The 576,716-nt window shown below is 35.7% G+C and overlaps 5 protein-coding genes, 1 long non-coding RNA gene, 1 other non-coding gene and 1 pseudogene across 9 annotated transcripts; 4 read left to right on the top strand and 4 right to left on the bottom strand.

The window, feature by feature from the left end:
* Positions 1 to 114,077: 114,077 nt before the first annotated feature.
* Positions 114,078 to 331,524, bottom strand: CRPPA (CDP-L-ribitol pyrophosphorylase A). 2 transcript variants are annotated; one of them, XM_019727133.3, is made up of 10 exons: positions 330,665 to 331,519; positions 319,078 to 319,354; positions 304,602 to 304,751; positions 269,461 to 269,565; positions 263,159 to 263,204; positions 246,275 to 246,372; positions 227,383 to 227,475; positions 226,813 to 226,905; positions 208,623 to 208,754; positions 114,078 to 114,392 (listed from the first exon to the last, which is right to left on the bottom strand). In XM_019727133.3, the coding sequence occupies exons 1-10, from the start codon at positions 331,300 to 331,302 to the stop codon at positions 114,288 to 114,290; spliced, it is 1,737 nt and encodes a 578-aa protein (XP_019582692.3). In that variant the 5' UTR covers positions 331,303 to 331,519; the 3' UTR covers positions 114,078 to 114,287. The 2 variants fall into 2 exon arrangements, with proteins under 2 accessions (XP_019582692.3, XP_074196905.2); XM_074340804.2 differs by lacking the exons at positions 226,813 to 226,905; positions 227,383 to 227,475 and having other exon boundaries at positions 330,665 to 331,524.
* Positions 210,854 to 271,638, top strand: LOC148758339 (uncharacterized). The gene is made up of 3 exons (XR_016021063.1): positions 210,854 to 210,933; positions 270,965 to 271,067; positions 271,447 to 271,638. It is a non-coding gene; the product is annotated as an uncharacterized LOC148758339 (long non-coding RNA).
* A 35,350-nt stretch (positions 331,525 to 366,874) lies between the features above and the next one.
* On the bottom strand, positions 366,875 to 371,316 carry SOSTDC1 (sclerostin domain containing 1). The gene is made up of 2 exons (XM_019726619.3): positions 370,954 to 371,316; positions 366,875 to 368,370 (listed from the first exon to the last, which is right to left on the bottom strand). The coding sequence occupies exons 1-2, from the start codon at positions 371,156 to 371,158 to the stop codon at positions 367,955 to 367,957; spliced, it is 621 nt and encodes a 206-aa protein (XP_019582178.1). The 5' UTR covers positions 371,159 to 371,316; the 3' UTR covers positions 366,875 to 367,954.
* Positions 371,317 to 419,021: 47,705 nt separating this feature from the next.
* On the top strand, positions 419,022 to 457,553 carry LRRC72 (leucine rich repeat containing 72). The gene is made up of 9 exons (XM_088797602.1): positions 419,022 to 419,048; positions 423,325 to 423,398; positions 428,377 to 428,446; positions 438,420 to 438,501; positions 439,611 to 439,721; positions 449,039 to 449,128; positions 450,052 to 450,204; positions 455,927 to 455,954; positions 456,844 to 457,553. The coding sequence occupies exons 1-9, from the start codon at positions 419,022 to 419,024 to the stop codon at positions 457,007 to 457,009; spliced, it is 801 nt and encodes a 266-aa protein (XP_088653728.1). The 3' UTR covers positions 457,010 to 457,553.
* Positions 457,554 to 462,698: 5,145 nt separating this feature from the next.
* ANKMY2 (ankyrin repeat and MYND domain containing 2) lies at positions 462,699 to 496,995 on the bottom strand. Its single transcript, XM_019727144.3, has 10 exons — positions 496,430 to 496,995; positions 488,971 to 489,035; positions 485,851 to 485,989; positions 484,131 to 484,229; positions 476,218 to 476,378; positions 471,483 to 471,697; positions 470,563 to 470,698; positions 467,134 to 467,262; positions 465,291 to 465,420; positions 462,699 to 463,866 (listed from the first exon to the last, which is right to left on the bottom strand). The coding sequence occupies exons 1-10, from the start codon at positions 496,494 to 496,496 to the stop codon at positions 463,682 to 463,684; spliced, it is 1,326 nt and encodes a 441-aa protein (XP_019582703.3). The 5' UTR covers positions 496,497 to 496,995; the 3' UTR covers positions 462,699 to 463,681.
* A 69-nt stretch (positions 496,996 to 497,064) lies between these two features.
* On the top strand, positions 497,065 to 552,834 carry BZW2 (basic leucine zipper and W2 domains 2). Of its 2 annotated transcripts, none has more exons than XM_019727158.3 (12): positions 497,065 to 497,208; positions 517,002 to 517,066; positions 524,724 to 524,900; positions 527,957 to 528,060; positions 530,775 to 530,840; positions 534,199 to 534,334; positions 537,577 to 537,686; positions 542,025 to 542,195; positions 543,514 to 543,660; positions 544,699 to 544,837; positions 551,570 to 551,692; positions 552,380 to 552,834. In XM_019727158.3, exons 2-12 carry the CDS (start codon positions 517,009 to 517,011, stop codon positions 552,406 to 552,408), a joined length of 1,260 nt encoding a protein of 419 aa, XP_019582717.1. In that variant the 5' UTR covers positions 497,065 to 497,208; positions 517,002 to 517,008; the 3' UTR covers positions 552,409 to 552,834. The 2 variants fall into 2 exon arrangements, with proteins under 2 accessions (XP_019582717.1, XP_019582726.1); XM_019727167.3 differs by lacking the exon at positions 497,065 to 497,208 and adding an exon at positions 514,205 to 514,285.
* On the bottom strand, positions 520,833 to 520,939 carry LOC148758338 (U6 spliceosomal RNA). Its single transcript, XR_016021230.1, has one exon. It is a non-coding gene; the product is annotated as a U6 spliceosomal RNA (small nuclear RNA).
* An 8,496-nt stretch (positions 552,835 to 561,330) lies between the features above and the next one.
* LOC141573091 (nascent polypeptide-associated complex subunit alpha pseudogene) lies at positions 561,331 to 567,125 on the top strand (annotated as a pseudogene).
* Positions 567,126 to 576,716: the final 9,591 nt, after the last annotated feature.

Raw genomic sequence — 576,716 nt, 5'->3', positions numbered from 1 at the left:
TCACAGTGAGGCTTTCAACTTAACTGCTGAGAAGGACTTTCTGTGTCATTTGTGTGTCTGAGCTTGGGTAGCTTATCTGTGGATTATGATATATTTAAGTATGTGCATGTGATATTCATGGACACATGTAACAATAATAGTATCTACATTGGCATACTACCCACTGAACACAGTTAGGGCTTTATAAATATAAAGTAAATAAATTTCCACGATGAGGGGACGTGACACAGAAACAGAAGCACAGGGATGTATGTGATTCGCTCATGGTCCCACATCGAGGAGATGGTGGCCTTTGCTCCAGACTCTGTGCTCTCATGTACTCACCCCTCTGCATCTCCTTTCCAATGGAAACACTGATATGAGCACTAAATATCATTTTGAAAGATATAAAGATGTTCCTTTCAAGAGACACTAGTATTTTCTAAATGTAGAAAAGAAAGGACTGTCTAAGACAGGAACACAGGACAGTCTTTGAGAGTTAGGACTGAGTTTGAATCCCATCTCCTGCCTGTTTCCAAGCTGTATGACCCTGGCCAAGTAGCAATGTTGTTAAGATTCAGTTTTCTCATCTGTGGAATGGGGCTAATAATAGTAGGTTTACTAAAAAGATTAAAGGAGAGGATGCGTATGAGGTAGCATATACCCGGTACAATGGATTTATCATAAATATGAGCAATTCATTTAATGTCTTTAACATACATTGTCCCCAAACAATCTAATAGTGAACTTACCCCAGTGAAATCTAAAATTACCACTTATTTTGCTGCCAGAATATATATTAGAAGATTGTTTTATATAGATCAAGGATTTGAAAATGGCAGGGATATTTTTTTTGTGACAAGAAATAAGAAAATTAATTTTAGCACATCCAAATTCTGGCAACGAGCTGACAACATGAAGCGAATAACTACGCTTAGATGAAACTGAGAAGCAGCTACCTGAGACAAATCAGAACGAGGCATGCTTCCTTTTTCGTTTGCTTTCAACGTTGTCCCTCAGTCTGAGATTTCTTCTGGGCCATGTAGTTGACAGTCACTTGCCTTTGCAGCAGCCATTACTTGTATGTAGCTCAGCATTGTAGCTTCTAGCACCAAAGGAAGGTTTATGACCAGATCACTCTAAGTCACTCTGTTTCAAGCTGCCAAAGACTTTGTGGTTACGAAGAATGGTAGAAGACTTCTATAATTTAAGACCAGGGTTTGTTTTTCCTTTTTCCACTGGAGTGATTCAATGTGCATTGTGTGTGCACATGTGTTCCAGTGCAGATGGAGACTCAAATGACTATCAGACCCTTTGGTGTGAGTTCAAATTTCCTGAAGGTGTTGGAATGTCTGTAAAACATCAGATGCCCTTCTGCTTGAGCTTTTTTTTTTTTTAATAAATATATTTTAATTCTCTGCTGATTTGACATCTCGCTTCATTTAGGAAAAGACTTGACAGTGTCTTTGAAAAAATGTTCATAAAAAAAGTTTTTGAGCTTCTGGCAGGTAACAGCGTTTCATGTGAAGAAGTTAAATCTGATTTGTGTATAACCAAAAACCAGTCGTTGTGTTTGTGTGTGTTCCCTCCCCCACAAGAAAAATCTAAAATCTTTATTCTTGTTCCAATACTATTACTCATATTTTACAGAATTATTGGTGAGCCGCTGTCATCGCTCTTACAATGCATTTTTCCTACTTACGCTTCAGAAAGTTTTTTTTTCACGGAGGCTTGGGCAATATTATCAACGTTAAGTGCTGGGATTTTATTTGTAAGCCCTGTGATAATTGCAAAGTAGCTTCCTCTGCCTTCTTCATTTTGCATTTGTCAAACAGAAGAAAGGAAAAAACCCACCCCCATGGCAAAATTCTGAAGTGATTAGAATTACTGCAATGGATCCCAAACCAAAGATTAAAGCCATGTCTCTAGAATGCCATTGTGACCATATAACATATGATACTATATCTACCTCAGGATAAGCAAGCTTATTCTGTAGTAGCAAATGACCACCAAGTCACAGTGACTTAAAATAATAAAAGTTTTATTTTTTTCTTGCTTATGTGACATGACCATCTCTGGTTCAGAGGGCTTCTGTTCATCACAGACATTCATGGACTTTTCTCATCATTATTCCAAAAGAAAAATGGGTTCTTAAAAGGGCCTTGCAGTCTCAGTTAGGTGCTCAGGTCTACAGATTGACACATATCGTTTCTCACAACTCATTGAGCAGCACTAGTCACATGGCCCCCATCACCATCACAGGCCAGCAAGTAGTATGTCCAATATGTGCCTGTAGTAGTGGGAACCTGAAAGCTTTTGGGAAGAGCACTAACGAGTGCCAACAGTGAATTCAAAGGAGGGATTCTGAATTTGGAAATTGCCTTTACCTTATTGCTCCATAAATTCTGAAGACTCAGTGCTGGGTGAGCAAGAGGGAAGTACAGCCAGACTCATTGAATTGAAAGGCAAAAATAAGAGGGAGATCAATATACAACTTTGCTCATATCAGTTCTGCTCCAAACTACATTGTTATAATTAGTGTCAGCTTTTTAAAATATAAAATGTACTTTAAAAATCACACAAAATAGTCAATATTATATGTGAGAAGTATCATCAAAAAATGTTATGACACATTTGTGTAGTATTACAAGGAACAAAGCCAGGTCATTCATTATTTAGCTTAGCACCAAAAGAAAATCGCTGAAATGTGAAATGTACACACACTAAGGTTTAAGTGTGCAAATTTCTAAGTTCGCTTAGATAAGTTTATTATAAGTATTGCCAGGATTCTCTAATATAATAACTACTTGCCAGAAAATAATTTTTCCTTTGAGTACTATAAGTGGTAGCCACATTTCAGTTTGTTTCATTCTTAGATGTCAATGTTTTCATAATTGTACTTTTATTTATAAATACTCTCTCTAACCATGAAGCCACCCATGAATACTAGATTACTGAACTGTTTTTTTTATATTTTAATTGCAATTTATGTACAATATTATATTAGTTTCAGTGTGCAACATAGTTATTATACATTTATATAACTTACGAAGGGATCACCCTGATAAATCTATTACCCATCTGACTACACATAGTTATTACAATAATATTGACTGTATTCCATATGCTATATTTTACATCCCCATGACTATTTTGTAATTACCAATTTGTTCCTTTTAATCCCTCCCCCCCTTCACCCATTCCTCCAACCACCCTCCCATCTGGCAACCATCAAACTGTTCTCAGTATCCATGAATTTGTTTCTGTTTTGTTTGTTCATTTATTTTGTTTTTTAGATTTGACATATAAGTGAAATCATATGGTATTTGTTTTTCTCTGTTTGACTTATTTCATTTAGCATAATACCCTCTAGGTCCATCTGTATTGTTGCAGATAGCAAGATTTCATTCATTTTTATGGCTGAGTAATATTCCATTCTATATATGTACTACTTTTTTTTTTTTTTTTAATTAAAGTTATTGGGGTGACAATTGTTAGTAAAGTTACATAGATTTCAGGTGTACAATTCTGTATTACATCATCTATAAATCCCATTGTGTGTTCACCACCCAGAGTCAGTTCTCCTTCCATCACCATATATTTGATCCTCTTTACCCTCATCTACCAACCCCCTCCACCCTTACCCTCTGGTAACTACTAAACAATTGTCTGTGTCTACTACTACTTCTTTATCCATTCATCCATTGATGGATGCTTAGGTTACTTCTGTATCTTGGCCATTGTAAATAATGCTGCAAAGGGCATAATGATACATATGTCATTTAAAGTTAGTGTTTTGGGTTTCTTCGGATAAAACCCAAAAGTGGAATTACTGGTCCTTCTTTGCCTGTTTATTGTCTCTGTTTTTAAGTCTATATTGCCTGGTATGAGTACTGCTATACCAATTTTTGTTTGTTTTCTATTTTTCATTAAATATCTATGTGCATCCCTTTATTTTCACATAGTGTGTGACTTTTGATCTGAATGAATCTTTTGTAGGCAGCATATGTAAGGGTCTTATCCATTCAGCCACTCTATGTCTTTTGAGTGAAGCATTTAATCCATTTACATTAAATGTAATTGTTGATAGATATGTAGTTATTGCCACTTTATTATTCTTTTTTTCTCTCTATTTTTCTCCTTCTTAAAGAAATCCCTTTAACATTTCTTGTAATACTGATTTGGTGGTAAGGAACTACTTTTGCTTTTTCTTGTCTTGGAAAATCTGTACCTGCTCTTTGATTCTAAGTGATAGCTTTGCTGGGTAGAATAATCTTGGTTCCAAGTCCTTATTTTTCATCACTTTGAATATTTCATACCTGGCCTGAAACGTTTCTGTTGAGAAAACAGTCAACAGTCTAAGGGGAGCTCCCTTGTAGGTAGTTAATTGCTTTTCTTTTGCTGCTTGTAAGATTTCCTCTTTGTCTTTAACCTTGGCATTTTAATTATGATGTGTCTTAGTGTGGGCCTCTATGGGTTCATCTTGTTTGGGATTCTCTGTGCTTCCTGGATTTGGATGTCTATTTCCTTCTCCATGTTAAGGAAGTTTCACATCATTATTTATTCAAATAGATTTTCAATTCCCTGCTCTCTCTTCTCCTTCTGGTACCCCTATGATACTTGACATTGTCTCAGAGGCTCCTTAAACTATCCTCATTTTTTTGGATTCTTTTCTTTGTGCTGTTCTGATTGGGTGTTTTCTGCTACCTTATCTTCCAAATTGTTGATTTAATCCTCTGCTTCATCCAATTTACTGTTGATTCCCTCTAATGCATTCTTCATTTCAGTTATTGTATTCTTCATTCCTAATTCGTTCTTTTTGTGTTTTCTATCTCCAGTTTTGTGTTTCCTATCTCTTTCTTGAAGTTCTCACTGAGATCATTGAACATCCTTATAACTAGTGTTTTGAATTTTGTATCAGATAGATTGCTTATCTCCATTTTATTTAGTTCTTTTTCTGGACTTTTGTTCTGCTCTTTCATTTGGGACAATTTCTTTGTTTACTCATTTGTCTGCCTCCCTGTTTGTTTCTATGTATTAGATAGAGCTGCTATATCTCTCAATCTGGGTAAAGTAGCATTATGTAATAGGTGTCCTGTGGGCCCAATGGCACAATCTCCCTGGTCACCTAAACCAAGTTCTTCAGGTGTGTGTCTTGTGTGAGTTGTGTGCACCCTTCTGTTGTAGTTCAGCCTTGATTCCCATTGGCATGTCAATAGGAGGGATTAACCCTCAGGTTGAATGGTTGTGAAAACTGGCTGTGACTATAGTGGAAGAGCTATTGTTTGTTCAGGGGCTGACCCTACAGAATGGAATTTGCTTTCATGGGGTCTGGTGCCTGCTGTGCCTGTCCTTTGGGTGTGTCATTTGTGGCAGTGGTTGGGTGGTGCTCTGGTGTGGTCTGATACTGGCCACCAGGTGTATTGGTGGGGGGGCCTTTTGAGAGGTGCTCTGGTACAGGCCAAATTCATCTGCTGCCTGTTCCCTGCCCAGGAACACTTGGTATGAGCAACAAAGTGATCTATAGATGGTTGCCACTTGTTCTGGGCTTGGAGGTGCCTGGGAGAGGCTAAGCTGTGATCTGAGGCCAGCTGCCACTAGTGCTGGGCTTGAGCCTTCTTAGCAAAAGGTATGAGGCATGCCAAGGCCAGATGCTGCTAGTTTGGGATTTTTGAACCTTGGAGAGATTTTAGGAAAGTCTGCAGCATGAGCCAAGACAGGCCGTTTGCATGGAAAAGCCACTAGAAGCAGCTTGGGTAGGCTCACAAGTTGGGTGGTATGGGGTCTCAGGGAATCACCAGGGTAGGGGAACAGTGTTAGACAGGTTGATGGAGACTCAGACATGGCAGCTGCTTGCATGTACAGACTGGGCAAGGTAGGCCTCAACAAAGGAACAATGGCTTCTGCCAGCACTTATGTCTGGGAGAAAGCAGCTCCTCCAGCCCTCCCCTTCTAACCAGACAATTCAGTTACTCCCAGTAAGTTCCTGGCATATTTTGAGCTGCTGCCCTAGCTCTGGAGCTCAAAGCAAATGAGTCCATACATGTGTAAGTCTGTGCATGCATCCTTTAAGAGGAACTCCTGGGACTCCAGCAGCCTTCTATCTGTCTCATTCATCCATAATCTCTGCTGGTTTTCACAGCCAGAAGTTATGGAACCCTGGGCTGGGGAGCTTGGTGTGGGGTTGGAACCTCTCAGTCCTTGGGGGAACATCCACATCTGAGATATCCTTCCAATTTTTAACCAGTACATATGGGTATGAATCCAACCCATTCCAAATCTCTGCCTCTCCTACTAGTCTCGCCGTGGCTTACTCTATATATACTTAGTTATAGGAGTTCTGTTCAGCTAGACTTCAGGCAATTCTCAATGATAGTAGTTCTGTAGTTTCGTTGTAATTTTGATGCGGTCATTGGAGAAGTGAACACAACATTTACCTACTCCGCCATCTTGACCCTCAAATGTTTCTTAATTATGTTTCAATAGTTAATTCCTGCAATTGTTTATCAATTCATCTGTTTAGGAACACAAGGAATTTCCAGTTTTCAGTATTACAAATATAATGGTGCTTTGAACATTTAGGTACAAGTGTTTATGGGGACATAAACTTTCATTTCTCTGGGGCATGTACCTTGAAATGGAATAATGGCATCATAGAAAAGTGTATTTCTTACTTTTTAAAAATTGCCAAACTGCTTTCCCAGGAGAGTTTACAATTTTTCATTCCTTTGAGCATCAAATGAGAGTTCCAACTGCTCCATATTTCACAAACATTTGGTATAGCCAGTCTTTTTTAATTTTATCCATTCTAATAGGTGTATAGTTGTATCTCATTGTGGATTTAATTTGAATTTCTCTAATATTGGGTATGTTTTCATATGTTTACTCACCACTTATAATATTTTGTGAGGTGTCTGTTCATATCTTTTGTTTATTATTTGGGTTGGTTTCCTTTCTTTCTTTCTTTCTTTCTTTCTTTCTTTCTTTCTTTCTTTCTTTCTTTCTTTCTTTCTTTCTTTCTTCTTTCTTAATTGACTTGGAAGAAGTCTACACATGTTTGATACAAATCTTTTGTCTGGTAGATGTGTTATGAATAATTTATACCAGGCTGCAATTTGTCTTTTCATTTTCTTAACTGTGTTTGGAAGGGCAAAAAACTGAAATACAGGCTACTTGCATCTTAGGTTAGATATTAGTTTTTCTAACGATACTAGCTTCAAAGTTGTATCACATTTCTTCTGGGTCTATGATATTAGAAAACATTAAGGTATGAACAGTTCAGAACTAAAGATAATCATAACAAAAACCTCAAGAACACCATTATCCATTTCCTGAGTGCCCAGGCTGTGCCAAGCAATGTGGTTGGCTACTTAGATAGGAAGTGACTGAGACAGAAGCCTTCCCAATTCCAAAATTATACAACTTTTATCTCTGCCAAAACCAGCATATTTCTGATAGTGTTTCATGACTACTCTGACAGCTTTAAAAAACAGTGAATAAAATATACACATTTGTAAACATCTACTTTGGTAAACCTAACTCTTAAGTACTGTAACAATGTAACAGAAAACTGGAACCATGTAGGTGATTATCTCAAAAAATGGATCAAATCTCTTTGTTTTCATCTCACTTTTCAGGAATTAAGTGAGTCAATGATACAGCATTACATCAAATAACTAAGAGAGGTTGTTTATGTATTAGTCCTTGTTTATTTTTAATTATTTTTTCTTCATAGTTACCTAACATAGTTTTTTAAATATTAAAGCAAACAGAAATTCAAGGAAAATAGAAAATAAATATGGAATATTTTACAAATTGTGATCACTGGGCTATAAAGCAAGGATTAAAAATAATCAAAGCCGCAATGCAAATTTTTTGAAGGAAAGCTGTTCAAACCAAATCTAGCAAAATATAAAAATAATAAAATATTGCAATCAAGAACGAATTATTCCAGTAATGCTTTATCCAGTAAAGAATGAATTATCCAGTAAAGGTTGCTTCAACATTTGAAAACCAATCAGCGTATTTAATTACATTAATAGAATAAAGAAAAATCCTATGGTTTTCTTTTTATACTCATAAAAAGAGTTAGCCAAACTTCAATATCCATCACTTATAAAAACTTCTATAAAATTAAATTTTATACAATTTCCTTTTATACAAGTGTATCTATAAAAATCCACAGAAAAACATAAAATTGTAAAATATTAGAAGCATTCCCCGTAATGTCCTGTTATCAACAGTGCTGTTTAACATTTTATTGGATTTCCAACCTATTATAAGACAAAAAGGAAATAAAATGTATACAAAGAAATAAAATTGTTACTCTTCACAGTCAGATAATCTAAAATAATCTATATATAAATTATTAGAAAAAGTGAATACATCAAGATTGCAGAATATAAGGTTGTATTAGGATTCTCCAGAGAAATAGAATCAATAGGATAAATTAGATAGATAGATAGAGAGATAGAGAGATAGAGAGATAGACAGATATGTTTATTTTAAGAAAATGGCTTATGAAATTGTGAGGGCTGGCAAGTCTGAAATCTGTAGGGTAGGTTAGCAGGCTGGAAATTCATGTTAAAAGTGATGTAGCATTCTTGAATGAAATCTTCAAGGGAAGCTAGCAGGAAGGGTGTCTATACTGAGATCTTGAGGCAGAATTGTTTCCTTTTAGGGAAACTTCAGTAGTTGCTCTAAGTCCTTCAACTGATCATATGTGGTTTTCCCATGTTATGGAAGGTAATTTGCTTTATTCAAAGTCTAATGATTTAAAAGTTAATTACATTTTAAAAATAGCTTCATGACAGCATCTTGTCTGGGGTTGAATAAGCGACTGAGCACCATGGCCTAGCCAAGTTGACAACATAAAATTAACCATCACAGTCTACCCCTTGTCAATTTGGCACCCATATACATCACCTTAAGCCATATATAATCTCTAAAGACATTAACAAAGTCATACTTCTTCCTAATATGATACAACTATTCTGGGTGCAACCAAAAATCTACTAACTTTTTCACCAGAAGATGATGCAATGTTCTTGGTAATAATCACTCTTCCCTTCATAGCCTGTAACTTAAATACTATGATGTAAAGTTAACAAAACTCAAATACTATGATACAAAATAAACACTTCTTATGTTGCATGATAAGAAGATGAGAGAAGAAAGAAAAAAGATAGGTATACACACAAACACACACATACACGCAAATATATATTCATAATAAGGAAGAAACACTCAAAGTAGTTATAGATCTAGTTTTTGCTATTGGTCACCTGTTCCTAGCTGGTGTTCATAACTACATATTTCCCCTAGAGTTTTTGATTGATATACCAGTAAACCATCATTGTAGAGAACCACATCTAGATTATGGGACTGGATAGAATTTTGAAAAAGGAAGATATTGGAAAAATCTACAAAGAAAAGTGTGGCTTCAAGTAAGAATTTTATGTATGTTTCTTTCTTCTTCCTTTCCCTTCCTTTCCTTTCCCTTCCCTTCCCTTTCTTTTCTTTTCTTTCTAACATCATATGTGTTTATACTTCCACTAACTTTCCACATGTGTTAATTCAAATTGGTCTCCTAAGTATTCCCTCCCGTTGGTAGCATTTGGCTGTATAGTAAAATAAGCAGTCTCTGCAGAGCAAGCATTTGCAGAGCTTCCTTCCTTAAAAGGGAGATTAGTACAAATTTAACTTTGTGTTAATCCCCACCTGAGACATGATGGCCTCTGTTGATTTTTGGGGAGTTCAGATAATTGCTACAAAATAATTTGTTCTTATTTGCATAATATAGGATCATAGCAAAAATATTTGCACTGTGTTATTAACGTGTTTTGCAGAAAATAGTGTTTACTTATGGCCCTGTACATGTGGTATCTATTAAATAATATCTGCAAGAATGGAAGCTTGCTTACTTACTTGTTAAATGGAAACTGAAATGTCAAAAATAATTTTGGGGAAAGTAAAAATAAAAGGCAAATGTTGACATTCATGAGGCTTACTGAAGTTATCAAAAATGCAGATTACTTAGACATTAATAAAAAGAAATAATAATAACAGTTTTTCAGGCTTCACTGGGACCATTTATGGCAAGATTTCAACATCACTTCACACAACATGACAGAGTCACATTTTCTCAGTGCAGTTAATATTTTAATTATACTGCAGTACAAAATGTATTACTCATTTAGTATTATTGTAGAATAATTTTAAAAGGCACCGAATGATTTATAGAACAAGGACATTGATTCCATGAGGACTTCTTAAATTTAGGAAGGAAAAATTAATAAAATATTTTTACATAGGAAAAGGCATCATTTTCTATGGTTTTGTTAGTGTTGACTGTGTAGCTTATATTTTAGCTGTCTTTAAAAATGATTTGAGATGGCCTAGTGTAAACATAATGTGACATATGTTCATTAAAAATGTTTTTCAATGTAAATAATCAGGATTCATTTGGGAGAGCAGAATCTCGAGTCCTTTGGCCTAAGGATAAGGATGGTATCTCACCAAGTGTTGTCTGAAATAAATGTATGGCACCAAATCAGCCTGGTGACTATGGCGGAGTTTAGAGAAGAAAATGTTTCCAGTGTGAATTAACATAGAATAAATTGCGTTTCTACATGAAGTCATTTGATTCCTTTATTATTGTCACACATTACATTAATAGTTTTAAATATGCTCCAAATATGTGTGTGTGTACGCACACACACACACACACACAGAGGATGCCAAAATAATGTATACACATTTTAAGAATGGACAAAACTGTATTAAAATTATAATAATATATATGGATAACAAAAGATAAATACAAGTCACATGTATACATTTTTTTGGCACCCCCGGTATAAGTGTGTGTGTGTGTGTGTGTGTGTGTGTGTGTGTGTGTGTGTGTGTATGGCTTCTATTAGAAATAAAATGGCTAAGTACACGTTCTGATTTTTGATAGAGTTAGAGAAAGGTTTTCCACATTCCTCTGGAACAGAGAAAAAGGAAATTTAACTAGTGTAAAAGATGGCTTTCCTCCAAGAGAAAGGAAAAAACTTCCTCCAGCAACCAAAATCCAATCTCATCTAAAAAAGTATTTTGCATGCATGTAAAAATGGATAATATTTGAATTATCCATTCATCAAAGCATTTAAACTCAAAAACTTATTTCTGCTCACCGTAATGGCGCCATTGCACATTTCTGCTCCAGAATAATTCGTGTGGATGTATCTGGCAGCCAAACATGAAAGTGTGGGTACTGAGTGGCTGGCAGCTGGCCCAGTATTTAACCCTGCTGTTTTAGAATGCCATAAAATAAGCACAATTTAATCTTTCCAAATCATTTGGTCAGTGGCTGTGATTTCCGCAGAAAATAACTTCAAAGAAGACAGGCACCTTTGTTGATGCTTGTTTAAGCAGCCTTGAATGCCAATGTATTTAAGAATAGAAAGCAAAACCCTCCAAGCCTGGAATACATTCTTGAGAATATATACCAAAGGGATGTGTAGACTGCCTATTAAAATCCCTGGTGGTAAGGATGTGCTCAGATTGATACAATGGAAAAATAATGTCATCAGATAAAAAGTCATCACAGGTGGATAGATACTGCTTGTTAAAATCTAACAAAGCAGAGATTGGTTGTCAGAGGTGGCAGGTGTGAAGGGATGGACAAAACAGATGAAGGGAATCAAAAGGTACAAATATATACTTATAAAATAAATAAATGATAGGAATGTAATGTAAAACATGGTGACTATAGTTAATAATACTATTGTATATTTGAAAGTTGCTGAGAGTAAATCTTAAAAATTCTCACTGCAAAAACACAAATTATTTAACTGTGTATGGTGATGGATGTTAATAGACTTTCTGTGGTGATCATTTCACAATATATACAAATATCAAATCATTATATTGTACACCTGAAACTAATATAATGTATGTCAATTTTATCTCAATTTAATAAAAAATAAAAGCACAGACTTTGCTAGAGGGAATAAAAATCAGTGTAGAAAATTGCAATATTTACTTGTGATCGGGGGAAACAAAAAAGCACTTCTATAGGATACTCTCCAAAATAACCTCATTTAATTTATGATGTCTGAAATAAGGATTACATCATTTTATCTCATGGTTACTTAGAAAGTTGTAACATAACTTTTTTTTAAGCTGTCATTTTACAGTTTTGGAAAATATTGTGCAAATTATTTCAATATTTGTGTCCATCATATGTGGAGACAAACTTTATGGAAAGAAACTCATCTCCCTTGACTAAAACAGAGAATATATTTCAGATTAAGGAACCAAACTTGAAGTATTCTAGCAAGAAAGACACTGTTGTCATAGTTAAACAAATTACATCTTGAAACTGAGACATGCTACATTATTGAGACTTGTCTTGATAAAAAAAATGTATTGAAGAGAAAAATTGCATTATTTTTCCAATGCATTTCACTGACTTAGACTTACATGCACACACAAAAAAGCAGTTTAAACCAAACTGCTACTAATATCAATAAAACAAAGCAATTTACCTATTCGTTACCTTATCATTAAAGATCGACATAGGTAAGTCACATTACGTATTTTACTAAGAATACTAAGATCATTTTTCAGTCATCAATTTTGTCCAGTATCTGTTGTTCAAATGTTCTATTTTCCCTTTTTTTCTATATAGTCCTTTTTAAATAAGTTTATTAGGATGACATTGGTTAGTAAAATTATATAGGTTTCAAGTGTACAATTTTATAATACATCATTTATATATTGCATTGTGTGTTTACCACAGAAATTCCAATCTTCTTCCATCACTATATATTTGCCTCCCTTTACCCTGTTCTACCTCCTTCCTTCCCCTCTTACCCTCTGGTAACCACTAAACTGCTGTCTGTGTCTATGAGTTTTTGTTTGTCTTGTGCCTTTGTTGCTTTCAGTTTTATGTCCCACATATGAGTGAAATCATATGGTTCTCTACTTTTTCTGTCTGATTTATTTCGCTTAGCATGATAATCTCAAGATCTATCCATGATGTCACAAATGGCAGTATTTCATCTTTTTTTATGGCAGAATAGTATTCCATTGTGTATATAAACCATATCTTCTTAATCCAATCATCTATCGAAGAACACTTTGGTTGTTTCCATGTCTTGGCCACTGTGAATAATGCTGCGATGAACATAGGGGTACATATATCTTTACAGATAAATGTTTTCAGGTTTTTTTGGGTAGATTCCCAGAAGAGGGATTGCTGGGTCATATGGTAATTCTATTCTTAATGTTATCAGAAATACCCAAAATGTTTTTCATAGTGGCTGTGCTAGTTTACATTCCCACCAGCAGTGTATGAGGGTTCTTTTTTTCCACTTGTTATTACTTGCTTTGTTGATAATAGCTGTTCTGACAAGTGTAAGGTGATATCTCATTGTGGTTTGGAATTGCATTTCCCTAACAGCTAGTGAAGTTGAGCATCTTTTCATGTATCTGTTGGCTGTTTGTATGTCTTCTTGGGAGAAGTGTCTGGAAGAAAGCATAGATACTAAACTTATGGACCTTGGGTTTAGAGAGGATTTTATGAATGTGACATCAATGGCAAGGGAAGTAAAAGCAAAAATAAATGAATGGGACTATATCAAACTGAAAAGCTTCTGCACAGCAAAAAAAACAAACAAACAAAAAAAACCATCAACGAAACAGTCAACCAATGGAATGGGAGAAGATGTTTGCAAACAATGCTTCTGATAAGGGGCTAATAACCATAATACATAAAGAACTCATACGGCTCAACAACAACAACAACAACAAAACAATAATCTAATTAAAAATGGGCAGAGAACCTGAACAGACACTTTTCTATATATTTTCTGACAGCAACTTGTAATACTCTTGTCAGTGCCGGTTCCTTGTGTAACTCAACCTACTTTCAAAATTTTCAGTTCCTTGATCTCTTTGTCTTACACGTTCACTGCCAATCTGTGTTTATTTTCTTACCTACCAAAACTGGACGCCATGATATGTCCTAATACTACCCTCAAATTCCTTGCCCCTTGCATTTTCTTGTGTTATACTTTTTAGATTGTGCTTTTTAGATTGTCAACTTCTATCTCTGGTTTCTTTCAATTAGTTTCTTTCTCTGTTACTTTTCCTTGGCTACCAATTATTACCAGGAAAAGTAAAATGGCCTAACTCTATTAATAAATACCATTACAACCATGACATTGGCTGGAACAATCTTTATATTGATTCACATTTCACCCAGAGATTGTTCCAAGTGTTTATATTCTTCTTAAATCTGCATGATTCACTCTCTGCAAATGATCTATCTCCTCAACCAGAGGGTAAAATTTCCCCCCCTCAAATCCCACAGGGCTATGGTCTGGATCGCTCTACTAGGAGAGCAACCCTAGAGCAAGAGAGCAACAAGTTGAGGGTGAGGGGCTTCTAAAACAGGGATGGAGGAGGAGATAAGAGTGTTAATTACTTTCCAAAAGATTACTCACTGAACAACCCCAGAATAAACCTAACATTTTCTGATCCCTCTAGCCGAAGCCCTATATTTTCTTAAAGATTGATGTCAATCATCCCTTCCTCCATGCTGACTAATTTGCTTTCCTCATGGTCTTTAATATAAGGACCCTGAAGTAAATGATTAATAACTATAGCACAGAGTTCAATGGGACTATCATTGTGTCCACTGATGAAGAATTCTCCTTTGGGAACCAGAACCTCTCGATCCACAGAGCCTAAATTTGTGTCAATCAGAAGCACAAACTCCTCAAGTGTGTTACTGGGAGTGATGGTAATTGGGAACACTCCTATTTGTGTTACTTGGTTCCCAGACACATGCATACTACTTGAAGACAAAACATCAGATGTATCTGATTTAGACTGTACACTCAGTCTTGAGGATGGAGCAGTCCTGGAAGAGGATCCTTGCAGGGTATCATTTCCAAATTTGTGTCCCAGCTATATTTTTAAGAGGCCAAGCTACTGGGATTCTGAACTAGTAGTGGCTTCTTTGTGGTCTTGTGTTGGAAAGAGCCAGTAGATCCCTTGGTCATATTCCCATTGCCACACCTCCTTCAATATAATTATCAAATTTATTCAGTATTATGTGTCAGTAAGTAAAGCACTCTATAAGTCCTCGGAGGGTCCAGACAAGGGTCTGCTGGCATGAAAGTAAATCCCATACCAACAGCATGTCTCAAATACAGTCAAAATGAATTGCTGCTCCTTTTAGAGTGGAAAGGTCCAATGCAGTCAACCAAGAAGCTGGTTGAACTCTTCAGGGAACAGTGCTGTACTAAGGTCCAGGATTGGTCTCTTCACTGACAATTTGGACATTCAGCAGGGGCAGTCATTCGGTTAGCATTGGTGGGTGAGAGCCCATGCTCCAGAGCCCATGTGTAGCCCCCATGACTGCACTCTTCATGTGTCCATTATGCCGGCACTAGGGCAGATAATGACGGAGACTGGGTGATGTCTACCGGCCAAGTCACTCTGTCTAATGGACTGGTTAGTGCCTCTTTTGTGAACAGTGTGTGTGTTCTCTGATGAACATTGACATATGAATCAAAGACCTTTACATTCTGTGCTTACTCTAGAGGTCCAAATGTATGTCACTTTTCCAGACCTCCTGGTCCCCAATTTTCCATTCTTCCTTTCCATAACTCTGACCAACCAGCTGGGATATTTACCACTGTCCGTGAGTTCATGTGATCTTGGGCTATTTCTCTTTCCACATAAAGTGGATGTCAAATACACCACTCTGAGCTCTACCTATTGGGAGCATTTTCCTACTCCATTGCCTTTCAGGGAAACCTCTGATTGGAGCTGTAGTGAATCAGCCAACCATTTTCAGCTAATACCAACATCATATACCAATTCCTTAATGAACACATTACTGAGGGGCATTCTCCTCCATCAGCTGGTTAAAAGGGACCTTCAGTGCTGCCATAGGTGTAACTTGAGGGAGATCTGGTACAACAGTGGTAGATAACATAGGAGTGGGTTTGGGCCACCGGCTTATACTTTTTCTTGGTCCCTGCTTATTCCTGACTCTGAATGTATCACTTTCATCTTCTAATGACTTCTAGGTATACCCCATTATTACTTAGGTAATCTGAGAGTGTTCAGTTCATGATGGCCATGTCTGGCTGCTTGGTCACTTTATGTCACAGGGTCAGAAATTCCCTCCCTACCAGGAGGTATGCAGTAGGTGTTCAGTTCTTTGCAATAAGTGATATGGCCATGTTCCAGAACCCCACTGGTCTATGTTTGAATGTTTCCACCATAGATACCATAGTCTATGCTTTGATTCTCCCATCACAGATGCTTCTGGTACTATATGGCTCAAGTGGCAGGGTGCCTGCACCGCACTGGGCCCTCCCTTTCCCACTTTGAGCCACACTAAAAACTGGTAGCCTTCCATGTCACCCAGAAAGTGTGTTGGGACATTATTCCAAAGTGCTAAACATGGTGGCTACAAAATTCAGAGTTTTGTTACAGAATACTGAGTTTTGTGTTTCTTTCTTAGTTTCTTTCTGTCCATACTTTTCCTAAAAACACTGCCAAATTTTGCCCTGGACTGAGGGCGTATATGAACTTGAAAAGTTTTACCTCTTTGTTTAGTGTTTTCTTCAATTATGTTCCACAGTTGTATTGACAATACCTGTTACTTTGTAATTAATAGAAATGATGGATATTTTCATGCCACATTGTAATTATTACAGATATCTTAAAGTTTTGTTTCTATATATCATTATTTTAATATTGTGAGTTATTAGACTTGCCTGCCAGCTCTTGATTTTTGATAATTTAATTAACACGTGAATGTATTGCTGCTTTAAAAATACATGAGTTTTTCTACATATTTACTATATTATTTCAATCAAATTGAATTCCTTTATAGTTCTATGCATTGTATGTTATGTATTTACAAGCATTTTTCTGTGAAGGAATTCATAGCCTCTACAGAATGCTAGAGGTCTGCTCCATGGCATTAAAATGTTCAGAATCCCTGCCTGGACCATGGTTCTCTGTCACGCATGCTCCTTTATGATGTTTAGGCTTCAGCTTAAATGGCAACTCCTCAGAGACCTCCCTGACTGCCCACTCTAAAGCTGCCTCCTGGGTACTTTTTTACCACAACATTCTGTTTTCCTTTCATTATAGTATTTAAAAATGCCTTCTAGTCCCTTGTTCACATGGCTGTTTGTTGGCTCAGTCTGTTATACTTGATCTGATGGACACTTCCTTCTTAAATGTCCTACTCTAATAATTCAGGCTTATCCCTCTGGATTTTCTTCCATAGATTAATTTCCTTTAAATGATAATTTTCCTTAGATTTTTGTCTACTAACACTTCTTTCTTCTCTAATTCATTTTTCTATATGGACAATTTCACCCATTCCCATGAGTCCAAACAGCATCAAATGTGTATTACTCCCAAGAGAATATACATGTCCAAGTTCTTTATTTATCATCCTGAATTCCATAAAGCTCCTTTTTTTCTACAAAACTCATTGGCAGCAAAATATCACCTGAATTTGTTGGTTTTTAAAAAAACAAAACAAACAAACAAACAAAAATAGGCGTTATTTATCTCATGTCTTGTGAATATTTATCCATTTTACCAACAGAATTTGTATTTTGGTTTATTAGGTGGTACTACCCAGGATCCTGCTCAGGACACTGCCTTTCCTACAATATGTTAACATATTATTTTTTAAGTCTGAAAAACTGAAATTGGGAAGAGACTAAGAGATCATATGCCTGTTTCTAGCCCAGATCTAGACATGGATTTAACTGTCTTTTGAACATCCCACAACTTCAACACAATTACCTTGCTCTTCTATTTAGCAGCCATATCTCCACTCACTTCCCTAAGGACATCCAGCGCTTGACAACGTCAGACTAGGTTCCTGCACACACCTCTCTGTTCCACACTAACACCACCGAAGAATAAATCCTCTTGTTCGGTTCCTATAATGCCTACACAGCTCTAAGACTTCTTCCCTAGCCTAACAAAGCAGAATTAATGAATGTCATTTGGGGACTCTTCTGACAGAATAACTGTTGCTGAAAACCCTTACCACACTGACTTACAAAAACGCTTCTAGTATTTCTTCTGCTCCTATGTGAGAAGTTCCATGAGTGAAGCCATGTCATATTCCCACAGCCCAACGTAATGCCTGCTCTGTTCTCAAGAAGTATTTAGTAGATAAATTCACCACCTTTACCAAGACTGTTGTTGCTCCTGTTGCATACCCCATTTCTACTAATTGCACTAACAGGTATCTAGTCATCTCAAGCTTAATTCCTTCATTTTCCCTCTCATTTCTCTTTAATATTCACATCAGTCATTCATTCATCATGTCTGATAGAACCCACCTCCCCAATGTCTTTGAACCCGTCCTCTCTCCCCTACTCCTTAGGTCACTGCTACTACATGCCCTCAGTATCTCTCACCCAGTGTTTTGACACACCCACAGTCCCATTTCTTTAACAGCAAACTCAATTCTTATGTAGTCCCTTGTTATTCTAAATTAATTATTTGTTAGACAATAATTTTTAATGTTTTAAATGACTTTAAACTACCACTACTAACCTCCGAATCATTGGCATGGCATAAATGCCCTTCATAATTTGCCCCCCAATCTATAATGCTATCTAAGCATGACATTATGTTATCAAACCCCGAAGTTGTGGGGGGTTTTTTGTTTGTTTTACTTCTCTACAGTACTGTGACGTAAATCTTATTGCCCTTTCGAGAATATAAGCCTCCATATAGGTCCCATGTCAAGTTCCTGCTAATATTAAATATCCAACCTAAATGTTCACCTTTTTAAAAAACTGCTTCAAGCAGAGCTACTTTCTCTCATATTTTTCTCTATTCTCTATGTATCATGTGTACATTATGCATTCCCTAAAGATAAGTACCTAACTTATTATATTTATATAACCAAACACACAACCTAGTGTCTTCCAACAGGTTTCATTCAATAAATATTTACTTATTTAGATTCTAATTCTAATATCTCAAAATAGGACATTAATATGAAACAAGTTACAATACAATCAAATAATTGTAATCATAATTCAATAAATTAGTGGGGCAGGGCCTAATTTAATGGAATGGGAAAATAATAATGACAAATTATTAAGTAAAAAGCTCAAATCATAAAACAATATGCATAAGACCAAATTTGTGACATAAGAGGTCAGACAATTAAGTTTGCGAACTCATCCTAGAAAAAATGCTGCATACGTCGTTGCTAAATATCACTATGGTCACCTTCGAAGTACTCCCCTTGGGAAGCTATGCACCAATGCCAGTGCCCAGTCTACCCTTCAAAGCAATTTTGGAACTTTTTTGCTGGAATGGACATCAGAGCTGTCATCGTATTACCTTTGATGTCCTGAATGTCATCAAAATGTCTTCCTTTCAATATTTCCTTTATTTTCAGGTAAAGAAAGAAGTCACTGGGGGTCAGATCAGGTGATTAGTGAGGGTGTTCCAGTACAGTTATTTGTTTACTGGCTAAAAACTCCCTCAGAGACAGTGTTATGTGAGCTGGTGCATTGTCGTGATGCAAGAGCCATGAATTGTTGATGAAAAGTTCAGGTCGTTTAACTTTTTCACACAGCCTTTTCAGCACTTCCAAATAGCAGACTTGGTAAACTGTTTGTCAAATTGGTACAAATTCATAATGAATAATCCCTCTGATATAAAAAATGTTAGCAGCATTGTTGCAAGAAGTTCACAAACTTAATTGTCAGAACTCGTGTGTGTGTGTGTGTGTGTGTGTGTGTGTGTGTAATTCTGTATTGCTAGAAGTTTCTTACATTTGCATGTATTGTTTGTATTATTTTTAAAAGGAAAAGGAAAAAGGAGATATTATGATAACACATGTTTGTATAAGAGTGATAAAACAGGCATTCTCTGACAATTTTGTTGGTAATGTAAATTATTACAGTTTTTTGGAAATCATTCAGCATCGATAAATTGAATAATGTGCATACATATTGAGCCAATAATCATATTTTCAAAAATTACACAATACCTATGTAAGTCCAAGTATGGAAAACTGTTTATGAGAGAATGCTCATCGAATAATTGTTTTTCACAGTTAATATTTGGAAGCAATTTAAATATTTTATCAATAGAAAATTAGTTAAATAAATAATAATTTTTAAGGGACTACAGTGCAATATTTAAAATATCGGAGCACGTCTTTTTGTATTGGCAGAGGAAGCAGTCCATGAATTCTTAAGTGAAAGTACTAAGCCACAGGACAGGACCTAAAATTCTATTCAGTATTTGCGAATTAACAATAATATTTTGTACCTAATAATATAATAATATGAACTATTAGTGGATACACTTGTAAATACATGTGAAAAATCAGAAAATGCACATGAATCTGTTAACATATAAATGTTTTACATAGGTATACATCAATAATCTCCATTATATTTGTAGAGTGATACTGCGGGGTTCTCTAAATTTCTGCTCTCATACTGACAAATGCTTTCCAATCATCATTTACAACTCTTAAAATAAGTATATATTATTATTAGTCCAAAACCATCTGTTTTCAGATGTCCATACAAGTAGCTAACATGAAGTATAACGTGGTGAAATTAAATATGTTGTCTTCTTTGCAACAAAGCAAATGAAAGTTAATATATGTAAATATCTATTAATTTGATGTCCTGTTGTTAAAATATAAATATCACAAGCTCAAATATTGCTTATCTGCACATATCACACCACTCATTCAGGTGATATTAATGGGTAGGAACACCTCCAAATTGTGTTCACAGAAATGATTTTATCTCTCCGTAGATCTACCGTGTTTCCCCGAAAATAAGACCTAACCGGAAAATAAGCCCTAGCATGATTTTTCAGGATGAAATATCCTAAACATAAGCCCTAATGCATCTTTTGGAGAAAACTTTAATATAAGACCCGGTCTTATTTTCGGGGAAACGCAATGTGCTCTATAAACACTTTCATCGATGCTTATATCCTAAAATTGGTGTTGTTTTCTTATTCAAAAACATAAGAATAGTTCTCAAAGACAAGGTTTTTCACTCTTACCTCTGTGGGTTAGAGCTGAGAATTTTCTCTTTTGCGGAACTCCAAATGTGGAAATGGATGAGCCATATCGTTGTTACCCAAGCCGTCTTCCGCCTTATGCATTATTACTCTTAAGTATTAGAGCTTGTATTCTCTTACAAAAAACGTTATTCCCTTAAGACATTATGACACTGAAACTGGAATTCGTGAAGATATATTAAAAATTTATTATATTTTCAGAAGATTTTATCTTATTTTGGAATTTGGTGATAATTAAAATCTCTAGTCACTTTTAATTTGTGAGCTAAAAAAAAAGTAAACATCAAAATTCTTAGTTTTTTATGTATCTTAGTTATTTAAAATGTACCTTACATTTTAAGATACATTTTAAATATAAGAAATCCAAGTAATTGATGAGCTGAATCTAATGTATTTGAAATTAGGAAATATATTTGAATATCTAATTTAGACTGAATTTAAAAGGGGCAATAAAAGCATTATTAACATGATCTCCTTAGATATATGTCGAGCAAAAGTCTACTTTTATAATAATAATCATTTCTTATGGTTTAATTTGAAGTTAATTCTGGTGATTTTAGTTTCCAAGGCATATGTATTTATGCATCTTACAAACTGAATTTTTTTTGTTTTACATGAACTCACAGGAAGCTAAAACTCTAAAAACTCTAAAACCCAAGCTGATAATGAAAATAAACATATCATATTTGTTGGAGGCTCTGTGTTATAAAGTCTGAGGTTGAAAAGTAAGATGTATAGATTACCCTTCCTTTCGCATTTGTTATATATGTGTGTGTGTACATATACATATGCTTACTGTATTATACATGGATGTGTACATATAATACATATATGTATGCATACAACACACACACACACACACACACACACACACACACACTCACGGACCTAATATTGCAGCTTCTGGACTCTAGAAGCAGAATGCCACCTCTCAACGACAGTCACCCTCACTTAACAGTTTAAAGGCAAGGTTACTCCATCCTTTAATAAGGCTGTTTTTAAATTTTGAATCATTTCCTCCAGCTTTCTATGACAAAGTATATTTTTTAATATTTTATATTAAAAAAATACGGAATAACCTTATTAACTGCAAGCTATAAATGCCACAAAACAGATTTGGAAATTGGAACGTACCCAACATAAATGGTTACCAATGGTGAATGGGAAGGCATACGAAACAGGGCAGTAAAGCCACCACACAATATGAGGAAAATCATTAAACAATATGGAAAAGCATCAAGATGGCTGGGCTCTTTGTAGTTCTAGCACAAAGACTGAGTCTTATTTCTAAATATTTTCCCTGGTGGGGAATAACAGCTTGAAAATAATCCCAGATGTATTCATTTGGGTAACCATTTGCTTCTTGTAGCATATAGGCATGGAAAAATTATTGAAGGTTTCAATTCTGGACTTGTATTTTTTAAATGTCAGGCTTTTGAAAAATAGCACCATTTTTCTTTAAAACCATTCATTTACCTGGAATGTTGGCCAGCAGGCCTATAATATGGACTTGGCTTTGTTAAGATTGAAAAAATGCCCAATGGCAAAAGAGGAATGGGCAATTTTAGTGGATATAACTAAATATGAACCCAAACTCAAATGAGCAAATGTCCAAGCAGAGTAAAAAACAATGTTTTTACGATTCTAAGCTAGCCAAGGAATTCTAGATTCTGTTAAAGAAACAAAAATTTAGAGAAAGAAAGTAACCTAGAAGGTTTTCTTTAAAGATACTGAAAGCAGATCATTTGAAAGAAAGTTTAAGACAGGCAACTTTATACGTAGGCATTGCTTTTTCTTGAAAACATCCTGTCATTTGAGATGACTCTAGATATTGAGATAAGAGTTCCAAAAGCTAAAAATCATTTTTAAAAATCAATTTTAAATCATAGATTAAATGACTTATAGTTTTCTATCAAATCAACTTTAAACCAAAGATTAAATGAGTTACATTTCTCTAACAATTGTTGACAAATTTATTTAAACTCAACTTTTGAATGTTCTATCCATTTACATAATTATAAATTTAAAACAATTTATCCTTAATATACAGACAATATTGCCTCACTTTTATAAATGATGTAAGTATTAATTCTGCTTTAATTATATATTGATTTTTTAAAACTAGGGTCTCTAGTAAGTGTGGCATATGTATGTATCCATGTGAGTGTGTGTGTACAGAAAAAAAAGAGAGCAATTATAATCATTGTCTTTTTTCTTTACTTAATTTGATTTTTCATTTTAAAGAACACTAGAAAATATCTGTTTTTGATAGGGAGGCATTCTAGTGCTAAAATAAATATTGGGTATTATTATTATTATTATTACTAACTAGATTGTTGTTTAGAATGTGAAAGGGTATGTTTGAATCCATCATCCATTTTATAAATATTTAATGAGCACTATGTTATGCACAGCACAATTTAGTAACTAGGGTTTCAAAGGTGGCAATAAAACCTCTGTACATCATTCCTCCAGAATGCTTCTTTTGAAAATGATTAGAATTACATTTCTTTTGTTTTAAATTAAAGTTTATTGGGGTGACAATTGTTAGTAAAGTTACTTAGATTTCAGGTGTACAATTCTGTAATACATCGTCTATGTATCACATTGTGTGTTCATCACCCAGAGTCAGTTCTCCTTCCATCACCATATTATTTGATCCCTTTTACCCTAATCTACTACACCCCTCCCCTCTTATCTTCTGGTAATCACTACACTGTTGTCTGTGTCTATGAGTTTTTGTTTCTTCATTTGTTTGTCTAGTTCCTTTGTTGTTTTCAGTTTTATATACCACATATCAGTGAAATGTATTTCATATTATCTTAGAAAGACAGCCCAAGATAAGAAATTAATAGGTGAGTGTTTCTTTTTCACTTACAGAATGCTAACTATTTTATAAACATTACATCAATTTACCCATAACTTATGTAAATGATTTATCACCTGAGCTCCTGTAACTGATATCTTGTACCTTAAAAAGATCTCTTTGACTCAAGTGACCTCTTGCTTAGAGACATACTATTAGCTACATGACAATGACACCTGAAGGAATGGATTGGATTAATTTCAAGTGAAAATAAGGGACTCAATCTAAACTATGTAAAACTCACCTTGCTCTGATATATTGCTTTTTTCAGACCAATGAAGCTGCAAATAAAATTTATGAGGGAAGAACAATAAATTAGGATTGGATAAAGGCATAATTTTAGGCCTCAAGTTGCTTGTACAGTTAGATTTTAACACATAAAATTGGGAGCGTAATACTAACAAGTTAATAAAATCAGCCAAGTGCTGACATGTAAAAACTTTTTTTTTAACAATTGGTTGGTCCAATCAGTTAGCCTTGTTGACAACCTGAAATTTCAAAAACCTACATTACTTATATTCAATGAACATTAAAAATGTAGAAAAGTTTATAAATGCATGCCACAGAAGTTCACTGGTCTTGGAATATATTGGGGAGGGGGGTACCTTTAAAGTTAAAACTGTAAAATTACCACATAATAAAAGCCTTGCTTTGAACACTAATTGCCCATTTATTTATTTATTTATTTAAAAAAAAATCTCTTCCCATAATTATTAAGGTATGATGTATAAATTTTGTTTGGTTTTACTGAGGTGTGTTTTATATATTTTTGGTTCTACTGCTCTTTTCCATTTATTCTTGATTTTAATTTTACTAATATGCATTAGTATCAATAAGGCATTACGTCTATGGAGATTCCTACAGCGTTTTAATTGAGAGTAAATTGCCTTCAATAAATGGGGCCTCCTACTGGCCTAGAAGCCTGGCCCACCCTCGTGGCTGGGCACAAATGCTCATTTGAAGAGTTAAACCGAGGCACGATAGCCCACTTTGTCAGCTGCCTAGAGGGAAGTTGTCAAGTCTGGGACCCTGCTGCTTTATTCCTATAACTGTGTTTTAGAAACACCTCACAAGTGGAATTGTGGTTGCCTCATCCAGAAAATGTGGAAAGGATTAATGTGGCATGTAAAACAAATCACTCCTGAGCTCAGCTGAGAAAGTGGGTATTAAAAGCACTCCAGTCAAAAGAGCTTTAGTGAGAGGGTCACGGTGATATACAGTCAGCATATGTTGGGCTGGTAATGCTGCAGGGTGTTTGGAAATGGTAATGGTCCATGGGTGTAAAGTCTTTCAAGACCTCTTAAAGGCACATGTGTTTCTTGAGCATGTTCTCCAAACAAGGACCTGTTATGGGTTAGATTCACTGAAGCTTTTAAACTTTATTGATTGGTTTGTGGGATTCCAGGTTCACTTACGGCTTTAAAAAAAAAAAATCCTGTTGATAAACACAGGCAAGAATCCTACTTTAATCTTAACCTTATGAATCAATAAACAATGTGGGATGTTGCCTCCTCATCGATTACAGTACACACTATTTATTTTTATTATGGAAGTGTTTGCTAGTTTCCAGAGTTAATGGGCAATATATCTATGTTGTTCTTCTAAATCCAGGTGCTTTGTAGATTTATTTTGAGGGGCAAGAAAGAGAGAGACCTGAAGATTTCTTGCTATTTGAAATATGAACCATAGCCTTAATAAAATATTGTGGGTTTCAAGTTAAGAGAGAACAAATAAACCTGCTAAGTGTAATTTCATAAAGTGAAACTATTTTCCTTTTCTACTTTAGGAAAGAATTCATTCAGATCTCGTATTATAATGAAAATAATATATTTTTAGCCACAGATGAATGAACTCTTAAAGAAACAATAGAGACGATGCATTTAAGTAAACTGTTCTGCATATAAGTAAACATACATGTTTCTACATATAAGTAAACTATTTCTGCCTATTCTCCTCTGTTTGGTTTATATTTGCACTTCTTTATGGGATGCTTTTTTTTTTTTTTTTCCTGGAAGGTTATACCTCATCAATTCATTTTTTTTCTAAATAACCTACACCAAAGGATCATGCAAAATCTTTGAAAAAGATGAAAGCACAGGCAAAGGTTGTAATAAATAAAGAGGGATGCATTTAAGGAGTTGTCAGCACATGTACTCAAAACAAGCATATGTTTTTAGGTAAGACCTGATAAAATATCAAAATAGGTTAGCAGGAAGTACTAGTTAACTAACCTAAAAATCTCATCAGTAAAACTAAACAAATAAAAATATGATGTGAGACTGGAAAAAGTCAGGGTGCTTTTGGGTTTGGGTTCAGTGCTCCCGAGTTTGGCCCCAACTTACAACCATGACTGCAAATATTTTTTCACCAACTTCAAGCATGACATTATTTGTTACCTTTGCTTTACTGCAGGCCTGGTAGAAGTCAAGATCAATAATTTCTCAGGAACATTTCCACTCTACACTGAAATTACAACCAGCCTGCGGGACACAGCAGATATAACATTTCTTGCCATCTCTGTAAAACTCATAAAGCATCACATTGCCTTGTTTTTTAATTGAACTTCCTGTCTGAGGCTCCTTCATGTCACTGCTCTTTGACTAACACATTTGGGTGGGAGGAAGGTGTATGGCAAGTAGGCACGGTCGTTGTACTGAAAAGGAAATGGGTATGTGTAGAGAGAAGATAAAAATGTTACCATAAAACAGCAAGATGGTAAGGAAAAGGTAACTGTCCACACAATAAAATACAATGCCATTGTATTTTACTAGACAAGCAGGGAATATTATTGCTCTGACTACGTGGGATTCAGAGAAGCAACTAATGTTGCTGCCTTCCGTGTGCTCAACTGGGGCTGAAAATCACACACAAGTCTCTGTGCAAAATGCTCTGTACGTATTAGTCGCTATGCGTGCAGGGATTGCCCTTACCACCTTTGGTCTTCACATGCATTTATTCTATGTGAATAGTCCTCACCCGCCACAAGTAAGCATGTGTCTGCCGTCCTATCTTCTCAATTTACCTATCATTCCTCTTCCAGGAGCTTCCATGGCCGTAAGGTATTTCTGCATTATATATACGTGGATGCAACTTTTATGCTCTCTGTTCCAAGCCCCTACTCAGAAATATAAAACAATTCAAAACTCTCTATTCTAGGTTTAGAATTTTTTTAAATGATTTCCTAAACAAGTTTTAAACATCCAGAAAGTCAAAATGCAAAGTCTGTCTGTTCCATACGATTGAGAAATGTATTTCCTTCTCAGACTGGAATGATGACAGGAAATGATCTTGACAACGGTCTTTCTTTTGTTGTTCGGGGTGTGTGTGTGTCTGTGTGTATGTGTCTGTGTCTGGATGGGCCTGGGTTTTGTGCCACTTTAAACTGAAAATGACGGTGGGCCTGAAGGATTACTCTGAGATGTCTAACCAGTACTGAGCTGGGGACTCATTGGCCACTTGTTCCCTGTGATCAGCGGGGCTGACTTTGAATGCTGCCACAAACACACTAATTGGGGCCCTGGACTCTGTTGAGTTTTGCAGGTTTCCATATCTCGCAGACAAACTGCAATGAGGGCAGGCTCACTCACACCAAGATGTACTGCACACCTGTACAACAGATGACCAATTTTAAATGCGCAAAGAAAAGCCTCCACAGAATAATATGAAGTTTCCTTCACATGGTGTACGTACAATTCAGACAGCTAAGGGGCTAAAGCATGCCATTTAGCTGTAAGTTTTCATTGCTAAAGACATTTTATAGGGCTTAAATTTTATATAGTCCAGTATCAAGTAGTACTCCTAATTGCATGACTTCAAAGTAGACGTGTGTGCCCTACTTTCATATTATTTTAGTGGCAAGCAGTCTTGCCCTTCCAATTGTTCCTATGAGGTCCTATATTAACATTATTATTAAGGATTTTATTTAACTTCGATTTTAGTGTAAACTGTGCCTCCTTCCTTGAATAGGAGTTTGAACACTGAGATTAAATTGATAGAGAAAATCAAGCCTGAATCAGTTTATGGCCCAGAGGTACATTGTGAATCCCATAAAGCACGGTTGCGGGAACCTGGTTAGTGTTCTGTACACCTGCTTAATGTTTTTTTCATCATCACAAATGTCAAAGTGCTCAGTAAGTCACTGGGGTTTGAATGACAGCCGTGCGCTAAGCAAGCAGTTATGTTTTTTCACTACCAAATTGGACCATAAATGATGAAAAAGAGGTCAAAAAGGAAGTATGGAACCATACAAATTTGAAAGGGGAAACTGCTAATAGCCATAAACCCGGTACAATCAAAGGCTTGGCAAGTCATTGCAAATTACCTGCTCTGTGAATTACTGATCACACTGCATTATGATATAGAACTTTCTAACTCCTTTCATCTGTAGTAACAGGATTTCTAATAGCTCACAGATCAAAAGCAAAACACTGCCAGTGGAATTTTGATACAAATACACCAAGGTTGCACAAGTATAATGCACGTGAACAAAACGTTAATATAGATCCAATGTTGCTTTTGGTGGACTGATTATTTGATATATGTGTTTTACAAACCAAACCTACCAATATAATACTTATAGAAAGGGAATATTGGTAAAGCATGCCTGACTACTTTAGAAGGAAGAGTGAATCTTGCATGATACTTTCATTAGGAATTAATATAGATTGGTATGCCTTCAGCAAGTTGTTGGCAGTCTTTCTTAAATCCTTTTCTTCTAACCCAAGACTCAGAATTTTGGAGTCAAAATTACCCCTCCAAAGATTTTTCCTATTAGGGAAAATAACAATAAGTTTCTTTTGAAAAATATGAAATGCCCATGAAGGGTGAAGTCTGCTGGTCATTTTCATTTCACTTTAGTCACATTGCTTTCCTCATGCCCCCTTGATGGAGATCATGGGTACTGATTAAGTGGACATTTTTATTCTAGGTAAATACGTCGCAGGGTAAAGAACAAAAAAACTGTTTGGACCATGAGACATTTTATAGCAAAGATTTGGCTGACGTGCCGTCATCTTAGATTTTACACTGACGCATAATTTCCCCTGCTGCCTGGGAAGTAGAAAAGAGAAAAGCAAATGAGGTAGATAGTTGCACAAGAAAGATATTCAGTTATACTTGGATTTTTTAGACTTGATAATAACCTATATGCTTGAAATTGAAAGACTGTCATTTTCTTGTTGGTTCTTGGATCTAGGTTCTTATGTAACCCATCTTTTGTAAAAATACTTCATTTTTATTTTGTAAGAATTAGTAATCAATTAGTATTAATCCTTGCTCTAATGTTGGAAATACAGCAAAGGAATGAGAGCATTCCCAGCTTTATGGGCAATGCACACAAGTAGGCACATTGATGTAAATAAATACAGAATGTGATAGTGCTATTAAGAATAAAATCAGAAGCCTGAGAGGGTTTCTGAAAAGGGGTGCTTTTTGAGGTAGGATGGTCAGGAAAGGCTCTCACATGAGTGATGTTTGAGCTGGGATATGATCAATGTGAAAAAGCTAGACTTGTAAAGATCAGGATAGATGGAATAGATATGATACATGGAAAGAATAAAAAGTGTGAAGGTCCGAAGTATATGAAAGGCTAAGAGTGGTTGATGAAGAGCAAGAAACAAATGTGGCTGGACCAATGTGATCAGGGAAGAGGATAAAAATGATGAGCGCAGATGATGCAAGGCTGTGAGTCAGAGTATGGGGAAGGGCAACATGTTTTAACTGGCTGTGTGAGGAGAACAGATGATTCTTGAGAAAGAACTGAAGCAAGATCAGTTAGGTCAACACTGGGCTGCCCACGTGAAGGATGACAGTGGTTTGGATTGGAGTGGTGGCAATAGAGGTGGACAGAAATGAAAGCAATCTGACTCTCCATCCATCAGTTGCCCAGAGAAATGCTGAAAGGCTGTCAGCCTTGCAGTCCTGACGATATAGTAGCCCAGCTTGCTGCTTAAAGTGTTCCAGTGAATGATACTCTACCTCCAACCCTCCAAACGCAAGTTTTGTTTCTCCCACCAGTATTCCCTAGAAATTGCTGAGGTATAATGTTTTTTAAAATCAATTTAATGAGCTAAGTATAGAACTCAGTGAAACACTTGAATTGCTCTTGCAATGCTAGTTTTAAAATGGTTTCAAATCTTTGTGGCATGAGGTAGGGTTATATATTCATGAGTCAAAGAATTGCAGTTAATGAAATCTGTGTGGCTGAGGTGACATTCTATGTATTATCAGAGAGAGAGAGAGAGAGAGAGAGAGAGAGACAGAGAGAGAGAGAGGAGGGAAGGGGAGGGGAGGGGAGGGAAGGGGAAGGGAGGGGAGGAGAGAGAGAAACATTACTGGGACAAGAGGTGTGAGATTGGGGAAGGGCTTAGAAAGAATGACTCTAAGTTCTCTTCTACACATTTTTGCTTATTATTATTTTTACAAATAGCATGCCTGAATGGCTCTGTATTTTGTATAAATTAAGAAAGTTTATTTTAAAATTCCTTTTTAAAGCATTTGAAAAGAGTGTCTGGAGACTTTCTGCAATCAGTACCAGATCAAAGAAGGAAGGCATGAGTATGGAGCAGAAGAGCAGGCAAATTAGAGGCTGGAGGGCTATCTGTAGCAGAGAAATACAGAAGTCTGTTCTCCCAGCCATGCATGGGAGGAGCAGGTAGTTGATGATAGAAGATAGTAATCCTGTGTATCACTTATAATTGCTGTTTATATATAATTACTTTTGGAACCACACAATGTTCATTATAGAGTACAGGTCAGTGTTTATCAACTCCTTTGTGTTTTATAATTTCGCAGGAGAGGAGGAAATTTTAATGGATTAGTAATGGGAGGAAGATGAACAACATTGGTTCATAGGTGATCAGTAGCTGATACCTATAAAATGGAGACTAACAATATACCTCATTGCAGGGCTTCCCTGTGCTTTTCTTGTCATGCCATACAGAAAGAAATGATACTATTTGTATGGCTCACTGGAAGAAACTGGAAGCGTTATATAAATATCTGTTTTGTATAAATATCTTTTTAGAAAAAAAAATTACATTTTTTTTTGACATTTTATAATTCCAAAGACACAAAGCATCAGGGAAAATATAGCATGTGGAATTTGTGTCATACTTGCAAATAAAAACTTTCCAAATGTCCAGTGAGAAACATGAGTTAACTTTCATGTTTAAACTACTTACATTTGAAGAACTCATCCATGTCTTTCACTGACAAATGTCATTAATGTTGGCATTTCTGAGGGCAAAGTGATTCACTGTTTCCCCGAAAATAAGACCTAGCCAGACAATCAGCTCTAATACGTCTTTTGGAGCAAAAATTAATATAAGACCTGGTATTGTATTGTATTGTATTGTATTGTATTGTATTGTATTGTATTGTATTGTATTGTATTGTATTGTATTGTATTATATTGTTATGTTATGTTATGTTATGTTATGTTATGTTATGTTATGTTATGTTATGTTATGTTATGTTATGTTATGTTATATTACATTACATTATTCGTGGTCTTATAGTAAAATAAGACTGGGTCTTATATTAATTTTTGCTCCAAAAGATGCATTAGAACTGATTGTCGAGTTAGGTCTTATTTTCGGGGAAACATGGTTTTCAATCCAATTGAATTTTTTCACAAATTTCAGGTGAGGACTTAGAATGTTAAAAGCATCCAACACGCAACAAGCTTAGATGTTACTAAGAGAGCACAAATGTCAAAAACTGACATAAATATCTCATATATCTGAAGACAGAAATTGAGGCTGCCACTCTCAGCTAGACTCCTTGAAAAACTTCCCTGCCCCTGCAACCTGTGAGCCACCATCTTAGGTTAGTGGAGACCTGAACTGAGCTGCAATCTGTTAGGGTCTCACAACCAGCACAACGTGAATGTGCGTCCTGACTAGATGTGCATGTGTAGCACATGCCTTACCTGTGGACAAAGACTATTCAGACTGTCAGATGGCTGCAGGGTCAGTGGACCTTCCTTCAGACTTGTTTTGGGGCCATCATCCAGGGAGCATTTCAATGTTTCTTACAGTGAGAGGCCACTAAAGCAGGATGTCAGCCACCCCAGGTCCTCTCTGGAACTCGCAGGGCTGAGAGAGTATCTTGCTGTAAATCTACAACTCATCGCTGAGGCCACATACTTGGAAAGTTCTATTTTACAAAAGAGTTGCTGAACCAGGAAGCTGCCGCGCTGCATACACACCAGCCTTGAGACCACATAGGCCCAGCCATGCTCCAAAAGAGGCGCACCTGGTTCTTTGATGCACTCATCTCAATAGTCCAGAGGGAAAGGGGAAGCAAGGACAAAGGATAAACGACTGGTTTCCCATAAGATTGTTCAATTTGCTCATTAGCATATATTTCCGGCTAATATTTACAATTTAGCATGTGCTGGCCTCTTTCTGAAAAAAATACAGAACTGCTCCAAAGTCTTTATTTCTTTCCTATCCTCCAGAGGTGGAAAAAATAAATTCAAAGAGCACACATTCACTGCCTGTCTTAGGTGATGATATTAAATTTGCAGTGATGGGGAAGGAGTTGAATTGATGAGGAAAGAAAAATTACCATCTCTCAATTTTGATCAAAACACCATAATATTTCTCTTTGAAACACTAATAGCTGATCTTCCTCAGATAATCAATTTGCATATTTAAAAACATTATTGCAACCGTGTTTTCATAGTGTAACTTATCCAATATTGAATTGGAATTTGGGTCCCTGTGATCCTCAGTCTTTTTTTTTTTTCTTAATTTTGATTTCTTTTGCTTTTTTTAAATTAAAATTTATTGGAGTGACAATAGTTAGTAAAATTGCATAAGTTTCAAGTGTACAATTCTGTAATACATCATCTATATATCACATTGTGTGTTCACCACCCAGAGTCAGTTAGTCTTGCTTTGTTTACCATTTGTGCTCATTGCTAAGCTTCCTGTTTCATGTTCATGGAATTTATTTATTTAAAAGTTTCCCTTCACATGGGCCCAATGCACATCCAGAGGTGTCACAAAAAAATAATATATCAAAACCAAAAGCGTATGTTTTGTGTATATATCTTTAGTATACTATTTTTGAACCACATTCTATATTTTTCTAGTGTTTTTCCACAATGTGTGTTTTCCACTGGAGAGAGAGAGAGAGAGAGAGAGAGAGAGAGAGAGAGAGAGAGAATTTGAAAAGAATTGCAAATCTGTCTTAGAACTTCCACTTTAAATTCAAAACAGATCCCAAAACGTCTACTGGGATATATCTCTAGTATGACTAAGAATGTGCACCTGTGATTACCTAAACCAGCCAAAGAATGGCACCATTGCTTCACATAAATGTAGTCACAGATATTTTTTATTTGGTTATAGAATTTTATCATAAATCCCAGGGCTCAGTGTAGAATTCTATCTGTCCTCCAGGTCCACTTTTTGCCTTTAGATAACATTTTACAGCAAAGGCCTGATGTATTGCTTCTGTCACCCTTTGACCACTAAAGGAACTTAGAACAGCACAATGGGTGAATAATAAGGAGACAGAGGGAATTCTCTGCCCTTCGGGCTCAGTCCATGCATATGGTCATAATTTTCCAACTTTATGGTAATAAGAGGAATGCATTCATCACCCCTCTGCTCCTTCTCAAGTTGATCCTCCATTGTTAAGTTCAGCACTTGGCCACAGATATTATAGAATTATTAAATAATACAGAAGGTAATGAGTGGGATAGCCACTTGAGTTTCACAAGGAAATAATGAATGGTGGGGAAAGAGTGGCAGGTTTGAAGGACAGGTTCAGAAAAGTAGTAACCAAATCAGATGGTTATCTCACAATTTCCGAGAGTTAAACTGAAAAGTAAAGACAGCCTGAGAGGTCTCAGGCTAATTTGTCCTGTCATGTTCTGCTCCAGGTAGGATAGGCCCACATCAGCCCTGGAGTTACTGCAATAAAAACCATATATTATTTTTTCTTTAAAATTGTAGACCCCACCTAATAGTCCTTTATCTGACTTATCTATAATTGCTGGTACAATTTGGATGGTTTTATATGACTGAGTTTTTCCGACAACTAATAACAGAGTGATTTCACTTGGATTCAATATTCTCAGTTTTCAAAATAAGGCAAGGGAAAAATTTTAACAGTCAATTTTTTTATGGGCAAAAATATTAAACAGTTTACAAAGGCAGATAATCAAATGGCTGATAGCCACATTAAAACGTGTTCAATGTCATGAATATCAGAAAAATTCAAATTAAAACCATAGTGAGATATACACCAGAAAACCTAAAATTTAAAAGAGGGAAAACACCAAATGTTGCAGGGCTGTGGCACCACCAAAATATTCATACATCATTGCTGAAAATGTAAATGGTACAACCAACCACTTTGGGAAAAGATGTGGCGATCTGGGAGTTCCTTTATAAAACTAAAGAGCCACCTACCCTGTGATCCAGTAATTCTACTGTTAGGTATTTACCTAAGGAAAGTGAAAACATCTGTACACCAAAAAGACTTATACAAGAATATTCACAGCAGCTTTATTGTTCAAAGCCTAAACTAAAAACTAGCCCATGTTTTCATCAACAGAAGAATGAATAAACAATCTGTGCTATGTTCATACTCTGGGATGTTACTCAGAAATAAAGAGGAACAAATCACTACAATGATATGAGATAAATCTCAAAATGATTATGCTGAGTAAAAGAAGCTTTACACAAATTAGTATCTACTATGTGAATCATTTGAAGGACGATGAAGTCTTAAAGGGGTAAAATTAATCTATGATATAAGAGCTGGAATAATGATTATCTCTGTGGACAGTGGGATAGGAGGTGGGGACTGTATTGGATTTGACATTACAATATTCTGTACCTTGAGAGAGGCTGTAGTTACACATATGTATATACCCATCAAAAGCATCAAATTATACACATTTTATGCATTTTACCTTATATAAAATTTATCTTCATAAAAAAGTCAATAAATATTGAACTCTATTTGACGATGTGCATACTAAGTGTTTAACAATGAAGAGTACTGATGTCTGCAATTAACTTTAAAATGCATTGGAAAAACAAGATCGATGATGGATAGAGAAGTTAATAGATAGATAGGCGAAAAGTACCACCAGCGACATCATAGAATCGAGATGCTGAGTATATGGGTATTCACTTTGTCAAACTTTCAAACTCTCTGTCTATTTGGAATGTGCCATAATAAAATATTAGAAAAAAATAGGCAGACGATTTCTCCTTTATTTCTTCCTTTACATTGTTTTTTAAAACTGAAAATTAAAATGAAACAAGCAACAGAAACATTGAATATAGCTGTCTAATTTAAACAAGGCTTTCATGTTCTGCTTGCTATTCTGTTTGAACCACTATTATCCGTGATTATTACTATTATCCGTGATTTAACATGGAAGTAAATATTTCCTTACCCAGAAGGACTCTGTTCTCACAATAGAGAGAACGGAAATGCCTGGAGAAAGTGTGCAGGCCATGGGACGTGGGGTGAACGTGGCATGTGGGATGTCTGTTGCAGTCCTACACTGCGTCAGTGGGCAAATAGCGGGCATTCTTTCTCTGTATATAGGAGGCAGGGGGACAGAGTGATTAAGCCCAAAGCTTCAAAGTTAGGGACGCCTAAGTTTGAATTTGTGCTCTCCCCCCACCCATTGGCTTTGTTTCTCTGTAAACATTATTGAACCTTCTGAGTCTTGGTTCCTTCATTTTCAAAATGGACAAATTACTGGCTTGTACCTTTGAGGGTCATTCTGAGAAATAATGAAGTACTGTGGGTTAACAATTATCCTCTCTCTCTCTCTCTCTCTCTCTCTCACACACACACACACACACACATACACACACACACGCACACCTGCAGAAGTGAGAACAGAAAACAAGAAATTAAGGTTGATGGAATTTAAAGAAAGTTTTTTGAGCACAGGATTTAATGATAAAGCGAGGCACTAGAAAGAATCAAACTAAACAACTCCCGGTTTCCCTTCCGTTATTGCATCTTCTTTTTTTTCACTCTGTGCATTGCACAAGTCTTTTTCTTCCCCCTTGAATGCTGAAGCAGTGACAACAACGATTACTCCCAAGCACAGGTCTCAATGCAAAGCCACACAGTGGAATATTTTACTTTGACTCTCCCTGCAAATCTTCTCACAACCTTCTCATAAATAAATGAGGCTAGAGTTAAGGAAACTGGGCTAAATCCCTCCTTTACTGCTTGGACTGTTCCCAAATCATCCATCACAGACACAGGAGGATGGGAGCTTCTCTTTGGCATATATCTTAGGGAGGTCTGGCAGGGGTAAGGGGAAGAGACAAAGGAGACTATGCTTAAATATCCAGGGTATTTTTGCCAATCTACTGATTTGGGTTGGGAAAAAAAGACATGCACAGCATGCTTTTGTCAATAAATCCTCTATGTACTTACACGAGAGGTGCTGAAAATTGTTTGGGTCGTTCAAAATTGTATCTGAAGGTTTTTTTTGCAGAACAGTATTTCACAGCAGAGATGAGAATTTCTATTTCTAGATCCTAAAGTCAACGACCTCTGAGAATTGCCAGTCGTTTTTATTGGATTAGAATGGACTGACTCTTCTGATTTGCGTGGTATCTATTTCAGTTATACCATTATTCCTGGGTAAGAAACACCAGTAAGGAGCACAGTGCGGGGGCACTGAGCCAGCTGGAGGGCAAAACTACCGTGGGCCCAGGATATGCATGGTATGTAAGAGAGTCACAAAGTCCATGATGGATTGCTCTGTGCAATTGCTCTTAAGTCTGCCTAGGATTCTGTATTCTATTTTCAATCTATGAAATGAAATCTCATGCTATAGGGTTCTCAGAGAGAGGAAAGAGTAAAGGAAAAATATAAAGAATAAAGCTGAATCAAGACAGAAAACCCTTTATGCTACGAATGGCTCTTTTTTTTTTTTTTTTCTCTTCACTAAAAAAAAAAAAATCTTATCATTAACGGTTTCATTTTGGGCATATAAAATTATTTATGGGGCTTCGAGTAGAAAGCCACCATACGTTATCTTTCCTGGCTCCTATACTTGAAAAAAATTTGCCTAATTGTGGTTGTGGTAAGATGACGTTAAGTGAAAAGTGCATTTTATAATTTCTTTAATTAAACATGATCAAAGGTGCCCTTCGAGCATTTGAACAAGCATTTTCCTAGTTATGTGGCACTAACTCTTTTAACTTGGCCATTGGCTCAATGTCCCTGTTGTTGGTTCAATAGTCCCTTCTGCTTTGGACGACCAAAATTTTCCATTCTTTGAAACCTAGTGTTTTACTATACACAGATGAAACACACCTGTTTCTGATAAACAACCACTTTCAATTCTTGTTAACTGTGAAAAAATCATGCAATGGAAAAAATCTGTGTTCCCTATTCTGGTGTAAAATGTAATTTGGAGCTTCACATTGTTGATTAAAAGGAAAAATATATCACCTACTATGTGTAAAGAAGGCACCAAGGAAATCAAACCTGAAAAGGTTTATTGAGCAGCCACTCTGAGTCAGGCTCTCTTGCACAATTTACAAGGTAGGCTATGAAACCAAAGAAAAACAGAAGCAAAAACAGTAACAAGCAGAGAAGGAAGAAGAGGTTTGACTTTCAAATAGGATGATCAGAGAACTTTGTATATTGGGAGAAATAGTGGGGAAATCAGAAGAAAGACTGAAGGAAGTGAAGGTGCAAACAATGTAGGCCTTTGGGGGAAGATCTTTCCCAGCAGAGGGAATGACAAAGGCCTTGACCAGGAGGAATAGTGGACCTTTTTAAAGAAAAGAAAGGAGGCCAGTGATGCCATAATGAATGCCTGGGGTGGGAGGTAGTAAGAGATGAGTTCATTGAGGTAATAGAGGGCCAAATTATATAGGGCCTTGTAAGCCATTATTAGGACTTTGGTTTTTACCACAAGTGAGATGAAAAATTTAGCAGGGGTTGAACAAGGGGAGACAGTATCTGATTTAAGTTTTAATATAATACTTAAATCAATCTGGTTGCTCTTTTGAATATATATACACTGTAGGATGTGAGTATAGAAACAGAAAAACAGTTAGCAAGCCACTGGATACTCCAGATGAGAGATAATAGAGGCTTCCTTCAGGGTCACAGACATGGAATATTGAGAAGTGATCAGATTCTGAATATAATTTGAAGATAGTAGTAGCAAGAAGTATTGAAAGATTGGACAAACGTATTAAACAGAAAAGAAAAATCAATGATTTTAAGATACTGGTTGCCATTTACTTAAAATGGGAAGATAGGGCATAAAGCAGATTTTGTGGGGTGAAATTGGTATTTCTGTTTTGGATGAATTTTTTTTTTGAAATGCCAAGTGAAGACGCAAGTAAAGGTGATTCATCTTGCAGATGGAGATAATCTGAATTTGTGGGAAGAGATGCAAGATGGACATATAGAGTTGGGAGTGAAGTCATTAGCATATAGATATTTAAAGCCATAAAATTTTATGAAATCACTTAGGGAGTGAGGATATCAATCAAGTCCACTAACTGAGCTTTACTATATAGTTAAGAACCTGGACTGATGAGCCAACTCTCTCCAAACCACCCTTCCCCCAAAATAGAAAGGACAAAGAAGAAAGAGAGAGACCAAGAAGAAATAGCCATTGACAGAGGAGGAAAATTGAGAAAGCATGATGTCCTGGAAGCCAAGTGAAAAAAAGTTAAATAAATAAAGTGAAGGTTATATTTTGTGATATATAAAAACAATTATCTTATAAAGAAGATAAGATGATATAAAAAATAATCCACATTTAGTACAGTAAGTGGTAAGTGCAACAAAAGAGCTATAATCCAACTGCTACAGTCACACACAGAAGGGACTTCCCGACACTCAGTTCATGAGAGCGCTGAAGGAAGTAGGTAGTACTTAAGCCTAGTGTTGAAAGGTGGGTGAAAACTTGACAATGAGAAGAGAAGGAAAGGAGGAGAGTTATCTCAGAAGGAACGTCTTATAAAGTAGTTCAGAAAAGGGAAAGCACAAGGCATATTTGAGGAACAGTATATTTGAGAAACCGTACAAGGTATATTTGAGGAAGAGGATGCATAGCCCTCTTCCTGCATTCCTCTAAGGCAGGTTTCCTGGGGCTGCAAGATGTTCAGATTTTGCATGTGTTTGTTTTTTTGTTTGTTTACCAAATCTCCCGAAGTAATGATACAGGAAGTCTTAACACAATATTGAATTTAATTTCTTTTCAATCCTTTTCTCCTAGTATAATTCTTTTCACCCACCAAATCATGCATTTTCATCTGTAAAAATAGTAATGGCTATGTGTAACATCTCTCTCTATCATGGAGTTCTTATTCTATGTAAACTCTGGTGAGAAGAAAAAAGGACTAACCTAAATATGCAAAAATATTCATTGTAGTGCAAGTCCCTACTGCATGCCAATTCTAGAGCTGGGAGGGAGCAAGTAGAGAGAGAAATATGAATAAGATAAGGCTTACTCATACAATTGCACAGATTTATTAGGACAGTCTGCCTTAGTCGTTAGAAAATAGAAAATCCATGCTATAGATTTGGAGTTTGGCCCAGCATAATCTGACCTATGCTCCAGTTCCATGGAGATGGAAAAACTATTTCGCCTACAACCATACACAAAATTCCTTATGAATAACAGTCATCACCTCTGGGATATGATCAATTCATAGCATTGAAGAGAGGAAGAGATAGAAACATAAGGAATTACAGGAAATTTTTTTCAGTAAAAACCAAGACAGGAAATATTTTCATAGATTCCATTCCTCAAAAAAAAACATGGTAAATTTTGTTAGATTTTTTTTTTAACGTGAATATTAACTTTAGGACCAATTTCATGGGTTATGTCCCCCATCTTTGCATTCCCAATGGCACAGTGGGATGAACTGAGTCAAAGGACCTATTATCCAATCCAAACTCAGAGACCAATTTAGCCCCTTGGTCTCTTTGCACCTTATGGGTTTCTTTTGCAAAATTAAGAGCGGGGACACTGGTATGGAATAAAGTAGGAAAGCCTCCACACTCAGGCATCGTATAGACTTAGTAGCTGTATAACATTGGGCAAGCTACTGAATGTCTGAATTTCAGTTGTTAAACTGTGAATTAGAGAAAATAACAGCTCTCACACAGTGTTGTCATGAGGATGAAAAGAAATCATGTACAGAAAATTTCTGGCACATAGTAGACACTCAATAAATGTTCATTTCCTTCCTTCTTCTAATGGGCATTTCAGTTCCAATTTAATGTCAAGCCTTAATTTGGGGGAAAATTAGCAAAGAAATTATAGAGTCTCACCACTATTGGCTCTTTTGAAATGTATATATTTTTAAATTGGCATCCAGTCAAGTTTAGAGCATAAGACAGCGTCCATATTTGAGGGTAAAAATAAAACTCGCAGGGAGCATGTACCACCTGAATAGTGAGGAGAAAACCAGTGTTCCCCTGGAAATTTTAAGATTATTTGGGGAAAAACAAGGAAGGAAGAAAGAAAGGAAGGAGAGAAGGGAAGAACGGAGGGAGGGAGGAAGTTCGTTTATAGTTTTAAAGCCAATAAATTAAAAATGAATCAAGTAGGACAGGTATTTGTTTTGTTGTCCTCCCCATTAAGGCAGGTTAGATATTATGGCTGGCAAGACACAATCATCTTTCTTCCCCCCCCCAAAAAAAAAAATTGTTTTCATGAAAGTTGAGTGAGTTTATGGAAGGAATGTCAGCTCAGTGAATGCTTCTGTACTCTATATAAGAGGAAATGTATACTTTACTACTTTGACTTTTCTATCTTTTTCATAATTTGCCTGGCTATATATTTCAACCATTCCTTTCAGTTAGCAATTAAAGTCTAATTTGCAGCTGCCTTTATAAAACCAAAGCTTCTCCCCCACAAATAAAAATTTTAAAGTCCCCTTATTTGATTAATCTCTAGTATCATTCAGTTCAGTAGTTGAGACATATAAAATGCCCCAAGTATGAAGAAAGCACAATAAATAGTCACCATCTGTTAGCACCGTCCATTACTCAATGTTTCAATTTGTCCTACAGTATGAAATGTAAATTTAAAAGAGAGAGAGAGAGAAAAGGAGAGGTAGCAGTAATTTATGCCTGTCTAGAAAGTTTGGCACTGCAGCTCCAAGTATAGGGAGCCATTTACAGGAGAAAAAATGTAACCAGAGACTATATAAGTATGGAAGATGAGATCATCCACCAGCAGCAATCTTTCAAATTCATAGGCACTTTTGGATTCATGAGGTGAGAATGAACAGTGCAGAGGACTGTAAAATTCATTTAGTGTTTAAATTTGTTAACACGCACTCTCAGGCTGTCTTTGTTGTAAGATAGTTCTCATACTTGCAAGTGAAAAAAAAATCAGTATGAAAGATACCCCTATTCACTGAAATCATAATAGTCTCAAAGTTAAAAAAGCAAAGGGCAATATGTAACTCTAAGGTGTTATTTAAAAGAGAAACAAACTTAAGTACAGGGGAAACTTGCAATCGTCTTTTTTTTTTGTAAATTTTTACCTAACTTTTCTTTTCAATAATTGATTTGAATTAATTCAATTTATTTTAATGAATTTGTCTTCTATTGAGCATAGTGAAAATTTGTCATGAAGGGCTTTTCTTTTTACTAAATTTTTTCTTTAAGGAAGAATTAAATTTCTCAATGATTTAATGAAGACAAAAGAAAAATAATGTACAGAATTGCACAGTGACCCATACCTCTCTTCTTACATTTCTCCCATAAAACCCAACATAGATATTCAACTTCAAAATCAGAAGAGGGAAATGTGAAATCTATCTTGGTAGCTTCTCTAGAAACAGGCAAATCAATATCTAGGAATCAGATGATGAGAGAAGTAAGGTGATGCAAGGTAAGAGAGGGAAGAGGAGATGGTACAATAACAGCTATTTTGGTCCTAGTGTGTATTAGGAAGCATTAAAATAATGTGCGTCAGTAAAGTATCATTTTTTCTGAAGGATCTGTATAGAGAGCTAGACATTTTAATAGCAAATATTTGGGTATAGTGATAGACATTATTAAATGAGCGGTAAGATCAGAAACTGAAAGAAAATGTAAGGGCCCTATCTGTATAGACCAAGGCCTCTCATATTTTAAAGTGCACACAAATCACCTGGGGTCTCATTAAAATATAGATTCTGAACCAGTACGTTTAGGGTGGGACCTGAGACTCTGCATTTCTCACAAGCAACTAGGCCATGTTTCTGCTGATGGTCCACCAAACACACTCTGAGTAGCAAAGCCCCAGACCCTAATAAAGGAAGAAAGGTTTATCCTAGAAATTTTATCTAGGGAAGTCTGAATATCAGATGACCTTTCTCACCAACCCATCCCCCTAGTCTTTTATTTTCCATGGAATCCACTCTAGGAAACAGCAATAAAAGTGACTAACATTTTCAAATAATCACAGTGTGACATTTTACTAAGGTAAATAAGTGAATTATTTAATTTAACCCTCAGGAGCCTGTAAATACTTTTATTATTTTCACTTTGCAGAAAAGAAACGGGCTTGAGGAATTGAATCGATCAGGTCAAAGCCACACATTCAGGATTTAGAAACAGAATTCTGAATCTGGCCTACCTGAGTTCAGAGCCCAAATATTTTAGTCAATGGTACTACAATTATCAAGATTGCTCTCTGGCATTCTTAATTATATTGCAAACCAAGAACTAGACACCAGATACAGTGGTGATATAATTATGTATGAACTCTGGGGCATACCATCATCGTTAGCTTCTAGAACAGGACTCAATGGGAATAACTGCTCTTGGCATTAGACATCTTAAATGTCTGGTGCAAAGCAGCCTTGATGCACTAAATAATCATGTGCAAGATCCAGAATGAATAAAAGATGAGAATAAAATACTTACTGGATTCAGTTCCTTAGACTACAGTAAGCACAACTGACTCTAGCTAAGGATATACTGGAGGTTCCATAGCCTGACCATATGGGATAACCCCCTGAAAGCTCCACATCTGAAAAAATAGCCCTTAAGGTTTAGAATCCCTAAGGACTTTTACTATTGAAGGGTAAACTAGTAAATAGTTTACGCATTCTGTTATTTTTAAAGGGTGTAATCCCTCTTAAAGTGTGTTGGCCCTGGGGTCTCTGAACTAGTCTAGACCAGAATTAACTACGAGCCCTCATTTTCATTACAAGCATGTTATAATTACGTTTGCTTATTTCACACTGTTTAATATACTCCCTCCTGTTCAACTACATCGCAGGGCCTTTAGCACCTGTTGCTTATTTCTGCCAGAATGAAAATATTCCTTTCTCTTTATTATTCGTGTGCAAGGGTAAGATGAATTTGCCAAGAGTTGTCATTCTTAAATGCACCTGCCAAGTGTCAGATATTTTAATAGCTGAAATGCTTATAGCATATGCTGTGGTTACGGCAGCTACCAATTTCCAGTGCCCAGTATTTCACAAGATATTAAATATATTCAGGGTGACAGATTCATCCCTTGTTATATGCATATGTGACCATATGCCCATGAGGCCTGAGGTAAATGTGCATCCTTGAATAGAACACCACCACCCCCATCAGCTTAGGCTGAGACTATATTGTACAGTAATCCGCTACCTCACATCTTCAACTTTTTAAAATCAAGAATAAATCTCTTGGACTATACTTTCTGATTTGTTGGCAGTCACTTACATGAAAGATGGCATCAGGCCGGGTATAAAAAAGGAAAAGAAATAGGTTTATGGCTATAAGATAGAAGCCTCTTTCCTGTTTTGATAAGTTCTTTACTTCCCTTTCTAAGGATACCTAATACATTTTCCACTCTTCTGTTAGGTCTTCAGTGCAGATAAAAGTGAGCACTACTAACCTACAGTGTTCAGAGTTAAGCTAAACTTCGATTAAACAGCCATGATGAAACCACCGGCTGCTGGGGCCTGGCCAGTGGATTCAAAAAGTCTGGGACTCTAACCCGTTTTCACATAAAGGACAGCAACCAACATATAAGCTTTCTCTTTGCAGTAGCTGAAGATTGGGGCCTGATGTAAAGGTGTGCATCCTTGAATCCCAGTGAGGTACCCAGATGGGGAAAGATGGAAAAGAATTGGTCCCTCTTCCATGATTTATTCAGCTCCATCCTTCCAGTCTTGTCGGATCTTTCAGAGGTGGGGAACGAAGGGGAAGAAGCATAGAGGAGCTTTTCTAGAATGCTGACAATGACTAATGTCCAGGAAGAGGGAGCAATGAAGAGATGTTTCTGTGTTCATTGCGGTACCATGTTCCCAAGAACAAGTGAAGCCTTCCCAGTTTTGTTCAGTTCCCGGGGAGCCCATGTGTTTCAGTATGTTTACCTTCCTTGCTTGTGAGTATGGGTAGTTGGCAGAACATTAATGCCCCTTCCTTGACAGATATCAAAAGTTCATCTAAAACTTTCCTGTACTCCACAGTGAAATTGACCTCTGCAGCAGTCTTATTTCATGAGCACTTTGCTTCAGGTAACCTCAGGAGACAGAACAATTAACTTTCCCTTTTGGAACAGTACAGCAGAATATTTCTAGGTATCTCTTCCCCCCCTCTCTCATTCTCTCACTCTCTTGCTTGCTCTTTCTCTCTTAGTCTCCCTCTCATGTGTGCAAAAACAACTCGGAGCCCAAGCTGCTTGAAAATTAAAGAGTGAATTCCATAACTTAGGTCCTTTACTATTAGAAGATACATGGGTTAGTTCATTAACAGCTTTCATGAAACAAGTGGTCAGGGACCTGTTTTTAGTGTAGCATCAGAATGGAACCAAGGGGCTTTTCTCAGAGGAAGAATTTCCAATGAAGTTAATTTTAATAAGTCTACTAACCGCCACACTGACAGTTCATTATGCCTCCTGAAATCGGAGGTCTTGCCATAGGGCTCTAGTGAAACTGGATTTTCCTTACTGAGTTATGGTGCTTCAGTAACTAAATCTCCTTGGATGTGATTTGGTTGCAGGTAGAATTTCCTGAGAGTTTCTTGGCCCACCCAATTTCTAACTGATGCCACAAATGACATACGCATAAAACCAGGATTGGAATGTACTTGAAGACATAGAGCATCTTCACGTACACTCAGGATGAGCTCATTTCACCCAGGAAAGGAATAGAGCATCTGCAGGTAAGTCCATTTTGTTTCTGTGGGTTACAGGTCTACTACCTTGCTGGTAGCATTATTGAATAACTACCTAGGAAAACACCACTAGAAAAATGTCAGAGCTGGGGGCTTTCAGCAGACTCAGAGAAACACATAGGGGACAGAGAGTTGGAACTCTTTCTTTTAGAGTCTAGGCCACTAATCAAAGAATTCCAAAGAGAATTTTGCACACAGTCACCATTAAAAACTTAAAAGGAGATTAGAGACCTGTTTCCAGCCAGAGCAATTTAAAAGCTCTGACATGCATCATTATATTGTTTGATGAACATTTCCAGAAGAATGAGATGTCTATTTTGACCTTTGCAGTGTGAGTAACACATGTCGAAAAGGAGGACAGAAGGCTTATTTTTATACAGATAGCAGAAAGCTGCTCTCCTTGTTAAGAAAGTATGGCAGGCTGATTTTTGCCCTTTTTTTTTTTCTTCCTTTGTAATTTGAAAGTCCTCCCAGATAAACCTTTGTGGTACACAACTTGGTTTTGACATCCTGGCTTTATGCCTCTGACTGTTTATAAGTCATGCGAGGAAGTCATCTATCTTGACCAATATGGCTCAGACATATTTTCCATGTTAATTACACATGTTTGGACTGACATTGCAGTGATACAATTTCATTTGTTTAAAACAACAGAATGGATGGCTCTTTAACTCAACAAATGTAGGTAAAAATTCTTCCCAGAGTAAATGTAACAAGTCTGGAAATTATAAAGCCACAAGCACTAGTGAAGCCCCAGAGACGTAAGAAGCTGATATTCTGCAAGGATCTCTTATTTAGATTAAAAGCATGTTAGAAAAGTATAACATAATTATCAAAAAAACCCCACAAAACTACGAATAATATATGCGTTAGACACTGCAACAAGATTGGTCTCCTAAAAGTAATCACCAGTTTTAAAAAGAGGCAGAGGCACTTTTTACGTTGAACCAATGGAAATGTTCAGCTTTTAGCTGAGTTTTTAAGCAGGACCTCAGCATTTTTTTTACACTTACCAGAACACCAGCAGTTAACCCTGTAATGGCCAACTGCTAGTTATTATCCTACATTTGGTCCACAGCTGCATGGTTCTGCTCACTTTATTGTCGTTTCAGCCCTCAACCTATTAGCTGCCTGGTGACCGCTTGCATGCAGAGGGGCCCTTGGTTAGCTAAATCCCCATCAGGAGCACAGCTGTTGTAAAAATATGCAGTGACAAAAATATCCATGTGCAATGAATTGTACATAAATCTGTAAGCCAATTTAAAGAAAACTTGAAAAACAAATGAGAGGAGTCGTTGAACTCTCTGGCTTCTGAACATTACAAACTACATCCCCTTTATTTTCTGGAATATCCTTTGTAAAATTCCAGTATTCCCCTCTTTGTGCATTGGACGATTAGTATAAATTTCAAAGCTATAGGCCTCGTTCAGCAAACACATTCTTTTCTACCTTCCTTCACTCAGCAGTAAGAGAATGAATGTCATGTTCAATAAGTCAAACAAATCCCTGATTTTGGCACAATACTAACATCAACATTGGGTATTTATTCACAATGTGCTGCAATTTAAACACCAGGCCCTTATCTCAGTTTCTCTCAGCCAGGAGGCTTAGCTCAGTAGTTATGTATGTGCAAATATATCACACCACAACCATTTGTAACAGTCAAAGCTGCCAGGTCTGGTTCATTTCATCGAGTGGCCTGAAGGTATACACTATACGTAACTATGGTTGGTGTTATAATGCTCAACCCAATGTCCAGTTATGACATTGGGAGTCTGTAATGACTGTGCTTCTTCTTGCTACCTGGAAACATTTGAAAACAGGAAATAAACGACTACCAAAACGGTAAGTTGGAGCGATCCTTTTCTCTGTTGTGTGGTTGAATGCCACACCTTTGTCACTTTGTCAAGATCCACCATCAATTAATAGATATGATCTGAAATTCCTTAGATCTAACTAAATCTAAACCCACAAAGGGGAATTGTTTTTGGTTCTATCTAATCTAAAATGTGGTCTGTACCTGCCTGTGTTGATTGATCTGAATTCCTAGCCCAGAGTCTATTCTTTTCATTAAATTGTTAAAAAATTTTCTTAATAGCCAGTGACCTAGATTTTTCTCCTTGGTTAATTTATTCAAACATGTCTTAAGCACCTACTATGTGCTTCAGGCACTGGGGGTAAAATATTAATGAGGCACATTCCCTGCATGCAAGGACTCTAGGGTTTAGAGGCACATCATCTAAATGTAAGAGAGGAAATATCTTTTTCTGTCCATTCATCCTTCAGTCCTGCGGTGCCATAAATTATGCAATGAGAGGAAAAGTACTATTAGCTCTTTGTAGCTACTTGCCCAACTTGGTGAGGTAGGACAGGACTCCTGAGATGTGTTTATTACGTATGGCTTGACTTCTCAGTAATGCTCACTGAGAAAAAATAAATGAATAATCAGGTAGATATTTGCAGCATAACCAAGGTATTATATGCATGGGGTTAAGAAAATAGTTATACACTCTATCTTAAAGGAATTTCCAATTAAGTCAGGGAAAACAAGGTTATGGCAAATAAATAAAATCAGAATACAAGGAATTGCAATTTGTGTATATGTAATAATTTAGATGAAAATAATAGAATTATGAGTTTTATGTATAGAAAAATTCTTGGGCCAGAATTGGCAAAGAAGCCTTCATTAATTTAGATCCTTACCACCTCATATCCTTCTACTCTCTTTTATGGTATTTTTCAGGGGGTCCTCTCCATTCACAAGATAAAGCACTGTAAGGGCTATGTGCAATCCAGGGGTAGTGCAACTCTGCTCTGCTGCGTGAAATCAGTAAAGTTGTTGAATATTTGATCAGGAACAGTGAATCCCAAAGCCTACTTTTGTCTATGTCTCTTTTGGGCTCCGATTTTTCTCCCCATATTTTGGCTCTTTCTTCTTACGCTTCTTCTGTATCGGTTAAAGTTGTGCTGCTATGTGAAGGCAGATTATGGTTCATAAAATAGGGGGTGTCTATAAAGTTAACAAAGATTCAAACCGAAATAAAAAGAACTTTCTTATTTGAATGTGAACTTGTATTTGACCAAGGAGATCTATAAAATATATCCCTTTACACCTAACATATAAAACTGGAGCTAAGAATTAAAGATTTTCCCCCTCCTCTTAGGTAATAAGAAAGTGGAATGGTAATAATTTCTTGAAATTGATATTTAAAGTTTTTTTATTTTTTTAGAAAAATTAGAGCAGTCCAGTTCTTATATTTCTTATAATAGATGAGAAATAAAGATATGGCATTCACATCAATTGAAAACCACTTATTAAGCATCAAAAAAAAAACACAAAAAAAACAAACAAACTATTAGGTACTATGTAAGATGTGAACACAAAGATAAACAAGGCCATTGCATACATCAAATTACTTCTAATCATTGTAGAAACAGAAAATGAGCCAAAGCTTAATCATAGTATAGATTGTAAGAGAAAGGAAAAGCAACATTAAAAAGTACACAAAATGAGCACCTACCTGATACCAGATAATTCCTCAAAAAGAGAGCAAACTAACTCTCAAAACAAAAGCACAATTAAGGAAATCTGAGAAAAAATATTGAAATAGACTTGACTTCCAAGGAAACATTTTCTGATAAAAACAGAGACAAAACATGTTGAATTTTAGGAGAATAACAAATAACTTGGTAGAAAATTCAAGGGGTGGAGGCTGAGAGTGATCAAGGAGGGCTTTGTAAAACAGAGTACAGAGTTTGGAATTAGATGATGGAGATACATTAATTTTTTACAATAAAGTATATCATGATTAGATAATAAGGGCCTTTGCTAAGCACTATTTACTGTGAACCAAAAATGAATAAGTAAATAAACATATTGACCATGTTCAGGAAATAAAATCTATAGGATTTCATTCAGGGAAGGTAGCGGAAAAGCTGTGTCTTGAGTGATTGATTGTTAGATTTTATTACTTGAGGTAAGAAACACAGAGAAAGTTTCAGGTTTGACAGTGAAGCAATAATCTTAATAATCAGTTTTTAGTATATTAGGTAGGTAGTGTCCATGGGGATGCAGGAAGAACATAAAAGTGTGAGAGTAGGTAAGATTATATTGTGATGGCTTCCAGCACTCAAAATATTTCTCCTCATTCCAACCCTCTATGTATAGATAACTGTAAATTCATATATATATAGATACACACACACACACACACACACACACACACACACATATACACTGAAGGTGCCAAAAAAATGTATACAAGTGAACACCTTGGTCAACATTGCTCAAGCAGTAGTTCGCCACAATCAGAAGTATCTGGATGCTGATGGTAACTACTTTGAGCACCTCTTGTAATTGCATAAGTCAAACATGACTTGTATTCATCTTTTGTTGTCAATATATATCAAGTAATACAATTTTAATAGTTTTCCTTTCTTACAGCGTGTATACATCTTTTTGGCACTGCGCGCGCGTGTGTGTGTATATACAAAAAGCAGGCAGGTACTAGAGGTGGGTCAATAATTACATATAGAAAACTGCACTTGAATAAGTTTCCCAGTTTTTGTAATTTACAGCATAAGGCAGGCTGCAGTCAGTGCCGTATTAGGTGGTTGAAGCAGGTATAGAAAATGTACAGTTTTACCAGTTTGAAGGGGACAGAGTTCAGGGTAATCACAGCAACTAGAAAATGAGAAGGAAGATACCTGAAAAAAATAAAAGGAAGAACATGTCCCAAATTTTGAAGTAAACTGTACTAAAATATCTGGCTGACGTCTGAACCATGCATACACAGTGCAGATTCCAAGCAGTTTAGCTAAAATAAATAGCACTGAGTTTAGATTTCAGCTGTCTCCCACCACTCAGAAACAGCTTGCAGTTGAGACCTTCAGCCAAATTACCTACCACTATAAAAAACAATAACAAATTTATTCAAAAGAGCATAACTGAATCCAGAGTCTTTAAAACTGATTTTCCCAATTCTAGATAAAATCTAAAATTACTTAACTCCTCTACTCCCCCCACAAAAAAATAAGAAAAAGGAAAATACGGTTGATTTCACCTATACTTAAGAAAATTCAATCAGTGGAGATGGACCCCCAAGATGATCTAGATGTCAGATTTAGCAAACAAGGGTTTTAAAGTATCTATTACTATAATAGTGCTAAAATTATAAAGGAACATACGCCTGTAATGATTGAGAAAAGTGAGGAATCTCAGGAGAGAAATAGAAAATATAAGAAAGAACCAAATAGAAATAATAAAAATAAAAGTATAGTACATTAAATTAAAAAAAACAAACCCACTGGATAAATTTAACAGTAGACTGGACATGCCAGAATGCCAGAAGAAAAAGTAGGCTTGAAGATAAATTCAGAGAAATGATCAATGTAATAGAAAGAAAAATAGATTTAAAATATAAACAATCTCAAGGACCCACGAGGCAATAACAAAAAGTAGAACTGTGTGTAATTGTGATTCAGAAGGACATAAAATAGAAAAGATTAAATATTTGGAGAAACAGTGGCTGCAATTTATCCAAATTTGATGAAAGACTTCAGTTTACATCTTTAGATATTTTAGCAAAGCCCAAGCAGAATAAATACAAAGAAGGCACATCATAAACTGTTTAAAACCAAAGGTACAGAGAAAATCTTGAAAGTGGATAGAGAAAAATATACATTGCATCCAAAGGAACAGTGATGATTAAATTGTGTAAACTGATTAAATTTTGACTTCTCATCAGAAATAATGGAGCCCAAAGGATGGTGGGAAAACTTCTTTAAACTGTCGTCAAAAACAGAAAAAGGAAGATTGCAGAGCAAGACAGAGAAATAGTCCGAGTAATAAAAGTGTCAAGAGAAGAACTCAACAGCAACCTTGAAACAAAGAAGCAAAGGAAAAATTGTCCTAAAGTAGCCTACAAAAATAGCATCAGAGACATTAAAGGAGATACAAAAGAGTGTGCTCTCTATGAAGACAAGCAGTTATAGAAATTAAAGGAAAGTCAAGAGTTAAAATAGTGGTCAGGTAAGATAAAGATTGACAGCAACCCAATAAATTTATAAATAAACAATTAATTGTGACCCCAGGAGGAGCAATTTAAGTGGAATGCAAATAAGTACAATTACATATATTTCTATGGGTTCAGAATTGTTCAAGAATAGTTTCAAGAATTTGAATGAGAAGACAGGGTAAGAGAAAAGTAGTTTAATAGGCAGATATATAGACAAGAGAAATTTCATTTACATTAGAAGGACTTTATTAATTTTATATACTGGACAGAAGGAACCACTGAGTAGGAAAGACAAAGATATAGGTGAGACAGCCAGAAAGTAATGGGATCAAAAGGACAGGTGGAAGCTTAAGGCTTAAATGGGAGAGAGGGTCTGAAACTACAGAGGAGATTAAAAAAAAGTTAAAATATAAATGAGTTTGCCTAATCATCAATTTTCTGTGATACTGAGGCAGGATAAGTAGCCTAGGAAATTGATCACTCCCTCCAGCATACAAAGTGAGGTGCTTCCCTGGTCACACAAGTAATAAGTGACTATATCTGGCACCTGCAGCTGGAAAAAAACAAAAACCAGTTTCACCCAGCGAGGTTAATCCCTACAACCTGGACCTGACCTTTAGCTAATGCTAATGTCATTATAATCTCATTTACATCGCGGTGACTACAACTCCCATCATGCACCTGATGCCATGATAGTTCCGGAGGAACCAAATAAGAAAGAAAAAGCTGGAAACTGAGGATCCCATCTACTGGGAGGAAACAGAGGAGCCAAGTCAATGGGAGGTCACCAATTCTCACCCTTAAGGGAGATAAATACCCCTGGTCAGGTCTTCCTTGATGTGATTCAATCTCTTCTGACATGTCACCCCATTTCCCTCTCAAGTGTGTACTTTCATTTCAATAAACTCCTTGCACTTTCCTGCATCTGTCTCACTCTTGAATTCTTGTTTGGAGACACCGCTGCTCTGGGTTGAGTCCTGTGTTCGACAAGCCTGTGAGCCTGCGGAGACAACTAGATCAGACAACGTCTATCTCTAAAGAAAGATTATTTTTTTTAAATATTACACTTATTGAATCTGAAAATTGGCACTGCTGAGAAAAATACTCCATATTCTCAGAAAGAATAATGACTAAGAATAATATTTCCCGTGAGTTCTGACTACAAATTTTTGTAGTTTAGAATGTTACATTTGCACCATTGCCTAAAATAGGTTTTTTCATGTCACACACGAGCTTTGTATTTCATTTACAAGTGAATATACTATACTATAAATCTTACAAAGTATTTATTGGAAAATATACATTTTATGGATATTATCCAATATTTAATAGAGTGAGCTAGAGAAAGATACATATGTAAATGTGAGAAAATGTTCATATACATTTAATAAAGATGCAAGTTAAAATAATTATTTGATATCATTATCATATTGGCAAAGTTGAAGAAACAGTAAGAAAATAAGGACAAGCACTTGTAAATAGTGACAGTGGCTATAGAGATCATTTCTTAGACAGCAATTTGAAAATATAGATTAAAACCTTTAAACCTTCAATATCCTTTTTATCAAGCACTTTAGTAATAAGTTATGGGTGTATTCAAGCAGTGAGCTGCAAACATATATGAGGTCGGACAATTAAGTTTGCGAACTTGTTTCAGCAATGTTGCTAAATTTTTTTGATATCAGAGGCATTATTTATGATGAATTTGTACCAACTGGACAAACAGTTCACCAAGTTTACTATTTGGAAGTGCTGAAAGGTCTGCATGAAAAAGATAGACGACCTGAACTTTTCGCCAACAATTCATGGTTCTTGCATCACGACAATGCACCAGCTCACACGGCACTGTCTGTGAGGGAGTTTTTAGCTAGTAAACAATAACTGTATTGGAACACCCTCCCTACTCACCTGATCTAGTCCGCAGTGACTTCTTTCTTTACCCAAAGATAAAGAAAATATTGAAAGGAAGACATTTTGATGACGTTCAGGACATCAAGGGAAATACGACAACAGCTCTGATGGCCATTCCAGGAAAAGAGTTCCAAAATTACTTTGAAGGGTGGGCTAGGCACCGGCATTGGTACATAGCTTCCCAAGGGGAGTACTTCAAAGGTGATTGTAGTGATATTCAGTAGTGAGGTATGTAGCACTTTTACTAGGATGAGTTTGTGAATTTAATTGTCTGACCTCGTATATCCTCTATTGTTTATGGTTTACAAAGTGATAGATTTTAATCACTTTTTTTAATTTTAAAGAAAGCAGCATCCAATATTCAAAAACACTAAAAAAATTAAAGTTTTACTATTTCTTGAAAGACTTTTGAATGGGTAATTCTAGTCTTATGACACAGTACCTCCAAATACCCTTTTCTCTTATTTATCGACACTAAAATTCCACTCTTTATAGGATGGCAGCTACTGCCAATATCTGATTTTTTATTAAAATTATCCAAAACATTTTTTCTAAAATTAAGCTCCGGGCATTTCTTGTTTCTTGCCTCTTTTCTCCATCTTTTCAGCTCAGGGTTTTCTTCTTTGTTTTTTTTTTTCTTTCTTTTTTTGTCCTCGTGTGTCTCTACCTCACATGAATTAATGTAGACTGTTAGACATACAGTCCTTTACTTCATCCATTTCCTGGGTCAACACAGCAAAACCCATGCTTGGAACCTGCCTAAACAGTAAAGGATCTTCCTTTTTTTAAGTTAGAGAGAATGCTTCAGAAGAAGAGAGATACCTGAGAATACTCATATGTTAATTTTTTTAAAAATACCTGCCAATTTATCATAGAGAATATTTGAAAATTTAATTATTCAACAATAGTAGATTGGTTAAATTAATTATTTAAGTTCATGCAATAGGATTTGATGCCAAAGTTTTTCAAAATTATGGTGTGCGTGTGTGTACATATGACATCTATTTAATAACACAGAAATATCCATGTAGTAAATTTTAAAATTCAAGAAACAAACTAGTGTATAGTTAATCCTTTCAACTTTTTGTTACTAGCTATGTTAATATACTAATATTAAAATATTCTCAGTAATTATTTTTATGTGGTAGTATAAAAATAATGTTTTACTTTTTCCTCTTGTCCTATATTTCCTAAATATTTTGTAATGAACATTTATAATAAGATTGGAATTTAAAGTTATTTGTAAAGGTGAAAATCTTTACTGTTTAAATATGAAGAAACATGTTCAACTCAGAGAAAGGAAAATACATCTAATTTCATCCAAATTGAATTTTTTAAGTCTCAAAATGACATTTATGTAAAATCATGTGTACTAGTAGTTTTATAAACAAATGGATGTGAATTATTTTGAGCACTAAATTCTAAAACATAGAACTGTTTCCAACTGTATTAGTTTGCAAGGGCTGCCATAACAAAATATCACAGCTGGATGGCTTCAACAACATACATTTATTTTATCACAGTTCTGGAAGCTAGAAATTCAAGACTAAGGTGCAGGTAGAGTTGGTTTCTCATGAGGCCTCTCTCCTTGGCTTGCAGATGGCTACCTTCTCGTTGGGTCCTCACATGGCGTTTTCTCTGTTCATGTGCATCCCTGGTGTCTCTTCCCCTCCTCACATGGACACCAGTCCTGTTGGATTAGGGCCCACACTTATGATCTCATTTAATCTTAACCTCTATAAGGGCTCGCTCTCCAAATGTACTCGTGTTGGGTTAGGGCTTCAACATATGAATTTGGGAGGGGACACAATTTAGTCCTTAACACCAACTGAAATAAACTTCATTAATTAAAATAAAATTAAACTTAAATTCCATAAAGTAGATATCAAAATAATGATATAGAAATATACAGTTCATATAGTAGCACTACTGTATTAGTTATTATGTTCTCTCTCTATAATAACTTTATTAACTAAGAGGCATAATTAATTAAAGATTCCTTTTTCCAAGAAATGCTGAAAAATGGAAAGAGGCTGAATACACAGAGGGTGCCAAAAAATTATACACATTTTAAGAAAGGAAAAACTGTATTAAAATTGTAATACTCAATATATACTGATAACAAAAGATGAATACAAGACATGTGTATACATTTTTGGCACCCCTGGTATTTTCTTCATTTTTAATCTAGCTGTGGTATTATCAGGTGCCTCATACACAACTCTGCTAACATATATAGTACATTCATCTAGCACACAGAACTAGAAAGGAAATGGTATACTCCAATGAGTCCTTAAAGAAATTAGGAGGCCTACATCAAACTGACCAAAACTTATATTATAATTAATCCATTAAAACAAAAGCAAAGTTTAGACAGAGAACATTAATCAATTCATATTTCAATAAGTACATAGATTACAGAGGCCAATAAATCATGCAACCAGCTGTGTCTTTTTTTAAAGCATTGGTAAATAATCAGTTGGACTGAAATTAATTGCATCTTTTCTTACCCCCAATCCCTCACCCACATACCAGTGTGAAAGTATCCGGAGACAAAGAATAAACTGATATTCAGTTTATCATAAATAAAATAACTAATTCAGCATACACACCAAGGAGTAGATGGTAGGATCACAGAGTTCTTATGTATGAGGCCAAGCTAAACCAGAGTGCTAAAAATTAGATCACAAATTTTTACAAGAGACATAAACTTTTTTTTCATGTGTGAAAATTCATACACATATGAGGACTTTTAAAATTCCATTTGTGGCCTCTCCATCAATAATGATTTCATTTACCTAATTATGTTTCTTAAACTTTCATCAAATAATTGAATCCAATTATTTCTGATTATAACACTTTGTTTGAAGTGGGGGTTGCTAGGATTAGCTACATGAAATAAGTAATGTCATACCCTGCGGCCTCTTCTGCATCCACTTTACCGATCAACATGGCAAAAATCCATGAGAAACTTCCTAAAAAATGAAGTATCTTCCCTCTTTAGAAAGTAGGTGAGAGATGACTGAGCATACTTACAGTAAGTATTCAAAACAATCCCTTACGCTGATTATTCTTCTTCCTCTGGGGACCTAAGGAGAACAAATCCTATATCTCTCACACTCACATTTACTGTGGTCAACACTAAGTCTGTATCTCTGAACCATTATCTCTAGGATTGCCCGAGAGGTATTCTAGTCGAGCAGTTAGGAACACAGACCAAGAACCAGGCTGTCCCATACTGTGACATTGGGCAAATCAGTGAAATTTCCAGCGCATCAAGTTTCTCAAGTTTCTAAAATGGGGAAGTAACACCTACATCACTTATTAGGAGGATTAAATGATAATATTGGTTAACCATTTAGAACAATGGCTGACACATAGTAGACCCAAACAAAAAAATAAATCAGGACAGTATATTCCCCTAATCTGATCAAATGCTGCCCTCTCCCCCAAATCTTTTTCCTAGGCCTATGAAATAGCAGCATAGGTAAGGCCAGGACATGCGACCTGTGCAGTCACTCAGAATCCTACACTTAGAAGGGCCCAGTTTTGATGGAATGTTTATCTGTCACCATCTTGTAATGCTTAACAATTTTTTTACTTAATGTTCTGCTTTTCCATTGTGCACTGGGCACTGCAAATTATGTAGCTAATCCTAATAATATGTCATCATGAGATTTCCTTCTTACTTCTCTGAATAGTCTCTTTAACATCTTATCGTAAATCCTGATAGCACCATTTTCCTTGTAACAGTCTGAAGCAGAGAAGATATATAGATAAATATTTTCTACTATATCCTATAGACCACAGGACCCGAAGGTAAGGAGTTGGGTGTCTGTCACTCCTTTTCCATAAGAAGATTGTACCATCAGTCTAAACTACTACCCACTATATCTCTCACTCTCATATACTGACCCAGTCCCCTCAGATTTCTCTTGACTCTTTCTCATCCTCTTCTCAATCCCTATTCCTGCATGCATTCTTGGTGACTTCAAAATTCGTATGGATGAACCCTTAGTAGCTTGCCTGTCAGATCCTTCCCCTGCTCACTTCTAATCACCTGTTCCCCCACCCCTTCCCATCATCAGCATTAACTCACCATACCTGAAATCTTAAAATCCATCACTCCCTCCTCTGGCTGCCATCTGCTGTTCTTTCAGCTTGCATTTTCAAGTACTCATTTTGCAAGAATTCTTCAATTTGAATGAAACATTTAAACCATTGACTTCACTTTTCACTCTCTACCTGTTGCTGTTTCCTTCTTTTAGTCCATGTTTCCTAATTTAAATAATTCCCTTTTAATTATGTTAACTTGCTTCCCTCCATTTTTCTTTAGCATTCTCCCATGGAAAAACACAAACACTGGTTGAAATAATTAAAAAATTTTTTCATTCCAGCACCTGTGAGGCTAAATGTAATTACAGAAAATTACCAACTAGGAAGAATAAAATCACTGAATTTATGCTAAAATTTTCATATGGATACTCAACACTTCCTGGCAAACCTACTGAACTCCTGTAGTAGTTTCTCTTCCCAAAACAGAATAATGAACAACCCTTTTATACTCTCTCCAGCCTCTTCAAACTGCACAGTTCTCTCTTCCCTCTCACGGCAGAGCACCTGAGATGACTTTTCAAGCACCTGTTAATCCTATTTCCTGCCCTTCACTCTTTAATTTACAACATTGTAGTTCCCTCTCTCCCCCCATTATTCCCAAGAATCTTTTCTCTTTCAGGCCACTTGTGACCATCATCTTACCAAATCTGCTTTTCTATTCTTATTCTCTCTTCCCTTGGTTTCTAGATATTTGTCACATTTCTGTCTTCCTCCTACTTACCTCATTGACTATCCTTTCTGAGATTCTCCTTCTTCTTAATGTTTGCCTGACTCAATCTTTGTGTATGATCTCCTTGGTTGCTTTTATCCAATTCCATGGTGTAAATGCCATCTGCATAGGGTGATCAACTGCCTCAGTTTGCCAAAAACTAAGAGATTTCCCAGGACTTGGAGCCTTCAAGTGCTAAAACCAGGGCAGTCCTGGATAAACCAGGATGGGTGGTTACCCCACATCTATATGCTAATAACTCCCCAAACCATGGCCCCAGTCCAGACCTTTCTGATGAATTTTAGTTCCACTTTGGTTTGTAATACACATTTCAAACTTAAATTTGTCCAAGCCAGAACTCTTGATTTTTGCCTTCAAACTCTTCTTCTCTCATCAGCCCCTATCTCCATAGATGTTATCATAATGCACCAGTTCCTATGGCAAAAAAAAAAAAAAAAAAGGAAAGGAAAGGAAAAGAAAACTAGAAATAATTTATGGTTTCTTATAACTTCCTTTTCCATCCCCTCGAACAGCTGCCACCACCGGTCCAAGCTACCATTATCTCCTACCTGCACCACAATAGTCTCCTAACTACTCTCCTTTTAACCCTGGATTATTTCCAGTCCATTCTACAGTGAAAGCTGGGATAACTCTAGCTTAAACTAGAGAATTCTCAGAATTATAATACAGCTTATTCCTTTTATAATACATTCTAGGATATTGACATATATTTTTATTTTTTTCTTTATAAATGTTGTTTTAAATTTCAAAATTAATTAGGATTCCTATAATAAGTAAAACCACCCTATGCTTTCCAATTCTACCCTTTCTGAGGAAACTAATATTAATAGACTGGTGTGTATCCTATCATCTTGCTGGTATAAATACATACAAGCACACACATGTTTTTTTTGTTTTTTAATGAGCTCATTCTCTACATATTACTATGTGAACTAATTTTACACCTAACGGTATATTTCATTTTATATTTCTAAAGTTTATAGACCTAGATTAAGCTATTTTATAGTTTCTCTTGAAGAAAGTATACATAATACATGTAAATAGTTTTACATAAATGAAAACTCTCTTTGTTTTCCTACTGTCTTTTGCATTATTTGTTTCCCTACTCCTTCTCTGTTCCTCTTCTCTACCTGCATCAATTCACTCTTGCTCCCATCCACAACCCATAGTGATTCTTATTAGAAACTGAATGTCTTCAGTTTCATATGGTATGTGTTGTGTGTTGTTCTATTTGTTTCTCTGTGTCTTGCTTTTGTCACTTCAACAACACATTGTCAATATCACTCCAAGACAAATGGCATTGTGATTGCTTTTTAATAATTCATAGTATGAATGTATCGTAATTTTTTTCAACTGAAGACCATTCATTCCTTAACTCTTTTGCCTCTACAGTAAAGTACAATAAGCATTTTTATATGTATATTTTTACATAGTAATTCTTTTACTTATAAGGAATGGGGTTGCTACTAAGGCTATGGCTATTTTAAATTTTATAGACAGTGTTACATTATTTTCCAAAAAGGTGAGAATAATTCATAATTCTAGTAGCAAAGAATATACCATTTCCTTCACAGCCCACCAGCAGTATGTTACTGAAATTTTTAAAATTTGTCAGTCAGTCTGCTATAGTAAAGTGATATATCTTTATGTTAAGTATAGGAAATTTGAGTTTACTCTTCTGTGAATTCCCTATTCATAACCTTGGTGTATTTTCCTATTAGGTAGTTTGTCTTTTTCTTTACAATTTGTAAGGATTCTTTCTATGTTATAGACATTAAACATTCATCTTCATCTGGGTTACATACCTTTTATTATTTCCCCCAATTCTACCATTTATCTGCTGATTTTATTTATGTTAGTGTAGTGGGCATTTGTTATGCTTATGGCTGTCCAGGAATTATTTAACTTCTTTTCTATATGTGGAGAATTTCCCACTTATGTGTCCCAGCCCCTAACCTAGAAAGTAGAAACATGCTTTCACCGGCTCCCTTGCAGCTAGAGCACAAGAATATGACCAGCCTCTTCCTATCAGATCACCTGCACATAACTTCAACTTGGAAATGATCAAGGCAAGACAGCTATGGTAACAATGTCCTACAGAGGCAGTTGTGGTGCCTTCTCAAAAATAGTCCCTCGGTGTGGCTTAGGCATTGTCCTTTCCAAATTTGTTGTCAGCAACATACACCTAGAATACGTTTTTTATTTCATTGGTCTATGTATTATCTATATAAAAGTTACAATTTTTTATGTCAAATATATCTCATTTTATTTTTTTCTGGGTTTCTGATAATGTTATGAAGCTCTCCCTTAACCCCTATATTATATATGCATATGTAGCCTTTATCATTTTCTTCTAAATATTTTACGTTTAAATTTTAAATCAATTGGGAATAATTAAATGTACATATATATATTCATTCATATATTCTTAGGTTTTATTTATAAGAATATTTATAAATAATATATGTGTAAATATTATATATGGGGAGACAGAGACAGAGAGAGAGAAAGAGAGAGATCAGTGCTGTTGGAAACCTTCTATAATCTGTACTGCCTAATAAAGTAGACCCTAGCTGCACTTTAAAACACGGCTATATATTTGACCCCTTTTACCATATGGATGGAAGGAGAACTGACTCTGTGTGGTGAGCACACAATGTGATATATACATGATGTATTACAGAATTGTACACTTGAAACCTATGTAATTTTACTAACCATTGTCACCCCAATAGATTTTAATAAAAATAAAAAAGAAATTAAAAAATGGCTAATGAAGCAGAAGAACATAATTCTTAAATTTGTTTCTAATTAATTTAAATTTTAATTTTACTAGCGCATGTGGCTAGTGGCTACAGTATTGAACAGCACATGTAGTAAGAATGGATGCAATTTAATTTCCTTCTGGATAATTAATTGTAATTAATTAAAAGTCTATCTTTTCCCACTGAATAGAAATACTAACATTGCCATACATGAAATTTTCATATACAGACATCAATTTTCCAGATTCTCTTTTTTTTATGGACCCACATGGCCTATACCATGTTGATTTTATTATAGTGACTTGATAGTCTAATGAATAATGTGTAAAGCAATTTTCCCAGCTTCTCATTCTTCCATAGCAAACTTTTCTTGGCTGTTCTAAGATATATATATTTTTCCAAATGAACTTTTATGTCATTGTATCCAATTCTAAAATCAATCTTGATGAAGTTCTATTTAGAAGTGTCTCAAATTTACAGAATAGTTTTGAAAAATTGGCATTTTTTTCTGTGTTAATTCTTCCCATCCAAGATCACAGGGTTATTCCATAGTTCAAATATTGTTGTATGTATTTCAATAAGATTCACAGATATTTTTTACTTTTTAAAATTATCCATAAGAATACTAAGCTTTTATTGTAAATAGTTTTGTTTTTTTCAATTTTTATTGCCATTTGGTTATAGAAACATAGACAAAAGCTGTTGTTGATCTTTACATATTTATTTTGTTTCTGTCTTAAATTCGTCTATTCAAGGTTTTTATATTCATTTAGATTTTAATTAGAATCTTGGGATTTCTGGATATACAATATTGTCATTAGGAAACAACTCTTATTTTCCAAACTTTGTATTGACTTCAATTTGTTTTAAAATGACTATTTCAAAGTAATGGTAGCAGAAGTCCCCATCTCATGTTTTATATTAATTGCAATGAAAGTTCGGTAATTTACAATGATAATTAGTTTTGGTTAGAGGTGAATTATTTTTTCATATCATGTAGTTTACTTTGATTCCTATTAATTTATACACTTTTTCAGAGTGTACTGTTATTACCATATGATTTTGATTTTTTTTTAAAAGATTGATATAAATAGTTATACTGGTAAGTTTCTGAATATTAAAACGATCTCTTATTTTATACAGACCTTTGCATATGTATTTACATGTGAGGTTGGGCTACACTTGTTTTTTATATTAACTTCATAAGTTTATATATTAAGGATTTTTTTCAGGGGACTGTAGTAGCTTAAATAACATGGAAATTATTTGTCCTTTAAAAGATTTTATAGAACCCAGCTGTGACAAATCTGTGGTCTTAGTGGCTTTTATTAATGGCAGATTTTTAACCTTCTGAATCACTTTTATGATTATTGGCTTATTTAAGTTTTTTATCTTCTCTTGAGATAATTTAGAAATTGTAATTATGTTAGAGAAATATCTATGTCATGTGTGTCTACATTTTTCAGATGTATTACCATAGAATTGTCTGTAGATATACTTTATTATTTTATCACTATTTTAGTCACTTCTGTAGTTATGCCTCATATCTCATTCTCATTCTTGCATATTTTGCTCCTTTCTATTTTCTTAATCAGGCTTCTTTTTCTTCTCAAATCTCACTTTCCTTTCAGTATGGTTAGTTAATCAAAAGAGTGAGCTGTAAAATCTGAATAGTTAAAATTTTATGGCAAGCTTTTTATGTAACTTTTCTAATTTAATTGTTGTTATAAAATATTTGTCACTTATAAATAATAAAAAATTATTTTGTTACGTGAGTCTCCAAATATAGCTCGATCAGGAATTCTATTCTCGTTTAGTGACCAAAACTCAGTCTCCCAGTTAGGGCTTACTATGGGGAAGAGAAGAGAGACATGGCTGAAACTGTATTTGGTAAAGTGTGACGACAACTGTTTGTTGTTGGTGGTCAGGAGAGGAAGGTTGCAAAGAGAATAAGAAAATTCGTGCTTGACTAACATGCTTATGAGCTGGAGTGGTAATCTTTGAATTCTGAGGACCTAAAACTGCCTCTTTCTCTCTTGGAGTATTTGGTAGATTCTTCAGAAATCGTCCATCTATAGGGAAGTGACTCCTATTTGGCAGGTTGATCACTCCCTTCCTATTCGTTAAGAATGTTTCTGAGTGTGGGCCTCTACAGTATCTCTCCCTTGAGATCACATTGCCCCTCAGGGAGTCCTGATACTGGCAGAAACTGACATGACCCCATGCAGGCTTTCTCTCATGCATGGCCCATATGTGGTGTGTGCACAATCACTCAGGTGTCCTTGGATTTGAGAACTTCTGGGAACAAGTGCCAGTCTCAGCTTCCCCTCTTCTTGGCTTATTTATCAGCTGCTGGCCAATCACTCATTTGTGACCTTTAGATTTAACAAGTTGGAGTCAGACACCAATCTGCCATGGACTTACTCAAGTTCACTGTGTTCCCTATAAAGCCCTTCTCTTTAGATCTGAAGCAAAGAATGAAGCAATCCCCACCCTATACCTTTATAATGTAGACTCACTGCACAGCTCTTTCCAAATAATTCCTCTCTCCACATTCTAACAACAGTCAAGTCTCAGAAAATTGAAATTAGTCAAACAATTTTAAGCAGGAAAAGGGCTAATTTATTTACTTAGCCCATACCAAGATTTGGCAAGGCAGCAAAGCAGACTCCAAGGGGGCCTGTGGGACTGAGTCCCAGAATGTCACTGTAGAAATGACCCATCAGGCACTGTCCACTTCTGCCACAATAGCAACTTTCAACCAACTCTATATACCAGGTTCTCCTATAGTTCCTGAGGACACAGCAGGGAACAAATGAGACAAAAAATTCCTGCAGTAATGAAGTTTCACTTTTCAGGGGATGGTGGGGATGGGAGGCAGGGAGTAAACAAGGTTAATATGTAAAATACATATTATGTTAATGCCTATTATTACTATGGAGACACATAAAGCAGAGGACATTTGTAATTTCAAGTAGGTTAAATGAGGGAAGGGGTCAAGGCATGTTACTATCTGGGAGAAAAAAAATTCCAGAAAGAGGAGGAAGAATACCTGGTATGTTTAAGAAACAACGAAACCAATGGGGTTAAAGCAGAGTGAGAAATAATTGAGTCATAATTAAAGTGAGATCACACAAAAAATATTTTAAAAAATAGAAAATTAAAGTGAGATCACAAAGTTATAGGCAGGGGCAGAGGATGGGATTAAGAAGTAGAAACAGATCATGTAAGGCCCTAGGGGACATGGCCAGCATTTTGCTTCTTACTCTAGCTATTGAAGGGTTTATTTTTTAACAGAATTCCTCTGGTTGTTGAGAAGATGGAAAGGGAGACTTATTGGTTGAGTACTGAAATTATGTCAGTGAGAGATGATGGTGATTTTGATCAGGACACCAGCACTGGGTGTCTTAGGGGTGATCAAATTCAGCATAGTGATAGCTGACAAGATGTGCTGATAAACCATATATGGAGTGTGAAAGAAAGAGGAGTCAAAGACAACTCCAGATTTTTCACTTGAGCAATTGAAGGATGGAGTTTCCATTAACTAAGACATGGAAGGCTATGAAAGAAAATTTGGGTGAGGAAAAATGATTGTAATACATTCAAGTTGAGCGCTCAAACAATTCAATATAAGTGAGTCTGAAATTGCATGGACATTTTCTACTGAGATGTGAAAACAAGGTGGCACCTAGTTTTCCTGAGAAGACCCTTTAGTCCTTTGTATCCCTCACTTTTCCTCAAGTCTTGTTTTTTTCCCATATTTTAATCTATATGTTTGCTCTGTGCTTTAAGATATTTCTTCCACTTGATCTTTCATATCTTAGCAAGATTATCCTCACTGTCACTTAATTTGCTGATATTTAAAATAATATCTGCCGTTCAAGGAAAAAGTTATGTGTACACACAGACACTGCATATAAATATCCTGAAATGTTCTTATTCTCACTGTGTTCATTCAAGCAGTTCCTGCTCCTCCAGAAGCACTATTTTCTAAGAGGCCTGTTCTGAGTCCTCTGTTTTGTGTCCTCCTTGCCTACTGGTCCCCTGAGAAGTGGTAGTATCCCGGGCTGCTAACTAGAGCTCAGGAGTAAATTTGGGGTTTACTTTTTTTGGTGTCAATGTCCTGAATGGTGAAAAGGTCAGTGGTTTGGACTTTAGGACCACAAGATAGGCAGCTAGAAAGTGGTCAAATTCTTATCGAGATACTAGCAAAAGACTGCCTGCTCCCAGGTCTCTGCTGAGGACTCAGCCAATGGGGATTGTAAAAACCAAGAACCCTCACTGGGGTTGTGCCTAAGAGATGCACAGATCATCTTGGTATTTTCTGTTTCCTGGTCCTTGCCCTGAACTTCTATATTCTGGACTCCACGCCAAGGGCAGAATAGCCCAGACCCACACTTTATCTGCTAAACATTGTGTTGCCAACTGAGGACTCAAATAGTTATGGGAGACCATAATGTGGGTAATAGAAGAACTATAAGAGAGCATCGACTTAGCACTTAGAATGTGCCTGGCACCATGGTAGGCACTTTACATCTTATTTAGGCCTTGTAACTATTCCACAAGGTAGATAATATTGACTTTGTTTATACATGAAGAACCCTGTTTCAGGGAAAAGGTAAGAAAATGCTCATAGCTACTCAATGTCAACCCAAATCTTTCTTACCCTAAACCCCATGGTATAGCCACTGAACACTTTTACCCTTGAAATATTGTTACTTTTCTTAAAAGACTGAAACATAGAAATATATCTGAACACTTTTTGAATATTTCTTGATATTTTATCCCAAGTACTACCTCTTGGGATAATGCCTCAAGTCTCTCACCCAGTGTCTCTGCCAGTAAATGGTGGAGAGAGTGTTGAAACTCAGGATTGGCTGTCTCCAAAGCACACGCTCTTTCTACTACACATTATTTTATATAGTAAAATATAAATGATTTCTATATTAGCCACACATCAGTTCTCCTTAACTAATGTATATGTAATTAAGGGCTGATACTATTTAGAGGAATCATTGGATTAAAGTAGATAAAAGCAAATTTTTTTGCATCTTCCTAACCGTAAGGAAATTCCTGGAAAGTTCTGACCACCTGCCTTGATGCATCCCAGTTATTGCTCATTCTGAAAACATGATGCCTTGAGTTGGGCCTTGGAAGATATTAACTATTGGCAACAGAGTTGGTGAGGTGTTTTTGGCAAGAATCTATACATTCTCCCATAACTACCCTAGTCCTTCCAATTTATTATATTGATATTCTCAGGAGTAATTATCATTCCTAATACATTGGATCTTGTCCAGGCCTAGATTCTTGGACTTCTCTGAATCTCTTATGATGGCTCCAGAACCAAACTCTATTAACTGCTAAGGACCACCCAGGAGAACAGTAGCACTTAAACTGGATGTAGCCATATCAAATTTCCCAGAGCTCCTTCAAGCTAAACTGGGTCACCCAGGACCACACAGAGACAGGACAGGAGACCTAGTGGAGTTCTGGTTTGGACTCAACTTCCAAAGAATGTGTGATGTCTTCTCCAGCATTGAGAAACCAAGCCAGAAAGGCTAGAGCCTATTCACTCATGGAAACAGCTTGGATGCAGTATATCATCCTACCATTTGGCTTAAATGATGTATATGAGCATCAGCTGTCCTCCTCTTAGATCACAGCCTGTGAATCCTAAACTGAATTTTCTAAAAATGTTGCCATCTCTAAATCTGGCCTACTTAATAGGTTGAAGAAAGCCTTAACTTTGTTTCCTTTGATTGTCTTTGATTCTTAATAAGTTCATAATATTTTACTATATAACACATGGCAATTTGTAGGTCAAGTATATCATGTACACTATAGATATTGACATTGTCATTCACTTTATTTCTGCCCATGAATTTTGGGAACAACACAATCAGAAACATCTATAAGATAAAGATAATATCAGGGTGAATCCTGTGAATTGTCAGCGGTAGGTTGGCACATTTTTTGCTTGTTTGTTTTAAGTCTGTGCAGGTACAGTAGTTTAACTTACATTTAGTTGTATGTTTTTGTTTTACATGAGCAAATGTGGAATGTGATGAATAAGCATACAGAATCATTCCCTAGCTGAGAATTTTTTACCTTCTGAGTACATTTTTGCACTGCCATATTCCAAGTCTTTCTATTAAATCCCTTGAGCAACCCCAAATTGATATTATTATTTAAAAGAAATTTTTCTTGTGTAAAGAGATACGAGTATAGTTACACTGCAAGTCACCATATAATCTGACCTAAGCATAGACATGCCTCCAAAAAACTCAGGATGCTGCTTTTCCTCCAGCCATCCATCAACCCAAATGACTGGAAATGTAAGAAAATGCTATTTATGATATTCCGCTTTCCCCCAAAACCAAAAACAGAAGGTTTCATCAGTTATGAAATATTTAAAATTTCATCTTAGATAAATTGATGCCCAAGTGATAGTTCTAGTGAAAAAAGAAAATTCTGCTAGATTTATTTGTCTATTTCTTGCATAAGAGGAGGGGTTAACCCAAGAGTCATTTGTCAACCACCATGTGGAATCACTTATGCCAGACCTAGCCATCAATTAAACTGGAAAGTATTGCCCTATACTTTCTAGATTGTAGGGGGGAAATGCTTATACAAATGAGAAAGAGGGAGCAGCAAGACTATACCTGGTTGATCCAGTCCCCTGAGTTCCTCCAATTCTATTACTATAGATTGTCTTTCATCACCTCCTGGATTTTCACCTACAACTGCACTGCAATACCAGCATCCAGTTACATATCCACACCACTGGTTAGCAGACAGACTAAGAAATCTCTCCAATTTAGTCATTTATGTGTCAGCAAGCAGGGAGCCCCGCTTTCCTCATTGCCAGAAAACTTACTTCTGCAGCATTGGAGTGATGGCCAGACATTTACAAGCCATTTTCTTTGGCTGACAATTTTGTTTTTAAACTCTTAATGGAGCATCTGCAACTACTGTTTTATTGAACTAATTTCAAATGCAGTTGTGTTTCCAGTAATCTATGACAGTTTTAAAAGTTTGAAGAGACCAGGAGTTGGAGACAAGAGTAGAGCAGATGTGTTTCATTGGGATTTGTTAACATCTTACTAAACTATGTTATAGAGATATTTCAGGAGGCAAATAACAGGTCAAGAAATGATGACTCCTCTTTAAACATACATAATTCCATGTCAAGTGATGAAACACACAGGCTAACAAATTCCTAATTCAATATACAACTATCAGATATATATATATATATATATATATATATATATATATATATATATATATATGAGAATGATTTTAAAAGCCCTGAAAATGCCACAACAGATTAATTTTAAAGACAATACATTCATTCATTAACACATACGCACACACACATGAGCGTGCACACACACACACACACTATTCAGCACCTATTATATACCAGACACTGTCTTAGTTTCATGAAACCGACTCATCAGTGACTAAGGTATCTGAGTTCAAGAAGCTTCCATTCAGGGTTAGTGAAAGCAGACCAAAACAAAGATATTATACTAATAACAAAAAAATTACAAATCTTGGTAGAAGGTGATAAGTGTAATGAAAAAGAGTATATGACAAAGGAGCTCCAAAGGACAGGGATTGGGGAGGGATGTCAGGTCACAGAATTTCGGTGGTCAGTATACTATTTGGCAAGGTGATATTTGTTCAAATATGAAGGGTGTGAGGGGATTAGCCATTATATTTAAAACAGCAAATTATCAATTAAATATGAAGTCTAAAAATTTAATTTGGTAAATTATACAACAATCTGATAAACAGAGCTAATGACTAATGTTAGAGTATCAGAGAGCAAGAAAAATTATAAAAATACACTCCTTCTCAACTACTCACTTTGCTCTTCCCAAATGCTTCTTTTCTATAATTCCCTTCTTCATTTCCTGTGTTGCTCTCCTATTCCTTCCCTGACAAATTCATGTGCTTCCTTTCTATATATACATGTATTTTTTTTAAAGTATATGAATAGCTAGAAGTGTTTCTAATAATACATGACTATTTTTCCAGGAAACCAACACTCCCACTTAGGTTATTCTTTCTGAAAACACTTTTTTTTTCCTCTGATGTGACCGTCATGGTAAAGTCTACACACATCATAGTAAAGTCTATTAATGATTTGAATTTTGTTCCTGAAACCCTTGCCTTAAAGTAAAAGGCCATAAATTGAAAACAAAATCCATTAATTTTAAAGGGAAATTATGAGGTATAGTAACCCAATCTAAAAATACTCAAACAATTTTCAAAGATTGGTACATATATGTATCAAGTCAACAATAAAAACAAGTTTATATAAATAATAAAAGTATGAAAGTAAAATACAGGTTGAACATAAATTGTAATAAACTTTATTATATTCATCAAAGAATAAAGACATTGGATAAGGGGTAGCAGTTGGTGCTTATCCTAAGACAGGCGTTATCCTAAGACAGGCTTATCCTAAGACAATCAAAATTGGACATGCTGTATATATTAGTTTTTAGGACTGCCGTAACAAATTATCACATGTTGGGTAGATTGAGACAACAGGAATTTATTCTTTTATGGTTTTTAAAGACAGAAGTTCAAAATCAAGTCCAAAAGCCTTGGCAAGGTGTCTGAGGCTCTGATGGAGACACTGTTCTATGCCTCTTGCCTAGCTTCTGGTGATTGCTGGCAGTCCTTAGCATTCTTTGACTTGTAGATGCATCAATCCAATCTGTTTTCACATGGTGTTCTTCCTCTGTGTCTCTGGGGCCAAATTTCCCTTTAACAAGGACATCAGTCACTGGATGAGGACCACCCTCTATTTTAAGCTCATCCTGCCCTGATTACATCTGCAAAGACCTTACCTCCCAAAAAATGTCATATTTACAGGTAACAGAGTTTAGGACTGGAAACATCTTTTCAGTGAACACAACTCAACCCACTGGATAAGAATTTTCCTTGAGACTATGACAAAGTACAGGCTAAACCTGAGAATAGTTCAAAATACATGGAAAACACTTGTACAAAACAGATTGAAGATTCAGAACATTTTACTACCTACTTTTGCTCACCTGGGGTACTAACTCAGAGCAAAAGTATTTTATTTCATCTAAAGGTGAGGCTTAATTTGAATTTATTCCATATGATATTCTTTTATTATAAATTATTATATTAAGTAAGTAAAAATGTTATTTTTGAGAAAAGTAAGATGTTATGGTGAAAGTGGTTCATTAAACAGTCGTAATGTGAAGTAAATATGTACATCAGATTCAAGAGCAATTCAACTGTGATCGAGATACATCATATATTTTTGCGATAATGTACTAAAAGCAATATTTCTAATGTATGCTATTGAGTAGGCTCTTAAAAATTCTTAAATACCTCTGTAGTCTAGTATTCCCCTAAAAATGGAGGAAGAAGAAAGAGGTTGTTGCAATGTGGATGCCACAAGTTTATTTGCTGACTAAGTAATGCGCATACCAGCTGTTATAGGTTGAATTGTATGTTCAACCTCAAAAATATGTTGAAGTCCTAAACCCCCCAGTACCTCAGAACATGATCATAATTGGAAACGGGATCTTTGTAGATGTAGTCAAGTTAAAATGAAGTCATTAGGGCCCTAATTCAATATGACTGGCATCTTCATAAAAAGGGAAAAATTGGACAGACATTGTATAAAGATTAAAGCTGTAGGCTTTTATCTCATCATGTAGGCTGCGATTGGGGTGATGCATCTACTTCAAGGAATATCAAAGATTGTCAGGAAACCCCCAGGAGCTAGGAGAGAGGCATGGAGCAGATGCTCTCTCACAACAAACCAACCCTGCTGACACTTTGATCTTGGTCTTCCAGCCTCCAGATCTATGAGACAACACATTTTTAATTTTTAAGCCACTTAATGTGTGGTACTTTGCTATGGCAGGTCTAGAAAACTAATATACCAGACTGGGTGTAAAAAGGGCTAAAATTTATGTGACATAAAAATTTTAAGTTATTTATCACATGCCATGGACTTTCGAAGTTGGTCTTAAACAATGGAGACATCAAATGTTGAATGACCAGTGTCTGTCCTATACTGGAGTTTCCCTCACAATCCTTTCCATACTCTTAGAGGAGTGTGGCCTAATTGTTGCTCCATGAACAATGGGAGATGAAAATCAGGTTCCTATAACAAGAGTGGTTGGTGGATTAAGTTTTGTCTGTTCTCTTTGCTTTGTGTAATTAACTCCAAAGAGGAATACGTATGAGATGGAACTGAAATGTCACATGTATATGGCAGTCACTCTTCACTACCTGCATAATACCCATGTTTTTAACTCTTTTCTTTGTAAGAGAGGATAAGGGCAGGCAATGTGCCCAGCTAAAAATACATTACTCAGCCTCCCTTGCTCAAAGGATGCTCAATAAGATGTCAGCATATCAAGATGGAATAAACAGTTGGATGAGATGTCTAGAAATGTTTATTAAGCTGACAGATGCCCTTTACACTTCCTCCCTTCCTTTCTATTTTCCCAAAACATAGTTATAATGTCTTGAGGTCCAGCAGCCATTTTGGGACCATTAAGAGAAAGCTAAGAGATTTGTCCCAGAATCCCTGACATGCTTGTGCTATTAAACACAATATCAGTAAATATCAGTAAATATCAGTAAATGCCTTTCCCCATATTTTACTGATAAAAATAAAACCATAAATAAATTACTCTAGTCAGCAGATTGTCACTAGTAGCCAAATACAATTCTTAATTGATATAGAAACACAGTATGCACGCCCGTGGTTCCAAGGCTCCAGATAGCTTAATATAAACTTGTCATGTTTTACCCTAGCATTCTTCGTTTTTGTCATTGAAATAATGTTTTACCATGAGAACATTACTATACATTTCAAGAAATTCTAATGAAACCACAATAAATGTGTGTGTTTTTTATTTTGAGGTTTACTTTCATTTTATCTGGCAATTACTTCAGAAATAAAGACACACACACACACACCCACACACACACACAAACCTTTGACCTGCTTTTAAAGTTTTCATTAATCAGAGCAAGTAGTAATAATTTTCAACAGTCACAAAATGAGTACTACCTAATTGTTTTATGTGAGTTTAAGAGAGTTTTAAATTTTGTGGGCTGCTAAAATATATGAAGGCTGGCAATGGTCATTCACTGATTCACGGAGACCTCTCCAAATAGTTTCACTAGCAGAGGAGCGGAAACGTGGGGAAATAAAAAGGAAGAGCTTGAGGGACTCTTTATTCTTGGGTATATTAGCCACTCTTTTGGAACCTAAGGGATGTCTAGGGCCTAATTCTAAGAGAGTATAAATAGTTGTAATATGGAAAACGCTTTACAAGATACGCTAAGAACCACTGACCTGGGGACTTACCAGGTTTGTTTTATTCATAGTCCTATCTATGAGAAAATAAACAGAAGCCACTCATTATTTTTAATAATTCCTGTTTCTTTTCTCCATTCAATGACAAATGAAAGGAAATAGAGGAAAAGGAGACTGTCATCTGAATTCCTTCTGAATTGAAGTTACAACGTTGCCTAAGATTACATTTGTATCATCTTTAACATCATAACATTAAAAGTAGTCAAAATGCCTCTTTTAAAAACAAAAAAGTGCAGTTTTAAGAGATTTTTCCCATGCTGTCCTAGTTAAAAGGGCTTTAACAATCTATGCTTTTAAAAGCAATTTCCCCCTAAAAATTTCGTTTTGTTTAAAACATCTTAGTTCAATTCAATTACTTGAATGACTTGGCGTTGTTTCATTGAGGGTGTCATCTTCCATGTGAAAAAAACAAGTTGCCAATTATGAGCAAGTACCTGAGATGCTTCAGATGGTTTGGTTTTTCTTGGTGGCTACAAAAAAAAAAAATGATCTCTTTTAGTCAGCATCCAGCAATGCATGCAATGGAAAGATATGGCTTGAGTGGATTGATGGGTGCACAAAATGTGGTGTTCTGTTATCTTAAACTTACAGAGAAATCGGTCTTTTTAATAAATGAAACTACACTGTACATTTCTACTTTATATAAGCTATGCATTTATTACATCATCCCTGCTTTTACTATATGTTAATGTTATTTTAGGTTTTATATGTTATTTGGTATGATTTGGTAGGTTAGTTGGGTTCGGATATGCTCAAAATTTTTCCATATATATTAATGGTAATTGCTCCTTCATGTTTTGCCATTTAGGCTTACAAAAGCTTTCTTAGGAACACTTTATTTCCAGATAGCACAGAAAACCTGTATTATTATCAGTAAACGTTTAAGAAGGTACTAAGGTATAGAAAAAATATCCATTTGAAATAAACGATGTGTATTATGTTACACTTGACAATTAGGTCACTTAGCAAAACTATAATATTCAATGCCAATCATTTCAAATCTATCACAAAGCCATTTTAAAAGCTGAACAACTGACAGAAGTTTCCAGAGGTATTCTGTGCCTGAATTATGTGTTTACCTTAGAGAATTTTATGAAGCCAGGTACAGGATATCATAACAATGTCTGCTTGAATCAAAGGGGTTTTGCTTCTAGATTTACAAGACATTTGGCTTATATTCTTTGACCCTCTATCTCATCAGTTGTTTCCAGGGAGACCTATATTGCCACAATCTTGGAAAATAGTCTACATGGTTAGCGAAGGATGAAGACTGGTGGCAAACATCCAGTTTTTCTCTTCTGTTCTTCCAATTCCTACTTAATTTTAGCTCCATCTGTAGTCATGAGAATCAGCCTAGCACAACTACAAAAATAAGGTTGAGTAAGCACACCCAGAGCCTAAAGAAATAAAAACAAACTTTGTAGGTGAGAGTATAAGTAGCTGTAGGCTTAGAAATCATGTATACCTGTATTTTCTCTTGAATGTTTTTTCTGTTTTTCTTAGCCAATTTATGGGAGAGGAGTATACTGAGTTTACACATTAGAGTAAAAATGTTAAACCTTCTTTCAAACCAAGATGTAATTTGTTAAATCAATTATCCATTGAATAAATATTTATTGAAAGCTTATTCTGAGAGACACTGTGATAAATACCAGGTATATGATATGAACCAGACAAGTCTGGTCTTGCATTCTTAAAACTTACAGTATGATGAAAATATACAAACATAAAAATAAAAATTAAGTTAAACATAAGTGCTACAACACTGAGAATATAGGATTCTATGAGAGAATTTAGAATAAGACATTCCCATGGGCATATCTAGAACTAAATACAATCCACTGTATATCAGTTTTAACTCAACTCGAAATTTCTCCTGCTCGTATGAAAGTATCTAGGAATAAAAATAAATAAGGGTGAAATTAGTATAAGGATAACCTTGAACTTGCTATAATTCACAGAAAACTGTAGATGATTAAACAGGAGTCCATTAACAAATTTTCTCTTTTATTAATTGCAAGGTGGTATATTGTAACTATATTTATGATGCCATCTTTCTAAATATGAGGAGATTATTTTGAACATTACCTTAGACTACTGTTTTATGAAAATAATTAAGACATACTCTTTCATGCTAATAATTTTTTATAACAGTGAAATTCTACCTTTCTTGGTCCATGTCTTAATTTGTGTGCACTTAGGGTGTAATTCCATGAAAAAATAAAGTAAACAAAAATTTATTAATATGGTTGGAGATGGACAGCTACAGCAAATGTCCATCTATATAAAAAGTACTAAAGACATTCTATTAGTCTATAAAGTGGTCAAATTTTTTTGCATGGTCATCCAATAGGTATAATATTTTCAAATTGCTCACTTAAATTCATTGTTAAGAAGCTATACGTAATAGAATGATACTGAGTCTAATACTCACATAGTAGTAATAAAATGGAGCACAGTACAAATTACTTTTATAATTCACCAAATACACATAGTGTTTCTATGAGAAATAACCAAGAAACCGTTGGAAAGATTCCATTCTGATTTCACAATGTAATTTCAGGAATAGAATTTTTTCTTGCGGTACAATCCTTAAATATGCACTGCAAAAAATCTTAGCTTTGAGTTTATGTCTTGAAAAACAACAATCATATTGAATGGACAGGAACATTTAATTCTGTTTATGGATCTGTACTGTTATCAGCTGGTTTAGAAAAATTTTCCACAGGAAATTTATTCTAGTCATTAAGATAGCCAACAACTGGGACAATGATAAGATGCTCAAAGATTAGCCAGCTGGTTTTCAAAGTTTTTCCATAATTTGAGAAGCCTTTCGATTTTAACAGTAAGAGTTAAGTCTACTGAATTTTAGTCTTGAGTCAGACCAGTGTTACAATGGTACAAATTTAATAAAGAAATACTTTTTTGAAGACTTATTTCTTCCTGGTCTTTCTACAGAATATGTGTCCACTGTATCACTGGTGAAAATTTAACTATAGGGGATCCATGGAACTGACAGGGATCACAGTCCCCCAAACCACAGAATCTGAGCAAATGTTTGCTAAACTCGGGTTTATATCAGTCCAAAATAAATACTGTCTAATTTCTCCATCTAGTCTTATCTCCTAAAGAGCTTACAATTCTGACAGCTGCTATAGCTACAACTATAGCCAAGCCCATTCTAGAGCAGATAGCACCAAAAAAAGTAAAACAAATAATACAATTTTTTTTTTTGATGTTCACTATTCCCAAGAGAGTAGTTGTCAACTGGCCAGGGAATGTGTCCATGTGGGCCAAACCACAGAGAAATACTCTTATCTAGTGTATATTTATTTTACTATTTGGCATATCATAAATATGATCCAAATTTCCCTTTCTTCATGAAATGTTAATATATGTGTTCTGATCTAAGGCCAGAAATCTCAGCCCTACCAGTGCTTTTAAAAGATTAGCAAAATAAAAAGTTCCATATTATATCCAGATATTTTGACTTAATGCATTTTTTAAAATTCTATATTTATATAACTAGCCTCGATAATATTTAAACTATGCATAATATTCAAAAATAGGAGAATATTCTTACCCTTTAAATACATTTCAAAAGAAAGTATTCTAATTCTTAAATTAAGTAATGTACTTTCTGTGAATATTTATGTCTAGTATATGGCATATAGTACATGCTGAAAAAAGATTGCTGGATTTATTGAAAAAACAAATTAAGTATATTATTATATAAAAATATATAATCATATTAGCATAATCTTATGTGTGATATTCCAAACTTTCGTATATCCAGCCCAATGTAAAACCCTTTTCTACTAATCCACTTTTAAAAATCCACTTTCAGAATAAAGAAAAATAAAGGATGTTCACATAAATTATTTTAATTTTTTGCTGTCTTGTATTTTAAAACTTAACATATTAAGAGTAATTAAAATATGACTTTTTATAATTTGTAGCTTAAGGAATTTGACTGAGCACACATATTTGTTTTCCTTTCCTGTTTCAACCCACTTAAAATGACAGCAATAACAACAAAAACAATAATAAAGAATATAAGTACACTCATAACAGTGAAAGACATGGAAGCAGAATGAGTAGTATACTAGAGAATTAAAAAACAAAAAGTAGATGAAAGTTCTTTACGTGGCAGTTGGGCAGTCTAGCTACCCTAACATAACGTGCCCTAAAAATAACTAAAATTGCTGGATCAGTACATAACATCAGTTAAATTTGTAGATGTGCTACAAAAAAGTAAGGATTATTAGAGGCCAAAAATGAAGTGAGAGAAACTAAGCAAATATTTTGTTTTTACTTGAAGATATTTGCCAAACCCAGGTAATCTCAATGTCTAGTTTTCAAGGTTTCACAGATCATGGGAAACATGAAATAAACCTCAGAGACAATCCAATGTGGAAAGTCTTATAGATGATTTTCCTGCATAAACTGGAGAAGACATGGTGCCATATTCCTATATATATATACACACACACACAGTCAATTATAGTTGACATTTAATACTATTTTACTTCAGATTCAGATGCACAGCACAGTGGTCAGGTTGTCAAGCATCTACATAATCTTTGAAGTGATTAAGTCCAGTACCCATCTGGCACCCTACATAATCTTTACAACATTATTGATTATATTTCCCATACTGTATTTCACATCTTCATGACTATTTTGTGACTTACCAATTTGTATTTTCTAATCCTTTCATCTTCTCCCCATCCCCCAACCACCTTCCCGTCTAGCAAGCATCATTTTTTTTCTCTGTATCTCTTAGTCTACTTCTGTTCTGTTTGCTCGTTGATTCTGTCCTTTAGAAATATGTGTCCAAAGGACACATGTAAGTGAGATCATATGGTATTTGTTTTTCTCAGTCTGACTTATTTCACTTAGCATAATATTCTTTGGGTCCATTCATGTTGTTGCAAATGGTACGATTTCATTCTCTTTTATAGCAGAGTAATACTCCATTGTATAAATGTACCAGTTTTTTTATCCAGTTGTCTGTTGATGGGCATTTCAGTTGTTTCCATATCTTGGCTATTGTGAATAATGCTGCAATAAACATAGGGGTGCATATTTTTTTTTCAAATTAGTGTTTTGGATTTCTTTGCATAAATACCCAGGAGTGGAATTGTTTGGTCATAACATAGTTCTATTTTTTTATTTTTTGAGGAACCTTCATACTGATTTCCATAGTGGCTGCACCAATTTATAGTCCCACCAACAGTGCACGAGAGTTGCCTTTTTTCCACATTCTCACCAGCGTTTGTTGTCTGTTGATTTACTGATGATAGCCATTCTGACAGGAGTCAGGTTGTATCTCATTGTGGTTTTTATTTGCATTTCTCTAATGATTAGCGATGTTGATCTTTTCATATGTCTATTAGCCATTTGTATGTTTTCTTTAGAGAAATGCCTCTTCATGTCCTTTGCCCATTTTTTAATTGGGTTGTTTGTTTTTTGTGTTTTTTTTTAGTGTTGAGTTGTATGAGTTTTTATAGATTTTGGATATTAACCCCTTATCAGATGTATCATTGGCAAATATCTTCTCCCATTCAGTAGGGTGTCATATTCTTGGTTAGTATACAGTTAGAACACAACTTCCTACTTCCCCACCCTCACCCAACCCCTACACCTCCCACCTCCTACAACTTTGCTGCTAATGTTAAAAAGAAAAATTGCCTATCTTGAAACTTGGTGCTGGTAGAGAAAAAAAATTAACTCTCTTAATAATTTATAAACACAAATATATTCTCAATGTGTTTTACAAATCCATGCTATTCTACCTGAAATGCATGAAGAATTTTAAGCCATGAATTTATTTTGAAGTTGTCCTAAATTCGTAGTAACTATAGGCACTGGCAGAAACAACTTCATATATATTCTGAGGGACACCAATCTTAAATCAAAGCCTTAAGGAAATACCAGAGAAACTTCCAAGAAATTTGAACTCACACTCAAAAGTCACCATACATGTAGGAAATCAAGCGCCATGAAGGAGAACCAGCAGAATTAACACATAGTGGAATCAGATCCTCAATGGATCAAACAAATACTGTAAATATATTTTTTTAACAAAACAAGAATGGAATCCATGAGTAAAGCACAAAAACACTAAAAACAATAAAGTAGATTGAAAAATAATTGACTTTAACTTCTTTAATAAAAATAAATGAATAACAATGGTTGACTTTTGCTTCTGGCCATTAGACTATCAGGAACTAGCTTTAGCATCCCACCTTAAATAAATAGAAATTTACAAAACACGTGAAATGCTAGTTTGCAGACATTATACACTAGATAATTCAGATCTTTGATCCTAGAGAGAAGGGAAATTATAATAATAAGGAGAGATCTATGACTGCCTCACCACTAGGCAGTTTCCAGCCCGCAGTACAGGAAGGGGAAAACGCAAACAGAACCTTGCGGTGTTACTGAGTTGAAGAGAATGAGACTGAAATTTGGGGAGGACAAAGCAGCTAACATTTATAGGATAAAATACCAAAGAAAATGGAGCTGCACAGAGAGAAATCTTCAGAGAGTTAGTATTTGGTGAAATACTGATCTGTGCATATCTACATGAAACTAACTGAGATAGCAGAAATAAGAACGGGAAACCATTAGTCCAAATAATTCCTGGAGCTTTATACACAAGGCTGAGAATAGTGTTTCATCTATCCAGAGAAAAGACCCCATAATACATGAAGCATAGGGAAGAAACACCAAAATTTATATATAAAAATATTATATTATATACTATTATATTATATAATATGATATTATTAACATTATATATTATATTATATTATATTATATTATATTATATTATATTATATTATATTATAAATTATATCATACTAAAGAAAAAACACAAGATCTCAATTGATAATTCATCACCAGTTAATGATGCAAAGTATTTGAAAAATGTAATACCTATCCATAATAAAACCTGTCAGCTAAGAATAAAGGGGAATGTCTTTGCCATAATAAAAAGCATCTATGTCAGACCTCCAAGTAAAATAATACTTAATGAAAGTCTAATGCCTACACAGTAAGACTGGGAAAAGACAAAGATGTCCTCTCAGAGAACTTTTGTTAAACACGGTACTGGAAGTTCTAGCCAGTACAATAAGGCATACATACATACATAGAAAAATGCATATACATCGAAAAGGAAGAAAATAAAGTTGTCTTTATTTGCAAATCATATGGTCATCTATATAGAAAATCCTAAGGAATCTACCCCTCTCAAAAAAACAAAAAACCCAAAAACCTACCCTCTCAATAAGAAGAAAGAAAAACTATCAGTTAATAAGAAAAATAGATAAATTATAGTATATAAGTTCCATATACAAAAACCTATTTCTATATATTAACAACAAATAATTGGTTATTGGAATTTAAAAATAATAACATTTACAATATTATCAGATCAACTCAAATATTTAAGGATAATTTTACCAAAATATTGAAAACTATACAATGTTTCATGAAAAACTAAAGAGCTAAGTACATGAAAAGATATACCATTGGAATCCTCAATATTGTTAATATGTCAGTTCTTCCCAGTTTGAGCTTTAATTTAACCAACCAAATTAAATTATATCTTTTTAAAGTAAAAATTAACGTGGTGAATCTAAAATGTATGTACAAATGCAAAGGATTGTAATAATCTGCTATATTGGTCCATTATTTGAAAATTGAAAATAAAATTGAAGGACTTGTAGTGCATGATTTCAAGACTTATTTAAATGCTGCAATAATCAAGATAGTACAGGATTCTTATAAGACCAATGGAAGGGAAGAGTTTAGAAATGGATTCATATATATGTGGTTAATTGATGTTTAACAAATATATCAAGGTGATTCAATAAGGAAAGGATAGTTCTCTAACAAAATGTGGTGGCACTATTGACTATACATGGGGACAGTTAACCTCAATGATTTGTTAGCTAATGTTCATAACAGCTTTACTTATAGAAGCCAAAAATAGAAATAACAAATCCCCATTAACCATCGCCTATATAACAAATTTTGTGTTATCAGTACAATGGAACGCTACTCAGCAACAAGGCAGAATAAACTATTGATGTATACAACAACGTGGCTAAATGTCAGCAGTATTATGCTAAGTGAAAGAAGCAAACACAAAAGACTACATGGTTTATGATTATATTTATACGACATTTTAGAAAAGATAAACTATACAGACAGAAGCAGATCAGTAGTTTCCCAGGGGCTGGATTGGGAGAGGGTCAATGACAAAGCAGTATAAGGGAAGGGACATTTTGGAGTGATGAAAATTATCTATATTTTGATGTGGTGGTTATATGACTATATACATGTTTCCAAACTCATCAATTTGGAATGATGACTTTACTTCACGTAATTATATTTCAATAAAACCATTATTTTTAACCATTGGGGGAAAATAATCAGGCAAGTCAAACCATCAATGTGAAACCAATTCAAGTGACAAAAATTAAGAATTATTTAATACTAAGCATTATAGAATAAGTAGATCAATACAGTCCTTGTATATTTTTGGTGGAAGCATCTTTTGGTTCCACCACACTGTAAACACTTTTGCATTATCTTTTGAATTTGAATAATCACATATCCTATAGCCTAGCAATTTCACCATATAAGTGTATCCACGTTAATTTTAACTTGTATGAACCATGAAACATGTACAAAAATATTTACTTTATCACTGTTTGTAATATGAAATAATGAAACTATTAAATGTATATCACCAAGATGACAAATTATAATACAGTAACACAAGGGAGAATTATATTGTAGTAAAAATAAGTTAACCAAAGCCACATGTGCAAACATAGAATGAATCTTAGGAACATAATGTTAAGAAAAGATTAGTCTCAAAAGATTACATATACATAGTAAATAAATTAATATAATCTGTCACATCAACAGACTAAAAAAGGAAAAATATCAATAGATGCATGCAAAGCAGTTGACAAAACCCAACACCCATTCATGATAAAAACTCTCAGTAAACTAGTATCAAAGAGAGAATGCCATCAATTTGATAAATAAATATGAAAAACCGACAGCTAATATACTTAATGGTGAGAAACTCTCAGCTTTCCCACTAAGATCAGATGTCTCCTTACCATTTCCCTCGACATTGTACTGGAAATTCTAGCTAATGCATCAGACAATAATGAATAAAACAAAAGGTATACAGATTGAGAAGGAAGACCAAAACTGTCTTTGTGTCCAGATAAAATGATCATCTATGCAGAAAACCTTCAAGAATCAACAAAAAACTCCTGGAACTACTAAGCATTTACAGCGAGGTTGCAGGATTCAAGATTAATATTCAAGAGTCAATCACTTTCATATACACCAGCAATGAATAAGTGGAATTAAAAATTAAAAATACAATACCATTGGAAATGGATCTGGTCAAGATGATGGAGTAGGTAAACTCTGTGCTTGCCTCCTCTAATGACCACATCAAAATTATAACTAAACTGCAGAACAACCATCATTGAGAATCACCTGAAGTCTAGCTCAACTGAAGTCCTACCTCTAAGGACATATAGAAAAAGCTACCTCAAGTCTAGTAGTAGGGGCAGAGATGTGGAACAGGCTGCTCCCACACCTACATGTGACCATTAAAAATCAGGAAGGATATCTCAGCTGCAGAGGTCCCCCTGAAGAGCAAGGGATCCCAGCCCCACACCAGGCTCCCCAGCCCAGGGTTCCAGTGCTGGTGACAGAAGTCTGCATAACTGCTGACTGAAAACCAGTAGAGATTGTGGATAAGTGAGACCAGAGCAACTATAGTCCCAGGCATTCCTATTAAAGGGCCCACACACAGACTTACGCACTGACAGACTCACTGGCTCTGAGCTCCAGTGCTGGGACAGCAGATTGAAAGGCACAGGGGATGTACAAGGAGAAACTAATTTGACTGGCTTCAGGGTGAAGGCTGGAGGGGCAGCTTTCTTCCAGAGAGAAGTGCCGATAGAATCCATTTTCTTGAGCCCTCCCCCAACCCAGCCTGCACACACAGTTGGCCACCATATCTGAGTCACCATCAACCTGGCTAACACAGTTCTTCTGTTCTGCCCTGCTGATTCCCTGAGACCACACCCCACCTAACTTTTGGGTCCACCCAAGCCACTTCTCCTGTTTTTTCCCTATAAATGGCTAACCTTGGCTGACACTGAGGACTTTCCTAAAATCTCTCAAATGTTCATAAAACCCAAAACAGGCAGCATCTGGATTCGGCATGTTCTTTACCTCTTGCTGAGCCCCAAGTTCAGTAATAGTGGCAGCTGACCTCGGTTCATGGCTTGGCCTCTCAAGGTATATCCAAGCTCAGCACAGACGGCAGCCATCTGCAAATTGCTTTGTGGCTCATGCCAAGTGGTCCTGAGCAGGGCACAGGCTGTGGCTGAACTTGGCCTACAGAGGGGCCCCTCCCATGAGACCCTGAGGCTGAAACACCTGTTGGCCATGTTCTGACCCAGTCGGAGCATCACCCGTCTGCCTCCGGGGACAACACACCCAAACGGCAGACTGGGCAAGCACCAGAGCCCTGCTAAAGTGAATCTTGTTAAATAGGGTCAGCCCCTGCATAACAGCTCCTCCACTGTGGTCATGGCCAGTCCCCATAACTAATGAGCTTGCAAGTTAACCCCTCCCATTATGTAACCAAATATTTTCCTTCTTCAAATCTGAATCTTTCCCCTGACTAAAGTATTCATCCATTTCCTCTAAATTCTGCCTCTCATAATATTATATATAAAGCTTAACTTTTTCTTCAATCTTTACTTTCGTAAGAAAAAAACCAAGTTTCTTTAATCTTACCACAAAAGTCATCTTTTTTTCTTACATGCTAAACCAAAGTATTTTGCCAAAAGTAAAGACCTCTGAGTAAAAATATACAAATGGAATTTGAATTGAAATAATATGAAAGAACTAAATGCTCCAATCAAAAGATATAGTGGCTAAATGGATATGACAAAAAGACCCTTATATATGCTGTCTACAAGAGACCCACTTCAGATTGAAAGACACACAGACTGAAAATAAAGGAATGGAAAAAAATATTTCATGAAAAAAAAAAATCAAACAAAAAAAGCTAGTGTAGTAATACTTATACCACACAAAATATATTTTAAAACAAAGGCTATAACAAAAGACAAAGAAGGACTCAGTAATCCCACTTCTAGATAATTATTTGAGGAAACCTAAAAAACTACTTTGAGGGCACATGTGCATCCATATGTTCATTGCAGCACTGTTTACAACGGCCAAGATGTGGAGGCAGCCTGGGTGTCAATCAATAGATGAATGGATAAAGAGGGTATGGTAAGCAATGGAATATAGCTTGGCCAGGGAAGAGAATGGGCTCTTGCCATCTCCAACAGCATGGGTGGACCTAGAGGATATTGTGCTGAGTGGAACATGTCAGATAGAAAAAGACAGATGCAATGTGATTTTGCTTATATGTGGAATCTAAAGAAACAAAATAAACAAACAAAACAGAAACAAACTCATAGATACAGAGAATATTTTTATGGTTGCCAGATGGGAGGAGGGTTGGGGTGGGTGAAAAGGGGAAGGGGTTAAGAAGTACAGACTGGTTGTTACAAAGTAGTCATGGGCATGTAAAGTAAAGCATAGAGAATACAGTCAATAATATTGTAATGACTATGTATGATCCCTGGTGGGTACTAGATTAGTCTGGAGAATCAATTGTTAAATTATGTAAATGTCTAATCACAATACTGTACACCTGAATTAATATAAAAGAATATTGAATGTCAACTGTAATTGAAAAAAAGTTTTAAAGGGTGGGAAAAGGTGAAGGGGAATAAGAGGTTCAAACTTCTAGGTATAAAACAAATAAATCATGGGGATGTAATGTACAGCATAGGGAATATAATCAATAATATTGTAATAGCATGGTACAGTGTCAGATGGTTACTGGATTTATGGTGATCACTTCTTTAGGTATATAAATGTTGAATAACTATGGTGTACAACTGAAATGTATATTAGCTATATTTTGAAATGTATATTAGCTATAAAAAACTTAAAAGAAACACAATACCATTTACATTGGCACCCAAAAAAGGAAATACTTAGGTATAAATTTAACATAATATGTAAAAGACCTATATGAGATAAACTATAAAACTTTCATGAATGAAATCAAAGACAATTTAAATAAATGGAGAGGTATTCTGTATTCCATGAATAGGCAGAATCAATATTGTTAAGATGTGAGTTCTGCCCAACTTTTTCTATAGATTCAATGCAATCCCAATCAAAATGCCAGTAAATTATTTTGTGGATATCAACAAACTGATTCTAAAGTTTATATGGAGAGATAAATACCCAGAGCATCCAACACTATATTGAAGGGAAAAAAAATAAAGTTGGAAGACTGACAGCACCCAACTTCAAGACTTACTACAAAGCTAGAGTTTAAAGACAGTGTGGTATTCATGAAAGAATAGACAGATTGACCAATGGAACAGAGTAAGTTCAGAAATAGACCCACATAAATATAATCAACTAATCTTGAACAAAGTAACAAAGGCAATACAAGGAGAAAAGAGTCTCTTCAACAAATGGTACTGGAACAACTGGGCATCTACATGTAAAAAGAAAATGATTCTAGACACAGACTCTACACTTTTCACAAAAAATATCACAAAAAATAAATAAATAAATAACAGACCTAAATGTAAATCGCAAAACTGTAAAATGTCTAGAAGATAACATAAAAGAAAACCTTGGGTATGGTGAGGACTTTTCAAATACAACACCAAAGCCATTATTCATGAAAGAAATAATTGATAAGCTCAACTTTATTAAAATTAAAAACTTATATTCTGCAAAAGACAATGTCAGAGGATAAGAAAATAAGTGACAGACTGGGAGAAAATATTTTCAAATAACACATCTGATAAAGAACTGTTATCCAAAACCTAAAAAGAACTCTGAAAAGTCAATGATAAGAAAAACAACCTTATTGAAAAATGAACCAAACGCCATTAGAGATACTTCACCAAAGAAGGTATACAGCTGGCAAATAAACATATGAAGAGGTATTCCACATTAATGTGCAGTCAGGGAAATGCAATTTTAAATGAGATATCACTACAAATTATTAGACTGTCAAGAACAGTCCAAATACTTGTCTTGATGGGAATGCAGAATGATACAACCACTTTGGAAGGCAGTCTAGAAGTTTCTTAAAAAGTTGAACACATTCTTACTGCATGATCCAGTAATCGCTATCCTTAATATTTACCCAAAGAAAATGAAAATTTAGATCCACACAAAAACCTGCATATATATATATATATATATATATATATATATATATATATATCAGCTAATTCATAATTGCCAAAACTTGGAAGCCACTACATGTCCTTCAACAGTTAAATGGATAAATAAACCGTGGTGCAGCCAGACAATGAAATATTATTTGGCACTAAAGTGAAATGAGTTATCAAGTCATAAAAAAATTTGGAGGAAACTTAAATGCATATTATTAAGTCAAAGGAGCCAATCTGAAAAGGCTGCCTACTGTATGATTCCAACCATATGACAATCAGTGTTTGCCATGGGTTGGGGGTGGGAAGAGATAAACAGACAGAACACAAATAACTTTTAGATGAAACGTGATGATGGATACAGGTCATTATACATTTGTCCAAACCCATAGAATTTACAACACAAGGAGTGAACCGTATTGTAAACTATAGACTTCGGGCGATTATGATGGGTCAATGTAGGTTTATCATTTGTAACAAGTGTACAACTCTGGTGGGGGTGTTGATGGAGGAGAGTATGCATTTGGGGGAGCAGGGGGTGTATGAGAAATCTAGGTGCCTTCCTCTCAATTTTGCTGTGAGTCTAACGTTGCTCTAAAACAAAGTTTTGTTTTTTAAAGATAAGGCTTAGGGAAATTAATGTTTTAGATTAAGAAAAGACAAGTAGCAGAACACAAAATTAAAACTTACAAGTAGCTGCCTCTTTGGAACAGGGCTGTAGGTAGAAAGACGTGTGAGTCAGAGAACTGCTGTTTTTCATTATAAGCCCTCCTGTACTAGGTGATCTTTTTCCTATTAAAATGAACCACTTTCATCTAGATCAAGAAATGGATAAACAAATAACACAAAACCAAAATAAAATGACTCTTGCTCAGAATTTTTATCATTCATGTAACTTTTGGCTACTACAGCCTTACATTACATTCTCCACTCAATATTGTTTTTAATCCTGTGTCGAGATATGCTATCCATATCATGAAGTATAATGATATTTATCTTTCTTTGCATGAGGAGAACCTAAATAAACACCAGAGCTGAACTGTAGGAAGGTTTTTCAATAGCTTGTAAAATATTTTATAATCATCACTATAAGGAGCTGAGTTGTCAGTGTCAATCATGGAGGAAGAACGGAAAGAGGCAACTGAGAGTTCCTGGAATCATTCACACTCATTTACAGCCAGAGCACATCTGGAATTTAGAGATCCCTCAGGGCTGCAGAGATGGCAGCTGAGCCCTCTAAACGGCACTGTCCCCTAATTGGAACATGAGACACAAGGACGCTTAGGTCTGAGGTTCACTCAATGAATCTCTCAGTGATCCAGGACCAGCCAACAGAGAATTGAACTCACCTGAATCAACCCCATTCTGTTCCTAGTTAACCTTGCACAAAAATTCATGAGGTTTGTCCTTTTTATTTTTTCAGGCATTACAACTGAAGAACATCTCTGAGTACAAAACACCTTTTTCTCCCCCTTTTCTTCATGTAGAAACAGGGATGACAAGTTGTGAACCTGTCCTCTAGTGAGGTGGTCGAGGCCTCACTGGGTGGTTCGCCCCTTTGCTATCAAAAGGACACAGCTGTCTAGATGTGGTCAGACAGTGTATAATCTCCTCAGGGGGCCAAATGTATTCTCTTCCTCCTACAAGCAAAAAATGAAAAAGGAAAGTTCCAATCTTGTCTTCGTATTGCTAGTTGTAATTCAGTCTTCCTTCCAATTCTCTTTTCAAAAGACTAATCCCAATACATAGCAACGCAGAAATATGGAAACCCAAAGTCACACCTTTCAAAAACTAGCCCCTGTTTGCAGGCAAGCATATAGTGTAGTAGGGAATTGCACCAAATGATTGATTAATATCCTAATTTTGACTTTCCTATATCTTGTTTACTGACTCACCACGTATTTCTATGTCCTGTCTTTACTATATAATCTCTAAAGCCTTACTTTTCATAACTAAATGTATCTTGTGTTTTGTATCATCTTCCAAACTATGCAAAGAGAGATGAGGAAAAAATTTCACAGACTAGGTTTCTCAAAAAGAAAGGATTAGTAAGAAATCATTGCCAGTCTTGTGATGAAATCTGTTTATAGTTTGGAGTACTTAACATACTGTAAAACATTAGGATAATATAATCACTCTGATGATAAAATACCCACAAACACATCAGAATCACCTCTCACCTCAGTGTAACTGCTGATACTTTCCATTCTCATGCAGAGAAAATTTCAAAGAGCGGTTTACCTAAATCTGAATTGTGACTAGTACCCCTTCACAGTCAATGACAAAACTACGTTATTGAAATCTGGATTTGCTCCAAATCTCTCAGGCATTTAAAAGTGCTTGCATGTATGGAGGGTATAGATACACTTGTACACATGTGCAAATGAAGTTAACATACCCACAAACATACACGCCCCAAACGCTGGCCTCCATGAAATTCCTGCAGCACACCACATGTCCCCCTTGGCTCGGGGCTTTTCACTTACTGTTCCTCTGCATGTCATGCTGTCCTGAACACAGCAATATGGTTCACTCTTTCCACAACGTTATGCTTTGTTCAAATGTCACTGTCTTAATGGGGTGTCACCAAATTTAAATTTCCAACTCCCCCATCCCAACACTCCATATCCTTTTTCCCTGTTTCATTTTTCTCCACAGCACATAATACCTTCTACTGTATCTATAACCTACTTATTTCTTTTGTTCTCTAACACCAATATGCCTGGTACATCAAGATGCTAAAAAAAACCCATTATCTGAATGAATAAATTCAGAGATGATTCAAATGATGTTAACTTGGTATCCTGATAAACTTTTTAAAGTGTTAGTTTTCCACTAGAAACATGCATTTTCTTCTCTTTTTTAGTAAAATTATATGTTCTTTCAAATATCCAAATGTGGCTTTCTTTTTTTTTTTTTCTCTCAAGGGACTTCTTTGCTTCCCCCATTTTCAAATGCTAACATCTTCTAGTCTGTCTTCATCCAGTGTTTATTTGACATTTCCTAGTTCACTGAGGACTGCCTCAACAAAAAGGGGTTTTCCAAGCAAAAAAAAAACCCACAAAGATTAAAAAAAAAAAAAAAAGTCAACCCTGCTACCGGAAAGAAGAGAATTTGCTGCAAGAGATCATGTAAGCAAAGTGAAAAAAAATGGAATGATAGGCAGTGGTCCACCCGGAAGGAGAAAGAAATTGGACTGCCCAAGGAATCCCTTGCTCCCTGTCCTCAGATGAGATGTCACTGGCAGGGCTCCCAGCTACCCCCACTGAAAGGGCCATAATTTTCCAGGAGAGCCATTTGGACACATGGCGACTTTCCAGTCACTAGAAAAGTTCTCCAGCAAACGTTCCTGAGAAGATGTCTACACTGTAGGTATGATTTCAGAAGATGGATCTGCCTATATGATTTCTTGCCTGCACTTGGCTGGGACTTTTTTCCATCTATTCTAATTATTTTCAGCCTAGATTTTTATGAGTATTGAATAATACGAGTGTTTTCAATGTCTCTAGTAGCTGAGATCTAGTCTTAAGACAAAAGACCGCTAAGACTGAAATATAAATAGAGAAGAGTTCAGGATGACATCATGTTGTATGCACACCAGAAGTGACCACAAATAACCTACAATAACCTTTAAAATTAGTTTTTTCCTGACTTCATAAAACAATATTTTATTTGGCAGGCATATATTGGCAAGCTCTTTCAAAAGCTCTATTTGTTTTCTGTATCCAGGAAGACACAACCAGTGTTTTCACATAGGTTTCCTTCTATGCTGTGGTTTTGCCATTTTCTGCTTCTTTATGAGTAGCTGCTGCAGAATATTTTTCTTTGGGACATTTATTAAGAGGAACAAGGATATGAATGAAAAACCATCCTTATAACAATACAGGGTGGGTTTCTGCTTCCATATGTAATGCTGACAAATCTAAAGGACAGAAGTAGAATATATCAACAGTGATATGGTTGCTTTACACTAAGGTTATATAATAACATGCAGCTGGATAAAAATATATTATAGTACATTGAAGGAAATCGGTTCATGTGCCTTTGATGCATTAATTAAATTCAAGGTTAGAAAGAGAATGTAAAATCATAACATAGCTTTGAAAAAGGTATAAAATTATCCAAGCCAAATTAATGTGCAGCAGACAGTAGGAAAACACAATTTCAAAGTCATTTCATAGGTTAGCCAACTGTTCTAGTTTTTTTTTTTTAAAGTTCCCATTATAAAATAAAATATATTTTTTCTAAATATTTTAACATATTATAAAATCCTTTCTGAATCTGATTAATTTCATATCACTCACGTTTTCAAACTTCTACTTTTCCTAGAAGACAAAGATGAGCAAGTAAATCTTTTCAAATATAATGAAAACAAAATCAGTATTCCCCAAATAAACTGTACTTCTAGAGCAAGTCACTATATTTCATTTTCTTCTTTTGGTTACTAGTAATCTTTTACTCTTACACAGGCAAAAGAGGGAGGTTCCAATAATTAACCTTGTGCTGTTGACCTAACCAAAATTAACTGGCTATGCAACAATTTAGTTGTCCATATAAAAACAGGAAGAGAGATTTCCCCAAGTAACCCTTATTCACCATGAGAAAAACAGCTGGTGCGCTCTCTTTCTATGTAAGCCTGTGGGGCATGGATGAAAGGATGTATATTTCTGATATCCTCTCTTGTAAATGGGTGGTTTGTTCAGTGGAAGTATGCCAACACTCAGTTCCTGAGAGGCGGGGGCCCAAGAAAGTCTGGTCAAAATATTTAGAATTGTAGCTTTATAAGATGAGGTCTGTGAAAATGAACAAAGTTTCCTCACCAGAGTTACAGGAATAATCACTGCAAAAGAATCGTGGAAACCTATACCTTTTCCTCCCACAAAAGGAGGGACAGATTAATAAGAAACACTGCCTGTCCAACAACAAAAATCAAAGTTTTAGTACCAGACTTCTTTGTGTCCTGTTTTCCAGTAGTTCTGCTACATTTCCCACAGTACACTGCTGGGATTTTTTATTTTTTATTTTCGCTACGCATGCTCACACATCTGTTGCACATGTGTGATCAACTGACGAGATTTTTTGAGCCAAATGTCCTGTTAAATGGACAGAGTGGGCAGAGCATTCCTTTGAGAGTTAGATTCGGCCTCTGGTGGATTGCCTCCAAATGCAATGGTGTAATAAAGAAAAGAAATCTGCTCATTTGAATTGCATTGAAATGAACTGTGTCCTCCCCTAAAATACCATATGGTAATGATCCCTGGAGGTATGGCCCATAACACCTAGGTCTGGCAGACTCCATTGGAAGGCTGTAAACGTCCCTGTGCAGTGAGACTGTGAAAGGCAAGATAGTTGACAAGAAGCATGCAGAGTAAAACAAGAATCCTATCTGATATCCTTCAATCAACTTGAAATGAAAGAAAGTAGATTGAACAAAGAAATCCTAGCAAGTCGTGTTGGAGAAATCCTTCTTCTCCCATTAAAAAGCAGTTTTTGGATCTCACCTCCAGGAAAGTGAAACCGTATGGGAAGAAAGCTGTTTCACCTGAGCAGTAGCCAGAGTTTCTTTGCAGCAAATTATCTCAATAAGACTCAAGCGTATGTCTGCAAAGCAAAATGCCGTCTTCATAATCAAACCTCCACCAGAGCTGAGAGCAGATGGACCCAGTAACCGGAGATGCCGAGTCCTGCCTCTGCTTTGGCTAGCACTCTCGGTGAACCTGATCCTACCACAGGTAGTAGCTATGACCTGCATGGCATTGGATGAAGTCTCTCATGGGACACACACACACACACCAGTCTTTTTTAACAGGGGAAATTTAGGTAACATTGGTGGTAAGATAGTGAAATATCTGTATGCCAAACAACAGAAAAGAATAGCTGACTTTATCCCCTAGGACAGTAAGGCACTGTTATAGAAATTAGAACAGGGTATTTAAGTACGATAAAACCTCAGTAGCCATTAGTACTTTTCACTTGTATCAACAGTTCAATTCTGGTCTTTTCTTTAATCTTTCTTGAAAAGGGACAAATTTTCCACTAATTTAGTCCATAACCAAATATATTAATAGAAATTATATGGGAAATTACCTCAAAGCATGAAGTTATTCCTACCTGAATTTTTTCTATTCTAATAAATTGATCATAAATGGTGTATGTCTGTTAATGGGGTGAAAGAATTTCTGAAACTATAGGTTCTACATCCTCATTTTTCTTTTTCTAGAAGTTTTGACAACTAAAAAAAGTCCATTCACATACCCAAATTTAAGTATTACATTGTATACTTGTCATTCTTAACTTTCCTGGAAATTTAAGTTTTATTTTTTATGTCAAATGTGACATTGTGTTTTGATTTCTATGATTCCTTTGTAATAATTTTGAGGAAACTCAGTTATTATTAATAAAACAGATATTATATAAAGAAGTAATAGCAGCCAGTGCATACCAGGCAGTTTTATCTTAAATTAGTTAATAGTGACTCATTTAATGTTAACCATATTCCAGTAAAATGGGTCTTATTATTAGCCCTGTGTTTTACAGATGAGGAAATTGAGACTTATCAGGATGTTATAAACATGCCTCAGATCAAAAGTAGACAGTGTAACTGAGGTGTAATCCCATCTTGTGTTTCCAGAGACAGAGTTCTGAAATGTTTATTACACCATCATGTTTGAAGGGTTTTGTTTGTTTTGTTTTGTTTTGTTTTTTGAAATCCAGACTCTAGAATGATCATTTCAAACACGTCTTCACTACATTCTAAGACCATCAAAAGGGAAAATTCTATTTACCTCAACAATTTCATACTACATTTTAAAAATCGTGTAACCAAATATTTTTCTTCTGCAAATCTGAATCTTTTCCCTAAATAAAGTATTGATCCATTAACTCTAAATTCTGCCTCTCGTAATAGTATATATAAAGCTTAACTTGTTTTTCAACATTTTCTTTCATAGGAAAAAAAAATTTATTATTCTTACCACAGAAGTCATATTTTTTTCCTACTTTCTAAACCAAGGCATTTTGCCAAAAGAAGAGACCTCTGAGTAAAATTACATAAATGGATTTTGGTTTGAAATATTTTCAAAGAACACAATGTGTTTTAATTGAAGTCTTCATGTTGATAAGGTTTCTTCTTTGTTTGAGTAATTTTTACTTGAGGACCTATGAACATTGGGACCAAAAAAATGGCTCTTGGAAATCATGTAGCAGACAACTGACATTTCCAGTGATATCTATACTTTAGAATAATCCTCATAGTATCAACACAGATGTTTCTTTTTTTCATTAACTATAAGATCTTCAAATTTGATATCAAAACACCAAATAAATGTCAGCCCCTCTTTGTTGTTGATAAACAGGACATTGGATTCTGAAGCATTACTCAAATCCATATATTACAACCCTGTTTATCATTTCAACAGAGGAGTTCTGAGTGAAAAGTATGTGGGAAGAATATTTATCTTATTTTTATAGATCAGAAAGCTGATGCATAGAGATTAAATCATATTTACAAGGTCAATGAAAAGATTAACAAAATTATGATGAGCCAAATCTGTATTCCACAAAAAGTCTGAAAATAAATTGGACTTCCAAGTGATATGTAACTAATATTCTAAAACATCTCGTAAAATTAATGTATTCATATATGCAAGCCTTTCATTTCAGCTCTAATTTAGGCTATCAGCATTTTATCAGATTAACAGAACATTCCCAGCACAGTTTGCCAACTGATCTAAGAGCATAAAAGTCCAAAATACATATATACGAGTATATGTATTTTTTTAATTTGCAGGATGGATATGTATAAAATGCTCAGTATCATCTACGCTAAGTAAACCTAAAAGTATTAAATTTGCTTTTAGATAAGGACAAGACTACAGAAATACAAATTCTCATATTAGCTCAGTTCTAACACCTAATTTTTGGCCGTTTTAATAATGCTACTATCCTGGATGTAAATTTGGGCATAAACGTATTTCTTTTTGGATGTTTGCTATCTTTCTTTTAATCATTTCAAATCTTAATGATTCTAATAGAAGCTTGATTTATTCTTTTGGGCACTCACATCAATGATTCCTGGTTCTTGCTGAATTTAAGTAAAATTGTTACATATGTTTTAGTTACAGCAAATATCATTCACTGCCTATTAGCATCTCCAAGATTTTGAAAAATAATGTCCTGATCAGATATACAAGGATGGTCTAATAATATTCTCTAAAATTCTTCCTGAAATTTCATATTTGAATTAAAGAAATTAACATTTATAGCCTCACTCTTCTCTCTCTCTCTCTCTCTCTCTCTCTCTCTCTCTCTCTCTCTGAGAGAAAGAGATTGAGAAATAAGAAAATAAACAAAAAATAAGGATTTTTTGCACACTAGCCACAGCTGGATGTTTCAGAGACTTTTTAGTTCATCTGCTTTTTCTCCAGTAAGCATACAATGTGTTGTGTGTGAAAACACTCATATAACCAAGAAGTGGAGCTCAGCAACACTTCTACTTACTTTCTCTTCCCCTCCCTTCTCTTCCCAAAGTTCTTTTACTTCCTAATATGCCAAATCAAATGCTAAATCAGGAGCATAGCCTACAATTAGCTTTTTCAATTAAAATACAGAGTTCAAAGTTGACTCCAGAGTGAGTAATTGGTTTTGAAAACCACAACCAGCAGGGAGCTGCCAGATTATTACAACAGTTTATTTAACCTCAAAACATCTGATCAATTTTATTATCTCAGCAGAAAGGAGATATCCTGGAGAGTAGGGTTTAAAATATACTACTCATTCTAGATGAGTAAAAATTCTTCAATGCTATAAATATCCTTTTGCCATCACCTTGAGGAGAAAACAAACTAAAATCACACGTTCTTCATTCGAAAGTCAACAGAAATAAAGAAACTGAATGCAAAACATGACATCATCTGGGGCAGGAGTGTAGGGAAGGGGGCCAGGAACAGACAATTTACAAAATTACAAGGTTTAAAAACATTTAAACATCCGGCTCATGATGTTTGGGGTTTTTATTCATTCAGAAAGGAGACACAGAGAAGGCCGCCAACCTCACCAAAATAAAAAATGTCATGTTTCCAGAATCCTGATTTGGCTGCCTCCACAATGCCAAATTTATTATTCTAAAATGCTCTATGGATTGAGGGATGAAGTGGATTAAAATCTCATTATACAAATGGGCTGAACGACCCTCAGAACTCCCGCGTCCACAATGGCAAGGCCAGGACGCACAATATTATATTACCCTCCTGCCCTCCACAAAATGGCGCCACTGAGGATTTCTCCCAACTCCATCTTCCTGACCCTTCCATCCCTGTCTGCCAAACCTCCCCTACAGATCTTTGCATGCATTCTCCCCCACTGCTTCTGCAAGCCCGTTGCAACCTACCACATGAATCAGGTTGATTATTTCACCTTCCCTACTCACTTCAAAGAGGCAATATTGGGTAAGAACATTGACTCTTTAGCAGTCTTCCTGGATTCCAATCCCAGTTCCACTATTCACTAACAGAAAAATCTTGGGCAAATTACTTTATTTCTCTGTGGCTCAGTTTCCTCATCCATAACCTTATCACTTTGTTGTGAGGACTGAGTGGTGATTATGTGTCAAGTGCAGAGAACTGGGCCTGGCACATAGGAAGTGCTATGTGTATTTATCATTCACTCAGGATGCAGTCTTTAGTTCGCTTTGGCTCTGGACCTTGCCTGTTAGACAGTTCTCCCCACTCTCAGGTCCAGCTCCCAACTCTTGGGACATCTCTTCAAATATCTTGAGATGAGAGGTCAAACAGCTAGCTACCTGGGCTGTTCTTGTGTGCTGACTTTGGGTCATATTATAAGTATGCTTTAATACAATCATTTATTACTCATCTTTCCAGTAATTTAACCACGATGGACAATGTCCCAGATAGACCCAGAACACAGGTAACTCTCAACTATAGTTGTCTCCAAAATAGACCATCATTCACAGCCACACAAGTGTAGCTAGATACTAAATCCCATCACTGCATTTGAGGATTATAAGTATAGCATCTTGTCTGCCCATTTCAGTAACTGTCGACTTGAAAGAAAAAAAAAAAAAGCATTCAAAGAACAAATCAATTTACGAAGTGTTCATGGGAAATACAACATTCATTTTTACAAAAAGACACATCAGTATCCCAAACAATCATGAAAACACTGTTTAAATGCATATTCTGTTTTTGTGTTTTATTTTCTTTCATATATTTTCCCCAATCCTATTTCACTCTTCTTTCTAGAACCGTGCTACCCTGTTTCCCCGAAAATAAGACCTAGCCGGACAATCAGCTCTAATACGTCTTTTGGAGCAAAAATTAATATATGACCTGGTCTTATTTTACCATAAGGCTGTGTGTAATATAATATAATATAATAATACCGGGTCTTATATTAATTTTTGCTCCAAAAAAAACGCAGTAGAGCTGATTGTATGACTAGGTCTTATTTTGGGGGAAACACAGTATTATATTATATTATATTAATTATATTAATTATATTTATTATATATAGTATACATTATATACATGATATGATATGATATGATATGATATGATATGATATGATATGATATGATATGATATGATATGATATGATACCTGGTCTTATATTATAGTACAATAAGATCGGGTCTTATATTAATTTTTTGCTCCAAAAGATGCATTAGAGCTGATTGTCCAGCTAGGTCTTATTTTCGGGCAAAAACGGTAACATATTTGATAGGCTTGAATTCCCAGGAATTCTTGGATAATACATAATGTTTTGTGTATATGTGATGTAAAGCATGTTGGTTTATATAACCTAGCAATCAAAAGTTATTGATTTATGAAGAATTTGAATGATTCTGTTTATTACTTTTAATCTTTCAGCAGTGTTCTTACAATATATTCATGCTATTTTGTATACATCTAGTTTGTTGCTTTTAATTACTGCAGAGTACTGCAGTGTGTGCCCATGCCATTTTTTACCTAACCACTCAATGCTTGCCATTTAATTAACAACAAAAATCTTAATACCCAATAGTTAATCTCATATTAGATCATCTTGCTCTAAAGTTATGGTGATTCTGGTAATTCACTGAGGAAATTTTTTTCTTCCAATCTTTTGCATAAGAGTTTTCCGACTGAATTATTGAAACAAATGATTCTTTCACTTTCTAGTAAAGGTACACTCAGAGAAATTAGCATTTTTTGTTTTGAAATTTGATTTTTGGCAACCAACACGTTTTGTTGATAAAAGTGAAAATTTTTCAGAGACACAGAAAAATGTAAAACACAGACATCTTAAAAGCTTTGTGGAAATAGGCCAGGAATAAAAGTAAATAATAAGCCAACCATGATTTTAGCATCTATAGCATTTTAATTATAAAAATGTAGGATATGCACAAGATCCCAAACATGTTTATCCTAATTCCTGCCTGGCAGCACAATTTGATATAATGCAATACAGGAAGCAATTTAAATATCTATCAATAAGAAACTGGGGATTTTGTAAAATTTCCAAAAAATAAAATAATTCTGTAAGTTCTGACACAGAAATATCATAAAATTACACTGTTGGTGGAAACAGGAAGCCACAGAAGAGTATTTTTCAATGATTCAATTTTTTAAAACGAGTAAAGGAAATATACGTGTATAATAATGTGACTATATACAAGACTGTATAGAAAACATCCGGGAGATTTAAATTGCACAGAGTATCCGGATAGCAAAGCCTAAGAGAAGGAGAAAAGAAATGTTACCTTTTAATTTTTGTCCTTTAGTACCATTTACATAGTTTTGGTTGTTGACAAGTATTAACTTCATACTAAACTTTTTAAAAATATAAATAAAATAAAAATAATACAAATAAGCCTGGCTTTTGAGAAAGGTTGGAGGTTGGTTTTATTTACAAATACAGTAATGGAGGAGCCAACCCCGTGACAGCATCATTTAGACAAGCAAAAGCAGATGTAAGAAAGGAACCAAAGAGCAGATGAAGAAGTCAATCCTACCCAAAATCTCTTACTAAAAGGCAATGTAAAATCTGCTTCCACGTTGACACATCACTTACAAGGTTTTTTTTGTTGTTGTTGTTTTTAATTGTAATGGGAAAAGAAAGAAAAAAACTTCAAACTAAATAGAAGTAACAATTTTTAACGAACTGAGAGGTTAAGGAAAAAAAACAACTCTTTTGTGGCCATTGATGCTGACAGCAGGGTAACTAAAAAAAAAAAATAAAATCAGAAATCTTTTTCAAATATTTAAGATGCTAAGAAATTAATTTTTCATTAAAAATATATTTGTAATAACATACATGCACTCCTTTTTCCTTGATGAAAATTATGGAAATACAGTTGAAAATGTATTTTGTCAATAAAAACCTATCTCAATTTTTCATAAATATTTTACTTTTGAACTTTTAAAATGATATTTTAATGTTGAGTGCTTCAAAATACATTATAAATTACTTTTAGGTTTTTTCCTCCAAATATTCAAACATAAAATGTTCAATTGAAAACAAAACTTGAAGACTTACGTCATAATTTGACTATATTTCAAATTATTTACACAAACTGGGAAAATCATATGAAATTTCTAACTGATATATGAAAATAAAAAGAGTGGTAAATGCAGAACCACCCACTGTAGAATTAGTAAGAAGTGCTTTTTTTCCTAGAAATATTCATTTTAAATTTCCCTGAGACAGGTAAGCATTTTTTTTTTCACCGAAGAATTAAACATTGACTTTGTTACTATATACTTATATTCAAACTAGTTATCTAGTGAAATAGTTTATCTTAAATGTCTGGGAAAGCTATAACAGAAAGTAGCAGACTACCAGGAAAATATTGCAATTATACTTGCGGCAAATAAAACAACAACAGACCTAATAAAATTTGGTGAAACATACTCAATGTAAAACCAAGATGTTTTACACTGATAGCTATAACTAACTGATCTACATTCTATTTCTACACAATGTAATTTACAGTCTGACCACTTCATACGTACAAATAAAAATATTAATATTATATACTATATAGTACACTAATTTTTAGCAAAATTTGTATATACATATCAGAATGTTTCATAAGATTTTAATAAGAAAAATATGAAAGAGAATATAAAATAAAGTCCAGGTATTTGCACTTGAATCTTGCTTTCCTGCTAGTTTGCCAGAAGCAAGGCAACTGAAAGGAAATATTTATGATGTTATACTCCCTCTAGTGGGCATTTTAATGCGGACAGTTCAGCAACCTCCCTACGTAACTTCAATTCGCTTTTGAGCCTCAAGATTCTCAAGATCCTGAATGGGAAGGGTTTTTGCAGATTGTCCAGTCAACCATTCCTGTGACGCAGGAATCTCAGAGGCAGCCAGCTCACGCTTGATCTAAGGTTCACTCCTCCAAGACAGCTACTGTTTCTATCTTGGGATCATTATCACTAGCATATTATGTTTATATTGACTCCAAATTCCACTCAACAACGGGCACTTTTGGACCTCGTGAAGAAACTGGGAAGAGTTTACTCCCTTTTCCATTTTGCCCATTCTTAAAGTATATTTAGAAAAATCTCATCATAAGAGTAGCCACTAAACAAGTGAAAAACAATAGCATTAAGAAGCCATTTTAATTACATATTGTTTCAGGCAGGCCTAACAAAATAAAAACGTACTATTAATAATCATGAAATTACAAACATACAATGGTTATTTTTTCTCATTATATCATAGCATTGCTCAGCATATCCTAACTGAGTGTTGTCTCCAATAGGAGATAATTTATGCAGACAAATATGCCCAATAAATGTTTGTTAATTTGCACTTAAAAAAAAATGTTCCATTTACTGTGTATGAAAACATATAATTCATTTCTATTGGATGGCAGATCTAGTGCAAGTATTTTTGCTACCCCAGAATGGAAGAGGGGCTCTGCATGGAATCTGAAAGATCTTAAGGGATAACAACCCAGAGGGTGAAAAAAATATCTGTACAAAGTAGCAGAGCTTAGTCACAGTAAAGGGACTCAAGGTGTTCTTATCGTACATCTGCTCAAGTTCATCTCCCCAATTTCAAAGCCTTCGTACTGACATCCCAGCCATTGTGTTATACACCCCTTGCGCAGGAAACTCCTCCTGTCGCTTTGCCCCTTTCAGCTAGCATAGAGCCAACAACCAAGTAGGTATGTAAGTCATGCTGACTTGAAGTTGATAAAGATGAAGCCCCAGGCCTTAGTGCTTGAGTTCAACAATATTCACTCATTCCCATTCTACCATCGGACAGGTTAATTTGCCTTTCGGATTATCTGCTACATTTGGAAGAATTTGGGAAAGGTACAGAGAGCAATGAGACAATGCACAGGTCTTAGGGTGTGTCATGGTGGGGAAATCCTTGGCAGACATGTCATTACCAGTGTAGGATGGAAGAGTGGTATTGACAGAAAGAGGTAGGAGCACCAAACACACGTGTCTAGGGCCGCCCAGGTCCCCTATCCCACAGAAAAGGAAGTTCAGCATTTTTCAAAAGCCAGGTGCTACTTACCCCAGAGGAGAATTACAGGAACATTTCTGTAATAATACTAATTTTAACTACCCTAGGTCTCCTGGGAAGTATGACTGTACAATCATTACACAATTGCTGGGGTGAGGAGCAGGTATGAGGCAGAGGAAAGGTGCTGGGATATGGCCAATGGTAGCAATTTCCTTTGTAGATTAGATTGGTTGGGCAGGCGTTGATGTTTGTACAACTAGACAACTTATATGGGGGGAGAGAAGAAATGGGAGTGCAGGAAGGTAGGCTCTAAAATATCAACTACCATGGGACAAATCATGCATAAACTTTTATAAATCCCTTAGAAACTGCCATTTGGAGAGCAATGTCCTCTCAATTAGATTTCCCTTCTGTGTGGGAAAGGAATTTGGTTTCTCGGAATAAGCACTAGATTACATATTTGTCTAGCATTTAGAGGCCATATTGAAAAAATATTTATTTTTAAATTCTAGAACTACCTTGAGCTTGGAGAAATTACACTCTGAGGAGGCCTGGGTAAAACTGAGAGCAGAAAAGCTGAGGGAACAGAAGTTTAAACTCTTTTGCTAAACCAGAGAAAGTGCCAATAAACTGAAAAGATAGATACGCTGATTTATTAGTTCATTCACTCATATATTGAGCAGCTACTATATATAAGGTGTTGTGTTTAATGATTTGAATATCAAGACAATGAGTGAAATGAATTAGTGTGATCCAAACCAATGAAAATTTGTTGTACTTCCAGAAATAGCATTATAAAAAATTATGAACTTAATGTGAGAAAATTTTCAATGGGTATTTTATTTGGTTGATTCTTTAAAATGTATTAACGATTCTAGTTAAGTAAAAGAAAACCGTAAGGACAACTAGGTGGAGCTAAAGACGTGAGTTTGAATTATTCACAGTTGATAACAGAAGGAAAGCAAACACTCCATTTTTCTCTAGGAATAAGATCTATTTTTATATTCATTTTAAAGTATCATGGCTTATTAGCCTATTGAGTTGGTATTACCATGTTTCCCCAAAAATAAGACCTAGCTGGACCATCAGCTCTAATGCATCTTTTGGGGCAAAAATTAAAATAAGACTAGGGATTGTATTATATTGTATTATTATATTATATTATACCCAGTATTATATTATACCCAGTATTATATTAAATTATATTATACCCGGTCTTACATTAAAATAAGACCAGGTCTTACATTAATTTTTGCTCCAAAAGACGCATTAGAGCTGATGGTCCAACTAAATCTTATTTTTGGGGAAACATGGTATTATTTAAACGTATTACATTTGGTATCCCCAACTTTCTCCTTGTAAACCTGGCATACAATTCTAAGAAGTAGTCTATTGCGAGGTCTGCTCCCATGGATATCTGGGTCTGGCGGCTTAACTGTATTCTGTGTTCCTTGAATATGTGTGACTGCATCATCACCCCAAATATACCTGACAGCCAATGTGCTCATCAATAATACCATATATAACTCAAAAGCGTCTTCCCATGTCATAATCTCATGGAAAAATTTATAAAGCACCAGTCTCTGAGTGGGTTGCGAAATATCAACAGTTTTCTGGTTCAAAAGCAACAGAAAAATATCTCCCTAACAAACATCATGCATCTCAGAAGAAACTGCAATATAGTGTGGCCAAAGTGATCGTAATTAAAACCATACTCTCTATTCCTAAGGTCAACTGCAGACATATGAAAGGGCTATGTGAATTTATGCTTTTATTTTCTAAGCACTATTTCAATCATAAAACTAGAAGAGAATTGATGAAGTTTTCCTTTTTGCTATAAGAAGTGCATTTCCAAATTGGAGAGAATATTCTGCAATGTATTTACGTAAAAATACTTGATGTGTGCATAAATCCATTTATATTGATAAATTCTCAATAGTCTGATATCTAAGCTTTCACATTTAACTCCTAATTCCCCACTACAGATGGACTATATTTCCTTCTCAAACCCTTCCATTTACTTGATTCTCAAAACTCCATATGCTATAAACATGAACCAGAGTCCTTACGTCTACAAGCACTACTTTAAACTGTGGCAAAATCACCTTTATCAATTTGAGAATTTGTCTATATGTTATTTTTAAATCTAAGTAATCTATGCAGAGACTATGGGAATCTTGGAGAAGAAGGGAAAGTTTATCGTTTGATACACCTACCTATAATTGGTCCTTTTTACCATACCTCTCCTATACGCCAGCTCCCGCTTCTCTGCCACACCGTAGGAGCACAGTTCTTTAACCGTGACCTTCTCTCCCTGCTCTTCTGGGTTAGAAATGGATTAGCACAATGATTCTCAAGACAAAGGCGAGAATAGGAGGAGGGAGTGGTAAGAATCCTGCATTGTTCTAAAAATTAAGTTTTAGAACTATAATGTTCTATCATGAAAAAAATGTATATATTTTTTCATAACAAAAACTTCAGAGAAAAATCTTCAACTCAAACTTCTTTGCTGGTGCATTAGCTTTTTGTTGCTGTAATAAATGACCACAAACTTGGTAGTTTAAAACAGCACAAATGCATTATATAGTTCATAGGATAGAATTCTATCACAGACCTCACTAAGCTAAAATCAAGGTGTCAGCAGGACTGCATTTCTAGAAGGCCTAGGGGGCTAATCTGTTTTCCTTGCCTTTTCCATCTTATAAAGGACACTTGCACACCTTGGTTTGTGGCCCCTTCTTCCATTTTCTAAGCCAGCAATGTTGCATCTCTCTGACCATACTTCCATAGTCATACCTCCTCTCACTCCTCCTGGTCTCCATTTCCACTTTTAAGGACCCATGTGATTATTGGGTCTACCCACTTAGTCCAGAATAACTTAGTTAAGGCTGGATGATTAACAACCTTAATTTCATCTTCAATCCTAATTCTCCTCTACCCTGTAAAATAATATATTCATAGGTTATGGGAATTAGGATGGAGACATCTTTGGGGAACCATTATTCTGCCTACCACAGCTGGCAAGGATAGTCATAGCATGGTAATTAGTAATCATGGAAGATGATTAAAAGGAGATACAAATGCCAATCAAAAAAAATGGTAGGGCATGAAATATTTAAGTTCTTTAGAGGAGGGACCGGGTTAGGAAACTCGGGCAACACTAGCTTAGTACTAATATAGACTGTTCGGGAGGTGGTTTGATAGGGTGGAGAAGGCAATTATTTATTTATGTAGGAGTCTAGATTTTAGCCTCACATCTTCATCTGAGGAGTTCTGTGCCCTCATCAAAGTCACTCTGTCTGGAGTCTAGTTCCCTCTGTGAAATAAGCAGTTGGGTGTGATGATACCTAAAACAACTAAAGTGATCTCAAAGTGAAAATAAATACTGTAGCTTCAGATATTTCCCAGGCCAGGCGTGTGTATTTTAAAGAAAATGAAACCTTTAAAATGAACCTCGGCCAGTAGTTAGGAAAGATATTCCTTTGCTTTAAATATCGTACCATTTGAAGTATACCTATTCCACCACTGGGCCGGTATGCAAAACTACAGAGAAAGCAATTTTGTACCTTTTGTTTCAGTTGTTTCCTTCCTTCTAGTGATAGTTATTGACCCATCCCTCTTCATTTTCTCCTTTGACTAGACTCTGAAAGTCTCAGGTAGATATCACAAAGGAATGGTAGCGGTCTGGAAAGCTACTGCTACAGAAGCCAAGCAATAAATGGAGGCAGAGTGTGAGACAGTGATGGGTAGTGGGACTGATGGATAATCAGAGTGTGTGCCCATGTAACCTCAGGTGACATCACTTGCCTTGCAAGAAAAAAGGCCCTTCCTTGCTAGATAGCTACATTTTTATAATGAAATTTCCCAACTTTCAAACATAAGAAATTATTTCATATTTTAATACAAACACGAAAAAACGTTATCTGTAGTTAAATCCTGCTGGAGAGTTTCCAGTGTTAAACTCTGGTGAATTTTCTAGTCTGTACTCATAAAGCTAAATGCTACAAAATGACACTCAACATAAGGGGTGTACATAATACTGCTCTCACATGTTGTGAGAAAGAATATACTCTTGTACTGAGTAAAGGGCTGGACTATCCAGCTTTAAGATATGATATGAGTTCATACTTTCAAACATGTCTCCTTTTTATTTTTATGATTTTATATGAATCATAAAAGACTTTAAATTCTTCCTTTACTGTCAAAGCATAAATCAAGTCCTTTCAAAAAGCCATTCTGATATGAGACCTGGGTGAGAGGAAAGATTTGGTTTGTGATCCTCACAGTAAGATTATCCCGGTCATTGCGGAGAGCATGAACGTATTGAAACACTTGTAATAATCAAATGCTGAAAGTCATGTATTCCATGTCAATGTCAGTAAAATAAATAAGCACATGTCACAACTTTTTTGACAAAGGAAAGCCTTCAAAACACACACACACACACACACACACACACACACTATGTATGTGTGCATATAGAGAGACGTATACAGATTGTGTTTCCCTGAATTGATCTCAATGCATATGAAATCCAAACAAGAAAAGCAAATTCTACCACCAGGTGGAGCTTAGCTTCCATTAAAGCAGCAGATACATAAAAAAAGATTTCAAAAGATTGATTAAATTCTTTGCATGTCTTAGGAAAAAATAGAAGTAAAGAGTAAAACATCAAAGGAGCTTGAGTGTTTTAAAAGCCTGTTACAGATGCCGGTTATAAGTACTTTAAGCTGCTTTATGAGAGTACTCAACTGATTGGGTACTCAGTGGCCCACTCATAAATGATTTGATAACTGACTTCCTTTCTGTTCTTTTCCCTTTCCTTGTATGAGAACACTGCTAAATTCCTATACATTTAGGCACTCACCTTTAAATACAAATCACAGACACTGCTATAATAGGGCTGGAGAAGTAAAATTACCAAAAGGAATAGCTTATATTATGTAACGATTGAACTATTTATGTCACACTCCAGAACATGTATTCTCCATTAGAGGAAACGGAATTCAGTGCATAAAGCACTTAATGCAGAGCCTGATTTTTCAGCTGGTAATACAATTACCTCTGACATATTCGCAAAGGAGACAACGATTTCATGATTAATCCCTATCAAATCAATATTTAGGTGTCTACAAAAGGTTCATTGTGTGTTCAAAGCATTTCTAGGTCTTGTAGAGCAGCCAGGTGTAAACTGAGATATGGTTTGTCCTTAAACTGAGGAGAAGAGATGCTACAAAAATCAGCATGTAAACTAATTGTCAAGACATGAATTTACATCTTGTATGTACAATAAGAATAAAGAGAGGTCAGGGAATGTATCTTATTTGAGCAGAAACCGGGATGAATATTGTAGGAAAAATGGGGATGGAATCAATACAGGACAGGTGACATGTTCCAGGTGAGAGCAAGGAAATGAGTCAAAGTTCAGAGCAGGTGTGTGGTGGGGAAGGGCATCAAGTTTCCTTCCACTGCATGTGCTTTTTCACCTACAGGGTTGAACTAGACTGCAAATAGTGAGGTACACTGAGATGGTGGGCCATAATAAAAGACAAACGATGGATTTACTTGCTAGAGAAGTAAGTTGAGACTTATTGAAGACTGTGGGTCAGGAAGACAGAATGAACACATTATCTATGTGGCTTATAATGGGAAAGAAAATTTGAGAGGTTCATTCAATATTAAGCCTGACTGCCTGCCTCACTTCTTTTATACTTTACCAATGTTTAATATTCTAGATTCAAAGAAAATAGACACGTGTAAAATGCCCTCTACTCTAAGTTGTCTAGTGGTAATATACCGTAGGTTCTATAATAGTGAGAAAGTGCTACATACATCCAGATCTTGGGAAATGTATCAATATTCACACTATTTTGTGTTTGACTTCTTGTACATATGAGCATTTCTCTTGGAGAGAATGGATGACAGTGCCGTCACCCATTCTGAGGAGTGTCTAATCTTAATACAAGAAAGAAGCTAAGTTCTTTAGGTGGGGATGTAATAGAGAGTAGGCACTGCTGGTCCAGGCATAGTTGGGCCCAAACATCCAGGAATCTGGGAGTGAGCCAAGTGGAAACAGGCCGACGTGAGTGGCAAAACTACTTTCGCTTCCCTTTGGTGGCAGCACATATCCCTGTAGCAACAGAAAGATGACTGCAGTTTCAGGGAGAGTCCAGCCTCTACAGCCTTGAACTGCGTGCATCTGAGATCAAGCTCTCTGAGTGAGCTGGGAGAACATCCAAGTCAGATACTCTGAAAGCAAAAAACAGTCCTTTCTCTGGGGCTGCAGTATGTATGTCGCATACAAGGGCAGTTAAGACTGGAAGTGGCTTTCTCAGAGGGTCATCAGCAACAGACATAGCAGCATAGCAACGATGAACAACAAAGGGTAAAAGAGGTACTTATTCTAGAGCATGCGTGAAATTGCTGGGTAGAATGATGTGAAAGATTAGTTTCCTGCAGACACCAAGTAGGTTCATATTTTATTTATTCTTGTTTAAGAAAAACAAGACTGTAAAGTTATTTTTATATCACAAGCTAGTGGGACCACCAATATATAAAGTTATATAATCACTTAAAAATTGTGTTGAATCTGCAGTGCTAATGAGCGGTTAATTATGTATAATTATTATGTATAAATATGTATTTATTACATATAAATATATACAACGTATTTATTTTAAAATAAACTTTACTAAATCAGTGATACCTAATCTCTGTAAGTTCTTGTATGTGCATACAAAGCACAGCTTACGATGCAATTGCTTTAAAACAACTCTTTCAAGAAAATGTTGACATGAAAAAAATGTGTATTTTTCTCTTTATATTTTTCCTGTCTCTTTCACCCTACACACACACACACACACAGAAAATTGAGAGGAAATTAATGATGATATGATGGTGAAATTAAACTTATGGGTTATCTTTCTAAGAGGAAGTTTTACATTTAAATTTTAACTCTGGGTCAAAGGAAATGAAAAGACCATAATTTTCAACTCATGCTGAGATAGCTATAAAAAGAGAAGAATATGTATAAGAAAGCTCTTGACGAAAAATCCCCAATTTATCAGACTGCATTCACTGTATCCTCATGTTTATGTAGATGTGTAAAGAGAGTCATTAATTTTTTATTAATGATAAATAATTTACATATTATATCATGTTTCCCCGAAAATAAGACCAGGCCAGAAAATCAGCTCTAATGCGTCTTTTGGAGCAAAAATTAATGTAAGACCCGGTCTTATTTTACTATAAGGCTCGGTCTTATATAATATAATATAATATAATATAATATAATATAATATAATGTAATATAATATAACATAATATAATAATACCAGGTCTTACATTAATTTTTGTTCCAAAAGACGCATTAGAGCTGATTGTCTGGCCTGGTCTTATTTTCGGGGAAACAGGGTAGATATTAATATTTAGGATGCTAAAAATATAAAACAGGGGCTTCAGAGTTGAAGGGCTGTTTATATTGAACAAAAATTAAAAGTTAGTAAAATAACAATAAATTCCATTTAGGCAACATACATAGGTTTTGGAAAAGGTAGTATTATGCATAACTCCACAATTAACCCAAATCTTTTAATATCCATTAAGATTCCCAAACCAGAGCCAAGTACATTCGGTCTGTAAGAGTTGCTTCTCACTGCTATCTTATTATAGCATATTGCACTTATCTTAAATTCCTGATTTATGGTAGAACTTATGGATATCCCCACTGGGATCCTCAAAACTCTTAATTTGTTTACATACTTTGGCCTCTTTCCAGATTTATGTGAACAGTAACTGATCCAAGAAACAAACAGGCGGAAATGTCTTTGAATAGCATTCTTTTACTATCAGGTCATACATATCTCCATTCAGTAAAACAGGCAACTGAATTCCTGAACTGGGCAGTTCAGCAATACATTTTTAAAACTCAGGGGGGGATTAAAGAGAATGATTTTCTATTCAAACAAGAAAAGAAAAAGGAACTATGAACTTAACAGGGTCTTAAAAACACACACAGGATGGAAAAGAAATTCCTCCAAACTATTGAAAAAAATTAGTAACATGCAGATTTTATCATCTACTTCCTCCTCCTCAAAGGGATGTTTTGTTATCCACTTAGACTGAAGAGCTTGCTTTCAACCAAATTAAGGACTCAGATGTAAAGAATAGGAAAGAAAAAAAAAAGAAAGAAAAACCTGACATACCAACAACCCAACCAATTTCAACAATCCATTTTATAATGAGGTAGAACAAAGAACAAAATGGATAGCTCCAAAATGGCAAAGCTCCAGAAACCTCATTCAGTTAATCTACTAGATGTTTTGCCAAACCTTATCCAAATAACCCAATTATTACAGTCTACAGACTAAGGGAAATTCTTACAAAATTGGACTCCATTTGGAATCTCAAATCATGTCTCCTCTTGGGTCAAAACGATCACTAGGCTTGCCTTGTTGAAGCTTTGCCCTCTAAACTTACCGGCAGTTTTGCAAAATAGAAAATGACGAAATACACCCAGGTAAAATTCTGGATGTAGATATAAATTAGATTTTTTTAACCTTAAGTAAAGAACAGTTCCTCCTCTTTGTAATCCAATTCCCTGAAAAACTGTCCAAAGTAGAGTCAGAAATTCTGCATTTCCAAACTCAGATTAGCTTCCAGTGTACTGGATGATTACGAGCCTTTAATCTCTGCATCTGCCTTTTTTGCAATTGTCATATAACAAGGCTGATACAGACCTACCTCACAGAGACCATGCAAGGATTTAGGTTGAACTAGAAGAAAAAAAAAAATTGCATTTGACAAGTCAGGCTCCATCCATGGTGCTAAATAGACCCAGATGTTTTAACAACTGTTCAGATTATTTGGTAGCTTCCTAAGCAAAGAAGAAATTTGCATAATGCATTTCAGCTGTGAAGACATTTTTTAAAATCAAAGATTCCAATATGTCAAATGGGAAGAGAAAAACAATGTGGCTCCACTCAGGTTGAACTCATCATAGTGGACACCATTCACCCCAAAGTTTTCCCATCGACCAAACACTGTGAACATATGTGCTTAGGAGAGTCTCAAGGTCAGGCAAGACTTCATACTACTTCCTCAAGACCTTCCCTTTCTCTTATGAAGATGGTGAGTGGATTTCAACTTCTCTTCATGTCTTTTGTGTTGCTGAGGCACAAATGGCTACATGATAGCAACTCTGATTGATCAAGAAAGTATTTGCTTCCATTTTTTTATCTTACACTTTTGTTATTCAAGTATGTCTGATCATTCATTGCCTGAGGAAATCCCAACAACTTTAGAACTCACAGAGATGGCATTGATAATAATCATATGTGGGTATCAGTCTTTGTAGATTTTTACTGACACATACAGAACCAAGGATGTTCCAAAATATGTTGGAAGTAGTGATGGGCAAAGGAAAGGAAGAATATAGAAACACAGGTAACGGGCGTTACTACTTTCTCTTGTTATTAAAGAAAAAAAAATTATACTTTAGATTCTCATCTTTGAGGGTTATTCTTTAAGGAACCTTAAAATAGTATGTTTTGTAATATTGTATAGCACTGTACTTAAGAATATAAGCTCTAAAGTTAGATAACCAAAATTGAATCTCATTTCTCCCACTTGCTGTTTTAGTGACTCTTGAATAAGTTATTCAAAATGTATGCGCCTTGCTTTCCTCATCTTTTAAATGGAGACTGGTATACTACCTAGCACATAAAGTTATTATGAAGAAAAAAGTTATGTACATGTAAAGCACTGAGAACAGTTTCAGGAACATAGTAATCATTCAATACATTTTAGTTATTTTATTATCTACTATTTTAAATGCCCATACTTTAACTCAGTATTATTCCAGGCCTAAGGAAGTTTAACCCCTTTTGAAAACTTTTCTAAAAAAGTCAGGTCTACTTTTGTGTTTTAACTATTGTATATGGAAGGAGGCAATCCTCACAACCTTCTAGAACTTTAGGATCATTGCTCTGACCATATTTCTCCTGATAAGCATTGTGCTTTAGCAAACTGTGTCTCCTGATACATGCTCGACTTGTGAGGGCAAATATACCGCAGATCTTTCCTTGGGTACCAACTGGTGTGCAATAAAGAGATTCAAAACTCCTTACTATTAGAAAACAGTGAGCACTTGTTTTAACTCACCTGTCTGCTAGAGGTCAACTGAACTGGGCTAGGTGGCCCTGCTAATCTCTGCTGGGCTTGTTCACCCATGTGTTGATTAGCTGGAGATCAGCTGATCTGGGCTCTTCTTTTCCATTTGGAGGCAGCAGGCCAAGCTGGGCATGTGCATCTGCTGGTGGTGGCAGAAGTGGAAGGCAGCAAGTATCAACCTGAAAGGTCTCTTAGGTCTAGTCTCAATGATGCACTGCCATTCTGACTCACTCTGGTCAAAGGAAGTCACATGATGACTCCCAAAGTCAAGAGGTGGACATATATTCCTCCTCTGGAAGCTAAGTGGAGGGAAAGAATATTTCTGAATGATAAATCAACCCACCACACAGACATTGTTCAGTAATCACAACACTCTTCCATTGTGTCTGAGTATAGCTTTTATATCCTTAGCCACCACTATAATTGCTAAATGAGAAGGAAAGAAGACAAAAATCTAATTGAGACTTTGGGTTATACAAATATTTAATATATATTTATAGGATAATAGATCTGGATCTCAAATTCTATCAATACTATAAAATATTACATTGTTCTATTTTTCAGAACAAATATTATATTTACTTATTCAATTGTGACTGAGTTAGTTTGAAAAAAATATGCACATATACAATAAATATCAATGAATATTGCCATTGTCTTTTAAAATACCAATAATTTATTTAGTTATTTATCAATTACTTACTTTGTTTTATAAAGAATATATTGGGAATCTTTAATAGTAATGTGTTACTTTTATTTAAAAAAATATCCATACATTTTTCACAATTTTGAAACCAAAAATGTATAACATAAAGTTACAATGCCAAACCACTAACACAGCCACTTTTAGTTCATTTATTTTAAATCACACTAATAAATACTAAAATGATATGTATTTTTCATCTATTCTGTTTATTTTTGAATTAAACTTTTAAAATAACTTCAATTTTTCTTCTTCCAAATGGTTTTCTTAATATTTTAATTAAAATAGTATGATTTATGCTTCCTTGACATAATTAATTTAAACAATAAAAGGAGTACAAAATGCAGATTCACTGTAAGAAAATGTTCTACTGCAACTTGATTTTTATAAAATGATCATTGTGTGTGTGTATATATATGTATATATAGTAAATATATATATATGTATACATATATACAAATATATATATATAAACACACGCATAGTAGAATTTAATAGTTATAATTATAACAAACTACCATGGGAAAAGAGTTTGCCTGTTAAACCAATGCAAAATGCTTAAAGTAACTACAGTAAGAATTATTCTGAGTTGAATATAGGTGTCTGATTTTTATCTGTAAATGAGTATATTTGCAACAAGTGATCTGTCACATCGAACAGCTTTATATATATAAAAAGAAAAACCTACTACCTCTTACCAATATGAGTCATTAATCAAACCACTGATCATACTGTTAAATTCCTAAAAAGGCTATCTTTAAATTACACTCAATTAACGAGCATACATTTAGAAAGCAAATAATCTTTTCACAAAACTTTTCCCAGGTAGAAAGAAATTTCAGCAACCCTGAGGCATAATTACTATTATTTAAGGGATTTTAGAAAACAAAGTAAAAGACAGTTCTCATGAAAGTAATTAAGTTTACAGACGCTGTGATGAAAACGTAACTGTAAAGTTGCCTCTGGATCTCTTAAACAATAAAAACAACTAATTTCTCTTTCTCTCTTGGTCACTAATTCTCTCCATTCCTTTCACCCTTAGCTACAATTTCTGTATGTTGGAAGATGGCTGGACAGGCCAAAGCTTCCGGACTTTCCTCTGGTGACTAGGCGATCTGCCCTCCTAGTCTTTTCCTCCAGAGCTCATGCAGAGCCTCAGGCTTATTTCCCACAGCCTCTCTGCTGGATGTCCCTCACCAGCAATCATGGTTACAGGAAGATGAGCTTAAAATATTATCAGTGGTCCTGAGTTAAAGCCCTGCCTTTTGTTATTAGGCAGCCAAATGGCACTGGGCAAAGCATTTCAGATCCTGGCACATCACTTCCCATTGAAACAGTAAAAGATGTGGGGAGATTTCTTTATTTGCAATGTTGTGAACCACTTATAAGCTATAAAGAAAAATAATTTACATGTTATGATGATGGTGGTGATAAGTTTGGACACAATTTAATATTTTATTAACTAAACTTCATTACACTAAGTGCTTCTAAAGCCTAGGGTACAGTCATACTAATTGCTCCTGCATAAATTCTTGTCTGGTGTAACATTTCATTATTAAGCTGAACTCTTAAGAACTTTGCCAGTACTCAGTTGATAGAGTGATTTTGCTGTGCCATTAGATATGCCCAGTTACCTGCCTTGTACTTAGAGACACTCACTTTCTCTTTAAAAGCTTGACAGCATTTCCCAATTTGCATTTACGAGCAATTTCAAATTCTTTTTTTTTTAATTAAAGTTTATTGGGGTGACAATGGTTAGTAAAGTTATATAGGTTTCAGGTGTACAATTCTGTAATACATCATATATATATATATATATATCACACTGTGTGTTCACCACCCAGAGTCAGTTCTCCTTCCATCACCATATATTTGATCCCTTTTACCCTCATCTACTAACCCCCTCCCCCCTTACCCTCTGGTAACCACTAAACTATTGTCTGTGTCTGTGAGATTTTGTTTCTTCATTTGTTTGTCTCATTCCTTTGTTGTTTTCAGTTTTATATCCGTGGAACTTGAGATTATTATGCTAAGCGAAATAAGTCAGACAATTTCAAATGCTTAAAACATTTTTACCTGAAGACTTCTTCAACAGGCACAAGATGAGAACCTTTCACAACATAACTGAACCACTGACATAGACATTCTAACCAAAATCCACACATTGCCCATATATTATCACCCTCAAGATTTGAATGAAATTATTTATTTCTTAACATTCTGAGAGAGAGAGAGAGAGAGAGAGAGAGAGAGAGAGAGAGAGAGAGAGAGAGAGAGAGAGAAAGTAACAAGCCCAGGAACTTAGATCCAAACTGCAATGAAGGAACACATTTCATTCAGGACAATTAATTATAATAATTACACCATGTCCATTATTTTCTACCCACTATTACTTAAATGTAAAATATAAACTCTCCTACTAATATAGATACTTGAGAAATATAGAAAAAATCATCCAGTAGGTTAGGAAGAAATTCCACAAGGTAGACATTTCATAGAAAATGTTTCATGCAACTTTTATAGTTACCATATGCAGCCTTAGCACTGGAATAATCTGATCTAACGTATTTTTAGAAAGTAAATGTAAAAATGGAATAAGAGGCCTCTCTAATGGCTAAATGCACATAATTATAAAATGCAATGTACGGGAAAATCATCAGCATTTAAGATGTGTATACACTAGTGGAAATTTGAAAGAATCAGAACTTGATTTAAAAAGAGAGCAGTATTGTTTAAAAAAAAATTAAATTCTTGGATATGAAATGACTCCTTGCCTTTTAGAAGAGGACTAAAACTTGGGATTGACCAAAGTAAGTTCAGTTTTATGAAGCTTTCCAGTCTTCTTTTAAATTTATTCAGAAAAATCAGAGACCTTTTTAAATGAGTCAAAATTATATTTCATAAACCAAGGAACACAGCCAATTTTAAAACAGTAGAAAAGCAGGAGAAAAACATGGCCTCTTCTTTAGGGATCAGGAATAATGTGAAGACAATGGTGAGATATCCGAACCAGAGTTCCCTGCTATTTTGCTATTTCCTTTTTTTTTTTTTTTTTTTTTTTAGTGGGAAAAAAATTAGAACACAAGTCAATATCACATGGTAGAGGAATATTTCAGAATTAAGAATAATTCTGAATCTTATATATTAGCTTCACTTTAGTGTGATTTACTAATTAAATGGAGATAATAGTTCAAGTTTTCTAAATTCTCATTCCTTGAAGGATTAGCTCACCCATCATTATTTCTGTTTGATCTTTCACTCCTTGAAGAAAAGATTATGGGAAGGCTATTATTTTCCATTTTATTATTTTCCATTTATCTATTCCTTTCTGGTTCAGGCAATTTAATTTGACATGCACAAAAGTGAATATTTTTTTCATAGATATAAACACTGATACACTTTTATAACCTAAGCATCATATTCTAACAATTATGAGACACAGAAGACAAACATTCTACCATATACAATAGGGAGAGAAGCACAAAAGAGATATTTAGGTAAGTGGTTCTGACAACTCAGGAGGTAATTGTGCTCTTCATGCTACCAGTAGCTGACCAACCAGTCCGGAATTTCTTTCTTTAATTAATGTGGCAATAATAGTGGCACCTTGCCTTAAACTGTCCTGTAGCTTCTGCTCATCCTGAAAAGAAAGGATAAAACAATAATTACTTCTGAAAGAAAAGGTGTCACACATTAAATTTTGTAGTTATTTTTCTTTTTCAAATTTATTTATTTATTTTGAAGTAACCCTCCCGCACCACCTCCCCCCCGCAGCTTTATAGAGCTATAATTCACACATAATACTGTGCAAGTTTAAAGTGTAGAACACAGTGATGTGATGTATGATAGACATATGTATTGTGAAATGATTAAGACAATAGTTATAACCTATCACTTCATAGAGTTACTGTTTGGTGAGGGAGGGTGTGAGAACATTTAAGATCTATTCTCTTAGCCACTTTTGAAGTATACAAAATTGTTAACCAATATCACCATGCTATACATTAAATTCCCAGAACTTATTCACCTTACAACTGGAAGATTGTACCCTTTGACCAACATCTTCTCATTTCCTCCACTCCTCTGCACTTAACAATGATCATTCTACTCTGTTTCTATGAGATCTAGGGACCACTTTTCAACGTCCACTGCTCTCTGGACTCAGCATTCTACAGAACTCAGGCCATAACCATAGGCATGGACTTGCTCCCCCAAATAAAGGAGAAATGCTCCTGGAAACACTTTTCATTGAAGACAAAAGAAATATCTGCTGTAGTTACTAAGAAAAACACGGACACAATTTCAAATGCTAAGAGTATGAATCAAAAGATTATTTTCTTTCAATCCAATATCTGACCAACTTTCATTCTTCACTGAAGTGGGAATATTTCATCGATGATGCAAGCCTTTTCTTCATCTTGTGTCTGAGTGTGCTCCAACAACAGACTTTGTTATAAACTGTGAGCACTGGTGTGTGTGGGGGCGGGGGGCCGTAGGGAGAACCTGCTTGTTTATGAAGCAGAGAGCCGGCAAATTTGTGAAATGAATTATCTCACAAGTTGCTAAGATGTGGTTTAGCCTTTGAAAGCATATTGCCTATTAAAATATGTTTATGAGGCTTCTCGAAGCTATGAGGGGATGATAATATGAAGGGAAAATGGAAACAGAGCTAATATCTCTAAGGTCTCTGTGTTATGAATTGTGCTATGTTCAAAAAGAAAGATCCGATAACCAACCTCTAAACTTGGCAGCATCCTTAATGCCTTATCCCAGTGTTAATATATCACTAGGACCTACAACTTCTACCTCCTTCATGTTTTCTGAATCCATACACTCCTCTCGAACTGCTGCTGCTAGCACACGACCTCCCTCCTGAATTACTGGAACAATCTCATAAACAGTCTCTCTAAAGTCTTATATACTGTTCTACCCTATTTTCTACACAGCAGTCAAATACTTTTTTAAAAAATACAGATCTGAGCACGTCACAATCCCGCCTAAAATCTTCTGAAGGCTCTCTTTAAACTTCAGGATCAAGTCTGAACTCTCTACCTGGTAATGAAAAGAGTCTCTTATCCTTCCAGCCTCTCCCTTAAAACCACTCAAATCTCCAGGCCACACGGAACTATTTAAGATCGCCCAAGCCAGCCATTTTCTTAAGCTTTCATCCCTTTGCACGAGCTAATCCCTTTGCCAGAAAAGCTGTCCCACTCCTTTCTCAGCTTAGCTGACCACAGTTACTCTTTGTGGTTCCAACCCAGATATCAGTGACTTCTGAAAGCTACGTTGGCTTCTATCCTCCACTCAGTTTGGGTGAGGTGAATGTGTTTCCACAGCTGTGCGAGAATTCCTCTAGCACTCTGACTTCTAATAGTCTTTATAGTTGACCACTTATTCCACCAGATGATGCTTCTTGATGTAAAGAATTTTTCATTTTATCTTTGAATATGAAACACTTAGCTCAATGCCTAACACATGGTTAGCACTCCATAAATTCTAACAAATTCAAAGCAAAGGAGGCTCTATGATCAAGATATCATCACCCTTTCAGTTTAACCCATTTGTTAACAATGACCACTATTTCCTTACTTTGTGTACTCCTATTTGCATATTTAGCCAGAAGCCTTGGCAATAGTACAAAGAAGAACATTCTCTAAGCCTTACCACTGTCACCACACTTCCACCAGCCCAGGCCCTGGGCTCCTCATCTATGAGGATGGTGATGAGAGACCACCTCTGTTAAGCTCCTCTTTTCCATCCATTTCTCTTATTTAGTTCTAAGGGATGAAGCTGGGGAAGACGCACAAGAAGCTGATGGTGGCTACTTGGCTTCTTGCATGTGGGTTTTAAATGACATTTCAATATTGGATTTCAAATGTTTCCAGAATATCACAAGACTTAAATCACATAAAAGCAAATAATTCTAAAGCCAAATATATTTGGGTTTAAAATGTGATTCGCTTACATGGGAGTAGATATCATCCATGCCACATCATAAACAAAAAAATACATATGCTAAAATTGAACAAAATACAAAACTGCTATGGATACATATTTGTCACTCTTAATGATGAATTAATTACAATGTTGCAGGGTTAATACACATGAACTCACAAGTCTCATTTGTTAAATTAAGACATACAACAGATGATGATAATTAAGGTTTTCCCTTCAAAAATAAACCGAAAAAGGCTATCTGTAGTCCCTCTTTAAAACCAGTTTATACTTGTCAAAATGAAAGCAGCCCAGTAACAAATGAAGATATGAAAGATGGGGGAAAAAATCTGTTTAAGATTCTGGGGCTAGAAAAATCACATTTCTGTATCTTAGAATAAATCTTCTATGCTTATTTTGATAGCTCCATAACTCGGATATCTGCAGCTAATAAAGAATTTAAGTAAGAATCTTTTTAATGATTCATTTACTTCTGTAATTTTTTTGTAGGCATCATTTGGAAAGATTATAATTCAGTGGGAAGAACCTATGTTATTGCTTTCCCTTCTGCCTCAGCTCTATTGATCATTTTATCATTGAAAAATATGAAAATTTAACAATTTATTACACAAAATGGTAAGACACACACATACTCAAAAAATTCTGGTATGTACAGAGATCAGCTGGTCAAATAATTTATGGATTTCAAACTCATCTCACAATTCCCTATCTCTATAAAAGTATTGATAACACACATTTTAAAAAATGCAAACTCAAATAGATCTTTAAAACACATTTCTTGATGCCCGTGGATATGCAAAACAGTGTTTTTAATCCTTGAGGAGACTGGGGAACAAAAGAGCACTATATGTGGTCATTTTATCACCATTTACACATATATGTGTATATATACCTACATTCCGTTGTGTGTTTCGAACATTATGCAATGTTTAATGTTAACATTAAGTAAGCAAGGTCAACATGAACACTGAAAAATTCTGTTGATAATATGCACCCTTGATATGATGTGATGCAAATGGCATTTATCTTTGTGGTCTTCCTCTCCAAACCCATAACTCCAATGTAATGAGAAAAACATCAGATGAACTCCAATAGAGGGGACTTCTACCATATACCTGATCATTACTCTTCAAAACTGTAAAGTTCATCAAAAACCAGGGAAGTCTGAGAAACTGTCACAGCCAAAAGGAGACTCGGGAGACATGACATCACTAAAAGTCATATGATAACTTGGAACAAAAAAATAATACACTAGGAGAGGGGGTTATCACTTTGTCAGGGGTGTAAATGTCAAACTATTACATTTCTTTGTACACCTGAAACTAATTTTAAAAAAATGTGAACATCTAACTAGGCTATGTGAAATAAATTTAGATATAAAGAGGGTGAATGAAAGGTACAAAGAGGTATGAAAAAGGCAAAATTATGCAAAATCTAATAAAGTGAAAAACTATCCTTGGGCATGTAAAATAAATGTCATAAACTAAACAAATGGCTTTTTAAAAAATAATACCTTAGGTAGAACACTAAGGCAATCTGAATAAACTATGGACTTTAGTTAGTAGGGGAAACTGGGTGCAGGGCTTATGGGAACTCTGTACGATCATCTCAATTTTTCTATAAACCTAAAAAACAAAGTCTGTTATTTTTCAAAAAATGTAAGTATGTATACAACTGCAGAGTCCATAATGGACAAGAAATATGTTGGGAACAAGAAATCATAACTAATTTTCATCATGGCATATCAATATGATAGCTAGATCTTACAGTAGGCATTGAAAGAAAGTGGGTACCCAACTTCCACAATAAAAAATAAAAGAAAAAACTACCAAAGTTAAATTTATCAGCAGTTTATTAATTATCTGTAACTCTAGCAATTTCCAGGTTTAGATTTTTTTCTAGCAAAAAAAAAATAAATAAATAAGGTACCTTGATTTCTACACACTAGCCATAAAGAGCATAAACTATAAACCTGGTACACCAATGTTTATACACCCACACATAAAAATCATACATTTGTTGAATTTAAAGAAAAACAGGTAGATATTTAATGATATATGATGTGTGGAAGTCTGCATTATTGTCATAATTGTAATTGCCTGTTTTTATCATCCTGTTCACTTCATAACAATGTCAAACTTTATAGAAAAATGTTAAAAATTATAAAACAATAAAAACATAACTTCTAGCTGAAAAATTACCACACGTACACTTTTCCTTGAGTACAACTGGATTGCATAATAGAAACCAGTCAGAAGGGAAAAACAATACATTAGTCATATATCTTTAAATACAGAGAGGGAAAATATCAAAATACTAACAAGAATAATTTTGGGTGATGAATTTATGGTTATTTTTGTTTCCTCTGTGTTTTGCTATATTTTGAAAAGTTCCACAATGAACAAAATGTATTCTTCTAACAAGAACAATAAGTTATTTTAAAATTTAGTTTCAGGACTGTTTAAATTCAGGAAACTAAATATAATTTGTTTTCATATAAAATCAACAATAAAGTACACTGTCCAAATTACCAGGGAATATTATCTCCTTAAAAATCTTCAAAAAACTGTACAAAATAAAACACTTTTGTTTGAATATTCTAATCTTCAATGAAAAGTTCAAGAAAGAATCAAATTAATAATTCACAAGGTCTTAGCTACCTGCTGACTTAGAGTTTAAGAAAAACATCATGGAAGTCCAGCTACAAGTGACAACAAAAAATATGTATGTACTTAATTTTATTCAGTATGTTAACAATTGCTCATTGAGAGCTTGACATTTCTAACAGCTGAATTTTTAAAAACATTAGGAAGAATATCAGACAAATTATCAATATAAAATAGCTATTTTTAATTTTCTGTATCTTCAAAGTGAATTACTTAGGATTAGAATTCATCATGGGTTTTAGCTAGAAAACTATCATAGTGAGCTATTTCTCTATTCCTTGTAATTTCAAGATCAGGATAAAATATACTATGGTTAGATGAAATATGCACATAAGTTCTTATTACCATTATCTTTTAAACATATAAGGTAATTCTAAATTTACTCACTAGTAATTAAGTCTTATCAATGGAATCCTGGACTTTAGTTTTCTAGTATATGCGTGTGTTTTTCTTGGTTGATAGGTAGGTTTCCTTTTGAGAGTTTTTATATATATACAGGTGGTACCAAAAAGATGTATACACATTTTAAGAAAGGAAAAAACTTTATTAAAATTGTAATACTCAATATATATCGATAAGAAAAGATGAATATAAGTCGTGTGTGTGCGTGTGTGTGTGTGTGTGTGTATGTGTACTGGAGGTGCCAAAAAAATGTATACAAGTGGACACTTTGGTCAATGTTGCTCAAGCAGTAGTTCGCCGTAATCAAAAGTGTCTGGATGCTGATGGTAACCACTTTGAGCACCTCTTGTAATAGCAGAAATCAAACGTGACTTTCAGTCATCTTTTGTTAATGGTATATATTGAGTATCACAATTTTAATACAGTTTTCCTTTCTTAAAATGTAAGTACAATTTTTGGCTCTCTCTCTCTCTCTCTCTCTCTCTCTATATATATATATATATATATATAGAGAGAGAGAGAGAGAGAGAGAGAGAGAGAGAGATAGATACACACACACACACACACACACACACGCATACACACACATATATACAGTCTTCAATAGCAGAGTGAAGTCTTGATGCAGAATTCTCATGGGACTTCTAAGCCTTTGGCAAGATTTGGGAAATCAGGGAAAGTAGGAATTTTTTTATTTTCACAGAAGATTAAGAATGACAGCAGCACCTTCATAATTCATAGCAGCTCTTGTTTTCCCTCCTCCCCAACATCTGCTTCCCAATTTGAACAAGTAAAGCCTACAATTCTCAAAGTAAATTACTAAGAAGTTGCACCTTTTAAGTGTGTACAAATGAATGGTCAGTTTTCTATATTGCCTATATCTTCAAAATTCCCTACTTACTAACTAATTTGTCTCAAAGGACAAATTTTGACAAAACTATTACCAGTGTACATGAACTTGCAGAACTTTTTAAAAGATATATTTTAAAACATTAAATCCTATCATTGTATTACACAGCTCTCAGTACTTGCACTAAGCGGTGTAAACAAATTTATGGTATGCTATTAGAATCAAATTTACATGGATTTTGCAGAACACAGTCTCAAAGAATAGCAGGAAAAGCTATAACATCATGATTGTCCAAATCTTTATAGACAACCTGAAAGGAAATCTTTTAGAGATATTCATCCTCCATATACATCATTCCTAAAAAACACAATGTACTCTGTTAAAAGGAAAGCTATAAAGTTAAAACATATGTATATATATTTAGGCTTTAGATATCTCAGGAGATTACACAGCTCTTCTTGAAGGGTAAACATTACGATGTCTCAGCAAATCCCATACCTAAATCTTAATTCAATTTCCATGAGTTACAAAGCTGTCCTGAAACTCAGATGCTTATGTTTTGATATAAATATTCCTCCTCCATCCATCCTTGTTTTGATGAACTCATGCAAAAATTCTCTAAGTAAATGCCACAAAATTTCAAAGACTCTAAACAAATAAAAGTGTACTATCTATAGCTATCTATCTACTCATTCTATCTATCTATACATATCACTATATCTATTTATCCATAAAACATACAATTACAAAAATCCTTAGTTGTAGACTTTATAAACCTTTTAACTATTGTGTTACATTCATAAGATAATATCAAATAAAAAAGTGAAGAAAAAAAAATATACATTTTGCTGATATGGAAAAAAAAAAATCTAAAGGTAACACACTGTCCCCTAGTGGAGATAAAAAATAAATGTTTGGTGTTTGTACATTTCCAAAACTACAGGAAAAAGCATTCACCTATTAATAGATTTTGAGAAAAATAAAAGTCATCTCCAAATGAATGTTCCTCTTTCTCATTTGAGTGAAACAACTGTCTCCCAAAACCTAAATATTAAAATACTCATGAAAATGCACTTGGATTTACCTATTAACATAATCATCACACAGCAGTTTTCAACTCCTGTATTCTCTGTGCCTAGTATGACGCCTTGCATATACTGCAGGAGCTCCGTAAGTATTTGTGGAATGAGGTAAATAAGAAAAAAGAACTGGTCAGTAAAACTCTGGGGGGCAGCACTGCTACTTTGCTAAGTAGGAAAGACCTAAAAATGCAGTGCTCAGAGCCTAAGTGCAGTGGGGTAAAACAGGGGCAGCCAAAATCACCAGACGTCTGGCCTGAGAAACAAGCAGTTCATTATTGTGTCAATTATTTCTAGATCTGGGACTTGTCACACTGTCATACTTTATTGTCATACAACATCATTCATAATATAAATTCCACAACTTAATAAAGTGAAAAAGCGGTCTCATACACAATGTCCCTTTTAATTAGCAAAACTGTTTTGATCCTACACAACTCACCCAACAGTTACCAAGTCCTGCTAGTTTCCTATTGTGACATCCCTCATTAGACATACTCCAACCACTCACAATCCACATCCACACCATCCTGTATGTACCACAAACTTCAGCACAAATTTCATCTTAGCATTCAAGGCCATTCACAAACAACCTAATCAACTCTCTAACCACAGTTCTCACACCTTTACTATACAGAATCCACTTTTGTGGCACACTGGTACAATCATTATTATTCCTTTTCCATTCTAATAGTTTCCCAATAATTGTCTTTATACTTCACATCGATTTTCAAAGACCTGGCTGGGATGATTTCCTCCTATGAAATCATCTCTTTCTACTGAACATCAGTAATTTACATTACCACAGTTCTCACAATCTCTAACTAACAACATTTTTAGGTTTACATATGTATTGGTCTTATTTTCTTAGCCAAATTGTAGATAGTAAAAGACAACTCTCCCGCATTAAATTCTAACCTCAAATAAAGTACTACACCCATAGTAGGTATTCATTAAATATTTACTCACTGCATTAATTTGCTAATTAATTCTATAAAGATCTGCCTTTATATATAAATATTAAGACATGTTTGAAACATCAAAGTTTTTAGATAAAGGATACATCATTGTGGAAATAATCCCCTAAAAATAAAAATAAGATAAAAATCTTGTATCTGTACTTGGAAACTAAAACAATGTCAAAAGCTAGAATTCTGTCCTATATGATTCCACCTTCTATGAAAGAATGCCTGGTCTGGGAGTTAAGTGTAAGGGACATTGGTAAAATTACACTAATATGCCCAAGTTAGGGTGATAAAGGCACATGATGAGGTGGCATTCTCTTAGATGAGGTGGCTACATAAGCAGAAAAGCTACATATTAGGTGTTGGAGGACAATGGGTACTGTTTCTAGAATGCATGAGAAATGATAAGCGAAACAGAAAGATCATTCAGAAGAGTTTCTTCTTGAGTAGATGGCACAGGTGTTAGTAGAAAAACTTTTGATATTTTTCCTGAAGCAGAAATACTGGTTAATTTTCCCCATAAAATATAGTTTCAAATGTTTAATTACAAACTTAATGCAAGGAAAGAATTAAAATGGGTAATTCAAACATACCTTCTTGGTAGCAACACACATGCACGAAGAGAGAGAGAAAGAGAGAGAGAGAGAAAGAGAGAAAGGAAATTACTGTTACAATGGTTTTGAGCAGTTAAAAAAGAAAAAGATTACCGGTTAATGACCATTAGACTCTTAAATATTAGTTACATGGGTGAGTAGTTAGTATCCAAAGTCTTAATCTCAGAGTTTCACAGAAAAGTATTTATCATTGAATTAAAAATTATAATTCCTTCCAAGAAGGAAGCTTTGAATCGCAACCTACAAAAAAAGAGTTCTATCCTGACCAGACCAGTGCTAATTTTTATTAGTTTTAACTAGCAAAAAACTAGTCAGGCAAAGCTCTCTCCCAGAATTGAGAACAGAAACAGTTCTTTTTCCTGGAGAAGGCCACAGATGGTAGATTGCCTACAATACTTATTAGAAGGTAGAAACAAAACAGCCAATGTGTGAAATGATTTTCAAGGTGGGAAAAACTTTCTAGAATCATCAGAATTAAGTATCTTCTCTATTGGATAGCCACGTGCAAAAGAATGAAACTGGATTGCTATCTGTCACCATGTACCAAAGTTAATTCAAAATGGATCAAAGACTTAAGCATAAGACCTGACACAATAAACTGCATAGAAGAAAACATAGGTACTAAACTTATGGACCTTGGGCTCAAAGAGCATTTTATGAATTTGACTCCAAAGGCAATGGAAGTAAAAGCTAAAATAAATGAATGGGACTATATGAAACTTAAAAGCTTCTGCACAGCAAAAGAAACCATCAACAAAATAAAGAGGCCACCAACTGAATGGGAGAAGATTTTTGCAAATAGTGCCTCCGATAAGGGACTAATATCCAGAATATACAAGAAACTCATGCAACTCAACAACAAAAAAACAAACAACCCAATTGAAAAATGGGCAGAGGACTTGAAGAGACATTTCTCCAAAGAGGACATACAAATGGCAAATAGACATATGAAAAAATGCTCAACATCACTAATCATCAGAGAAATGCAAATCAAAACCACAATGAGATATCACCTCACCCCAGTCAGAATGGCTATCATCAACAAGACAAATAGTAACAAGTGTTGGAGAGGCTGTGGAGAAAAAGGAACCCTCATACACTGTTGGTGGGAATGCAGATGGGTGCAGCCGTTATGGAAGGCAATGTGGAGGTTCCTCAAAAAATTACGAATAGAATTGCCATATGACCCACCAATCCCTCTCCTGGGTATCTACCCAAAAAATCTGAAAACATTTATAGATAAAGACACATGTGCTCCAATGTTCATTGCAGCTTTGTTTACAGTGGCCAAGACATGGAAACAACCAAAATATCCTTCGATAGATGAATGGATAAAGAAGTTGTGGTATATATACACAATGGAATACTATTTGGCAGTAAGAAAAGATGATATAGGAACATTTGTGACAACATGGATGGATCTTCAGAGTGTAATGCTGAGCGAAATAAGTCAGACAGAAAAAGCAGAGAACCATGTGATTTCACTGATATGTGGTATATAAACCAAAAACAACAAAAGAACAAGACAAACAAATGAGAAACAGAAACTCATAGACATAGACAATAGTTTAGTGGTTACCAGAGGGTAAGGGGGGGGGGTTGGGGGTGGGAGATGAAGGTAAGGGGGATCAAATATATGGTGATGGAAGGAGAACTGACTCTGGGTGATGAACACACAATGGGATTTATAGATGATGTAATACAGAATTGTACACCTGAAATCTATGTAATTTTACTAACAATTGTCACCCCAATAAAGTTAATAAAAAAAAAAAGTTAAAAAAAAATGTCTTCTCTGAACTGACACTATGAAGTAAAGACAACATATTAGGTATTTTCTTATTTTCAATTTCAGGAAGATTTAAGAAGATGATTCAACCATAGAAGGGTACACAAAGTAGGAATAATTTTGTGACAAAATATTTCATGTATATGTTAAATAAATGTATTTTGAATTAAAAGCCTCATTGGGAGTGGTGTAAGATCTGTTTTTTCTATATAAAGCTGAATTAGATGAGTAGAAGACAGACTTGAAAATGTCTAGAAGACAGAAGAATAAAGAAGTGGAAATAATAAGAGAAGGATCAAGGCTTTAATTAAAGAACTAAATTATACAAGGGAAATCTGGGGAGGAAACACAATAGATATTGCAGAAGACATTATAAAATGTAGAAGAAAATTCCCTGATTTAAATAAAGATCCAAGTCTGCAGATAGACAGGTATAATTTGTGCCTTGCAAAAATCACTGAAAGCACTTTCAAAAGAAGTCATATTCAGATGACACATTCAAATTTAAAGATAGCACACAACACTGATTATTTTATTTTAATTAGATAAGAATGGCTGATGTGTTACTTTTTTGAATGCTAAATACTGCCAGAAAATGGGATTTAAGAGAAAAATTTTTACTCAAGAATCCAGGCCAACTGTCAAAGGAACAAAAAGAAAACATTGTGAAATATTCAAGGATTCTGAAAACATACCCATGAGTGCAGCCTTCCTTAAAAAAAAAGAAAAAAAAAGAAAAGAAAAAAAGAGTATTTAAAAACTTAACTGATCCAACAATGGAATAAGTGAGAGAAAATAAAAACAGGGACTCCTTTCAGTAACTTAACTTCAGGTGCATACCTAATACCAGACTATAAGCTATATATTAAGATGTAAATCATCAGATAAAAGGTCCCCTCCCCCCCTTTATGGAATATGTAGTCAGGCAAGACAGATAAACACATAAATATATAAATGAATTCATAATTACAAAAAGTAAACAACAAACCAACTTAGTATCAAAAATAAATCTAGCATTAGAATTTTCACGCACAAAACATTTTTTAAACTATATAAAAATATCTAAATAAACATGGAATCACAAAAATGAGCAAGTAAGACTACAGTATAAAAATATTTACATACTTAGGGCCTGCCCAGTGGCTCAGGTGATTGGAGCTCCATGCTCCTAGTGCTGCCGAGGGCGACCAGTTCAATTCCCACATGGGCCAGTGCCAGGTGGCTCAGTTGGTTGGAACGCAGGCTTTCAACCACAGGGTTGCTGGTTTGACTCCCTGACTCCAGCAAGGGACGGTGGGCTCTGCCCCCTGCAACTAACAACAGCGACTAGACCTGGAGCTGAGCTGTGCCCTCCACAAATAAGATTGAAGGGACAACAACTGGACTTGGAAAGAAATCCTGGAAGTGCACACTGTTCCCCAATAAAGTCCTGTTCACCTTCCCCAAATAAAAATAAACAAATAAATATTTACATATTTAAAAATTAAAAATAAAACTTTCACAAATGAAAAACATTGCTGAATTTAATCAAAAAAAAGCTCAAAGTATGGGTCAAACAAGAGATTAGACAAAACTGAAAAGAGAATTACTGAAACTGAAGACAGAGTTGAAGAAATTACTGAGACGTCAAATCAGAGAGAACAATAGAAAATGTAAATGTAGGATGAGATTTGGCAGACATGATAAAATTTCTAATGTATATTTAATCAGAATCCCAGAAAAGAAAACGAATAAGAATAGGAATATGGAGAAATAATAGAGAAGTTATTGCTAAAAAATTTCCAGAAGTTATCAAATACATGAATTGATTCATAAAGAAAACCCAATGAGTTCAAAGGTGGAAGAAACAAAATAAAAACTCAACAAATAGGGGCGGCGGGATGGATCAGTTGGTTAGAGTGCGAGCTCTGAACACCAGGGTTGCCGGTTCGATTCCCACATGGGCCAGTGAGCTTGACCTCCATAACTAGATAGAAGACAACGAGCTGCCACTGAGCTTCCGGAGTGGCAGTCTAATGGCTCAGTTGGTTAGAGCATGAGCTCTCAACAACAAGGTTAACAGTTCAATTCCTGCATGGGATGGTGGGCTGTGCCCCCTGCAACTAAAGATTGAAAATGGTGACTGGACTTGGAGCTGAGCTGCGGCCTCCACAACTAGATTAAAGGACAACTACTTGGAGCTGATGGGCCCTGGAGAAACACACTGTCCCCCAATATTCCCCAATAAAAATTAAAAAAAAAACCTCAACAAATAGACATAGCGTAGGAAAACCAAAACACTAAATATAAAGAGACAATCTTAGTGGAGTTAGAGAGAATAAACCAACAGAGAACTAACAAACTTACAATAGTCTTTCTCACAGCAACAATGATAATAAGAACACAATGACATATTTGTGAAGTGTTAAACACAAAATACAAAAACTAATGCCCTACAAAACAGCAACAAAAACCTATCAACCTAGAATGCTTATACTCTTCCACAAATACTCTGGCACTAAAGAATGTACCTCAAGTGCACAAGGAAAGTAATTTTTGAAGAAAGCTCTAATATGGCAGAAAGGTATGGTAAATAAAGAAAAAAGCATTAAAATAAGTACATCTGAGTAAACCTAAAAAAAATTACATCTCCAAAAATAATAAAAGTAACATTTAAATACAGAGGGTGTTTAATAGAACAAAATAAAAGTACTTGACAAGAACAGTAGCATAAAAGGTGAAAAATGAATAATCAAACAAAATATTCTAAAATACATGAAACTGTTGGGAGTTTAATTAAAATACCAACTTCAGATTTCCACATAAATATGCAAAGTCAGATTTCAAAAGACATACTAAATATCTAACAATAGAATGTGAAACTTCCAAATCAGTAGAGGGAAAATGGATTCAAAAAAACCAAATGGGGTTTTCAGGAGGCTAAAGCCAATGGAGGCTCCCTTAATACTTTCTCCAAAAGCTTTACTAAACAAGAAGAGCAAACAAAACTACACACACACACACACACACACACACACGCACACACGCACACACACACACACACACAAACACCTTCAGTATAATTTGAAGACAGAGAATTTCCAAACTTCAAAATAACTGTAAGTTAAAGGGAAAAAAACAAAACAAAACAAAACAAAAAACAGGAAAACTGTCAAATTTCAATGAGCAATTTTTCATACTCTGCCCTGTCACAAGCCTTTATGGCAACTAAAGGCAGTCTGAGAAAAACTTGGAAATAAGGAAGAGGGGAACTACTGCTGAGTATAAAGTTGATCTAAAACCATCACCAGAGCCTGCATTAAGTGTGAAAATATTAAAAAGTGTGGAGGTATAACAAGAACAGGAAAGGGACTTACAACTATGCTTGATTTGAAGTGGCAGTCTTCTCCTGGGAGAGACAAACACAAAATGGAAGAGAGAAGTAATCCTTGGCAATTGAATGGTAAAGGGAAAAAGAAGCAAAAGGGAAAGTTTTAGAGTCCTGAAATGCAAAGGAGAATTAAAAAGTTGGAGGACACACAGCCCCTTCCTTTACCATTAGAAAAATAACTAAAGAAACTGGATTTTGCTACATTGACAGGAGAGGGCGGCATTGAATTAGGTATCTTGTAAACTAGCCAAATCCACAAAGATGAATAGGAGAGAACTTAGTACATCTATACAGAGAATTACACAAAAGAAAGAAAAGATTCAACCACCTCAATTAATGAACTACCTTCCAATCCTCCTCCCCCAACCCCCAAAGAAAGCAGCAACAACAAAAAATAAAGCAGATAACACTCCAAACTGAATAGATTTTTTACATAGTTCTGACTTTCAGAACAATGTTAATCTTTCACACATTCCAAAAAATAAACAGAATGCACCAGGATGTAGGAGTAATCCAAAAAGGATTAGTGACAACATCAAATGATCTCAAATTAATTATAAATAAATAACCAAACTGAAGAGGGTGGCAAAAAAAATAACTAACCCAATTAACTTTGAAAAATAGTATTTTGATTCTGTACTTTAAGACAAAGATCTGTATACAATCATTGTACTCTAATTAATAAATTTGTTTCCCCAGAGCTATGGATTAGCAATTCTGAAATACACCTATGTGTATTCCAGGATTGAACAAGTAAATATACTGCTGATAATGAAAGCCAGATTCCTCATTTTTGGAGAAAGGGGTTATACATAATGAAAAGGAGAGCATAGAAAAATCACATCATGTTGGACTGTATATAGAGATGTCAGTATGAAGTCATGGTTTACTTCAGATAAACTATATATTACACAAAAATAAACACAGACAGATATAGGAATAGGTATATAAAAATACATATATTTCCTGGCAATATCTGCTGAAAGGGCTTATAAACACTCCAGGAACAATGAGCACCTTTTGTTCTCAGATCTTGGTTTCTAAATACCACTATCTAATAAAAGAAATTTGGGTTCCTTGAAGAAATTGCTGTTTCCAAGCAGGGGAGAAAAAAAATGACAAGACGAGCCTAAAACATCTTTTGTACGGAAAATGAGGTGCTCAAAATCTGACGACATTTTGAAATACAACAGAAGGTATTAGGTTGGTGCAAAAGTAATTGCATTTTAAAAGGTTAAAAATAATTGCAAAAACCGCAATTACTGTTTCACCAACCTAATAACATGAACAGGCTCATAATGATCAAATTTGGAACAAATGGAATAACAAAATAATGAAATTATTCAGCAAAGCCCATAAAAAAAGACTAATACCCATGAGTACATTTAGATAGATAGCTAGATAGCTAAATAAAAGATGATTGATCGATCGATCGATCAATAGATAGATAGATAGATAGATAGATAGATAGATAGACGTGTTTCCCCGAAAATAAGACCTAGCCAGACCATCAGCTCTAATGCGTCTTTTGGGGCAAAAATTAATATAAGACCCAGTATTGTATTGTACTGTATTGTATGATATGATATGATATGATATGATATGATATGATATGATATGATATGATATGATATGATATATTATATTATATTAGACCTGGTCTTATATTAAAATAAGACCTGGTATTATATATTATATTATATTATACTATATTATATTATATTATATTATATTATATTATATTATACCCGGTCTTATATTAAAAGAAGACCGGGACTTATATTAATTTTTGCTCCAAAAGGTGCATTAGAACTGAGGGTCTGGCTAGATCTTATTTTTGGGGAAACACAGTAGATGGATAATACATGATAGACTAGATAGATGATAGAAAGATAGATAGATAGATAGATAGATAGATAGATAGATAGATAGATAGATAGATAGATAGATAGACAGATAGATAGATAAACATGCATACATACATATGTAATAGATAGGAGAGAGAGGGAGAGAGAGAGAGAGAGGGTGGGGGGAGAGAGAGAGACAGAGTGACAGAGAGAGAGGAAAAGCTCTTTTATTGTAGAATTCCAAATAATAAATTTGGAAAGAATGATGGAAATAGAAAATCACCATGTGACAAGCACCACCATATAATTGCTTCCAGCCAGAATCAACAACAAACACTAAAATTAGCATGCAAAACTATGATAATAACTGGTACATTTACATAGTCTCAAGGTATCTCCTCACAAAACACTTATTAATTATAAAGGGAAAAATAATAAAATTTCAGTGAAGAAACCTGGCAGGCATCACCTTAACTAAGTGATCACAATTAACATCAATTGTAGTGAGACACATGGACATCATATAACCCCTGATATAATGCACTGAGAAGAATACAACATTACTTCTGCGGTGTTCTTGCCAAGAATGCATAGCCTGGATTTATTCATGAGAAAACATCAAACAAATTTAAGTTGAGAGACATTATACAATATAACAGGCCAGTATTTATCAAAAGTGCAAAGACGTGAAAGACAGAGACTGATGATGTGTCCCAGATTAAACAAAACTAAAAAGAGATGACAACAAAATGCAACATATGTTCCAGGATTGGATCCTGGACCAGAAAAAGATAATAGTGGGAAAACTGACAAAATGTAATAAGATTTATAGATTAGATAATGTTGTCGCATTAAGGCTTATTTCCTGATTTTGTTACTGGGATGATGTAAGAGGTTCATATTGGAGATCCTGGGTCAAGGATATACAGGATTTCTTTGCATTATTTTTGAAACTTTTATTAAATGTACTGGGGTGATGTTGGTTAATAAAATTATATTGATTTCAAGTTGATTAATAAAATTACATAAAATTATATAATACATCATTTGTATATTGCAAATGTGTGTTCATCACTCAAAGTCAAATCTCCTTCTGTCACCATATATTTGACCCCCTTTACCCTTTCTATCTTGCCCTTACCCCCTTTGGTAACCACTATACTGCTGTCTGTGTCTATAGTCTTAATTTGTTTCTTTGTCTTTTTCATTGCTTGCTTTCAGTTTTATACCCCATATTTGAATGAAGTCATACGGTTCTCAGTTTTTTTTTGTCTGACATATTTTACTTAGCATGATAGTCTCAAGGTCCATCCATGTTGTCACAAATGGCACTATTTCATCTTTTCTTATGGCAGAATAGTATTCTAGTGTATACATGTTGCACATCTTCTTTATCCAATCATTTATCGGAAGACACTTCAGTTGCTTCCATGTCTTGGCCACTGTGAATAATTCCACAATGAACACAGGGGTACGTATATCTTTTTTTATTATTAAAATTGATTGCGGTGACAATAGTCAGTAAAATCACATAGGTTTCAAGTGTACAATTCTGTAATATATCACCTATATATCACATTGTGTGTTCACCACCCAAAGTCAGTTCTTCCATCACCATATATTTGATCCCCTTTACTCTCTTCTACTATCCTCCCTCCCTCCTTACCCTCTAGTAACCACTAAACTATTGTCTGTGTCTATGAGTTTCTGTTTCTTTGTTTGTTTGTCTCGTTCTATTGTTGCTTTCAGTTTTATATCCCACAAATCAGTGAAGTCATATGGTTCTTGACTTTTCTGTCTGGCTTATTTTGCTTAGCATAATAATCTCAAGATATTCCATTGTGTATATATACCACATCTTCTTTATCCATTCATCTATCGAAGGACACTCTGATTGTTTCCATGTCTTCCACTGTAAATTAAGCTGCAATGAACATCAGCGCACATATACCTTTATGGATGAATATTTTCAGATTGTTTGGGTAGATACCCAGGAGAGGGATTGCTGGGTCATATGGTAATTCTATTCTTAATTTTTTGAGGAACCTCCATACTGCCTTCCATAGTGGCTGCACTAATCTGCATTCCCACCAACAGTGTATGAGGGTTCCTTTTTCACCACAGCCTCTCCAACACTTGTTACTATTTGTCTTGTTGATGATAGCCATTCTGACTGGGGTGAGGTGATATCTCATTGCAGTTTATATTTGCATTTCTCTAATGATTAGTGATGCTGAATATCTTTTCATATGTCTATTGGCAATCTGTATGCCCTCTTTGGAGAAATGTCTATTCAGGTCCTCTGCCCATACTTTAATTGGATTGTTTGTCTTTTTGTTGTTGAGTTGTATGAGTTCCTTATATATTTTGGATATTAGCCCCTTATCGGAGGCATTGTTTGCAAATAACTTCTCCCATTCTTTGTTTTGTCGATGGTTTCTTTTGCTGTGCAGAAGCTTTTTAGTTTGATATAGTCCCATTCATTTATTTTAACTTTTACTTTCCTTGCCTTTGAGGCAAATTCATAAAATCCTCTTTGAAACCAAGGTCCTTAAGTTTAGTATCTATGTTTTCTTCTATGCAGTTTATTGTTTTAGGTCTTATGTTTAGGTCTTTGATCCATTTTGAGTTAATTTTGGTACATAGTAACAGACAGCATTCTAGTTTCATTCTTTTGCATGTGGCTTTCCAATTTTTCCAGCACCATTTATTGAAGATAATTTCTTTTCTCCATTGTGTGTTTTTGCCTCCTTTGTTGAAAATGATTTGCCCATGTATATGTGGGTTTATGTTTGGGCTCTCAATTATTTTCCATTGGTCTGTGTGTCTGTTTTCTGCCAGTACTATACTGTTTTGATTATTGTTGCCCTGTAGTACAAGCTGAAGTCTGGGAGTGTGACATTTCCAGCATTGCTCTTTTTTCTTAGGGTTGCTTTGGCTCTTTGGGGTCTTTTGTGGTTCCATACAAATCTGATGATTTTTTGTTCTATTTCTCGAAAAAATGCCAATGGGATTTGATGGTGATTGCACTAAATCTGTATATTGCTTTGAGTAATATGGCCATTTTAACTATGTTGATTCTTCCAATCCATGAACTAAAAATACATTTTCATTTATTTGTGTCATCTTCAATTTCTTTTAATAATGTCTTATAGTTTTCAGTGTATAGGTCCTTCACATCCTTTGTTAAGTTTCTTCCTAGGTATTTTATTTTGTTGCAATTGCAAAATGAATTTTTTTTCATTTCATTTACTGAAATTTCATTGTCACTGGATTTTGTACATTGATTTTGTATCCTGCAACTTTACTGTATTTGTCTCTTATTTCTAATAGTTTCTGGTGGAATGTTTAGGGTTTTCTATATAAAGAATCATGTTGTTTGCAAAAAGTCACAATTTGACTTCATTCCCAATTTTAATGCCTTTTATTTCTTTCTCTTGTCTGATTGCTCTGGCTACAAATTCCAGTTCTATGTTAAATAAGAGTAGTGAGTGGGCATCCTTGCCTTGTTGCTGATCTTAGAGGAAAATCTTTGTTTTTCACCATTCAGTATGATATTAGCTGAGGATTTATTATATATGGTCTTTATTATGCTAAGGTACTTTTCTTCTATACCCATTTCACTGAGTGTTTTAATCATAAATGGATGTTGTATCTTTGTACTACTTTTGATTTCTCATTTTACACAAAGTCAATCCAATATACATTAAATTACCATTGACCCTAAGTCAATAAGAAAAGAAAAAATATGCATGCAAAATTCAATAAACACTCAGTAGTAGTTTGAAACAAGATTATACCTTACAAAATCAGTAGGAAAAAAAAAAGTAATGAAAATGTAACAAACCCTATAAAGTAAATTCCATTACTTAGAAACTTAAACCAAGAGAGGTTGAATAACTGTCAAGTCACATAGATAATGAGTGAAAAAATTAGACTTGAAACCAAATTCAGAATCTATACAGTCAAAGCATTTAATAATATTAGAGACATCCTTATTTAAGAAAACATGATCCTAAATTACTATTTAGATCCATTATTTTTTTTGCTCACTTTAATACCAAATTAAAAATATAATCCCTCTTGAGATTTTTAAATTACTCAGCATCATAAATTGTTGTGTGGCTTAACCCACATTCACACCTCATGGTATGCATAGCCTGCCTCCACAACTGCAAAAAATAAATTAATTAATAAATAAGAAATAAAAAGAATAATTACCAATTTATATTTTATGACATGAATACAAACTGATGATATAATTAAATCTCTTGGGTCAATAATAATAAAAACTCTAACTTGTAAATTGGAACACTAATTCCAGAGTTTGTAACATCCAGATGAAAGGTAGAAGCACGTGTTTTTCAGTGCCTATTGGTGGAGAAATGAAAAAAAAAAAAGGAGTTCTGTAAAACAGATGTAAGGGACATAAAGCAAATATTTATTGAGTCAAAATGTCATCTTCTCTTATAGTTTATATCATCATACAAATACAGTGCAAGGTAAGCAGGAAGCCTTGTCAATTTCAGGAAGTGTCATGCCCTAAAATTATAAGTCATAGGGAACAACAAATACCAGAGTCAAGTTGCTGAACTATAGGCAAAAATAAAAATTTAAACCAAAACATACATTGATTTGACTGCCATGGTTGGTTGAGTTTGGCATGATCCCTGGCAGGATCTGTTTTATATTGAGAAATGATGAACGTTTTCTTTCTCTGCCGACATGTTTTCAGTGAGGTGTAGAACATAGGAAAGGCTACGCAACATTTTAATTATTGCTCCAACGTTTTAATAAACTGAAAATGATCTGGGAAGAACACAAATAAGCAGCACATTAGAAATCTCCTGTGGCACCCTGGAAACCTTACAAAGGAAACTCTAACATGTTTTCCATTCACTCAGCCTAAAGCATAATTCTCCAGTTTCCTGGATATACTAATTTCATAAAAAATAATTTAAGTGTTATATAGAACACACACAATCAAAAGGAAAAGAAGGGGTACAAAATCTTTCTTCCTTTTAATTGTTTATTCATTCTGATTGGGATTGGAAGGCCTTTAAAAGACAAATAAATGCCTGATGGCTATAAATAATTAAAATACTAGCAAAGAGGAGTAATAATTACAAGAAAAAAAATGTGTCTGGATTATACATATGTCCAATGAAAAGAATGACAGACATTAGTGAATACTGAACACTAAATCAAAAAAGCAAAAAATGATTGATAATCTTCATTGGGATATGTTAAAAGACATTTAAAAGTAAACCAGTTCAAAGACAGGAAGTTCTTATAAGTAATTATATACATCATTCTTATTAAAAAATATAGTCTTCGTATAGAATGAAATAATTATTTCCATAGCTTGAAATATGAATGGAAAGCATGCATTAAGAAGCCTATGCTCAGATTTATTTTGTTTGGGTTTACATACTTTACTTAGAAATAAGTTCTCATCATTATAGGAAAGATGAAAACAAAATCATACTCTCATAGATTACCTATAAAGACTATAACTTACAATGTCATTCTTCTGGATATATTTCTGATTTTAAAAATGAGTCTGTTAAGTTTAGGAAAATAAAGGTAGGGGAGGTTTGTCTAATAATTATGGAAAAAGCCTTTGGGTTTGTCTTCATGTTCTCAATAATCAATACTGGAGGAACATCCTAATTTACAATAATTATTTTCATTTTGAAGTAACAATGTCTCATATGTCCCTTGTAGCATGTTATCGTTCTATCTTTAACTAATTAAGTGGTGGATAGAAGAAATAAAGTGGTTGTTTTACAAGGGAAGCAAAATAGATTTGTTTACTCAAATAGGATAAAATTCCTTCTTCTCAATTTGACACATCTTAGACATATGATTTTTAGTGAACAAAAGACAGTACAAAGAATATTCATTATCTCCTACATTAGTTTTGTTGTTTATTACAATAAAAATAGGCTTAATATTCTAAAAAAAGGAGTTATGGGAAGATTATAAATATAATTGATAAATGCTACATTTCAGATCACACCAGACCACCACCCAACCACCTGCACAAATGACACACCCAAAGAGCAGACTCTATAGGCATCCGAGCCACACTAAAGCAAACCCTGTGCCTTAGGGTCAGCCCCTGCATAAAACCTCCTCCAATGTAGTCACAGCTAATCCTCACAACCGTCTGACCCACAGCCTGAGGATCACTCCCTTCCACTGATGTGCAAACAGCAATCAAGGCTCAACTACAATAGGAAGGCCCACACAACCCACAGAAAGGACACCCTTGGACCACCTGGTTCAGGTTGACTGAGGAGACTATGTCACTGAGCCCCACACAACACCTACTACATAAGGCCACTCTACCAAGACTGAGAGACCTCATACATAGACAAAAATACAGGTAGGCAGCCAAAATGAGGAAACAAAGAAACATATTCCAAACGAAATAACAAAACAAAGATCCAGAGAAAGAACTAAACAAAATGGAGACAAGCAATCTATCAGATGAAGAATTCAAAACACTGGTTATAAAGATGCTCAATGATCTGAGTGAGGACTTCAACAAAGAGATAGGAAACATGAAAATGAAGATAGAAAACATAATAAAAAAGAATCAGTCAGAAATGAAGGATATAATAACTGAAATGAAGAATATAAAAGAGGGAAACAGGTAAGAGGAAGCAGAAGACAGAATCAATGATTTGGATAAGATAGCAGAAAACAGCCAATCAGAACAGTGAAGAAAAAAATAACTTTTAAAAAATGAGGAGAGTTTAAGGAGCCTCTTGGACAACATCAAGCACACCAACATTCACATCAAGGGATACCAGAGGAGAAGAGAGAAAGCAAGGGACTGAAAACCAATTGACCCACAGCCTGAGGATCAATCCCTCCCACTGATGTGCAAACAGCAATCAAGGCTCAACTACAATAGAAAGGCACACACAACCCACAAAAAGGACACCCTTGGACCACTTGGTTCAGGTTGACTGGGGAGATATTATTTGAAGAAATAATGATAGAAAACTTCTCTAACCTGGCAAAGGAAATAGACTTAGAAACCCAGGAAGCACGAGAATTCCAAACAAAATGAACACAAAAAGGCCCACAACAAGACACATCATAATTAAAATACCAAAGGTTAAAGACAAAGAAAGAATCTTAAAAGTTTACATGGTGACAGATGATTAATAGAATTAGTGGGGTGTTCACATTGTAAGGTATAAAAATGTTAAATCACTATATTGTGCACTTAAAACTAATACAATTAATATAATTTATACCAACTATAGTCAATTAAAAATAAAATATAATCTCTTATTTCCACTGTGGGGTAGGGAGAGGAAGCACAAAAGTAAGAGTAGTTCTTGTTTTTGAAACTAAAGCATGATCTTTTAAAACTGTGAGTAAACATAAAACAGAGTTTTTAATTACTTTAAATATAGTAATTATTCAATTTCCTTTCTTCCAGTTATAAAACAGTACCCAAACATAGCCTCCATCATTTACTCTGGGGCCATCTATGTAATGCACAATTCATCTAAAAAATAGCTCATTTCTGTCACGCAACCCAACAGAATAATTTAGAAGCTTGAGAAGAATAAACACAATGAATGAGCTAGAGGGTAATTACCATAAATTTGAAGATAATGTCAGAAAGGTAATAGCCAAGACAGGATAAGCTTTCAAGGAAGGGGTTTTAAGTAATAAAAATTATAATGGTGATCTCTTTGGACCCCCTCCCCCAAATGTTAATGCTAAGTACATATTTAAAGAGGAAATCAATTACTTTGTAATTTTATGAAGTAGGCTATCTAATGAATGATGGCTTAAGAATGTAAGAGAAGAATAAAACTTAATTTTTACAAGGATGTCTTATTTTAATAAATCATTGAGAAGCTGAATCAAGGTGGTAGACTGAGGACACATACCCTCCTCATTTTGGATCCCACATATGTGTATTGGTGGTGATGGTGGGACTAAATGCACTCTGAAAGTATACACATGCCCACACAAATGCGTATATGATGACAATAGAAAGAAAAAGGATAATGCTATGATGTGACTAGGAATTTTAGAGAATATCTGAGAACTAGAAAAAGATGGGATCAGACTGGAAATAAAAACCATAAGCCAAAACATGTGCAAGGTAGGGCTCTACATAACAAAATCCTGAGTTAATTTAAGGTGAGGATGAACAAATTCCAAGAGCAGAAAAATATTCTGGGCCAATCTTCAGGTTAACTATTCATTAACTATATTTGCAAAGGGCAAGTGCCAACTTCCTAACCTTGACCCCAGCCCTCATTGTGCTAAGTTGCAGTAATTGGGAAGCTCCCTGGAACCTTCTTTTTTTTTCCCTTTTATATACTGCCAAAGAACACATCAATTTATGAGATGTGTGACAAATCTCTGTATCCTATTTTAAAAATTAGGTGCAAACTGAACAGTATCTGGAAGATATTCCTAGGAGTTTGGGATTTAAAGATGAGGAGGGTCCCTATGTTCAGAATGGAACATATTTCCTATTTTTGGTTCTTTTAATTCATTTTAGTGACATTTCAAAGAAAAGACATATGTATTTACCTATTCAGCCATTATACTCTACAGATCTTCCCAGGCTAGGATTTTGTCTTCGAATTAGTTTGTTTCTAGTACAACTTTTGATGACTTGGCCATGTTACTCCATTCACAGTTATTAAGTATCCATTGTATATACACACAGTGCTATATAAGGAACTATGAGGTACACAGAGTGTGTTAACAGGTAGTTCCCATTATAAAGACATTTATAATCTCCTGAGATTTTTATGGTAAAACATGTACCAAAAAGTTAAATAATAATATAAAGGTTAGCATCTTAATATTCTGATACTGTCTCAAAGACTGCTTAAGAAGCAAGCAGAACGTCAAGGAAACTGAAGCATCTTATTCTGCACTGCAAGTAAATAAGACTCCAGTTTCGTGTTTTACATAAGAGGTAATCCACTCCATATTAAGTTATTTTTGCAAAATGGATTTCATTGATGGATTTCAATGGATTTCATAATTTTTTTAAAGACAGCAACAGAAATGAGGAAATAAATGGTTAATAAGTAATATACAGAAAATGACATAAACTCATTGGAACAATTCTTTCTTACAATGGTCAATTAAGCTTTCCAAGATTTGAGCTGGGAATTCAGAAGTACAGGCAGTAGAATTCCTTGGCACCACAGAAGGGGAAATACTGTAGACACTGGGGGCCTAAAATACGTGCCATATTCTGGTGACTGTGAAGACAACAACCCTAACTAACAAAGGCAACAGAAGACACCATAGCAAAAGGGTTGGAATATATTATTATATGAGTCTGAAAAAAGGGTAGAAAACCTAGACCATCTATTCAAGATAATACCCCTGATGATGCCTCATCATGTGATTTATGCAACAAAAGTAGTATTTTTAAAAGAATCATCTGGAGGAGAAATCATCAAAGAGAGATTGGAGCAGAGGTCCCCAACCATAGCATTATTGTCACTTTGGGCTAGATAATTGTTATAAGGGACTGTCCTATGTTTTGTACGTTTATCATCAATCCATAGCCTGTATTCAACTAAATGCCCATAACACCACACCCTCAGCTGTGACAACTTAAAATATCTCCAGATATTGCCAAATGTCCCCTGGGGGCAAAATTTCCTCTGACTGCGAACAACTGGATTAGAGGTAGGGAGGGTAATTATTTTCAGACATAAAGTAAGGGAGACCTTAACTAAAATGATGAGGGCAAGATCTATATAGGTATTAAATACATAATGAAAAAAGCGTATACACAATTTCCTTATTGATTCAAGTGTCTAATCTTTGTAGTGGGAAAATATTACTCAAAAAGGGGGCATTAGAGAACAAAGCATATATTACAATGAGGTGACGGGAGGTGTGGAAAAGAGATATTGAATGGATGATTTCTACTAATGAAACCCAGTGTCTACAAGGGAGTAACAGTCAATAACTTCAAGAAGTTTTTCTGAAGTTTTAACAAACAGGTAAAAATAAAAATAGAAGTAAATGATACAGAAATGGTTTGAGAATATGGGCAATACTGATATTTCTAAACTTGCTTTTGTAAGTTGTGACTGAATTGCCGCCAGACCATATTCAAATTTACTGGTGAAAATATTAGAAACGTTCCTCAAAAGTTGCACAAAATTAAATCTGATCATAGAGCAAAGGCATCATAGAAGTTTTATATTTAAGTGAATACTGTATCAAACTTTCCAAAAAAGTAAAGAATGATTTTGTTGTATAATCACTTACTAATATGCTTGCTTTGGATTCTGGATTTTTATATCATATTTCCCTAAAAGTGGAACACACTGTTAAAAATTAAATAAGTAACATTAAGTGTCCTTGGCCAACTTCTCAAAAACATTTTATTCCAATACACCTAAGCAAAGATGGAGAATTTGGTGCCTTTTGATGATCATGTTTTTATCATTAAGGTTGGGTGCTCTTGGAAATGCTTGCAACAAAAAAGAAAATCTGCAAAAGGATGTTTTAAACAGGCATAATTTAAAATGCACAGCCAGAAGGTCTTAATAAATGTAAACAAGTATAGTGTCAAGCAAAAGGTTAATATATACCTCTATGAAGACCTCGGTTTGACGTCCTTGAATATTTTGTGGTTAGGTAAGACTTTACTATATAAACTATATATTGAGCTTTGTGCCTTGTAATTATGTTAAGTGTTATTTGTGAAAGTTCCTTCAACTTCTTTGGAATTTTGCTTCCTCAGCTGGCAGCAATTACAGATTCAAAGACCACCAGAAATAATTCCTCAGCCTCTTTCAGGACCCACAAGCTTGTTATGAACACTGAAGCAAGCATACAGGAACACTACACTCTGATAATAACAAGGCCATAGGGAAGGTTATTCTTTTGCATTAAAAAAAAGCAAAAAAAAAAAAAAAAAAAAAAATTGTGCTCATAAATGATTCAAAAGCCAAAAGAGAAATGGTAATTCTACCAACATATGCAACTTTATCTGAAATCAGAGCCACCTTACTCAGGATTTTGAAAGTAATAGCTCACACAAATTGCTATTTCTTGCCCAGTCAGTACATTCATCTAACAAAGCAATTTCCATATGAGCAACCACAAACATTTCTGTCTTCAGTTGTTAATGTCCCATGAAAAACTATTTCCATACTATTTTTAACTTGTATATGGTAATGATTATCTGTTTATCTCTGAAGCATGAAAACTCTCACAGTGTTCTTTATAATGTATAATATTTATACCATTTTCCCCTCCGTGTCTTTGGAAAGATGGAAGTATGCACATCTTCCTCCCAGGAACAAATGTTGAGAACATTGTTTTCTTTTCAAGCACATTGCTTGTCTACTCTTTGTATCCCAACTTCTGACATTATTAGGTATACTTCTCAATAGCTTTTTTTTTTTTTTTAATATTTTATTGGGGAAGGGGAACAGGACTTTGTTGTTATTGGGGAACAGTGTGTACTTCCAGGACTTTCTCCAAGTCAAGTTGTTGTCCTTTCAATCTTAATTGTGGAGGGTGCTGTTCAGCTTCCAGTTGTTATCCTTTCAGTCTTAGTTGTGGAGGGCACAGCTCAGCTCCAGGTCCAGTTGCTGTTGCTAGTAGAAGGGGGCGCAGCCCACCATCACTTGTGGGAGTCCAACCGGCAACCTTGTGGTTGAGAGGACGTGCTCCAACCAACTGAGCCATCTGGGAGCTCAGATGCAGCTCAGCTCAAGGTGCCATGTTCAATCTTAGTTGCAGGGGGCGGAGCCCACCATCCCTTACGGGACTCGAGGAATTGAACTGGCAACTTTGTGGTTGAGAGCCCACTGGCCCATGTGGGAATCGAATCGGCAACCTTCGGAGTTAGGAGCATGGAGCTCTAACCACCTGAGCCACCAGGCCGGCCTCTTCTCAATAGCTTTTCAATTTCACCTTCTTAGGTAAAAAATGCAATTGTCTGATACCTGAAGCCAACTAATATGGAAGATTAGACTAAATGACAGATGAAATTCATAATTCACCTTGACCACATATGTATAAAATTAAATATTAACTAAGTTACTATAAATTAGAACTTGAATTTAAAAAGCACAGGAATCGTTTCAAGATATTTCAATGGAGAACTGAAGAAAGATTTATCATACAAGTTTTACCAGATGTTTTGATGAACTCATTGAATATACTTCATAGCCATATGATATGAATATTCTTTTGTCTTTACAAATGAGGAAGATAAACTTTAGAAGAAGTAAGTATCTCATCAGAGTTTACAGAATGACCAAATAAGTGATAGTCCCGGGTACTAAATCCAGTTTCATCTGAATTTCAAAAACAACTTTTATGATTCTATGCTGTATCCTTTCTGAAGTTCCAGGACTCAATTACAAAAGAGATTGACTTCAAAAATGTAAAAACTGAAAAGTTACGAATTAATGCAATCACAAAACAACACCTGGTCTTTATTCACAAGAAGCTCATAGTTTAGTGTTGCAGGCAAATATTTTTATTTCCATGGTGTCTTTTAGAGCTATCTCCATTGAATCAAATACATGAAACATCAGCACTTCACAGGTTTCACGGAATAAAGTAGGTATCCATTGCTTATTAGGGTAGAATGAAGGAGAGTAGTGTTTGTGCATATACGTATATATGTATACACATATATAAAATTATATTAATATTACATATCATATAAAATAGAACTATATTATATAAGATTATATTACTATTAAATATTATATAAAATATATAACTATAGTAATCATTAATTATACTCTCAATATAATTTAAAAGATATATAAACATGTATATACACATATGTGTGTGTGTATATATATATATATATATATTCCCACTACTCTCCTCTCACTCCACCCAAATGAACAAAAGATACTTTCTTTCAAGAAACTTTCTCTGTGAGGCGCTGATGTTCTATGTATTTGATAAGTACACATATATTTAGACACACATATGTATATATCACATACAATATAATTACACTATATATATATATATATATATATATATGCACATACATATATATGGCGTGTTTCCCTGCAAAAGAGACCTAGCTGGACCATCAACTTGAAGGGGTCTTTTGGAGTAAAAATTAATATAAGACCTGGTCTTATTTTAATATCATATAAGACCTGGTCTTAATATAATATAATACCTGGTCTTATATAAGACCGGGTCTTATATTGATTTTTGCTCCAGAAGACTCATTAGAGCTGATGGTCTGGCTAAGTCTTATTTTCAGGGAAACATGGTATGTATGCATATACCTTATTTTAAAATTTATGTCTTGATTATCATCTCTAAAAGTGTTCCCTAGATCGTAGAGCTCTGAGCTCTATTATTAGGGCTTAGTTTGAATTCACTAAGATAATTTATTGAAACACTGTACTATAGGAAACAAGATTAAGATACTACTTCAGAAAGGAAAGCTGAGATGTGCAACTCTAGTGATCTGTACTATAAACTTTTTGATATGGTTAACCATGGAAAAGGTGTGGACTAGATGGATAAGAAGGTACTTTTGCTCTTTATTAAATACACTTCTATATTTTTACATTGTTTTACAAAACACATGGGATCATGTATTAACTTTATTTTTATTAAATTTATTGGGGTGACATTGGTGAATAAAATTATATAGGTTTCAAGTGTACAATTCTATAATACATCACCTGTGAATTCCATTGTGTGTTCACCACCCAAAGTCAAATCTCCTTCCATCACCATATACTTGACCCCCTTTACCCACTTCTACTCCCCCCACCCTTACCCTCTGGTAACCACTAAACTGCTGTATGTATCTATGAGTTTTTGTTTGTCTTGTAAATTTGTTGCTTTCAGTTTTATATCCTACATATGAGTGAAATCAAATGGTTCTCGACTTTGTCTGTCTGATATATTCACTTAACATGGTAATCTCAAGATCCATCCATGTTGTCTCAAATATCAGAGGACATGAACAGAAATTTCTCCCAGGAAGACATACAAACAGCCTACAGATATATGAAAAGATGCTCAGTTTCACTAGCTATTAGGGAAATGCAAATCAAAACCACAATGAGATATCTCCTCACACCTGTTAGAATGTCTATTATCAACACTACAAGTGTTTGAGAGGTTGTGGAGAAAAAGAAAACCCCATAAACTATGGGTGGAAATGTAAATTGGTACAGCTGCTATGGAAAAAAGTATAGAGGTTCCTCAAAAAAAATAAATAAGAATAAAATTACCATATGACCCAGCAATCCCTCTTCTAGGTATCTACCCCAAAAATCTGAAAATATCTCTAAAGATATATGTACCCCTATGTTCATTGCAGCATAATTCACAGTGACCATGACATGGAAACAACTGAAGTCTCCTTCGATAGATGACTGGATAAAAAAGATGTATTAATAGTACACACATATAATGGAATATTACTCAGCCATAAGAAAAAATGAAATAACCTTATTTTTTAATGATAATAATACCAAAGACATATGGCTTTCAAAATTACATAATTAAAGGTGGGCTGAATTTTAGAGATAGCTATACAAAATCTCCCTTTATTGGCATACAATTAAAAACACTATTTAATATTTAAATTTAATTTTCAATCATCTTAATCCAACAAGGGGTTTAATGTTTCCCTTCAACTCTGACTGACAATACACTTGAGTTTTTCATTAGAATATGCACTGCTTGGGAGGTTCTATTTTTTTTTTCTATAAGCATTTTATACAGACAAATAAACATAATGAACAATTCTTAGCCAGATTTAAAGATAGCTATGACCTTTGCTTTTCCATTACCATACTGCATGCAGTATACAAACAACTTATGATGAATTGAGTAGTGCATGCTTGCAATTATAACCTTGCACAAAATATGAACATCGAGTGCTGATTACACCATTAATGCTTTATGCAAACTTTAGGAAAATATCCTGTAGGAAACATATTTTACAACATAAGCTTTATTCATTTTTGAAGTGACAAAAAAATTGATAATGTAAATATTAAAACAACAATAAAACCGACATGCTATAAAAATAAGCAAATAGAACATAAAGTGTGTCAGCAATTCATATATATCTGACATATTACTCTAACTAAACACTTTATAACTAAAGATATTTATGTGAAAACAAGATCATCATTTCTAGAGAATGTCTGCTGTTAATTACCGCCTACAATAATAATTCAGATAGAACACATCATTTACGGCTTAAATATCTACAATTTCTTAAGAAAAGAATTTGGCTATTGAAGCGTAGAACTGGCAAAGGTCCTATATTTTGAGGTGAGGGAGAAAGTTAAAAGTACCCTTGAGTATAACCTGAGAAATATAAAAAATAAATTTGAAGTTCTTTCAAAAACTATTAAACAAGAATGTTTTCAAATCATTCAAGAGCTTTTAAGAAATCATCAGAGGGTATCCAAATTACTGCAAGTTCACATTTACCTGTATTAACCTGCATTTCATGTTTTATCTTACATCAATGAGGTGTGTAAGCTCATTATAACTGCAATCTTTCACAGGCTCCAAAACATAAACAGAAAGAAAAACTGCAACTTAATAGCCCTAATATACTTTTCTAGTTATATAAATATCTATATAATATGAAATTATTTTTAAAAAATAAAGTCAGATTATTCTTTAAAATTGTGATGTACTTTGAAGAACGGTAGAGAGTAAGAATCATTAGTTAAAATATCCACGAAACATTCTAAAGGAGCTATTTACTCTCTTTATGAGTGGCTCATATCATATGAGAAAGCCGTAAGGCCATTCATTGAGTAAGAAAGAAGTGGAGTATTGGAAAGAACATAAGGATAAAGAAATGGGTGGTCTAGTTGAAGGTCTATGATAGAAGAACATCGTGACCTTGGGTATCTCATTGAACTGTTCCAATTGTCATTTTCTTTTTCACTTGCAAAACAAAGACAACAAAACTTGGCATATCCACCCCTGGACCTGCCCTACCCACACCAGAATTTTGCTAAGGTTTATATGTGACTTTTGAGAAAGTCCTGATCAAATATAACATTTTATGCAGTTAACTGTCACAGACATTTTATCACTGATTCTCTTTAGGTTACTGAGGGAGAAAAGTTAAATTAAATCACTTTATATCATGAGTTTTTCTCTGAATAATAGTATTAATCTAAAATAATTTAAAATAGAAATATCATACATAAATCAGATGCTTTTTGCTTTCTTTTGCAACTGGACTGCACTTGCCTTCAGATCCTGGTGCCTGGCATATATTATAGAAAGCATTAATAAAAATTGGTTGATAAAGGAAGGAAAGAATGCAAAACTCATCTCTTGTATTACCCAGACTGAAATCTGCTATATGGCTTGAGAGTTAATATAACTTATATATTCAACAAATTAGATACTTGCCATAATTTTGTATTTTGGACTTCCAAAACTAACCATCTATAGTTGTATTGTTTTTACAGAGCAGAAAACCTGCTACAAAATAAAGAGAAGTGCCATGGTTAACAAATTCAGTCTAGTTAGCCATACATCCCACAGGCATAATTAAATTTAAGGTTACTATTATTTTGCCATCATAAAATTATTTGTAAAAATAATCAAGTAGAATTATTGCTCTTGAAAAAGTATAAGCAATCCAAAACATTACTATATAGGCTAAAGCAACACACACACACACACACACACACACACACACACACACACTCACGCACACACACACAAGACTCATATACCATATTTATGTTATTCATTAATTTACTATTATAGGACTGGTTTTTAAGAAATATTATCTATCTTTTATTCATATATATTACTATGTAGAGACATAAAAACTTAAATGTAAAGTTGAATAGCCTCATTTTCAGAATCAGGGTAGAGGGGCAACAGCAAAATGTTCCTTCTCTGGCCCATTCTCCACCCACAGAAGTGCCAAAAAGGTTCTGTCAAATCTTTGTGTAGAACATAGTTTGAAAACTACAGTCTTATATAATTCTTTTTATCTCAGTCTTGTAAGAACACCCTTTCTAATTCACAGGGATACGTTTATGAATTGAATATTGCCCAGCATCTCCTGTACATCTGTTTCAATAATCCAGGATATATTTATTTAGAAATTTCTGCTATAATCAACAAATAGAAAGGATTTATTTTTTTCATTTTTTTTTTACATTTGGGGGTCATGAACTGCTGAGAAATATTCATTCATTTCTTAAACAGCTATTTTTAAGGATCTAGTATGCCTCAAGCACTAAAGACAGGTGTGAAACACTTCAAAAGAAAAATGAAGCAATGCACCACATTTTGCATGTTAATGCCTAAAACGTGTCAATCGACCTGAGATTAAGAACCTTTCCTGAGTTGATCCTTCCCACTTATCTGTTTAGTGCGCTGTTCCCTGCATCTTCCCCCTTCCACTTCAGTTAGGATCTTACACCAAAAGTCAACAAACTACAGCCCTCAGAACAAATCAAGTTGACCTCCTGTTTCTGCAACTAATGTGCCATTGGAACACATCCATTCATTTACTATTTGTCTTAGTGCTGAGTACACACAAAGCCCCTATTATCTTCTTTGACCTTTTATAAGAAAAAGAAAATTATTTTATAACAACTTATAAAAAAATAATATTTTGAAACCTTGGCTTTAAGTATACAATTTCTTCAATATTTAATCAACACTCGACATCTGAATTTTACACAAAATACCGAGAACCAACATTTCTATATTTTTCTTCTCTAATTTATGTAGATGAGTTCAGAAGTAGCCCCTAAATGAGCTAACAGCTGTACAGAACTTTTGATTTACTTTTCTACGAAGACTAACAAATCTAAAATATTAAACACAAGAGATTAGAGTCCACTATGTAAACATGAATATTAAAACATTTCAATTTAAAGGGCATACTGAAAAGGCATCGTATATATTCTACCATTCACTATAATTCTTATCCTTCCCAGGCTAGTAATTATCAGAGTGTTAGGAAGATTATTTATTTAACTGCATTTGAAATTGCTTGATAAGAAAATTCCCAGCAAGGCATTTTATGAGTAATTTCAGGCAAGCTTGGATTTTACTGAGCAGAAAATAGGCACATACGCATCTACCAAGTTCAAACATTCAATTTGTATATTAATTTAAATACAGGACCTCATTTTGTGTGAAAAAGTTTCTAATTTCAAGAATAAAGTTCTGTATTATATTAAAGAGATTGTATAGTAAAAGAAAGACTTTACAATTTGAGATGATTGGTAATTTAAATATAAGTGCTGGTAAAACTGCTGAATTTTAAGCTCCTCATGGGCAAATAATTGTTCCAAACTTGTCCCAATTTCTTTAAAAAAAAGTAAAACTGTGACAAGAGTTTTCTTAGGTTCGTATTCACACACAAATATTTTAAATTTATTTAGCTACCTTCCTAGCCTAATCAATATGCAACATCTACATTATAAATATAGATCTCTAATAAATCTCCTCTTGAGAATAATGTATAATTCAAAATTCTATCCAATGTTAAATTCTAATGAGCTTTTAGGCATTTAGATTTTAGCACATTAATGCATTATAAAATCACCACAGCAAAAAGTAATGAATCTCAACCCTAGTTCACCTATAATTTATTTTCTTCATGCTCAGATGAGATTGCAATAAGATCTTCCCAAGATGATTTAAAGATGAATAATAAATGCGTGAAATTTATTTTTTAAAATAGACAGTAAACATTTGTAACTGGATAGGTAGGTTTGGTAGTTTTATACTCTGTTTTAGCTAACAGTTGAAAAATAATGTTGGAAAAAAATAAAAGATATTCCTTATCTTGTAATTGGCTGAGTTGATGAACACATAACACTAAGAATAGTGCATCACATATGGTAAGCAATATAAGAAATCCTTATCATGATCATTACCATCACAACCATCACCACCATTCAATCTAGAAATCAAACAAACAAAGAAAAACTCATCTATAAATAATTTTCCTCTCTAGAAGTGCAGCACCTGAAAGTAAAAATGATTGAAATGTATGCTTCTGGAGTCCTGGTCAAGATGGCAGAGTAAGTAAACCCTGTGCTTGGCCCTTCTCGTGACCATATTTAAATTACAACAAAACTACAGAACAACCATCATTAGGAATTGCCTGAAATCTAGTGAAACAGAAGTCCTACAACTAAGGACAGACAGAAGAAGCCACGTCGAGACTGGCCAGAGGAACAGAGACACAGAACTGGCTAGTCCCACAATTGTGTATGACCATTAAAAATCTGGAGGGTTATCTCTGGAGGTTCCTTTGGAAGAGCAAGGGGTCACAGCCACACCTGGCTCCCCAGCCCAGGGTTCTAGTGGCAAGAAGAGAAGTCCCCACAACTTCTGGCTGTGAAAACCAGCAAAGATTGTGGCTGAGTGAGATGAGGGTGGCTGCAGTCACTCTTAAAGTACCCCATATAGACTTACTTGCTGACGGACTCACACACTTTGAGCTCCAGTGCTGGGGCAGCAGCTTGAAAAGCACCAGGGACATATGGGGAGGAACTGAGTTGTCTAGCTTCAGGGAGAGGGCTGGAAGGACAACTTTCTCCTAAACAGAAGTGCTGGTAGATTCCATTCTTTTGTTGAGCCCTCTCCCCACCCAGTGTGGTGGCCACCATATCTGAGCCTCCATCTATCTGGTTAACACCACTGTTAAGCTCTGCAATGGTGATTCCTTGTGACCCCACCCACCCAACTTTTGGGACCACCCAAACCACTTCCAATGGCTTTTCCATACAAACAACATGTCTTGGCTCATGCTGATGACTTTCCTAAAATCTCTCAAAGATTTACAAAACCCAAATAAGCAGCATCTGGCCTCAGCATGTATGGTAGCTCTTTCTACTAGAGGTACCATAAACATTGAAAACAGTGCTTAATCATTAGACTAAAATGAGATGTAATAATAACTAATAAGTATATCAAAAGAAAGTTATGCTATTAAAGATACTAAGAATTATCTCTAAAATCCCTCAGAAATACCATAAAAACAATACTAAACCTCTGTGTTTCTCTACTTGCAAAGTGTGCAGAAAGAAATAAAGTAACTATTTGAAAATTTTATTAAGTATAAAGGTGCAGTACCCCTTTCCCAATCTCTAAGCCATAAGCCCTGGAACTCTGTTTTCTCATGTATAAATTTCTATATAAAGACACTTTTTAAGTAATGTGACATTACATGTAATGTATGTTTGGTGATAAAAGACAGTCATGGTCAATTAAGTATGGTAAATGCTGGGTTAAACTGGTGTCTTTACTATCTGATTGTCCAGAGTCTTCTATAAGTCAATATAAGTTTTGAGTCTCCAGAGTGGAACACCATCACATCATTTTGCAAATAAATCTATCCATGCAGTCATTCACTCCTTGGGGGAGAAAGAAAACAACACATTGAGAATCTATGCCTTAGGTTATTTCATGAGTTTCCAATATGTTGTGTCATTTGAGCATCACAACAACCAGGGAAGAAGGAAAGGCAGATAACGATCCAATTACTAGTGATAAGGAAATTTAAATTCAAAGAGCTAATGCAAACAGCAAATAGTGAGATTTACCCTTAGATAATCTGAATCTAAATCTAGCAATATGGTTTTATTAACTGAGACAAAATTTCTGATCTCAAGGATAATACCACCTACAAGCAGGATAAACTTGCGTCTTTTCCAAATATGATATTCTATTCTACTCTATAAAACAGCCACAATATAGTTTACTAGATGTCTAACTTTACAAAACAAGCTATTTGGAAACATGCTTCACAAGATAAGCCTAAATGTGGAGGCACACAATGTTATTAAAGCATGTGCCAAGTAAAGTTTTTGATATCCCAGTAACTTTCCATGATCTAGATTCAAAGTTGTCTTGGGAAAGATTATGTGGTAGCTAGAAGACAGAGGAAAGCAAAATAAAGACTTCCAAAGATAAAGTAACATTTCTAAAAGGACAGTCAACTGCTATCTCTTCAATGACAACCTTCACGAGAGGCTCTTGAAAATTCTTGGGAAATTATTAACCGCACGTTTGCTTCAAGAGTCAAAATGCATTTTGTGCATACCTCATTTTAAATTGTAAAAGCACATATAGTCATTTATTCAATATCTTATGTGAGAGACCTGGCCAAAATATCAAAAATTCTCCTGAGAAATTTCATTATGGTATTATTTGCAACACAGAGAAAATGATTCATATTTTGTTAAAACATAAACCCACACATGCAGACACACATGCATAAACATACACATTTCATTATGAATTTTAAGAACTTCAAGAATATACAAAGGATTGGGGAAATGTCTTCACCAAGATCCTGACGTATAGAACATGAGTCCCCAGACTGAAATACCCTATTATACTGTTGATATACAAATAACTTGTGTGCCAGTATATTCATAATCCTATTATTATATTTAAAAATAATTATATCCCCATTTCCGAATCCCTAATTTACATCACTAAACTTTATTTGGGCTTCTTTGGTTAAAATTGCTGTTGCTTAATCTGCAAGGATTTTTTTTTTTTTTTTAATCTATAGTATCCTAAGGCTTCCATTTAAGGTTATCTTCACAACTACTCTAAACAACAACAAAAACAAGATTTTAAATTATGAAATTATACTCTAGTGATTTTGACATTCCACTATGTCAAATGGTGGCTACACCACCACCCACTTTAGCTTGTTCATTAATGTACAGTATTTTGTTCCAAAACTCTTCCAACAATAACAACCTGTAAATGATCCTTAACCATTATTGAATATTGGTGTACTAGGTTTTCTATTTGCTGCCATAATTATCACAAACTTAGTGGCTTAAAACAATATAAATTTATTATTTTATAGTTCTGTAAGTGAGAAAAGTGACACAGGTCTCAGTAAGCTAATGGCTCTAGGGGAGAATCCATTTCCTTCCCTTTTATAGCTTCTTACCCACATTCTTTGGCTCATGGCCCACTACAGTCCTCATAGCCAGCAGTAGCTGGTCAAGTCTTTCTCACTTTATATCACTGTACTCTTCTGCCCCCCCACCTCTACTTTAAAGACCCTTGTGATTCCATTGGACCACTCTGATTGTTCCTGATGATCTCTTTATTTAAAGGTCAACTGAATAGCAACGTTATTTGCATCTGCAACTATAAATTCTCCTTTACTATGTAAGGTAACATATTCAGAAGTTCCAGGAGTTAGGACCCAGACATTTTTGGAAGGCCAATATTCTTCTTACTAGTGGGCCACAAGCTTACACTTTATATGCTGTTGCTCAGTATCTGTGTTTAGTAACAAAGGCATTTCTACTTAAAGAACATTTACTTCATGCCTATAACTCCTGAGTCTCCATGAGTAGAGTACAGTAACATCATTTTGCAAATAAATTTGACCTTGCAGTCAATTCACTTCTTAGAGGGGCTTCAAATAACAAGTAAAATAGTAAATGGTTTTATAGAAAACTGAGGACAAAGCCTTAAGCAACTTAATAAGATCTTGAATATAACTTGTGATTTTAGAAATTTTAATAGAACCCAATGAACTTCACAATCATCAAGTTTGAAATCATAAAACGAAGGTGATCTCAGAAGTGTCATTCCCATCCTCTTTTATAAAGAAGCAATTCCTTGGCTTTGGAAAAGTATTTGCCTGATGTACACCACCATGCCTCTCATCTATTAATACCTCCTTTATAAACTTCCAAGGATTCACCCTTTAAATGAAACCTTCTATCGATAACTTGATATGTGTGTAATATGGTGGCTACACCACCACCCACTTTATCTTCCTACTCACACACGTCCACATTCTTCTGTGCTTGTCTCTACCAATCATGATCTTCATATGACTGATGCCATGTAGCATTAGTTGCTTGATTATCTGTATTCAAGAATTAATCAAGGAACAGAACTTCCCTTTTGAGAAAAAAATGAATTTTCCATACCGAAAATAACTTATACTTTAAGCTCTTTGATGGTTGGAGTATCTCTGCCGTATTTTAGTGCCTTTCAGATCCATAAAATAGTAGTTCAAAGAATAAACGAAAGCATATTAAGAGGTGTCTCAAGTCTTCTACCATTTTTGTCCTTACTTGCCTAGCAAACCTATTTCTCTGATTACATAAATTTTGTTCTACTTAAATTCCAACATTTGGTTATATTTTATTTATTTATTAAACGCCAACTATGTGCTAGTCTTGTCATACCCTTTATTAATACAGTGGTAATTTAGTTCCTGCCCTCATTCATATAACTTGTGGTCTTTCCAATTTTTTCATCTTACTGCATTTAGATGTTGATATCTATTCCATGAAGCATTTCTCAATCACTTCAAGCAGATATGATGTTTCTCATGTAGTTCTCAATATTATCTATTCCACTTACCATCTACACTGCTTCATATAGCAATTATTTATATCTGTATCTCATTTCCCCCCACGTAATTTCTTACATAGCCCCTTGTAAGTTATTTTACTCACATACACACACAACACTTTCAGCATAGCTATATATATTTTTCCCTTAAAAATGTAATTCTGCAAAAATGTAGGAAGAACATGTTTTCTCCTCTTAAACTGTAATTCTCATTTTCATTGAATGTAATTCTTTCCTCTTTATCAACAGTAAATAATTTATGATTCTCAACCAATAAAAAATTAGAGTGTGATGATAAACTAAGGTACCATGGATAAATATACAGTGACTATTATTCTACAGGTAGATAACACTCATCCCTATATACCAAAGAAGTTACAATGCACAATTTTCTCCTCCCAGGTATGACCATCACAATCTGTCCTTCCTAATGACGTCTTAACAATGACTGACATTTGGAGCAATCATTAGACTACCAATTGATTAAGTCTGTCACAGCTTCCATCACACGTGAGAGAAAGGCACTACAAGCTATAGAGTTATAAACAGAATTCAAAATAAACTGCAAGATATATACCGTATATGTAAATTGACAATTTTTTTCTGCAAAGCATACAGAAGTGTTTTGCATAATATTTTATTGCGTTAATACAAAAACAGCACAAAAATTTTGCATGAGCTTGATAGGAGTGGCCCTTCTTAGAGTACATTTGAGTCTAAAAAAATTAAATTAGATCACAAGAGATGTGCGAACCAGATTAAGTACATCATGCCCAAGAGAATGTGGCTAGTTGACAAGTGAACTAGAACTTGATGTGGAAACAATTGTCAGGTCTTACTTACTTGTAACTCTTACTAATAAGTAACACTGTCGCCTCAGGAGAGGATATTAATGCAGACCTCGTGGAGTAGAGAAAAGTTCTTTGTTTTGGGGAGTTTTGGAGCCATCTAATATTTTAAAATGCTCTTCAGGGCCTTCTTAAATAAAGGGTGCAAAATACAATAAAAATTAGTTGATATGCTACATTGAAACAAGTGAATAAGCAATAAACTACATGCAAAACATTTCACTTCATGCACAAAAAGAAACAATTTCAAATGGTAAACAAAAATAAAATGCTCTCTAAGTTTTTAAAACATTTTAATGAATATTTAAGGCTTGAAACCATTTGTATCGAGAAAAAAGAATACTGTATGTTAAGGATAAGTAAAGCTTCTAACTTAATTTTAAAGGTAACTAATGAAATAAAATGGAAGATGTCTGAAATTGAAAATGTCTTCCATCTTATTTCATTTAATCTTCAGAAAGGAAGAAAACTCTTTAACATCTAAGCAGCCTCTTTATTGCTATAAGATGCATTTTGTAAGAGTCACTATAGTTGTGATATCATTACTGCAAGCAAAGGAAAATCAATAGCAGACTCAAATCAAAATTTCATACATTCACCATGAATCCATATTTGAGAAGAACAAACATGAAATTACAGTTAGGTCTACATATGGCTTGTTTCACCAAATCACCAAAAACCAAGTCACTGGTGATTTGGAAGGAATGGAGTTAACACGGAGTCACCTAGGATAGATCCCAGGAAACTAATTTTAAATGCTTTCCAGAAAGGCTATGAACAGGCTGGATTGGCTACTCCTGGTCCAGGTCACAGATAATATAAAGGATTTAAATAGTGGAAAAAATTTGCACTCTATCCTGCCACAGCCTGGAAAGTCAGACCCAGTCTATGAAGGCATTATGGAATGCAACATCTAGAACAGCACTCTACAGGGAATGCACAGGAAACATGCGTACGTCTGCTTCATGCCATAGCCAGTGGTTTCTCATTGAGGTCTTAGAAACTGTAATAGTAAACATTGCATACTATGTACAGGTAGTGTGTTTAGTATTGAGGAAATCAAAGCTGTTATCTAGTATTTTCCATTTCTTGAAAATTGAGCCCTCAAGCATAATAACATTTTTATCTAAAAAGATAGTCTGCAGCATCCTTATAAACTGAATTAGTTCTTTAGGTTACCAGCAAATTGATCCATAAAAATTACAGTTAAGTTCTAACTACATTTATATAATCATTTAGCCTCCTAAATGGAATCATCGAGTATTGCTAGAAACTAATTTTACTCATTGGTACTACATCCAATAAAACGAATGTTCTCTATTTGATATAGTCAGAGAGTTTTTGTGCCATAATTACTTTTTTAAACTCTTTACTCTTATACTTGAATGAAGATTTTAACTAAATGAGCAAAATGGATGGTTTTATAATGACAGTAGATTTATCAAAAGTCCTGTACTACACAATTTCAACAGAATATTTAGGGAACTAGAATTTACTTAATAGTTTTATTTCCTTTCAATTTAGGGATAACCAGTAACTTCCTTTTTACTTTAGAATTTAAAAAATATATTTTAACTATTAAAACATAAGCCTTCCTGCCTTATTAAGCAGAAGACTGATAAGATGGATAGAATGGCTGCTCAGTGGAGAATGCTAAAGTAATTCTAGTGAGAAATCACCATTGTCGAGGATACTAAATATTAGGATTAAACCTGAATGAATCCCTTGATACACTTTGAAAGTATGAACCATAGCTTTTTAATAACTTTTCATCTTACTTTTAGAATCTGGTACAGAAAAGGAAGTGCATTCTATTTTATTTTTAGGATTAAAATTAATAATGAAAGGAACATCATCACCACAAAAGAAAAAACAAAACAAAAAAACACAAGAAAAACATGAGTTGAAAGCCAAGGTCAGCTAAATTTCCTCAGTGAGGGCCATATGCTGTAAGAAAATACCAGGGGTGCTATTTTCTAATCACTTATAAAAAACAAATACGTAGTTATTTTCTTAGAATTCTGTTAAAGACACACAGGAGGATTCACAGATGGTATAACAACACAATGTAAGAGAGGTAGTGTTGTCTCTTAAAGTCTGAATGAGCCAAAGATAGTAAATCATATTATTTGTCAATTTGTTGCCTATTCAAGGCAGAGGATATTTTGGTTCATAACAAATATGACAAATGAGCTTCGAAAAACTAGAAACCATTGCCTGAAACCATCAACTTACCAAAACCCAACTTGGGAGCATTCAGTTTTCATTTCATTTGCTTAACCATCTACACAAATTTCATGTAGATTTTGAAGTAACATATACAAATTCATATTTTAAATTATACATACACACACACTCTGTAGTGGGTGCACAGAAATATAACCATTATTTGACCTCCAAGAGTTTGATTTTATTTGTGCAGCACCAATACAACAAACTCAATACAAATCTTGTCATATATACATAAAATTTTCTTCAAAATATATGCAGAAATATGAATTGGGTTTATTTCCTATCTTAAAGGAGTATTGAATTTCTAACTGATATATATGCTTCCTGGCGAGTTCTATGTATTTTTCAGAAAGAAACAAAACCAATGTTGTATGTTCTTCAGCATAAATTCTACCCTATATACATTATGGTGTTTAACTGTGATTGCCTTAGTTATCAAAATAATTGACATTTTGAATTTTACATATTTAGAGTTCCAGCTTTTAAGGCAAAAGAGCACTTTACCTGTTGCTTGCCTGACTTTTATACATGCTTAGCTTAAGTAAAACTAAGAATGATAATATAGGTTTATCCAATAGAATAAAAATTAAAGACTTATTAGCCTATCAGAAAGATTCATTGCCAATTTTTTATCAAAACTTCTTCATATATAAATTACCTGTGAAGTATTTAAACTAAATTTACAGTATCAATATAAGTCAAGGGTCAGCAAATAACAGTGAGTCGAATCTTGCTCTGTGGCCTATTTCTATTCAGTCTATAACCTAAGAGTGGTTTTTATATTTTTAAAGGGCTGTAAATAATGACAAAAAATTTTTTAAATAAAAAACATGAGACAGAGACTATTATGTGGCCTGTGAAATCTAAACTATTTACAATCAGATTCTCTGCAGAAAAAGTTTGCCGACTCCTGGTATAAGTAATTTACCATATTTTTTTTTAATTCAAAAACTTCATTTATCCAACTTTCAGGATGTATTTACTGTATAAAACAAAGCAAATTTGCAGGTAAATTGAATGCATAGATATAAATATTAGCAAGTCATATTTCTTAAACTTTTCTCACACAAAGGTAATTTGTTCATTACACCGTTGGCAGCAGGCAGGTTTTATACAAGATGCTTCATGTTAACTTAGTTATCTCCAAAATGGTCTCATGTCATTGAAATTATGATGTCCATTTTACAGAGGAGGAACCTAAACATCTGGAAGACTAACGTTTCTTTAGAAAAATTAATTGTGTTCCCTATGTACTAATATTTTGTTTTTAAGTACCATTATATTCCCCTAATTTTGAACTTTCCAACTTCCCCCATTGTGATTGAGAAAAATCATATAAATGGAGCCATTTCAAAATGGAGTCAGAACAACCATCCCAGAAAGACTTTGTATGTATGGCTTACTCCTTGAACCTTTGGAATGTTTGAACTGGGCAAAAACATTTGTACTGGGCCAAACCAAATTGTCTTACAAACGTCTTTTGTAAAGCTAACAGGAAAGCAGACATCCTGACTACAAGGACTGAAAATTAAGGACGTTGTTTAAAATTAGCACCACCATGTATAGCTACAGAATAACTTAGCTTATTAGCACCAATATAAATTCCTTCCTTAGTTTATTAACACAAATAAAAATTTCTTCCTTCTGTTCATGTAATTATAACCCTTCCCTTTCTCATAAAAACCTCTTACCTTCACTCATAATTGGAACACCCTTTCTGCCTCAATGAGAACTGCCTGAATAGCTATTCTTGATCACAAATAAATGCTTGTTGCCTCTCACTTAGGCTTCTTTTTTTTTTTTAAGTTAAAATTATATACTCACCAGGTAGAGGTGAGTAGCACCTGTTGGAATTAAATATCAAGCATAAACAATTTCTTCTAGTATTGTATTTTAACTTTATTAAAATAATGCCAATTTGATTTGTATTTTATATAGCAGAGCATAGATATTTAACCACTCAACTCAAAATATTAAGTATAAACTGATATTTAAAATAATTGCATCTAGAAAAGCCTGTCACTAGGTAAACTGTTTGAAATTTGATGGCATGTGGCTCTCAGGTGATGTAATATATTCAAGTAACCCAACAATAACCAGTGGTAAATAACTTCAGAGTGGGTAGTGGCCTGTCTCCCACTACTTGTAATGGGGTGAGCCACAACCAAACAAAAGCACAACTCAAAAGTTTCTATTTCCAGGAATTTAATATAAATACCTTTATTGAGCCCTGGTTAAGTTTTATAGGCTTGATTCCCCACGTGAGTTATATGTTGAATGTGAAAGAATGCTTATAAAAAGAATATCATGTTCGAATACTTGTAGTAACAAGATCAAACTTTTGTCATACAAACACAAGAGTAAAAATGCATGCCTGAGTATTAAATATATAATCACTGATAAATTTATTTCTTTTTAGACTTATTACCCAGATTTATACTGGAGAACACATTTAACATTTTTTTGTTGTTGTTTTTAAGACTTTGTAACAAATCATGGACTCCTTTTAATATAGTTCTCTTTAATTAATACTTTTAAATATTATTACTTTACTAGTGATTCCTATTTTTTAAATTTGAAAAATGTTATTGCACTTGAATTCTAATGTCCTGCTGCTTTGTGTGCATTGTTTCATTTTTCTGTTTTACCAAACCACAAGACAGCAGCTATCACTATCATATATATTCTACATATATCAATCATCCTCCCATTTTAATGGTGCAAAAATGCCTGCAAATCACATTCTACAATAGCTAAGCAAGTTATCAGTGGACTCACCCACAGAACAGGCTATAGACCAGTTCGGATATTGCTGAATTTAATGTGGTGAGACACATGACAAGCTGTTTACTAGGCACGTGCAGGAGAAACACAATGATAGAGTGAGGGAAATTACAATTTCATAAGACAAACAAAAACGGGTTCTTTAACGTCAGTTAGTTTGAAAAGGCATGCTCTCCAGAATATAAGGGGAACTCAAGGCATGGAGGCAGCATAAATAATTATGATTAGGGTCAATACAGATAATGTTTAAATTTCTTAAAGACTAAACCAGTGTTTATACACTAACTAAACAAACACAAATGAAGCTAAACCCTATATAGTCTTATTGAGTTATTGAGAATAGAAGCAAAAAGTAATTGCTATATAATTTTGCTATCTGGAATTTAAGTTTGTTTGGATTAGTTTATTGGAACATTGGCCAAGGTTTAGATTTAAAACTAGCTCTAGGGTCAACATTCATTCTCATTTTATTTCACTCACTCTATATCAGTAACTGTCACTTCTCTGAATTAGACAAGCTTTTGGACAGTTTTGCCCACACTTGTACTTTGCAGCCAATTTCTGTGCTGAGGAGCAACATTGGCAGATTTTTCAAAGGGCTGTGCCAAGGGTTTAATGTTCTTTCTTTGGCTTGCATGAGTGAAGGAAAGGAAATCTAAATATGCTCTCAGTCTGCAGAGTCAGGTGGCAGAAGTTCTGACCACACACAGAATCCTCCCTCTGGTGACCTCTGTAAATTCAGTTGATTTTCCCTACTACATCCTTTCCCTTAGGGATCAGATGCTGGGATTTTATGGATGGCACCTTAGGAGATCATAGAGGCACTGAAAGACACAGCATGACTTATGAATGAATTCATAAAATGATAGGACTACATCCAAGAAAATTCTATATTATTTGGAATGTTTTCACTGCCATCAAGATGGAAGCTTTATGGCAAGAAATCCAGTCCTCATGACAAATGATCAGAACAGTATTGTTTTGTTTTTCTTTTCACTTTTTTTGGAGGGGTGGGGGGCCCAGAACCCTAAGAATGTGATAAAAGCTGTGGGTCTCTGTTGTAGACACAGAGCTTTCTAGACACAGAGCATCACTAGACACAGAGCTTTCCATATAATTTTAGGGAGCTCATAGGCCACCTGAAATGAAGCCAACAACTCAATTGGAGAAACTATGATCTAATTCAATCCTTTAATTTTATAAATAGCAAAATAAAGCCCCAAAGAGGTAAATGCCTTTTGCCTAACACAACACAGCAAGTTAGCAGCAAACACAACAAGTTTTTTTGGTTTTGTCTTTGTTTTACTCTAAATCTAATGCCCTGAAGAGACTCTTAAATTAATTATTTTGATAACAAAAACTTCAAAGCAAGTCATAGGAAGTTTCTGAGAAAGAGAAAAAATACTTCGAGTGTTTATTTGAAGCATTGGTAAATCTTTCAGAGCACAAATGCTTTTTTTTTTTTTTTCCTAAAGAGACAAGAGATGAAATTCATAAGCTATTCTTGTTATTCTGATTTGGAGAGCGAGAAGTAAGGAAGATAGGCAACTAAAGTTAAAGTACCTGGAAGGAGATCTAAGAGTTGTTGAGAAGGTTCTCACATGGAAACAATATGATTCTGCAACAAGTGTGTATTCATTAGGATAATGTTAAGTTATCCTGAACATTATCATAATTAATAGAATAATATTAATTGTATTTCTAAAATAAAACACAATTCAGCACCCCCTTCTAGCTGCTCCCTCGGTGTCTACTCCAGGTAGCACTACCACCATCAATACTCTCTCCAAGCCTGAAACCCTGGTCATCCTAAGCTCGTCCCTCTTCTTTGTACCTCTCACTCCCTGAGACCTATCAATTTTACCCCAAGTGGATGTCTCTTGAATCTAACATCTGCTCTCCTCACCATCTTTCCTGCAAGTCTCAAACTCCAGTCATGTCTTACCTGATCTTGCTTTCTTTCTACTCACATCTCTTTCTACCTTCATTTCTTTCCAATTCATCTATACCAAGCAGCTCTGAAAGGGATCTTTCTATAAACTAAATCCAATCACATTACTCTTGGGCTTGATCCTTCTCAGTGGCCACCCATTACCTACAGACTCCCTTTGAAAATTTTATTGAATTTCTGAAATATTTTCAAAATGTTATATGATAATCACTTTATCATGATGCATGTTTTAAAATAAAGAATGCTTATTTTAGGTCCCTGTATTAGCAAAGACTGTATAATACAAGTTATCCCAGATAGTCTTTAAGCCCATTGTGTAGGTAAAAAAGTTTTTTGTTCCTTTCATTGAAAAAGGATGGATGTTATTTGTATTGCTGTATACTTATTATGTAAGAAAAAAGATTTAGAGTATATTTCATATTAAAATGAAGACTGAACTTTTATTCTATTACATAATTTAAAAAAGATAAAAATACTATCATACCCGGAAATTTGAATTTAATATTTCAAGCTTAATAATTTTTTATGATGATATATCTATGTTCAAAAGCTAAGAAAAAAGAGAAAACATCCTTGAATACCATTTGCAAGGACTTCTCCACAGTGACATGAATCCTAGGAAAGCGTCACCTATCCAGGTGTTTTAGAATCACCAAATGGGTCATGCCAACTTACCAGCATGTCACCCCAGGTCCTTCTGAACACTTTGCCCTTTACATAAATCAACTAACTTAGATTCCATCCCCTTAAATATGCCAGGTTTTTTTCCTTAGTGTTCCTCTGATTTCCCTTTTTAAAATACAGACATTTCTATTCATTCTTTACACCTCAAAGTAGGAATCACCTATTCCTGGAGGCCTTTCTTCTCTAAAACCCTTCTTCCTTTTTGCCATCCTTCTATTTTAATAATTACACATTATTGTCACCATATATATTTGTCCTTCTGAGCTCTTTATTTCTAGGTAGTAGGAAACCCAATGTCAAACATAATCTGGGGCAATACATATTTATGAATATTCATAAATGAAATGAAGAGTTAATTTAGGAAAGTAGTTCGAGCAATTGGAAAATAGAACAGGTACAGGTGAAATTTTTCAAAAGACAACATGGCTTTTTATCTGATGTTATTTTGTTGCCCTCTCCTTTACAAAGTTGTTTTTTGTTTGTTTGTTTGTTTGTTTTTGTATATCTGACATGTTACACGCACTGTGTATATTGCAACTGAATCTACAGAGGCACAGAGTAATTTGGTGTAATATTAATGTGACAACACAAATTTTTAACTTTTAAAAATCTCTTAATAAGTGACATGATGCTCTGAAAACAGCATATTTCTCCTTATACATTCAACTGTATCTGTGTCAGATGCTGCCAGTGATCCACTAAAGAGCTTCTCTCCCTTCCTCCATAAAAGTAAAGCATGGCTGACACATGGCTGCTGGCTGGAACTGCATTTTCCGGCTCCCTTTGCTGCACTTATGGCCATGTGATTAATCCCTCATCGCTAATGCAGCGCACACAAGAATGATGTGAGCAACTGCTATTTGATTTGTTTGAGAGGAAATCTTTGGCCCAAGGCTTCTGTTCTTTACACTTCGGTTTAGAGTAGTGGCAACTAGCGACTTTAAAAGTTATACATGAAAAATGGCAGAGGCACCACCTGCAGGAAATAGAGCTGCTAACAGACCTGGATGACCTTTTGGTGGACTGTCACTTGAGAGAGAAATAAACTTCTGTCTTATTTAAGCCATTGCATTTTGGGATCTCTTTGTTAGAGCAGTTTAGCCCTTTACCCGACCCGATACAGTATGAGGCATTAGAACACTACCAATCTTTGTTTATTTCTGTATATCATTTTTATCCAATTTAAACAAATCCTCAAAACAGACCTTTTAAACTAGCAAATGCTAACACTTAGAATGAACAGCCCATCTTCTGAATTATAATGCCTTTGGATCGCAAATTTTATCAACCATGATATAAAAAAATTAACTTTTGTATCTACATTTTTAAGTGATTTGCTGACAAAGATAAACCAACTTTTTTGCAGAATTGACATGATAAAATTTCCTGTTATGAGGCCTTGTAGGAAGGGGAATGCAAAGATACTAAAAAAGAACAATCTGCTGCAAATCCCAATATGTTGATGTTTTCCAAAATTGAGTTACATTAAAAAGTTTTGAAGTTTGAGTATAACTTCTGAATTATTAAATAAAACTAAGGAGACTGTCAGTTTCTTTTGCTACATGTGGACTATTTAATTATTAATGGGATCCTAGCTACCCCGAAGACAACTATGAGTATAAACAGAAGGTAGAATTATTATTTAAAATCTAGTTTCTGCTCATTTTCAAGTTGACTTGATTCAGAATAGAAAGCTCTGGTCCATCTCAATCATACGTATTTTAAATTTATTATAGAAATGAATACTGTAAAGTTTCTCTTACATGTTTATTGCCAAAAGGTACCCACTTAAAAAAAGAAAAAGTCTATTAGGGAGAATTGATTTTCTATTCAGAAAGTATTCAGAGAGAGAGTTCTTTGGTGTTACAAATAAATGGATGAAGAGGTAAGTATTTGCTGAATCCCCTTTTTTTTTTGTAGCATTTTAAATTCAGTGAAAAAGACATAATTGACAACCCTACAACATCACTTATGGCATTATTTTCATGGATTTAAATAATCTGACCTCCTTTGTAAAGCAGACCTTTGCCTCCTTGGGATGTTTATCAATCCATATCACTGTTGCTGGTCCTGCACTGACAGGGTTCCATCAGAATGCTGAACTATGAGGTCTTGTGGTTTCTTAAATAAGTAGCCTCACTGAGTAGGTCCAACACTGGCTCTATTTCAATCAAATTTTACTCCAAAGTAACAAGTGGTACAATGCTTCCTACTTAGAGATTGGCTTGTTAAGTTATGCTTCTTAAAATGGACATCTCTTTATTTCAAGGAGAAAGTGCTAGCCTTCAGACAGGTGCTCCCTCAACTTGCTGCCACTAAGGTGACAGAGTAGCTCTAGGTACCTCCTGGCATTCGGTTACAACCCATCAGTGCCGCGCCTCTTGTCTAAGGCCCACCACTTCTCTATGCTCTGCATCCTATGGCTTTGGGCATCCTTATGCTCCTGAGCATCCCGTCTCCCACATTGTCACCTTCTTAACTTCTTAACATCCGCATGTTTTCCCACCTTAAAACAATAAAAATCTCTATACCTACTAGTCACCTTCAGGTCCATATCTTCCTCCCCTCCCTTTTCACAGGTATTACCCCCGTTCTCAAATTCCCCAGCTCTCACTTAGACTTCAACCTACTGTCATTTGATTTCTTTCTAGTAATTACACTGTAATAGCCCTTGTCAAGGCTAGCACTTTTGCACTTTCTGCATTTTAAAACAAATGATTTAAAATACCCTGCTTGACACCATTTTAGAATCTCAGAGTCCTCTGCACTAACCAGCTTTGAGCACATCATTTACTCGGTAATATATGGACATGGGACAAGGGGTTAGTTATATTTACATAATTACAACCTAATGGTGTAAAATGTAGCAACCTGCTGTTTTTAGTATCTGGTAATGTTAACCAATTCTAATTTTCTTGAAATTTCCTTTTACCTTAGTTTCTACATTATCATAATTGCCCGATTTTTTTCCTGCCTGTATGGCTACTTCTCTGCAGCTCCCCATTCCTTTACCCATGCCTTAAATGTCACCATCTTTGGGACTCTGCCCTGGGCTTTCTTCTCATTCTTCACTGTCTGCCAGCGGCACACTATTGAATCTATGGCTTCAATTGCCTAAACACTGATAACACCTACATCCATATCCTAATAATAATGAAATTGATACTATTTCTTTCACTCTTACATTTGACCATTTAACACATTTAGTCCTTACAATTCCAGGAGGAAAGTACTATTTTTATTTAAATTTCAAAGATGTGGAAAGTTAAGTTCAGAGAGCTTTAAGCAACCTGTCCATGGCCACAATGTTAGATAGTGGCAGAGCCAAGATTTGAGCAAGATAATCTGGCCTCCCAGCTTCCTTGGGACACTTCCAGGATTACCATGCTAAACCTTTACTACTGTATAGCTCCAAGTCCATTAGGCCATATCCATACTGCTTCCTGGACTTTAGATCTTCATACATGACTACTGGATGCCTCCACCTGAGTGTGGCTGACTTCTCAGCAATGCAAACCACATGACTGGCTAGACCTGCATAAACAAGAGAGAGCCTCCTGTGAGACCAACTACACCAGCCCATGGTCAAATATGATTAAGATGATCAAGCTGGAAGGAAATGTGTTCCTACTTCATTCATATAATTATGGTTTAAATAAAATACATGTAATTCCAATTTTTACAAATGAAAATCTGGAAAAATGTATAAATTCATGATGTTAAATATCAGCCCACTTATTTAGAGGAAATAAATTAGATGAAAATGCAAAATACATATAATATTCAATTTAGTTTAAGTACGTGACTCACTCAGAGCTGTTTGGAGCCTTCAGGCCACACGCCAAGTAACCAATCAGAACACAAAAATGCCCAGACTAAAGGCTCTTCCCAAAGGGAGATATGTATTTGCTCCAACTCAGGAAGAAAGGGTAGTAATAAAGATGTACATTTTATGTACCACAGATACATGAAAAAGGGAGGTACCTGGCAAAATGACATTTTACCTATAACAGGTGTACACATGATAAAGGCAGACATTTTTACCACTTTATGTTAAACAAGACCAGTGACAGTTTAGGCCTCTGTGCGACACTCAATTGAGCTCTTCTGCTCTATAGTTGCTTTAGTCTCCGATTCATGATGCCCATAATAGAATTTATCACCTATACCCTTGAACCTGCTCCCCACCTTGGGTAAGGATTGCAGTGAACCAATGGTCCAGCCAGAAACATGTATCATGTTTGATTTCTCCTTGACAATTTCCAAAATGCTTTCGTAATATAATCTCATACAGTATTTTGATTATAGCAGCCCTGTGAGGCTGTATTACCCTTATTTTATAAATGAAGACATTTATGCTCAAAGAGGTTAAGTGCTTTGCCCAAAGGCAAAGAAATAATAGTTACAATGTTTATTTTGTGGTGCTTCACTTAGTTAATATTTTTATACACATTAACTCATTTAATCATTAGAACAGTCCTGTGATTAAACCTTTTTTTCTCAAATAATGTAACTAAGTGCATGGAGAGATGAAGGCAGTCATTTGAGGATTTGAGTCAGGATTTGAACTCAGGTCTGTCAGGCTTAAAAGCTCCTCTGAATTATTCTGTCCTTAGTAAATTACAGAATAGGAATCTAAATCCAATTTATTTTCCAAGTAGGCAATCATTTAACTGAACAGATATCACAGTGATGGGACATTCACATCTTTAATTTGGGGCTAAAAACTTTATAAGAAACTGTTTTCACTGTAGACCTTTTACTTGAAAAGAATTTTTTAAAACTTATATACACTCTTAGTTTTGTAGAGTCTAATAAACCTAGCTGCTGTTTAGTGACTGAGAAATTTATAATGCATTTCAAAGTTACTATTAAAAACAATTTTCTATAACAGTGCTGGAGTTTTATTTGTAGGAAACAAGACAGAACATATAGAAAACCTAACATAAAGCAGACCCTAGAAGCTACTTTTCTTTAGAGTTATTTTATAAATCTGTTTTCTTCCTTATTTTAGGTATCCGTCTTCCCTAACCTTGCCCAAAAAAGAAAAATCTAGTAATTCTGGATATTTTTAAATAGTAAAGTCTGTAAGTTTTATTTATTGTTATATATGATAAAAGAAGAACACCGAGATAGTAAATAATCTGTTTTAAGTCATTCAAATAAACCAGTAATAGTACTAGGTGCATAATATATTTAAATTTGTCATATAAACTAAACCCAAATCCTTGATTTTTGACATCTGGGGAAAAAAAATCCCATGTCTAAAGCATGGTCAGCCTTCATCATTTCCAGGAACTAGATCAATGCCATAAACATATTCTTGCCATTGAAGAGCAACATAAGACTATATATGCTATAGCTGCAATCTATGTCCGGGACCATCACACATGAGGAAAAGTCACCAATTAACTAACTTCCTATGTTTATTGTCACACAGAACCCCCATGTAGGTGTAAAATCAAAAATAGTCTTTTCATTTGAAAATACTTAGAATGAGGCTTTGAAAATGTCCTAATTGCTTTCTTCCACCTCACTCTCTCCTTCATCCCCCACCTACACCACTTAGAATGCCATAAAAATCATTAGCGGAATTATTAAAAAATTATTAAAATATAGCTCATGTTGATAAACTTGGTCAGGTCCATTTTTACACAGGTCCTGCCAGATGTCCTTGTAGAGCCTACTGAAGACTAAGGAATCCATTCATCTTCATATTTTAAAATCTTCAGGCTACACAAGGCCATGAGATTTTAGTTACTTCATCCTCATTCCTCATTTAAAAAGCTCCAAGTGCCCATAGTAAATTTTCCTTAATTGAAAGTGCAGAATTCCCCTGATCACATTCTGTCTAAACATGAACATATTATGATTTCCCCTTCATTTACTACCCCTTAAACGTTATCATATCCTCATCTGTACACAAAATTAAATTTCTGCTCAATAGGCTTTGCTAATTACAACAGTTTTACCTGTTTTCATTTGTAGAATCTTAGAAGAAAGGAAACGTACTAGTAATAAATATCTCTCTATTTCAATGGTTCTTTTTAAGTAGCACTGGGGTATACAGTTGCATGTCTCTAATACTGTCATTATAATCTAACCTGTTTTTAACAGACCATAAGGAAAGGAAATTCTACCACTTCTGTTAGTTACCAATTGGGGAAAAATACATCAGCCTCTCTAGAGCCTCTAGTCTGTCCTTCCTATCTAACTTGCCAAGTTTAAACAATCCCGACTACTTTACAAGAGTCTCAAGAGTCTCATAGCATGAGCTCACTGGGTCTCCCCTGGTCTTTGACACCAACCCAGGACCCTCTGCGAGAGGTGTTCTGCACCTTTCCATCTCCTCACCTTTGTCAATGCCCTTCAACTGACTTTTTTCAACATACTCATACAACCCTAAGCCTCTTCAAGAAAGCTTCCTCCATCTTTTCCAACCTCCTTTCATCACCAACTTCTCCTAATTTGTAGAAAATCTGTTAGGCAGTAACACAAACTGGCACTTACTTGTATGCTGTCTCCTAACTGATTGCATTGAGTCAGTGCAATCTTGTCATCTAATTTATAAACTATAAGCATAGGAAATGTATCTTATATTTTCTTTGGACATTTCCTAGCATGCTGCTTATACAGAAGGTGATCAAAACATCCAGATGCATTAAGAGATTAAAACATTATTTGCCTCAGGTTTTCCATGAAGGGCAATCAGTCTGGAATAAAGGTAGCGTCCAAGTTGCCAGATCCTTTACTTATCAACGTGTTTCCCTCACCTAGGTCCGTGTGGTACTTTGGGAAAGGAACGGGCTTGCGGATATTCTAGCCGTCTACTTATTAGTTGTCTTACTTAGACAAGCAAATTCATCTTTGAGCCACTGATACATTTGTATAAAATGAAGGATAAGAATACTTACATTTCACTGACTTCTTTGGTTTCCTTGACTACACCTGAATATCCTACCTCAGGGCTCTTCCCTCTGCCCCTTTCTTCTGGGGAAATACTTCCCCATCTGTTTGTCTAGTTAATTCCTATGGACCTTTAAACCTACCGTTTTCACAGAAGCTTTCCTTCTTACTCTTTTCTCATCTCTATTTATTCAATGGCCACCTTCCCTGGTAAAATGTACCTTGCTAGAAAGTGTTATTCCACAGTGCACATCCGGTAACTGTAAGTACGTCAGTATTAATTACTGAATATGTGTTTCCCTCTCTTTTTCCTCTTGTTTTTGTATGATTTGTTTGTAGTTAAAATCCCATGAGTGACTTTTCTTATTCCTTGATGTGTTTCTTACTTAGCTTTTGATGATGGTCACCAACCACCATGCAATAATTTGAAGTGGAAAAACACAAAAATTATACTATTTACATAAGGGAAGTGACAAGATCAAGCAAATAATACAAATATAGGTCCACATCCCCTTTTCATGAACTCACTAAAGAGAGGATTTGTGGTAAATACTGTTAGCTGCTCACTTTGATACCTATAATTACTTCTTACAACTTGGTTCACTATAGACAATACGGTTCTATTTTCTTTTCTTTTAACCTGTTAATGTAAATCTGTCCATTTTAGTGAACAGAGAAAAAGAACTACACAATGGAATATGAAAAGGTAAATCTGGAAATGCTTCTTTGTGCATAAACCATTATTAATATGTACTACATTGAAATAGATTTCTGTGACAGAGAATACAAAATGATTAAATTGATAAGCATTTATACTTCCATACCTAGCATCAGTGTTTTCAATGTCATTAAAAGTGAATAATAATCCAGAATGATATAAGTTATTAAGAATGAATAAAATACACACACACACACACACACACACACACACACACATAGACATAGCACTGAAATCAGAATTGACCTCAACATTCTCATTGAAATGAGATGACACTTAAAAAAAAAAGAAAAAGAAATGAGAAGACACGTTATCAAAACAAGAGACTTCTAACTTCATTTAGTCAGAAATAGTCAGGTGTTTATCTAAAATTCTAAAAAAGTTAAAAGGCTATACAAGTAAATCATATTGTTCAGTTTAGTCAGAGTGAAGGTTAAGATTAACCAGTACACCCAGGAAGACAAAAAAAGAAAGAAAGAAAGAAAGAAAGAAAGAAAGAAAGAAAGAAGGGAGGGAGGGAGGGAGGGAGGGAGGGAGGGAGGGAGGGAGGGAGGGAGGGAGGGAGGGAGGGAGGGAGGAAGGGGAAGGAAGGAAAGAAGGAAGGAAAGAAGGAAAGAAAGAAGGAAGGAAGATACACTATGTGGCTTTATTTACTGCTAATGAAAATAGTTTCTCAACAAACAGGTAGTAAAAACTACCCAAGCAGTTACAGTTAGATTTGGCTGACAATGCTTGGCAAAGCAATGATCCCTGAGGGGACTTCTCACACAAAATCACAACCCCACACAGTTAAGGATTTGTAGTCAATGCCAAATATATGGCAAATTTTGTTAGGTAAATTTCAGGCATGTAAAATTTAAGAAATTAAAATCCAACTCCCAGAAACATGACTCTTGATACTCCTTAGCTGGCAGAATTGCACAATTTATTACACAAGTAAAAAAAGACCATGGAAATTTCGTCTTATTTCTACATTAATACCTGGTTTATATTCCCTAACTTATAAAAGGCAAGACATCATTCAAATGGATAAAAATATTACTGAGGTACATTAAAAAGTACATGTATTACATTTATTAAAACATGAAGTAAGGATAGGAAATTACAAAGTAGAAAAATTCAACGCATTCTCATTTGAAGAAATAAAAATTTTGTTGAAAGATAAAATAAGCTTCAGCTGTGCACTTGTCTAACCCTACAATTTTGTCTAATATTTTTATAATTAAACATAATCTAAAATTGCTAATCATCATCTGAAACTGAGATCCAAGAAGGTGAATTATACATAAATGGAATATATCTCATAAACTGGTAAAATAATTGCCTTTTATAATGTATTCAACATTCCTAGGGAAGCTTGCTTACTCGGGCAACAAGAATGTAGGCAGCTCAAGGATGGAATATGAAGGCTTTAAAATTCAAGGGGAAAAAAATAAAATAAAATTCAATGATATTTAATTGAATGTCCAGCTAACTCACAGTGTGACTTAGTTGCCTAAGAATAACTAACTGGTCCTGAATCTGAGCTCTTTCGGCCGCACGTTGCCTAACCATCTCACTAGTACCTCTCTCAAAGACTGTATCAAGAAAGAAAACTATAAAATTCATATGCATCTTCTGAACAATTGGAAAAATGAAATTATTTCCAGCAATAGTTCTTTTGTCTATTTAGATAATGGAAAACTTAGATCCAGAGAAAAATGAGAAGCACTGTACTTAGTGAAAACAAAAACAAATACAAATGCTAATATTAAATTATAAGCAAATAATTTAGACATTCCCGATAGACATGATAATATACTGGTTTTAGGAAGCTCTAAATTTCTGTGACCAGCAGTTGGCACATATAATTAGTACATATATTTAAGGGAATTTTTAGGCACTAAATTAAAATGGGCTATTGTAACCAAATAAATTATGGAAGTATAAATCACAAGCATCCCATAAAGTAGGATATGACTATTTCTGTTAATTTATGGAATTGATTCTTTATCTAATATCTTCAAGAGCCCTATTCACCCGAATATTCTCCTATTTCTTTTATGGGGGCAGAAACCAAACATTTAAAACTTTACGCAATTAATTAACAAACAATTAAGAAACAGGCATACAGAAAAGAAATATTGGAACTCAAGTACTTTAGAACATTTTTACATAATAGATTTTTAGTTAAAGACATTATTTTTAAATCTCTTACTGTTGCGTATCAGGAGGCACCTGCACAGCATCAACAAACATTTAGAATGCTACTTCCACTTTTTATGCACTAGCACTGACTGTCCAGTCCTTTATGATTAAAAAGCTAAAATCTGAACACATTTATCCATAAAGATATATGTAACCCTATGTTCAATGCAGCATTATTCATGCTGGCCAAGACATGGAAACAACCGAAGTGTCCTTCGATAGATGATTGGATAAAGAAGATATGGTATATATATACAATGGAATATTATTTGGCCATAAGAAAAGATGACATACTGTCATTATGACAACACGGACAGATCTTCAGATTTTCATGCTAGGTGAAAGAAGTCATACAGAAAAGCTGAGAACCGTATGATTTCACTCATATGTGGACATAAAACTGAAAGCAACAAATGAGCAAGACAAACAAGCAAACAAAAACTCATAGACACAAACAACAGTTTAGTGGTTACCAGAGGGTAAGGTGGGTAAAGAAGGTCAAATATGTGGTGACAGAAGGAAAACTGACTCTGGGTGGTGAACACACAATGCAATATATAGATGATGTATTACAGAATTGTTCACTTGAAACCTATATAATTTTAGTAACCAGTGTCATCCCAACAAATTTAATTTAAAAAGCTAATTTATATTAAAATTTAAACAATTAAGTATAAATGTTTCATATGCATTTATATTACTTGTCTCTTTTACAAAATCTTTGTTTAAAATGTATCCTTTAGATTCACTTAAGCCACTTTCTGTAAATGTCCAAAGAAACGTTTTACCTTTAAAGACCCTTATGTTTCAAGTTACAGAAACTCCTACATCACATGAGCTGGCTCAAGTTTTAAAGAATGAAGATATTATGATCACCTCAAACTCCAAGTGTCTTTCAGTCAGAGCACCAGGTTCCATGTCTCAAGGACATTCTCCATCATTTTGATCATTAGCAAGGGATATTGGATTATAGTTTTTTATTTTAAAAACATGTTTAAATATGCTTTATTTTCTGAACAACTTAAACTTAAGAACTTTCTTTTCCAAAACCCTCCCAGAATCCCTGTACGAACCAACAAATTTAGTTCTTAAAACATTTCTCCTGAGATTATCTTCAGACCAGTGTATCTCTGGAACCAAGGATGAGTTGCTTTTCCTTCAGACACATGACTCTATGCAACAGGATAGATACTGAATAAAACCTAGGTTTTGTTAGAAAAGAATGGGATCATGGTTGCTGAGGAGTCAACCATTAATATTAACTACTGTTTTACCTAAATAATTTCCATACACAGCCTTATTGCCTTCTTTTCAAAACTGTTCAGCCCTACCCATATATTTCTATCCATTCCGTAAAGGAGAAGACCCAAAGTCTCATCTGGTACTTGCATCAAGTTCTAAGTCCAGGTTCTCCAGGTAATAGCTATTATCTCTACTAGGTCCAAATTGCTTAGCAAACTATATCTAAATTATAAGGTATCTATTCCCTCACATTCACACACCAATCAACAGTAGAATTAAAAGAAAAAGGGCCAACATAAAATGCCAGAAAGGGGGTTAATAAAAAGCAACCCAAAGTAATCAATGGTCCATAGCAAAGCTCCAATTTTCTTTCTCTCTTTACTTTTTTTTTTTTTTTTTTTTTTTTTTTAAGGAGTGTGCAGCTCACAGTGGCCCATATGGGGATCAAACCACAACGCTCCAATTTTCAAACTCTCTTTCCACTTAGATTTAAAGCCAAATACAAAAAGGACCTCTCTGAGTACAGCCATATTTTTCTTCTCTCAATTTTTAAATAGGCCAACTTTGGCCTGTTTGTTTTTTTATGGTAGATGGCAAAAAGTAGCAGTGTAATCCAGTCTTGTTCATTTTCCCCACCATTTCCCATCATGTTGCAATATCTACAGGCTCATGGTCAATTTTCAAAGGCACAAGCAGCCATCCTCAATTTTTTTGAAACCAATTAAGAAGGACCACCTACATCCTAGTTAGGGCCTTGCCTCTACTCTCCATATCCTCCCCTCAGTACACCCCAGACCCTTTTTTTGGCAGTAACCCACTTTATAAACCAAAAACTACACCAAAAAGAATGTATTTGGCTTCCAATAACAAATATTCTTTATCCAAATCAGGTTATCCAAGAAGGACATCTCTTGGCTCCCGTAACAGAAGTCAGACATAAAAACGTTTTATAGGGTTCATCCATCTTGCAGTTTGGGTTAACAAGGTCCCATGTTCTCTCTCATTCTCTCTGCTTTATGATCTTTAATGTCGGCTCTACAGACAGACTGGGAGCAAGATGGCTATAATGCATTTAGAAACTACATCTTGACACAACAGTGAAAGGAAACCTTCACTATCTGTCATTTTTTCTTGCGACCAAGGAAAACTTTCCCATAAGCCTCCAGCAGAATTCCCTTTATGTCCCATTGCCTAGGATTAGTTTCAAAGTCAATTCTTTAATTACTAGCACAGGAAAGAGTCTAATCTAATCATGACAATCCTAACAATTTAGGATAGATTTGATGTAGGGAGCAAACCACCATGCCCACAACAAATACTTTGCTCACTGTTCAAGTAATTGTAGACTTCATGAATATACGAACAATTTTGTAGCAAAGGCCCTTACGTGACAGGGCTTACCTGCAAAGTAGACATATGCCTCCATCATGGTCCTTCCACCAGAATCATCCAAGTATCACTAAGTAGTTCAAATCAGGATAATATTATATATAATTATGGTGATTGTTTATTACCATCTTTTAGGACTAGATAGTCTCTCTGTTATAGTACAAAGACATAGCAGGTTCTGAGAACCCACTGGACTTGATAACAAATAAACTTCAGTTTAAATCCCAGCTCTTGTAGTTACTTACTGTTTGATCTCCTGCAGGCTGCTTAAGCTCCTTGAGGCTCAGTTTCCTCATCAGTTGGGTAGGGACACTAACACTAACTCATCTCACAGGGCTATTGAGAGTTTCAAGCAAAATAATGTGTGCAAAGTATCTGTACAGTACTTTGCACATACTAGATAATAAACTACTATTTTATTTTCTTTACCTTTTCTGAACATGATTTGTTCTAACAAATTCCTTCAATTTAAATCAATCCCTTTTATCGTGCATAATTACTCACATATATTAGATTTTCAGGTAAGGTACTAGGGTATCCAGTTAGCAGGTTAGGGCCCTATGATTACGACGTTATTTCAAACATATTAAAAATATTGTTGTCTAAAGTATCTTATTGAAATACACTTTTTCAAAGTACTATTATATATTATACACCAGAGGTGCCAAAAATGTATACACATTTTAAGAGATGTTATCTTAAAATGTGTATGCAATTTTTTGGCACCCTCTGTATATTTTATATATACATATATTTAATATATATCTCATTTAAATTGTGCTCAATTTTTATAACAGGATAGTAAGTCAAACAGGAAAAAGTTAGGCAAAACACATCTAAAGTTCACAATTATTTAGTAAAAGATTATTTTTAAAAATGTATTATGTAGCTCCCCAGATTTATAAGTACTAATTCACAAATCTACATTATTATATCATTTAACTAATATCAACATGGGATTATTAAAGCAACTCAAGCAAAAAAAAAATAATAACCTCAAGTTTTCCCACACACTTACAGTGATTTTCAAGCTACTGTCAAACATAACCCATTTTTCCAGTAAAATGTTATAAATGGCTTGCCAAAACCATATATACAATATTCCAATTTAGCAGTAATGTATAAAATCTACACTCTTGCACTGTTTCATCCCATATTCATTTCATATTTATTTTTAGAACAAGTTTGTTTTTCACTTAACATTTTCTCGATATCCCACTTACCTGAGAAGTATCACATTTGGTAAAAAGGTAAATGGCTTCATATCAACTAAAAATCTAATATAAATACAACCACCATATTATTCTTAATAAAAAAACTCAAGATACTGTCTGGGAAATAATTATTCTTACTGCTTCTCAATGGCAAAGACACCCTGAGAGATACGATTAAAATACGCATGCTAGTTATTAATGTTTTTAATGTAAACAAATATAGTTTTAAGAATATTGAGTAAAGACAAAGTCCCCCAATCTGCCTCACTCTCATACTATACTCATTGTTAGTTACGTATTTAAGTTCTTTGTCTTTTATTTCTAAGGTTTAGGTGGATTGAGGTGTTTTTGGTTTTGTTTTCATTGATCCATTCCTTTATTCTATATTGGTTTTTTATAGCCAGAATATATTTTTTCATATAATTTTGATTGTGGATTACTTGGCATTAACAAATATTTCCCATGTTTCTCATAACTGTCACTAGCAATTTTTAATAAATCCATAACCAATAACTGATGTTATATATCAGTTTAATAACCATTCCTATGGAGTCTTAAGTGATTTCCAATGTTTCAGAAATTTTTGTGCATTCGTATAATTTTCTACACTTATGATAACTTAAATGGGATAGAATGTCAAAAGTAAAATAACCGAGTCTAGGTAATACAGATAATTCAAAACTGATATGTATTTCCAAGGCTCATTTTATTACCCCACACCTTCTCTCCTATAATTGTCTAATTGTGATATAACAAGGGTGGTGGCAGTAGGAATAAAAATAAAATGCAGTGACTTAGTATGTGGTACCTGTGGGGCCCCTCTTATTATGGATATATATAAAGCTTGTATTCTAGATAATTATTTACTTAGTTTTGTCTCAATTGATCATTAGGAGAGTAACAGTAGTTTCAATATGAGAACCATTTGAAATGTTAAATATTGTATGTTCCACTGGGGATTGAAAAATCAGGCAAAATAAATCCTCCAGGTGTCAAGTTATATAGGAAATACCATTGATGGCTGGTGGCATGGCCCCAAGGCATTGGAAAATTGAAGGAGGGAAAGAAGGGGCAGTCACAGTAATGAGCTGGCTGTGGTAGCAATGAATAAGGAGGCGACTGTAAAAGAATACGCATATTATTTAAGCCAAGAATTCCACTTCTAAGAATAGACTATTTCTCTTTTACAGAAATAAACACACATAAGCATGATAGCCCACACTCTTCTTCTCTGTGGCATCAATAGGTTATGAAATAGTTTACAGCAATTAAAACAAATGATAGACTTAAATGTACTAGCATGGAAAGTCCTCCAGGATATAAAACTCCACATGTATACATACAGACAGACAGACAGACAGACAGACAGACAGACATAGGGTGCCAAAAAAATGTATACACAAAAATGTATACATTAAAATGTATATATATTCTTTTGGCACCCTCTGTACAGACATAAGTATAGACAGATTTGATAATGGATAGGAATGTATCTAGGTAGATACCCACTAAAATGTTAGCAGTCATCTTCTTTGAAGAAAGAGCAGGATGAAAGGGAATTCGCTGGTTGAAACATAATGCATTTATTATTTTTCAACAAATATAAATGTTTGAAATGATAGCCTACTCAGTCAAATAAAAATAATGAGCATCAAAGAAGTCTTAGCTTCAGGATATAGTTCCAAACAATTTATGCTTATCAAACATTTTGACTCCTGGTTTTCTAATAATAATAACAACAAGTATAAAATGTACTCTTGGGGTTCCCATATACACTCAGAGGACTCCACTGGACAAACTCAGCAAGAGAACGGACTCAGCAAAGGGAAATATCAAAGAGAGGACATGGCCCATAATCAAGCGTTGCAATGAATTTAGGAATTTTAGTTTTTATAACTTACGAGGTCTGTCATTAAATTTGCGAACTCATCCTAAAAAAGGAGCTATGTACGTCATTGTTCAATATCAATCACTATGGTCACCTTCGAAGTAAGTACTCCCCTTGGGAAGCTATGCACTGATACCAGCACCTACGCAGTCCACCCTTCAAAGCAATTTTGCAACTCTTTTTCTGAAATGGCGATCAGAGCTGTCATCATATTACCCTTGGTGTCCTGAATGTCATCAAAATGTCTTCCTTTCAATATTTCCTTTATCTTCAGGTAAAGAAAGAAGTCACTGGGGGCCAGATCAGGGGAGTAGGGAGGATGTTCCAATACAGTTATTTGTTTTCTGGCTAAAAACTCCCTCACAGATGGTGCCATGTGAGCTGGTGCACTGTCGTGATGCAAGAGCTATCAATTCTTGGTGAAAAGTTCAGGTCGTCTAACTTTTTCACACAGCCTTTCAGCACTTCCAAATAGTGAACTTGGTTAACTGTTTGTCCAGTTGGTACAAATTCATAATGAATAATCCCTCTGATAGCATAAAAGGTTAGCAACATCATTGCAATAACTTCGTAAACTTCATTGTCAGACCTTGTACTATATGGAAAGTTTGCTGAAGTATTATGTCTATCAGAAAAGGTCTAAGAAAGATTTTTAATTTTCTAATCTTAACCTATAATTTTATTATAATTTGTCATGTACAAAAAAGTTAAAAATACACTATTTAAGTGAAAGAAAGCTCCTCTTTCATTTTGTCATAATTTCCATTTTTGAGAAAAGTTTCTGGAGAAATAATTTAGACGTGATGTTATAATCAGTCAATAAAAAGAGAACCTTCCCTTTTTCAATTTCATAATGATAGAGTTAAAAACAAAATCTCAAATAATTTTAATTTGTACCATGAAATAATATTCAGTGACTTATAGATTAAATAATAAAGATAAGGTTTTCTTTTCTCAGGTATTACCCTCATGCTGCCTAGCTTATTATTTTGGCCCATTAAGCATATGTACCATGTGGTTTCCTTTCTGTTCTATTTGTATGTGTTTAATTAGTCATGGTACAGTGAAAACATACACTCAGTCTCTAAGGCAAATTTCTAGGGGATTTTCTGTTCCTAAAACTTGAACCTCACAATAATATTTCTGGATCATGGCCCAATAAGTGCATTTACAGATTTTTGTTTAATTTAGGTAGAAATACTTTTTATGAGCATTTTAATAATCCATGCTAGCATGAGTATTACAACAGAAAAAAAAAATATGAAATGGGCCGTTTCCCTGAATCCTTTTCAAAACCAAATTCTCCTTATCATTTTTTTAAATAACCTAGCTATTTCATTTTTTTCTGATAACCTTAAAAAGATATAGAGTAACTCATTCAACAAAGAGCAAGTATTTTAGTGTTCAGCACAATTACAGATACCATGAAGAAAATACAGATACACAAAATGTCAGAAAAACACATAACGCCCCACACAAAGAGAAATATGACTCCAATTTGATAGATACATACATATTTCAGTTATTTGGAGGGGATATGGGAGAAAGTAAATAATTCCTTAAGAAGTAGGGAATTGAAGGAGTTACATGGACCTGATGAGAGGATGGAGAGGCTAATCTTCATAGACCTAAAAGCAGGAACACGTGAAGGAGAGTCTGGAGATTAGCACAGCTGAAGCAGACAGTCATAGTGGAGGTTAATAAGACATCGTTAGAGGCGGGGCAAGTGCGCATACCCAGGATGAGCATAGGTTGCCATGTGATCTAGTTTAAGATCTTAGATAAACAAAGAACTGCCTCAATACCAGAAGATGTATGGATTTGAATGAAGCCATTAATTCAATCCCTGAGTAAGCTTTGTTTTGTGAACTTTTACAACAAGGACAAGAGCAAATGTGTGGTAGTGGGGCAAAGAGATGACACAGCAAGGGAGTGCTGTAAAATAGAGGCTCATCTATTAAAGTGCTTATTCAATGATAGCAGTATGGATTCAACACCATATTCACTAATTGAAGCATTGTTATACTGGGGGTGCCCAAAAAATGTATACACGTGACTTGTACTCATCTTTTGTTATCGGTATATATTGAGTATTATAATTTTAATACCGTTTTTTCGTTTCTTAAAATGTGTATACATTTTTTGGCACCCTCTGTATATATGCACATACATGTATACACATATACAGGCATATATGTGTGTGTGTATGTGTATACACACACACATATATGTTCAAACAGTGTATCATACAGTATTGTAGCAGTTAATAGTGCAGGCTTAGATATCAGGCTGGCTTGAGATTCTATTCCATATCTGCCTCTGCTGGCAGCATGATCTTGGGCAAGTTACAGCCCAAGAGACTATCAGAGCCGGTTTTTGTACCCATGGTGATAATTCCCCCTGGTGGGGTCACTATAAGCATAACATGAGATAATGAACCTAGAGACTTAAATTCAGTGTTAGAACATAGCAGTCTCTCAGTAAATCATGTTATTCATTATTGTCGCCACGTAACAGCTTAACCGTTTATTTCCTTCTACCTGCCCCCAAAAGAAAGGAGAATCTGCAAGACAGATCCTTTCAGGGACTTTGCTAAACCTTTGTGTTTGCACCTTATGCCTCCCTGTTTGGTCCCAGAAAGATGACTGGACAGTCAATGACGAGTAAGATTCCTCACGGAAGGAACAACTCAAGCCAGATGCAGTTGTGGGGACCAACAGGAGGAACCCACGGGGGTTCACAGAGGTGGGCACAGCCCCCCACCTTCCTCAGGCTAAGGAAAGCCTCTGCCTCTGTGGCTGCATTCCTTCCCAAAACCTGCAAGGGAAGTGATTCAATGAGGTGCTCTCCATCTATTCATATGCATACAGGTTTTGTCCCTTGGGGAAGTTGAGCCTTAGGGTCCAGCTGCCTGCAGGCAAGGGTGATTGACTTAAATCGGTTTTCTATTGTGACGTATAGAATTTACAAAACTTGAGATTGACAAGCTTTATCTCCTTTGCTTCCGCACCTAACTAATAAGTTATTGCACAGGCCCGATTAGGCGCCACAGCCCAGACTTTGAGGCTGCCGTTCCCTTGACCTCTGCATTTAAAATCTATTCATGGCTGCTGTCTCTTCTTAACCCTGCACCACCCTCCTCGCTCCCCACAACTGACCTCACGCGGGACATGACACATTATCATCACCATCTGCCCAACTTCTCAAAAACAGTATCATCGATATTAAATTGCATCCACTTTTATGCTCATTTCTTTAAAGGAAATGCCTCATTTTACAAAGATAATCTGCAGAGTATTATAATTCTGGCAGTTTTCCCATCCAAATGTATTTTATAAATAATAATTGACTAATATGCATCAGAATTTTTAGCTCTTTAACAAGTTCCTTAACAAGTTCCAAGATAGAAAGGACCATAATTTCAGCTCTTCTAGCCATAATAAATGAAAAAAAAAAAAAAAAACAGACAAGGTTAAATACAGATTGAATGATTCAATGACTGACTCCCATGCAGACATTCAGTGTGTTGCGAAGTCATTCAGCATCTCCTGGCCCCTGGTGGACAGACACACAGAACAGTCTTATATAGACAGACTTCAGTGTTTGCCATTTCTTCTCTGTGGCTGATCTAAGTCATCTGGACCAGAGTATATCTCAGCAACAGTGTGGCTGAGACTATCTCACTAAGTCTCAGGCACAACCCGTATATTAACAAAGGAAGATATCCCCTCATGGTGAATAAAACCACAGCAGGTGTAGAAACCTGAGGACTCACAGAAGCCAGTTAGGCACAGGAGGGCCGTTTTGCTGTGACCAGATGTTATTTGATGTTCACTGAGATAAAAAGTACACAAGAAGAATTTAGAATGTATATTGATTTCTACTCAGACAACAATACTGTCTGGAAGATTGTGGCTGCATATTTACCATCTGGCAAGTGGGAAGCATTCGCAATGGAGAATCTAGACGTTTGAGCAACAGCTATCACATACCCACATGCATGGAAAATCTGAATCAGCAACAAAGCCAGAAGCATACGTCCTGCCAAAGAATGAAGATTCATCGTGTTGCCAGTACCACACAGGTTGAATTAAACATAAATGCAAACAACTGTTACAATTTCATACTGATATTCAGCCTGACAGCAAAATCAAAGATCAAAATATAGCATAATGTTAGATAATTAATCAAGGGTGTGTATATAGTTCATGTGAAGAAATGAACTGGAGGCTAGTGATCACAGAGGAATGAGTTTTCTGAGTGGGAAAGAATACTGTACAATTGCTTGAGCTTGTCAAATCTGAGTATGTTGATTTCCTTCTTTCTCAAGTTTCTTAAAATGTTTTTATCACTACTCAAGCCATTCAATAGTAAATATCAGTAAAGGGACTTTGACTGATGTTAAATATATATTTCCAAATCTCTCATGCAATAATTCTTTGGTTCACCATAATCTATCGAGATCAAAAAAGTGAGTTCAAACACTAAAGGCTAGACTTTTAAACATGAGGCTAAAATTAAAGTTCATCCAATCATATAAATGTCAAATCATCCTGCAGACACATAAACCAGATGTTTATCTTCTACATGTGCATATACCCTCACAAGGGTCTGTTTTCACTGTTCTCAGTGTTTCATTCCAAGTAGTCCAGGCAGGGCTAAGCTAGAAAGCTACTTTTAGTTGTTGACTTTTAATAGAAGACACCTCTGACTTGGAACTACTCCTTCACATAATGTATAGTGCAAAGAAATTGGGGTTTGCATCTCTCTTAAACATCGGAAACAAAGACTTAAGTACAGTGCAGTTTGGATCACCGTGTTGCAAAATGAATCAAGGAACTTAATTAAACAATACGCATTCCTCAATAGATTTATTCCATTTGGCTTCCTCTGTATAACCGACAATAAAAAGAAATCTTCCAAAAACACAGGTCTGATCATGTTATTCCTCCAGTTACAATTTTTCAAAGGCCTCCCTTGTCTTTGGGAACAGAAAATTTTTAATGTGGCTTTTGGCGCCAACTTCAATCTGGCAATCTCATAGTGTAGCAGAGGTCTTTTGAGCATTTTCAAGAATGAGGACCCTTTTCAACTTCAGAATTGTTCAGACTATATACCACCCAGAATGATCATAGCAGAACTTTTCATATTTATAGGTTGAATTATGCATAATGACAATTATTAAGTTAGCAATATTGCTAAATTATCTTTATCAATTTGAACACTTATATTTATTTGAAAACATGTTGGTTGTCTACAGAAAACGCTCAGAGAAAAACAGATTCGTGGCTCACGGTTGAGAAACCACTCCTATGGTGACAAGAATAAGAAATTAGCAATTTCCTGGGCACGATATATATTTTTACTGTTGTAGTTCCATTGCCTAGCACTATGCTTGCAGAAAAAGTGCTCTCAAGACGTGCCTGCTAAAAGAATGAACTACATAAAATCGTTCTGGTCTTAGTTACCAGGCTTGGAGGCTTTGTATCAGTTGCTTCATCTAGTGGACTGGCTCTCCCGAGGTATCCACAAGGCTCCTTCCCTCATGTGCTCCTTAAAGCCTCTGCTTAAATAACACCTTCGTAATGAGGCAACGCCCCATGTGAGACTCTCAACACCCGCTAACTTATTCCATTTCATTTTTTCCCCTAGCACTTATTTTCTATCATTCCTTAACTTACTGTGGCATTTTCTTTAGTATTATTTTTCTCTCTCACCCCACGAGAATGCAAGCTCCACAAGTACAGAGATTTTCTGTGATTTGTTCACAAGTGCATTCCAAGCTTCTAAAACAATGCCTGGTACAGTAATTTAAAAAACAATAATAACAAACCTTTCACAGACCATGCCGTCCCATTGGTTCTTATCCTTCATCTAGTAAAAAAAAAAAAGGGGGGGGGGGCGGGATGAAATCTCTCCTACTCAGTTTAAAGAGTGGTTTGAGGATCAAGGAAAGGTGATCCAGTCATTATTCTAAAATTTATGTAATTAAATTTGTAAATCTTTTCTCATGGGAAGGTGCAGATAAAGAGGGTGACAAAAGGGAGGCTTCCACTTTCACCTAGAGGCCTATGACATGGGAATGATTATTTGACTCCTCAGCCAACTACAGTTCAATTCATAAGCCTAATCGTATACATTTCATTGACATAACTGATAGTTCTGACTATAAAGATAGCCTATATGTTTTAGTTACAAATTATAAGCCATCTTGCTTCAATTTTGGAATGTTTTGTTTCCCTAAAATACCTTCAGTTTCCCAACTGAGTTGTGCAAGCTTCTCTATAATTCTAGGTGTGACGGTAATTTTATGTGTCAACTTGGCTAGGCTATGGTGCCCAGCTGTTTGGTCAACCACTAGGCTAGATGTGGCTGTAGGATTTTTTAGATGTGATTAATAGTTACAATCAGCTGACCTTAAGCAAAGTGGACTATCCTTCATATGGTGCTGGGCCTCATCCAATCAGTTGAATGTCTTAACAGCAATAGCAGAGGTTTCACAAAGAAGAAGACATTCTGCCTCATGACTAGAACACAGGATTCTGTCCTGAATTTCCAGCCTGCTGGCCTGCCCTAGATATTTAAGACTTCTCATTTCTCACAATCATGGCGCTCTCTCTCTCTCTCTCTCTCTCTCTCTCTCTCTCTCTCTCTCTCTCTCTCTCTCAATCATGGTTTGTTTTTCTGGAAAACACTAATATGACACAGTTCTAAGGCAACTGAAGTTTTAGAAAGTATGCCAGTGGCATGCCTGCTTAGAGGCAAAGACAACATGCATAATCTGATACCTTATTCCTTAAAGAAACTCATTTTCATGGAGACGTACTTCAGGTATTACAAAATGCACAGACGTTCAGTGCAAAGTTCGAGTTTTCACAAACAAATGTAACTGTGTATCCACCACGCCCATCAATATACAGAACACTTCCATCGCCCCTATTTTCTTTTTCCACTGTTCTGATTTCTGTTACTACAGAGTAGTTTTACCTGCCATAGGACTTCACATAAAAAGATTTATACAGTATGTACTCTTTCGTAAATCACTTCTAATGCTGAACGTAATATTTTTGACATTCGACTATGTTGTGTGTATCTATAGATTGAGTTAACTTTTATGTTTAGGTTTCTGATCATCTTAAATTTATTTTTGTGGAGGGTGGAAGTTAAAGTGAAAAGCTGTCTGAGAACTCTTTCCAATTGTTGTAGAACAATTTGTTGAAATGATTTTTCTTTCCCTAGTAAGTCCCCTTGACGCTTTTTTAAAAAAAAATCAACTGACTATATACGTGTGGGTTTATTTCTAAACTCTCGATTTTGTTCAGTTCCTCTATCTTTATTACAACAATTCCAAGCAGTTTTGATTCTTTAGCCTTACAAGTCTTTAAATCAGTTGGTTTGAGTCATCTAATTTTGTTATACTTTTAAAAAATAATTAAAACTATTCTACACACTTTGCATTTCCATATAAATTTGAGAATCCGTTTGTCACTTTCAAAAATAAACGACTGTTGCTATTTTGATTAGGATTGCACTGAATTATAGCTCCACTGGTTGGAAACTGTTATCTTGTCAATCCGCGAGGTGATATTTATCTCCACTGATTTAGGTGGTATTTTGTAGTTTTTAGTATAGAGATCTTGAACATTTTTCTAAATTTATATTTCTAAGTCTCATGTTTTATCATGCTACTGTAAGTGATAATGTTTAGGTTTTAACTTTAACTTCCAATTTTTTTGTTGCTAGAATATGAAAATAAAATTAAATTTTCTGTATTGACCTTATATTTAAGGAAACTCAATATCTCTTCAAAGTTAACTATGTGACTTTTCCATGAAATATTTGAAACCTTATGGGATTATTATCCTATATGCCACAATGTAGTTGCTTTACTTCTAAGGGAATTTGCTTCAATAGAAACAAACAAACAAAAAACCTCTACATTTATAATTTGCAATTCACTAATACTCCCACCCAGAGAGAAAACCTCTACATTTACAATTTGCAATTCACTACATTAATAATTTGCAATTCACTAATACTCTCACCCATAGGTTAAAATTATACATTTTAAGATAATAATTCCACTACATTTTAAGTTGCTGCTCATATAAGCCTAGGAAGAAATTAAATAAATGCTCTAGTATAAGTGTCATACACATAAAAGAGATTAAATATCCATCTTTCTATAAAAAGTTTTTTAAAGTCTTAATAAATCAGTGAAGTAGCATTGCTTTTGCAAAGGCAGGATAAAAATACCTCCAGAAACAATTGCTCTGTGCTCTTCCCTTTGTGTGTGAGCAGGTTCAATTCATTTAGCATTGTTTCTTTCCCTTATGCAGAATTTTCCCCCCAACTCTCTGCGGGGAGTTAGAACTCTCCTGACCCCTTCACCACTAACACCAACCTTCTCCTTCTTTAAACAAATAGCAGTGAATCTGACTTTTCATACATGGCTGCTGATTGGTTGATTTCACTAAAACTTAAATATCTCTATGGTCAAAATTTACAGACAATTTAAGCTTTAAAGATAGAATTAAGCATCTGTTCACCCATGACAAAATCATCATCATCACCATCATCACCATCATCATCATCACCACCACCACCACCACCACCACCAAGCAGATGGAGAGCTAGACTGACAGAAGAGGACAAACAGGCTTTCAAAACACATTGCGATTCCTCTGTTAGCCCTGGAGAAAACCTAACTGAGGCCTTTTAAGCTATGCTGTAAGCAGAGGGGAGTGTGAAAACAGGTCTTTATTTTCCAGATACAACACTACTGTCCTGAGATAACAAAAAGTATGGGGGGCCTTCTACAAGTGGAGGAGACAGGGCACTTTATCTCTGGCTCCTTTTAGAATACAGAGCTTACACTGTCCAATGAGCCCTCATGAGCCCTCTCTTTACAGACCACTCCTATTCTTCCACCAGAGATTTTATACACACACACACACACACACACACACACACACACACACACACACACACACAAACACACACACACACTTTTGCTAGTACTTATTTCCCAAGTCTCCAGCTCTTACCAATGTCTACCCCTATCCCTTTGCCTCTCAACATTTCCCTAAATTTGACTACAAGACTTCTAGCAAAGTTGCATGTCACAAAACTACGATCGCTCTGTTGACACAAACCTAACTAAATGGCTGTATCAGAAAAAAGAAACAGCTATTCCAAATATTTCTGCCCCCCGAATGATCAAAGTAACAAAGAAAACTAATTTTCAATTGACTTCTTATATCACTTTAATTCTGTTGTAATGTTTTCATGAATAAGTTTTTGTTTTTAATTACTTGAGTTCTATAAGTATAAGGTATACTTTCTTTTAGGGGTCAAATAAAGAGTATTGAAGACACAGGTGACCAGATTGAACGGTATCAGTAGTCTGATCTACCTTAATATTCTGAAACTTGTGCAAACTTTTAAAATTATGCTCTGTTTAAAACCTTTGTTTTGTTTTGTTTCTGGTATTTTATTTTATTGGGGGGGAGAGGAGGCGGTGGGTGATTAACCTACCTAAAGGATATGACATATTTTCCAGGGATGTTCTTAGGGAGATGGCATTTGACAATCAGTAAACTGGAAAATCTGCAGTTTGAAAAGAAAGCTTCCCAGGTCATTCTAATAGATTCCTGCACCACCACCATTATTACCCCACCTCAACAAAGAATCATGGAGGCAAATTTTTTAAAACATAATTTAAAAAAAGGCACACGGAAAACACTGTTTACAATGTTCTTTATAATATATAACCATGAGCCCAACCCAAAACAAAGTAAGCTACACAATGATTCCTGGAAGCTAAGATAATTAAGATATGTAAGCAGATAATTAAGGTGAGCACTATTAAGAAACATTGTTATGGCTCCCTAGTACTCTCTGGAATGTATCCCACCAAGTAAATTCTGGCAATGAAACAGAGCAATTGTCTAAGAATGATTCTTCCTGGAACCAAGTATGTCCATAGACATGTTGCTTGTTTCACAGGGCTAATTTTTAAACTTAAGCTTTTATTCTACTTGTCTGCAAACTTAAAACTTTTTCCTAATACAGCCCCACCAAGGCAGCCCAGGTGAGGAAACTATCTGTATCTATAACTGCACTGAGGTAAGCATTCCCAGAACAGCAAAGAAGGGTCTCGGCCTCCCACATTTAGAATAATACAGAACTCGGCCTGGGAAATCTTCAGTCTTCTTCTGGCCAGGAGGAAGGGTTTGGGAAAGTACAGGGATAACCCTCATGTGATCAAGCAATTTTAACCCTCATCTTTGGGACCAGGCTGTGAGTGTTCCATTATAAAAAGCCTCTTCCCCTCCATAAAACTGTTTCTCAGGGAATGTCTTTAGACAATTCTTTCCAAGGCCCCTCCCACCCCTGCACATCCATTCTTGCCACTCCACGGGAACAGACCATTTGCTTCAGCTCCATTTCTTGTTCTTCATCCTCTGTGAACACTGACAGCAAAGACTAGTTCTGGGTCTCCAAGCAGAGCAAAGCCAGGGGTCCTTTGGTTGCTCTCTGCTCCACATCCCATAGTTGAGGAAAGACCTTCCCAACCTCCATGACCAGCAGCACCTCATCTCCAACCAGCCGAGGAGAGAATATTGGATCATAAAGTAATCTGAATAGGAACATAGACTAGTTTGATTTTTAGGATAAATCAAAAGTCCACTAAATGTTAATAACGTAACATACATGGGTTTCAGTGTGTGCGTGTGTGTGTGTGTGTGTGTGTGTGTGTGTAAAAAGTTAAAAGTCTCAGTGAACAGATGAGCACTGAGGTCAAATGCAGTTCAGTCACTTATTTGCCGAGGGTATAGGAAGTTCCTTAAGCTTTGGGGCCTGGAAACCCTCCCCAGTATGTGGGGGTGGTATTAACACCCATATCATAGAACTTTTCTGAAGTTTCGGTGCGAGTGTATATGGAAGTTCCTGGTACACACAGGGTTCAAAAAAATGTTAGTGTTCTCCCCATACTCTGAATGGCTAATTTTAACAGAAGCCCTGCATTTAGCAGCTTCACTCAGCTAGGCATGGACAGAAGAAGAAAATAAGATATACAATCAGAGTTAGTAGGGTTATCCTAAGCTACAACGAGAGAAGAAACACTGTAGATGCTAACACCAAGTGCATTCAAGAGAAACGCAGCAGGGTTTTCTGAGTAATGTGGCTGACTGAACTTCAGCAAAGTAGAGACTGAAAAGACACTCATATTGAAGATGCCAGAATTCCAAAATTTAATCATAGTCAACAAAAGAGCCATGTTCACTGACCAGACGAGAAGGTCTGTTCACATCAAACTTTCTGGTCACATCCAAGTAGCCATCACTCTCAACTTCATTTCCCCTGAATACCAAAGACAGCAAACATCTAGATTCCTTGAGTGAGTTTTGCTGCTGTTTCCAAGGAGAAATGTGTCTCTTTGTAACCTAGTAATACATATTGTTTTAATATACAAAATATGCCAACCCTGTGGATTACTCAAATGCTGACAATGTTTTAGTGAAACACAACAGCCACTTTGTTCATCTGACAACATAGTCGGGAAAACCCTTTTTAGAAAAGGCAGAAACCTACCGTAACCCAGGTCAAACAGAATAAAGTAAACGTGATCGATGTGACATACCTACACCGTGAATACATCATTATGAATCTGAAGAAAGCTTGAGGGCACAGAAGGGAAAAACTAGTTATGAAAGCAAATCACACACCTGGGAAGGAGAGAGGCTACTGTTAGGGGTGGGGGTTGAGGACTAGGCTGATGAGAACTTGGTGGTAGGAAGCTTTCCACTGTGTACAACTGTGGATGATTCAAGTTTCAAACCATGTGAATCCACTTTCTCTCAAAGAAACTAAATAAATAAATAATAAACACATACACTTGTAACCCTTAGTATTGTCTCTTATGCAGAAAAACAAAAAACAAAAAAACAAACGAAAAAGAAAACCCTAAAGTTTCAATTCAGAAAAGCATATGCCTTCCTTTCTTTAGATGTCAAATTAATAATATTCCATTTTCTATTGGAACATTCTAAATTTTTTTTCATTTGAAATTTGTATAATATAATGAGAACTGCAGAAGTCTCAGCACAAAAGACCCCACCCAAACCTCTGCACTGCAGGATGCCAAAACTCTAGCAGGGCTTCTAACATAATTAAGGCCAAGTCCCTCAGATGATCCTAGCCCTCCATTGAAATGCCAGCCAGCAAGACAATACCAGTAGAACTCTACACAATACCAGTGTTTGTTCTAGCCAATGCCCCAGACTAGGCCCCAGACATCCCTTTAGAGCATTTACTTAAAAGGACCTACAATTGTGAATCCTTACTCCTACTCTGTTCCTTTGAGATGCGTATGTATCTCCTACAAGTGTCTTTCTCAATGACCTGAAAGCCATTCCTTTGTGTAGTCATCAAGGAAATAAAGGGCCTCAGTCTCTCACCCTGTGGGAGAATAGAATCATCATTTCAATATTTGCCACCTAGCAGACCCAGCTAGCCTAATCCCATTTTTATTGATCAACGCTTTGTCATTTTTCACTTGAGCCCCACTCTCTGTCCCTCCATATTCCTTCAATTTCCTTTTAAAAGGCCCGGTCGCCTTTGCACAATTCAAAATGGAGCTCAGCTGTTTCCCCTACTATCAGCAGTTACTGAAGAAAATCTGTTTTCACCACTTTAATGGCTAGCTTTATCTTTGGCAGTAACGCCTTCGATATTTGTAAAGAATATGTCCAAAAATCCTAATTAATTTCTAAAATCCAGATTAGCATCATAGCACAAAATTTTCCAAATAAAATGAAGAATAGAAGAACTGAAATACTTAATGGATGTCCTTAAGTCTCCTAACAAGGCTATGAACACACACACCCACACACATGCACGGAGGCACGCACGTGCGTATTTAGTGGGATTCTAAGTTCTAACTCTGTAGAATGAGCCCAGAAAAACAATACATTAGTTCTGTAAACACAAACTAAAATTTTTATATTACCACTAAATAAAATTATCCTGAATTACATTTCCATGTAGAATTTGTACGTTTCCTGAGTACAAATTCTCCTCAACTTGTGATACGGTTACGTCCTGATAAATTCATCGTAAGTTAAGAATGTCACAAGTTAAAAATGCATGTAATACACTTAACCTACAAACACCATAGCTTAGCCTAGCTACCTTAAACATGCTCAGAACACTTACATTAGCCTACAGTTGGCCAAGTATCTTGAGTTTCAGCTCAAGAGCATGTGCCTTTCTCTTCTTACCAGGGACAGGAGATACAGATAGATGTTTTGTAGACATGGTGAAATGTGAAATCACAAAACACAATGTCCAAAAAACATTGGCAACACAGCACACAGTAGTGTATGGATTGTTTACCTTCATGATTGCATGGCTGACTGACAGCTGTGGCTCACTGCCTCTGCCCTGAGAGTACAGTACCTCAAGTTACTGGCCTAGGAAAAGATCAAAATTTGAAGTACGGTTTCTACTGATTATATATGACATCCACACCATCATAAAGTCAAAAAGACGTTAAGTTGAACCATCATAAGTCAGGGACTCTATGTGCTCCAGACATAAATTATTTTTTTTAAACTTCAAAAAAGATTTTTCTCTAACTTGATGAAGTATTTTTGCACTGACTAGAGAATTCGTTATGGTGTTTCTGGTTTCCAGATTTTGTTCATTTCATGGACCCAAGTCAATCAGATATTCTACTCTAATTTATTCCAAAATCATTACCTTAACATCTGTAAACTTCCAAAGGAAAGTTTACTTCTATAGATGTTACTACTTTTCTACAAATAAATGAATTTCTACATCACATTATTTCTTATGCAACAAGCACATTGGCTATGCTTAAATACTGGCATATCCTTCATCTTTATACTGATTTAAAAGCATGCCATGGTGTAGCTATAAATTGTTAAATATTATGGATGTTGAAAAGCATTTTCTCACATTAGAAATTGGAAATGTTAATCTATAAACCCCAAATCTACATAGCATTTAGAAACTGTTACATCAAGATAATTATTTAATCACAATAGCTACATTCATAATGAACGTCTAAAAATAGTATAAACATAATGTACATTAATTTTCCTCACAGCATTCACATTCCTACAAATTTAAAACACTTAGGAAGTTCTAAAGTGTTCTAAGTTGCTGTCTAATTTGATTTTTAGATACCACATAATTAATCAACCTTCAATTACCTTATGGCATCTTAAAATGTTTCATAAATCAATTAAATTTTTTTGCAAAAATTTTGCAAAATGTATAAGACTTTTTCCAAAATGTATCATGGACATTTGAATGCTTAATATTGTGAAAGATTAATAAATTGGCATATCATCAATTCCCTTAAGCGACAAAATAAGTACCTAACAACAAATGTTCACACACAAATGTGGTAAGAAAGAATGCAGAATCTGAAACAGAAACATCTAGGACATATCAAAAACTGTTGTTGCTTAACAATTCACCAGAAAATGGACTGTGCCAAAATCTCCCAATCCAAAGGGAGTTTTATTCTTGTTTTATAGTTTCTGCTTTTATTTTTCTTTAAAGATTTTTCTCTTACTATTTTTGAGCTATGTCTAATAATGAATACAAATAATTTCATCAATACACATAAGCACAGTAAGAAATAAAATTCACTGCAAGATAAATCAGCTAAAATCATTAGGTTAGATTATTTAAGATGAAAGAAGAAAATATCATGGGAACACATACATATGTCACACACACACACCCCATTTAGTATATTTCTATTTCATAAAAGGTAGCATTTAAAGTTTCTAACAGTTTGTTGCTCATATGCTAAAATAAAATATATTAGTATATTGATTTTATATGCAAAACTTTTCTGTTACTAAATTTAAAAATTTGTCTATAGGTTCTCAAGGTTTCTAGGTAGATAATCATATTATTCGCAAATAGTGATAGATTGGTTTCTTACTTTCTAATCTTTTAACCTTCTATTTCTCTCTCTTCTCTTACTGTACTAGTTAGTACATCCAGTACAAGATTGACCAGAAATCGTGATTGTGGCTATTCTTTTCTTATTCTTTATTTTAAGGTGTTGTTCCTAACACTTAATAAGTTTAGTGTCTGCTTTAAATGTTGCTATATCACTTTATGAAGTTAAGCAATGTTACTTCTACCCACTGTATGCTTAGAGTTTATCATTACTGAGTGATGGATTTTATAATGTTTTTGCTCCATATTGAGATGACATTATTTTACTTCTTTCATTTGAATATACAGTAAATTACTATAGTGAGCATTTCCATAATAAACTATTTCTGAATCCCTGGGATAAGGCAAATGGCACTCATGTTTATGAATAATATTGGCTTATCCTGCATGGGATGATGGGCTGTGCCCCCTGCAACTAAAGACTGAAAACGGTGACTGGACTTGGAGCTGGGCTGCACCCTCCACAACTAGATTGAAGGACAAAGACTTGGAGCTGATAGGCCCTGGAGAAATGCACTGTTCCCAATATTCCCCAATACAAAAAATTTTAATAAATAAATAAATAGAATAATATTGGTTTGCAAGTTGGACTTGAACATTTACCTCTATAAATTTAACTTATAATAACATAAATACTATATAGCTTAACCACTTTTCTGTTAATATCTTGCCCACTGTAACACACACAACAGGAGCAGCATAAACAGAAACCTTCAGAGAAGTATAGTACTTTAAACAAGTACTGTAAAGATACTACTCAAATCTATGATGTTCTGATAATACTTGCAAGTATGTGTTCATCCGTGTATTACATATTAGTCAATCAACAAATAGTTATTAAGGACCTACATTGTACCAGGCGCCATACAGGGAATAAATCAGTGAAACAAACCAAAATACACACACACACACACACACACACACACACACACACACACACACTTGTCCACAAAGAAGCCAAAAACACAATGGAGAAAAGAAATCCTCTTCAATAAATGGTGCTGGGGAAATTGGGAGTCATGTGCTAAAGAATGAAAGTAGACTATTATCTGTCACCATATACCAAAATTAACTCAAAATGGATTATAGACCTTAACATAAGACCTAAAACAATAAATTACATGGAAGAAAGCATAGGTAATAACTTATGGATGTTGGGTTCAGAGAGGATTTTATGAATTTGACCTCAAAGACAAGGGAAGTGATAGCAAAAATAAATGAATGGGACTATATCAAACCAAAAAGCTTCTGCGCAACAAAAGAAACCATGAGCAAAACAAAGAGGCAACCAACCAAATGGGAGAAGATATTTGCAAACAATGCCTCTGAGAAGGGGCTACTATCCAAAGTATATAAATAACACATACAACTTAACAACAACAACAAAAACAAAAACAAAAAACAATCTGATTAAGGATTGGATTGAGGACCTGAACAGATACTTCTCCCAAGAAGAGAAACAAATGGTCAACAAATACATGAACAAATGCTCAACTTCAGTAGCTATTAGGGAAATGCAAATGAGATAGCACCTCACACCTGTTAGAATGACTATTATCAACAAGACAAGTAATAAACTTTGGAGGGGTTGTGGAGAAAAAGGAAACCTCATACACTGCTGGTGGGAATGTAAACTGGTACAGCCACTATGGAAAACAATATGTAGCTTCCTCAAAAAATTAAGAATAGAATTACCATATGACCCAGCAATCCCTCTTCTGGGTATCTAACCCCCCAATATCTGAAAACATGTATTTGTAAAGATACATGTACCCCTATGTTCATTGCAGAATTATCCATGGTGGCCAAGACATGAAAACAACGAAAGTTTCCTTCAATAGATGATTGGATAAAGAAGATGTGGTACATATATACAATGGAATATTCTGAGCCACAAGAAATGATGAAATACTGTCATTTGTGACAACATGGATAGATCTTGAGCTTATCATGTTAAGTGAAATAAGTCAGACAGAAAATTTTGAGAACCATATGACTTCACTCATATCTGGCATATAAAACTGAAAGCAACAAATGGAGAGACAAAGAAACAAGAACTCAGACACAGACAACGGTTTAGTGGTTGCTAGAGGGTAATGAGGGAGCGGGGTAGTAGAAGAAGGTAAGGGGGGTCAAATACATGCAATCGAAGAACTGACTCTGGGTGGTAAACATACAATGCAATATATAGATGATGTATTATAGAAATGTACACTTGAAACCTATATAATTTTACTAATCAACATCACCTCAATAAATTTAATTAAGAGAAAAAAAGAATTACACATATTTATTAATAGATAACATGTTTGAGGGACCAAAAAAAATACTATTTTCGAAATACTAAAGTAACTAGTTGAAAATTTAAAGATGAAACTAAAGTTCAAATGTCTGTTATATATTATACTCTGGCAAGTATATGTTTATTTTATAGTTCATTAAAAATCTCTAATATATTTACCTAAGTTACAATTTCACAATTTTCAATCAGTACAGTCTACATTTTCCTTTCTAAAATAAAATTTTTAATAAATTTGGTATTTTGGCCAAAATCTTTTACATGTTTCTCATTTAAAATATCATAAGCATAAGCATTAGAAAATACATGAAATTTAATATCCTAATAATATAAACTAATTAAAACTCTGAAAAGGCTGTAAATTTGCAGTAATTTAATCTCCATATCTAAGACAAACTGGATACTTGATGAGAATTACACAATTCTAAAATTTCCACTTAATACATACAAAAAAATGAAACTAGACCACCTTTTTATACCATATACAGGAATAAAATAAAAAAGGATTAAAGACTTAAACATAAGACCCATAACCATAAAACTCCTAGAAAAAAACATAGGCAGTGAACTCTGACATTATTCTTAGTAATATTTTTTTCTCATATATCTTCTTGGGCAAGGGAAACACAAGAAAAAATAAACAAATGGGACTACATCAAACTAAAACGTTTCTGCACAGCAAAGGAAACCATCAGCAAAATGAAAAGACAACCTACTGAATGGGAGAAAATATTCATTGATGATACATCCAATAAGGGGTTAATGTCCAAGATAAAATAAATATGACATAATAAAAGCATATGACATAAAAAAATCAAAATTTCATTTTCTTCAAGCAAAAGCAATCAAAGAAAATGAAAATAATCATGCAAATGACAGACTAAAAATACAAGGATTTCAGGCTCCTTATAAAGTATAATTATTCAAGATATGACTCAAAAATTGTGAAATTACAGGAAATAAGGCTAATCTAGGAAATAAACGTATGATTAGGAAGACATTAATCACATTAATGGATTTCTGAGTATATCCACTCTGATTGGATCCCGTAATCAAAGGTAGTATATCGCAGTGCCAAACTACAGAAAAACCCCACTGGAAAGGACAAAAAAGCTGGAAGACATAATTCTACCTGCAACAGTGGCATAGACAGAAAATACAGACACACAGACACATAGACAGACACTATGTTTTCCTTGTACTTTTCAAAGAAACCACTTCCTGGTCAAGAAAAGCAAACATGTATCTCTGACTGCACAGTACCGGAATGCGTAATGATGGCACTGCTGGCCTCTGCGCCATGGACCCTTAAATAAATGTTTTACGTAGAGGCTAGGCCCCACATGTTTTCACAGATTAATCTTAGAGGTTACAAACTCAGAGCCTGTAAACTGCTTGGGTCATATGGAAGTTCTGTGGCCTTTGGAAATAGTTGAATTCCTTTATCAGTGACTTCCTCATTGTTGGATTTTTCTTTTGTTGTAGGTGGTAGTGTTTCCATGCCATCCTTTGCATTCTGAAACTCACCCACTGTATTTTACAAATATATACCTATATTTGTATCTTCAGTGCATCTGTTCTATCCTGCTATACAAAGGAAAATGTTCATAGAAAGTTACAGAGATGTTCTATGTACAGTATAAATGTGTTTTTTCTTCCCATCCAAGGCGTCAAAATAAACCAAGAAAGTCAGGAAATGGTGATCATACTATGAGAACAGCATTTCACTATTTTATAATTTAAAAATATAAGTTTCCTACAGTCTGGCTTTTTAAAATTTTTCTATTGGCAAATAGAGTTTTAAAAAGTAAATAATAATAATAATATAAAATAATAATAACAATAAAATTTCCATTTAAGTTTAGCATTTAAAATTAAATGAAAGTTCATGGCGAAAAAAAATCTCTTCTTTCATAAACCTTTTAAAGTCAGGGATTTATAACAGTAGACACAAATTTAGTAATTTCTGTAACTTTTCTAAGATTTTTAAAAAATCATAACTTGGTAAGCTTTTTAGATTTTTAAATTTCAGTCAGTCAGGAAATTCAACTATTCACAAAACCTAGATGAGCTAGCTCTCTGCTATTTTGTCTTAACACATATGCTTTCTTTTATTATTATTAGTAGTAGTTTAAGGTGTACAAAACAATATAATAGTTAGACTTTTACACCCCTTACAAAATGATAACCCCCATCCCCCAATCTACTACCCTCTGACATTGTATATAGCTGTAACAATTCCATTGACTCTATTCCCTATGCTGTACTCCATATCCCGTGACTATATATATATTAAATTATAGTTGACTTTCAGTATTATTCAGCTTCAGCTTCAGGTGTACAGCGCAATGGTCTGGCGAAGTGGTCTCCCCAGGACAAGTGCCCATCTGATACCCTACAAAATTATTGATTATATTCCCCAAACTGTCTTTCATAGCCCCGTGGCAATACTGTACTTTCTAATCTCCTTACCTTCTCCCTCATCCCCACGCCCCTCCTAATCCCACCCATCAGTTTTTCCTCTATATCTGAGACTATTTCTGTTTAATTTGCTCATTTATTCTGTTCTTTAGGTTCCACATATGCTTTCTTATTCAGTAAAGTTCCAAAGATACACTAGTTGAAAAGATCTGTAATCTCAAGTGCGTTATATAGGGTTTTAGAAGGCAGAGACTTCCACAAAACCAGCCACGCTGGCAGTAGAAGGCAAAATAGCTGTTTCCCATTACTTATTTTCATCAATTTACCACAAGGGTCATATTTGCTAACCTTTGGGAAACACATATCTGTGGAAATAATTAAACTCCAAAATACAAAAGTTATGCATTTTTAACACCCAATTAATCTGATATAGTTCTTCCAGTAAAACCTTTCCCTAAGGGTAAAAGTCAGATCTCAGCCAACATTTAACTTACTCCCGATGCCTTGCAAAGGGCTTCTCTTGCATATACTTTAAAACAAAAACAAAACAAAACGTGTTCCATTCTAAGGCACTAAAACAATCAGCAAAAAAATGAGGAAAGGTAAGAAAGGTAATTCACTTGTGATTTACAGGACTTGAGAAAGTATATTTGTGAAGAAATCCATGTTTTGTTGATGTTGCTGGTAAAGCCATGTTCATGCTCTTTTAGTTTATGAGAAAAATGAAAACCACAAAATACAAGGCACAACTTTAAAAAAATATGAATGAGGCTTTCTGAAATCACATTGACTGGGTCATTTGCTGAAAATTAGTCAGCCCCTCCCCTACTGTGTTTACATAGATCTTCAACTGGTAATTTTCAGGCTAAATGCAATGCTTCCATTATTGGAATTGCTACCAAGGTTCAGATAAATCTGTCATTGCATGTTTTACTCTTTGCTCTATGATTAGCATATTTTGGGAAAATTATGGAACATCTTCATCTAAAAAATTATTAGATTTAGGAATCATGCCTATTCTCTTCATGGGACAGAACTGAGATTTCAGTAAATGAATTTTTAGCAACTTCTTATGCTTTAGCCTATTTTGTCAGACAAGGGTCAGAAAAATACTAATAATCGGTACTAATGCTAGGCTTTTTTAAATTAAAAGAGAGAGAGAGAGAGAGAGAAAGACCATCCTCCCTGAAGAGCATAAATCCTTTAATTGCATTAAAACATCTTAAATATGAAGTCAGAAGTTTAATAAAGGGATAACTGGATTAAGATGGTGAAGAATATAGCACAATTATTTTAAACTCTAGTACCTATATACAGGGTGCCAAAAAATGTATACACATTTTAAGAAAGAAAAAAAACTGTATTAAAATTGTAATAATATATACCTATAACAAAAGATGAATACAAGTCATGTTTGATTTCTGCAATTACAAGAGGTGCTCAAAGTGGTTACCATCAGCATAATTTTAATAGATTTTTCCTCTCTTAAAATGTGTATACTTTCTTTGGCACCCTCTTTTAGCAAAACTTACTATTCCTATTTAAAATTCAAATCTAAACAGATTTAATCAGGCTCAGACATCTACCTGGTAGACAAGCAAGAAATGACCTGACTTTTCACTAGAAAGAAACTAGAAATATATATCATAATGCAGATGCGTTAAAATACTATAAATTTATGCATCAGTACATTAAATAAAAGAGTTTTATATGTAGCTTGGTATTTGGTAGTTGGTATCTTTTCACAACAGCATATGCTCAATAGAGAATCAAAATCTTGTTTTCTGTTACCTTTATAGTAAGAACGTAGAATAAGCTTGGCTCAAACCTGCAAACTGAATGTAAGGACATACCAGTAGGTGATATATATATATATATTAGTTTAATGGTCCCTATTTTAATACATTTCACATTGCCCTAATTTCAGCTTGAAAGCCTATAAACAAAAATTAAACTTCCTTTCTTTGAATACTTTCAACAAAAAAGGTCTTTGTGGTAAACAATAAAAAAATGTAAAGCATGTCCAATAGTAAACATTAATTTCTTGTGTTCCTGAAACCCCTTTTTATAAAAATCTGTCCATATAGCGGAATATCTGTGGCCTAGTTATGAAATTTACTATGATTTAGAAACATTTAGGCCATAAATACAGATTGAGAACCACATTTTTAAAAAAGGAAATAGAGTAAAAACATAAAAGATTAGTATATTATAATTTTAGCTGGAAAAAGTGGTAAATTAGCTGTGGTACTCTCAACACTATTTACTTGTATTTTTCCTGATTCAGGATTTCAGCATAATATAGTGATTGAAAACATATAAAATATAAACAATGACCAAAGCGTAATAATAATAATTATGAATAGTGTCTTTGTAAAACATCTGTGTTTTTTATGTCATTAAAATCCAGATTCTAAAAGAGTTACTGCAGATACATTTGTTATTAAACCAACTCATTTCCTAATAGCATTAGTATATAATTGGCATTATGCATTCAGTAAGAGGAAGTTGAAGCTTAATTAAAATATATTTTCCTTACCAACTGTCAAAGGTGAGTAATGAGATGAATTGAAAACTAATAAACCTCACCATTTTCTATACACAAACATACATGCCAAACATTACTCATCTCTCCCTAATTCTCAGTGTAGAAGGTCCCTTTCTATTTCCACTGTGATCATAATCAGAAATGCTGATAGGATTTTCAGAGATAATATAAACACATGCTCTAATTTTACAAACTATTATCTTTTTTTAATATTGACACTCATTCCTGGTAAACAGTCCTTAGAAAGTTCAGATTTTGGAAACATTACCCTTAATCTAAATGACATGGAATATCTAACAAGTCAATAGGCTCCAAATATTTCAAAGTATTCAGAATTATTGCCATTGACATAAAACGTCAAAACTTAAAATAATTATTTTGGCTTCACATTTCTCCTATCTAGTTTCACTTCCCACCCTACTTGATGTTTTCAAGTCCTCTAGCATGCACATGATGTTCTCTACTTGATTCAGTTAAACACTGCAATTTTCAAGTTCTTTGTACAGCTGCTTCTGCAGTTTGGATAATTAGTGGTCCATAAAATGAAAATAAACAGTAAAGGTATCTCCCTTTCTGTAATGTTATTTAAGGCAAGTCTACATAAAACTGCTGTGAGCAGGATATATACAACACATTTTATTTCAAAGGGCTGAAATAAAGCCACATACATTAGAAAACTCTCCATTTTTCAGGAACTGATTATTCACTTTGGTCTTTCAGTCTGTCAGGTTTATTTTTCTCTATTTTATGAGTCAAAATATCAGAAATTGAACAAAGACAAAAATTCTTATTTTCAGCTCTTCATTGACATTGGTAAAACAGCAGGAGTTTTACTGGGGGGACAGTTTCTAGAAAATCAGATGACTCCCAGTGAAGTTTCTCAGTGTTTTCTGTAAGTCCACAAACATGTGTTTCCTGAGGATGACCAACTGGATTCCACTAATCAGATTCATCAGCTTCCTTTTATCTTTGGTCCTCTAGACTTACTACCGCAATTCTGTTTCCTGGAATCTCTTTTCCAAGTCTCTGAGACATAACACTCGGGTTATGGGCTCTTAATGGGTAGCAACTTTCTCAAATACAGCACCACCATTTCATAGCAATTATTTTGCAATACTAGCTTTACTAACCTGAATTGAAATAATATAGCCTATCTATAAATATATGTCCCCAATGCATTTGATATGAATCTGACCTGAATCAAGCTCCTTAAAAAACAATGGTACAGATAACATAAAAATAAGCTTCTATGTCTTTGGCTCTCTACCTCCCTGCTAAACCCTCTCTAGCTGTTCCTATTCTATTCACATGTCAAGAGAAAAATGACATGTATGTGTCTGTAATCATATGTAATATATATACACACACACATATGTAATTTACATGCATGTGTTTTTACATGTAAACATTTCTAGCCCTACTTAGGTTACAAACCCCTTAATTAGCATGGAGTGGGTAGCAAGAAATATAAGTCTCAGCCTACATTAGCGCTCAGGTATTATTGTGGTAGGCAGTATCTACATGGCTCCCTATAATCACTTCCTGGTCGTCAAGTCCTGTGTAATCAACTCCCCCTAGTATGGGTGGAAACTAGTAATTTGCTTCAGATGAAGAAAATACAATAAAAGTGATGGGATGTCACTTGGTGATGATGTTACAGAAAACTGTGACCTCCACCTTAGTAGTTCTCTCTTGCTCGCTCTGATGTTGTGAGATGCTCTATGGACAGGCCCCCATGGCAAGGAACAGAGGCAGACCTCCATCCATGAGCTTGTAAAGAACTAAGGTCTCAGTGCAATGGCCCAGAGGAACTGAATCCTTCCGAGAACCAGCTAAGTGAACCAAGGAAGCAGATCATTTCCAGTGGAACCTTGCGATGATGACTACAGCCTTGAGAAATGCCCAGAGCCAGAGAACACAGAAATTGTGAGATAATAAATGTTGTTTTAAATCACTAAGTTTTTGGGTAATTTGTTATGCAACAATAGCTAACTAACACATGATTCAAAGGAATTAGTTCATTAAGAACTTTCCATGGCAATTTTCATTCATAAAGTTGATTCTTTTATTCAAAAATAAAATTAAGGGCAGATCTGTAGCAGAAGTTTGTATCTAATATTCCGTTTCATTTAGATATGTCCAAGTATAATAGCTTACTGCCACTCTTTCTAATGAGTTTGCCAAGTAAGCTAACCAAAATCCCTTGAAACAGTTTCGTTTTTCAAACTTACACAATTTTGAAGAGATATTATCTTTTATGACCTTCATATTTTCCCAAAGAATGACGAAGTCTAAGCAATAAAAGCCAAAACAATACTGAACGTGAAAAATATTTAGTCTCATAAACATCCCCACATCAAAAAAGCCTGATTACTCTGAACAGGGTATTAAGGGTTTCTGTAAACAGATTTGGTGCTGCATATTCGGTGTGCATGCCATATGATTCAGTGTCATGGAAAGTACCTTGTGTTTAATAAATAATTCCCAAGTAGCTAAAACCCAAGTAATTGCTCATGGTAGGAAGTAGAATTTTAAGTCTCACCTCCTTCAAGATTACTGCTAAAAAAAAAAAAAAAAAAAAAATTCTGTGTTCTGCTACTCGATAACATACACCCAAATGACTACATACACTCAAGGGATAACTCATATGTCTAGAAGACACAAAGCAAACGGGGTGCATTTGAGAGGGAAAGATTGATGTCAACTTTGTCCTACAAATTCAGGTCTTTTGGCACAAAGGTATCCTAGTGGGACCTGTTTATATATTTCTTAATGTCTCGTTATGAACTTGCATGGAGTAATTACAAAGAGATTCATAGTCAAGAACGTTTTCGAATGTCCTTTACAATACACGCAAAAACTGTAAAAATATAACAGTATTTAACTCATCAAAATAGAGAGATCTAGTCCGTACTTCGTGACAGATGAATTAACACAGCTTTGTCTAATTTAACATTGTTAACCAAAAAAACTTCATTACATCATTCTGTATCTAATTTTGGAATTGTATAGAAGGATTCTCATAAATCTTTTACAAATAATTATTTTTAAAAAAATTACAGAACTGTTTTGGCAATTGTCTTCCTTTTTGGTATGTCTTCAAGAGCTACAGTTCTAGGAACAGAAGAAAAAGTAGCATTCAGGACCAGAAAGAGGGTAATGGAGCACCTTGGTTGTACCCACTGACCTCTTCAAGGCTTGGTTTTAGTAGCTTGGCAGATGGGTATAATTCTGTCCAATGGTCTCATTTGTGAAAATACTCACTAAGCCAAACACTGTTTTCAAGTCCTATTTCCCCCTATATCAAACCTTGTGGAATGACAATTCAAAGAAGAAGAATGGAGAAAGAGAAAACAGATACACTAAAGTGGTACACACTCCCTGCCATGCTAACATGTTTAACATTTTCTTTAACCTTCCTCTGATGGATGTTAATTCCATTTTACGGACTGGATGTTTGTGCCCCGGCCCCCTAACTAATATGTTGAAATCCTAACCCCTAATGTGATGGTATCAGGAAGTGAGGCTTTTGGTTGGTGACTGGGTCATGACAGTGGAGCCCTGGTGAATAGGATTAGTGCTCTAATTAAAAATGACCTCACCAAGGCATCACCCTCTCCCAACCATTGGAAGATAAAATGAGAAGATGGAGATCTGAAACCAGAAAGAGGGCTTCACCAGATCTCAACCATGCTGGCACCCTGATCTCAGACTTCCAGCCTCGCGAACTATGAGAAATAAACTTCTGTTGTTTATAAACCACCCAGTATATGATATTCTGTTATAGAAGCAGAACAAACTAAGATATCCCCCTTGTTGTCTTCTACTTTATGAAGATGTCAAAAAAGAAACAAACAAAAAAAACCCACAGTACTCTCTCTGAACTATAATAAAATATATGAACTATAATGGATAAGTTATCAATGAAATAAAAGAAATAATAGTATAGGTAAAGTTTATGATCAGATAGAAAGAAAGAAAACCCAAGCTCAGCTCCAGCATTTTCCTGTGTCAGAGTGAGTGATGGCCAATGGTGTCACCTGACACAGGCTGCACACCTTCTGTGTCTTCATCTTCTCATCCAACAGAGGCTTCAATACAGATGTTCTGACTTCCGCATTTTACAAGTGGAGAATATGAGGCCTAGAAAACTTATATTACATTTTCAAGGTCTTATAGCTAGTTTTTAAATTAAAGGGGAAGACACTATTTCAGTACAAGAAATAATCAGTTATAATTGTTTCGGGGAACTCTTTAACTATGAACATGAATGCTTCTATCTCTAAAGCCTTGTGCATGTACAATGCATAAATTAATTAGAAAACTGCTTCATGACTTTATAAATTTTATAGACTTTACAAATTTTAGTGTCATAAAAGTTCAGGAGCAAAATTTTATTTTAAAATGTATACTTGCAAATAATTGCTTTAAAATACAAAATAATCATGAAAATATTTTAGAATTCAATGAAATTAAGACTGCAAACTCTAAGCTACTGGCTTGAATAGCTCATGCCAGAAATACTAAGTTTCTGTAAGTTCACTGCTATATGATTAGATATAGATTTTCAAATAGTTAGTACCTGTTCCTAAAACACATAATTTTATATCTTGGACCTCAGTGATGACTTGCATAACAAAGTTGGAATAATAGATGAATGAAGAGTAACGTTTTATGCATAGAATTATTTAAAATAATACTTAAAAGGGGACTAAGCTCCTATATATGGATTAAATTATAAAACCTGGTTTTAATGTAATTCATAATTATGTTTGTATGGTTATTTTAGAAAAGGGATAGGACCTGATTTAAATTCATTCAACAACTTGTGAAGGCAAACTTTATGTGCATTTCTTGTCTACAGCATAAATTTCAAATCTCTCTTGATTTATTTACATCTTGAGGGACTGAGCAATGAATGATAAGGTCAGAAAACTTTATATTATATATAAATGGTCAAGCCAGTCAGTTGATCTGTAAGTCTAAGTTTAAGCTACCCACAACGAGCTTGTTTTACATTATTAATTTTTTGAGGCTAGTAGAATATTTTAAAGCCAATTTTGGGGAAAGAAAAGTTAACTAATACTTTACGACATTGATATAGCTAAGGAATTAGCATATTCAATAATTTAGTAAATTATATCTCTATGATTAGAAAAAATGTACACATGGAACATATGGAGTTAAGCAAAGCATTTGTTAGATTCCCATATCAGAAGAAAAAATATGAAGAAACTGAGTTAAAATATTATTCAATTAGATGTATATGTCAGTTATCGAATTATCAAAGAATTACCATTAATTGATCACAAATAACATTGTAGATACTAAATGTTATTTGTAGACAACATTTTCAGATACTAAAAACACAATCAATCCTTAGCCTTTCCCAAATCAGTTTTTCCCTAAAGGTGCATACAAATATAGACAACACCTAATTTGTAAATTGTACGAAGAAAGAAACTATAGCTAATTAATCATATGCTATATAATACTTAAAAAAGACTAGAAGACTGAAACACTAGGAAAAAAAACTGATACATTTAAATTCACCAAGCACAGAAAGTATTACACATGTGTAAAAGAACTCTACACAAACACAAACAGAAGCTCAATAGCATCATGTGTTTTAAAAACAAAGGCTTACATAATTCTATTTAACTATAAACATCATACACATGAACATTGAAGTGCAGCCCCCAAAAATCAAGACATTATCAGAAATATATCATAACAAGGCAGGTCTTTTGTAACCCAAAAAGACCATATGTATGTCACAGATATTGAAATTAATTATGTTCTCTCTTCTGAGGAGGGACGATCAATAAACTGAAAAACTATCCAAAGAAGAAGCACTCAACGCTATGTCTTATGAAAAATGATTAAAAAATCAAGAAAGGATTCACTGATCAGATACTTAAAAGGACACGCTGACTATCTATGAAAACACCCGAACGGCTAGCACACAGATGGGTTAGATTTAGGAAACAAAGCCCAATGTACAAACACTACAAAAAGCTGTATCTCACAGAACCATGGAAAGCACAAACCAATCATCTTTTCACTCAACAGGGAACAGAAGCTCCATCTTACATATTTTCATACCCTTAGTGTTAACAGAATAACTGTCAAGTAGGCACTCAATACTAGAGATATTGATTAACTAAACAGAAAAAAATATTACTGACGTATAAAAAGAGTATGTTCAGAGGTAGCAATTTCTTTACTTAGGGCATATTTGTGAGGAGTGTTTCCCAAAGTTTGTTTTATGGAAACATGAGTTACCTATGGTTGAAGAGTTACAAGAGAAAATAGAAAATGGCATACCCCATGTCCCCAGTTTGGAGATGTGAAATGCTTATTAGTATGTAAAGTATTTGTTTGAAGCCCTTCATTAAAGTAGTCTGTTTATTCACTGATGTTTCCCCAATATTTTAACCATCACCTTTTTTAATGGTGTCTCGGGCGAACATCCCAGGGTGCTTTGGTCAATGCTCTCTAAGGTGGACTTACACTTTGGACAATGTATTGGACTTCTGAGATCAACTCATGCCTGTGTCTTTGAGGACAAATGCACACCCTGTATTTTAAACATTTTCACATATGTGAAACATCTGCACTATTGTATGTTTAAGATGAGACAAGCAACACCTAAGTATGCTATCTTTGCTTTCTAAAATGATGAGAAGCATATCTTGAAGGCCTTGTGGGATCATCTTCTTCCCACTTTTGGAAGCCTGCTAGAGCTGGCTTAGCAGGTCCAACTTTGCTCAAAACAACAAAGGTCAGATGCCAAGCAGTAGGCAGCAAAGGCTCCTTCTTTCCCACAGGGCCACTTTTCCAACCGGGGGCCCGCACAGGTGCAGAATCACATAGATACTCACTGTACCCATCCCATAAATGTGTAGAGCATGCCAGGGGTTGGAAAATCAGCAATTTTATTGTAAATATAAACTCTACAAGAGTTACTAGGTTTAGCAAAGAAAAACAGAAGCTGTCCCATTCTATCTGAATTTCAGAATAACAACAAGATATTTTTTAATGCGAGTATGTTCCATATAATATTTGGGAATACTTATACTAAAAATTAATATTTATCTGAAATTGAAATTTAACTGGGTATGCTATATTTCATCTGGCAACGATACTCTACACCAGAACGTCAGCTGTAGTGCATATAGGCCTTTTTTTGCTTAGCCTGAATCATAGGACAAAGAGAATTCCAGGGATTGTGTGTGCATTACCATTGGTCAGCTTTTGAGATTTTCCGCAATGAACTCAATTTTATGTCTGCATCATGTAGTATTAATGTGCGCCTATGACTCCTCACATGGCACAAGAAAAAGAACTCATTTATTTTTCCCACCATAATAATCTAGAGAACAACCAAAGAGAAGCTAATGAAGAGGAAATAGTCCTGAAAGAAGATTCAGATCTCAGTTCTTCATTCTTACTCTGACAGCTATTTGTCCTTTGGTCAGTTTTTTTATTTTTCTAGGCTTTGGTTGCCTGACTCCGATATCCCCTATAGCACTAACATTTTACGACCCCAAGTAAACTAAACTTTGTCTTGTTCTTGATGACTAACCATGCTTTCATATTTTGGAAGCAGAGGAAACAACCTCAAAGTTAAAGAAAACCAAGGGACTGGCTAAAAGATGATCCTTATATTTAATTAAGATCCATTTGTTTCAAAAGAAATATTGTCACCTTCAGGCTAAAAAGGTACCTTAAATATTTCATCAACAATAGCTGTTATTCATCAACCATATAACTTTAAATACCTGTCATTTCCTGGACAGTCAGTACCAAATAACATTTTTTCCAGACCATTGAAAAAACAGTTGATTATTTCACTTTCTTGACTCTTATGTGGTACCTCTATGAAACTATAAAGCATTCTGCACATTCCACAAAAGGTATCTATGTACAAAGGGCAAATCCACCTTCTCTAATAGATTGTCCAACAGTTTGATTTATATAACACTGTTCTGCACAGTCTATAATGCTAATCCATTTTGCCTTCAGCTTAACTTGCTGCGATTAAAAGACAGTGACAATTAGAGTTTTTCTCTAGTTAAATACTATGCCCTCTTATAATCTGAATGCCAAACATTGTTTTCAAGTGATTAAAAACTTGATCATCAACATCTTTAGCATAACATAAAAACAAATAAGTGATGTCAAGTTATATAAATGGCTGAGTTGTGACCTTAGGGTTGCCAGTTAATTCCAAAATTCCAGTTAAATTTGGATTTCAATTTTCAAAGACCAAATTTGGGACATACTTAAAATTATTTATTATCTGAAATTCAAATTTAACTGGCATTCTGTATTTTTATTTGTATATCTGGCAATTCTATGTGGACTATCTAGCATGAGACATTTGCCAATTATCATCTTTTTTTCACCCTAATCAAAATACCTGTTTTGATTTTGATTTTCACTCCAGACTTGAGAAGTTCTACCTACTACAGAATATAAATAAATGAGTAATTTTCCAGCCAAATTTATTCTTATTAATATCTGTTAACTTTTAACAAAATCAGGTCCCCATCATTAACATTATATTCTACAGAACATATCATCTGAAGAGACCAACATTTTACCTACCTGTGGATAATATATGAGAAGGCCACATAATAAAATGTTTCTTTTTTTCACTTCCTTTGCAAATTCCCTAATCTGCGTTAGGTTTTCCATTTTCTGACCAAAAGGTACAGATTTACAATCAAGAAAATGCACCTGAAAATTAACGTAAAAGGCAACAATTAGAATACCATCCCCTTCAGTTTCCTTTAAAAAATATAACATTAAAGAAGCTCAAAACACACATAATTATATTTTTATCAATTTGCATTAATTTTTGGTTAAGCATTCTAAGCCATAAATATTTAATAAGATCAATGCATCATCCTTTATAAATACAGAAGCAGTAAACACTCACTGACAATATAAAGTTCTATTTGAACTTGTGATAGAGTCACATGTATAAAAAATACTATTATCATTTGATCAATTCATTCAACTTAGTTCATAATTTGTAATTTGAAACTAGGATACAAATAAATAAATATATATTTAGGAAATTAACACTATCAATAAAATTCAAGTGAGTATTCATCTAATTTATGTACATAAATCTGTCTACAAGAATTCTTTTCAAAGTAATTAACAATTGGAATTCTAACAAATAATAATTTGTTTCTTAAAGTAAATCTAGAAGAATTTTATGTAGTGTTTTTTAGCAGTGTTAAATAGTGTTTTTCTTAAAATAATTCAATTGACTATTTTTTAAACATTATTTTTCGTTTAAATTTTATGGAGCACAGGTGATCTTTATTCATTTCTCCAAAATTATTGAAGGTTTCACAGTGTTGTTCATCTTTTATGGACTATAAAAGACATATACCCTCAAAATGAACAATTTAAAATGCAAATGTATACATAAAATGAATACTCTGAAATATATTTATTCTTTCACAATACCAAATTTTAAAAACTTTCAAGAATTATAATTTGTTCAATTATGCATATTTATTAACTCGGGGCTTTTTAAAATATACTCTACCCTAAAACTTTTATACTAGTCCCTTCCCTTCCTCTCTACTCATTTATATGGAAATGTGCTCCATAGAAAATACACAACAAAATATCTTATGTTTTTTCTGTAACACAAAGGAGATTTTTTTTTTTCTTCCAACCCATCACATTACATTTTGCTTTTCCAGGGAAAAGTACTTATTAGCATCTATTTTTAAAGAGAATTATGAGATGACATGTAATATGTATGTATATGCGTTAAGTTAGTAATATTCAATAATTTTTCCTTGGAACTTTATATTAAATATAGTTAATTAAAGACAAACACATATCGCTGCTTCTTCCTGAAATCCAGGGTGACAATAAAGACTTTTTTTTCTCTAAAAATGTTCAATCCATAAAGAAACCAAAAGAATAGACAAAGAAGAAAAGCGAAAACAAAAAAAGAGAGATGAACAGCAGAAGGAAACATTTCAGGTTTTTCTATCTACTGACTACCTCATGAAAAGATACCCCATGAAAAGATGATGTGACCTTAGGCTTGCCTTCTCCTAGGTGTTTCCCTGAAAACTTATAATGGTGAAATTTCAGCTTTTTTGCCAGGTAGCATTGCTTATGGTAAAAGTAACTCCTGACTGGTAAACCACAGGCAGGCTAAAAGAATTGTGAATGAACTATAAATACTAGATCTTGCTTCAGTACAATTTAGTAACTTGCAGCCAGGTGTCCCCCTAGCTGGGACCTGGAAGCTAATGCTTATCAGCTGTTGCAAAAGATGTCCATTCTTATTTGTAGCTGAAGGCTTCTAAAAGGATGGCTTACATGTCACCTTCTGTGGCCTCCTCCCCTCATCCATGAGAAGCCATGGTGGGAGGAGAAGAGGTGTGTCTGTGTCGAGGGGGAAGCTCCTATACTAATGTGCACTGATGAACTTAAGAGCTAAAGCTGAAGTGACATGGTCATCTCTGCCCTGCCTTTTTTTGTGTCCCGTAGTCTTTTACAAAGTTGGACAAACTAGTGCCACAAAGCCTCTTTTAATCTTATGATTTCGAAATATCTAGCTGAACCTAAAATTGCTGGTAGTGGGCTTGCAAACAAAAGCAGGTTATTTCCCCAAACTCAAGGCAATTTTGGAAACTTCAGTCATGGTATGGACCTAGAACCAGGGGACTGGCTGAGGGTAAAATTATCTCCAGAGCCCATATTGCCAGATAACTAGATGGCCCCATACACTGGCGACTAACTCTTCTAACCATGTAATTACCTGTACTGTTTAGATGCCATGAAATGCCGGGGGACACCTTGTCCAATATACCTTATGTGGATGGAATGCCCTGGAGTTTTGCAGTGCACAACCTGGGCTACTTCATTGCCAGCCAAGGTAAGTAACTAGACAGACATTTCTTGTTTGATACAACTTAAGATTTCCTGACAAATTTTGAGTTCTGAAAATTCTCATACTAAAATAAGGGGCATGGGGAGAGCATTTGTGGGGGGAAAAAATAGCACAAGGAGCAAAAAACACAAGACTAATTTGTAATTACAGCCTTCACAGAGATTTAAAATGCACAGAAATGAAAGAGTGAACATACTGGTAACACGTTAAATGGAGAAGGAATGATGGATATTATAAAACTGGGAATGGAGTTCTGCACCATGAAGCTGCCCCTGAGGTTGACCCAGCAGGAAGAGCAACCTGCCAAGAGCTAGTGAAACTATGGGGGATCAGACCTGGGAGCAGGTCTGATAATTTCCGTGAAAGTGTCCTAAAGAGAGCATGAAACTGCATTTTTAAATGGAAGTTAATTACATTCACTATTAATTATAGAAGCAAATAATAACTTCGGGAGCCTAAAAATGGTAGAACTAAAACTCTAGACAACAATAACTCATATTGGAATGAGAATGCTCAATGGATAATTGAAGTGTGCTGTGTCTGTGTTTTGTTTTGGAGAAGGACAGAAATTAGAAACTTTACGCATGTCTAACTTATAGCTAATTATGCATATTTTAAAAGTAATGGTATTGAGTTAAAGCTATGTACAACTATACTTTATAGTTTCTGAACTTTCAAAGTGAGAAAAGGATTATGTATATCAACGCATCAAAGCATAACAGGAAAGTAGTAAACAAAACAATTGGCCAACAGCAACAACAAAATAAGTTTGTAGAAGGAATTCCAAATCCAAAACTAAAAAAATAAATGCAACACATTGAACCCTTTCATAGGTAACAGATTTAACAGATTGAAAAAAACTAACAATGTGCTAGTTATCAGATAAATATCTAAAGAAAACTATGCTGAAAAGTACAAAATAAAAGGATGAAAAAGACATTCCATGCAAATACCACCAAAAATAAAGGTTGTAGCGATATAATACGACACAGTAGAGTTTAAGACAAAAACCATTAAAACAGATAAAGAGGAATAGTACATAATAAAAATCAAAAATTATCATAATCAAAACCTTATTACCAAGAACATAGGTGTGAATGCACAAAGCGAAAAAATCGAATTGTATGAACACAATTTCCAAGTCCGTAAACAGAGAGGGCTGTTTTACTGCATTTCTCTTAGAAACTAACATATGAATCAAATAAAGATTTAAAAAAATAGAATGTCATAAAGACTTCTGATCCAGTGCAGCAGCTAAGTTGAGGATTGGTACTTTTCCTTCCAAGTTTCTAATTCTATTGCTGTTATTTTGGCTGTTCTGATCCAGGCAAAGTTGCATACAAGCTGATGCCACTGCCACATTATATGGACCCAAATCCCTTATTCACCAATCACATGGAAGCTAATTTTTTGTTACAGAGATATATGCCATAGCATCTAGGTTGAACTGAAGTACATGGTACGTGGTACAACAATTTTTAAAAGTTCTCATCAAGTCATGAATGGAAGACTTTCATTCCAGCTACACATCAATAAGATACAACATACACTAGCTCCTTGGAAAGAAAAAAGTAACAGCCCTTAAAAAAATGAAAAATCAGTAGGCCAATGCTGTTTACCACAGACTCCATGAGTTAAGGAAACGGTGCATAAAGGTGAGTTCTAGGCAAGCTATTTATAGATCTACAAACGGCCTCTGTTAGCCCACCAAACCTAATACTTCAATTATAAGGAAACTTGAAGACATGTAGTAATAGAACACAGGCGATTAATACAGGTCCTTTGCTTGAATACTTAGTATGTGCTAAACATTGTACTAGTCAATATAATTAAATTTTAAAGAAGCAGACATGGATATTAACCTTACGCAATGTATAATCAGGTTGACAAAATTAAAACACGAAAAAGTAGGATGCATCTCAAAATGCTCTTTCACCCAGATGGGGAGGTCTGATGACATACGAAAAACAGAAAATAATCTCCAGCAGATGTGTAATTCCTAATATCAAAACCATGAAACTTAAGCATATACTTTACATTGTGCTACTAATTTTGAACCTCTAAAACACACCAACTACTTAGGAGTTCCAGGAAAATCTTCAGTTTGTATAGTAATGCAATCAATTTTAATTTTAAAAACAGGGCAGGTTTATACAACCACAGCAGAGGGTTGCAAAATGATCATGATAACTCAAGAGAAATGTAAATGTTTTTGCCTTAATAAAACAAACTTACAGCCTGGACAGGCTTGCATCCATTGAAAGGTAGCTAAACATTTCATCTAGGTTGAGTTCTGCAGATTTGCTTATAGCTAACAAGTAGATATTCTTTGATCTCTTTTTTTGCACTGTTCACTAATTTGCTACATGTAAATTACAGTAAAAACATTTCCCATTTAGGATACCATTTCTAACAGTTCTTTTTCATTCACACACTCAAAAAAGATACTGATCTCTTTCTAGAACCCCAAAAAAGAATATCTATATTTTTTTAAAGGTAGCAAATTCACTCCTATAAACTGGTAAACTGCTTAAACATTTAACATATGGGTAGCTTCATGGCTTTGTGGGTGGGCCAAGTTTCTGGCACCCAGAGTTTGGAAAAACTTCTCTGTGCCTGATGTCGTCTACATTCAGTTGTACACATGCTTTCGATTTGTCTAGTAAACATTTAATATACCCCTGGTCCCAGATGAATTCCAATTGATTTTCTTTAATATTTTAAAATGTGATTTTTCACTTCTTTCTGAGGACAGGTACATTAAATAAAGGACAATAATTAATATCACACACAATATTCTTTAAAATATCACGAATGATCCATAACCCCACATCTAACTCTTCTGTTTCATTCCAGAGCCCATGTTCACAGGAAGGCCATGAGTCAGGATTCATGATAGGAGGAGAAATAGACTCGTTGTTTATTTGACTAAGAAGAGAGTCAATTTGTGAAGCATAAGTATATATCCACATATGCATTACTTAACGCCCACCAAAGTGGAAGGAAGGGCAGTCAAAATGAAAGTTACGGTAATTATCAAATAATTGAGTTAAAAAGAATTGGTAGATAGAATAGAGGTTCTCTGAAGCCACACAATGCATACTGCAAAATTATCTACATATGTGTACAGAAAAGTAAATTGTGTGAATTAGGCCGAACATCATCAAAAAAGCACTTTTCAAAAGAAATATGAGGGAAATCTAATAACATGAAACTAGCTAATACTAAGCAGATCAAAGTAACAGTTCATCTTAAGGATTATTAAAAATGAGAAAAACTTTCATCTCACTTCAACTATTTATGAATTATATGGATTCTATTAATGAAAATTGCTTTAATTTAATGAATTGTCCTTTTAAAGAGAAAAAAGAACAACCTTTTAACATTGAATCACTTCATTTTAGAACAAATTTAAATGAATGCCATTATGAAATTCAAATCATACTTCTAATGAATAGAAACTAATTAAGTTATAAGCTATCATGGAAACTCAGAGCAAATGCTTAACAACTCATTTGTAAATCTTAACAGAATAAAATATCAGCAAAACTAGTGGGTTGAGAAATAATGGCATGTAACAAAAGATAGGAAATTAATAAATGCACTTTGCATTAAAATATCAACCATATAAAGATTTAAAGATTTAAATGTTTCTATTGATTCAAATAATTTAAAAAAATGAGTTCTATAATATCAGTATAAATGTTATATTTGTGTACATTTTTTCAGATCCTTATTTAAAAGATTAAAGAAGTAATGAAACCAGAACTTCACATTTAAACAGTCAATACAAAAACCTAACATTTTTTTAAAACATGTAAAAAAAAACATAAAACTGAACATTTTTTTCATATCACTTCACAAAGTGATTTCTCCTATAAGAACTAAACTTTGCCACTGTTGTATTATAGCACAATTAGCTGAAGTATTACATATATCTATACAAATTAGCATCTGTAGCCTCTGTAAAAAATTTTAGAATCAAAAGTTAAAAGCAATCCAATGATTAATATGAAGCATTGATTTGTTTAGCTAGCATTATTTAAAACATATAACTCTATATTTTTTTCTGAGAAAATTTGTCAGAGAATATAAATTACAGAAGTTAAGAAGTTACAAAAAGCAGGTGTGTGATTTTTCACTGAGTTTAGTACATAATCTTTATACATGTTAATGACTTATTAAAAATTTCATTTTACATAATCAAATTTATTACTGCTTAAGCAACAATCAATAATTATTCTGTGGTTGTCCACAGGCCATTTAGATAAGCATTACGTGGTACTTTTTAAAAATAAATAATATTTTTGGAGTTCACAAATAGACACTATCTATTGAAGCCAACCACTAGACATTAGTCTTAGAAAAAACACAACACACAGAAATTCCAATTACAGTGCTTCTAATAACACATTGGAAAATCACTGGTATTTGTTTTGTTGGGTTATTTTTTTATTAAAATAAAATACTAGCTTAACTTTTTATTGCCATAAAAAGTTACGTAATAGAATGAACATTCTACATTATGTAATACAACGAACCCAATATAAAAGGTGGCCAAATAAAACATAGTCTAGATTTGCACTACTAGAGTATCCAATAGCCATATATGGCTATTTATATTGAAATTCAAAGTTATTAAAATTATATATAAATTACTAGCTACACTTCAAGTGCTGAAAGCAACAGGTAGCTAGCAGCTACGATACACAAGAGTATAGAAATCGAACATTTCATAATTGCAGGAACTGCTAAGAGGCGTAATTATCTAGCACAAAAGAAGTGTATGTAACATCATTGATGGTCATACACTCCATTCATTTTTTTTTTGGAGGGGTCATTAATTTATGTGTCTGTATTACAAAAGGAATTTTAATTCCTGCCTAAATGTTCTGTTACTACTTCAAGTCCCACTGTAAAAAATTAGATATGGAATAAGCAAAATTATCTAGAGTCTCAGCTAAAACAGACTGAGTTTGTTTCTTATCTACATTTAAAAATATATACCTGACAATGTGGATGGATATGAATGTGTGAAAATAAAACTCCCAAATTGAGAAGGGCCCAGCTTGTTGCTGCCCAAGTGGGAGTAAAAGGGACTAAATTTACCTTTTTACCAGAAACAAGTAAAAAAGTGTGAAAACCATGTGAAACAGGGAGTTTTAAGGCATGATACACTAAGCAACTAAGGACATCTCTGAGAGAGGACAAGTAAATGATATGAGCCCTGTATCTGCCCCAACTTACTGCCTTGGCACATGGGGAAGGGTTGTGGCTGTTCAGGTTTAAGCCCCCCAAAATGATCAGAAGGAACAGTGCTGACACACACCCAGGGTCAGAAAGAGTGATAACAGCCATCACTCAGATCAGAAAACATAACTTACAGGGCATTAGGTACAGGACTAAGAAGGTCCTTGCCTCCATTGTGGGAGATAAATACATCACTCAAAACTGACAAAGGTGTTCAAATTAGCTGACAAAGATTAAAATTGGTATTATAACTGTAGCCCACATATTCCAAAGTAGAGAAATAGAAGACATAAAAAAGGACCCAAGTCGAACTTGTAGAGGTGAAAACTACAGTGCCTAAGATGAAAAATGCACTGTATTTTTTTTTTTAAACTCAGACCTCAGCATGTCTGCACACAAAGAATGGTACAATGAGGTAACACTTTCATGTCATATGTGTGCTGAGCTCAACTGAATGACCAGCAGGGCTAAGAAACATCTGCTTGGCATATGCTTTCATCATTGTGTGAGATTAAATGTAGTAACACAGATGAATGAGTGAAATACCGTATTTCCCCAAAAATAAGACCTACCCCGAAAATAAGCTCCAGTTAAGACTGCCAGCCAGACAGACACATTTAGTACGTTATGACGATGTTCCAAAAGAAGATGACATGACAATATTTGAATAAATGTAGATTGTTGTACATGAAAAAATAAGACATCCCCTGAAAAATACACCCTAATGTGTCTTTCGGAGCAAAAACTAATATATGACCCGGTCTTATTTTTGGGAGAACACAGTAGCACATTCTGTTGGCATATTATAATCATAGCACATAAGTCTGAAGATAACCTGTGTTTAATATTATATTTATAACAAGGCCATTTTCAGGCTTCTAGATCCATTTAACTGCAGAGGATAGGATGCAAGGAAAAAACCCTTCCTCAACTGTTAATATTATAAGTATTTAATAGGTCCATCAGTTTATTGCACAATCCATATAAAATGCAGAAATAGACTAGGAAAAGAAATCTCAATCATTTTCCATAATCTTTGATTTCAAACTTTTGTCTTCATCAAAATAACCTAATATTTCTTATTAAATACATAAATATGTTATACACATGAACTAAAAGATAAAATTAATGCTCATCAATGCAAAAATTTACTTGCTTAATATGGTAGTGATCCATTTAGAATTTATTTTGAAACAAATATAAAGGAATGTCTCTTCCAAAAATGTTTGACAATCACCCCTTAAATTCAATTTATAGGAGAAAAAGAAAGGCCCACTTAGAAATGAGAAACACTTCAAAGTTTATGCTATCTTTCAGGGTAAATACAGAAAGTAATTTAAAAGAAGACATAAGTAGTCATTTATGGACACAATAAGTTACACTTCCTAACATGAAGCATGAAGACATGATTCGCAAGAACTAAGAACAGACATCTGTAAATTAGATGATTATAGCTGTTGTATGAAACAAAATTTCTTTTTCTAAAAGGCAAAATGGAAAAAAAAAATTGAACTATAACAAAATGTAAGGAGGATAGACTAAATCAAGACAGTAAAAGAAAAAAGAAAAGAAAAAAAAAAGACTAAAACCTCTGGTAGAACTAGCAGTATTGTTCTCCTTTATATAATAGCTATTACTTGAAATGAAATTTCTACTTATTTCCACAGACCTAGCTTCCTTCACTTCTGCAAGTCACCACAGAGCATTTATTTGTGGGGGGCTGCACTGAAATAGGTGGAATAGGAGACATCATGTCCTGGAATGGCAAGGCAAGTTCAAGTCAATACATATTTCTGAATGCCTACCCATGCTGTGTGAGTAAAGGGGGAAAGACTCTGAGCATGGGGGTGTGAAGGAAGGATTCCAAGAAGAAATATTGTTACTCAAATTTGAAAAATAATAAGAGGGAAGCAAACACGAGAAACATGGTATTTCAGGTAGAAAAACCCACCAGAGGAAATACAGATATGTCAGGTAACATGGTGCATGTGTGGAAGGAACTACAGTAGTTCAGTATTACCAGAGGGCAAACTGCTCAGTGAGAATACTAGAGTAAGGATGATAACATTTAGCAAGATCCAGCCCAGACCAAGGCTTTATGATCTGACTAAGCTTTGTCCAGTGGGGGATGAGGAGCCTCTGTATGGTTTTAAGGAAAGCAGCTTGGTAGATTTGCAATTAGCAAAATCTGTCACGGTGGCTATGATGGGGTCAAAACTGAACCAAAAAGAGAGACTGTTGCAAGGGATAGTTTAAGATGAATTCAAAAATTTTAAACTTCATGCCCTTGAATATTCCTGTCAAAACTTAGAGAAGCGATGCAGAGATAAAAACATAGCAGTTGGTACATGAGTAATACTTTATGTCATGAGACTTGATGAGCCAGAGAGTATAGGTCTACTAAATAAATGTTTAACCGGTGTTGCAGGTAAAGGTACTAATTAATTGTGGCAAATAGATAATTTACAAATGAAAATTAAACCGAAGTTCAGGAAACTATGGCCCATAGGTCAAATCCAGCCTTCTGTTTTTTGTAAATAATGTTTCACTGTAACACAGCCACACCCTTTTTAAAAAATCTTGTCTATGACTGCTTTTGCACTGTAACAGCAGAGTTAAATAATTGCAATAAAGACATTAACAACCTACAAAGCATAAAATATTTCCTATCTGGCTCTTCAAAAGAAAAATTCGCTAATCCCTAATATAAAGAAGTTATCTCATACAACCCAGCAACCCCTCTTTTGGATATCTACGCAAACAATCTAAAAACATTTATCCATAAAGATGTATATATTCCTAAGTTCATTGCAGTATTATCCACCGTAGCCAAGACATGGCAACAACTGAAGTGTCCTTCGATAGATGATTAGATAAAGAAGATGTGGTATATATACACAATGGAATATTACTCAGCCATAAGAAAAGATGAAATACTGCCATTTGTAACAACATGGATGGATTTTGAGATTATCATGCTAAGCGAAAGAAGTCAGAGAGAAAAAGTTAAGAACCATATGATTTCACTCATATGTGTGATATAAAACCGAAAGCAAAAAAGGGACAAAGAAACAAGCAAAAACACATAGACACAGATGGCAATTTAGGGTCAGAGGGGTAAAAGGAGGCCAAATATATGGTGACTAAAGGAGAACTGACTCTGGATGGTGAACACACAACGTGATATATAGATGACGTATTATAGAACCATACGCTTGAAACCTATATAATTTTACTAACCAATGTCACCCTAATAAATTTAATTTTAAAAAAGTTTCTCTGATCCAGGCAAATAAAATGACCTGAGTTATCGCTTGCAAAATGAAGAGCATTCTACTTACTGGTTTTTAAGATCCTTTTCTCCTCTAACAATTTGGTTTCTCTTACTTGAAAAGGGCAAGTATTGACATCCCTAATGAACATCATGTGGTAAAGTGAAATGAGCATGAGGCGTATTCTTAAACTGAGGATAATAACATCTATAATAATCAACTCTCAGGATTGCTCTGAGGATTAAATGAGATCATGTATTTTAAAGAAAAGAGTGCTGACTCATTATCTGAGACATTCAATAAGTATCTGTTATTATTAACATTAACATAATTATACTAAGGATATTCATTAGCACGCCACATTTGATGGGGGGTGTCTGAGAATTATAAATGTAGTGGGAGTTCCATCTCCTATAAATCAGAAGAGCAAGAAATACAAGATCACAACTGGATTATTGTTAGTTAAACAAAAAAAACTCAGAACTCTGTCATTTCCACAAACATATTAAGTAAAAAAATAGAAATGTATAGTTTTCTCTCAAAAGACCTAGAAATGGAAATAGCACTCATAGTACTCAGAAGAGACACGCAGGTGACTGTAACCAGTGCTGTCATTCCCAATAAGAATTCTACAATAGCGATACCAGGATTATCTTGGCAACACTTGCTGCTTCCACCTTACCAAATACCAGTGAATCCAGTACCCCATCATGCAAGTAAAATAAGTATAAGCTTCAAAAACCCATAAAATAAAACCTCTGGTGCCTGGAAAATCAAATTATACTGTACTTTTCAAAAGTATCACACACAAATTTATTACCAACAGTGTTCAAGACAAAGCATGTTTGGATCAAGAAGCTTTTTGCACTGATTCCATCACCTTTCTGTACTTTCAATAAAAGAACAGTTCAAGCTTTCCAGAAAATTGCGCAAGGAATCTAATTTTAGCTGGCTACAGATTTTTATCCTAAAGCAATAGTGCTTAGGCCTGGTAATATTCTTACCAACTTCCTATCCACTAATGTTTTTATACTTAACCATCTTCCTATCTGTTCATGTTTTGACTCATGAACAAGGGTTTATTTTTGTTTTTGTTTTTTATTTTATTTTATTTTTTCAGACTAGGAAGCATTAGTACAGAAAAATTTCATAAAAAACACTAGATAAGACTTGGCAAAGGCACTGTAATATGAAAGATATATTTTTAAATTGTACCTAAACCTGGAATTCTATTAAAATTCCAACATTAAGGAGGCCTTGGAGGAGCGTAGCCTGCCTTTCCAAGAAGGCTTTAGGATAGAGTTTCTATAAGCACAAACAAACACACACACATACACACACACCACACACACACACAAACATTCACATACAAATGAATTGAAAGCTTTTGAATGCAAGTGAAATCATTCCAATTATCTCTGCCAACAAATTTGGGATAATCATCTGCCTACTCAACCTTCAGAAACAAATCAAAAAATAGCCTCTAACGTCCCCATCTGACTATCATCCATCCAGTCTCACAAGATACAAAATTAGAGGTTTTATTTCCTTTCTCTCATTAAATCAAGTGCCATTTTTCAGTGCTTCTATCTCTTGAATGTATCTTGATTCCAGCCATTTCTGACCATTCACTCTAAAACTACTATAGCCCCAGCCACCACCATTATTTCTTGGACGACTACACTAAGGTCCTAACTAAACCAAATGCTTCAAGGAATTTCTCTGATCTCTATCCTTTTCTCTCTGCAGCATCCAGAATGATGTTTAAATCGCAAATCTGATCACATCCATTTCTACTGGGTCATGCTGCTGTATAAAGTTCAAACTCCCAATGCCAATCTGGACCCAGACCTGCCTAATTCTGACCTCAACTCTCCCCAATGTGTAGTGCATTCTCTGTTTCAGATCCACTGGATCTTTCCACTTCTGACCATTGTAATGTGTTAGCCTTTCTATATAGAACTGCTATTCCTCTTACTACCCATAGAACTGGACCCTACTCAGTCTTCCAAATTTCAGCTTTCTCTCCTATCCTTAAGAGATCTCTGCTGGTCCTCTAGCCCAAGCCAAATTGCCCCTTTCTCAAGCAGACCTAGTTACAGTTACCTTGGGGTGGTGGATAGAATGGACAGTGATCCGGGAGACCCCATGAAATCTCCGTCACGATTCACCAGCCAGGCTAACTCTGGTCATTTCATAATGAAGCTCATATTATTGAGAATCTTCATTTTGGAAAAAAAGTTAAATAACATAAAATCCTTCCCTTACTTAAATGATCAAGATAAAACAATCTAGAAAATTAGCTTATATCAAAAGCCTCCTTCTTCTAAAGTAAGATGCAGTTTCAAACAAAAAAAGGATTATTAAATAAGCTACATGTATGTCTAAATACCTGTCACATAGAGGTTCAAAATATGTGACATGAATCTACATTAAGAATCAGTTAGGTAATGAAGAGAAGAGCATAGTTCCCTAAAAGGTGCTAACTAGATAGCACCTAAAGTGATTTTAAAATGAAGTGGCAAGAAGAAACGTTGGTGTGAGATCTAATGATTAAGGAATTATTTTCGGAAGATAGGATCCAGGCTAGATGTGGAAGGATAGGCTCCTTGGGAGAGGATTGGGGTGGGGTGGGGGAGATTAATCTTGCAACTGTTGTCAAAGAGAGAGGAAAAAAAGAAGGAATGAAAAGGAGGAAGAGCTAGCCTCAACCTAGTAAAAACCAGATTTTAAAAAGAGGAAGATAAATAAGAAAGGCACACATACAAGACAAATAATAATAAAATATAAAATAAATCTCATGAATCTTGTGATAAGGATTATAGAAAGGTCTCAAAAATGGCTCAAAAAAGAAATACCATTCCATCTAATTCCTATTTAATATGACTAGAATATGACTGAATTGTTCTGTTATATCCACACATAAAAGGCATGCAAAGTGGATCATAGCACAGTAAAAAGTCTTGACAACATGTTGCAATGGAGAATATATTTTTGGAAAGAGAAGCTACTTAGATGTCATCAAGAGCCTCCTACTCTGCTTCCAGGTAAAGATTCTGAACTAAGGTTCTTAGACATAAAAAACTTAGCCAGGTGAATAGACATTTGTTATTTGCAGACCTAGTACTTGTACCCTAACTAGACTCCAGGTTCAGCATCATTATAAAAAAGACCTCCCAAAACTCAAATCACAGTCTTTTTTCTATTCAACACTACCTTTCCAACAATATATTTTTCTCCATGAAGTAAAACCCTTTTCAATAGTATAAGCAAAGTCAGGCTTGGACTATTTATATTAATGTGTGTTCTATTAATGTGTTATTGATTATAGAAATATAACATTTAATTTTAAAATAATAAATGATATTAAAATATATTTGGTTCTATCTGTATATAAAATACCATAACACAATTAAGCTAAAGGCCATAACCATTATGTAAAATAGAATCCAGTGCACAAAAAAATCAGATGAGAGAAATTCCTAGGCCTATTTTTTTGATAAACTGAATGACCAAACCAATTGTTCAATTCCTTCTCTAGGACTAAAATTGATGTAAGCTGCCTAACAAAGATGGCTAGTTTCCTTTATTTTGCCGCTTATGCATTTCATGTTAAATTTTAGACACTGATTTACGAGGACAACACTGGCAAATAAATTCACAAACAATTTTGCTCATCAGACCAAGCTCAGTAAACTATTTAAAATAGGAAAATAAACAGTGATTCCAAATCCAGAGCTTAATCAAGAAAAAAATATTTATACAACCTAGAAAAAGTCTGCTGGAATTCATTCTATTCGCATATTCCTACAGAACATCACCCTATCTGAAAACAAATAACCTATATTCATGAAAAGAGAGAATACTAGGAAGGTGGGAATCATGTCTTCACACATCATCAGTTACTTGTCCTTCACAATTAACCTTAGGGGATTTCTATATCCCGTAAGACAAACTTTCCAGTAACCTTTAGCCATAAGGGAAGAACTCCAAGAAGTTAAAATAACAGTCAATTCTTTCTATTCAACACCTTCTGCAAGAATGACTTCATTCCTCATCTTTGTGTTAGCTATGAATCCCTTCATGACTGAAATTGCAAAACGGTTCTAAAGGTATTTTAAACCAGCATTTCTTTAGATTTTATTATTGATGTAAGCAGGAAATACCTGAGACTTATTATATTAGCAGGAAACAAATGAAAACATTTGTAGAATTTGTGGAAATGATTGCATCTCTACCACTGAAGCTGCGTACAACCATGAAAGAGAAAACTTGAATGTACTTGAAGTGAAAACATCACAAAAATTCAACATACAATAAATTATAATCTTCTGAAGGAAAAATCAAGGTATCCATAAAACTACAGTAGCAACATGGTTGAAATTGGAGTAGAGAGGGATTTGGACTTACTCTCAGGTCATTCATTGCCTATATAACACACACAGAAATCCATTCAAAAATATATACAAATAAAATAGGGACCAGAAATATATATATATGAAATACATATATATATATAATATATATATGAAATGTATATATGAAATACATATATACATATATATGTACATATATGTATACATGTGTATATATGTACATATATGTGTGTATATATGTGTATATATATATATACACACACACACATATATGTATACATATATAGTAAAAAGTAACTAATATGGAGGCAGTGAGAATTACAATAGCCTGCTCTCTTTTGTTTGGTTTATAAGAACTTGTGCCTTAAAAACACATTGTCTTAGCTTAGTGATAACAGGGTTAATAGAAGGAAGCATACAGAACTAGTTAGGTAAGGTGACAAAGATACAAGTCTGGGATCTGTTAAGAAATTTAATAGGATCACAGATTTTTATAACTTAAATTCAATAAAGGCTCAATACCCTGTGAAGCTAAAGTAAGAAGTCATTAGCACTTAAAAGAAGGAATTTATGTTTTTCCAATTGTCATTTGTTCTTTATTAGGAAGACATATTAAATACATATATGTGTGTATATGTATATTTTTAATCTTTTTTCATCTTATTATTTAACACATTCATGAGAGCATAAAAGTAACAAGTGTATTTGATACATTGCATATTGGATTGATTCTGTTCCTGGCTCTGCCATTGGTGAGCTGTGGAACCTTCTGGAAACAATTTACATCTCTGTGACAGTTTCCCCAGATGTGAAAATATCAAGTGTCAATGGATGGTGGTTTTCTATTTTTTTATTTGCTGACATGTTCAAATATTAAACATTTTGAAGTTTTTAAAGATCATATATTCTGATCTGTTATGTCAATAAACTACTTCCCAGTAACTAGAACTACATAAGGCACTTCTAAAGGTTTATTTATGCTTTCAAAGCATTAAAATTCCATACTACAATTTATGTTTTGCTAAAGTGAATTCATGGATTCCTATCTCTCATTAAGCACCAATAAAATTGTCTACATTGTCAGAGGAAGGTAGAGTTTTCGTATAATCATTCATATAATTACAGTAAAATTATTTTGCTGTAGCAAAGTGATAAACTAATGTAAAAGTAAAAAGTCTACTTCATATCTAGGTTGTGAACTTCTATTTAGATTTGTTGCGAATTTATTTCTGCTTTTAAAAATTAAACATTTGTTTGGTGCCTATTATATGAATCAGCTATGCTCACTGGAAAAAAAAAAAAAAAAAAAAAGCTTTAAATAAGATTACACTGTCCATTATCTCATTTGATAGTAGTACCAAAGGATTTTTTGTGGAAATCCTGCCAGATGCAAATAAATTAGACTTTCTGTATCTGTGAAGGTAGTTTTTGATAGTTTTCCAACTGGTTATGTATAATCTTGACTGGAAAACAGCTACAGTTAGTTTTATCTCCTGAAACTCTCTTCTCCATTGCTAGGGGGAAAATAAGCAAACAAACAAACAAACAAACAAAAAGAACAGCTCTCTGATCATTAATTTCTAAGCCAAGAATCCAGCCTACAATTCAGACTCTTAGCACTTTTGAGTCTTGTATAATTTAGGTAAAAGCCTAATGCTCTACTGGAGTGATTTTTATATCAGAAATTTTATGAAATTACCTTTTACTATTTTCATGCGTTTAACATATTACTTTATTTTTCTAAACATTTGTTCATTATTTAAGTAGCAAACAAAAACATGTGCTAGAAGTAGAAAATAGAGAACCGACCATGTCCCACATTGATAGCTATCATATCAGATTATTCTAAAAAGAGCATCTAGATACTCCTCTTCAGAGTTGCAATCTGGAAAAGGTGCTAGCAGTACTATATACCCCCTGGTAGCCACAAAGAAGAGAAGGTTAACAACAGTAACTTCCGTTAGCTGTCAGCTAAGGATAAAACATTTGGATCCATGATGACTTATACAACAGACTAAAGAGCATCAGAAATCACATCTGAAAAGGACTCTCTGACAGGATTTCTAATAATTTAACGTTACAAAAGAAAGCATTGGTTTTTAATGTTTATAGGGTTTTTTGTTAAAAGACACAGAAAGGGATCTAATTTTTTTTAATTCTTTTTTTTTTTTAACTTTTTAAAACAGCTTTATTGGGGGATAAGTGTTATACAAAAAGCGTCCTCTTAATGTATACAATTTGATGGATTTGAACACATGCATACACCATGAAAACAATCAAGGTGACATTTATCACTTCCAAAACAGACAAACAAACAAAGAAATAAATGTGGTATCCCCATATTTTTTTTTAATTCTTATATGCCACCAGTCTCAATCAAAAAAAGAAAAAAATGTTTGTTTGTTTTTTCAAGTAGGGGATATTCTCCTAATACAAGGTGTGCTTGTCATTAGAGTATTTGTTTCCAAAGACTCACAGTTCAATGACTGCATATGATAAGAAATGTCATCCCAACACACACACACAGTCATTAAGAAACAGAAGATTTACAACGTGACCCCATCCAACTATCTCTATCTATTCTAATGCTGACATCTACTTCAGCCCAAGTAGTCAACAATACCATGGTAATATGCTAACTAAAGCTCTTTCAAATTATCCAAACATCTAATCAACTCAGCAACACACTTTGAGATTTTAATGAAGAAAAAGAAATGAAATTGATTGCTAAGGTGAATTAAATTGTTTTCCAAATCTGTCTCATCAGCCAAACAATTGCAGTAATAAGGGCAAGCAGTAATAGAAATCATAGCAAGAGCATAAACTCAAGAATCCACAATGAAAAGTGTCTTCTGGGTTTGGGTGGATTTCCTCAGTTTGATGAAATTTGGTTAAATAGAAAATCTGAATTCCAAGAAATGAAACATAATTTGAAGAGACAAAGCTACCTTAATTCATTCACTTACTGAAATCACAACAACAGGGTACAAAATGGAAAGATCACTCTCTTTAAGCACATCCAGTAGTTTCTGGGTTTCTTCAAATTCATAGGCCCTAACCTGAAAGACCAGAAAAATAAAAGGAAGTGAAAAGAAGTTCTTAAATGATTTAAAATTTAATTCAAGGAGCAAAATGCAGAACTTTTAAATAATCATTCAAAATATTCATCAAACTCAATTTTTATTTTCATGCAATTTTAAAGGATAACCGTAAGTTTATACTTATTGAAATTTGAACGATTTATTAATTGAAACCTGTGTCATTTTATCTGCTTTATACCACATACAAGACATAAAATTGAAAATATTGTCTAAATAAATATCACTGTTTTCTCATTATGGGAATTAGTTATTAAAAATGTTATTTTCCTGTTTCAAAGGATAAAAAGTAAAATTTCCAAATACATATCAAATAACACAACTCATCTATCAGAATCTTAAATTCGAATATTTAAGAAACAAGAAAAATATGCTGTCTTCCACACTACATTTATACAGATTCTCTAGTGCTTTCAATCATTTGTATTTACTACTTACATTCACACAAACAAAATTATAGCATTGCTCTAAGATGATTTGTTGAAGATCTCTGCCAGTATGACCCAGAGCCCCAGATGTGACTTTTACATGCTAGAAGAAGAAAAAACAGAGGGGGAAAAAGAGTTTACAAATTAGCAGAAAGACCAAATCTGAATATAAAACAACTTTGTTACAAATGAGCACAAAATTGCTATAGGCTCGTAAAGCCAAGGACCACATATAAAAACAAAAAATTCAGGCTTAAATTTATGAAGCTACCAAGAAAGACATTTGAACTAGTCCTTGAATAATGACTATTATTTGAGCAAACAAACATATTAGGAAATTGTTTCAGATAAAGAAAAAATACATAGAAATGGCACAGGATATATTCAGGTATAGGTAAGGAGTCTGATTTTTCTTATATAAAGAATATATTGTAGAGAATGTTGGAATAAAATAAAACGGTTGGTCACACAGGGATTGTTGGAGGATTCTGTAAGCATACTGAATTACTACAGTTACAAAGAATAGTTTTAACAAAACCTGGAATGACTAGAAGCAGGGAAAGCAATAAGAAATTATCGTCATAATATAAGTGATAAAGAATTGAACTAGGGCAATGATAGTAAGAGAAGAGATGAAAAGACTAGATGTAATCCCAGACTAGATTTTGAAGGAATGGTACATACAGTACAAAAACTTACCCAATGAAATTTTTATTCCATATAGTTCAATATTCTAATTAATTCCTATTTTTTCTATTACAACAATATCAACAACTTAAATACTAAACAAAGGATCTGTTAAAATGATATCTCTGTTATATCAGTTCCATAGGAAGTCACATTTCAGTGGTTAATACTGGCATTCCATTTAGAATGCTTACATATAATTCTAAAATAAAATGCATGTTCCTTAGTAAAGTATCAATCTCTAAGAATAATACCTCTTCAGCAGAACTCAGCTTCAATTCTACATAATTTTGATGAAATATTTGAGAAAAGGAAGTAAAGGTTTTAAGGTCTTTGCTTTGCTATAGGAATCAGTTGACTCATAAATTTCAAGAATTTTATTTAGGTTTAAAGTTCTCATTGAGGACTAAGTTCAGAAAGAACATTATTTTCAAAAAAGAAAAAGTCCATAGTTGTCAGCCACATATTGACAATGAAATAGAGAAGAAATCAGTTTCCATTGTGCCACATCTAGAAACGACAGGGAGACAATTTGCCAGGGGGTTCTCACATATCCAAACATATTCAAAGGCATTAATAGCTAATTTACTCCAGATTGGGTTTTCAAGGATGTCCACAGCACCCAGACTTGCAAACAGATAGATCTCTTCCTGGTGCAAATTTACTTATGTTCCAGAAAGTAGAGACATCTCTCTCCCTTGGCTCAGATTTGCTTGGCATTCCTGAGCAATAAAGACAATGTCTCTTGTGAAAGGGAGGATGGGCTGGTTTACCAGCAGCTCCAGTGGAAGCCCAGTGCTTCCCAATATCAAGATTCTTCTCCAATGCACCCCACTGCTTGGCAACACCTAGCCCCAAATGCCTTTTCTTGTGGGACTTGCAATTCAGAACACCAGTGGTACACTGTTATTCTCCTTACTGCTTCTATTGTAGAACGTTGTCTTTTCTCTGACTCGGAAGTTTCATGTCTTTTGCCAATACTTAGGATATCAGCAGGTATTTTCGCATACACGTAGGTAATCTTCAGATCCTACCAAGTTTCTGACTTGATAGATATAAAATAAGATAACCACATCACCAGATCTTCAACAGATCATCCGAACTTCAACAAATGTGTGTTTAAGTGAATTCTGAATTTAAAAATATATATATAATTTTCTTTTACATGTACATAAATAAGGTCTATGATGAGAACATGAAGGATATTCTGATTTAGCTTTTTAAGTGTTAGAATTGATAAAATTCTTGAGAACAGGGTAGGGGATACTTGAGGACAGAAACTCATGTTTCTTCACACCATTAGCAAATGCTTGATAAATAGGTTTTTAAAACTTACCAGTTTTTTAAAAGAAAAAAAAAAAGTCCTCTTTCAATGATAAAAATTATACGTTCTTAAAATTAAAAAGAAACATGAAAGGCTTTTTTAAAGGGTTAAAAAAATTCACCCCAAAAGACCACTACTTAGAAATAATTACCCTGAACATTGGGTAAGTATCATTCCAACCATTCTTTATTAATAATATATGAAGTAAGCTGGTAGAACAAAAAGATGAAGGAACAAAAGCATTCATATATTTTATTAAAATGAGATCACGATATGCATGTCATTTTAATTAAATGATTTAATATTAGCAAAAGAACCAATATAGTAAAACTGAAGATGCTGCTAAATTTCAGATAATTCTTCACTTCTAGAGAGTTCAGTTAGTTTCTAAATGTTAAGAAAAAATATCGGGGATAGAATTAAGACTTTGGGCTTCTAATGGCAATGAATTTTATTTGTAAGCTAGTATTAACTGACTTCCTTCTATGAGAGAATAAAGCACATTTTAATTTCTACCCACAGTCTAGTTTTAGCCAATCATATTGTTTTTTACTCTGACAGCTTTATTAGGTTCATATCCTATAGTATATTCAAAATCCACATAATTTAGACAATCTATATTCCAGGAAATTGACTTCTTAACAAAAATCTCTCCTTTTCTAAATTCTTTACTTTAATTAACTTTATTTGATGAACTTCATCCATAAGTAGCTTTGTTTGTTTGTTTGTTTTTTTAATGAAAGCCTCGATACTTTCAGGTTCCTTGAGTTTTTGCTTTTATACTCAAAGAATCGCTAGCTAATCTGGGACTAAAAGTTTGGTTCACACTTTCCCTCATAAATCTGTAGTCAGTTCCACTATCTTCAAACATTGTGCACTATCCTGATGCTTTTGATACTCCATTTGTCGTTCACCCATTCTCCATTCATCATTTTATTGGGTCGATTTCAACATCACGTAGTTTTACCAAGAAGTTTTCATAGACATATATTTTCCTATTGTCTTTATAACTGATAATTTGACTGGTGGTAATATTCTTGGATTCCACTTTCATTTCCTCCAAAATTTATAGACACTGCTTCATTATATTTGCACAGTGAACACTGTAGATAAATTATCCTTGTTTCTATAAGTTTTGTTTTTGTGTTTTGCACATAGGTGCCTACCTGAAGAATTCTTTATATGGAAGTTCAAAATCCTAATCAGAATCAGAACAGGTTTAATTGTCAGTTGTTATTCCTCAGTTTTTTCCAGAAAATATGCCCTTTTAAGTCTTACAGAATCAATTTCTCATTTCAAGGAAATTTTCTTCCAGCTTCCAGAAGAATTTCTTGGCTTGTCTACTTGACATATACACATTACCTATGTGTCGGATGCCTTTAGTGTCATTCACTTCAATTCTCTGTTAGTTATTATTTAATTTTTACTTGGAATACACTGATTATTTATTTGGAATACACTTGGAATACAATGTGATTATTTCAAGTTTCTATGATAATAACCTGACTTTTGATGTCTTCTATTCCTAATGGACTGCTTAGTTCCATAAAACTATTGTTCTAGTCTTAATTTTGTTTCCTTAGCCATTCAAACACTATTAATCCCTTGCGATGCCACTGTGAGTTTTTACCCTTTCTTGAAGTCAGACTTTTACTGAGCCCTTCTGTAGAACCAAAAGGTATTAGAATATTTCGGGGGGGCTAAGGTGGAGCCTTGAGGTTTCTTTCAGATTTTTAAAATCTGACTTGTATGTGCTGTGATTACTTTTTACAATGAATCATAAAGCTATCTAATTATTTTTTGATAAGTTCGAGAGTTAAAAATGGTAGTTATTGGGATAGCTTACCCTGCCTCTGCTGAGGTACCACAGAGAATTGAGGAATTTGATCTGATTTTCCCTGGGTTTCACTTTAGTCCCTCAATTTGCTTCTCCCTAATTTAAAAATATAAGAATTATCTGGATTTAATAAATCACCTTTTGCCCTATAACACTGTCTTGAGGATCCATGGGTGGGGTTTAGAAGACACGATGAGCCAGGTCATCACCTTGCTTGTTTCTTGACTGTTACTGGTGAAATTGATACCTGAAGTTGAGTTGGGTCTCTTACCTTTGTTGGTTGTTGTTAGTAATTTTGTTTGCTTGATTTACTATTTGTGGTTTTTTGCTTGTTTGTTTGTTTTGTAAGCACTGAAGGAGGGAGATTTTGTAAATTATATTTACATGGTTGTCACAATCATTTTTAAATTTTTCAAGGAATTATTTTATTTTACCTGTTGTCTTAGTTCAGGCTACTGTAACAAAACACTACTGTTTGAATGACTTAAACAAACATGTCTGGAGCCTAGGAAGTCTAATACAAAGCACTGGTAGATTCAGTGTCTGGGGAGGGCATGCTTCCTTGTTCAAAGACAGCAGTCTTCTTGCTGTATCCTCACAGAAGAGGGAAGGGAGCCCTCAGGGGTCTCTTTTACATGAGCGCTAATCTCATTCATGAGGGCTCCATCCTAGTGACCTACTCATCTCCCAAAGGGTCTACTTTCTCATATTATCACTTTGCAGGTAGGATTGCAACATACAAATTGGGGGAGAGAACATATTCAGTCCATAGCACTTGTGTAGTGTACATTCTAAAAAAAAAAAAAAAAAAGTAGACTATTCACTAAATATTAAGAGTATTTTAAGATTAGTATTTCTACAACAGAGCCTCATTTCAATTTTTTCAATTAGAATGTGCAATTTAATATAGATATACATACATATTACATGATTGTGTGTGTAATTACTATTAGATTAAATCTAAAATTGTGAATTTCTCATTAAAGTCATCGATAATGTACTTATATTCTATTCAAATCATAACCATCCAACTCCACTTTTCAACACAAATATTCTCAAACTCTAAGGCCATTTTCCTATATTGTCACTAACACTGGGCTCATTCTTGCCTGTGATGGCTTCAGCCATATTGACTTCAATCTATACTTGTTACCTTCTTAAAGCTAATATATGCAGGAGAGAGAGAGAGAGAAAGCACAGCGACCAGCTACAGTGTTAGTTATTGTTGTTATTATTAAAATATATTTGCTCTACTATTATGTGATAAATTAAACACTCCAATTAAAAGATTAAAGTTATTCGTCAACCAATGCCCACAGTGTAAAACAGAAAGGCATGCACAATGTTTTTACAAAAAGTATTAAATGTTAGCATATTTGTAACCCCTTTAAAAAAAAACACAGAAATGAACTTGCATTATTTTCTTCTTGAAATTGAGACTGTTAATAATTGTTTCCAGTTAAGCGTAATTCTTTTATTTGGTCACACTGCTCTGCTTTCCTCCCAACTGGAAAACAAACAATATTTTCCATGCCTGAATAAAGAAATTGAGATTTTTACCTAAATGTAGCAAAGGACTCTTTGACACCTTCAATAAACAAAGACTGCATTAGACAACGCTATTAGGTTGTTTATGAGAAAGCTCTACGGCATCATCTTATGCTGTCATTCCAATGTTTCCATACTCAAACACAACAAATGGAACAATCTGCTGGCTAGAACTCTGTGCTCTGTAAATATTTTGGTTCAAAGAACATTTAAACAAAATTTAAAACAACTTTCCAATGTGTTCAGTAAAATTAAAGGATACAAAAAATAAATAAATAAAATATGTTCCTTACATCATAAGAATTCAGAAAAGATTTACTATTAACTAAATGCAAACATCTGCATAGTCAACATACTATCTAAGGCAAGGATTTTAGGAAGGGAGATGAGTTGTCAAAAAATGTTTTCCATTTCAAGAGGAGCTAAGGCTTCACTAAGGCTAAAAGGCTTTGGTTCAACTCCCATGAGTCAGAGGTTTCAAAAATGTGTTTCTCTTTTTATGGATGGAACATGTTGGCTGGATCATCTCTAATTCTGAATCCAATTTTTCACCTCCCTCCCATTCAAACATGGCACTAATGTGGGTATAAACAAAGGAATCGGAGAGAGATGCACTTTCTTTCCACTCTGTAAACAACACTAAGAACTGAAAGTCTGGTGGTTACCCAGGGCTGGGGTGTGGGGAAAATGGGGAGACCTTGGTCCAAGGGTACAAAGTTTCAGTCACGCAAGATGAATACATTTTGGAGATCTAAGGTACAGCATGGTAACTGTAATTAGCAACAGTGCATTGTATACTTGAAATTTACTAAGAAAGTAGATCTTAAGTGCTCAAAAAAGAAAAAAAGGAAGAAAGGGGTAACTATATGAAGTGATGGATGAGTTAATTAGCCTGACTGTGGTGATTATTTCAAAGTATATATGTATATCAAAATACCGAGTTGTATACCTTAAATATATACAATTCTTATTTGTCAATTATACCTCAACAATGCTAGGGGGAAAGTCTTTCTATATTGCAAACCCAGATTTTTGAAGGGAATCTTCTGTAACTACGACTGCTGCCAACTGAAGGTTGGGATTGGGCCGTCAGCTCATTAGTCACTGTCTTTATCAGTTGAGTTGTCTCTGGCCTGTGGGTGCTGTGTCTGGACCTTCAGCCAGAGGGCAACAATCCAGAGCCTCTCCATCTTCATTTTCAGTAAACTTAACCTGAAATACACTATCCTCAAATTTTGAGTTGCCAATTAAAATTTACGTCCTAATTATTTTTAGACTTTCATGGAGATTTCGTCCACCTATCATTGAGCATTTACTATATTATTGTTATTTTTATATTTTTTTTACAATCAGCTTTAAAGCTCCTTTTTGTAGCTAACAGCACAGCCTCGGGAGTCAAGCTCCCTGGGTTTAAATCTAGCTCTGCAATAAACTTGCTGTGTGACTGTGGGTCAATTACTTAAGCCCTGTGGCTCAGTTTACTCATCAGTAAAAGAAATGCTTCAGAATTGATAGGAAGATTAGTTAAATTAATATGTGAGACTTAAGAATTAACATTTCCAGGAATTCTTCCCTGTAGGTTGGCCTCTTAGAAAGCTTGAGTGAAAAATGCAACACGTATAAGGCAATGAATCTTGGTAGAGTGTTGAGGGGATAAATGAATCCTGTTACTACTGTTCTGCCATGTTCTTTTCTATAAGATGTGCATCTCTAACCATGAGCACTGAGTAGGTAGATCATACGAGTGGCCCTCTGCTTCCTAAGCTGCAACCACCAGACACAGGCCCTCTTCTGTTGGACATACCAAAGAAAGTCTTGATATTCTCCCAATCCTAAATTCTGGGTAGGCAGAATAGCACTAGAAGAAAGGTTCTACCATGGCGCACTGGGGTTGAATCCCAGTCCTTTATCACAAGGGAAGGGCTGGTGCTTCCTTAATTGTGTAGCTCAAAAGCCACACTGCACAAAGATTGGAGTCAAATATTCAGCCTTGAAGAACCATTTGCAATGCTACATAATACACTGGATGCTTCTGTTCCCGAGAACACGGGCTTTCCCAAGAATCCGTGCTCTAGAAAACCTAAAGCCTAGTGTGAGTGCTGTAAGGGCATTCATCTTTGTTTGCCTGAATATATGTAAAGCACTAACAACCAGCCTTTCACATTTTGCTACATTGAATGCTTGCTATTATCATTCCACTCACTTTCATTTAACTTCCACTTTTAAATGACATTTTAGCACATCACCACATCTCCCCATTATCCCTTTGCATTTTATACCTGCTTTTACTGAGGCTTTACCAGTTGTCAGAATCTGTGCTAAATATTTTAAACAATTGTCTTAAAGAAATCACATACCATATGTATCCATATACCGTGTTTCCCCAAAAATAAGACCTAGCCGGACAATCAGCTCTAATGCGTCTTTTGGAGCAAAAATTAATATAAGACCCGGTCTTATTTTACTATAATATAAGACCAGGTCTTATGTAATAATATAATATAATAATAATATAATATAATAATGTAGTATAATGTAATATAATATAATATAATATAATACTGGGTATTGTATTAATTTTCACTCCAAAAGACGCATTAGTGCTAATTGTCCGGCTAAGTCTTATTTTTGGGGAAACACGGTGTTATCATGTTTCCCTCATGTTATGGATTTCAACTGAAGTTGAAATAACCTGTGTGAGTCCTACAGCCAGTAGGGGCAGTACTCAGACTAAGGTCTGTTGGACCCCTAGGTCCACATACTTAACCTCTAAAGTACAGTGCGTGTTAGTTCACTCCAGGTGACTATTATGTCATCATGGAAATCTCAAAACCTTTATTCAGAGGCTGAGGAGAAACACCTCCTCTGGGGAAAATCATTTAAGTACTAAAAAGTAGAAAACGTTGAAACCATATAATTTCACTCATATGTGGGATATAAAACTGAAAGTAACAAACGAACAAGACAAACAAACAAAAACTCATAGACAACAGTTGAGTGGTTACCAGAGGATAAGAGAGGAGGTAGGGTGGCCAAAGGGGGTAAAGGGGGTCAAATATATGGTGATGGAAGGAGAACTGACTCTGGGTGGGGAACACACAATGCAATATATAGATGATGCATTATAGAATTGTACACTTGAAACTTCTATAATTTTACTAACCAATGTTACCCAATAAATTTATTTAAAAACAATACAAAATAAATTAAAAGTTTAATTGCTGCCATACACAACCCACTAACTCAGATCATTTTTCTGGGACAGGAAAGAAAGTATCTTAGAAAGGTCCTCCAATTCAGATTCTCAGATTTGATCCTGGAAAAGAGGAAAGTGCCCTGAACCGCTGCACTCAATACATGCCAAGCAGCTGGGGATGGACGCAGGAGTGATAACTGGAGTAAAACTGTCTTAAGAAAACTGCGCCTTTGTGCATCCCTCTCTCACACTGTTAAAATTCCCTTCGAAGGCCAATTATTGTTCTGATGCAAAACTAAAAGGATTGTGGAATGGGAAATACAGGCTCTAATCCTAACAAACCTGAGAGCTAGCACAAAAAATCAAGGCTCCTATCTTATCACACAAAATTATACATCCAAAACTCGACGGTGTCTAAACAAAAAAATAAAGCTATCAAATGTACATCTGCTCAACGTTATTTTTTCCATTGAGTTTGACCACAGAATGGTATACTACTTATAACTAACGGACAATATTATAGCAAATAAAAAACGAACTGGAAGTAGCTAGTATAAATCATGCTGGCAGGCATATTTTGTAAATATTATCCATTTTGTCATTTTGTGACGGGATATGTTAAAAAGGTATATGCAGCATTTTGACCTCTTTATGTTTCTTATAATGCATAAAACATTTGAAAGCTGAGAATGCTCAAGCTAACATAAACAAATCTTATCTGTCTTAATTTAAAAAAAAAAAGTAACAAAGCGTATCCTATCCACTGATAGATTAGTTTCATTCATTCCACCAGTAAATATTTATTGAGGGCTGTGAGCCAGGCACCAGATTGTACACTGAAACTCTAGCAACAAACTAACCAAAGTTGCTGTCCTCATGAAGCTTACATCATACTGGAGAAAGGGAAAAAAGCTTACACCTGTGTTTCTCCAATTTCAATATGCATAAGAATCTCTAGGAATCTCATTAAAAATACAGATTGTTATTCCATTAGATGTGGGGTGGGGTCTAAGAATTTGCATTTCTAACAGGCTACCAGTTGATATTGTTATAACTAGTCCATGGATCACACTTTGACACAGTAGGAGCTTAATTTGAATCCATGTTCATCTAAAGGTCCTCTTTCATTTTCAATAGCTATATTTATTCCGTGTTGCAATCAGAAGATAATTTTAACCTTGACTGTACCCCAGCTACTACCTTTCCGAGTCATCTTAAATAAATTACCTATATCTTTATTAAATCAGTATGGCAAACATAAGTGACAAAATTAAAGAACTAATTCCTTCAACTTTTTTTCCCCTCAAACTCTTGCCAAATTTATAACATAATCTAATTTACATTTACAAAATTTTAACTTTTTCTAAGTATTACAGACACTGTCCAGATGTATATGTAAGTATAGTTAGAGTCTGTTTTCCACATACATATGCCCTAATAAAGTATGCACAAGTAAACTGTATTCTAGGCAAAATTTCATTAATTTGAAATTACTAATTAGGATCCATAGTAATAAATAATGTTTTCAGTCACTTTTATAGATGATTTAAATAGTTTACTACAGAGCATAGTTTATTACATTTACCTATGCATTTATTAGAAATTACAAACATAATATACATAGCTTTACCCCTCCCCCTACACACAAGCCATTGTAAAACTGGAGTTTGCATGACATGAAATAGGTTATATTAGCAGTTCTCAACTGTGGGCAACATTGTCCTTAGGAGAAATGCAGCAATGTCAGGAGACATTTTCAGTTGTCACAAGTAGGTTGGGGAAGTACTACTGGCGCCCGGTGGGTAGAGGACAGAGATATTGTTAAATACTCCATAATGCATAGGTCAGCCTCCAGAACAAATAAATGATCTGCACCAAAATGTCAACACCATAGCTATTGCAAAATACTGGGTTAGAGGGAGAGTTTTCTAGTCTTTTTGCCTTCAGAATTTAATTAGGAATAAATAACTAACACCATAAACAGTGATGTTCTAGCAACTGTAAAGCCTTCGTATAGTCGGCATCCTTTTTACAAGAGGAATTCCAACACTGTATTTTATCAGACAAATGTTTTAATGTAACATTTAAATGACATGGTACCACAAACATGACAAATGTGTTCAAAATGGCTAGATGAGGTATCTCACAAATAGAGTCTCAGCTCAATAAACTCCATCTGCTACCTAGTTTTCATACTGGCTCTAATTTTAAATTAAATAGGAAATAAACAAGAAGAAAACTAAAATCAGCTATAAACATGGAAGAGTTCTTTCACTTGTAATCACAAAGAAACTATGTACTATATTAACTATTAAAGAATATTTGGTACCCCTCCAATACTCATACTATCCATATACGGCCATTTTAATTCTTCAAACCCTGCATAGTAAGCAAACCATTTTTCATTAATGCACTTTCCTCTCAAATAATAAATATAATTGCTATATTTACATGTGGAATAAAATTTGTCTCATACAACTTTCCATTAGGAGTTACATATTAGTAACCTATTAAATATACATTATTTAGCCTGTAAGTCCAAAATGCATTGAAATATTAAAGATAAATTACATCTTGAGCAAAACACACACACAAAAAAAAAAAATCCTTAATCATGTGACTTATTTCAGAAGTGTGTGAACATGTATATACAACTCAGGATGTTTTTTAAGTAGTACATTTCTAGGTGATATAGCAAAGTAGATTCATATCTTGATATAGAATCTTATTACACATTCTAAAGAATAACCCTTACAATGTTGCTTATGGGCCTATTTCTTCATCCCACTGCAATATCCTCTGCAGATCTGATTTTTCCCTTACTGTCACTCTCTGTCTCCTTTCCTGCCAGAAGGCTGCTGGCCACCAGCTTATCACTGTTGCTCATTCCAGTTCATCTAATCTCTGCAACATCTGCTATTTCCCCTTCCCGTCCCTCTCTTTGTGAAAAGTTTTCTTCTGGTTGGGAAATTAATTAGAACTTCCTGGATATTCTTTGTGTTCTAAGCGTCTCAACTGCTCACATGATTGATGGACGCCCAGCAGCTACCCCTTTATCTCCAGAAACATATCTGGCTGATGTCCAGGTGTAGAGGTATTCCAGAAGCTTTCTTATTCATCATCCTATCACCATTAACCACAACTATTTATCTGGCTCCCAGCACATGTGCAGGGGATCAATGATAAAAGAGATGGTGACAGAGATGTGCCTAAGAATAAATAACAATAAAATCATGTGCAGAACGACACCACAGTTGATGAGTAGTTTAGGAACTCCAAGAACCAGAAAAATGGGAACGACTTCAGGGAAAGAGTACTTTTAAACTAAGCCCTAAATGAAACATAAAACTAACTGACAAGTAGGGATGACATGCTATCAAGCAAAATACTGAGTGACAAAGAATGAGAAAACTACATAATTTCAAGGGATGAGGAAGAGAATAGGTGGGACCACAACAGAGATAATATTGTGAGTGAAAGGTTCAGTACAGATTTTATAAGATCTGAAATAATTAGTCACGTTGTATAGACTTTGTTTGCCTTACATGCAGTGAACAGTCATTGAGGCTATACAGTACCAATGCAAGAGAAAGAGATCTTTAAGCAGACAAGTACTTATAGGTTCTGGAAATAAGTTTTCAAGTAACAAGAAGCCATGGATAATTTTTACTGACCACAACATCAAAGGGGTATATTTGGTTCAGTTTCCCCAGAACAACCAAAACCCTGAAGCCATTATTTAGCAAAAGCCACCAGAACATAGAATAATCTACTTTTTGGTCTTATAGAGTTATACAGCATGCAAATAGTTGTAATGAAATGTATCTTCAAATTCAATTATTAGAGGAAACATATTAATTAATAAGTATAAAATGATATTGTAAAACATGTTTCCTATATTCGGAACCAAAAAAAATTAATAAGAGGATGTGAAATCACAGTGAATAAGCTCTAAAACTGTATCTTAATTTTCATAGCATAAGAAAATTAGTATATACATATTAATCAAAATCAACTGTTGAAGGTCAAAAACTATAATCTACATGCCAAAGAACAATTCTTTCAGCTTTTTATAAGAATTTTCTTTCTAAACAGACTTACCATGTGTGCAAAATCAATTAATTTCCTGAATTAGAAGATAAAACCTGATTTTGAGCAATACATGCCCAAATCTAGGGCATGTATTTTATTTGTTTTTAACTCGGCTTAACAGTTGTCTAGAACTTGTGAACAAAGACCTTATTCCTAAATGGACTAAGATGTTGAATATCGTTTTTACAAATTAGCCAGCTGGTTCCTTTAGGAAGAGTAACAGTTCAATATATCACTGTGTCTCAAAGATACACACAGATACAAAAGGTGAAGATGCAAGCTCTGACAATTAAGTTCATGAACTTGTTGCTACGATGTTATTAAACTTTTTTTTCATATCAGAGGGATCATTCATTATGAATTTGTACCAAGTGGACAAACAGTTAACCAAGTTTACTATTTGGAACTGATAAAAAGGCTGTGTGAAAAAGTTAGAGGACCTGAACTTTTCACCAACAATTCATGGCTCTTGCATCACGACAATACACCAGCTCACACAGCACTGTCTGTGAGGGAGTTTTTAGCCAGTAAACAAACAATAGTATAGGAACACCCTCCCTACTTATCTTATCTGGCCCCCAATGACTTCTTTCTTTACCTGAAGATAAAGGAAATATTGAAAGGAAGACATTTTGATGACATTCAGGACATCAAAGGTAATACGATGACAGCTCTGATGGCCATTCCAGAAAAGAGTTCCAAAGTTGCTTTGAAGGGTAGACTGGGCACTGGCATTGGTGTATAGCTTCCCAAGGGGAGTATTTCAAAGGTGACCATAGTGATATTCAGCAATGAGGTATGTAGCACTTTTTCTAGGACGAGTTGACAAACTTAATTGTCTGACATCGTATGTTGAGTATATAAAGAAATAGTGGAGGAAGTGTCCTTTAGGGAGGGTTATCCTTACTCCCTCATTAATAATCATATTCTAAAATCATGACAAGCAATTATAACTATAAACTCTTAATTTTATTAAATACAGCATGAACATAATTAATACCATCTCAAGCAACTAGGTGGCCCAATAATTTTGAACCTTTTTTTCACCTCTGGAAAACTGATCAGGAAATCTGGCTAACATCCCAAATAAATAGAATGGATTTAATTGTATGGTCTTCACGTAGTTTCTGTCATCTTGTACATACAACAAGACCACATACCCTAACTGAATTAATTGTGTTGGGATTGTTCAGAATCAAAGGTTCAATAGGAGCGTTTACAGTGCTATTTTGGTTATTACATTGTACTTTACAGTGTTCAGCTTCAAAACATAAAAAAATAATAATTCTATATCTCTAAACTAAAATATTGTTATGTGTCAAAATAAGCATAAAATGACCCTATTTTGAATGGGTCTTACAATGCTGTGATGACTTAATTTGTTCTGCATCTTTTACTTCTGCTTTTCTTCTTACTTCATTTGCTACTTTTGATGCTTTGTTTGATTAATATGTCATAGACCAAATTTAGTTAGGTCTATAAGAAAAGGCAGAGATCCGTACACTGGACACAACTTTGAGACCTTCAGGAAAAATAAACTCGGTATCACAGGCAGCCCAACAAAACCAGAGCAAGCCTTACACCCAGGAAAACAAATTATTTTCAGACATCTCCTGCTTGTCCTTCATGGTTACACAAGACAATAACTAAATTATGTGCTCCAGGAAACAGGAAGGAGTGAATAAACAAAATACATTAAAAGCCCCTATAGTCCCTGTTTGTTCAGAATAGAGATCAGCATTCTTTAGGTGCTCCTTTTATTGTATTATACGAATGAAAATTGGGTTGAAGACATATGTGTTTTAGGGGTAATATGATATCTGAAAACATTTAAATGCTACATGTCTTCTTCCATATAATTTTACGTTTAAGAAGCAGTAGCCAACCTAATCTTTTTATAGATGTAAATTGGATCAAGTCATCATTTCCAGCTAAAGTTTTCTATCAGTTAATTTTGCTCTTAGAACAAAATATAATTAATAATAGTAGCAGTGGTTGTGGTAGTAGTTTTATAGCATACAAGGAGGCATCTAGTCCTGCCCCATCTCTATCCCTGTCTTCTGCCACTCTACCTCCATTGCAATCACTTCACTCCAACCACAGAAGTCTTATTTAAGCCACCATGAATGAAGGTCTTTATGTGCTTTTCACACACTGTTCCATCTGGATTTCTTTAAATAGTCAACTCCTGATTATCCTTTTAGACTTAACTAAATAGAACATCTGCCAAAAGATTATAGCTCACTACTCTTCACTCCTAATTTATATCATTTTCCAGGGCTCTCCTTACATAAGCATAGATTTATTTTTCCTTCGAATAGTTAACACCATTTGTAATTAAACATATTTTTGTATTTCTTTACTGTTCTATCACCAACTTAACAGTATGTTTCTTGAGGACAGAGAACTATACTTACTTAGTTTATCTCCCTATGTCCAGTGACTAAATCTTGATAGGCATGTGTTATTTGGTAAATAAATTAGTGAATTAAGGAACTAATGAAAAACTGCTCACATCTTCCTATTTATGAATTCCTTACTACTCTCAGCACAGTATGTAGCATAAACTATTCTTCAGCATTTGTTGAGAGTTGGGAAGAAGTAGGCATGGTGTCCTCCACCACTGTCTACTCAGGAAACTTCTATCTCCAAAGTACGTAGGTTCTGTGAAATACTTCAAACTCCTTAAGAAATCAAAGAAGGAATGTAACAAGTCTGATAACAAATGCCTGAAATTTAAGTATGAGTATGAAATTTAAGATACGTGCACGGGTATACAAGGTGGAGGGGTGTCTCTTACCCAGTGAGTTCCTTATTTTACTTTTTAACGACCACTTCCACGTATGAGGTGTGTGTCATTACATTAGAGTTGAGAAATTCAGTTCACCCCTAAGGTATATCTCAAAATCCAGCAAAGCATACCCAATCTCTTCCTTTAGTTTCAATGGGGAACATTTTTTCTTTTCATGCCAGTGAAACAATCCTCCCATTGTGTGGTGAGCAGCTCCACACCCACACTGATCTGCCCTACAGGTGCCTGGATTTCAATAGCGGTGACTTCATCCTTTTTATATGTTATTTTCCAAGTGAGACAAAAGCTCTAAGACATAAAAATATTAGATAATGAGGCATTTTGTGTTTGTAAGTTATGGGCTAAAAAATTTCACACGATAAAGTTGCCCTTATAAGAGGAGAGAAAAATCATATAAAACTAAATAACATGGATTTTTAGGAAAAACAAAAACCTCTCAACTATGCACAGAAACCTAAAAATTATACACAAAATCCTGCAAAAGAACCTGAGAAAGGAGGCCAACAACACAAAAGTGTGGTCGGTAAAATAAGATGTTATAAAATCCACAGGATGAGATTTCTTCTAGAAAAAAGTATTAGACAAGAGTCAAGTCCTGCAATGAATCAAGGGAAAGACTGATAAATGTCTTGTGGATTGTGCATAGGGAGGTCACGGAGGACCTTGCTCAGAGCAGTTCCTGTGGAAGCTTAAAATAGAAGTCAGATTGCAACGGACTGAGGAATGAGAAGGTCAATTATTCTAAAGAAATGTGGCTTCAGAGTAACCTTGGATTAAGAGGGAATTGTTTATTTGTTTTGTTTTAATTAATGAACAGAATTGTAATATGTTGTAATGTTTATGGGAGTAGGAGATGCGGAGGGAGGGGAAATAGTCTAAATAAGATGGCTACACATACAAGTTTCCTTAGAGATTCAGTACCAGGAAGATTGGTACATCCCCTACGAGAGTATATAATCCCACTGTGAAGTCGAAAACAAGACCATATCTAAGAGTGGAGGAAAAGATGGTAGGGTTAGACCACTGGCTCTCAACTGAAGGTTATTTTGCCCTTCTTCAGGCAATACTTAGCAATGTCTGGAAACATTTTTTGGTTGCTTCAAGTAGGGGCTGGGAGTAACACTGGCATCTGGTGGGTAAAGACCAGGGATGCTGCTGAACAGTGTAAATGCACAGGACAGGCTCTCACAACAAAGAATCATCTAACCCAAACACCAGTAGTGCCGAAGTTAACAGACTCTGGGTTAGACATTTGAGGAGGTTTAAAATATTCACTGAGTAGAATGGGGAGCTGACTATAGAATGGTATGGTTGCTTTAAAACATTCAGTGTCCACTGGAGAATGGAGACCAGTGATTTTTAATGGCAACCATGTGCACGGTTGTATAATTTTTCCCAGGAGTATTAAGATTGAGTAAAGGCTTAGAGAAGTGAAAAGTTAGATTAATACCTGGATGGAGTTTTACCTAGTGGGTGCATTCAAAGGATAAGGGAATTGAAGATACTGGCAGAATATCCGTGATCCAAGGAAGTGATAGATCATGGAATCTAAGCTGGGTAAAGAATGGTATAAACAACAGGTAGATGAAAGAAATGGGGGGGAATAGGATGCTTGAACTTTCCCATAAATTTGAAACATGTGCAGGAGTAATTCAGTAAAAGATATGGAATGACAAAATATCATGGTCAGAAGTTGAGGAACCTTATTATTTGTTATTCAGTGCACTTAAGATAATGGCAATATCCAGAGTGGGCCCAGTGGGTAGATAGATGCAGTGCACTGAAAATAAAGATCACTAGAAGTGAGAAGAACAAGGACCTCAGAGGCCAGAGTGATGAATAAATCACACAAGACCAGTAACGAACCAGGGTCCCCCTAAATCCCGTGTCATTTCGTCACTAAACATGCATAGGTAAAGCAGCAACAAAAAGTATCATAATAATTGTAATCAAAGGACTCCTTGCCAGGTCCAATATTAGAAAGACCAATCAAGGAATCAGTCACACAGAAGTCCAACAGCGAGGTGCTCGACAGTAATATCAAAACAAAGCTCTCTAAATGGAGGCGTGGCTGATTGCCCAGAGTCCCAGTAACAGTCTTTCAGGGCCCCATGTCACTGGCTTCTCTACATGGATTGGCTAAAGAATGAAAGAGATTATCCAGGAGTAAAAAGACTATTTCTGAGCCAAAAGGGTGCTTCAGTGGGTCAGACAGTGGGGGTTAACTACAATTAAATATTCTGCAAGATGCCACAGTGGAACTGGGGCACAGAACTTAGGGATAGATTCTTAACAAGTGGACCTGACATAGAAAGCAGAGAACAGGCGCTATTAGGTTGGTGCAAAAGTCACTGCAGTTTAAAAGGTTAAAAATAATTGCAAAAACCACAACTACTTTTGCACCAATCTACTAAAATTCCAAAGATGGAGGGGGAATGCCCATCAAGTCGATGGATAAAAGCAACACAGAAGAGGAGATTGCAGTATAAGCTTTATGCCTAAGAGACAGCTGAGATGGCTAATACCTTCTTTTCAGCTTTGGGTTGTTGCTCTAAATGCTACTGGTAGAATTTGGTACTGATCACCATCAAAACTGACTAGAGGAGCTTGTTTAAAAACTTAGATTCCACAACTTATCCCAGACTATGGTTCACTAAATTTTGTTCTAGGAATCCATGTGTTGAACAGTTCATGTATCTAATACAGGAATGAAATTTGGGAACTAGTAGTATCTCCTACTTAATATTGTCACACCTGTCTCCACTCCTCCTCAAAGTGTGATTGTCATAGTTCATACTCATCAGAAACTTACCACAAGGCAGATGCATTTCTAAGCACTTCAAACATATTTATTTTATTCAACCCTCCCAACACATTTACAATGTAGATGTTATTATCATTTTCAATTTTGATGAGGAAATTAGGCAATAAAGCTGCCATTTGAGCACAGGCAGTCTGATAAAAAGCTTGCTCTCTTTCCAACTGTACCGCCATGATAAAATTAGCTAACTAAAATGAACATTTTCCTTCTGCTTTTAATTACACTTTTATCATATATATTGTTAAAAAGTCATCATATGTTCATCATAAACTCTGATTGGTGCTGATACATTTTAATAAAAACAAAGAAATTAATTAAAATTTAGTAAAATTGGTTTGGCAAACAAAACATTTCAAAACTCAAAGTTGTCATAAAAATCAATAATGGAAGTCCTTATTACAGGGTACAAGTCGTAAATTATTCCTACAGACTCCTCACACTTACTGTTACTTCTTCTATGTCCTTCGTCGTAATATTAGATATGAGTTTAACCAGGAAGTTGATCAGTTCAAAAAATAAGGGGGAAACCAAAGGAACACACATTCACCTCTTCAATATCACGAAGCTTGATATCTGCATACTTACACTTAATTCATTTTTCAGCATCTCTTCAAGGCGATGACCTATATGTTCTTCATCTTCTTTTGTGTCCATAACCATGCAAATCTGTTGTGAAATTCTTTCTGAGATAAAAAAGAAATTTTTTAAAAAACAACTTAAGTTTCAAACAGAATATTGAACACAACTTTATTTGTTTGGTGGACTGAACAACGTTTGTTGAAACCTCTGCTTACCTGCTGTTCATAACTATTGGGGACAAGAATAAGGAGGTTTTAGCTTCCAAGTAGAGTGACTTGGACTACACACTGAGATGTCCTTGACTCTTTTAACCCCAAGTCAATAAATGAATGCATTTTACACTTTGTGAATAGCTAACCAGGACATGTGCAAGCAACAGAAATAAGAGAGCTCAGGATATATCCGAAAGGGAGTAACTAGAGGTGATAGCTATTTGGCTCACCAATTCAATCCTTCCATGTTTATAAGGAGTTTCCCAGAGTCTGATAAAATTCTATCTCCTAGACAGATCCACTCTTTAGGCTGTTTCCTGTGTGCAGCTCACTGTGCCACCTGGTGTCCTGGTTAAGTATAGCATTTTCCTTGGCATTCCTCTAGATTCAGTCAATTCAATACAAGTTCCTGCCTGGCTAACTATTACAACAAGTGAAAATAGCCAAATGAATTTGCTTCAGATTTGGAAGGCTTATTTGACACGGTCTTATGTAAAAACATAAGCTGTACAACACAGTGTTATTCACTTTTGTAAACCCAGGAAGCACCCTCCCAAAAGATGTGGGACTCCACAGACCTGAAATACTGAAAAATGGCTATATTGCTGCCAGTTGAGGAGACATTGCATGGTTCTTATATCATGGATAAAGGGGAAAAAAAGTGTAATTTTAAACAGGAATCCCAAATCAAAAGTTAGTTTAACATCTGACCCAGCTGCTTCTTACATAGGCAATTCTATATAATATGCTTTAAAAACAAAAAAACATTGATCTGGCAAAAGTTAATGATTCTTCCAAGCAAAGCAGCAAAGCTGGGAAAGACAGACCATTTAAAATAATAACATCACCAATTAATACTACTCCTATCACTAAGTACCTCCCACTTACGAAGACCTATATGCTATATTAGTGCCAATCCCATGATGACCCTGCAAATGTTATTCTGAATCTAACAGATTCAGAAACTTGACTTCAGAGAAATGAAGAAACTTGCCCAAGATCACAGGGCAAACCAAAGATAGTAGGAGACAAAGGCTTCAAATCCAAAGAAATTAGGCTTACAAATACAGTTATTCTACAGCACTATAACGAAGAGGGGAAAAAGACATCTGACATATATATACATCTGACATATATATATATACATCTGACATATCAAGCATTTTTATATAAGAAGTCGTAAAGTCCTTATACCATTTAATGCCTCAAAATAAATATGTATTATTAACCAAGTACCATAATTCCTGTTTTTACTCAAAAGGGTGTTTAAAATCCAGGTCTTTCCAAAGCTCATGCCTTTTCTATCGTGCTGCCTACCTTGTAATAATTTTGGCAAAAGAATGCAATGTATTCTTCATTCTCTTTTATCCAACAATTTAAGAAAACTATATATAAACACAGTAATTCAAAGGGATTGAGAGGACACCTCTACTCTAGATATAGATCTGCTACACTTAACTATACTAAAATTATTTCATTTCTTTAGGACTCTGTTCACTCATCTGTAAGATTCCTGCCGATTTTAAAACGTCTACGATTCTAAGTTACATGATCCTAATAAAATTAAAATATAATTTAGAACATAAGTGAATGGTCCACATAGTAAGTGCTATGGAACATCATTGTTGTGAGAAATATAAACTGTCAATGGCAGATAAATCTTTATAATAAAAATGAGCTAGGAGCTCATCCTTGAATAGGTTTTCTTAGGAACAAAGGTGAGGCTTTGAAAGTAATTAAGAGGGATAAGATAAAAAAATGTTTTTAATGTATTGTGGTAAGAAGAATAGGGGCATAAATTCAGTGTGGCAAGAGACAAGGTAAGTACCCAAAAGCCACGGAATGATTTAGTAATGAACTATAAAGTGGGAAAGTCTGTGAAACCAGATCATGGAGGTTCTACGCTATGTCACATATTATATTGTCCCGAAATTTTTAGATCAGAAGATAACTATCACTCAAGCAGTGGCTTGAAAATAAGGTTAATCCAAACTTATGCATTATAAAGTTAAATGTTTAGAGAAATTTGGACTTTGTAATGTCCTAGCAAAAATTTGGAGTTACGTTTTCAAATGCTTCTCACATACATACAAAAATAAATTATAATGATTTAATTTTTATTATACGGGAATAGTAAAAGACCCTATATTGTGGGATTTTTTAAAATGTTTTCTGTTATATGGGAATAGAAGACTCTTCATTATGGGATTTTAATGAGGATTAAGTGGTTCATATGTGTAAAGTTATGTAGAGTGCCTGTTACAAGTAAATCCCCAATCAATGTTCATAGAATAACTCTTTGTGTCATTATGGTCAGACACATTCAATAAGAATATAAATTAAAATCCCTTTGTCACTCAAAATACAACCCATCTCTAACTTCAGACTGTCCCTTATGGTCTTAATATTTCAGAGTTTGCTAAACCAATCCCTGTCAACTTTGTCCCACTAAGGCTTCTTTCCAAATCTCAAAGTTTCACCAAATGTGTAGTAGTTATGTGTAATAATGGAACACACATCTAGATTAATAAATACTCCTATGTTTCCATCTCTGAATTCCTTTACAACTGAAAGGGACACCTTCCAGTTAGGATCACTGATATCTGTTTGTCCATTAGATCTAGGTTGAAGCATCGTCTGTGATTTCTATTAATAATTCTACAAACATGCACTGACAATCTTAACTGGCAATGTTAATACACTTAAAATCTTCACCAAAAAAACACAACATCAATGGCTGCACTTGTGCCATCCAGCTGGAAGGCCAAAATGAAAAAGAATGTAGCTAGAGGAACAGGGCTCAAATGAGCTGAACCGCCTCAATTCCAGTTATTCTACTATCCTCCCCACCATTCACAGAGAAAAGAAAAAATATATATATACAACATTTAAAAGTCTTTTTTTCATGAAGCACAAAACTCTTTCCAAACAAAATATAATCAATCTTTATTATTTCTCAAAGTATTTAGCAACTTCCTTGAGCTTAATGATGAAGTCAAAACAAAAACAGGAGCTTTTAGAATTCTTAATCTGCTGTTCTAACTGTTAATAAAGCATGTCTTAGAAATTTTTAGAGGTTAAAATAAACAAAGCAAAAGCACTGGGGAGAACTATAAAATCATGGTACTTCCCATAATTATAAAAACTCTAACACAAGAATCTAGTCTTTGTTCTCGCCCCAGAAAAGACCTAAGGATAACTTAGAAAAATATTGGAATTAACATTAAATCATACCTGACCTGTCAACTTGATCACTAATATTAACCTCTGAGTTTTTGCTTCACACTATCTTCTTTTTTTAAAATAGCTTTTTAAAATCTTCCTAAAGACATTTGTAGCACATGATGAAATATTTTGATAACTAAACCATTAGGGTACATCCCCCCAAATTATTTATAACATGTACTCTCTTGATTTAGAGTGAATAACTTTTCATTTCTATAGAGCATATGAGTGTCACACAGCTCAGTGTGACTTAACTGAGAGAAAATTCAAACTGGAACATGATTTGAAGTCTACAGGTTAGTATTAAAAAGCTATAAGCATTAATTAATTAATTAATAAGCCCACATTTTTCAGTTACTACCTCAGCTCCACACATGAGAACTTCTAAATGGTCAAGGTATTGTGTACAATTGCCAATACAGTGGTCCCCCATTATTTGCTGGTGATATGTTCAAAGACCTCCTGTGGATGCCTTAACACAGATAGTACGAAACCCTACATATACTGTTTTTTTCCTATACATACATACCGATGACAAAGTTTTATTTATAAACTAGGTACAGTAGAGATTAACAACAATAACTAATAATAAAATAGAACAATCATAATAATATACTGTAATGTTTATGTAAATATGGTCTCTCTTTCTGAAAACTGATCTGGTAACTAATACTAAGTGACTAACTGGTGGGTAGCATATACAGCATGGATATGCTCAGCCAGATCACATCACCTACAATTCCTGGATGTAGCATGATCCTTGGACTAATGTGCATGTTCTCCTGCCTGCAGTGCCATTTCATGCCCTTGTCTAATTCCCCAATAAAGCCCACCTCCAGCATGGTCTGCTTTAATAACTATAGGCCAGATAGACATACTTTGTATTTTGCATATAGATGCATTTTGGTGGGGGTTGGGGACTGGAGGAGGAGAAAATAGGGAGGAAACAGAATCAACAAGGAAGACTTTTTTGAAAGAACAATACTCTGCATCTCTAAACACCCAACTCTGATACGTAAAGATATCTCTTTCTCTCTCAAACACACAGCCAGGATCCCCCTTACTTCCAGAGGAATCACGGATCACTGCACTACTGAATCTGAGTGTTGCTGGGAAAGGTCCTTCAGCGCAGAGTTGTAGAAAAGAAATCCACACAGAGGGTGACCGTGACAAGTCTGTTCGCAAAGCTGTTTTTCAGGCAGTACACACCAACAGAGCTGCCAGTTCCTTACAGCCAGCAATCCTACTTACAATCAGGGCCTTCATTCTGATTCTCCAGTGCTCAGGCTAGTTTTCCTTAGTGTAGGCACGGCATATGTTTTTACATTCATTTACTTTTAACCTACCTACATCGCTATATTGGAAGTGAGCTCTTAGAGGCAGCATATTGTTGATTCATGTATTCATATCCATTGTGAAAACCCTCATCTTTTCATCGGTGTGCAGAAACCATTTATATTTAATTATCAATAATTTGGGATTTAGGTCAATTATTGTATTATGTACATTTTTGTTTTCTCCCTCTGTTTAATGTTTCTCCTCTCTTTCTTTTGGTTTATTTCAACTTTTTTTTAGGAGTCAATTTTAATTTACCCTTGTGTTTCTTCTGATTGTATCTCTTAGTATAGGTGTGTGTTTTTTTTAAGTGGATGGTCTAGGGATTTCAATATACATACATACTGAACCCTTCAGAGTCTACGTATGGTAGGATGAAATATTTTACCACAGCAAGTGTAATGTTTAAACCTAACCATGGTATAAATTTCCAATACCCTACTGCCTTTATGTTGTAGGGTGTTGTCTACATAGTAACTGTCTCATATCCAGGAAACATCATCAGAAAATGTTCTTGCTGTCTTTCTTTTTCTTAATGGAAGTGTTTTAGTCTTTCGTAAGTTTTAAAAATGCATATAATACTTGATCTTCCAGCAAGCTGTTGTTTGTATAAGTAAATGGGATGACTCCAGACCCAGACAAGACGGGGCTGTGCTCAGCGTGGGGACAGAAGGACCTCAATTCCTTGTCTTTGCTTTCAACCTATGACTAGTTAGAAAAAGTGAAGAGAATTAAAGGAGTCTATTCTATTTACCAATTCTGTTGCTCTTCCATAATAACTAATGTACCAAGATAGTTTTCTGGCATCATTTCCTTTATGTCTGAAGAAGTTTCTTTAGATATTCTTTTAGAGAACATCTGCTGGCAAATAATTATATTTGTTTGTTTTTTTTTACCTGAGATTGTCTTTACCATCATTCCTGAAGTTTTTTGTTTTTGGGTTTTTTTTTTTGCTGGATATTTAATGCTGAGATAATAGTGTTTGTTGTTAGCACTTTACAACTCATATTCTACTTTCTTCTGGTCTCCATGGTTTCTGGTGAGGATCTAGTCATTCAAACTGTTGGCAAGTTTTTATCTAGAATTTCTTTGATGCTATTTTTCTGTATTATATTTCTCCTCCTCTTCCAGGATTGAGAGGACCTTTTATTTTTCCACAGATACTGGGAACTATTCATTTTTCCCGCAATCTCTTTTCATTCTGTAGTTCAAACTGTAAAAAATCTGATGATCTCATTAACTTCATTGGTACTTTCTCTGTCATCAACATTTTTTTTTTTTTTTTTTTGGTTACTGTATTTTTTTCAATTCTAAAATTCCCATTTGGCTCTTTATATTTCCTATGTCTTGGGTGAGACTTCCATCTTTCATTTCAAAAGCATTTCTCCTTACTTGTTGTAGCATTTTTATAATCAGCGCTTTAAAGTATTTGTCAAATAATTCCAACATCTATGTCATCTCAGCATGGGTATCTATTGATTGTCCCTTCCCATGTGAGTTTAGATTTTCCTGGTCCTTTGTATGCCAAGTGATATTGGATTATAGTCTGTATATTTAGGTGACATCCTTTCTTTCTACAATCTCTCCTGTGCATTTCTCTAAAGAATCCCTTTTCAGCACTCCTACCAGAAAACTAGAGCTTTATTTACCCCAGTTTGCACATATTTCCCATGTATCTGTGTCCAAGTAAGCAACAGGAGGACAGAGAAAAGAACAAAAACAATGTTCACCTTACCTCTTAAAACCACAGCAACTTCAATCAAAGAGAAATTTTCACTTCTCTCAGAATTTTAGCATTCTCTGGACCCCCACTGTTGCTATTGTCAGTGCCACTACTGTCACAAGACTGTTTAGGGACTGAAGTATTGGATTAGGAAAATATTTAAAAAGGGAGGATATCTTCACCCTCTCTTAACATTAGAAGACCCATTTTCTGCCCCTCTGGTCAGAATTAGGGGGCTTCTCTTGAAACTCTGTCTACTCTAATGTCCACTTCTGGATTTTGGGCTGCTTTGGACCCAGGTCAAGATATAGCATGAGAAAAAAAATGGCAAAAGTCACTGCATATTATGTAGTATTTCAAATTCAGTTCTTATTCATTAATCTACCTGCTACTATTTACTTTGAATCTTCAAATAGTTGTTCTGTGTATTCTGTTCAGGTTTTATAGCTTCAGTCAGTAGAAGAAACAAGGTGGAGTTTCTTGTTCCATCTTACCTAGAACCAGAAACCTACTTACGTCTTTGTATATAAGAACAAGTATGATAAAAACCTATGCCTAAATAAACATAAAAGCACACACTTAATAAATATTTTTAAAGCTTCTAGGTGAAAATACTACATTCTACTGAAATTGGCAGCAGCATTTTTCTTTTCTTAATGATATAAAAATAGTATCACTTCTCATAATCAATGACACCTGAGAGTCAAGAAACATGGTAGAAATGAAGTACCTCTTCCATGCTTCCTTAATCACATAGGATCACATGTGGTGGACAGTTGCTTCTCTAACAGAACATTATCCATCTTACACCAAAACAGTAGGAACAATCTAAACTTTTGAATTTAAAAATCAAAGTCACACTGTCTCATTTGCATACTTATATTAATCAGGCACGGGTTTAGAATACTCAACAACAGAACCCTAAATCAGATGCTTAGAGACTGTCAACTTACCATAAAAGCCTCAGTTGGTTCACTGGTCCACAATGTACGAGAAGACACCACTCTCAAATACCAAAACCAATTCATCATTCACTGAAGCACATAAGGATATAAATTAGAGGGGACAACTTTTCAGAGGATCTGTTGTCTTGTGCAGGACCCTTCAATACTACCAAATATATATTATTAGTTCAAGGGGAAGAAGTGAGAAAAGACATGGAGCTTCTTTTAACAGATGATGCTCCTCTGCCTCTCCTTATTTCTTTGCTCTTCAAGGAATTGTAGCAACAGAGAAACAGGAACATTATCAGAATTCCAACCATCTACCCTGGAGTGTGCATCAAAGGACTCCTAACGTGATATCTAAAATGTCAGAGTTTGAATGTGTCACAGCTTCATCTGTCAAACTCTTGAAATTCTCTCAAGTTTCAGTCAAGTTATAAGTACAATGGAATTTCTTCAGAGGTTTCAATCCCCCAGTTTAATGTGCTTTGCAATCTAAAACTTAGACACCTTTGATTTGGATATAAGGTTTAGCAGGATATATGAGTATTCATGTACAATGTGTTTTTATAAGTGTTTAATTCCTGAGTTATTCTACCTTAAGTCCTTTATAGGCAATAGGAGGTATAATGTATAAATCTGAAAGTTTCTGAATGAGAACAAAATCTAATTTATAATATAGTCATCCTTTAAAAGTTCCTCTAATTGTCCTTGAACATTGGATCTTTTGGCATAAAGTATACCGTCTTCCTTCAAGGGTTAGAAAATAGATACAATTGGGGGTCTTTTCATTTAACTTCACAAAATGGTAATATGTACAATTTCCAATATGTGCACCTTCCTCTTCACCATCTGACAGACCCACTGACACATTAATAAGGAACAAAGAATATCTAGACATATGCCTCCATCAATGAATCATTAGGAGGGACTCATGAGTGCTCAGGATGGTGGTTCTATTTTATAAGAAACTTTCAAATACTATGGAACAGAGCCAAAGCCAGAATTTTAGTGTTTTAGGTAAATAAGCAACAACTGTATCAAATCCAACAGTAATCAATTTCAAAAGATGTTTCCAGCCTTAATCCATTCAAAGTGAGGGCAGTTAGCTTCTATTCTCCTGTGGAGTTCCTTGAATCAAAAGTCAACCTCAAGAGTCTATTTTCTGTCTCACATGAAAGACTTTGAAGTAGTATTAAAGAGAATCAAAACTGTTGAGCTTTGACGTCCCTGACTCATTATCATCTGTAGAAAGATGGCTAAGGTTTCGCTGAACACCTTAATACAGAAAGCTATTAAAACAGGAAGGGAGATGGTAGGCAGTCAATAAAGCAAAAGCAGCCAACAACCCATGTCAACAGGACAAGTGGACAACAGGGGTGGTAAATAGAACCTCACAAGAAAACCAGACATACCCACATTAAAATGTCAAAGTGGACTTTTGAGAAGTTAGCTCTATTGTTGACTATACATGTTTCAACTGGCGGACAGTGGTACACAGGCAGATTCTTTTTAAAAGATGTTTTATATCAGATCTTAACCACATTTTTAAATGAGTCATTGGATACACGATTCAGTTTCCTACCTTACAACTAAAAGTAAGGAGCAGACATGTCACATCTTGTTTCCTGCACATGTTTTTACGTGTAAGCACATTACTGTTTTCCAAATAAATGATTCAGTACTTTTTTTTTTTTCATTTCAAAGTATATATTGTTTCTGAGTTAGTTGAGAGGGAAATAAATTTGAAAGAAATGCTAGTGATCCATCAGTAGGTTTACAAAATGTATTATTGCTTTGAGTATAACGTCATGTTTGGAGTTTATGTTGTTGTTTTTTTCCCTACCTACATCAGAGTAAAGTATAACTGGCTGGCTTTTTGTCTATTATCAAATCTTATTTAGCTAGTAGTGACCTTATAAGTTTTTGAACATGACCGATTTACTTGACTATGTTTGAATTAGCATCTAACTAATGACAAATCAAGAAAATTACAAAATTAAACACAAAAGTGAACTCTACTTTCTCTAATCTTGATCCAAATATTATTTAACTTTCCAATTTACATTTTTTTGCAATAAGATTTCAATGAAACCAAACTGCTATTAAATCATAGTACAGTCTTCCTGTTCTTATTAAAGCCTGACGCAAATGTTCTTACAGATTCACGTAAGATACAGTCACAGTACTATTTTCAAGAGAGTGAAGAACAAAAGCTATATTATGTACAAAGAAGTTATGGTATTAATGTGAAAATTTGGAAAATTAAGTATCCTAGTCAAAAACCAGACATCAAAAATTACACTTTCTATGCAAATCTTAGCTGTCACTTTGCATTGTCCAAAAAGCATGGTTAACATAAATGGCGCCATCAGTGGGTATTTTACAAGAAAAACCTGATGAGGACATACCACATGTGCAGAATACTGTCCAGTTACAGATGTAGAAAACCTGATTTAAAGTTTCTCGTCTTTTCAATTTGATTGAAAAGATTTAAAAATATTTTTCACTTAAAATGCCATGGTTTTAAGTGAAAATATTAAAGGATCACTAAAAAATTAAGGCATTAGTTTCTTTATATGTATAAAACCTACACTGTAACATGAAACTTTCTAATTCTTAGTAATACTGAATCAATTTTATTCACATGTGATTTTATTTTATTCCTTTCAGACAGAGCCAATTTAAAAGTATATTCAGCTACTTTCAATGTATAAGCACAAAGGGATTCAATTGTTTGCCTACTGGTATAATTTTTTTTTTAAAAAAGTGTATGAAACATAAAAAAGCAGGCATATAGGGACTTATAGCTTAACTGTTCATAAATACTTAACATTGAAACAAATCACTGTATCACTGATGTTGAAAATAAAAATGTATTTTCAGAATACAGTCTAAATTTCTGAACCAATAGGGGATGTTGTATTTCTGAAAAATCAAAGTCAATTAATTTCCTTTAAAAAAAAAAAGTAAGCTCTAAACAAATGGAAAAAATTAAATAATGACTGGCGAAAGATGAACTTTTACATGAACATTAATATTTACTATTTCAACTAATATTAAATAAAGTCAGTAAAAAATAAAATGATTTTCAATTTTAACTATTTTATTTTTCCATTTTTTTATAAACCACCCTATGAAAAGAGTCACCATGAAGCTTCTTTATAGCACAAGTTTACTTAGGTTTATAATATCAAAACCAGGAAAGAATAAAATAGAGTGAGTTTAAAAACACCCTTCAGCCACAAAATTAAATAGATTAAAGGATTTGAAGAAGGATAAATGGCAGAAAATAATTACAATCTTTTATTTCGAAGGTCCATAGGGGCTTTTCTTCTTAGAAGACTACAGAATATTGATCCTTTTGCCAGGGATATGGTCAGCATATTAAATCAAATGTGGGTTGGGACTGTTTGTATAGCATATGTAAGTCTAGATAAAGTATGTTACTGCTGGCATCTGTTATCACTTTAATCGTTTGGGTAGGTTTGAGCATGCAGAGCAGGCCTGGGTGGGCTCAACTTGCTTGTGTGACAAAAGTACAATCCCTCTTTGTTAAGGGGCTGTTTACAAACTTATCAATCAGCCTAGTGTCTTGTGCCAATTAATCACACTACTCCATAGAAAAGTTTGTTTTAAATTTCACTCGTAGTAGAAGCCTACAAGGAATAAGCATTAAAGAAAAATGACCAAATCTAACTTTCTGCCTCAAAAAAAAGGAATAGTGATAATGCTTTGTTACATAACAGTAAATTCATGATGAACTGTACATTTTTCAATGCAGACAGCTATGTAAAAGACAGATATGAGAGTACGAGACAGATATGAGAGGTCTGACAATTAAGTTCACGAATTTGTTGCAACGCTGATGCTAACCTTTTTTGATATCAGAGGGATTCTTCATTATGAATTTCTACCACCTGGACCAACAGTTAACCAAGTTTACTATTTGGAAGTGCTGAAAAGGCTGTGTGAAAAAGTTAGCCGACCTAACTTTTCAGCAACAATTCATGGCTCTTGCATCATGCAATGCACCAGCTCACATGGCACTGTCTATGAGGGAGTTTTTAGCCAGTAAACAAAAAATTGTATTGGAACACCCTCCCTACTCACCTGATCTGGCCCCCCAATGACTTCTTTCTTTACTTGAAGAAAAAGGAAATATGAAAAGGAAGACATTTTGATTACATTCAGGACATCAAGGGTAATTCCATGATAGCTCTGATGGCCATTTCAGAAAAACAGTTCCAAAACTGCTTTGAAGGGTTGACTAGGCACCGGTATCAGTGCATAGCTTCCCAAGGGGAGTACTTCTAAGGTGACCATGGTGATTGACATTCAGCAATGAGGTATGTAGCACTTTTTCTAGGATGAGTTCATGAATTTAATTGTCAGACCTCATACATGTTTCCAATTACTGAATAGTTTACTGTAAATACAAATCCAGGCAAATACACTGATGCTAAAATAAATTAAGCTTAAAAGTAAAACTTATCTAACAATATTAATAAGATAAAAGTCAGATTTTGAGACTTGCTATAACCCATCCTTTGGGGATTTAGTCAAAGCTTGCCTGAAGTCAGTTACATCAAAATTCCCATACTAAACTAAAGCCATGAACTTGCACATGAATCAAGAGGGACCAAAATATACGTGTTGTTCCAGTGACAAGTAAATTTGGGACTACACAAAATGTTCTTGCAAAACATCACCCTTAGCAAAGAAATGCTTTAAAGAGTCTGCAAAAACTAAGTAAACTAAGTAAATGGTTACATCAAAATACAATTTTTTGACCAGCAATAATTGGTATTCAAGTAAAAAAGCAGCTCAGAAAAGGATGGCTTACAGAATACTAAGCACTCATTTCACACCATGAAAAACAGTTGCATCCCATAAAATGAAAAACTGTTATGGCTGGAGAAACATTAAATGACCAGAATAACAAAATAAAAAACAAAAAAGAAAGAAAGAAAAAAGAAAAAAAAACTAACCAGTACCCAACCAATCATTTTATAAGTATTATTCTGATTTTGATTTTTAATTTTTACACTTTTTCTGGCCATATCTAGAAATCTGCCATTTCGATGCTATGTTTTTCCCACACTCTGGAAGACTACTGTGTGCTTAGCACAGATCTGGCAGAAAACATCAGTCTCAATTGTGTGATTATTCTTCATCAAACCAACTGAAGATACAGGTGTAATCGAACAGAATTAGGGGTGGGCAGGCTGAATTTTATAAGCCATTTGCTGTACCCACCAAAGAGAGACAGTGAACGCAGAATCAATTTTAGTGGTCAGCGTGAGCAACCACATGCCTAGCGGTGCGAAGTGGCCAAGTCCCAGAGCTGAGTCAGACGTAAGGAAAAGGCAGACGTGGCTTTCAATTGTGGATCTTGCTCTTACTGTGTGACCTAGGGAAAGTACCTAATACCTCTAAGTCTCAGTTTTCCCACCTGCACATGGGAACAATAATACCTACATATCAGCATGAGTGTAAAGAATAAATGAGGTAACATATACAAAGCACCTGACATGAGTGCCATGTGCTCGAAATCCTGGTTTTACACCCTGATAAAATGACAAAATGCATAATCAAATACTAAATCATCTCAATTTTTAAAAAGAAAATAATTATATATATATATATATATATATATATATATATATATATATATATATATTATAAGAATAGGTTTACTAGATCCGAATATGCACCTGGTGGAAGCAGGTAGAGTGGTGAAGTAGGCAGGAAAGGCACCTATTCCCATAATTTAAGGCCCTTAGAGTCTAAGGAAAGAAATGTAGCCCCACCCTTTAACATATCACTCAATTCAATTCACCTCAATGTTAGAGGATACAAAAGAAAAAAAGAATAGATATTTTTCTTCCTTCAATGAATCACTATCTAAAAGAGGTTCTCACCAAGTTATGGGCAATGCTAAAATCCAAAAAGGTCTTAAAATAAACTCTTTGAATTGTTTTCATATATAAATTTGGTGGAAAAATCAGTCCAGAATTTGAACTGGCTAGAGACTCTACAGTCATTATTCTTGCATTGAATGTAAACATTCATGCATTCCAAGCTTCATTATGCAGTGAGGTCCCAAGTCCCACTGGTGATGTGACATAATATATGACATAATGTAGTAGCTTTGGAAAATACCAAGTATTCCAAATTCCAAAACACATGTACGTCAAGGATTTCATACAAAGGAATCTAAACAATCTCTGCTTAAGGAATAAAAGGGAGGATAGCTATACAAAGAGGTCAACTGCCTAAGGTAGAAACCTGTATTGAAGAATGTTTTTCTATCCTTCTTAAATTCGTATTTGCTGAGAACCCTTGACGACTCCATAATATGGAAACCATAATACTACTTAAACCACTGAGTTCTTGGAGAGGCAAGAAATAACACACAAAAAGCTTTTAAACAATGCCTGGCACAAACTAAGTACCAATAAATGTTGTGTAATGGAAGTGCCTAGAAAAATACTTTGAACATTTACTAGGAAAAGGCGAACAGGTGAATATGCAGCTTAGATAGTTCGTCAGCTTTATGCCATATTATATTTGGGGATTTTATTTTTAAAAATCCAAGGGTTTTCTTTTTCCTATGCCCAGAAGTATTTCTACTATTAGGCCTTAGAGGTAGTATGAACATAAGTCATACCTGAGAAGCAGGTGACAATCTCAGCTGAGCAAACGAGAATTGGAGCTGAGAGAACACAGGAAGACTTCAAGTTCTTAGTGCAATAAAGATATGATTTGTGGCATATGTACACAATGGAATACTACTCTGCTATAAGAAAAGATGAAATAGTGCCATTTGTGACAACATAGAGGGATCTTAAGATTCTTATGGTAAGTGAAATAAGTCAGACAGAAAAAGTAGAGAACTATAACATTTCACTGATATGTGGGATATAAAAATGAAAAAAACAAAAACTCATAGACACAGACGATAGTTTAGTAGTTACTAGAGGGGAAGGGGGAAAGGGAGTGGTAGATGAGGGTAAAACAGATCAAATATATGGTGATGGAAGGAGAACTGACTCTGGGTGGTGAACACACAATGTGATATATAGATGATGTAATACAGAATTGTACACCTGAAACCTATGTAACTTTACTAACAATTGTCACCCCAATAAACTTTAATTAAAAAATAAAAAATAAATTTTAAAAGATATGATTTGGAAAGAAATGAATTATAAAAGACTGTGAAGAGCAGCTCGACGAATGCTTCTGGAATTTAATGTACAAACTGATCAACCAAGTTTTAGTTAAAATGCAGGTTCTAATTTAATGTGGTGGGGCCAGACGTTCTGCATTCAAGTTCTCAGGTAATCACCATGCGGCTGGTCTAGAGGCCCACATTGAGAGTAGGAAGGCCCCAGAGCAGAGGTCCTCAAAGTGGGCAGGCAGTATCAGAATCTCTTGGAGAGTTATTAGAAATGCAAATCCCAGAGCATACAGAAGCTCTTGGAGATTGTCGACTAAATCAGCTGTCACATCCAGTCAGACAGATTACTTTCCCTGAGAACACAAGTAGAATCCCTTTTAAATGCTTTAAAAGTAAAGGGAGCACAGTAGACCATGCTACCTAGATAAGAAAAAACCATGCCACTCTGCAAACAATTCCAAAACTATAGCCCCTGCGATTACATTTAAAATGTAGGTTTTTACATGTAAGAAGCCTGCCCTAATAACATATAGGCACAAGTGTATAGAATCCTCAGTTGAACCACTTACCAACTATTCACAAAATCAATAATTTCCATTTTACCTAGGTAATAGAGATATGACTTTGTAAAGAAAGCAAACTGAGTTTTATATTTCCTTGTGTTGAGAATGTAACCCAACCACATCATGGTTTAGCCAACTTCTACAGAGTAATGTTTAAACATCGCCCAGCGCGTATGTAAATATATGTCAACATTTTGATTTATAACTCTATGTGATCTGTTTACATACACAGACACACAGATACACAAATTACAGTACATTAATGGTTGGAAACACAATATTCTTAAAAGCCAAAAAAAAAAAAAATTCAGGGTGAAATATAAATACAGAATGTCATGACCAGAGAAAAGATTTCAGTTTTCTAAATATGAAACCAATTGATTGTTAAATAGGTTTCCCTAAAACTGACGCAGTCAGAATTCAGATTCAGTATTTCTTTTCAACTTCGAAGTTTGAATTCACAAGTTCATTCTCAATCAAAACCTGAACACATAATTCTGTCCTTAATCGATTTTTGAAGGAGTCAGTTACTAACATTGTAAATCACAACACTTGCTTCAGGATTGGGGGTGGACCCCTCTGATTTTTGCTAGGACCATATACAGAGGGTGCCAAAAATATGTACACGCATTCTAAGAAAGGAAAATAGTTTATACTCAATATATACTCAGCAAACTGTAATACTCAATATATACCGAAAACAAAAGATGAATGTAAGTCACATTTGACTTCTGCAATTATAAGAGGTGCTCAAAGTGGTTACCATCAGCGTCCAGACACTTACTACAGCGAACTACTGCTTGAGCAACGTTGACCAAGCGTCCACTTGTATGTATTTTTTTGGCACCCCCAGTATTTGTCAGGAGACATATTTGGTCACCTGGGGGGCGGTGGAAGAGGGCTCTGGCTTCTAATGAGTAGAGACTAGGCATGCTGCTCAACAACCTACAATGCAGGAAGCAATCCCCTCAACCAAGAATTACCCAGCCTAAAATGCCAGTAGTGCCAAGATGAAGAAACCCTGATTTAAGCAATGGAGACTGCAAAAAACACAGAATGAATGTCCCGTGTGCACCATCATTACATTCCTAGCACAGTGTTAAGCACAGTAATAAATAATTGCTGATTATTAAATAAACTGTCTCTGTGTAGCTGAGATCTTAGAGTCATAGTGATGAAAAAAGTGAGGTAAGAGTTATTACCTATGTGATATCCAAAAATTACAAGACAAAATTACAGTCATTGTCATAACCAGAAAGGAATTAAAAAATAATCCAGTCCAATTTCTCTATTCTTGGGGAAAAAAATTCTCATATGGAAGGTGCTATCTAATGTAAAAATATGACAGTGAAGGGGGAAGAGGGAGGGTCAGGCCTCTTAATAGGAAATGTAAAATATAATATCTTTATACATTTATTGAAATGTTTTTACTTCTAATAATGCCGATATCCCACACTTTTCTCAAATAAAGCATTTCCTTTATAAAAAGTAACACCAACATAACATAAATCATAATAAGTATATTTCACAAGCAGGAAATAAAATAAAACATAATTATTTTTCAAAAAAGAAAATCACAGACTTCCATAGCCTACAGGCATTTATACTTCTGAGAATTCTGGGACTTAACAAGTCATGAGAAATTCTGAACTGGCTTACATTTTTGAAACACAAGAACTGAGAGTCACAAGGCCAAACATACCCTTAATAATCGATTCAGCTGCATACAGATCTCGTTTGTAGGTCACCTAAAGGACAGATAAACCTCATTAGACTTAACAGAGCAGGAAGGAATGTGAAAGCAATAAAATTAAGCCCCCAAGGAAATTCTTGATTCTGGAGAAACTATAAACACATAATACTGACAATTTCTATATTATAACAACATCAACAAGTTCAAAATAATGTATTCTGTGTCTACAAATGGTGGAAGATTTGTTTTCAACATCTTTAAATAAATTGACGTATTATACGGCAGTGTTTACCAAAATCTTATTAATGTAACTGAAGCACTATGTCAAAGAAAATGTGGTAGTGTTTAAAAGTATTAGCATTATTCTTACTTAATGGTAAGGTTTTATGTCGAAAGGAAGAAAAGGTAAGTGTAACAAAAATCACCAAATTGCATTTTTCAGCTAAAATGAGGAAATTTCAAAGATCAATTCACATTAAGAAGGGACTTCCTTCTGAATTGAGTATATCTGTACATAGCCCAATAAGGTTCACCCTGTGAGGTTTTTATTAATACATGGCTCTCATAAAAAGAGCCTGTAGGGTACCACCATGTACATAAGGACAATCATGATCTTTCCTTAAGAACACACAGCCTCCTTGCAATTATAACCTACTTTTTGTAATGTAACCTGACATGGTACTAAGGCAGAGACTTTCCAGACCACAGCCAGCGAGCTCAGGTATAGAACATGTCAGTAGCATTGAATTGCACTGCAGAATTAGTTCTCCTAGCTCACAGAACTGAAAAACGTAGTAAGTAATGAACTGTATTAATAAATACTGTAAGGCCTTAGGTGCTTATCCTTCAAGTGCCCAGATGACTATGATGCAAATGTTCCAATGACCCACTTTGAGAGGTACTCATCAAATTAGCACCATTCCATGTCTACAGTTCAGACTTTTTCCATCGAAATTATCTCATAACTAGACTTATACAGAAACTGTGTTCAGCTCAAGTGGCTCAGGATACTTCTCCCCAAAAGAGATTCTTCTGCTATGCCTTTATCCATGTAGGTAAGTCCTGGCCCAAAACTATACCTTACAATCGAGAGTTAAAGTAGCAGTTAACTTGTAAGACAGATGGATAGTCACTCAAGCATTCAACCAATTTATTTAAGTCAAATGTGACACTGCTACATTACCTCTAAAACCAGCACTTGCCAACCAAAACTAGAACCATAGTTACTAATCCACAGTGTAATTCTAATATCTGGGAATTCTAATAACTCTAAAAATTAAAAGACAGACATTTAAAGGTTCATACTATCCATTTTACTAAATTAAAGAAATGTATTGATCTCATTCATTCATTCAACAAACATTTATCAAGTAACTACTGTGTTCTAGGTCCTGTTCTAAGTGCTGGGAATAGAGCAATGAAAAGAATAAGCAACACTCTTAACATGTGAAGGCTACATTTTAGTGGAGAAATAGTTCTTCTAAGAATTGAATAAAATGTTTTTCTTTTATGTGCTTGACAATCAAAAGTTAACTAGATATCCACAAACAGGACTTAATGTTTACAATTGAAGTGAGAAAATGCTTTTTTTCCTATTAGGTTGGTGCAAAAGTAACTGCGGTTTTGTAATTATTTTTAACCTTTTAAACCGCAATGACTTTTGCACCAACCTAAAAGAATTGTCTGCTGTATAAGGTAAACCGAGAAGACGCTTAATTAGTATAATTTATTTTTCATCCCTTCCTGCTTTCTTTGAGGGGTAAAACTGCATTCCAAATTGAAATATAATTGTGCAAATACACTTTTTTTCCAAACAAATCTTAAATGATGGGTTTTTAAAGTTAAGGAAAACTTGGTCTCAAATCCTAAAATTATTTTTTTTCTAGCATACTTGCAAGACTTAACATTTTTGCATCAGAGTCACTCTTATGAATAAAATACATATTTTATCACCTAAAGGTCCTTTCTCCACTAGTATTAAATTATTAGCTGTATAAACAAGAAAGACTCACAAATTTCCTATTTTTTCTTGTACGCTGTGGATATCTACTATATACTGATTAAAGCTTTTGATTTTTAATAATATCTTCTACATAAGCCTTACTGAATATCTCAACTACAATTCTCAAACACTGATTTAATGAAAATAAACTACAAAATATTTCTCACAAACCTGTAAAATACTGTGTTTAAAACAGCCTTATTTTTTTTTCTAAATAAAACACTTTACATAAATCAAAGGGAATAATAATGGAAAATGTAGCTCTGAATTGAATTACTTTTTCTGTCAAACTCTTACAATAATATGGGAAGGCTTTTCTTATTTCTAATTTCAAAAAAAGTTTAATAATCAGTTCTGAAGTTGATTTTCTTCTGTCAGCATGATCTGTAGTTTTTCTTTGACCGTGCACAACACATTACGGAAGAGTTACTTTACAAAAAAATCAGCTCAGCAGTGATGGAAGTGAGCCTCAATCCTCTGATTTCCATGTTTTCACACTGTGCCATTTGAGCCTCAGGGGCCACCTGGAGACCAGGGGAGGTGCTCTGTGTAGCTGAGACTCCAAGTCCCACATATACCACTCAAGTAGTTAAGCTCAATTTCTGTGTGTTTTCTTTGACTGCGCTTCTGTGCAATATTTCATCTGAGTAAAGTGTTTAGCTAACAGATAGATATATAGAGACAGGGATTGGGAGAGGGAGAGGGCGAGGGATAGGAGGAGGGAGAGAGAGAGGGAGAGGGAGAGGGATGGAGCGGGGGGGGGGGGGGGGGGGGTTCCTTTTCAATGAAAGAGAAACCTGAAACTGAGAGCCACAGAGATAATGGTCCTCCAATTCCTAGAGCAGGGCTCTCTCAGCTACCTCAAGGTGAGTTTCAGAAAACACTGTCACGCCTACTTTTTGTTGCCCCATCTGTGTTGACACTCAATATCATAAATTACAGACTTTTCAGAGCCCAGTCGGGTTGGCTACACTGAACTCTTCTCTCATCTTTCACCTTCTGAGAAAATGAATACGTAATTCCAATAATTAAAAGCCAGAAAAAATCTTAAATTCTAAAGATAGAAAATGTTTATTAGATACAAATTTAGATTGGGGGTTATTTATTATATTTATTTCCATTTCCTAAATTACACCTACGTAGAAAATATTCTTTCCTCTAGACTGGCTAATGATATGAAAACTTCTAAAAAGAAACAATGGCACCATATTGTGTTTTTGAGATTGAAAAGCCAAAAGTGAGACTATTTTGTTTCTTTTGTTCTTAATGAAGATGCTAGGGACATTAGGATCTAAAAAGTCAGCCTCAAAAAGTAGGAATCTTCAAAAGGCAACCATTCCAATAATGTGATTCAAACACTTCAGAAACTCCTTCTAAAGAAGCATTTTCAGACAATGGGACCCAGTTGAATTTTTAAATAACAGGTTATAAATCTTTTATAAATCTTTCATGCCTTGATGATGGTTTTAATAGTTAGAAACAAGAAGTCTGTTCAATTAGGTCTGTATAGTGTAGTAAGTGACCGAGTATTTAATTATATTGGGACAAAAACTACAAATTAAAGCAATGGAAGTTCTTCTGTAAACTAGATGAAATTTCACCAAAGTTAGTATGCATCCACTACTGCCTGCCACCACCACTCAGGGAGAGTACAAGAGCCAATCCCTATTCCCGGGAGTCAGTCCTGCATACTTCTGTGTTTGGTCACTGTTTGAGGAGAGGTGCTGGTCATTAATGGGGGTATCCTCTACCCTGCATGGTGACTTGAAAAAAGAAAACTGTTGCCTCCAGGCTCCAGAAGAGCTTTGGTTTGAAAACAATTTTGATACTCTTTATCCATACAAAACGGTAAGGCCACAAATTAATTAAATGAGAAGGCTACACTAAGGACAACGCAATGCCATCAAAAGAGGCTAAATAGAGTTAAATAAATACCTAGGAAAACATCAAAATTATAAAGGTGGATCATGATGAAAGAGGAGGCAGAAGAAGGAACGAGGGAACCTGAAACAATGGTAATATTTGCACTCAAAATAATTTCATCTCAATCAACAGAATCAACATGGTACCTGAAGAAAGACCTCGTAACTGTCATGTGAAAGATTTTTTGCCCAATCCACTGTATGACGTGCCCCTTTAGAATCCAAGATCCCACTGAGGCACATCATTATTCAAACATCATTCATAAGAGTGGGGATTCCTCTCACCCTCCCAGTTTGGAAAGTAATACTAGGAAGATGATCCCTCTGGGACTAAGAGTATGTCACCCTTTGGCATGTGTGTTCGTTTCCTAGGGCTGCCAAAACAACTGCAAACTGGATGGCTTAAAACAATAGAAATTTATTCTCTCATAGCAATGGAGGCTAGAAGTTTGAAGTCCAGCTGTGCGCAGGGCCTTGCCCCCTCAGGAATGTTTAGAGAAGAATCCTTACTGGCCTCGCCCTAGGTTCTTGTGGTTGTCGGCCATACTTTGCTCGCTTTGCTTGTAGATGGATCACTCTGTTCTCTGCCTCCATCATCACTGGCATTCTCCAGTATCCGTGTCTGCATCTCTTCTCCTATTCCCATAGGCTGGATTTAGGGCCTGCTCTACACCAGTATGACCTCATCTAAGACTTTTCAAACAAAGTCACATTCACAGGTGCCAAGGATTAGGACTTTTGGTGGGGACCAATTCAATCCACAACAGCACATATGAAAATGATGGAACAGGGGAACAAAGAGAAGCATTTGGAAAGGCCAGTGCCTCAGTGCATTGACATGTATTGTACATAAAAGAGAAGCAGAGTGCCAAGATGTGAGGACTAATTCTGTGCTGCTGGAGAAAGCAGTGAAATATGAGATTTCACCCCAAAAAAATATTGAAATGGAAAATTCAAAGAGTACTGTGCAACTTTACTTTTATCTGCAGACCTCAGGATGCTTTATAAGTTTGCAGAAGGCTCAGAATACCTACAAGAGGTAAATAATCACAGACACTAAGACGTCAGTAATGCAGCCAGAAAGTGTCCTCAACATGTTAGTCGCAATGTAACATCACAGAGTTTCCACTTTGTTTTACGTAGCCTGCACATGAAGTCTAGCAGAGAGTCAAAGGGGGTTCTACAGAAATGTGAGTCTGGAACTTTAACAAAACACCTAATTGGTAATTATCCAAATCCTCACAATTAATATGTATATTACCATCTGAGCCATAGATAAAAAAGAATAAGCAAAATGAATAAATTGTTTGCCTGCTGCATTGATGACATTTTGGATATTCTGAAGAGAGCAATAATACTGCATGAATTTTCTCTACCAGGCAATAATCGAGGCATGTCAATATTCTGCAATCTTAGAACAATTTAAGTATGTATGAGACGATTTCAGCAAGCATCAATGCCTGTCACGTTACTGTGCAAAATACCTAATCAGCTCATGGGCTTCCTGTTTTGTTTTTAAGTCAGTGAGGAAATATGCTTTTGGGTTCATATAATCTTAGCGTAAGGAAGAATTTTACTAATCAGATTTAGGTGGATGCTTTATAAAGATTTCATCCAATATTTCAAAAACAGCAATATACTTACTTCAAAATTATGCAATGACCTTACAATTCTATTTCAGAATATTATTGTCCAATTCAACACATTCCTACTTAATGAAACGAAAGAGAGTCACACTGTAAAACACCCCCTGGCTCAAGGAAGCTATAGTATGACCACTTCATTCTCTCCACAAAGAAAGAAGTTTGTCATCCTTGCCACAGGGAAGAGTCCTAGTCCTGAATGAGGGCAGTGAGTGGGTCCAGCTACCCACCCCACGGTCAGAACTGTGCAGATATTCTTTCCACTCAGTTAAGTTGGAGCTCCCACCCCAGGGTGTGAAAGGAAATGCTGCCACTGTGGAAAGTAGTGTCGCATCCTCAACTCACTTGAGTGTAAGACAACAGAGTAAATGGATATATGCAGCATACAAGGAAAAAATTGTGAACAATATTATTGGCTAAATGGAATTTATTTGAATAAGTTATGTCAAAGGAAATTTCCTTGAAATCCAGCAATAGAAATGATACCATACTTTGGTGTCTTAGAAAACCCAGTGAGACCCTTTTTAACTCTTTAATATATGGACCGACACACACACACACACACACACACACACACACACACACACACACCTTCCCTTAGAAATATTGTTTCAGTATAAAACCAAGTGCTGTTATACCAGTCCATTTTCTAAAGGGCCTGGAAAATGTTTGTGCTTGCAGAATGTGACTTCAGGAAGGACAAAAGCACAGATGCGACCCCGAGGAAAGTACCAACTCCATTACCTTCCAGAGATCGGGTGATCCTTCCACAAGTTTGGCTTTAATGTGACAGTATTTTAGAGCCAAATGCAAACACTCAGTTCCAAATTCCAGGTCATAGTCACTACACTGGGTAGGAAAAAAAACAAAACAAATAAGTTAAAATATAATTGTAAAGAAAACTAAAACATTTATTCAATAATCAGTTGTATAGAGAAAAGGAAGGGCCTAGAGAATGTGCAAGCTCTTTAATTAGCTACCGATAAGCAAGTTACAAAATAATTTTCCCTATGCCCTAAAAGCCAATAGAAAATAAGAATGTTGCAATCATAGTCTTGAATTTCCTCAACAGTTTCAGGTGTCAGATAAATATAACACTTTATTTCCTTCACTCATAAACTACCTTTTCAAATACATTTCTAAAATGCCTGAAGGTATGGCTGAGGATTACCATATCAGAATTTGATTTAACAAATATATGTATTCATAAAACTCCAAATCCCCTCTCTTATATTTATATCAATCTATATTTGCAGGTCACAGTTCTCTTATTCACCTTAATATTTTAAATATCAATATATCTTTTTGAAAGGCGTTATGTTTTTATTCTGAACATGGAAACAGATCAGTCTTTCATTATGAGAAAAATGTAAATGCTTCTCATAGATTTAGTAAAATATAAAAACAAATTTTAAGCATTTTAAGAAGAACCACACCAACAAAGTATAATTCGGCTGAATAATACTGATTGCGTATCATGTCGAAGCTTTGTATTAAGAACCAGCATAAATGAGACATGTTGTGTCCTCAAGGAACTCAAGTCTAGAAGGGGAGGCAGATCTATAACAAATATTTTGCAACAGAACGTGATAGATATAACACTAGAAGAGTACCTAGAGGTAGATAAGGAGATAAAATATTTAATTCTATGTGACAGCATCAGGGAAGGCCTAGCAGAGGAAATGGTTTCTGGTCTCATTTTAAAGACTGAATAAAACTGGTGGAGAGTGATACCCTTAAGGCAAAGGCACCACACAAAGATACAGCAGTTTCAGACATCTGGTAGATTTGCATTTTAGAAACAGTTATCCATGTACCAAAGACTGCTAGAAGGCAACAAACATAATTATGACATTTAGCATCCTTTGCCAATGCTGTTTCATCATACAAGAAGTTGCAAAGTCTTAACTATATTTGTTCATGAAGTTAATGGACAAGAAACTGTAACAATCAATTATACACAGAGTCCCAAATTGACCAGAACAGTCTCCATTTCAATCTTCTATTCTGATGTACTACATACCATGACATATTTCTTATTTTCATTTTTAATGCAGTATTACGAGCAGTAGTTACATTCAAATAAGTTAAGATGAGTATTAGTAAACCTCCACTTTGAACTTCCCACATCTGCATAGTCTCATCTAATTGTATGTGAGATGCATATACAGTAAACAGAGTTTTCTCTTTAACACATAGTTAAATCCCAAAGATGGCTAGGAATCAACCTTTTCCTAACTCTTTCCAGAGACAAGATATTGAACACATCTGTGGAGGAGTCTTGAACGTGCTCACAAATGGCATTCTGAGAGGAGCCTGTAGGAACAGCTACTTCCTTCCCACAGCAGCCGGTGGGTAAGAATACTACTTGATGCCATATTCCTGCCAGCAATGAGATATACCAGCCAAGATGGCAACGGCCTATAACTGCATAAAGTCTTTAGGATTCCAGTCCCCAGGGTTAATGGGAAGCATGGAAAATTATGGGTCATGTATATATGAAATATATACCAGAAACAGAGGCTGAGTAATCTTGGCAGAAAGAGCAGTCTGAATTTGTCATTCATTATATGGACTAATATTACAGCTATTTAGGAAAGTTTGGGTCATTGTTTGGCAAGAAAACCTTGCTTTCACAGTAAGTTAAAAAAAACTCATGCTTAATGGCAAAGGAAATTCTGAATTCCTGTTTCTCCAGAACATTGATGATGATTTCTACTTTTGTCTAAGGTATGTGAAGCTGGAAAAAAAATTAGGCTCACTTCGGAACAAAAGAAAAAGCAGATAAACTTTTTCTTGAACCCATCAAAACTGAAGTCACAGGAAGAACAAGTAAGCCTTAAATCTAAAAGAGTTATGCCTCCACCCAGGAGAAAGAGGACGCTGACACTGGCTCAACTACAGCAGAACACCAAAGGAAAAGACTGGGTGCCATACAGCAGGTAAGAAGTCAGCCAAAACTTTCAACAAATTGCTAAATACTCAGTGGAGGCAACTAGGAGAACATAGACCCTCTGAAAGCCACGCTCATAACAGGAGTTTAGACCTACTTACAGTCTCCTCTTCAGCAAATTACTACTGCGTGCTCATGAAATGGTATAATATTGTTTTGAAGTTCACTGTAATGAGATGTACAGGTATGCCTAACCTCAAGGCAATGATGAAACAGACATCTTAAAGAGAAAAATACGAATTCAATAGTGATAAGATGGAATCATAGAAACTAAGCAATTAATACAAAGGCAGGCAGAAAAAGAGAAAAAGGACAGAACAAATAGCAGTTAACCAGCAAGATGGTAGATGTTAATGAAAATGAACATGTAATTGCATAAAATGTCAACATTTATTATCCAGAATGGGGGTCACAGTGATATTACTGGTCACATGAAACACACACACACACACACACAGATGCTGAGAACTCTATGCCTCCCTAAACTTGGAGCCGAAAACAGTGTAGAAGAATGTTCTCCCCAGGGAGAAGTCCTACGGATACATAGTCAGAGGTCCCCAAAGTATCATCTATCCCAGTCATGTTATAGTGAAGCTCACAGTCAACGAGCCCCACTATAACACTCCCCAAGTCCAACCAATCTCCAGCACATAACAAGAGCAGAAAGCGAAGATTGAACTGAAAGCCAAGGAAAACCTCAAACATGATAGATTAAAAAAGAAAAACAAACAAAGGATTTTGGAGAAACTAGAAACTATGCAGCTAATAAAAAAGAATTAGTAAGCCCAGAATAATAAAGTACTTATCCTTATAAAATATGACAGGATAATATTTAAAAGGCAGGAAAACAAACAGGAGAGAAAAGAATAATCAATAACAACCACAGTGTCCAATGTGAGAGAAAATAAAAAATACAGAAGGAAAGAACAGAAAAGGACAGGACAATGAAGCAACCAAACAATTCAAAAAAAACTGCAGTAATGAAGAAAATGAGTTTCCAAATGAAAAATTCTTATAAAATAAAGAAGCTAATAGATGAAAATACAACAAGCCCAATTAACAGCAACAACAAAAAGTCTCTTATAAAGAAGCAGAAATCCAAAGTGGTCAAGACTTCTTAATTGCCACAATAAAAATTAGAAAAGCAATGGAACAGTTTCTTCACAATTTCAAAGGTAATGATTGTCAGTATAAAACTATGGTCCCAGAAAAGCTATATATCATATTTGAACACAGAATATAGACTTTTATAAACAGTGAAGGTCACAACAGAATTTTAATTCCTATTGGATCTTTCTTTATTGAGTTTTTTAATAGACTTTGAGTTGGGGGCAGTTTTAGGTTCATAGAACAGTAGAACAGAAGGTACAGATATTTCCCATATATCATATACCCCCATATACTCACAGTCTCCCCTACTATCAAAATCCTACACAAGAGTGGAACATTTGTTAAAACTGTTGAACCTGCACCAATAAATTGTCATCACCCAAAGTATACAGTTTGCATTAGGCCTCACTCTTAGTCCTTTACAGACTATGGGTTGTCACAAATGTATAATGGTATGTGTTCATCATTATGGTATCATGCCGAAAGCATTTTCATGGTCTAAAAATTCTCTGTGTCCCTCCTATTCATGCCCTCTTTGCCTGAATCCTCAGCAACCACTGAACTCTTTCCTATCTCCATTGATTTGCCATTTCCGTAAATCATATACTTGGAATCATATAGTACGTAACCTATTCAGATTGGCTTCTTTTACTTAGTATAATGCATATAAGGTTCTTCCATGTCGTTTGTGTCTTAACAGATCATTTTTAGCACTGGATAATATCCCATTGTCTGGATATACCACAGTTTATGTTGGCATTCACATACTGAGGGACATCTCGGTTGCTTCAAAGTTTCAGCAATTATGAAAAAAGCTAGTATAAACATTCATGTATAGGTGTTTTGCATGGACATAAGTTTTTAACTTATTTGAATAAATACAAAGCAGTGCAATTGCTGGATCATAAGGTAAGGTATGTTTACTTTTGTAAGAAATGGTCAAACTGTGTTCCCACGTAGATGTACCATTTTGCATAATCACAGGCAAGGAATGAGAGTTCCTGTTACTTCACACCCTCCTTAGCATTAGGTGTTCGTGTTCTAGATGTTGGCCATTCTAATACATGTGCAGTGATATTTCATTTGTTGTTTTAATTTGCATGTGATTTAGAACATCTTTTCAATGTTAATTTGTCATCTTTATATCTTCTTTGGTGAGGTGTCTACTCAGGTCTTTTAACCTTTTATTAATTGAATTGTTCGTATTGTTATTGTTGAGTTCAAGAGTTCTCTGTATATTTTAGACAATAGTCTTGTATCACATGTCTTTTGCAAATATAGTCTCCCAATTTGTAGCTTCTATTCTCATTCTTTTCAAATGTCTTTTGCAGAGAAGTTTTAAATTTTAATAAGTCTAGCTTCTCATTTCTTTCATGAATCATCCCCTTTGGTGTTGTATCTAAAAAGTTATCACCATACCTATGGTCATCTACGTTTTCTCCTGTCTTATTGTCTAGGAGTTTTATGTTTTTCATTTAGGTCTATGATTCTTTTTTCTGCACGTGGAGGTCCAATTGTTTCAACAAGATTTATTAAAAAGACGATCTCTCATTGTATTGCTTTTGCTCCTTTAACAACAATCAGTTAACTAATTTATGTGAGTCTATTTCTGGGATCTCTATTCTGTTCCATTGACTGACTTGTCTATTCTTTCACTAATACCACACTGTCTTGATTACTAAGGCCTTATGGTAACTCTTCAAGTCGAGTAGTCTCAGCCTTCCAACTTTGTTCAACTCCTCCAATAGTGTATTGGCTGTTCTGGGTGTTTTGTCTCTCCATATAAATCTAGAATTGCTTTATAGAATGGTATAAGAATTGACATCTTGGATGTCAGAAACGCCCAACAATGGCAGCATGAGGGGCACTGAGGAGCAGATTGGATCAAAAAACACAACCCAACCATATGTTACCTCCAAAAGACTCATCTCAGTTATAAGGACAAATACAGACTCATATGTTACCTCCAAAAGACTCATCTCAGTTATAAGGACAAATACAGACTCAAAGGATCAAAAAACACAACCCAACCATATGTTACCTCCAAAAGACTCATCTCAGTTATAAGGACAAATACAGACTCAGTTATAAGGACAAATACAGACTCAAATACTCCAAGCTGGAAAGTGGCATCCAGAGAAAATCAGGTGCAGCCTTACTTATGTCTGAAAAAACAGACTTGATGATAAAAAAGGTAACAAGAGACAAAGAAGGACATTTCATAATGATAAAGGAGACGATACAACAAGAAGATATAACATTTATCAATGTATATTCTCCCAATCAAGGAGCACCAAAATACATAAAGCAACTATTAACAGAACTAATGGGAGAAACTGACAAAAACACAATTATAGTAGGGTACCTAAATACACCATTCACAGCTATGGATAGATCATCAAAACAGAAAATCAATAAGAAAATATCAGCCTTACATGGTATATTAGACCAAATGGACATAACTGACATTTACAGAGCCTTTCATCCTAGAACACCAGACTATACATTCTTTTCTAGCACACATAAACATTCTGAAGGATAGACCACACGTTGGGACACAAAACTAGTAAATTTAAGAAGACTGAAATCATACCAACCATATTCTCCAACTACAATGCTTTGAAATTAGAGATCAACTGCAAAAAGTGGGAAAAACCACAAATAAATGGAAATTAAACAACATGCTACTAAAGAAAGACGGAGTCAAAGAAGAAATAAGAGGGGAGATGAAAACATACATAGACACAAATGAGAATAAAAATATATTGTGTATTACAATTTTAATAGTTTTTTCCTTTCTTAAAATGTGTATACATGTTTTTGGCACCCTCTGTATGCATATATGTATATATATGTAAATACAAATATATACATATATACATATACATTTATATATACATATACATGTATATGTATATATACACACATATATATATATATACACATACATATACACATACATACACACACACACACACACACACACACACACACACACACACACACATATATATATATATATATATATATATATATATATATATATATATATATATATATATACCAAAAACATAAAATGGAGGAAAAGCCTCTTCAATAAATGGTGCTGGGAAAATTGGAAAGCCATGTCCAAAAGAATGAAACTAGACTGCTACCTGTCCCCATATACCAAAATTAACTCAAAATGGATCAAAGACCTAAACATAAGACCTGAAACAACAAACTGAATGGAGGAAAGCATAGGTACTAAACTTATGGACCTTGAGCTCAGAGAGGTATTTATGAATTTGACCTCAAAGGCAAGGGAAATAAAAGCAAAAATAAATGAATGGGACTATATCAAACTGAAAAGCATCTGCACAACAAAAATTACCCTCAACAAAACAAAGAGGTAACCAACTGAATAGGAGAAAATATTTGCAAACAACACCTTCAATAGGGGCTGATACCCAAAATATGTAAAGAACACATTCAACTTAACAACAACAAAAAAACCCAGACAATCCAATTAGAAAATTGGCAGATGACCTGAACAGACACTTCACCTAAGAAGAAAAACCACCAACAGATGAAAAATGCTCAGCTTCAATGGCTACTACAGAAATGCAAATCAAAACCACAATGAGATACCACCTCACACCTGTTAGAATGGCTACTATCAACAAGACAAGTAATAACAAACGTTGGAGAAATTGTGGAGGAAAGGAACTCTCATACAGTGCTGGTGGGAATATAAATTGGTATAGCCACTATGGAAAACAGTATGGAGACTCCTTAAAAAATTAAGAATAGAATTACCATACAACCCCTCTTCTGGGTATCTACCCAAAAAGTCTGAAAACTTCATCTGTAAAGATACATGTACCCCTTTGTTCACTGCAGCATATTCACAGTAGCCAAGCCATGGAAATAACCTAAGTGTCCTTTGATAAATGACTGTATGAAGAAAATGTAGTGAATATATACAATGAAATATTACTTGGCCATAAAATGAAATACTGCCATTTGCAATAATATCAATGGATCTTGAGATTATCATGCTAAGCGAAATAAATCAGAATAATTCGAGAACCATATGATTTCACTCATATGTGGGATATAAAACTGAAAGCAACAAACGAACAAGACAGACAAACAAACAATAACTCATAGACACAAACAGTTTAGTAATTACCAGATGGTAAGTGGGGAAAGGAATGGTAGAAGAGTGTAAAGGGGATCAAATATATGGTAATGGAAGGAGAACTGACTCTGAATGGTGAACGCACAATGTAATATGTAGATGATATAGAAATGTACACTTGAAACCTATATAATTTTACTAAGCAATGTCTCCCCCAATAAATTTAATAAAAATTATATATATAAAGAAATAAGAACTGACATCTTGATATATTGTAGTTTTCTTCACATAGATTTTATACATATTTTGTTAGATTTATAACTAAGCATATCTTTTTGAGGTACACTAATGTAAAGCTGTTGTGTTTTTAATTTTAAATTCTACCTGTTCATTGCTGGTCTATAGTAAAGCAATGGACTGTTGTGTATTAACCTGAATACTGCAATATTTCTACAATTACTTATCTTTGCAGGAGTTTTTTTCTCGATTATTCCAGAGTTTCTACATAGATAATTATGTCATCTGCAAAGAAAGTTTCATCATGTCCTTCCCAATCAGACTATTTATTTCATTTTCTTGTCTTATTCATTAGCTAGGTATTCCATTTAGATGTTTAAAAGAAATGGTGAGAGGGGACCTTACCTTGTTCCTGATCTTAGTGGGAAAGTGTCTAGTTTCTCATCATTAACTGTAATGTTAGCTGTAGGTTTTTTGTAAACGGTCTTCACCAAGTTGAAAAAGTTCCCCTCTATTCCTAGTTTGTTGAGAGTTTTTATCACAAATGGGTGCTGGATTTTGTCAAATATTTTCTTCTGCATCTATTGAAATGATTTGATTTTTATTCTTTAGTCTGTTAATGTGATGTATTGCAACACTTTTTTATTTTTTAAAGTTGAACTAACCTTGAACACCTGGGATAAATCCTACTTGGTTGTAGTCTGTAATTCTTTACATACATCATTGGATTCTATTTACTAATACAGAATTTGCTAATACAGATTTATGTTGAGAATTTTTACATTTATGTTCACGAGATACTGGTATGTAGTTATCCTTCTCTGAAATGTTTTTTTGTCTGGTTTTGATATTAGGTTGGTATCAGAATGAGTTATCAAGTCCTCCCTCTGCTTCTTTCTTCTAGAACAGATTCTAGAGAACTGGTATAATTTCTTCCTAAAATGTTTGTTAGAATTTACAAGTGAATCCATCTGAGTTTGGCGCTTTCTATGTTGGAAAGTTATCAACTATTGATTCAATTTCTTTAATAGATATAGGCTATTCAGATTGTCTATTGTGTGAGTTTTGGCAGATTGTGTCTTTCAAGGAATTGGTCCATTTCATCTAGGCTGTTAAATTTGAGGACATAGAATTTTTCATAACATTTTTTTTATTATTATCCTCTTAATACCCATTATTCTGTAAAGGGGTCCCTTATTTCATTTTTGATATTAATTTTACTATTTTCAAAGAACCAGATTTTAGTTTTGTTGATTTTGTCTACTGATTTTTATTTTCTTTTTTATTGATTTCTGCTATTTTATTTCTTTTCTTCTGCTTACTTTGAAATTAATCTGCTCTTTTTTAAATTTCCTAGTATGCATGTTAGATTTCTTTTGTTTTCTAATATATACATTCAATGCTATATATTTCCTTTTAAGTACTCCTTTTTACTTCACCCCAAAATTTTGATAAGTTGTATTTTCATTTGTGTTTAGTTGAAGATATATTTTCAATTTCTCTTGAGATTTATTCTTTGACCAATCTGTTATTTAGAAGTGTATCATTTAATCTCGAAGTATTTGGGGCTTTTCCACCTGTCTTCCTGTTATTGATTTCTAGTTTAATTTCATTGTGGTCTGATAGCAGACATTGTATGATTTCTATTATTTTGAATCTGTCAAGGTGTGTTTCATGACACAGAATGTGATCTATTTTGGTGAATGTTCCATGTGAACTGGCAAAGACTGGTATTGCTGGATGACGTAATTGATAGAAGTCAATTATATCCAATTGATCAATTGTATTGCTGAGTTCAATTATGTCCTTACTGTTTTTCTGCCCACTGGATTTGTCCATTTATAATAAATGGGTGTTGAAACTCCAACTATTAATTGTGAATTCATTCATTTCTCCTGGCAGTTCCGTCAGGTTTGCTTCATGTCCTGTGAGGCTCTGTTGTTAGGCACATAAATGCTAAGGATTTTTATGTCCTCTTATAGAATTGACTCTTTTATCATTATGTAATATCCCTTTTTATCCCTGATAAAGTCTGAAGTCTGCTCTGTCTGAAATTAATATAACTATGTTTATCTTTTGCTTAGTGTTAGCATAGTATTTCTTTCTGAAACGCTTTAATTTTAATATGTATGTCTTTCTAATTAAAATGAATTTCTTGTAGATAATATATATTTGGATCCTGTTTTTTTTTTAACCCACTCTGACAATCTCTACCTTTAAATCGGTGTATTTAGATTATTAACATTTAAAGTAATTGACATAGTTGGATAAAATCTACCATATTTGTTACTGTTTTATGTTTGTGGCCCTTTGTTCTTTGATTCTCTTCTTTATCTGCCTTTTGTGGTTTGAATTGAGCATTTTATATGACTCCTTTTTTCTCCTTTCTTAGTAGATCAGTTACACTATTTTATTTTCTTTACTTTGTCATTGTCCTAGAGTTTACAATATGCATTTACCACTCATCCAAGTCCACTTTTAAATAACACTGTTCATAGGTAGTACAAGTACCTTAAAATAAATATCCCTAATTCCTCCCTTCCTTGCATCATTACTCTCATTCATTTCACTTATACATAAACATACAAAGGTATATACTAATATACATATATACATGCATAAGCATACATTAAATATACTGTTGCTCTTATATTTTGAAGTTATTTGTGAGATCAATTAAAAATAAGAAAACTGAATCTTTTCCTTTTACCTTTACTAATTCCTTCTCAATTTCTTTTTGTAGATCTGAGTTTCTGACATCATTTTCCTTCTCTCTGATGAACTTCTTTTAACATTTTGGAAGGTAAGTGTACAGGCAACAAATTCCCTCAGTGTTTGTCTGAGAAAGTCTTATATTACTCCTTCATTTTTGGATGATAATTTGAAACAGTAGAAATTCTAGTGTTGTGTTGTTTTTCTCTCTCAACACTGAATATTTCACTCCACACTCTCTTCTTGCTTGCATGGTTTCTGAGAAGTCCTGTGTAATTCTTATCTTTGCTCCTCTGTCTTTTATCAAGATTGCCTCTTGGATTTTCTGCGGTTTAAATATCATATGCCTAGGTAGAGTTCATTTGGCATTTATCCTTGTTGGTGTTATCTAAGCTTCCTGGATCTGTGGATTTTGTATCTGACATTAATTTGGGGGAACTTCTCAGTCATGATTGCTTCGAATAGTCTTTCTTTCTCTTTTCTTTCTCCTAGTATTCCCATTATGAGTATGTAGTTGTCCATAGTTCTTGGATATTTTCTTCCGTGTTTTTTTCCCAGTCTTCTTTTCTCTTTGCTTTTCAGTTTTGGAAGTTTCTACTGAGATATCCTCAAGCTCAGACAATCTTTCCTCACTGTGTCCAGTCTACTAAAAAAACAAAGGTAATCTTCATTTCTATTAGTGTTTTTGATATCTAACTTTTTTTATTCCTTCTTAGAATTTACATCTATCTGATTATATTATCCAATGACTGACAATATACTGGCTGAATTCAAGGTCTATGTGCACCAATTTACAAATACTCTAGAAGCTTCCTTGACCTTTATCTTCACTTGAACAACTAATATCTGTAATCAAACATGGAAACTTGGTTTCACCTCTATCTGTATCTACTCTGATTTTTTTTTTCTGTAACTCAGTCTCTCCAGAACCTCCATCCATCATTTCTCTTACTCTCCACTCTCATTAAAGTGGACCTGTTATCTCACTGAAGCAACCAACCCTGTAAAACCTCAATTTGTTCTTGGTTGGAAAACCTCCATTTGATCTGTGTTAGAAAACCTCCAATTACTTAGACTGCCCTGATCAGCAAGGAGACTGTGGTTGAAGGCATGAAAAATTTTATTATGAACACCTCAACTACCTCACTCTCTTTGTCCATCCATTAGATCTCCTTTACAAACTCCAACGACAAATCAATCATATAATCTGTTTTCTTATTTCATGAATGTTAGTTCATATATTATCAGTTACAAATGTACACAGTTTCAAGAAGCAAATATCCACATAAGAATAGTTATGAAAGTTTACCCTACCCCCTCCACCTTAATTTGTCTTCCCCAGAGGCAATCACGTTCCTTCTAAATACACACCAATCTCAGTGGCATGTAGCAATAAACTTTTCTTACTCGCACAGCTGTGGGACAGCTAAGATGACTCTGTTTCCAAGCTGTAGGGTTATGGGTTGCACTCTGCAGACCAAACTGGAGCTGTAGCAACCAACGAGAGTATGCTTTCCTCAAGGTAACAGTAGAAGCACAAGAGGGCAAGCAGAACAGCACAAGCACATTTAAGCCTCTGCCTGTATCACATCTGCCAAAATCCCAAAGCAAGTTGGGAGGCCAAATTCAGAGTCAAGGGGCAGAGAAATATACTTCACTTGTCAGGAGGCCATGGCAAGAGTGCAAAAGTAGAATACTGTGGCAGAAGACTGAAGAACTGGGATCGACTAGTCTACCTATCACACTGTATCTCTAAATAACATACTTGTGACGCTGCCTCTTGATTTTCTGAGTTGGCCATCATTTATGGAAGAAGAAAAATTTGTCTTCTTTCCTCCCAGCCTCACCACAACACACATTAACACTTCCCATTTCCCATCCCTTCTAGATCATAATTTTGGTTGAATCAATACTGAGTATTTACATCATTAACTATGCAAACACTACTCACTGCCAAGTCATATATTATAATTCATTTCCTCCACAAGTCTTTGTTTTCCCTGGAATTAGGACTTATCTTTTAAGTGTTTGGTTTTCTATATACATATGACTCATTGAACAGCAAACACTTAGCAATTTGTCTAGATCTACTCTCAGGATGTCCAGACACATAAGGCATTATACCATTTTTTTTTTTATTCCTGAAGAAGTCACCTTTTCAGTTGTCTGATCTTTGTCAACATGGACTGGTTGTCCTCTGCCAGCCACATAGCTATCATCCTAAAAACTCCCTATATCATCATCCCAAGGATAATCTTCATTACTCTCCTGTCTTGGATCTCCCATCTCCTGTGTCCCATTATAATCTTTCTTGATTTGACTCTCTCATTTCTGTGGAACAAATCCTCTAATAGCTTTCTGAGAAAGGTAATATAAGAGATAACTTTTTAAAAATTCTTTTTGTTGCATATTCCTTTGGTATTTCCTCCCCTCTGCTTTCTTTTTTTGGAAACTTTTGTTATTGAGTATTGGCTCCCTTTGATTGTACATCTAATTTTATTTTATTTTATTTTCTACATTTTATTTTGTTGCCCTGTGGGGGAGAGGTCCTCGGATTTATTTTTAACCCCAGATCTTTTTTATTCTCTAAATTTTTATTTTTCTAGCATTCTGATCTTATTTCATGTTTCAATAACTTTTATCTCTGTAATGACATTAACTTTATAAAACTTTTCCTTTCCCTGTATATTTGCTGCTTCCTCCATATTATTCTTTTGTTTGTTTTGGTCTCTACCTTCCACAGTAAGTGCATTCTTTAGATGGTATGCTAATACCCGTCAGCTTATATTAAGAGTGGAAGATTAAAAAGCTATTAAGCAATGAGTACAGAGGTGGAGATTCTGTAGGGTAAACTTTACTGCCGGGTGATGGGGTTGAGATGTTTACTGGAGAATCTCTGAGAACAGTATTTTTAGGTATTTCTTCTTAGATTGAACAGATTCCCCAAACAAAACTCTTCCAATTTCTGGCCAGGAGGGAAAGCCAAGCCACCAGGATGCTGGCTGTTGAGTGGGAGAAGAGGACAAGAGCTTCCGCATTCAGCAGACAGTATGCACATGGTTTATTAGTCACTGTTTTGGGCAAGGCACTCATTGCGCTGACTGCATTCAATACGGAGCACTTCATCCCACCTTCCTCTGTAGGTGAGGGGGTGGGTAGGATCATAAAGTACAGAAGATGATCTGAAGATCAGACTGCTTCTTAAATAGTTGTCAGAAAACCCACCTTATTTTGTCCCCCTTCACTCAGTTCTAGAGGTACCTGGTGCCACAACGTCCTGAACTTTTTGGAATTCTACTGTAGACAATTTTAATTCTTAGCTTTACCTGCAACTCTTTTATAAGTCAGCCTTCTGAGATCTACTGTGTCAGTTATTACTCATTCGCTTGCTCTCCAGCTGTTTGTTTGCCATCAACCCCTCTCTTATTCTCCTGATTCTTACGCGTCCATGTTGTTTTTAATCCCTTTCTAGTAGCTTTAATGAGGTTTGAAGAGTGGGTAACATTAGATATATGTTCAGTCTGGTATCTTTACCCAGAAACAGGAGTATGTGCATTCTAATTAGATAAATAATTCCAAATTGTCTTCTATAAAGGTGTTTTCAATTTATATTCCCATAAACAATGTATGAGAATGTAGCAGAGTTGTTAACTTGAGGTAAATGAAAAGGAGTCAGAGTGACTGATAAACCTCTGGGGGGGGAAAAATATTTTGTGTATAATGCGGTTATTTTTCTGGGAAGATATTTCACAACTTTCAAAGCTTTTATAAACCAGACAATAAAGTTAGGAACCATTGTTTTATGGTAATTATGTGATGGTCTATGGCTACAAGTAATCCGATTACATATCTATCCTTCCAGCTTTAACATCATTCACAGTATTATTTCTGCAAGGCAGCCTGGGAAGCTTGCCCAACAAAGAACAATATATACATTAGAGAAAAATGAAATCAAAGGCATGCATGCACAGGTTTCTCACTCTGCATTTATAGATCCATGCTCAGAATGTTTCAAGTAGAAACAAAATAGCCTACCTTACAATTAGGTAAACAATGAACACCTGCATTCAATTTATCATCTGAAAATCAAACTAGCAGCATTTTGCATACATTTACATTGTTTGACTTACGCAATGTATTTTAGAATTGCAGGATTGACTGTTAACCAAGAAGCTTTGTTCTTACAATATATCAGGTCATTTTATGAGTAAATAAATAATCTCAGAGTAAGTCCATATGAGACTGATAACATAAATTTAACCCTCACTCTTCAGGAAACAAAGTACAAAAGATCTGGTGAAAGACAAGATTTCTTTGGGTACAAATTTTTAAATAAGTTTACAAAGATTTACTTTTACCACTAATTCTAAAACTGTGTTTTTAGCCATTTCTATTGACCTTCACAATCAAATACTGTCAACCACAGTTAAAAACTAAGAGTTCCACAGGAATGTTTTATACTCTTTTCTCGCATGTATCTTCTTGGAAATAGTAAATTCATCAAAACTTAGCAATACAATTAAGAAAACATTAAGATATTGCCCAGAAACACACTGAGTAGACATATCACACATATGTAACCAAGTCCCAGTGTAAACAACTAAGGTAAAAACTGAAACCCTATAGCACTATCCAATCCCAGAGATAAGGAAGTTTTAAACACATGCACAGAGCACTGTTAAAAGGTTGTTGCCATAATCTCAAGAGAGCATAAGGATCTCAAATAAATCCAGAAAATATAGAGAAGGGAGGGCCCAGAGCCAGAAATTATTTCAGTAGGAAAAGGATTGGTGATGTTATTACCCAGGTTGAAAGCTGTAGAAAAAAGAGGTCTATTGCATAGGCTCAGTTACCCATTGATTAGATATGTTACCTGTAGTACATCTAATAAAAGTACTGATAGGAATTGTAAATATACACCCAACATTTATGGGAGAAACATGAAAGAGAAGGGTCAGAGAAGTTGGGAAACATCTACCCATCTACTAAGAAAATATTTATGGAAATTATGCCAGGCATTTATAGATCCACTGCGCACTGAGAAGGATGAGAAGACTGGGGAAAACCATACAAGCAAATGTAACACAAGGACAGCCATATTGGAGGTGTATTCACAGACGAGGGGAACTGAAGAGAAGCAATGAGGATTTCATGAAATCAGCTCTATTATTCTTTTTAATTGACACATTATAGGCTGCACAGATTTTAACCTGAGTTCAGTGCAAGCAAGTAAAATTATAACAATCTGCTTTAAACCCAAGTCTGACCATTATCTCAAGTCCTTTATTGAGCAAAAGTATAGTTTTAAAATTATAACACCTTCTATACAACTTGTCCAGTAGCCTCTTTTTGATCCACTCCTTATATTAACTTTAGTACCTTCAGCTTTCTCTCTCGTTTTCTCATATTTCACGTGATATTTTCAAATCTTTCTTGCAAGTCTTTCACCTTTGCTGTCTAATTCCCCCAGCATCAACTTTTGACTTAAACATTATCTATGAAACTCTGTGGCTCCTTTGCATCATAGAAAACTCTGTGTCTACATCCTTAAATGATAAGTCATAACTAAGAGAGCAGGAATTAAAGTTGCCTGAACACTAAATCATTAAGATGAATACTAACTAAAAAAAAACTCTTAGGCAATAAAATGGAATGAAGGGCTGATATGTGCAACAACATGGATGAATATCAAAATCATTACCCTTAGTATAAGAAGCCATACACAGAAGACTACATATCTATGATTCCATTTATATGACATTCTAGACAAGCAAAAACCACAGGGTACAGAAAAGGCATCAACGGTGGCTAGGGCCTGGGGATGGGGAAAGGGAACTGACTGCAAGTTTAGCCAAATGATTTGACTTACCCAATAGAATGAGGTAGAAATAACAGTGTACCAGTTGCAAATCTAGGTTTTAATAAGCTTTGCATATTTCCACTCTCTTGTACCTCTGCCATCTCCATGAGAAGAACATGTACACAATCGCTAACCTCATTTTCCTTCTGTTAACTGTCCATGATATAACAGTCACAAAAGACACATAAAATTCTAATTTCATCCTTCTTTTTATTATCTCAATAATGAAATTGCCTGAAACAATGAGAGGTGTTCAAACTTTGCCTGAATTTATCTGCTTTTGTTCCCATGATTAGACATAATCAAATGAGACAATGTACTTGAAAAATGTTTAAATAGGGTAAACTACAGATGTTGGGTGCTTGCACTGGCCTCACTTTTTTTTTTTTTTTTTTTTTTAAAGAAAATGCATAGTCTACAGTTCCTGCTAAGGAAGCACCAACCTTGTTTTATTTCCTGTCATTCCCTCCTTCCTCAACCCCACTCATTAGATTTTGCTGATTGATCTATTGGTGGAGACCTATCCCCAGAGCAGCCAATCCAGAGCAGCCAATCCTTCAGACAATCAGTGGCTTAAATTTGGATAAACTGGCTGATGAAAAAAGCAGTGTTAAGTAGGTTTCATCTCCAAGGAATTTGAACTAGAACTCAATGAAAGAATTTTCAAATAGGGAAAGGAAGTCAAATATAATACCATGCCCTGGTCTTGGAGCTGAAGAGCTATGGCAACTAAAGCTAAAGACGTTCCAAGGAAATACAAAATATAAATTAGGCAGATGGATTGAAAAAAAATGAATTAATCATAAAGCAACAAAAACCCTTGAGAAATAACTCAAGTCTTAGCAATTTGCCAGTTACCAACCAATTATATTTTTCCAATAACTTACATGTCTTTGTTGGAAAACTGAGTCTCTCTTTTTTGCGAACACAAGGGAGGTTGTGTAGACACTGAAAAGTTCCAGGCACAATAAGAATCCTCAAGAGAGGCAATTGTCTCAAAATTCTCCTGAAAGAGTGATGACTATGTAAGTCCAAAAACATCACTGATAATCATTTGTAAATATGGCAAATTATTCAAAATGCCTTTTCCAAACCAAAACAACAAGGAAGTAATAGACTAAATAAAATCTGTAAGAGTGATAGTACCTGGGGGAACTCCAGTCAAGATGGCAGAGTAGGTAAGCACTGTGATTCCCTCCTCTCATGACCACATCAAAATTACAACTCTAGAACAACCATCATTGAGAATTGCTTGAAGTCTTGCTGAACTGAAGCTCTACAATTAAAGACATGCATAAGAAGCCACCTCGAGACTGGTAGGAGGGGCAGAGGTACAAAATAGTCAGGGGGGTGTAAAGCATAAAGAATATAGTCACTAATATGGTAATAACTATATATAGTACCAGGTGGGTACTAGACTCTTCAGGGGGATTATTTCTTAAATTATATAAATGTCTAACAACTAGCTTGTACACCTGAAATTAATGCAAAATAATACTGAATGTCAACTGTAATTGAAAAATGTTAAAAGGTAGGAAAAGGTGAAAGAGAACAAGAGGCCCAAATTTCCAGATATAAAACAAGTCATGAGGATGTAATATGCAGCATAGGGAATATAGTCAATAATATTGTGATAGCATGGTCAGATGGTTGCTGGACTTATCATGGTGATCACATCTTCAGGCATATAAATGTTGGATAACTATGGTGTACCCTTGAAACTAATATAATATTGCATGTCAGCTATATTCTAATAGAAATATTAATAAGTAAATCAACAAGAGTGGTACCTGGGTACCTTTCACAACATATGTGATGTCACCAGAGTCTCAGCTCATCATCGGCATGAACACTGACAGCATCTCCTACCACATATAATGGTTTTAAGACACTCTATATTGTCGGACGTTCACAGGATTCCATTTATAACTTTAAAGTAGACTTGGAGAATGGAATCCATCTACCATACAGTGAACATCAAAAGAACTGGAACTTACTCCTTTTAGAACAATATTTTAGCAATATGTAGTAGACTTGGCAACACATTTGGTAGTAGTCTGTTCAAAATACTGTTAAAATTATAATCTTTATGCTCCAAAATCATGTTCTCAAAATACCCTTTCAACAATGATTAGAATATGTTTTAAGTAAAAAGAAAAAAAAAAATGGAAGAAGTAAAAAAAGTTCAGTGACAGCACTAAGGACAAGCCATAAGACTCCTACCCACCCCAGCACTCAGTCATCTGAAAGAACTGCATTCCCTCCCTGATTAGTAATTATTATTCCCTGAGTGTTGACATTTATTCCCTGCTATTCAATGTAAGCAAGAGTACATTCCCTCTCCCAAAGGATTACCATGATATTAAACAAACATCTAACAGACGTGGGCCTAGATTAAGCATTAAAAAAAAAGACAGGGAAAGAAACAGCTCTGATTAGTTTTCATTGTGAAAAAAACATCGAGTAGGAAACACTATAGATTTTAAAGAAGGAAATCTCTCTTAAAATGCAGATGTCGTGAGATCAAGAGAGAGCTTCTGTCCTAGAAAGCTCATCACACAGGTAGTTTCTCCAGGGAATCCGCAATAAGCAGAGGATTGACTAGCCATCAAGTACATTATGAGCTAAAATTATCTTAATGTTTAGGCATTGAAACCACAAAAAAAAAACTAAAAAAAAACAAACTGAAGTAATATTCCCGGAAAAAAATCTAAGTTAAATACATTTAATCAATTCTGCATGTTATGTTTTGAGGTTAAGAGACAGAGAGATGCAAAACATATCTAGATAGTTCTTGCCAAATGTTGTGGAATTTGTTAAGTTGTGTGAATTTTTTTTCTAGAAAGTCTAATGCCTGTGAAAGATCTCAGGGTGATTACACTTAAGACTAGAAGCTATCCCGTGATCATTCAAATGCACAGAAAAAAGGTATTACAAACTTCCTCACTGATGTAAATCCAAACTGGGCCAAATGCCATCACATTTGCCCCAGCCAGTACCATTTCTGGGTGCCTTGCCACAATGTCAAAGAGAAAAATAGGAGTTTAAATCTTGATATCTTTCCAGGTTAGAATAGTGTGAAATGAACTGGAGTAAGACTTTCCAGTTCATTTTCATCATGTTTTAATTTTGTCCCATTTTTCCTAAAAGAGTAAAAATATCTCACATCATCCTTTCAATCATCAACCTGAAAGAAATTTCTCCTTTCCCATGGGTGGGAGTTCTCCAATTCACTCTCTGAAACTCTAATTATTTTCAACTAGATCTCAACCTGAAGAAAAACAAGGGAAGGTGGCTGGGACTTAAGGGTATCTAGTAAGAAGGACCCTTAACATTTTTGTTCAGAGTGCATCAGTACAGACAGAAAAATGCTTAACTCCAAGTCAACAGCCATTGGAGAGACGTGTATGTTTTCCTCAGGATAAATGCTCCTTCTTTCATACATTCAATTCACAAAAATATTCCTAAATTAAACGGAGATTTTCTTCTTGAAATTTATGCTTATTAAGAAAATGTATATATCAATATATATGTTTATATTAATACATATATTTAAATGTGTACATATGATATATCAATACACGCCCTAAAGAGGAAGGAGTTCTTTGATTTAACAATAAAAGTGCAACATGCAACACACACTCACTCCCCCTCACTTTGCACAGAAGTAGAAATTCACCACACATGACTAAGGTGTATCCCCCTATCATTAATTTGCCTACAAAATGCTAGGCCATAATCCCCACCACACATTGCCTTTGCCTAAGGCTAAGATACACTCTTCCTAACGTTAGGTTTTTTTCTCAGTTCTCCGTACAACTCAGATTAAAGAGGCTTCCTGTTTTAATTTCTCTCATAATAGTATATTTTAAAGCTACATATGTATTTCAGCTTGGAGGTAGATGACATTAATGAAGGACAAATCCAGTAACTGTGGAACCTTTAAGGAGAAAATATCCTCCAACTTACATAAAATACTTTAAGTTTTTTTGTTTTGTTTTTTTCTTTTTTATGGTTCCCCTTTTGTGGTTTATTCTTTATATTATTTTATTCAGTCTCCTGAAAGACTCAAGAACTGTGCCTTAATTTTTAACCAAAGGATTAAAACTTTGTTACACAGTTAGTTGGTTTTAGGTTTTTGTTTTTGTTTTTGTTTTTGTTTTCATTTTCTTCAGATAGATACACAGGAGTGGAATTGCTGGATTGTATGGTAGTTCTACCTTTAATTTTTTTGAGGAATTTCCATACTGTTTTCTACATTGGCTGCACCAATTTACATTCCCAAAAACAAGGTTCCCTTTTCTCCACATTCTTGCCAACACTTGCTATTTCTTGTATTTTTTATAACATCCATTCTAACAGGTGTGAGGTGATACCTCATTGTAATTTTGGTTTGCATTTACCTGATCATTAGTGATGCTGAGCATCTTTTCATGTATTTGTTGGCATCTGTATATCTCTTTTAGAAAAATATCTATTCAGATATTCTGCCCATTATTTAAATCAGATTGTTTGTTTTCACTAGTGAGTTGTATGAGTTCTTTATATATTTTGGTTGCCAACCCTTTACCAGATGCATGATAACATTTCCTCAATCTGAGGGCTACTAAAGGCAGCAGCTGCCTTTTCATTTTGTTGATGGCTTCCTTTGCTGTGCAGAAGCTTTTATACTATGATACAATCCATTTATCCATTTATTCATTTTTGTTTTTGTTGTTTTCCTTTCGCAGTCAGTTTCAAAAAATCATTGCCAAGACCTATGCCAAGGAGCTTACCACCTGCTTTAGTCTAGGAATTTTATGATTACCTTTCAAGCCTTTAATCCACTTTTAGTTAGTTTTTGTGTATAGTGTAAAATTGTTGTTGTTTTTTGCATGTGGCTGTTCAGGTTTATTGATGAGACTGGTTTTTCCCCATTATACATTCTTGGCTCCTTTGCCATAAGTTGACTACATATGCATGTGTTTACTTCTGAGTTCTCTATTCTGTTCCACTGGTCTATGTGTCCATTTTTATGCCAATACCATACTGTTTTAATTATGATAATTTTGTAATATCGTTTGAAATTAGGGAACATGATACCTCTAGCTTTGTTCTTCTCTTTTAGTATTGCGTTGGCTACTCGAGGTTTTTGTGTGTGTGTGTGTGGTTTCATACAAATTTTAGGATTATTTGTTCTATATCTTTGAAAAATGTCATTGGAATTTTGATAGAAATTGCATGGAATCTGTAGACTGCTTAGAGTAATAAGAACTTTTTAATATTGATTCTTCCAATCCAGGAGTATAGAGGATCTTTCCATTTATTTGTGTCTTCTTCAATTTCTTTCATTAATGTCTTGTTAATCCTACACATGTGGATGTGTGCATGCACACATACAAAAAGCCATGGAGTCTATGGCCATATTAAGCTTTAATTTATATATTTTCATAAGGAATCTCCTTAGTTACTAAGAACAAAAGGCCTAAATAAAAATTCTAATTTTGTTGCAATCACAAAATACATAAAAAGGAAAAGTCCCTAGAAGTGATGATGTCAGCCACAAGTAAAAGAAATACTGCATTAAAATCTGTGGGATACTCAGATCAGATTGGACCAGAAAATGTTCTTGCTTGTTTCAAAAGTTTTCCATAGCTTTCCCTGAATTTAACAATCCAGAAAAGGTAAAACTAAGTCACTAAGGATAAGCAGCTAAAAATTATTTTATTCCCCAAACTTTCTCATAAATGATAAAGTGCTATGAAATCATGTTAAAGATCACAATAAAATGTACTCATCCATTACCAACACACATACACACACGCAAATTAACAACTGTCATGTCAGGAACTGTGCAAAGCAATAAGAATTAATTACATTCTTAAAGTTTTATAGCACAAATAAAAATCATGTGATTTTGTAAATTTATGAACACTTCATTATTATCTGCACTAGTTATATGACACCACTTAGCAAAAGTAAGTAGATTTCTATTCTCCAAAAGAATATTTAAAACATGGTTGCCTTTGGACTCCTCACCTATCCATATCTCCCCATTTACCTTTAATTTAAATGCAAAGTTAAAATAAGTGAATAAAATTGTCTACAAGTCTGTCAGTTTCTTCTGTAGAAATACACTCGTTTCTCAGAGTGTTACTACCTATGATCCACAGAAAGTGTCCCTTATGCAGATAAGTTCAGGAAATGCTAATTTAAACAAAGTTCAGCACTTTCCTTTCAGATATATTAGTTTACTAGTATGCATTTTGAATATTCAAATGGGGGATATTATTTCTAGAATTTTCCAAATATTTCACCATGAGACCTTTTTCCAAAACTTAACAATATCTTCAGGAACAATGTTCCATGGAACCCTGTTTGGAAAATTATGATTTAATCCAACCCACCTCAGCTTTTCCATTCACTCTTTTTTTCTGCAGAATATGCTCACAGTCTCTGTCTCCTTTGTTTCTCTCCTTCTCTCTGTTTCTGTGTCTGTGTTCTTCCATCTCAGTCTCTCTGTCTTTACCTCTGTCTGCTTTTCCCTGTGTTTCCTTCTCCTTTCTCTCTCCCTTTCACATCTCTGTATCTGTTTCTCTTTCTTAGTCTCTCTTTTAGTCTCTCTCCGTCTGTCTCCATATTTATGTCTATCTGTCTCTGTGGCTGTTTCTTTCTCCCTCCCTCCATTCCCCTTCCTCCTTCTCTCTCTCCACTTTTCTCCCTCCCTTCCTCTTTCTCCCTCTAAAATCTATTTTACTTTTTTCTCTTGCTTTCACTCTTATACACATACACACACACACATACACACACACACACACACACACACCCTTACAAAAATCTAACCATTGTTTTCATGGCAACCATAACACCTAGACATTAATAATGAACCCATACTTAACAAGTCGACCTTTGATTATATATCCTAAGAATGTATTTTCAACTCAATAGATCCATGGACAATATGCTTTGTTTTATTTGTGTTTTAGTTATTAATAGTACTGTTTCCAGAAATATCTCTTAATAAAATTTAAATATTCTACCTATTTAATCAAAGGGAATTATACCAGTAATTGCATCTAATGTGAAAAAAATTCAGTAGTCTAATGGGAGGAAATGGGCTAAATAAGCAGATCAGGAAAATCCTATCTACTTATTGGCAATGAAAAGGTCAAAACAGGCACAAATGCATGTTTTAGAGAAAGACATTTTCTAGTAGAAAGTTCCCTCATCAATTAGAGGATATAAATAAAGAGGTAGAAGTTATAAAGAACCAGATCTTTTATTAAGAAGGAAATAATGTGGAACTTTTGTAATACAAACAAATTTTCAGTTAAAAAAAAATATGTAGGACAGACAGACACATCTGTAGGCAGTACTCAATTCTCAAGCCACTAGTTTGGGAACTCTGCTGTAATGTCACTCTCAGCCCTATAACACTTATAAAATATGTGGAATTATCTCATTTTATATACAGTAAATCCTCCCTTAATGCTATCCATAAGTTTTTGAAAACCATGACTTTAAGCAAAATGACATATAACAAAACTAATTTTATAAGAGGCTAATTGATATAAACAAGAAGTAAGTTCCTATGGCATATTTTTGGTCACAAAATCATCAACAAACTAAATAAAGACCCAAAACACTACTAATATGAAACACTGAAATAAATGTGAGTTATACACACATTTAAGAAAAATTAATAAGTAAGGTAACTATTTTCCAACCCACTTATTCCAGTTCAAGGTTAAGGGTGGACAGTGCTATCCCAAAAGCTCAGGGAGAAAGACAGGAACCAACCCTGGACAGGACATCCTTCCATCGTAGGGTGCACTCACTCACACTCACATACTCGCTCAAACTGAGACCATTCAGACACACCAATTCACCTCACGTGCACAGTTTTGGGATGTGGGAGGAATATGGAGGACCTGGAGAAAACCCACGCAGACGTGGGATTAATGTGCAAACTCCACACAGACAGTGGCCCCACCCTGAAACTGATTTTTTTTTTCTCATCAACATTATAACAAAATGATATTGAACAAAATGACATTATTCAAGGACCTGGTGTATAGGAAATTCACTCTAAAAACATAAGCAATATGCTGCTGGAGCTGGAATATTTATTCAGGTTATTTCCTCCAGACTCCAAATGATTTCCTTTAATCCTCTGCATCATTAAGATATAAAGGTTTAGTTTAATCATTGCTAAATTCACTTCCATAGGAAAACATTATTTCTCAAAGTAAGCCCTCATTCTATGTGTAATTATCCTAACGTGTTCTTTAATAAAAGCTTGTAGTAAACTGCCGCACCAAAATGAGATACACTACGAGAAGATAATCAATTTCAACTAAAAGTATACACCTATATCCATCATTTCATCCAGGTTGTTTATTCTTCTAATGGATGGAAAATATTTTTACTGAGTGTCTATTATATGAATATGACAAAGACCCTGCCTCCCTGGACTATATATTATATGGGGATAATGGTAGCAAACAAGTACACAAACAAAATAGATAATTACAAATGAAAATAAATACTCTGAAGCAAATAAAATAATTAGAAAAGAAGTAGGAAAAAGCACAGACGGGAAGGATTCACACGGAGTTATTTAAGCTGTGACCTAAAGGGTGAAATTAAGCCAGAGTGTAAGGAAAAGAGCTTACGTCAGCTGAGAAAAAGATACGTGGCCAGTCATGCTTGTAATGCTGCTAAAACCACAAGAACATTACAGGTTCAGCACCTATTTTGCTCATACCAGGAAGTTCATGGCAAGAATGGGAGGAAAAAGAGGTTAAGAACAGTTAAAAGAAGACTAGCAGAAGCAACATCTAGTATTTGTTGAGCACTGAAGAAGATTGAAATACTGGTCATAATTGTTTCATCTCCCTGTAGAATGATATACATATTACCCTTGCCACAATCTCATAAACATGATGTGTACCTATGTACTGCACTGACGTTGGGTTGATCACAGACTGAGACATAGATTGCTTTGTCCAATGGAATGTAAATAGAAGTGGCAGTGTGCTAGTTCATGCTATTCCTTATCAAGAATCGTATCTTTCCACTTGTTCTCTTGTAATTTCTGCCATTGCTGTAAGAACTCCCCTAAGCTAGCTGCTGCCCCTGCAGCCTGGGTTCCAGAACAAACACGCATAGAGCAAACCTGAGCACAGCCCTCAGCAAGGAGCCATGCATAACAAGACCAGCAATAACTAGAGACGCCTAGTCAAGCCCAGCCTAGGTTAACCAACACGCAGCCAACATGCAATACACGATTGTTGTTTCATGCCGGGCAATCCTGGGAATATTTGTACATAACAGCTCGCAAACACTTCTAATAGCAGGCACTCTACTTGGAATTTTACACGGGTTAGTGCATCCAAACTTCCCACTGACCCTTTGAGATACATACTACTTTTAGCCTTGTACTGTAAGAAAACTGAAACTGAAAGGTTGCATAATCTGCTTACAATCACATAATACGTGGGAAAATCAAAAATCCACTCATCCATTGTCATTTCAAAGTCCTATGGCTCTTTATGAGTGTGATAGTATCCCCTCCACTTGGTTTCATTCTGCTAACAATGTACCAATAAGTATATCCCTGTTCTATATGTAGTCTAGTACTGATGAATGTAAACCATTAAAAAAAAACACAAAAAACTAGAGACTGTGTTTTCAGAGTTGTTGTTGCTGTTGCTGCATCAGTCAGAAACAACTTTACTACCAAACCTAGATACCACTTTAAGCGGTATCACTCTTTTATCTTCCAGAAAATACAGAGTCAAGAAGCAAGCTGCTACACGAGAACAAACATTTTTACTATTTACAATTTATTATTAAAAATGTAAATTAAATTCCATTTTTACAAGAATATCTCACTGAAAATAGTATATTATTGTCAGGTGACATTTATAAGTACAGAATTTTATAGCGACAACATCCTTTTGGAAAAGAAAATATGACGGCGAGATGTTCTTTGTAGAAATAAAACAGAATTTAATAAATTCCTTCATCTGAATCAGTGAAGCTATGTATAAACATAAAAAGTGAAATTTATTTCAAATGCAGCACTCAATGTACAGTTCAACTTCTTTTCACATAATATAATGTTGCTTTATATATCACTAGGACATGATATAACATGATGATTTATAATATGGTTGAAAACAAAGGGCATTTATGAATCCCACAATCCATGAGAATCAGGTATGCAGTAAGTAGTCCAGCCTAATTCTAATGAAAGGAAAAAAGTCTGTGACTCCGATACTCTTAATTCCATTTAATGTTTTGTGGTAGGGAACACACAGACTGCACAAAATGCTGTAACCTATCTATCAGCCTAAGGAGGCTTTGGACACTTTTGAAAAAACTTACAGAGTAACTTGAGATTACTTTAAGAGAAAGGGGGGAAAAAACTGTGGCTGAAGTACCTTAAAATTTAGTTATTTTTAGAAATAGAAGGTATAAAAAATTTCCTTGGTTTTATTACTACCCTAAAGACTATTATGGCTAAGAAAAGGGTGTGTTTCCAAAAAATGAATTTAGTGTCATTAAACATATAACTTAATAGGATGTTTCCCGAACTTCCTCACTGAACTATAGCCACCAGAAAATAATAGAGTTAGTCATCTAATCTATTTCTTCTATTTCAAATACACTTATTCCCTTAAGGCATGGACTGTATCAAAAACATACTCAACAGTGAGACTAAACCACAAAGTTAAACCAAAAGGATAAAAACCATACAGATAAAAAGACAGACAATATGCTAATAAAAACGCACTGCTGAATACACTCTCAACTAAGCAGCTAAGGAAATAGTCTCTAGTCTTTTCATCCTGGGTTACCAAAACTTATTAGAAAAGACATTTATATAAGTAATTACACTTTTTATAGTCGAGCGTCATCTAAATGTACAAGAATAAAGCATGTCATTGCAACAAGCAGTTTCAGGAAATGTAACAGGTACTGTAATCGGGCTGCAATTTTCATCTTGTTTTTGGCATTAGATATCGACCCTGTGTGAGTCCCTTCTTACCTACGAAATAGGATTATCGCCTGGCCGTTCCTCTGCCTGCCATCCAGGGGGTACTCACTGAACTGGTTTCCTTTTCCCTTTGCTTGAATCAAAAATCCCATGTTAATTTAACAAAGAAAGTATATCCTTGGGTGAGGCCGAAGAGGACATTTTAAATTACAGTTTCAAATGACTTTTTAATAGTCTTAAAAAGACAGGTGTACCCCTCCTGGGTCAATCCCCACAACATACAAACTCTCAACTCCCACAGAAATCAGGAACAGATGAAAATGCCGGCTCACAGTGCAAGTTTAGACACAACAAACACCCACAGGAGAACTTCAGTCATAGTACAGGGCAAGCAGCTCCAAATCAAGTATAGGGATTTATCCCTTGTTCAATAAACACATTCTACTCTTTAATGGCTATGTACACATTTTAAAGTAAGAAATATATCATCGAATAAAAACATGATATGGCTAAATATGTTTTCATTCTATAAGCTAAAAGATCAATTTTTAATGGAGCTTTACATACAAAGGCCAGTATTTTTGCCATTGCAATGTACCTCTGCACCCCCACTTCCCATGCCCCAGCCCAACTCCACTAATTTAAGTCTAAAATCCCTTTCAAAGCAAGTATTTCTTCTCTAACACAATGTAAAATATCGTTGTAGTGATTCATCTGGCAAAAGTCTTTACCACTCATATATACCTCATATATACCACTCTTTACCTCATATATACTTCAACGGCATCATTCCATCAGTTCAGTCTGTTTGGGCTGCATTAATGTCTCACACCTACTTATGTTCATGTAATGAACCAAATGACCATTGGATGTCTTTTCAATCTCTACTCAGTTTTTTTTTTGTTGGTTTGTTTGTTTTGGGGGTTTTGTTTTTTGTTTTTTGTCTTGTTTTGTTTTGTTTTGTTGATAGTCATTCTCTTACTCACCCCTTTACCAGTTTCTGAATCATAAATTCTGAGCTAGGAAGAATTTTAGATCACATTGTCCAAATCCTTCATTTACAGGCCTGAATATGAGTCCAGAGAAACTAAAAGCATATGCCCATTATTCTTCAAGATCGCTGAGCTAGGAATAAAATTAGGGCATTTTGGATTCTCAATGTCATCATTATCTCTCACCCCTTCCGTCACGGGGGAACAGGCTTGAGGAAAGGAGGTATGAATGTTAGGATGCCCGAGTGGTAGGGCAGGCAGACCCAGCAAAGGGAATACCCACCAGAATAGGGGCGCAAGCAGGCATCTGCGAGACATATTCAATCAGCATTACAGTATAAAGATTTGTGTTTGCTGTGATGACCTCAAGGCACTAAAACTCATTACTGCTTTAGGCATAATAATATTAAAGGACCAAATGATTTGACCATAGTTATAATGGTAATAACACCTTGTTGGTTTGACAATTTATAGTTCCTATCCACACTCAATAACAAAATACAACTGGAACAAGAAAGAATTACAGAGAAAAAAATTCTAGGTTACTTCCAAATCTATCTCAAAATTAGGAAACTTAAAGAGAAAAAACATAAGTTTATATAAGTAACTACATGTATTTACTTGGGGAACTCGACTAAGGATTGAAACAAATAGAAACAAAGAACAATGGAATTATTCATAATATGTAACTTTTATTAATTTTCTACTATTTCTACATATTTTCTTCTCAACAACCCAGTAAAGAACATATTTTTATCCCCTTCCAAAAATAGCAAGACTCAAAGAAGTTTGTACAGCAAGTTACTAAATAATGAGGAAGTGGCAGAAACTAGCCAAAACTCAGTGGCCTGCTTCCACATTCTTGCTCTTACAGCATGATGATTGGGATAGATTTAAAATAGCCACAAATTCTGGGCGCGGGGGTGGGTGGGTGGGGGGTGTCTGTTTTCATTCTGTGTAAATATATAGGCTGGCCTATAACTGCTCTGACCTATAGAATATGGCAGAACTGCTGGTGTTCCAAGTCTGGCCTAGGCTGTACAAAGACTGGCAGCTTCCACCTCAGTCATTTGGAACCCAGACTATCTTCAAGGTCACTGATCCATTCTTCAATTCCCTGTAGATTACAGCCAATAGATTCACTATGTTTTTATCCAGGCTATTGTATTTTTCGGTTCTGATTTCCATGTGATTGTGGGTTTTTTTTTACGCTTTCCACATTTGTCTTGAAATTCCTCATCTCTCAGGCATTGTATCAACCTTTTCTTACAGATCCTTCAACACATTTGTCATGGTCATTTTAAAGTCCTACACCGCTGTTTCCAACATCTGGGTCTTTTTCTATTGACCAATTATGTTCTTAACATGAGTCATGTTTACCTGTTTTAATACTTAGTAGTTTTGAAATATATACTAGGCACTGTAAATAATACGTTTTACAAACTATGGATTCAGTTATTTTCCATGGTGTTTTCTGGGAAGTGGTACTCCTAAAATGTGGTCCTTCTAGAATATTGACGAAAAGCCAGCGATGTTTACCAAATTCCTTTGAACACGGCAAGACTCAAACTCCAAACTCCATCTCCCCTGGGGTGAGCAGCTGCTGAAGTCTCTAACCATCCTGTGCAGGTTTCCAGTTGATGCTTTCCGCTGAGTCCCTTGGAATATTGCCCCATACATACACAATTCAGGAGTCAGCAAAGGCTTGGGGAGATTTCATATGCACATATCAGACCTCCCACCTCTGGGCTCCCTACATTCTGGACTATGACCCCCAATTCCCAAATTCCCTTGCCAGCCCCACATTCTATCCTCTGGATTCTCAGGACAGGAAAAAAAAAAAGATGATAGCTTTCTGCATTGCCACTACAGGGCCTGAGAAGTGAGCTCATGAAAAAAATTTAAAAAGCTATATGTACCATTCAGCATTCAGTCAGGAGTCATAAACTGCATAATAATTTGAACAAGAAAGATATAATTTACAGTATTATTAACTATGCACCATGGTTTCCCTAAGAATGAATAAAACAGAAATCTAAAAAATATACTAAATAAGAGAGGAAATACCCAAGGAAGGAAAAAATGGAAAGAGGTAGGGCCCTCTCTCCAAGGCTGAGATTCAAACCTCACTGGAGAAGATATGACTACAGCCCACTGGATGGTGAAGTTTAATGTCTTGATGGGCCCAGAGGTGGTACAAAATCAGCAGGCCAAGACTGGTATGTTAGGAACCATGGAGGAGAACTGACAAGGTGGGAGCCTCACACTGCATGGCCAGAAGCCTAAGGCTGATGCACAGAGAATTGTAGACACGGAATGACAAGCTGGAAGCCTACTGTTGGAATGCCAAGAAACCAAGGCTGGCAGGCACAGAACCACAGTCCAGGACTGGCAAACAAGAAAACCTCCACCAGGTGTCAGCAGGCAGAAGCTGGCAGGCAGAGACCTAGCAGACCAGAACGGGCATCAAACACTTGCTAAAGAGTGAATGGCATTGAGTGCCACAGACACAGGCTGATGGCAGTTGTGGAGTGAGCAGGAACAAAAACATACCGAACCAGGAAAAAAAACCCTTCCTCTGGCAGCGTCTCTTTAGCACTCTCCACTGATGGAGCTTAAAATTTTTTGGCAAAGGAAAGATGTCCAATGGATCCAGCAAGGCAGGGACAAGTGAATTTAGAGCTGACTGGCACATCATATAAATGTGTACTTTACCCACTGTGACTCCCTTCTTCGAAGGGTTGAATCCTTTCTAAGTTTTGCCTACTTTTGGTCACTATTCACTGCCATTATACAAATATGAGATATGATATACATGATATACATTTTATATATATATATATATATCATATATATCATATCTCTCTGGATAAATGTCTTTGTCTCACTCAATAGATATATATCAGAGTTTATAATAGTTTATGTTTTTATCCACTCGGAAGTTGGTTGTTCTAGCTATTCTGTCATTACCAGGAGACAAAGCCCTGAGAAATGATTTGACACAAAATATAGATAATACAGTAAGTCCTCACTAAAGTAGTCCATAGAATTACTTTCTCTTGGAACTCTGGCGAAACGACATATAACGAAACAACTTTTACCACAGACTAAAAGATATAAACAAAAGTTAAGTTCCTACATCAGCTCATCAACATTATACCAAAATTATGTTATTCGAGAGCCTACCATACTGTAAGCAAGGAACTAGTACCTCTATTCTATGTTTCAGACTATCTTCTGTGAGGTTTATGAAGTACATAGCCACCTTGGCATTCAACAGTGCACACAAATTTCACTACCCATAAATTCTTGTACAAGGTATTCTCAGTGAAAATATTTATTTCCACTAGTCCTAAAAAAATTTAGAAGAAATTGAGTTTATTCAAAAGCATGTGGAAATATCTCTTTTAATTGCCCAAAAAATGCTGAACTATATCTCTAGCTGATATTTGGAAATGTCAAACTCTTTCTCAAGATAGTAATGCCTGCAGATAATAATCTCCATAAAATAATGTCAAACTTTGAAATCACGTATAGGGAAATGATTAAAATTTAATTTGTTAAAATTCCATAATGTTTAAATCCATGTTGAAGGGTACACAGACAGGTTGAATCCCACAGTACTATTTCAGAACTGATTATGTTCTACAAGAAAAATGGTTCCTAAACACGCCAACTTTAATAGTAGTAGATAATTAATAATTAATTATGTCATTATACATGACTTTTCAATATTCTAGGCAGCAGACCAATAAAACAAAACCCTGCCCCAACCATTTAAAAGAAAAAAACTTTCCCTCTAATTCTTTTGACAACACTTTGTGAAACATCCAAGAAGAAAGCTATCTTTCAAACTCAAACAACTTTGCCACCAAATACCACATAAATTTATTACTTTTTAAGACACACATGTACCTTCTAAAAATGTATTATTTTCTAAACAAGGTAAAACAAACAAAAAAAAAAAGTAATTTAGCAATGGTGAAAAATAGTCAGAGTTGCTTGTACAACATATAAGTGGACACAGCATGGACACAACCCCACAGTGGAATTAGATGATGAATCATTCTGGGGAGCAGGCCCACCGTATGTGATATGTGATAAGGGGTTCCAGGAATTAGACCTCACACAGCTGTGTCCCTGGGGAAGGTATAGAATGGAAGGCAAGTTAAAAGATCAGAGAAGACATCATTGACTAATTAATCACACCAGACAAGCACATCCAGCCACCAAAGGGAGACCTTGAGAGGAAAGCCACGGGAGGTCTGTGGGAAACAGCTACATCTGTGTAGCTACTGCCTCAGTGGGTCCCCCAGTCCAGTATCTGGTGATGAACCAGGGCTAGTGATAGTCAACAGCGCTGGCTGTCAGGAAGCTAAATGGCGGAGCAAAATGGCAAGGACAGGTTAGAACCCACCAGGCATCTTTGTGTCTGTTGGTCACCCCATCTGACAGAAAAAAGACCTTTTAGAGAAGGCCTGCTTCACTTCAGCCATCTAAATCTCACTCTTACTGCTCTTTTGGCCAATCTGAGAAAAAAATAAGTTCCCAATTTAACCAAGCTGACACAGCAACACCCTCCACAGATGAATGCCGTAGCACGTAATTCAGACACACACAGAATTTTCATGAATTCATCAGCTTCACACAACAGACACAGTGTGGAAGAAATGTGTGAATAAAGTTACATGAATTTTAAAATCCATATTCATTCATGATAAAATATAGCCTCAAAATAGCTCACCATAGTTTCTCCATCATTCCATAATTTTTCTAAAGTAAAAGAGCCTCAAATAGGAGTTGAGGTTATTGATCTGCCTAGGAAATCAGTTTTGTTTTGGCCATAAACTGCTAAAGCTACCATGTTGATGCTAATGCATACATTACACAAAGTAACGTAAAGGGCTCGAGGACTAAACGAGATCAAAATTTATTTCACCATCTGATTCTGGATGAACCCATAGCTCACAGGATTTCCTTTAGCATTCGAGTAAACCAAAACGTTTTTCATTTGGAACCTTATTTCTTCCACCTAAATAACGGATCTCTGCTAGTACACATAATAGTCCATGATGTGATCATGGAATTGCTTGGGAATCTGCAGCTCTGTCATCCTTGGAGGAGAAAGAATTAGAGGATTGCCTGGGCATTAGTGTCTGCCAGCTCTTGCCACAGACAAAGCCTGGAATTTGACTGTCAGTTATGTATAATTCTTCAGTGTCCATCTGTGTAAATTCAAACTCCTGCCCTCTCCTGACTGTCCTCCAAAAGTTAGTACCTACTTTGAGATGCAAAGTCCTGTGGTAAAAGATCAAGAAGAGGAAAGACTATGTCCCCCGTTCATTTTTATTTATTTTAAAGAGCAGCTTTCCTTGCCAAATTCTGTAACAAAGAGATCAGGATTTTAGAAGATGAAACAAAAGGCTCTTGACAGCTCCAAGAGGTCCTTTTGACTACCTCATACGACAGAATAGTGTTTCCATTGTATGCCTCTTCCCATGCATTCCATTCCCCACCTTTAACTTTCTTACCAGAAAAGCACAAACATACGAAATATTTCCAGTAATCTCCCAGACTGAACAAAAATTTCCCAGGATCTTATTTTTCCAATTCAATGCCATGAACTCAGAACAAACCACAGGAAGAAAGTAACAACCCCATTACTTTTTTATGTCCTCTCTGTAGTATGATCTGTGTCCTCTGTTTGCCTCATCTTTTGTTTGCTTTCTGCTCTTCTTACAGACACTTATAATTGAATTGCATCCACACTGCATTTTAAAAAATTTTTATAACACGGGTAAAGACAGATGTTCATATCTTATTAAGGCACAGTTCCTAGAGAACAAGTATGAACTAGGTAAGATTATGAAATATATAGATAGTATTGTTTTCTAAGGTTTCTACACCAAGTCCAAATTTCTACTCCATAGTACATACAGGAAATAGATTCATAGCATATGAGCATTCCATATTTTATACTATAAAAAGTCAGTATAGTTTTTTAATTCTCACAATAATATGTATTAAACATCTAGATTTGAGGCCCTGTGCTAGATAATGATGACAGAAGGAATAATAAGAGGGAAATACGGTCAGAGTCAGGGACATCAAAGAGTGCATTGTCACTGAAAATAGCTAAAACAATCTTGAAAAAGATCAAAAAAGTTGGAGGTCTTACACTTCTTGATTTCAAAACTTACTACAAAACTACAGTAATTGAATCAGTACAGCGCTGGCATAAAAACAGATATATAGACCAATGGAATAGAATAGGCAGCCCAGAAATAAACCCCTGCATATACATTCAAATAATTTTTAACAAGGGTTTAGATAACATTCGACAAATGGCACTTGAAAAACTGAATAGCCACATGCCAAAAAAGTGAAGTTGATCTCTTATCTAACACCATATACAAAAACTGACTCAACATGAAACAAAGACATAAATGTAAGAACTAAAATTATAAATTCTTAGAAGAAAATACAGGGGAAGTCTTCATGACATTTACTTGGGCAATGATTTCCTGGATATGATACCAAAAGCACAGGCAACAAAACTTTTAAAAATAGATAAATTAGATAATATAAAAATGAAAGTATTTTATGCATCAGAGGAACTATCAACAAAGTGAAAAGGCAATCCATGAAATGGGAGAAATTGTTTACAAATTATGTATCAGATAAGAGGTTAATATCCAGAATATATACAGGACTCCTACAACTCAACAACAATAACAACAAATGTAAGGTAAAGGACTTTAATAGACATGTCTCCAAAAAGGACACATAATTGGCCAATTTGTACACTAATGGTCTCTTTTCTAGAGATATAAATTTTTGATTAAAAACATAATATACCAATAAATTTGAAAATATCAATGAAAGAGATTAAGTTGGAGAAACTGAATTCTTACCTGCTGATATGCTTCGTAGATCACATCAAATAGAAAAGCCTGGGGCATTTCACTTGCTCTGTGTCTGGCACGGTCTAGAGACTGGTCTAAGCAACCATCAGCAGATGGACAGATGACAGTAGATACAAGAGGTCGAATTGCTCCTGCTGCCTAAGTAACAAACAAAAAAAGAGGCAAATGACCCATTTATTTCACCTAGAGAATATTTTAAAGTGAAATTCTGAATTCTATATTGCATTTTTGAAAGCAGATCTTATTCATATCTCCAGAAAGTATTTGAACAAGTATAAATCTGGTTCATAAATCAAATCCTTTCACTTCAAAAACCAATTTCATAATATTATAGTTCCATATACTAAGAGGTAGAACTGTTTTCTTTATTATAGGTTCAAAATCCTTTTCATCACAGGCCACGGAAGTCAAGAACTTAAAAAAAAAAGGATGGAAAGATACAATTGGGTATTCCCTGAATGTGGGAGGGAGAAAGAGAAAGATTATTATGAAAGAACTGAAACGGATTATGCATGAATTACTAATTAGCGTGCCTTCCAAAGATTTAATTTCCACATTAGATAATTAAGGAAACAGACATATTCCTTAAGATCCCCCAAATAAGACTCAACAACAACCCAAGTAACAATGAATTTGTTTTGCTCTAATTCCTGTGAAAAACAGCTCCCTTCACACATAGCATAAATACAATGTTCCCTCAGGCAAAATATCTATTAATATCAATTGTTCTGATGAAAGCTCTGTCTCATCAATTGATGCACCTTCATACACTTTCATAGCTGACAATTTCTGAAAATTGTCACCTTCATCTTTATGAAAGATATACCTTCATAGGTGACAATTTTTCCCTTCATCCTTAATATGGTCTCATTGTAATATAGTCTTAAAGATCATTACCAGACAGCTAACTTGGTGAAGTAGCCTTAAATTACAGTTCCTACGGCAGACAATTAACCAAGCCTCCTTATATAGACTCCAAATGTCCTATCTTTCACATAATTATTACATGGGGATTACAACACATGAAGCTAATACACGAATACAACAAATCTGATCTTAAAACCAGTATCTGAGCAAGATAATCAATCCATGAACTAGTTTACAAAAGTCAAGTGATTGGCTAAAAATCAAAGCTAATATATGAGCCAAGGAGATAGTTTATAAACTGTGACACCATTTCCATGGACTCAAGTAAAAATGTGGAGCCTCAGCATAAAAGCCAAAAGGAGGAGACAGTCAGGGTAACAGGAAGGGAAAGATCTCCACGTAGGTGAAACATAGGTGAGGAACAAGCCCAAAGGTCAAGCCCAACACGTATCAACAGGGCTTAGACCACAAGACAGGAAAGAAATACATGGACACGTGTGTATACACACACAGTGTTTTTAAAGAAAAAGTTACATTTACACCGCAACGATTTATATGCAATTTTATGCCAGGCCATCTCGTAAAAATGTATAAAACAACATGAGACATATAAAATGTCAGCATAAGGAGCTCCGCAGATTCTCTCCCAGCAAAACAACTACAACTAGTGGAAAGTATTTTAAAAACACCCATTTAAGAGCTTTTGAAACTTGTCCTAAGGGCATTCGGCAAATTAAGAAACATTTATTCAAGAAAATCTACTAAATCTTGATAAGAACAAAGAAAGCCTGTGGTGTTTGAGTTATGATCTGTTTCTTCCCACATTCCACACCCAGTTTAGTGTGATTGAAGTTCCTCTCAGAATAAGTATGTCAGAAGGGGGGGTGGGGGGGGCCTCTCCCCGTAGCTCCCAGTGGGAGAAGCAGAATGCTAACATTTCCCATCTCACGCAATTCCATGTCGCAGAGGCAAAATTATAGACCAGCGTGCCTAAGAGGTTGAAGACTCCCTTCCTCCACCTACAGGGTAAGGATCTGCCCCAAGGAATGGTAGGCGGGAAAATACTGGGGCCTGAATCACCTTTGCCCCAGATCACACATAGGCAGAGATTCTACACCAGGAAAGGAGAAAAGAGAAGATGGGAGTCTTCCAATGCCCCCACGCAGCACCTTGCTCATGAAGTAAGGGTGTCAGTCTGAAAGAAACAAGACAGCATACCCACCCACAGCTCCAAAGCAGTGGAGCCGTGATTTTTCACAAGGCAAGAGACAGGCTCTAAGAACAGAGAGCCATGAAGCTCTCCCTAAGGGAATTGACTTTACTTGGAAAAGAGTATAAGTTGAAGCGTAAGGGTACTCTCAAAAAGAAAAGGATATTAATCATGGTAAGAAATTAAGAGGAGGCTGGTAGCTACATGAAACGATAAAAACTAAACTGCAGACCCACTAGTTTACCAGAGACAACCAGGGACTGAGACAGCTAACAAGAACACCCTTGGAAGCCGAGCAAACCTCAAATACCACCCATGCAAAGGGGCCAGAACTTATTTGGATTCGACTGTACAGCAATCTATGCCCTAAGTGTTGTTGCAAAAAAAAAAAAAAAAAAATCCCAAAAAGGGCAATTCGGGCATAAAATGGAGCTTATCAGTTGGGTGTGATACCAACAGAGGCAGACAGTCTAACAGACGTCAAGGAAAGAAAATCAAAGACAACCCTGCTAAAACCACTGTCATCTCAGGGTGACTAAACACATGCCCAACACTGTACCCTGTGACATCAGAGGCTTCACCCTGTAGAGGAAAAAGACTTCACTAAAACAGACCCACAAAGTCGCAAACAAATAAGCAAACAATAACAAGTCCTGGGAGGTGGAAAAGAGAGAATCAGTGCCTGAAATTGACAAAACGCATTATCTAAAATATCCAGCTTATCAAAAAATAGAGACGCAATTAAACAAACGTGTGAACTATACAAAAGTAAAAAAAAAAGCAAGCAACAGGAACTGCCTGTGAGAGGGCCCAGATGTCACACTTTATAGATAACGGCTTTAGATCAGCTATTATAAATAGGTTCTAAGAACTAAAGAAAAATCATGGTTAAAGAAGTATGACGAAAATATTATCAATATTAAGACAGATATTTTTAAAAACTAAATAGAAATTCTAGAGTTGAACTGTATAATAAATAAAATGAACAGCTCAGTAGAGGGCTCAGCAATACATTTGAAATGGACAAGAAAGAATCGATGAATTTAAAGTTAGATCAATAGAGATTATGCAGGACAATGAAGAGAAAAATACAACTAAAGCAGTCCTAAGAGGGCAATTTATACCTGTGAATGTCTATATAAGAAAAAATTCTCAAATTAAAAACCTGACAAATATCATATGATCTCACTTATACGTGGAATCTAAACAAAATAAACGAACAAACCAAATGAAAACAGACTCAGAGATACAGAGAACAAACTGATTGTTGACAGATGGGAGTGGGACCGGGGTGGGGGCTGGGTGAAAAAGGTGAAGGGATTAAGAAGTACAAATTGGTAGTTACAAAATAGTCATGGGGCTGTAAAGTACAGCATAGGGAATACAGTCAATAGTATTGTAATAACTATGTATAGTGTCAGGTGAGCACTAGACGAATCAGGGGGATCACTTCATAAATTATATAAATGTCTAACCATTACACTGTTCACCTGAAACTAATATAAAATTTTGAATGTCACTGTAATTGAAAAATAAAAAAAATAAAAAATAAAAAACCTAACCTTCTACCTTAAGACACTGTAAAAAGAAAAAGAAAACTGAAGCTCAAGCAGGAATAAGAAGTAAATAAGATCAGAGCAGAAATAAGTGTAATAGAGAATTTAAAAAAAAAATCAGAAAACAAAAACTTGGTTCTTTGAAAAGATAAACAGAATTGACAAACCTTTACCTAGACTAACCAAGGAAAAGTCTCAAATTGGTAAGATCGGGAGTGAAAGTGGTAACATTTCTTCCAACCTTACATAAATACAAAGGAATATAAAAGAAAACTATGAATAAGTATATAGCAACAAGTTAGGTAACAGATGAAATCACAATTTCCTAGAAAGACACAAACTACCAAAACTAACTTAAGAATAAAATATCTGAATAGACCTATAACAATTAGAAAACTTTTAAAATTTCCCACAAAAAAAAGCCCAGGGCCAGAAGCTTCATAGATTAATTATATCAAATAAGTGGGATTTTTTTTCTAATACTAATTCCTCACACTAGTCCAAAAACTAGGAAAGAACACTTCCCAACTCATTTTACAAGACCAGTATTACCCTAATTCCAAAACCAGACAAGGACATAACAAAAAATAAAACTATAGACTAAAATACCTGATAAATCCAGACACAAAAATCTTCAAAAAAAAAAAAAAATACTAACAAACGAAATCTGCCAAAATATAAAAAGTATTATGCACCATGAGCAAGTGGAAGTATCCCAGGAATGCCAAATGGGTTCAATATGACAAAATCAATTTAATACACCATATTAATAGAATAAAGGACAAAACACATGACCATCTCAATAGATGCAGAAAAAACATCTGACAAAATCCAACACTCCTTCATTAAAAGAAGCACGCCATAAATTAGGAACAGAAGAGAACTTGCTCAACCTGATAAAGGACATCTATGAAAAACCCACAACTGATATCATACATAACGGTGCAAGTCTGAATGTCTTCTCTTTAACAGGAAGACATAAGAAGGATGTCCACTCTCACCACTTGTATTAAACACTGTACTTGAAGTTCTAGTGAGAGAAATCAGGCAAGAATACATAATAAAAGGCATACCTCAAATATAAAACTGTATTGTCAGATGACAAGATCTCATATATCTAAAATCCTAATGAATCCACTAAAAACTATTAGAACTAACAAGTTTAGCAAGAATGCAGAGGACAAGTTCAATATATAAAAATCAATTATATTTCCATCTACTAGAATTGAACAAACCAAAAAAAAAAAAAAATTGTTACAATAGCTTCAAAAAGAATAAAATACTTAGGGATATATTTAACAAAAATAATGCAAAGTTTAAACTCTAAAAACTATGTATCATCTCCTATGTAAGAGCCAACATCTCTACCTCCTTCCTTCTAAAGTACTTCTCTGTACCAATTGTCTTCTTTCTCTCCTGCTTCATCATTTTTATTCCTCTACTGAATTGCCTCCATTAATAATACAAAAATTCTGCGATATCTCCCATCTTTAAATCATTCCTCTTTTGATCACATGTCTTCCTCCAGAAACCAAATTTCTCCACACATGTTCAAAGCAAAAGTCTTTGAAAAAATTATCTGTACTACTCCATATCTCCAATTTCTCTCTTCTCCTATGCTCTCTGGAATCCACTTCAATAAGGATTTTATCTCTACAGCTCTACAAAAGTACATTTACCAACGTCATCAGTGACCCCCACATAGCCAAAACCCAGATAGCTCTTTGCCCTGCTGAGATCATTTGTTCACTTGATTTGCAGAAACTATTCCCAAACAAACCCTCTCATCTTCCCACACTCTAAATCCTACATCCTCATAGTATTCTCATTCTAAACAGTGAAATATTCCAGAGCTCAGACCACAGACTTCTCTAGCTACACTCATTCCATAGGGGACCTCATAAAGTTGCATGGCTTCAAATAGCATCTATGTGAGAACTTCCAAATCTATACATGCAGCCTAGAACTTTCTCTTGAACTTTGGACTTGTACATCCAAATTCCACTTTTAATATCTCCACTCATATCAAAATACACATCTCAACTGTAACATAATGAAATCAAAGTGTTGATTTCACCCATACCACAGACCCCAAACCTGCTCCTCTACAGACTTGCCCATCTATATAAATGTCAACTCTATTCTTCCAGTCATTATTACCAAAAACCTTGAAGGTCATCATTGATTTCTCCCCACCCCCCTTACTCCGTATCCAATCCATCAGCAGGCCCCGTCAACTGCAAAATATCCCAAATTTGCCCACTTTTCACTGTCTCCACTGCCACAATCTGAACCTAAGGCACCCACCCTGCCTCTCTCAGACCCCAAACAAAATCAAAAGCCATAAAGGAAGACATTAGTAATTTTCAATATATTAAAATAAAATTGCTCATTCATCACAAAACAGTATTTATAACTTTAAAAAAATGGGAGAAAACAGTTACAAAGCATATAACATATTACTGGCAAAGCATTAGTGTCCAAAATGTGTAAATAACTCCTACAAATCGTTATTTATTTTAAAAATAGAAACAGGGGCAAAATACTTACATGGGCGATTTATGACGACACATAAAGCCCATAAATATATGAAAAAATGCCCGATCTATTAACAAAATGCCAACTTAAACCACAAAGAGAAAGCATTTTCCACTAATGGGATCAGAAAAAAAGATGTGTAACAAAATCAAGTGACGGTGAGGATGTGAGGCAACTCACTCTTGTTATGCATACTACTGATGAGAGAGTAATTTGATACAAGTTTTGAAAATAATTCATCATCTTGTAAAACTGATAACCTGCATACATCTTGACTCTAGAAAAATCCTTGCACATGTTCACCAGAAGATATGCATAACAATGTTCATGCTAGCAATGTTTGCATTAGCAAAAACTAAAGAAAACAAATGTCCATCAACTGTAAATAGATGAATTGTGATTAGTGATCAGAAATGAACTATAGCTGCACAGTCACATGAGTACATTCCCCCAAATATATCGTGTAAAAATAAATGCTGTTAAGATAAATGCAAAACATAAGGAAAAAAATCATACAAACATATGTCAATGAAATGTCAATTACGCCTCAAAAAATAAAGTATGAAAAGAGATCATAAAGACATAACAAATGTTGTTTAGGAATACAGGCTACCAAACTGAAAAGAAAAGCAAGAGAACAATAAAAAAATCAAGTCCAGGGTAATGTTTATCCAATTGGGAGGAGTAAGTAAGATCAGGGCAGGGGCCAGTTTCAAAGTGACTGGTAAAGTTCTATTTATCATATCAGGTGGTAGATTTGAAGACATCCAAAGTTCTCTGTGTGTATTCAGTATTTTTAAAAAGAAAATTTCTAAAATTTGTATTTGTGGACTCTCATTTTTGATTACTGAAAACTAACTTCTCAAGAGCAGAAATCATCCGTGCTTGAGATGTTATTATGGCAGGATGGGTAAATTCCAAGAATAAGTAGGTTCTTGGTTATGGAAGCCAAAAGATCTAGTAGAAAGTAGTACAATAAGAAGACAATTGAAAGCACAAGGTGACTACCAGCTTTGGGGCTCTTACTCAACAAAAGGCCCATGAAAAAGGTCACAAGTGAAAAATCACACATTTGCTGACACTTCTTTTCTCTGACTACCATTCGCCCAGATATCTGGTCTAAACAGATATAGAAAAAAGATGCTAACGTCAATAGACATGTACCATAGCTATTGGGTTGGTGCAAAAGTAACTGTGGTTTAAAAGGTAAAAAAAAAAAAAAGTTGCAAAAACCGCAATTATTTTTGCAGCAACCTAATATTTCCATCGTAAGGGACATTTGTTCAGAAATAAACAAGCAATGAATCCTCACTTCAGTGGTCTATCTTGAAATTCAAAGCATCAAAATCATGACACAAGTATGGACAAAGTTGACGAGTTGCCTCCCAACACAGCGATCTAGGAAGTTGGTTATAGGAAGCATAACCAAGTTATCAAGTGCACTGTCTCCGTGAGAAGTAGCATAATAATCCCTCAATGGACGCTTAATAGCGCAGCACCACAGTGAGTACTTGCCTTTTAAGCTCATCTATCAAAGTATTTCCCCATGTCAATGCATGGAAATACAAATCACACAATGTGGGATAATGAACCCACCTCTACTGTTTACTTTTAAAAGCAAAATTGAACAATACTTAGCGCCCAACTACACAGGAGGCGTTAACATGGATTCCTCCTTGGGCATCTTCATTCAAGCTAATTATGACAATGTTCAACAGAAATCCTCCGACCTTGCAATTGCAATTTGGGTTAGCTGAGCTGTCTATTGAAAGACTACTTAAGAAATATTTACAGAATTACGTCTTCAAAGCTAATCATTAGCAGTTATGAGATTTTGAATATTTTTTATAATAGAATACTTCCAATCTCCTTTTTTGACAAATTAAAAGAAATTCCTATTTTTTCAATATAGAAATATAGGTATTTTAGGAAAACCTCTGTCCCAGTTATAAAACACTCCTAAACGTGATCATGCAGCAAAAAGGAATAAGGAAGCCGCCATCTTAGATACTAAACTTTAATTCCTGGAAGTTAAACTAGTACCATTTACCTTACATCTAATATAATGAGGAACATTACACTTCAATATGTAATAAACTTTATTTCACTTTAACCCCTAAATATAGTCATCTTGCCTTGACCTACCCATTCTTCAACTTCATTTGAAGGTAATTCATAGACAGATATACAAGGGTAGGTAGCTTCAAGGAGTGAATCAAAACAAAAGGTTTTCACAGTATCTTCCCCAGCATCAGAAACAGATCAAGTTTCACCTCATTCCACAGCAGTCAGGGAATAGTTCAGTCCCTGCCCTGGGCATTTAAATCTTTGTCAAAGTAAGCCTAAAATTTCCCACTGAATCAGAACTCACTGCTTTTTCACAAATAAAACTGCTTCTTTAGAGCTAGGACTTAAGTCAATTCCAGTGTCTCTCCAATAGATAATGACACAATCCAATGACCCAGGAGAGCTCATTACCTGTACCCCACCCAGAACTAAACCCCGACCTTCAGTGCATTTGCTCATGATCAAAAATACCCAACGTGGATCTAGTACAAGTGATTAGCCATGGTCACTTCTATCTAATGTCCAATTTCCAAATCTAGAGTCAAATATCTGCCAAGTGATTTTCCATCTGTTTTACAACATGCCCAGAATATACTGTACAAAGTTGTAAAACTGAGTAGTGGCAAAGTATATTCTTGCTGATGCACACATATTAATTGTAAGACTTTCCAAAGTGCTATTAATCATTGATGAATATAGTCATGCTGCAAATCCAAAGGGATTACATACAAACACACCCACACACCACATGTCAAAATTTCTAGTTCTTACATAAAGTTCACTGTTTCGCTTCAGAAGATAACTCAAAGATTTTCTAAGTAAAAATTAGTTAATGTTTAATGAAAAAATGTGTACACTTCCTATACAAGAAACGATGTCCACATACACCTTTGATTTAAGTGTCCTGTAACCATCTACCACAACTAAAGTTCTTTAACTGTTCAAGAAACAAAATATCCAGAGCCATTTTTAAACTGACATTATACTCAATTGCTCGCTAAATTATAAAGACAATTATTTACCTTAAGAAAAGGAAAAAGGTGGTAATCATTTCACAATACATGTAAGGCAAGTCATTATGCTGTATACCTTAAACTTACTTAGCGATGTATGTCACTTATATCTCAATTAAATTTGGGAAATAAGAAATAGGATAAATCCACATGTCGTATTATGACTAATTATGGTCTAACCCTGGAAATTTATTATCCACCACATCACTGGTATGGGCAGTGGGAGTGCAGGTGTGGACAGGGGTACTGCTAACCATCACACAGCACACAGGACAGCCCCCCACAACAAAGAATTATCTTACTCGAAATGTGAGTCATGCTGAGCTTGAAAAACCCTGTGCCACAACAATATTCAAATATAGAAACAAACTAAGGTGTAGAGCCCGCTCTCAGATGCAAAAATTCCTATTGCTTTAAATATTGGAAAAACAACCCAATACAAGAGGTAAGTGTAGGGGACCTTGTTTTATGAGAAATGCATGAAGATGTACCACGAATCAGTGCTCAAAAGGGCCCAGGCAGACCATTGCACTGTACACCTGAAGCTGAATACTATTGTATGTCAACTGTAATTATATACATATACATATACATATATATAGAACATATACATATGTATATGTGTATATATATATATATATATATATATATATATATATATAAATGGTCACGGGATGTGGAGTACAGCATAGGGAATAGAGTCAATGGAATTGTAATAGATTTATATGATGCCAGAGGGGCAAAGATTGGGGAAGGGGGCTTATCACTTTGTGAGGGGTGAAATGTCTACCTAGTACATTGTTTTGTACACCTGAAACTAATAAAAATAAATTTTAAAAAAGGGCCCAGGCAGTTAGAACTCTTAGATAAATACAATTTCTATGAGTAAGTTTGCAGAGTTGTGGCAAGTAAATTAGTGTCTAAACTCTCATCTCCCCTTGGAAAGATGAGGGGGTGGGGATATTAGGAGCACGGGGATTTCAGGAGAAGATATGTTGAGGCCTACTGTCAGAGAAAGGGAAAGAAAAATAAAAGCACATAAAATACATGTGTCTTACTGCCTCATGGCTCACACACTATCCAGGGGTCAGGTCAAGTTAATACGTTCCCTGAACATTTTTAACACCTCCAATTTCCTCTCCATCTCAACTGGCATAGATAGGCCATCATCATTCAGTTGGGTCATTACTGTAGTTCCAAAACTAATTTAATTTCCCTCAAATTCTTCCTCTAATCCATCTACCAAATCAGGGAGACAGTCATCTTTCTAAAATTCAAATATGATCATATTACACCCTGCTGAAAATCAGTGACTCCTTCTTACGAACAGGATAAAAGTCGAGGACAGAGATCCTGGAAAATTAATGAATTCTGACCTGTACATGATCCCACAGACACTGAAAAGGGCAAATCTACGTGGTTCTGTTGAGTTGGAAATTAAATATAAAAGGTCTGGAATTCAGGAGATAGAAATTTGAACAGTGTGTTTGTGAGATTTAAACTGGGTGCACACACAGATGCATTGTGTCAAATTAGATTTAAACATTGAAAAATGTAAAATCAACAACATAAATAAAAGGAGATCAATCAGATTTGAAAAAGGACCAAAAGTAACTCTTAGAAATTGAATTTTTTTTTTTAAATCTTTGAACGTAAGATTAGGTAGAGCTAAAAAATGAATGAAATAGAGCACTGAAATTACCTAGGAAGCAGCCCACAAAAAGAGATGGAAAACAGGAAAAGGAGACATGAGAACAGGATAAGAAGGTCAATTTTAAATATAGTGATCCATAAGGAGAGGAGAGAAAAACTGTGTGGTAGGAAACGGAGCAGAGTCAATATTCAATAAGATAATGGTTGATAATTTTCCAGAATTTATTAAAATATATGAATCCTAAAATTCATAAAGGACAATAAATCCAAAGCAAGGGGAAAAAAGAACCATATCTAGATGCACCATAGAGACACCTGCACAATATCTATGAGAAACAAATTATATCAACCAAAGAGAAAATTGTATGCTTTCAAAGGATGCAATTATACTGGTTAAAAGACTTCTCAAAACCTGAACAAAAGCCAGGAGACAATGACAGTATATTTTCAAAGTATTGGGGAAAAAATACCTGTAGTCTTACAATTTTAAAGATAAATAACACTAAAAGGATTTCACTGCTGTTCCTATTGAGGTCACCTCATGCTGTGGAACCCAAGAATGGTGCATACACAGAGGAAAGAGAGAAACTGGGTCCTGGTGATACTTTCACATTCCTCTGTGCAGGCAACTCTGTCAGCCTTAATTTTGGACACATTAGTTTTTTCGGGTAATACATCTTCATCAACTTGGTTTTGTTTTTAACCAAAATGTAAGTTAAAATATCAGAGTTATCTTTAGCATGTATATCCCCCTAAGGGGCTGTCCCAGTGTCTAGCTTACTTAGAAAATGATTTACTGAAAGGGACCTTTTGGAAGAGTTTGAACATTAAAGACTAAAAAAACAAGAAAATCAGTCAGAGTCCATAGGACGCAATTTAAGAGAACAAAGGAGAATGAGTTCAAAGGAATACATGGAAAATAAATTGTGAAGTGGCTTTGACTAAGCAAAGTCATCACTCTTTTCTTGCCTTGGGAGAGCATTTGATTCAGGCCAATCTTTTGCAATTTATTGGCCAGAGGTTCTAAAAGATGCCGATACTTCCCACCAATGTAAGAACTTAAACTACTAGTACAAGTCTCAATTAATTGCATTTGTATTTTTTTTATGATTAGAACAGTATGAGAGTTGGCAGTAAGTAGTTCCTGGATATCCTGAGGCTACTGGGTCACTATCCTAACCATTGTAAGGAAATTTTGAATAAGCAAAATATATTACTGAGTGCCTCCACTGGAAAACTATGTATTGTTTACAGCAGACCCTTCCAGATTAGCTCAGGCTAGCTCTTATACAACTCCCGGAAGTTCTAGATAACTGATAACAGTGCAAAATCATCTTTGCCTATAAACATGCAAATAATTTGTCTAATGGAGGTCCAATTGACATCCTTCCCCCTACCCTTGGAAAAGCAGTTTTGTCTACTTGTGAATTCATTTCAACATTCCTTTATTCCAATAAAAATTTGCGCTTCTCTGGATTATAATATCTGTCCTGTTCCCTCATTAATGAGTTAAGTAAAATCCTTAATCCACGCTCATCTTGTATCTGTATAAAACTCATGATTTTAGACCTTTTTGAAAAGTATACCTTAACACCGTCAAAAACAATATAATAATTTTAAGAGACCAGATTTCTGAAGCTTAATTCAAAATAATTAAATGGCAAAGTTTTCGCTTTAAACCAGTTTCATAAACGTAATCATCGAGTTGCACAGATTTCATTAAAATATAATTTGTTAGTTTTATGTCAGATGCATAATGTGATTGAATCTTACAGATTAACAAAGTTAAAGTTAGAAAAAGTCTAAAAGGAATTCCAACAAACCTGCAAACATAAAACACTAACTGCTGTCCATTGTAATATGTTTTATGAAGTCACCTATTCAACAATGATATTCTTAGCATAGTAAGTGGAGCAAGATAAAACGCCTCTTTTGCCCTTTCAGACACACTACCAAGAGAACCACTTTATAGACAATCATCTCTTAGAAATAATCTCTCTCAAATATAATACTCAACATCAAAAAATTCCAAATGTGTGTAAATGTTACAGTGAGCGGGAGTGATATTTTTTTCCAAAGGTAACAGGCAAAGAGCTCTACTTTTATGTGTATTTAATGTGCATTGAATTTCTATCTGCCCAAATTACATGGTCGTCCCTAGGAATTTTTTCAAATTTGTAAAATTTCTCTCAAATTCCAAAAAGTTCTCCATCCTTTGCTCCTTTATCCCTCCTCACCACTCTTGTAACTGATCATATTGGCATTGCCTCTACCATAGCTGAGGAGCCTGGAAAAGAGGAAGGGGGTCACAGGTGAAGCACAAGAACCATGAGAACGTGTTGTGGTCACCTATGTTCTTAGACCACAGTGTTTACTACACCAAAATACCATTTAGAAGTCACGTTAAAGATGAAAAAATCAAATGCTTCATCTAATCTATAGAATTCTTATTCAGGTCTAAAATTAAATTCATGTTGCAGCAAGAAGAGATAAAATTAGGGACAATTTCCTGACTATACGATCGAAATACACTTAGTTAACGTAGAAGTCATAGACTGTCTTTGCCAGATGAGCATTTTATAACTCCCTGGCCTCCAGATGGCTAGGAAGACTTAAATGATTCCTTCCATTGGCCTACAATCCTCTATTACTTAGATGTTATAATTCCTCTTTAAATAATACCTATTTTTAAGTACTTAACACTCTACTAAATAGTTAACATGTAAATATTCTATCCGAAAAACTACCTTACAAGTATTAGCATCTATATTTGTGCAAGGAAGGAAAACAGACCCAAAGAGATTGAGAAACACTAGACCACTAATAATTAGAAAAACTGAGAATTGGGACAAAGTCTGTCAGACTCCACAAATTACCTCTATTATACTTTATCAAGTCTATGCAATATTTTTTTTTTCACTAAGTCTCAAATTTAGACTGCAAACTTAAGTTTAATATCTATTACGTTATTCATAGACTTTTACCTAGTAACATAAGGGGGATGGGGGAAAGATGTTCTAGAGATTACAATAGGCCTTTTGCAATCCTGTTTATTTTGGTGAAACAGAAATGAAAACAGAATTTTGTCATCTTAAGATGACTCATTTTAAGGGGTGTGAAAAACTTGCCTGGCTGTTTTGCTAGAAAATAAACCACTTCTGAAAACTAAAAACAAAATTTGAGAGCAGTGAGCCAGATTTTTGTTAATTATATATACGACTTTTGAGTGCTTCCTTAGACATTTTTAGATAACTGCATGTTTCATTTCATTCCTTTAAGGTCCATTCACATCCATACTCTAAGGACATCATTACTACATTCTTCTCCAAATAGCTCATATTACATTATGATGATAAATGACTATAGCAAAAGATAAATTCCAGAAAACTCTCACAATCTATAATGCTATAAACTTCCTAAAATAAATTACCCTGACATCTTTAGGTCATCATGCTCATTTTAAGTAACTTGACAAATTTAAATATAGTTCCATCAAAATTCAGCAAATGAACCACTCTAGCTGGCCCTTTTTATCCATTCTCAGAAGTATAAATACTTACCCCGTGTTCCTTAGCAGCTGTGACAACTTTAAGGAGGACGTCTTCCTCAACAAAGGGTCTCACCGCATCGTGGATAATCACGACTTCCGGCTTCGAGAGCTGAGAGTCCGGCTGATCTTGGGCCAGTGCTTTTAGTCCACTGAATATTGACCTGTGGCGGGTCACTCCAGCTTCGACTAGTGAGATGCGTTGATGCTGGTACCTCTGAATAATAGCCTTCATTGCTTCCATGTTCTCTCTAGTTACTGCCACGACAATGTCCTTTATCCAACATACTCTAAAAGGAAATTATGTACACATTTCACATAAATTGATTCTCAAACAACTAAAGTGAAGCTGAACACAAAAAATTTAATTTTTAGTAAGTACTAGTATATCTTCATAGAGAGATTAAAAACTAAAGTTAATAGCTAAATCAGTTTTATGGATTTTTATCAAGTCTAGTAAAGAGGTTAACAAAAATAATCAGTGACTATGTCACACTACAAATCTATAGAAATGCATAGATATATAGTATTTTATAATACATAGTGTGAAATATAGGTATATATGATATATAGACAGACATTGGAAATTTCTGACTTAAAAGTTAAATTTGAATAATGACAATATTAATCAATAGATTGAGGGAAAAAATGTAACAAGAATATGCTTTCAAACTGATTTTTCCCAAATAACTTTTTTCTCATCTAATAGGAGCAATTCAAAGCACTGTCAAATTCCAAAAGCCTATCTCTTTCAGGAAGTCCATTTGGCACAAAGCTGGATAACTAACACAAACATTGCCTACATCGAGGTGAAATACTGTAGCTTAAATAGGGAAACTATAATAATTAAATTTGTATAAAGCAGGTTTGAATAAAATGGGAAAAACAATTCAATGAAATATAAAATTAAAGGAATCAAACTGTTGATTCAGAAACACAATATAAAACTATGTTTTCATCTGTTGTAGAACATTTTCTTAATGAAAGAGCTATATGTGTACATTGAGTGATGATTGTATTTAGGAAGTTCGGGAGACTTCTTTTGAACACCAGTGTTAACTGAGGGTAGTATCTTTGCAGACTGTGTTCCACAACCCACAGGCCCAAACCAGGAAAACTCCCTCCGACTCATTGTATCAATTCTGAATAAAGGTCACTTTAAAATGTAATGGAATTCTTAGCCTATGAGATCCTATATGTTCATGCTATATAGTTAAAAACCTTAAACACAATTTTACAGAGATTGGAAGAGTCATGAAATTACTAAATAATGAAATTAACTCTATTGAAAAACAAAAAAAAAAAAAAAAAAAAAAAAAAACCTTGGGTTGCTTTACTCAATAATTATCAATCTCGTACCTTCCATTATTGAACAAACCCTTCCCATAACCCAAACCTTATTCTGCTTGTGGCTATAACAATACTACACTGATGAACAAAACCAAGAGCTACTTTATAGACACACTGTCTTTTCATTCCTTTAACAAATTTTTATTGAGCACCAAATAAATGATCAGCATTAAGTATACAATAGAAATAGTCCCTGCCTTCACAATGCTTACAGATGAAACAAATAAGAACACCCACAAATAATTGCAAGCCATGACCGAGTGCTGTGAAGATGTCCACACTCCAGGATTGCAGCAATAGAGTATTTGACCAGGAGACAAAAGCCTAAGATGATGCTGCCTAAGGAAGCAGAGTTCGCTGTACGATCCAAGTGATGAGGGGCAGAAAAATAGGCAAAGCGGTTTGGAGGAAGGGAGAGAGGGCTGATGTAAGTGAAGGCCATGACAAGGTCCTGATGGGCTGGGAGGAAATGGAGTGGAGTGCTGTGAGCAAGGGGGAGATGAGCCCATGAAGAGGCTGGAGGCCCAGGCTAGGCTAGGCCATGAGGACCTCCCAGGCCATACTAGGGGTTTAAGTCTTTAATCCTGAAAGTAATAGGAAGCCACAGAAAAGCTGTACACAGGAGAGGCCACACTAAAAAATAAATAAATGAAAAGAATATTCACCTCCACCAATGTTCTATGACATGACAGTTGCAGAATGATGGCTCCCAAAACATGTCCATCTCCTAATTCCCCTAACCTGTGAATACGTAACCTTGCATGCCAAAGGAACTTTGCAGTCGTGCTTAAGGATCTTGGGATGGAGAGATCATACTGGACTGTCTGGGTGGGTCCAATAAAATCACAAGAGGCCTTTTAAGTGAAAGAGAGCAGCAGACGCGTCAAAGGAGATGTGATAACAGAAGCAGCAAGCAGAGTGATACAGGACCACAAGTCCAGGGACACAGGTGACTGTCTAGAATCTAGAAAATGCCAAGTAAATGCATTGTTCCTAGAGCCTCCGGAAGGAACACAGTGCTGCCAGCACCTCTATTTTAGCTTACTGAGACTGACTTTGGACTTCTGACCTCCAGACGTGTAAAATTTGTGTTGCTTTAAGCCAGTCAGTTCATGGAAATGTTTACAGCAGCAATAGGAAACTAACTTAAGAGCACAAATTTTACTCTGGCTGCAAGGTGGAGAATAGATTGGGTAGGGAGAGAAAGGATGCTGAAAGACCAGGTAGGAGGCTGCTGCTGAAGTCTGGGAAAGACAATGATGGTAGTCTGGCTACCAGATGGAGCTTCTAGAGGTAAATTATAGGTCATCGACATTAGTCAGTGAATTGACAAAATAAGTCAATTATCACATACTATAAAAAAATAGCTAACATCAATTAAATGCGATGTCTTAAGCATTAGTAATGTTCTAACTCCTGTAATCCTCACACACTCTATGCTGTCTCTCATAATATGAGAAACAAATCAGAAAGCTATCTGAGATGCACATTATACTTTATTTTCCTACCCTACCATCTTATGCCAAAAAACACTGGAAGAAAAAATGCTTTTACCATTTTTCATGATAGCAATATAACATTCCACCTTCGAGAATGTAGACTCCATGAAAGCAGGGACAATCTCTTTTGCCCTTTGCTTTACGTCTAATACCTAATAATAGATAATTATCTCTTGCATAAATAAATGACTTTGGTCTGTCTTATCTACCTGTAGCAGTATGACGTCTTACAACACTGTATAGTTTCAAAGATTATGAAAACACAGAAAGCTCTTTTCATTATCCTGGTTAGCTATAAAAATCAAGAATGAAAACAGCCTTCCCTATGCAAAGTGATTTTGTTGATTGTTTTGTTTCAAGGTGTTTGAGTCTTTACTCTAATTTCTAGATCCTAAGGCTCCGAAAGGGCCAGGATTATGTTATGTCAGACACCTGGGGGAATTTTAATCACAAATAAAGACAATGCAATAATCCACCGAACACCAAAGAATAAAATTAGTAATCAGTACAGGCCATAAAAAGGACCCGGAATAAGACTAAGTGTGGGTTGCTCTTTGTTTTATAGCTCATTCACCCTCCACTCCTTTTATTGCAAATATAACAATTGATGGAACTTATGCTGTACTTACATGGTTTAGAATTTTTACTGTACTTAAGTCCTTAGGAAACGACAGTGACAGTTCCTCAGTGTCCCCTAAATGTGGGGTTTCCCAAGGTTCTGTCTCCATCGTCACAGCTGTGATTCAGGCAGTCAGCTCTCCCATAATTTAATGAATCAGCCTCTTAGCTGGTCTCCTTCGTCTCATCTTATCCCAATACAATCCAGTCTCACCACTTCTAGATGATTTTTCTCAGGTGCAAACCTGAGACCATCCCCTGCTGGCTCTTAAGCAGGGCCATTCAAGACCTGGCTCCACGTACTTCTCCCTGCATCACTTAGTCTTGTGCATGCCCCTCTTACTCTACTGACCACATTCTCTCTCACCCCCATTCTTTGCTTGTGCTGCTTCCTTTGCCTTTCAACACTATCCTCTCACTCCCCCTTCCCCACCCACTCCAGCCTGAGTCCTCTTTCTTCACATTTCAGTTCAGATATGGCCTCCTCCAGGAAGCGTTCCCTGTCATTCTGGGCGAGGCATCACTGCTCTTGGCTTCCAGCCGACTCTTAACCACCAGAGAGTCTTATCAAGTACCATACTATATCCTGTTTTATTTTCTAGCTCCCTCAGTAGACTGCTAACTCATAGGAAGCAAAGACTTCACCCCAGGACTTGGCACCAACTAAATTTTCAGTAATATTAATAGAAGCAGCAACTAAGATGTAGGGGTTGTTTGCTAGGTGCCATGCACTGTGTGGAGCATTGGCCTGCGATATCCTGCACTATCTCACTTAATACACAAGCTCTCTGAGAGAAGTCTCTGTTATAATCTCCATTTTACAGAGGACACAGGCAGTGAGCTGCCTGTGATCAAGCAGTTAGGAAATGAAGGGACCTGGGTGGATTCCAGGCTGACTTTGGAGTTCACATTGTTAACCTCTGTGAATGCACGAGCACAATCTCTGAAACAAAGGTCATAACATTCCGGTGAGAAAAGATGATGTCTGGATCATTGTGCCTCCAGCACTTCATTTGGCATTAGTGTTGAACATATAATATGGCTTCACTTGTGGTCAAAAAAAAAAAGGTCAAATGTCTTGTAATTTCTTATAATTCAAGCAAAAGTTCGTATTCCTTCATTCATGTCTTCATTTAGTCATTCAACAAACATCAAGCATCCAGCATTTGCTACGCACTATGCTAGACATGGGTGATATAATAGTGAATGAAGACTGGCAGAATTCCTGACCTCAAAGACCATATGTCAATAAACATCTTAAATGAACAGAGAAGAGAAAGCTTAAATAATTAGAAAGGAATAAAAATTGCTCTTGAGTTTGTTTATAGAAAAGAATTTCTTAAAGTAATCAAATATTTCAGTTGTTTATTAATACAACATCACACTGTTTTTTCTTTAAGATAGAGAAATTATAAAAACATGTTCAACTAAATGAGTGAGCAGGATTGTTCAATAAGAGCTTAATTATTACCCTAAGCTATTCACTTCCATTGCTTTCCATACTATATTTTAACAGAAAAATAAGTTAAAAGCAACTATATAACATTGCTGGTTTTTGATCAAAATTATGTTGAATTAAATGTTAAAATATGGAATTAAGAGGGAGAAATGATGGGACATTGCCTGACACAGAGTAGTCATTCAAATATCTGTTCAATGAGTTAATAAATTAATGAATGAACTCTCAAAGGGAAATAACAATTTTACTGGAATGCTTTAAAACAGCTATAAAATAATTATCTATGTTCTATCAAACAGACAGCAGTCAAAGTAGATATAAATAATTACAAACAGATAAACGTGTGACCTTAGGCTATTTCACACCATTGTATGAAGCTGGACATGGAAAAGTGTTTCAAACCAGTGACTTTCAAACTGCATATTTCAGGACCCATTAGTGTGTCATAAAATCAATTTAGCAAGTTTAGACTAATATTTTTTTTAGTAAATGAAATAGAAGTTAATAGCAAAACTAGAACGCATAGCAAATCGTAAGGATAGGTTGTTTTTATGAAATTATTTCAAATATGTGTGTCTTTATATATTTAAGTATATGTTTGTCATTGAGTCACGATGTAAGGTGTAATTCTTGTAACAGGTCACAATAAAAAAGTTTGGAAAACACCATTTTAGACCCTTCTTAAGAGATAATGGGCTTAATACGCTATTTTGTTCAGCAACCAAGCATATACTCAGCAGTTGCAAGGCTTTATGAGTACTGTTTGTATTTCAGAGGATTTATTCACATTCTTTTCTAGTTATAGAATTAAGAGCCTTTTACAGTATTAAAATTTAATAATGCAGAATCATGAAAGTGAGAAAGACCTTAAGTACCTCACACAGTGCCTACTAAACAAATATTAGCTGAATAAATGGATCTGGTTGACCTCCTGAGTTAAAGGCAAGTCCACACTGAACCCCCCGGAGCCGGATTTTATCCAATTCTCCTGAGTGTTTCCTGCCTAGCACATTCCACAGGCAAATACAAAACGAACCTCATGCTCCGTTACCCACACAGACATTTTGTGGAAGAAGTATAATAACTCAGATGTTATTTTCTCCCAGAACAACATAAATATGTACAGGAATACTCTGCTCAGATAGTTTAATAAGATCAGTTGAAAGATTTAAACAAACGTTTTCTAAAAAAAAACAGATGGAAAATCAGGTCCTGTTAGCACCTCTCAAGAGCTCTTACAAAGCTTGGCCCCAAGGGATAGGGGCAGCCCACTGCTTCAAAAGGTCTTCATGAAAATTAGGCCTCTGGATTGTACTGTTGCCCTAATTTATTATGTAGATTGCCATTTCTCCGTACCCACCATGATATCTTAGCAGAAAAATGTTGAATTTGTGTAAAAGGGTCAGCTTCTGATTGTCTTCACAACGTCAAGTCTCCTTACCATGGCCCATAAAGATTTCCAGTTGTCAAGTCCAGCCCACCAGTCCTAGTCTTATCTCTTGTGTTGAATGAGCCCCAACAAGGGCAATTGGGAATTTAACACAAATCTGCAATAATCTGATCTGTACAAAACATAGTCCTATTGTATTCTCTGTACAAAGTAGGGCTATTCCTTCCCTTGACTCAGACTTGACCCTTTTACTGATAAAGCATTAAGACTATCTGAGCATCCCTATATCTGAGCAATCACTCAACTAAAAGCATCCTAAAGGCCTTTCTAATTCTGAATCCCTAATCCAATTAATCGCTAAAACCTGTCAATTCCTGTCCTCTAAATATTTCTCCTGTCCTCCCTGGTCCATTCCTATTTTCAGCTTAATTCAAGCAATCAGCATTGCTCATTTGGATTAACATTTATGTATTTATTTCTATTCTATCTTGTTCAAACAGAATTACAGTAGTTTTCAGAAACATTGGACAGAAAAAGAAAACAAAAAATGAAAAACAAGGAGAAAACAGAAAATTATATATAATCCATAAGTTAACACATTGAAAAACATAGCAAGAAGTCTGAAACACTAACTAAAAATGGACTTCCGTTGATTATCCAAGTGATAAGACAAGAAAGCAACCCAATCTCAATCACAAAATCCAGTTTCCACAACAAACACATGTGAATGGACAAAAGAAATTTTTTTTTCTTTCAAATTCATCTAGAGTTAATCAGACTCAAGAAGACTAATTCACATTAACCAAACTAAAAAAGGACTGACACATGAATTAGAATGCCAATATTTCAATATACCTTACCACCACAAGGTCTAGAATGCTTTTCATTAGTGGGACAGCATATTTTCCACCTATAAAAGATTTGTATGGGAAGCCAATTTATAATAAGATTTTTGATGAGCATGGTACCATATCAAGGAAAAAGTTATTTTAAGCAGTGTCCCCCACCTAGAACTGGAGAAAAATTAGGAACTGTGGAGAAGGCCGTGCCAGACTTTGTTCAAATCTATTATCAGAGGAATTCACACCCCACCCAGCCCACCACCAACACTAAGAATCTGCATAAGAAAGGCCAAAATTTGCATCTGTAACTTGCTTTTGTTGTGATTGTCATTTTAATCTATTTAGCTATTTCAGGTTGTCTAACTCTCCTTAATGACACTTTCTCCCCTTAGATATTTGAAACCAGAAATTAGATTAATGGCAGGAATTTTTACTTCCTACTTCAGATCTGAAAACACATTGTTGAAACAGTGAAATTTAGATGTATGTGATCAATTATGAGTGGATTTTACAACTTCACTGTCAGAACTTTATGCCCCTGCCAACAATACCACTTTCACATGATTTCTTTTCTTAGAGCAACATTTCCTCTCAGAAACTCAGATCATAAAGTAATATTAGGTAAGAGGTTCATAAACTTTGACCTCAGTTCCTTGTTAGTAAAAATGAGAAAAACCAAAGCTCTATTCCGGTTATATAATCTGTGGTTCAATAATCTATATTGCAATTCCTTCCAGAAGGCCAAAACGTAGCTTTCAAACTCCTAGAAACTTTCATCAACTTCTGAAGGCCCTTGTTCCCAATATGAACTAGAAATTAGTTGTTATTCGTGATTCTTTTAGTTAAACCCGTAAGCACACACCTGAACTACAAAGTCGTGTATCTTAATAGTACGTATATGAACATATATAAACATGTGCATATATACTTATACATGTCTACACATATATATACATAATGGCTAATTGTAATAAATATATCTCCACACAGCTAATTTTTACATACTTTCAGCCTCCATTTGTCTAGACAGAGCCTTTAGCCAACACATCGCAGACTTGTGAGAGTTCAGAGATTCTTTTGAATCTTATTTAATCTGATAAAACAGTTATCTCAGAAATGGCAATGGCACACAAGTAGAACTTGTCTAAACTAGAAAACTGTATTTTTCCAATTCTGCCAGCAGGAACACAGAAAAAAAAAACAAAAAAAACACAATCCGAAGTCCCAACTCACAAGCTAGATTTTCTCTCAATGTCTCCTCCAACTTCTCACTCATAGACGAATAGGGGCTTCATATGTAATACATTGTTTGAAAAGTAAAGAAAGTTCCTTGAGTTTACCTGAGAGGCTAAGGATCTCATCCTTGCAAAATGCAGTCTGGCTATTAATTCTGCAATTGCCATAGAACATTTCAACTGGCCAGGGGCTGTGCTGCTCCTGAGCCAGAAGGAAGCCTCTCTAGGGGTCTGACAGGGATCTAGGAACCTAACTGTTCTTTTGAAGGTTTCAACCAGTTGTCCTTTCAGCTCTCTGTCTACCCCACCTTCGGAATTACCCTGAACCTTTCCAAGGTCCTATGACCAATCAACTTGCTTCTTCACAACTGTTCTGCCTGAGGGCCGATGGTTCCACTTTCTTGGGCCTGTTGTATCTGATTGGTTAGCACGCCTTTCTTTCTTCCAGTTTTATTGATATATTTTATCTGCTCTACCTCCTTTTGCATTCATTTTTCCCTTGTGTGGCTATACCTTTTTAGTCCTTTTGGGTGGGTAAATGAAGGAGTGGAAATAAATATGTTTGAACGACATTGTTTAAAAGCAAGACCGATCATGTTTCTTTACATTTCCCTATCCCAGTTCAGAAATTTGGGAGTACTCCAAGCTTCCGGGGTACTCTTTTTCTCTCTACTAAGCCCTAACTAGTTTCTTGTATATTGGTTCAAAGTTCCAAAAGAGAAATCAACCCATAATAGCTATTTTTCAACAAGTATCTTTAATTTCTTAGTCAAGAAAGAACTAAGAAAAAGATTACTCACAACTCCACAAACCTTCCTGGCAAAAGGTTAAGCAAGGAAAATCCTAACTATGAAAGGCAAATAAAATGAGCTTTGAAGTCAAATTCTGTATATCATATACTCACAGCTCAGAAAAGGCGAGGAGAACTGACACCTTCTTAATATAACGTGGATGACTGACAGTTGTGACATCCAATTACAACTTTTATTTGGGACATTGAGAGCTGTGCTTCCCCTTTAATAAGTAATTTCTCCAAAGAGCAAAAAAGTAAGAATTTTACAAGACGCTATATACTTCCATTTCCTTTCCTTACTTGAACTTGCATAATTTATCTTTTTGGATGAAATAACCTAGGTCTTTCAGCACCATGCTGTAGGAAAACTATCAGCAGTCTACAGATCCCAACAATTACCAAAAGAGAATGGCTTTCATTTGGCAAATAGCTAAGAAGCACCCATAAGCACACACACCTGTAATGAAAGGTTTCCAGGAATTTCCTGAGACACACCCAAAATATCATATTCCATAAGTTCTTTAGGAGTTGTAATATAGTGACAAAAATGAGCCCTGACATATTTCAAAATGGAAGTTTCGATTAGTGACTATTAAGATTTTAATGACTGCTGTCAAGTAACAATAGAAAACAAGTGTTATCTTATTTTCCACAAACAAGGTCTTTGCAGAATAGTATTCTTTTTCTTTAAAAGTGGGTTTTTTTTTCAGTATCCACCTATCTCAGGTTGCCTCAGAAGTTAAGATGCAAAACTGTAAATTAATACAGAAGTTTTCATAGGAAGGAAAGTTAAATGCAAAAATGACTACACTCCTCTACACCTAATTACTAAATAGACAAAGACTATGCTGGCTAAGATCCATTGTGTTTCATAAGATTACCTGCATAAATGAGCTATGTTGTCACACGTCTATGACATTAGAATATTGTAGGTACACGATTCACACAATGGTTGCAAGGAACCCCCGCCCCCAACTACCCAGAGAGATGGAAGACGACAGAAGGGAGAGAGGAAGCACCTGGAACTGTTTCAATGTTTGTATGAGTTTCAGATGTAACCACAGGCCAGATTACACAAATCAAGGGTGATCAGGGTTCTTTACAATTCCATTTTCCAAATGACAATATTCAGAAGGTAAAATAACCATACGCAAAGCAACTTGGGCCCTTGGGCTTCTGGGGTGTGTGAAAGCGCTGGGGAAGGGGAGGTTTCTTTTCCGGATAACATGCTCAGGTCCTTCGACTCCTAGAACCTAACTAGCTTCCTTTTCCTTAAAGCCTCCTGCAAAGGCTCAGGATGCCATCTAGAAATGCAAGCGGTTCACGTCAATCCAAGGTTTTACATACTACAACTCCAAGAAGTTTAACTTCAAGTTTAAAGCCCTCATCAACACGTATGTGGACCTTTGTATCCCCTGCTACCCACCCCTCCAGGCTCACCGCATGTTCCATCCCATTACTCGGTGCTAAAAACAAGATAAAAATTAGTAAAATAACATACCCCTCCTTTTCATCTTCTTAGCCCCTCACTACAGCTCCCCTAGTCCTTATCACATTGCCTCTATCGCCTTCATTTCCCCAACTCATCAGTCCATTTTCCTAACAAGATAAGGCATGTGTTGGCCTAAACATCAGCATTTAGCACTCTTAAATCCGTTTCCACCATTAAAAGGCTTGGATTAAATCCTGCTCCTCGGTCCACCTTCAAATATAACGTAGTAAACAGCAATGTATTTCATATGAAATGCTCAGTTAATGTTTGTGTATGAATAGATAGAATGAATGGGGCCCACGAAACTGGCTATGCAAGTAAAATTGATAATCCAAGTGCACGAGGTGGGGACGAGAGCGCGCAAGAGCGCAGGCGCGCGCACGAGGGGCGGGAGCGAGAATGAGAGAACAGGAGAGTAAGAATAAGCGAAAGAATGAGAAGGTGAGAAAAAAAGTAAGAGTATGAGGGGGGAGCAAGCGAGGGGGTAGAGAGAGAGAAGAGACAGAAAAGAGACGAGCAGGGACAGGGAGACTGAGAGTTTCTCTTCTCATTAGGCCCCACAGGGGCTGCAGTTAGAACTAATGCCCCTTGTCCCAACACGTGCGCTCTTTTGTCCAGCTTCACCGTGAGCCGGGCTTTTCCCCACCACGTCTCCTGCCTGGGCACGGAAAGGGCTCTGCGGGGCAGCCCAGCCTCCTGCCCATCTGTTAAAGGGCCAGAGCTGCCCATCCCTGAAGTACTGGCGGGAATGGAGCCCAGGCTCCAGCGACAGAGCGGGTGAAGTCGGCCCCCAGTCCGCCGAGAGAAGGCGCCCGCGCGAGAGCAGCAACCGGGGCAGGTGTCGCGGGCCGCCCCAGGCGGGCAGGACGGAGGGCGGGGAGCTGGAGGCCGGGATCGCGGGGCGCGCCAGAAGCCGCATTACCTCTCCAGGGCCTGCAGGGTGTAGCTGATGAGCGGCCTGTCCAGGATGGGGCAGAACTGTTTCGGGGTGGGGACGCCCATCCTCTCCCCGCTCCCCCCCGCCGGCAAAACTGCAGCCACAGCCGGCACGCAGCGCTGGAGCTCGGCCTCTGCCCCGGCTCGGCTGAGCAAGGCGGCCGAGGCCTCCTGGTCCGCGCCGCACAAGCGGCGCAAGCGAGGCCCCGGCTCTGCGGGCCCGGAGCAGCCAGGCGGCCCGGGCTCCATGGCGGCGGGCGGGGCGGCGGGCCCCTCCAGCTCCGGATCAAAGCGCCCTGCGGCTGCTCCGGCACCCGGGGTCGCGATGCGGAGGGAGGAGGAGGGCAGGGGTGCAGAGCGCTCAAACTGCGCCCACCCAAGCGGAGCGGACCAGTCCGTTGCGGGTCCCCAGGGAACTATACGGCTTCCGATCTTTCCTCTTGGCGCGTCTGCGGCCTCTGCACAGAGCCCAGCGCCCCCGGGAGGGCTGTTTCCCAGCTCTTCGCATCTCCACTGGCAGGCCCAGTAGGCGCTGCAGGTGGAAGTGTCAGCCCTCATATATCTAAGGGTCTCGTTAAACTTAGAAGCTGTGAGTAGGCGGTAGAGGTCAGGACATCCTGCCATCCCTCTCCCCTTGAAGAGGTTTGCAAGAGATTTGAATTCAAGTCACACTATGAGACAGAGAAATGGGCACATCGATTATCTTCCATTAAACTCAGGTGGCTTCGGGTTCCACCTCGGGTAAAGAAAGGTGGATGGGCAAATGTTACCATGAACCATCAATAAACCACACTCCCGAGGTTCCCAAATTTGTCTGCAATTTGAAAACCACCTGGGGAGCTCCAAACGTTCTGAGCCTGTGTCCCAGTGTCAGAGATTGGTGCTCTATTGGTCTGGTGTGTGGCCTGGGGTTCCGGATGTTTTTTTAAGGATCCCCAAGTGATTCTAATGAGCAGGTACATTTTGAAACCACAGAGCCATAGCAATAATACTAATAATTGCCAAACAATCGCACATTATCTCATTTAGTCTCTGGGAGAACCCAATTATTACTGTTTCCCTTTTACAGAGGGAAGCAGGGTTATAATGTCTAAGTAACTTGGTTAAGATTGCACACCTCCTCGCAGAGTTGCCTAAAGACCCTTCTACGGAAGTATAGAGTTGAAGAATTCCAGGCCTGAAGCATATATGGCCCTTATTTAATACTTTCCTTGCTGACAATATTTACCAGAAAAAGGTAGTGAAGTATGTAGAGTGTCAGAGCATATTGTATTACTTCCTTGGAAAGTAAACTCCATGAGAGCAGGGATCTTAGTTTTTTTTGTTTTGTTTGTTTTTTTTTTGTTTGTTTGTTTTTGGTGTGGGGTGTGTACGCAGCTCTGAGTATATAACAGAAGCTTAATAAATATTTATTGAATGAACTGCTGATTGAATAAATTAATGTTAATTGAAGTATGTGTAATAATTTGCTAATTCATATTTATTAATTTTCACCCATCAATACTTAATATAAAGTTTATAAAAGGAATCTTTAAAGCACTGAAAACATCAGGTTATAATATTCCAATTCAGTATTTTTACCCATTTTTCTCAGTTTAGATTAAAGCATACAAAATTAAAATATAAATTTTCTGCTTCTGTATTTTTATTTGAACTTATTATTGCAAGCACTCTCAGTTTCACTTGTGTTGCTGTTATTATAGTTGACAATTAGCTACACTCTAGCTGAAGATTGTTAGATCACTGACTCTTAACTCAAAAGTAGACATCAGCAAGTATAACCAGTAAACCATTTAATCTCAGATTTACTAATCTCATCTTCAAATAATATTATCTGGAAACAAGATAACCTGGGTGTCTGGAGATGAGAAGCAGTCATAAGAGTATGATTTGACTGAGAATTGTTTGATGACAGGATCCCTCTTTCTTTGATTTTAAATCCCCAGTTTCTGGTGCACAGAAGTTCCAAAGGGATGTTTACTGATCAGAAAAATGTAACGTAATTTTATGAGCATTCTCAAGTAAATAAATTAACAAACTACAACTTTTATTAACTGAAAAAGAAAAGTAGGCATCATAATACACTTGAATTTGTAGCACTGCTACCACACCTGTGTCTGGCCTATACTATGCATTCGATTAATATCTGTTGACTAACCAGATGTATAAATGAATAAGTGAGTCTATCTAGAGGGGCAGAAAGGCAAATCGATTACTTATTTATTAATATTGATTTTAAACCTCCCTTTTTAAATTTAAAGTGGAGTTAAAGTTAGTGTTCATTTTTTTAGTCTTGAGAAAAAAAGCCTAGTAATAGAGGTCTTATTATATTAATTGCTATATACTCATCATATGTCATTAAACCTTGAGTTTTTTTAGCCAGAATCTTATTCTGTTGATTTATTTTTCTTCTTAGAGCAAATATATTAATTTTGCTGTGTTCACTTGAATCTTTAGATGTTATATACTATATATTAACAATGTTTAACAGATAGATGTGTATAGAAAAAATGGGGACAGACTGTTCATTTGTATATCACAGTATGAGAAGCAACATTTTTTTCTGTGTCTTTTTCTATAGATATAATTAGTTCCTAATCGTGCATACTTTGGGTAAAAGATGTAGTTTCCATGTTACTTTATACCAAATTATAGCAGCCACATTGTTGCAGAGATGATAGCCATGAGACTATCTTCTCTGCAACAGGCATTTGAAAACACATTGTCATGCGTGGTCTCTGGTCCTGCTCCCCGCATAAGAACGCAGGATATGGTGATGCCAAAAAGGAACTGTCCTGCGGGAGACCCTGCTCGCTGTGCCATTTGTCAGGCGGGGCAGCCTGCGGGGTCTCTGCTCCCGCTCCCCACACAAGAACGCAGGATGTGGTGTGGCCAAAAAGGAACACCCACAGAGCCATAGGTAGGGGAGTCACACCACCATGGTCTCACTGGAGGCTGGGCCCACCGGACGCGCGACCTGCCGTCCGCCCCTTTGCCAACCAACCGACCGACGACTCTCCTCCACTCTCCTCAACTCTGTTCCTCTGCTCTCCTCCGCTCTCCTCGACTCTCGGCAATCCTCGGCAATCCTCGGCAGTCCTCGGCAGTCCTCGGCAGTCCTAGGCTCTCCTCCGTAGCCGCAGCAGTTATACCAGCGGCCAGTCGGCTAACCGGCCACAGCAAACGGCCATCCACCACCCGAGCCAGCACCTTTCCACGTGAGGCCAAGAGCCTATAAACTACTTTCTGGGGCTCTGTCCCCACAGGAACACCAAGGGAGCCACGGATGGGGAGTTCATACCACTCTAGTCTCACTGGCAGCTGGGTTGGAGATACAGGAAGAGGCTCAACATGACATGATCCGCCGGCTGCTACTTTCCCAACCAACCAACCAACCAACCAACCAACCAACCAACCAACGTAGCCATAGCAGTTGTATCAGTGGCTAATGGCTAACCGGTAACAGCTGATGGCCACCCAGCTACAGTGGATGGCCATCTGATTATAGCTGATGGCCATCTAATAACCGAGCCAGCACCTTTCCATGTGAGGCCGAGAGCCTGGAAACTGTTCTCTGGGACTCTGTCCCCACATACATACTGTGAGGAGGAGACTACAATGGCTGGGCACCGTTCATCCTGGAGCTGCTGCAGTAGGAAGATCCTGGAACTACTAACATGAGCCAGCAACAACAAAAAAAGGTAAGAATTCTTTCCAAGTTAGACTCTCGAATCTCTACCTACAGAGTTTGGTGGAAGCAGAGTGGTACAGACTGCTAAGAGTCCTTTTATTCTTCTTTACTAAATTTAGATTAGCAGGAGAAAATATTTGTGAAACTGTTTTCTTGTACTTTGCAACACTTGGTTACTTGGTATGAGTACTTACGGGTTTGTTAATTCTATTTTTCTCTATCTCTGCCTGATGTTGCTCCTTTCATCTTGTTATATGTACTAAGAGCTTGGCGTTTATGACCAGTGAGAATATTTTCTCTCTGGCCTCTACCATCCAGATGGTACACTTGCTGGGGTGCACTTTGCTCTCTGTCCAGCGGTGCCAAGTTCTCAAGGGAGTTTTCTGTGTCTATCCATTTCCTCCCAGAGATGGTAAAAACAGGACCTCTCATTCGTGTTTTCCATCGGTCAGAGAATGAATGTCTGCTGGGTAGCCGAGTGGGCAATAGATGCGAGCCTAGGGAATCAGAAATGGGAGAACACCTGGTTCCCTGTGCTTTGGAATGGCTGTTTCTAATTCTGGGTGTTATCTTTATCTTGTGAGGGTTACAGCTTTTTGAACTCTCCTTTGGGGATGTCTCTTGCATTTATCCATTCTTATTGATTTGAATCACTATTAAGGTTCCACTCATCGAGGCCAGACGATGGAGACTTTGAATTAGAAAAACTTTTAAATTGAAAAGAAAGAAAAAAAAATTTAGAGAGCTCTCATAGTATAACAGCTAGTCTTTAAGATAACCTTACTAGATGGAAGGACAAAAAATTAGAATGAAAATCAAAGTCCACTCTCACCCCTCCCTATTTTCTTTAGACATTTACAGATAGTATTAAAAAAAAAAAAGGATATTGGAAGTACAGTTGTCCTACACTTGTGGAAATAACAGGAAAGGAAAAAAATGGCAAATATTACTAAAGAAAACCTAAAAATGTCATGTCCTAAGAACTTGGCTTGGTAACTGTCAGGTTGGAAGCTCCAATGTGTGGCCAGAAAGCAGTATGAGTTCAATTCCATTTACGGCTGGGTCCTACCAAAATGCTGCCAGACCTCAAGAAATTATAGCCTAAAATTACAATGGCAATTATGAGAAACATCTCAATTAGATGAGATCATTTAAAAGTGCACTTAAAAGCAAGGGCTTCTGAATCAAATATACAGAGTAAGATACCTATATTTATTTGGTGTGCAAGAGCCTCTGTAAGGCTTCAAAAAACATTCTAAAATAGCTTTATTGAAAGATTTGTTGCAAAAGGTTAATGAAAAATTAAAGAGATAAAAGGGACCTAAAATAAAAGACTATAAGGTTGACGTTACCCCTCACAGACATTTGATTGTCCTCCAATATCGTCTACTTCCCAGTCTACTCGTAAGGACCATAATTAGAGAATTTCTTAAACCCTGGGAAGATCCTCAAAAGTTCTTTTTGTTTGTTTGTTTCTTTTTTTGTAAATGGATTACCTCCTGAACCCAGTGAGAAAGGGAAATAAAATTTCACATTGTCCCTTCCTTTCCAGACCAATTGGTTATGGATTTCTTCCTTTCCCAGGGGTAGTGATTGCCTGTGTCCTAAGGTTTTGTCTTGGCTTTCTGACCGCCTGGGACATGCAGGCTGTCAGAGGGAATGACTCTGGAAGTTAATAACCTTTGCACCCTTTTAAGTCCATTTGAGTCTTTGATATTATTTAATACTGCCAGAAATATTTATTGGCTGAAACTTGACAAGGTATTTGAAAGGATTTAATAACTCTATGATCAAAAATTTGGCCAAATTGGGAGCTAAAATTCAGAACTTGATAGGAATTTGAGATGGGAAAGGGGGCCTCCTCCTACGATGTCACTTAAAACAGATTCTTTGGGAAATTGAGGACAATTGTTCTTGTCTTACATATCTTTCCAAAACCAGAAATTCAGTCTAGAAGCAGTTCAAAGCTCACCTATCTTTACCGTCCCCAATTCCTAAGACTGGAAAAAAAAAAAAATTAGAAAAGGAGGGATTTTTTGAAAGTACAAACTGTTCTGGTTCCAAGGTTGCCTTGTTAAGGACAAATACAAATCTTAATTGTCTTCACAAATATTAATAAGAAAAAAGTTTTGGCCATCTGAACAGATAAATTTATTACCCGTCTCATGGCTAAAATTTTTAAACAAAGGGTAGGAGGTCTCTGTTTGCATCCATCCGTATGTTCATGTGTATTGTGTGGTATTTTCTTCCTCCAAATGGTATTGCTAATTTGTAAAAGAGCTCCATTTAATTAGTTTAAACAAGCACTTATATATATTTTTTAAAAAGAATCTCAAAAATGCAGTAGAAACTAACCAAATGCTTTTCAAGTTCACGTAATCTGGAGAAATATTTGGCATTAAGCTAATTAAGTTTGTTGGTTTAATTAAAACACATGTCTTTAGAATTTTTATCATTAAGTATAATAATACTTTTATTCTGCCTGGGCTTATTAGGCAAATGAATTCATGTTATCTCTGTTGCAAAATTTGTCAGCAAGACAAATAACTCAGTATGATGAAATTTTCATAAGTAATCTAAACATAATTGTTAAAAGCATGTGAATTAAATAGATGTAAACAAAATAAAAAAATTTTTCGGTGAACTTTTCCGCAATAATTATATTTCATGTGTATTTAAAAATGGTCTCCTAAATCTCTTTGGTAACTTGAAACTTTAAAGTTTTGCTAAATTAAATTAAATGATGGCAATTCATTGAATATTCAGATAATTTCCAAATAAGATAAAATAATGAAATGTTAATCACTTAACATAGGTTTATCTACTTGTGTCTTCCTATTACTTTTGGCTTCTTATTACAGTGAAACTAAACAAGTCTATTAGTAAAAAAACCTTGTGCCTCACTGAAATACTATATTACGAAAAAGCATATTTCTAGAAATTATAGAATGTATTTATACATTTATCAATCTAAAGAACACTGGTGTAACAGACAATTCATAATCACTTACTTTTTAGTTTTCACTACAAATTAAGGTTTCTAAGGGTTAAAAAATTCCAATTAATATGGGAGGAAGTAATACATGTTTTCAGTAATAGAAGGTATGAATATAAGGTATGGAAATACATTTTGAGGGAATTAAAAGAAAATGGTTTGCCCTGAAATAAGTTGGTTATTTCTTAATGGATAAGAGAATAAGAGTTAAACTGAAAGGAATAAGAAAAGTTGTAGGTTTGTGAAAAGAAACCTGAGAAGAAAATCTTATGTATGATCAAGCTGGGTAAGATTGAATGTATTTGTTAGAAGGGTGTTTTTTTTAAATAAGCTTTAATACCAATAGTGTATTAAACTTAATATTCTTTCATCTGCTAAAAGAACAAAGTTTCTTGTACTATCAGTCTGCTCCTGATAAGATACTGTAATTTTTTCTGCTGAGAAAGCAAAGATTCTGTGTTTTATCAAAGTAATTTTCTGTGTTTCATGGCATCTTAATCACATGTTTGATTACTTAAGAAACCCGAATTTTCTCAATAGTAAGAGCTAATCTTCTGTATTTAAAATGCCCTCACTTACTTTCATGCAGAGACAGCAGCAACAAAAGCCTGTGACTATGTTACCTGACAGTATAAAAGGACAGCAATAATTAAGTTAAAGCCTGGGAAATAGGGAGAGTAGTCTCTCTCCAGGTGGGTCCAGTGTAATTGCAAGGCTCCTTAGAAGAGGGAGGTCAGAGTTAGAGAAGGCAATGTGAGGATGGAAGCCTTCTAGTTTGATACAGGCCTAGGAGCCAAGGAATTTAGGAAGCTGCTGAAAACTGACTAAGGCAAGGAACCAGACTTTCTCCTAGAAATTCTAGAAGAACATAGCCCTGCCAACCCATTTTCAATCTTCTGACATCCAAAACAATAAGATGATAGACTTGCACAGTTTTAAGCCACTAAATTTATGGTAATCTGTTACAGCAATAGGAAACTAATACAGCTTCCTGTTCAGGAAGAGCTTCCAATTTTCATGTTGACTGTAATCTCCAGATGAAGTTACACATTGGTAGAAATACACTGATGTGATTAATGAAAGAAAACACTGTTCATTCAACTTTACTTAGGTCCCATAACTAGATGCTTAGAGCACTATAATTTTTTAATAAACCCTTTAATTATCTTCTGAATAACAAAACATATTCCATTGTACCGTGAATGTTTAAAGAATGGATTCGTTAAATACAGAGGATGACAAAAAAAATGTATACACATTTTAAGAAAGGGAAAAAAACTGTATTAAAATTGTAATGCTCAATATATACCAATAACAAAAGATGAATACAAGTCACGTTTGACTTCTGCAATTGTAAGAGGTGCTCAAAGTGGTTACCATCAGCGTAATTTTAATACAGTATATCCCTTTCTTAAAATGTGTATACGTTTTTTTGGCACCCTCTGTATATACCCCAATTTTATAACCTCACTTTGGCATGTCTTTACTTTCTAATGCATATAGCAGTGCCCATTAAATGGAAGAAAGGCTTAAACTCCCTTTTCTGTTTGTTTGTTTGTTTGTTTCTATATGTCAGTGTACCCTAGAAGATTTATCTTGGGGATTTATTATTATTATTATTATTATTAGAGAATTTTAGATCAGTTGGGTTCATTTTTCTACTGTTAATTTAAGTATAATTACCACTGTCAGTCATCGCCCTCATCCCTAACCACACTTATTGTTTTAAAAGCATTTCTAGAGGTTAGTTAGGATGTTGCTCACAAATGTTAATAAAGAGCTTAATGGTTTATCCTTTAAGTCTGTTGAAACTTGAGTCAAAGACAATACTGGTTTACCATGGGCCAGCCCACCGTTTCTATCAGCCTATCAATTCTAATCCCTCTTTAGCCATTGTGTATCTTACATACATGGTACAGTCTACTAACCTCTGATCTTTAACTCACTTTTATACATAAGAAAGGTGACACTCCAATTTGAGGTCTCTCTGTGGATAATTCAAACTAATCAGCACATGACAAGATTATTATCTTTCATTTTCTTAATATTTCCTGCAAAATTAATTATCTGCTGTCTCAATTGTCCACTTTGCGTCTCCTGTATAGCTACAAAGGGAAGCAATGGTGAATATTGAGCCTTAGGATTGAATGATCAATTTGACATCATTAATGCTACCAAAGTTTTAAATTTTCATAAGAACCACTTGGGTACAATTGTTTATATATAGTATTTCTTATGTGTATTTTCACAATATTACTATTTATCTATTATATAACATGTTAGAAACCATGTTGCTAGCACCTGACAGAAATTTTGATTCAGTAGATCTGGAGTAGGCCCAGAAATCTGCATTTTTAATAGGCTTCCTTAGGTAATTCTAATGTCGGTGTGGACCAGACTGAAGTAAACACTGAATTAAAAGAGAATTACACCCCAATTCTCTTTATATTCAATATAAAGCAAAATGCATGCAATATGGTAAATATGCCGTATAAAAATTGCATAAGAAATCTATGAAAACAGTCTGTTTTGTTTCTCTGTTAATTTCTAAGGATGGAAACACAAGGGGAAAATGTTTAAATGCTAGGAGAAATAAAAAAAGATGGTAGAGAAATGGAGACTGGAATTATCTCCCTGGTATTTCTAAATACACATCATCTCTGCGAGCCACCATGTCCTCGACCACAGCTTAAGCAGAGTTGAAATTGTTGCTTTGAACCCTGCTCTGAGCAAGGAACTAAAGGGTGCAATCCCATTGAGGGATACCACAGAACTCCAGAAACTAAAAGAAGGGAATTACCTCTATGCATAAGGGATGTGGAGAGATGAATCTCTGAAATAATTGTTTAAAAAACAAATAGCCATCTAGAATTGGTGGTGGGCAGTCTTCATAAGCTGTGGAAGGGAAGAACATACAAATTATCAAAGAACAACAATAGCTGGAAAAGGAAGATTTGACATTCCTACAAGGAAAGATATTGGCAGCAGCTATTCCTATGCATTTCAACTGCACCTCATCACTAAAACAAGATTTAAAGAAGGAAAAAAACTAAGCTTTAAGAAGAAAATGCTCTCAGAGAATCCAAAGTCATATCTGTTTTCTGAGGAATAAGAGAAGAAGAATGTGGCCATTTGAACATAGTATTATGACCACAATCACTACCGCTACCACCCAGCCACACAGAGTAAATATAGGAGGTGAGCGGTCCACTAGAGTCTGAATGAGGTCATCGTTGCCGTATAATGCCTTACCCAGGAGGGCACCAAGTCTTGATCATAAGCATATCTAAATAGACCACGGTGGGTAGGGGTACAGAGAAACGAAGGTAGTATGGATGAAGGGAGAAAAGACTGAGACACTGGTAATGCAGTCTCTTCAGTGATAGCCAAAGGATATGAGGATATCAGCACGCTTTTAATTTTTTGTAAGTGCTTTATTGCTCTTTAGCATGGGGCACTTACTGGGCTAGCCAAAATTAAACCAGGAGGATAGGGGAGGAGGAGGAAGAGGGGGAAGAAGAGGAGGAGAAGAAACAGAGTTTCAGCAGATGCTGTATAATCTGTTTAGGAGAAAAATAAACTAAACTGGTCTGGACAAGAAGCACTTAATGGTGACAGAAAGACAATGTTTCATGTAGAAGTAAATTGTGGCAGATTGCAAAGAGGAAGAAATGAGGTCACTGTGTTGTTTATGCTGTATGTGAACAGAAGTAAGTTAAATAGAAATTAAGTACTTCCATTTGTGACCATGGCTACCACTGATGGGCTTACGACATAAATGAAAGGATGAATAAATGAAGGAATGTTAAATGTGCCAATGAATATAAACCTAAATACACGAAGACCAATTTACACTTTGCCTTCAGAAAAATTAGAATGCTTAAAACTACCCCCAGAAAAGTTGTTTTGATTTAAGTTCTCACTGACCCTCCTCACCCCAACTTCATATTTCTTCTACCTCTCATCTTTTATTCCTTGAAAGAACGCAAGACCTTGACAAAAGATTAAAAAGTAAAAGAAAAAAAAAAAAAAAACTTCCGCTTTTATCAAATATTTCCTTAGCAATTATTCTCTCTTAACTTTATAAAAATCTGTGATCTTTAACTGCTGTAGAATAATAACAAGAATATGCAGAAAACTAACCAACACTGGTCCTGGGCAGATTTTCAGATCTCATTATGTTTGTCTTTGGTCTTCTGGACTGTTGCCTTCCTGGCCCTTTTTTCTTTCTCTCTACTATGTCCTGAATTGGGTGTCTATCAACTCTACTGCCAGGAGTTCATCTGTGGCTTTTTCCTGTGACATTGGCTCCTGACTGGAATTCCGTATCTCTTTGGCATTGGTAGAATAGAACCCCTGTTTGACTGTCTATGCTTGAGTCACCAGAGGGCTGGTCTCTGATTAACTGGCTGGATAACTTCTCTGAAAGGACTATAATCACATGAAAACAGATGTTACCACTTGATTGGCTTTAAGTGTCAGTCCTGTGAATTCTGATTTCTGGGTCTCCCTGGGATGTTCTATAATCTGACCTTGACTCACTTCCCATGCTCACCAAATGGTGCTGCTAAGATCTGGGACTGTTCGAGTTATGATACTAAGGTCCTCCTGCCCCTACTAAACCTGGCTCTCAAAGTAGAAAATCCAACCATCTCATTTATACTGGGGAATAACAACTAATAATAGTCGTTTGAGATATTTTCATTTTAGTAAATATCAGAATCTTAATCTAAAGACATAACATTCTAACCCTAGAAATTCCCAAGGCCTAAAAATTATAGCAATAAGTTAAGAAATATACCTTACACATGAGACCAATGAGAGTCTAACTTTTAAAACAATCCACTTACTACTATTCTTTATTTTTGAATGGCTAGCCAAAGATAAATGTGCTATGACATGGCTAAATCAGATTAAGGTGTGGAGAACAAGAACTGTATTGTTTCACAACTTTTTTTCCGTTGTCTATTGCTGTATAACAAACCATTCTAAAACTTAATGTCTTCAAATAACACCATGTTATTGCTCACAATTCTGTGGGTCAGGAATTTGGGAACGGCTGAATGAAGCAGCTCATCTCTCTTCCATTTGGGGTAAGTGGGGTAATTCAACTGGTGCTGGAGAAGGATCCAGGATGGACTCATTCATAGGTCTGGGGCCTTGGTGCTGGGTATTGGCTGGGATATCTCAGTTCTCCTCCACATGATCTTTCTCCACCAGGATAGCGTGGTCATTATATAGTGGGTGGGTTGTAAGAGAGCAAAATAGATTACATCAGGCCTCTAAAATTATGTCAAGAACTGGCACGGCATTACTTCTGTCTCCTTATATTGGTCAAAAGAAGTCACAAGCCTGGCCCAAATTCAAGAGGAGGGGATATGGCTCCACACTGTGATGAAAGGACTGGCATGTGATACAAAGAATGGCATTCAGGGAATGGAAGAATTATTATATTAATGGACATCTTTGCCATTTATTATATTAATGGCCATCTTTGACAATATTCCATAGGCACCAATCATCCATTTTGGAAATTCACATGTCTTTATGTAAAAGCAACAACATCTACTCAAAAGATACAGACTCCATACATCCCTGGCCATAACAGCTCAGAGGATTCAAAGGGTTATTCCCTGGTCTTCCTCCCAAGAGAGGAAGAGGTCAAAGAAAGGCATGGTGATCTGAATGGCCCTATTTGCTCTTTGAAGTCCATTGTTTCTACAAGCTATTCACTAAGCTATCAATAACTGTCCAAAACCCTCTTCTTTACCATCATAAAAGCCAAAACTAGGGCTGAAATATTAGCCAAGTGAGTAAATACCTAAGAAATTGTTTCTGTTACTGAAAACCTTACTGTTGTATATCCTAGGTGTTAGACCAACAACTGATTTCCAAGATGTGACAACCTTTTGGTCTCACTTGTAAGTGAAACCCTGCTCAAAACCATACTGTTTGGGCTAGCACTTTATTAGAGAGAGAAATGGTGGTGGTGAGAGGTCTTTATTATTTGTATTTATTTTATTTTGTATTGCAATCATAAGTGTTAAATTTAACTTTAATCAAAGTTAAAACTATTTTGCATGATGGTCTTAATTTTAAATTTGATAAAACTGAAAGTATGGGGAAATATTTGTAACAACAGAGATGACATGCACAGTCCCTTTGAAAGTCTAGGAACAATTTGGAAAGAGTCTATTACTCCCAAACTGAAAATTGTAAGCTCTGAGTATTACAATTTGTTATGGCCATTTATTCTAAAAAAGAGCCACCTCTACAAAATTATAAGGGCTTTTTTCCTCTTTTTTTTTTTCCACCTGCAGTTACAGACTCAGCCAGCCAGGGATTTCTTAACATTAAATCTACACTATCTTGGAAAGGGAACCAAAGGGTCCAATATGTACTAGAGATGCACAAACTTGTTTCAACCGAATGACTACTTGGTTATCAGTTTTTGATAAACAACCTCCTGGTGGTAACACTAGGGGAGAAATCATGTATTTTACCTAACTTCTTTCATACGGTCATGGGGTCCTGTTTCAACTACCTTGTTTGTCTGAATTAGACCTCTCTTTTGAAATCATGTGTACCAGCCACACTTGCACTGTGAATTGCTTCTTCATATCTTGGGAGTGGAGCTCGATTGAATCCTATCTTGTGGGAGCCTTCCCTTTAGTTCCAGATCCTCTGAAGAGCATCAGTAAATGTGTCAGACCCGAACACAGTGGAAGAAACTGTCAACAGATGGAGGAAATCAGATGGACCTGGGGAGGGAGGGTGACTTTGACTTTTGCCATTGTCTAGTATATTCCAGCTTCTGATTCCACTGTGAGTGGAACTAACAGCAACTAAAGCAAAAGCAGCTTTGCCCTGAGAAGCTGCAGCTTTGGGAGGGAAAACGCAGGTCCAGGTACTTCTTGGCACATAACCTGGATTGGTAGTTCTCAGTCAGAATCAGGCTACACATCAAAGTCGTCTGTGGGTTATTACAGGTGCAAATGCTGCGTCCGAATCTGAGGTGAGCACTTGGAAGTGATTATTCTCCTGAGCACTTCTGTTGGTAGTCTCTGTACTGTTAGGTTTGTGCAAAAGTAATTGCGGTTTTTACAATTAATTTTACCCTTTTAAACCACAATTACTTTTGCACTCACCTAATACATTATATACAAAGGTGAAAAATCAGGCTATTTTAACAACTTGTAATTGATCAGGGTGAATAGAGGGCTTTATTGTGTAACGTTGCGCACTGAATCAAGGAATAGGCCCACTTTTACTCTGTGATGACATAGAGTAGTTGAATCCACACAGAATTATGTCCTGATACCAATAATTCTTTCAGGGCCACAACTGCTTTTGTGAGACAAAGGTTGTCATTGCTCCTTTTTTACGGATGTGGAACCCGATTAGTGGCTTGCCGAAGGAAGTGATGGACTGTGATGCCAAGTCTGTCTAATACTGGCCTCTAAGGAGAGGAGAGTGTTTCCAGTTTGTTTTCAGTACTCCTCATAGTGAGGTTCAGCTCTTTCATGCTGACCAATCTTGACAAAATATTACAATCAACTATTCTTCAGTGAACAGTGAGCAATCTATCCCTACAGCAAACTTTCCTGGATAAAATGAGATGAGCTAAGTCAAGAAGGTGTTGAAAACTATAATATGAATTATAGTTTATATAATAGAAATTAAGATTTCTTTTTATCGTGAGTGTTGGCTCTTACATCATCATCCTCTAGTATAGATTAATTTTTTCTCCACGTATTGCTGCTTCATTTTGTTACCTGAATTCAACATTTTCTATCACTTCAAAATTTTCGTTTCAAAACTTTCTGACCTAAGCCACCACAATTCTTCTTGAATAGAAGTGTAATATAAATAAATAAATTGAAATTGAGCCCTCTATTCATGATGAAATATTCCCAGAAATTGGTCTTTGTTGTTCGACTTTGAAAAAGCTTGTTAAATGTCTCAAATATGTTCAATTGGTTTTTCAAAGAACCTTAGTGTAACACGGAGACCTCTTACAAAAATCACATTTTTATTTCCTCAATAATTGGTTCTAGCTTAATATTCAGAGACCATATTACAAAATTCTTGAAAAACCATGCTCAGAAAATGTTATGTAAACTTTGCCTCTTTAAGTTGAGTATTGCAATGGTACAGACAAAACTTTCATGTATTATTCCATTGTTTGTTAACTAATTTTAGAAGTATGGCAGTTTAGTGTTAGGTTTGGGATTAAAAAAATAATAACTGCATATGCCTAAATTACATATTTTAGGTTCTTCAAAGGAAGGATGAATTAAATTTTGTTTACTTTTTTCTGGTAAAAACTATTCATTGAGCTAACATCTAAAAAAATTAATTTTCAACATTACCATAAATTGGAAGTGGAAAATGTTTTTCTGTGAAGGAAGAATTTGTGAAAATTGTTAAAAAGTAATTTAACTGGTGCTCAAGTAAAAAGTTTTTGTGGGAGGGAAAGTGATCTCTTCTTCATGAATGGAAACTAGATGTTTTCATAAAAGTGGTGTAGTTATTACAACAGCACAAATTATAGTAATAGCCAGTTGGGAATTGAATAAAATGTCACTAAGTTTCAAAGGCTCCCCTTTTAATTGAGTTTTGTGTGACTGTCACTTGAATGAAATCAAATCTAAGAATTTCTCCTTTTTGTACTACGGGGCAGACATTCATTCGAAATGTTTCTGCTTATAATCAGTAACATTCAAACTTTTTGATTACCAGTTTGTCAAAAAACTGAAAAGTGCACCCCAGAAACAAACTGGTAGAAGGTAGTATGAAAAACTTGCTTCTCTCTAGTGTTTGATAGAGACACTTATGACTGCAGTCCCAAAAGCAGATTTTTTTTTTCAGATTGCTGATTATTCACCTGTAGAGCTTAACAGACACCCAGAACTCAATGCAAGTACCCCCTCCACTGTACCACCCACTCCCATTGACTGTTCCCCTATTCATACTTGTTTAGATTTCATGGTGTATTATAACAGTGATCTCCAAAAAAAGGTATGCACTTTCAAGAGTATGCAACATAATCCATTAGTGTACAGAGAGTAAATGTTAAAGCGTCTATTTATATTTGCTTTCCTTTTTCATCTTTCTAAAATTTAATTTCTTGGGAGTTTTGTCATGTATTAACATTAGTATAGTATCATATGTATACTGTTTTAAAATATTGTATGTTGCTGGTGCATACTCAAAAATTTTTTAGTGTTAAAGCTCCATGTCCAGCAAAGCTTAGAACCAATGTTCTACAGTTCTCTATTCATTTTAACACTTAAGTAACGACTGACTCTTCCTGGGCACCTACTATCTTTATGATCTTAGGTGAGTTCTGAAATTCTTCTGTGTGCAAAATAGAGCCAGTAATGATACATTACAGAGGATGTAGTGATGTGTGCATCATTTTTGTGAGAAGAGTTTTTTAAGAGAGAGAATGCTATTCAGAAGTCTGTGAATCCCTGGAGAGCAGGCAATAGCTCACTTTGGCAGACTCGGGACTTTTCACAGTGGCTGGCAAACAGAGTATGTTCGAGAAGTGTATGAATGCTCCTCGGTCCCCGGCGCTTCAGGAGCCGTGAGTTTTGCTGCAGACATGGCCAAGTCCAAGAACCACACCATGCACAGCCAGTCCCGAAAATGGCACAGAAACAGCATCAAGAAACCCAATCATAAAGAAATGAATCTCTTACAGGGGTGGACCCCAAGTTCCTGAGGAACGTGCTCTTTGCCAAGAAGCACAACGAGCAAGGCCTGAAGAAGAGGCAGGTGGAGGACACTAGGGCGTGAGTGCACGGGCTGAGGCCATCAAGATTCGCATAAAGCCCAAGGAGCTCAAACTCAAAATCTCAAAGGGCGGCAGCCATAAGCTCAATTGACTTGCCTACATCGTTCACCCCAAGCTTGGAAACATGCCCATGGCCACATCACCATGGGTCTCAGGCTCCGTTGGCCAAAGGCCAAGGCTCAAACTAGGGCCCGGGCTGTGGCTGCAGCTCTGCCGCCCACTCAGGTTCAGGCTCTTAAAGGTGGCCCGCTGCCCACAAAAGTTCCAGAGTAGAGGCCTCCGTCTGCTGATGGGGGGACCCCTGGGCTGCTGTCTGCATGGGGCTGCTGTCCTCCTGTGCTATTTGTACAATAAACCTGAGGCAGGATCTGTCAATCAATCAATCAATCAATCAATGGGAGTCTATAGATATCATTAATATGGGGAAGAACAAGATATAATGGAAAACATAAATGATCATAAGTGAGAAGAACCAAGTTAAGTCTTGCTCCAGCCTTGGCTCTGTAATTTTTGAAAAAATCATTTATTTTTGTTGAGCTGCGTTTCTTCTGTAAATTAAGTATAATGTCATTTTCCTGCCCTACCTCACAGGGTGGTTTTCAGATTAAAATTTATATGAATCATTCATATGAAAGTTTGTCATGAACTCAAAAGAAAACTATGTCAACAGGGTGATTATTTCTTGTGGGTCTGTCAAGTTCTCCTGGTAAATTGTACTGGACTGGAGGGAAAGATTCCTCCCTGCTTTATGCTTTGGCTACATTCCCTTCTGTGTCTAATACAGTATTTTACGCCTAATGAATTCTTAAAAAAGAGCAAGGGAGGTAGGAAAGGAAAGGAAAAAAGCTATCTTAAAGGATGGTGGCCTTCTGTTTTCAAACCTTCCCATGCTTTTGAGCAAAGAGGTGGTGGTGTTTGAGGGGTTCCAACCAGTACCAACTTGTGTCCCCCCAAGCACTTTTTATCAGTAAAAAGGCAAAGCATGTACTGGAGAGAATGCTTGATTTATACCTGGCTATGCAATCAACCTGCCACCCACAGAAGTGTTGGAAGTTAGGCAGTTAATCAACAAGGCAATTTTTGTGCTCTATTCTCTATTGATGATCCTTTGAGTCTGTTCCAAAATGGTATTCTTTAGTCATCCTGAACCATAATGAAAGCTCTGTGGATGAGGGTTTAGTCTGTATCTCCACACCATCTCCAGTGCCTGGCATATGCTGGGTACTCAGTAAATACTTGTTGGATTAATGAATTAAACAACTCATAGAAATGAAGACTATGGGTACTCAATTAAAAATTTGAGATGTTTATCTAACATTGATTTTGATTGAATTCGGTAAAAATTTCCCCCAATTTCTGCCTTTAAAGAAAAGATGAGAAACACTGAAGTTTATGCTGAATTCTTTTCCAGTGTTTTTAACTTCCCTCTCGTATTCAAGTTACATTGCAATTTCTCTTTTATGTTTATGTATATGCATATTTGTTTTAAATTTGTGTAAATAGTTGGCATCCTTTTGATTAAAACCTAGTCCTATCTATGCTCCATTTTTCTGAACACCATCATTTCATGTTTGAGAAAAAGAAAAAACAATCACTGTATATTTGAACATAAATGCATCCATTCTGAAGAATATGTCTTTTTTTGGACTAATTACACCTTTTTTCCAAATTTATAACCCAAGAAATTATTTTACACATGAACCAGAGAAGTTATAGAATGAATTTTAGAATTTCACCATTCAAGATATATTTACTTTCAGAAGTTGAATCATGAATTTGGAGATTATAAAATAATCACATTGTTGGTATTATTTAAATGTGCTTTCCCTAAAGCTCAAAATTTAGATACAATTTTTCTCTGTTTCCTAAATAGCACTTTCCTAATGCAGTTGAATATTATCTCTACAAGGTTTATAGCATAACATTATTAACAATACTGAGGGACCCAGAGTTGTATCCAGTTTCTCAACTGACCATTTAAGTTCCTTTCTCTTTTCTCACCCTGCCCACCTCTTGATCGGTCAATTAATGAGGAGTGAATTGGCCAAAAGGCAAGGAGTGAGGGATAAGGGGAGGCAAAGTCCGGGATAAAAAGAACTAGTCAAAGTCCTTGCTAGTCAAGAGTTGATTTAAAATGGCTTTTCTCAAAGGGGACTTCAAATTTCAGTCTCCTTACTAGACTGGACAATTCAGTTGTTAAGATCAGTTGATTCTCCTGCAAGTGATGTAACCTGACAGTGAGCAATATGTAGGGGGTCTGCTGTCCAAGACAAGAAATTTGTAGCGCAGAGTAAGTTGAGATGAATCTTTTTCTAATCAATCAGGGTTTCATTTCTTAGAGGTTGCTTAGCCTGTTACACATTAACAGAACGTTTTAAACATATTTTGTTCATTTTAAAATTGCTATAATTATAGAAAATGATTTTTTCTGCTCACAACTTAATTATAGGAAAAAATGATGACGAAGTCTTAGTTATTGACTCTTTTTGTTGTTGTTTTTGTTTGTTTGTTTGTTTTTTATTGGTTTTAGGTGCACAAAACAAAGTAATAGACGTTTATCATTTATGTTAGCTATTGACTCTTGTTCATATCCTAGGGTGCCGGGGATATTTCATAGGCAGATTGGCATAATTCACCTTCCTTTGAATGGATGACTAAATTGGGCTTAAGTAGAACTTAATTTAAAGTTCAGTCTATAAATATTCATTTACTACAATACAGTGAGGTTCCTTTTTTTAAGTGACAGATTCTACTCTCATTATTAAATGTATGCAACAAATTTCCCAGAATATAGCCAAGAAAAAAAATGCTTTTGAAGATCGAAAAAAGATTCATGCAATATCTAGATCTCAGCTAGCAAAATTTAGTTAATCAATAGGTCTAAATTATGTCTGTCCATAATGAAGTCAAAGTACCAGCTTCCCAGATGTTCTTAATGTCACCCATCCCATTATAAGTCCTCAAAGCTGACAGCACCTCCTTTGGGGCAGGGAGGATATAAAAGAGAACATATGCTCGCAGAATGGGGGAGTGCAACCATAGTCATGTTGGGAAGAATAATTATAGTTCTTAAAGCAAGAATATTCAAGGAACATTGCGTAATCATGAATTACTGAAAAATCACAATGATCAACTGACCAGTCTAGAGCACATTCCACTAGAGACAGGGCACTTCCTGTTCAACAAGTACCCTCAATACAGGCAGGCAAGTGGCAGTTGGGAATTGCCAAATGTTCTGCATATGTTAACTGTGACTGTCAAACTAAGGATCTCTTTTTTTTTTTTTTTTTTTTCACTGTATAGTATTACTTGTGAGTAGATGCAACATTTATCCATTCTATTGCTGATTTGCATTTGGGTAGTTTCTAGTTGGAAGTGTTCCAAATAATGCAGCTATAAATATATGTTCACAACAGGTATATGTCTTTTGGTGCACATATGTACATATCTCTGTGGTATATATATACCTAGCAGTGTAATTACTGGGTCATGGGACAAGCATGTGTTCAGTTTCGATAGCTACGCCTGACAGTTTTCCAAAGTGGTTAAACCAATTTCCACTTTTACCATCAATGTGTGAGGAATCGTATCCAGTTTGTTTACCATTGTATCTCCTGCACATGTCATGGAGCTTAGCACCTAGTGGGAACTCAAAAATTTCTTGGCTGAATAAATGCAATTGATATATCTCAGAAGTGTTTCAATGACTTACATTTCATCAATCTTTTCAAGGTTGTAAGCCAAAACAATTTCTAGCCAAAAGCCATAATTTTGCCAAAAGCCCGTCCTAGATAATCAGTTCCTGAAAAGAAGACCTCTCCATTGAATGCTGTTTTCCAGCACAAATAGCTGACTCAATGGAATAAACAGTATCAATTTCACAACATAACAGAGTATGGATACGTTGGTGCAGGAAGGCATTTTAGTCTCAACTTTCCCAACTCCTCTTTATGCAGTTGAGGACACAGAGACCTAAAGAAATCAAATTAGGTGTCCTAGGATTAAGAAAGTATTCTTGGAATTCATAAGTACATATTCTGGTTTTTGTTTTTCCTTTAAAACGTTAGGGTGAATGATTATTTCATTTATGCAAAGTAGTGAAATAAATAACTGGCCAGAGTTTTCATTTTATTGGTATAATATTCATATTTTTACTGTAACTTTGTGTTCATTACTTAAATAGAACAAATTATTTTTGTCACTATGTAAAATTGCTCAGATTTTATCTTTGGGATAAGATTTGCTCTCTTTTTTACATGGTGTGTTCAGAATCAGTTCTGCGAACCAATGGTGTTTTGGGATGGACTTTTTTGTTCATTTCTTATTACCAAATGCATCTAATGAATAAAAAACCATGTTGAAGAATAATAAGGCTTGAATTCTTTCACCTAAAAAATAGATACTTTATAGTGAATGCAATGAAAATTGAGAGAAATTTAATTCAACATTTACTATGTCCCCACTCAACAACCGCAAATGCCCCAAGGAGGATTAAGTCCTTGCAGTATTCCAAGACATGGGACAGACTGAATTTGGGTGAAGATATGTGTAGTAGATTCTGCTAATGACTTCAGATAGTTACCTTTTTTCAGTATCGACATCCTCTGACATGTTACTTTGTAGTTTCTTCCAAAAAGAAATGGAGTAGACTTCCCTACCCTTTGACTTTAACTTCTATATGTATATGACTTTCTTTGGAAAATGGGATGTTAGGGAGCATGAGTGGCCAAAGGGTTGAAAAGCACCTGTACTAATAGGCTTTCTCTCTTGTTCTTCTCTTGTAACCATGAGGTACCCTAGCTAGAGGCCAGTTCCCGTAGGAAGTCAGAAAACATGTGGAGCGGAGCCCAGCTGCTCCAGCCGAGCCTAGCCTAGATCAGCTGAACTCCAGTTCACTTCCAGATGCATAGATGAGCCCAGATGAGATCAAACAAGCTAATCCAAACCCCATCTATTAGGTTGGTGCAAAAGTAATTGTGGTTTAAAAGGTTAAAAGCAATTGCAAAAACCACAATTACTTTTGCACCAACCTAGCAGCTAAATTGACACACACATACATCCCTCCCACCCCACCCCTGCCTCCCCGCCCCAGCCCAAGCAAATCCTTAAAGTTGCCATTGAAATAAGTGCTTGTTACTGTAGAAGTGCTTGTACTGTTTTGAAACGTTGTGGTGGTTGTAAAGCAATGGTATCGAAGACATAATTAACTGATACAATGTCATTATATAAATACAGGTTGATAATGACCGCGTTTACCAGAGGCTGGTAAAAGGGGCAGGTGCCACAGGAAGGGCAACGTGTCAGTAGGTAAGAGGCTAATCCAAGTTAAGAGTATAGAGAATCTGCAGTTAGGCATAAAAAGAGCTTAGCAGTCACACTCTGTTCTAATAACAAGTAAAAAAGGTAAACACACTGAAAAATCAGCACCTCGTCTTAGATCTGTCAGAGAAATGAGGCCACAGGGTAAACCAAAATGACTTTTATGTTTTGTAGTTCAGAGGTAGGATTAGGAATCCACCTTTGAGATCTTTTCTATCCATTTAATCTTCTTACTAACATATTTTTTTGTGTGTGCTATGTTTTGTCTTTCCAGAGATATGCTAGATCTTATGTGAGAGTAAACTATTAGGCCTATTAAATCTCAGGTCTCATCTAGAGTGGAAAAAGACAACATTTTCAAAAAAATAAATAATTGTAGTAAGTACAGGCTAAAGAGAAAGGCTGTCTAAACTCTCTCAAGTTTCATCAAGTTAAAAATATGTCAATACTAACAACTTTTTTAATATGGCTTGAAAATAATTTTTACTATGAACATCCCAAAAGGAGCATAGGACCAAGAAAGAAGGAATAAAATAATCGTAATATAACTGCCTGACCCCATTTTGATGTAAAAAATGTATCAAAGAGAGCATGCATTAATTAGACTTACACAAAAACCTACTTTGTTTCATCCAGATTGTTGAGATTTTTCTGTTTTATTAGACAATGATTCTTTGTGTTAAGAGCAGTGTGTATATACTGTAACTGGTCATCTGTCTGAGCTTCAAAAACTTGCTTGGGATGATTTTACCTCCATAAAGAACTGCATTACAGAATCAACAAATATAGTAGACAATTGGGAGTGTGACACTGAGTTGAAACAATGAGCCTGAAAAAAGTCAGAAAAAAATAGCAAACATTAAGGAAAGCACCATCCATATGAAATAGACTTTCTATAAATCTCTGACAAATGCTGGATCCAATCTTTGTGTTGAACTGCCTCTCCCAGCAAACCTCACAAATACGTTTTGGTTTTTATTAATTAATTTACAACTATCTATGTTAACATAGCTGGGAATCAGGGATTGTACAAGGCCCACCATCAACAGGAAGGTGGAGCTTCAGCCATACCTCCTTGCCATGGCTTGAGAGATGTTTCCCATGGTGGAAAGAATAAGATGTGACACTTCTGACCATATTGCTGTCTGAGGGTCTCACAGTCTCTGCCTATATGGTAGCAACAGTCAATCCCAACTCCCTCTAAAGGATTCTCTGGTTTGGAAAAACAAGAGAAATTCTTTCTCATCAGAGGGTGCCAGCCTATTATGCAAGAGCTATTCAGATGGTATAAAACATGATTTACCTCTCCCAGAAATTTCAGTCTAATTGAAGGGGGAAAATGATGTACATAAACCCTAGTGCAATTAAATGGTTGATTATGTGGTTCAGGTTATAGAGACAACAGATGAGACTGGGCATCCAGTAATAGTATTTCTATTTCCATTCCAAAGAGCTTTATGATTCATCAAAGGTTTATGCACTACTATTGTAATACAATAGAAACAGCTTACTAATCAGAGGCTGGTTTAACTTGCAAGTGATAGAAGTTTCATGGAAAGCAAACACAAAACAGGAGAGAAAAAGAGGGATTAACAGCTAACTACTATTTTTAAATTACCATGCCATACCTATTTCTGCTATAGAATAAAGTAATGAAGGTTTTTCATCTACAGAAACGAAAGTTCCAGTGTTTCTAGTGTGTCTTCCTTTCCTAGTATGAAAATGATACAAATGGGGAGTTACTATCCATATTAAATGCAGACAGTAATTAGAAATATAATGTTTCCAAAGGGTATAAAACAAATTTGCCAAGCATATTAAGAGTGTACTGGTATAAAAAGTTTCATCACTTTTTATACTAGTAAACTATGTTGAAAGAATCTTTAGCAACAAAGCCTCTATTTATACTTCTCAATATCTTCTTGCAGGCCAAGGATAAAATATACTTCCAGATACAAGAGGCATTATTTTCCTAGAATTTTGCCATTGCTTTTTAGAATGATGTTAAATATATTATTTTCATCTATGTTATCATCTTCTGTATTTCCCCCCCTAAAGCCATCCTAACCTATAGAAGGAAATATATATAACAAAGAACTTCGTAAACAAGGGAAAGATTAATCAGGTTATGATCTCAGAGGAAACTGTAATATGTAATGCACAATTACTGATAGCACAAAGCATTTTAGGGAGTAGGAATAGAGAAATGTGAAAGAAATGCTTGGAAGTATAGTTTAAATAAACAGTATAAAATCTTGCACAAGTTTTCCAAAATTATAGGGCATTCATTACATTCAGAGAATAAACTCAAGTCCACTTGTTCTTTTGTATTATTATTATTATTTTAAACTTTATTAATTTATTCGAATACAGGAAGAAAATTTGCATTCAGTTTTATCATTTTATTCTATTTCTGTTTCTCAGTATGTTTCATAATGTGCATAATGCATTAATATAGTTATATATAATGTTTTTTTAATTAAAGTTTATTGGGGTGACAATTGTTAGTAAAGTTATATAGATTTCAGGTGTACAATTCTGTATTACATCATCTATAAATCCCAATGTGTGTTCACCACCCAGAGTCAGTTATCCTTCCATCACCATATATTTGATCCCCTTTACCCTCATCTACCACTCCCCACCCCCCTTACCCTCTGGTAACCACTAAACTATTGTCTGTGTCTATGAGTTTTTTTTTCTCATTTTTTTTGTCTTGTTCTTTTGTTATATATATAATTTATAAGTAAATAAATATGTATTTGAAAAAGGTGCTCAAAATTGTTTTTCTTATGGAGAACATGTTCAAAGAGTTATAATCCATCACAACACAAATTATGAAAAGGAAAAACAGAATGAAACAATAGTCTGGACATTTAGATTGGAGTGACACACTGTATTGGAATTATGAAAAAGCAGGGATGAAGTGTTCCTTTTGTTGATGAAATGAATGAGTGAGGGTGAGCCCTGACATGACATATGGGTAAAGTAAGTCAATACAATAGTAGTCAAGGTTAAGTACAGAGGCAAAAGGAGAACAAATGTGTGCAAATGTTTCCTACATCAATATTTGTGTCACACAAATTCATGAAATAAATGAAAATGACAGCATAGCCAAGAAAAGCAAACTTAGGGTGATTCAAAAAGGAATGGATGAAGGCATTGACACAGAAAAAAAAGAAGAAAGAGAAACAGAAAGAGAGAATTCCTTGTTTGAAAAGTAACAAAATACCAAAGCTTTTTATTTTTATTTAAAATTAAATAAGATCAGTCCAAAGTATGTTCCAAAGTTGCTTCTGTCCTCCACCTGGCATTTTCTTATTTTGCTAACTCTTCCTTCTTTTCCTCTGCTTCTCTCTGCCCTCTCCTCGTCTACTTTCTGGACCAAGAGCTTGGAGAAGATGAAGTTCCATCTCAAGTCTACATTCTCCCCCTACTCAACTGTCTGGTCTCAACTTAAGAAATATAATTATAGCAATAATAATAACAGTAACAACTAACCCTGTAAGCCCTTACATCCAGGAGTCAAACCCAGGTATTTCATCTCCAATAGCTGCAGTCTTGACAGCTGTGCAATACCATGTAACAACATGCCACATAAAATGCAAGTAAAGCTTGAATGGGTTCCCCATTCAATCTTTGTATCCCCATTCGTAGGATCCCAACATTCTAGAACCTTTGTTTGGATCAAGTATTAATAATATTACCATTACTAGATTAAGCCCACCATATGCACCTTTAAGTTTAAGGGAGTGGAATGAGAGGAAAAAGGAACTAGCCAGTTACAGATGTTATTTCTATGTATTCAGCTGTAGGTGAAGAAGAAAATGCATAATTGGCAGTGCTTCTTATCCTTTGCACATCTAAAGGCTGTGCTTGGCAGTATCACCACTAAGCAAAGCCTGGCACAGCTGTTCATTCTTTCTCATCATCTTTTATCTATGTAGTGCTTTCCCCTTAAAGTGAGTCTTTGAAATTCTGAAAGCTGAGTGCTTCATTTCCCATCATTCCACACCTAAGCCAAGTTTCAAAATTGGCTTTGATGTGTATTTAAAGTGTCTTGGCATCCTGCTGTCATCATTCCCTGGATCGGTCCCACTCTGTGAAACTGTGATATGATCATCACTGTCCCAAGTGAAGAGACCAGCTGCATATGGAACCATGCTGACGTCCTCCTCCAAGTTTGTGTAGTTCATGGGTTATAGTGATGACTGCTGGAGGGAACAAAGCGAATGGGTAAGAGTTAACATGTTTTGAAATCATGTAGGAGTTATGTAGCTACCCTCCTTTTAATCCATAGACCTTGAACCTTATGGTTTTAGTGCTGATATTTCATTCTCACCATAAATTACAGTGGCAGCCAAGGTTAAACTCTGCCAGGTTAAAATGTGTTTTCCCTAAGCTTGAGGAATAAGATTAACATAGTATGTAGTATTTATATTCTAGATAATGTGTTTTGGTGAGCTTTATCACATTTGGTGAGTTGTTCTCAGTTAATTTGTAATGGATTTATGGAACAGAAGGTTTTTTCTTCCAACCAACGTGCTAGTGCAAAGCTTGAATGGCTTTCATGAAACAAACTCCCAAATAGAAACCGATTTGTAGTTAATTCACCTATGACCGCTTGTACTGATGACATGATTGTTAGTAAGGCATTAACAACAATAATAGCAAAAACAAACACCCAATCCCTATTTTCCACTCTATCCACAGACTGTAAATAAGTGAAAATTTCTCAGAGTCTAGTAAATATGCCCCTGTTTTTCATGTGCTACGTGAGATATTGCTCAAAAAATAATCTCACTGTTTTGTCTTTTTGGCTTCTGATAGGTTGATTTGTTTCTTAAGGTACGTGATATCTAACCTCAAGATATCAACATTAATCTTCCCATTTCATTATTTTATACTTGAGATGAGAATCTGAAAGCAACATTTGGGAGAAATTCTGAGAGTTTTGGGCAGAATTTCTCCCAAATGTTTCTTTCAGATTCTCATCTCAAGTATAAAATAATGAAATGGGAAGGTTAATGTTGATAGAAACCTTGGAGAGTATCTTAATATCTACATTTTAGAAATTAAAAAAAGAGATTCTAGACTTCAGTGCTTACTCCATGCAATACACTGTTCCAAATATTGTAAAGAAAAGTATGCCCAAGGAGACTGTGCCAGGCAGCTGATGTTTGATTCTCCATATCCAGCCTCTACTCTCCACCCTGCCCTTTGCCCCAGGCTGACCAATGTGGATTACACTCGATCCCATGACCGCTAGTGGAGTCAGCCAGTGGGGATCCCTGGCAGGAGATCAATCAGAAAGAGGATGGACTGAGCACATGACAAGGGTATTAGTCCCCTGGCTCGCGGGCTTTGCAGGCAGGTTCCCCTGACCAACTCCTCAGACTGACCACAGCCTCTGCTCTGTGCCCTCATTTTCCAGGCCAATATATTCTTATCCTTCCCTCTTTTCCTGGCATCTCCGGTCCTAACAGCACTGCTGTTGCTGGTCCTGCGCTCCTATACTACTGTGTTTCCCCGAAAATAAGACCTAGCCAGACAATCAGCTCTATTGCGTCTTTTGGAGCAAAAATTAATATAGACCCATTTATATTATATTATATTATATTATATTATATTATATTATATTATATTATATTATATTATATTATATTATATTATATTATATTCCCGGTCATAAGACCGGGACTTACATTAATTTTTGCTCCAAAAGACGCATTATAGCTGATTGTCCGGATAAGTCTTATTTTCGGGGAAACACTGTGCGACCTGTGCTTTCCCTATACCTCACCCGGACTTTTGTAATTAGTGCCCTTGTAAAGAAACCCTCCTTCACTTATTCTGAGTGTTCCCTATTTCCTTTTGGGATACTAATTCATAGAGATGTCGGCTCAGATCTCAGGAAGTTTACCATGTAGCTGAATTTCCCAAGGCCATTTAGAAGTAGCAGATTTAAGAGAATTAGCGGCTCCTATCTCTTAATTGAGAGATCCTTTAGGTACCATATGTGACCCATAAACCGGCTAAAAATAACCCAGTAAATGGGTAGGTGTGTACACTTTGTCGGGTACAGAACTTTTGTAATCTACTAGCATTTAAACATTAGGAAAATTCTTATAAAATATTTGGATTTTTAGGGTAATTTTGCTGCCAAATGTTGGAACAGATTTGAAGCTGCCGTCTTTTATGCAGGACTTTTTTCTACAGTCTCCACCATTTTCCCTTGCCTTACTCCCAACCTATGGTCCTAGTAGGCAATGAGGTGACAAAACTTTATTTTGATGTGTTTTCTCTTCCAGAGATATTTGTATTTGAGAGAAATTTTTAAAATGTTAAATAAAAAAATGTTTAAATGTCTTCTGATGGTAGAATGTTAGTCATTGGGAGTTACAAAAAGGCCTGGAGAGAGGTTTGTTTGTTGTTTTCACCAGGAAAGGAGGGCAGTAGGGCTTCCGATAGTTTGGAAATTACAGTGTTTGAAGGTTCCTCTTCTGGGCAGCAGTCCCAAGAGACTGGCTTTTCAGAACTCATTCCAGAGCTAGGCTATGGCATTGCTTGTGTGTCCTTACAAGCCTTTTTCCCCTGTCATCAGCCTTTGCCAGCTCTTCATTTTGGCTCCACATGCTGCTCCAATATTGTGGTTATCTTCCCATTAAACACACTTATGTAATAAAAGAGATAATAAAACACAACAGACAATCCTTAACCTGGAATGTCCAGGAGTCGTACCTGTTTCAGTTTAATAATATTACAGAACCATGAATGTCTTAACTAAAAAACAACACAATGATCAAAAAAGAGTCTTGTTCCAGCTGCAACATCTGCTGGAGGCATTGTCTTGCACTTTTCCCCCACTTTATGGATTAATAAATGGGGATATAATATACACTTACATAAATGCAATGTAAGTCTTTAAAAAAGTATTATCCTTAAACATATGTTAATGACTGAGAACCAACAAGTTATGCAATATCAGCATGGTTTGCGTGATATCACCGCAACCATCTGATGTAATCCATAAAATTCTCCATATTTTTGGAGATTGCTTTGCTTGGACATTACCACATAAAGCCAGGCAGATCATTCAATCCATTAAATGCCCCTCTCCAAGGCAAGTTAATTACAATGACATTTTTCAGAAGTGCATAATTATTTTAAAATATCTATATAAATATTGGATACAAGCAATATTTAGTATCCTAAATGACCAAACCTCTACATATTTTGTGTGCTAAAGTTGTCTACAGCTATTTCCTTTATTCATGCTATTATCATCAGCAATAAAATGTTTTCACCTAGTGGAAACTATTAGGAAACAAGAATTTTTATGTTTAATATCAATGTTTAGAAGAAGAGGACTGCAAAACCACAACTTATAAGTACAGAAATATTTAAATAATTAAACAGAAAAATCTAACAACTTTATACAAGACTGTAGGTACTTTTGAGAAAGTTGGTGCTAAGAATATGTCTGGGTTAAAAAGGAAGGCTTCAGCTCTTTCTGGCATGCCTACCAATCATAAAGAAATATATTTTTTCCAGTATACTTTTATTGTTTTTAATTTTTAAAACTAAAGTAAGTTGACATACAATATTGTATTAGTTTTAGGTGTACAACATAGAGACTCAATATTTGTATACTTGATGACGTGATCACCCGTTAAATCTAGTAACTATCTGCCATCATACAAAGTTATATTATTGACTGTATTCTCTGTATTGTACATTATATCCCCATGACTTATACATTTTTATAACTGGAAGTTTGTACCTCTTATTCCCCTTCACCTTTTTCACCCATCTCCCACGCCTCTTTCCTTGGCAACTATCTCTTTATTCTCTGTATCTGTGACACTGTTTCTGTTTTATTTTGTTTGTTCCTTTGTTTTTTGTAGATTACACATATAAGAGAAAGCATATAGTATTTGTCTTTCTGACTTACTTCACTTAGCATAATACCCTCTAGGTTCATCCATATTGTTGCAATTGTCAAGATTTCATTCTTTTTATTGGTAAGTAATGTTCCATTGTGTATTTATAGCATAATTTCTTTATTCATCTGTTGTTGGACACCAAGGTTGCTTCTATGACTTGGCTACCGTAAATAATGCTGCAATGAACTTAGGGTTTTGGGTTTCTTCAGATAAAAATGAAAAATAGAACTACCAATATGTTCCAGCAATTCCACATCTGGGTATTCTTCAGATAAATACCCAGATATGGAATTGCTGGAACATATTGGTAGTTCTATTTTTCATTTTTTGAGAAACCTCCACACTGTTTTCCATAGTGGCTCCACCAATTTACAGTCCCACCAATAGTGCACAAGCATTCCCTTTTCTCCCCATCTTCACCTACACTTGTTGTTTGTTGACTTTTTGGTGATAGCCATTCTGACAGGTGAGAGGTGGTATCTCATTGTGGTTTTGATTTGCATTTCCCTGATGATTAGTGGCTATCTTTTCATACAATTGTTGGCCATCTGTATGTATTCTTTGGAGAAATGTCTCTTCAGGTTCTCTGTCAAATTTTGATTGGACTGTTTATTTTTTTGTTGTTGAGTTGTATGAGTTCTACCCCTTTCTGAATGTACCATTTATGAATATCTTGTCCCATTCAGTAGATGTCTTTCATTTTGTCGATGGTTTCCTTCACTGTGTAAAACTTTTTAGTGTAGACACATCTGTTTATTTTTACTTTTGTTCCCATTACCTGGGAAGACATCAAATATATATATATATATATATATATATATATATATATATATATATATATATATATATATATACACACACACACACACACACACACACATATATATAGAAGATCAATGTTAAAGAGTTTACTGCCTGTCTTCTAGTTTTACAGTTTCAGGTTTTACATTTAAGTCCTTAATCCATTTTGAATTTATTTTTCTATATGGTCTAAGAAAGTGACCCAGTTTCATTTTTTTGCATATATCTGTCCAGTTTCCAGTATGCTTTTATTGTTTGTAATACTACCTTAAATTTTATGTTTATGTTAGCATTCTCTTCTGAAATATATTTTTCCATTTTATGTCTAGGTGGTGCAATTTAGGAAATGGATCATAGCAATGATGCCCTATGAGTCTTGCTCAAAAATGAGATTGTATGTAATTACTTTTACTTTTCTTAATTAGACTGCCATTTGTTCACCAGTATGTTCTTAGAACCTAACAGACACAGAGTAGATTTTCAGCATTACTAAATGAATGAATAAATTAATGAAAGAATTTCAAATATCATAAAATATTCTGATTAGAAATATCATTATCCCACTTATGTGACAATATGTATAATTACAATTTTCAAAATGAAAATTCTCATTGTACGTTACAGCTGATTTTTCTATTATTTTCTGTAGAAATGAGTAGGTAAAAGAATAATGGTGTGGTTTTTTTATGGAGAAAAAGTCTAATAGCTTTTCCCTGGTTCTGACATCTTTCTGGTGTCTGCTCAAGTTTGGACAAAATGTAGGAAATGGCTTGTAACAGCCTACAGTCTAACCCTTCTGGAGCTGGGTCTCTAATTTCATCTTATATTGTCTGTCTTAACCAGGTATTGGTTATGATGGAATATGTCTATTCCATAATAAGCCTGACCAAAATCTCATTCTAAAAATTCCACAATTGAGTGAACTGGAAACATCATCAGAAGTAGACGGTAGCATTAGTCAGATCTGCCTTTGTGGGGGTAGGTGTGACCAGAAATATGGCCAGATTGTTTGGGAAAACAGAAAATGAGTATTTTAGTCTGGAAGACACTTTAGACATTATCTAATTCAACTCCCTTATTTTATGGATAAAGTAATTGAGCCTTAGTTAGTTTAAGACACAGTGTAAGTTCACCCAACGAATTAATAGCTGCACAGACTAGACCAGGGATGTCCAAACTTTTTTCAACGTTTTTTACCAAGGGCCATATGCGGTAAAATACACAAACAGCCGGGCCACTCACTCAAGGTGAAGGATGTATTGCCTCACCTGGTTTATTTAAGTAAACTAAATATATTTTTGGAATTTGCTGCGGGCCAATTAAAAACGGATTGCAGGCCGCAGTTGGCCCACGGGCCGCAGTTTGGACACCCCTGGTCTAGACCATAGCTGGTATCTTGTTTTCAAGTTCACATGTCTTGAAGTCACTTGTATAAAATTGTTACATAAAAAAAAAAAGCAGATCAGTCAAATTGAAAACTATCCCTTTTTTAAAATGTCAAATTAAGTCACAGATTAAATGTAAAATGTTCCTTAGTATACAAAGTGGACAAAATGAATTAACTCTCAGGAAAGACAGTGTCAACAAACAGGCAAAAAAAGGCAACCCTTCATTAGATTATTGAATGCCTTTGGCATTTTTTGTCTTTGGTTTGCAGTAAGGAAATCTGTGGCAACAAAGAGTTGGGTGTTTTTTGTTGTTGTTTGAACTCTCTAAGCTCGATAACATATCAACCACATATGAAAAGTAAGACAGCAAACAAGGCAAACAAATATACAGAAAGCTCTGCTTAGTAAAAATTGTCAATTATTTAATATAAAGTTTAGTGCTGATTAACAATTCATAACAGATTGTTCAAATGTCCTGGTTACTGAACTGCTCAGTTCAGTGTTTTAGGCTACCTTTGTAAACCAAATTTAGAGTAACACCTTGATGAATAAAAGACTCAAATGATCACTTCGTGGAAACTTGCCAATATGACATGAAAAAGATTTTTAAATTTGTGTTAATGACAAATTTCAAAAAAGAAATCCCTTCCTATCGAAAAGTGTGATGCTTATATTTTAATAGTAAGTTATTTTTAAGCCTATTAAACTCTTGTTCAGCTTTAATAATAATGAACTTTGGCTGAATATGTCTGTGTCACTGATGATGTCAATTTAGACATTCTGTCTCAGATTCAAGCACCTAACCCCTGCTAAAAAAAAATAAATGAAATCAGTAATACAAGGTAATCCTTTCGCAGTTACTAAAATTCAAAGGAAAATATTTAAGTTCCTTTTTATAAATCTCCAAAAATGTTTCATTCTTTATCTGTAACAGAAAATAAATCCTTCAACAGGTCTACCAATGCAGATGAAAAACTGCCACTCAGTGTAATTTTCACTGGAAATAATTATGCAGTCAGCTTAGCATTAATTCATTTTCATCAATTCTTGAACCTGGAAGTTGAAGCATCTTCCCACTGGGATTTCTGCAGTAGTTGTTACTCTGTAGCTCTTCAAGACAGTTTGCAAAATACGCATGCAAAGGCATCAAATGCCATGTTAGCTCAGGAGTCAAGAGTGATGGACAAACCAGTAACATTGAAAATGATACTGACAAGGAGAATGTTTTTGGGGTATATCTATTCTTGTAAGTCTTTCTTTGTGGCTATAATAATTTCTAGGGGCCAAATGTCTACTTAGTTCAGAAATCTAGTCTTCTTTCAATTCAGCATGTATATTAATAGGTTCTGATAAAACTGAGATGGAAGTTATCTCTATCTGCCCTTGTGGGAAGAAAACATTCTAACAAGAGAGTACACTCTAGCTCAAAGGATCCAAAGTCATTTTCCCAATGAACTCCTTCTGGTTTTCTACAAGGATTCCATCAAAGACTTGCCATGCATTTCATTTTTTATTAGAACTGTATGACTATAAGAATGCTGAATTTAGGGTATGCAGTGAATTGTCACTTTAGTGCTAAAACATATTTTCAGTTAAGTCTAATTGAAATGATGTTCTAATTCCAAATATAATGATTTAGATCTTGATACCTACCTCTCATCATGATTGCCAAAAAAGGAATACGGCAACACACTAAATTTAAACTTTCGAAGGCTTTAGTCAGTAGTTTGGAAGTTCTCTGGTTTTGCTTCACCAAAATACTATTCTTTCCACTCATAACTGCCTAGTGTAACCATACTACTGAATATCTATTAAAGTAAATATGCTAAATAGATAGATCATGTTACATAATAAAAAGTAATCATTCTAATTGAATAGGGTGGACGATAAAGAAAAATCTGCTGGTAAAACCTCACTAACTTGTTATAGGGTCATAATGGATTAAGATTCAGTCTTTTATATTAAAAAAAAAACCTTAATTTTTATTGCTTTTCAAAAATATACAGCAAATAAACATGGTTAACTATTGCCAATTAGTAGTTATTTGAAACTAGCATAAATGAATAAATATAAATGATTTGTAATTAAAATATTATTTTTTGTGAATAGATATTTCTATAGGTTCTATGTCCATGTACACTATGTGTATTATTTATTTTTATACATGATATTAATTTTTTCATCCTTGTTATTGAGATATAAATCTATCTACCTATAGATCTAGTATATTTTTAAATATCAATATCTGTCTGTATATCTATCTTCTATCAAGCCACTTGAAAAAGGTCTTTATCCATGATAGCCAAGATAAATTTGATAAACAAATCCTTTCTGGATAAATATTATGAATGTGAACTAGAGAGGTCAGAATGTGCTAAAATTATCACAATTCACCATTTTGAAATGATAGTTATTAAGGTGAGAATACAATTATGCAGAATTTAATCAGATTGGAACATGTGAATTAACTAAAATAAAATGGAGCTACAATCAACAATTCAGATGCAAGTACATTTTAGCATTTTTTAAATAATAACTATAAAGCTACTCTTTCTATTGACTTTTAATTTTTACTTTACGAGGAACCAGATTTTATCCTAAGCCTTTCTTATTGATTGCTGACCTTTTCCTGTCCTTTGGTGTTAAATGCTGTGCAGTAAATGTATAACCAGTGTAACATGACCCGAAATAGATCAGTACATTGAATGTGACCACGAGAAATAGATCCAATTCTTGACTTAACCGAGACTAAAATGGTCTTATTTATCCACTTTATTCCATTTCATTTTTCCTACTACCTTCATTTACTAATACATTATTAGCAATCAAATTAGTGATCATTTTAGCATGTTATTATCACCAAAATCTTTGTTTCAATGTTTTATAGTAAAAGGCAACAACATAGTCTTGACTGTGAAAAGCCATCATCTGGTGACGTCCTTTTTATGCCTTAGATCTTAGGACACACTGATTTTTGAGATCATCTCTCTAAGGCCTTCTGTAAACGGTGCTACTTTATTGAGAAGGAATAAATGGCTAAAGTGTCTTTAGTTTTCCATGTTATGTTAAATATCCCATGTTGAGCAACAATGAACAAGTGAAATAGATATATGAAACAATAAATTTTTGGTATATTCAAACTGTGAGATAATTATTATAAATATCCCATGTATTAATATGATAATATAATATAAAATAGTTCAAGATTTTAGTTAAGATTGGAAGATAAATCAACAGTGGCCTGTGAATCATTACTTTATTTGGTGATACAAATAGCATTATTATAAAACCTAGAGATGTTTTCTTATCTTTATACCATCTTTCCCTGAAAAATAAGTCTGGGTCTTGTATTAATTTTTGCTTCAAAAGACGCATTAGGGCTTATGTTCAGGAGATGTCCTCCTGAAAAATCATGCTAGGGCTTTTTTTCCGGTTAGGTCTTATTTTCAGGGAAACACGGTATGTGCTGAGACTGTCCTACCTCTCATAGGAAAGAGACAATGTTAGTGTCCTTATTTAGCTTAGTATGCTATAGGTAATATACATGTAACTTTTAGACTCGTAATTACAGAAACAACAATCGACTACAAAAAGGTACTAAAAACTCTTTCGTGCTCAGGATCCAAAACAGGAAAACACAGAAAATCTTTTCAATACATAACCCAGCCTTTTTGGTTTTCTTCATTTGTAGTGATGGGAGCTATCATTTGATTGAATTGACACATCAGCCTTTTAACTGAACAATCTCGTTCTAGACTGTGATTATGTTGCTTAATGATAACAATGGTCAAACTTGAAAAACACTGAAAAATTAATTTTTGTTTTCTTAGTTGTTTTTGTTTTATATTTTGGTTCGGGGGCCATGAAGTAATATTCAAAGTTGCCCAACATATGATAATAATTCCTTCACAGTTTCTTTCTCAAATTTAGCTGTACATTGGAATCACTTGGAAAACTAAAAACTGCCAATATCTGAGTTCTACCCCCAGAAATTATAATGTAATTTGGATGGCAGCCTGGGCTAGGGTCTCATAATATTTCCCCCAGGTGATTATAATGGGCAGCAGATTTAGCATCTCCTGGTATACATACATATGATATTCTTATCACAACTCATTGCTGGATTGCCACCCAACTTTTTCAATCATCCCATTTACTGAAAAGGTGGTCTCCCTTTCTCTCTCTTTCCTCTCTTACTACAAAACTTTCTGTCAATGCATGAATGTGCCATATCAAAAAAAAATTTTTTAAAAATCAATTACTCTGACACCTTTATTCTGTAATTTTTGTAAACATGTACATTTGTATACATGTTAGAGTCAAGGACAATAACTTTTAGCTGTGTTTATTTTTGTTAAAAGAAACTGATAGACTTGAAGGACAAATCACCTTCTGATTGCACAGATTAAACAAGGAAACATTTCATATTTTAGCTTTACAAAGCATCTTATTGATTTTAAAAGATCCATACTGTTGACATAGTTCATGATGAAACATATTGTATTAAAAAGACTAAAATATTTATTTTACATATCTACAACATGTATTCTCATATTTCTAGATCAACCACAAATCATACAGGAAAATATTTAGGTACATGAAAAAGCTTCATAACATAAAAAAAATTAACATTTTTTAAAAAATCACATGTGAATGCTCATTAAATAATAACATTGACAAATAAATAATCAGCTTTACTTATTAGCTGCTGCCATGCATTTCTGGCATTCCATTCCAAGCGAGGGTCAGCATGCAGGGTATAATTTCATACTATGAGACTGTAAAAAGCTACAGGGCTTACTTTTGAAGTGAAATGTCACAAGGTCTTTTATTGTTTCAAAGGAAGATCACTCATAGCTGCTAACCTGTTCCCATGAAGATGACCAACAAAGCATCTTTCTGAAGTGTTATTGGAAAGATTCATTGCAACAATTTTTTTTTTAACTTTTCAGTTTTGAAAGGGTTTTGTTTGGGGGGTGGGGGGTTGGGGAATGAAGGGTAACTGAGAAGCCCTTTTCTGTTTTAAAAAGTAATGATTCAGTATATAGTGCGTATATAGTATCCCCAGTCTTTCAAGAACCACAGAGAATTAAAACTACAGGATGCATGGAATTTAAATGCAAATTGCTTTCATGGATTTGCATACATCTTGAAAAACTTGAAAAGTTATTCCTAAAGTAGGTCCTGATACTTAGGACAGCTTGCTGGGTTTGATCAAAGCAGAAAGCATATATTTTCAAGTAAGAAAATAGCAATGGCAGGCTTGAGTCTTCCAAGCAATCAAATCTGTAAAGCAGATGGTTACTAGTCAGTCCAGTTTTGAGAGTCTGAGTTCTAACTCATGCTGTGCTTGCTGGATTTGCTGGCTCTTTTCCGCTCTCTGTGATGCTGGGCTGGCTTGGCAGGCGACATGCTCTCAAAGTTATGACTGGACTCATTGTGCTGCCGAGTGTACCTCTTGCACTTGCAGGCCGTGACCACCGTGATTTTGTAGGTACGCGTGCTGCCATCTTGGCACTGCAGCTGGATTCTCTGGGTACGCGTTTTGTCATTGACACACCTCCACTCCTGGGAGCTCCTCCTGCTCCAGTACTTGGTTCCATAGCCTCCGCCAATCCAGTTGGGGAGCACAGGCAGAGGCAAGCACTCACCAGCACAGACCAGCTCCTTCAGAGGGCTGATGCTGGTGCACTGGCCATCAGAGATATATTTGGTGGAACGCAGTTCCCGGCAACCCACTTGAACCCGAGCTGCAGGAAACAGAAAAGAAAGCACGAATGGGCATTATTTTTTTTTTTAAATCTGCAATGACAAAAATAATGTGCTAATACTAGCAAGTTGTCGAATAGAAAGAGGTAGTAGAGACACGTCAACGAAAATTTGCAGTTTGCATGACTATAATTAACCATAGAATAAAGTAAACTAGCGTTGATTTTTTTTTTTTTCAGGTGTAAGATTAGCTAATTGCTTAATGGAGTATTTGAAAATCTCATTTTCTTAGTCTCACTCCCCAGTAAAGGTTAAGCAGCTCTTACATTTATGTGTAAATATTCATTTTTCAATGAGCTAAATGAGAATATTTTTATGTTCTTTTTCTTACAGGTCATATTTGTTAATGTCTGCAAGTGCTTCTAATTGAGAAAATGTGGAAAGTGTTTAAATATTGTACATAATGCATATGCTGTCTGTAATATTTTGTTTCAATTATAACATTTAGCTGCAAGGAATCATGCATACCTATGTGTACAAAATCTGACATTTTGCATATCAAACTTAATAACTACATTTTAAACATAAATTCCCAAGCTGTCTTTTAAAAACACAAAGATTAAAATGTTTGAAATGCAAAATGTCACTACAATTCAAAATTTAAAGAATATAAAAGCCCCTAAATCAGGAACGTATGGTTGCCATAACAACTTGGCTACATTTCCATGAATTTTATGGCAGAAAAATGCCTAACATGTCTGATTTACAACTGCAAAAGGAACCACGGTGTTCATTTCCTGAATATTGGTCATGGCAAGCGTTTTGTTTAGTTATTTGAATTTGATAAGTATGTTTTCTAATTGGCTGTTTTTTGTTACATGCCTTATGCAATTAAAGCAAAAATTAGTCTTGAAATATTTGAGGTTTTCTTTCTATTGCTTTGTTATCTAAACTTCAGAAGAATTGCCTGTAACAAGCTTGAAAAGAAAGCAAGGCTTGTCTCTTAACCAGAGGAAAAAATATATTTAAAAGTATAACTGCTGAAATTTAAAAAATTAAAAATTATCAGGGACATTGAAGTAGTCTTATATAGAATAATGAAAGCTAATTTGAAATAAATATTGAATTAGGAGTTCAACATCTTCTCTGTGCCCCAGTACTTCTGAGGTGAGAGATGCAGGAATGTGATAGCTGTGAGAAAAATGTCTATATATACACATATATCTGTATAGCTATAGAGCATGGGATTAAAATTAAGGGTAAACTAGCTGGCCAGTCAGAGTACTCTCCTGTCTGATTCTGATTCCAGCTCACCTTCCTGCAACTGTCTTAGGAATGCACCTGGAAACTGCCAGAGACAATTTTGACTTGTCTAGCTTTTTGTTCCTGTGTAGATAGAGATTCGGCATTTTTGCAGTGACAGTTCACTGACAATGGATACCCACCACATTCCTCAATAATCTAATAATAATCAGATATTTCCTGTGTAAAAGCAAACATCTTCATGAAAGTTGAAGCACCTTGTTTTTTTCAGAAAGACATTTTCTTGTTTCCCTGAAAATAAGACCAGGTCTTATACTAAGTTTTGCTCCAAAAGACGCATTAGGGCTTATGTTCAGGGGATGTCATCCTGAAAAATCATGCTAGGGCTTATTTTCCGGTTGGGTCTTATTTTCAGGGAACCACAGTAGCAGTCAGGCTTGTATGCACTTTGACTTTTCAAAGGTCAAAACTACTTTTCGCAGCTGAATAGATTTGAGAAGAAGGAGCAAAAGATTTGTGTAAGATTTCCCGTGCACTGTTTGTCTGTGTCTCTCTCAAAACCTGATTATTTGCATGTGAACTCTTCTAAAGAAAGGAGTAAAGCAAAAGTTAGAAAAAGAAATTTGAATCCCTCTAACTTGTGGTCAATTGGTGTGTTGATTAAGCAAATAGAAAAGGGGAAAAAAATGCTGCCTGTATAATGTATTATTATACTGTCATTATTTTAAATCTCCAAAGTTATGAGTTTCCCCAGTCGTTCACAAAAATATACAATTACCTAAATTTTGATCTGGTTAATAAGGAATTCTCATAGGAAAATATGATTCTCCAACATGTTTAATTTTGTCCTTTTTTTACATTGATCATCATCAAAATTTACAACTATTTCACTATACATATTTGAGAAATTCACGGTAATTTTTTATCCCCAGAAAGCTTCTTCTTTTCCCTTGTGATGTCCTATATAGTCTTTAGTTAGTTACCTTTATGCAGTTTACCAGAATTGCACATGTCCTGAAATAAACAGAAAACAACCTGAATTTAAATGATCTAGAACAACACTTTTTAAAAATTCTCATTGTGCATGATTTAAAGAAGCAATCCTTTAATTCCTGGAAAAATTTTCCTCTTTGGAAGTTTGATAAAACTTAAGTCTGTGCTTGTATTAGCAAATCACTGTTTTAGCTATGTTAACTTTATAGGGAAGAATGCCAGTCTACACATGCAACAAATTACTCTCCCATTATTTAGCAAAAAAATATATGGTTCAGGTTAGTTAGGAATGAAATAATTATACAGGAATGTGAGCTAATGCTACCAAAAAAGAAAAGACAAAACCCATACAAGTAAAATACACTTACTGTTCCGATCCAGTCCAGTGTTACTGAAATGCCTGCCTCCATTTCTGGCTTGATTCATCGTGCTGTTGCTGCTGGGCTGGGCTGGAACAGGTTTAACCACATGTGAATACAGGATTTCTGTGGCATCATTTTTAAAAGCCACACAGCTTTTCATTAGGATGCAGGCAAGGGGAATGAGATAGAAATGAATGGCAGGAGGAAGCATGGTGAGTAGAGGATTTGCTTGGCTGGAGAGCTGGTTAATTCCTTTCCCTCTGCTTCTGCCCTGTAACTGTGAAATTCCTGCTCAAGGTCCCCTTTATATATCCCTGAGGTTTGGCGTTCATTCAGGTGTAAAGTTGTGTAGAGCTTCAGAGTGAAAACACAGAGAAGGGGTGGGATCCCTACATGACCCTGCAAAAGAATTTTACCAATGAAAGAGAAGACTACAGAAAAGGAGGAGCTTGGTATACAAATTGCCTGAAATTTCAGAGTTGGACTTCATCCGTTGGCTGTGAGCTGAAGCAGCCAGACACATTCTATAGCAAGTACAGTCTCTCTCTCTCTCTCTCTCTCTCTCTCTCTCTCTCTCTCTCTCTCTCTCTCTCTCTCTCTCTCTCTCTCTTTCTCTCTCTCTCATTTCCTTTCCTGAATCTAGTTCACATTCGGATTTAATTTCAATAAAAATACACTGCTGTTCATTTGAAGAGATTTACATTTCCACAGTTGTTCTGTACTCCCCTCAGATTTTAGAGTATTTGGGGCAGAGAAGAGGTTCGTCCCAGATAATAGGAGGAATTCATGTGAGTTTAAAATACTGTAAAACTTGAATGAAGCACGTAGTTTAGTTAAACAGATTTTATTTCTCAAGAAGCAAACTAATATATATTTATTTCTTAAAGTGTAAGGCACTGAGCTAGAATCTGCCTCCTGGACATACTTAAATAATGCAGCTTTGATCTGTATCAACTGCTGTACTGCTAGGTAAATTATTGCCAGGGGTTCTGTGCAAAGAATAATGAGCTCTGTCTGCATCCAAGTAACTAATATCAATTTTCATCTTAAAAATGTGTCCCAAGCATTCACATTCATGGCATCGTTTTACATGAAAGAAAGCCATTTCCGACAGATTATTGTTTCGCAATTTCAAAATAATTTTTGCTAGTGTTCTACCTGTATTTACTAAACATTTCCTTTGACTCTGCTGCCCATGTAAGAAACACTGTACTTTTGTGAACGTCTTTTTCCACACCTGGAACAGATGTTCCATTAATTAATTCTAGGCCACTCATCTCCATCCTTAAAAAAATCATGAAATTCCATCTGCTATGAGACATTCTGATCGGAATAATTATGTATTCTGAATCATCTTTCCAATTTTAAATCCATATTGTCCTTTGTGTGGCTACTAAAATGACCTTATAGCATGGATACTTTATATCTTCTTTAAACTTTTGTCCATTGTAACTACTATTTATATCTATGTATCCATCTGTCTGTCGTCTATCTATGTTTCTCCACAGCGGCACTATTGATGTTTTAGAGTAGGTAATTCTTTGTTATGCTGCACTGTTCTGTGTGTTTTACAGCATACCTGGCTTCTACCCAGTAGATGCCAGTAGCACCTCCTCCCCACCCAGTTATAATCAAAAATGTCTCCTGACATTGCTACATGTCTCTGTAGGCTAAAATCACCCCCAGTTGAGAGCTACTAATTATCTATCTGTCTATCTATTTATCTCACTATGAAAAGAAAGTAAAATTAAGAACAAAAGACTATTTCGTGATACTAAAGAATTATTGTTCTTTTATTTAGGAGTAAAGTTGTGCTGCGGTTTTATTTAAAAACAATGACTGCTTCTCATTTAGAAGTATATGCTGTGATACTCCTAAATGAAATGGTGTGATGTCTAGAATAAACTTCAAAAATAACATGGGAGCAGGTGATTAGAGGTGAGAGTGGGGCAAGATGGGTTATGGGTCAATGGTTGTTGGGGATGGATGATGGATGTTCTGTTGTGTACTCTCTTGTGTGTGTTTTCAAAATTCTACATAATCAAAAATTTAAAATTAGAGTAAAAACTTTTAGTGTATACATACTGCTGAATAACAATCAGATCCCTGTCTGAAAGTTGTATGTAGACATTTATTCTAACGTCATTCCTAGAAAATAATACATCTGTTAATTACTAGGTGCATATGGAAATTGTATGTCAGACATCCTTCTAAAGTACTTACTGTGAAGAATTTCTTATCCTGCTTATCAGGAAACTTGACATTAATTACATGAAGTATGTTAATATTAACCATTGACCAGTAGATCCAATGTCTAAAGGAAGTAAGTGGGTCAAAATAGCCTGAGCTCTTCCCCATTACTATTTTTTTTTGTGCCAGGAGGAGGAGATAATTTAATTTGCAGCTTAATTATTAGGTTGGGCTAATCAGATGGACCAAAATAGCTCATAATTGTTAAATCTGCACTGCACCTAGTATTCTGTAGGCTCAGCCTTAGGCTATCACCTCAGGCAGAAGCAAAATTAGGAATGAAGACAGTGGAATTGGAGTCAGTATATGTGGACAGAAATAATGCGGAATTCTTAGGCTCAATATATCGGGCAGAACCGGATTAGGAAACTACTTTGATAAAACAGAAACAATAATAGTTTGATATTTAATAGTTATTCCAGTCAGTTTAAAACTACTTCATTAAGAACAATCACAAACTGTAATGCTCTGATAAGATTATGGGTATAGATGTTTGATATCATAATTGATTGAGGAACTATTCCCCTGAGCAAACTATGTTCTTTCTCATCTCCAGGCCTCTGTGTATATACATTTCTCCTTGTGACAGCCTTCTCTCACTCTTTCCTCATTCCCATTTTCACTGGTTGATACCTATTTTCCCTTCAGGTCTCATTTTGATGGCCCTAGGTCTAAGATAACTTCCCTTGCCCTCTACCTCCTCAGGTGTGAAGTCAGCACCCCATTCATACGTGCCAGAGTGACTAACCCAATGGCTTTGAAAGTCTTATGACAGAAGAATTATTTTTATTTTATGAATATTGTTGATTAAGTGGATAAATTAATTATTTAAGAAATATACAAAAGCTATCCTTTCATATATATAAAAAGATCAGTTAATATTTATGGTAGGCAATCATGAAGATGGCCCCTAATAATCCTCTCCTCATGGGATTCACATCCTCAAAACAATCTCCCCTTGACTGTAGGTTGGACCTGGTAGCTAACTTCTAATGAACATAACATAGTAAAGTGATGAGATGAGAATTCTGTGATGACATTGCCAAAGACTGTGCCTTCAGGCTTGCTTGCCTGCTTTGCTCTCTCACTTGCTTTGATGGAAGCCAGCTACCATGATATAAGCTTTCCTATGGAGAGGTCCAAGTGGCAAGGAACTACTGTCTCTCGCCAACAAGGAACGGGAGCCCTCAGCCAAATAACCCATGAGGATCTGAGTTGTATAAGCAAGCTCATGAGTGAGTCTGAAAGCCAATTTCCCCACAATCAATCCTTCAGATGAGGCTGCCACCCTGGCTTACACCCCAGCTACAACCTTAGGAGAGATGCTAAACCAGAGGCCCCCATAGGAGCTGTGAGATAATAAATGCTGATTTAGCTAAATTTGGGAGTAACTTGTTACACAGCCATAGATAATCAATGTAATATTATCTGTTTTTAAATTAAGATATAACAATTAGGCCACCAATGCTAGAGCCTTGAAAGCATCAGATGTGGAACCATTAAATATGGCGACTGTGCAACTTTTGTTTTTTGGGTTAAGATTTGAAACATGTTTTCCAGTCCTCGGCTGAGTCATCAATGTGGTATTATTATTAATAAATAATAATACTAAAATTGCTACGATTGGACTGATATGCAAAAAGCTGGAGAGTTATTTTAATGTTCCAAATAGTATTGTCTGTCATGAGATTCCTGGCACTGGAATCAGAAAATCAGTTTGAATCTTATTGCTACCATTTACAATCTGTATGAACTTGGATGTATTTTCTGAAGCTCCCTAAGTCAGTTTCTTCGTCTGTAAAACATAACCAAAATTACCTACCTCGCAGAGGAATAGAGAATATGGAAGTGTATAGTGTAAAACATGGCTCAGAAGAAATGTGGAAAATATTGTCATTGAATATGAGTCTAAAAGTATTGTTTCTCATTAGAGTCTTTGAATTTAAAAATGATTTCGGAAAGATTAGAGAAGTTTCAAACAAACACAATTACCCTATTTAAGGTGGAGAACAAAAGGTTGAGAGAGAAGAGATTATTTAACCTGATTAAATACAAAATAATATGTAAATGCCATTTCATTAAAAAAAAATAGCCTGACTGATTGTTTTTCATGTTTGACAGAGAAAGAATCAGAATACAGGTAAATATAAACAATATATGTTTATTGAATGCAGCAATCAGCTGTCTCTGTGGGTAAAACAATTTTCAGAGTTCCAGTTAATAATGGAGAACTTCGTAACTAGAAAGGTAATTAACCATCAATAGTTTAGAAGGGAAAAAAAACTATATAGAATCTTCATGCATAAAAATCCTTAGAAAGAGGATGGACTAACGTTTTTCATTCATTTCATATCAACCTGTATTGAGCCCAGCGTTTGCCAAAGCTGTAGTCCAGGGACTGCAAAGCTAAATGAGACATGGCTGCTCTTTTCCCTTTCCCAAAAGCTTCTGTTTAGAATTCCACTAAACCTTTCTTAACCTGATCTGCCTGTACAAGTTTCTTCCTCCATCACCACCTTTATTAGTTGTGTCTTTACTTTTATTTTGTTTAAATGTTTTTTGGGTTTTTTTGGTTTTCTTTGTAGAATAAATCTGCCTTTTATTATAATATGCCTCAAAATAACATTAATTTACATAACACTGCCCTGCGCTGATATGAAACCCAGGTGGAAATTCCAAATCTAGTTGATAAAATTCTAGAGGGAGCGTCTCCATCTTGGCACTATTGACATTTTGGGCGAGATAGTGCTGTTGTGGGCACTGTGCTGTACGTTGCAGAATGTTTAGCAGTGTTCCTGTGCCCCACTCACTAGATGTCAACAGCACACCCCTCACCCAGTTGTAACAACTCAGTGTCCGCCAGCGCACAATATCTTCCTGGGTTAGAAACTACTGGTTTAGGCAAATTCTCCAATAAACTTCCCAAATATGCCAGCAAAGCCCCTGTTAAGGAAAACCTCGTATGCACACTCTAGGGAGTAGATGAGAACAGTGGAGACAGGGCTTCTAGCTGATTGTACAGCTAGGGAGAGTAGTAAGTTGTCCTCTTTACTGGCATTTGCTCTCTTGTGCAGTAGAAATTGATGTCCTCACTCTGTGTGTTCAGCCCACACAAGTCCCTAAACTAAATTTGACCAAGGCTGGCAGCATATCCTGCCTCAGTGATGGGGAGGAGCTGGAACCAGTTTTGTTCCACAAGCCTGATAGTTGTTCTAAACTATGTTTTACCCAGGAGTTTGTTAGATCTGCACATTCGGGGCCTGACCTCAGACCTGAGTCAGAATCTCTTCGGGAGAACCCAGAAACTTGTGTTTTACCAAGCTCTCCACAACGTTCTTCTGCTTGCTAAAGTTTAAGATGCACTGTTCTAAAACACACATGTGCCCTCCTGTGGCCTATCCTCATAGTCTCCATTACAGTTGCCTCATCTAACTGGCCCAGATTCTTCCGGTTTGCCCAGTCACATGCAAGCCTTGCCCTAAAGCTCAGTCCATTTGGCCAAAACCCAAACCAATTCCCCTTTCCTGTATGTATTTTTCCCTAGGGACTGGATGCTCTCAGCGTCCCCTAATGACTGATTAATGCTTTGTTCCACAACGATGTCTCCACAGTTAACTCCCTATAGTGATTATCATCACTCACTAGAAATTTAGGAAGCCGTGTCTGTTTCTCTCAGGTATCAGTGTTGACCCAAATTGAGGCAAAATACTTTGATCACTGTGGTTTTGATTGTTGTCCACCAGCCCCAGGCACATCCCACAGCAAAGTCAGGCTCTTAGCCCTGGCAACATACAGCCTTGCTTTGCTCTTTCTTGAAGAGTCTCTTATTCCAGTGCCAGAGGGTTTCATCGCCAAGCCTAAGTTGGTAATGACCTTATGTCACCAGTAGAGACTCAACAGTTTACAGTTCCCTGGTATGTCAGAAAACTGGAGAACAACAAAGATTTTAGCAGAGGATTTGGGCCAACAACACCACAGTCTTTTCTGGGAATAAAGTTGTTGCGGAAATTTCTAATTTCAATTCTTATATTTTTAGTGAAGTCATTTACTTTTAAGTTGTGTACAGATGGAAGCTGTGGTGTAGGGGGCTCCATAGCCACCATGTAGCTGGCATGAAGAGAATGTGATGAGGAACATGGGAAACAAGTTGGACTCCATTGATTGGATGGGTAGATCGGAGCCCATCAGTGACTACAATCCTACTTTATAATTTTAGATGTTTAAACATAATTCGGTAGACAATGGAAAGTCATTGAAGGATGTATATGTGTACGTGTGTGTGTTTATTTTTATTTTCACAAAATGAAAACACCATGTAACTTATACCCAGGTAAAAGGATAGAAAACTTCCAGTACCCAGAAGTTCCCCTTCTGTCCTTTCCTAGTAACCATTTCCTTACTCTTCCCTAAAATAAACCAGTATTCTGATTTCTGACACCAGTTATTTGTTTCGCTTGTTTCGGAATTTGATATAAAAAGTACTGTTTTCATTGTGTGTACTATTGCATTGCATGGACAACCACATGTACTTATCCATTCTAGATTAGATTGATTCCAATTTTTGGCTAGTATGCATAATGCTGCCGTAAACATTCTTGTACCTGTCTTCTGATACATATGGGCATAGCTTTTTGTTGGATAAATGCCTACTTGTGAAATGGATGGCATATAGGATGTCTGTGTGTTCAACTTTAGTAGATAATACCAAAGTGGTTTTATTAAATGAAATTTCCACTATCCCTGACAGATTTTAAATAAGGGAAGAACAAGATCAACACTACGTTTCAGGACACTGAATCTAACTGCAGTGTACAAGATGATTTAAGGGTGGTTATGGTGAAACACAGAGAGAGGGACGTTATTGCAAGAGCTCAGGTGGAAAAGAATAAGATCCTGAACTTGAAGGAGAGAGAAAAGGACAGATTAGAGACACTGTGGAGGTCTGTTGGCCTCCTAGGTGATTGGAAATGAAGGCAAAGGTGAAAATAAAGTTTTAAAACTGGGTGACCAGGGAGACTGAGGTATCAGGAAGACAAGCGTTGGCAGAGTTTGAATTTAAAGTTCAGTAATGAGTTTAGACTGAGTTAGGATGAAGTTAGGGTGCTGGTGGGAATCCAAGAGAACATGTCTAAGAGACAACTGAAATCAGATCGCAAAGAATCTGTCCAGCGACTGGCAGCAGTTTCTTAGCAGTGACTAGCATGCTTTCTTATGGCATTGTAATGATAGAATTTGGCTTAGAAACCTTTTGTTAAATAACACTATCTAAGACTTTCATTTATATACTATCATCTAATCATGCTCCTAGATTTTTTTAAATGTAACTCCTTGCTTTCAGTAATTCCCAAGTAGTATGAACTATTGTATATTTGTACAGTCTTAAAAAATATATGCCTGGTGTTTTATTTGAAACCATAAATAATACATATCTCTCAATATCTCTTGTTCTTTTTCTAATTAAATGTATTGGGGTGACATTGGTTGGTAAAATTATATAGGTTTCAACTATACAATTCTATAATACATCATTTATATATTGCATTGTGTTTGCCACCTGAATTCAATTCTTTTTCCATTACCCTTTTTTGACACCCTTTATCCTTTTCTGCCACCTCCCTCCCCCCTTTCCTTCTGGTCACCACCATACTGTTGTCTCTGACAAACAGTTTTTGTTTGTGTGTTTGTCTTGTTCGTTTGTTGCTTTCAGTTTTATTTCCCACATATGAGTGAAATCATATGGTTCTCAGCTTTTTCTGTCTGACTTATTTTGCTTAGCATGATACTCTCAAGATCCATCCATGTTGTCGCAAATGGCAGTATGTCACCTTTTCTTATGGCAGCATAGTATTCCGTTGTGTTTATGTACCACATCTTCTTTATCCAATCATCTATTGAAGGACATTTCAGTTGTTTCCATGTCTTGGCTTCCATGAATAATCTTGCAATGAGCATAGGGGTGCATATATCTTAATGGATAAATATTTTCAGATTTTTTTTTGGTGTAGATACCCAGAAGACGGATTGCTGGGTCATATGGTAACTCTATTCTTAAGTTTTTGAGGAAACTCCATACTTTTTTTCATGGTGGCTGTACCAAATTACATTCCCACCAGCAGTGTATGAGGGTTCCCTTTATCCCACAACCTCTCCAACACTTGTCATTACTTCTCTTATTGATAATAGCTATTCTAACATGTATGAGGTGATATCTCATTGTGGTTTTGATTTGCATTTCCCTAATAGCTAGTGAAGTTGAGCATTTTTTCATGTATCTGTTGGGCATTTGTATGTCTTCTCAGGAGGTGTCTGTTCAGATCCTCCCCCCATTTTTTAATTGGATTGTTTTTTTGTTGTTGTTGAATTGTATGAGTTCTTAATATATTTTACATGTTAGCCCTTTATCGGAGGTGTTATTTGCAAATATCTTCTCCTATTCGGTTTCTTGTTTTTTAATTGCCCATATAGCCACTAACTTAGTTGAAGTTTTCAACATTATTTGCCTGAATTGCTGCCATAACTTCTTAATTGATCTCTTGCCTTCCATTCTCATCCCTCTAAAATGAACTCTCCACAGTGAGATACAGAGTGATATTTTAAAAATATGTATCTGGACATCTTATTTTAAAATCTCAGTTGTTCCTTTTACTTACAGAATGAACAAACACCGTCATGAGCCAACTACCCTCAATTCTTGCCACTCTATTACTTATATTTTATGCTTCTGTGGTATTTCTTCATGCTCACCAATTGATATAATGCTTTTGTGCCTTTTATTCCTGTAAATAATTCAAAATTCTGCTCTTTGACGCCTTTCTTCAATATATAGGTTTAATTAATCAAACAATGAGAAATAAGGAAAAGGACAATTGGGGCAAAAGGAAGTTTTTCTGAACTTGTGGGAGATGGATCTCTGAGAGTTATGTACAAGGATTTAAAGTAATATAGATTTTTAGTTTAATGTCAATAAAATCATGTGATGTACATTTCCAGCCATTACATACAGCAAAATGCATTTAAGATCAGTAAAATAATTTAAAATATAACAAAATAAAACATTAAAATAATAGAGAAAAGAATATATGCAGATTTTCAGGGTAGAATAATTTATAAAGCTGTCAAGACAATACTGCTTTAAATTTTCAAATTTTCTAACCAAGTACCCTTCCGGTGTTAATGCTCTCATGGCGTTAAGAACAAAATTAACATGATTACTTAATAATACTCAAGCTCATTAAAAGTGTATGGAACAAATACAAAAATTATTCTGTTATGGAAAAATTCACATTATCAGATACCTACCTTTTTAAAAAACTGAGGTTATAAAATTACGAAAATAACATTTGCATCTTGTAAAAAATGTCAATAGTTCATTAAATATAACGATAAAAATCTACCTCTTCCCATCCCTCTTCCAACCCCACTCTCAAGAGATAATCACAGTTAAGAGTTTTGTGATGTTTTTCAACATTTTCTGCATTTACAAATACATTTAGGTATATGAGTACATGTGTGTACTTGCACATATACATTTTTAAATTTTTTCATACAAATTAGATCATGCTATACATATGATTTCTCAAATTACATTTTGTACTTAATGACCCATCTAAAACATTTTCCTATATCAGAATGTACAGATTTACCTCGTTCTTTCACTGAATGTGTTGTGTGGTTGTGACATAGACTATTCATCCAGTTCTCTATTGAATATTTAAATTATTTTTAGATTCTCTCCTTTCTAAATCTGGCAGGATATTCATTTTGAACAGTTATGTTTTAAGCCCCTTTCCTCCCCATTTTATTCACCCAAGTAGTTGAGGAGGGAGTAGAATTGAAAGTAGAAAAGTGGGGTTGGGTATGTAGCTTCATACAAGACCAGAAGCCAAGCCCTACTTCCTGGCAGTGTTCCAGACAGGTTGCTAGGCTTCAGAAAGGCATGATAAGCAAATTTATTAAAGATTCCGATAGGATATGTAATTCCAGAGCTTCTAGACCTGAAGGGAGCGTGTAGACCAGTCATGGACAGCTCAGTAGTCACCAAAGGGGAATGACCGCTGATGACCAGTTCCTGAAGGAACCACCCCAGTACCTTGAACCTATGGAAGAAACTTTACACCATTTCTGATGAGGAGCAAGGGAAGGAGAGAAAATAAAATGAGGGCCAGGGTTCTAAATTAAATTGATTTAAAATGATAAAGAAATGCAATATATATTTTTTCATACATCTAAGCTTCTAAACCAGAAGTTATACCATCTTCATAAGGATTTGCATTTTCCCAGGTACCAAGATACTTTATATACATTGATATATTTAAAGTTGCACTTTAATTTTGGAAGATTTTGTTCATAAGAGGATAATTCTTTTTCATTACTTAGAGAAAATTCCCATTTGAAGTGGTGTTCTTTTATCTTGACATAGTTATATGTGGAATTCTGTAATATCCATTAATTCTTTTAAAATACAATTAAAAAAAAAAAAGACCTGCCTTTACTATAGTCTCAAGGCAAGGATTTATTACATCACTTTTATTTCATATTCACATCAAGCAGTTTGAAACACACAATACGAAGAGACAAGATTTAATGGTTTATTTTGAAGAGAAAAAAATAATTTCTTTATGGAAAAGCGATGCCTACATGTGACCATTAATTTTTACTTGCCATTGCTTTTACTTTTAATTGGTACTTTTGTAGTTTTTATGGAAGGCTTTAGCCTAGCAAAAGATGAAGTCAATTAAACATCTCATGGAAACAATTTAACCATTATTCTCTGATTAAGAAGCATTGATTAAAACTGCTTTCAGCAAAGAAACACAGAGAGGATCCTTAAAATGTCTTATGGCTTAGAATTTTATTATGTCAACTCACAGTTTAGATTGTCTTCAGGCCTAATTCTCCAGTATGTTTATGTAGCAGTTTGGGGCTGTTGGCCTGACAAGTGCTTGGGGTGGCAAGACTCCACTGACAAACAGCCAAAGAAGAACTTAAAACAGACAGGGGAGAGTCCATTCCTGCCAGGGCACTGCAAGCTGTTTAGTGACCATCTAAATGTTCTGCTGGTTTTGTTGCCATACTTGGTAGTCCTGGGAATCTGGCTAGCTTCAGAAGTTGAGCAAAACAAAATACAACTGTGCACAGCCACGCCCTAGGGTGACTGTCTCCAAATACCATACAAGTCCGAGGCTGAAGCACTTGAAAGGCTTGTATCCCTGCAGATCAAATCTTCATAAGATTGAGCCTTTAAAGACAACCCTTAAGCACATAAATGTTGTCATTTACAGCACTGTTTCGATGCTATTTTACCTTTCCAATTATATAGGTGGCTAATGCACATGGTAATTACAGTTCCTTAAAATTTATTCACTCTCAAGCAGATCAGCTCAGAAATGTTGGCACAGTTTCAGGGTTCCTTAACAACTGCTTGCCAAACCACTCTTTGATCCAGTGAAATCATCATATGATTCAAAACAAGGCCTACAGCCTTTCAAGAATTCACTTCTTTAAATCCTCATCTTCATCGCCCAACCTCCCCATGTTCAGTCTAAAAGCTGATTTTTCCTTATCAGTGCCAAAGAAATGTTTTTTTTTCCCCTGTGGGATTTATAATATACTTTCTTTGTTCCCCTTTATTTATTCACTGTTTTAACTAATAAATGTTGAGTGCTTATTATGTACTCGAGATTGTGGCTTGCCCTGAAGTGATAGAACTAAGCTACCTCCCCTAAACTCACTGCCTACATTGGAGACAGTCAGTTAAAAAGATAATTACAATACAGGACTGTAAGTCAGGAAGGGTAGAATAGGTGGACAGAAGTAGGACTCAAAGCCACTGGTGGAGGCCAGAAAGATTCCTGGTGGAGGTGAATTCTGAGCAGAGCATTAAGAATAAATACAAGCAGACAGATGATGAAAGCAAGTGTATTGGGGTATTCTAGACAGAAGAAATAGTATGTCCACTAAGGCTTGGCAGTGAGAGAAAGCATGGCAAATTTTAGAAACTGAAAATGCCTTGCTAGCCTTGAAATGCCTCCCCCATGCAGTAGCTAGAAAAGAGATGGGAAAAATTAGCACTGAGAGTGTGACTAACCCTATTTGCCCTCCTAAGGAGTTTGAGTTTTATTCTAAAGTAAATGTGGACCCCTAAAAGAATTTGAACAAGGAAGTAACATGATCAGCTTGGGATTTTGGATAGATAACTTGGAGGGATTGTAGGAGAAAAAGTTAAATTCAGAAATTCTTAGCATAAAGTGAGCTTATCTCAAATCAAATGGAAGACTGAGGCGAGAACTTGGGACTGAAAACAGTGCTGTGCAAAAAGGTAAGTAAGTGACGGTTGAACCATCACTGCTGTGGGTCAGGACTATTATAAAGAAAGGAAAACTGAAGAAGAAAAACTGAAAAGGATAGGGAAGAAAGAAAAAGGGACTGGAGAGCCAGAGGGAGACGAAAAGAAAAAAGAGGGTAGAAAAGGAGGGGAGGTGATTTGGAAGCAGCCCTTGCTGCATAAATCATAGTTGTCCCATTGGGGATGAAAGAGTGGCTGGAAGGACAAAATCAGGCCATTTCCGGAGTACTCTATTTTTTCAGAAAGAGACTAATTATTTTCTTTCATTAAAAAAAACCAAACCCCCTATTGAGGTATGATTGACATCCAAAAATGTACGTGTGTAGCAGATGCAACTTGATGAGTTTGAACAAAAGTACACACCGGTGAAACCACCACAGTCAAGATTTAACTTACCCATCATCTCCAAAAGTTTTCTCCCACATCCTTTTAAAAAAATTTTTTTTAACAAATTATTTTCTTATTCATCTTAACATCCTAACAGCATTGCATCAGTTACTCATGTGAATCTGTCCTGTTCTGAAAACAATAGAATGAAATTCATGGAATTTCTTTAAATCTTCTATTATTGTGAATTGAATATGATATTCAATTGATCTGGTCAAAAACTCCTTAATGGCTCTTTTTCTATCGCACGTGTTTCAAATCTACCAGCACATATTATCAGCTCTTCCTTCAAATTGTATTCAGAGTCCAATCACTTTGTATCATCTCTGCTACTACCTTGACCCAAGCCATCATCTTCTCTTGCTTGGACAATTACAAAGCTTCCTAACTCTTATTTACTAACATCCTGTGGGCATCGCTCCTTTGCTAGTAACTCTCCAGTACCTTTCCATCACCTTACAGTGATCTAGAGACTGTGAGATATCTGGTCCCTCGCTATCTGTTTGTCCCCACCTCCGCCTACTTTCCCCTTTCCCCAATCTGACCCAGCTACACTGGGCTCCTTTTTGTCTCCATTTGTACGACTTCCCCAGGGTCTTTGCATTAGTGGTATCCCTCTGCCTGGAACTTCCCTCCCCTGGATATCTTTTACTCAAAATGTCACCATCACTGAAAGGTTTTCACAGTCATCTGAAATTAAAATAGCCCTCATCACCATTCACATTTTACTTGGCTTACTTTGTTTTGTCTCCCACCCCTACTGCCAGAATGTAAGCTTCAGGAGGGGAGGGACTTTATTTTGTCCACTGTTGGCTCCCACATGCCTATAATATATCTAGGACAAAGTTGGTGCTCAATATTTCTTCATTAAATTGATAAATGAATGACTACATAATTGTACCCTGAATAGCCCTTTTTTATTGTTTGATGTGCCACAAAGTAACCATATTATTTACAAGAGAGTTACGGCAGAGCTCTGTCCCTTCTCTTCGCAAATAGTATTCCAACATTGACAGAATCCTAGAAAGTAAACACTTTTGGGTTAGAAATGAAAATGGTAATTATTCAGCAGTGAGTTTTGGCTAAATGTTAGTAAACTGAACCAGAACTTAAAATCTTTTCAGGATTTCCAAGTAATCTAGGAAAGGGCCAAAGATCTGTTCCACTGAAAATGTTAACTTCAAAGGAAATAACATCTTTGTGATGTGACAACTCAGAAATCTTTAAAGAATAATAAGTAAATTTAAAATTCATTCTTATACACCAGGAGGTAACCACTGTTATCATGTTAGATGCATCACTGATAATTTTATTGATATGATATGGAATTAATAGAATAATTAGGAAGAGCATATTTAACTGAAATCTTTACCGTATTTACTGTCTATCCAATATTTTTGCCCATGTATTCCTTTTATTTTTGTTCTTAAGTCAAGTTTTTAAGTCTTCTTTATACTGTCAGTACATTTCTTAACTTTAATAATAGGTATTTTATATTTTAGACTGCTGTTGAAATGAGAATTTTTTTCTTCTATCATATTTTCTAAATGTTTATTGAGAAACTATAGAATTTGATAATTGATCTTATAACTGACCACAGTACTATTACTACTTAATGCATTTTTTAGTTGATTATCTTAGTGTTTCCTGGTAGTCATATCATCTGTCAGTAATCACTTTGTTCTTCTCTTTTCAAGGTTTAATATTTTTGTTCCCGTCACATACTGTTGTTTATTCTTCTGACTAAAACTTTGCACCAATGTTAGTTTACAGCAGCGATCATGGGCAATCATGTATTGCTCCTGACTTAAATTGGAATAATTCTAGTATTTCATCCTTAACTTTGATGTTTGTCATTGTGTATCAAATAGACACTTCTTGGTTGTCTCTAATTCACTGATAATTTGAATATACTGAAGCAAATACCTTTGTGTATAAATATTTGTATTTTCATTTCCTTGAAAATGGATCCCATGATGTTTGATACATGATGCCAAATTGTTTTCAGAGATCAAACTTACCTGCAGTGTATGAGTCCCATTCTTATCAGCATTTTGTATTGCCAATTTTTGAGATCCAAGAAAATTTAATTTATAAAGAATATTTTAAGATTTAATAGGTAAAAAATACTATATGTCTTAATTTCTTGGCTAATTACTGCATTTGTCCCTTTTTCCATTTATTGGCCATTTGTACTTATTCTGAAAATTACTTATTCCATATTTTTATTTAGTTGTGAGTTCTGAAAATATAATACAGACTGTGATACCAAATGTGCTGAAATGAGCACATACAGTGACTATTGTATGTGCTCCTTTTAGCGCATTTGTGAATCATGCAAAGTTGCTCTTTAAAAATATTCTATTTTGATAATATTCACCCACATATGAAAGTGTCCATTTCTTTCAACCAACCACAAACCTGAGAAGAATAATTTTTATTGAATTTCCAATTCAATCAGTGAAAATTATATATCTTAAATATTTAAGCTTCATCTCTAAGATTGTTAATTAATGAGACCATTTTTCATTTTTATCATCAGATTTTCTTTCTTTTATTATTTGCCTCTTCATCTTTAAATTTTATTTACTTTATTCTTTCTATGTATTTGTAAGAGATCTTTACCTATAAAGTTAGTAATGCTTATTATTGTAAATAGAAAGTATGTTTTCAGTTTGATTCGCCACTTAATTATGCTGATGCTTTTATCTGTTGGTTGTATTGAGCATTTCTTGTGCCCACCTCAAGTCCTGTGGCCTCACCTGTAGTCCCAGCCATTGTTGCAGTGTCCAGCTACCTGCTGGCTTTGCCCAGCTTCTTTTAGGTGCCACCTGAGAGCATTTACCTGAAGTCTTTGTCCCAAACTTCTTTCTTTCTGCTCTGAACTATCTCTGTCCTCACAGTAGGACACTCTCAGGAACTCACTTGTACTCATTTTTGCAACCTGAAAATATGGACCAATCAACACTCTAGTTACTGCTACTTTTGACTACTGAGGTCTGGGAGCAATGGAGCTTGTTTCTTACTCCTTCAAGTGGCTATTCTTAGTCTTCTCAGAACATCGCTGGGCTAGAGTAACCCAATGCACAGCGGGTGGCCAACTGGATAATGTATCCCTGTATTGACTTTTTCTGCTAATCTGTTTCCCTCCTCCTATTCCTCACTCCTGCTGTCTGGAATCACATTCACAAATAAGTAACCCACACATGGATCTTTGTCTTAGACTCTGCTTTGAGGCTCATACATGCTTTGTACATGTAAGGTTTATCTGTGTCTGTGTGTGGGCATGGGTATGTATAATCACATATATTCATTTATTTTATGGTTTCTGACTATACTTTCATGTTTATAAGGCTTTCCTCATCACCAGGGTCAGATAAATGTATATGTATATTTTGTGTTTCATTTTCTTTATTATAGAAAGTTTATTTGGGATAGGGTGCAAGGTAGTGATCTTTTTGTTATTTTCCCCAGATAATTGTTAAATAAATTTTTAAATAAACTACTGAACATCTAGCCTTTTCTCACTGTTTTTGTCTCTTAAAATTTCAGAGTTTCAGGAGAATTATACATTAACAAGAAGAAACTAATCCTCATATGCCACTCCTCTTCACATATACCTTAATGATATCCAGAGGCAGGAGCATTACATGTAGATGTAATCTACATTACAGGTTGTCGTGGGGGGCGTCCGGCGGGGTCTGTGCTCCCGCTCCCCACATAAGAACGCAGGATATGGCGAGGCCAAAAAGGAACACCCACAGAGCCATAAGTAGGGGAGTCATATCACTATATTCTCTCTGGCGGCATCCGCCTCTCTGCAATCCACTCGTTAGCTCAGCCGCCATCTTCTTGCTAGCCCCCCATTTTTCTGCTAGCCTAGTCACAGCAGTTATATTAGTGGCCAATGGCTCACTGGTTACAGCTGACAGCCAACTAGCCACAGCTGATGGCCATCCAATCACAGTTGATGGCCATTTACTACCTGAGCCAGCCGAGAGCCTGGAAACTGCTTTCTGGGGCTCTGTCCCTACACAGGTAGATGCTTTTTGTTGGTTTCCTAACTGAATTCACAGATGCTGGTGACATTCCACACAGAGGCTGTCACAGTAAACAGTCAAACTCTAGCTTTACCCTAATTCTTAAATATTTTGGTGTTTGTATCCTCATTTGGGAAGAAGTTACATCAGCAATCTAATTGCTTTCATTTATGGACACTTTTATTAACATGAAATTATCCCGTTGTTTTTTTGTTTGTTTGTTTGTTTTTTAACAAACCTAATTCTCAGTGAAGTACAGCCACATGAGGGTGAGCTGTAAGGACAGACCGTACCCTGGTATTCACGAATGATGTCATTGCCTTCATCTTTCCAGTATCTCAAAAAAGAAAGACAGAAACGAAAAGGTTGCCCCACAATCATGCACTAAATATTTCTGTGTACAGGAGGTTGTGTGTGGTGTTCAGATCTGTGTCACTGAGCTTTCAGTCTATGCCTGTCAGTACTACCAGGGGTTACCGAGGCTTTTTAAATATGTTTTAAGACCTGGCAGAGCATATACCTTTTCATTATGCTTCTGTTTCAAAAATGTGTTGGCTCTTCTTGCTTGCTTATTCTTCCTGTCGAACTTTAAAATCACTTTGTTAAGTTCTCCCAAAAATGAGGCACACACGGAGATACATCACCCGGGTGCCCTTTCAAGGTAGGGCTTATTGCCCAGCTGTGAGGACTGCATAAACACCTTCCAGCTGCCAGAGGCCACTTCCACTGGGTAAGTGGGAGGAGTGGTAATAAAAGAATCCGTCATCTCAGCTGGCCTGGGATAACTCCATGGGGCAATCAGCTCCCAGTTTGTTGGCTGAGGCTTTGCTGCTCTGCCTCTCGGTTCTTCTCCCATTCTCAACCCTGTTACTTTCCCCTTCTCTTCTCAGCCGTCAATCCCTAATGAATGTCTTAAACTCGAAAGTCCATCTCAACTTCTTTCTCTGGAGAATTCAACCTGCAACAAATGTGACTGGAATAGTACCAAACCTATCAATTAATGAGGAAACACTGACTCTTTTTTCACACTCAGTTTTCCTCTTGGGAACATGAGATTTCTCTAAATTTATTCAAGTCGTCTTGTATATTTCTTACAAACCTTTCTGCATATGGGGTTTACAGATTATTTTTTTTAAGGATTTTCCTTGTTCTCACATTTGTTGCTGTTATTTATTTCTCTGTTGTGAACAGAACTCTTTCATTAAATCTTCTTAGGTAATTCATAATTGTATAAAACATTTTTAATTGTAACTTTGAGTTCACTTACAAAATATGCTTGTTTAAAACATTGTCTACATTTTTCCTGCCAACCTTCCTTTTTCCTTACACACACGCATACAGCCCTTAACTTACGGTGGTTTGACTTAGGAGTTTTCAACTACACAATGGTGTGAAAACAAGATGCATAATAAATTGCATGAAATATTGAACAGTTTATTATAAAATAGGCTTGTGTTAGATGATTTGGCCTAACCGTAGGCTAATGTAAGTGTTCTGAGCACATTTAAGTTAGGGTAGGCTAAGCTATAATGTTCTATAGTTTAGGTACCTTAAACGTATGAGTATATTTGACTTAAAATATTTTCAATTTATGATGGGTTTACCAGGATGTAACCCCACTGTAAGTCCAGAAGCATCTGTATATATAAAAACATCATGAATAATTTCTGAATGCATATTATTTATATAACATTCAAACAAAAAGTAGTATATGAACTAAAAAGTTAAATTGCGCCTTTATCTTACTCCCTTCCAAATGCCCTTCTCCAGAGGTACTACTGTTAACAATTTCCCATATATCTTTACAGACACTTCCTGTTAATTTATACACTCATGGGCACACACATACCCTCGCGTGAGTTTGCATAATGCACACCAAGCTATACATAAATGTATTTTTTATGCTGGATTAATCTAATGGGTTTCTACTTTATGCATTATTTTGGAACTTACATTTCTTAACAATATCTTGATGTCAGCATAGAAAATGAACTTTAAGCTCTTTAGGACCACCCAATTGGCACTCAAGCCTCCTGAAAGGCCAGAGCTGGACGAGGCAAGGGCTTGATACCTGAGGAAAATTGGAGCTCCAAAGCCAAGTATAGAATTGAGCTTTAAATATCATAACATACTCATATGTATGTGTGTGTGTGTGTGCCAAATATTCCTATCTTATGTTAATTTCACTAGAAAATTAATGGGTTTTTACCATATTTTGGCCTCCAAGATCATTCTATCTTGGGCATTGCATTATTAGAATGAAGATTTGCCTCTATGTACGTAAATCCAAAATCACAGTGACTTGTATAAGATTGATTTTTATTCTCTTCCCCTTAACAACACAATCTGAATTGTACACATCACTTCTACTTATATGTCATTGTTCTTACAATCCTAGTCACATGGCCACATCTAGCTTCTAGGGTGTTTGGGAAATGTAATCTGGGACACCATGAGCTCATCTGAATATTTTTTTGCTGAGGATGAAGGAGAGAACTAGCACACTGTCCCATGTCACAGGCTGTGCTCAGTAACCTCATGATTCAGCTTAGTAAAGCACCCAGACAACTACTTTTCCAGGGAAGCTTTTCACTTTTCTTTAAATATTTGATCTAATCCCTTTTTAAAACTTCTTAAAATTGAATTGAAAATACTAGTGTCGACAAAAAAACATCCAGCCTAAGAGAAAGCCTATAAGGTTTGTTTGAGCCAAACTGACGACCATTGCCGGGAAGCAAAATCTCAACGGTTGGAGAAAATGCTCTGCAACAATGGCAGTTTGCAGCTTATTTTATACATAGATTCAAAAGAGAAGGGTTACATGAAATCCATTGGTGGTAGATTAAGCGGGTAGAAGAAAGCACAGTGGGGTGGGGGGGAGACAGACATCTCTGGGATTGGATAAAAGTAAGTTGGAGAGACAGGTATTTCTTTCACATAGGTGGGTACAGGATAGTTAATAGTTTGCTTTTTATAGCACATAGAGATGGTAATCAGGGGACGAGCATACTAATGAGGGATTGTATAGTTTCTTGCTCTGGTCTGGAAAAAGGGATTACTGACATTCCAAGGGCATGTTATCCTAGATGCAAAAAGACAATTGACAGGTTCACTTAAGGTAGAGACTGACCTTTGTCAAGGAAGCTTCAGGCTAAAGATGGGACTTCCCACCATGGCCCACCTTAGTTAGGAATTTTTATGCTCATGCCATCCTATGTGGTTATATTTAGTCTCCTGAGCTTGTCAAGTTTCACCTATGGCCCCTTTTCCATCCACACTAGTAGCGCAAACCAGGAAATATTGTTTTGTGAAGTTTCTTTACCTAAATCTATTAGATATTATGAGATGGTCCAACATCTTCTTTAGAATGGTCATAATAACTTCCTCATAGAGTCATTCATCCTAACAAATATTTATTGAGCAATACATTCTGACACCAGTTCTGAAAATCATACCAGAAATAAAGTAACAAAGTAGACTCCAAGTAGTGTCTGTATCATATAATTTCATCTAAATCATCTGAACTGATCAATATTAATGAAGAAATAGAAGCCAGTTTACCGATTTTATTTCTATTGTTAAAAGAGAATCATATATTTCTGACTTAATTGAACATTTTGTTACAGGGCTCAGAATGTAAGACCTTTACTTTTACAATAGTGAAGTAAAACAAAAAGAAAGATTAATATTCCAACAATCTTCTAGCCAAGAAATGCTTTACATAATTGATTTGAGTAATGCATCTGATGGAGTGAAATATGTTACAAGCCAAAATTAACCTGTCATATAAGCTAAAGAACAAATTTCACTTGAAAGAATATGAAGTTAAAATAAAATGAAAAATTAGTTGAAAATGAACTTCAAGAGTATAGGACAACCTGTCTATCATGATGAATTTATACATTCAACCCCTATTACTTGAGGGGGCATTTTCTGGGTACCAGTTCAGGTCATTAGTGTATATAGATGACAGGTCACAAGAGAACAGCCTTGTGAACTGCATGACAAAGTACATCTCTCTATCAAGTTGATGTCATAAGATAACACAGATGGCAGGCTCCTGAAAATTTTTCCAGCAGGGATGTTTTTAGTTCTGGATCATGATAATTCAATATACTATGTCAGATGACTTTTGTCCTTAGGCTCCTTGCTTCTAAAAGGACAACGATGAATTTATATACAGGTTTCTTCTGCTTGGTCTCATGTGTGTTTCTTTATTTAGATGTATTTTCTGACACTAGCATTGACTTTCTTAGAAAAGAGTATCCAGATAGTCAAGTATATGCCCCTCTGAGATAAAAACAAAATCTTCTAAGGCATACCTCAGTCAGTTTATGCTACATGTAATATGTTGTACAATATGCGTGCCTGCCCCCGTTCCTCAATGCTTGTTTGCATATAGCAAACTTACTGACCCACAAACACAGCATTTGGGAAGACCAATAATGTGTGGGGGTTCAATGAGGCTCAGAGGAGTACAAAGGAAAGGTGAATGTCTATGAGAAGCAGTAGGGGTGGGAGTGGGGGGCACCACCAGCCCCTAGCGGACACCCGTTCCCATTTGAACCAGAACTTGCTTCTAACACAGAAAAAAAAACGGTATTGCCATTCTAAGAAACACAAACCACGAAGAAACCCTATCACCGCTTCTTACTCCTGTTCTGCCTCCGTAGTAGCCCATGGCTTACACTGAAAATGATGACATAATAAGAAAGGGAACATTCGGGCCATCCATCCCTTCTTTTCTTGTCAGTTCTTCCCTACTCATCACTATGCCAAAGGTAGAGTGTGTTGGCAGAATGCCCACATACCAAGAAGTGCAATGAAAACAGTTGGGTTCGTTTTGTGCAGAGTTTCTGTTCTTCTGGAAATAATGGAAACATCTGCATGTATGAGCTATGATCCATGAATTGTGGTAATTTTGGTAATTCTACATGTAAGTTAAGGGAGTCTTATAGTTGCATTTTAGACTGCCATTGTACAACGTAAAGGTGAATGAAAAATTCATACCAAAATATTTAAATTTTAGTTTTTGTTTACTTAGAACAACATGAAATAGCAAAGAGAAAACACCACGTCCAGTTATGAGAAAGACTGCAGAGAAAAGAAAGAGCTCTATATTTTAATGCCTTTAGTGGAAATTTGCCTACTTTCTGAACAAGTGGCCCCATATGTTCACTTTGCCTTGGAACCCACAATTTTTGTAACTCCTGTGTGACCTCCAGTATTTATGTCCCCAGCGGCTTCTCCCATATGCTTTAGGCCTTGTCCTTTTAATGTCATTTTAAAATATGATTCAGTATTTCTCCTACCTCCAGAATCTACAAGCCACCTCATCTCCTTTAACAAATTCCTTTTCTGTTAAATCCAGCTGTGATGGGTACTATTTTCCGTGGCTAAGTGCACCAGACGATAATGATGATGATGATGATGATGTAATAAAATTGATAGATTCTTGTCTATGCCTAGCACGTACAAGTATTCTCATAAAGTGAGAAAAGTACTATTATTAATATTATACAGATTAGAAAATCTAGGGTTAAAAAACAAATAGATTGTCTATGTTTCACCAGTTAACACATCCAAGGGCAAGGATTCAAACCCAAGTAGGCTGATTCCACCCCTGTGTGGCGCCACATTGTGATTTGTTTTTTAAATGTTGTTGATCCGTATCGCAGGACTTTAAGTTCTAAAGAGGACACTGTATCACCTAAACAAATAGCCATGGTTAGAATCCAAGCCAGCAAATGTTTGAATCAGGTCTTGTTGCTGAAAACATTATTCTTAGGGAAGATCCGATAAACTGTCTTTTCTGAGAACCACATTGGTGGTGATCAAGACTGTTTGATGGCTTTGACGTCTCTGGGAATTGTCGTCTCTGGATTTTATTTCCTCCGATTTTTATAAGATTTTAGCCTTGCACATGAATACACAGGTTATGAAAGGCAGACAATGTGAGAAATTTGGATGGCTTTAAATATAAATACGCACTTCTTTTCGTTTATCAGAAGTGTTAAAATAGCTTTCTCAGCAAGTTGTTTTCATGCTGCTTGTGCTACTGTTGTTCTTATTGAAGTTCTCACAGACATCCTGGCAGGATGCAAGATCTGGCAATTACAACTGATTCTTGGAAGGTCCTGCACAAATAAATGAGGCACTAAAAATGTCGAGATTGATGGAATGTGGGAGCTTGGACAATACCTACCTGTACGAAATGTATTCTGCCAGGGGTCCCTTAGTCTGTGAAAATTAAATCACTCTAACTTAGAACACATGCCCTTTCAGTTTTTAGATGTTTCCAATTTTTGCTGATACAAGGTAACAGAAACTCGGTGCTTTTTAAAAAAAGTTGCAACTTACTATAAAAAAACCCGCGTAATGTGGGCTAAACTGTGCAAGTTAAAACACTACAAACCACAAAGGTGAAGATCACAGGACAAATATTTCTGTACCAACTATGGGTGGGATGCTGTCTTCATGATTTATTCTAAAATAACAAAACAGTTTGAAACAATGAGGTGTTTCTCTGTGCTTCATGAATATATATGAATTCAGTTCATGACAGAACAAGTAATTGGCTGTCGTTGCTAAACAGCCAAAAGGGGATGATTGATTGTTTTATGCAGAACCTCGCACACTCTAAAGGTACTTGAAACCTGTGGTTGAGAAAATGCAAAACACTGCCAAAAATGAATGTAACTCTTAGATCGTATCACAATATTTATACTGATGACCAGAAGTACTTGAGAACTAATAATCACAAACTTCCAAAATCGACTGTACATATCCTTACAAACTCTGTTTTTATTACTTCTTTAAACAAAACTCCTGTTGCCTGTAAAGTACATATACTGTAAAATAGATTTGATTACCGTTAGTTACTCACTTCATACATACTGGTGGGTAACTGATTTCATGACCAAAAAAAAATTTTTTTTTTGACCCTCAGCTAATATGAGCAAGTGGTTTATTTTGTTCATAGTCAAATAAGCAAAATGTCTCTTCCTGAAATGTAGCTTGCCCAGTTTCTTATTTACTAAGAATCTAAAAGTATATCTTCCTGTAATTAGGGAACCATTTATTACTGCAACGAATTTTGCAAATTTCTGGCTACTTAAAATTATTTTGGGGAAAAGGGTGGCTTGCACTTGTCTCTATCCATAAGTATGTTGTCTTTATTTAGAGTCTCCCAAATGTGTATCCCAAGACCCAGAATTAGATTTGTTTGAAGGGCAATCACAGGAAGCAGGAGTGAAGGAGAAGGGAGAGAGAGAAGGGAAGGAGAGGCCAGAGCAGCCGTGCAATACTGAGATCGCTGCTGTAGGAAATAGAGACTCAGTACTTCAGGGACCCAAACAGCATGCCGACACCCTCCTTCAGAAGGACAGGGGCTGGATGTGGAGGCCCAGCTCCAGGCCTCCACTGATGGAGGGGTACTAGGGGGACGTACTAACTCCTTCTCACTGCTGGGCTCTGTGTGCAAAGGCTGAGGACACTTCTGCAGCTTCCGAGAAAGCTCCAAGACAGAAAAGTAGAGACCCCACTGGCTAGGGATGCCTGTAAAATACAAGACGTCCAGTTGAATTAGACTTCAGATAAATAGCGCATACTTTTTTATTAGAAATATTCAGGGGGCATACGTACACTAAAGATTAGTTGTTATTTATCTGAGATTCCAATTTAACTGGGTGTCCTGTATTCTTTTCTCTCTCTCTCTCTCTCTCTCTCTCTCTCTCTCTCTCTCTCTCTCTCTCTCTCTCTCTCTTCTAAATCTGGCATCCCTATTCTTGGTACATGCTTGGGGTGGGATGCTGTCAGCATGAGTCTGAGCTTGCTCCGAATGTCTACCCCAGCAGCAGCAAAAATCAGAGGTGGTCTGAGGGCGGCGAAGCAGGGCATCAAAAGCATCTGCTACATGTTGGGAATCCTTATCTTCATAAGGAATAAATCTACCTAATGTCACCAGACAGAACACTCAACCTTATACATCTTCTTTTTTTTTTTTATCAACCCCTTTCCCTATGGATAGGTCTCCATGTAACCTCCCCACAAATAATCTTTTATTTTATTCTGTACAGTGCCAGCTTCACTTAACCAACAGTATACAACAGATTAATTATCTTGTGAATCCTCGCACGTTCTCCTAGGCTTGTTCATGCCACTTTCTTGTCACACTGTGATCGTAGATGCTTCATGTGCTACCAGTAACTGACAGTCCAGGCCTTCGGGGAAGCAGATGGGAAGACAAAACTAGCTATGCAAGAGATTTATTAGGGGTCACAGCACCAGTGAGGGGAACGAGGGAAGGGGTGACTGATCATAATGCAGGTCAGACCGCGGGAGAATGAGAGCGACACAAAAAAAAATAGGAGTAGAAGAGTCTTAGACTGCAGTGCAGTTTTAAGAGATTCCAGGAGTAATCCTTCAGTGGAGTCCTGCAGGATGCATTAGGGACAGCCACACTCAGTCACTGACCAGGGCCAGCTCATGGGAAGTATGGTCTCAGTGCAGAGAGGTATGGATGTTAGATGATAGTGGCCGGTGCCTTGGTCAGCTGGGCTCCCTGCAGTGCTAGATCCTGGAGATCCAGTTTCATGGGCAGTTGCTACACAGTAGCTTTCACAGGGTATACAACACGCATGCTACACATGTACTCATAAACTGACCGAGTACCCTGTTTAGAGATAATTTGGGAAAATATTGAATGTGCATATTCATGAAATAGAAATAACTATGATATCTGATTTGTAGAGGTATTTGGGAACAGGGAAATTTTGTATCATTTTTTCAAATCATGGCTACTTGGATGGCAGCATATTTTATCAGCTCCTTGGAGCTGTCTTATGGTCAGTTGGCAAAATATAGTAATAGTAGCTACTTCTTTGGGGTATTGTGAGGATTATATGAAGAGAGCTCAGGCAGAGTGCTTAGCATAGTGTGGCCATATAGTAAAAATGCAATTAATCTTAGCTATTGTTGAATGATCATTAAAAGCCAATGTGGACTGGGAAAAAACACTACATGTGTCCATGTAAAATCACCCTGATTTTGTACATTATTCCTGATGTAGAAATTTCTGAGGAAGAACACAACATCCCCCTTCCCATTGCCAAAGAAACTGAGAGGATATGGGAGAGGTGATGGATGTGTTAACTAACATTACTGTAGTAATTATTTCATGTTGTACAGCTTAACATTACACGAAAAAAAGAAACTGAGAGGAATAGGTCACTAGGATGGATTGTTCTACTCATTCTAAGTGGTTAGATGCCTGTAGTTGTGGATGCAAAACTCTAAATCTGCCAACTCTATTTGTCATGTTGTCATGTTGTCTAACAAATCACCTCTAAAACTTAGTGGCTTAAAACAAAAATAAACATATATTACATCTCATGTGTCAGTTAATCAAGAACTCAAGAAGGGCTCTTGTGGGCGGTTCACGCTTAGAGTCTCTCATTTAGTTGTAGTCAGATATCGGGTGGTCCTGCGATCATCTGAAGGTTCGACTGGGTCGGAAGGATCCATTTCCAGGTTGGCTCTCTCATTAGACTAGCAAGTTGGTGTTGGCTGTTGGTTGCAGGTTGTTTGAGTGTCCTCACAGTGTGATGCTGGTTTCCTCTGGAGCAAGTGTTTTAAGAAACAAAGGCGAAAGCTTCAACAACTTCCATGACCTAGCACTGGAAGTCACACACCATCACTTCCACACACCTGCTGACATGGGGCTAGCTCACACAAGGGTATGAATACCAGGAGACAAAGATCATTAGGGGCCATCTTGGAGCTAATGCATATATTAAAATCTCTTGCAGAATATATGTGTCCAGAAGAAATCATATTATAATAAGAGCGCATATAGTACTAAGGAATACAGACAAGAACCACCTTTCACCATAGCTAAACTAAGCCTTGGTTTTTCACTTTTAGACACAGGGAAATGTACCTATCATGTCCCACCCTTTTAGGAAGAGCCTGAGGCAAGGGTGGAACTGTGTAGCTCTCAAGTAGAATTCACCTCAAAGTCATATTTGGCTTGGCCTAGTCAGCGCATAAATGAATATGTAATTAAATGCCTTTAGAGTTGGTTCTCCACTTTTCCAGCACTCCCTGGAGTCTTCAATCCTACAAGTTATATAGTATTATCTGCTTGACCCTGTAAGGCCCTTGCAATCACTACCTCAAAGGAGTAGAAATTATAAGTGTAGTGAAAAGAGGGCCAAGGGGGAAAGAGGGATAGACAAAAAGTTCCTGAAGCCAACTCACTCAGCTCTCCTTTTTCCCTGCAGAGGATATTATAAGAACAAATACAAGTCTTGGCAGTATTATGAAAGAGTTACCATAGGCAAGAGAACAGTGTTCTTGAGAAGGAAGTCTGTTAAATGCTAAAGTAAGGAAATGGAAACTCCTCAGGAGGTCTTTAGAAATAGGAAAGATTCTAATCTGTCTGGAAGAATTTAGGTGTGGTATTTCTTGAGGGTAAGTGTGTTGGTTTATATAACTCACAAGGTTTTTTTCTATGATTTTTTGACCCCCTTCTATGACTTTTTCAAAAAGTGATTTCCCCTCCTACCATCCGCCCCACACACAAAGGCCCCTTAGGTGCAGAGTATCTTGACTCTATCATGAATCTCAGGGAGTCCTCTTCTGGGAAATGGGAGACCACCCAGGTGAGCAACGATAGGCTGCTGCCTAAAATCTGCCTATCTGTCTTGCTGCAAATTGTCGTTTCACTCTTCCATTTGGAGAATTATTTTCAAAGTCTGGTCATTAATATTATTAATAGTAATTTAAAAATTCTATTGTTTTTGCAGCATTTTTCCAGAAAGTATTCCACATACAAAAATATTCTGATTTTCAGTATACCCAATAATACATGCACATTTTTAAGCTCAACACTTTTCAGGAAAAAAATAGTCTGTAATATAGGCTTTGTCCAAGCCTCATCATTTTCAATGTGTGTGTTCTCCATGTGAAGAAATCCAATGCTTCCAACATATTCTTTGAATGTTATGTTTTCTTTTCTAAACAAACAATGTGATGATCAATTTCAACCTTATGCCCAGGCTTCTATACAAGTGTGTTTTCCATTAAAGTTCATCATAACTTTTCCAAATGTGTTTCTCAAACAAATCAAGATTCTTTTATCCCACATAGCTAAATAATCTTGATTTAATTTGAAAAAAAAAAGTCATATATCAGAGGTCAACAGAAATTGTAGATGTCTGAGTGCCACTGTTAAAAATGTTACTGCACCATTGCAAAGATATAATATACATCACCTTCTATACTCAAAATCTGGAAACTCCTTAACTCCTTGTTTCCCTGTGTGGTGCTGTAACTGTTAATGTATTCACTCAGTGAGTCTTTTTTTTTTTTTTTTTTCCAGCTTTATTGAGGTATAATTGACAAATAAAATTATATGATATTTAAAATTTACATCGTGATGATTTGATATAAGTATACATTTTGAAAGGATTCTCCCTACCAAGTTTACTAACATATCCACTACCTCACATATTTACCCCTGTTTTTTGGTGAAAATATTTAAGTTCTACTCTCTTAGCAAATTTTGATTATATAATACATTGTTATCAACTGTAGTCACCATATTATACATTAGATCTTCAGACCTTACTCATCTATCTTATAGCTGAAAGTTTGTGCCCTTTTACCATCCTTTCCCTGTCTCCCTCACCCAAACCCCCAAGTTCGTGGTAACTATTTTTCTATTGTCTGTTTCTATGAGCTTGACTTTTTTTTAAGATTCCACATATAAGTGATAACATGCAATATTTTTCTTTCTCTGTCTGGCTTATTTCACTTAGCATAATGCCCTCAAGGTCCATCTGTGGCAGAAATGGCAGAATTTCCCTCTTTTTTCTGGCTGAAGAATATTTCACTGTGTGTGTGTGTGTGTGTGTGTGTGTGTGTGTGTGTGTGTAACATCTCACAGGTTTATCTATTCATCTGTTTGCAAATACTTAGGTTGTTTTTTCTACTTTGGCTATTATGAATAATGCTACAATGAATACGAAAGTGCAGATATCCCTTCAATATTCTATTTGCATTTCCTTTGGATAAATGCCTAGAAGTAGGATTACTGGATCATGTGGTAGTTCTGTTTTTAATTTTTCAAAGAACCTCCATACTGTTTTCCATAGTGGCCGCAGCAGTTTATGTTCCTCCAATAGTGCACAGGATTCCTTTTCTTCACGTCCTCACTGGTGTTTGTTATCTCTTATCTTTTTGATGATAACCATTTGAACAGATGTGAGGTGATATTTCGTTGTGGTTTTGATTTCCATTTTGCTGATGATTAGTAATATTGAGCACCTTTTCTTGTTGGCCTTCTGTCTATCTTCTTTGGGAAAATGTCTGTTCAGTTCCTCTGCCCACTTTTTAATTGGATTGTTGGGGTGGGGGTTGCTATTGAGTTGTGTGAGTTCTCTATATATTTTGGATATTAACCTCTTCTTGTATATATGATTTCTAAATATTCTCTCCCAGACAATAAGTTGCATTTTGATTTTGTTCATGGTTTCCATTGTTGCACAGAAGTTTTTTTTAATTTGATATAGTCCCATTTGTTTATTTCAGTGAGTCTTAACTTTTAAAATTCAGGTCCTTTATTTTATTAATTGTAAAAAATTTCAGGCTTAGATCCAAGTTCAAAGAATTTTACAGTAAACACTCATATATCCTCCAACTTTTACTATAACCTTACCATTAATCTTTTACCATATACCCAGACCCATTTTGATGAATAGAAAACAACTGTCATTCCCTACTTGCCATAGGACATGCAATCCACCTCCATAATTTCTGTGTGATCTATGTGGGGATCAGACAAGAAAATTTGGAGAAGGTTTATATTCTGTGAATTGAATTATAATGATAGATGAAAAATAACAATGACTCCAATAGATTGAACACATGAGAACCCATGAGTTCATAACAAAACGTGAACAAAACTCCATCAGACATCCTTGGAGGATTCTAATACCAATCCACTATTCTGAAAATGAATCAATAAACTGAAAAAATAAAGAATTTGTTCTATGTTCCCTGCACAAACTGTATTTCTGGATAACTAAATCATTGGCAAGCGAAAGTGATTTATAGAAGAATTGCAACTAAAAAATGCAGAGAGTCTGGAAGAAAAGTCACAATTTGGCAGCCCCTAATGAAATGAAGGAACTAAACAAACATCAAAGGCTGCTAAAACTTGTAGGTGAAAGGTGGATAGGGAATATTACAATGGGGCAATCAGGCTGAAAACTCCTGAATCTGCTGTTTAATCTTAGCATCACCAACGGTAGGGCAGAAGACCTTGTAGGTCTCTGGAATGATGTACTAAGTATTCCTCTATAGTGCCATTTATAGCATATTCCTCCCTAAAAATAAATGGGATCTAAATGGAGCCTCTGATGAGCTCTAATGCCCAATTTACACAAAAATACAGGCAATAGAAGCACAATATAAATAGTACCATGAGGAAGCAAGCAAACAGATGCAGAAGAGAGGACATTATTCAGGGCGAATCAGCTGGTTTATGCAACAACTAAGGGATATTAAAATTGGGAAGGGTGGAAGTGGAAGTAGATTAAAGAGACTTAAGAAACACATTAAGCAAAGACTAATTGTGGACCTTGCGTGGATCCTACATGAAACAGATCAATGGTAAAAAGACATTTTTAAGACAGTTGAGGAAATGTGAACATGGAATGAATTTTAGACGATATTAAGCAATTACTAAAATTATTTAGTTTAAATAGCATTGTGGTTATATTTAAATTTTTTAAAGTCCTTATTTCTTACAGTGATATACCAAAGGTGAAATGGTATGCTATTTGGAATTTGTTTTGAAATGCTCTAGAAAAAATAAAGGGAGACTTACTTAAAACAAGATTAGCAAGATATTATTTCTACATATACACATATTTGAATTTTTTATTAAAAGAAGTTTAAAAGAATATAAAACGGGAGTGGCGATGATAAAGGAGGACATAGGAGAGAGAAATCATAGAATGAGCAACAGTTCATTAGCTTTAAAATATGTTATACTTTAAAAAAATTAAGTCAGTAGTACATGGGAGTATGTTGAAAAGTTATGTTGAAGTCATACTGTGTGTGTGGAGGTTATCCTTTAAGGATTTAAGGATTTTATCCTGTAAGCACATTAAGGATTTAATAATCTATATTGTAATAAATGTAAACCCAGTAAGGAATTTTACACTGAACAGTAACATGATTAGCTCTGTTTTGAGAAAAACAAGTTATCTTTAAATAATTTTGTATTTAACCAAAATGAAGTCACTTGAACATAACTTTTAAAAAGAGCAAAATTTGATATTGTCAACCTTAAAAATATACAATAATTTTAAAATGGTGAAAAGGTGTTTTTAAACTATTTCCCAGCTCCAGAGATTCTGAGATGTTCTGTCCTGCCCCCCAACCCATCACCCAGCATTAAGTTGAGAGTTTCTGTTTAATGTGGGGAGAAACAGAAAAAAGAAAAAGCAGACAGAGGGCAGAGAAGCAAGAAGTCCCAGGGCATTAAAGGGGGAGAAACATGCAGACTAAACGTGGGAGCCACCACCAGGCTCCATTACCTGAAACCTTGCAATTTCCCCCACTACATGATGTAGAAACAAAGCATCAAGGGAATCATGCCCAGACAGATTTCTGTCTACGTCCTCCTTCAGCAGGAACAGAGGAAACAAGGAGATGGTCTCCTGGAATCAAAGCAAGAGGATCAAGGAGAGGAAACAAGAAAACTCTCAGTTGGGGTTTGCAGACTTCGGGTCAGGGAGCATCCAGCAGGAGCTTAACCTATACAGAGAGGGCTCAAGTGACTCATGGCTTGGGAACACTATACAAAGCTTCTCAGGGTAAGTCACAGCAGAGTCCTGGAGAGATCTGGCAGCTGCGTCAGGCTTCGCAGGGGGTCTGGTGGAGGCAGCAGAGGAATGAGGTCACACGGTTTAGGAAAAGCCTCCTGACAGAGGCAGGATTCCAGATTCGAGAACAGACACAAGTGGCAAGAAAGGGTGGTGGTGATGAAATGGAATAAATGAGCAGGGCCTCGGGCAAGAACTGCCAGTGCTGGTCTGGTCTGGTGGTGGAAGTGTCCCTGGCAGGCAGGGACCTAGAAAATGCAGAAGGCAAGGGAAAAATGAGGAAAGAAGAGAATGTGGGGGTAAAAATTCAGATGGTAGGAGGAAGAAGGAAAAGAAAGTGTAGAAGTGGGTGCCTCCAGAGTGCCTTTATGCAGCTTTATTGTATAACACATTTACACCGGAAAGAATCATACTGAGGTATAACATGGTGAACTCGGGTTACCTTCACTCTACGATGAGCCATTTTTATGAAATATTCAACTGCTTGGATTAGTTTCTCATAAATGAACAATATTCTTTGCCTAAATAATGTAGCCGTCATGTATTATTCAAGAAGAATCGATACAAAAGCAATTTTGCTAGACATGTTTCTAATCCACAAGAAACTTCAATAATCAAGTGATTCACCAACTACGTTGGAATGATGCTCCCTCAGATTGCTCCGGAAGCTTCACCCCAATTAAGATCGTAGATGATGCCCGATAGCACATATTTGACCACAAATAGCCAAGCCAGGGGGGTCCTGCCTGTTCCTCTTAGGAACTGTGTGACCCTGGACCGCTTACTTAACTCTGTGCCTCAGTCTTGTCATTTGTAAAATGAGCCTGCTGTGGAAACCTTGTAGCTAACACATCAGCAACATAAAAGGTTTTTGTCACTCTAAATTGCTTTCTGGTGGCAAGAGTGATGTGGTTGTGGTAGGTACTGATCAGAAGTACCATGACATTAACTCTTATAAAGCATCTATTTTATTTTAAATTCATTTCTGGCTAACTAGGGCCCAATTCTTCTTTTTACATTTCCAATTGATAAGTACCACTACACAGCTTTAAAAGTTAAAATGTCATTTGAAATTACTATTCTGTGTGCCTGTAACTTGAGATACTGCTGATGGGAAGGGGGAATCGTTATATAAATATGTTTTTTAATTTAAGAAAACCACACTTACGAGCTGTATGTACCATAGCAGCAGTGTGCATGTACTGTCACAGGTTTCGGTCTGATAACTCCCTTTTTTCTTTTGTGAATGGAAAAAATCTCAGCTTTCTTTTTTTCACTTTGTACGTAGCTACTTGCATGTCAAGTTGCTTCTTTAAATAGATTGCTATAAAAATTGCTCTGAGCAAAGTTTTAACTCTTGATGGAACGGACTGTTGCGGTGTAAGCAGTCAGTCTCCGTGGCATGAAGGAGGGCATGTGGATGAAGAAGGCATCCATGCATGGAATGGGCCCATATGGGAATTGGGGTCTCGGCTCTTTGCCAGAGAAGCCCATGGTGGGGATGGGGGTGGGAGGGCAACTGGGTGCAATGTCAGAGTTCAGGCCAGATAAAGAGCATGTCCTTATGGAAGGAGGGCAGCCAAGTGGATTGTGTAGGAGTTCGGGGGTGGGAGCGGGGAGCCGGGTCCGTGTGGGAGTACAGGCAGATGGGAGTGGACTGTCAGCAGTTCTACCTGAGGGAGTGTGCACCTGACAGCAACTGGAGCAGTATGTCAGAGTGGACTTTTCTGCCAATCATAGTAATACCACTCCCCTTGCCTGTGATTGGTTTTAGGTGGTCATGTGACTCTATTCTGGCTAAGGAGACATTAAGGGAAGTGTTCAGGTAAAGATTTCAGGGAAGGTTTCCCCTCTAGTAAGAAAATGACAATGGAAAGCAGACCCCTTTTCTTCCTCTCAATAGTGACATGTCAGAACGTGAAACCTGGAATTGCTACAGCTGTTCCATGATGGGGGAAGGTGACCTGAACGGAAAGCCAACAGAGACCTAGAGCCCTGGCCCTGATTAGATGGAGCCTAGAACTGCTCTCCCTTTGGAATTCTTGTTAATGGTTTCTTTACTGTTTAAACAAGTAGAGCTTAGTGTCCTGATATTACGATGAAAAATATCCTAACTAATAGCAATACTTTTACTCCAAAGTTAGCACCTATCATTGCCAATTAGTCTGCTACTGTGTTTCCCTGAAAATAGGACCGGGTCTTCTGTTAAGTTTTGCTCCAAAAGATGCATTAGTGCTTATGTTCAGGGAATGTTTTCCTGAAAAATCATGCAAGGGCTTATTTTCCAGTTAGGTCTTATTTTCAGGGAAACATGGTAGTGTTTCTGTGTCTGATGAATCAGAGGGACTTACACTCTGGATTACTGGAAGTAGCAACCAGGGTCGTTTATGGATAAACAATATATGATTCAGGGCTTAGAAACTGTCCTGAGAAAAAACTGACTGTGATTTCCCAATGGGTCTCTCCTGCATAGAATTCCAGATAAGAGCCTCAGGGTCATTCCACCAGTTAAATGAAGTTTCTTAAATGTTCTTAATTAATGCAAAGTGTGAACTTGTTATGTTACCATAGCTATACAGTTTAAGTGTGATCCATATCTAAGTAACAAAATGAAGTTAATTTAAAAAAAAATTTATTCAAATAAAAATAGTATATGAAAAACATGAGGTGGGAGGAAAAAATAGCTGTAGGGTAAGAAGTAGTTAAGTTTACCAATTCAATAATGTTCTTGGTAAAATTTCTTGTCAAGGGACTTCCGACAGGCAATTCCTGAACTTCCAGAGAAAACAGAACCCAAAAAATACCAAGAAAGCATGTCAAAGAACAGAATCATTTTGATAGTAGAAATCGTTTTCAGCATGGGCCACACCAAGGTAAACAATTACGGGAGGGCACATGTTATACTTTGAGTCATTAATTTGTGAATGACAGAGATCGGAAATAAGGGATTTTCTTCACCCAAAGATATTCTAGTTACTAAAGCTATGATACAAAATATAACAAAAGTCAACAAAAAGAAACTGAAAAGGAATGTATGTAATTACACCAAAGACAGGATGCATGACATTTTTCACTGCCTAACATTACAATAGGTAGGTGGATTAACTAACTATACAAACTGACTTAGAAAATATGAGAAAGATTATTTAAAATAATATTATATAAAGGGCTTAATTGACTTCCTTTTGTTGAATGGTACACACACTTTAGTGACAGTGTTTTAAACGTTTATGAGCAAAAGCAGGAATGCAGTGAAATAGTTTTTAGACCACCTACATTTAGCATACATTAAATTACACAACACATTCCTTTTAGTAAATGCTCTTTTTATAACAGTCATTCCAGTTACCAATAGAAAATGCAAACAGGGTTAAGATGTTTAATTAATTCACAAGATGCAGCTGTACTTCAAATTCTTGGCAGCTGTCCAATAACTTTAATGTAAATTTTGAGAGAGAGATAACAATTCTACCAGAAATAATTTCAAATTTTCCTATTAGTTCTTTTTTGTTGTTGTTGTTATTGTTGTTGTTGTTGTTGTGGAGGGTGCCATTCAGCTTCAAGTTGTTGTCCTTTCAATCTTAGTTGTGGAGGGTGCCATTCAACTTCAAGTTTTTGTCCTTTCAGTCTTAGTTGTGGAAGGCGTGGCTCAGCTCCAGGTCCAGTTGCCGTTTTCTAGTTGCAGGGGGCGTAGCCCACCATCCCTTTTGGGAGTCGAACCAGCAACCTTGTGGTTGAGAGGACCTGCTCCAACCAACTGAGCCATCTGGAAGCTCAGCGGCAGCTCAGCTCAAGGTGCCCTGTTCAATCTTAGTTGCAGGGGGTGCTGCCCAACATCCCTTGCGCGAGTTGAGGAATTGAACTGGCAACCTTGTGGTTGAGAGCCCACTGGCCCATGTGGGAATCGAACCAGCAGCCTTCAGAGGTAGGAGCATGGAGCTCTAACCTCCTGAGCCACCCGGCCGGCCCCCTATTAGTTCTTAATTTAGAAGTAGGGAGACAGAGAATCAACAAACTCAGCTTTGCGTAAGACTTTCAGTAAAAATTGTGTTCAGAGTGGACAGGATGTAGACCCAAGAAGTGACATATATATTTGAAAATGCCATGATATTAAGAGGTACACTCTCAAGGTAATATTACCACATCAACTGACTTGGTCAGATTCTTGATTTAAAGTAGGTAAATCCAGTGCAAACCAGCTTAAACCAAAAGGGAAGTATATTGACTTGCATAGACAAACTGCAGTGAAAGCAAGTGTGGAGCTAGCTAGAACCAAGACTCAAGTACCATTAGACTTCACCTTCTCCTGCTCAGTATGTTAGTTTTCTTTTCTTGTACTGTAGATCCACTTTCTCTGTAGAAAGAAACATGGCTGATGGCTGCTTCTAGGCTCATACACTAGCATCTTAGTGATGAGATAATGAAAAAGTTCTAGGGAAGGATTCTGATTGGCCTGGCTTGTGTGATTGACCAGTAGTTGTGGCTAGGGTTGTGTGGTCCAGTTAAGTTTAGATCCCTACCTTTAGACCAAAAACTATGGCCAGGAAAGTGGATAATGCAGAACTTATTCTAACTCACTCACTCTTTAACCAAAGCTCTCATATGGATAAGGTAGAAAAAAAGAATACCTGTAGGATAAATTCTAATTAGCATTAACTGGAGAAGTAGTTAAAACAATCTGTAGAAAATCAATAGGTTATAAAGACAACCTATAGAATGGGAGAAAATATTTGTAAATCATGTATCTGACAAGAGTCTAGTATTCAGAATATATAAAGAATTCTTACCGCACAGCAACCAAAAAACAAACAAAATAATTTAAAAATGGACAGACATCTCGAATTTCTCCAAGGAAGATATACAAATAGCCAACAAGCACATGAAAAAATGCACAGTCATTACGGAAATGCAAATTGAAATCATACTGAGTGTTGGCATAGAGAAATTCAAACCCCCATACATTGCTGGTAGAAGTAAAATGGTGCAGTCACTGTAAAAAACAGTTTCGTGGCTCCTCAAAAACTTAAACATAGAATTACCATATGACCCAGTAATTCAACACCTACACATATACCTAAAAGTGTTGTAAACAAGCGTTCAAACAAAGATTTGTAAAGAAATGAACATTGCAGCACTATTCTCAATAGCCAAAAGCTGGTAGCAACACAACAGTTCAACAGATGAATGAATAAACAAAATGTGGTATATCTACACAATGGGATATTATTCAGCCTTAATAAGGAGCAAATTACAGCTAGGCATAAGAGGTCACGTATTGTGTGGTTCCATTTATATGAAATATGCATAACAGTCCAATCCACAGACATAGAAGATTAATGATTACCAGGGGCTGGGGGAAGGGAGAAATGGGAACAATTGCTTAATGGGCGTGGGGTCTTCTTTGGGGGTGACGAAAGTGTCTTAGAACTCGATAGAAGTGATGTTTGCACAACATTGTCAATGTACAAAATGCCACTAAACTGTACACTTTAAAATGGTTAATTTTTATGTAATATGAATTTCACCTCAATGAAAAAATTTTAAAGATCATCAACATATAAACTTTAACAACTTCTCATTTTCTAGACAAAAAAACTATGAGCCCTCAAAAAGAATTTAAATATAAATACACTTGATAGATAATATTCTAATTTATTAATACTTGATTGTCTTCATGGGGTGATTTTTACAAAGGCAGTGTCCTCCTTTTCCCACCACAGAATATACCTTTTGTATCTTGAGATTTTATTTTCCCTTGTTCATGATATTGGACTAACACTAACTTTCTATACCTGTTCTGTACTCTCATTCTAAAAGGAATGTGTAAGTCACATTGTTCCATACTTACTAAATGAAAGGCTATTGATTTTAATTCAAATAAAAGCAACCAAATATCATTGGTTTCACTAATACTAAGGTGATGGTTAGTGGTTCTTTATTCCAACTTACCATGTACAACGTTCCTTTCGTGTTGTTGTTTTTTTTCCTTCACCCCACTCCCTTCCCTGTTGCCTGCATCCATTTAAACTTTTGGATGCCATTGAAAGAAACCCTAACCAAACTAGTAGAAATAGAAAGGGGAATTTGAGGGAAAACGGTAGGAAAGGCAGAACTTCAGTGGCGATTGGAACCAGTGACTCTAAGTCCTAAGGTCTCCCTGTTTCTCTCGCTATCTCCTAATTCTATGACTCTGTGTGCTGGCTTTGTGCTCTCAGTCCAGCTGTTGTATATATCTGCAAAGAGGCCTGGCAGCACTCAGTTCATATCATAGTTTGTCTTAATCATCTCTTCACCCCATTGGTAAGGGAGGAGTTCCCGCCAGAAACTTATGGGGATGACCAAATGCATGACAACTCACACTGGAGAGATAAAATTGGCAGCAGTTTATTAGTCCCCTACACTCACAGCTTGGTGGAAGAGGACGCTCGCTGCATGCCATGCAGGACCACACAGGGATTGCACTCTGGAACTGAGTGAACACCAGAGGCTGTTGGAGGGAACAGCCAGGGGCTGTGGGAGACAGGCTCTGCAGGAATGAGAGGGTGGGGTGCCTTGGTTCCCACACAAGGATGTGATCGGATTGTTTGAATAACTCTGTGGGCTGGCAGGGAACTTAAACCTGCTACTCAGGGATAAGCATCAATTATATTTGGTCTGTTTGATAAGGAGGGGTCCCCCTTGGCTAGGGGACCTCGTCTGTGGGAGCAGAATAGGGAGGGGTACATGCAGTCAGGCTGTTAAGGCAGCATGTAGCAATAATTTTTAAGCCTTAAATCCCACAGCTTCATCACAAGGAATGGACTCCTCCTTTCCCCTTAGTTCAAATTTGAAACATCTAGGAGGAATTATTCTGCTTAGTATGGCTTGGATCCTATGCCTGCCCTTAATGCTGGGAGTTTAGAGAATGATTATCAGTAATTATCAGCCTCACTGGGTCACAGGATCAGGGATAAAGCAATGTCCCCACAGAAGCACATCTGTTTTCAAAAGATGAGAGCGATCAAAAGGGAACACAATTCTCAATAACCATGTGTCCCTTCCCTTTGCCTCTTCCCTTCCTTTCTCCCTCAACTGTTTCTCTCTTTTCTTCTCTTCACCTTCTGTCGCATCTCTTCTCTCCACCCCTCTTCTCTTTTCTTTCCCTTGTCTCTTTCTCCACCTCCTCCTCCTTTTTGTTCTGTTTTCTGTCTCTTACGCTCTTAATTTATCCCCAATCCATTTTTAATAGTCCCCGCCAGCAAAAGCCACCCACGGCCATCACCTGTAGAAGTGGTGGAGATCTAGTGGCCTGCAGCTTGATTTCTGCTTCCCAACTGCATTATCCGGAACACGAGGTAAAGGGTAAAGAATTGGGCAGAGATCAAATGAGCTACTAGTCTACCTTCTACCCAAATTTACGGAAAATTTCCAAGTTTCTTAGGAAGTGTACCCTAATTGTGAAAACAAATTTTCTTTCGTTTTTGTAAACTAAAATAGGTTCATGAAACAAAAGCTACATATATTTTTTAAACTTTAGAAGCATTAAACTTACAATGCAAAAACCTCTCAATGCCTTTATACTTTTTCTAAGAGAGAGTTCTTCTGAACTGCTTTCCAACGTCTATTGCCTCTAATTAAAATGATTATTGAACCTTTTTCTCCTATTTGCTTTGTGTGAAAAGGTGGTAATGAAAACATTGTAAGTGAAATCCTACCAGCTGAATAAAGGCCATAAAGAGCACACAGTTACTGTGGTCAATAGGAGACTATGGAATTACGTACCAAGGTAACTGAAGCACTTCAGGCTCTAAGCAAACAACGGTTAATATCCTTAATGAACCATTTGAATACCAGCCAATATCAAGCAGAACCAAATACAATTAAATTATGCTTAAAGCAATGGGTCCCCACACTGAGTATGTCGACTCAGTCAATTTCAGTGCCTAACTGACTGAATGAATGAATAATAAATGGAGGATATCAAGTCATCTAAAATAGCTTCCTCGTGCATTGAGAAGAGTAGTTTAAATGGCCTAATGGCCCAAGATGGCCATACATGGTAACACAGGCTTCCTGGAGCTGGTTTAGGAGTCTCTCCCTCCCTGCCACTGTAATATATAAATACCTAAGAGCAAAAAAGAGTCCGCCCCAAGAATCCCAGATGCCACCGATAACAGTGATCTCCTGCAAAACAAATCAAGGCCCAAAAGGAAAATGACTTCCAAGCTTAGTTCTCATTCTAAAATTTACCTTAAAAATTACAGGAGTGTGGAGAACAAAATCTCAGCAGTTTCAGATGCTGGAGTTAGAGTCTCAGAGAAACCGATATGATTATAGAGGTGAAACAAAGCCCCAAGATAAAACCACAAATCAGACAAAATAACAGTGCTTTACACTGTCCCATTTTTTAAAAAATATATACCACATTTGGAAAAGATTTTTATCAGAAGATGAGAAAAATATATATTGACTTGCTAATAGTATTCATTCTAGCAGTCTTTTAAAAAATCAATGCTCAACTTAGATTACATTGTAGTTTAGTAAAAATCTTTTTAAAGTTATCCTTCAGCTAAATTATTATCTATTATGATAAAAGAGTTTAATGCATTTTTATGTTTAAACATGTGGTTGCATGTAGATAACATTCCAAGAATAAATCTGTCTTTCCAGATTTAAATATCAATCTGGAAATTGTCAGGATGGGAATTTTGTCAAATTTTTACTGTGTATGGGACAAGAGTAAGAATTCTTTTGAGAAGGACTGAGTTTGACCAGAGAAATATACCTTTTTGGTCTTCGGTGTATTTTTAATTTAAATTTATGTCTATCTATATATATCTATATCTATATCTATCTATCTATCTATCTATCTATCTATCTATCTATCTATCGATCTATCTATCGATCTATCTATCTATCTTTATAGTCCCTGCCTGCAAAAGCCACCCACAGCCACCTATAGATAGATAGATAGATAGATGATAGATAGATAGATAGATAGATAGATAGATAGATAGATATCACGCATATCATATATATGATACATAATAATATACATATATGTATAATTAGTTATCTATTGCTGCATGGCAAATTACCTTACAATTTAGTGGCTTAAGACAACAAACATTTATTTTTCGGTTTCTGGAATCTGGGTGTCGCTCAACTGGGTACCCCTGGCTCAGAGTCTCTCACAGGCTGCAATCCAGGCCAGGCCTACAGTCATCTCAAGGCTTCACCGGGGGGATCTACTTCCAGGCTGATTCACATGACTATGGCAGGCTTTTCATCTTCTCTAGCTGTTGGCCAGAGGCGTCAGTACCTTGCCATATGGGTCTCCCTAGAGGTCAGCTCACAATATGGCAACTGGTTTATCTCAGAGTGGGCCAAAGAGCAAGGAAGAAGGTGACCAAGATAGAAGCCACAGTCTTTTTGCAACCTACTCTCAGAAGTGATGCCTTATCCTTCCGCAATTTTCATTAGAAGTGAGTTCTTAAGTCCAGCCCACATGGAAGGGAAGGGGATTGATTATGCAAGTATGTGAAAACCAGGAGGTAGGGATCACTGGAGGCATCTAGAGTTTGCCTACTATGTATGTGTGTGTGCGGGGGGGAGGAGTGGATGTGTGTGGGGGGGGTGCATGTGTGTGTATGTATACATACACATATACATACCCACACATTTAGAGAGAGAGAGAGAATTTATGCTTCAAATGCCTGATTGTTATATCATATATGTGATAAAATGAAGATTTCCTGCTAGCATAACAAGACTTCTTTGTCAGCTTAGGATAAACTATCAATAACTCATCAAGTCTAAACTGAGCAAAGTAAGGAAAGGGATAATAATTTCAATGACATCACAAAATGAAATCCTATAATAAAAATAATTTTTATGACTTTCCATGTAGTACCATATCTAATTTCAGGCAATGAACCTTCTGTCCTAAGCTCTATAATTTAGATGGTCCTGCTAAAGTCCTCCTCTGGACTCCCCCCACCACTCCTACCACCCCATGGGATAGACCCCACCCCCCTCCCCGGAGTTCTTGCCCTCTAATGTTTTTCACCTAGGATCCTATGGGCCTGTGCTTCCATAGGCCCAAGGGATTGTCAAAAGGTGGCTGTTTGTGGGATGAACAGAGCTTAGGCATGCGGGTCCAATGTTCTTGGGAGAAAATGTGAAATCGCACTGAAGCAAACACAGATTTAGAATTGAAAAATATATTATTTAGTTAAGCTGGGGTTCTGTCTAGAGGTATCTAGCTGTTCCAGACAGTATAGGAATGTTTCCAACTCTAAACCATTTCCTGTTCCTATACAGGTTTGGAGGATTGTGTGTGGATTTTGAGAGAAAACAGGTATATACAGAAGAAGTAGAAATGGCTACTTTCCTGAGTGAGTTTAAGAAATACTGCATGTGGGCAATGTTCCTTTAGAACTCTGAGAACAAAATGTGCCATGGGGTTGGAGAGACACTGATGCTTCCCCTATTAGATCAGAACATATCAACACTCTAATAACTCAAAAATGGCAAGACTTAGAACATCAGGTTATAGCATCCTGGGGATGGACCCTAGAGATCAGTGAAGGGTTCCTGTGTAGATAGAGAAATGAAGTTTATTTTAACAGTCCAAAGGGCAACAGGCGTTAGCCAGGGAGAGGAGAGCAAAGGAAGACAGCTTTGCAAGATGCTACAAGATTACTTGAGATGACCCATTTGTGACTTCAAATAATATCTCAGGACCTCTTTACAGATCTAGTTTATAGAATGCAGTTAGGGATTTGGTTATTGGCATCTGCATGTTAAAAGTTAAGCAATTTTTATAGAACAATTCACAGAAAAAGCAAACAAACACATATGACCAATAAGCATTTGAAAAGACACTCAACTTCACTAAATAAATACAAATGAAAACATTGAGATAAAATTGTTTCCCCAATTAGATTGGCAAAATTCAACAAGATTAATGCCATCCGATAGAGAAAGGGACACTCTTATATATAACACATTAATACTATAAAGGAATTTCAGCTAATGGAATTCTAACCCAGGAGCACAGAAACACAAAGACCATTGTTACAGCATTGTTTATCATAGCAAAACAAGCAGACAACATAAGTGTTCATTACTAGAGTAGTGAGTAAATAAACCATAAGATACATTGCAGTGGAATATTAGGCAATGATTTCATTCAATAGCTGGCTTTGTAAAATGGAGGTTTATGAGATGGTAAGAAGAAATATGAAAGTTGAAGAACAAATTGCATGGGTGCATTCCATTTTAAAAAAATACACGGGCCTGCCCAGTGGCTCAGGCGGTTAGAGTTCCATGCTCCTAACTCCGAAGGCTGCCGGTTCGATTCCCACATGGGCCAGTGGGCTCTCAACCACAAGGTTGCCAGTTCAAATCCTCGAGTCCCGCAAGGGATGGTGGGCTGCGCCCCCTGCAACTAGCAATGGCAACTGGACCTGGAGCTGAGCTGCGCCCTCCAGAACTAAGACTGAAAGGACAACAACTTGAAGCTGAATAGCACCCTCCACAACTAAGATTGAAAGGACAACTTGACTTGGAAAAAAAGCCTGGAAGTACACACTGTTCCCCAATAAAGTCCTGTTCCCCTTCCCCAATAAAATCTTAAAAAAAAAAAAAATACACAAACAGAAACAAAAGTTAGTCAGCCTCTGTTTCATAGATACTGGCAGCGATATGAGACTTATGGGTCAGAGACTAAAGACAGTTTATTACTCACAGTAACAGCATAGCCAGAGTATCAGTTAGCCACAATTCCCAGAGAACAATGCAAAGCAGTCCCGGTGATGTGACCACATACAGTGTGTTGTGTTATAAGCAAGGAACCCTGAACTTAGGGAACCCACATCTTTTATATTGGGCAATAAGCCTGCAGGAAGGCTTACCTTTATTATAAGGAAATGAGACATTATCTTTATTATGCTGCACAGTAAAAAACAAAACACAACAAACACCCACCCTTGGCTCTGGAGGTAGACTCTGTCTCTACCTTACAAATATATTTTAAAATATAGTCCTGAAAAAGGCAGTCGCTGCCTCTTCTCACAAGACCTGCAGTAACATGAAAGACTCATGGAGAATTCCATGAATTCCCAACATTCTATTGTCGTTTTCATTTTATGTAAACTGACAAAAAATGATATCTGTCAATTAAAATAGTATGTTATTTTACTTTAATAACAACGAAAATGTTGATGCTCTGGTTATCAAATAGTATAAAAAGATCTTTTTATACATCTAAGAAAATGATTTGATTGTGGCTGATATATTGCTTATTCTACACAGCAGAAAATTGTTGATAATTATGATTTTACCTTATATTCTTTTACTTACTTAGAAAAATAACATCCAGACTGATTGCTGGAATTATTCAAGACAAAATTAGGAAGATAATTTTTTAAATTATGTAGCTTTAATGATATTCATTACATGCATAATTTTTGCCTCACACATTTATTTGTCCCTGGGAACTTGTATTAAAAATAAAAACAATTACATGCCCATATCTCCACAAGAATCTTTTGCTCTCTGAATAATACATACTGTCTTTATAACCTTTCTAGGAGAGTATAATTAAATAATAGACTTTTTTGAGCTAAACTTCCAACTTCTTAATTTTACTGTTAAAGAAACCAAGGACCAGAGATATTAAGTGACTCAAAGGTGGCCAACAACTAGTTAATGTCATAGCTGAGACTAAACCCCACATGCCCTGACTTGGAGCACAGGCTCTTTCTTCTTATCCAAATCCACATACATGATATGATAGAACTTTCAAACTAGGGTATGCGTACCGCTGCAGGCAATGGCAGCACGCCAGGGAGGCAAATCCACAGGATAAACACAGGGTGTCTTGCTTCAGTGTAAATATTACTCAAAGATTTGAGGGGAAAAAAGATTTGAGGGGAGTTAGGGGGGACCACTTTATTTTTATATTAAAACAAGATTGATTGTGCAGAAGACTGTACATTTTACATGAATTTTTAAAATTTCAGGCTGGATTCCTCAGGCTATAATCCCACCACATGGAGGTAAAAATTCTCTCAGTTCACGCTGCTAGGGATGCTTCTTTTGTAAAAATTTTGTAGCACCATTGTGAGGATTTCTGGGAAGGACCTTTCATTGTTCACATCTCATAATTAAATTTGCATTATTTTAGTCTTCGTGATCAGTTAAATTGCCAATTTTTCTTGAAGAGGGAACACATTAAAATCGTATAATAAATGAGTTTCTGAGTTATTTTCCTAAGAACAGAGCTGGCTTTTTTTAATTTATTTTTTCTCTTCTTAATCAGTGTAAGGTAAAAAGATTTAAACAGTAAGTCAAGGACAAAAATTTTAATGTAACTTTAGTGGAAATTAGCTGGTTAGTAGTTTACTTCTATAAAATGCTCTCTAAAAGCAGTTTGCATAAGGTTCTAAAACTCACATTTGTGTAATGGACAAACTGACCAAGTAGTACACATTTTTGTGTTACCATGTAGCATATTTATGCATGATATCTGAATTGCTGTAACACGTATTAACAGCAAAAATGGGAGACAAAAAGCCTGTAAATTGTTTTATACATTTTCTCAGTGGATCATTCTTCTCATCTGATTTTTATTTATGGGATGAAAACCATTTAAACAATAGTTCCCGGATGATTATTCCTTCCATATAACTTAAAGGACTTTTACCCACAAACCCCACCAGGCCCAAATACTTTCTAGAAGTACTAAAAGCGTGTGTGTTTGATTTCTCTAGTAACACACTTTTAATGCTGTATTTTAACACCAGAATTTTTGTATGCAAGTAGCCTGACCCATTTCAAAACACACACACACACACACACACACACACACACACACACAGACACACACAGATATATTTAATTCCTAGATTTCAAGTTCAAATTTGGAACCAAAAAACCAACTCGTTCAATTGAATCAACATTTATTGAATTCAATGTGTTACTCCCTGGCAGAAGATAGGGATGACACAGACAGAATCTTGCGTCCAAAGTGTCCTAAGCTAGAAGAGAATCAAACTCATATAAATAAGATCATAAGATAGTCTGTGTTAGAGGTTCCAATAGAACTCAAGGAAACATCAATTTAAAAGTATGTATCGTCACGATTGGAAGAGACTGGCCAACAGTGGCTCATCTTACCCGTTCTCTGCCATAGGAAAGGCTTCTCAGCTACTGAATCAATATGCACTGAGTCTTGGCCAATAAGTCCAGCATAGGTGCCATGTTTCTGTGCACCTGGAACCTGGCGGCGCCTTGATACTGCCACCCCCGTCTCCATCCTAGGACTGAGTCTAGGGTGAGGCAAGTGAGGCACTGGACTTAGTGTAAAAATGTAGTGTCACTAAAAACTCAGCACAATAAATCTTAATGCAATATATATATATATATATATATATATATATATATTTTTTTTTTTTTTTTTTTTTTTTTTTTTTTTTTTAGAAAATCAAAATTAATGCCAAACATCCATGATGAACAAAACGTCAACATGTTCGATAAAGACAGGATCAACAGAATCGACTTCTTGTTTTTCCTTTTGCCTCAAGCTCCACTACGATTCCACAGGGCATTGCTGTACCCTGACCCCTCCACACGAGGCCAGTGTCACCAGACACATCTAGTTTTCAGAAATCTAAATTTTCTGAAACTCAGATCTCAAATCAATAAGATGATTATTATTGGGTGACTCCTCTGACACACTCTGGCATAGCTGATTGCCCTCGCTCCGGCATCCACAACAGCCCTGCGCTCGGGGGAAACGCGAGTGTGTGCGAGGTACCACGTGGTGGGTGCCGCAAGGGCCACACGCGCAAACGTCACAGAAGTCAGAATTTGGCTTCAAATTTTCCCTGGTTTGGATTGGCTTTTAGTCGAGGCGATTGTGGTAACCGTTGGTAAGAGAACAATAAGCCAGGCTGGGTCAATCATAGATGCCACTGGCTGCCGCCCGGTGTCCCGATGACCCAGCCTCTGAAGCATCTACCCCATTCCTTCCCACGTACTATGAGCCTAGGGGCTCCGGGACCTGACCTGGAGACCAGCCGCAGGGTAAGGGTCGCCCCCTCCCGCAGACCAAGAGCCTCTCGGTTCCCTGTGGGAAAACCCCAGCCCGACCGAGGCTGCCCCTGGGGTCCCGGGTGGAGAGGGTTGGAGTAATCGGGACCCCAGACCTCCAATGGAGCTAGAGGTCCGTAATCTTCCCAGGAGGGTTTGGGGGCTGCTCTGATTAACGCTAAGAGACGTGTATTGTCCTTTTCGCACTTAACATCTGCCGCATAGATATTAGGTAACAAAGCTGTAAATTTGGATCTTGACTCTCCAACATTACTACCTATTGACACTTTGAGAAGGGAAGGTTCTCTAAGGAATAATACAAATAGAGTTGAGGACAGTTATGATAATGACTTAAAGAATACTTGAGTGGAAAAATGTCAAAATTATGCGACCTAGGAGCTAGCAAAGTGTTCTAGAGTTCTCAGACTTGTCTGGGAAGGTTTGGGACTACCATGGTAAATCAAGGCTGGGAGTTCTGTCATGAATTCAAAGCTATTCACACCAAGTCCTAACTAACCTGTGGTGTACGTGTATGTGTGTTTCCTGGAGGTCTAGGGATTTATTATTATAGCACATGAATTGTCACAGAGAGGATATTTTCTTCTAGGGATATGAATACAGGCTTCGTTCTTCTGGGATTTAATAAGCCCACAATTTTCAAAAAATTTTTGTCTGTTTTATTGGGATCCTGAGGCATCAGGCTGTGGAGGAAGCTGCTGCTAAGAACTGTCTATATCCCAATTGTGCTAGATTGTTCTTGTTTTCTTGTTTTGTTAGCCAGTTCATTTGAAATCTGACTTTTCCGCCTCATCAGGTTACAGGGATTGCTCCCCAAATTCAATACCTTTTCTGGGAAATATCCTCTACCATCCGATACAACACTGCAGATTCAAATTCTACCTTCTTGAAATTCACCCTCTCAGTTTCCACTGTCTTTGTTTCAGCTCCTAACTTTATAACCATCCCTCTCTGTCCCCTTCGCCAGCTTGGTCCCCTCCCCTCTTTCTAAATGCAGCTACTCCACAGTAATCTTATCTGGGCCCCGTTCTCTCTTCTATGTTGACCTGACTCACCAGTATGGACATACTCACCCTGACAACTCGGGTGAGATCCCCTCGCCCACTTGCAGCTTTCTGCCTTGACCTACATGTTCCCCCAGCACTTCAGTCTCAGCATTTCTAAACTGAATTCATCCTCCCTTTCAGGAACCTTTCTTGTGATCATGTCATCACATTGTCATCATTGCCTGTGACTTCCCTTGCCTCCAGTTCCTTGCCAGTTCCAATCAGTCTTCTCTGTACACTCTATGTCATATCTGTTCACTGATCATTGCCTCTTGCCACTCTCCTGGGACTGCAGGCTCATCGGCTCTGGCCTGGATTTCCCAGAGGCAGCCTTGCCTCCTCTCTGCCCCCCAGGTCATCATACATGTTGCTGCAAGTCCTCTGCCTGAGGCCTAGCTTTGTAGCGGTTTTCTCTAGTTTAAAAATCCGGTGCTATTTCCCTATTGCCCCAGAATTGGGTCCAATGATTTCAAAATAAATTGATATTGGATATTGTTTAAAAGCATTGATGTAGTTGTCATGGGAAAAATCAAAACTTTGTTGGACCTACACTGATTTTATCATGCAGTATGCGCATCTATGTGTAAATATATCACACAATTAATTTTAAATTACTGATTACATAAACTATGCGATTTTAAGTCCTCAGGCATATCAAAATTTTGTTTGTGAACTAAGTGCATACTTCTGAGCCTAAAATTCAAAGTCAGCACAAATAATATGTCCCCAGTTCAGCTTTCTTCATTTCTCACCATTGCCTTCCACGTGCCTTTCACTGAAGCCAAAGACTGTACAGCTTTGCACTCCTCGAATTTTCTTCCCTCACTTCTTGTTTGTGTACTTACTCCCCTCTGACTAAAACACCTACCCATCAATATTCTGTTTCTAATTTCTCCTCATCCATTCAAGCCTACCCCAACTGTCGGTCCTGCAGTGAAATCTCAGAGTTCCCAGGCTAACAGTTAATTTCTTCTTCCGAATTCACCAGAGTAGATTTCCCTTCTGTCACAGCCCTTAACACTTACAGCCCTCTTTTCCAGCATTCTACGCCCTTTACTTCTCCTACAACCGTGTTTCCCCGAAAATAAGACTTAGCCAGATAATCAGCTCTAGTGCGTCTTTTGGAGCAAAAATTAATATAAGACCCAGTATTATATTATATTATATTATATTGTATTGTATTGTATTGTATTGTATTATATTATATTATATTATATTATATTATATTATATTATATTATATTATATTATATTATATTAGACCTGGTCTTATATTATAGTAAAATAAGACTGGGTCTTATATTAATTTTTGCTCCAAAAGACTCATTAGAGCTGATTGTCTGGCTAGGTCTTATTTTCGGGGAAACACGGGAAAAGATTTGCTCCTAGAAAACAGTCACCTTACCTGTTTCATTGTTACATTTACTAGCTAGTCACTGACCAATCACAGCCTGAACGAAGCACTCCATAATTTGTCATTCAATAAATGGCTGAATAATCTGTTTGGACCTACTTTTTTCAAATGTTCATCTTTAAAAATGCTGTTGTATGCAGCAGCTGCTGTGAAAAATGGTATGGCAATTCCTCAAAAAAATGAAACGTAGAATTACCATATGATCCGGCAATTCCAGTTTTGACTATATACTCAAACAAAGCAAAAGCAGGGACTGAAACAGATATTTATACACCCATGTTCATAGCAGCACTGCTCACAAAAGCCAAAACGTGAAAGCAACTCAAGTGCATTGATGGATAAATGGACAAAGTGTGCTACATAGATACGATGGAATATTATCTGGCCTTAAAAAAGGAAAGAAATTCTGACACACACTACAACATAGATAATTCTTGAAGATATTATGCAAAGTGAAATAAACCAGCCACAAAAGGACAAATACTTTATAATTCCTCTTATATGAGGTACCTAAAGACAGAAAGTAGAAGGGTGATTGCCAGGGGCTTTCGGAGGGGGAGATGGGGAATTAGTGTTTATAATGGGTGCAGTTTCATTTGGGGAAGATGGAAAGCTTCTGGAGATGGATGGTGGTGATGGTTGCACAAAGTGAGTGTGCTCAGTGCCACAGAACTCTATCGTTAAAATGGTAAATTCTATATTATGTATATGTTACCACAATAAAAGAAATAGTTCAGGGGAAGAATTCTTGCTGTGCTTCTTTAGATGAAAGGAACATGCTGTTATTGAAGTTGTGTGTTGATTGGGAACTGGAACTGCTCCACCTCGGATCCACTGAAACTTGAAACTTCTTGGCACATTTTCCTATTCTTTGGCACTTTGACATTAATACTTGTTACCAGATTCATACGAAAATTTTTGGTTGGGAGGAAAAACACCGTGATAAAAAGCTGTGTAAATAAACACCTAATTACACCAGTGATTTACATATTATACTGATAGTTTCAATTTCCTTTTTCGTGTCTTAATTATCAAAATTTGATTAAATATTCACTCCATGTAAAATTTTCAAAATGTGCATTAATTTCTGATTACTAAATTAATGCCTTCTTATAAAATAGTCAACCATTCTTAAAAAGTCTATGGCTTAAAAAGTAAAAGATCCCTGTGATCTCAAGTGATAACTGTTGTTAACAATTTGGAGTGTGTGTATTTTGTGTGCATATTAATGTTATTAGTAACAAAAATATTGTTACACTTATGCATATTATGCTGCCAATGGCATTTTTACTTAAAAAGATATTTCTGATATCATATGTGTAGATATCCATCTCTGTATATTTTTTTAAGATACTACACAGTATCTATTTAAGATACTACACAGTATTCTATTACGAAGTTATACCTTAATTTAAACCATATTCCAATTATTGGAGCATTTTTAACAACTACAGACAATGTATGCTGAAATGAAATGATATTCATATTTCTGCGTGTGTGTATGTACCACTGTGTTTCTGACAGCTGGATGTGGAAGGATGGGTGGGGTCAAGTTAAAAGCACTTTTACAATTTTAATAGATAGCTGCAAAATTTTAATTCTACTTTGGCCTTTAACATCCCAGACACTGTGGCAGAATTGTGATTGACGGTGCATGGTAGAAGCTGAGAGTTTAGTTGTTTCAGTTAAAAACACCCAGAGGCTGGTATGTAAGCCTGATCCATTGGGTTTTCCCAACCCCCGGATTCAGCTTGCTTGTCAGGGTAACAAAATACCCTGATGGAATTGCCTATACCTGAGCCAATGAATTCTCCAAGCCTGGAGATTCAAGAGTATTCCACAGGTAACAAAGAAAGGTTGGGCCAACAACTTAGCAGCTGCTCTCTATCCCGAGGATATCTACCTTCGTCACTTCTTTAGAGATTTGCTCATCCCATTAAATCTAACTCTTCTTAAAGTCCTCTACTAAATAATAAAACCATTGTCAAAATTTCATAATTCACTTACAGACATTACTATCTCACCACCCACAACAAATCCTAGCTGAAATTTGGTGATTATTCTGACTCTTATAATTACAATGTTTGTCAGATTCCAGAAATGCAACAATTATGCTTTCCACTTTTGTTGTGTCTTGTTTGCTTCCTTCATGGCAAATTATACATGGGCTTTAATTTTTACATATAATCTTAGGCCATATGGCCTATAAATGTTATTTTGTAGTTTAGCAAAGGACCTCAAAAGAAAAAGCAAAGCACTTAACTAGCTGTTGTTGGGTTTGTATTTTCAAAACAAAGCCTATAGGAATCAAAATTGCTTCTTCTTCACCAAAAATTCCCACGGTGCAAGTAAGTTAGTAACTCCTAAAAAATGAAGACACTATTTCTTTACAAAGAAAGGGAAATGGTATTTTTTCACTCATTCATTTTTTTGTCTAACGTTTATTGATCGTTTACAGGGTGCCAAGCACCCCTGTGATAATGTACATTATATTCTACCTCCTCCACTTCCAACCTTGATTCTGAGTGTCTTCTGTAAATGTAGGAAACCTACCAAATATGAATTCCTTGTGTTTGAAGGAACATTTAAGAATATCTAAAGACTAAATTACCTCATAGAGAATCGAAAACTTGTTTTTGGTATACATGTACACATACACATTTTTTTCTCTTTGATTAAAAATTATTTACACATCTGTGCCCAGGATTAAGGATAATGAAATTCAACCACAAAATGATTAAATAATATATAATTGTAGTGTTGGAATTTATCAGTTTAGAGTGGTTACCTCCATATTCACCTTTCCTTTGATCTTCTTGTAGACGTTATTGTTATTGACTGCAAATGTCTCAGTGTTTTTGCTCAGTGGAATGTGACTTGACAGATTAATTATATGTTATCAGGCAGTTGAAGATCAACTAAAGATATGTGGCCATAAGAGGGATACTGATGTCTTCGAGCTGTTCCTTTCTCAAAAGTAAGTGTACTTTAGGTAAGAAATAGAAGAGCATCGTATTATAATGTTTCATAGATTCAAATGCTCTTTTCCATTGCCCCGTCCCCGCAAGGACTGGATGGGCAAGTACCACACTCTACCACTCATTAGAGTCCCAGTCTCCATTTGAGAGGTAGCATATTGAAATGGATGAGAACAAAGGTATGGAGCCAAGCTAAGTTTGCATCCCAGTTCTGTCTCTTCCAGCTGGATGAACTTGGACTTATCATAAACCTCCCTGTTAAGGTTATCAGGTTTAGCAAATAAAAATATAGAATGTCCCGTTACATGTGAATTTTAGAGAAACAAGCAAATATACCTTTTTTCTTAGTATAAGTATGTCCCACAGCACATTCAGATATTTCTGGTTTCTCTGAAATTCACAAACTGGGTATCCTGTATTTTATTATATCTGGTATTGCCTGCATTCAGGTAACAATACTACCTGCTTCACAGGGTTGCTCACTAACTTCTATTAGTGAGTTAATAGAAGGTGTGGAGGAGTGGGGGCCTGGGACACAGTGAACACTCAATGAGCATTAGTCCAGTTAATATTATCACTGTTATCAGTAATAATAAGGACTTACAAGTAGATAGTATTATAATAAATATTTTATGTAGTCGAAAGTTTGCACTTCAGCCTTTCATGATTTTAACAACTTTACACTATTGATCTAAAGGGTATGTAGATAACAAAAAAAAAGTTTTGAAACACTAGAAAAAATTTAGAAATATTGATCGTCTGACAGTAAGTAATGTGTGGTCTTCTCAACTAAAGTTCAGCACATTTAATATCCTAAGAATGCTAAATTACCATTTTAATCCTTCTGGGTACAAATATCTATATCTATATATCTACATCTATGTCTACATTTATATCTGTATATCCAGCTATATCTATATCTATATTTATATTTATATTTACATTTATATTTATTTCACAGTCCAGATGCCAGTAAACTAGGTTATTTTCCTAAGTCTCTGTCACCCTGGGAAAATGGAAAGAATCTTACCAATGAGTGCTTGAGTAAGCACTGAGAACATATACTGTGATGATGGTGTCAGCATGAGTCATGATGGTGAAACAAAAATCATGATGGCAAACTTTTGTCAGCACAAGTCACTGCCATCATTAGTAGTAGAATTTCCTCTCTTTGTCTTTCATTGGCCTCACCTTAAAATGTAATAGCTGTTATTGATTTAGGACAGGTTTATGTGCAGAATCAACCATTCTGACCTGAGTTAAAGTCCCCTTAAAAGTGAATCACGTTATTACATTATCTAATAGCTAAAACTTAGGCATCAGTACTACTTGTACAAGAAAATTAATAGCAGTAGTTTGACACTATTGATATTTTAAAGTATAAATATATTAAAATAGCTTTTTGGGGAAATCCTCTAAGTGGGGATTGAGTTTCTCTGGTACCTTGTAATGATTGTTTTGTTTCACAGGAACAAATGAAGTTAACATACTGTCATTATTGCCCGATGCAATAGTGTAGGTGTACCAGAGTCCAAATGCTCCCTCCCCAAAATAGGCTATATATCTACAGTGAGAGAGGAGAATGCATGATGTGTGTAAATCTATTAGAAGTTGCTTTGGAAGAAGCTGAAATATTCTGTTGTGCCACGGAAGTGCACAAAGATTAAATGTGCAGGACAAAAGGACACAGTAGTCCGCTTGAAAAGTCTTCTGTTTGGGATGATTTTAGAATTAAAAAAAAAAATAAAATGAGATAGGATTAAGAGAAAAATGCTTCAAATATAAAGACAGTGGGGAAGGAAATGATTGAGAGAAAGGTGAGGGGCAGATGTTTTTTACAGAATACCAGGTAACAGATATAAAAAGAATGAGAACATTAGAAAAGTCACCATTTTATTAAAGACTTAAATGTAAGATCCAAAGCCATAAAACTCCTGGAAGAAAACATAGGCAGTAAACTATTTAAACTTGCTCTTAGTAGTATGTTTTTAGACATGTCTCCTCGGGCAAAGGAAACAAAAGGAAAAATAAACAAATGGGAATACATCAAATTAAAGAGATTTTGCACAGTGAAGAAAACCATCAACAAAACAAAAAGACAGCCTACTGAATGGAAGAACTTATTTGCCAATGATATAACCCATAAGGGGTTAATATCCAAAATTTATAAAGAACTCACACAACTCAATGCCAAAAAAAAAAAAAAAAAAGCAATTCAATTAAAAAATGGGTAAAAGACCCGAATAGATAGTTCTCCAAAGAGGACATGCAGATGGCCAATAGGCATATGAAAAGATGCTCAACATCACTAATCACCAGGGAAATTCAAATTAAACCACAATGAAATATCACCTTCACACCTGTCAGAATGGCTATCATCAACAAACAACAAATGTTGGTGAGGATGTGGAGAAAAGGAAACCCTTGTGCACTGTTGGTGGGATTGCAAATTGGTGCAGCCACTGTGGAAACAGTTTGGAGGTTCCTCAAAAAATTGAAAATAGAATTGCCTTTTGACCCAGCAATTCCACTTCTTGGTATTTATCCAAAGGAATCCAGAACACTAATTCAAAAAAATATATGCACCCCTATGTTCATTGCAGCTTTATTTACAATAGCCAAGATATAGAAACAACCTAAGTGCCCATCAATAAGTCTCGGAGAGGCTGTGGAGAAAAAGGAACCCTCATACACTGTTGGTGGGAATGCAGCCACTATGGAAGGCAGTGTGGAGGTTCCTCAAAAAATTAAGAATAGAATTGCCATATGACCCAGCAATCCCTCTCCTGGGTATATACCAAAAACTCTGAAAACGTTTATCTGTAAAGATACATATGCTCCGATGTTCATTGCAGCTTTACTTATGGTGGCCAAAACATGGAAACAACCAAAGTGTCCTTTGATAGATAACTGGATAAAGACGATGTGGTATATTTACACAATGGAATACTAGTCGGCCATGAGAAAAGATGAACTAATGCCATTTGAGGCAACATGGATGGATCTTGAGATTATTATGCTGAGCTAAGTAAGTCAAACAGAAAAAGTCAAGAACCATATGATTTCACTCATATGTGGGATATAAAACGGAAAGCAACAAAGGAACAAGACAAACAAATAAACAAGAACTCATAGACACAGATAATAGTTCAGTGGTTACCAGAGGATAAGGGGGGAGGGGAAGTGGTAGAAGAGGGTAAATGGAGTCAAATATATGGTGATGAAAGGAGAACTAACTGGGTGGTGAACATACAATGTGATATACAGATGATGTATTACAGAATTGTACACCTGAAACTGATGTAATTTTACTAACCATTGTCAACCGCAATACATTTTAATTAAAAAAAAAAAAAAGACATTGTGAAGGGGAAAAAAGGAGAGAAGGCGACTGTTCTAAATTTAAGACTAAAGAGTTATACCAACTGAAAAAGCAAGGCATGAATGTTGATGGGATTATGGATTTAAACAAACTATAAAATAAATGTAGGGGAAACAGGGACAATTTGAATATGAATAGTATATTAGAAGATATTACTGAATTCAATTAAACTTTCTTGGGTGTGACAGTGGTATTGTGGTCATGCAGGAGAATGTCCTTATTTAAGGGATGTGCTTGATGAATGAAGTATTTAGGCGTGATGGCACTACAATAATAAGACCACAACTTATTTTCAAATAATTCCCCAGAAAATTATCAACCAATAAATAGATATATAGGTAAAAGAGAGTGGAGCAAAATAATAAAAATTGTAAGTGCTATACAAGCATTCATTGTACTATCATTCCTTCAACTTTTCTTAGGTTTGAAATTTTTCAATATAAAAAGTTGGTGAGAAAGGTTTCTTTTGTTTAGAAATGTTGTCATGATTTAAAAATATATGCTTTCATAAAAATAGGAAAATAATTAGTCCCTCAGTGTTCCAAGGTTAAATACAAATGTGAAAGGATGTTGCCACAAATGAATTAATATAGGTAATGTTAATTAACATTAATATTTTTAAAGTGCTTAGGAAAGTTCCTGGAACACAGGTTATGCTCTGTAAATGTTTGATAAATACAGGTATACACTGGGGGTGCCAAAAAAAATGTATACATACGACTTGTATTCACCTTTTGTTATCAGTATATATTATTACAATTTGAATACAGTTTTTTCCTTTCTTAAAATGTGTATACATCTTGTTTTTTTGTGTGTGTTTTTTTGGCACATTCTGTATGTATAGGAGCTCATACCCAGCCAGGGCCCATAATTTCTGCGCTGAGAAATAAAAGGGATCTGAATATTCCAGCCCACAGCTGTCAAAGGGCAAATGATCCTCAGAGATCTTGCTTCTTTGCTGATAGCTCCCACTTCTCACCCAGTGTCTTCCCCTTTGCTGTGTGATCTGCTTCAGCAGTAAAGCTCAGAAGCACTTGACAGCCAGAGTCCTGCACAATTCCAGAAGGACGGGCAGTATTTGTCCCTATAGTAATAAACAACAAAGGGAGAATAAAACATTTCACCCAGTCACTGTCTCTTGGTGTACTGCAATCTCCAGGTCCTAACTCAGTCTGGCCAAGATCTCGGTAACCCCAAAGTAAGACCCTGAAGACACTGTTGAAGCATTCCTCACGTCTACCTGTTCAGTCCAGTGTCTTCTGCACTTACTTTTTTTCCCTTCTCCTCTAACCCCTCTCCCCAGTAAAATCTTTTTTTTAATTGGGGTCCCAATAAATTCAGTCATAATGAGGTATGTTTTTCTACTCATGTGATAAAATGCTCTCCTTCAAGTATTTGTTTGAACTTACTGACAAAATCTTAATCCATATGCATGAAGTTTTAATGACGGAATTTCAGAAATTAGCATATAAATGTGCCAACAATTTTGAAGGACCGAGAAAGGTTTTTTCGGTTACTCCAGTCAGACTATATATCCTTCCTTACCCATGAATAAATTAATCATTGCTAATGTTCACTTTCTTTATCCATTACAGGGAACTGACAGATGTCATTGATCTTTCTAGGTTTAAAAAATTAAAATACTTATGGCTACATCATAACAAGGTAGGATTTATATGTTATCTTCAAATGGCTCTATAATTCAATGACTATTTCAATATGTTTTTAATAGAGCTAATCTTTAAAGTATTAGTATTTTGTACACCTAATTTAAATTTTGGTAAGAAACTATATGTATACCGGGGGTGCCAAAAAAATGTATACAAATGGACACTTTGGTCAACGTTGCTCAATTGTTCTCCGTAATCAGAAGTGTCTGGACGCTGATGGTAATGACTTTGAGCACCTCTTGTAATTGCAGAAGTCAAACGTGACTAATGTTCGTCTTTTGTTATCAGTACATATTGAGTACTACAATTTTCATACAGTTTTCCTTTCTTAAAATGTGCATACATTTTTTTGGCACCCTCTGTATATATATATTTAATAGCACAATTTGTGAGATGTTACCACACTACACCTTTACTATTGTCCCCCATGTCCTGTCAAACCTGCTCAGGGGAGGCTATTCCTTCTCAAGACTCCTGGAAGAAAACTTGGGCAGTCGCATGACTTTTCTCATCATTCTTATGTAATTCAAAATTTTACCACCCATTTGAGTTATAGCCATAGTTCAGAAATGAGAATGGCTAGGAGCATATGTTAATCAACTTTCAATCTTCATTCATAAATGGGGCATCCCCCTACCTCCCCTCCCACATCCAGCGAGGGCCATCTGCAGAGGGCCACCTGCCTTCTTTATTAACTAGGGAGGTGTGGTGGGTTTTACTTCCCTCTCATCTCCACCCAGCCTTTTCCAGGGTTGTATGGAATGGGAAGATGTAGAAGTATAGAACAGGCAAGGGAGAAACAGTTTTTTGATTTGCACCCTCTGGTACTAACAGATGTTCAAAGCTGACTCTTTTCTCTTAGTGGGTTATTCAGAAGGTCCCCTCCTAGGTCACTCCAACTCTAATACCTCTTCTTTGGCCACTTCTGACCTCCCCCCACCTTTTATCCCAGTGGTACTTACCGCTGAGGGTCTTCTGGCCTTGGCAAACAATGCTCTCGGGTGGGATACCTCATAAAGTACCCCAGATCAACATTCCTACAATGGGCCGGCATGCAGTTCCCAGGATTCACATATGTTTGATCTGCTATAAGGGGCCAAAGGGATTGGTTGTCTCCCAGTTGTTACCCAAACTGATCTAGCTTCCTCAAGAAGTGCCAGACACTAAGGCACCATGTCCTCAATTGTCGGGAACAGCCTTCAAGGCCGCTAAGTGTGGCCCTTGAAGCTTCTCTCAGAGTCTAGGTAGCATTTAGGAGGCAGAGTCCTCCCACTGCCTCCTCCATAGTGGGGGCCTGAGTGGGATTCCAAACTCTAAGTCAAAGAACACGACTGAACTAGAATTCAGATGCAAACAATCATTACAGTTAGCTAGTCAGTTATTCTCAACCTTCAAAAATGTGACTTTCCAACAGCTTGTGTTTTCTTCATTATAAATTGATTATCCAATCCTAGCATTTTGAATTTAGACTTCCAAACACCAGCTTATTAAAAAAAAACAAAAAACTTTTGAGTTTCAGTAGTAGTATGCTTGTCAAGCAGTAGTTTAGATTCACAGCACTGAATCTTTAAGCAACCATGTTTATGAAAGTATTTCAATATTACGTTGAATTTTCAGTCTTTTTTTTTAAACCAACTAAGTGGAAAATGGAAAATGAAAGTGCTTCTAGTATTAAGTGTAAACATAAGTCTCATAAGCTTGAAATCATTTCTAGGAGAACAAACACAAATACCTCCAAGGCCTAGCCAGCTAACGACTAAAATGGAAAGTGCATGCACCACTTACGGGCACACAATTCAAAACTCTTTTGAACACTCTGCCAAAAATTATCCTGGGTCACAGTGTGCAACCTCTGATTAGAAAAAGATGGAAATCATAAGACATGGCAAAAGTAACTAATCTTTGTTTTTCATTTGTACTTCTTGTGGTGTTCAGTGGTGTTCAGTTTTGAAGGAAAGAATGTGTACAAATGTTGGCAATATGTCTACAGGGAGAGGTATAATTAGGGATTTCGTAAATTTTTTGTTTTTTTTTGCAATCTGGTAGTGGACACTGTCCCACCTTCAGTCATTGAATGTTCACACGGTTGACTGACCGATACATTATGTATGTAGGAAGGGATTGCGTAGCTGTCAACTATTTTACTTTGTTTTTGTAGGGTTGGTTGGGGAAGGGACACAACAAAGGCAGAATTCTCTTCCTGTAGTTGGTTCTTTATGTTGAAGAAACTAACTATATGTATCATTACAAAATCACTTTCACTTTGTTCTTTAACTTACTCAGTCCACATAACACTGGAAGGATGTCATACCCAAAATAAGTTTTAAGTGGTCATGGGTAAGTGAATAAACTGATGTGAGTTTTCCTGTTGATCAACAATTGACTGGTTACTAAGTTGCCTGACTACTCATACTTCATGGAAAATTAAATTCTTACCCATGACCCAAAATACTAGCGGGCATATTAGCCATGATAGTACTTCATCGAAATTCATATGTAAAATTTTGATAGTTTTCTTTAAAATCTCAATTATATTAGGTGGACAACTAAGAAGTTATCATGCCAGTATAGAAATGGTACGGAAAATTGTGGTACAAAACATCAACACTGACATAAGAATATAAATATTTAGAATTGTAATGTTTTGTTAACAATGATCTGAATTTGTGACCAGCATTGTTCTTATGTGAGTAAATATCTAAGATTACCCTCTATTTAGAAACAGCTAAGGCACAAATTAGTAAAATAAAATGAGCACATCTTTTTTGCTTATTGCTTTATTTAATCAACAGTTCTGTTGAGGTGTATGTACTGGGCATTATTGGTTGTCCACTCAGTATCCATTCTCTTCTTTTACCTGTGCAGCAGAATTTGAGTTTTGGTCCATGCTTCTCCTCTTTTTTGCTTAGGTAGGTGATCCCATCCCCTGTGTGGATTCTGCACTAAGCCAATTAGGATAATTCCATCCTCCTTGTGAGTGGCTGATCAGTGAATGGGCAGCTAACCAACTGTGGTAGTGGAGACATAGGAGGCTTCTGTGTCGGGTTCACTTATCTCTAAAGGAGGACCCTAGAAGAGAGAGAGGTCCCTTGTTTCCTCTGCCAAGAGTCATTCCACCAACTTGAGGATAGATCCAACATTTAGAGAAAAGCAGAGCCCAAAGAATCATTAAGATACTAAGACTGAGGCTCTTATTACCTCTGGACTTCTTGGTGTGTGAGATAACAAATATTCTAATTTATGTGCCAGTTTGAGTTGAGCTTAGACGTTACTTGGAGCCAATAGCATCCTATCTGACATGGCTTATTCTGTACTTGCATTAGGCTACTGGTAGAAAATAACATTAAATGTGATGGTACCTGCTTTAGTGATAAAATTAGGAAGGGCAGAGGGAGTAGCTGTGCTCCTAGTCAGGACGTTGCATCTGCAAACTGCCGGGGATGGAATGAGAGAAAGCAGTAGTCTTGGGAGGCAATGAAAGTAGCTTGGTGTGTTTGGCGCCTCGCACCCTATGCACGTCTCCGCATTATTATCTGGTGGATGATAAAACTGGAACTTCTGTTCTGACCCTAGACTAGCAGATTAAACAGGTACAGTTGTTTCTAAGGACCTCCAATACCCCAGCTTTCCTAGGTTTCCTCAGGCAACTCTGCTTCCTTTGGTATGCTCTCTGAGGGCTGGTTTTCTCCTCATACTGCAGATATTCACTACTTCTGCATCTCCTCCCTTTATGAGTCACCATTGTTTTTCTAATCTCACCTGATATAATTAGTGGGAGACAGCTACTCTTAGGTGCGTGTTAACTAAGGCCTTCCTAAAGACTCCCTTCCTTGTCTCATTTTCTCACGAGCTTGAACGAGGGTATTTTCAGGCCACAGTTCATCCTTTCCAACTTTTCATGAGAAACTGAGTCTGCTCAGCAAGTGATTTAAGTGATTTGCCTTTTATACTACAATTAAATTGTGTTTTGGCTAAGTACCTCAATTTTTTTTCTTTCATAGATATTTAATAATAAGTCCGTAATACTGGTACCACAATGATAGCATTCTATTTCTGGAAGAACTAGCAGAACTTCGGTATGTTGCATATATCTCAGGTTAGAATAAGCATTTGATGAAAAACCTGTATAATGCCTCACAAAGCAACTAGCCAAAATGGAATATGAGTTTCTGCCACGTAGCAAAATCTAGCTGACAAGTTCACAAGCTGAATTTAAATAAAAATGCTTCTTCTGGCAAAGTCATTATTTATAAAATTCATCATCTGAAAAATAATAATTGAAATACTTATTTATAATAACATTTTCCACACTGGCCGACTAGAGAATGGTCAGGTTTAGATGAGAAAATTGCTTTAAGAAAGATCCGGAGCTCCTTCTTCTGAGCCATTAAGACACTTTGTTTCTTATCTCCCAGACATTCAGCACCTATTACAAATTTGGTGAATAGCACAAATGGATATATTTTAGGAAAGAATATTTGTGTACAAGACAAGCAAACCATAATTGGAAAATTGAGATACATATTTTTAACATGCTGTTTTAAATATATGTAAAGATTTTTTGAATTTTTCTTTTTTTTTTTTTTTTGCTTCACAACAAGCTTTGCATCATGGAATTTTAGTTGGTTCCTTCCATTAGGTTTGGGCATACGTATTTTATTTATTCATTTACACATGCCTACCTTGTTCCAAAACACAATTTAGAGCAGCACAAATCCCATGGTAGAGCGTAAGAGCTATTAGAGAATAAAACGAATTAGGGTACATTCCATATAATTTGGGCTCTTGTGTGTTTCTGTTACCTCAGGGCAACATTAATTATATCCCTCACGTCAACTTTATTGAAAGAATCATATTTTGCCAAATATGTAAAACCTCCTCAAAAAGTAAATCAACATAAATATCCTAAATAAGACTTCAATGCATGGTTGTGAAATTCATAAAATATGTACCCTGTATCTCTATGAGTTATGCTTTACAATTATTTGTCCAAGAAACGTAACCTATATTTAGAAAAGAGCATATACAAAAATTTCAGTAACTTGGAAAAAAGGGGGGAAAACGTGAGAATGAAAGACTGTTTATATTGGATAAAAATAGTTATTCTCACTATAGTTTTAAAGTATAGATTTTATTTTTTAGTTTTGTACATATTGTAAACTAAGATACACATGGATGCATTGTTCTCATTTATTGAACAGGAACACCATAAAAAATGAATTTAGGAATCATGGAAATATGTTGAATTTTTTCTTTTTTTTTTCTTTTATATAATACAGCATATTTTATAAAAATTCTCCCCAAGTAATACTTAGAGTTTTATGCAAATTTAGGAAATACTGTGATTGCAATATTCAAACCTACAATAATGTATCCTTTTAACTAACACATCACGACAGAATTTTTCAGAATTTCTTCATGTTGTTTAATCACTGGTCTATAGGTCTTTGCCCCTACGTTTTTAACCTTGGTACTACTGACTTTTTGAACTGGATGATTCTTGGATGTGGGGGCTGTTCTGTGTATTTTGGGATATTTAGCAGCATCCCTGGCTTCTACCCACTACATACCAGGAAATTTGACCCAGAAGTAACAACTTAAAATATTTGTAGACATTGTCAAATGCTCCCTGGGGGGCAAAATTGCACCACCACCACCCCCCACCGAGAATCACTTAATTCAGTAGACATAGTGATCTACAGAAACCTAAGACCAAACATGTCACTCCTCTGCTCAAAACCTCTGATTATTACCTGTTACTTTCAGCCAAGCTCTTATAATAACCTACAAGGCCCTACAGAGTAGGCCCCTGATTTCCTGTCTGACCTCAGTGCCCACCTTCTCTCTGGTTCACTCTGATCCAGCCACGCCAAGCACTGTACTGTCCCTGACTTGTGCACTGGCTTGTCCCCAAATGCTCCTCCTACAGATATCTCAGTGGCCTACTCCTTCCCCTTCATCAAGAGTTTGTTCAAACATGACCTCCTCTGTGAGGCCTACCGTGACCAACCCATTTCAAATACAACACCACCTCCCTACTGGCTCTCCCAATCTACATGCTTTCTTTCCCTTATCACTTATCAACTGATGCTGTAATATATAATTTACTTATTGTACATATTATTTGTTTTCTCTTTCCCTGTTAGAAAAAAGGCAGAGATTTTTGTCTATTGAGTTCACAGCTATAACCCCAGAATTTAGCATGGTGTCGGCACATAGTAGTTGCTCAACAAATATTTGTTAAAATGGAAGAATGAGTTAATAAAAATCCTAATATTTTCTGCCAAGTTGAACTTTTCTTTGCATAGGTGCTCATTAAGATAATGGAATTTCCCTTAATGGAAGCATGTTTTGACTGAGTTAAGCAGAAAAATAATATATTGGAAAGATATTGCGTAGCTATAAGGTAGCTGAACAATCAAGTATAGAAAAATCTCAGGATCAAAGTAAGCCATGGTCAAAACCATATCCAGAACTGGTTTCCACAAATACTGTTGATAATGCATATCAACAATAGAATCACTTGTATATACGAAGCCTTGAGCGAAGACAGATGATTTGTGAAATGTCGCATTAAATATAAATCCTGTGGCAATTCTTAGACTCAATAGTGTAGATTTTTAAATAGATAAGTATAACAATTTTTTATTTTAACAATAGCTGGAACATCAGTATGTCTTCTAATTCCTGTTCCTAGTTCTTGACTTCAACAACTTGCTGCATTGCAATATCTATTATGTCCCATGAATTTCACCTTGGAACTGTAATTCCCTCCACTTTTTTCTCCCACTGCCATTACTTCACTCTGGGCCAGCATATATTCTTCTGAATTAGCATAGCCCCCTTCCTATTCATTTCCTGATATTATACTTACTATCCCTTCTAACCTATGTTCTTCCCTGACAGTTTCTTTGTAAAATAAAATTGGGCAATAGCACCCTTCTGCGTCAAATCTTGTAATAGCACTCCGAGACCCTCATGATCTGGCTTCATGTCTTTCCCCTTTATTCCCTCTCCCACCAACAAACAGTGCAGTCTTAACATTCTAATAATCATAGTCCAAGGCTATTAATGCTCTTGGGAAAACGATGACTCTATAATCAAGATGAAATTGTTGAGTTCATTAGTAGTCTTCTTGTGTTAATAAGTAAGTCCAGAGAAATTAAAAACCTCAGCTAATTGAGGATGTTCTGTTAATGTGTGATCAGTCAGACCACTAGAAAAGGAGAGAAAAAAAGTCATGGTTTTCATTTAACGTTCTTTGCTCTGCTGACGTCAGGTATGGCTATCATTAGACCAGGGAGTGGTGAGGAGAAGGATGGAAGGTAGTAAGCTGCTGTCAGGAGGCTGGTAGGAAAAGCAAAAAGGGTTAGAAAGTCAACTGGGAACCACTCCTCGCTACCTTGAATGGTTTCTCCCAACTGGGGGGCAACATGGCTCCTCATGACTTAACAAAAGCTGTGGTGAAATTGTTGGTGGTCTTCCTTCCTGAGGACTGACACAACCTGGTGCTCATGAATCTGTGAAATGATGAAATGAGCAGCGCACGTGCCTTTTGTAGCTTCAGAATTTGTAAATGTTGTAAATATAAATGAAAAAGTAAAGAAAATTTATTGAAGAAACCAGTTTTCAAACTTTGGATATAATTCTAAAATAGCTTTCCTGAGATATGAGAGGGTGTGAGTAAAATTTGCAATAAGTCCTCACTAAATCAGATAGGTTGGCATCTTTCTCTCTAAATCAATCCAGCAAAGGTCAAAATAATTCTATTTAATTGATAATAATAGTTTCCATGATAAGCTTTAATGAACACTTAAAACTAATTACAATCATGAGCATATGTTTCTCTCTATATAAAGTATTAAGCACTTGATCAATTACTATTTCATGAGCATCTTCTCCCTGCTATATTCTATATTATATAGTAATCTCTTATATGTGTCTCTGTGTAAGTCTCATTCTTTTATTTAATTTACCTGCTGCTTTAAAGCATACCTGCCCTACCTCTATGACTCTACCATGTCTTATCCCCATAACTCAAATAAATCTGTTACATTTTATCAAGTTTATTAATAAGTCAGTATTAATAATAATAATAATAATGGAGTTTTCCTTGCAACTCTAACAGTTTAGAGTTGAATACCCTATATCATGTATGCAGTACTTAATGATTCATTGGAGGAATTTTCGAGTGCGAGACAGTAACAGCTCTCATCTACATTGTCCTGAGATCTGGTTTTAAAATTAAGATACATTAATCTGACAACACTGGTCATCTCCATAGAAGGGAATGCAGAGGGCCATTTCCTTGGGGAGGACTTGGCCACACAGAAATTTAATTTTATCTGTGGTGTTTGAATGTTTTACAACAATAATGTATTTGTTAATGAATACTGTTTTTAAAAAATGCATTTGAAACAACAACAACAACAAAACTCAAGAAAAAGAGTACTTTTGACTATTCGCAATTCACATACACTGAATTTATAATGGAATCTCAAAAGTAAGATGTAGCTTTATGGTATCATTAGGAGAATGAGAACATGGGAAGGACATAGTACTGAAGAAATATGGTTCTGTTCCTTAAGGAAGACACAAAACTAGTGTTCAAGTGATTCATTGTACAAGTCAAATGAAGTGTTGGAGTGGTCAAGCAAATGGAGGTTCATAGGCACAGGGGTTGTCAGGATAGGCCTTGTTTAAAAGAAGAGATGTGGGGCTGGCCCAGTGGCTCAGGCAGTTAGAGCTCCATGCTCCTAACTCCGAAGGCTGCTGATTCGATTCCCACATGGGCCAGTGGGCTCTCAACCACAAGGTTGCCGGTTCAATTCCTCGAGTCCCACAAGGGATGGTGGGCAGCGCCCCCTGCAACTAGCAACGGTAACTGGACCTGGAGCTGAGCTGCGCCCTCCACAACACCCTCCACAGCTAAGATGGAAAGGACAACAACTTGACTTGGAAAACAGGCCTGGAAGTACACACTGTTCCCCAATAAAGTCCTGTTCCCCTTCCCCAATAAAATTTAAAATGAATGAATGAATGAATGAATGAATGAATGAATGAATGAATGAAAGAAGAGATGTGAAGTAGCAGGATTATGCTGTGCCTGCCCCTCACTTGTCGACAGTGGCTGGTTGAGCTGTTCGCACTCGGCCTGACCTGCCTGGCACAGTGGCCTCCTGTGTCTATTCAGATTACAGTGTTTTCAGCTAAATTGAGGAAATCTGTTTACCAGAAGGACAGTGAGCTGGAGAAAAGGGGGTGGTTCATAGGCTGGGTGTGGGATAAAGAAAGAGAGTTCAGAATTAGACCGTTGTTCAGGAGATCTGATTCAAAGTACCGCAGCAATGGAAGTTTCAAAAAGTAAAAAGTGGGTTAAGAGAGTGAGAAGACAGTAGTGAGATGCAAAGAGATCAAAGCATGGTTTCAACACCTCTCTAGAGCAATGGAAATCTCCCGTGGCGACCCCCTCAGGCATGGTTGTGTACATTTTGCTGCCTAGGACTGACCTTAGGCGTCCTCAGAAATGTACCAGAAGAAAAGGCATGCAGGCAAAGAGAAATCATGGCTCATTTACAGATGCAGAAATGGCCGCAGCATTATCTGAGGAGAGAGCCCTTGGCACATAATTGGCACTTGAAAATATGTGGTGGTGAACAAGTGATACGTGGAAGCCAGACCCAGGGATCCTATATGGAGCAGAATTGAATGAAATGTTAGAGCAAAAGGTCTAGGCCCTTTTACAGAGACTTTGAAAACCATGCAAGGGAAGTTGGTCGAGAGGTTTATATTAAGGTAGCTAAAAACATCCTTTTCATCACACTGTCTTAAAAACTCATATTCCAGACCAAAAGCTCACCAATAATTGTTAATAACAGCAAATGCCAAACTTCTATGGTCTACTATAATTATATATAGGTAAATAGTTATTGTAGAAAGTAAATTGTGCTCTATCACTCATTTTTCAGCTCCATGGAATAACATTTCTAACCAGAAACTATTGTCTGACAGAACTGTATCTACACAACAATGCAATATTTGAAATAGAAGGTATGTCTTAAATTTTCTCTATTGATTGAATGAATTTTCAATTAAATAATAGCTTTCAACTGCTCGTATGCAATTGCTAATGGCATGCAAAAATCTGTTTTAACATTTTTATTGAAACTATGTGATGAAACTGATTATTTTTTTAATGTTCTTATATACATTTCATTTTAAGAAATATGCTTTTGATTATGGTTTTAATGCAGTCTTGTGTCTTATTCAAAAAGCAAAAGAATCTTTTTTTAACATAGAAATGTTTTCATTCTGCGGCACAGTTAGACACAACTGGATTATTGTGGAAGCAAATTTTCACAGTATTTGGGAGCATTCAGCAATATAGCAACTTTATAAATAGTCTTAACTTTTTACTGGTCATAATTTTTACCAGCCAAATTCTTGTTTTCACTCTGAATTAGTTTTATATGTGCAACACTCTCTAAAATGACACTTTTAAAGCAGGTATAAAAATACGTGATGTACTATGATGAGGAAATATGAAGAGGTACAGCACAGAATATTTTTACTTAATACTATATATCATAGAATCAAAATATCATAAATTTTAAGATCCACCATCATTTCATGTACCACGAAGAAAGAAAATCTTGCCAATTAAACTATGATGTGGCTATCGCAAAGACACAACCCACTTTCACTTATGTTAAAAATGTGGGGAAATGTGCAATTTAGAATCAACAAAAACAATACGAATATTTGGCTTCATATTGTACAAAGAAAATATTTACTTAGGAGGGGATTGAATTGAATGAGTAATTATTCCCTTGATCAGCATTATAAATCTAAGTAACAGGCAAAACAAAACAAAACAAAGCAAAAAGAATAAAAAAAGTACCCCTTCTACAATCAAACAGAAAAATCATTGCTACAGGAAAATGTAAAACAAAAACACTGGAAAGAAATCGACTCTACATTCCCACATCACACTCAATTAATTAAATTCGTATGCTTTGTTCTATTCTTAATGATAAATCACAATATTGTTGATAATAATTCTTCCTTTCACCAGCTGTAATGTATTCTTTGCTTTTGTTTAGTTAGTGTGTTTAATTGGCATTAAAAATGTTTAAAACGTTGTAAAAATTTGTTTTTAGGCCTGCACTGCCTGCCATCATTGCATATACTCCTGCTACACCACAATGAGTTAAGAAACATAGATGCAACAGTGAAGGAATTAAAGGGAATGCTAAATCTGAAGACTCTAAGTATTAATTTACACTTTTATATGGCCATAAGCTAAAATAGTCATAACACAGGACATGTTTTTATTTTTTAAATTTAAATCAGATCAATGCTCACAACTGAAATATGTAGATATTTCTAAAAACAAGACTGGATCTTATTCCTCTTTAAAACATTTTTGAAAGAACAACAGATAGGGAAAAAATGGTTTTAAATGATGTGGCACACCAAACGGAAACAACAAAAGTGACAAAAGATGATTTAGATGTTTAAATCGGTGGTTTTGGTTTTATCTGTAAAGTAAGTTTTAGATATGTTATATGATTCCATTTATATGACATGTCCCGAATAGGTACATCTATCAAGACAGCAACACTGAGATGTAATTATTTTTAAATAGATTAATGTTTTCCCAGTACTGGGGGTATAAAGGGACTGGGGAGTTATAGCTAAAGAATAAGGGGTATGGGTTTTTTTTCAGGGTGATGAAAATGTTCTAAAATTGATTGTGGTCATGGTTGCCCAATTCTGCGAATATGCTAAAAAAAACACGAATTGCATACTTAAAATGGCTGAATCATGTCGTATATGAATTATATTAATAAAGCTGACACCAAAAAATAAAAAGTTTTTATGTAAGTTTTCAATTGGATGAACAGCAAACTTCATTCATGAATACTGCATCATACCCAGAAATGAACTGACCTCGGTATTAGAAGAAAATGTGAGAAGGTTGGAAAAATAAATAATACACAGTTCCTACTCTCCATAAGCTTATAGTATTGAAGGGTAAATAAAACCAGACACAACCACAGTACAGGACAAATGGTTCTAGGTGTAGCAAGGGAAAAGATGTTCAGATCACTGGGTGGGCTTTCCAACTTTAGAGTTTGGAGACTTCTTTATATAATGTCGTGAAAGGGATGTGTGGGTTTTTTTTCCTATTCATTTTTTTATTCATGTCTCAGATTTGCCTGAGATAGGGTTTTACATACATGTAAATTGGTGGTGTTGGCGGAGGTTCTAATCAGATCAATAAATTGAGAGTAAAGTTTTCATATATTTTCAGTGTTAATCAGTTACGTCTGCTGTATTTAGGAGAAATGATTCATGTGCTTATAGGTGGATTCTTTAAAGCCAAATATTAATATTACACCAAGTTCATGGCAATTCCATGCTTATTTTTGAGACACGATAAGGTCTGTGAAAGACTCAGGATTGACTTGCATATTTGAATTATCTGGCCCTTCTGTGCTGAACAGATGCTTGCATGATCAAAAGACTGGTTATGCTAGATCCGGAATTCTCACTTATCTTCATTTTTCTATAAAATGGGCTAATAGCTACCTCAGGATTGCTTCAAATATTAAGCTATTTCTATAAAACTTTATTTTAAAAAAAGCATTTCTTGACATTAATTCTATTTTGAAGTAGCAACAAAAATTGTTTCATTGTGGATTATGTAAATTAGATAATGAATTAAGATAGTGTAGAAATAATGCTAAGTAGTAAATAGATTTAAAAATAAAACTGACATTTTAAATAATAATCATTATAATAATATATTTCAATGTCTTTCCTGTTGAGAAAATGCTTTCTCATAATATTCGCATTTAAATCTTCACAGCAATCCTATAATATGATTAGAATTATTCCTTCATTAATGGTGAAAATGCAAGGCTCAGAGCTTTAACCAAACTGCTAAGGAATGTTGAAACTTAAACTCATGCCTCCTTCTTCTAGCAATCACTTATTTATTCATTCAATAAATATTTCTCATGTATTCATCCATTCAATAAATACTTATCATGTATTTACTATATTACTGTCTACTAGATGGGGACATAAAAATGAACAGGTGAAACCCTATCTGGACCTTTATGGAGCTTATAATTTTATAACGCTCAGGCTAAATATTTCTTAGAGAGCTGAAGGGGCTTGATGCAAAACTAATTGGATCGTTTGCTAAATGTAAGAATGCAATCATTTAAGCAAACTTATTTTACAATAAAAAATTTGGAGGTTATCATTGCCCCCAACATAGTCAGCAGGATTATGTGCCTGCCCCGGGGAGTGGAGTCTGAAACCCACCCTGCCCCACTTGTGTGTCAAGTGCATATATGAATAGAGAATGGTGTCAGGCTTGCGTGCGGTGCAGGAGTGCCTCTTCTAGTTTTCTGAAAGGCTGTTAGGCCAACCCGGTAGTGTACTGTTCATATCATTACCAGTCACAACAGTTTAGGTGACCTCTACTTAAAATCATAGTGATGTCATTCAAATTATATAACTATAATTGTTCCAACTGAAAATCTTATAGTGGGATCAATTTTTGAAATGGAGAAAATGCCGTGTCCAATTTTTTTTAAAAAAAGCATTTTCTGAAAACTTCTGGTAGTAAATATGTACACTTTGAACCTTTGCCCCATTTAGGTTAAAGAAATTATATGGGGGAAAATGTGTATTTACTAGACTACAAACAGTGCAATAATGCCCTCAGATTCAGTTTCTGTGAGCCCCGTTTTCAATCACAGATTAGGTTCAGCTCATTAACTAAAATGAGAAGTCATGCATTTTGAAATGTTAACATTTTTGTCTTTTCAAGTTCTAAAACCTTATAAAATGCTAAAGTGTTATTATTCCACTTCAATTACAAGTTCTTCAGAGAGTGAGAAAATTGCCTGGGGCTAAACCTCTAATCCATTTCAGCATTGCACCCTCCAATGGCATTTATGAGAATTGCCAAGAGATTGCCCAGGAGACACATGGCTGGGAGCTTCAGGGAGGCCTAAAACCAGCTGCAGAGTGTGAGGTCCTGGAAACTGGAATTCTGGACTTCCAGGCTGAGTCACAAGGGCCCCACCTCTTCTCTCCACGCAGTCTACCTTTCCAAACCCTCCTTCTCCTCTATTTTTCTCTTCCCTTCCTCTTTCTACATCAGGATCTACATATGTCAAAAGACGTACTTTGTGGATGATGACTTTCACTAACCTTCAGTCTCCCTGCCTCTTTCCCAGCACAGAGGGAAAAACACCACCAATAACAGCAACAGAATGCTTAACGCCTTCCTGCTCCTAAACGTTTATTCTCATTTCTTTCAAATGTTCTCTATGTTTCATTAAGCTCCATGATTGGAAAATAGACTTAAACTCCTACATCCCACAGTTTTTAAGAGTTGCTCCTTGCAGAGCTATAAGGATTCACCATTGAAGACAAGGAGTATCCCTTTCAAGAGAGGGTCTCCATGTTCTGTACGTTCTGCCCTTAAACATTTTCTACCTTTCCTCATCAGGCCACAGGACATTGCTGATTGCAAACAGTCAGGGAGTGCAGAGGGATGCAAAGAGATCAGAGTGAGACTATGATCTCAGTGGTCTCTTCGTTTGAACTTCTTTACCTGAACTACCCCTCGAGGTGGGACCACCCCTCTGAAACAACAAAATGGAACAATCCACCCAATAAAAAACGACCAACTGGGTCTTTCACTGCGGTTTGTCCTGAAGAAGACAATATTCTGACCCCTCCACTCTCTTCATCCCCTGCTTCAGTCCAGGGTTGTCTTTTAAAAATCAGGGATGATTTCCACATTCAATACAGGGATGTGGTATGCGGTGCCCCACGGATTTTAGTTACAATACAATGGTGATCAGTGTGGAGATGCTGGCCTTTCTCAGTAACCTTGAGCCAGAACCTCAAAATCTTCCTGTCTGATTCTTGACCTCTGAACTTCCTTCCACGGGCTCTTCTGCATAGGCGCAGACTCTAACTGTTAATGGGTATATTGGTACATTATTAATTACATCAACTTTCTTCAAAGGTGGTCCTAAAAACATTCAGGCTCATTTAAATAATTTTAAATTTTGCTTTAAAGTTGTAAAAAAAATAACTGGAGCCAATTATTTAGATGATTGTGGTTTTTTCTCTCTCTCTTCTGTTTTCAATAATAAGTAGATTCACACATGTGACTCATGTAACTCAAGCTTGTGCAGTAAGGTAGTAGAGACATTTTGATATATTATTGGGTAAATGTAAATTGCTTAGACTCAGAATCCCAAATTAAGATAAGCAAGACAGTGCTGGCGCCACTGAGGTGTACTCTTTAAGTAGCCTAGAGGGAAGGTGGATTAAATAGTATTAACCTATTGAAAGTGAAAGTGTAAGCAATTTCGCCTCATAGTTTCTAAAGGAATGTACCTATACATCATGGAAGGCTTTTAGAACTTTCAGACACAGGAAACCAGTTTCATATCTTAGAAACTTAATTTATGGTAATTTTAGTAGCATCAATCCAAAACTCATAAATCCAAATGTGAAATGCTTGATAGTATGGAAGGGAAAAAAAGACAGTTAAAAATAAGATTGCTTCCTTCTAAACTTTAAGAGCAAGGGAAAAAAAAGTAAATAATAAAGATGAACTGCCTTAAGTGAATAATAATAAAGATGAAATGCCTTTCAAATTATTGAATTCTATTTATGTTTTAAGTTAATTTAGACAGAGGCTGAGCTTAATAGCCTAGTTTTCAGACTTGTTGTCACTTACATTTTACTTTACGATGAAAGGAATGTTGAACCATACTAAGCATATTGGTTTTTAGTATTGAGACATCTTAATAAGTAATGTAATAGTAGTAAATCCAAATTGGGTGTTTTGTTCAACTGAAGCTAGAAGGTTTTTGTTGTTGTTATTGTTGTTGTTGTTTTTAACTTACATAAAGATGTTACTTAACTAAACACTAGGAGAAAAAGCCAAGAAAAGAAATAGTAATGCTCTCAGAGGGAAAAGAAAATATGAAGGGTATACCAGAAATAAATGCCACTGAAAGATGTCGGTGCATTTTCCATTAACATCATATGCAAAGGCAGACTCTACTCCCAGCAGCTATAATGTATGATAGGGTTACGGTGTGTCAGATGTGATTCTCCAGGATAGTAACCACAGAACAGACTTCTGCACTAAAGAATTTGTGACTTTTTCTCCCTCTTAAAGTCTCATTAAAAACAATTGTGTTTGCTTTTATATCCTTCAAGGGTGTCCTTTTCTCTTTCTGGCTCAAACTACAATGCATGATCCCCATGGATCGTTTTAAATCTGTCCTTATTATTGATTAATATACATCCATTCTATTCCCTGTCCTGTAGCTATAATTATTTATTACTGCTTTAAATTCCTTCTCTTTTGAGCTTAACATTCAAACCACTTTTGTCCTTACTTAGAAATCTTGAAAAATATCCATTTCATTTATTCCTCTAATTTCCCCCAATGCATATGTATATATCCTTTCTTTTAAAGTTCTTTGTTGCTCCTGGCTCTACATTTTCTTTTCTATTTTTAAAAGATTTTTATTAAAATATAGCTGACATGCAATATTATGTTAGTTTCATGTGTGCATCATAGTTATTCAACAGTAGCTACCTAGCACTATACATAGTTATTACCCTATTATTGCTTATATTCCCTGTGCCTTACTTTACATCCCCATGATTATTTTTAACTACCAATTTGTATTTCTTAATCCCTTTACCCTTTTCACCCTACCTCCAACACCCCCTTCCATCTATCACCCCAGTAGATCTACTACCCATCTGACACCATACATAGTTAATACAATATTATTGACTATATTTCTATGCTATACCCTACATCCCATGACTGCTTTGTAACAACCTATTTGTACTTCTTAATCCCTTCCCCATTCTCATTCACCCCAACCCCCTCCCATCTGGGAACCATCAAAATGTCTTCTGTATCTACCGTGTTTCTATTAAAATCAGACCCGGTCTTATTTTAATAGAATATAAGACCTAATATAATATAATATAATATAATATAATATAATATAATATAATACCGGGTCTTACATTAATTTTTGCTCCAAAAGATGCATTAAAGCTGATGGTCCAGCTAGGTCTTATTTTCCGAGAAACACTGTATGAGTTTGTTTCTGTCTCATTTGTTTATTTTGTTACTTAGAGTCCACTTATAAGTGAAATGATATGACATTTGTCTTTAGCTATCTGACTTACTACACTCAGGACAATACCCTCTAGGTCTATACATGTTGTCACAGATGGCAAGATTTCATTCTTTTTTATGGCTGAGTAATATTCCATTGTTTATATTTACCACCTCTTCTTTAGTCTTTCATCCATTCAGGGACACCCAGGTTGCCTTTATATCTTGGCTATTGTAAATAATACTGCAATGAACATATGGATAAGGATGTCCCTGTGAAGCAGTGTTTTGGGCTTCTTCAGATAAATACCCAGAAGTGGGATTATCAGGCCCTTCTTTATCTTTTGTTATAGCCTTTGATTTAAAGTCTATTTTGTCTGGTATGAGTATTGCTACCCAGCTTTTTGTTTGTTTGTTTGTTTCCATTTTCATGAAATATCTTCTTCCATCCCTTTACTTCCAATCTGTGTGTGTCTATCTGAAGTGAGTCTCTTGTAGGCAGCATATGTATGGGTCTTGTTTTCCTATCCATTCAGCCCTCCATCTTTTAATTGGAGCATTGAATCCATTTACATTGAAAGTAATTGTTGATAGATGTGTACTTATTGCCACTTTATTATTCATATACTTTTTATCCATCTTAAATAAGTCCCTCTAAGATTCCTTGTAACTCATTTGGTGGTGATGGACTCCTTTAGCTTTTTCTTGTCTGGGATGCTCTTTATCTGTCCTTCCATTCTAAATGATAGCTGTGTTGGGTAGAGTTGTCTTGGTTGTAGGTCCTTACTTTTCATCATTTTGAATATTTCCTGCCAATCCCTTCTTGCCTGTAAAGTTTCTGTTGAAAAATCAGTTGATAGTATTGTGGGAGCTCCCTTGTAGGCCACTAATGTGCTTTTCTCTTGCTCCTTTTAAGACTCTTTCTTTGTCTTTAATCTTTGTCATTTCAATTTTGATGTGTCTTGACGTGGGTCTCTTTGGGTACATCTTGTTTGGGACTCTGTATGCTTCCTGGTGGGAATATCCATTTCCTTCACCAGATTAGGGAAGTTTTCTGTAATTATTTCTTTAAATAGGTTTTCAGTCCCTTGCTTTCTCTCTTCTCCTCTGGTAACCCTATGATGTGAATGTTGGTATGCTTCATATTGTCCCAGAGGCCCCTTAAACTGTCCTCATTTTTTGGAATTATTTTTTCTTTTTGCTGTTTGGATTGGGTGTTTTCTGCTACCTTGTCTTCACTGATTCAGTTCTCCACTTCATCTAATGTACCATTGATTCTTTGTAATGTATTCTTCATTTCCATTATTGTATTCTTTGTTTCTGACTGATTCATTTTTATGTTTTATCTCTATTTTTATGTTTCCTGTCTCTGTTGAAGTTCTCTCTGAGGTCATTGAGCGTCCTTATAACCCGTGTTTTGAACTCTGCATCTGGTAGATATTGCTTGTCTCCTTTTATTTCATTCTTTTTCTGGAGCTTTGTTCTGTTCTTTTATTTGGGATATGTTTCTTTGTCTCCCCATTTTGGCTGTCCCCTGTGTTTGTTTCTGTGTATTAGGTAAGGCTGCAATGTCTCCAGGTTTTAGTAGAATGGCCTTATGTAGTAGTTGTACTGTGGGGTGCAGTCTTCCAGGTCACCTGAGCCACACACTCCAGGTGTGTCCCTTGTGTGGGTTGTGTGTGTACTCCTGTTGTAGTTGAACCTTGGTTGCTCTTTGCACATCATTGAGTTGCAGGGGAGGGAGATTGACCCTTGGGCTCACTGGTTGTGAGGTACATTTTCTTTTACACATTTTTTCAGTCTTAAAACGTTCTTTTTTCATTGTGGTTTTATTTCATGTTTATTATTTATTTATTTATTTATTTATTTATTTATATTAGTTTCAGGTGTACAAAACAACATAATGATTAGACATTTACACCCCTCTCAAAGTGATAACCCCCCCAAGTCTACTACCCCTCTGACATCATACATAGTTATTACAATACCATTGACTATATTCCCTACAGTCTTAAAACTTTTGTTTATGATGCACCAAGTGTCTTCCATTGCCTGCTTTAAATTCCTCTAAAACTCATGATTTCCACAAGGAATAGCTGTATATAATGATTTTATTGACCATAAAAGTTTGTATTCATACAACAAATATCATAATGTTTTATTACCTACAGAGAAAACATTCAGATGATTAACTTTTTCAGTTTTTATCTAAATAGTTTGTTGTCTTTTAAGCATGCCCCCCCAATTCCTTAGGTTTGCAAACAGTTCCTTATAAATATTAGTCAGTTTTCTGGGTTTCTAATGCTTAATATTTTCATGGTTTTATCAAACCTGTTTGTATTTTGTAGCCAAATGATACAGCAGTACCCCTAAATTTAACATGTACTTTAAAAGAGCCTCATTGTTGAGAGTGATGTAGTTGTACAATATCTGTAGCTCTTTCTGCTGCTGCCATCTAGTGGTTCTCCTCACTAGCTGTATATTCCAGAAGTATCTTTTAGAAATTACATGTATGCAGAATCAAATAGCTAAAGATATCTAACTAGAACTTATAAGGTGTGTTTTTTTTTTTTTTTCACATTGTATTGGAAAAACCCTGTTTGATATTATCTGAGGAAGAATAGGGAAAATGTGTTACCGGTTCCGTGAACATAAAACCCTCACAACTTCTAATTGAGTGTTCTTTAAAATGTCCTATATACTGAAGCCTAAGGGATGTGACATCAGAATTTCCAGGAGCTCTTCTACACCCACATGCCTCCCACCTCCACCCACTGTATGAGCCAGCATGGTTCAATAGGTGTCCCTGGCCAGAGGTAGCTATCCACACCGGCTCGGCTCTACCCCTGCTGAGACCTGAAGCTGCTACTGACCTTTACATATTCTGAACTATGCACAATGGTGTGAAGTGGGAGAAAAAAACTGTTAGAACAGAGTACCACACCTCTGTCCTCCACACAGGCAACCTGTGACCTGTGAGACTGGAAGAAGAGAACCAAGAGAATGAATACTTTAATATAGAGCAGCATCAAGACCCCTCATAAAGCTATTATCTAGTTCTTCCTTTACTAATTAACTTATGGACGTGTTAAATGTTTTCTCATTTGTGGCAGATTTCGGTTGATGATATGTCCCCAGCACCCAGCACAGTTCCTAGTAGATAGAAAGCACTCAGAAAGTATTTGTTGCATGAATGAATTTAACAAATAGGAAAAGTAAGTGCTGCTCTGAATAAGTAAGGGTTTGGTGAGGCTGTTGGTTTGATCTATGAAGCAGAACTTTACATGTCCTTGTGTTTTATATTAATCATGTAATTTTTCATATTTTTTCAAGTGATAAGTGAAACTAATTTTGAAATCTGACATCTTAATTTTAATTCTTTCTTTGCAGCTCTCTACCAAAACCCTTTTTGCCAATATAACCTGTACCGTTTATATATAATCTATCACCTTCCAGGAGTAGAGGTGCTTGACCGAAATCGTAAGCACACCTCTTTCTTGCAGACACATATTTGAGAGACAGTCTTATAACCCAGTGGTTTAGAAATGTTGAATATCTTTGAAAATAATTTTCTTAGTAAATGAAAGTTTTAAAATTATTTTTGAAATTCTTGCTCTATGAAATTTGTTCTACTTTAGGGATTTATGCCTCTTGACCACTCTAATTCAGCATGAGAATAGGTCTCCTTCTGATACTGATTTTGACATGTAATGTGTTGAATGCCAAATCATTGAATCCCTGATACCTTAATTTCTTATTTCATCAAAAATGAGAGCATTGGACTAAATTTCTTAAGGTCTATTTAAGTTTTAAAAATCATATTCTTTAAAATTCTCTCTCTCTCTCTATCTCTCTCTCTCTCTCTCCATATATATATATATATATATATATATATATATGAATCAGTAAGTCTGATTCATATAAGCCATAAAAACAATCAACTTCAGTGCATTACATTTTACATTTTTGGAGGACTGTTTTACTTCCAAGTGATTTATTACCCAATCTATCCACTTGTCTTTCTATCTCTAGGTTTGAACATTCTTAATAATGTATTATTGAGTACCTTCTTAGTGAGGATATATCAAAACCTAAGTTTATACCTCCTCCTCCTCACAACCTTGAGGAAATGAGATGTATCATAGTTGTGATTTAAGTCCTCCATGGTGAGGTGTCAGAAAGAGTCTGTGAGGCATTAGGATTGATCTGTGTCTGTGACCTGAGGGGCATATATTGAGTACTTGTAAGATTATGGAAGTAACTGTGACAGCCCTTCTTAAATTTGTTTTGACAGAATGTTACATAATTCAAATAAATACATTTTTGAATGGGTTCAATTCTGTTTTGAATCACTCTGATTATTTATAATGCTATGCAATAACATTACTTTTTGCGTTGATCAGAAGTTACAGAAAAAGAAAGAAGATCAATGATTACCATTTTTAACCACAAAAAGGCTCATATTGTTCAATCAATATCATTTGGAAGAAAAATAGATGCTTCATGGGATCTTAGATCACCATTTAAGCAAAAACGAGCCCAGAGAGTACCTCCAGGTATTTTGAAAAAAGAAAAAATGTGAAATAAAAACGTATCAAACTTTTTGGTAATTTGATAATAACTGCAACAATTTATAATAAGCTAAGTACCTACATAGTGAAATAAGTATTTTGAATTTTATTAGTCTAATGAAAATGACATGCAATTATATATATGTGTGTGAGTGTATATATAAATTGGGTAATAATAATGAGATGTTACATTAAAGTCCTTACCCCAGTACCTAGCAAAATATAAAGGGATCAGTAAATAAGCTATAGTTGTTATTATACTACTATCACTGGAGTATTTTGCCAATTAAGGCTGTACATTTTTAATAATATGGAGCAAATATTAAGAAGACAAAAGATTGTTTGCCATTTTTCCACCCAGGAAAAAGCACTGTTAATATCTTGGTCATTATATACAAGTATAACTTGAATATCTTCAGATGCTTCATTAATTGGAATTAATTTCTTGTATGTAACAGAAATCCAACTACAGTGACTTAAGCAAGTAGAGGTTTATTTTTCTCACATAGTAAAGGGTACAAAGGTAGGGTGTCCAGGGTTAGTGTAAAGTTCATTGATGTCATCAGTTTTCAGGAATACACCTATATTTTGTTCTGCTATTGTTAGTGTGTTTTATGGTTACAATGTGGCTGCTGTACCATCAGGCGTTACAAAGAAGGATTTAAAAAAGATACAAAGACAAAAGGTTTTTCCACATGACACTGCAAACGTGTTTAAAAATGAAAATACATTGTAGAATAGATTTTCTAGAAGCAAAGGGAAAAATATTAAGTTGGAAAATAATTTTGAAGAAATTACCCAGAATGCAACAGAGAAAGCAAGAGACAGAAAGTATTAATTAGCTGTTGAAACAAGGCGACATTAGAAAGATACTGTACAATATTTGTTTAGTAATCCTGAAGGAAAATAATACAGAAATTGGACAGAAGGTGATGTTTCAAGTAATGATGGCTGGGAATTTTCCAAAATTGATAAATGATATGAATCTTTAAATTCACCAAAATTAATCCAAAGTCATAACAACAAAAATCCATACCAAAGGCAAAATAATCTTAAAATAGAGAGAAAATGTAAATTTACCTACAAAAGTATAATTTATAGATTCACAACAAACTCCCCAACTGCAATTATGGAAGTCAGAAGACAATAATCTACTACCTTTAAAATGCTAAGGAAAAGTAATAGTCAACCAAGAATTCTACAACTAGCTAAGTTATTATTTAAGAATAAGCAAAAGAAGGAAAAAAATGAGGGCAAAAAAATCAAGACTTTTTCCTTAACTTTTTATTGTGAAATTTTTCTAACATAGAAAAAGTTGAAAGAATATTAAGCACCTGTATATGCCCATTCAATAATAATATTCTGCTATATTTGCCACCCTCGATATGAGGCTTTGCCTAATATAAATTGGAAATCATAAAATATTGCTGAACAATTTAAATACTTCAGTAGCTGACATCATGACATTTCACTCCTAAATAATTTAGCCTGTAAATTTTAAAATGACATTCTCCTCTATAGCCACAATTCCATTATCACACCTAAGAAAAATAATTTGTTTATATTATTGAATATTTAACCCATATTCAAATGATCCCAGTTGTTCCAAGATGGCTTCCATAGTTGCTTGTCAACCCAGAATCCAGTCAATATTCATAATTACATTTGGTTGTTATGGCTCCTTTAATCTCTTTTAACTTAGAATAGATGCCCAAATTGCTTCCATAGCTTTTTGAAGGGACCGGGCCAATTATATTGTAGAATGCCTCAATTTGTATGAATGTTTCCACAAAGTGTCATTTAACTTGTTCTTTTATTCCTGTATGTTCCATAGAATAGAAGTAATGTCTGGAGGACATGTTCTGGATGCAGAAGAGTATTGAGTAGGGGAGTGGTACTCAAAGTGTGGTCCCCAAACCACCACCAGCAGCACCAGCAGCAGCATCGCTTAGTAATTTGTTATAAATACCAATTCTTGCCCCAAACATGATCTACCACATAAAAACTCAAAGGTGGGACCCAGGAAGCTATGTTTTAACAAGCCTTTCAGGTGATTTTGTGCATCTGCTAGTGAGAGGACAACCATGGTGGAGGCAAAAGCGCAAGCTTTGGGATCAGATTCCCCTGGGTTTAAACACGGGCTTTGCTAGCAAGTACACGTTTTATTTTGGACATTCATTTGCTTCAGCTTTCTGATTTTTAAAACAGGGATAATATCTTCCTCTGGCTTTTAGGATGCTTACTATGTAAAACATTGCAACACCTGATCTGACACATTATGAACTGCATGATAAGTTGAATTGTTCTATCAGTCGTCCACTGCCTTGATTTTTCTTTTACTTCATCTAATAGCTGATGTCCAAACTGAATGTGACTGGATTGTTGGGGAAAAGCCATTCTGTGGTAGAAAAGGAATTTCTGGATAGAACATCTTCACTTTCAAAAAGAGCTAATGCACCCAATAACAAGCAATAAAAGGCCGGTCCCCAGGTGTTTCTCAGAGCTGTAATTATTACAGGTGTGAGGAGGACAGCTGGTCACTGCCTTTAGTGCTTTACTTTTCTTTTGTGGAAACAGATTGCTTTTTCATGTCATGTCAAACCTCCAAAAAAAAAAAAAAAAAAACAGACTAAGAAAGAATAGGGAGAGTATGTTATTGCATTGGGAAGTTTTTCTTCTTAATTCACTTTCTGATTTATAGATATAAGACTATATATAGTCTTCCTAAAAATTGGCAGCACAACTCTACTCAATCTACTCGTATTCTAAAAACCAAACATTTATAATGAAACTATTAAATAGAATGAAACCATTATGTAAGTTTTAAAACTGTGTCCCTTATAATTTAGTTTCTATATTTATTTTGATATAAATCGTATCTTCTTATGACATGCATATTTAGGACTCTGAATTCTTTTACTGGAAAGAGAATATACTTGGAAATGTTTATAGGCAATTGTAACACCACATTTTGACTTTATTATCCTTAACCCTACACTGATACAGAAACCTGTCATACTTCAAATAGTTAGAAAAGCAAGGTCAATTTAAAGTTTCTTCAAATCCCAGCTTTCTGTCCCTGTCAAAGAGGTGTGGTTAAAAGGCATATACCTATTTCCATTAATGTCTTTGGTTCTTATTGCTTGATAACCAATATTCTCAGAACCAAAAACTCTTTGGGTTTTCATATGACTTTAAGGAAAAAGACATTTGCAGATTTCACACCAACTACCTAAATTGGAAAGCCATTAAGGGTTACTTAAAATAAATGAAAATATCAATAAACTTTTAAAATGTCTCCCAGTGGTCCAAAAGTGGAACTGTTGGATTTCCATCATGTTTGCTTTTCTGCCCCTAACAAGACAGAACTGCAGGTGCTGAGATCAGGCTGAGGGATAGTATCCCAGAGCCTGGATCTGGCAGCTGAGGCATGTACTACTCAGGCACAGAGAAGAAGGAAAACCAGGCAGACCATTCAACAAATGGCCGTTCACTATAGTGAGCCAATCCAGGTACAAGGCAACAGGACAGAATCCAGATAAAACAGAAAATTAAAAATTTTGAGCTAGGGGGAAGGCTCAGAAAGCCAGGCCTTGAAGACATTTGTGATTCTGGGCAGCAATGACACCAGACACACCCAGGAAAGTAAATACTAAGTGCTACTTATGCATGAAGGCTCAGATAGGTGACAGAGGTCAATGGGTCTGGAGAATGGTTGACAACTGAGAAAGGTATGCAGAATCAGAAGGATTTGTGAAGGCAAAAATCAGCAGTCAGCAAACCTTCCTTGTAGGCACTGTTTACATAGAAATCAATGACTGGGGCCCCTGAAGTTATGCTATGCAGTTGTCCTGGGCCAAAGACTATCTTATAAAAAAGACATCAAATGCAAAATAAAGTCCAGAGAGATTAAATATCTAAATGTAAATGAATTGAAAAGTGTTAGAAAAAATACCTTTATAATCCCGAGGTGAAGAAGGCCAGTCAAACCCTTACAACAAATCCCAGAGGCATAAAAATAAAATGTTGACAGATTTAACTACATAAAAATGAAAACCATTATATAATACAGGAACCAAATTGCAGACACAATTGGAAGAAATGTTTATGGTATGCACAATAGGCAAAAGTTAATGGCCATTATGGTAAAGGGCTCCTATAAATTAATTTGAAAACGTCAAATAGAAAAAGTGACAAAAGCTGTGGACAAAACATTTATAGAAGGAAATGTGGTGTCGAATGATCAGCCTCACTAGTGAGCAAATAAATGCAAATTAAATGAGATACCTCTCAAAGGTGGAATTTTCATTTAGCAGGTAGGCAAAAGTTAAATGCGTTGGTGAAGATGAGGGCAGAAAAGAGAGCAACTTACGGATTCCTGACGGGGTGTAAACTGGTTCAACTTTCTTGGAAGACCACATGGCAATATGGCAGTATCCGTCAACACGTAAAATGTGCAAACCATTCAGCACAGCAATTAAATGTGAAGGGTCTCTCCAACACAAGTATTTGCACACATATGAGACGAAGTATACGTATGAAGCTGCTCATTGAAACATTTTTTTGTAATAAAAAAAATGGTGGAAGCAATCTGGTCATTCATAGGAGAATGTTAAGTTATGGCATACTCATATAATGCAAACTATTGCATTCCAGAATTGTTCCATGACATATTTTGAGTATGAAAAATACATCATGAAGAGTTATGATAAAATTGGAATTGTGTCAGTGAACAAATCTTTGTGTATATGTATGTGTGTGAATACACACATAGTGGGCTGGAAGCATACATACAAAACTCTTAATAGTGATACTTCTGATAAGAGACACTGGAAAGGGAGATTTTACTTTTTTACTCTTTTCTTATTTATATTCATTATAAGCAAAATGGTGCTTTTTGTCATTAAAAATGTAGTAAAAGAGTGCCTGGGGAAATCAGAAAGGGCATGGGAGACTTGGGTCAGCCACCTGTGGAGGGAAGGGTGCCATGAACTCCTCTAGTTAGGCAGAGGCTGTGTGCTCCCTGCTGCTTGTGGATTGGCAAAAGCTCACATGTGGGCTTTGGTGGCCTAACAGGTGCTGGTACATTCCATCTCTAGTCTGGCACTAGGCCTTCTGGAGAGGAATAAACAAAGCAGTGACAGTCTCTGGAAGACACCATAAGAAATCCAAGCTTTGAGGACTAGCCTTTGAGCTCCAAAGCTAGGGAAGATGTAGATTCTTGTGATCTAGGATTTGTTTATTCCATTTCTTTGAAGTTAATGCCAAGAATCCAAATGGTTTAAACTGACCTAAATATTTGTCCCCACTTGGTCTATTATTCCATTTATAGATACATGTGCCTATCTGAAAAAAAAGGATCAGTTTCTGCACATGAGACGCAATATCTTAATTATAAAAATTCCCACTTGGATTCCATTGATAACTAAATTGATGAAGCATTCTGTTCTCAGAGTTTTGAGATGTGTCTTGTATTAAAGAATTGGCCTCAAAACCTAAGACAAACTTAAGGCACTATATCTAAGAGAAAATTTCAACTTGGGGTTAAGTGTCAAGGCTTTTCTGATGGATTGAACTATTCATCTAAACGCTTGCTTGAAAATCAGAGTTATGCTCTAGACTGTTTTCCTTTACAGCATTGTTCCATTGTTTTAAAATGCTGAATAAACATTTGAAGAATACTAATTTAGAAATGTATTTTTTTTAGATTTTGCATTTACGAATAATGTAGACAAGTAAGTGATTTTTTAAACTTTACTTGTAGTATCTGATTATTTCATAATTGTGTTCACCCCCTAAATTATTCCCACTTTCCCAAATAGATTTTAGTGAGTTAAAAAATCATTAACTCTTCAATAGGAAAAATTGCTATATCTTTCTGTGATAAATGAGTTCAAGCTATGTGTTCATATTTGACATATTTAAGTTTTTAATAGTATAACCTGCAATAAATGAAAGTGTGATTTGATGCACAAAAAAATAAAACAAGAATTATTAGCTATTACAAATGAGGGTCTTTACCTTCCTTGTTTACTGTCCTAAATATGCCCAGTGAGAGCAATTGTTAACATTTTATATTCACGGGAATTTATATTTTCAAAAGCAAATACTTCATTAAACCATGAAAAACATTTTAAATTCATGAATATTGATGAATTTAAAAACCATTGTTCTCTTTTAATTTTGCACTTAGGAATTTTTTCTTTGCATTCAGTGTTGAAAAATATTATCCCCAAGCCCATTTATAAAATATGGCATAATGTAGTAAAATAATAACTTTCCAATAAAATGTGTGTAAGATACTAATATGCATATGAGATCTAGAAATATTTTAATCATTTCATTTAACACTGGTTTAAAACATGAATGCATGAATGTGTGAGACCTAAACTGTAATAGCTGATCCCAAATATGGTCAAAACTCTATTTTTAAAATAAACTATGTATACAATAAAAACAGTGTTCCATATCCTGAAAATCATTTGTCAGTAGAGCCCAAAAGTTATTTGTTAGTGGTACTATACTACAAATAATGAAGAGAAATAGGATAATGAGTCATTTAAGTTAAAAATGAATTTTGGCCTAATTGATTTTTTTTTCCTGACATAATTGCCACTTTTGTAGAATGGTGTTTGATGACCCAGAAGATGCTGTTTTTCTAAGGTCCATGAAGAGATCAGTGATGGCTATTACCTCTCTGAACTGGGATACAGTGCCAACACGAGAGGAAAAATACCTTGAAGAGAAAGGGACACAACCTGCTCAAATGCTCACAGTTATACTGAGATAACCCCTGGTATTTCTAGAAACCCTAGTGGTTTATCTGTATATTAAACTTTTCTGTGATTTAGCATATTACATATTTATTCTGTATTATTTGAAACATTTAAATATAAACAGAAACACCAATAATGTAAAATAATTCCTACATTTTATACTAAGATTTTGTTGAAGCAAAACATGTATATAGAAATGTACACAAACCATCACTACTCAAGTCAACAAATTTGCAAACATTGAAGACATTCATGTAACTAGTATCCTAGATCAAGAAATAGAGCATTACCAGCACTTTAAAAGCTTCCTGATTTCTAAACTATATATTAATTGTATCTGTTTTTGAAAAGCATATAAATGGAATCATAGAAGTTGAATTATTTTTTGTCTGGTTTCTTTTACTCAACATTGTAAAATTCACCCATGTTGTTGCTAGTAGCAGTAATTCTATTGTTCTCATGCTGTAGAGTATCCCACTATACGACTATACCACAATGTATTTATCCAGTCTACTGCTTTTTTAAGTCTCACCTTTGGAGGTATTTGCCAGTTCTGTGTGTGGGCTAATGATCTGAGGTTGGCCTAGCCAGAAGAATTCTGCTGAAGGAAAGAGAAACCAGAACCGCTTTCGGCAGTTGCCTGGTATTTAGACACAAAACTGGACAGTGAAGGTAACTCAAACACATTGCTGGTTTTCTCCAGCTAAGTTGAAGAGTTAGATCAAAAGCTCATAAAAAGCAGAGTCAAGTTTCCCCCTATCTGATGATGCTTCAAACCACCACACTGTAACATAGACACATGGTAGAAGTGGGGCTGAAATCAGAACAGGCAAGAGATGAAAGCCCCAGAGGGAGTAGTGAACCGTCTCTGAGAATCTGCAATATCCTTTTACCTGTGGGCACCTGTGATTCTGGGCACAGCCAAAGTCTGAAATCCAGGTATGGTCCTTGGCAGAAGGTTGCAGCTGAGAGAAAGAAAAAGAGAGTTTGGCATTGTGGGTGAGTGGCTGATACCAGGGCAAGAATGATGGTGTGGCTTCCGAAGAGTAGGTCATAGAAAGAATTGAAATGTTCTTTTGCTTCCTCTCCTGGATCACTTATTCTGCAGGACGTCAGCTGCCGTATCATGTGGATACTTAAGCAGACCTCTGAAGAGGTCCATGTCATGAGGAACTTAGCCCTCCTTCCAAAAGCCAGGGAGAAACTAAGGCCTTCTGCCAACAGCCAGGTGAGTGGCAAGCCATCTTCAGACCCACTTAACCACCTTGCAAGCACATCCTCCAGACCAGACCCATTAAAGCTTCAGATGAGTGCAGCCCTAGCTGACAACTTCACGGCACTCTCCTGAGAAACCGCAAGCCAGAACCACCCAGTGAAGCTGCTCCTGCATTTCTGCCCTGCAGAAACTATATAAGATGGTACTTATTGACGTTGCAAGCTGATAACTTTTGGGGTAACTGGTTACGGAGTAACAAATTAAGTAACACAGTATCCCAGCATAAACCATGGTGCTAGAAGTACTTGTAGGTAAGGATGCCTCGTGAAGTCTCCGGCAGGCTGGGATTGCAGAGTCATAGTCCAGTCTTCAGGGGTTCGTGAATAAGGCCACACCATCAGCAGCACAGAACAAGTCACTATTCAGTCAGCAGTTCTTGGCATGCTATTGCATCCATTTGAGAACTGAGCGCTTGACTGTTGATCATCACGTAGCAGTTGGATCAAAGCTACTCATCGTGAGCTGAGTACGAGTATATCAGACCCACCACGCAATAATGTTGGGTGGGCACAGCGACAATCCATTTCATGATGGAAACGGTATATATTTGCGATTGGCTTTAAGCTGGCCCATGCATTGCATAAGAAGTTGTGGGGACAGAGCCAGGAGTGCAGTTTCCAGGCTCTCGGACTCACGTGGAAAGGTGCTGCCTCAGGTAGTAAATGGCCATCAACTGTGATTGGATGGCCATCAGCTGTGGCTAGTTGGCTGTCAGGTGTAACCAGTGAGCCATTGGCCACTAATATAACTGCCGTGGCTAAGCTAGCAGCAAAGAGGGGTTGGCAAGAAGATGGTGGCTGGCAAGCACAGACTGCAGTTAGCATGGCTGAGTGCAGGTTGCGGATTGTGTGGCTCCTGCTTCCTGTGTCTCCAACCCAGCTGCCAGCGAGACTATAGTGGTATGACTCCCCTGTCTATGGCTCTGTGTGTATTCCTTTTTGGCTTCACCATATCCTGCGTTCTTATGTGGGGAGCGGGAGCTGAGACCCTGTATGAGTCCCTGCATGATACCCTGTATGACAAAAGTATTAATTTTTAATTGGATCATAATAAGTTAAGGAGGGGATATTATAATCTCCAAGTTAGCGATTAAAAGAGCAGTAAAAGAATGTATAGTCTGGTATTTTTAAGCCTATAGTCACTGAAACAGACTTAAAAATATCTATTACAATTACAAAAATATGGCTAGAAAATTTTAATCTGCTTTTTAGAGAACTAATGGAAATATGTTTCATTTGCTTGAAGAAAAAGATTCGCTTTAAAATGCACTCCTCAATACTAAATGTGTTTATTCAGTAATGAAGGGTGACTAACTGGCTGTGATTGGAAAACAGTAGTAAATACCATTTGGGGAGAAACACAAAATAGAGAAGACGTGATCCTTAAGTAACCTAAAACTCTACCAAAATAGAACACACAATTGAGAGGGTGCTTTTAATTAAGTTCTTTCTTTTAAACAACAGAGACCCATTTAAGCTGGCTCAAGTGAAAGCATATTTATTCCAGGATCCACCAGCTCTCATGACTAGGAAGCAGGAAACAGTGACATATAGATCTGAGAGGGCAGTGGCCAGAAGCTGCGGCTCTGGAATCACACAGACCTTACTTAGCTCTTCCATTTTAGTTATGTTACTTGGACATGTTATAGTTCACTTCCCTAGGCTTCAATTTCTTATTATTTAAAATAATAATCATGGTTATCTCATGGAATCTCAAGGTTTAAGTTAGATATGGTGTTTCCCCGAAAATAAGACCTAGCCAGACCATTAGCTCTAATGCGTCTTTTGGAGCAAAAATTAATGTAAGTCCTGGCCTTACTTTACTATAAGACTGGGTTTTATATAAGACCGGGTATAATATAATATAATATAATATAATATAATATAATATAATATAATATAATATAATATAATATAATATAATATAATATAGTAATAGGTCTTATATTAATTTTTGCTCCAAAAAATGCATTAGAGCTGATGGTCCGGCTAGGTCTTATTTTCAGGGAAACACAGTAATGTATATAGTGTGTTAGGCAGAGTGGTTTTTCAGAGTAAATGCTTAATAGATGTTGGTTAATGCAATTATTCTTACCCCAAGAGCAGCTGTGTCCCTTAGGGACTACACCTGGTGTCAAAGACTGAATGTTTGTGTCCCTCTCAAATTTATATGTTGCAATGTAATCCCCAATGAGATGGTACGTGGAGGTCAGGCCTTTGAGACGTAACTGGGTCATGCCGGTGGAGCGCACATGAATGGAATTAGTGATCTTACGAGACTAAAGAGCTAGCTTGCCCTACTTCTGCCCTGTGAGGACACAGCAAGGCGGCCCTCTGTACACCTGGAGGAGGGCACTCCCCAAGACTTGACAATGCCAGCCCCCAGATCTCCAAGTTCCAGCCTCCCGAGCTGTGAGAAATCAATGTTTGTCATATAAGCCACCTTAGTCTACGGTCGTTTGTTATTAGCAGCCCAAACTTGGACATCTGGTCCATTAGCCAGGGTTCTTCAGAGAAACAGAATCAACAGCATATATGCATAAAGACAGAGCAATTTATTTTGAGGAATCGGCTCATGACATTGTGGGGTCTCACCAGTCCAACATTTGCAGGGCAGGCTGGGGCAGACTAGGAGTTGAGGTAGGAGTGATGTTTCAGGCTTGAGCTCACAGTCCACAGGGCAGAACAGCAGACTGGCTGCTGTTTGTGTGCTGAGGCTTATTTTTGTCTGTAGCTGATTTTTCCATGTGGCTGGCTACCTCAGCTCCGAGACTGGGAAATATGAGGCAAAAAACAAAACCCAGAGAACAAAGTATCACTGACTAGATCCTGACTGAGGTCTCTGCCTTCTGCTGTTAGTTTTATGTATGATGTCCATGGGTTTTAGTTTTACTTAGTGGGCGGCATAGGGAAAAGATGGCTACTTCATCTTCCCAGAACAGAAGTGTTCCGATTATTTTTTTGAATATAGCTGAATGAGTTTCCTTTTGTGGCTTCTGGGTTTAGTGTCATATTTAGGAAGACCTCCTTCATGCCAAAGTTGTTAAGAATTCTCTCATGGTTTCTTCTGGAATTGATTTTGTTTGTTTGTTTGTTTTCACATTTAAATCTTACCCATTTGCAACCATCCTGGGATAAAGTAGTTTTGTATGAGTTTATCAATTAACTAGCAACATTGCCCTGAATTTGCCAATTATATACCTACTTGAATTATTCCAGACAAGTTATGATCACCATTTAAAAAGGTGCCTTCATGTTTAAAGGATATAGAAACTAGGTTATAGCTATCTTTTGGGGTAAAAATATATATCCCGTTTATCTACTGAAGAAATTCATAGGCGGAAGAAGAAATTTGCTTCTTACTAAATTAAGATCTTGCTTTTTGTCTATACAAATGATGCTTTAATAGTACAAGATATATTGGAATAGTGAGACTGTCCTAATCCTTTAGGTCCTATTTTTGTTTGAAAAAAGGTTCTTAATGACATACTGAAAATAATCCAACATAGTAAAAAAAAAAACAAAACAAAAAAACTGGGATGACCACCGGTTTTCATGGTGTTATAATGGAAACATCTATTTTAGGTTATTTATGACAAAGGAAGGAATTATAATCAGAACCAACATAATTTTCTCTTAAACTTCATTTTATGACCACCCCTTCCCTGAAATACATTCGTGGAAAATTTTGATATTGACCTGGTTTATACCTGAAGCCCCTGTGGCCGATGTAAAAGTTCCTATTTGTGTCAATTATAGCTGTGTTGGAGTTCGATTCCTATCAACATTCATTTCAATGAAGGGGAAAATTACTGCTACATTGCCACACCACTTCATTTTCCTATTTCCTTCTGCTTTTTAAATAACTCTCCACGATATCCAAAGACAGGGACCATGATGACAAAACAGAATGATGGCAACACAAACACAAGAAACAATTAAAAATCAGGGAACGCAGGTAAAAAACATATTTGTGGGCAAGGGCAACCTGAGAGGACTATTTTACTACCCAAAAATAATTGTTTATCTGTGTAGATGAGGTACCTTGCTGAATGAAGGGAGGCTGACATGATTGACAGGTTCAGACAAAATGCCTACTGAATTCCTAACCAGTTACATCTCTTAACACTGAATTTACCCATATGAAAGCTTCCTGCAACAGCATGGTATAGGGTGTGCAAAAGATGTATGTGTTTGGGGCTGGGAGAAAAGTAATTGAGTGTAAGGGAAAAGAACCAGCAAGATGGAAGAATTTGATCAGTGAAGTTGTGGTGAGAATTCTAGTCATTTTGATTTGCAATTGTACATATTAAAATAATTATTACTTTGTTCTCCAATATTTGCTAAGTTTCCTAATATTTGTTAAGTTCTCTAATACTTCTCTAATATTTGCCATCCCCTGGTAGCAATGAACTATGAAACAAGATGTGAGTTGGTTATATTAAAAGGCACAATTTATTTTACAATCAACACAAGAAACTATGAAACAGCACTGTCTTCCGCTATCACATTCTAGCTCTGTTTAAATACTATACTCTCTAAAAACTGATGCAAGAACATTCTATAAATTAGTTATAAATCAGTTTCTGGACAGGAAAGGTCACAAGAAAAGCTTACAGGAAGATAAAAGTCAGCCTTTCAAGTGGAATATGACACATGAATTAGTTTTACAATTGTGGAAACAGAATGTTTAGCCATTATTTAATCAAGACATTCATGATACTTTTTTCTTTTAAATTCACATGCTGAGATAACTCTGACAATGCCAAAAATTTGACATTTCTAAAGATACAAATACTGTAGATAAAACGTCACTGCAGGAACAACATAAAGTTCAGACAACTCAAGATCATTTCTATAGAAAACTATAATTAGCGGAACTATTACAAAGATCTTTTACCATACAGCCTTTCTTCATTTTGTTACATCCTAATAAGCAGAATTTCACTATTCTAAGTGCTATTTATATGCATTTTATTCACATATAACTTATGATTCTTTTAACTACCCATCTCTGTGGCTATAAAAGTTTTCCTTTCCTGAAAAATCTCCTTTCTCCTATACCTGTTCCGCTGCCCCTTTTGTTCCCTAGAGCCTGTATTTCTTCTTCAAGGGGATTTATTTTCCTTTGAAAACAATTGCTGGAAAACTGGTCTCAGAAAAGAAATAGAAATATTTCTCCTATATTTTGAAAAAAAAAAAAATTTTTTCCCTAGGACTATCTGTCCAATTATAGAACAGAAACCAGCAGGAAACTAGGACATGGTAGACAGAGCTTTGCTGGAAAGCACTTATTCTATGAAATCCTGCCACAGTGCCTTGCGGGTGTCACAGGCAGTGAGGGCACAGTCACGTGAGTTCTCCAGCTACCTGCCGGGGTGAGGAGCATCCAAGCTGGCCTTTGTTCTCTTTTACTCCTCAGACACCTGTGGACCTGCAGTAGTATCCTGTGAGCCTTCCAGCCCAGCATCACACTGGAGAGCTGCTCTCTCCCCTTCCACACACTCTTTAGGATGGCAGTCCACTTGGGAGACTGTCGTTTCAGCCTCTGGCTGCTCTTCATTAACACAATTAGAATTGACATCGAGTTTGCCATCTGATAAAAGGGAAAGAAGAAAAAAGTCATTTTGTTGCCAGACACTCTTCTAAGCACTTTATGTGTATTATTTAATCCTCATAATAACCACATGAGGTAAATTATTCTCTATTATCATTATTTTACACATGGGGAAATGAGAAGAGAAGGGTTCGGTAACTTGCTTAACGTTTCACAGCTAGTAACGCCACATTTGAACTTAGACCTCTGGCGCCAAAGTAAGGCCTTGAAATCAGGATTGTTGTCTGGGATCTGACACAATCTGCATTCAAAGACAGCTTTGCCATAAACTCGCTTGGTGTCTGAGGCGAGATCACTGACAGCACAAAGTTGTTTCCTTACCTACAAAGCAGGGGATGATAAAGCTTATCCTACATTTATTGCAAATAAAGGTATTTCTAACACTGAGACTAGTGTGGCAAGGACTGATGTTTAACAGTCGGGAGTTCCCACTCCACCGACATTCCTATTCTCTCACCTCTTGTTTAGACCACGACCAGCTGTTACTCACTGCCCTCAACACACAGGATATGAGTTTTGTCCGGAAAGCAGGAGGAAGCATGGCAGTCAGAAAGCCTGACTATCCTCTGAACAATTTATTTATATAAATTAAATTTTCTACAAATTATTCAATCCCACTAATAGTGTTTCTCACCCAAGTGGTAAAGGGGACAATGTCCCTTGACGGGTGAAGGTGGAAGTGCTTAGTATCAAAGTCACCTGGGCAACTGTTTCAGACTCCAAGCACTCCCCAAAATGTAAGCTACATTCTCTGGGGTGGGGTGCAGGAGTGGGTGTGGCTCCCCTCTCCAGTATGCAAATCGTTGTTGAAGCAACTCCCTGTTTCTGATGCAGATGAGTCATACACCTCATGAGGGACAGAGATGAACAATACTACGGAACTCACTGCCCTGACACTTGTAGTAATTTATCTGTGCATTATTAGATCTGCAATTTAATTTGTCATTCATAAATCTGTTCTGTAATTTCACCTGCAGTTTTATAATTAAGAAATTTAAAAGCTTCCGACCTTAAAATCTTTGGGTAGCCATTAGGGGACATTTAATTATTCACTTAGTCATAGACCTTAACATCCTTTATGAGAATATAAGTAAATACTGAGAAGCATCCCACTGTTCCAGGGCAGTCTGCTGAGTCAGAAAGTAAAATGTAGAATAAACTACATTTGTCAGAGTTTTATGTCTTCTGTTTCCCAGTGACATGTACACTGACTACATTCTACATATTATCCCAAGGATTCAAAACAGGGACACATTTGAGTTTCAGTGTGATCCTTATGTTGGTGACCCCCAAGCCCCCTTGGTCCCCGGAGAAGACTCAGTTCCTGTGCGTCCTGTGTTCCTATCATCTACCATTCCTCTCCTCACTGAGGAGCAGAATGAGCTCGCTTTTTATATACGCACCCTTCTCCTCTTCACTCTTTCCTTTGGCAGCCTCCAACTGTTGTTTCTCATAAATGTCCTTGAGATGCTTACAGAGTTTCTTATGTGCAAACCAGTGTGTCTTCTGGCAGGTCTGATCGCAATATATTACCTGAAAGAAAGCAGTTGTAGGTTTAGTTTCAAGAGCTGTGACTGCAGGATTTTCTAATGATGACATTAAACCAAGAGCTATGCTGTTAAAGTGTTACGTTTTCTATACTTTATTTTAAAACCATGATGTGTGGATGTGTATTGATTTGTATTTGTAATTTTTAGCTTACACTTTATAACAATAAAGGATGGTCTACCAAATGGTCTACCAAAGGTTCTAACAAATGATTGACCTAAGAACCTACCATTTGCCAGGACTGGTACAGTATAAGGACAAAAAAGACACCATTGTTATCCCAGAGCAAGCTCGGGTTGAGAAAAGGCAGGAGGGGGCAGCATGTAGGGAGACAGACACCTACCAACATAATTTATATCCTAGTACGGGATGTATAATAACAGCAAAGGGAGCACCGAGGAAGCAGTGACTCATGCTAGGTGGGGGAGTCAGTGGACAAAGAAATGGATAATAAGCATTGCAAGTACAGGGAATATCTTGTACAAAAATGCAGGAATAGGAAAATGAATGTTTGTTCAAGGACAGTAAGAAGTTTGCGTAAATGGAGCTTAGATTTTTGCAAGATAATATGCCTTCCACCTAGATGGTGTTGACTGCATTATTGGTCCCAATTCTTCCCTGCATCCATACACTTTCCCATGTGATCACAAAGTTCTTCTCACTGAAGGGGAGGAGAATTGACCTCAGATTTGGCCATGTGACACGTTTTGGCCAAAGGAATGAGTTAGCATGGCAATCTGAAGAGTCCTTGTGTGTTTCAACTTGCCCGCTTATTCTTCTGCCATCACCATGAGAACCCACTCAGGCAGGCCTGCTGGTCCAGGGAGGGTTAGAGACACAACGAACAGAAGTGCCCTGGCTGAGCCCAGCTAACCACAAACGTGGGAGAAATAATGACTGTTGCTTTAAAGACTGAATTTTGGAGTGCGTTTATGTGCAGTGATACTTAACCAATGCAGATGGTATCACTTAATTCTCACAACTCTAGCCCCATTTCACACGTAAGAAAACTGAGGCTCAGAGAAGTAAGTAAGTAAAGGAGATGAAGCTGGAGACGTAGGGTATAGCAGAATATGCTGAAGAATGTCAACCTTAAAAACAACAGGAAATTAACATTATCTGTAGGGTTCAGTGAATGTACAGACCGATGCATGTGTGCAATATGTGAATGTGAGAAGCATACAACAAGCAGATAGGCTCTTTACAAAGATAATTCTGGCAGAGGTGGGTAGTATAGTCCAGACAGCTGAACAACTAGTGACAGTCAGAAGGAAGTTAAGTTTTACAAGGAAGAGTTGATGAAGAGATTGTAGTAAAAGTCAATATCCGAAGATTTAAGATTATATATTTATGAATTGTCCTATTCTAGGTTCTCATATCTGCACCAGCCTCAGTTGTCTATGGATAATCTTTCTCTTATAGCCATTCATTTATTCAAATCTTTTCTTTCTTTGGGTGGTCAGCACAGAAGTTGGGACAGCCTGGGCATTTGGCAGAAGGCGGCACAGAACTACATTTATCCCATAGTTCTCTTCCAAATTACTTTTAAGTTTTAGATGCAATACTTTATATCTAACTATTATAATTTATTAGAAAACTAATGTCAACCATTATGTTTACAGAATATTAAAACTCAATTTTCAATTTGGATGAAATCTAAACCAGATACCAATGAACTACAAAGAACTTCTTTCTTACCATTTTGCATACTGAGCATCTTTTGCTTGCTCCCTTTTCTCCGCAGGTGGTACAAAATTCAACGTCTACAAAACCCACCTGACCAGTGATGGCTTGGGTAAGTACAGAAAATGCCGTGGGATCAGAACCCTAGAGTGGGTATAAAGCGGAGAGAAAACACTCTGAAATCACCATTGAAAAACTACTGAGATGACACTCCATGAGCAATGTTGTCTAGAAGCAGACATATAAGAGACAAAATCATTAAGACTAGAGATTACACAGATGTTATCTATGACAAAATGGCAAATACCTTTTTCAGTATACGTTTTTCTATGCAAAGTATATGGAAGGTAAGTCATAGCTTCAAATATGGCAAGATTAAAAAAATTGGCCCTATTCTAGCATAAAAGTATTTTTCAATTAAGATTATTCAATAAGCCCAAAAGATTTCAGATACAGGACAATGAGCTCAGAATGGAATTTTCTTAGAACATTGTTTTACACTGTTCTGTATATCAAGATAGTCAAACAAAATATTCAAAAGATTGAAGAAGTATTTTAGTAACATTCATTTTGAAATTGTCATGTTCCTCCTGAAAACACACAATAAGGACTGGGTTTCCTTTCATATTAAAATGCTAAGAGTTCTCTTTTGGAATTAAGATAGTATAATGGTGAGGGGAAAATATAGGTAAACTGAAACCACAGATACTAGATATCTAAATAATTTCACCAGGAATGAAGGTCTATGGCAGTTGTGCTCAAATGATGGTATGCATCGGAGAAAATTCAGATCGATCCTACTATCCCATACCTTCTGATTTAGAATCTCTAAGCATGTGCTCGATGTACCTGCATTATTACAGGTAATTCCGAAACATACTAAAAGTTTGAGAATCACTGGTACTTAGTGTTACACTAAACACTTATTAATCTACATAATGATTTTGCCTCAAAAGTAGACAACAGTGTAGTCCACAAATCAACAGAGTATGATATATTCAACAGATTTACAAATTACATTTTTCTGTTCAAATACTTTTTTCACGAAATTGACTGAGACCTGTCCCAAATCCTCCCCAAAATGGGATTTGGGTGGGAGTCAGAACATAATATTCTCACAGATGTAACCAAAGATAAGACTAAATGGTATTTTGCTAGAAGCATGGCTACTAATGTGAACTATTACTTCAGGAAAAAATTGATGGCACAGCTGAGTAACCACATGGACTCTTTCTTGCCACTACTGGATGACAAGAACTCTTTCTTGCTATAGAAAATCTTGTCATCTGCTTTGTTAAATAAGAATGAGTTTAAGTAGCAAAGCTCCACCCATGGAAAACATTCGGCCTACAAACAGGATACTGTATTCAATGTGTCCTATAAAATCAGATATATTATAGCCTTCCAGAACTTAAAATATACACTATGAATTGATAAAGCAAAGTAGCATTAAGAATATAATCTTTTATAATGCTGGAGCAACATTCCTTAAGTGTGTCCATGCTTCACACTTCCTGCTGGATGCTGGGATAGGCAGAAGCCAGAGTTGCACACGAGGCAGAGGGAATCAACCTCTGCAGCAGGGATCGGGCATCAGCATTGTCAGAAAGGGCAGAGGTGACCCTCAGGGTAGCCAGCTGGGAGAACACCGTGTTACGGAAAAGGTTAGCACTGCTTCAGGCTTATGAACTTGCAGTATAAGGAAACCCGTTCAGAAGTAAACAGTGGCTATCTGCAGCAATCACAAGCATTCCAGATAAATCAAGTTTTCCACAGAGCAGAATATGTAACTCTTCAAGAACAAAAATTTTTAGAGAGAAAGTTTTTTCAAATGCATTAAATTCTATCTTTTCTTTATTAATAAACATATCCTGCATCACTCAGATCACTAGGATAAATAACCATTATACTTCATAAACTAACTACATGAATCTATGATACAAGGCTAAGATGATGAATTGTTGACCTCTATACTGACTTGCGTTGACTTTTTTAAAGTACTCTGGGCAGCTATTTATAGTTTTTGTGTTTTCTCCCTTGAACGCAGAATGTCTACTACCACTTGTTAGTGCTGGAAATACCCCAGAGCAGCCACTGCTAGCTGTTTCTCTGACAACCATTCCACCAAATTCCTTACTAATAGAGGCATAATTTTGTTTAGTGCAGCAGTGTTTAGACCTGCCCAAAAGACCCATTTTCCTAGATGCCTGTGCAGCTACGAGTGGTCATGTGACATAGGCAGTGTTTCTGGGAGCTTATGTTTTCCAGTTATAGACCTGCCTAGGATAGGAACCTAAGCTTGGAGGATAAGCATTGGATGCCTGGCAACCACAAGGTCGTAACGCATGCGTACCGTGATCTAGATGGCTAATGGAAGAATGGAAAATGTTTGGGTCCCCGATATTTTTGAGCCACTGTACCAGATTTGGTCTGCCTATCTTTGGGCTTCCAAGTTTAAGTAAATAAATAAACCCTTATTTATTTAATTCATAGTTGGCTGGATTTTGATATGTGTGGTCAAAACACATTCATAACTGATAAACCACCCTCATAATTTGCTAACTTTAATTTTCCAAAAGGTTGAATACTAAATAGCCAAGTATATTAAAATGGGGAAAGCGTCTCTATGGGAAATCATGGAGAGCTCTCATGCATAAATCAATGCATGAACTTTATGCCTAAGAGAAAATAGCTGATAAAGGGTTGATGGAAATGTATAAAAGCATGACTGGTGGAGAGAAGGTGAACAGAAACCTGTTCAAAATAGTGAAGGCAGGGAGCATCTTATGAGATACTCCTGAAATAAATATGTTGCAAAAGGGCAATAAGTAATTCAAAGAACAGATAAAAAAGTTAAAATTTATTTACCATAGCTGTGAAGTATAAATAGATTTTTTTTTTTTTTTGTTACGAATAGAAAATTTATAAAATCAGAGGCATTAAGGTAGGCTATAAGAAGCTGGGACATATTTTGAGATTGTTTATCAGGACATACAACGAGCTGCCCCACACTCATCCCTTCACATCTTCACTCACCGGAAGCCATCAAGCTAGACAATCAATTTCAACTTTCATCTAGCGTGGGACTCTCTACTGGTGTTTCACAAGCTACAGGTGAACATGTGTGTATCTGTATTACATAGTACATGTGTACCCACTTTTACAGGTTTTACAGAGGTATTTAACATGTAAATTTTCACTATAACCATCTATATTCCGACATAGGGAAGTACTATTGATTAAACCATGAGCTATATAAATGGAAGAAAAGGCTCGAGAGAAGAAAAATGGACAAACAGAAACAGGGTTAACAGGCAGACCTATCTCCATGTTTGTTGCTGACAATTTTCTGAAACAATAATTGCTTCATTAATGCTTTTCATTGCACAACATACGGTCATTGGGTCTTACTGATAGAGTTAACGGAGTTATTAAGAACCTTACAATTTCAACAGGAGCAATGCTTCGCACCAGCTGCTGGAGAAGTGTAGCTTCACAGTAAGGAAATTTTCTGATACTTTCTCTAATGATCTTTTCTTGATATATCGGAAAGCCATCAGAAGGTCGGCCTTTTAACAAGCTGCAAGATATTTTTAAAAGAGTAATAGGAGGGAATTGAATCACTAAGCGTTTCCCCTCAGCTGAACCCATACACTTGTAGGAGTTTCTTACTTGCTAACGTAAGATTTTCATTGTCTCTTGAAATCATGACGATAGACTCAATTCTAACTGCTGCTTTACGTCCATGTCAGGCTCAGCCTTATCAGGTTTAGGGGCCTTCAGTGGTATTTACAAAAGCAATCCCTACCATAAAATACACTAAACACTGTTATCAGGTCAGCTAGTTACTTATTACTATGTCAGTTATTTGAACAAAGAATGAAAACCCGCATCAAGTCACACCCTTCCGATGTAGTTCACTTTTCTCCAGTAAAACTATCGGAGAATTTGACCCCTGGTGGTCAGAGAACAAGGGTGACACAGCTCTCCCAGGTACGGTAACGGAAATACACAGTGTCATCATGAATCCAGAGCAGCAGCCTATGGCATAGCACACCTATCCTCACATTTGGACCTGGGCTGCTTTCTAGCTGTCTGATCGTATGCACACTATTTAACCTCTCCAAACCTCAGATTCGTCACCTGGAACCGGGGATAACAAAAGCACTGGTGGAAAGAGCACAGAATGGAATAATGACTCAGTCTAAGTATAAAATTGCCCCTTGTTTCTTGCAGACTAAATGTGATCCCAATAGTAACAACTACTGCTAAAATGCTTAAGTTTTACATCTATAACAAGGCTTCATACAATAACACATCATCCATTTGTGTGTATTTCACACATGACATGGTAAAACCGGTACCTTTTGATCAGAGTGTCCAGTTTATTCTCTCCATCTTTTAGGAAGTTAATACATTTCTGAAAGATACAGCTGATGTAATGCATTTTCATAGCCAATACTTCATTCATGTCTCTTTGCTTCATACATTTCTCACAAATCAAATCCATCACCTTGTAGCATTTAGTCAGAGCTGCTTCTTCTGCCAGCAGAGGATTCTCCTTTACAAGCATCACGATCTAGAAGAAATTCTAGTGAGCTTAGAAATTCCATGAGAGACTTTTCCATGTCAAAATTAGGTAGTCAATTTTAGTTGATTTCAAATAAAAATTAACAAATCAAGTCTTTCTTACAGTCATATGTTTACTATGTTAATTCGAATTAGAATGCAAATTGTCACTGATCAAAGTTATAAAACTAATACAGAAGGACCCCGATATTGTGGAATCTCTTGAATTCCATATGTCAAAGTTGTCACGTGATCTGACATCTAGCTAAACCGGGGTGTTTGTTAGCGTACCACTTGGAATCATAGTTTTAGTGTCCCTGCTAAAAGCACTTGTACTAAAGATAAACATGGCATATGTGCACATCCTTTATATAACCAAATCAACAAGCACTCACTACTTTTAGAATTTAAAATTTGAGCTTTAGCATTTCACGGCTGGAAGAACTAAACTCTCATTAATTCTTATTAATTACAAGGAAATGAGATTTTTACAGAAAGAGGTCTAAAAATAAAAGGTGTATTGCTTTCTGCTTAACTACATTTCTCTGTGGAAATTTCCCTAATGTGTTCTAATCATCTATAATAATGAGAACCGGTCAAAGAGCAACGCAAAAATAGCTTTAAAAGGAGGAACATTAGAGAGTTATTAAATCTGACGCATCGTGAGTCCCGCACTTGCCATACTTGCATATGCGCAAACTAAGCTCAAATTCAGTGTAGTAAGGAGCATTTCTTTTTGGCTTTGTTATAGGGTACATCACCTGCAAAAAACAGCTGTAAGAATCCATGGTGACATGACATTAATGTAAACTGTAATGTAATGTGTAACAGGCATGATTATATGCACAAAGCAGAAAGTCAGTATTTGTTAACCTACATGTTATAGCTAATTACCTCTCCCAGGTAATACGCATATAAATTATAAATGTTAGGGAACAACAGGTAGCAGATTTCATAAAGTAGATCCTTTTCTTTTTAGATCCTTTTCTTTAGACATGAAGAAAGATAATTTTGTTAAGTAAAACCCAGGCCTAACCTCCTACTTGGAAATTTAACATAGACTAAATGTTCTTGTGAAATTAAAATATGATTTTTACTTATTTTTTTTTACACTACTAGACTGCTATATAATCTTGTATTTTACTTAAAATATAGCACTCAATAATAAATTATTAGAGTTCATGAAATAAGTCCAATCAGAATCCCTGTTGGTCAATTTCCTGACAGCTTTACCTACCATATCAAACATTAACTTTTGGCAGAGAAAACTCATTCATTACCCATTTATATTTCTGCAGTCAGCTACAATCATTTGAAGCTGATTTTTCAATATTTTTGTATACAGCATTCATAATCAAAGCATAGGGTCTTAAATTTACCAGTAGGAATGCTTAAAAAAAAAAAAGAAAACTCAAATAGAACAGTTTAATGATTTTTTTGTTTGTTAAGACATTAGGCTTTATTTATTTTATAGTATTCAGCAATATACATAAAGAAAAATGATACATAACCACAGCTCTACCATGAGATTACTGCAATATTTACATAGCTATACACAAAGAATACTTGAACTAGTTTCCTTTCATCTCTGCAGCACTATAAAGTAATACATTGTAAAGGAAGCCCTTATTATTAACTACTGAGGAAGAATAAATATATTCCTGCAGGCAAAAAAGCCATATATATCTCATCTCCCAAATAATGGCTGCCTTAGAATATGTTTATACAGTGGCATTTTGAATTCTTATTTTTTAAATGCCATTTTAGAAAAATTACTAAATCAACAATTATGGGCTTAAAAGTCATGTTAACAATTAAAAATGGGATGACTTGTGCACATCTGCCTCTTGACCACTTAGAGCCCCTGCTCAACTCTGTTGTCATTTTTCCTGTGATTCTGGTTTTCTCCTTTCTGACCTCTGTATTCCAGGTAATCAGCCCAGTTCCTTATTGCTGTAGCAGCCACTTAACCTGGACACAATGTAGCTGTGTTTGGTACACTGTAGCAAAAAGATGAATTGTGTATTGAGAATTCCTGTGCGTATGTTAAAGGTCTTTAACCCTATAGAGTGGCTGTTAATTACATTTTTATAATGCTTCCTATGAAGACCGATGCCAGCTTGAAAAGGGCTAAAGCAATAAACGTGGGATGCCAGCTTGAAAAGGGCTAAAGCAATAAACGTGGGCCATCACAAAAGCAACTGGGCAGCTTTTACCTGAAGTGTGGATAAAAGAAAGGTTTTCAAGTGAATAGACTATATTTATTCCTACAAAAAGCAAGGTCTGAACTGAAAGAAGGTACTATAATCATAGAATTGTCTTTATTATAAGACCAAGTGCCCTAAAAAATATAATGTAGGCTATTTCAGCATATATACCTTTATAATTTATTGCCTGTATAAGTATGCCCTTAATCTAATTTACTCAAAATATATGCCTTTAAAGATAATTGGAAGTACAATAATTCTTAGGACAGTTAACCCTGAGGGACTAGGTTCCATGTAAATGTCAAAAATTACTCCCCTGACTCAATTATTGCAATAATTGAGATTATTGTAATTTCAAGGAGTAGAAACAGTGAATCAGAAAAATGGAGGAAACGTCTTCAAATCAATCTAAACCAGAATATCCTGTAATGCTCAAGTTAAAGGGAAACAACAGGGCTTTGTAAAACCATACACATTCTCTAGGCTGAGAAATACTGTATCCCTAGGAAAAATCCTGACTTCTCAGCCTAGCCTGCCCCCACTCCTGAGAGAAAGGGTGCCGTGGAGAGGATGTTGCTGCTATTTATAGGAGTTCTCTTTCCTCTGTGTTCTGGGGGGGGGGGGGGGGGGGGAGGGGGCGGCAGAATCACTGATACAGAGGAGGCTAAATTTTTTTTAAAGGTTAAATTTCAAGTCCTATATAACCTTCACTAGAAACACAAACACGTGATTCACAGCTGTATTTCTTTTTTGCCCACTTAGGATCACAAGTGTTACCTCTAGCAGTTTTTTTCAGATGTTAAGTAAACCATTTCAGTTCTGAAAAAAAAAATCAGAATTGACTCTACTTATCCATCTTACAGGAAATATCTGCTGGCTTGTCATCTCTCTCGATGGCCCAGAACATCAATCTGGGTGAAGGGCCACATGACAGGTATTTTTGTCAGTTTGTTTGTTTCTTAAGCTTCAAAGACTATATGCAAATGGATGCCTCAATAGATAAGTTATATGCAGTTTGGAACTTATATCTCCAAATGAGTGTTAGCTGTCAAAAGTTTATGAAAATTGTCCACTTACTTTAATGGTGTAGTGTACTCGTAGATTCTTCTTTTGTAATACACTTCTAAAGAAATCTATTTTCACTACATTAGAATAACACCTGGTATTATGGGAAAATGTCAATTTTTCACCCAACTCACTGTTTTGCTCACCAAACAGCTCTGAATTACTAAGAATGAAGACATGTGACAGAATTTTGATAAAGGACAGCATCATTGGGGCACACATCATATTTTCTGTAATGATTCACTGAATACATTATACTCATCTGGATTGATTAAAAATTATTTTATAAATAAACAAAAGGTCTGTGTATAAAATATGAAGAAAATAGCAGTGAAAACAGTGCAGAATAGCTCTTGAAGTCTCCCAGTTAAGCCATTTGAACTTCCGGGTTGGTCTACAAAGTTTGCAAATCTGTGAGTTGACTAATTACTGGAGGAACTGAATTACTTAAAGGCATCAAATAGCTACTTGCATTAAGAAACCTGTTCATGATTACATTTCAGAACACTTCTTGGAGGGATAATTGCTGGAGCAGATGGTGTTGGTGCCCCACCCAGATCCTCTTTACCAGGCCTGCACACCAGGTCCCAGCCACTGGGAGTGCTGGTTGCTAGGAGCTCAGAGCTGCCTCCTTCCCCAGCCAGGGAGCTGCCTTCACTCAAAGAGAGCCACCTGATGGGGCACTATTGGGAGGCTGTCCTTCCCCTCTGGGGACAGGCCTCAGCCAATGGCCGATAGGAAAGCCTGGCTCCCCTGCCTTTCCGGAGCCATTAACAGTCCAGAGCTCCCTGTAAGACGAAGTGGAAGCTAGGCTTCAGCTGAACCCACCGCGTTACCTAGCTTCCCTTCCTCTCTAGTGTGTGTTCCCTCACTCTTCCAGGTTTCAACTGAGAGCACCCCTTCACCGTATCAACTGAACAAGAGAGCCCATCGCAAGGTCTCCAGCTACAAAACTCAACCCCAGACAATTATGACTCTATAGACCGTGTTTCCCCGAAAATAAGACCTAGCCGGACCATCACCTCTAATGCGTCTTTTGGAGCAAAAATTAATATAAGACCCGGTCTTATATTATACGAGACCTGGTTCTATACTATAATAAAATAAGACTGGGTCTTATATTAATTTGTGCTCCAAAAGAGGCATTAGACCTGATGGTCCGGCTAGGTCTTATTTTCAGGGAAACATGGTTGTAAGAGCAATTGGAACTCTGAAGCTGTATTTAAATAAAAAGCAAATACAATAAACGCTACACTACCTTGACAGGATGAAGATTTGTTGTGGTGATAATTTTGTGCAGCGGGCCTGCCAACTTTGGGGGCAGTTTCGGCTCTTTATCCAGTCCCTGGGGTTTAGTGTAATAATCCAGTCTCTCTCGAGGAAAGAAATTGTTGATTACAGTCACACAGTCATGTTGACCTTTTAATAGAAAAATAGGAAATTTGTTATTTTATTATTCAAAATAAGACACTTTCTAATTTTTCTTATAAATTATGTTGCTCTGTTTTCTTGTAAGGTAAACATGCATTAACATCTTTAATTTTCAGGAAAGGAGAGTAGAGGAGGAGAGGTAAAATGTTTTGGGGAACATTTGTGAAGTCAAGAAATAATCTTTTAAAGACACAGAATCCATAATATGTATGAAGATTATACGGATTACAAAAAAAGCAATGTTCAGCTTGTGATTGGCCCTAAATATTTTATAAAGGTTGCTTGTAATTGATGTGTTTCTTCTCACCCCTACACAAATGGTGGTCATAATTCCCCAACCACATCTGGCTTTCTTTATACAGAATTTAAATTTATAAAACTTTATTCTCCTAATTATTATTCATATTAGTAAACTAGTATCCCCTTCCCTTGAATCTGAGCAAAGCTTGGCCTCTTTGCGAAATGAATCAGAGAAAAACCTTTTGCTCCCACAAGCCTGGAATCCACATTATGGCTTCTCATAGATTCCTGTGCCATCGCTACGCCATGTCTAGTGATAAAAATGGTTCTATGAAAGCCACACCTTCCATGGCAAAGTTGGAGGCCAGCATGTGTGTTTCTGAGGCCTCCCTCTCCCCAGACCCCTCTCCACTACCTCTCTGGAGCAAGGAAATGGCCACTCTGGGCCAGCAGGCAGAACCTGCAGGAAACATTTGTGGGTGCAGGCTCTTCCGAGATCTCCGGAGGAGAGATTTCTTCCTCCTCCTGCCTGACGTGGGCTGACGTGAGTCCTAAGGAGCAGGCCCAGATGCTGGGGCTTCCAGACAGTGGTCCACCCTGGGCAGCCTATGGCCCCTGTCCGCTTATGCACAATACTGGGACAGTCTGCTTCATCCTGCCAACCACAGGTGACCTGCAGGGGGACTGCACAACGGGCCAGGTGGACCTTAGATGGGGGACTGACAGAGGGCTCTGCTAGTCCAGGAGTTCCTGAAAACCCAAGAGGGAAGCGGCTTCCTCCTCGTCTCAGCAGAGGACAGAATACCTACTAGTTTGCTGAGCCTGGGCCCACTGGTACAGAGACGGTGCCACTTCGGTCCACTGCTGCCTGACCCTGTGGACTCTACCTGACCGCCTGGGACATGCAGACTAAGTACCCAAGGGCACCCAGCATCTCAGGAGACAACATCAGCCACCACCACAACCAAACTATAACCACAGTCGCCAAACAGGAACACGTAAATTAAGCAGATCAATTACAGTATGTAAACAGACTTTCATGGACGAAGAAAGATTCAAGTTTTAAAAGTCAATAGACAAGGATGGCCGGTTTGCTCAGTAGTTAGAGCGCAGTGCTCATATCACCAAGGTTGCTGGTTCGATTACCACATGGACCAGTGAGCTGAGCCCTCCACATCTAGATTGAAAACAACGACTTACTTGGAGCTGAGCTGTGCCCTCCACAACTAGATTGAAAACAACTTGACTTGGAGCTGATGGGCCCTGGAAAAACACACTCTTCCCCAATATTCCCCAATTGAAAAAAAAATGTCAATAGACAAACTGAAAGGGATAATCCTAGTTACTAATATTTATTATGAACTAAATAGTAATGTAGACGATGAAGCAGATGATCTATGTCAAAACAGAGGAAAAATAGGAGATAGAAATCATTATGGAAGCAACAAGAGAGCTAAGAGACAGATACAGAAAATGTAGTAGTGAAAAATAACAGAAATCCCAGAAAGAAAAAAGAAATGGATGGAGAATTAATAATTAAACATATGACAGAAAAACATGTCCCTGATTTGAAGGTAAATTTTAGTAGTGATGATAACATCATTTTTGGTATTTGATGTTATTCTTAACTGAAATACCAGTTTCTTTTTCTTTTTGATCAGAAAGCTCCATTACCTATATCTTGAGGAGAAGTCAAACAGTAATAGGATATTTTAAAAATCTGAGGTGCTCTGTTTAGAAAATAACTACCTTCAAGAAAAATGAGAGGCAAGCAAAACTATTGCAAGTGGGATAGACACACGACAGCATCAAAATTGACAGAGAACTACGTGTGGGAATTTATAACTGGATATGAAGAAACTAGAGCAGATAAAGACAAACTATTGCTTCCTTAAAGCACAGTCTACATCGAGCTTCAGAAAACAGATAGATGTTCCCATTCAAAAGAGTGTTGTAAAACCACTCCTGAAAAATGTCAAAATACACACACGAAGATTGGAAGATAAAGGGGTAAAAAGAAAATGTGGAATTAGCTGGTAACTTCTCACCAGTCCCCCAATAGTATAGTCAGAAATCATCCTGTTAACAGTTAGAATTATTTGTACATAAAAATACCCGCTACATAACAATGACAGTCACAGGTCTCGAGGTTTCTTAGGATCGCACCTTTGTGAGAATAAAAAAATAATATTACTTTACTTTTCTCAAGTAGTGCTTACTTTGACATTTTATTTTAATTAATATGCTAATAATTTATATTAGAGTGATATATAAAGTTTATCTTTATAAATTTTTACTTAATCTGCATTTATATTTTTATAATTGAAACTATTAAATATTCAATTTTACTAGTTTATAATTTATGAATTCTGCATACATACAAATAAAACAGTACTATTAACACAGAAAATAAATGCTGGGGATGAGGGGAACCAGGGCATTATTTTGCTCCAGTGTTACTATCACTAGACTTGAGTCTTCTAGATTGAATGGGCTCACTGAGTCAGTCCTGAGCAGGACTAATCAGAACACACCCATAAGTAGACACATCCTAGAAGTTTTTAAATTTAAAAAAATTTTTTTTAATCTTAAGGATAAACTGAAATTGAAACAGACTTCCACAAGGAGAAACAAAAAATGTATAAAAGAATATAAATCAAATTTTCATTTGCAAAACCAAGATTTAGAAAACTGGAATAACTTCTACATATGATTGCGAGAAAAGAATAGCGATACAAGAAACACAAAACTAGCCAAGATATGACTCACATTTCAGAGAGGAAGGCAGTTTTGGTTATGATGGGTTTCAAACAATATACAACCTACATACTATCTCAGAAGGTCCTGTCACTGAAACTGAATTGAGAACAAGAGAACTCAAAATGGAGCAAGAAGGAAAGAAAGTAGTGGAGAAAAGTCCTTAGCCGCAGGGATATTAATAATTGGAATGGGTGGAGGTAGCATATGACTGAGAAATTATATGGTTGACCATGAGAATTACTGAAAGAGAAGTAACATACTATGAGGTACACTCTAATAACATATTAGTACTTTTAGTATTTTTCAATACTAAACTCTCTTAGCAAAGTCCAGAGCTTGTGGAAGTGATTGAGGAGGAAAGGAAAGGCCTGTTGCCTAACAAAGCCAAAACAGAGGATGTGGAGAAATAAATGAGTTATACGGATTTCCTCTTGTTGGGGTGGCTGAACGGGCCAAAACAGTGCCTTGGGGGTGGGGCATAGAGTATAGTTTTGTTCCTGTTTTTAGATGAGAATTGAGAAATAAGGATTTAATTAGGAGTGTTGTGAATAGGAAAGCAAGCACTAGTGAAATAGAAAAGTATTCTTGATCTTTCAAGTTAATAAAAAGAGAAAATATACTCTAACGTGACTAGGCCAATCACAGTAAGGAAACACACACACACACACACACACACACACACACACACACGAAGAAACAACCACCAAGTGAAATACAGAGTAAAAAAAATGAAGTGAAACAGGAGGAATGCAACCAAGTTCATCAGTGATTATATGAAATATGCATAAACTGAATACCTGTTAAAAGAGAAAGACCATCTTTTGGGTTAGAAGACAGAATCCACTTATGTTTATAACTACAGAGGTATAGTAGTATTTACACTACTAAAATAAAATGATAAAATACTGAAAATAAAGGGACGAGCAAAGAGATTATTGGAAAAATGCTAAAAACAAAAAAGGAATCAGGAATGGCTATAATATCAGAAAAAGAACTAAAAATTCAACAAGACAAATAGCATTATATAATAATAAAACCAATAGCAATATCATAATAAAAAGTAAAAGCTAAAACTATTTCCATTAAAAACAGGAAAAAGACATGAGATGCCAATTATCACTATTATTATTCTTACTTTGAAACCTGAAGTTAATTCAAATAGAAAATAAATAAAAATTAAATAGCTATAAAACTCAGAGACTCTAATAAAAATGAGAGGAAGAAAAAAAAGAAATCGATAGCTTTCTCTTTATTATCCATAACGAGCTAGAAATGACAAGAGTGTGGAGGCAGTGGTGGGAATTTTCCTTACAAAATAGACAATAACTATCAATTACCTCGAAATAAATTTTAAAAGAAGGCATTTTTATATAAAAATAAATTTTAAAAGAAAGACTGATATGAAGGAATCTAATAAGTATTATTGAAGTATCAAAAACAAGTTAAAAACAAAACAATATAAAGATACATTATGTGATGGGGATGGGAAGTCTTAACATCACACAGATGTCAACTCTCTGCAAATAATTATATAACCGTTTAATGAAAGTCCAACAAAAACTGAAAAGGATTTGGGGAAGGGAGGAATTGCATTCAAAGGGAAATAACTGAGGACATTTGCTTTACTTTAAAGTCAATGTAATCAAAACAACATGGTATTAATACAGAAAGTGACAAACAGATGTGTGGAAGAGAATATTGGATCCAGAAATAGATACCAGTATATAAGACAATTTAACTTACTACAAAAGTGGTATTTCAATTCAGTGGGAAAATGTTAAGTGATTTAATAAATTGTGCTATCAACATTAACTAAATATCCATGGAGAAAGGAACTCTAAAATAATAAACTTCAGAAGCACATTTTTTTTTTTTAATCTGAAGTACATTTAGGAGGAGAATACTTAGATTTAATCCATCCATGGTCAAGAAGACCTCTTCTAGCCAGACAAGAAACATGGAAGCTATAAAAGGAAAACTATGATTACTTAGAAATAAATTTTCTATGGTAGAAGTTCCTATAAAGTCAAAAGAAAATCAAGACTGGCATAAAATGTTTGGGACACACTTCATAAACAAAGGGTTAGTATCCATAATATACAGAAAGCTCCTCAAAGCAATAAGAAAGATACAACTGAAAGGAAAAGCGAGTAACAAATAGGAGAAGGCATCCACAGAAGAGAAAACACAAATGACCAACAATAGAAGCTTAATTTCATTAATATTGAGAAAGTACATTCACAATACAGCATCTTTTCAACTATCAGGTTGGCAAAAATCAAAGAGTAAAAACACCCAGTACTGGTGAGGGTGATAATGGGAATGCAAATTGCTATGCCCTTTTGGGAAGCAATCTAGACTTACATTAAAATTAGAAATACACATCTGTGTCTCAATTCATTTTTCTTCTGAAAGTATGTCATATAGATATTAATGCACTCCCATGTAAAAATTTAAGATCAAGGATCATTATTACATTGTAGTAAAGTGATTACAAAAAAAACTGTAAAATCTAGCAATAGGGGAGAGCTAAATGAACTGTGGTACATCAATATCATGGAATATGAAGCAGTTATTTGAATAACTAATTTATACCTACTGAGATGGGAGAGACTTCCACAGCATACTGGTGAGTGAAGAAAACAAGTTACAAAGCCTGTATTGATTTGTATGATCACATTTTAAAAAGATAACAAAGATCGTGCACACGGGTGCACATACGTATGTATATATGCTGTTCCACTTGAAGGGAATAAAATAGGGAGAATGAGTTTTTAAAAAGACTATATTGGAAAAGATAATGTCAAATCAAAGGGTGTAATTTTTCTGTCTATGAAATTAGTCTAAACAGATTAATACACAATGGAAACATTACTCGTATTTTAGGATGGGATTGTGGACAATTTCTACCTTAGATTTTCATTAATGTAGACGTGTTGAAAAAAAGAAAAGAGCATTTGATTATTGGTTAAAACAACAGGTCCCTCCAGTTCCAGCCCTGTGATCTGCGCAGGTACCTAACCTTTAGCTGAGCTTTCTATGATTACATCATGGACATAATGAAAACTTGCAGAGCTAAACAGAACTTCAGACCATCTTATTCCCTGGCTTCATGGCACATATCAGAAAACAGAGGCCCATGGAGGTGAAGGGATGTACCTGTGATCCTGTAACTAATTAGCAGTACACACAAACTAAAACGGGACTCTCAAGATTCCTAGTGTAATGTTCTTTTCTCATTGGACTGACACCCTCATAATTAGCTTAGAGGTGAGTTGGGGCAACCAGGGAGCCCCTAAGTGTGGGATAAACATTTCTCTGAAGTTTGCACAGAAAGGCCATAGCTTTCTTAAATCCTCCTAAAATTGAATTAAAATATTTGCTCTCACAGAGCTGTTGTAAAGTGACTCAGTGACTGCCTAACTTAATCAACAGCAGCTACTAGGAGTAGTTTTAAGATAATTTTATAGTAAAACTTAACAAAATATACAGTTACCACGACCACCGATATCTGACTAATTCCTACTCTATCTACACCTAAATGTAATTTCTATCGAAACGGCTTTGGAAGAGGATAGAAGATTCCCTCTCTTTGATGTATTTCTATGGAACTGTTACGTTCTCCCTGAGAATATATTTTCACAAGACCGGTCATTGCTATTAGCCTGTAAGTGCCATGAACACATGAAAGTCCCCTGTCTTGTTCACCACTGTAACCAAAGCATCTATGGTGATGCTTGGCATATAGGTTGTAAACATTAAGTATTTGTTTAATAAATTATTAGTCCCCACAAGACTACTTACTGCACTCTCAAACAATCAGATGTTTACAGCTTTGCTTTTCTATCAGTGGACTCTCCTAACTGCCTCTCCTCACTCTTCTAAATCCCTAGGTTATGTCCAGTAACAGGATTAACATATCAAAAAATATTGGACACACAATAAATAGCTGTGGTTCATGAGAATGATAATGAAGGAGTTGTATGTACTATTATTAAGGCTCCTTCCTATGAATTACATTATTGTAATTATTATTAATAATAGTAACTGATGGCATTTATTTAGTGCTGCACATGGAGCTCTTTAAGTCTATCATCTCTTTTAATCCTTTCAGTAACCACGTAAACATGTTACCCTGAGGAAACTGAAAGTCAGAATCATTCAGTAACCTACCACGTTTCCCCGAAAATAAGTGAGCCGGACCAGTAGCTCTAATGTGTCTTTTGGAGCAAAAATTAATGTAAGACCCAGTCTTATATAAGACTGGGTATAATATAATATAATATAATATAATATAATATAATACTGGGTCTTACATTAATTTTTCCTCCAAAAGACACATTAGAGCTGATGGTCTGGCTAGGTCTTATTTTCAGGGAAACATGGTACTAGTGAGTGGCACAGCCAGAATTTAAACCCAAGACCACTGACTCCACAGTTCATGTTCTTAAACATTAGGTTAAACTACTTCCCTTAGAGAAATAAAATATGCTCATTCAAAGCATTTATCTGCAACTAAAATGGCCCCACCATACTCTGTATCTCACAAAGTGGAAATTCCAAATAGCTTGTTCATTTTCTCCAAAGTGTCACTGCGTATTTTATTAAGTTAGACAAAACCTAGTGAGCTGTGAACATTGTGTTGTTAAAAAAAAAATGTTCTCTGAGAAGCAAAGTGGTATTTTTTCCATGGAGAAAATTTTGGGTATAACCTCATGTAAAACTGCCATAAAAACTCACCCACGAAAGCTGCCATCTGAGCTGCTGTTCTTCCCACAGAGTTGACAACATCTGTCTCAGCGCCAGCTTCCAACATTACCCACGTGATGTCTTTATTACCTAGGGTTAAATGGGAACATATTTGCTAATGTTAAGGAACGCTCAGTTCAAATACCCCTTTCTAAATTATCTGTACCCTTTCTTCTCATTTATTAAGTTTCAGGTTTTCATTGTATGGATATTTCCATTGTTTCCTAAACTATAAATTATAATGACAGTAAAGAGTAAAATGCTACAAGAACCCACATAAAATTAAACTTATTTTCTGGAAAACACATCAGGCAAAACAAAAATTGAATAGATTTGAGTATCACTTTTTTTTTTTTAAACAGGATGAAATACATTTTTCTTAATGATGATGCTTAGTACAAAGTCAAAACGAACAAAAATATCAAAACAAAGACAGAAGAGATAAAATGAAGTCTTCACTTAATATCTGCTAACCCAACCCATCCATTTGCATGTATTCTATGTGCATTCTATTACTAATGGAATCATTATAGATATTTAGCTATTATAAACTATACTAAGTGAACAGTATTTTCCACTAATTTTTCAATTTGAACTACAATTTCCTTAGGAACAGTTCCTGCAAATCACTGCGGGATCAGAGTATGCATACTTTAAAGGCACCTTGCCAGGCTGCCTTCCAGCAAGGCTGGGCTGATATGCACATCCCAAAAGAGTGCAAAGAAGTTCCTTACGCAATGCAGGCATTATCATTCTTTCTTAACCTCTGCCAATATGGTAAGTGAAAAATGATCATTTATTGTTGTAATTTACATTTCTCTGATATTGGTGAAAGTGTTTTATATGTTTATTAGCCAGTTGTATTTCTTTTATTCCCTGTTGCATTTTCTATTTAGTTTTCTGCCGCAGTATTTGTCATTTCTAATCGATTTATAAGAACTCTGCATATATAATAATATGACCCTCTAAGATATGTAGTAAATACTTTCCTTAGTTTTTCATTTGTATTTTAACTCTATATAGTATATTCTATATATGGAAATGTTAAAATTCTATATATTCAAATTGGTCAATGTTGTCCTTCTTGAATTCCATGTTTTATAACATGCTTAGAAATGCTTTCCAGGATTATAAAAATACAGACTATTGCTTTTAAAGTATGATAATATTACATCTTCATTTTCTTAAAAATGTCAACAATTATAGATAACTCCACTTAATTTTAGATAATATTTCCCAATTTTCTTTATTTACCCAATCGTAAGCAACATGAATCAGAATAAATTTCTAAATGGATCGAACTATTTAGCACATAAATATCAGTGAAGCAAACATACAGCTCTATCAGAGCAGCTATTTTCTCAAGAGAACAACAAAACTTTTCATATTACTTCAATATACAGAACACTAAGGAACTATTATGTAATAACTTGAAAGAATAACAGAGCCAAGCTCCTTGTCTACACAAAATATATTGTCACTACAAAGAATCCATTCATTTAAATAACAAAACAGATGAACAAACTAACTACACATTTCATATATAACAACTTTTCAAAAACCAATTCCCACCATTCTTTTCCATTAGAATTGACCTTCAAATTACTATAATAAAAATGCATTTCATTTAAAAATATATGTGTATTTATAAAAAAAATTTGTATAGGTGACTAATACTAATAACATATTAGAATAAATACTAAAACTTCACCAGAAAGTGCAGCAAACATGAGGGCTGTGTATCCATGTTCATGTTGATGACAATTTACATCAGCTCCATGTCGCAAAAGCAATTTGCACATATCAAGTTTTCCTTTATACGCAGCATGCATTAGAGGAGTCATTCCATTCTTTAACAGAGAGGAAAAATATATATTAATTTTACTTATTTACTTTTCCTCTACCTATATGAGCAATTCCTGCAATTAAATTAAAAACACAAAATAAACATGAATTAATAAAATCATCTTTATAACCTATATAGTACTTTCATACATAACTTGCCAAGTGGCCAGGGCAGGGATCAGAACCCAGATCACCAAGGCTCTCATCTCTACCAAATATTCTTAGTTCCTAGAGAAACAAATGAATAAACAGATACAAATGCATTTAAAAAAAAAACACAACTAAGGATAAACCTCAAAACAGAATGTCTACCAAGGGGAAAACTAAATAGAGTATGCAATATCCTTAACGAGATAGTATAAAGCTATTGCCTGAATTCATCTGTATTGGAGAGATTTCCATGAATTACTGCCAATGAACAAAACAAGATGAAGTAAATATATATTATAGTGGTATGATTTCTAAAGCAATGATCTCCCAAACCACATTTATAATTTGTTCATATATATCACTTGGTTATAAAGAAAATTGTATAAATATGAGGAAAAACTTGGTAGTGTTTACATGCTAGATAAATGAACAAGCTATTCTCTGTAAGTGAATGTTCTCAGTAATCCAGGATAAATTCTGTTAAGTACTGGAATTTCAAAGTTGTTTTGGATGAAAACCTCTCTAAAACATACTATCTCTTACTTTAGTAAATCTTAGAATGCTAATATAATCTGAATTGTTCTTGATGATTCCAGACTCTTACTGTGAACATAAACCATCAATATTCTCGGAGGGCTATTGAAGTGAGAACAATGGGGAAGCTGGGACCTTTCAGGTGGTTGTACAAGAGGCTACTTAATGGGAGTAGTCAAAGTTTCTTGAAAGTAGTAATAGAAAAATGATAAGATTATAACTTTAAAACTCCCTTAGTTGGGTCTACAAGGATGGGGTGTTTGAATGTTGGGCTGGGTTGGGTGTATGTGGGTAATCAGAATCTCATTATACAGAGGCAGTGTTAAGGGAGTATCTCTACATGGGCATACCTTTCTTTTTAAAACTTTTATTTATTGTGTTTTTCCAGGACCCATCAGCTCCAAGTCAAGTAGTTGTTTCAATCTAGTTGTGGAGGGCACAGCTCACAGTGGCCCATGTGGGGATTTAACTGGCAATCTTGTTGTTAAGAGCACTGCGCTCTAACCTACTGAGCTAACTGGCCGCCCCTGCTCATACCTTTTGAATGAGGCAGAAATGTACTCAGAGCATGGCTAGGATGATAGCCGCTAAAGGATGATATAACAGGTACATAAGAAGTTAGTGTGTAGCCTGGAGGGAAAGGAAGGACAATACGGGTGGACAGTCAATCACCCAGCAATCCCATGTTACAATGAATGAGAGGTTATCTGGCTCAAAGTGAATAATCCCAAGACTACAGAACTGTCCTATAATTATATACACATATATATGTGTGTGTTTTAAAGCAGTTTTCAATGCAATGTGATAATATGCTTAAGAGCAAAGGAAATGTGCAAAGCTTTTGGATCTTACAATACAAACTGTCCTTGTGTTTTTGTCTGCTTATGTTTTAACTGTCATCTGTGTCAATTATGTCAGCCCATTTATCTGTCTGCCTCCCTGTTTCCTGATACTCCCTTTCTTCTCATTTAAAAAAAAAACATTCTCATTTTTCTCTTTGGTGTTTCTGTTTACCAGTTGTCTTCTTAGCAGGGATTGGTTTTCAGAGGCAACCAACGAGAGAGCTTCTTTCCAAAGAGCTAATGAGCTATCCCAACCATATCATATGCTGTGCAATCTCTGAACCTGTTTCTGAAACATTTTTCCCCATATAAAACTTTTTGGACAAATGTTGTGTTTTCAGTTCTAAATAGTAGGCAATTTCTACTTCTATTTCTTCTTTTACCCAAGAATTATTTAGAATTAACTTCTTTCAGGTTATATGCTTTATTATTTGGATCATATTTTTATTTATTTTCAATGTATTCTATTTCATTTGGTGAATTTGTTTGAAATTAGCTAAAAATTCCTTTATAAATAGTATAATACATAGACTAATTTTGATTAATGTTCCATGTAAAAAGAAGATGTAGTATTTTTTTCTTATATACAGTACACACACTCTTAATTAGCTTAGCCAAATTTTCTGTCCCCCGAATTACTTTTTTCTACTTAATCTGATGGCTTCTGAAAGGTGCTATTCTGGTTTTACAAATTTCTCCTTTTAATTCTATCTTTTTCTTTATGAACATGAGAGCTTATAACATCAGAGCTTATAAGTGAAGGCTTAAAGCTGCTATGTTCTCAGTGGATTATTAATTTAATCTATAAGAAAGTCTTGATCTATTAATCTTTATTTGCTTTAAATTTTATTTTGTCTGGTATTAATTTTGCTACCCATGTGTGAGTAAAGGTTTAACAAAACCCATTCCCCTTCTCCATGAGAAACTGAAGTTCAGTTAACTCTCTAGCATTACAACAGTGCTGTATAGCAATAGCCGCTAACCACATATAGAGCTAAGGGTTGACACTGAACAGCTCACAATAGACATTACCATCATCTCAGAAAGTTATTTTGTGTAGCAAGTGTTCTAGAAAGCAGACTTTGGGTTTAGCTAACGTTCCCTAGAAGTAGAATTGCTGGATCAAAGGTACGCACATTTAAAAATGACACAAATTCTAAAATTTTCACCATAATGAAATGCCAGTTTACACCAAACCATTAGCATATAAAAGTCCAATGTTTCCCACACTGCACAAGAAATGAAATAATTTTGGTTTAATTTGCACTTATTTGATCACTGATAAAATTAACCATGTTCTTACATGCTTATTTGCCTTTGTGACCTGTCTGCTTACATTTGATTTAGATATTAGTGTAACTCGTGCAGGCACACACGCTAGAAAACAATTCTTATTAGATTTTTATATTATCCATTCTCATAGGAAATAAAACACTTCATTAAAGTTTTTAACATTTTACCTCATCCAAACAGTTCACACGAACATTCTTGCTGCCTAATAGTGTTCCAGCTTCTTGGATAGTACCTTTAAAAAAAAAAAAAAAAAAAAAAAGTTATTTATCATTAGAATAGAAAAAAAATCTAACATCAAGGAAACAAATTTTAAAGGGTTATCTGTAAGACTACTCAGGTTAGGTTATTAAGAAATAAAGCATAAATCACATACTATTATTCCATAAAGTAATTATCCATAAGAATAGATTTATAGAAACTAAAATAGCTCCATCTTGTTTTTATTTCCACGGACCTTAGAGTATATTAAATTGGCCACATTTTCCTTTTGGCAGTAATACAATCATCACAAAGCATAACATTCTTAATACTGAAACAAATCTTAAAGGGCATCTAGTCCAACCTATCATCCAAAGCTTAAATTCCAGTCAATATAATAATTGGAGTTCAAAATACAGTCAGTATTTATATACTTTTTCATCACTGGGCCCTGTGAATTGATGGCATACTTATAATAGAATTCTTGGTTTGGAAATGCTTAGGTAAACATATCTTTAAAGCCTGGCACTATATAAAAGTGCCCTGGAGTCAATATTCAGACTCTCATACTGAAAGTCCGCTAATGTAATCCTGAAGGTCAGGGCTCTATAAATTTGGATAAAAGCTGTCAGGTTTTTCCAGTCTTCTGTAAGGCATACGGACAGGAGCAAGTAGTTGCAGGAGAGAATGTTGCTATTATCATCATGAATAAGAGTCAGCCACAGGTTCTGCCAAAAAATTTCTGGTTTGACGGGGAAGAGAACAATGGAATTGAATGTTCTCAGAGAGAAAGGATGAGATAAGCCTCTACTGTGAAAAGGAGACAAAAGAATAAGCACATCCCCTAACTAGGAGTTATTTCTTCTCTTTAAAATCAGAATTATTATAGTTCAAGCATGTGCTAAATGCTGCTTGGCTTCCAGTTAAAGGTGGAATGCAGAATAAAGATAAGCGTGCTTCTCCCTGACCTGCTTCTTAGGGGTGTCAGCTGGTTGCCTGTCACCAACCTGGAACAGACAGAGAAAGGTCTCCTAGGCTGACAAACAGCCCTGCTGGGGAAATGTCAAGGAATAACCTGCAAGTCCCTGGAATATGGCAGCGCTAGTTTGTAAATAGTGCGTGGTCTGACCCTGTACTCCATCTGAGAGCAGCTGGTATCACTGGCTGCATGGCTACAGAATGAGAGGTGAAAGCCTTCAAGTGTGTAAGCTACCCTTATCCATTCCGGTGGCTTCTTATCAGACTTTCTCAAACATCTTCAGAGAGGAATTACAACAGAACAAAAACTCCCACACCCCACTTTCACTTGTGCAAGATGCTTTAGCTAAGTCCTATTGTCCTCCAAAGAATAACTGAAGTTATTTTCTTTCTGAGCAGGAGATGTTTATGCAGTAGAGGGAGAACACTACAGGGATTATTAGCAAGTCAAGGCCTGCTACGTGTTAGGGGAAGATGAAGCTTAAAATCATAATTGGCTCACATTAGAGAACAGGCCTATAACTAGAAAATGTTTCGCCCAATGGCCAGCAATCTAAGTTAAATCTGTCCTGTCAAGGAGCAATTAGAAATGAAAAAGAGAAAAGATGAGGCATGCACACACATACCACTACATGCCAGCCAGTTAGCCTTTTGAAATGCAGGGACCAATATGAGAAATTTTTTTCTAAAATTTTTTGGGCTTCTAGAGAATGAAAACAGATTTTGGAAAATGGATGAGCAAAATACCCAAACAGAAAAAACTTGTGACGATTTCTAATTTGGTATTCCTAATTTAATGACAGTAAGAAACCGGTTTAGAATAGCACAGAAATGTGAAACATAGATTTTTACTTTCTCACTGTCCATAGTAGCTTTTCAAACAATATTTTGCTTTTATGTTAAAAGATTCATTTTTTTACTCTGGGAAAGAAGTTATGTTAAGTCTGATTTCACAAACTCTTAAGACTGGGGATACAATACTACCGTGTTTCCCCGAAAATAAGACCTAACTGGACAATCAGCTCTAACGCGTCTTTTGGAGCAAAAATTAATGAGACCCAACACTATATTATATTAATTATATTATATTATATTATATTATATTATATTATATTAACCCGGTCTTATAGTAAAATAAGACCGGGTCTTATATTAATGTTTGTTCCAAAAGATGTATTACAGCTGATTATCTAGCTAGGTCTTATTTTGGGAGAAACACAGTATAAGGGAGACACAAAATGACCCAACATTTATCTTAGGTGGAGACAAAAATTAAGAGATTGATAACTTATGAAAGTAATATTTAATGATTTGTTTTCCTTTTGAGAATTTCTCCAAGTAGCTCAACCAAAGCAGAAAATACAACCCAACCTGCCTCATTAGAGTGGGGCTGACCAACCTAATCTGGATGGTTCAGCATTTTAGCCGAGAAGAGATGATGCTAACGGGATGTTCCCACGTTACCACCTTCTCGCCTACCTAATTACAGGACTATCATGAAATTGAACAAGTCCTATGAAACCCTCAGTTTCCTCATCTGTGAAGCAGATAGGGGTATCCAACACATAGAGTTCTGAGGATGATTGAGGGCTTGTCCCTCTCAGTGCACATGAGATGCTCTTGTTATTTTATATTCAGAGCAGCACAATATAATTCATTGTTATTTCTAATAGCTAGATGGGGACCACAAATCTCTAACTGAAGACAAGCAGATGTGAGTAGATGTAGTCAAAACAAACAAAAAAGGGAGAAACAAACTTTTGACATTTCTATTTCCAGCAATCCATCAGCTAACCATAGGATTTGGTATGGGTTTCAACCAGTTAGTGGGATCCCCAAAAAGGGATGGTGTAAGGAATCTAATCCAAATTAAGTTATTTAAAATACTGTTTGTCTTGTTAGTGGCTATAATGTGTATGTATAAGTAAAATCATGTATAAAATAATGTGTCATAATTTTAAAATAACAATATATGGATTTAGATTTAATTATAACTACATAGTTATAAATGTATTTTAGAAGTAGAGACTTCTAATGTAACTATATTTTGAAATGGTGAATTTATTTAAATGTGAAATTTCTAAAAGATCTCTTAGTCGTATCTATTATTAGACTATGTAACACAATGGCCTTCAATTAGGATTATGAATCACTGCATAAAAATTAGAGTATCTAAAAGAGCTGCTGTTTTGTAAATGAAAACAATGACGCCCATAGAGCATAACCTGCCCAGTCATTGAGTTAATGGTAACTATATATTTAAATTAAAAATTTTCTTTGATCTCTATAATTATTAGTAGACCTGAATCTTTCTAAACCATAAAAATATTAAAAATAACAATATTAACTACACAGGACTTACAGCAAGATCTTTCTTAACAGTCCAGAATTAGAAACAACTGAAATATCCATCAAAGCGAATGATTAGCAAATAGTGGTATAACCATACACGGAAATAAAAGAAAATAAAAAATAGACTATCGGTACTGCATAAATGAACCTCAAAATCATGATGCCGAGTGAAAGAAGCCACGCAAAAAAAAAAAAAAAGAGAGAGACTATTTACTGTATGATTCCACTTAAATAAAATTCTAGAATAAAGGGATCTAATCAACGGGGACAGAAACCTATCAGTGGTTCCCTGGAGACAGTGGTGGAGGGAGTGACAGATAATAAAAAGGCATAAAGAACCTTTTGTGGGTGATGGAACTGTTGATTATCTGGATTATCTGGATTGTAGTGATGGATGTATACCTAAGTCAAAACTGATTTTTAAAAAGTGTACACTTTAAATGTGTACCATTTATCGTATTTTAATTATATTTCAATAAAGCTGGTAGAATCAGCTTTATTATCCAAACCTGTTTCATCGCTCATTTTACACAACAAATGAAAAAAAAAAAAGTGAATACATTATTATCTTGTTAAGTCAACAACAGTAATTCCAAGAATTTCAAGTACTAAACAAGGTAAGTAATAGTTTACATCCTTAAAGAAGGTTTAATGTATTTTGAAATAGTGCTTCCTCTGTGCTTAAGGAAAAAGATACCGGAACTTAGAAGAATAGGTCAATCTACCAGGAATACAAGCCAGTTAAATGTGCGTCAGTCATTTCAATATTCACTCCTTAAATGTTGTGAAATGGATGCTGTCTTTATCTATGATTTATATTGGTAGGAAACAGCTTAAGTTTCACCTGGAACATCTTGGCATTCTAACACATATACAATCTGTAGAATACCTCGCTTGTGAACTCACTCAGAAAATGAAATTGTTCTAAAAGTGCCCAGGAGCAATGTGTGCTATTTTCTGGACTGGAAGTCTGCTTAACTTCTGGAGGGCAGTGATTGGAAGAAAAAAAGCACTCAAACGTTTGCTGAGTTTATTTTAGATTGGCCAAGATGATAGGTCACACTTGGCTGAAAATTTATTGTAAGTTCCAAGTACTAGTACTGACTAATCTAGCGCTTCTCAAAGTTGAGAAATGTACCGAAGGGTGAAAAAAATATTAAGAACCCCCCACTCCCTTAAAAATATGCTTCCTTACACAATAAATTTTGCTTATGACCTTTATTCAATTAATAACCAAATATTATTTTACAAATTGAATTATCTTCAAAACTATAAAAGTCAATAACATTTAAAATGAAAATTAACTTGACAGATGATGTTTTCCTGAAAATTAAATTGCCTCTCAAAGAGAATGCAGTATGGATGGCTAGGGTGCTGGTTTCATTTTTTTAAATTTTATTTTATTAAATTTATTGGGGTGACAATTGTTAGTAAAATTACATAGATTTCAGGTGTACAATTCTGTATTACATCATCTATAAATCCCATTGTGTGTTCATCACCCAGAATCAGTTCTCCTTCCATCACCATATATTTGATCCCCCTTACCCTCATCTTCCACCCCCCACCCCCCTTACCCTCTGATAACCACTAAACTATTGTCTGTGTCTATGAGTTTCTGTTTCTCATTTGTTTGTCTTGTTCTTTTGTTGTTTTTGGTTTATATACCACGTATCAGTGAAATCACATGGTTCTCTGCTTTTTCTGTCTGACTTATTTCACTCAGCATTACACTCTCAAGATCCATCCATGTTGTCACAAATGTTCCTATATCATCTTTTCTTACCTCCGAATAGTATTCCATTGTGTATATATACCACAACTTCTTGGTTTCATTTTTTGTTTTGCTTTCAAGTCCAGCATATTTCTATGACTATGGGCCGTATGATATCTCTGCTCCACCGCTTTTACCTGTGTGACACTGGGCAAGTTATCTAATTTCTCAGTTCCTTGGTTTTCTTGTCTCTAAAGTGAAGACATGTTTACCATAATAACACCCAATACTAGTAACATTTTAAATTCTTTACATATATTAATTCATTTCATCATCACACAGTGTTGTGAGGTGGGTACCACTTTTCACATGGACAACCTGAAGCTCAGAAACAGACACTTGCCCACAAACACATCACCAGCAAGACTGTGGTAGGATTCCAAACCAGGCCTGCATGGAACCACATCCCATACTGTCTCTCATAATGTCGTAGCTGAAAAATAATTCCGAGTTCATCAAGTGATAATAATTATGCCTGGCTCATAATAACATTCAATAAAGGTTGGCTATAGTTTTCTCCTATCTCCCATTACTTCTCTTTGCGAGTATAGTGGTGTCCCACGGACCTTTACTTGATAAGAATGTATCCACATACTGAGTCCATCTCAGTTCTTCTCTCCTCCTCTTGGGCCAATAGAATCGGTGAAAAACAGCGTATGTGCAGAGGTGCAACTTGATGTAGGATGTGCGCCCAGAAATACCACAGCACTAACCTGCTTAAATTCACATTAATTCTCTTTTATTTAATCTTTAAAATATAAACTGGTGGACATCTAAGAATATATCCAAGGATTTCTGCCCCACCACAACTTGCCCCGTTCAGAGACCCACTTTATAAAACTACTCACTTGTTTACACTTTTAAGAGAACAGGATAGCTCTGGACTGCTTTAAAACATTATTTGCACCGTAGTGGATTGTGGGTTGATCCTTTGTCTCCTTTTTGCTCAGCACAGTACCTGGCACACAGCTGGGACTCACATGTTTGCTGAATTGAATCCCAGAGCCACCAAAGGCAGGGAGAAATTACCCCGAGAGAGAGTTAGAATAGAAAGGCTGCAATGCCAAATAGGTCAGTGATAACTGTGCAGAACAAACGGAGACACCAAGTCCCACAATTCCAGGCAAAGAACATTTATGATAAATATAGCTGTGACGTAAAATTCTTGAGATCAGATGGGGTCGGCTCCACTCATGGGCACCTGTTGAGTTCAAATCCGATTTTTTTTTTCTTATACATTTAGACTTTCCTTGTCAGCATGAAAAATAAATCTTCCTTACTCACTCTGGGGGTCCAGATGTAGGCCTGACGACTTAGAAAGAAAGAAAAGACTGGAAACTGGGAAGCCTTCATGCTGCAGTGCCTGGCCTCTCTGCCATTCGAGGGCAGACGTGGCTTTCTCATTCTTGAGCTTAAAACAACCACATTAACTGTGCCCTCCGTCCCATGCATCCCCATCCCCGCTCTGTGGCTGCAGGAGAAGTCACGTAGTCACGCTGATGTACCTGCCAGGTAACGGGACTTAGCAGGGAACACCTCTGGGACGTCCTTTCCGGAATGAGGGGGAAACACGGCTTCTGGCTCGTCCCCAGGGCCCGCGTCTCCCTCCCTACGACCCGGAGCGGCGGAAGCGGGACACGCGTTTCGAGTGGAAAGGAAAGCGCGATTAGAAGATCGCAGTCGTACTAATAAGTGTGCTGAGGGGTGTGGACGCCTAGCCAAACTCCTCGCTTCTCTGCAAGTTCCTGCAGGGGGCAGAGGGGGTCCGGACGCAGAAACTTCAACGGGGCAAATTACAGAACTAGTTCTGTGTCCTAATAAAGAACCGTTCTCCTTAGCAGCTCCCTCCACCCCCAAGCGGGGGCGGGGACAGCCAAGGAATCCAGATCTTTCGGCCTCCGGAAGTCGAACACGGCCTTTTAAACACCCGTCTAAGAACCTGAAACTACCAGGCCACTGTCGCCAAGACAGACCGTGGTCAAAATCATCTAAGGAGTGTTGAAGAATGCACATCCTGAGGACCACACCCCTGGATCGTTCTTTATAATCTGAGGGGGCACCTGCAAATGTGAACCTTTCCAAAAGCTAATTTAAAGGACGAGCCTCTGTAACCTCCGCTCTCATCCCAGCACTACTTCTCCCTCCCTACCCCTCCGCCCCCGCAACCGGTCCCAGACCAAAGCGAGAAACGGTATTTCCCGGTCCGGGGCGGCGATCCTTGCAGAACCGCAGCCAAGGGTCAGCGGGGCCAGGGGCGCCTCCGGGGCTCCGCCACGCCTCCAGGCCAGACTGGCAGCGCCTCCGTGGCAGCCCAGCTCCCATACCTTTTCCGATGGCTTCCAGCAGCTCCTTTTCCTCCTGGGTCAGCTCGCCTTTCTTTATGTGAACCATTGCTCCCGCCAGCTTGAAGGTTATTCTGCGTCTTTGGAAGAATTAAAAAATACCGATGTGTCTGTGTGAGGGACGCCAGCCGCAAAGGGGCAATTAGAGACCAGAATACTGAGTAGCCAACCGCGGAAGCATTCGAATCCTCTCGTCTCTCCCGCGGGCTGGCGAGCAGCCGGCGAGCTTCGGCGAGCCGGGCAGGCGGTCTCCGCAGGCCCCAGCGGCAGTCACCACCCCCCGCGCATCATTGGCCGAGTCCGTAGGAGGAGCCGTAAGAGGAGGCAGCCAAAGACTCCCATTGGAGCAGCCTGGGACGACAAAAACAAATGGAGAAAACCAGAGGGAGGAAATTAAATTCCTCTTAGCCGTTTCCCACTCCTATCCTGTCTGGTTCAGATACGCAGGGTCATGCAATATTTTAAAACTCTGTTTGTAAGTTCTGTGTCCGGCGATGGCTGCTTAGGGCGTGCAGAGGCCCCCGGTTGTCGCTCACCTCCCCCATTTCCTCCGGAGTGGCGCGGCCCGGATCGGGGGCGGGCTGGGAGGCGGGGCGGGGCGGGGCGGGAGGCGGGGCTGCGCCGGGCTCCGTGTGTCTATGTCAATGTGTCTGTCCTTCACTCCTCCATTGTCTGCCGCCGCCACTGCTGCCGCTACCACTGCCGCTGCTGGAATCGCCGCAGCTCCCAGCCTCGCGCGTCGCCGCTACCTTCTCCGACAGGTGAGAAGCAACCCAGGTGGGGCAGGGGGAGCAGAGAGGGCTGCGGGAACCGCGGCCGTCGCCCCGCTGGGGCTTCCACGGGGTCGGAGCTGGCTGGGAGGAAGCATGTGCCTGCTGGGGTGGGTGGCTTACTGCCTCTCCGTGGGGAAGCGTACCCTCGACACGATGAACCTCACACATACCACGTATCAGTGCCTCCGAGTGCAGACCCGCCACTGGCCACATTTGGCCACCCCGGGAGACCCTGGGACCGCGAGCGGGTGGGGGCCCACCACGCGGTGGGAAGTGGCGGGTGCACATCATCTCGTGCGTGGCACGGCCAGATGCGTCTCCCAGCGAGGCCGGGGCTGAAGCTCAGGACTAAGGGTGGAAAGGAAGAAGGTAGTTATCTTTTGGCAAGCCTCCCCCTCACCATCACCACACACACGCACACTACTTGTCATCTCCTCTGGCCTCTGTGGAAGCTGTAGAAGAAAACAGGGTCTGATTCGCTTTATGGTGCCTGTTAAGGATGTTTGGAAGCAATTTACACTTGCACTAATACTTCGTTTAGGAGAGACGACCTAAAGGGAGAGGGGAGGAAGGGCCTCTTCGCTCTGCTAGAGTTCTCAGTCTCTTTGTAACTCCGATCTTGAGATTTATGGAAATAGGGAGGGGAAGGGAAGGGGGCGGAGATTAAATTGGTGTTGCTGTCTATATATAGCCTTAGATTAGCCTCTTAATCCAGTCTTCATTCAACTGTAATATGTAGCCTCGAGCTCCAATAGCTCGGGGGTAAATACAAGTGTGCACCCTCTTGTGGCTTAGAAACAAGACTTGCTTGCTAATACGAAGTCAGTCATCCCTCCAGGGCGCGCATCCGTAACATATTTACAGCATCAGTGAAAGCTGCTTCAGAAATTAGTGTGTACGTTTCGCTTTATTGTTGTTTCTCTACAGACTAGTATTGATGTTTCTCCCAAGATCCATCTGCTTCAAAGAGAAATATTTGAATAATTAGGTGATTTTGTTAAGCATCCCTACCACCCCTCTTTCTCCCCACAGTGTATACGAAGTGAAGTGCATTTTCCTCTGGCTTACACCTTCTTTTTTTTTTTGAGCATTCACCAACACTTCTGAAATTCTGGAAGATGTTCATCATTATTTCCTGCCTTTAACAAAAATCTTTCTAAAATCCCAGCTGTTTTCTTCTTTAAGACTTCTTCATTTTTACAGACTGGGGCAGAGCTGAGCCAGAAAATCTCACGTGAAAATGGTTTGAAATTATCCATCTCAGTGTATAACAAAGAAACTTTTGTTGGATGATGCTTTAATAATGATGTGGCTGTTCAAACAACATGTAGTAAGGCTTTTGAGAGTGACCAAGCTTCTGTAACACTTAGAATGCTGTTACTGCCACAGTCTCAATTGATTTAAAACATAGTATCATGCAGTAGAAACCCACCTAAGAAAATGCTTCCAGAGTAACCTCCCCTAAAATGTGACTTAACATCTTACAGCAGTGCATGGCCAGAATTGGGTACTTCGTTGCCAGTATTTCCATCTCTTGTGCCAAATTGGGGCCATGGTTACTTGAAGGTCACACCTGTTTGTCTCACTGAGGTTGTCAGATCGTCGATGATAGCAACTTATTATTACTTCTTGGTGCCTTATGGCACCTGGTTGGTATTTAGTCCTCTGTGAATACATGACTTCAGTAAATTAAGACATTTAAAGACAAACTAACATCTACCTAGAAATGCAGATAAATAATATGTTAAGTTTAAATTTCTAGAAACAGATATGTAATGGATAGTGTTCATCAGATGGATTACATTAATCGTTTTGTACAGTGTTAATATTTAATGTAGGAATAAGATTAGCTAATGCGCATCCTTAAACTAGATCGAGGAACTTTTCTTGTACTAAGAATATATTCACATCAAAGAAATTTTATTGATAGTGAAATAACTACATATTGAATATTTAGTCGGTGACATTTTCTACCAGATGCTTTGTATAGGATTATTTTAATTATTGTTATAGAATTGTGGGAATTACCAATATTATTTCTGCAAATAAGAACACAGAAACTAAAAGAAATTAATCAATTTGCCCATCCCCCACAGTTAGGAAGTGTCAAAGCCAGAACTGGAATGTAGATCTATCTCTAAAACTTTTCCTCTTTTCCCGGTTTTCTGCCTAGTTGGATGACAATAAGGGGGAAATTATATATTCTGTTAACTAGCTAATAGATAGTCATATGGTTCAGCATGCTGGAGGGACAAAAGTCTCTCCTTCTTCTCTCTCCAGTTCCTTCTCCATGCCCTACAACCAATGTATCTATTCCTCTCAAATCCTTCTTGAGGTATTTTATGTGTTTATTCCTCATAGTCATATGTCTAGTTCGACTTTTTTTTACAGAAATGGGAGCATGCTAGCACAGTGTTCCACCCTGTATAATAGAATTTGTATAATGCTTTGATCTCTCTTCTGTTTCTTTCTTTGCCTCTTTAGAAACACTGATTTCTGAAATGTCTGAAATGCTTATACATGTCCCCTCATCTCTTCTACTACTGTCACCCTAAGCCTCTCCTGGCCTATTGCAATGGATTTCCTAAATGGCCTGCTTCTCTCTCATCTCACCCCATCAAACTAATTCAAGACACCACCAGTTCAATAAACATTGAGCACCCATCATCCACGCAAGAGTGAGACATTCTATTAAGGTAGAACGGATTCACTTAAAACTTGTCAATGACTTTTCTCTGGCCACAGAATTGAGACTCAGTTCTGGCTTGGAAGGCTCCAACTTCTGGTCCCAGCAGACATTTCCAGTCAGCCAGCCCCTCCCACACTCTCAGCTCTTAAGGTCACCACGCTGCTGCTGGTTCCCTAACATGCCAGTAATTTCCACCCATTTGTTCCTGCTTTTCTCTTCCTGGAATGACCTCCCTTCCCTCTTCACTGAGTCTCTCCTCCCCCAATCTGAAAACTGCTCAGTTTTCAAAATACTATTTACATATAACTTCTCCACCTTTCGTGATCACCTCTCCCACCCTATTTAATGAGGAGAGTACAGAAACTGGTAAACACATTTATTCATGTACTTCAGCTAGGGGGATAGGTAAAATCTTTAGACAGGAGTTACTGGTGCAATATTGACATCCTCTACAATTCTCTATCTTCTAATGACCCTCTAGAGCCCCCCACCCAAGTAACATCATTGCTTCTTCCCTTGGAGCCCCATGAAAATACCTTAAGCAGTCACCCTTTGCATGGCATTCTATTATGGCTATTATTAATCTATGTGACCCCTTCTCCTTCTAGACTTTGAATTAACGAAGTAATTTACCTTTGTTTATCAAGATTGTAACCCATTGTCTTGTATCTACTGTATGCTCAGGACATGCTGAATTGAATTCAGTTGGATCTTCAAGTTATTTTAGGTGGATTTGTGTCCGTACTTGATTACTTCTTCTTGGCACTGTGATGTGATGCTGGCATCATCACAATCATAACCAAGGACAGAAGTTCTTCAAATGTTTTCAGTCTCAAGCTGCTTGATATGCTGACAAGTGCTATCAACCAAGAAAACCCTTTTCTAAGTGCGCATGTTGCAAACTTTGCATACCCTGCTTGGATTCCCCCATGAAAGCCCCTGCCCTCTAGCTCTCTGTTTTAAGCGAATGCTGTTTCCTCTTTATTGTGGGGGACTAGCTCAGTTTTGAGTATTATATCTTTCGGGGTAATGTCTTCCTTGACATTTGACTTTCTGTCCTTAGACTTAGGTACATTTCTTGACTGAGTGGATATTTAATGACATTAAGGAATTTTATGTTTTTTCAGGTTGAAAATAAGATTGTGGTTATATTTTTGAAAGATCTCTTATCTTCTGGAGGTATATACTGCATTACTTAAGGAGAAAATGATACGACATCTGAGATTTGCTTCAATACAATTGTGACAGTGGTGGGCAGGGAGGGACTAAGTATCAATGAAACAAAGTTGATTTAACAATTGGAGCTGGGCATTGAGTGTGTTGACGTCGTTATACTGTTCTCTCTACTTTTGGATATGGTTGAAATTTTCCATAATGAAGTTTTTAAAGTAAAATTTTGAAATATTACACCCTCTAAGAAATTGTTCTTCTAGGTTTTTTCCTAACAAAACATAAGAAAGTAATTTGAATACAAATGCTCTTTCTCTATACTTGGAATTTAGCTTATGAAATTATTCATTTAAATGTTAAAACAGTTATACCTAAATCAGTAAGAGACTGTCCTGTGAACAATGCTTTTCCATAAACTGTTCACATCACATTTTAACTTCTCCACGAAAATAACAGGTAGGTGGCATTACTCAGTGCTATGTCACAATTTTATGACTATCTTACTGGCAATTAATCTTCATCATTTTGGGAAACTGACAGAGTAATTTGCAGACGAGTCTGAACAGGGGTGCAAATATATTTAGTTTAACTGAGAAAATCAAGAGGTGAATGAAGTAGAGCTACTGATTTTCTTCTGTGTCTCATAAACTAAGTCAGAAGGCATTCTCCCCCCCCCAAAATAAAAGTGTATCAAAACTGCTGTGAGCTGTGTCAGTATTGTTAGATGAAAATTAGTTTTCAAATTAAGAGAGATTCTTTCATACAAGATATAACTCTAGATTAATGTCGGAAAATCAGGACCAGACTCAGGCACACCTAGGTGTGTCTTCTAGGTTCTTACTCTGGGTTTGCATATCTAACTGCTGGTTTCAACACCAATTTTATGGATTTTTGCAACTTTATTATCTTGTGTCTTGATGTTTAAGTTTATTATGTTTTGGACTTATTAAATGTCAGTGTATCCAAAGGACAACATGTAAATTTTTTGTATCATTACAATATGTCTCCCCAGACTTTATTTAAATGGTTTTTTTAAAGAAGATTTAAGTTCAAAGTGAGGTCTTCACGATGTCTAAGGACTATGTAGCCAGTCCAGTATCACTGCAAGTTCATGTTGAAGCACATGTTAGTATATATCCAACTTAGACACATGTTTGTATTGGATATGTCACTGTGGAATTTAAAACTCTAGTCTGGTGCCTCTTATCTCTGAGTATAATAAAACTGTTCCAACAATTAAAAATAGAAAGCTATTTCTGCATCAGAAGGAAAAAGGTAGCATTCACCTTCCCAATGAATACATTTAAGCTGGAAAATTGGAGTTTTTATCTCTTGTTATTTGGTTATCTATCGTGGGATTATGTTAGAGCCTGCAGACAAAGCAGTCCTTAAAACTGTATTCTTCAGCCTCTGAGTAAAATCTCTTCCTGGTCTGTTGATATGTAGAGTAAAGCAGTCCCATTAAGTAGCCTCTTCTGACCTGGTAGGAAATGATTATGGATGGTCCCTGGGAGACACTCAAGCATAGCCACAGCCCTGGGAGTTAGAACGAGAAAACCAAGGCTCCAGCCTCCAGGATGAGATTTATTTTCCAAGGCTTTCAGTTTCTTCATATATAAAATGGGGATGTTAACCAAATTTATAGGGTGACTTTGAAATCTGTGAGGATACCCTGTGGAATATAAAATGCTATATAAAAAATGAACTGTTATTTTTAGGGCCAATTCTGTCTATTTTTACAGTTGGAAAATATACGAATAACATAATTATAGGCCTAGCTGATAAATGATTTCAAAGTAAAATTGTATAGACATTAGTATTTGCCATAAGCCTATCTTCCTGCATTTTGGAAGATGAAAATTAGTTTTCAAATTAAGAGAGACTCTTTCATACAAGATATAACTCTAGTAATTGTCTCTCAGAATTAACATTATTTTTTACATTAACAAGAAACTCGGTGTGCATTTACTATGTTCAATGATTCACACAGGATAAGACATGATCTGTGTCCTCTAGAGGCTTATACTATCCTGGTGGAGCCAGGCCAGCCCCTGAAGCAAAAGGGACTAAGGTAATCGTCCTAAAGATCTTCCCATAGGTTAGACACCTTTGAGCAGTTAACTTCGCATATTTAAGTGGCTGTCTGGCTCCTGCCAGTCTTTCAGCTCTAAATCCAACAAGGTTGTTACTCTTCTACCCAACCCTCTGTTTCCTGCTCCTGGAATACCCTCCACCCCTTCTGCATATCCCATTTGACTTAAATCTTTCTCGGCTCCAATGACCCCTCCTCCACAGAGCCTTCTCCAGCCCCCAACAAGAGAGAAAGCAGTAGACACAAGGGTGGAGCTCAGTGGAAGGTCTGATTCCTGGAGAAAGTGAAATTTTGAACAGAGTCTGGAAGGATTGGTGAATTGGGCCAGGCAAGTCATAAAAGTAAATATTAGCTGTAATTGCAGGACCAACCATACTGGAACTAGAAATGATTTCCTTCAAAGCTGTGTTTTCCTCAATGTCAACTGTTTAAAATAAAAAAATGTGGTAGATTATATTTTAAAGAACATGTTGATGGTATGTTCTTGCTCTCAACTAATTTATAAAATGTGACATCCCATGTTGAAGACTAAACTGAAAATGATAAACCAGTATCTCCAGAATTGGTGGTAGCAGGAAAGTTGATAATGGACATTAAAAAAGAAACAATGGAAGAGAAAATCATATACTGTTTGAATAGTTTGCCCATGAATACAAAGTGATTTGAAATTATCCAAAATAGCTAGTGTATAAATAGCCAAAACAGCTGGAAAATAAAATGAGTAGGAAATTCTTTGTGAAGTTTATTTTGCAGATGAAATGTCTGAATATCCGATCCATGGAACCTGATCTATACCTCAAAGGAATTTTAGGATTTGTTATTTTCTCAATTTGTTTTTTCCAATTGGACTGTTCTTCGTTTTTTTTTTTTTCCCCTACTCTATGGATAAAGACATTGCTGCAACAGTTACACCTGAGAGATAGCGCTCAAGGGGATTTAATAATCAGATTAATGTGAATCACTTTAATGCGGGGATTATGGTTGTCATTAGGAATTTCCACAGCATATTTTCTTTTTATCTGTTAGGGGGAAAAACACATGATGATTTAGAATAATTTCTAATTTTTTTTTTTAAATACAAAATCTACCAATATTGGCAGGGTGTGCACAAGAATACTTTTCATTCTTAACTCACTCTGATGTCTATACTCAGGCCGTGGGTCTCTTTAGCAAATATCTTTTGGGCAGTTAATTACCAGGTGGAATCATTCGGCCTGTTCCAAGTTTGGCGTGTGTTGAGTGAAGAATGTCAAAAAAATGTTCTAATAGTCATATTTGTAAACTATGTTCTTGGAAAAATAAAGGTAACTCACTGAATGTACCATTCTTTTGCTAAATGCTGAGGAGACAGTGCTTTCATTGTTCTTCCTTGATTTTTAATATCGAGTGTATCTTTTTGTTTTTTAGTTTATGTCAAAAAAGAAAGAAAATATAAGGATCACATATAAGGGAGACGAACACCCCACATGAATATGAAAACTACACTCCTTTGGCTGTCTTTAATTCTCTTAGTTGTGGAAATATTTGGAAACTAGTAATTAAATATGTGAAAGATATGTTTTCTCTGTCCATATTTCAATTTACTTTTATGTTACATCATGACTTAAAAGTAATTGTCAGGTATACTATTATTTTTGAGAACTTCTAAATAAATCTTAAGAAAACTACTTACTGGGCAGAGGTGAAGAATAAGGGATACTAGCACTTAGCACTATCAGTAATATAGCATACACCACTGTGGGCTGCGCAGTTTCATGATATTCTGCTGTCATCCTCTTGTACACCCACACGAAGGACTTTAATACTTTTCGAAGTAACCTTGATAGCTTCCTGGATTTGTGATCATTTCTAAAGAAAAAAGAAAAGAACATGACATTTTTTTTTTCTCAGTATACAAGGTAATAGACTGGGGTTATTATAAACAGGAAGGAGACCCCCAAGTTGATGGTACAGAGGAAACTGCGGGCAAGAGGAAAGGGATGTAGCCTTGGTGTTTAGGGTGTGAAGACTGTTTTTGTTAGAGTTGGGCCTCAGCAGGAAATAATTTGATAACTGGTTCCTATAGTACTGGAAACCACGGTGCCATAAATTTCCTACTATTTACATGTCCCTAAGAGGCAGGATTTTTGTTAAATCCTCTCACTAAAGACATTTTTTTTTCCTTAATATAAATCCATGTAGAACTATTTTGCATTTTGGAGGTAATATATGCTAATCCAGTTTATCCAAGTGCTGAACCAGACTTTAAAATTAATATTTATACTTTATCTGATTCTAAACCATAAAATCGGAGGCAAATAATAAAAAAGCTGCCTTTATGAGTCACATAAATAATTTCCCAAGACATTGCAGCAACTTTGGTTGCCTATTGGGAAATTGCACTGAGTAGAGCTTGAGATAATCAGATTCTGGCCCTGACTATTCCAGGTATGTGAGCCCCGCTGATGGGTAGGGATTTTTGGTTTTGATCTCTGCTATATCACCAATGTTAGAATGCAACACATGACCTCAAGCAAGAGGTGTGACATCTCAGAGCCTTTCTGGAGTGTTAGATGAACGTCTGGGATTAGGTCCATGGTTTTCAATCATGTACAGTAATTACAAGTTTAAAAGTAAAGCATACACATTTAATTATTAAAGCATTCATAAACACAACTGCAACTCAATGCATCATGTGATGTACCTTGCGTACTGGAGACTAGTAATTCTTGTTAACTCACTCTGCCAGACTTTTTGTGCAGTGCTTGGGTCAAACCTCTACCTGCGAGAAAGTGAGCACCATGCAACTGGTCTGACTGGTCCCTGCTGCATCCCTAGTAACTAGTACCAGATGTGTGTTTGGTAAAGGAATACAAATGAATGTTTCTCTCTATGTTTGAATCTTTAAAAAAAGTATGCTTGAGAGATTTTGGAGTACTATGCTGTTTTGGTTGGTTGGTTGGTTTTGCTTTGTTTTCCCCTCTTTTAATTTGAGTTTGTGTGGTCCACGCCTATAAAATTGTGTCAGGGAGTACAGTCTCATACCTTGCTGTGTTGTGTCCCATTAAGTCTTAGGCTGGACTTCGGTATTTCTATGCAGTTCATGTTCTTGTTGTGAAATAGGCATGGGTATGCTAAGTATCTTTCTTGTGTGTACAGCCCTTCAAATAAAACTTCATCTGCTAGACAGGCTCGGGCAGGTCCCCTTCCGGGAGGATGGGGGAAAGAGGGACTTGAGAAATCTCATAAGTGAGGGAATGTTTGGACGCCTGCCTTTGAGCATCCTGAAGGTCCATTACCATCCATGTTTTTTAAGCAATTGCTCCAAAGCAAATTATCTCACTAGTTACCAGTTTAGGTTGTTATTTTTTTCCCAGAAGATTCTGGTTTCCTCTCCTGCATGATTAAAATGCTGAGAAGAAAGGACCACCCTTCAATCCACCTTTCCGTAAAACCTTATCTTCTAACTTCCCAATTAGTAGTCAGAAACACCCCGTCAGTTTTGTGTCTGACACAAACTCAGCCTTAAGAAACTGACTCCCTGCTGATTTTTTTTTTTAAACACTTTATCTTTTTAGAGCAATTTTAGGTTAGTAACAAAATTAAGAGGAAGATACAGAGATTTCCCTTCTACCCTCTGCCTGGACACACACCTAGGCTCCCACTTTACTATCATCCCCCACCAGAGTGGGACATTTGTTACTGGTGATGAATTATTGATTGTTTGATAGCACATGGTCTCGTACATACTGGGTGCCTGACATAAATGTTCAATTCATTTTCTATATACGCACACACATGCATGTGTGTCGATTTATTGTTCATATGCATAGACATTTTCTTAAGACAGGGTTAAAAGATTAAATATGTTATTACTTCCCTAGAGTGGGACTCAACTCCGTCGCATGAGATCAGGAGTGAAAGAATGGGAAGTGGACTTTATTTTTTTACTTGATACTCTTAGGCTGTGCTAGTTTTTTGCCATCAGGGTATTAGTACTTTATAATTTAAATGAGCCAATGAAAGTAAAATAATATAGAGAGGGCATCTTGTTTTTTCTAAGCTTAAAACTACAATATGATTAACAAATTTCAAAGACAGTTCCCTCTCCAAGAAAGGTTTCTGATTTTCCTAAAGTGATGTATTAGAACACACGGCTTTTAAAATAAAGATGCTAGAGGATGTCATTGAATCAAGTCACATAACTGCAAATTCTAATGCAGTTATTTTTTTTTAATTTTTAACGTAATTTGGTGTAGTGTTAGAAAAGATGATAGAATTGTGTTTAATTATTTTTTTTCTGTATGTGTGCACTGTGCATCTTCTCCAAAATTAAGGATTATATCATTATAATGTGTACAGTTGTCATTACTGAAAATTAGAATTATGGATACTTTTTCCCAATTTTCCCCTAAATTTTCAGCATTGTACGTGATGAACAGATTTTATAATTAGTGATCTTTAAGAAATTATTTTCTTTACAATAAATATTTGTTTTCCTACATCTTTATCAAATAATCAAGTGGTATGTCTTATAATACATAAAATTTATGACCATATATTAATGAGATAAATAAACATAATGGATCACATAAAACCATATCTTGGTAGATATGGGCCTTCCAAATCATCACCTAGAATTTTATATTTACTCTGTTAATAATTGCTTAATAAATATTTTAAATTGCTCTTTGAAAAGTATGTTAATTGCCTTTGAACACTAAAGAAGGGGTTCGTAAATATTAATCAAAAAGAGTTTTGAATTAATAAAAGCATTATTTAGTTTATAGTTATTCTGTGTTTAAGGAAGAAATTAATTTGATCGGTAAATTCTGAGAGGTATGTTTTTTAATCGGTTAAGTTACTATACAACATTTTGTACTTGTATGTGCTTTTGCTTGATAAATATTTTTTTTAAATACATCGAACAAATAATGGGCTCTTTTATTTAAAAACTGTAAAAACTTTTTCTGTTCAGGAATTATAACTTTGCCTTTAGGTATTTGTTCTGAATTAGTAGAGGTTAGCACTTCTTATCTTTAAGCAGCTCGTGTTGTATTTTGCGTACACAGATTTATTTTCCTTTGTTGACTTTATTCCCTTGATTGTGATATTTAATAATTCTCCGTTTTATTTTACGTACTTCTGAATCTCTCCTCACTCAGGGCTATAATGTAGAAGAGTATTTCCATGGCAGGACTAATACGGGTAGTGTGGGGTGTGGTTGAGCAGTTCGTAACGCCTGTGTGCTAAGCATGTTGTGTGCTCTATGAATACAACAGAATAAAGAACGTTCTCGTCTGATGCGGCAGTGAGGGCATTTTTAATATACTCAAATATCTTCTTGTACACAGGACAGTCAAATGCAAGGACTATATTAACCAGAGTAATGTATTATAAGCATCTTGAAATGAAGAGTTGAGGTTTTGTTTGTTGGTGTGTTGTTTTGTTCCTGGAGAATGCCATCCATTCAGCAAGGTGATATCCATCTTCACAGCTGAGCGAATCCTGAAGGGGTTGAAAAGTTATGGTCTCTCTCTCTCCGTGGCAAGCTTGATTTCTCAGCACTCCCAGAAAATACAAAATCTCTGTATTGTTCAGGTTTCTGGGCTTTTTTTCAGCTCCCTTCATTGTTCTCCTTGCTTTAGTTCATTCTCTAAAATACGTATGGCTTCCAAAGTTTGCCTTTGCTCCATGGTTCTATGCATAAATGTTCACTTTTGTTTCTGAACCAGGTTGTGTACACTTTGTCCTTTATTATTACTTATCCCTTATTACTGTGGTGTGTATTTTCTAAGACTAAGGTACTTCTCTTACAGAATCATAGTGGAATAATAAAATTTAGTGAATTTAATATAGATATCATACCTATCATTATAGTTTATATTACTCCAATTTCATCAATTATTCCAATAATGTTATATATGTTATATATGCATACATATGAGTATGCATATATGTATGTATGTACTCCCCCCCTCCACTACCACCTCCGCACCCCCACCCCCACCCACACTGCAGTACAATATCCACTCCAGGACTGCATATTACATCTAGTAACGTCCTTTTGGTTCTCCTCTAATTTGCAGCTGTCTTTTGGTCTCCATTTTTTTTTTTTTTCATTAATACATTGACATTTTTGAAGAATACAGGCCAGTTGTTCTGGAGAATGTCCCTAGACATGCATTTGTTTCCTCATGATTAAATTCAGGCCATGTGTATTTGTTTGGAACACCACATAAAACAATATCCTGTCCTAAGTGTAAAACATCTAGAAACATGGAATGGAAGTTGTCCCTTGGTTGAGGTATCTTGTTTCTCTACTGTGTAGTTATTATTTTTCCTTTTGTAATTTATATGAAGATGCTTTGAGGCTATGTAAATATCATGTTGCTCATCAAGCACCCTTACACACGCATGCGCATGCACACACACACACACACACACACACATACGTCAGGGTACATCTAGCATACTTGACTCGTGCATCATCAGTTTTTGGTACAATGACTGCAGAATGGTGATTTTCTAACTGTTTCCTTTTCCTACGTAAAAGCTTTCTTTTCTACCCCGTTAATTCCTTTTCACTTGTGTACTGATAAATTTGCTTTTGCTTTTTCCTTTTTCAAAGCAAGTCCATATTTTCGGACACAAGATGTCCCTGCTCCAACCTTGGAATCATCCATTTATGCAAGAAACCTTGGTGTCTTTTAGTAGGAAATAATATTTAGAGCCTGTGACATTTCTTTTTATGCACAAATACTATTATTACTTATGATTCTTTTGAAATTGGTTTGAGCTTCAGAAGAGGCTAAAGATTTTTTATTTAAACATATGCAACTTTATAAAAGATATATATACTTATAGAAAATATGGGCAACTAAAATAAGAGGAATGAAATGTCCCTTGATCCCAACTGCTCATGTTGACCACTGTTGAGTGGTAGTATATTTTATGTAGCTAAGATCCTATCGTATATAGAATTGATTTTTTCCTGTTTCTACTTAGCATATCACTTTCCCCAAGTCATAAAAATTAAACAGTTGTATTTTTCAGTCATATATTGCATTTTAAAGCCCCTTTTTTCCTTAATGTCTTTTTATTTATGACTGCAATATCCGGGAATAGAGAAAGTTTGTCTACTGGTGCTCAGTTTCCTCTTTTTCTTCCTCTTCAAATCCCAGATCGTTGCCTATTTTCCGCCCTCCCTTTGGATATCAGAGGAAAATTATCAACGTGGAAGTACATCAATTAGTATCAAAGACTGTGGGAAGCTTTTGTTTTGTATACTAATTATACTTTTGATTTTAGCTATGACAAGCTACTCAGTGATAAATCTGTGTTCTCTAAACTTGACTTCAGTGTTTGGCAAACATAAGCAAGTCACTCAAGGAAATGTCTGCCTGCTTGCTGCTCCACGGTGTTTAGAACTGTGCACATAATTTTTAACTCTAGAGAGCAAGGACTGTCTGGTTTTGTTCACCATTGTTTCCTCTTTAGTTCAGGGTTTTCCAACCTTGTCACTATTGAAATTTTGGACCCAATAACCTTTGTTGTGGGGAGGGGACTGTCCATTGTAGACTGTTCAGCAGCATCCCTGACCTCTACCTATTAGATTCCAGTAACAACCCCCTTCTCCATGGCATAACAATCAAAAACAGCTCCAGACACTGCCAATGTCACCTGGGAAACAAAATAGCCCTGAAGTGAGACCACTGCTCTAGCACAAAGCCTAACACACAACAAGCACCCCCCAGAATACTTGGTAGATTAATAAGTATACTTAAAGGACCGCAGGACATTTCCTTGTTTTATGCCACCATTTCCTCTAAATTCTCAGAATTTACAATGTGAAATACACGTGTGCAATCATCAAAATCCTGTTGTCTGTAGACAGAAGTTCTAAGGGTCTTACCTAGAAGAGAGAGGTTTTAGGGCATTTTGCTATTAAAATGCCCTGAAACATTGTATTTGAGGGATGGGTTTTCTCCAAAGTATGCTACAATGTGTGGAGTGTATGTGTGTGTGCGTCTTTCAAAGTGTTGGGAGATGGAGAAGGACCTGAGCAAGATTAAACCATCTGGAAAGGTGAATGAGCCTGGTGCATCAGTGGGAGGGAAGGATCTGGAAAGCTTCCATCTGGGGCAAATGAAAGGGTATGGAGAGGAACTGTGCAAGCCCTAGGGGACTTCGATTTCTATTAAGAGGTTGTACACTAATACTTAAAATGTAATATTTGGAATATTTGTATTTTTATTAAAAGGGAAGCAAAATATCAGCATTTAGGAATAAGAGGTATGCTAATGAATTTAAGGTGATAGAGGTTTGGAAATGTTATCATGAAAATTTTATCATGATGCCTTTATATCTTAGGGAAGATTTAGAGGAACTAGTTAACTCTTGGTACTGTTTTTTTCACAACACAATTCCTTCGAGCTTTGATCATTTTTTTCCTTATAAGGTAGTTGCTTAGCACAATTTACGTTTCCACTATTAATGCCTCTCACTGAAAAATATAGCTGTAGATTTTTGAGGAGAGAACTGTCATTACGTTTCATGCTTGTTAAGAAAGATTTTTGTCCTTTTATATCTATAGAGATAAGAATGAAGGGGATATGAATGTAACAGTAATCTTTGTATTAAAGAAAGGAATATTGATTTTATTTAGAAACATTTTTCTTCTATAGGCTATCTCATTTTAAAATTTTAATGTTTTTCTTCCACTTATTGTAAATACTAAAACTTACATAGAATTTACCAGCAGATATAATGAAGCTTTTTGTAGAGGCTGAGTGATTTTGATTATAGAGAGGTTGTTACAAAATCATGGTAAGGCTATTAAACAAGCTAATGTTATTCTGGGAAACAAATTGTATAGTGTTATTCTAGGCATACATTTAGCTTATTGCTATATAGTGTTAATAATTTAATCTTTTAGAGAGCAATTTAATTATATTTGCTTCTTTTGAGAGGATGATGCTACAGTGTTATCAACCCAAATGATTCCTGGATATGATAACATTCTGTAAAGGATTTTATGATGTTTCTTCGTGCAGTTTTAGCTTTAATGGAAAGGAGAATGGTTTATTTGGGCATTTTTTCATTTGTTATTTTATGGTCAATTATTTCACTCATTTGGAATATAAAATAAAACATAATTCTTGAAACTTAACAACTAAACACAAAGTACTTGTTGAGAATGTTGCAGCAAAGTGGCTGAATTATGTTACGAGTTTTATGTGCTAGCATTGCTCTATCTTTATGAAACACTTTATCCTTATGGGATGGTATTGCTGCCCCATAATTTTTTATTATCTTAGAATCAAAAGTTTTTTCCCCCCCCATTATCTTGAGTGAAACTGACTCCACGCAGAGAGTTTCAATTTTGACGTTTGGTCTTTTCCTTTCCCTTTCTACTATAGCCACGTGGTTTTGACATTTGGGCAAAGTGCTCCTCAGAGTGACTTGATTTGAAAAAAATATTAATGAAATCCTATTTTGGGATGTATTTTTACCTTTTCATCAAATTTAAGTGTGTCGGGCCATAAGGAATGCTTTGGAACTGGGTTGCCCAGTGTAATAGCCTCTAGACACACTGGCTATTTCACTTTTAATTTTAATTAATGAAAATTAAACGTTTAGTTCCTCAGTCACACCAGTAACATTTCAAGGGCTCAGTAGCCACATGTGTCTGGCAGCTACCATGTTAGTGCAGATATAGAACATTTCCACCATCACAGACGGTTCTGTTGGATGCACTGCTCTAGCATGGGGGTTGGCAAACTACAACCTGGGGGCCAGTTTCATCCAACACGTGTTTTTATAAGTGAAGTTTTATTAGAATACAGCCATGACCGCTTGTTTCCCTGTTATCAGTGGCTGCTTTCAGACTGTAAGAGCAGAATTGAGTAGGTGGAACAGGCCACGTGGCTCATAGAGCCTAAAATATTTTCTATCTCTTTATAGAAAGAGATGGTGACCTCACTTTAGAGTATGCATATTTATGAAGTTGAGGTTGTTTGAATGGCATACCTATTATATGTATAACACATATTTCTCCTGCAACAGGTTATATAAGGCAGATTACCATAGATCAAAGATGAGCCAGACCAGAAAAACAAAGTAACAGGCCAAAAGTCTGGGTTACTAGCTGAGAACAGTCATCCCCTTGTAGGGACAACTAGAAGGTAAATCCTTCTCTGGTAGATCAGATTCTTTCCAAAAAGAGAAGAATTCAAGAATACCAAGCAAGACAACATGCAAATGGTGCTGGTGGGCTGGGCAACTGGCAGAGTTAGTACACAGTTAGTACATGAGACACATCTGGGCTGCTGCTGGCCCACTATCACCCTTGGGCCCAGAGTCTGTCTGACTGGAGGTGTGCGTGATGGAATCTGCAAAGGACACAAGGATAGTTAGCAAATTAAGAGGGAAAAAGAGTACCCAGTTTCTAATTTTTGATTGATTGGCTCATTCTTGTATTTTTATGGTCTTTTATCTTGTGGAATACCAAGGAATTGAGTCGCTTAGATAACATGTGAAATACTTGAATCCATTTTGTTTCAGCATTTTGCATGCAATTTTTAAAAATGTTTTAAACCATGGAGCTTTTCCATGTTGGTTGCACATGAGCTGATTTAGTCTTTATTATGCTTGGCTTATAGGGGTTTTTTTGTTGTTGTTGTTTTTTAATGGAAGCCAGATCATGATGTATATAGATTGTACCCCAGACGAATTTGTCTTTCAGGATTCTGTTAAACTCTGATTAAAAAAAAATAAATATATATATATATTTTTTTTAAAATTAGTTATCTTCAAGTTGTAAATTGTAATGCAATCTAATAGAAGTAAGCCTTTGACATTGGCCCAATAGAACTGTTTTGTCTTTGCTACTCTTCCTTTGTGACGTTCCCAGATTTAAGCTAGCACAGTTTCTTATTCAAAGTGCCCTTGCTCCTTTTGCCAGGGCTTTGGTGAGTGCCTTATAAAGGCTGACCCTCACTGGAGCAGATAATAATGTAGCAGGGAGAGCTAAATTTAGAAGGAGGCAAGCCTGTGCTCCAAATAGTAACAGCTTAAAGGATAGAGACTTTTGGTCGACAGAATATCTTCATTTAGTCTTTCAATACCAGTAGGTGAGTCTCTGTTTGTTTTCATTTTTGGTGTTGTGTACATCAAAATCTTTGCATACTGTTTATGTTTACATGTCATTGTGTTATTTTCCACAAAGAATATATTGGGGGTGTGAAAAATAAGCACACATAACTAACTAGGCAATGAAGAACCAAACTTTTGTGTTTAGAACTGAAGAAAGCATAAATGCAGCTAATGATTTTTAAAACAGAGTTATTAATAATTCTCTCATAGGTGAACTGTGTTTAGTGGTAATTCTCCATTAGCAGAAAAAATGGAAACCAAGTACAAAGGTAGAGTTGATTGGGGGAATCCTATGTGTTTATATTCTGGATTCTAAAATAAAACTTTTAGAGAGGGGCTCACACTTTTAAAATATTTTTTATTTGAAAATAAAATCATCTTTGGCAAAGAGTAACTCCTTCATTGCATGTGCTCCTACTAGAGAAGTTTCAGGCTGCTTGGGTTCTGTTTTTATTTGTTGTATCTCAGTATGAGACCCAAACTCTTTGATAGGTGTTTTTCCTTACTAACACAGCAAAATATTTGATGTAATATTCATTGTGTTTGGGAAGGTGTAGCAACAATATACACATACACACACTCGTGTATATATAGTCATTACTTGTTCCCCAGTGAAATGTTAGCTGAGTAAATCTGTTGAAAATGCCAACAGGGAAATTTCTGAATGAGAGTTTTGCAGTGAATATAAATAATGCATTAGAGGCTCTGTTTCCAACATCTATCAAACAAAATGAGATTTCATTGATTAAATTTATTGCACTTATAACTATTTCAATAGGTAGCTGCCGCCCCATACGAGTATGCTTACAACAATCAGTCCTTTACCCCTGTTTTAGGGCTGTACGGCATTGTTTCACCTATCTCACTGTATTGTAAATGTTGGGATTGTATCTCCATAGTCTGTGTTTTTTGAGGGCGTTGAATCTAGTTTAGTCACCTTTATATCTCAAAGCATTGATGTATTAAGTTCACTTTATAAGACTGGTAAAAATTCTCTCTACTTAAATCATACAAGAAATTACTTTTGGGCTTTGTCACTATTTTTAATTAGTTTCATTTTAAAATTATGATTAAAATTTTCAGTGATAAACAAATTGCTTTCTATATGAAGATAGAAGTTTCTCTCGTGAGATGGGAAGAAAGTTTTGGTAATATATTGAATAATTTTCTGTGTTCTTAAGAATTTGTTTTTTAAACTTTGAGACATAATAAGTAATTTACTTGAATACTGCAAATTTTCTTGTTTGTTTAAGGTGTATGTACTGGAGAAAATCTAGACATTTTCAAGTCACCATTTTTAAAAAATTTGAAAGGTTAAATAATTTGTTTGACATTATCTTAATTGTTTGGTCATAATTTAGGCATTCTTGACATATTTTTAGATTGTAATATTTATGCCAGCAAACTTATTCTCAGTTTGTAAAATGTCTTACAGAGCAGGTTTTTCACTTTTATCAAAGATAATTTATTATATTTTTAATTGTACATAAAATCCAATAGGAGAATATAAAATACCCAAATTGCTACTCTCAGAGGTAAACAGGCATCTTTCTGAAATTTTGCTTGCATGGAAAAGCAGATGTTATATATACCCCTTTTTAACCAAAATATTGTTTTATACTCTTACTCAACTTGCTTTTTTCCATTAAGGACATGCCTCGATCATCTTTCCATATCAGTGGCACAGCTTACTTGACAGTTATTTATTAAATGCTTACTCTTTACTCGGTATTGTTTTAGGTGCTAAAGACAGAGTATTGAGTAAAACCTATAAAGTCCCCACGCACATGTTGTTTACACTCTCATGGGGAAATAGACCGTAAGCAAATAGAATAATAAAATGGCAGGGACTGCTAAGCTCTCTGAAGAGAAATAAAGCTAGGTAAGGAGAGAGGGAGAGACAGAGAACAGAAACAAAGGGCCACATTATTTGGGATGGTCAGGGAAGGCCTCTTTAAAAAGGAGGCATTTGAGTGGGTGGAGAGAGTAAGCCAGATGAGTGGATGGAGAAATCCTTCCCAGAAGAGAGTTGATCTTCTCTGGCACATTGGGAAGAAACAGCTGTGTAGCTGGAGCACAGTGAGTGATGGGAAGTTAGGTGGATGCAGAAAACATCATCAGACAGGAAGGCAGGGCAAATACGTAGAACACTGAGATCTAATTCAGTCTTTTGTGAAGCTTCATCATGTCGCATTTGGTGGCATATTATAACTTATTTCACCAGACTCATGTTTATGGGTGGTTAACTTTCCTTTTTTTCTTTTATGCATCCAACTATGCTACAACTAAATCCTTACGTGTACACACACGCACACACACACATACACACACACACACAGGTATATGTGCATACTTGTGTGGTTATAACTAGATTAAATTCCTAGTAAAGCAATTGCTGGGCCATAGGTTATGCACATGTGAATATTTATAGGCATTAGCCAAATACTTATCAAAAGTATTGCATGGAGTTTATCCAAAGTTTATGTCTGTGGTTTTGTTTTCCCTATGTCTTTTGTCAATGCTAGATATCATTAAACTTTATTAAAACTTTGCTTTTTTATAAATTGTTAAAATTATATCTCATTTTTAAAAGTATATTCAGTATGGGTGAGGTTGAACATATGCTTATTAGCCATATGTTTTTATATGAATTGCTTATTTGAAATGCATAATTTTTATTTTCTTTGTTTTCAGAAATTTTATGAATAAGCATCAGAAGCCAGTGCTAACAGGCCAGCGGTTCAAAACTCGGAAAAGGGGTAGGTTGCGTTGCATGTGTGTGTGTGTGTGTGTGTGTGTGTGTGTGTGTGTGTGGATGCTTAAAGTTGTAATCAAAATATACAATTGGGGGAGAATTAGAATTATCCTTGTTTCCACCTAATCTCACTCATTCTACTCATTTGACTCTGGATGTAGAATCAGAAATTCTGCGATCAACCCTCCAAACTACCAGTTACTTAGGTGTTTGATTTTGGACAAGTCTTTTAACTTGCCTCAGCTTTGTGTCTTTATCTACAAAATGAGGATAATCGTCTGTTCAGGTTACCTTCCTCTCATGTGAGGCTATGAGTGCAGTTGATAAACCTCCCAGTTTTTGACATCAGCATTTGTGTGTTGCTTTCTTTGTTGTTTTTAAGAGAGTGTTGAGAACAAGGATGGTAAAACTAAGAGAAAAGTAAATTAGGGACAGGGTTTATACCTTTTCAGATTTTAGGAAATTAAATTTACTGCCCTAATAGCTTTAAAACTTAAGATATCCTTAGTGTCTTTATTATGGGAAGTATAGTGATCTCATAGACCCAGTTTGAGGATCACCAGTAAAATTTCTATTTATGTGAGTGACTTCTTTTTTATGTTATGTTCATCTTACCAACCTTTCTTTGTAAAAAACATTTTCAAAATGTTTATATTTAATCAATTTTGCATAATTATATAGAGATCCCCTTGGATTTAAGAGTAGTTGAGCCAAGCCTTGATAGAGAAACGTTTTAAAATGGGAAACATGATATGAAATTATTATGTTGACTCACACTGAGCAAAATGACTGAAAAATATTTAAGGAAGTGCCATGTATAAAGATAAATGATGGTTGATTATCTTTCTGAAGGCCTCATTGCTAATTATGAAGCAAAATGCCATGTAATGGTCATCAAGTGCTAAATTGTTGAATTGCTAACCCATATTATATGGCTTTGGCATTTTCAATTGAAGTGTTGAGGCAACACTTGCAGCTGATGTCTCCTTGCAGTGCTGTGTGTGGGCAAGTAGCAAGTCTAGACATATAGGAAGAAAAGAAGCCTCAGTATAGTTGATCATTTGGATTAGAAGAGTTTGCAGGAGTCACTAGATAGCAGCAAGGTTGAATTTGACTCTAAATGCTGCCTGCTGGAAAGCTTCATGTTCCTACTAAAAAATGAAAATTTAAAAATTTAAAAGTAGCAAAATGGTTATTGTGTGCAGTATTTCTATTTTGTACTCTCCTTTCTATTTTTTTTAACCCCCGTGTTCATCCATGTAAGTTGTCTTAAGTATAAGATAACCTGAGCCACTGCCCTCTACTCAGTCTTCTTATAAACTGTGTCTGCAATACATTTCCCCTGTTGAAATCTGGAAACCGGTACCAAGACAAGGTGTGACAACCAACGTGCATTCATTGTCTTAGTGTTTGAAGCAGTCTTGCGGGGGAAAGAAATGATTGTAAAAAAAAAAAATCATCATAGTTGATTTCAAAAGGACTTAATCGGTAAGGAACAATCTAGTTCAGAAACCTAATTACAGTTTAGCTGTTGTTGGGCCTCGTAATCTGAGAATATTTAATAATAATTCCCAACTGTGAGGTGTGGAAAGGTTTGCCATCACCTGCCCGCTAAAGGCATGTGTTAATCTCAGACCTGGGTCTCCACCTCAAGCATCTTTATTAGTGTGACGCTGATTCACCGTAACCGAGCTCCAGCGCCAAGAGCGGGCCCAAGGATGTGTTGCACAACAGCAGACATGATTCGACGAGTAAACTGGCCTTAGAGTTAGTCTTTAGTTTTGATCCGGAAAGGTCTTCTCTAATAATTCTGAGCTGTTTTGCCTCTGATTCATTGGGTGGGCAAGATTATGCCTGTGCTTTATTGCTCCTGGAGCACTCAGAGAGACAGCTACCCAAAAACCTGCTCTATATCATTTGTCAGTTGATCTGGATTTACATAACCCAGGTCTGGAGGAGATTGAAGCCGCACTTGAACCATTTTGTGCCAGACTGCTGACTGGGGAAAAAATGAAAAAAAAGGAGTCAACCTCATTTTCTACTCTTCGTAATCGTGGAAGGCCTCCTGATGATTTATTATGCTTGAGCTTTTCTTTTGCTGTTATGATGGGGCTGACTTCAGATAAATGTTTGGCAGTTTTGAAAAGCTGAGGAAAAAAATGTGAGGCTGAGGCTATTTTAAGGTCATCCGGATAGGCTGTCTTCTGAAGATCTGTCTTCAGTTTGAAACTATTTCCTAGCAAAGCTCATGCTTTTGCATGTGCAAGTTGGTACGAAATGTATTTCTTATTGCTTGACATCAAAATTCAGCATTATGGTAGGACACATCATACAGAACTCCATTCCGACTGTCTTTACCTTTATGAAATATCCACATCTTATTTATATATTCTCCAAAGAAATTATGTTTTCTAGTGTGGCTTGTGGGAATCTAAAAGGATGAAAATCTGTCCCCTGAGCCATTGTTATACTTAACTAAATGAAATATTCAATAACTGAACTGACCTCCCTGTAAATTTTGTAGGGAAATTAGATTAAAATTAGTGAAAATAAGAGAAAAGAAAAGACTAAACTGAGGTATTCAGAGTAACCACGTACCTAGATTTGTCCCTGAGACTTTAGGTCTGTGCTAACAGTTTTAAATCACTCTTAGATTTACAGTCAGTGGTATTAGCAACTAATCAAGTAAAGTTTTAGATGTTTAAATATATGTATATGTAAATATAATAGATATGTGTGTGTAGTTAGAAAACCCATGATAGTTCCTTTTCACTTACTATACCTCAGTGACCTTTAGAAAGGAACGTAGGTTATGTTATTTATCACTTAATTAACAGCTTGGGAAAGTGCTGTTTTAACCAGTTACCATAGTTCCCACAGAAAGCAATGCATTTAAATAACTTACAGGCATATTTGAGGGTCAGAAAAATAGCCCCGTTTCTCTGTGTCAGTGTGAGGGCTATTAAAAATAACTCTTCATTGCCACCCTTGTGATTCACCAACACAGTGGAAATACGAGACCCTAATTATATACTTCCCACTTCAAGGGAGGGTTGACCTGCCAAGTAGAAACTCGGAAGCAATGTCATGTTTTCATTAAGTTTAAGATTCCCAAGCTATAAGTGACCATTTTGACCTAATGCATTATTGCTCACTGTTAAGCTCTATCTGGCCATGGTGTGCTGTCTTCCTCCTTTTGCTTTTCCTCTGCCTTGGCCAACCTTTTGGAAAGTATAGCTGAGGACGAAGGCCTTTTTACAAACAAAACTTTTTCAGTGTCTCTTAGATTCAAAAACAAAGTCTGCTGCATGAATTCGTAGCATAGTCTGGGTTTTATAATACCTTATTTACCAACTTATATTTTCTAGTGCCTTGAATTTATAATTTTCAAATCACCAAAGTCTATTCTATCACTGGAGTCAACATCCAAGCATGTTGAGGTGCCATTGTGGGGATGGCCTCAATTGATTTTGGAAGCTGGTGACAAGACTTAATAAGTAGCTGTGGTCTTTACTTCTCCTGCTCTTGTATTAACAGGAAAAGGGAACTTCTTCTCCACTGGGGAAGGAGAACTACCCTTTCGCTAGACCCTGATGCTGTTTCCTTTCCTTGCCAGTGAGTTCTTCCTGCTCAGAGCCGTTCCCACCTGCTCCTCCAGCTCCGCTTCTTCCCCCTTTACACAACAAGACCCTAATTATATTTTTTCTGCTGTCGACATTTGCATGTTCTGGGCTGCATAATGTTTTGCTTATAGCATCACAAGGACTTTTCTCTCTTTTTTTTTTTTCACGAATTTACGTGTCATCCTTGCGCAGGGGCCATGCTAATCTTCTCTGTATCGTTCCAATTTTAGTGTATGTGCTGCCGAAGCGAGCACAGGACTTTTCTCTCTTGTTCATGACCAATAGTGTTCAAGTTTATTTACATCTGTCTTTATGGTATCTTATGCTGCGTGACTCTGACTGGTACTGGGAATGTCATTCTCCTCTGGTTCTGATGCTGTGGTATTAACCCCCTACAACACATCCCTTCTATGAAACCACTGTAAGTTAGTCAGTCTGTACAAAACAGAAAGGTGTTGTCTGGTTTTTAAATGTAGTGTTTAATTGTATCAAAGTTATGCATGCACATGGTTTAAATAGTCAAACAGTTCTATAAGACATGTTACAACAAGTCCGCTCTCCAGAGGAACTCTTTCTACTCTTTAACTGCTTCTTTTAACATTTACATTCATGTAGCCAAATAACATTCTTATATGGCTATTTCTTGATTTTCTGTTAGAGGTATTATATGTGCACTTCTTACTATGAAAGATGAGTATTCGGCTCTTTCATGGCCCCCACTCACCTGCAAACCTCCCCTCTGTCTATCCTTTCATTACGTTGCAGCTTGAGCTAGACCATTGCCTAGGGTTCACATTATTGTGACTTTGTACATGCTATTCATAGCTGAACTGTTACTTGATTACGTTTCTATTTCTGAGCATCAGTTTATCTTTGGATTTAATAAGTTTAATATATATGTGTGTGTATATACATATACATATGTGTATATATGTGTATATACGTACATACATATATATACATATGTGTGTATGTGTGTGTATATATATATATACACACATATACATACATGTATATATATGTATATATAGATATATAGTTTTACTTTCTGTGCCTTAAAACTAGTCAGCCCTAACCTTCTTCTTTGTGATATAAATCTCTTAAAACAAACACTAGGAATTCTAACAGTATTATTTTGAAGGAATTCTTATATCATATTATATTGAAAAACTCTCTCCTAGTCGATTTACTCTCTAGGCCAGCTGTATAGCTGTCAACTTACATGCTGAACTCTCCTTTCACCACTATCCTGAAGAGTGGCCTGTCTCTTTGTATTTTTTCTCTTTCTTTCTGGGATCTCATAACTTAATACGATCATGAGATCATGTTATTCTCTCGTTTTGGTGGACTGTCTGCTTCAATAGCTTTTTTTTAAAAAAAGTGTGTAAGAAACGTAATTTTTTAGGCCTTGAATGTCTCAAAATATGTTCCTTCTGCTCTTACGCTTGATTTAATAGATTGATTAATTAAAATTCTAGATTGGAAATAGTTTTCCCTTAGAATTGTGAAGAAATTTGTTCTGGTTGATGATATTCCTGTTGAGCAAGTCAGTGTCCTTTTGTTTCTTGATGCTTAATATGTGATTCGTTCTTTAGCTCCTGAGACTTCAGATGGTGGCTTTATTCCTGGCCTTCTGAGCTTCCGTGATAATGAGTGCACCTTGTTGTAGTTCCACTTGTACTCCTTGTGCTGGGTGCCCAGACAGCCCTTTATTTGGAACCTTGCGCTCTTTGATTCTGCAAGAATTAAAGTTTTTAAGTAATTTTCTTTCCTTTTTTTTAACTCTCTTTTTATTGTGCTTGGACATTATTATAATTGGACATTTGATGGACCTGCCCTTTTCTTTATCTTTTTGCTCCTATGTGCTAGGTCAACTTTTGTATTGAGTTTTTAACCGTTTCTATTATATTTTTCATTTTGAAGCACTCTTTGCTATTCATGAAATGTTCCTTTGTTTATAGCATTCTTGTCTTCTCTTTCCTCCCTCCTCCTTTTCTATAGTTGCAATACCCACTTCTCTAGAAAGATATTTATGATAGGAAATGTTGTTGAAGTTTTTGGTTCATCCTTTGTCCCTCTCTCCACCCATCCAGACTCATTCTCCATAAGAGAGAAAATAAAAAGATGAAGTGCTTTGAATTTATTCTGAGATCCCTTCTCTTTAATCTAGTTGTTTTTTAATGCCTCATCTGACCTCCAGTTTGTCATCTTCACTTCTTTTCTACCGTACACGATCCTTAACTTGGTTCAAGATCTAGCTCCAAACTGACCTTCAACAAGAAGTCTCTCTAGAGTCTGCTAAGGATAGAAAGCTACATGATATCTATATTTCTAAATCCTCTCAAGTCCTCTCAGGGGATCTACAGAATCAAAGCTATTTTCAAAAGAATACTAAGATATTATTTGCCCCTTTCACACATTCTTTCATGAGTTTACAGTAAAGTTTTCCAGAGGCTAGAGGATGTGTGATATCACAGCAGATTGTATGCAGCAAATAAGGAATCCATCTGTCTGCTATGAAGCCAGGCATTAGAGAGAGTTGCAAAAATATAAAACAGTACCTCTCTTCTCACTAATTTATTTCATTTAATAAATATTTTCTTTTAATTTTCAGTTTTAATTTCTATAAAGTATCTATTTATAGATATAATCGCTTTAGAACCCTCAGTACTTTTTAAGGATGTGAAGGGTTGAGAACATCTGCTCTGAAGCTCATGATACATATTAAATATTTAAATACCCTAGAATAATTTATCTTGTAAAAAGAGATGTCCCTCCGAGAAATAACAAGTTGGTGAGGATGAGGAGGCAATGGAACCCTTGCACACCGTTGGTGGGATTGTAAATTGGTGCAGCCACTAGGGAAAGCCGTATGGAGGTTCCTCAAAGAATTAAAAGTAGAACTACCATATGATCCAGCAATTCCACTTCTGGGTATTTATCCAAAGAGAACAAAAACACTAATTCAGAAAGATGTATGCATCCCTATGTTTATTGCAGCATTATTTACTATAGCCAAGATATGGAAGCAACATAAGTGTCCATCGGTAGATAAATGGATAAAGATGTGTTACATATATACAATGGAATATTACTTGGCCATCAAAAAGGAAACCCTGCCATTTGTGACATCATGGATGGATTTTGAAGGCATTATGCTAAGTGATCAGTCAGACAGAGAAAGGCAAATATAATATGATTGCTCTTATATGTAGAATCTTTAAAAAAAAAAAATCCCTCGTACATACAGAGAACAATTTGGTGGGTGCCAGAGGCAGGCGTTGGGGGATGGGCAAAATGGGTGAAGGTGATAAAAAGGCAGACTTCCAGTTATAAAACAAATAAGACATGAGGATGTAATGTGCAGCATGGCAACTATAGTCAATAATACTGAGCTGTGTATTTGAAAGTTACTGAGAGAGTAGATCTTAAAAGTTCTCACCATAAGCAAAAAATTGTAACTGTGTGGTAATGGATGTTAACTAGACATGATGTGGTGATTATTTTACAATATATACAAATATGGGCTCATTATGTTGTACACCTGAAGCTAATATGTGATATATATATATGTCAATTATATCTCAATAAAAAATATAAAAGATGTCCCTTCTTATTTCCTCCCTCCCGATCTTAATTTTATTTTTTGTATATTTTTCTTTATTTTTAGGTGATTCTCCCTGGATCATTTTTTTTTTTTCTCTGTCTTAGGTGAAACAAAATTGTAAGCTTTGAATGTTATACTCTATTTTTTCTCAGATGATTAGGGTTGGTGGATTACATTGGCTTATCCTATGAATGACACAAATCACCAATCATCAAATTTTTTTTTATTAGAGACAGGAATAAATTATTTGTTTAAATAAAGGTTTAAACGAGAAGTTTCAGAACATGGAACTCTAGTAGAAAAACTTAATTTTCCTTTTACTTTTAAATAATTACACTATCAAATATAGAACAGTGAACAAAGGAAATGGACGGTTGTATTTGGGAATATTCTGTATATAAAGGAATAATTTTATAATTTTTTTGTTTTAGATGAAAAAGAGAAATTTGAACCCACAGTCTTCAGGGATACACTTGTCCAGGGGCTTAATGAAGCTGGGGATGACCTTGAAGCTGTAGCCAAGTTTCTGGACTCTACAGGCTCAAGATTAGATTATCGTCGCTATGCAGACACACTCTTTGATATCCTGGTGGCTGGCAGTATGCTTGGTAAGCTGTGCATTATAGCATCTTCTTGTCGTATATGTACTTTTAATTCTATCAAAGTATTTCATTACAAGATAGAATCTTTATAAGTTTACATTTACGAGAGTCGATAAAAACTACAAATAGGAGTGTCTACAACTTTTACCTAGACTTACAATTTGGAATGGTATTAGTGTGGTTGTGAAATGATTATTCAGAGAGGCATAGAATTGAGGATTTTTGTTAATATTACAACACACTTGGCCACTTTGCTTTAGCTAGAAGCCAACTTTCCCATGTGTCCCTAATCCTTCAGTATTTCCGGAGTATTTAACATAGGAGGAGTGATTTCTGCAGTAGAGTATAACTTTGTGTATGTCATCTAGATCCTTCCAGGATATTTAATTAATCCCCAAATGCCATGGCAACTTTTCTTTTGAACGTCACCCTTTTTTGGTACAGTGAAATGTAACTGTGTCAACAAAGTTAAAAATAATTACCAGTGTTTTGTTAAAAGCCATTTCATCCATAAATAATAATTAAAAAAAAAAATCTAAGAAATGAAGTTTTAAAAACATCTTCGTAATTGTGAGTGTATATAGCCAAAAGAATTAAAGATAGAAGTTTAGAAATTTTTTTAAGATAGGTAAAAAGTAAAATAAAAAACACCATCTTAGAGAGTAGAGGCATCAGGGAAGAAGGCTTCAAAATACTATTTAAGTGACCTGGTGTGATAGACTATATCTATCAAATCTCCCTGAGAGAGAAAATCAGCCCTCCAAAGAAATATTTTAATTAACACTTTTTCAAAAATCAGGCGTTCCTGTTTACCTACCCTTTTAGCAATGTTGGGTACTCTAAATTTCGTCATTTTATTTGGCTCTTTGTCAATCAGGTAAATGATAAATATTTTTATTTAAAAGTTTTAAGTTAATAGTAAAATCGAGCATTCTCTGATATGATTATTGACTTTTTGTATCTCAATTATGATACACTTTTATTGATGCACTGGTAAGTTCCTTGCAGAAATAGTCTTCAGCAAATTTTAGTTCTTTGTCATTGCCAAGGTCACCTGTGACCATTAGTCAATCATATGGACGCTTTTCAGTTCCTACTGCCTTCCTGGCAGCACGGCTGACCCTCCTGTCATTCTTGAAATGTTTTACTTTCTTCCCTTAAACGAGACCATTTAGACTTCCTCCATCATCTGGATGTCACTTCTTACGTGACTCCTGGGTTTCCATACTTACTCCCCTCCACATATGTATTAAATTATCTGTACGCTTTGCACTGATTATCTCAAGGCTTCATTTACCATCTGTATAATGATAATCATCATATTTATATCTGCAGCCCAGATCTCACTCCTTCCCTCTACATCCATACATCCAGGAAGAGGGTAGAGCACAATGTTTGGTACAGCTGAGCGCAGGCAGTGCAAAACCATGTGTCTCCCTAGACCAGACCTATGACGTAATGAATGAAGCCAGGCAGGCACTTTTGTTTTTTAAACGAACACTTTGTTTATTTATCAACTACGTAAGCATTTTCTTCACATACACATGAAAATTTACCTTCTCTCATTGTTCTTGAAACTATGGTTACTTGGAATTTCAGTTGTACCCTTTGAAGAGTAGATACAAGAAATACTGTACTTTTCTTTTACTTCTACTTTGGGAAAAAAACAGCAGGCTCACCAAAAGTTTTAGAAATGACAATTAATAATTAATCCCAATATCAGGGGAAAAATTTTTTTGATTGTAGCAACGTTAATGTGTAACAAATGTTTTGCTTTGTAAAAGAATGTAATTTTTTAAACTTAAGAAAAAAGACTATAGTTTCAGAATCAGACTTTTCAGTTATGTAACTTCTATCAGCTAGGAGTCATTAGCCCAGAGTTTTTAGAAGATTATCATCTTAATAAAACTTTGTTCCAGGTGGTTGAATTCATTACAAAAAGCTAATTAAATGTTATGCATAAATTAATTGAATGAAAATAGACTCCTGAAGGAGCTGACTTTTCTAAAAACTAATTTACTTATAAAACTAAATACTGGAGTCTGGAAAAAGTTGGCTATGTGTAGACCTTTCCATCCAAAGATCTGAAACCACAAGTTAAATCAAGGCAGTTATATACTTAAACAAATAAACAAATGAAAAATAAAGTGGCTGTTACAGGTATGTACTCTACATAAATATTTGTTGAGTACATGAAAGACATTAATCTAACTTGGCGTGCTCCAACTTTCTACCTTAACTAAAATGAAGTAAAATCAGAAAACAAAAATACCTACTGTTGTGATTCTGTTCTTCTAATCCACCAATTAAAACTTACAGAAAGAGCCATTGAATGTGGAAAGCTGAGTCGTAGAAAAATGGCATTCTTTCCTTCTAGTCCATTTATTCCATGATTCCACATAGGAATCATGGGGGGAAAATATGAGAAAATAATCTACACTCTTCCTAGCTAATGCAGCTGCTGGGTGACCAAATACAAAGGGCAAAGAGTCACAATGTATACTGTGCAACCGTGCATGGATAACCGAGTTAGTGGAGAAGGGAATAGTTTTAATACCTCCCCAAGTAGAGACCGACGAAGTCTACTGTGAGAGCTGGGTCTGGGCGATCCCACTGTTGTTGAACCAGAGTCCAACAAAATGTTATCCAGCCTGAAAAGTGAACCATGTCCTGATGTGGGAAACATCAGGAACTGCACTGAGAATAACTGAATGAAGTTTACCAAATACCTGTGATTGTTTAGCTTCCGTGGTTAAGGATATACTTTGGAATGAATGAACCAGACTGACACTGATGAGATCCAATGAAGGCAAGGATGTAGAACTCATACACTATGGTGGGAGCATAAAATGGATTAACCAATTTGTATTATATTAGAAACAGAAGCAAATACATAACAACATGTATACATCTACACAAGCACATCGTTGTATAAAATTTTATATTAACCATTAGCATTTACCTCTACTTTGTTTTTCCTTAATGTGCAGGAACTGATCTGTTCTGCAAACGCTGCTCTCATTTTGGTATTGTCCTAACTGAAATGACCTTTCTCTTTTCAGCCCCTGGAGGGACACGCATAGATGATGGTGACAAGACCAAGATGACCAACCACTGTGTGTTTTCAGCAAATGAAGATCATGAAACCATCCGAAACTATGCTCAGGTAGAGCCTGTCATGGAGCGATTAGTGTTAGAAGGGAAACATTTGATCAGGACTTAGAGATACGTTCGGTTCAGAAATTTGACAGGCCACTTTTTCAGTAGGGATGTTAGATAGCTCTGGAACATCTGAAAAGATACTCAATTGCATCCACCAATGGGCGTTAAAACTTCATGAAGGTAGAATTTTTTGTTCTTATTCTTGTTGTTCTACTTCTCACCTTTAAAGAACGTGGGGAATTGGATACTGACGTCATTTCCGGTGGAAGTATAAATGGGTCTAACCTTTAAGGAGAGCAATTAGGCACTCTCTTTCAAAACTAAAACTACACATTCCCTTTGACACAGCAATTCCACTTCTAGGACTTCATCCTGCAGATAGGGATGCAGTATTAGTTATCATAGTGTTGCTTGTAATAATGTCAAGGGATAAAAACAATATAAAAGTCAGTCCAGTATTAAGTAAAATTTGGCCGTTCGTATTAATAGACTATCATGCAGCTATTAAAAAGAAAGGCAAGAAAATACATGTGATATAAAACCCACAAAGGATTCATATCCAGATTAAGTGAGGAACTCTAAGTTGATGAGGACAGGCAACCTATTAGGAAAAGACATAGGCATTTCAAAGAGGAGGAAACACAATTCCCCTCAACAACAGATGAAGACAGTTCAGACTCATTAGGGAAATTTCAATTAAAATCATGAAATATCCTTTTGTATTCATTAGATTGGTAAAAATTAAGACGTCCTTAGGCCCTAGTGAAGGTCAGGAAGTGACACAAACGTAAAATGCGATGTTGCCTTATAAAGCTGAGCTACTTGTACGCAGCATGGGTGGCCAGTTTAGGGTTGGTGTGTTCCTATTCTGATTCTATCACAGGCCCTTCTTAAAAGTCAGTTGTTGTCCTCAACTAAACTTTGAGGGCAAGTCCTAGGTAAACAAGTCTTGTTATACACATTTCAGTATATACAAGAAAAAGGCCGTAGGACTCACTGGCAACTAAGTGATTGAATTTCAGATGTTAGAAACTGTCTTTACATTGGTTATTAAAATGTGTAAGGCATGCTAAGCCAACTATTTTGGGATATGTGGCCATTAAGAATTTAAACTTAAAGACATTATTTTAATTACATGCTATTTTAGCAAAGATAGTTCTTTGCTTTTTTATATATAAGAAGTGTGTAGTAGATAAAAACAAAGGAGATCTTTAAAAATGGACCCAAAGATTAAGCACTGGAATTGAATGGGCCAGATTCTAACCTGTCCTCTATAAAGCTTTGCTTCTACTCTGTTTGTAAATGGCAAAAAAAAACAACAAACAAACAAAACCACAAAAAACAGCAACAACAACAACAACAACAAAACCCTTGAGCAGATGTGTACTGAAGCAAAGATACTCAATTCACAAGCTGGACTTTTAAAACTCCCGCTCACCTTTGGGTATGTCAGATAAGCATAGTTCACCAAGGATCAGAATTTCTGAGTTTGGTTTCTGCTCTGATACTTAGTAGCAGATCCCAGATCTACCAAATAATGTCAGTGCCTGCCTTACCTTCCTCACAGAATTTTTATTAGAACTAAATTAAGGCAAATACAAGGTATATTATTTGCTAATTGAGTTCCATTGGGAAAAAAAAGATAAGTGCCTGGAAGAAATATCAGGACTCCTCCATTCGATGCCTGGGTCACTATTCTTTCCCCATAAAGGGCAATACTATAATTTTCACTCTTGGACTCCATCTTGATTACATTAAGAAATAAACGCTGGAAGTTTTAGATGAGAGTCTATCATGTGGCTGTCAGAGAAAGGAATTAGATTCCGAACTCATTTCCACAGTTATTAAAATAATCAATATTTATAAAATCCCTATTTAAATAAGTACATTGTATTACCCATAACAAAATGCCACAGATCGGCTAGCGTAAACAACAGAATTTTATTTCTCACAGTTTGGGAGGCTGGGAAGTCCAAGATCAAGGTGCCAGCTGATTTGCTTTCCGGCTCTTCTTCTAAGGCCATCGGTCTTATCAGATTAGTGCTGCACACTTATGACCTCATTTAACCACCTCCTAAAGTCCCTTCCTCCAAATGCAGTTATAATTAGGGGGTTAAAGCTTCAACAAATGAATTGGAGGGGGAGGGAACACAAACATTCAGTCCATAACAAACTTCATTCCACTTAAAAAACACTCCAGAATTCCTCTGACACGGTTGCAAACCCTGCTTGAGAATTCTAACTGGGTTGTGGGGACCAGTAATCCTTTATAGTCACTCAGTTACCATTTTTTTTGCTTATTTGCTAAAAACATGTTTGTGTCTACATAAAGTATAACCTTACCTGAACTCTGATTGCCTCTCCATTATATCTGTTGTCTATGTGATTATATCTGTAATTCCTTCATTTCAGTTATTTTCAACGTCTGCATCTCATAGTTTTTAAATTATATTTATTTTATTTTCATCAGTTACTTTTGACTTCTTACCTGTTATATTCTTGAATGAATTTATTTTATTCTACGTGTACATTTTGATGCTTTATCCCCACAGCTCATAATAACTCCTTTGAAATGATTATAGTTTCAGATCATTGTATGAGCATGTTTAAGTACAAATTTTTTTATTGTAAATCCATATTGTGGTTTGGGTGAGTTTCTACCCCTTCTATTGCCTTTTAAAATATTATGACTATTGAATGATTTTCTTTTATGCTTAGGTCTTCAATAAACTCATCAGGAGATATAAGTATTTGGAAAAGGCATTTGAGGATGAAATGAAAAAGGTAAAAATTCAAATGTAATGCCTTATCTGTTTAAAGTGATGAAATGGAGGGGAATAAAACTTTGCATATACAATAATTGCTCATAAGTACCATAGACCTAGTAAGTTTTTAATAAATATTTGTTGAATGAATGAGTATAACAGATCTTTAACTAATAGCTATAGGAAGAAAAAATGATTAGCCTAGACTGTCTTCATTCATATTTAATATAAGACAGCATGCTTTGTTCAATAGGAATAGTTTTATAAAATATCTCTGATCTTTCAGAGTTTAAAATAAAAAGTAGAGATTCCAAATATGTAAGAAAAATAATTTTATCGAGAAGAATCAAGATAAGGTGATTTAATTAGTTCAAGCATATGAAAAAACATTGTACAACCGTTTATACTCAGTAAAATTCCTTTAATGTTAGATATACAGTTTAGCAAAGGGGATAAAAGCACATCTTGGAGATAATGTATCGGTGTAAATCTCAGTGGTTTTTCTCATCTGTAAAATAGGTGCAATAAGATTACATATCTTCTGGTTGTTGTGGGACTAAATGATACAATATATAAGGCGCTTAACATAGTAACTGGCCTCTAGTAATTAGTGAAATCAATAGTAACACCTATTAAAGACCTCTTTTCAATGATTGCAGCATGGTCCCTCTTCTAATTTGTAATTCCTCTGTGTTTATATATAGCACTCACTACATTAACTTGTTACAGATTTGTATTGTTTTGTTTTTTTTTTGTCGTTTCCAATTTTAGATGTAGGCCTAGGTTATAAACCAAGGGAAGAAAGCAACTATAACATCTGCTTTGCTATTCACTTAGTTGCTTCCCTCTGTTCAAAGTGGTTTCATAGATAATGTAGAACAGTTTGGCAGTAAAATCATTTTTTTTTTTAAATACACATTCTCCACGACCCAGCTGTCCATTTCTAAGAATCCTTTAGCAAGGGTACATAAAACTATATGTATAAAGGTATTCATCACAGTATTGAGAAATTACCTAAATGTGTACTGGTGGGAGACTGATTAATTAAATTCTGGTCTCTCCATACAGTGGAATACCATGCAGCCTTTTAAAGAATGAGGCATAACCACATGAATTGATTAGGGAGAATGTTCATGATAGATTGTTAAATGAAACAGCAAGGTGCAGAGCAACCATTTGGTAATAGTTTAACCTTAGGCAAGTGACTTAATTTCTGTGTGCCTCAGTTTTCTTTTCTGTAAGATGAAGATCAAGGCCGTTGATCAGAAAGTGTTCAGAAGAGTATCCAGTCCACTTGACAAGTTTTAGCTATTATCAATGTATAATTGTGTAGAAACAATCTATGTTTATACATGTAGTTATTTGTAATATGTAGACATATAGCATTTAAAAATCTGGAAGAACACACATCACCTTAATGTTCATTCTAAGGGAGTAGGATTAGAGAGAAGGTTTTTCACATGTTATTCTGTAAGGTTTTATTCTACTAGCATATATAACTTTTTTAATATGAAAAAAATAAATGGCAAAAAAATGGTCCATTATATTGCTAGGTATTAGAAAATCACAAGTGCTTGATTAAATAAAGGAATGAATACGATGGGGGAAAAAATGATGTAAAGCATTCAAATAAATTAAACATCTTACTGCTTTGTGTAATAATAATATTCGTGTTTTTACTTCTCTTAGCTCATTTCAACTGTGAAAACTTCCTTAACTGTTTCATTCATGTGATGAATATTCTTTCAAGAATGATTCATTTTTCACAGTATATCCATTTTTTAAGGAAAGTGCTGCTGCTCTCCATGCAGCATCTAATTTTAATGTTGATTAATGGAATTGAGCAATGCGGATATTAATTTTAAAAGAATGATCTAACTTTTGCACCATTTTGTTATAATTGAGTATTTTTAATGAATACGAGTGTATTAATGTCCTTCAACAAGTAGTGTTAAAATTTTTATTTTGGACACCATTTTTCATTATTCAGTTGAATCTTACTTATTTCTATACTAGAAGGAAAGGGCCAGCTTGATAAAGTCTGTGTGGTTTTGTCAGTTCTTTTACTCTGCCCCATTCCTGGAGCTTTAACCATTGATGGTCTCATTCCCTCCTGTTTTCTAGTGGACTTAGAAGGTGACTTCATTTTAATTCATTGAGACTTGAATAGGCATAAATAGGGAGGAAAATGGACTCGTTTGATTCCAGTTCTGCCACTTACTCATAAACATTTGGAGAGTCACATAACCTCTCTGTAGTGTAATAATCCTTTAACTGTTGGGGGTAGTAAATTAATACTGCCATACCCACCGCATAGAATTAATGGAATTTCATTGGCATTAATGCACTTAAGCCTGTATTGATGCCAGTGATTTTTCATTTGTGCAAAGTAATGAGAAAGTCAGCAGGTCCCCAGTAGTGATATTGAGCCCTGGGGAATCTCAGTAACATGCCGAAGGACTGATGAAACAGAGAAAATAGCCATCGAATATAGTCAGAGCACTCGGTGGAAGAGGGTTAGGAAAGAGGAGAGAGCATTCCACATGACTCAGTACTATTAGAATTCAAAATGAGAAATGGTATATAATCCCCTTTGCTTTGGCTTCCTTTCAACCTTTCTGGGGTTGTTACTTTTTCAATTACCTCTCCAAAATTGCTCTTTCCAGCTCACATCAGAGGCCTTTTCTCTGTTAGGAACTTTTCTTTACCTCATATCCTCCATTACCTCATCACCAGGGCTGGTGGTAAAACTGCATGATCCAAGAAATACCACGTTTGAATCTCATTATTTTAAAAAGAGCACCAAGAACTAGAAAACCCCTGTCTCACTCAACAGCCTTATTTTAAAGGGTGTTATGTGCTATGAACTCAGAAAGTATATGCCAGATGTCAAAGCTTATTGACTCTTTCTTGGTTTTTGTTTGTTTGTGTGTTTGTTTGTTTTGCTATAACAAACCCAAAGAAAAGTAGGTAGATGTAACAGGGAGGCTCACCCAAAGAAGTGAAAAAATGTGAAAGACAATAATATATTTCAGAAAGCATAATGCTCATTATGTAATGCCCTTGTCATGTACAAAGTCCAATGTGAATTATTGATGTAATCTATCGACGCTGTTCTCCAAATATTTCTTTTCCTCCCCATGAATGTTATCTATAGCTATATGAACTTGGAGAAAGGAACTATGCCTGATACAGTCACTTTCTGTAGCATCCAACTCATCATCCAACATACGTATGTGTTTCCAGTGAATAATAACTACGCTTTGCATATGACCTGCCAGTCGTGTACCATCTAGCCATGGGTGTCCATTCTGTATGTTATCTGCCTACTTTAGTCCTTTGCTTTATAGACATGATTTCTTCTGTTTGACCCACAGCTTCTCCTCTTCCTTAAAGCCTTTTCCGAAACAGAGCAAACAAAGTTGGCCATGCTGTCGGGGATCCTGCTGGGCAATGGCAACCTTCCCGCCACCATCCTCACCAGTCTCTTCACCGACAACTTAGTCAAAGAAGGTAATTACTCCCATGTTTTCTTACCTGTCAAGTGTAAAGAGGAAAGTAAAGCCCCAGATGGTTAGAAAGATGTCAGTACTTCTTCTTAGAGTCCTACCCACCCATGCCTCGTGTGTGTGTGTGTGTGTGTGTGTGTGTGTGTGTGTGTGAGAGAGAGTGAGAGAGAATCTTCAAACAATAAGAGAATTGTACATGTTTATTGTAGGAAATTAGAAGAAAAATATGCATACCTATACAAAGGCAAATAAAGATTAATAATAAATTAGAATTTTTGGTGTAACACTCAATGCCTAGATCAAATAACCTAATATTAATGTGGTCCAGACCATTTCTCTTAACTTACATGCTACTGGCATATTTTGTTGGGACAATGGTTTCATTGTATAGGACTCATTTGTGCTTTCTGGGACATTTAACCTTTTTGCCCTCAGACACAAAATGCCAGCCTAAGCACCCGCCTCCATTTAGCATGTTTCCAAATGCCCCCCACACTTGTTTATTTCCCTGGTTAGGACCATTCTTCTGAACTGTTACTTCTCAAGATCTTGGGCTCAGATGTTCATTTTGACCACATTTTAAAGACATTATGTTCGTTTTAAAAGTCCAGATGGCTGCATCAGAGTTTTGCTTTAATTTTATTTTAAGGCATTAAGAGTTTGATAGGCATAAATACAATTGCTTGGTTATAGAATAAAACAAAAGTGGGCTCTTGTAGGAGGATAATGATATTCAAGTTATAATAAAACACAAAACAAAGCGTTATTTTTTTGTTAAAAATAAATTAAAAGAGCTTTTATGAAAACATCTGTTTCTTTTAGAACTTAAAGTTTTTGTCCTATAAACATGAAATCCCAGCCTCATTCATGCCTCAGTGAAAAGGGTTATAGTTTTCCGAGAAAAGAATAGTAAAACAAGAGTCAAATGATGTTATTAGAGTCTCTATAGTTTTCAGCTTGAAATGCCTCAGATTTATGAAAGTTAAGACTCTGTAATTGCTAATGTATTGTTAATATTATAACATTTTTAAGTAGTTTCCTGAAGAGAATTTATGTTATTAGCCCTTTTACTCTAGAAAAATAAGATTAAATATAAATAGTAAATATTAATTACATCAGATTATTTTAACTTTCATAACAAAATAATTGCCTTTCTAGTTGTATTAAAAACCTAAGTGATGTATATAACTTCTTTTGAAATGTATCAAAAAATTAAATTATTAGATGGATAGGTGGAAAAACATATAATAAAGCAAATATAGCAAAATATTAACGTCTGTAGAACCTAGATGGTGAGTATAAGAGTTTTGCATTTCAATTTGTTCAACTTTTCTGTATGTTTGAAATTTTTTATTGTAAAATATTAGGGACAGGTAGGGAAGGAGAAGAAAAATACCTTTGCTATGGAAGTGACATACTGCCTGTGTCATATGTTTTTTCTTTATATTCGACCATCTTTAGAAACTAAAGGATTAAACTCTTGCTTCCTAAATAGGAAAGGATTAAGAAATTACACCTTTTCCCCAACCTCCCACCCAACAAATGGCTAAGGCTGATATGGGTGAGCTCACTCAGTAGAATCTGCAGTACAAAGAAACTTCTCAAACCTTCCCACCAAAAGCCACTTTTCATGCAAATAATAGGTATAAGCCTAGATTTTTGGACTCTCAGTTCCAAGCATGCTTTATTTCTCTTACTTACAATACAGATTACACACCTGTTGTTTTTAACTTTAATTACATAAATTTATATTAAATTTTGTGTTGACGTTATGAAGTAATGAAGAAAATTGGGTAAAGTTGGTGTCTCTAAATGATATAGCAATTGAATGTGTTTACCTGCAAGTTAACTGGCAGACGACTCAAATTAGTGTGTAAGGACATTTATTTAAGTAACAATAAATATAAAAATAGGGCAGACTTCAAGGTGAATAGCAATATAATTCAGGACTCAGGTATATTCCTTCATTTTTCCCCATTACCATTCATGACTTCAGTTTCACTCCAAGGTCATTAAAAGAGGTCTGCTGATACAGTTATGGCACATGTTTCCTCATTCAGATTCAGCGGATATAGGATAATTCATCTTGCCTTCAACTGATTGGCTGAAATCAGCCACATGACCAATTGCAACCCAGTAGTATTTACCAGTGGAAAGCTGATTGGCTGAAATTGGCCACATGACCAGTTCCAACCCAGTAGTAGTTACCAGTGGGATGCCATGCACAGATAACCTTAAGCTGAAGTCACTAAAACTAATCATTGCAATAGGAGGTGGTGCCAAGACTTAGATTAGTTAGAAGTCACATAGCCTGAGCAAAATGGGAATTCTCTTAGAAAAGAAGAAACTGAAATAGAGGCTGCTTAGGCCACCAACAGTAGTGAAGCCTTCAATCTGGAAAAATCAGTTTGGAAAAACAAAAAATATTTCAACTCTTTTAATTTAATATTTAACTCTATTTAATAAGTGGAACATTAATTTAGAATTTGAAGTAGTCACAGAAGAACTAGTTATTTGACTGTTTGTATTTGGAAATAAACCCTAATGTAAATATGGACATGTAATTGAGGGGTTTCCTGATTAATATAACTATTTTAAAAATCTCTTTAAAAATATCCAGAAAAGAATTCAACTTGAAACAGCATTGATATTTGTATAGCTTACCTCGTTAAGAATATTAAATGCTTTTTATAAAAACTAAAATAGAAAGGAAATAATGCATGTTTATCTATAACTGTATCTGCCACTGTTAATGTTCTTTTACTGGTATCGTAAAATCAGTTGGCATGTTGACGTTTCAGTTTTCTGGCTCATGATTTATTTGTTGTACCTCGGGATGACTATTATAGACATAAAATATTATTGGTGAACCACAGGGTGAAATAAAGTTAAAAACACTGGAAACACTTGGCTTTAAATCTCTTTTTGACAAAAGTAAATAAATAAATTTAAATAATACATAAAATAAAAATATAAAAATAAACGAAATTCAAAGTTGGAAGTAGGAAGTCCAACTTTGAAAAATGTAACTTTTTGAAAGTATTCAATAATGAAAATGTTCTGTCTTGAGGAATAAATAGCACTGTACCCCGAGTTTTATCCATTTTTCTTGTGTGCCAAATCAAGTCTTTGAGTTTTTTATTCATTTCAGGGATCCTACTGGGAAATGTTGCTTGGTGCATCATCGCAAGTGTTATTACTTATAAAAAGAATGAAACTCTCTCTCTGTCTCTTTTTTTTAATCAGGCATTGCAGCCTCATTTGCTGTCAAGCTTTTTAAAGCATGGATGGCAGAAAAAGATGCCAACTCTGTTACCTCTTCTTTGAGGAAAGCCAACTTAGACAAGAGGCTGCTTGTAAGTGTTGTCTGAACAAAGGGGGTTGTATGTTTCATTCTTTTGTCCTGGCTTTGTCAGTGCCTGCATGTAATACATTACTAAAATGCCTGGGTCTGTGTTGAAATGAAGCATAGTTCCTCTTATTTCTATATTATTGGCAGATAGAAACCAATTCCATTTTAATATTTCTTGTATAAATAAATGGAATGATAAAATTAAGGAGTCATAAGGAATACAGGGACTTTCAAATTTGCAAGTTTGTTAGCATAGTGTTAACATTTATCAGAATTAGCACTTCCTTTTTTAACTAATAACTATAGAAATTTGAAGTTTTCATATGGTAAAGTCACATCAGTCCCACCTAATTAGATATCTATGATATCTTGGGTCATATTTGGATGAAACTTACCTTCAATACGTGTCATTTTGTTAACAAAATGAAAATTTAAACAAGATTCCTTGTTTATACCAAGTTTCTTTGGAAATACTTAGCTATTTAAGATGGCAAACAAGTTTATTGTAGGTAGTTAATGTGAAGTTCCATTATTATGGTTACTTGATTATATTTTTATTTCTCTATCTTTCTATTTTTCAAAGAGAATCAAGAAAAATGTTTTGTCCTCATAATTTCTATCTGTTCCCTGTAATTTCTTTCTGCTAGAAGTAACAGCTGTATGGATGACAGAGATTATTCGAAATGAAATTGCTTTTACGATTCTAGCACAAAGTCTAAAATTAAAAGATACCCCTGCTGTCTTCTCTTTACCTGCTCTCTTATTTGGTTTTCTCTTCCAGTGTATTCCAGCATGCAAGGGTGTGGATCCATGGAATAAGTCTAAAACTGCCTCGTTATAAATACTTGCATTTTCAATTATGTAAAATTCCTTTGTCTCTTGAAATCTACATTGAAATAGTCCTATTCGTTCGTGTCTGTCAAAGTCTTTTACACTATTTCAAAGATGAAAAATTAAGAAGTCTAGATTCTAGTTAATTTCTGCCACTGATAATAATTTTCATTCAGCATATACTTTTTGACAGCCTGCTCTGTGCCAGGCATAGTCCTAGAAGCTGTGGAGCTAGTAGAGAACAGGATAGAAAAGTTCTCTGTCTTCAAGGAAAGCGGATCTCTGTATATAAAAGTAAAGTCAAAAGAGAAGTGAATAGGTTGCTGAGCAGGGGAAGTTCATATGAAGAAACATACTCTTGTCCTCAAGTCTGTGGATTAGCTTTATCGTGGCCCGCTGAGATTTATATGCTATTTTATTCTGGAATCCAAGCTGAAGGAGCAGCTCCCATCTGGGCCATTCTCATGGCAGAGGACAGGAAACAGGAGACTGAAGTAAACTCCTCCAGTGCATTAAAAGCTCACTTTATATTGGCCAAACGAAGTCACTGAGCAGCCTGGCATAGGATGGGATTTTTTTTTTTTTTTTTTTTTTTTTAGGATGGGAAAATTTAATGCACTGTCAGTCTTCCCCATCCCTCCAGATAGACACAGCAAGAAGGGCTTCTCTTAATATTGTGTAAAGGAGTGAGAGTGAATGATTGAGAACACAGATATAATCTATTACAACTTGCCACAAAAGACTCAGTTATTTCTTAAAGTGTGTTTCCTTAAAGATATCAATAGGCAGAACTTGGTTAACTTAATTAGGTTGCTTCATTTAAAAAAGTTTTTAATGTGTTTCCTTTTTGAAAAACATATCATTGAGCTGCTCTTACTAAGTTTCTATGCCTATATACCTTTTGGGTGTTAGCAGCATAGGTTGCAGTTTCTACCAGAAACACTGTAAGCTCTGTGAGGACAGGGTAATCGTCTTTGCACGAAGACCATGCCTGCCTGATATATACTGACTCAACAAATGAATGAGGAACTAGAGGGTCAGTTCCACTGTCAAGGAGAAACTTTTTGTTTCATTAACACATACAGTAAAATTATCTTTGGCTCTGTGCTAGTAAAGCAAGAAAAATAGCATATCCTCCGGGTTTAGCAATTACCCACTTCTATAATACAGAATAAAGAAAGATTTACAGCCACTCAGAGAAGAGAGGAGATGTAAAACATCATTTCCCCATCCCTGGAGAGGGAACAGTGGTCAGGATATTGGCCAGACATTTTTCTAGAGCTGGGGACATTGAAAGGAATCAAACAAACAGACCCTTGCCTTTATGGGGTTTACATTCTATTGCAAGGAAGCAGGCAATCAACTAAACAGTTCAAATATGTAATATAACAAAAAGCGAAAAGTGCTATGAGGAAAAAAATAGGGAATTGCTAAGAACTCAGAGTGTCAGAGTGTGGGATGCAATTTCTGTGGTAATGAAAAAACACTGCTCTGATAAGGTGAAATTTGAGTGAAGACTTACAGAGGGTAAGGGAGTGAGCTATATAGATAGCTCCAGGAAGAGTATTCTAGGGAACAGAATATGCAAAGGGTTTGAGGCGTGGCATGTTGGGGACTGCAAAAGAGAGTATTTGATAAGAGCTAGAAAAAAATCAGCTCAACAAAGTAGCAAGGCCCATATCATTAAGGGACTTTGGCGTTTGTTCTTAGTAAGATGGGAAGCTTTGCGGAAATTCTCTGCAGAATTGTGCATAATGTGATTTAGGGTCTTTACAAGGTTGTTGCATTGAGAATAGTCTTAAGGAATGGCAGAATGAGGTGCCTCTACGGATGAGGTGAAAAGCATCTACAGATGAGGTGATGGAGGTTTGTACCAGGCTAGGGTTTTTCTAACAAATGCAAGCTGTGTTCCAAATCAGTAAATGTCATGATATGATTTAGAAAGACTTTGCCTAATCTGAATGATAATTTTGAATATATTATGTAACATTCATGAGGACTTTGAGTATAGTTCATAAATAAACCATGAGTAATATCTTTGATGACATATTGCTCTGAACATAATTTTAGACCAAACTTTGGAGTCACATTCTTCCTACATACATACAGTATTAAATGCTAGCACAGAGTAATGGAATAAGTATTGACTTTGAGGTCATACAGCTCTGTCCTTAAATATTTCTGGCTGCATAATTTGGGTCAAGCTGCTTAACCTTGTTGGGACTTAGTTTATCAGCCATAAAAAATTGGTACTTTACACAATTGTGGACAAAGGGGGCCCACCACATCTTGACTCATAGAAGAAACTCAAAACTAAATTAGTTCCAGGCCCCCAAATTTGGAAGACCCCTTAAAGATTAGCACAAATGTCAGTGACAAAATTTCAATCTGGTATGAAAAGTTTGCTTTAGCATGAATGCGTGTTCTGACATTTAGAAACTCATGACTCAACAAGGGAAATTATGGGATGATGATATAAGAATATTGAAAATGGAATCATGACTTAGAACCCATCTGGCTATGTCCTTATACATGATGGCAAACCCAGATCTTTCTACTGAGATTTTTATTGGCGCATAACCATTGAACATATAAAAGCAAATCTAACCACCATAAAAGTTTAGATCTATTTTTTTAGACTGCAGCAGTCTGAAAAATGTGATAGCTTTGAAAATTGCCTTAATTTCTTAGCTGGGTGTTGAAGCCACACAGGATTAGAACATGACTAAGTGTTACTGAGACTCTGCCAAGCTATGGAAGGTAAAATGGACATGAGGTAAAAATATGAGTAGCCATGGTGTATTGCTCTTTTTAAAATTTCCAACAAAATTATGCAACAAACTGAAGAGTTGGTGGAGTGGGTTTAAGTTAGATCTTGCCATAAACTTAATTGACAACCACTGTCATAAACAGATATAACAAAATGCTCTTTAGCTCCCAAGCTAGTGTTTTAGAATACTACGTAGCAAGCATTTTCTCAGAATGTGAGTATTGGTCCATGAGATAACGATAGTCAGTGTTGTTTTTCTAATATCATCTCAAATCATGTCAGCATTATGAAAACTGACTTTTGTCTTTTAACTAATAGTTCAGGAAATAGTGTGATTAATGATTTTAATTTTTTCTTGTCAATTTAGAACATTCCAAATAGTCTTCAAAGTTATTTGCATTTAATTGAGCAAATTTAGTTCTGTATTTATATCCGCTATGCTTTGATGCAAGTAAAAGAAAAAATCAACAATGGTTCAAAATGAGTGAAGCTCGTTTATCTAAGTTGCTTAGCATTTTTGTTCTCTTTGTAAAACTGCCTAATTGCTTAGCAAATGCTCAAGAAATATACCTGAGATTTATTATTTTGAAAATCAGTCCTTGTTCTTGTCTTCCAGATATGAGCTATTCTAAGTCTATTTTAATATTAAAATTTTGTCCTTTATGCTTGCTGAAATTTGAATCGCTTGTGGGATAAAATTTGAATAGCTTGTGGTCTAACAGTCTCTCTTTTCTCCCTCAGGAACTCTTTCCAGTTAACAGACAGAGTGTGGATCATTTTGCTAAATACTTCACTGACGCAGGACTAAAGGAGCTTTCCGACTTCCTGCGAGTCCAGCAGTCCCTGGGCACCAGGAAGGAACTGCAGAAGGAGCTCCAAGAGCGTCTTTCTCAGGAATGCCCCATCAAGGAGGTGAGAAACCATGGGCTGACATCACTCCAAAATTTTCTAATGAGAGGATGACGTGGACGGACTGTGGGGCACAAGCTTTCCCTTCCTTAAGGAGACCTCCCGTTTTTTCGTTTTGGTTTTTTTATCTCTATGAACTAACCGTCACCACCCTGTGTGCTCTAAACCTTGCAAGGTACCCCATGTGGCTTAAGACTAGAGAATTCCAGACTGATACTATGCAGCAGAGGGACATGTTAGAGCACTAAATATTCCTAAGTCTAATGACATTAAGGTCATCAATATATTGAATAACATTTCTCCAAGCAAGAACTTGAACATGATTTTCCATGGGAAAAAAAGCAAAACCGAAAAAACATGGTGATGAGTTTAGTTGCAGAGATGTCACCTGTCTGCAGCATTTCCTAGCCAGCTCTGGGACTGGAACTAACCATAAGCCGTTCCTTGTGTTCCCAGAGCCTGCTGAACCCAATGCTGATACTCTGCAACCCAGGTCAGCAAGAAAGAGGGCAATATATTTTCACTAAAAAAGGAAGGGTGGGGGGAAACATATTACCAAGTAGTATACTTGAGATGTGTTACGGTTTTTCATCACTTCTGAGGCTCTAACCTCTACCTGCGATTTTCTTTCAAAAGGAAAATTATTTTTCCAGACAAGTTTGATATACAATTAAATTAGGCAGACTTATATTCCGTACTGTGAAATTTGAGGATAAATTTGCATATTTAAACATAATTTTAAGGGGAAAATTACCTGCAGGATATTGCTGCATTGATATGTATCATATAAAAATTTCCTTTACACTTTACAAATTGTTTACAAATTACCTTTTCACTGAGATGGGGCATAAAGATCGTCAAAAGTCATAATTAAAGAATGAATTGTGGAGAACAAGCCTGTATGAACGCAAGACATTATCCATCAAGCAGTTTGAAGTTGAGGGCCAGAGGTAAAAATTAACAGCTCTGTTGCCTCTTTCCAACCCCAGGAAGTCAGACTGGCTCAAGTAAACCCTACTCTGCTGAACCCACAGGGTTTCTTAGAAACCCCAAGAAACAAACATTCTCTCTTATTTCCTATTATCCGGCAGCTCCTGGCCAGAGCTAAGCCTATTAATTTTTGGACTAAAAATAAATCTGCCTTGTGAAAAATAAAATCATTGTGTGTTTTGTCCCTCTTGGAATCTGAGACTATATAGCAGGGAAGGAAGGGACTAAGTCAAATGTGTATTGGCCTCAAACCTTTTACTAACCGGGACAGTGAGAGGAGAAACTCTCCAGATGCTTATTACTTTCTGACCCCTTTTCCCATGAAATTTAGGTGGTGCTCTATGTGAAAGAAGAAATGAAGAGGAATGATCTTCCGGAAACAGCAGTGATTGGACTTCTGTGGACCTGTATCATGAACGCTGTTGAATGGAACAAGAAGGAGGAGCTCGTGGCAGAGCAAGCCCTCAAGCACCTGAAGGTACAGGTCTTCATATGGGGGCACCGGGGCTGCAGTCCAACGGCAGCTCTTACCACTATGACAGCGGGCTTCCAACCGCAATTTGCCCCGGCTCAGGCCAAACATATATTTCCTAATTTCTTTCTTTCCAAAATTGCCACCACCTAAAATATTTCAGATGTAAGAGCCTATGAAATATCTAAGGGTATGTTCTTACTAAAAACAATGTCAGAAAATCCACAGATTAGTCATATATTCAGTAAAGTTAAAGAGAAGTGTCATCTAACTCTTGGTTTTCTTTCTGTTCTCCATGACAGAAATTCTTAGTGAATATTTTTGTGTAAGTAAACTACAAATTGACATTAGAATTGGAAAAGTATCTGAGTGGTGGGAGAAATCAACTGATTGTATAAATTGTATGTTTTTGTTCATGGATGCATATATCTTTGCTTCTATGAATTGTCTTCTCCTTATAAAACGATGGTAAGACAAGTGAAAGACTTAGATCCTGCCTTCAGAGTTTACACTTGAATTGGGAGGTCAAAGACGACTGAGTATAGACTGGGTTAGAATACTAACGACAACTTGGGGTTTATGAAAACAGAGCAGTGAGTAAACTGCAGGTTAAGTTGATCACAGAAGCCTCCTCAGAGGGGTAAGCGTTAAACTGAGTGGCTCTGAGAGAAAACAATGGCTGCATGTCAGTGATTGGAAGCCAAGGACATTTGGGGCAATAGGAACAAAACCATCAAGATGACCTGTGAGAGGGTCTGCATGTCTGGGGAAGGGGAAACTCACTCTTTGTCTTATTTTCACACTATCCAATAGACAGACATCATGTTAGTCAGAATTTCATATTTGTTCTCCTTTTAGTGGGTACACTGAGAGAAATCTGGTAAGATGCTGGTATAAAAAGAATCATTTTGATTAGACACAATATAACAAGAATTTAATCCAAATGTTTTTAAGCAAATCTCCAGATTACTGTTGTGATTCAAGTGCTGCCAGCGCTGTACCTCCCACAAAAGTTAATGGCTTCCCCCCCCACTTCCCCTCTAGCAATACGCCCCCCTGCTGGCTGTGTTCAGCTCCCAAGGCCAGTCAGAGCTCATCCTCCTGCAGAAGGTTCAGGAATACTGTTACGACAACATCCATTTCATGAAAGCCTTTCAGAAGATCGTGGTTCTCTTTTATAAAGGTAACCATCCACCTTGTTCCACCACCATGTTCCTGTTTTTGTTGCCACACTTTGTGGGGTGAAGCAGAGGGTGACATGAGGATCACGCTAATCTTTGCAAGTTTTAGTGAGGCTGCCTGATTATGTATAGCGAGTAAGTGCAAATGCCGTTTATGCCTAGACTCAGGAACCAGCCTGATGAGGCCCCTGGGTCCTTTTCCTTGGCGGAACTTCCCAGAAAACTGGTGAGGAACTGGTTGTTGGGGGCGGGAAGGGGGCGGGGGGGGAGGGGTTAGTGGAAAAGAGTGTAATTACGCCAAGTAATTAGGTCTGGTTTTGAGTTGTAAGGATTAGCTCTAATAGCAATGATTAGCAGAATGGTACAGAAAGTTATGTTCATTCAGACCTTTTCAAGTGCCATAAAGCTGATTTGAAAATTACTGAAATAATTGACCTTTTTACTTTGTACTTTAGTTATTTGTCCCAGCCAGTCTATTTCCTTGGAAATGGCTATTTTTAGGTTTTCACATTTACTGTCTTTTCATTGTATTTATAAGGATTAGGTTGCCATGCCAACTGGCACGGCCTTTAATAAATGAATGCTATTAGGGTTTTCACTGATCTCAATCGCTATACCTACAGCATATAAAAAATAATCATGGACTATTCTTTGGTCTGGGTTTATGTAGTTTTATGAGGGAGGAAAAAGGAGCACTTGAGAAATGATACATGTTGAACATTATAAAATGCTTATTAGAAGTTACTACAATCTTAAATGGCCTAATATCAGAAAAACTGAAGTATAAATGAATACCAGCCAAATCTTTCTTTTCCTTTTGATGTGTTCTTAAATTTGCCTATTTTGAGTGGTAATTTGGGCACTGAGATATAAAAATCCTATATTATTGATTAATAGCTATTTTTAAAATGTGTAATAGCATTTCACAAAGTGTTTTCATCAGCTGTCCAGATGAAGTCTTGCCCACAAGAGTTTGGGTGATGTTTTACTTTCACAGCATGAAGGTATTCGACACACTCTTTATGTCAGTAGGAGGATGTGATGACTGCCAAGTCCCACCTGAAGTTCTGTAATTGCTTTTCCTCTGGCCAGATCCGAATTAGGTCCTCTTGGGTAAGGTCATGAGATAGGAATGTCCTAAAACTAGGGCTTAAATGATGCCCAAGATGACCCATGAGGACCAAATCTGAAGATCATATTGCCAACCCACCTATGGTACCCAGCAGACAACAAAGAGAAGCAGGGTTCCTTTACCCAGTGGCCATTCTGTCTACACTGGTGATAGAGAGACCTGTGGGATAGGTTTCACATTTGCTTTGGGGGAGGGCGGGGTCAATGTTTTCCAATACAGAAAAGCAACTATCTATACACTAGTAGCCTAAGTACAGTTTCCTTTCTCGTCATTTAATAGCTAACCCAACCAGTGTCTCCTACCAAATCTTTTTTTAAACTGAGACATAGTTGTTTGAGCCTTATCTGAAGAATCATCTCATTTCATTATTCTATTCAATTCACACAAAAAATAAACAAACTACTTTTTTTAGCTGTAATGGCATTTAGATTGCATATTGTTAGTACACGCAGACCCAGGGAAAAACCTGGAGGCTGAATATCTCTGTAAGAGGCGGGCAGAGAAAAACAGAAGAAAGAGGCAGGCCTCTCCAATCTGTCAACTAACAGTTTATGAAGGGAAATTGACATACCCTGTTTCCCTGAAAATAAGACCTAGCCGGGCAATCAGCTGTGATGCATTTTTTGGAGCCAAAATTAATATAACACCCAGTATTATATGACATTAGACCTGGTATTTTATATTATATTATATTATATTATATTATATTATATTATATTATATTATATTATATTATATTAAAGACGCAGTCTTATAGTAAAACCGGGTCTTATATTAATTTTTGCTCCAAAAGACGCATTAGAGCTGACTGCCCGGCTAGGTCTTATTTTGGGGGAAACACAGTAGGACACATATCTGTCAAAGTGGATATTCTCCGTGCTACTTGGCAGGCACCAAAGGATGATACATAGTAAGAATATAGTCACAGGTACTAGTGCATGGATGCTACCAGGTACAGGAAATTACATGCTTGACTAGGTCAGAACAAGGCCCTGTTCCAGGAACCAGCACGTCGCAGGAGGTAGGGCGGGAGAGGAGGAAGTGCTGATTTTTTGTCAGAATGAATATTGGTTACAATCCGACAGTCTCTAAGGAGGGTTTGTGGTAAGCAACTCCATTCTGACCCGGGTCCATCTTACAGGATAGACAGTGGTCACTCATGGAACAGTCTCTCCACACATATGAACCATTCAAGTCCTTCTTCAGATTTCTCATTTTAACCATTGATGCCAACATCCTTCCCCATTATATTTACAAAAGCTACTGACAGCTAGCAAAACTGGCAGCTTTGAGTTACTTCCTGCGTGTCAGTCCCAAATGCTAAGGAACAGTGATGCGAAATTATAAAATAATCAAGAAGTTAAAAGAAGAAGCATTAGCTCTTCCTTAGCCATTGATTAACTCGGTGATGAGCTTTTAGGTCATCTAAAGTTAGTAAGGTCTGTGGCAAGTATGAGCAAGCTCAAGGGCAACATCGCTTATTCTGGCTTAGTTAGTGTCGGGAATGATATCAGGAAACTTTTTTTAATGAACTATATCACTGAGATGTTTAAACTAAATGTCATTGTTTTAGGGAAATTGCATGATTGTCCACAAAATTATACAGATAGCCTATTTTTCTGAATGAAATAATTATGTTTTCTCCTAAGAACATGAAACCCCAGAGTAATGATTTTTTTCCATACCACTATTCAGAGGTTTGTGTGTTTACCTTCTTAGCGTTTCTGAATAGTCGTTTTTATTCTGACTGTATTTCATCCAAAAAACACTTGTGCCCAAGGAGGCATCTATTTTATTTGTTTTGTATAAGAATGTGGATGCTTCTGTTACGTATTGTGTATGTCAACACTCCTTTCCCAACTCTAATGTGATGCGAACCACCTGGAGAGCTGGTTAACGCACAGATCTCCAAGGACTCTGACTCAGTAGGTCCAGGATTGGACCCAAGAATTTGCCGGTGATACTGTGACTGTTGGTCTAGAACCACTGTCTAAAGGGTATTTAATGTCAAGAGTGATAAATTCCATAAACTATAGTAACATGTATAAGATTCTACTTATCATTAATTTCACATACACGTATACATTTTACAAATTTCAAATTGTATCCTGTTTGCTTCTTTTATCTAGTGATGTGAGTTCCTTTTATTTATTGTAAGGAACATTTTTGCTTTAATACAGGTTTTAAGACAATGGAAATCCTTTCTCTATTTTCATTTGAATCTCTCTCATTACACACACACACACACTTTCCCCATATTTCCAGAACATGAGGACAACAGAAAATTGGGGATGTGATTACCCATGTCCCCTTTGACAAGCCTAGTTACTTAAATAAAGCCATTATTGAAAGATTTTAAAATATTTAAATAACAGCGGAATAAAGGTGAACAAAGTGTAACGCTTTTCAGCAATGAAAGAAAAAAGTGGTGATTGCTCATTTAGTGAAGATTAATTTTCTGTATTAAAATCTTGTTTGTATTTTGAAGTCAGTAAGGAAAAATAGTAAATTCATTATTAATTTTCAAACATCACATTATTCACTATTAAAAATAATTTCTTTTCCTTCCTTCCTGAAGCTAAGTACCATATTCTCAGCATGTAGGTCTGAACAACATAAAATTACATTCTTTTAGTATCCCTATCATGGGTTTTATTGTTTGCAGAAATTTCTTATATTAAATCCTGTCCCTCATGCAATTTTTTCTAAAGTAAGTTTCTTATTCTCATTCTAATAAAAGGTTTCTGGGCTTCTCACCATATAGTCCCAGCATTCTTGAAATAAATTATTTTTGAGTTTGTCCCTTTGTGACATCTGTAATAAAAAAAGTACTGAATTTCCTACGTTCCAAGTGACATAGTTTTCAATTAAATATCTAAATAACTAATGTTATCTAAAGTTTTACAATTCTCAAACCACTGTTACAATGTTGTCTCTTTGATCCTCATGAAAATCTTAATTTGAAATTATAACTCTACCGATTGAGAAATACTTAGTTTTCCTCAAGTGAATGAATTTGTCCACTGTACATTGGTTGAATGCATACTAGATGACAGTTCTTCTGTTAAATGCAGGAAATTAAATGAACAAAACAGTCCCTGACTGCCTGACTTTCAGAGTGGGGAAGAAAACCAAGAATTACAGTTACTTGTCAATCGCTAAAATAAGGTTCATACAGAGAATTATGAGCAGTGGTGGGAGGACAGTGAAAGGGCCTCTAACTCATAGTTGATATATTTTAATCTGAGGGAACTCTGTGTGCAATTGGAACATGTCTTTCTTAGTACTTTTACTGATATATATTCTTAGTTGGCATTTCTGAGAGATCTTAACACTTTGTAGTCTCCAAATTTTTAATAACTCTTTTCATTTTTCCTTAGAGGAAAAAAAAATTCTCCCTCTTCTTCATTCCTCAGAAGGGGTTCCTTCCTTTTGAAATTAGACTTTTCTCTAAACAAAAGTTGAATTCTCAAACTTTTTGATGGTTGCCCTGTGTGGTTGCTTCTGTCCCTTCTTTATTATTTATTCCAAAATACTAGAAATGTGGTCTTCAACTATTTATTACTAAATTAGGTTCTTTTAAGAACTCAACGTTGCACAGTCTGTCTGATTTTCAGTGGACCATGCATCTGATAAGGTTTACTTACCATTTAGTGTCCTTTTCATAAGAACTGTCATTGACGAGCGTTTTAGTAGTTGTCAAGGCCTATTTCAGCCTCTAGGGGGCAGTAAAACACAGGAATGAGCTCTGAACCTTGCGAAGGAAACACCCAAATACTATCACTAAACTGCAGTCTAGGTCAGCTTTCCAACATGTATGTTGTATTGTATGCAATTCATTAAGGTGAGGAGAAAAAATAGAATGCCCTTTAACATGTTTGCCACAGTTTTAATTCCATTTTTTGTTTGTTTTATGACAATAATAGCTCTGTGGAACATACATATAATTTATAAACCAAAAGAAATACATACGTTGGGTGTACATACTCAGAAGTGTCTAATAGGAGAGCAATTGGGAAATTACTGATCTAAATCACAAGCATTTTAAAGATCTCGTAAGACAACTTTTATAAAAGAGGCTTTTAAATCCCATGTTTAAGCTGATTAGTGTTCTCGGAAAAAATCTCTGCAGAGCAGTCTTGCACAATAACAAGTCATTTCCTCCTGAGGGTGTAAACTGCCTGCTCCTCACCTCGGTAAAAACTAGGCTTGGAGGGCAAGTGGGTGGGAAAGTTCTTTCGAGAAAGTTCTTTCATCATTGTGGGTGGAGAATGTGGAGCTGGGAACAGAAGAAGCTACAAGCCTAGAAGCTAAGGGTAATTCTGTAGGGCTCCTGATTATATTTATGCCCAGTCCTCATAAATAAATCCAGACCTCCTCCTTTCTTTCCAAAATATAGTATATTTAATGATAAAAATAAGCAAGTGAAAACCATATATTTTCTAAAACCAATTCTGTGCATTTTTAGACAAATTCAATCACTTCCGTTGAATCCAAGAACCAATTATTATTATTTTTTTTAAAAACCCAAGGTTTTATTATGAAAAGGTCAGTGGTGTTTTAAATGAAAACTATCAAATCATTTCTCTCATTTTCATAAGTTAAAATTATATTTTAACTGCAAATACATCTGTAGAGTGATTTATCAGCATTTGTCATGCATTGGGCAGGCATTGGGGACAATAGTAAATCCTTTTCCTTGGTTTTGCACCTCATTTCCCACTCCAAAATCCCAAAAGACAACCCATTAGAACATTGGCAGTGTATATATGCTATTATTTTCGTATTCCCCTTCCTATTCTTAACGTTAAATAGTCTAATGGTAACTCAATGGTACCAAGGCATATTTGTGGAATTTAGAGTTTTAGGTAATCAATATTTAATAGATAATACTTTTTGTTAGAAACCCATAGGAAATCTATCTAATATGTCTCTGTTTTTCTCTTAATGGAGAAGTAAAACATTTGTCTTGTGATTTGGAGTATGATGCTGTAGGAAAATAAGTTAGTGATTGAGCGATAAAGTGTAGAACTTTGGGTTATGTGTGCATTGGTTCCATGATATCCCCAGGAAGCTGATCTTTACATCTTTTTGTTAACTATCATTTCATCCTATCTACATTTTTTTCATTTGCCCTTCTTTTCTCCTAAAATAGTAAATCCCCTTAAAAGTCCAGTCACTTGAGGTTGCCGCTTAATCAAAATGTGTTTGAAGTTGGCAGGACACAGAGTGTTCTGAAATGCTGGAATTGCTGATTCATTTGCAAAATTACAAAATAACCCAGTTTCCTACCAGAAAATTAGGACTATACGAGGTTTCCAAGTCCCTGTGTGACTTGTATATACATTTGCATGATATTGTGCCGGACGAGATGTGTGTCATCATCATCGCTATTTACTGTGCTAACTGCTAAACTATGCCACTGCTCTATATGGAAATAAGCTTGAGTTTTATCTTCTGATAAGTCTCAGGTATGGATTTCTTTTATAACAGAGCTTTTAATGTTAAAAGCGATTGCTTTCTATTAAACTGTAAGACATAAAGTTGCTCTAAAACATCACATTTATGTAGTAACTTTGAAATCTTTGACTTGAAATTGTAGCTGACGTGCTGAGTGAAGAAGCAATATTGAAATGGTACAAAGAAGCACACGTGGCCAAAGGCAAAAGTGTTTTCCTTGACCAGATGAAGAAATTTGTTGAGTGGTTACATAATGCAGAAGAAGGTACGATTCCATTTAACAACTTCAGTGGGCAGTTAGTAAATACTTTCTCATTATAATTCAAAATATCTATGTCTTTTTTCTTGCTTTCCTAAAACTAAAGGTCTTGAACTATCTTCCATATCAAACATTTTGCCTACAGCTTAGCCTTCCTTTCTGAAATCAAGGCAATGAAAATTTCTACATGGCAAAAAAACAAAACAAAACCCTCTTAAATTATCCACCCTACTGGAGGACAAAGAGGAAAAAATAATTAGCAGATCTGAAAAGAAAAGAAAACAATACAGTTGCCTTAATCACACATCGGATTATGTAGATTTTATAAGCCTTTACCAGTGACTGATATTTAAAATGGCAACACAAAGTAGAACAATAATAGATAAGAGTGAATGCAATTAAGAATGAAGTTTATTTTAAGGTGATTCAAAGAATAAAAGTAGTTATATTTCCTATTTAATAATATTAATGAGGATGTTGCATTTTTAGTAAGGCAAAGTTCACTTAAAAGCAAAGGGAGCAAAAGTTTGCTATCTGCCCTCATATGTAACTATCTTACCTAAATGGATGCCTAGAATAGAAATGTCTTTTGGGGCCATAGCAGCGGCGAGAAGTGGATTAGAAACTCTTTTCATGACCTTATTTAAAGGAAAAAATAACAACAATAAAAATCTTGACTTTCTTCTTTCCTAGAATCTGAATCAGAAGGGGAGGAAAATTAGATGACTCGTGAAGCACAATACCTAAGTCACACAACACTTTGATTGGGAATGCTGAAGAAGAGAAACTTGGCTTCCGTTTTCACAAAGGAAAAAAAAAAATAGGATAGGTTTCCCTTGTGCAGAGGGGGAAAGTGGTTTTTGTTTTTGTTTTGTTTTTAAATGGAGCCCTGAGGCATCAGCTATTATACTTGGGACTCTACCTCTCACTATATGCTAACTTAAAGCCATTCAACAAGGAGTCAAGTAGGAATCTGAAATTAAATATTCAACAGACTCCTCTTTTTTAGCTGTATTTTTCAGGTACTGTGTGGTGAACGCCCCACTGGTGTCTGTAACAGGGCCACTTTGGTAGGTGTGTTTCTGCTCGTGTATGTGATCTGACAAACCAGTTTTTTTTAAAAAATAAATGGCTTTATAATAATCTGGGCCTATACTCTCAGAGCTTTTATTTCTTTACTGTACATGACTACTTACACAGGTGACATTTCCGTGTGCTGCTTTACTTTTGCCCCCATCCAAAATTTTGAAAAGTTACATTTCTTGTCATCTATGAAAACAACACTGTTCCTTTAAGCATCAGAAATAATAAATTTCAGTTATCGTCATAGTGAGATAGAAATTGACCCAAAATTACATATGCATTAGCTCTAATAATTATTAGCTATGTAAATGTGTAGTTCCATACTTTTCATGTTTTTCTCCACTCTATTTCCTAGAGAAGAGCTAAAATATTTATATATGTAAATAGATCTTTCTTTATAACTAAGTGATTTTATTTTTTAAATTATCCTACTTGCAACAGTAGCAATGTGAAGCATCTTACTGTTTGGAAAGATCATAGTTTTATTACAGAACTCTTAACTCTTGAAAAACTTAAGAATCGCTGATAGGGCAGTGGTAGTCGCCAAGACAAACATGATCTAAGTAAGAGTTGAAACAAAAAGAGGAAGCATTAGAAACTGTTCACGGAGGTAAGATGTTCTCTAGTTTCCTATTTGTCTTCAGGAGAAAAAAGAATTTTTTTCCCTATGAATGATTTGACTGCATACCCAAGTCTTTAACATGATGGAGTCCTTCCATTTTTCAAATACTAAGTCTTTGATGAATGCCTTTTTTCCCATGTAGGGAGAGCACTGTCGAGTTCTCTGCCCCAACAATGGACAGAGGAATAGCAATTTAAATAGATACCGTGTTTCCCTGAAAATAAGACCTAGCCGGACAATCAGCTCTAATGCGTCTTTTATATTATATAAGACCCGGTCTTATGTTATAGTAAAATAAGACTGGGCCTTGTATTAATTTTTTCTCCAAAATACGCATTAGAGCTGAATGTCTGGCTAGGTTTTATTTTCTGGGAAATACAGTATTTTTTAAAAATTATAGGTGCGAATGTCAGTTTCATTACACAGAAAATAAGGACAGACAACTGTGACCAAAAATGATTGGAAGTCATAGAATAAAGAATTTTATGGGACCTTAAACTATTTAGCATACATCTGGATGTACTTATACAGAAGGTGCCAAAAAAAAATGTATACACATTTTAAGAAAGGAAAAAACTATTAAAATTGTAATACTCAATATATACCAATAACAAAAGATGAATACAAGTCACGTTTGACTTCTGCTATTACAAGAGGTGCTCAGAGTAGTTACCATCTGCATCCAGACACTTCTGATTACAGCGAACTACTGCTTGAGCAACACTGACCAAAGTGTCCGCTTGTATACATTTTTTTTGCCCCCCCAAGTATATTCTTTCCTACAATGGATCTTCTGTGGAATGCTCCTCTTTCATACCAGTTTTCCTTTCCAGTTCACCCTTTCACAATTGCCCTTCTCCTGTCTTATAAAAGAAAGGATTAACTCATTCATCCCAATATGGTACACTGTCCTGGAGGTGAAAACCATATGGTACTAAACAAAGGGGTGCCTCTAGAATGCATTGCTCTTATAGACTAGTTCCTTTAGAGTAAAGCAGGAAACGGAAAGGAGAGGTGTCTGATTTCTTACAGGCCATCAATTCAAAGCAAGTCTCCATTATCTATCTACCCTGCCACCTAGCTTAATAATCAGAATTATGAAGTTAAGTGGTAGTCACATCAAAGAGCGCATATTAATGTATTTGTTTGAATTGAAAATTTATAATTTAAAAATAAATTTGGCCAGCTAATTGGGCAAGTGCTGACTGCCAATGAGGATATATGGTAGACATATTCCATAAATTAAATAAATTAAATCTGCATTTCTAGTATTTTGACAAAATATTTTTAAAGATAAAATATTGAAAACTACATTCAATTTATGATAAAAAGATTTGACATCAACTTGTATGTTTTATATTGTTATATTTAATTTTACATGCCAATATGTAAGAGAGTTTTCTTTTTTCCTCATTTTAGGGGATGAGTAAAGTGTGCAGGTCGCTGCATTAGAGGATATTTGACTTTGCCCCACTATTTCTAAGGTGACCACCCAGACCTAGAAAGGCATATAGTGGTGCAAGGTTTTAGAGTTAGTTACCAAGATGGAACTAAATTTCCCATCTTTACAGTCCCACACCTATGCTTTTTATTCCATAATCTGCTGTCAAAAGTATTTATGATGAGAATCTTCAATTTCTACAGCTTAAGCAAAAGGGTTTTTAAAACTAGCACTTCTGTTGAATAAACATCTGGAAAATCTATTTTCTAATCTTTAAACTATAGCAATTATAGAATACTAAATATTGAGCATTTTCTAACACAGACCTTTTTTCCCCAAACAGAACTTGAGATAGTGATCTCAAGAAAAGCAAGCTTGGGGGAGGGGGAGAGGGCTCAAACAGCAAGGACTTCATGAATCCTCAAACCAAAACGCATTTTCTATGAAAGACAAGTTTCTCTGTTTCCTTTTTAAAAATAAAACCTGTCCCAATTATAAAAGTAGTTACAGTAGTTATCTATTGCTGCATAACAGACCATCCTCAAACTTAGCAGCTTTAAACAATTAACGTTAAGTCACAGTTTCTGTAAGTCAGGAATCCGGGAGCAGCTTCGCTAAGGGGGTTTATTTAGCTCCGAGCCTCTTGTGAGATTGCAGTCAAGCTGTTTGTTGGCTGCGGCTGCAGTCACCTGAAGGCTGTAAGATCTCCATGCTGACAGTGGTGATTGGTAGGCCTCAGTTTCTTCATGACTTTTAGCAATAATTTTACGATATCAATAACTATTCTTTGAAAACACGATTTTAAAATATATTTAATTGTCCTTGGTACGGGTGGGGCATAATCTTTACTACTGTTCCTCAATACAAGGTATTTTATAACATTTTGCTTTTAAAAATAGCCACTTAAAATATTCTTAACTCAATCATTGTTCATCTGTGGTTACTTAGGGAAAAAAATAGAAATGGAATTTGGGCCCAGGGACTTGAATATTTTTAATGTGGTCTGATGTTCTGAATAAGACAGTGTGGTCTTATGTTCTGAATTTGCATTTATGCATTTGAATGCAGCTGGTTCAAGGCAATAACGTTTCAATAAGAAATTTTAAAATCATCTGTTAACCTCTAAACACATGAAAGTTTAAACTTCTGGAATTCAGCAGATCTGATTTGTATAATTGTAGGGGCGAGGAAAATTAGACTATTTCATTTTCAAGCCAAGAACACCAGCAGTCTGGAGACACGTCAGGTCTTGTACGGCTGTCGAATCATCTGGTTTGAGCCAATGTGGCGTTTCTAGCTCTGCTGATTCAGTGTCTAACCTCACCTTCTCCAATAAAATGAAGATAGTTCTTCCTACTTTCTCTGCTTTTGAAAAATGGTCGGCTTCAAGTTCCCTCTCGATAGAGGCCTCTCCATGGCCCTCTACTTGTGGAATAAATAGATGGGAATAAAACTGTTTCTTCCATGCAAAACACCTTTTTAGAGCTAGTCTTGACATATTTAAAATGTCTACACCTGGTTTTGTGTATGTGTGTTTTCACTATTTATTGATACGGAATAGAAAAATGCAGTCTGTGGCTTGAAGAGAAACAACACATGTATCAGCAGCACTCAGATGAAGGCAGTGAACATTAGCAGTCACAGAAGTCCCCTTATGCCCCCACCCAACCTCCGCCACCTAAAGGTAAATCATTATCCTGAGTTCTGACAGCATAGATTCACTTTGCCTGTGTTTGAAACGAATACACACAGTAGTTTGTTTCTGCCTTCTTTTACTCAACTTTGCTTCATCTCCTTTTGTTCTTTGTGTTTGGTTCCTTTCTGGTATGTGATTAAGTAGACACAGTTGATCTACCAACCATAATACCCGGCTGTTTCAAGAACACGTGAAACACGAGAACAGTATTTTGTTAAAGGGCCAAAATGTTGTGCTATTCTTTTTGGGCACAGAGAATAATTCCTAGGTACATATCTGTTTTACAGAGAGAGTTTTGGAACACATGCATTTCCTGAAAATACTAATTACAAAAAAGAAAATCATTCCCTGCCTTCTCTTTTATATGGGCAACATATTTTTTAATTAAATCATAAATCACTGTGGCTTCGATTGTGTGTACTTTCTCGTACATTTTGCTTTAGTAGCTATGTAGGCAGAGTAGTAGAGAGATGCACTTGGAATTGGTTGGCTTGAGCTTGGAGACACCAATCTGCCGCTAATTAGTTGTTTACCTAATTAGCATGTCACTTAACTCTTAGTATTTACTTTGCTTAATTGTAAAATGAGGCTCTGGGCAAGATGAGTCCTTAAAACTGGGACTTCACAGTTCACAGCACCCAGAGTTATGTGAAAGATGGTTTTCATCGGGTTCTCAGAGTTGTCTGACCTAGGAAAGGTAAGATGTAAAGGCTAGATTGCTGGTTCTCAAATCCCAGCATGCTTCAGGATCATGCAAAGGACTTAAAATTGATTGCTGGCTGAACCGCTCTGACTCAGTAGGTCTGGGGTGAGGTGTGAGGACAAGTTCCCGAATGAGGTGCTGGTGTTGGGGCTACACAGAACCATTGGGCCAGATAGTTACTAAGGTCCACTCCCCTGCTGACTTTCTGTCTTCAAAAGGAGGTACATTGTATTTTTCTCATGTCTGTATCTTTGATTGACATTCAGAACAATGCATACCTTGGCAAGAATTGGTGCGCAGTAAATGAATGAATAAATGAGCATATGGGCATTAAGAATTCCTCTTAAAGGGTTGATCATAAATTCATCTAATATGTTCCTGTGTCTTCTTTAAAGTTCAGAGTCAGGACCACAGCCTGACTGCTACTTAGTAAGAATTTGGATGAATGCACTAAATAGAAATGCATCATAATTGATTGTGTCATTCTCCGAAACAGAACCAATAAAACGAAGGCCCCTAATTTATAAAATGATCCTGACACCATACTTTATTTGTTTCCAAAAGAAGCAAAAATACTTTCTCGTAAAATACTGTAACAGCAAATTGTGTGTATTGATCACACAATATTGACGAGTTGTGATCCCTTTACTCTTCCGCCATCCATCCTAGAACAGGTCTAAGAAAGGTCAAATGTCACTGGCTGGGCTAGGTCACTAGTCCTCAAACTTGACTGTGATTGCAATTGCCTGGAGGGCTTGTTAATTACAAATCAACCGACAACAGCTCCAGAGTTACTGACTCAGCAGGTAGGATGTAAGGGTTTGCATTTCTGACAAGTTCCTGCTGCTGGTGGAGAATCACTGGGATAGACTAAGTAAGATCCCTTAGTCTAACAGCTATATTGAAGCAACCCAGCCCTATATATTTAGACTAGCTTGAAAGATATTGATGCATTCGTTAGGAATGGGGTACCTAAAAAAATAGAAAAGAAAAGCTATTGAATTTCTATAATTTCTCCTCTAATTCTCTTAAACTCCTATCTCCTCTGGAATCCTAACGTACTCAAGAGATACAGGAGGGTTTGAAAGCTCTCTGTTCTGACAGTTTTGACTTCTTAAAATAGAAAAAGTCCTTTGAGTAAATCCTGGAACCTTTCTCAACATACTCTTTCTCCTTTAACGGGAAAACCCAATATATTTCTCAATGTCGCTCCTATACCAGCCACATCAGCATCACGTGGGAGCCAGCTAGAAATGCATATTATGAGGACCCATGCCAGAACTGCAAAATCAGAAACTCTGGGGGTTAGACCCAGCCATCTACTTTAACAAGCCTCCCTGGTGATTCTGATGATACTCAGGTTTAAGAACCCCTGGCCTCACAGGTGTCACACCATCTTGGCACATATCCCTAAAATGATGGATGGGTGAGAGGGCAAGTAGAACAAAGGCAGGACCAGGCTTTGGGGTTAGTGAGATGGTAGATCTCACTCTTTGTGAAGGCTGATCAGAGAGGGCACAGTGTCTGGGGCAAGATGACATGGCAGCCTTCCGTGGTTTTTACCTGATAGAAGGATAGATGACGTCACTACCCTGGCAGCTCTATGACTCAGATCAAGCTATAGAAGTGGCTGATGGATAATATGAACTCTTTCCAAGTGTGTGAAAACACCTTCTGAAAAGTCATAGTTCTAAAAGCTGGTGTTTCTCAATTTTTTATCTTCGTATTTAGCGGTGAAATGAAAATGTATTGAGTTTTTCTTCCAGTATGCTCATCAACAAGCACGACAGCAGGTTTTGTGGTAATGAGCAGCAGCTTTTCTAAATACAATGGAATCTAGAATATGAGTATTCTCAACATTTCTTGAGATGGACTTCTGGGTAATAGAGAGGAACACAGAGGCAACAGAGTAGTGAAAAATGAATTTTATGTGTACGTGTACATAGAAGTCTAGATAGGAGGCTTTCATTTAACAAAATATTTTTTAAAACCTTGTAACAAAATATTTTTTAAAACCTTGTAACAAAATATTTTTTAAAACCTGATGTAGCATTAATGCTGGGATGAAATAGCAGATGAAATATAGAATCATTTATGCTTTTTGGCCAAACAGTGAAGCTTTTCCACGGATTTTTGAGAAGCTGTTTAATTTGGCCATATGTCCTATGCTCCTTAATGCACATCAAAATATGTTTTACATCACAGCATGTGAATGCTAAATGGCTTCTAATGTATTATGAACAAAGGACCCATGGATTATAAATACATTTTTGAATTTCCAGATATTTGAATATTTCTGACATATTGTTTTTATTGCTTTCTAGTTTAATTTCTTTGTGGTCAGAGAACATGTAAAGTATGATTTCAAAGCCTTTAAATTGTTTTATAGCCTAGCACATAGTCTATCTTGGTGAATGCACCATGTGTACTTGAAAATAATGTGTATTCTGCAGTTTTGGTGTGGAGTATTCTATAAATATCAATGAGGTCATGGTGTGACAGTGTTGTCAGACATTCTGTTTTTTATGATTTTAACCCCCTTAGGCGGTGCGTCAATTGCAAAGAAAGGGGTATTAACATCTCCAACTCAGATTATGCGCTGTCCATTTCTGTTTAATTTGACCAATTTTGCTTCATGTATCTGGAAGCTCTGTTATTAGATGCATATACATTTATGATTTCTTTACCTCTAGTAATAAACTTTGTCTTGAAATCTGCTTTGTCTGATAGCATAGCCACTCCACCCTTTAGGCATACTGTTTGTATGGCATATCATTTTTTATCTATGTACTTTCAACCTATGTCTTTATATTTAAAGCATAACTCTTGTACACAGCACATAACTGAGTCTTGCTTTAAAAAAAAAATCCTGATAATCTCTGCCTTTTAAATGGTGTGTTTAGTCATTGTCGATATAGTTGGATTTAAGTCTACAATTTTACAATTGTTCTCTTACTTGTCTCTCTGTTTATTTCTCTGTCTCTCCTGCTTTCTTATTTAATTGGATGTTTTTTAGAATTCTATTTTATTTTATTGATTGCCTTCTAACTATACCCTCCGTTCTTTATTTTTTATTAAGGTTTAATTGACATACAATATATTAGTTTCAGGTGTACAGCTTAATGATTCAATATTTGTATATATTGCAAAATGATCACAACAATAAGTCTAGTTAACATCCATAACCATACATAGCTCCAGAATTTATTTTTTTCTTGTGATGTGAACTTTGAAGATCTACTCTCTTTGCAACTTTCAAATATACAGTCAAGTATTATTAACTACTTGTATAGTCATGATTATATCTCCAGGACTTACTTATTTTATACCAGGAAGTTTGTACCTTTTAACTCCCTTCACCCATTTTGCCCATCCCTCACCCCCCACCCCCCGCCACCTCTGGCAACCACCAATCTGTTTTACCTATACTCTTTATGTTATCTATTTAGTGGTTTCTCTGCAGATTACAATGGACAGATTACAACAGACAATCTTAAATTTCCAATCTAGTTAGAATTAATATTGTAATACTTTGCACAAAATACAAGTATCTTGTGACTGTATAGGTCTATTTACCTCTCTCCCATCCTTTATTTAATAGCTCTCATATGTATTACCATCTATAAACATTATACATTCCTGAATACGATATTAATACTTTTTGTTTTAAACAGTTCTTTGTATTTTTTTTTAATTAAAGAAAACATGTTTTATATCTATCCATTTATTTACACTTTTACATTTACATTTATTATATTATTTTTTTCTGGTGCTTCTCTTTGCTGAAGATCTGAGTTTTACCTGGCATCATTTATCTTAATTATGAAACAACCAAAAAAAAAAAAAAGACAAAAATCCCTAGTTTTAGAATTTCTACTGGTGTCGATCTGATCTGCTACCAAATTATCTTAGTTTACTATTATTTGAAAATGTCTTTATTTTGCTTTCATTATTAATGAATATTTTCACTGGATATAGTGTTGTGGGTTTGCAGTTTTATCTTTCAGTGCTTTTAAGGTCTTATTCCACTATATTTCATCCTCCATTTTTTTTTTTTTTTTATGAGAGATTGGGGGTGGTGGTGGGGAAATCAAATCATTGTTCTAGAACTGCCCCAAGCTAAAAACTTTATATATACTATATGCATTTTAAAAAGGTGGTGGGGGCTGGGGCAACTCACTCACCCAATACGCTTCTTCTAAGGGTCAATTTCTTTCATTCTTTGCCCTCCCGCCAGTATTTGCCTGATTTTTTGTTACTCTTCAGTATCTTCAAGTAATTGTTTTTCCTATTTTGTTTAGAGTTTATTGGTATCTATGGGGAGTTAGGTCTTACAGAAACTACTCAGCCATTTCCAGAAGCAGGACCTTGAACAGTGAATTATTTTAGGAATATTGACCATCCTATCATTCCAGCTTGTAGCTATAGCCACACAATCCCCACACCAACCTTGTATGCATTTCTTACATGTAAGCTTTTTTTTTTCAACTCTGCTACATTTGTCTCATTAAACACCCTGAAAAAAAAGAAAATCTGTAGCTTCCACATCTGGAAAGCTAACTTTAGGAACAAGTTTTCACCTTATTGGTAATGGCTTAAAGTAGGGTTTAATTTACTTTAAACGTCAAAAGAGATCTAGGAGATAACAAAGGGGAGACTGTATATACTATGTACTTGACATCTGACTCTACTATATTCAAACAATAGTTGACAATTCTATACCATGCCAAGATCCTGGTCAGAGATATATATGAAAGTCATTTAACTCATGTTCAAATTGATGGCTCACAGCTCCAAAGAGAAAGCTCTGGTTCCAGAAATTCTCCTTCACCTTTTATTACTGTCTCTATCGGGTATTAGTTACCTTGGCAACAGCAAGAAAAACCTGATATTTTATAAACATCATTGTAGGTTCCATAGGACAAAAATCTCTAATAAACAATCAAGAAGGCAGCTATGCTCACTACTATAAAAAAAAAAAAAAAATCAATCAGGGACTGGGAATTCATGCTATCATGAGGAAGAGAGAATTCCTTTAGGTCACAACTTATATCACAAAGTTAATATTACACAGTAAATGAGCATCACTGTCACACAAGGGGAGGCGGGCAGTTATTAGGCCTCTGATTGTTTTGTTTCCTTAAAAGCACCTTTAAAACCTATTATATACCTTGTTATGTTCTAGTTGATAGGAAAAACACAAAATTACAAATATTGGCATATTTCCTGGTAGTTTTAGTATCAACCTCGACTGGCAGCTTGTTCAAGCATTTAAAAATAATGATGATAAACCACTTTAGAAATAGATTATGGGTTTCATTACATTCCATAACTTATTCAATGATTCAGTGTTGTTGTTTTTTCAACTGTAGTATCGTATCAAGATATAAGGGTACCAAAATTTGTATCTGTCAGAGTTCTACCAGAGAAAGAGAACCAGTAGGATATATAGACAGACAGACAGACACACACACACACACCTATATATACATGGTGTATAAACTATTTGCATGGAAGCTACATGGGATAAAAAAATTGTATTACTTAATCTCATTTTGAAGGGCTGCAAATGCTATCAATTCAGTTTCTCTTCAGAGCGAAATAATACTCCCCAAACTGTCAAGGACATCTTTAAAAATGATTATAGCCTTTTCATTCTTCTAATAGTTTTTGGAGAACTACATTTGTTTACAGTCAACGTCTGAAGTAACAGTTTTGGGGACAAGTGCATCAGATTGGGGTTCCAGAGACCACGGTCTCATCCTCGCCAGGCTTCCTTCTGCAACAGGCTCGGGTCTCTTGCTCACTGTCTTTCTGCCACCATCTTAGTTCTGCGTTCCCCGCACAAAATGCCCGGTGAAGCCACAGAAACCTTTCCTGCTACAGAACAGGAGTTGCCACAGCCCCAGGCTAAGACAGGGTCTGGAACAGAATCTGACAGTGATGAATCAGTACCAGAGCTCCAGGAACAAGATTCCACACTGGCAACCACACAAGTACAGCTGGCAGCAGCCACTGAAATCGATGAAGAGCCAGTCAGTGTAGCAAAAACAGTCAGAGTGAAAAGAAGGCTCAGAAGGCTATGTCCAAACTGGGTCTTCGATAGGTTTCAGGGGTTACTAGGGTCCCTATTCGGTAATCCCACTTTGTCATCACTAAACAAGATGTCTACAAGAGCCCAGCTTCAGATACCTACATACATAGTTTTGAGGAAAGTGAAGATCAAAGATTTACCTCAGTAAGCACAGCTAGCAACTGGTTAAGAAATTCAAAGGTCAAGGTGAAGCTATCTCAGGCATTCAAGAAAACACAGACTCCAACTGTACAAGAGGAGAGCGAAGAAGACGTTGACAAACCAGATGTGGAACTTAAGGACATAGAACTGGTCATGTCACAAGCAACTGTGTCTAGAGCAAAGGCTGTCTGAGCCCCTAGGAATAACAGGAATGATATTGTAAATGCTTATGGAGTTCATGTAACCATCTAAAAACAAAGACCTTTTTCTTGGTGTTTCCAAAGAGTAACTGCAGCTTGGTTTGAAATTTGTACTGTGTCTATTATTAATAAAGTTATGGCTTCTTATGGGATGGGGGGGAAAAAAGAGCACAATCTCCAAAAAATGTTTTAATTTAAACAAAGTAGACCATCGTCTCTCTACTTTTCATTCTTCTCTTGACTTGAGTTTCTTGTCTTGCAAAATCAGGTGGTTAGACATGATGACCTCTAAGAGCACATCTCTTTCTAAGTGTCTATGATTTGTGATTCCATACTTCCATACATAGGACCTGAAATATGGAGATGCTCTAGAACTGCCTTCTGATCTCTTTAAACACTGCCGGTATGCTCTCAAGAGTCCTAATTTTTTTTTTAAAGGTATAATATAATAGAAAGATTTAAAGATTTGCTAATTCCACAAATCACAATTTTTTAAATGCTCAATAAAATTCATAAAAACCACTGGTACATTTCTCTACCACCCTGTGGTTACAAATCATCATTTAAGTCAAATGTTAATTCCTAAAGTTGTTTTAGCTAGATGGAGTCCAAAGGTCTGTTTTCATTGTTTAACCCATGTGTATATAAAAAAAAAAGTTATTTTCCATATACAATGACCAACAAAGTTACAAGCAAACAAATGAACTCCCCAAAGGTTGTTATGATTTGTCTGTTGCTTCAGATGTGGAGAAAATGTTCCAAAAATCATGCTGAAAAAATGATTCTAACAGTGAAAAAAATTTACAAGTAACGAAATGAATACAGTAGATGCCTCTGAAGATTAGACTGGAAAATATGTTAGAAATGGGAAATTCTAGGAAAATTACATAGAACTTACGAAAGAATACACTGCATCTTAAAAAAAAAAAAAAAAAAAAAAGTAACAACCAGCTGACAAGAACTTGCCAAATAGTGGTATGAAGGTAACTGACCTCAGATAGCCCAACGGCCCAATTCCCCTATAAAATGTCTGTGCCATTGTCATTATCAGAGTCCCCTATCATTTTTGTCCTGAGGGCCATTGTTCCTTCCTTGACATAGTCTAACAATGGAAAAATGAAGAGGAAAGGGAATTCAGGGCATAGAGAATCACAGGGAATAGGAAAGGAAGAATTGGGGCTGATTTAATGAAGTGCCTGCTCCAGTGACCCAGTTACTTTTTGTTTATCTAGGTTGGGAGTTGGTCTTAGAACACCACAGGACACTGTTTCAAAGAAAAAGTAGTTTTGGTAACTCACTGTACATTTCTGTTTTATTAACTCAGGGAATAAACTTGAATTGTCCAACACAACAGCCAACTAAGCAATACATGGCCTATTAGTATCTATCGGAAGGCAGCTATGCTCACCACTATACCCCAGGCTACACATATTAGTGTCTGTTTTGGATGAATTGTTTTTTTCTTCCCTTCAGTTTGTAAACACTGAAAAATAAATCTTAAAAGTCAAACACATAGTGCTAAAGATTTAATGTTTGAAACTTGATTGTTTAGAGGTGGTACTAACCCCCAGAATTGCAATACCCGGAGATAACTAAATACCCGGAGTGCCTTTTTAAACATTTGATCTCTTCCAGGCCATCTTTCAGTGGGATTTTATCTGAAAATGCTGGAGGGCATGGACACACACACACACACACACCATCTCTGAGGTTCTTTTCTTGGAAGGTAAACGAGGGATAAGATAAAAAAGCAATCACAGAATCCAGCCCAGGAGAATGAAGGGAGAAAAATAATATCCTTAATTCTATATGGAAGCAAATGCAAGTCATAGACGATCTAGGCTCTGAACCAAATAGGGGTGGGTAATTCAGAGAAAATTTCGGAGATCGATATTTAATTAAGGAGAACAAAAGTATTGCAGCTGGGAAACATTTTTCATAACAGTTTGGTCTGATAATTCTAGACTTATCTCAAAGAAATAATAATTCAAGATGAATGTATTCCACTCAAATTTACAGGAAACGCAGATTAAGCAATGATGAACAATCAAAACTTACTGATTTGCATCACTAATTGGGCTTAGGTATTGGCGTTTCCTTGAATCTTCCTCTAGATTGTCTATCTTATTTTAAATTAATCTGTTAGTATGTTTTTAGAGTAAATAGCCTTTTAATGTGTATCTTATGTAGACACACGTAGGAGAAACCTAGCTATTTACTATAAGGCAGCTTAGGCAACACCTAGGGTTCCAACCACCTTCTAGCCCTGTAACTGGAGGCACTGGCTTGAGCCGTGCCAGCTTCACAAAGACACGTAAAAGCAATACCACAGGCAGTACTGGATGTGCAGATCCCACAAAGGAGATGAGGGAAAGCTGCTGACAGACCTTTGTATTAGTTCCCGTTGGCATTGTAACAAATCACAAATGTAGTGGCTTAAGACCACACAAATGTGCTATCTTACCGTTTGGGGGATTCAGAAGTCTGAAGTGGGTCAGCAGAGCTGTGTTCCTTATGCAGGCTTTAGGGAAGAATCCAGGGCCTTGCCTTCTCAGTTTCTAGAGACTGCCTGCATTCTTTGGCTTGTGGCCCTTCCTCCATCTTCAAAGCCAGCACCACAGCACAGCCTCTGCTTCTGTGCCTGCCTACTGTCCCTCTTACAGAACTGTTGTGATCACATTACACCCGGATAACCCAGGCTAATCTCCCCATTTCAAAACCCTCAATTTAATCACATCTGCAAAATCCCTTTGCCATGTCAACTAGCATATTCACAGGTTTGGGAGATTAGGACATGGGTATCTTTTTTTTGGGGGGGGACATGATTTGATTGTCAAAATGCTAATGAGAATATAAAGTTGGTTATAAAGCTCACTCACAATAAATTATTAAAAAGAAAAAGGAAATTATTAGTCCAGGATACTTTAATTCACCCTTGATTTAAGTTTGAGGAAAAAACGTAACTAGGCAAAGATTCTGAAAATGAAATCTGGAAGGAAAAATTAAAGAGTGCTGACTCAATAAATTCAAAGGTCTAAGTTAGTCATACTATGTATATGTTTAGAAAGATAAGGAAGAAAGAGATAAAGAACAAAGAATATTTATCCTTCATTTACCATAAAAAGTAAATTTAATCTATATTAAGTCTGTTCCTTATTATCCTAATGTGAATATCTTAGTCTGCTTACTAAAAGAAGGGAATTTCCCCCAATATTTCAATTTTTAATATGTTTATTATATTTATATTTACTATTTGTTTTATTAGATGTGCTCTAAGCACTGTTGACCTTAACACTATTTTGTTTATGGAAAGCAGTGTTTGTGAAAATATTTGTTGCAGAGAATGTTCTTCACTTAAAGTGGTAAACAATGTTTGTCTTAGGAGGTTGACTTTTCTCACCAGCCTCATGATAATTACTGTGATTTCATTGATCCTGTTGGAAATAACTCAGCAAAAAAAAAAAAAAAAGTTTCGTTATTTAAATTAGAAGAGTCTTCTAGCCTTCTTATTTGTACAACTTGATTTTGCAAGTAAATATTCTGTTGATTTTAAAAACAGTTATTTTTTAAATGCAACAAAAAATTCTTTATTCCTCAGGAGCCCAGTTTTTATGAGCCTTCTGATCCTGCTGTTAACGCTTTCAGCAGTGTGCAATTAAATCTTAAATGTGGGTATCCAGTTGTCCCAGCATCTCTGTTAGTTCTTTATATATTTGAATTTTTTCATAAATAAAAGTGAAAAACTTTAAACTATGTTTATAACTATTCTAAAATATACATTTGAAATTATATTTTCAAATCTTAATGGCATTTCACTTCTTCCATTGACAAATGTAATATTGAAATTTCTGTGAGAATGCAAATGGACTTCAAATCCATACAAACATTTAAAATATCAAGTATTTCTAAATAATATTGAAGCTTTCATTTACAACATGGATTTTAGAGCAGTAACATTTCAGCTAACCTACACCACATAATGTATACCATCAGCCATAAATGGAGGGAACACACAAAACATAGGATATCTCAAAAGTCTTGGTGAGGTTTTAAGTTCTAATAATCTCAGAAGTATAAATGATTCAAAAAAAAAAAAAAGAAAATGTAATTGTTTCTATTTACTCCACTTTTATTCAATTTTGAGACAGTTTGAATAGTAAATTTTTTATTGTGGTAAAAACCCATAACATAAAATTTACCATTTTATCCATTTGTTAACATGCAGTTAAATAGTATCAAGTATATTTGCATTGTTGTGCAACTAATTGCCAGAAGTTTTTCATCTTGCAAAACTGAAACTCTATACCCATTAAACACTAACTACCCTTTTTAACTCCTTATACCAGCCCCTGGCAACCACCATTCTACTTTCTAATTCTATTATTTTGACCACTCTAGATACCTCATATTAGTGGAATCATACAGTATTTGTCTTTTTGTGACTTAGCATAATGTCCTCTGGGTTCATCCATGTTGTAGCATGTGTCAGAATTTCCTTCCTTTTTAAGGCTGACTAATCTTCCATTCCATGCATAAACCATATTTTGTTTATCAATTTATCTGTCCATATTTATGTGGGTTTCTTTCTGGGTTTTCAATTCTATTCCATTGGTCTGGATGTCTGTCTTTCTGCCAATACCATGCTGTTTTGATTAGTGTTTCTTTATAGTACAAGCTGAAGTCAGGGAGTGTGATACCTCCAGCATTGTTCTTTTTTCTTAGTGTTGCTTTGGCTATTTGGGGTCTTTTGTGGTTCCATACAAATCTGATGATTTTTTGGGGTTCTATTTCCTTAAAAAATGCCATTGGGATTTTGGTGGGGATTGCATTACATCTGTATATTGCTTTGGGTAATATGGTCAGTTTAACTATGTTGATTCTTCCAATCCATGCAGATGGAATGTCTTTCCATTTCTTTGTGTCTTCTTCAATTTATTTTAAAAATATCTTATAGTTTTCAGTGGATACGTCCTTCACATCCTTTGTTAAGTTTATTCCTAGGCAGTTTATTCTTTTTGTTGCAATTGCAAAAGGAATTGTTTTCTTGATTTTTGTTTATTTCTTTTTCTGAAATTTCATTGTTAGTACATAGGAATGCAATGGATTTTTTAATGTTGATTTTGTAGCCAGCAACTTTACTGTATTCATTTAGTGTTTCTAATAGCTTTTTGGTGGGTCTATTAATTTCTCCACATTCTTACCCACACTTGTTATTTTCTCTTCCTTCTTTCCCTCCCTCCCTACTTCCCTCCCTTTTTCCTTCTTTCCTTCTTCTTCTCTCTCTCTCTCTCTCTCTCTCTCTCTCTCTCTCTCTCTCTCTCTCTCTCTCTCTCTCTCTCTCCTTCTCTCTCTTCCTTTTCTTATAGTAGCCATCCTAATGGGTGTGAGGTTGCATACCATTTTGGTTTTGATTTGCATCTTCCTAATGAGCCTCTTTTCATGTGCTTGTTGGCCAAATAATGCATTTTCAATTTAATCTTTTGTTTTATTTAGTGTCTGCCATCTTCCAAGGGACTAAAACAAACAAACAAACAAAATAAACATTGATTTTTCAAATATTTCAAAACTAAATAAGTGTAAGAAATTAACTAGTCTTCCCAACGTTGCTCATTTTGTAAGTTTGTAACATCTATTCTACTGAAGATATTAAAACTTAAAACAGAACTAAGACTTTTGGGATACTGCTTATGTGGAAAGAGAGATTCAGGTTGACTGAAGCTGAAATTGGCCAGAGCCCCCACTGTGCCTCTGGGCTTCATGACCCCAAAGGGCTACAACTGGAATTACCTACCTGCTTGACTCGCTTCCACCTAGATATACCAAAACTCTAGCTCCTCCCTGGGCAGCTTGTGCACAATGGGCAGTGCCACCTCTGTAGCTGTCCACTTGTCCCGGTGGGAGAACACGTCATGGACATCCTCAAGGTATCAGAGAGGAGCTGTGAGTACCCAGGTCACTCATTTTGCTCATTGGTTTGGGGGACCATGGGCAGGCCCTTGAACTCTTCTTACTTCAGAAGTCCCTGAGGCAACCACGCAGGGCTGAGGACGAGTCAACCACACAGGGCTGAGGCCACCAGATTGAGGACTCCAACACCCTCAGAGCCTGCCTGGTCACCAAGGAGCTACAGATGTCCTCTTGTATTAGATAAGTGAGTCCTCTTTCTTTCCTTGTGATTATTAATTCGCTCTTACATTTTTAAATTGTCAACCTAATGCTTCTCTTGCAAGTTGGGAAAACTTTTAGAGCTTCAATTTCTCTCGCCTTTTAAATGGATATACAGAATATTTCCAGCATCTTCATGGCTTTTGATCTCATCAGAGACCAGATTAACTGGCAGCTTTCTCAAAAGATGAATGGATACAAAAACCAAAGAAGTAAAGCCAAAATAGTGTTTGAACTTACCCTGAGTCATTGTGTGCCTGTGGGCCCAAATCTGTAGAATGTTACTTGCTATTCTTTCTAAGTTATTTGAATACCCTGAGTGGTACATAAATAATTGAATAGTGACTTTTAATTAAGGCTCTGTAGTGAAAGCTGCTTTATGCAAAATTAAATGCTTTTTAATAGATAATTTAGAAAGCACTTTTAAACACTGTAAGTCCCATATCAGGAAACTGAGCAAATTGCTAATTTCGTTTGTCCAAGTGTTCTCAGATGACACTTAAAATTCTGTTTCTTTTTGTAAATGAATGTTCCTTTTTGTTCACCAAGCTTGGAAATTTATTTCAATATTGCCAATACTTCTTACAGAAGAGACAATATCAAGGGAGAAAACAGACTCCATAATATATCAAATAATATTTTATATGAAAAAATAATATAGCCTATGAATATTTGGGAGCTCAGTAATGTTTCTATCCTTTCCTTAGTTTTGTCGATATTAAAGGCATTATGAATTGAATTGTGTCCCCTCCAAATTCATGTTGGTGTCTTAAACCCCAATACCTTAGAATGTGACCTTATTTGGAAATAGGATCATTGCAGATATCATTAGTTAAGATGAAGTCATTCTGGAGTAGGATGAGCTCCTAATCGAATATGACTGGTGTCCTTATTAAAAGGAGAAACTTTTACCCAGAGACATAAACGGAGGGGAAATACTATGTGAGGATGAAGGCAGAGATCAGGGTGACGCTGCAGAAGCCAAAGAATACCAGTGCGGGCCAGCAAACCGCCAGAAGCGAGACAGTGGCCATGGAACAGATTCTCCTGCACAGCTCTCAGCAGGAACCAACCCTATGGACACATCAGTCGAAGTGATTCTGTGCCAGTCTGGAGGACTACCTTTAAGAGGACTGGCAACTTTCACTTTGTCTATTGGAGCACTGAGCAATTTTGTGGTAAATTCACACAGAGACCATGTGGCGTGGCCTTGAGACTACATGGAAAGAGAGAGTCCCAGGTGAATCCCAGACCAGCCTGGCCACCACCTGAATATTACCAAATGATCTTGTCAATACCATATGGAGCAGAAAAACTGGCCAGTTAGCATGCTCAAATTAATGACCTACAAAATTGTGAGATATAATAAAATGAATATTGTTTTAAGCTACTAAATTTAGAAGTAATATGTTATAGAGAAATAATTAATGGGGGTTAGGTGTTTCCCGAAGTTTATATTTCATTACCAACAAGGAATTGTGACTACAAGTGTTAAAGCAGAAAAAAGTTAATCTAAATTATTGATAATAAAAGATAATTTCAATTAACTATGCTAGAGGAAAGATGAAATATCTTTCTAGTCTCTCTGTGGAAAAAATTATAATGTTGTTGTCATATAAAGAAGAAATTCAAGAGTAAGCATCCAAAAAAGTAGGAAAATGCATTATAACATTATGTAAGGCAGTTAATTACTAAAAACTATGTGATTTTTTAAGGACTTTATGAGGTTTTGTAGTACTTATTGATCTTAAAAATTTATAATTTGTTGTGTTTTCTTTATCTATTTTAGACAAATATTTATTTTTGCACCTAATTTTATTTTTGCACTTTGGTATTATTTTTCTTAAAGAGTTTCTCCAAAATTTCAGAACACAGGTCAAAGAGAAAATTCGACAAACTTTCAAAAAGAAGAATAAAAAATACAAATTGTCATAAAGTGTCAGGAATCAGAATGGCTTTGGACTTTTTAACAGCACTACAAGATAAAATTTAATAGACCTTCAAACTTCCAAGGGAAAAACACTTCCAACTTATTCAATACACTGGGAAACCCTCAATAAAATGAGAGAGAAGAATAAAAGTATTTTCTCACCAATGTATAAAGTCTCAAAAAATTTACCATGTAACTTATTTCAGGAAAGTGCTAAACAATGTGGTACAGATATTGGATCTTGTGTAAATAGGATATGACTTAGTTCTGACACACTTTTATTTCCAAAAAAGATGTCTTTTTGCCCTAAATTGTACCTGGTAGAATTTGCCAAAAACATCATGAAGACAATTGGCATTTTATGGCAATAACAGCCAATATACAAAGCAATGACAGAAGTCATCTAATCGGTCACATTCCCTAATAAACAGTTACTGTTATAAAGAAAAATTTGCACAAGAAAAAAGTTTGAAAAATACACTGATAGTTTTACTATTTTTATATATATATAATAACATTGTTTATATAATATAAAAATCTTAAATTATGGGTACTTCGGGCTATAAGTATTTATCTCCCCCCTTCAACTCTTTTATACTTTAATCACAACTTGATCAACACCCCAGGAGTCCCCACTCACCTTTTTTCAATCTCTATTTCCTCAAATTCATGACTATCTTGACCTTTACAGTTATCAATCCCTAGTTTTTATTAATAGTTTACTCTTTAGCATTCATATCTAAATTATGTCATTAAAATTTAGGTTTTTGAGTTTTATATAAATGGCATCATACAATGTACATGCTTATATTTCTGGTTTCTGTTATTCAACTCCCTGTTAGTAAGACACATTCATATTGTTGAGGTAGCTGTATTTGGTTCATTTTTGGTTTCGGATAGGTTTCCATTATGTGAAATGTACCAGGATTTCGTTATCCATTTCTAGTATTGATGAATATCTGAGTTGTTTTCAGGTTGGATGCTATCCAGTGCATAAAGAGCGGAATTAGACTGTATCAATCTCACTTTTAGAACTCAGAAACTGTTTATAAGGGAGAGGCAGAAAGATGTTTATATAAAATTTAAGAACACTTAGTCATCCTTATAAATGTCAGGTTTCCTTCCATTTTCTCAAACATAACGACAACTTATTCTAATAAACTCAATTGACCACTCTAATTGCACCTTTTCCTGTTTATTCTGATATATTTGTATTAATTAAAGCAGTATCATTAGCTTGCAGATACAAAAAATAATGTATTTACTGAAGTAGCTATTAGACTAAATAAATACAACACATTGATCTACAATGCTCAAAATGGAAACTGACTCATGCCTCAGAATCAAAACAGGGTAGATTTCCAGAAAGTATTTTTAGGTGTGATGTAATATTAAAAATATCATCAATTCACTCTAAATTATATTCCTGTTCATGAGCTGTTAATATAGTGAATAAAGAAAAAATAGAAGGAAGAATGTGGAGGAAAAAAAGAGGCAAAGAGTAATCGGATTATCCTGTTATTAAAGCTGATTACCCCCCTCAGTCAGCTGATCAATGGTCAGGTTGGGTTCGTCTGGTCATCAAGCTGGACTTGCCCATTAGGCCCTGGAATTGTACATAATGCTGGAATAGCGGAATATGCCACCTAAAATAATCACTCACAGAAAGTCAGAACTGAGATTTTAATGCCATGTCATATGATTATACAGCCATATATACGCACATGTTTTCGTCCCATTGGCATCAGATCGAGGGGGGGAAAAGCTGGTAACAGCAAGAAGAAACTTCAAGTTTAATTTGTGATTAAAAGAAAAACGTTCTGAAATTGAATTATGATTTGAAGTCCTTGGCATGAATAGTGAAACATCCTGCACAGCAAAAAAGAGGCTGAATATCATTGTAGGAGGGAAGAATGTGTTGCATTTAATTGCTAAAGTTTGGCAAAACATCAAAAAGGATAACAGAAAATATAGAGCAAGAGACAGACTTGGAAGGAGAGAGGTGGCTATTGATCAGCTCCTTTGTCTTATTCTTGGCTAAGAAACTCCCTTCTCGTGATTCATTGAATCCAAAAGATTGCAAATCATTGCAAAGGAAAGTTTCTACAGTTCTTCCCTTTATTTGCCCAGGACACAGAATAATATTAGAGGAATAATGGACGAAAAAAACTTGTAATAAAAAAATCTATTTGTCATTAGAAATAATTGAACTGGATCAGTTTTATTTTAAACCACTGACAGACATTTTCTAAACGGGTATTTAATTTATTTAATAATAAGATTTTATCGGCTAAGGAAATATACTAGGGTTTAGCTATGGCAAGGTGTACAGTTGTTGAAGCAATTTAAAATTTTTTGTATCATGGATATTTTATGTGACTATAAATTGTGCATGAACAACTTTATGTTTATCTAATGTCACATTTATATTTCTGAGAAGTCTAGAAAATCTTTTGGTAGGGCAGTTAACATGCTGTGCAATGGCTTAGGAGTGATTTTGCTTAGCATTTATGAAACGCAATCAAGTCTTGGTGTTGAATTATTAAAAAAAATAAATGTTGACCTTAACCTTGAATGATAAAAAAAAGAAATTAAAGAAATTTGAGATAATATCAAGCTAAGTCGAAGCCATGAAGAATTTTTAAGTAAAGATTGTTAAAACCTGAAATGGATTACCCAGATGAAGTTAGAGAATTTCTTTCCCTCTTAAAATGGTGACGGTTGAAAAATTGAAAGACAGTTTGAAATGTAACTAGGGTAATATTTTTAGGACACAAAGGAAAAATTTAGTTAGAATTATTTTTCAAGAAAATGCACGTCTCAGATCTACTATTGTGGGGAATGTAATTGAAGCCAGTCCCAATGTTATACTCTGACACCCATCATTGTGTTTGTACTGATGTTTCCAGCCAGTGACTGAGTGGGGCAGGGATGCTAAGGCAGGCTCATTACAGGGAGGTGTGTCGGATTTCTCTGATATCTGACTTCGGCTTAGATGCCCTGCTGGCCCTGCCAAATTTTCTTAAAACTCTACTGCAGTCTAAGACGTTCCTCCCTTCCTCCCTCTCTTCCTCCCTCTCTCCTTTCTTCCTTCCCACTCTCCTTCAGGTCAGACCTGAATTGTACTTTAGCTCTCCCAGTCTCCTATAGCTCCTTTCCTGTTTTTCCTCACAGATGATTCTCCCAATAAATCGCTTGCACATTTAATCCAGTCTTGGTGTCAGCTTCTCAGAGGACCTGACTAATGCACAAGAATTCTGTTTGCCTTGGCTCAAAAAAAAAAAAAAAAAAAAAAAGTTAAATGAAGGAGAAATGACTATAGCAATCTCCTAAATTGTTAGAAATTCATCTCATAATAAAGATTATTCAGGGACTAAGAAATTACACGTAAAACTGATTAGATTTAGTTTGTCTCTGTTATTCCTATTTAAAAACTATTAAAAACCAGTTTGCTTAGAAGACCCAATTTTCAAAAAATAAATTTAAATTATCCATTCTATTGATTTTATGGACAAAGACTAATTTATTGTATAAACATAAAACTTCCTTTTGCACTTACCAAAATGCACAGTCTCTTAGCTTTATCTCCATGTAACTCTTTGAGAACTACAGTTAAATGTTCTATTGTTTTTCTTATATTAAAACAGGCACTTTATCAGCAAAAGGGCAATACGGAGACATAATATGAAAAAAAAAAAAGGACATTACCTGTGGCAGATTTTATTTTTCAAAGATACAGTATCTGACATCCTATGTGCTCTTCTGCAATGTGGCCTTGTAACCCTCCCATCAAGAAGTGGAGTCTGTGTTCCCCTTACCTTGAATCTGGGAAGGTTTTTGTTCCTTGGACCAGTAGAGAATGACAGAGGTAACTATTGTTGGATCTGTGAGTTGGTATTTCTTACTCACTTTGGAATATTCCTTACTATTATCCTTTACATATTTCTTCTGTCCCATTTTCTTTCTCTTCTCCTTCTGGAACTCCAATCACACACACTGCTTGATTTTGTCCCACAGATATCCAGCGCTCTAATCCATTTTTTCACTCTTTTTATCTCTGTCTTTTAGTTTGAGCAATTTCTATTCACCTATCCTACAATTCACTTTTTTTTTTTCTGTGTGTCCAGTCTGTAGAAATCACATTTAAAAAAATCTGATTGTATTTTATTTTTATTTTTCCAATCGTTTTGATCTTTCTGCTGAAATTCCCATGTGTTCCTGCATATTTTCCACTAAATCCTTTAACGCATTCATCAAGTTGAGTTTTCAGGACCTGTCTGATAATTCTGACATCTGGATCATCTCTGGTTCTGCTTCTATTGACTATTTCTTCTTTTGACTATATTTTTCTTGATCATCCAAGTCTTTTATAATGTTTCATGTGTGTCAGATTGTGTGTAAAACATTTTGAGACCAATAAAAAATAGTTACCTCCAGAAAATAGTACATCCCTTCTTCTGTCAGGCTGTTACTATTTGTGCCTAAGTCAATCCAAACTGTAGTTGAGTTTGGGTCAGGATTTGTTACAGGCTTAGTTAGATTCAATTTAGCATTAGTTTCAACTATTTTTTAAGGCACTATCTATCAAGACTTTTCTTCTACAGGAAGGAGGTCTGCATAGAGATCTCTGTGCCTTATAGCCCAGCCACCAGCTTTGTGAGCCTTGGGAGATTTCTGTGCCTTACAACCTAGCAGTTATCTTTTTCTTTGCTGGGGAATATTCTTTGATCTCTAGTTATGTCCTTGGCTTTCAGTCATGTCCTGTATGTTCTCCTCCTATCCTGCTGTTCTATCTTAGCCTTGGAGGGAATCTTGCAGTATACCATCAAGGGACTTTTCTCTTCTGCTACTCCGTTAGCCTTTGACAGCCACCGTCTTGGGTAAAGACCAGTTTAGGTAAAGACCCAGATTGCTTTGTAGAGATTTTTCTTGTCTTTCATGTCCTGACCCCAGAT

Source organism: Rhinolophus sinicus, chromosome 4, assembly GCF_057876585.1.
Source record: "Rhinolophus sinicus isolate RSI-liver-muscle chromosome 4, RSI-T2T, whole genome shotgun sequence".
NCBI classification, from domain to species: domain Eukaryota; kingdom Metazoa; phylum Chordata; class Mammalia; order Chiroptera; family Rhinolophidae; genus Rhinolophus; species Rhinolophus sinicus.
Note: the sequence above shows the minus strand (reverse complement) of the source record. Positions and strands in the feature narration are given on the sequence as shown.

What these genes read in the sequence shown, in the direction of transcription:
- CRPPA (XM_019727133.3), bottom strand. Translation starts at nt 331,302, where the DNA reads ATGGCAGGATGTCCTGACCTCTACCGCCTACTCACAGCTTCTAAGTTT. An exon ending in ACCCTGCAGGCCCTGGAGAG is followed by an intron (nt 319,355 to 330,664) that starts GTAATGCGGCTT and finishes ATTTCCTTTTAG; the next exon opens with AGTATGTTGGATAAAGGACA. An exon ending in CAGCTGCTAAGGAACACGGG is followed by an intron (nt 304,752 to 319,077) that starts GTAAGTATTTAT and finishes TTTGTTACTTAG; the next exon opens with GCAGCAGGAGCAATTCGACC.
- BZW2 (XM_019727158.3), top strand. Translation starts at nt 517,009, where the DNA reads ATGAATAAGCATCAGAAGCCAGTGCTAACAGGCCAGCGGTTCAAAACT. An exon ending in CCATCCGAAACTATGCTCAG is followed by an intron (nt 528,061 to 530,774) that starts GTAGAGCCTGTC and finishes TTTTATGCTTAG; the next exon opens with GTCTTCAATAAACTCATCAG. An exon ending in AAGCCCTCAAGCACCTGAAG is followed by an intron (nt 543,661 to 544,698) that starts GTACAGGTCTTC and finishes CTTCCCCTCTAG; the next exon opens with CAATACGCCCCCCTGCTGGC.
- ANKMY2 (XM_019727144.3), bottom strand. Translation starts at nt 496,496, where the DNA reads ATGGTTCACATAAAGAAAGGCGAGCTGACCCAGGAGGAAAAGGAGCTG. An exon ending in CAAATCTTCATCCTGTCAAG is followed by an intron (nt 471,698 to 476,217) that starts GTAGTGTAGCGT and finishes AATTTCTTCTAG; the next exon opens with ATCGTGATGCTTGTAAAGGA. An exon ending in CTGGACACTCTGATCAAAAG is followed by an intron (nt 470,699 to 471,482) that starts GTACCGGTTTTA and finishes AATATCTTGCAG; the next exon opens with CTTGTTAAAAGGCCGACCTT.
- SOSTDC1 (XM_019726619.3), bottom strand. Translation starts at nt 371,158, where the DNA reads ATGCTTCCTCCTGCCATTCATTTCTATCTCATTCCCCTTGCCTGCATC. An exon ending in CACTGGACTGGATCGGAACA is followed by an intron (nt 368,371 to 370,953) that starts GTAAGTGTATTT and finishes TGTTTCCTGCAG; the next exon opens with CTCGGGTTCAAGTGGGTTGC.
- LRRC72 (XM_088797602.1), top strand. Translation starts at nt 419,022, where the DNA reads ATGGACATACTCACCCTGACAACTCGG. An exon ending in TACTCACCCTGACAACTCGG is followed by an intron (nt 419,049 to 423,324) that starts GTGAGATCCCCT and finishes ATATGTTATCAG; the next exon opens with GCAGTTGAAGATCAACTAAA. An exon ending in TATGGCTACATCATAACAAG is followed by an intron (nt 428,447 to 438,419) that starts GTAGGATTTATA and finishes CTCATTTTTCAG; the next exon opens with CTCCATGGAATAACATTTCT.